The sequence below is a fragment of the Mastigoproctus giganteus genome, chromosome 10 (genome assembly GCF_048544385.1).
Source record: "Mastigoproctus giganteus isolate SK-2022 chromosome 10, ASM4854438v1, whole genome shotgun sequence".
NCBI classification, from domain to species: domain Eukaryota; kingdom Metazoa; phylum Arthropoda; class Arachnida; order Uropygi; family Thelyphonidae; genus Mastigoproctus; species Mastigoproctus giganteus.
In genome coordinates, this window is record NC_143584.1 from 7,887,413 (window position 1) to 8,386,169 (window position 498,757).

The following is a 498,757-nucleotide window of genomic DNA, read 5'->3' on the forward strand; positions in this document are numbered from 1 at the left end:
TGCAAAGGGAAACATCAAAGAGTTCTTTACTTATGTAAACTCTAGAAGGAAGGGGATGAATCAGATTGGTCCACTTGATATTGATGGGTTAACTGTTGATGATCCTGCTCAGGTAGCTAACGAACTAAATGAATATTTTCCATTGACATTCACACATGAGGAGCTATTCAGGGAGGGGAATGCCAGAGGTGTATTCAACTCTGGAAGTAAGCTAGATAATCTTGTAATAACTGATAGTAAAGTGGAGGAGAAATTGTTGAAGATAAACACAAGAAAGGCACCTGGGTGTTGATGGAATCTATCCAGTTATATTAAAGGAGGCTGCAAAGGAAGTAAACAAACCCTTAGCCATAATTATGAGAGCTTCCCTGGACTCAGGGGAGTTACCCATGAGATGTGCAAATGTGACCCCAATTCACAAAGGAGGATCAAAAGGAGACACAGGAATTACAGACCTGTTAATTTAACTTCTGTTCCAGGGAAATTAATGGAGGCACTGGTTAAAGAAGCATTGCGGGATCATCTAGACAAGACTTCAGTTATAAATCGGACACAGCATGGGTCTGTTAAGGGGAAGTCTTATCTGACTAATTTGATTGGATACTATGATGTAGTCACAATGGAACTGGATGCAAAGAATAATTTTGATATCATATATTTGGATCTTAGAAAGAGGCTTTTGATACTGTTGCACATGGAAGACTGCTGCACAAATTGGAACAGTGTGGCATTGGAGGCAAATTGCTGCTATGGATAAAGGGATGGTTGAGTGGGAGAAGAGTGGTAATCAATGGACACTGCTCTTCGTGGAGTCCCTCAGGGTTCAGTGTTGTTTTCTGTATTTATAAATGATACTGATGATGGTATATCAGGCTTAATGTCCAAGTTTGCAGATAATACGTAGGTTGGCAGGATTTTTAATGACACTAATGACAGTACACTGTTGCAGCAGGATCTAGAAAAGTTGAGCAGATGAGCTGAGAGGTGGCAAATGAAGTTTAACATTGACAAATGTAAAGTATTACATATGGGAAGCAGTAATCCCAGAGTAAAGTATCAACTCTGTGGTACCACACTGACAGTGGTAGAGAAAGAAAAGGACCTGGGGGTAATTGTGCAGGCAGATATGAAGTTTTCTTAGCAGTGTAGACGGTCTGCAAGAGTAGCCCGTGGTGTCTTGTCAATGATATACAGGAATTTTTCTAGCAGGGATATGGAAGTGATTATTCCCTTGTATAAGGCAATGGTCAGGCCACACCTTGAGTACTGTATACAGGTCTGGAGGCCTCATTTCAAGAAGGATGTAGAGCTGCTGGAACGAGTACAGAGAAAGGCAACAAGATTAGTGAATGGAACAAAGGGTTGCTCTTACGAAGAAAGGCTTAAGTTTTGGAATTTACAGTGTCTGGAGACTAGGCACCAGCGAGATGGTGTTGTTGTTGAATGGTTTTTAGGAGCATTAGCATCTAAGGCCATATTGCTCCGTGAATATGTGGTGGTTATTCCCTGACCTTTCCGCATCATCCGTATTTGGTGGTGACGGGCTCGAACCCCGGTCTAATCAAGAAGCGTGTGCTATGCACTGCTGCTCCTTCCCACCTGGCTACGGAGGCGCCTACCAGCGAGATGATCTGATTGAGGTGTATATAGCCCTGAATGGTTTGAGCATGCTCAATGCTGATGGGATTCTTCCTCTTGTTCAAAATAATCGTCTGAGAGGGCATAAATTGAAATTGAGGAAAGACAGTTGTAGGATAGATGTGCGGAAGTTTGCCTTTAGCCAGCGGGTGGTTGATTGCTGGAACAAACTTCCATCTGTCGTTGTTTTAGAAGTTGATAGCTTAAACAGATTCAAGGCAGAACTTGACGAACATTTGGAGTGAGTGGATGGGTGAAATAAGGGTTTTTTTTTTGCTGATGCTATAATAGCTTGCTTTCTTGCATCATCATGCTAATGCTAAATAATAATCTAATTTATTTAAAAACGTTTTTCCCCTTCATGAGTTTCTCTCCCACTTGTTCCAATCAATCTGAGCCAGATTAATGTCATCCAATGAACATGGAATGTTCATGTAAAGACTCGTCATATGCTTCACAATCTTCTGGTCTATAGATTACTTCCACTCTCATTGTTCCTTTTCTTTGAACTAGCTGATCACACAGATTCTATGCTGGCAGATGTAATTTCTATGCTAAGATTCTTTTGTGCTAAGATTTAATTTAAGTTAAAATCTTAGCATAGATGTTACAAAATGAAACCAGAATATCAAATGGTCTCCACTGTGTTAATGCACCAAAGTGATGAAGGTGTGCAGTATCCTCTGAGGGTACATGTTCCAAGGTGGGCTTCCCTTTGAGTACACAGTCTACCCTCCATCGTCAGTAGATTGCAGATTCAGCGATGTGCAGAAGTTATGTTCAATGAAATGTTGTTGGAAATTATAATGACATGAAATGACGGACCATTTGATATTTTGGTTTCATTTTTATTCAAGCGTTGGCTTTCTGGGCTATCCTATACATCTTTTTGTATACTGTTAAGAAAAAAAAATTTTTTTTTGTGCATTTTTGAATGTACAAACTGTACTACATGGACATGAAATCCGAAAGAAAAGGTGATAGCACAAGTGAATTAAATAAAAGATTGCACAAGGCTCATAGTTAACGACTGAAATTAAAAAGCATTCAGAAATGTGAAGGCGCTGCCAAAATTGCATGATCATTGTGATATCTTCAGTTATCACTTGTGAAGCAGAAAGAGAAAATCCTAGAAAATGGGACAAATGCAGGTAATTTGACAACCATAAAAAAATCCTTAGCTTGATGTTTTGATTGATAAAATTAAGACTTCATTTTGAATAGATGAAAATTGTCAGAAACATAATTAATAAGATCATTATTAATGGTCACCGTTCTTCATGGATTAATGTTATTAGTGAAGTCCCCAGGGTTCAGTGCTGGGCCCATTGTTGTTTTCTATATTTATTAATGATATTGATGATACGGAGGTTGATATGCACCATGTTACCCAGCTCAGGCAGTGGAGGAACAACCAATTTGGGTGCATCCTTCACTAACTGCAGTTATGTTTGGTGGGTATCAACTGGACAAGTATATAACACACTTCATTCATACACCTATTATTAGACGAGTACACGGGATTTTTATTTTATTTTTACTTATTTTTACTTGATACTGAGGAAAGGTAAGGCTCCAGGAGCAGATGTTATACATGCTATTATTTGTAAAATAATTACAGCTCTGGTTCATACCATCTAATACATGCTATTATAAAAAGGGGCTGCATGTGAGTGCATTATCCTGTTGGGAATGTTAATGAGATTATAATTAGACTTTGGAATGATCTCCCAGGACTGGAGAGCACCAATGTTTCCCTAATCCACACAGGAGGTGTAAAAGACAAAATGGGAAAGATTATGTATCCTATGATTAAGAATACAATACAGGACCATCTAAATAGGAATGGTATCCTTAATGGATCACAGCATGTTTTTGGACGAGCAAGTCTTGCCTGACCAATCTGATTAATCATTACGACACAGTTATAAAACAGTTGCATCCAAGAAACAAGTGTGATATTATTTACCTTTCTTCAGCCAAGTTTTGATCTAAAAAGATTTCTTGACTAAATGTCTGAGTGTGAAAGAGGTTGTTTATGTATGGGTATGGCACTTCCATCATTTCTATTAACTAGGTAGTATGAATGCATCGTTTATTCATATCTCATATGAATTGCAAAGAGTTGCCAAGGTATTGCAATGCTTTGAATAAGTAACACTTCACTAGTGGAGAAAACTAATGCTATTTATTCTCGGCCAATACCACCATCCAGATGGCAAAGTTTCAAAGCTTGTTGGCTTACTCATCACTGGTGATCAGGTACCGCATTGTTGCAATAGTGACAACCCAGTTATGTAGTATAACTCCACAATTTGAAAGATGCTTGATGGTGTACATAGTTTAATCTAAAAATATTTCTTGACTAAATGTCTAATAGTATGAAAGAGGTTGTTTATGCATGGATACGGCACTTCCGTCATTTCTATTACCCTGTTAGTATGAATGCATCGTTATTCTTATCTCATATTGTGATCACCTTCACAACGAGTTGTCAAGGTATTGTGTGCTATCAATAAGTAATAAGGGTTTTGATGCTGTTTAAGTAATAAGTATAGTAAGAAATAATAAATAAGAAATAGGAATATTAAGAAATAATAAAAGAAGAAATAGTAATAGTAAGAAATAAGTAAGTAATTTGAATAAGTAATAAGGCTTTTGATGCTGTTTCTCATGAAAGGCTTTTGCATAAACTGGAGTAAATTGGGATTACTGGCAAGGTCCTTCAATGGATCAAGGGCTAACTAAAAAACAGGAGACTGAGAATAGCCACGAATTAACATTCCTATGGGTGGACCAGTGAAACTTTTCCCAGGATCAATATCTGTGACAATAGCTGAGATACTTCTATTCCTCATATTCTTTAATGATATTGATGAGGGATGCAGGGTAAGCTGTCAAGGTTTATTGATTATTTAAAGGTAGGTAGGTAGGGTGGTCATTAACCACCAGCCCAAAATATACTTAGGAGTTGCGATTCTTTCTGACACAACAAAATTTTCCATATAGTGTAAACAAGTGGCTAGAATGGCTCCCAATATCCTGTCTATGACACACACACACACACACACACACACACACACACACACACACACACTGCTTTTTTTTTTTTTGTAAAAAAAATAGGTGCCTGTACTCATTCTTTGCTATCAGGAAAAATTGAAAATTAAAAGGATATGAAAAGTACTCTAAAAATTTTTTTCCCCCCCCTGATATTGTTACTTTTGTAGTAATGTTTTTGGAATAAGAACAATAAATTTAGTATATTAACACAGTTTATTAAGTATAAATTAATTATTCAAGTATGTATAGAAAAATAAGTAAAATTTGAATAAATTAAGTAAATAAATCGGTCAACTACTGAGTGCCGGGCACTCAGGATGACACGAATGGTCGTTAGTGTAGTATCTCAAATAGAGAGCTTTATGGTAACTGAAAAAAAGTTTCTAGTACCTTCGGCTTGGCCTAAAACTTAGGAAATAATGAAAACATTGTCTATTTGAGTCTTTCCAGTTGTTGTGAATGCCAAGGGTGGGAGAAGCAACTCTCACGTCTTCCTAGAGAAGCAGTTAAAGTCTGGGGGGGGGGGAGAGAAGCGATTGGCAGGTGAGAGCCGTGCAAGTGCCTCTCCACAACCACTGTCTCAGCACTGGCTCTCTGAGTATCTCCCCTTGCCGGGACAACTCCAGCTTTGAAAATTGTTAAAAATACTTCTGGTCGCAGAATTTATAAATGACCTTTATAGAATTATTAACTAACTATTTAGCAACCTTTTTTGTCACCAAAAAGTTTGAAGTGAAGAAACTGTTCTTGTCATCAACGAAGCTCTTGTTGAGCTGACAATCAGATTCATTTGTGAAAATCCTCGTTCACATTCACTCGATGAAATTGGTATCGTACTCAAGAGCGTCCATCAAATTCTTCAAGTCTTCCGAAACCATTTTTTCAATTAGGTACAGGTACCCCCGAAATCCATGAATTGCATTTAACTGTAACCCAATTGACAATTTTCTAACTTTGTTTTCATCAAATGCCACAATTCAAGGTTTAATGCCTTCGTTGTCCTCTTTTTCCCTCTCTCGTCATCAGTATTGTCACTAGTTGTTAAAAATGAATTAAAAAAAAAAAAAAAAAAAAAATTTTTTTTTTTTGAAACTGTCGATAATGTCAGTGTCATCCAAAGGTGTCCAACCTATGGCCCGCTCGGAAAGTGAACTAAAACAGCATTTTAAATTTTGTTAATTATCAAAAGAAATCTCATTAAATGTTTTGTTCAGTAAATGTAATTGTGTATTGTACTTAATAAAATTTTTGAATATTTTCAATTTTACATGCAACAACATATGGAAAATGTAACACACTAAAGAAATCTAACTTTGAATTTTTTTGAATATGGTCTCTGCATGGGAAATGTTTGGACACCACTGCAGTAGGTGGACCAGAGGCCATTGGGAATACCCCTTGATCTGCTCACTGAAGACCAGCGTGACTTCTCCATATGTGGGAACGGGTGATCGAATAGTTTTTACCAGGTACCACTAAGTTGTAGAATGGTAATCCCTTCAGCTCTCTTAATTCGCACAGCAGCACTAATTGCCTGAAGGCCAGAAATGTGAACAGAGCGTACAGAGTTCATCCTCTCCTAATCCGTTCGCTATATGAAAATTTTCTCACTCATCGGAAACTATTTTAAATGTAACTTCCAAGGGAATTCAAAATAATTAAACAGAGGTCCGATTGAGTAATTTAGAATTGTAAAAATGGTTATACAGTTTTATGTAGAAATTATCTTAACAATAGACAGTGAAAAATATAAATTTAGTTAAATAATTTTAAGCTTATTTGAATAGTAGATAAATGTGTGAAAAAAATTTATGGAATATTACAAATTTCAAAGTGCACTGCATCCAAATGTCACTGTTAATAAAGGTGCCGGTATGCCATACCGTTGCATACCATCACAAAAAAAGCACTGAATATATATATATAGGAAAGTCATCAGTAGGGAAAAGGAAGTCATTGTTCATCTACATAAGATAATGGCAAGACTGTATTTATAATATTTTATTGGAGGCAACACTTGAAGAAAGTCATAGAGCTAGAATTGGTTCAAAAAAGTCAAACACATTGGTGAGGGGAGGAGGTAGATCTTTAAGGAGGGTTAGTTATCTTTGGGGAGGATTAATCTTTAATCATCATCAGTCATTTTCAATCCACTGCAGGATGAAGGCCTCTCCACAACTTTCCAGTTCCTTCTGTTTTGTGCAATGGCCATCCATTTACTACCCACAAACTCATGAATTTCATCTGTCCCTCTCCGTTGTCGTCTTCCAGGTTTTCTTCTAGCTCCTCCTGGGTGCCATTCTATTATTTTGTTAGTCTGTTCTGTCATTATGTCTTCCTGCCCAAGACCATTTTAGTTTTAATCAGAATGTCCTGTACTTGAGTTTGTTGCCTAATCCATGGGTTTCTCTTCTTATCTAACAGTCTGATTCCTAATATAATTCGTTCCATTCTTCGCTGTGTAGTTCTCAACTTCTCTTCCATTCTTTTGGTACGTGCCCAAATTTCACTTCCATAAGTCGTGGTGGGGAGTATACGTTGGTTTATATTATTTTATGTTTCAGACAAATTGGGATATTGCTCCTCAGTATGTGACAATATTTCTTGAATGCTATCAATCCAAAATTTATTCTTCTCTTGACTTCCAACCATTTATCATTATTACAGCTAATGACTTGTCCCAGATAAGTATATGAGATCTTTAATGAGGTCATTCAGCTCACCTTGAGTAAACAGCTCTGGCTCTGTTGTGTCTTTGTCAGGCCTGTACAAAGGGTCGCCTGAAGTAGTTCTCAGGTCTCCACCAATCACACTGCCATTGCAACGGTTTGGTCTTATCAGTGAATCCAGGTTTGGATAACCATCTTGTGCTTATTCTTTGCTGAGAATCCATTTACATTCATATTACAAAATTAACAATGACCATTGTAGTCTTTTGGCTCCCTGCATATCTTGGGTGTGGGAAATGGCATTGCTTTTCACTTCGTTCAGCGATTCATTTAATCCTTTGAATAGGCAGTACAGATAACATTTGGCACCCACACCTTATTCTAGTATGTTACTCTTAACCATAGATTAGATGCATTATGGCCCAGTTGCCCTTGCACCATTAAGCCTGAACTTTATTCTATTCACCAAATGGACAGCTGAAGGACAATTGGTTGTCGTTAGGGGACCAAAGTATGGGTATGGAAATTAAACTGCTACCCTGTCAAACCCCCCCCACCCCGCCAATGAAAAATATTAGTTGACGTGTAATAAAATAATAATTATGAGAATTCTTGGCTAAGAATACAAAGAAACGTAGCAAAGAACATGTGAACCACATTGGCCCACTAGATATGAATGGGATAACCATTGGTGAAAAAGTATTTAGGAATGGAAATAACAAAATTATACTAACTTTTAACTGAACTCTAAATGATTTTGTGATAACTGAGAAGAAAGTGGAAGCAAAATTACTGTAGCTAAAAGTAAACAAGGCACGTGGAGCTAGCTGATGGAATCCATCCATTTATATTAATTAGATGTAGAAAGGAAGATAAGCAAACCATTGGCCATAATTATGAGAGCATCCTTGGATTCATAAGAGTTCTCTTATAGACTGGAATGCATGGATTTGTTTAGGGGAGATCTTGTCTGACCAATTTGATTAACTACTATAATGCAATAACAAAGGAACTAGATGCAAACAGTTTCAACATCATATATTTAGATTTCATTAAATATTTTGACACTGTTCTACATGAAAAACTGCCGTTCAAATTCGAGCAATGGGTAATAGGGGCAAGTTACTGTAATGGTTAAAGGGATGGTTCATTGGTAGAACAGAGGTTGATTATAAATGGCCACTTGTGTTTTTGGACTAATGTTATTAATGGAGCCGCTCAGGATTCAGTGCTGGTCTCCTTACTGTTTTCAATGTTTATTAATGATATTGATGAAGGATAAAGCTTATTTTTCTAAGTGTTAGCAGGGTGGTTAGTGACAAAAATCAAGGTGTACTACTGCAACAAGACCTAGGAAAATTGGGCAGATGGGCTGAGCAGTGGCAGTTAAAGTTTAACATTTATAAATGCAAGGCACTGCGTATGGGCCACAGTAATCTCAGAATAACATAACTGGTGATGCCACACTTAGGTTGTGGAGAATGATAGTGACCTAGGTGTAATTGTACACTCTGACATGGAAGTTCTCTAATCAGTGCAAACAAGTTGCTAGCACAGCTCATAGGGTTCTGTGAATAATATGCAGGAATTTTACTAGCAGGAACAAGGAGGTGATTATCCCATTGTATAAGTCGATGGTTAGATTGCATATTGAGTACTTCATTCAGGTATGGAAGGATTTAGATCTGTTGGATTAGGTGCAGAGAAGTTCAACAAGATTTGTCAAGGTACTCTTACCATGAAAGACTTCAGTTCTGTAGATAGCAGTGCTTGGAAACTAGGAGACCAGATTGAATTATTTAAGATTTTAAATGAATGTTGGAACAAACTTCCATTTGGTGTTGCAGAATGTGGGTAGTTTAAATAAATTTAAGGATGAAATAGACAAATTTATTAGATGAGTAGGTGTTTTTGTTTTTTGGGTCCTGTTCTGCACATGCTTGCTTTGTTATGTCACTTACCAATAGACAGTACAACTATGGGCTTGTACAGATTGTACCAATACCATCTGTACAAGCCCATGGTATTATATTTTGTAGAGCAGTGCAGCATAACTCTAGGAAATAATAAATGACCTTTATAGAATTATTAACTAACTATTTAGCAACCTTTTTTGTCACCAAAAAGTTTGAAGTGAAGAAACTGTTTTTGTCATCAACGAAGCTCTTGTTGAGCTGACAATCAGATTCATTTGTGAAAATCCTCGTTCACATTCACTCGATGAAATCGTGCAGCATAACTCTAGGAATTTATAAATGACCTTTATAGAATTATTAACTAACTATTTATCAACCTTTTTTGTCACCAAAAAGTTTGAAGTGAAGAAACTGTTTTTGTCATCAACGAAGCTCTTGTTGAGCTGACAATCAGATTCATTTGTGAAAATCCTCGTTCACATTCACTCAATGAAATTGGTATCGTACTCAAGAGCGTCCATCAAATTCTTCAAGTCTTCCGAAACCATCTTTTCAATTAGGTACCCCCGAAATCCACAAATTGCATTTAACTGTAACCCAATTGACAATTTTCTAACTTTGTTTTCATCAAATGCCAACAATTCAAGGTTTAATGCCTTCGTTGTCCTCTTTTTCCCTCTCTCGTCATCAGTATTGTCACTAGTTGTTAAAAATGAATTAAAAAAAAAAAAAATTTTTTTTTTTTGAAACTGTCGATAATGTCAGTGTCATCCAAAGGTGTCCAACCTATGGCCCGCTACATTTGTCATTATACATAGAAGTTACTTTGCGGATTACCTTTCCTTTCTCACTGGGCAGGTAAGCACACTATCAGTGCATCACTTCAGTATAGTGATGAGAGATTCCAAATGTATCTAAAGTCATAACTGCTCTCTCTTTTTTTTTTTTTTTTTTTTTTTTTTTGGGTACCTAAATGGTTGTTCCTGGCTGTTCACTTAGACAAAATACATTATTCACAGTTCTGCATATATTCAGTAATAGAGACCATCTACTAGCTGACTTAAAGCTGGCAGCTTCAAAATGACTGTCCTGGTGATACCTCAGATTTTAAGTGCATGGTGGATTCACCTGTGCAAGTGATGCCATTCAATTTAAAATGATATTACCAGTTTAGGCAGAGCTGCAGATAATGGTGTGTATCCAAGTTGAACAGAAGTAATCGGTTCAGTCCGTTTTGAGCAGAATTATTCCCATGATTCATTTATTTGATTTTAAGTATGGTATTAATGTTCCCCTGAAATCCTATAGTATTATAGTTACCATTTTTCTCTTCTAAAGTTGAGAAAAATGGTAACTCATGGTTTTTACTTAATCAAGTTTTAAAATCTCCATCTTTCTTTTTTGTAACAATGAAATGTTTATTTATCACTGGAAGGAGTGGTAATGGTTAAGAATTCAACTAAACTTCATAAATTTTTAACAAATTAGCATTAGCATTGGCATTTGATGCAAGAAAGCAAGCTTATGCAGCATCAGCCAAAAAAAAACCCACTTCCACTTCACCCCTCTGTTCGTTCAAAATACCTGTCCAGCTGAGCCTTAAACTTATTTAGGCTATCAACTTCCAAATTATCCAAATTACTCAAAATGGTTATTTTGAGATGTCCCAGACAATTGTAGACAATTGTTGCTAAATGTCAAGAATGAGCACTATTTGTGATGGTGAAAACTGTATATAGAAAGATGTGCAGTGCTGAATGCTTTTTTAATGGAGCAGTCTTGCAATGGTAATTAATGGTTGTGTTCATAAAAGCAGTTCACAAAATTAACGATGATTCTCAGTAATCAGAAAGCTATGCTTTGCCATCCTGTCTGGTATATGTTAATTTTATTGATAGTTCTCACTGCTGTGTTTGGTAAGTGCACCTAAATGCGGTCTATTCTGGCTTTCCAGTGCACCAAGTGAAGATTTTTAACAATTGTCTGTACTTATAATATTGAGATCATTTTTAACAATGCCTGTACTTATAATGTTGAGAAAATGGACGAACAACAGTCTTACAACTGTTGTTTACTTATTCACATTGATCCTATTGGCACAATATAATAGCGCAGTTATCCCCTTCAAGGATATTGTGCTGTCTGGTCGTAAAGCTTGTACCACTGACTTCTGCATTTACAGCCAGTGCGAAATAGACAATAAAAATAGATAAAATAAATATTTATTTAGTTCATAATGGTAAGCAGCTTGTATTTAATGGAAATCAGTTGAGATGTTAATACCATATTGTAATTAGTCCAGTTATGCTATATCTTTCACAGAAAATTAAATTATTCTTATCTCATGTAGTGAATTAGTTTATTCCAGTTTTGAAGTCACCTGGATTTATATGCCCTGCAACTCATATTAGAAATGAATGCAAGTTCCTTGCATTTTATGGATTATATTATACTGCATTAAGAAGGTATACTTGTTCATTTAACTGGTATTTCAAAAAGATTAAGATCCTGGTTAAGAGCATGTTTCAAATCTACATAAGTTATGAACTCCTTAAGGTTATACTTGTATATACCTTTTTAAGGTATATTTAATTACTGTTAAAATATATTGCTATTTCAATTTTGGAGCTGTCCCTACAAATTGCTTCAGCATTACTACAAATTTCCCTTTACCAAATGGAAATGTATTGCTATTTATTTTAGTATGATCCCACTCACTACTGATATTGTACTACTAGCACCCTTTCATTGAGGGTGTGGGATTTGCTAACCCAACAGGGTGGGATTCACACCTGTATACCTAGCCGTGAGTCAAGTGCTGCTGACATTCAAATTTGGACTTGGGACACTATATGGTGCACTTCTTTACAGAACCCCTTCACTCTGAAAGCTTTTCACTCTTTCTCTGGGTTGAGTGAGCACTCCAACCCAGAGATACTCCAACTCTTTGTTCCCTCCACACTTTACTTCTCAGCTGAAAGATGCCTTCTTTCTCATCCTTCCTCCTTTCCCCTACTCACTTTAACTCCCTCTTAAACTGTCTTCCATACTTTCACTTCATTTATTTTATTTTAAGCTTTCTACTTTCCCTGGGACTGGGTTGACTTTCCAGCCAAGGTAGATACTCTTTGTACCCTCTGTACCCTCCCTTCCTCAGCATGAGAATGCCTTCGTTCCATGTCCCCCCAACCCCCTTTACACCTCCCCCCTCTTAAACTATCTCCCTTACTTCCACTTTATTATTTTTTTATTTTTATATATATATATATATTTTTTTTTTAATTTATATATATATATATTTTTTTTTTTCTCCATGTATGAATCACTTAAGCTTTCCAGGGCACCCCTGGAAAGCTTAAGTGATTCTGGGGGGTTACCTCCTCTACTGTCTGGCCTATCTCCATGGGGTGTGAGTATGGGGTCCCAACGGAGGGGGGCCCATATGGCTAAACAGCCAAAACAACACAACAGAATGCTATACTACATAAACCCTACATTTACACATACACATTCTGGCTTTTACAGTGAACTTATGCATTACAGAGTTACTACATGGATTTGGGGAAGACCCCAGTATTGCTTGACACTGAACACTGTCATTATACATAGAAGTTACTTTGCGGATTACCTTTCCTTTCTCACTGGGCAGGTAAGCACACTATCAGTGCATCACTTCAGTATAGTGATGAGAGATTCCAAATGTATCTAAAGTCATAACTGCTCTCTCTTTTTTTTTTTTTTTGGTACCTAACGGTTTGAGGAGTGGCCAATAACCCTTAAATTGACCCTCTGGATTGTGGCATTGCATTATATATAAGCTATACTATACTTCTCTGTTGTAGAAGTGCAGTATAGAGGCATTTCCTAGCTGTAGTCACAGAAATCATTACCTTACAACAGTAAACTTCTATTTGCAGTTGTCCAGTATAAGAACAGCATATGTAGCCATTGTAACAATTTAACTTAAAGTACAGCAGACTCTCGATTTTCCGGAATAGATGGTAAAAAACAAATCCCGGATAATCGATTTCATGGTTAATCCAAAAATACAGAAGTCCTTGACATACGTAATGGTAACGTAAGACGTAACTTTTTACTTCGGTGAGTTTTGCGTAACTCGGGAATGACTAATAACATATTGCTACTATATTATTATTGACAAATCTGAATTCATTGCGATACTTGTTATTGTTTGGCCATTTTCATACATTCTTATTAGTTTAATTTTCTGATCCAAATCGATCGCTTTTCTTTTCTTGGTAGATTTGCTAGTACTGCTGTAATTATTCTCTTAGTCGGCACCACGATAACGGTCAAAATGAAATTTTCTGTAAAGAACTTCACAGGGTTAAGGCAAACTCGCTATTAATCACCCTGCTCGAGCTCACATTTTACTAAAGCATATTTCTGGAGTTCGCTGCCATAAAACAAAAACAATTTGTACTTCCTGGGTTACTGGGCTTTTCTGTTTATGCATCTAATTATAAACGGGTATTAAACTCTATCTTATTGTATTTGCGTTAATATCTCTAGCTCCAGTTGTGTTGGTTACATTATTATGTTGAAGTATGCATCCCCTTCACAGAAATCTTCAGTCTTATAAAAAAAAAAAACTATAAATTGTAAGAATCTTCTCTTCTTTCCTATTTTTTTTGCTTGTTACTCTGTATCTCACTTGTGCAATTTGTGCGTGCTGTAATCGCCGTTAATTATTACTTATTATTATTTTTTTTTTTGTTTTAAATTTTACAATAATAAAAAAAATAAATAAAAAAAATAGAGTGAAAAAAAATGTATGTAAATCTGTAGTTGCATAAGTCGGGGACTTACTGTATCGAAAAATGTTCAGTAACCTACATAAAAAATATGGTGATAGATAAAAAATGAAAAAAACTTGCCATGCACTACTTGCGTATCCAATGACGCTTCCCTTTATTTTTTGCGATGTTGATTTTAAATCGAATAGCTTCCCTTTATTTTTTACGATGTTGCGTATGGTTTGGTCACATTAGAGATTTAACGGATGCACCATTTTCAAACTTTTGAATAATTTCAAGTCTTTGTTTAACTGTAAAGTGCAACTTTTGCGTTTATCCATCATTTTCGCGATTTCTAAACAAAAAAAAAAAAAAAAAAAATTACTATAAAAAAATTTTTTTTGACATCCTTGACAACGAAACAAAAATTGTCTTTTTGCAGTGCGACAGAACACAACAATCGACGCAAAGCACTAAAACATACTAAACACTTCTTCTCTCTCTTTTTTTTGAGTGGCAAGTTCTAGTTATTACTTGAATTTTATGATTTTTGGTTGATTTTTTTTAAATTTGGAATCTTGAAGTGTCCCGGTAAATCGAGAGTTTTCCATATTCTTAAAGCTTTTTATTGTTTTTTTGTCCCTGCCTGTTGTCTCATCTTGTGTTGGGTTTGGGCCATTAATGGATTATCCTGAGTAGAGAATATATAACTCTTGAAACAGTCATCCGGGTGCTTCAAGAATAACAAGAGTGTTTCAAAGATGACATTATTTAAATATAAATGAAAAGCAGTATATTTCTGTTTGGAAAGTGCTAAGGAAATTCAAGTATATGTAAATTTCACTCAATTCTTTAACCAAATATGAGCTTTGCCTTCTCACATTTCGATTCTTTTCTTGTGCAGATTCTCATTCCTGATTATAAACCAGCAGTCACATCTCTAAATGAAGCAGATGATTTGAGTGCTAGTACTCCAGATGAATCCCCTCCAGTAAAAAGAGAAATGAAATTTACTTTGCTAACTGGAGAAGAAAAGGTGGATAATTTAGATGCTATTCAAGGTAACATCATTTTTATGCAACTTATTGGCTTAGCCATTCCTTAGTACTAAAAGAACTAAGAACACAGAAAAGGTGTTTTTATTTTTTTTATTATAATTCCTAAAATTGTAGCTGAAAGTGGAAATTATTGATCTAGTTTCAATTTCTGGAATCGACAGAGAGAGAGAGAGAGAGAGAGAGAAAGCATTTATAGTTATGTTCTGTTAACCAGTATTTGAAGAAACAAAGTAACTTTCTTTACCATCTTGCCTAAGATGGTAAATGCAAGACGGTAAAGGAATTTATTACTTTGTTTATTTATTACATTTACCTTCTTAGACACGATGGTAAATGCAAGATAATCCTTTTCATTCTTCCTATCAAGTATTTTTGGACACGATCTCGGCTAACGTTAAAAAAAAAAATGTAATTCAATATGTTATTTAGTAGTAATGAAAATGACATTTGTTCCTGATACATTACATTTTTAAGGATGGCAGCACTTATTAACCCTCTAAGGAGTATGTATATAGATTTACATTTTTGAAGGCCACTTAAAACAATTTGTGCATTAATGTATTAATTCTCTTAGAAATTTTTCTAGTACATGTTGCCATCTCTTGTCTATGTTTCCAACTATTCCAACAAAAATAGCTTTGAAAATTTGAGATTACACCTTCTGACCTCATTTATCCAGTTTACTAAACTGGACAAAAAAGTTGAAATTGATGAAATTCTGGCATTCAGACCAAGAGTATTAATAATACTGAATCAGATGTAGAGAATATTATTGCATCACAATGATGGGTTTTTAGGAATTTTTTGTTTTTTAAAAGAATTTTTTAAATTCTGACCATTTTCAACAATAATCTTACTCTATTCAGGCACAGTGTGTTCTGTTCTACAAGACAGTTGTAGAATAGATGTGTGGAAATTTGCCTTTAGCCAGCAAGTAGTTGATTGGTGGAACAGACTTCCATCTTTTGTTGTGGAAGTTGATAGCCTAAATAAATTTAAGGCTGAGCTGGACAGGCATTTGGAATGAATGGAGGGGTGAAATGGGAGGTGTTTTTTTTTTTTTTTTTTTTTTTGGCTGATGCTGCATAAGCTTGCTTTCTTGCATTGTATGCCTCTACTAATGCTAAAATCAAAATGAGAGCAAATTAATATTTAAAAGCATAAAAAGCTCCATTTTCAAAGTCAGTTTGCTTAGAGCAAAAAGAGAAATCTGTTTATTTATTCAGTAAGGAAAGTACTTTAGTGTTCTGTGTGACTAAATAGTGTGGAAATTACCTTTGAAAATTAATGCTCTAATTCTTTTGTGAGTGGACTATCTGAAACTTGTGTGGCCTCCAGGTAAGCAGCCAAGTCAGAATCCTTCTGGTGTACCCAGTTATTGTTATTTATAAAGAACATTATGTCTGTACAAGTATTTACACGGCAATTTGCATGTGTGATTGACTAAGGCCTTATTAAAGAGGCCTGTAAGAATTCCTGCTGTCTCTGATAGGATTCGAACTCCCCAAGCGAGTGACATAGTTAAATCACTATATTGCCATCTCTTTTTTTTTTTTATTGCCATCTAGTGGGGCATAATTTGGGTATGGCAAATGTGGCCTTGGCTATGTGTTTGATGGAGTTAAAAGCCTCAAAATAACTGAGGTTGTATTTTATTTCGAAAATATGACTACAGCTTTTATCAAAAAAGTTATTAGGATTTTGTATAATAATATAATACAATAGAGTCGATAATCTGAACTAATTGGGACTGGGGATAGTTCAGAATTCAGATTTCTTCCGATTTTCGAACTTATCAAAAATACTGTGCTGGAGACAAAAAAAAGTTCAGTAAGTTTATAAATAAAAACACTAAGTTGTACTCAGATATTTTAATCATAGGCAACTAAACAAATGGAACTTTCAGCCACAATAACATATGTATAGGCCTTTAACAAAAATAATTACTTATTCTTTGCTGCCAGATCTCTCACTCTTTACAGCAAGAGTAGTTGAGTTGAATAGCATTCAGTTTTTGTGATTTTCACATATCATTTAATTTTGTTAATTGGTAAGCTAATACAAGTATAATTTTGTGCTTTATATCTTCAATTTTAGTCTTAGAAGGGAACAGGCATTCTGTGTGTTATCAGACTTTCAGTCTAAAACACTGATGGATCCAATATCTTTCTATTTCATTAGATTTAGGAGAAGTCTGGTTGTCCTGCCTCCCCAAAATCCACTCGTGCACGTCTTCTCTATAGTAAGCCTTGTTACGTCACTTAGGTGGCAACAAATGTGTCGAGTGGTTCTCTTCAAGATGCCTGGTCAGTGTGAAGAGGAAAAGACCAAACCCTCCAGCATATGACAGCACGACGAAACAAATGGCCCTCAGTCCCCAGCAGCTTTCACTCTCCCTCTTACTGCAGTGAGAGGATCAGTGGAAGCAGAGGGTGCTAAGAATCTCTGGGTACGACCAGGCTGCCATGCACAGAAACTGAACTTGGCCTGTTACAACGTAAGATCGCTCATTGGTAAAGACAGGATATTAGAGCTGGAAAAGGAATTAAAAAATCTAATTCCATCGGTCTGGCTGAAACAATAAGAAGAAATGAATCACTTAAGTTTTTCAAGTGGAAATCTGCTGTACACCAATGGAAACAGTGAAAGGAGCAAAGGGGGAGTTGGCTTTCTGGTCCATAAAGATATAAAAATAGTTATGTTGTTGTTGTTGTTATTTGGGTTTTAGGAGCATTAGCAACTAAGGCCATATTGCTCCGTGATTAAGCAGTGGTCATTCCCTGACCTTTCCGCATCCTCCTTATTTGGTGGTGATGGGCTCGAACCCCGGTCTAATCAAGAGGCGTGTGCTACGCACTGCTGCTCCTTCCCACCTGGCTACGGAGATGCCTATAAAAATAGTTATGTTCTGGAATTCAAAAGTACATCACCAAGGGTGTCAAGACTACTTAGGATTTCTAAGAGGTACAACTAAAGGTTATAATGATTTATGCACCAATATCAAGCCAAGATGATGAAGAGATTGAAAATATGTACACAGAAATTGAGAGTCTTCTAGATGCAGAAAACCCACTAAACTTATCATTATGGGGGACTTAAATGCTAAGGTCAGAAAGAGACTAAAACAGTGCAGACAGGGGAAACTATAGGAAATTTTGGAATTGATGAAAGACTTGTGGAATTTTGCAGAATCTCAAGGATTGTCGGTAATGAACACTTTTTTCAAGAAAAAGGTGAACAGAAAGTGGACATGGAAAAGCCCAAATGGATTAACAACTAATGAAATCGACTTCATCCTTACTAACAGAAGATATATTGTGAATGATGTTACCATCCTGAACAAGATAAATGTTGGAAGTGATCACAGAATGGTAAGGTGCACACTTGATATAGATGTAAGAAAAGAAAGGAAAAAACTGACTCCAAAGTCAGTTGAGTAAATAATACGAATGTCTTTGAGATAACAAAAGAGGAGAAAAAAACAGTATATACTGGAACTTAAGAACAAGTTTGAGCTTCTGCAGACTGGTCAGAACAAGATATTGACGAGGAATATAACAACTTTCTGAAAGTGATAAAGCCCAAGTAACCTATAGGGAAAGAGAAATCCAAAGAAGAAAAAAATTAATCAAGAAACACTTGTCATGATGAATCGAAGACGACAAATGAAGAGCAAGATAAACACTGACAAGGAGAAAATTGAGTATACTGAGTTATACAAAGCCATTAGAAAGAGATTCAGAGAGGACATAAGAAGATTTAACACAAGAAAAGTAGATCAAGCATTAAGGGAAAAGAAAGGACTTAAATCAGCAGCCATGAGCAGTAATACAGAAAGACAAATAATACTGAAACTGAAGAATACTGATGGTGTACTTATAAATAACAGAGAAGGCAAAATTCAAATAGCAAAAGACTACTGTAGAGAATTATATAAGGAGCGAGGGAATGATGTCAGCAGTGGGGAAGATGGATCGCAAATTAGCAACACATACGACATACCCGATATTCTTTCTGATGAGGTAGAACATGTGTTAAAGAAAATGAAGAATCAGAAAGCCCCGGGGGAAGATGAAGTTACTGTAGAGTTGTTAAAATTGGGAGGAAGAGACAAAACTGGCAAGGCTCTTCACAAATGTATTAGGAAAGGTGTGACACCTAAGCAGTGGAATAATGCAATCATAGTTTTGCTACATAAGAAAGAAGATAAATCAGAAAATGGAAATTATAGACCAATTTGCTTGTTATCCCACATCTACAAGTTATTCACAAAAATCATTACTAACAGATTAGAAAGTATACTTGATGAGAATCAACCGAAAGAGCAAGCTGGCTTTAGGACAGAATTCTCAACTATGGATCACCTTCACGTAATATCACAGCTAATGGAGAAAGCAAGTGAATATAAAACACCATTATGCCTGGCATTTGTGGATTATGAAAAGGCATTTGATTCCATACAGCATAAGGCAATGTTTGGGATACTGGAAAGACAAGGCATAGATACTCCATATATTATGATTTTGAAGAAAATATATGAGAAAGCTACCTCCTTTATTAGACTAGACAAAGACAGTAGGAAATTTAAAATTGAGAAGGGAGTTTGACAAGGGGAGACAATATTTCCGAAGTTGTTTACAGCTGCATTTGAGAAAGCTTTCAGAAAATTAGACTGGTTGCAGAAAGGAGTCAATGTGAATGGAGAGAACCTAAACCATTTACGATTTGCAGATGACATCGTGGTCCTAATTGTATCAGACAGTTTTTAAATTCTGTACAGTGGGATCAACTGATGATGTTACCAACAGCAAATTCTAAGTGGGAAGCATTCGAGGAATTAATTGTGGAAGCTACTAAAAGTTTCATACCTATTAATAAATAAATAAATAAATAAATAAATAAATTTTCTGTTTATACTCCGGGACGACCAAACGGTCAGAGGAGTTCACAAGATAGATAGAATACAAGAAACAGCACCGTATTCAGTAGTCACGGGCTTGAACCCCGGTCACTCAAGGCACGTGTACTTACGCACCCGCGCGCCTGACCACAAGGCTACGGCAGCCTTATTTTAAGAAAGTATCATAAGAAAGCTAATGACAGAGAAGAAAAATGCTTGGGATGAATATAAATTATATTCATACCGAAGCCTATGGCAGATATAAGCTAGTCTGTATTCAAGTCAGAAAAGAGGTTAGGCAGGCGAAGGCAGATTATGACAAATCGTTGGCAAAGGATGCTAAGAAATACAGCAAGGATTTCTTTACTTATATAAACTCTAAAAGGAAGGGGATGAATCTTGATTGGTCCACTTGATATCGATGGTTCGATGATCCTGCTTCGATGATGGCTTGATGATCCTGCTCAAATAGCAAACAAACTGAATAAGTATTTTGCATCTACATTCACACATGAGGAGTTATTAAGGTTTGAAAATGCCAGAAGGTTATCAAATTGTAGCAGGGTGCTTAATTATTTTGTAATAATTGAGAGCAAAGTGGAGGAGATATTTTTGAAGTGAAACATAATAAAGGCATGTGGGGTGGATGCGATCTATCCAGTTATATTAAAGGAGGTGGCAAAGGAAGTAAGCAAACCCTTAGCCATAATTATGAGAGCATCCTTGGACTCAGAGGAGGTTCCAAATCTCCTGTACTGGAGATGTGAAAATCTATCCCCAATTCACAAAGGGGGATCGAAGGGGTGACATGAGTAATTACAGACCAGTTAGTTTAACTTCTGTTCCGGGTAAAATAATGGAGTCACTGGTTAAAGTTGCATTGCAGGATCATCTAGATAAGACTACAGCAATAATTCAGACACAGCATGGGTTTATAAAGGGAAAGTCTTGTCTGACAAATTTGATTGGTTATTATGAAGTGGTTACAAAGGAACTGGATGCAAAAATTAATTTTGATATCATGTACTTGGATTTCAGCACAGTTGTGCATGGAAGATTACTGTACAGATTGGAGCAGAATGGTATTAGGGGTAAATTGCTACAATGGATAAAAGAATGGTTGAGTGGGAGAAGACAGAGGGTGGGAATCAATGGGTGCTGCTCTTCTTGGACTAATGTTATTAGTGCAGTCCCACAGGGTTCGGTGTTGGGTCCACTGTTGTTTTGTATATTTATCAATGATATTGATGAAGGTATATCAGGCTTAGTGTCGAAGTTTGTAGATGATACAAAGGTTGGCAGGCTTGTTAATGACAGTAATGGCAATGTGCTACTGCAACAAAAAAAGGTCTGATGTAGCCAAGTGGTCAGGAGCGAGAGTGCACAGCACGCATTCCTTGAGTGACTGGGGTTCAAGCCCGTGACTACTAAATACGATAAATATTTGTATTGGCGATTTATTGTAAACTCTACTGACTTGGTTGTCGTGTGCTGGAGTATAAACAGAAAAAAAAAAAAAAAGAAAAGAAAAGATATAGAAAATTTGGACAGATGGGCTGAGAAGTGGCAACTGAAGTTTAACCTTGATAAATGCAAAGTACTGCATATGGGTAGAACTAACCCTAGAGAAACGTACCAACTGTGTGGTACTACACTTAAGGTTGTAGAAAATGAAAAAGACCTGGGAGTAATTATGCAGTCAGATATGAAGTTTTTTGAGCAATGCAGACAGGTTGCCAGGGCAGGTCATGGGGTTTTGTCAATGATATATAGGAATTTTGTTAGCAGGGAAAAGGTGATTGTCCCTATGTATAAGGCAATGGTCAGGCCACAACTTGAGTACTGCGTACAGGTCTGGAGGCCTCATTTTAGGAAGGATGTAGATTTGCTTGAGTGTGTACAGAGAAGGGTGACAAGATTTGTGAGGGGAATGAAGGGATCCTCTTACCAAGAGAGGCTTAAGTTCTGCAAATTGCAATGGCTGGAAACTAGGCACCCGCGTGGTGATCTCATTGAGGTGTATAAGGCCTTGAATGGGTTGAGCACGCTGAATTCTTATGGGATTCTTCCACTTGTTCAGATTACGAACCTAAGGGGGCATAAATTCAAATTAAGGGAAGACCGATGTAGAATAGATGTGCAGAAATTTGCCTGTAGCCAGCAGGTGGTTAACTGCTGGAACAAACTTCCATCTGTCGTGAAAGTTGATAGGTTAAATAAATTTAAGGAGGAACTGGACAGGCATTTGGTGGGGGAATGGTTGTGTGAATTTTTATTTATTTTTTTTATTTATTTATTTTTATTTTTTGGCTGATGCTGCATCAGCTCATACACTTGCTTTCTTGCATCACATGCCACTACTACTGCTACTATAACCTATGATCTCAAAGAATTAGAGGAAAATCTTAGTCAGTTATGCAGAGTTAGTAAGGATTTTGGACTAAAGATGAATATGGCTAAAACTATAAAGTAATGATGAACAAGTATGCCACAGAACGGGATATAATGATTGGAGCTGTAATTGAAAAGGTGGAGTCATATACTTATCTGGGACAAGTCATTGACTGTAATAATCATAAATGACTGAAGTCAAGAGAAGAATAAATTTTGGATGGATAGCATTCAGGAAATATAGTCACATACTGAGGAGCAATATCCCAATTAGTTGGAAACATAAAATGATGAACTCCCCATGTATACTCCCCACCATGGAAGTGAAACTTGGGCACTCACCAAAAGAATGGAAGAGAAGCAGAGAACGACACAGCAAATAATGGAACGAATTATATTGGGAATCAAACTGTTAGATAAGAAGTGAAACACATGGATTAGGCAACAAACTCAAGTTAAAGGACATTCTTATCAGAACTAAAATGGTCTTGGGCAGGACACATAGCTCGAAGACATGATGACGGATGGACTAAGAAAATAACAGAATGGTGCCCAAGAGGAGTTAGAAGAAAACCTGGAAGACAATGACGTAGATGGACATATGTTTGTGGGTAGTAAATGGATGGCCATTGCACCAAACGGAAGGAACTGGAAAGTTGCTGGAGAGGCCTTCATCCTGCTGTGGATTGAAAATGACTAATGATGATCTTCAATTTTATAGCCTGTGGATAATATTGATCCGATTTTTGTTTATTAGAATTGTTGTTCAGTAGAATCAAAATTCAATTCGGAAATGTGATCACAATTACAAGTGCTTACTGTAATTTTTTTATGGCACCAGCATAAAAAAATAATAATAAATAAATACTGGCTTGTTCGGAGTATTGATGTTTTGAATTATTGATGTTCGGATTTTCAACGCTCTACTGTAATTACTGTTTTATAATTTAATTATAAAGGCGAGTAAGTGCCTTGTTCTGAGAAATTTCAGTCTCTTATTAATTAGAGCAGTTTCAAAGGAAACTTGTGATAGAGACAAATTTTTAAACCTTTTAGCCAGCAAATTGTTGATTACTGAAACAAGTTGCCTCTGCAGGCAGACTGAGGCTGACATTGTGAAGAAATTCAAAGGTTAATTGGATAGATACCTTCATGAGGAGGGAAGTCAAGAGAAGAATGAATGATTGTTTGTCCCCCCCCCCCTTTTTTTTTTCGGTTCATCAAAAGCCTGTGGCTTCCTTGCTCTATTTGGATAATGTAATATTAGCTCAGTGGTTATCAAAGTGAGAGTGAATTATAACTTTAAAGCAATAGTCACAAAAGCCAAAAATGCATATATATCGATGAGCCAAAACATTAACCAGCGAGTCATTATGCAAATCGAAGCAACTGCAAGTGAACTACAGTGCGTTCACGGGTCGGCAGACGGCATAAAAAACACCTGATACTGAGCTCTGTTAATCAGTGTTACTCTTGTTCTTCAGCTGGGAAAGGCAGCAGACTTAAGCGAGTTTGACAAAGGTCAAATTGTAATGGCCAGATGACTGGATCAGAGCATATACGAAAAGGCACGGCTGGTAATGTGCTCATGGTCAACTGTGGTTAGTACCTTTTTTTTTTTTTTATGTAAACCCCAAACACGAAAGGTATTAGAACCTATAGTACTTAGTACCGTGCTTGGGTTGGAGGTTGAGAAGACGAAAGAAGATATTTGTTGGCATTGGACTTGAACTTCTGTAGATTGTAATTTTCAGAAAATACGTATGAAGGAAGGTTGTTCTAGAAAACGGCAGTTGAATGAATAAATGAGGAAGATAAAAGTCGGTTATGTGGGTTTGAAGTTGGACAGTAAATGGATGTTGGCTGGTGGCGGCACGTGTTCGGACTGTTTTGAAAGAGAGAGCAGGAATCATAGAAGTCAATTCAGAAGAACAGTGCCCATGGAAGTATCTGTAGAAGAGGTATGCAGCAGAAACAGTATGTCTATGAGAAAGCGAGTGGAGGCCTAACTACCCTCTTCTGAATGGAATCAAGAAGCCTGAGAGAGGTTTTGGGGGCACCACCCCAGATGTGGGAACAATATTCCATGGAAGGGTGGATTTGCGATTTATACAGAGTGAGCAGCTGTTTGGAAGAAAAGTAACGCCGAGAGTGAAAGAGAAAACCAAGTTTTTTAGATGCAGAGGAAACAATATTTGTAATGTGCTTGTGTCAAGAGAGATTAGAAATAAGGGTAATCCCCAAAAGAGATATATCATTTTGCCCAGAAATCGGAGTGTCACCAAAAATTAGCATAGGAGCAGAAGAATCCTTTTTGTGAGATATAAGGCAAGACTGAGTTTTAGAAGGGTTGAAATCAACAAAGTTGTCTTTGCCCCACTGGAGAATTACCTGAAGATCGGCATTTAAGGAATTGGTAGCAGATTTTCGAGAAGTTGAAGGTGATTGAGCAGGACATGGTTTCTCAAAATGGAAAGTGGAATGCAGTGTGCTATCATCAGCAAAACTATGGATAGGATTTCCAGTTAATGGAAGAACGTCATTAATATACAAGAGGAAAAGAGTGGGGGAAAGAACTGAACCCTGGGGGGGCACCAGCATTAGTGGAGAAGTTAGAAGATAGAGAGCCATCTACCATTACCCTCAGTGAGCAATCAGAGAGAAAACTGGATTACCAATTACTAAAAACAGTTGGCAAACCACAAGATGGAAGCTTGTTTAGATGACCATTATGCCAAACACGTTCAAAAGCCTTTGCGATGTCAAGAGCAACTACTTGTGTTTCACCGAACCTTTCCATTGAATTAGTCCATAAATGGGTAACATAAGCCAGAATATCACCAGTGGATCGACACTGATGGAATCCATACTGGCGATTGTTGATCAGACAGAAGGTTTCTAGGTAGTTTAAGAGTTGGCAGTTAATTGATTTCTCCATTACTTTAGAAAGAGTAGAAGGAATTGCAATGGGACGATAATTGGATGGGAGGGATTTGTCACCCGTTTTAGGAACTGGCTGGATATGAGCAAATTTACAAGCAGAAGGAAAAACACCTTTGGAATAAGAAAGTGAAAAAAGACGGCAAAGAATAGGAGTAAGTTCAGAAGCACAGGTTTTGAGAACAAGCGGAGAAATACCATCAGGACCTGGAGCTTTCCGTCAAAAGGATATCAGAAATCCTTCTGATATCCTTTTGACGGAAGACCACAGGAGGCATTGAATGGAGCGTGTTGGGAATGGTGGGAGGTGCCAAGATCATTAATACATGAGCTGGAAGAAAAATGGGATGCTAGCAGGTCAGCTTTAGCCTTGGTTGAAGTGACAACAGAACCATCTGGTTTGGACAGAGGTGGGAGCAGAGATTGGCAAAAGTTGCGGCCAATAGCTCTGGCAAGAGACCAGAATGCTCGGCTACCATTAGGGCAAGAAGCCAGTTTTCTACTCTTAGCCTGTTCAAACTCTAGTTTGGACTGATTAATAACTGCTTTACAATTGTTGCGAGCTTTGGTGTAGGCAGAAAATGAAACTGAAGAATTAACCCAAGTAGGGGGAACCCACAAAGATCATCAATGCTCAAGGATCATCGATGCTTGAGGTGAGCGAATGCTCTCCCGGATGGTACGTGGCAACAGAAGGGTGACTGTGGCACAACTATAGAAAGGGCATGCAGCAGAAAAAGAACATCAATGAGATGTAGAGACTTTGTAAGAGTCCACTAAGTTAGGTCAATAATTAACAATTCAACAATTCTAAGTTAGGTCAATAAATAACGTAACTGTCCTCTTTTGAATGGAGTCTAAAAGTTTGAGAGAGTTTGTGGCCATCTTCTCAGAAGTGGAATCAGTATTCTACACTATGGAAGATTTGTATAGAGTGAGTAGCTGTTTAGTAACGTTAAGAGCAAAAGAGAAAATCCAGTTTTTTAGATGCAGAGGAAGCAAAATTTGTGATGTTCTTATGTCAAGAGAGATTAAAAGTCAGGGTAATCCCTAACAGAGATATGTGATCTTGTCTGGATATGATTGTCATCAAAGATAGAAGCAGAAGAATCCTTTTTGAAACACAGGACTGAATTTTAGAAGGAATGAAATTAAGTTACATTTGCCCATTAGAGAATTACCTGGTGATCAGCTTTTAATGAATTGGTAGTGGATATTCGAAAAGTTGAAGCTGTTTCTGCAGGGCAGCATTTCTCAAACTGGAAGGTGGAATGCACATTATGTTATCATCAGCGAAACTATGAATAGGATTTCCAGCCAATGGAAGGTCATTAATACTCAAGAGAGAAAATAGAGGGAGAAGGACCTGTACCTTGGGGAACACCAGATTTAGAGGGGAATTTAGAAGATAAGAGAGCCATTTACCATTACAAACATTGAGCAGTCAGAGAGAAAACTGTATATCCATTTATAAAAAGCTGTTGGCAATACATAAGATGGAAGCTTATTTTGAAGACCATTATGACAAATATGAATAAGGGCCTTTTAACAAGGGCCCATTCACCAAACTTTTTCCATATGAGTTGTCCATAGATGGGTAACTCAAGCCAGTATATCACCAGTGTATCAATACTGACTGAATCCATATTGGCGATTGTTGGTCAGATGGAAGGTTTCAAGGTAATTAGGAACGGCTGTAAATAGATTTCTCTATTACTTTAGAAAGAATAGAAGTAAGTGCAATGCGATGATAATTGGATGGGAAGGATTTGTCACCTTTTTTAGGTGATTGGATACGAGCAAATTTCCAAGCAGTGTGGAAAATACCAGTGGAATAAGAAATAAAAATGTGATATAGAACAGGTGTATGCTTGGGTTTGAAAACAAGTGGAGAAATTCCATCAACAATTGGAAAATGAACCCGTAGTTTTCTTGGCATCAAGATTGTTCTAAATTCTTTTGATATCCTTTTGATGGAAAACCATAGGAGTCATTGAGTTGGGTGTACTGGGATTGGTAGGAGGTGGTTGGGAGCAAAAGTTGTGGCCAATAGCTTTGTCAAGAGACCAGAATTCTCGACTACCATGTGGTAAGAGCAGAAGCAAGTTTTCTGCTCTTAGCCTGTTCAAAATCTACTTTGGACTTATTAATTACAATTGTTGCAATTAATAAGTCCAAATTACAATTAATTACAGTTGTTGCTGAAAATGAACCTGGAGATTTGATGCAAACGAGTTGCGACATGCAGCATTCTTATCTTTAACAGCTTTAGCATATTTATTAAAAAACCATGGTTTAAATAGAGGACAAGATTTTAAGATGGAGTGTGAATAAAGGATTTCATTCCTACACGAATAATTTCACTCACATGATCTAAGCAAATGTTGACATCAGAAGATTTAAAACGGTAATCCAACCAAGGAAACAAAGATTAGAAATCTCTCAAATCATCCCATTTTGCATTCTTGTAATGCCAAACACGAGGCTGAGAAAGGCCATGAGAAAAAGGCTCCATTTGCAAAGTTGACTCCTATTCTTTCACCTTCATAACAATTTTTGCTTCATCTTTTTTTTACAAAATAATTGTAAAACTGCATTAAAATCAGAATTTTTTTTAAAAAAAAATTCTCTGACTTGGCCATCAAAGCATTTGACTCAGTCCCACATGAGTGGTTACTTTTTCAGATGGATAGCTGGATGGCTTTAGGACAGGAGGCAGAGGGTTGTGATAAATTATTATTCCTCAGATTGGGTTGATGTAAGATGTGGGGTTCCCCAAGGATCAGTATTAGGACCACTGTTTTTGATTTTCATGAATGACATCAATGAAGGGATAGTGGGCGTGATATCTAAATTTGCAGATGTAAAGATTGGTAGAGTAGTTAATGATTGCTGCCAAGCAGAACTTCTTCAGAATGACCTAGATAGACTTCATGGATGGTCAGAAAAATGGCAGCTATGCTTTAATCCAGCAAAATGTAAGGTATTGCACTTGGGGAACAGTAACCCCAAAATAACTTATACACTTGGCAGAGTTGACCTAAAGCTGGAAGTGGAGGAAAGGAACTTGAGTATTACGATACGGTCAGATATGTAGTTCGAGCATTGTAGACTGGTTGCAAGGAGGGCCCATGGTGTCCTATCGATGATTTATCAAACAATCACTAGTAGAGATAAGGATGTCATAATCCCATTGTATAAGGCTGTTGTTAGACCACACTTGGAATATTGTGTTATTGTATTCAAGTATGGAAACCGCACCTAAAAAGAGACATTGTTCTTTTTGAAAGGGTCCAAAGACAGATAATTTGCCTGTTGAGATCGGCAAAAGGGCATCCATATGAGGAAAGACTACAGATATGTGGGTTACAAAGTTTGGAAACTAGGCACCTTAGATAGATAGACAGATAGATAGATAGATATGATTTTTTTGATTTTAAGTGAGGTAATATATAATCAGATTTGCAATCACATATAATCAGATGTGTTAAATGTTTGCAAACAAATAAGCATAAAAACAATATACATAGAAAGAAAGAAATGCCAAAATTGATGTAACATTGTGCAGTGATAGTTGTCATTTGTGTGTATTTATTTGTACTATTTAGCAGAGAATCTAATCTTCCTCGAATCATTCTAATTGTGCAGCTTGTTGTTCAAAGATATGTTTCCCAGTACCGGGGGGATTTAGAGAAAAGAAAAGTGCTGAAGAACGACATGCATTGTTCGTGAGATTTCACAGGTAGGGGGAAAAAGAGATAGTGATGACTTTTAAAATTGCCATCTTTGATTGCTTCAGATAGCAATAATCAAAGTAATTCCAAACTATAACTCACTGTGGTGAACTTTTCTAATAATAATAATTAGGGGGCTTTGCTCGCCAACCCCCATGCATGCTTTTCTATGTAAAATGTAGAGGTATGATGGAGTAAGTCAAATCTTTTCTATGTAAAAGACACCCGTCGAAATACACTGATGTTCTTCCTCCTCCCATCCTTCCATTTCTCTCACTCATGCTTCCCCCCCCCCCTCCATCAGGAAGCTTAGGCAACCCCTAATGGAGAGCAACTAGAGTACTGTGGACAGTCTGGCTCACCTCCCATTGGTGGCGGCGAGCAACATGGAGTCCTGCTAGGGCCCCTGCAGCCAAGAAGCCAGCACAAACAACAGAACCCAACACTGAACTACACATGCAACACACAACACTTTTCTGGCTTTTACAGAGGTTCTGTATTCATCACAAGAGTGTGGGAAACCACAAGTTGCACCTTACCCAAACACTATGCTACTATGATCAATATCTAATCAGGAAATGACCTATGTTATTATTTACTTGTGCATTTGTAGTGACGTAATTTCCCCACCCACTTGTACCATGTGACCCGCACCTCTTCTACCATTGGCTATCCTACCATGTGGCATTCTCAAGGTGGAATAAAATAAATACCACTATGTAAGTAATTATTTATCTGTGTTTACATAGGTAACTTAGGAAAAGGCTTTTTGCTTCAGGTTGCATAATGCATGAGGAATATTGTTGCATCCGAAAGAGCAGGACTAATTATTTAACTAAAATATTTACAAAATACTGAACTATTTACAAATATATACAAACTACATCGGGTCCCTTCTTCAGCTGACATTACCATGGAATATCAAATGATGCCATGTGTGGTCATGTATTGCAGAGTGAAGCACATGTGCGAGGTTCGTGAACGTTATGAAAGCAGTTATCTTTCAATGGAAGACAACAATGTAATTATTTACCTCTGCATTTGTAGTGACATAATTTCCCTGCCATCTTCTCCCTTGGATCGAATAAATATCATTAGGATGAAAACTATTTTTAATGTATAGAGAGATAATAAGAAAAAAAAAAAATCATCAAATGAAAGCAGCTTGTTCTAAGCACCAGAAGGTGATTCCACGGGTAAATAACATTGGGCATATTCTGAACATCAAGAAATAAAGCACATGGGATTCTTTTAAAAGATTGTATGCACTTAGTTCACTTCTCCACTGGAATGACATTTTCTGAATCACTTCTCAGGTGGTATTGAGAAGCTGCTTTCATTTTATGGTTTTTATGACTGTTATGTGGAGGACCTAAAAAGTATATTGACAAGGGTATTAAAAGAAAAGATTGAGCTCTTAATGGTAATCAGCTGTCATTGTCATCTTATTCATTTGTGTAATGAAAAGGGAGCTGCATGCATTCCTATGAAATTGACTATTTGGTCAACATTTATTACTTTCTAAAAAGATAGTATTAAAATATTCTGAAGCATGTGTGTATACATTGCTGTCTTTTGTTTAATGTGTAACTAGGCTGGTAGAACAGTGCCAACCTTTAACAAATGAAAAAAAGAGGTTAGAAGCAGTGAGAAAAACTATATGAACACTTATCAAAGTTAAATTGCAAAGTACAAGTGATCACTATTGAGTAGCACTGACTCATGTCCACATCCAGTTCACTTCTTCACAGGAATGATGTCTTCTGAATCACAGACATCTGGTGAAAATGATCCTAATGTTATCCTCACTTTGTTCCTCTCTTCTGGCTTAAATAGAGTAGTTTGCTTGTTTTTTAAATGTTATGCAAGCATTTAAAAATTTTAACAGCTCTTCAATCCAGCATTCCTGCATCTGTGTACTGAGGTCATAACTCCTAGATATGCTGAAGAATATTATGTGCAAATTTTGTTAGCACAGCAGGTTTTAAATCTTTCACTTCCATTTTGGAAGTTTGTTCACTGCGGTCACAAGAATTTTTTTTTTTTTATGGTGATATTGCAAAGACAGTTGTCACTGAAGAAGTGGTAAGAAAATACCATGCAACATTTGGCTCCATTATGTACACATTTCTGATAAATAAAGAACTGTACAAAAGTTATTGCAGAATGAAAAATTTGCTCATTGTAGTACCCCATAAATGCTTTATTTCTACTGCCATGCTCGTTGTTACCAATGTTAATGGACAGAACTTTCAAAGTAACAGGGTAAGAAAGGTAGGAGTCTGTCTCATATGTTGAAAATAGGGCAGTGCTATGATTCAGTTCTCTGTAGTTCTTTCCAGAGAGGAGCTTTCTAGAAGGAAGCAGGAAGTTTTATTGATCTTGGAAAGAAATAACAAATTTAAAAAAAATGTAGAACTGTCCTGTCCTTTAATGTTTCTGTAGCCAGAAGAATTTAAATTGTTTAGTTAATACAAGGGTCTCAATGCTCATAGCAGAACAAACTTTGCCTACACAATGAATTATTCGGGTATTGTACTACTCTAAAACACAAAGGACAAAATAGTTCTCGGAAGGTATATTAAGTGTATACAGTGCTTACCTTTATCTTTGATCGGATCATAAGATGCAAGAGAATTTAGGATGCATTTTTCAGGGAATAAAATGCATCTTATGGTCCAAAAAATATTCTACTTTGTATACCTGACAAAATTAGTGGTTACTATATATAAAATATATTAATACAGTGGTATATCTGTTTCATAGTTATGATTCATCTTTAGTGAAAAGTTAAAAGTAATTTTGTCCTTTTTAAAAAATTATTTTTAGCATATGACTCATCTCCGGTGAAAGCTACTGCAACAGATGACACTTCAGTACCTTCACCTGCACAGCGCCCTCCATCTTGTATCATTCATATTAGAAATCTGGTAAGGCCTTTTACACTTCCACAGTTAAAGGATCTTCTGAGTCAAACTGGAACATTGGTAGAAGGAGGATTTTGGATTGACAAGATAAAATCGAAATGCTTTGTTACAGTAAGTAAAAAAATACAGTCGGACCTCCATATAACGAAATCGATCATTCGCTTGAAAAAATTTGTTATACAGAAATTTCGCTATAAAGAAATATGACCTTTCAACAATGAAAAATACTGTAATTCAACTCAAAAATACATCAAAATATGGGAAATAAATCAGAAATAAATGGGAATGAAAAATTATCTAACATTTTAAAACAATTTATTAATACACACATTAAGAAATGGCTACTTATATGATGTGGACAATATATTAGTACACTTTTAAGAATTATGTTGAAAAACATTTGGTTATTTTTTTGTTGTACACTGGATTTTTCTGTACATCGTTCATAAAAATGTTCGCATTTGTTTAAATATTTTCTGACACATTTTCTTCACACTGTAGGCCTCGATGCAAAGTTTCAAATGCTGCCAACATTTTATGTTTGGAAGGTTTAGTATTGCTTTTGTTGCCCTCAATTTCATACAACTCATTGTCGATATTCTCACTAGTTCTTTGAATACTCTCCATTCACTCGGATATTTAGATACTATGACATCATTATTAACTCCTAAAAATTCTTCAAGAACAATTTCTCCACTGATCAAACCTCTTGCTTGGAGTTCTTCCCATGATTGCTCACTGTCTTCTTGTGGCAGTTTATCCCTCTCATGGCTGTTAATTGGCATTTTAGCAAAACCTGCTTTTGCAACACAATTCTTAATCATTGTTTCTGTCACATCTTGACTCCAAACTTTTGCCAACTCTGATATGCACACCTGCAAATCTATAACAGAATCTATAGATTGGTTGGTTTCTATTCTCAGTATAATTTTTTCAGTATGTGCCTTTGGTAGTGCATTTTCAAATTCTTGATAATGCCCTGGTCCATTGGTTACAGTTTAGATGAGGTATTTAGAGAGAAGAAAACAAGCTTCACAATTGGTAAGTTTCGAAATTACTGAGTGTGAAGGTGGGCAGGGCAGTTGTCAACAATCAAAGCGATTTTTCTGTTTTATTTCGTTGTCTTTCTATCGAATTTTAAAATCCACTGTTGAAAAATTTCACTTATCATCCAACTCTAACAACTGTACTCCTTTGAAACATTGGGGTTGTTTACTTTTGCCTATTACCAAAAGCTTCAGTTTTTCATTATCAGCCATATTTGCACCACCAAGACTGTAACTATCTCCTTACTATTTTTACCACCTACACATTTATCACCTTTAAAAGTCAGTGTCTTGTTCGGCAAACATTTAAAAAAAAATAGACCTGTTTCATCAACTGAATGTCTTTGGGTTCATAGTGCTCCATAATTTTTTTCAAAACTGTTTCTTTCCCGTGGGTACAGTCTTCAATTACAACCCCACTTTCACCAGAAATAACTCTGTCGAGTAAGCCATGGCGCTTTTTAAATCTGTCCAGCCAACCATAACTGGCTTGGAAAGTTTTATGCCCAAGAAAAGATTCGTAATTCATAGCCTTTTATTTTGTTAATGGCCCTGATATCAGCATGTTTTGGTCTCCAATCAACTTCACCCACTTACAAACTGCTTCATCTACATCTTCATACAGGCATAATTTTGTGCACTTCTGACTAGGTCCCATTTCCTCAAACAGTTTGGGAATCGAAACAAGGTTTTTCAAAATGGTTGACACACTACTGGCAGGGACACCACATTTTAAAGCGATTTCTTTTTTTTAATGCTGCGATCTGTACTATTAAGCACTTCCACTTTTTCCACTACACTCAAGGATTTCTTCTTAGACATTGTAAGGTTACTCGCACAGCAGCTAAAACAAAACTGATTTAGGGACAACTTGTACCTACCATACAGAGACAGGTGAAATTTAGTGAAGGTGTGGATGACTTATTTCTGCAAAACAACAGATGAATTTCCGGGATAAAGAAAAAATCGCTCTCTCCTAATTCTCTAATAGTGTGCTTACAGTAGAAAACAAGTTGACCAGAGCCAGTGTCCGTGTTGGGAATATTCCTTAATCTTTGCCAATGACTGTGGACACATAGATAACAGTTGACCAGCGCGACTTCTTGGTACAGTTAATGCTTGGGCAGCACTAAATTGTAGAATGCTCTTAATAATTAAAAGTTAAAATGATTAATTCTTAATCCTCTTATCTCTTAATTTGTGCTTTCTACACTGTCAGCTCTATTGCTTAAAGGCCAGAGGTTTGAACAATGTGTACCCAGGTCTCTTGAAATTAGTTCGTTATATGGAAATTTTATTCATTTTATGGAAACTATTTTTAATGTAATGACCAGGGGGAAATCAAAAAAGTTTGCTACATAGAAAAATTTGCTATATGGAAGTTCGTTAAAGAGAGGTCCAACTGTAATTTCACTGATCATAGCCTCCTTTCATTCTTATTCTAATTTGAAATAAGAGTTGTTATTGATTGCTAAAAAATCTTGTTCTTTTAAAAAACCATCTTAGGAGAAATAAAATTTGAATATTTTTGACCTGAATTAGTAATCATTGTCCCTCTGGAAGTTTGTTTGGCTGAAATGCATGCACTCAATGGAATTTGGAACTAAACTGTTGTCCCCCAACCAGCTCACCTCTGATTTACCTAATTTTAAACCATTATGCATTAATTAAGATTTAATTATAAAGTAAAAAGGTCACTTAGATAAACCACAAAACCAATAAAAAATGCTTATTATGCTAAAACTGATGATAATCTTGTGACAGATTATTGATTAGTTTTGTTGTCCTCTAGCTTGGTGTAATCATGCACCAAAGTAGAGGTGTGATCTATAATTTGATTTTTGAATACAGAACCTGCTGCTGAATTTATCACAGGATGTTGATTCAGTACGATGAAGTATGCATGATTCAGCAGAAAGTCTACAAATGGGTGATGGGTTTGGGTAGATATTGAAATGTTGTGGATTTTCATTGATCAGGCCAAGCACATCATGTGCTGACACCAGAAGTCATAATGGCAGTGAAAGAACTTAAAAGGAAGCCATCGCATTAATATTGAAGAAATGGGTATGGTGTGAAAAATTAGCATTGATTCAATGCATACTGTCATTAGCAAGCATTTATACTTTCAAAACTGGATGGTGTTCTTCAATTGTATGAATGCAAAGGAGACTTTCTTAGAATAGACAGTGACTAGAGATGAATCATGGGTGCACTATTGCACACTGAGGCAAATGTGCAAGTTCAGAATGGAGCATAAAAGGGGTGGCACACAGACTGGTGCAGTAAAGAGAACACAGAGTGAAGGATCTCAAAAGTGGTTTTATTTCTGACAATACATTGCACTGTACAGTGCAATGTATTGTCAGAAATGTCTTCAGAACAGGTGCAAATGGGTGGGGGCAGGCATTGTCATGCAACAAGAATTATCTGCCTTTCTCTCAAAATTGCTGCTTCATTTGGGAAATGTACGTTGTTAGTCTTTGAAGAACCCTTAAGTAGAAGATAGCATTAAATCTCTGCCCATCAGGTACAGATTCCTTGTGAACCATACTATGTTAATAAACATGATCAGCATCGTCTTGATCCTGGACTCCTGCATATGAAACCTTTTGGGCCTTAGTGATAATTTTGAAGTCCACTGCATGCTCTGAAGCTTCATCTCTTGGTCATAATGAACACCAACACTCATCTCCAGTGACAGTACACTCAAAGAAATTAGGATTGTTTTGACATGTCTGGATGTAGTCTTTGCATGATGACACTCCTCATTGCTTCTGCTCATCTGTGGGGCTGTGCAGCACAAATTTTGCACAGACCTTTTCATATCCAACTCATCAGCCATAATTCTGAGGGTGAAACGAAAAACTTTTCCCGCAGTTTCCTGAACTCTCTCCTCATTTAGAGGTCGACCGATGCCCACTTTGTGGGTCATCACGAATATCCTCTCATCTGTCTTTGAACCTCTTATACCATTCAAACACAGTGGTACAACTTAATATTTCATTGCCATTAACATTCCATACATTTCTGTTACAGATTTTCCCAATTTAAAGCAAAACTGTTCTCATATCAAGAGGTTGACTGATGCCCATTTCTTGGGTCATTGCGAACGTCCTTGCATTTGTTGTTTGATACTCATTTGTTGCTCTATTGCAAAGTCTTAGCATGGAACATTAATGTTACTAATGAAACTGGTTGTTACTTGCAACCTCTCAGCCTGTTGGACAATTGCTATAATACCATCTGTTGGAAATTTGAAATGAGTTTAAAAATAAACAGAAACATCAGTTGGATACGGACTTTCTTGCTACCCATTGTATTCTGGGATCATAAAGGAGCGATTCTGGAAATTATCTGGAGAGAAGAGAAACCATGATGGGGACAAATACTGTGTTATACTTCTGAACCCTGGTGCCTCTGTAGCCAGGTGAGCAGGAGCAGCAGTGCATAGCACACGCTTCTTGATTAGACCGGGGTTCGAGCCTGTGATCACCAAATACGGAGGATGCAGAAAGGTCAGAGAATGACCACCGCATATCCCCAGAGCAATATGGCCTTAGTTGCCAATGCTCCTAAAAACCAAATAACAAACAGACAACAACAAACTTCTGAACCATTTAAAGCCAACAATTCAAAAGAAACAGTGGTTTGGTGTCCTTGGGAAATGGGTGTATGTGTGCCTGCAGCATGTTAATGCCTCTCCTTTCACTGCCATTTTCTGAAGTGAATCAGATACAGAAAAGATGAAGTTTGAAATTTTATTCCATCCTTCATATTTTCCAGACTTAGCTCCATGTGATTATCATCCTTTTTTGGGCACTAAACATTCTTAAAAAATGTATTTTGTAGTAAAGGAATAGTTTTAAGTGTCCCAGTTGTATGGATTTCTTGGAAAATTGCATTTAAAGTGAACTGTTGCCATTGTGAATTTAGAAACAAATAAAGAAATAGTGGGAACTTCTAAACAGGAAGGGAGAGAACTATAATTCTTGAATATTTACTTTTGTTACTGTGGGTATGTATTTAATATTGTGTTTTTATAAATTTTACATATGTAAAATTTATAAAAATTTAATATCTCTTCCTTGTTTTCGTAAATGATCTTCCTTCTTTCATATACACCTCCAATGTTCAAGTTGCTTTCTATGCAGATAATCTTAAGATCTACTCAGCAGTGAAGGAGATTACCGATTCTCGACAGCTTCAATGTGCTCTCAATAAATTCTCTCTGTGGCTATCTCTGAATGGCTTGTCTGCTAATCCCTCGAAGTGCAAAGTAATCTCTTTCTCATCTGGCAGATCTCCACAACTAATGAATACAGAGTACACGGTTAACTCTGTGATCATCGAAAGGTGTGACCAAGTTAACGACATGGGGATTCTCTTCTCCAGCAGTGCTAAATTCGAAGCACATGTCCTTAAAATCACCAGCAAAGCATTCAAAACACCGCGATTCATCAAACAGAACACATACAGGTTCAAAAACTACAGATATGCGGTTGTCCTTTATAAAACTATTGTTCTGCCAATCCTTGAATTCAGTTCACCCATCTGGAATCCTCACACAAAGACTTTCACTAACAAAATTGAAGCAGTCCAAAAAAATTGTCTGTTACCTTACGTACCGTAATCCTCTATTCTATCACTCAGTGTATTATGAATTGCTGTGTGATTACTTTCATCTGAGGCCTCTGTGCACTAGAAGAGTTACTGCTGACATCACCCTTCTAGCCAAAGTAATTACTGGAACTTATGAAGCATCTGATATCCTTACAAAATCAACTTCAGTGCTCCTTAGGTCAGGAATCTTACACCGTTTCGCCTTGACTCTGCCATGGACTTTATGAAGTTCAGTCCACTGAACAGAATCAGCAAATCAGCAGATGACTTTCTCATTGACTGCTTTGACAACTTCCAATCACTGATGAACTCCATCCACAAATTTGCCTTTTCTCTTAAACTGCAAAGTGACTAGCTCTGATCTAATTATTATGTGTTTTATTATCTCTAACTGATTAATTATTACTTGTTTTACCGGTAACTTAACTTAATGCAATCCTCTTTTGTACATATGATTTTTTTGTTTGAATCTATATTAATGTTTATCTTACTGTTGGATTTCATATTATTGTTATTATGTTTGTTGTTCTGATCTCAGATACACTGTTAATGGTTGCCTGTTGTGTATCTTGTTATTAATATTAATAATAAAAAAATATATATTTATTGTGCTGTAGTAGCTGGAAGTTAGTGGTAGTAGTATAATATTCAGGTATAGTACTGTATAAGATTAATTTAATTTTTTTTTTTTAATTACTGCTCCAGTCAGAAGCATAAAATTATGCCTCTCCTTAGAGCAACAAAGCTTTTGCCCCAAAATTAGTGAGGATGTCTTGGCTTAGCTGCTGAACATGGTTATCCTACACATCAGAGTCTTGGAAGGGGTGGGGGATTGGGGGGGAGAGATGAAATGTAAATTTAGCTCTTAGCTCCATGGTAGGATAAGCAGTTCCCACAAAAGGTAGTTATTCTTCATGATTCTATTGTCTGGATAGTTATATTATTTATATATGTATATATGAATGACTGAAACACAAAACGTATTAGAACTTTGTGCCACGTATGGGTTGAAAGCTGAGAAGACAGGAGATACTTGTTGACATTAGACTTCAGCTGTATACACTGAAAATTACTATCTGTAAATAGCAATTTTCAGAGGTTTCAGTTTTCTTTGTCCTTAACGTCTTGAAATCTCTTCCCTTTGTAAATAGTGATTTTCAGTGTACACATGTGAATAGAGGTGGTTCTGTGAGTTTGGAGTTTGACAGTGAATGGATGCTGACTGCAGTACATGTCTGGACTAGTTTGGGAGAAAGTGAGGAAATTTCAGATGGAAATTCAGAGGAATAGTGATCATAAAAGTATCTATAGAAAAGGCAAGCAGCAGAAGCTGAATATCTATGAGTGTGAAGAGACTTTGTAAGAAATGGGTTATTAATTAACCTGACTGCCCCCATTACTTTTTTGATACAAAAAAGTAATGCTAAGAGTGAAAGAAAAAATTCAATTTTCCCCTCTGCATCAAGTTTTTATTTTTTATTATTTTTTTTATGTAGAAGATGCACTGTTTGTGATGTGCTTATCAAGAAAGATTAGAAGTCTAGGTAATCACTGATTGATAGAGATAAGTGGTCATGTCACTGAAGGTAAACATAGGAGCAGTAGAGTTTTTTTTTTTTTTGTGAAAAATAAGAAAAGACAGTTTTAGAAAGATTGAAGTTAACTAATTCTTTTCCCATTGGAAAATTACCTGGAGATCAGTATTTAAGGAATTGGTGGTGGATACTTGAGTTGAGGGCATTTGTGCAGGCAAGGTTTCTCAAGTTAGCACTCTATGTTGGAACATAGTGCTAACATCAGCAAAACAATATTAAGGCTTTCACTGGGAGAAAGAATTGAACCTTGGTGCACCAGCATTACTAGAGAAGTATAAAAACAGAGCCATCTACCATTGCCCTTGTAAATGCTTACACACACAGTTTGATATGATATTCTGGTAGGTAAGTGACAAAAGTCTCAACATTTTGACCAGCTGGTCGATGTAACTAGAAAACTGGCTGAACATAAAATACCAAGGGAAATGACTTCACCTTTTAGGAAAGTTATTCTGAAAATAGTTGGATTTCAAATGCGTGCGTGCGCGCGCGCGCGCGCGCGCACACACACACACACACACACACACACAGTAATTGGATATCCAATTGCAGAAAACAGTTCACAATCTATAATTGTGAGTTTTTTTAGAAGACATAAGAAGAGCAACTGTTTTAGTTTCACCATTGAATTTGTCCAAAAATGAGTAATGTAAGCCATGTATCACCAGTGGATTGTTGCTGACAGGATCCGTATTATCAGTAATTGATCAGAAGGAAGGTTTTGAGATATAGTTTGAGTTGGCAATTGATGGAGTTTTTTGTTATTTTGGAAAGAGCAGAGCTAAGTGCAGTGAGACAATAATTAGACAGCTGGGATTTGTCACCCTTTTTGGGAATTGACTGGATAGGTGCATATTTCCAAGCAAAAAACTAAAATAGCAGTGAAATAAGAAAGTGTGAAATGACAAGAGAAATCCAAGTCCCTTCGTGATGGCATTTTTCCGCTTGTTTGAAAAACCTATGCTCTGGAGCAAGCAAAGAAGTGCAGGTTTTGAGGACAAGTGGAGAAATGCCATCACTTGTAGCTTTCTTGGCATCAATATTATTCAGAATTCTTTTAACATCCTTCTCTGTGAACACCACAGGAGAGATTGAGTGGAATGTAGAAGTTGGTTTAGAAAGATCATTGATACCAGTGTTAGCAGAAAAGTGAGATGCTAATAAGCCAGTGTTTTTATCTTCAACAAAGGAAGCAATAGAACATATGGTTGTAACAAAGGTGGGAGTATAGACTGAGAGAATTTGCATCCAGTAGCATTGGCAAGAGACCAAAATGTTCGATTGTCATTTGAACAAGATGCAAGTTTTCTATAACTGTTCAAAATCAAGTTTGGATTGATTTTCATTTTACAGTTATTGTGATCTTTAATGTATGTAGGCACAAAAGGAAGATGGAGAGTTCAATTCTTGCCAATTTTGATATGCTGCTTTCTTACCTTGAATAGTTGTAGCACATTTATTGGAAAATCATGATAATTTAGATGAAGGGATATATTTTGAGGTGGAGCAGAATGATTTAGAAGGTTTAAAAGAGTAATTCAACCAAGGAGAATATAAATTACCAGCTCATCCTGTTTCACATTTGTGTAATGCCCAATGGCAAGATACTGAGAATAGCCATCTCACATGCTTAACCACTAACATTGATCATGTACTTCAAAGGGTTGCTGGTGAGGAAAAGATCAAGAGTGCTGGTTGTATGTGGTTTGGATTGTTTGATATTCTGGTAGGTAAGTGACAACTTCCGTGAGGTCATTATTGCAAAAGTCTCAACATCTCGACCAGCTGGGTCCATATAACTATAAAACTGGCTGGAGTTGTGAACATTAAAATAACCAAGGGAAATTACCTCACTTTTAGGAAAGTTATTCTGGAAATAGTTGGATTTCAAAGAAAGGAAGGAAGTCAGAGTTCCAAGTGATTAGTGGAGTTGGGAGAACAATAGAGGAAATGAATCTAACAGAATGTGATAGAGAGATTTTAAGTCAGAGGAGATTCCAAATTAGGAAGTCTCTGACATCTTTGTCAGAGCAGATATTTGCTATAGTACACTGGTGGGCAAAACTTAAGGACCAACACTATTTCTAAAGGTTATGACCACAAAATCTTTACTTAAGGTACCTCTTTACTGATGAGAGTAGATTCAGTTGCAGCAGCAATTCTGGACGTTAGCTAATCTGGCAAGGGGTTGGCACATGGTATCACCCTGCAAACATCACTGAAAGGGATCGATATGGCAGTCGAGGTGTTCTCGTCTGGGGAGGTGCTATCTTGAATGGACATACACAACTTGAGATACTGGAAGGCGGTACTGTAACCAGTGCAGGCTACTGTAGTGAGGTAATCCTTCCCCATGTGCGTCAGTTCCGAGGTGCAATTGGCCCCGAGTTCGTGTTTATGGATGATAACATCACACCCCATCGCACTGTAGCTGTTGATATGCTTTTGAAAAGTGAGGACATTGTTTGTATGGTTCGGCCTGCCCGTTTCCCTCTATCTAAATCCCATTGAACACACACGGGATGTTCTGGGGAGATGCCTAGCAGCACGTCGACACCCACCAGAAAATGCTCACCAGCTGAAGATGGTGCTGACAGAGGAATGGACGATGTCACTGCACAAACTTATCAACATTTTTCTAAGTATGGACAGGCGTTGCAAAGCCTGCATCGACATTAGGAGTGGCCATATCTCCTACTGAGTAGTACCTCTTCCCTTTGTTCCATCTTTGTCAGTGATGCATCTGTATCATGGCAGCCAGTGCTATGTTGCCATTTTTGAATCAAGTTCCTCTGTACCATTTTGTTTCCGTTGTATCAGTGTTATTTCCTTCGTCATTTCTGTACCTCACGAGGTTCCTTTGGTATGCTTTTCCCATATCCAGGCCACTTCTATGAGAAGCTACAGGTGAAAAGGACCTGACTGGTCCTTAAGTTTTGCACACCAGTGTATGACCTTTGATGCAAAAGGAATCATAGTGAATAATGACAGCAAGATGTGTATTGAACCATCACATGACTTTTGGGATTCTGTCAGAAAAAAGTGAGGTGGAAAGGTACCAAAGATTTTAGGTAGAAATGGATGTTATTGAGATTAGAACCGAGACTATGTATATTTGTGAAACGAATGAGGAAGTTTTAGGGAGATTTAGACCTTTTTGCAGATGAGTTGGTTGTATCATGGTGAATTCAACAGATACTAATTTCACTTTTTTTTTTAAATAAACTTTTTCTTTCAAGAGTTGTGAATTTTGTAATTGATTTGCAATATAATCATAGCTGTCAACTTTCTTTTTTGCTTGATTTTTACCATCTCTCCATCATAATGAGTTACTATGATTAGATGTAGGTTGCAAAGAGTTATAACCAACCCTTGTTTATAAAGAGCTTCTTAGTCTTCTTGCAGAAAAAGTTTTTCTCTGTCTTTTTCTTTTTACAAAAAAAAAAGTAAAATGCAGTTAAATATGTACATGTGAATTTTTACTTTCAATTGGTGTGGAAACACAATGTAGTCAGACATTTGCAAACAAATAAGCCCAGAGCCGGCATACAATGCATAGAAAGAAATTCAGAATTAGATGAATTAGATGTAGCATTTCGTAGTGACAATGATATCATACATGTTGATTGTTTATTTGCATCTTTTGCATAGAACATAAGCTTGCTCTGAGTTATGCTGATCATTGTTTCACAGGTTCATTGTTCAAAATGTTTCTATATTACAGTGAAATAGCAAAAAAATGTGGTTGTGGAAGAACAGAACCAAGAGGCATTGTTAACTACACAGATAAGGAAAGCAGATAATGGCTCCGAAAAAATGGGCCATTTTTGATTGCTACAAAGGGCAATAATGAAAGTGATTCCAAGCTATATCCCATTTTGGTGACCATTCATAATTTTAAAAAACTTGTCAAATCAAAAGCAGCTTGCTCTAAGTCCTAGCATTGGAAGGTGACTGTAGGGGTACAACATTCAGTATCTTCTTAGCAACTTGAATGTCTGTGGAATACCTTTAAAAAAAACTGATGGTCACTTAGTATTGGTAACATACCCATTGTGGCAGGCCTAACAGTTGGAGTAACAAGAGTATTAAAAGAGGAGAGTGGGCGCTTCGTGGTAATTGGCTGTCTTCGTCATCTTTATTATAATTTGTGGGCTGAAAATGTGCTTGCATGCCTCCTTGTGAAATTGGGTGAATATTTGGTGTAAATTTACTACTGTCTAGAAATAAGCACTAAAAGGGAATTTAGATTTAAACAGTTTCAACTGATGTATGCCACTAAAGTAAAAAAGATTTTGAAGAATGATTGGCATATTGTATGTGTTGATGGCTCTTTGGTTTAAGTGTGAAAGTGGTGTCAGCACAGGAAAAGTGTGATAGTCACTCTTCCAAAAAGGTGGGCGCTAAATTCTAAATTGTTTTCTTCTACTGTTTTTAATACAACCCCACCAAGGATAAATTACTGTGGGATTGCTGTTACCTAAGTATAAAACCTTATGGATTTTTCTATATTAAAACATAGTTGCCATTTTCCTGATTGTCTTTGAATACCACCCAAGTCATCCTGTAAGAATCCACTTGAAGCAGATTGTTGAATCACTCTTCAAGTCTTCATATCATCTGCAAATTTTGATATCGCCCACTCTATCCCTTCATCAATGTCATTTATGAACACCAGTAACAATGTGAATGAAGGGATAGAGTAGTGATTAAAATTTGCAGATGTGAAGATTTTATGAATATTTGTCAGAAAGTTTATATTTCTTTGTAAATTTTATTACCCTTTATATATTAGTTTTGTTAACTTATACTGAAATGTCTTATAACTGAGGATAAAGTACAAGTGAGGACAATTTACTTTTTTAGTTTTAGTAAGTTTAAAGTCACATTTTATTCAAATTATATCATAAGATTAGTAGGAGACCACTATCAGAAATATAAACTATACAAAAAAAAAAAGTCTAATAATAATAGCAATGAAATCCTGTGTTCCTGTATGGTGGCTTTGTATCTTGTTACTCAAATGCAAAGATTTGGATTTAAATCCTACTGAGAATTAGAAGAATTTCTTAAAACCTTTTTGCTTTAGTTAGCTGGCACAGGACTGCTGATGAGCATCATAAGCCTCTCTGCTAGGGTCGGATACCTTATCAGTATCCATTTCTAGTTTTGAATGCTTGGATATGACAACTTTTTAAAACATAAGAATTAATTCAATTTTTTAGGAATATATATACAGTAGACTCTCGATTTTCCAGGATAGATGGTAAAAAAAAAAAAAAAAAAACAAATCCTGGATAATCGATTTCTCAGTTAATCCAAAAATACAGAAGTCCCCGACATGCGTAAGATATACGTTCCAGGACTTCTTACTTCGTCGAGTTTTACGTAACTTAGGAATGACTAGTAACATATTGCTACTATATTATTATTGACAGATCTGAATTCAGCATGATACTTTTTAATGTTTGACTATTTTCATACGTTCTTATTAGTTTAATTTTCTGATCCAAATCGATCACTTTCCCTTTGTTGGTAGATATACTAGTACCGCTGTCACTTATTCTCTTAGTCGGCACCATAATAATGGTCAAAATTAAATTTTCTGTAAAGAACTTCAGAGGGTTAAGGCAAAAACTCACTATTATCACTCCATGCAAGCTCACATTTTACTGAAGCACATTTCTGGAGGTCAACAAAAACAATTTGCACTTTCCGTTTTATTGGGTGTTTCTGTTAGCGCAATCTATTATAAACGGGTAGTAAACTCGATCTTATTGCATTTGCGATGATACCAATAGCTGGAATTCTGTGGGTTTTTATGTTATTATGGTGAAGTGTGTAACTGAAATTTTTTGCATTTACCCATCATTTTTGCGATTTCTAAATAAAAAAAAAAATATTTACTATAAAAAAAGTTTCCGACATCCCTGACATAAATAATGAAACAAAATTTGCCCTTTTGCGGTGTGACAGAACAAGCAAAAACAAACTAAACATTTGGTGTTTTTTTGAGTAGTGGGGGTTGCAAGATAACTGTCACATTAATCTCCTAATGACGACTTATAACGCCATTTCTTGTCACTTATTTACGACTTGCAAAATATTTGTTTATACATATTCTAGTTACTTGAATTTTATGATTTCTGCCCCCCCCCCCCCCCCCATTTGGAGTCTTGAAGTGTTCCGGTTAACCCAAAATCCCGGTAAATCGAGAGTGTTGTACCTATATAATTAGTCATCACTTGTATTTAGAGCACATAACAGATTGAATGTGTGTATCCTCTATGCTTGTTTGCTCATAGCACTGAAATTAGAGGCAAACCCCCATTTAACACAGTACTTCTACAACACGGTTTCGCTCTAACATGATTGATAAATTGCAGAAATCCTCGCACAACATGGTTTGAAATCTCGCACAACATGGTTTGAAATCCTCGCACAACATGGTTTGAAATCTCGCACAACATGGTTTGAGAATTGCTGGAAATCTCACATAACACGGTATTTTTGAGCTTTTATGCTAGGAAAACCCTGCTATTATGTTAATGTAATTTTCAACGTTTCCATTACTTTTTGTGAATCCCTGTTGTTGATTCGCTAGTAGTTATCACCTTCGTGATATTTTTCTAAAGTAAATTTCTGGAGGTCACTACCATAAAACAATTTGCAGTTTCCGGTTTATTGGGCTTTTCTGTTAGTGCAATCAAATATAATAATAACGGATAGTAAACTCGATCTTCTTGCATTTGCTATAGTACTGATAGCTGAAATTCTGTGGGTTTTCACGTTATTATGGTGAAATGTGTTGTTTTCCCTTCCATGAAAAATTCATCATATAAAAAAATAAATAAATTTTCAGAAACTCATTACTCCGTATCTCACTTGTGCATATCGTGTTTGTTGCAACTTGTGCGAGCTGTGTTCTTTGTTATTAATTGCTTATAATTTTTACAGTCTTAAATTTTACAACTAAAAAAAAAAAAAATTTCAGTGAACAGAAATATCAATTAGTACGTACATACTACAGTACGTATTAATTAAGCCATGTGTGTAAGTGTAAATTTATTTTTATTTTGCTAACTGGAAAACATTCTTCCGATTTTCATGTTCATTTAAAGCAGGAGTCCACTGTATTTTGTTGGGAGATCCCTGGGTTCTGTGCTATTGAACATGTGCTTGTTTGAGACCATAAAAAGTAATTGCGACTTCGAAGAGTGCAGTTCATGACTTTTAAAGAGAGCAGAAGGTACATGAAATCTAGATGCTGCAGAAGAGATTGTGCTTAGCAGCGATGAAGAGGAAGAAAATTAAATGAACATACATTATCTGACATATAAGTATCACAGTTTGTAAGGTAAGACGTTTGTTTAGTTATTACTATTTAAGTTACTACTATTATAAAAATAAAGTTAAAATATTAAGTTATTACTACTATAAAAATTAAGTTTCCAGTAGTTATAAAAAAGAAAAGTCTTTTTGTTAGCTTTTGGAATGTAACCCCTCTTTTTTGTACTGGTTCTTAGTCTATATTCTTATAATCTATATCTATATCCTTATAATCTATATAAGGAACCAAATCCCGTGTATACAGGATTTGGAAGGAACCAAACTACCTTGTTATATGAGGGTTACCTGTATAAGTAGTTTTAAAGATAATGCCAGCTGCATTCGTTTTTCTGTCTGTACTGTGGGGGTTAGGTTTTCCCTCCTGTGATGATGTGTGTGATTAGGCTCTTTAGAATGCACTATCTGAATGAGCAGCCAGGTAGCATTTTGAAGGGAAATGTCTAGTTGAAAATGTTAATAAAATCCCTATTGATGGGTAGTGTAGGGTCATTGCATTAATTGCATAAAACATTTATTCATCACTTGGCACATGTTGAGGCTACATGTTGATGATGGAATCAAATATTCTGAAAGCAGTTGCAACAGTGCCTTTGAGTTTTTAATAAATGATAGATTCACCTACCAAGTGAAGTGATATTATTTGACTAAAAATGATGGTAGTTCATCATCATCAGCCATTTTCAATCCACTGCAGGATGAAGGCCTCTCCAGCAACTTTCCAGTTCCTTCTGTTTTGAGCACTGGCCATCCATTTACTACTCGAAAACTCATGAATTTCATCTATCCATCTCCGCCTTTGTCTTCCAGGTTTTCTTCTAGCTCCTCTTGGGTACCATTCTATTATTTTCTTAGTCCATCTGTCATCATGTCTTCGAGCTATGTGTCCTGCCCAAGACCATTTTAGTTCTTTAGTTTTGATAAGAATGTCCTTTACTTGAGTTTGCTGCCTAATCCATGTGTTTCTCTTCTTATCTAACAATCTGATTCCCAATATGATTCGTTCCATTCTTCGCTGTGTAGTTCTCAGCTTCTCTTCCATTCTTTTGGTGAGTGCCCAAGTTTCACTTCCATAAGTCATGGTGGGGAGTATACATTGATTCATTATTTTACGTTTCAGACAAACTGGGATATTGCTCTTCAGTATGTGACTATATTTCCTGAATGCTATCCATCCAAAATTTATTCTTCTCTTGACTTCCAGCCATTTATCATTATTACAGCTAATAACTTGTCCCAGATAAGTATATGACTCCACCTTTTCAATTACTGCTCCTTCAATCATTATTTCCCTTTCCGTGGCGTACTTGTTCATCATTACTTTTGTTTTAGCCATATTCATCTTTAGTCCAAAATCCTTACTAACTGTGCATAACTGATTAAGATTTTCCTCTAATTCTTTGGGATCGTGGCTTATGACCACAATGTCATCTGCAAATCGTAAATGGTTTAGGTACTCTCCGTTCACATTGACTCCTTTCTGCGACCAGTCTAATCTTCTGAAAGCTTCCTCAAGGGCAGCAGTAAACAGCTTCGGAGATATTGTGTCTCCTTGTCGAACTCCTTTCTCGATTTTAAATTTGCTACTGTCTTTGTCTAGTCTAATAAAGGATGTAGCACTCTCATATATTTTCTTCAAAATCATAATATATGGAGTATCTATGCCTTGTCTTTCCAGTGCCCGAAACATTGCCTTATGCTGTATGGAGTCAAATGCCTTTTCATAATCCACAAATGCCAGGCATAATGGTGTTTTATATTCATTTGCTTTCTCCATTAGCTGTGATATTACGTGAAGGTGATCCATAGTTGAGAATCCTGTCCTAAAGCCAGCTTGCTCTTTCGGTTGATTCTCATCAAGTATTCTTTCTAATCTGTTAGTAATGACCCTTGTGAACAACTTGTAGATATGGGATAACAAGCTAATTGGTCTATAATTTCCAATTTCTGATTTATCTCCTTTCTTATGCAGCAAAACTATGATTGCATTATTCCACTGCTTAGGCATCACACCTTTTCTAATGCACTTTGTGAAGAGCCTTGCCAGTTTTTGTGTTATGTCTCTTCCTCCCAATTTTAACAACTCTACAGTAACTTCATCTTCCCCCGGGGCTTTCCGATTCTTCATTTTCTTCAATGCATGTTCTACCTCATCGGGAAGAATATCGGGTATGTCGTATGTGTTGCTACTTTGCAATCCATCTTCCCCACTGCTGGTATCATTCCCTCGCTCCTTGTATAATTCTCTATAGTAGTCTTCTGCTATTTGAATTATGCCTTCTCTGCTGTTTATAAGTACACCATCGCTATTCTTCAGTTTCAGTATCACTTGTCTTCCTGTATTACTGCTCATGGCTGCTGATTTAAATCCTTTGTTTTCCCTTAATGCTTGTTCTACTTTTCTTGTGTTAAATCTTCTTATGTCCTCTCTGAGTCTCTTTCTAATGGCTTTGCATAACTCAGTATACTCAATTTTCTCCCTGTCAGTGTTTTTCTTGCTCTTCATTTGTCGTCTTTGGTTGATCATGACAAGTGTTTCTTGACTAATTTTTTCTTCTTTGGATTTCTGTTTCCCTATAGGTTTCTTGGGCTTTATCACTTTTAGAAAGTTGTAATATTCCTCGTCGATATCTTGGTCCTGAGCAGTCTGCAAAAGCTCAAACTTGTTCTTAAGTTCCAGTACATACTGCTTTTTCTCCTCCTCTGTTATTTCAAAGACCTTTGTATTATTTACTCGAGTCAGTTTTTTCCTTTCCTACATCTATATCAAGTGTACATCTTACCATTCTGTGATCACTTCCAACATTTACCTTATTCAGGACAGTAACATCATTCACAATATATCTTCTGTTAGTGAGGATGAAGTCGATTTCATTAGTTGTTAATCCATTTGGACTCTTCCATGTCCACTTTCTGTTCACCCTTTTCTTGAAAAAAGTGTTCATTACTGACATTCCTTGAGATTCTGCAAATTCCACAAGTCTTTCACCTCTTTTATTTCTTTCACCAATTCCAAAATTTCCTATAGTTCCTCTTTCTGCGCTGTTTTGCCTTTTTCCAACCTTAGCATTGAAGTCCCCCATAATAATAGTGTAGTGGGTTTTCTGCTCATCTAGAAGACTCAATTTCAGTGTACATTTCTTCAACCTCTTCATCATCATGGCTCGATGTTGGTGCATAAATCATTATAATCTTTAGCTTGTATCTCTTAGAAATCGTGAGTATTATTAGTCTTGACGCTCTTGGTGATGTACTTTTGAATTCCAAAATGTTGTTTTTAAAATCTTTATGGACCAGAAACCCAACTCCACCTTCACTCCTTTCACTGTTTCCATTGGTGTACAGCAGATTTCCACTTGATAAACTTATAAGTGATTCATTTCTTCTTCTTGTTTCAGCCAAACCGATGATATTCCAATTCACATTTTCTAATTCCTTTTCCAGCTCTAATATCCTGTCTTCACCGATGAGTGATCGTATGTTATAACAGGCCAAGTTCAATTTCCGTGCATGGCAGCCTGGTCGTACCCAGAGATTCTTATCACCCTCTGCTTCCACTCTGATCCTCTCGCTGCCGTAAGAGGGAGAGTGAAAGCTGCTGGGGACTGAGGGCCATTTGTATTGTTGTGCTCTCATTGCTGGAGGGTTTGGTCTTTTCCTCTTCACGCTGACCAGGCGTCTTGAAGAGAACCACTCTACACGTTCGTTGCCACCTAAGTGACGTAACAGGGCTTACCATCGAGAAGGTGTGCATGAGTGGATTTTAGGGAGGCAGGCCAACCGGACTTCTCCTAAATCTTCTGTAATAGAGAGATATTGGATCCATCAGTGTTTTAGGCTGAGTGTCTGATAACACACAGGATACCTGTTCCCCTCTAAGATGGTAGTTACTTTAGGTCAATTTGTGTATAATAGTTGTTTCTAAAGAGCCTACGTGCACTGTCAGCCATTGTTACTGTTGCAAGAGGGCCAGAATTCCCCCCCCCCTCCCCCAGTAGTTTAAGACAGAAAAATGAATTGCAAATTGCAGTGTGAGTATTATTTTTCAAACTATTTATATACCCAAAGATAAGAACTGCTGTAAACAATTAACCAGGGACCTCATCAGTTGATTTCTGAGAGAACACTGCAAAGAGAATTGCATAACAAGGAATAAAAGGCATAAAAACTGCACTGCTGATGATTGGAAAGTTGTGATGTGGTCTGGTCCAGAATTTTCTTACACTCCAATGATGCCAGCCACACAGGAGAAGCAATGAACGTAGTTGATCAAAACTTAAATGAATTTTGAAGTGGATCCTCTACTTTAAATAACAACCAGATAAAAATATTCTGGGTGATCAGGTTTTGCTTAACATTTGAGGGGCACTCATGATTTCAGTGCATCCTCGAAAGGATGTCAACTGTGTGATTCACAGAAGAATCAGACAGTTGACTATTTTAAATTGTCCAATGAAGTCGTCAGATTTAAATCCTATAAAGAACATTTGAGACTATCTTGAATGGAAAGCAAAAACACAACAGCTTCTGCAATATCTAAATAAATTATGAGCTCATTTGTTTTCAGAATGGTCTAACCTAATACTGAGATAAACTATTTAGGAGTCTAGTTAAACTCCTATTAACAAGAATTCATGAACTAATTTATGGTAAAAGAGGAGTAGCACCTTATTAATTAAAAAATTACAGTACTTAATTATTATTTTTTACAGATAATCTAATTATACTTCTGACAGTTATACATAATGGCCTGTTTAAGTATTGAAGTTGTCACAGTGATATCTGGCTGGAAAACTAGAATGAATATTTTTGATTTCATAAAATAAAAAGATTCAACTTCTGTTCTCAGTGCACCTATAACTTTGTAGTAGTAGTAGTAGTATTAGTGATCTTTTGCATAGAGCTTCTGAACTAATTAATCTTTTTTTTTTTTTTTTTTTAAGTACTGATAAACCAGAATCCAGACACAAACACTTAGTGTTTGTGTGGGTTATTTGAAAAATATTGGAAAGTGCTTTTGGCTATGCCAGAAAGCATAGTGAAAACTTGCTGAATGCTTCTCCTTTGATAAGGAGTGCCAATTATGCTTTAAGTCTTTGGACCAACCAGGGGAACTAAATACACTACATAAAATGTGAATAATATTTTTTTCCTTTTTGCAGGCAGTTAACCTTTATCATACCATACATATTAATATAGACTTGTAAAAACTTCCTCAAAGTTTTCTATTTAGCTGGTTTTGATAGCTATCATTTGAACTGGCGTAATATGGCCTTTAAATGGATTCGTCATCAAACCCAAACCAAGCTTAGCCAATGACACCTTGGATTTTTATTTTGCAACAGTGTACAATTATTGAAGCAAAAAGTAAAACATTATTTTGAGTGTGTGTGTCTAGAATATTATACAAAGAAAGTGCATCACCTAGGTGTTCAAAGAAAGTGCATCACCTAGGAATTTCACATTTCTAACCCTTTTTCACAATGATTTGTTACATTAATGACTAGCATCACAAAATCTAGTCATTAATGTAACAAAAGATATTTATTAATAGTTAAGGTAAAGCTAAGTAATATTTGGCAGGTGCTCTCAAAATATATTCCAAAATGAGCATTTGCAACCTTTAAACAACAATTTTGGTAAACATGATAAATTATGGCTGAAACATTATCAGAAGCCCTCAGTTTGCTTCAGTTTATCATTTTAAATGGAAAACAAAATAAAAAATTCACCAAGTGCAAACTAATATTTAGTTGAACAGTCTCTGGCCCTGATGACAGCAGCACACCGTCGAGACATTGACAAGATCAGTTTCTGAAGGTAATCAACTGATAGTTTGTGGTTCCAAACACAAATTATGAAGTTCACAAAGGGTCTTTGGTTTCTTTCTGGCAACTACAGATTCCACACGATGCCAACAGTTCTCTATAGGATTCAGGTCCGGGCTGTTTCCTGGCCAGCTAAGAGGACCTATTTAATGGACCTTTCTTCCAACCATTTTTTCACCTGTAACAAATGTAAACACATTACTGTTGATCCTGTAATGCAGAAATGAAGCTAAAGTAACTACTTACACTTTTTGCCCGATGACAAGAAGCAAAGTTTGTTCCCGAGTCGTCCTGAAAGATGCAGTTACGTGGCAGGTTGAAATGGTCTCTAATGGTTGGCAGCAATTTGCCTTCCAATATAGCCAGGTATCCATTGGCATTTACGGAACCTTTTATAAACTGCAGGTGACTTTCTCTGCAATACGAAATGCAACCCCATATCATTTGGCTGGTAGGAAATTTCACTATAGACATCATACAGTCTGGATGGTATTCTTCACCACATCTATGGCAAATTGTTTGTCTCTCATCAGAGCCATGTAGGTTGAATTTCTTCTCATCCAAGAAAATAACTGAAGTCAGTTATTTTCTTGGATGAAATAACTTCTGCTTGGGGATCCATTTGACATGCTCCTTACACCAAATTAATTGGGCCTCTTTCATTTTTTATGTGAGGAGGGGCTTCTTCTTAGGACGACAGGCTATAAGTCCAATTTTGAAGAGGCAGTCTTCTGACTGTTACTGCACTTGCTAACACTCCTGTATGTTCTTCCCATTTGCATTTCAGCTCAGACAAAGAAGCTTTGTGGATTTTAAGGCATAAGCCTTCAAAATGCGGTCCTGTTTTGGCATAGAGACTCGTTTGTGTCCGGTTCCCTTTTTCCTATCAGCAGGACCAGTATTCTTGAGTTTGGAAAGAAATCTACTCACTGTCGACTGATTACAAGACACTCTATAAGCAATATGACGGGAAGAACATCCTTCCTCACGTAAAGCAACAATAGCATTCTTTCTTCGTGGCGTCAACTGCACGTAACACCCTGGCACAAGCAAGGAATGACTACAACTCTTGCAGACCGTCTTATATAGCTGAAAGTAACAGCTGATGCAATGGTATGTCATCGCCTAAGCGTGTCAGTATTATCTGATGCAATCTGTAAGAAATATTACCATTATTATTATTTTTTATTATTAATAGCCATATGATGCAAGGAAGCCTGAGGCCTATGCTGCACCATGGAAAAAAAAAAAAAAAGCTCCCGAGTTACTCTCTGTGTGTGTGTGTGTGTGCGCGCGTGCGTGCGTGCGTGCGTGTGTGTGCGCGCGTGTGAGAGAGAGAGAGAGAGAGAGAGAGAGTCAAAAGTAGAAGGGAATCACCAAGAAAGAGAAGAATGATGATATCCAGCTCAGGACCCTGGGTGTGCCAAGCCAATACTTGCCAGATGTGAGATTTAAGTTATTTGGATTACAATTTTAAGGGGTGATGCACCCCTTAATTTTCTTTGAACACCAATGTATTAAATGAGTTTTAACCATTTTAACAATGAGGAATATACAAAGAAGTTTCAAGAAATGTTACCAGTAACCGTTAGGTTTACCAGCTGATGTTTCTGTTGCATGTCAGTTACATAAAACCATGATTATCTATGGTTAATCTTGTTAACATTATTCATAAATTTATTACGAAATTTGTTAGTATATATAATTAATGAGCTTCTTGTCCATATTTAGTATGAAACTCAAGAACAAGCTGTGGCAACAAGAGATTCCCTTCATGGTTCGCGATGGCCAGTATCCAACCCTAAAACACTAATAGTAGACTTTGCTACACAGGAAGAGGTAAGGCTGCAGATATAACAAATTTTAATGGAATTATTATGCGAATACAGACAATATTCGCATAATGCTGTAATTCACAATATGCGAAAATGCAATACAGACAGTCCTTTACTTTCGGACATAATGCATTCCTGAAAACTCATCCAAAGTCAAGTGATAGACTTTCATGTTTGTTGCTTGACTGCCAGAAAGCTGAAAAATATAAAATCCATTTTTACCTTTTCCACTCAATTTTATAAAATAAATGCAAAATGCACTAAAATTGTTAAATAATTGCACAAACAAACAAACACTGTTGTACAGATCAAGATGGCAACCCTGCTGTCAGACAGTTTCAGCAACCTTGCAACATATGGTAATTTATAAAGTTCATTCATCCAGATGTCCGAAAGATTGAGAACACCATCCAAAAGTTGATTTACGTGTCAATATATCATATCTGAAGAAATGAGTTGTCTGGATGTTGAATGTCCAAAAGAAAATTACTCTCTGTATTTGTAAATTTTTTTTTTTCCAATTTCATTATAAGTTCAAGCACTTGTGAAAAATCTGCATCACTATTTGAATGTTTTTCTTTTTTCCTAATTGCAATATTCAAGTTTATTCATTGCTCCATTTCAATTTTAACAGTAACAGAACACTTGTGGAATTTTAAAACTTTGTAAAAGTGAAAAATTTGTATGCAAATGCAAATGTATGCAAAACAGGACATATTAATATTAAAATATTAATATGTCCTGTTTTGACATTATTGCTGTATTTAAAAAATAATGTAAATAAAAGCTGTTATTTTTGATGCAACTATATCCTCTACATGTATTTATATATCAATTCATTTTTTATCATATTCTGGATCTGTATTCCACAGATATTCTTCAATTTCAGTTTTTGTAAGTTGAAATTGGACTACTGGGGGACAACAGGTACAATCTTCTCAGATTTTTTGAGCTGTTTTGTGCTGTCACCTACTGGCCAGAAAATTAGAAACCTTTATTCAGTATCTAGTAGGGTCACCTTTTATGCGAATTACAGCCCATACATGTCATGGCATGGGTTTCAACAGGTGTCTAAGGGCATCTCACTCTATATTTGTCCATTCTTCCATCAAGATAGTTGTCAGATGTGTTGTGGTTGGTAGACCACAATACATCATCTGACAACTGCAAAGCTGAACTGCCCTTTCAGACATTCAGATCTGGAGGATTTGGTGGCCGGGGTAGATGTTGGAAATATTTTCCAAGGTTTCCAACATCTACCCTGGCAATCCAGGTAAAAATGAAGTATTAAAGAGTGAAGTTGGTCTAATATTACAGAAAGATATTCACTGGAGATAACATGGCCTTCTAATGATATGAGCAGACCCACTCCGTATCAACAGTGGTGGGTATGAGACAGTCTGGATGGCTTCACAGGTTCACCATACCATTGGTGCAAAAGTAAATCAAGACTCATCAGACCATTAGATGTTTCCACTATTCCACAATCCAGTCTTGGCATTGGTGGCATCACTCCAGTCAAATGTTCAGATTCTTTATAGAAAGAAATCCCTTTTATATAGGCACATACTACCAAATCTCAGGTTGTTCAATTCACACCACATAGTTCAGTTGAAAATAGGCTGTTCTTTACCTGTATTGAATTTTTCTGTCATGTTCTCACAGTTGACCTTGTATTCTGATGCCTAATTTAAATTCCTTTGGTCTCATTTTTGGAGTACCAACTATTAGCATTAGCAAAGGCACATGATGCAAGAAAGCAAGCTTAAAAAGCATCAGCCAAAACACACACACACACACACACACACACACACACACACCCTCATTTCACCCATCCACTCACTCCAAATCTAGTTCTGCCTTGAATCTGTTTAAGTTATCAAATTCTACAATGACAGATGAAAGTTTGTTCCATCAATCAACCACCCACTGGCTAAAGGCAAACTTCCACACATCTATCCTACAACTGTCTTTCCTCAGTTTGAATTTATGTCCTCTCAGGCGATTATTCTGAGCAAGAGGAAGAATTCCATCAGCATTGAGCATGCTCAAATAATTCAAGACTTTATACACCTCAATCAGATCACCTAGCAGGTGCCTAGTCTCCGGACACTGTAATTTGCAAAACTTAAAAAAACCTTTCTTCGTAAGAGCAACCCAACCATTTGTTCCGTTCACTAATCTTGTTGCCCTTCTCTGTACTTGTTCCAGCAGCTCTACATCCTTCTTAAAATAGGCCTCCGGACCTGTATACCTCAAGGTATGGTCTGACCATTGCCTTATACAAGGAAATAATCACCTTATCCCTGCTAGAAAAATTCCTTTATATCATTGCCAAGACACCATGAGCTACTCTTGCAGATCATCTGCACTGTTCAGAAAACTTCATATAAGCCTGCACAATTACCCCCAGCCCCTTTTCACTCTCTGCTACTGTCAGTGTAGTACCACAGAGTTTATACGTTACTCTGGGGTTACTGCTTTCCATATGCAGTACTTTACATTTGTCAATGTTAAACTTCAGTGTGCATTGCCACCTCTCAGCCCACCTGCTCAACTTTTCTAGATCCTGTTGCAGCAGCGTACTGTCATTAGTCTCATTAACAACCCTGCTGACCTTTGTATTGTCTGCAGACTTGGGCATTAAACCTGATATACCATCATCAATATCATTAATAAATACAGAAAAACATGAACCCTGGGGGACTTCACTAATAACATTAGTCCACAAAGAGCAGTGTCCATTGATTACCACTCTCTGTCTTCTCCCACTCAACCATCCCTTTATCCATAGCAGCAATTTGCCTCCAATGCCACACTGCTCCAATTTGTGCAGCAGTCTTCCATGTGCAGCAGTATCAAAAGCCTTTCTAAGATCCAAATGTATGATATGAAAATTATTCTTTGCATCCAGTTCCTTTGTGACTGGATTCCACAATCCAGTCACAAAGGAACCCCTCTAGTCAAATGTTTAGATTTTTTATAGAAAGAAGTGCCTTTTATCCCTCCTATTGTGTTCAGGTCAATATGACCTGGTCGCCTTCTTTTTATGCCCATAAATCCTATATTTATTTAAATATTTTTTTGCTGCTCTATGACTTTTACTAATTTACCCTAATAATGGTGTACCTGGATTGACAAAAAAATTTTACAGTTAGTTTTTTTTATAAATGTAATTGTTACACTTATTGTGCTTGGGTCAGTATGACCTGACGATCAGTTTTGTTAAAATTTAAGGAACAAGAAGCGAACTATTATCATAAATGATCATATTTTATTGGTTTTGTTTTATTTGAACAAGTTTCAACATGTGCGTTATGTGTTCTCATTGAATGAAAAGTTGATACCTGTTGACGCTCATTGGGGGCTTGTTGGTGCCTTCTCGAATATATCTGCCAGTGTGCACTTCTGTACCAGTTTCTTGGTAAACATCAAGCCTGGTGCTACTATAAGAGACAACAGTAGGAAGAAATCGTTGAAGATGTGTACTAAGAGATTGTTGATGGACTGTGAAATTCAGAATCTTTTGTATGCTTCTGATGGTAATGATAGTACTTCTGAAGTAGAGGACAATTTGTCTGAAGCAGAGGTGCATAGTGAATTGGATGATGAAGAAGTGGAACCTACAATTTCAGAAGAAGCTGTTGTGGCTAATTACTTAACCTCAAAATATGGCAATATAGTGTTGAACTGCAACACATCTAATCAACAAGGAAGATTTTTGTCAGAAAATATTATTACATTGAATCCTGGACCAACATGGTACGCTACATCTAGAATATATGATATAAAATCCTCCTACTGCTTATTTTTTATGCCAAAAATTTTGAAGATGTAAACTTAATTTTGAAGATGTCAAATTTAGAAGGAAAAAGAATTTATGGTGACCAGTTGCAAGAACTAACAGTAGTTGAATTAGAAGCATATTTTGGCCTACTGCTTTTAGCTGGAGTGTATAAATCTCATGGAGAGACAACTGCCAGCCTATGGGATGGAAATGTAGGCCACCCTATATTCAAGCAACGATGTCCCTACAACGATCCATGTAATTTTGCAAATAATTCACTTTGACGATAAAGGAACTCCATCACAACGGCACCAGACTGATAAATTAGCTGCAATACTGGACTTGTGGGATGAATGGGTTGCAATTCTACCTACAGTCTATAATGCTAATGAAAATGTAACAGTAGATGAGCAACTGGTACCTTTTAGAGGCCATTGCCCATTTAGGCAGTATATAGCCAACAAGCCAGCCAAACACGGAATCAAGATTTGGACTTTATGCGATTCTGTAAACGCTTATGCATATAACATACAAGTATACCTCGGGAAAAAAGGTGAACCTCCAGAAAAAGGCAAAGTAAAAGAGTTGTGCTAGACTTTACTTATGGTCTAAAAGGGCAAAACATAACGTGTGACAATTTTTTTACATCTTAAGAACTCGGGCAGATGCTATTGAAAAGAAATATTACCATGCTTGGCACTATTCAAAAAAACAAGCCTGAACTGCCAACCGAATTGGTCTGCAACAGGAAGGAAGTCCTTTCTTCAAAGTTATATTTCAGCAATAACACAACAGCAGTTTCTTATATTCTGAAACGGAATAAAAATGTGACATTCATGAACACCTTCCACCATGATTCCACTGTGTGTGATAAAGATCATAAAAAGCCGTTTATGATTTTAGATTACAATAAAACCAAAGGTGCTGTAGATACTTTAAACTAGTTGGTTGTAACATACACATGCAGACAACAGACTAAAAGATGGCCAATGTCTATCTTTTATAATATCATGGACGTTTCTGCTAACAGTGCCTATGTTTTGTGGTGCGAAGTAAATCCAACCTGGAATGCTGACAAACTTGCAAAACGTCGACTATTTCTTGAGAACTGTGTAATTCCTTGATCGCTCCCTTACTGCAAGAAAGAGAACACCTTCCTCAAAGTATTCCTGCTGCTGAAATGGTTAGAAGGGCACGACCATCAACCAGCACTGCCAAAGCAAGGGAACAGTCGGCCACAAATAAGCGTAAAAGATGTAATTTTTGTCCCTCTTGAAAGGAAACAAAACCAATATACTGTGTTGTAATTGCTCAAAATACATATGTAAAACTCATGTATATTACTACTGCCAAGACTAAAAAACTAAATGTATGATATAACTACTATGTTTTTTTGATGTACATAAGAATTGTTTATCCATTACTGCCATTCATAAACAAACTTTTGGTTGATAAATGCTACATATATTCTTATTTCTTTTATTATTTAGTAAACACATTACTGCCATATTAATTTAACACTAATAAAACAACACCCATAGATGCTCGGGTCATATTGACCCGAGCATTTATGGGTGTCATTTAATAACCAAAATGCGATTTGGTTACAACCCTCCTATTGTGAAAACACAATAGGAGGGTTATATAGGCACATACTACCTCTCAGGTTGTTCAATTCCACCACATAGTTCAGTTGAAAATAGCCGTTCTTTACCTATATTGAATTCTTCTGTCATGTTCTCACAGTTGACCTTGTATTTTGATGCCTAATTTAAATTCCTGTGGTCTCATTTTTGGAGTACCAACTTTCTGCTACATTTCTTGGTTTTAGAGTTGCATTCTCCTTTAGTCTTCCATTCATTGTTTACTTTTGAAATGGTTGTATTCAAAGCACCAGTGATTCACTTTCTTTTCTCAGTTGTTGCTCTTGCTAAACATGTTCCAACAATAACACTTTCTGAAAGAGAAAGATCACAACTTAACCTGTTTTCCTCATGACTGGATTGACTTCAGAGACCCCCAGGAAAGCATACAGTATTTATCTGATACCAAGGAACCCATGATTTGCATGCCATATGTTTAATTCTTTGTTAACACCAATTTCCAAAGGTCTACAATTTGTGGCGCAAAGATGGCATTGAATACCAGAAAAATTTCCAAGACAATTCATACGTTAAAGAAATGTATGCATGTTTAAATTTGATTATTTACCTGTAAAATTAATTAAATTTTACTAGAATGTAATTTTTCTGCAAGAGCAAATTATGCTGGTCTCTAATAATTAAATACAGAAATTGTGAAAATTTTGTTTCTTTCAACAGCTACTTGGAGCCCATTTAACACAAAACCCATCTTGGGCCTATTCTGGTACCTATTCTTTTAATGCAAAATGGTTTACACTCAATCCCACATAACATGAAAATATTTTTTGACCCTAGAAAAATATGCATAAAATTCTTTAGATATATGAAACAGCATTTTTAGGCATGTTAGATTTATGTGTAAAGTGCCTATTGTCTTCACCACCATCTGTTCATCTGGCCTTCCACATCTAATAACTTGACTTGTGGTGGATGGATTTTCATAAAATTTTACATTATGCTTTTTAAAGAAAGATTTGGCAATTATTATTTCTTTGTCTGTCCATCCACATGTTGTTTGTTGAGCCTTTCCAAATTTCATTAAAATTTTAATGAAATGCTGGCAGTGAATATTTTTACACACACACACACACACACACACACACACACACACACACACACACACACACACACACAAGGCTATCCATATATATTATAGCTGAAGCACTGGATATTACATTTGTTTTCATTTGCTAATTGGACAAATGAATGAGTAGGGCAGAAGTGCAAAAACAAAATCTTGGTTTGCACAAATATGCATATATATAGAGGCAACCTCCGTATAACAACATGGCTTCGCTCTACACGATTGATAAATTGCGGCAATCCTCGCACAACACTGTACTTATATAACATGGTTAGAGAATTTCAGTAAATCTCGCATAACAGGATATTTTTGAGCCGTTGTGGTGTGGGGAAATCCCTGCTATTATGTTGAATGTAATTTTTCAACATTTCCACTCTTTTTGAATCCTTGTTGTTCACTTGCTAGTCAAAAAAAATAATTGAGAAATCCCTGTGTTTTATTTCGTTGGAAAATCTCCGTGTTATGCTCTCTGCTATTGAACTTGTGCTTGTTAAACTTGTGTGAAAATCTAGATTTCAAAGTTTTATTACCATTGGATAGCACACAAGGCCATCCAAAAGATTTAAGCCATCCAAATGTTGAAGTTGTGTTTCCTACTGCCACACTTGTACTGGGTTAATACAACTTTTTTCATTCAGCCATTAGATCAAGGCATTATATCCACCTTAAAACTCATTACATCAGAAAGTCGTTACAATGGATTTTGGAAAAAATTGTTTCCGAATCTATTGAAGTAATGGAGTCATGGAAACTTTTTTTTTTTTTTTTTTTGAGGTTGTCACAGACATTCTCTCAGATATGTCAGACAAGCTGTACTTGCTACCTGGGAGTCTAAAACGCTGATGGAACTGATATTTGGGTGACATAGTCAAGTAGACCCAATTTCGGCAAAGTCTGGACAGTCTGTGACAGCCAAATCCTCTGCTTGCACCTTCACGATGGTGGGACTGTTAGTAATCCTGGGTATAACCTCCATGCACAAGCACACTGGGTGATCACCCAGGTATGAACCAACATAAGCAGCAGTGAAGGTAGGGAACCCACACCACATGGAGGAATGCTGCCTCTCTGTGTTACGAGGCAATACTAGGTGGTAGATGACTCTCATCAACCAGTGCAATACCACCACTTTGCTTATTGGAGGCTTGAAGTGGTGGAACCCATGTTTAGTCTCCAGAGCCAAGTTCCGGTCAACCCTTCCCCATCTCTTCTGTCATGCAGTATGACTGATGACTTTTTAAGTTATGATGAACATCATGGTGAGATCCAATCTTCCTTACATTTCAAGGGTACAGCTCTAAAATGGTGTTCGCAGGCCGGCCGCTAGTTAGTACATCGGACAGAACCTATAGGTAACTCTTTAGGAGGCTTCCGGATCAGCTAATGTATAATCTTGCTACCTCTACTCTGTCAGATAGACTGGAGGGAGTCCGAGTAGTGTGTATGTGGGGGGCATTGTCAAGGCCATGCTATGTCAAGGATCTGGGTATATTCTTACCATGTGTATGCTATATCCAAAAATTTCATTACTTCATACAGCATCCCCCCCCCCCCCCCCCACACACTTTTCCTTACTGTTGAATACACCATGAATTGTCAAACTAATAGAGTAAGCTCATCTGCAAAAAGATTTTAACCTCCCAAACACTTCCTAGTTCATTTCACAAATATACGTGGTCTCAATTCTAATCTCAATGATGGCCATTTCTACTTGCAGTCTGCCAAACCCCGCATACTTTTTCTGACAGAATCTCAGTTATCAGTTGATTCAACTACTGCTCATCTCAGTTGCCCAAATTATTCGCTGTGTGATTCCTTTCGCTTCAAAGGTGGTACTTGTGCATATGTCCATTCTGGTATTCCCTGTCAGAGACTTGGTAATTTGGAATCTTCTCTGGCTTAAAATCTCTCTACCTCATTGTGTCAAATTCATCTGTTGTACCTCAGATCACAACTTGGTGATTGTCTCTTCTCCAGTGGAGCCTTTATCTCACGGCTATCCCCAACCTCGTATTGTTTGGCATTACAAGAATGCAAAATGGGATGACTGCTAGATTTCTTTTCTTCTTTTCCTTGGTCGGATTACTGTTTCAAAACTTCCGTTTTGCTCAGATTGTGTCAGCGAAATTATTCTAGTAGGAATGTAATCCTTTATTCTACACTCCACTTTAAAATCTCTTCTTTTATCTAAACCTTGATTTTCCAATAAATGTACTAAGGCTTGTTTACAATTATTCAGTTTCATTTTCTACCTACACCAAAGCTCGTAACAATTGTAAAGTGGTCATTAATCAGTCCAAACTAGATTTTGAACAGGCTAAGAGTACAAAACTTGTTTCTTATCCTTAATGGTAGCCGAGCATTCTGGTTTCTTGCCAAAGTTATTGGCCGCAACTTTTTCCCATCTCTGTCAAAACCAGATGGTTCTGTTGTCACTTCAGCCAAGGATAAAGCGGACCTGCTGGCATCCCATTTTTCTTCCAACTCATGTATTAATGATCTTGGTAAAACACCTCCCAACATGCTCCATTCAATGCCTCCTGTGCTCTTCCATCAAAAAGAATGTCAGAAGGATTTGGACGAATCTAAATGCCAAGAAACTCCTGGTCCTGATGGTATTTCTTCACTTGTTCTCAAAACCTGTGCTCCTGAACTCCTGTTCTTTGCCGCTTTTTTCACTTTCTTATTCCAAGGGTGTTTTTCATTCTGCTTGGAAATTTGCTCATATCCAGCCAGTTCCTAAAAAGGGTGACAAGTCCCTCCCATCCAATTATCATCCCATTGCAATTACTTCTACTGTTTCTAATGTAATGGAGAAATCAATTAACTGCCAACTCTTAAACTACCTAGAAACCTTCCGTCTAATCAACGATCAGCATTATGGATTCCATCAGTGTCGATCCACTGGTGATATTCTGGCTTATGTTACCCATATATGGACAAATTCAATGGAAAAGTTTGGTGAAACACAAGTAGTTGCTCTTGACATCTCAAAGGCTTTCGATCGTGTTTGGCACTAAGGTCTTCTAAACAAGCTTCCATCTTATGGTTTTCCAACTGTCTTTTGTAATTGGTTATCCAGTTTTCTCTCTCTGATCACCCACTGAGGGTGATGGTAGTGACTCTCTGTCTTCTAAATTCTCCACTAATGATGGTGTCCTCCAAGGTTCAGTTCTGCCCCCCACTCTTTTCCTCTTATATATTAATGACCTTGACGGAAATCCTATCTATAGTTTTGCTGATGATAGGACATTGTATTCCACTTTCCATTTTGAGAAACCTTGCCCTTCTCAATCAGCTTCAACTTCTTGAATATCTGCTACCAATTCCTTAAATGCCTATCTCCAGGTAATTCTCCACTGGGGCAAAGACAACTTAGTTGATTTCAATCCTGCTAAAACTCAGTCTTGTCTTATGTCTCGCAAAAAAAGGATTCTTCTGCTCCTGTGCTTATCTTTGGTGGCACTCCGATTTCTAGGCAAAATGATATATCTCTTTTGGGGATTACCCTGACTTCTAGCCTCTCTTGGCACAAGCACATTACAAATATTGCTTTCTCTGCATCTAAAAAATTTGGTTTTCTCTTACGCTCTAGTCATTACTTTTCTTCCAAACAGCTGTTCACTCTGTACAAATCGCAAATCCACCCTACCATGGAATATTGTTCCCACATCTGGGGCAATGCCCCCAAAACCTCTCTCTCAGGCTTCTAGATTCCATTCAGAAGAGGGCAGTTAGGTTAATTAATGACTCCTTTCTAACAGAGTCTCTCCACTCACTATCTCATAGACATACTGTTTCTGCTATGCCTTTTCTACAGACTTCCATGGGCACTGTTCTTCTGAATTGGCTTCTATAATTCCTGCTCTTTCAAAACAGTCCGAACCTGTGCTGCCACCAGTCAACATCTATTTACTGTCCAACTTCAAACTCACAGAACCAACTTCTCATCTTCCTCGTTTATTCATTGAACTGCCGTTTTCTAGAACAGCCTTCCTTCATACGTATTTCCTGAAAATTAGTCTACGAGTTCAAGTCTAATGTCAACAAATATCTTCTTTCGTCTTCTCATCCTCCAACCCAAGCACGGTACTAAGTACTATAGGTTCTAATACCGCTCATGTTTGGGGTTTTCATTAAAAAAATTTTTTTTTCCCTCAATTGTAGACTGTATCAGAATCATAGCTTTATTGCAGAAAGAAGTAAAACTGTTAATGTTAAATGCATGTGGAAAAATGTAATGCCAAAAGTCAGTTCATTCAGGAAATATGGTCGAACTGGCAGAAAACAGAATCTGTGCAGTAGTATACCTTCCCCTCCTACTGACGTGGCAAGTTGGTAGGAGGGGAAGGTTTTGATGATATGGCTACTGAAGTCCTCTTGGGTAGCACAGTTGACAGAATTGCCCTCCTTCTCACGCTGGGTGGAAAAGACCTGAGTTCGAATCCCGTCGATGATGGGCGGAATTTTTTGAGTCTTCTGGCAAAGCTGATTTGGTGAAAATGGTATCGGAGGTAAAACCAAATCAATTCAGAGGATGATAGCGCAGATGAAAATTTTAATATTAAAAATTTTACACTAAAAAGCATATGGGAAGGTATAAAATTAGCTGAGCAATTAGAATCTTAATTTTTGAATGCAGATTCTTGAATGAAAAGCTCAAAGTTCAACAGGTAGCCTCAAAAATGCTTAGTTCCATATGATGTGAAATTCAAAGATTTATCAAGCAAAAGCATACAAACCCATATTACTAATTTTTTTAAAGAGAGCAGAAGATGCACTAAATTTAGAATGGTGTAGTTAACATTTTGTTGACAAAATAGTGTATTTTTGTTAGCTTTTGGAACATAGCCTTCCTTTTTGTACTTTTTCTTAGTCCCGTATAACATAGTTTTGCACAACATTTTATAGGAACCTAACTGCTGTGTTATACTAGGGTTACCTGTATATCTTTCAGGTGGTAGATGACTTTCATCAACCGGTGAAATACCACCACTTTGCTTATTGGAGGCTTGAAGTGGGGAAACCTATGTTTAGTCTCTAGAGCAAAGTTTCCGGCATCTCCCCCCCCCCTCCCTCCTACTTCTCCTTCAACCCATGCATGGTACTAAGTACAATAGGTTTTGATACCTTTCGTGTTTGGGGTTTTCATAAAAAAAATATATATATATATATTTGCTAATGTGCCTGAAATGTAATATACTTCATAATAACTAACTTGTTTGAGATTTTCCTATTTTTATCTTTCAGTGGTCATTTTTTTCTTCCAAAAACCTGATCCCACTAAGACATTCTTATAACTTATAACCATCTGAAGCACACGTTAACTTGCTTTTTGCACTATGACTGTCATTTGCCTAACGTATTAGTAACATCGTGGCAGTATGCTATTTAGATTTCAACAGATAGAGCCCTCTTACCACTTCTATATTTGCAGGTCCTATCCTCTTTCTTGTAGGACTATAAATCATTTCTTTGCTGCTGCAAATTCTTCTGATGCTGAATTTTTGAATGAATATTGCTTATATTTAAAAAGTCAGTTTATAGACTGTTATCCATTGGGTTCATTCTGTGTTACAGCATGTATAGTATCTATAGTTGTAAATTTTTTGTTTTTATAAATCATATCAGTACATATTAAAAATGGCTAGTAAAATCCATAAGCAGAATGTGCTGTCATGCTAAAAGTTAAAACAAGCTCTTACAAGCAGTTGATACCAATTATGCCCTGAAAATAAACAGCTGCAAACAGTTTGGCATTCCAAATTACTTTGTCAAGGATTATAAAAAAACCACGACTGCTAGAACTTTTTTGATGATTTCATTGTTATAGAAAGAAAATTCATTCAAAATATATGGTAAATAAATTTGTTGCATTCATTTAAAAATTTTTTTTTTTTTTTTTGTTAATTTTATCCATTTTTGATAGGTATATAAAATTATGTTAACACAAAATTTGGTAACAGACAGTGATAGCTCCTAATACAGTGGAGCCCAATTACATTTAATTGCTGGTTCCCAGCATTTCATGCATTAGTAGAGGCATACGATGCAAGAAACCAAGCATCAGCCAAAAAAAAAAAGCACTCCCATTTCATCCCTCCATTCATTCCAAATGCCTGTTCAGCTCAGCCTTAAATTTATTTAGGCTATTAGCTTCCACAGCAAGCCTGTTCCACTAATCAACTACCTGCTGGCTAAAGGCAAATTTCCACACACCTATTCTACAACTATCTTTCCTCAATTTGAAACTGTGCCCCCTCAGGTTCTTAGTCTGATCAAGAGGAAGAATCCCTGGAGAGTAGGCACCTCATTGCAGGTGCCTACTCTCCAGGCACTGCAATTTGCAGAACTTTTGTACCCCCTCACCAATCTTGTTGCCCTTATTTGTACTTGTTCTAGCAACTCTACATCCTTCCTAAAATGAGGCCTCCAGACCGTCAGGAGGCCTCAGTGGTCAGGCCACACCAGTACTCTAGGTGTGGCCTGATCATTGCCTAGTGTAATGGGATTATCACCTCCATGACCTGCACTGCTCAGTGAACTTCATATTTGGCTGCATAATATCTGAGGGTGTCACTCTGGAGTTCAAAATATCAGCTTTGGTGCAGAAGATTTTGACAAAGTTTAATCATCCTGCAATGGCTGAATCCTCTGTTAACACTTTTGTTGATAGGAAGGTGTAAGCAGAAGACTTTGCATGTGGTAGATGTGCTACTTGTATACTACAATTTGCAAAATTGAAAAATACTGTGATTGCCTAGTATGTTGGAATCTTCTACCCATGCATGAAACAAAGTAAACACAAGTCAAGATGTATTCTCTCCTTCCCCTTCCTTGTGCAATGCTAGGCAATACTGTCATTTTATTTAATGGAGGCTTGAAATGGCCAAACCATCTAAGGTATTCCTTGAACAGCATGATGTGTAGGAAAGCTTTGTAAGATAATAAAGCATCCAAAACCTATGATGGTATTATTATGCTTATTTCCAAATTGGAAACAGGTACATAATGGATTCAAATGTTTCAGGATATTTTTTTTTTGCAGGAAAAATTCCACAAAATTATTTTGGAATTATTAAAATTTTTAGTCTTAAAAGTTTAGTAAATCAAACTTATCTAAACTGAAGAATTTTATTTTAAGGTTAATTTTATATAGGGCATAACAGTAACAACAACAATACCTAAAGACTTACCAGCTGTGTTTGCAGTATCATAGTAGTAAACCCTAGGATTGAGTGTTTATATATTATTTACTATATAAAATTAACCTTAAAACAAAATTCTTCGATTTAGATCTAAGTTTGATTTACTAACTTTTAAGTCTTATAAAAATATTAAGAATTCCATGGTAATAACTCTTAGTTACAGTCTTTGCAGTCACTGAACAAGTGGTAAGAAAACACCACGAAATGTTTGACTCCTTTATGTACATATTTCCAATTCAAAAATAAACATAATAATACCAGCATAGGTTTTGGGTGCTTTATTATCTTCAAACATTGCCAAACCATATTTGGCTTATAGAGCAAAAATCTGATTTCTTCCCATCTGTTTTGTCACACATGACAAATTCTATTTTGAGATTGACACGCATCACAGTGAGACCTACCTAGTTTTATTCCCCACCCCACACACTTTAAAGATAATTTTAAAATCGTTTCCACAGTCTGGCTTCCAGATACAAAGTAAACTTTTGTTTTACACCATGGTCCCAACAGACGTAGTTCTTGTTGGTGACTATGTCAGGGAGGCAGAGAATATACTTTGTAAGAAGGATAGGTGGAACAGGACCGGGATATGTCTGCCAGGGGGAATAGTTGATGGTGTTGTACATCAGATATAATCTTTTCAGGGCAAAAAGGTGATATTGTTGTACACATTGGAACTAATAACATTAAGAGTAAGAGATCTGCAGATTTACTCAACAAGTACAGGTCAATGTTGAAAAAAAGTCGTTAGTTAGGGTTGAATGTGAAAGTGTCTGCAATTCTGCCCAGACACAATAGGAGGGAGCATATGATGAGTCTTGTCAATCAATTCAGCCCAGGAGAGATTATGCAAGGCATAAGGGCTAAAATTTTTTTCAGCCTGGTCTGTGCTTGTTGACAGGGGAGGCCGCTTCTACAGGGATGGGATACACTTAAATAGAAAGGATGCAAGAATATTTGCTGATGCTCTCGAGGCAGTTTTAGGTGGGTCGGAAAATTGCTAGCATGGGGGGGGATACACAGACTAAAAGGTTAACAGTGGCCGCAAGCAGAGGCAAAAGTGATTCTTGCACTGCTTCTATTAGAATGGCCAGCAGACTGGAAAGCAAGGTAATGGAGATTTCCAGGACTGCTGGGAGTCATAGTGGAACAAGTAAATACATGGGCTGTGTTTGGGTGGCTAGGAGCAGGAACAGGTGCATGTATACTTGCATGTACACTAATGCTAGGAGTATAGTTAATAAATCTGATGAGCTTGAATTGCTAGTGAAAACATCAAAGGCAAATATTGTTGAGTTATCAGAGACGTGGTGTCACACAGATATAGGCAGTGCAGAGTTGGAATTTGGGGAGTACAATGTGTATAGGAAGGGAGGAGAGGTTATGCTGTTAGTTAAGAAACACAAAATCTAAGGAAGTGTATCCAATTGATGTTGGTGGACAATTTAGTGTTGAGTCTGTTTGGTGTGAAATAAGCACTGGGTAAGGAAAAATGAGAGTAGGTGTGTGTTATAGGTCTAATGAATCAGATGAGTATAATGAGAAATTCTGCAGAGAAATAGAGTGGGCCAGTAAATCAGAATGTCTTATAATGGGAGATTTTAACTTTCAAGATATTGACTGGAACTTGTGGGTTGGTCACTCGCACAGTAGCAAGACGTTTGTGGATTTATTGGATGACTGTTTTCTACAGCAACATTTTCGAGAGGCAACCAGAGGGAGTAATACTCTTGATCTGATTATCAGTAGTGATTCTTCATGCATTAAGAATCTGCAGATAAAGGAACCACTGGGCAATAGTGATCACAATGTATTGATGTGGGAATTATTTAAAGATGTAACTACCATCAAGGCTAAAGGGAAGGGCTTTTGCTTTCATAAAGGTGACTACAGAGGTCTCAGACAGTTTTTAAATTCTGTACAGTGGGATCAACTGATGATGTTACCAACGTTGAATTCTAAATGGGAAGCCTTCAGGGATTTAATTTTGGAGGCTACTAGACTTTTCATTCCAACTAAGAAATACTGTTCAAGGTTTAGGCCTAAATGGATGTTAGATGAATTAATGAGGCTGGTGGCAGAGAAGAAGAATGTGTGGAATGCATACAAAATATCAGGTGACACAGAAGCCTATAGCAGGTATAAACTAGTCTGTAATCAAGTCAGAAAGAAGGTTAGGCAGGCGAAGGCAGATTACGAGAAATCTTTGGCAAAGGATGCAAAGAAAAACAGCCAAGAATTCTTTACTTATGTAAACTCTAGAAGTAAAGATGTGAATCGGATTGGACCACTTAACATACAAAGGGTACTAGGAAAGTTTTGCAATATGACGCAACAATGAATCACAGGAAGCTGCTTGTTGCTGCATGTTGAGACATGTTCATACGTGCATAGTAGCCGCCTCGCCAAGTCAATGGGCTCAGTTATTCATTAGTAGTGAGAGTGTAAAGTGCTTGCGATGGCATCTTGGTCACGAAATGAGATAAGGACAGTTTTGTGGTATAATTTCGTGCGTGGTTTAACCATAGACCAGTGCTTAGAAGAAATGACTCTTGCACTAGATGATGATTGTCCACATCGTACAACGATATTCAGGTGGTATAGAGAATTCCAAAGGGGAAATTTCACTCTGGAGGATTCTGAGAGGCCGGGAAGGCCACGAACGTCAGTTACGGAGGAAAACGTTACTGCTGTGAGGAAAATGCTTGACGAAAACAGGCGAGTGACCTACCAACAGATAGAGGATACTTTGGGCCTAAATGCACCAGCAATTCGTTCGATTCTGCAAGATCATTTGCACGTGAAGAAACTTTGTTCTCTCTGGGTGCCGCATCAACTGACTGAAGAGCAGATGACACGACGTGTGACTTGGTGCCGGGAGATGTTAAAAAAGTTTGATAAGGGACAATCTCGGTATGTGAACAACATCGTGACAGGTGACGAGACTTGGCTGTACTATTACAATCTGCCGACCAAGGCTCAAAACAAAGTTTGGGTCTTTGATGATGACGACACACCCGTAATTGTCAGAAAATCCCGATCTGTAAAGAAGAAAATGTTAGCTGTATTTGTCAAATCGAGTGGAATTGTGGAACGTGTCGTTTTGGACACGCAGAAGACAGTCACAGCTAAGTGGTATACTGAACAATGCCTGCCTAAAGTCATTGGATCTATGAAGAACCTGCGGCCAAAGTCAAGAATGGACACCTGGTACCTCCATCACGATAATGCTCCAGCTAACCGCGCCAAAGCCTGCACCGAATATTTGACCACGACAGGACTGAAACTTCTCGAGCATCCTCCCTACAGTCCAGACCTTGCTCCCTGTGACTTTGCACTGTTCCCGCATGTGAAAATGAAGCTAAAAGGGAGGCGGTTTTCCAGTGATGAGGACCTTCTACGGGCTTGGGACAACGAGTATGCTTTACTCCCTAGTGAAACTTGGCAGAACTGGTTTACAGATTGGTTTCGGAGGATGGAGAGGTGAATTGAATGTAGAGGAAATTACTTTGAAAAAATTAAATAAACAAAGCTGTATTGCAAAACTTTCCTAGTACCCTTTGTAGATTGGTTGACTATTGATGACCATGCTCAGGTAGCTGATAAACTGAACTGAATGAGTATTTTGCATATACATTCACACATGAGGAGTTATTCAATGAGGGGAGTGCCAGAAGTTTATCGACCGTTAACAGGGAGCTAAGTTTTGTAATAACTTAGAGCAAAGTCGAGGAGAAATTGTTGAAGTTAAAACATAAGGAAGGCACCTGGGGTGGACGGGATCTATCCAGTTATATTAAAGGAGGCAGCAAAGGAAGTAAGCAAATCCTTAGCCATAATTATGAGAGCTTCCTTGGACTCAAGTGAGGTCCCAATGGACTGGAGGTGTGCAAATGTATCACCAATTCACAAAGGAGGTTCAAAAGGTGACAGAAGTAATTACAGACCTGTTAGTTTAACGTGTTCCGTTAATAATGGAATCACTAATTAAAGAAGCATTGCAGGATTATCTAGACTAGACTGCAGTAATAGTGAAGACACAACATGGGTTTTGTCAAAGGGAAGTCTTGTCTGACCAATTTGATTGCTTACTATGATGTGGTCACAAAGAACTGAATGCCAAAAATAATTTTGATATCATATACAGGTGACCCCCACTTAACGCTGATAATTTGTTTCGTAAAAACAGAGCGCTAAGTGAATCCGCGCTAAGCAACCTCCGCATTCCCACAAGGTAACATATGTATTTGTGAGTTGCAGTCGGTGCCATAGGATATTTCCTAATCAATAATAAACGGTAGTGAAAAGATGCACAAATGTCGGTCAAAATATTTAATATTCAAATATTTGTACATATAAAATATTCTGCATTACATACGTATATAATTATGTGGTAACTACTTACTTATCAAAATTAAACTTAAAATTCCAATAAAAATCATGAATTTAATCATGAAAAATGTGTCGATTTTGGGTTGAACTTTGGCCCTCTTCCAAATAAACTAAAAGGGGTATTAATTTTAAATCCACCACAGTTTAATTACCACCCAACAATAAAGTCAACCGATCCTTCGCCGCTTTGAAACCTGGCATGTTTTTTTATTCTTTCAATATGAAACTTCTTTTAGGCATTCGTTTCCACAAAAGTCCTGCTTCGTCCATGTTAAAAACTTGTTGAGAAGTACAGTATAACATATAATATCCCTCTTCAATAATTTTAACAAGTTCTTTTTTAAAAGTTTTGGCTCCTTCTGCACTTGCGGCTTCTCCCTGGATTTTAAATCTATTCAACCAGCCCTTACTAGTTTTAAATGGTCACATTTTTTTTTTAGGTGAATTTTTCTTCAGATCATCATATTGGCTAATCTCTTTCTCTCTCTCTCTCTCTCTCTCTTTTTTTTTTTAATATTTAAACCTTAACTGAATTCTGCATTGGATATTATTTTTAATAAAATTAGTTAGTCTTTCCATTTCAATCCTAATAGCTGGCCCAGCCCTAGTTGCTTGCAGTGGAACAGCTCTCTTTCCCACTGCTAAAATTAATTGTTTATTCTTTTTTTATAATTGTTCTTACAGTTAAACTTGCAAGTCCTAAATTATGGCACACATCCACTTGTCTTTGACCGGAATCGATTCGCTTCAAAACGTCTAATTTAATTTTCAAATTCAGTCTTTTTCTTACATTTATAGTCTTTGTACTGTGCTCAGATGTTGTTGCTTTTCATTCTTATCGGCCATTATTAACTCTTCAAAAATGTAACTGCGTTGGTTGCATTAATTATGATACAGTGTAAACTGTCTGTTTCGCACGATGTCTAATACGGTACTGAGTGATGACTAGACTTCGGATAAATGCATATGATGCAAATATTACAAGCAATATACTTGATCATTTTTTAAAATGTTGATCTCGGAACTACGTAACAAGTCACTGTACTGCAATTAAATTAGCGGGTGAGAAAATTTCACCGAGCGTGGGAAAATTTCTCAAGTCAGCGTGGGAAACATTTTAATTCTGTTTTGCTATTCATTTTGAAGCTATCGACTCCATCAAATGAAACGATTTCGTTAAATATGCGAAAAATGCAATTTGTAAAAGAGCGTTATAGTGATTTGTGACAGTGCTATAGTCAGATACAGGTTATATAATAACAGTGTAAAGCGAACTGCGTTATAACGGGGCCCTGCCATACTTCGATTTCAGGAAAGCTTTTGATACCGTTGCACATGGAAGACTGCTGTACAAATTGGAGAGGTATGATATCAAGGGTAAGGTGCTACAATGGATAATGGGATGGTGAGTGGGAAACAACAGAGGGTGGTAATCAATGGACGCTGCTCTTCGTGGACAAATGTTATTAGTGGAGATCCCCAGGGTCTGGTGTTGTGCCCATTGTTGTTTTTTATATTTATCAATGATATTGATGAAGGTATATCATGTATAATGTCCAAGTTTGCAGATGATACAAAGGTTGGCAGGGTTGTTAACAACAGTAATGACAGTATGCTACTCCAACTGGATCTAGATAAGTTGGGGAAAATGGGCTGAGAAGTGGCAACTGGAGTTTAACCTTGACAAATGCAAAGTACTGCATATGGGTAGCAATAACTGAAGAGAAACATACCAACTGAGTGGTACTACACTCAGGGTGGAAAGTGAAAAAGACCTGGGTGTAATTGTGCAGCCAAAAATATGAAGTTCGCTGAGCAGTGCAGACAGGCTGCCAGGCCAGTCATGGAGTCTTGTCAATGATATATAGGAATTTTGCTAGCAGGGACAGGGAGGTGATAATCCCATTGTACAAGGCAATGGTCAGGCCACACCTAGAGTACTGTGTACAGGTTTGGAGGCCTCATTTTAGAAAGGATGTAGAGTTGCTGGAACAAGTACAAAGAAGGGCAACAAGATTGGTGAGGGCAACAAAGGGGTACTCTTACCAAGAAAGGCTTAAGTTCTGCAAATTGCAGCACCTGGAGAGTAGGCACCTGTAAGGTGATCTGATTGAGGTGTATAAGGCCTTAAATGGGGTGAGCAAGCTTGAATGCTGATGGAATTCTTCCTCTTGCTCAGACTAAGAAACTGAGGGGGCACAGTTTCAAATTGAGGAAAGATAGTTGTAGTATAGATAAGTGGAAATTAACCTTTAGCCAGTGGGTAGTTGATTGGTGGAACAGGCTTGCTGTGGAAGCTAATAGCCTAAATAAATTTAAGGCTGAGCTGGACAGGTATTTGAAATGAATGGAAGGGTGAAATGGGAGCGTTTTTTTTTTTTTTTTTTGCTGATTCTGCATAAGCTTGCTTTCTTGCATCGTATGCCTCCAAAGTTTTCCAACACAATGCTAATGTGTTGGAAAACTTTGTTTGAAGATAATAAAGCATCCAAAACCTATGATGGTATTATTATGTTTATTTCCAAATTGGAAATAGGTACATAATGTCTTCAAGTGTTTCAGGGTATTTTTTTTTTTTGCAGGAAAAATTGCACAAAATTATTTTGGAATTATTAAAATTTTTAGTCTTAAAAGTTTAGTAAATCAAATTTAGATCTAACTCGAATTTTATTTTAAGGTTAATTTTATATAGTAAAAAAAAAAAAAAGAGTAAAGTGCAGCCATTATCAACCCACTGCAGGATGGAAGCCTCCTGATCAATTCATGCTCAGGGAAATGGACCATAATCTGCCATGCTGGTCCAGTGAGGGTTGGCAGATCGGCCATATTCAGCAGTCAGGGGCTTGAACCCCTGGTCTACTCAAAGAGCGTGTGCTATTGCACTCCCGCTCCTGACCACTTGGCTAGGGAGGCACATAACAGTAACAACAACAATACCTAAAGACTTACCAGCTGTGTTGCAGTATCATAGTTGTAAACCCTGGGATTGAGACTGTAAAAGATAATGCCTTGGGCTCTGTCCATCGAACCACCTTATAAAAATATTAAGTAAACAGCAGTATGTATATATATATATGTTTCACCCATAAACAAATCAAGACTTTCTTGTGATTGAAGTAATCTTTTATGATGGTGATATTGCAAAGTGTTTATATATTATTTATGTTTGGCTCCATTATGTACATATTTCCAATTCAGAAATAAACATAATACCAACATGGCCAAACCGTATTTGGCTTATAGAGCAAAAATCTGATTTCTTCCCATCTCTTTTGTCACACAGTATGAATTCTATTTTGAGGTTGACACTGACCACAGTGAGACCTACCTTTTTTTTTTTTTTTTTTTCACTTTAAAGATAGTTTTAAAATCGTTTTCACAGTTTTTTTTTTTTTTTTTTTTTTTTATGAGAACCCCAAACACGAGAGGTATTATAACCTATAGTACTTAGTACCGTGCTTGGGTTGGAGGTTGAGAAGACGAAAGAAGATATTTGTTGATATTGGACTTGAACTTCTGTAGATTGTAATTTTCAGGAAATACGTATGAAGGAAGGTTGTTCCAGAAAACGGCAGTTGAATGAATAAATGAGGAAGATGAAAAGTTGGTTCTGTGGGTTTGAAGTTGGACAGTAAATGGATGTTGGCTGGTGGCGGCACGTGTTCGGACTGTTTTGAAAGAGAGAGCGGGAATTATAGAAGCCAATTCAGAAGAACAGTGCCCATGGAAGTATCTGTAGAAGAGGCATGCAGCAGAAACAGTGCATCTATGAGAAAGCGAGTGGAGAGACTCTGTTAGAGATGAATCATTAATTAACCTAACTGCCCGCTTCTGAATGGAATCAAGAAGCCTGAGAGAGGTTTTGGGGGCACCACCCCAGATGTGGGAACAATATTCCATGGCAGGGCGGATTTGCGATTTATACAGAGTGAGCAGCTGTTTGGGAGAAAAGTAACGCCGAGAGCGAAAGAGAAAACCAAGTTTTTTAGATGCAGAGGAAGCAATATTTGTAATGTGCTTGTGCCAAGAGAGATTAGAAGTCAGGGTAATCCCCAAAAGAGATATATCATTTTGCCTAGAAATCGGAGTGTCACTAAAGATAAGCATAGGAGCAGAAGAATCCTTTTTGCGAGATATAAGACAAGATTGAGTTTTAGAAGGGTTGAAATCAACTAAGTTGTCTTTGCCCCACTGGAGAATTACCTGAAGATCGGCATTTAAGGAATTGGCAGCAGATTTTCGAGAACTTGAAGCTGATTGAGCTGGACAAGGTTTCTCAAAATGGAAAGTTGAATGCAATGTGCTATCATCGGCAAAACTATGGATAGGATTTCCAGTCAATGGAAGAAGGTCATTGATATACAAGAGGAAAAGAGTGGGGGAAAGAACTGAACCTTGGGGGACAACGGCATTAGTGGAGAAGTTAGAAGACAGAGAGCCATCTACCATCACCCTCAGTGAGCGATCAGAGAGAAAACTGGATAACCAATTACTAAAAACAGTTGGCAAACCATAAGATGGAAGCTTGTTTAGAAGACCTTTATGCCAAACACGATCAAAAGCCTTTGAGATGTCAAGAGCAACTACTTGTGTTTCACCGAACCTTTCCATTGAATTAGTCCATAAATGGGTAACATAAGCCAGAATATCACCAGTGGATCGACACTGACGGAATCCATACTGGCGATCGTTGATCAGATGGAAGGTTTCTAGGTAGTTTAAGAGTTGGCGGTTAATTGATTTCTCCATTATTTTAGAAAGAGTAGAAGTAATTGCAATGGGACGATAATTGGATGGGAGGGATTTGTCACCCTTTTTTAGGAACTGGCTGGATATGAGCAAATTTCCAAGCAGAAGGAAAAACACCTTTGGAATAAGAAAGTGAAAAAAGGCGGCAAAGAATAGGAGTAAGTTCAGGAGCACAGGTTTTGAGAACAAGTGGAGAAATACCATCAGGACCTGGAGCTTTCTTAGCATCAAGATTCATCAAAATCCTTCTGATATCCTTTTGACGGAAGACCACAGGAGGCATTGAATGGAGCGTGTTAGGACTGGTGGGAGGTGTTTTACCAAGATCATTAATACATGAGCTCGAAGAAAAATGGGATGCTAGCAGGTCAGCTTTATCCTTGGCTGAAGTGACAACAGAACCATCTGGTTTGGACAGAGGTGGGAGCAGAGATGGGCAAAAGTTGCGGCCAATAGCTTTGGCAAGAGACCAGAATGCTCGGCTACCATTAGGGCAAGAAGCAAGTTTTCTACTCTTAGCCTGTTCAAACTCTAGTTTGGACTGATTAATAACTGCTTTACAATTGTTGCGAGCTTTGGTGTAGGCAGAAAATGAAACTGAAGAATTAGAAACAAGCCAATTACGATATGCAACGTTCTTCTCTTGGACAGCCTTAGCACATTTATTGGAAAACCAAGGTTTAGATAAAGGACGAGATTTTAAAGTGGAGTGTGGGATAAAGGATTCCATTCCTGCAAGAATAATTTCACTGACACGATCTGAGCAAACGTTGACATCAGAAGTTTTGAAACAGTAATCAGACCAAGGAAAAGAAGAAAAGAAGTCTCGCAGGTCATCCCATTTTGCATTCTTGTAATGCCAAACAATACGAGGTTGGGAATAGCCATGAGATAAAGGTTCCATTGGAGAAGAGACAATCACCAAGTTGTGATCTGAAGTGCCTAAAGGACCTCTCACTTCAACCTTGTACTTAGAAGGGTTGTTTGTGAGAAAAAGATCAAGCGTATTGGCTGTATGATTAGGATTGTCCGGTATTCTTGTAGGTAAATGAACAATCTGTGCTAGGTCATTAGTAATTGCAAAAGCCTCAGTCTCGACCTGCTGGGTCGGTGTGACTAGAAAACGGAAGCCAGCTGGAGTTGTGAACGTTAAAATCACCAAGGAAAATTACCTCACTGTTAGGAAAGTTGGACTGGAGAAAGTCAAGTTGCAAAGAGAGGAAGTCAAAGAGCTCCAAGTGATTAGTGGAGTTGGGAGAACGGTAGAGACAACAGATGAATTTTACACAATGGGGTAGAGAGATTTTAAGCCAGAGAAGATCAAAGAGAGGAGATTCCAAATTGCCTAGTCTCTGACAGGGAATATCAGAACGGACATATGCACAAGTACCACCTTTGAGGCGAAAGGAATCATACAGCAAATAATTTGGATATCTGAGATGAGCAGTAGTTGAATCAACTGATAACTGGGATTCAGTCAGAAAAAGTACATGGGGTTTGGAAGACTGCAAGTGGAAATGGACATCGTTGAGATTAGAATTGAGACCACGTATATTTGTGAAATGAATTAGGAAGTCCTTGGGAGGTTTAGATCTTTTCGCAGATAAGCTTGCTCTATTATTTTGACAATTCATGGTGTATTCAATAGTAAGAAAAAGTGGGTGGGACATGCTGTATGAAGTAATGAAATTTTTGGATATGGCGTACATGTGGTAAGAATATACCCAGATCCTTGACATAACGTGGCCTCGACAATGCTCCCCACATACACACTACTCGGACTCCCTCCAGTCACTATCTGGCAGAGTAGAGGTAGTAAGATTATACACTAGCTGATCCGGAAGCTTCCTAGAGAGTTACCAATAGGTTCAGTCCGGTGTACTAACTAGCGGCCGGCCTGCGAACACCGTTTTAGAGCTGTACCCTCGAAATGTAAGGAATATTGGATCTCGCCACGACATTCATCATAACCTCAAAAATCATCAATCATACTGCATGATGGAAGAGATAGGGAAGGGTTGGCCGGAACTTAGCTCTAGAGACTAAACATGGGTTCCACCACTTCAAGCCTCCAATAAGCAAAGTGGTGGTATTTCACCGGTTGATGAGAGTCATCTACCACCTAGTACTGCCTGGTAACATAGAGGGGCGGCGTTCCTCCATGTGGTGTGGGCGCCACACCTCGACCCCTGCTTACGTTGGTTCACACCTGGGTGGTCACCCACCATGTACTTGTGCATGAAGGTTATACCCAGGATTACTAACAGTCCCACCATCGTGAAGGTGCAAGCAGAGGATTTGGCTGTCATAGACCGTCCGGACTTCGCCGAAATTGGGTCCACTTTGACTTGAGTGTCACCCGAATATCAGTTCCATCAGCGTTTTAGACTCCCAGGTAGCAAGAACAGCTTGTCTGGCATATCTGAGAGAATGTCTGTGACAACCTCAAGGACCAAAGTTGGGCTTCCAGATACAAAGCAAACTTTTGTTTTACACCATTCATAGGAGTACAAAATTTGTGTGATCAGTAAAACTTATTGATTTATGTGTGGTAAAATGAGTAGTACAAGGATTAAAATAATAAAAAAATTAATGTGATTGAAGAGTTTTTAATGGAGTAAACATACCCCCCCCCCCACACACTTTCTGGATAGGAAATGATTTGGTCCTTTGCAGGTTGAGTATAGAATCAGCATTTTTTTTTTTTTTTTTTGGTGCTACTAATTATTGGACACATTTATTTTTGACTGTAGTTAAATATACAAAAATGGTTCATTCAGCATCATCTAATTGGGAGTTATTGCAATGTGATTGAAAATATATTATGCAGCTGGTATAAAAAAAAATTTTTTTTTTTTTTTTTTTCCCCAGTTGGATTGTCACCATGATTTGGGTTCTCAGGTTCCTAAGCTTGTAAATCCTTCAGGAGGCGATAAGCTGAGTGGAAAGGGAATGGCTCTTAATGAAGATGTCAGCCGCAAAAGAAAGGAAGAACGAGAAGAGCGCAGAAAGGAGAAGGATAGGCATAGGGACATTCAAATACCCATGAGAGAATGGGACAAAGATAAAATTCCCCAAGAGTCACCTGAAAGAGATCATCGTTCAAAAGGTCAAGACAGAGAAAGAGCACGTAGTGCAGAAAAAAAGAGAGATAAAAAAGGTGAGTAAATTTAGGAACATTGGATAGAAATCTAATTTGTTTTAAAATTTTTCCAATGCAGAAGCTTTCTGTCTGATACCCCTGAGACCTGCCCACCTTTCAGGAACGGTATGAGAGTTTTGGATTAAGAGGTTACTAATACACTCCACTTCCACTGTAAATAATTGGGGCAGGGGGATTCCTTTCTGACTATCATTTATTTAGCCAAATCACAATATTTGAAAATAACATTGATTTTGTTATAACAAAAATTGTCTGATGAATTAAAGCAGTGATGTGACATTTTAAAAGAAAATTCAACTACAACACACCAAAACCTGTAAAGAGAACATAAGCTTAATAATATATAACAGTATTAACATTCTTTAATACACATGTGCAATGATTGCTCATTTAAATCTCAATTACAGTGTATAACTTTCCTATTAAAAAAAGCATATAAACTTTATTTTGACTACAAATAGATTATCCGGACAAGAAGTGGGTGCTTCTTGTATACTGCACTAATTGTGCAACGTATATGAGGAATTGGAGGAATGTGGAAACCTGGTATGCTGGAAAGACTATTTTTGGATATTGATCATTACAGGGGGTGAGGGGGGGGTGGATAAAAAATTAATATTTTTAAGCCTTTTATTGTTATATAGTGGTTGGTCCATAAGTAATATGCTTCTTTGGCCATAAAAGTACAGATGTAAAATATTTTTACATTTTTCAAGAAAGGGCACCCTAATACTTTCATCATTGTATATGTGGTTATTGTCCTGTCTTTTTGAACTGTTTCATCCAAAATTTTAGTGTTATCTTCAGTGCATACAGACTGGTCTTCTGCTCCTTGGCTGGTCACAAATGTCAGACTCCTTTAAAATGGGCACATCTGTTAACATGGTTTACACCAAAAGTGTCTTAATGGTTTACTTTCCTTAATTTTTCATGAATCCAAAAAGCTGAGTTTTCTTCTGACTTGAAGAGGAATTTTTTATCATGACTGTTTGCAGTAACTGACGTCAGTTTGACTATTCGTAACTTCAGGTCTGTAATAGACAAACTTTTATTTTAACAGTTCATCTTAATACAGTCAATTCCGGTTACTTGGGATACAAGGTATGTTCGTGTCAGACGGCACCTGGGATTTCTCCCATCTCCGCTACTTGGGATACATCGGGACTAGTGCATTTTGGCCCGATTAAGCCATACAAACCTGAAATTTATATCAGTCGTTTATTATAAGATCAAACATTTGGGAACCACATGTACATTATTTTGCATTATCCAATTTGCTTATGCACTGTGGGAAAAGGATGGACCCTGCTGTTGAGGCCAGCCTGTCACTGTCATTTTCAGCTCCTCATCATTTAAAAAGTGTTTTCCACAAAAGTAATCTCTCTCTTCATCCTGTCAAAAATCAGACAGAAGTCTGTACTATATACTCAATTTTCATCTGAGTCATATGAGCAGTATGTGGCCTGTCATTGTCATGGTGTAATGTGATATTTAATGTCCTTTTAGAGCCTTCCTTTTTGGTTTTATAGCCCTATTAAGATTTTGTTATTTATAAAAAAAATCAACCACGGTTGGCCTTTCTTTTTCTCAAAACACTGTGGCCATAATTTTTTTGTGATCTGGCAATTCAAAGTTTTTTTTTTATTCACTGAAGATGATGGATGTGTCCATTCCATAGACTGGCATTTAAAATGAAGGTCATAATGGAAGATTCAGGTCTCATCACTTATTAAATCCTTTAAAAAAATCTTGAAAATTATTCCACCCCTGCAACATGTCTTGGCAGGTCTCCTGCCTGGAGAACTTCATTTCTCTTGTTAATACACTTTTCTTTGGGCACCCTAGTACTTGCATCATTGCATATGTGGTTATTGTCCTGTCTTTTTGAACCGTTTCATCCAAAATTTTAGTGTTACCTTCAGTGCATACAGACTGGTCTTCCGCTCCTTGGCTGGTCACAAATGTCAGACTCCTTTAAAATGGGCAAGCCATTTGTGAACATGGTTTACACCAAAAGTGTCTTAACGGTTTACTTTCCTTAATTTTTCATGAATCCAGAAAGCTAAGTTTTCTTCTGACTTGAAGAGGAATTATATCACTGACTGTTTGCAGTAACTGACGTCAGTTTGACTATTCATAACTTCAGGTCTGTAATAAACAAACTTTTATCTTAACAGTTCATCTTAATACAGTCAATTCCGGTTACTTGGGACACATCGGGACTAGTGCATCTTGGCCCAGTTAAGCGGCTGCCCCAATTATCTGAAGTTTCACGTAAATAGTTAAAAATACAATAGACCCCCCCCCCCCGCTTTGCAATTGGTTCACTGTACAATCAAATCACGTTACGATGGACTCGCCATAGCAAAGTACCGTTAACTATACAATGTGTAGTAAGTGCCGGTCATTGTGATCACATTTGTGAATTGAATTTTAATTCTATTAAACAGCAATTCTAATTAGTGAAAATAGGAGGAATATTATCCACAGGCTATAAAAGTAAAAATATATTAAGCACAAATTTACCCTTTATTACCTTACTAATTAAAAAATTAAATGATATGTGATAATCGGAATAATTAATACGTACTGTAATATGTACATACGAACTAGTTGACATTTATTTCTGTTTACTGACATTTGTGGGTGGGGGTTAAAATTTAAAACAGTAAAAAGATAAACAATCAATAACAAAGAACACGGCACACACAAATTGCAAGTAACACAATACGCACAAGTGAGAATGGAGTAACATGTTACGAAGCTTTGAAAATAGGAATGAAGAGAAGATTCTGAAAATTAATTTTTTTATAAGATTGAAGATTCCATGAAAGTGTAAACACATTTCACCATAATAACCCTCAGAATTCCAGCTGTCGGTATTATCGCAAATTCAGTAAGATCGAGTTTACTATCCCTTTATGATAGATTACACTAACAGAAAAGTCCAATAAACAGGCGACTGCTAATTGTTTTTATTGTTTTATGGTTGTGACCTCCAGAAATCCGACCGAACCACGTGGTACGGTCAGACACAATCGTAGGGTAATCTCCAGTGCTGTGGTCTCCTGCCCCGATTAAACAGCATGTTGTCCCAATTAAGCGAAGTAAACCCTGGCTATTTTCTCGATTGGGTTCTGTTTTTTAAGATTTGCCCAAAATAAATGACTGCTCTGATTAACCGGTGGCCCAAATAACCAGAATCCACTGTATTATACTAGCAATATATAAAACTTCATGATGTTAACTCAGTTACAAAATATTCACCCAAGGGATGTTACTTTATGGGCCAACCCTTGTACTTCTTAAATTTTCATTAAGAATATTAGTAAACATAATCTGCATTTCTCTCTAAATCTGTGGGTGCTAGGCAATTTCTGTCTTCAAATTTGTATTGAGATCATCAAAATCCACAAAATGTACCATATTTCAGGGGAGAAAATATCAAAAGCTTAAAATTTATTGTCTGCTGAAATCATGACAACTTTGATATAATTTGTATACTTAGCACAGATATAATTTTTTATGGCAACAGTTGTCCAATTTTGTTGTGATTTAAATTGAAAGTCAAGGCTGTGTTGAAGGAATAGAAAAAAATGACACTGTTGTTAATTATAATTAAAGGAAGATAATTTAAATTTAATTTAATTTTGTTTCATTGCATAATTTCAACCAGCACATCTATTCATGTCAGGAAATTATTAATATTATTAAAGCTTATCTAGGCATTCAAGTTAGTGCAATTGCATCATTTCTGTACGTAGCCAACTACTTAATAAAGTAGTAACAATAGTCTTCGCCTATGGTGAAGCATTATTTATTCAAGATAGTGCAATATCATGGTAACTCGTTAAGGTATTCACAATATGAGATATACTTAATGATGCCAATTTATAACTACTTAAGTAGTTGGCTATGTACAGAAATGATGCAATTGCACTAACTTGTATTCTAGTTAACTCCCTATGTAATCTGAGGCTTTAGCCCTAAATTATTCTGTAAGCTTAACTAAGCACAAACATTGGACACACATACTAACTCCTTTTAATACAAGTACATTTGAAAAGCAAGACTTGTAAGTTAATTGTTTTATATCAATTACATGTCTGGAGGCCTCATTTTAGGAAGTTAGTAGAGTTGCTAGAACGAATACAAAGAAAGGCAACAAGATTGGTGAGTGCAACAAAGGGTGCTCTTACCAAGAAGGGCTTAAGTTCTGCAAATTGCAGCACGTGGAGAGTAGGCACCTGTGAGGTGATCTGATTGAGGTGTATAAGACCTTGAATGGGTTGAGCAAGCTGAATGCTGATGGGATTCTTCTTCTTGCTCAGACTAAGAACCTGAGTGGTCACAGTTTCAAATTGAAGAAAGAGTTGTAGTAGAATAGATGTGCGAAAATTTGCCTTTAGCCAGCCAGTAGTTGATTGGTACAAGAGGCTTCTATCTTTTGTTGGGGAAGCTAATAGCCTAAATAAATTTAAGGCTGAGCTGGACAGGCATTTGGAATGAATGGAGGGGTGAAATGGGAGGTTTTTTTTTTTTTTTTGCTGATGCTGCATAAGCTTGCTTTCTTGCATCGTATGCTAATGCTTGCATATGTTTCTGTTTTGTGGATGGCATATGCAAGAGGTTATTGAAGGCAGCATATTTCCATTGTGTAATAATATAGCCTTAAGGCTAACCTTAGAAGGGGTTATAATAGTCTATTCTTTGGGAACATGCCTAATGTTCATTGCTGCCATTAGACCATCAACAATCTTACAAACAGTGAGTTCACCTTCTGTTTGATAGAATTTATCATAGTTTTTGTTTTGAGTATGAAATGTTGTCACTTTCACAGAATGATCTAGAGGATTCCACTGTTCTAGTCTCGAGGTCATTAAGCTCACTTTCTTTGATCTTATTTAGTTCAGAAAGATACAAAGGTTTGGACAAAATGTGGATCCCTTGATGTAGACAGTTGCTGTACTTTTTTTGTATACATCAGGCTGATGTTCACCAGTGACTTCATCTTCATCGGAGTGTACAGTAAGATGGTCGGGTGGTTCAGGAATAGGTAATACTTCACCATGAGGCACGGGACAAATTGTAGATTGTATATTTGGGTATGTCACTGTCTACTTTTTTTTCATTGTCATCCCTTTTCTAATAGGAGGCACCATACAGAAGTAACAGTCGGTAATGTGATTTGTTGGCACCTTCCATATCATGGACACTGTGAAAGGCATAAAGTGTCCCTTTCGATTAACCTGCCTGTTGAGTTTTGATGAACAGGTAGTGCAACATATGTGTGGAGCCCAGTTCTTGTCCTAATCATCTACTTTACACCCAAAGTACAAGAAGCAGGTCTTTCTTATGGCTCGAGTTAAAGGACACTTTCTTCAAGCTAATGTGACTTCTCTACATATGTAACAGAAGTCATTCGAACTATTCACACACTTACGGAGCATATTAATCTTGCACAACACAAATACTGCACAAAATGTAGGAATCTCATAGAGAACAAATCACCCAGTACCTAGCCATATTCGGGAATTGCTGCAACAGAGTTGAAGATGCATTTGAGGTGACAACAACTTATCACGTGGTGCAGAGTGAGGCGACCACATGATAAGAGTGTTGTGGTACTGAAACAGTGGTGTTGCCATGCGTTTTACCAAGAGCTGTAGTCGGTAATGTAGAATAGCCTTTCTCAACCTTTTTTACCTTGGAGGAACCTTGAAATAATTTTCAGGTCTCAGGGAACCCCTTGTATAAAAAATACGAGGGGTATCAAAAATTTTACCCTGAACTAGATAAAACATCAGTAGGAAGATGCCATTTTTAATATAATTTGTCTACACATTCAATAACTAACTTGTGAAATTTCATTCCTGTAGGTGATCGTACACCAGAGGTGGAGCTCGAAATCTGAGGAAGGATGCTATGGTTGACAAAGTGGAGATCGAGCAGTGATCAAGAACCTGCATTTACAGGGCAAGAAATCTCAGGAAACTGATGAAGGAATGAAAGCTGTGTATTGGCAGAATTGCTATACTACGACACTGTAAAAAAACGGGAGTTTCAGTGCTGTCATACAAGTGTCTTTGACAAGCCAAGAGAAGGAAGGCCATCAACATCCACAGACAGTGAGACGGTTGCAAAGGTTGAGCAGCTGGTGCTGAGTGACATTTCATTTCATCGCAAATTCAGTGGGAATAAGTTATGGGTCTGCCCACAGCATTTTACATGACCATCTAAGGTCTCTAAACAATGGGTTCCAAGATTGCTGATGCCTTTACAGAAGCCGTTGCCACCACCAACTTTGTTGCCCAGTGCGGCTTCAAACTACCACAGCACCCACCCTATTCCCTGACCTAGCAATGTCAGACAACTTGTTTCAAAAAATGAAGAAACCATTGCTTGGATGCCACTTTGATTCGTTTCGGGAAGTTATCAATGAAGTGGAATCGTGGTTTCAGGCAAAAAGTGTGGACTTCTATGATCAAGGCATTAAACAAGATGGGAGAAATGTGTTACTATACATGGAGAGTACATAGAAAAGGATTACGAAGTTTAATCACCTTGGTGTTCATACCATTAGCTAGAAATAAGCTATTGCTTTCTAGCTAAGGGTATGAACTTTTTGATACCTCGTATTATATCTACAACTCACAGTACGTTAGCATGATCAGTAAGTTGTAGATATACTAATCCAATAATAATTGGCAATGCTCTTTTGAGTAGAGAATATTTTTCTCTGGATCTGTTTATTTTGGCCAACTTATTAGCATACTATTTTTATGTGGTCCCCCCCATGCTCGTGCACACACACACGCACACACAATCAACTCTATTGCTGAAGTCAGTAGTGTAGGTAGAGGAAGGTTCAGTTTTTCATTTTTTTTTACTTTATCCCAGTAGACCTAAAAGTCTTATCACAAATTTCTACTATACAAGATGCTAATGAATTATGTCTTTTTAGCCAACCTTTCTTGGGGGGGGGGGACAACAGGTAGTTAGGTAGTTAAGCTTAGCTTACCTTTCTTGAAATTAATCTTTTTTTTTTTTTTTTTTTTTCATAAAGTTTAAAAACTCATAAGGCAAACAATAAATTTCTGTTAAATAACTGGCTTAAGCCAAAATGGGATTTAATAGGGAATTTAATTTTTCTAAAGGTAGGCTTTGTAGATTTAATTTAAATAAATGTTGTAAATCGATTTTAATGTTATTTACAACATGAAAATTTATTGACAATGTTGAACGGTAAAGCTACTAAAACCATAAGCCAAAGCAGTATGAATAAAAAATATAGCCTAAGACAGTTTTATACAAGACTTTGAAAAAACATTTTCTTACTGAGTGACATGATCAGGCTCAAATATAGGCCTAGCAGTTACAAAATGTGTTGGTTTCTTGGTCTCTTTTATAGGCCTATATATATATATATATATATATATATTCATAAAAAAGTTATATATATATATGTATATATATATATATATATTCATAAAAAAGTTATATATATATATATATAATTATATATATATATTCATAAAAAAGTTATATATATATATATATAATTATATATATATATTCATAAAAAAGTTATTTTTGAAACTAAAAATAAAGAATGAAATTTACCTCTAATGTCAAACCTGTGCTTGTTTTTTCTGCACAAATGCTCAATTCTGGATCGAACTTGAGAAAAGTACACACGGATTTCATCTTCAACTGAAATGACATGATTTCATCTTCAACTGAAATGACATGATTTCTATCCTTATTCTTGATGCTTGTTAAACAAGAAAAAGCTTGCTCACACATGTAAGAAGTTGAAAACTGCACCAAAATGTTCATTGCTTTCCTATGAATGGCAGGATACTCTTCTTTCAAAGGAATCCAGAACTTGTCTGGGGCAGATCAGTAAATCTCATCTTGAATGTACGATCAGACTGCGGCTCATAAAGTTCTTTCTCGCCTCTCAAAGTTAAGTTCTCGCCCTGGTGAGTAGCACAGTTGGTAGGATTGCCGTCCTTCCCACACCGGGTGGAAAAGGCTTGAGTTTGAATCCTGTCGATGATGGGAGGAATTTTTGTGAGTCTTTTTCACAACATGACTGAATTAGCCAGTCTCAGGCGAGGTTGCCATGGTTTTTCATCCAGCAAACATAAAATTGACCTCAGAACACCCGCAATTTATGGACAGTATACACTGAGCAACATGGCCTTAGTTGTCAATGCTCCTAAAACCCAATAACAACAACAAAAAGTCAAGTTCTCAGGCTGAGCAGAAGATTCAGTGAGAAAGCCCCTCACCCAATCATACACTTCCGTTGAAAGGGAAGAAAAATGAATGCTGTTCAATTTTGTTCTGTTTGAGGTGGTTTTCAATAAGACTAGATACTTGCTGATATCCTTCCTCATTCTCAAGCCCAAGCAGCAGTGGAAACATTTCAAGATTTTCTTTTGTAACATGATTTTTCCAAATATTCAGTTTCCTTTTAAATCCAAGAATCTTGTCACTTGAAGTCAAAACATTTTCTCCAGGGCCTTGCAGAGACTTGTCACAACTGGTTCATGTGATGAAAAATGTCTGCCAAGCAGGTTAGTTTCTGCAGCCATTCTTCATCTTCAAAGCATTCAGCAAAATCTGGCTTACTATTTTCTTGAAAGTACTCCTGAAATCCACCTTTCAGCTCAAACACCCTGTTGAAGAAATCTTCCTCTGCTAAGCACTGGATTTCTGTATTTAGCAGGAGATTTATGTGCCCTTTGTCCAAGTTTTCACAGTTTTTAAAAATTCCTGAGTGAACTGATCTTTGTTTAATGAAATTAACCATTTTTATAGCATCATCCAGAACTGTTTTCATTTCATCTCCAAGAATTTTTGATATCAGCACCTCTCTGTGAAGAAAGCAGTGTGTTGTGACACCGTCAGAATTTACTTTTTTTTTACAAGAGAGGCGAGCCAACCTCTCATGGAGCCAACCATTGATAAGGGCACCGTCAGTACAGATGCAAACACAGTTCCTCTAAGATAGACCTTTTGTTTCCAAATGTGAAGACAAAACATTAAATATATCTTGGCCTTTGCTTGTCTCAGGCAGCTCTTAGCAGCAGAAAAAGTTTTCTTGAATTTCACCATCATTTACAAATCTTACAAATGCTGTAGCACGACATTTATTGGTGAAATCTGTTAACTCATCAACCCGGATAAGAGCTGTTGTTTTTGATTTTATTACACAAAACCTTCAGTGTCATGTGGCATGTCATCAGTACATGAACTTGTATTGTTTGAGAGTGGAACCTTTTCAATTTCTCATATTGTATCTTGTCCTAGCATTTTATTCACTATAATTTTACCTGCTGGCATTACTAGGTTCTCACAAACTGTGTGACTTTTCCTTTTCTGGGCAATAATTTCTGCGACTAAATAACTTGCTTCCTGAGCCTTTTCACTGAATGTGAATTTTGTAACAAAAGCTTTACTCTATTTTGAGATTCCAATAGCCGTTTAAAACAGTCAGTACTTTCACTTGTCAAATGGCTATAATTTGTAGTTAAGTGTGTTTTCAATTTTGCTGGAGCCATTGCTGCATTTTTAAGTTGTTTGCCACAGATAACGCACAACTGAATAGGACAATTTTGATTACCAGCCAATGTAAAACCCATTGATAAGTAGTTTTCATTGTAAAGATGGAATTTTTTTTGTGTCCCTTTTTTCATTACTGTGGTGAAATGACTCAGAAGATTAATTCTTCTTCACTAACCTTATCAAAATTTTCTGTAGGCCTAGAATCCTCGAATCCTCCTTCCATTCCACACTTCATCTTCAAAAATCACCACATTGGCCTCAGATATTTGTAAAACAAGAACACTAATAAAATACAAAACAGAAGAACATAATAAATAACTAAACGAGAAAATCGCAAAAAATACGAAAACTTAGGATATAATTCATTTCTAACCTGCACAATGCACGTTTTGAAACGTTTACAACAGCAGTTGGGGAGGTATTTGGGAGGAAGAAGCTGACGTCATCATTCTACCTTCCCCCTCAGTGCAATATAGTGGCCACCAATTATCAACAGTCTCCCCTATCTTGCATCAAAAACTGAGAATGGACTCAACCAAATGAATACCATCCTACTGCCATATAAGTAGAGCTTACAATACCGGGATACCGGTCATTTTTTTCCAGTATTGAAATACCGGTATTCATACAAAAAAATACCGATTTTTCGGTACTAATTTAAAAAAAAATAATTGTTTATAATTTAATCACATAAAGGTTATAAAATCACCTTTATGTGATTATGATGTCGTTATCTCCACTAGCAAATGTTCGATAAATCATCGATTGGACACCATGCAGCATTGCAACCTGTCCACAATTCTCGGACAACTTCATGTCTGACCGTATCATAACTCCCAAGTCCCGTTCCTCCACTACTGACTTTAGTTCAACTCCACCAAGTGTATAAGTTATTTTGGGGTTGCTGTTCCCCCAGGTGTAAGACCTTGCATTTTGCTGAATTAAAGTATAGCTGCCACTTTTCTGACCATCCTGGAAATCTATCTAGGTCATTCTGAAGAAGCTCTGCTTGCGATCATTAACCACTCTACTGATCTTTACATTATCTGCAAGTTTAGACCTCACGCCCACCATCCCTTCATAGATGTCATTTAAGATAATCAAAAACAACAGTGGTCCCAATACTGATCCTTGGGGAACCCCACTACTTACATTAACCCAATCTAGGGAATAACCATTTATCGTAACCCTCTGCCTGGTGCCCTCAAGCCATCGTGCTATCCATCAAAGGATTTTTCTCTATGATTCCAGCCTCCAACTTATAAAGTAACCACTCATGTGGGACTGAGTCAAATGCTTTGCTGAAATCCAAATAAACAATGTTGAAATTATTCCTTAAATCCAACTCACGAGTGAACTGTCAAAATGACTAACCAGATTTGTTAAACATGATTTTCCCTTTACAGAACCATACTGTGCATCCTGCAGAATTCCATTTCCATCTAAATGATCTTGAATTCCACCCTTAATCATTGCCTCCATGATTTTCCCTACTACTGAAGTTAGACTGACCGGTCGGTAATTTCCCATTACACTCCTAGAACCATTACACTCCCATTACACTCCTAAAAGTTTATTTAAAACATGAATAACTGAACTAATTACAGTACTTGTTTTTTTTCCTTACTTTATTGCACCTAATTGTCATTCAAATAAATTTATTGAATAAAACATTTGTTTTGGGAATACCGGTATCCTGGTTTCATAAATTAAAAATACCGAAATAGCTGTATTAAGATTTGGACTGGTATTGAAAGTCCTACGTATGAGGCTGGCTCAAGCATAGATAGCAAGGGATTTCTCCAGAAACAGTTTTTCCATCCAGCAACAGGCAAATTGACCAGAGAAAACACGCAGTTTACAGACACATTGCATAAAATGAGTATACAGAAGAAATTCTGGGTGACTAATAAAATGATTTGAATTTTTTGCAATACGGGGCTTCTCGGTCACTGTCCATCACTGCGAGCACTAGCATTGCGCAGAGTTCAAAAATCGACATTTATTATTATTATTTTTTTCAATCATGATCTCTCGCAGAACCCCTAGTGACATTTTAATGTGATTTTCATGTTAAACAGCATGAAATTAGTCAAGATTGGGTATTTTTGTGTTGACCAGTGTTTTTAATATACAGCATTGAGGTTGAAGGAAATAATTTTATAGGCACTTAAAAAAGAACATTAGTATAGTGCTGTTGGTCTTATTTAAATTTTAACTGAAATTATTTGCTTAGTAGAGCAGCAGTGAAGATGCTTTGACTTTTTTTGGGTTGGTGGGGTAAGTTGATTGCTATATGCTGTTCTACACATCAACGCCTTATTGTTTAGCACAAAACATCACTATCTGCCTCTTGTTTGATCCATGTCGATGACTAGAGGAATTTCTGAAATCCTTAGTCAAGGCTGTAGGTAGTTGTGTTCATCTCCCCTCCCCCAGTTATTCTGTATTTTTCAGCCTGCACAACATACAAATTTACCCCTGAACATACATATACATCCTTGTGTAGCAAGCTCTCCAGTATCATTTTAAATAATAAATTTGGATTTGTAGCTCTACATAATGCCACAGGAAATGTCTTTGTGTGCAGAGAAAATGGGGAATTTTAATGCTTTGAGGGCAGATTTGATTGCTTGAAAATAAGAGTCATTGTCTGATGGAAATAGAGAAATTAAGAGTACTTGTCTAACTGATGATCTAAAGATATGTAAGTAGGATGGTAAATAGTCAGGACTAGAGTGTGCTTTTTCGACCAACTTAGATCATCTACAGGTATGGCCTAACAGATGTCAACTGAAGTTTATAATCCTTCTAAACATGAAGTCTTGCACTTCAGAGAAAAGAAATCCATGGGGTGATTTACCAGTTGACACAGAATTAAAGGATGAGATAGATTTTAGGGGTAACAATACAACCGGATATGAAGTTTTCATTGCGGTGTAAGCAGGTGAGTAGGATGCCTCACGCTGTACTATCAATGATCTGAAGGATTTTTGCTATCGGGGAGAAGGAAGTTATTCATTCCTCTTTATAAAAGATGACTTCTAGAGTTGTAAAGAAGGACAGCTAGTTTTGTTGGGATTAAGGATTGATTGATTGACCATATGAGGAGTGTCTTAAAAGGATAAGGATAACATGATTAAGGCTCTTAAAGGAATAAGTAAAATGAATGAAAGAGCTGACAGGTGAAACGAGAACAAGGAGGCACAAATTAAAATTTGAGAAGCAATAGAAGATTAGACCTCATGAAGTTTACCCGTGGGCAGCACATTGTTGATTTAATTTTTGGCTAATACAGAAAAAGTTCATTGCATCATTGGTCTGATTAATTAATGATAAATCCCAGTGGGGGAGGTACTTTGCCTTTGAAGTACATATGCTATACACAGAAATTTTCAAGAAACTAAGTCTTGATTTTAAAAATGAGAAATCTTGTAATTTACTCTTTTACACATATATTTTACTTGCCAGTTAGTTGTAATACATTTTAAGTTTATTTTAGATGAGCAGTGGGACTGTATTAAAGTGCTGCACTGCATATACATTACACTTAATTTTAATCAGTGCAATGGCTTAGATCAGCGGTTCGCGAACCCCTGGGGTTTGCACTAAAAATTCTGTAGTGGTGTCTGCTTAGATTTACATAGGTTTATTATTGTAAACTATTTTTTTTTTTTGAGAACCTGTAGTACTTAGTACCATGCATAGGTTGAAAAGATGAAAGAAGATACTTGTTGACATTAGACTTAACTTCTCTAGATTGTAATTTTCAGGAAATAAGTATGAAGAAAGGTTGTTCCAGAAAACGGAAGTCGAATAAATAAATGAATAAGAAAAGTTGGTGCTGTGAGTTTAAACTTGGACAGTAAAAGGATGTTGACTGCTTGTGGCACGTGTTCATGCTGCTTTGGAAGAGAGAGCAGGAATTATAGAAGCCAATTCAGAAGAACGGTGCCCATGGAATCATTTATAGAAAAGGCATGCAACAGAAACTGTCTGAGACAGAGAGTGGAGAGATCATCTACAGATGAGCAGTGGTGAATTCAGGGTAGGGACACTGGGGAACATGGCCCCCCTCGTCATTTTTCAGAGAATATACACCAATCGTTTAAATTCCATTTAGCTACAAAAAAAAATATATTTTTTTTTTTTTCCATTATTAACATAGGATTTTATCTATTTTTGCATTGTGGCTGCAGTTGGCAACGCTGATGTGATCGCCATTCTAGTGCAGAAAATGGTGCCCCTCCTGTCATTTTTTTCTGGATCCGCCACTGGAAATGAGACATTAATTAACTTAACTGTCCGCTTTTGAATGGAATCTAGAAGCTTGAAAGAGGTTTTAGGGGCGGGCACCACCCCAGATTTCGATTTCTAAAAGGATTTCTAATTTCTAAATTCTAAAGAGTCAACTGTTTGGAAGAAAAGTACCGCTGAGAGCAACAGAGAAAACCCAGTTTTTTAGATGCAGAGGAAGCAATATTTGTAATGTGCTTTATGCCAAGAGAGATTAGAAGTTAGGGTAATAATCCCCAAGATCTTGCCTAGAAATTGGAGCCTCATCGAAGATAAGCATAGGAGCAGAAGAATCATTTTTGCGAGATATAAGACAGGACTGAGTTTTAGAAGGATTGAAATTATCTTTTCCCAACTGGAGAATTACTTGGAGATTAGCATTCAAGGATTTGGCAGTGGATACTCGAGAAGTTGAGGCTGTTTGAGCAGGGCAAGCTTTCTCCAACTGGAAAGTGGAATGCAGTGTGCTATCGTCAGAAAAACTATGGATAGGATTTCTGGTAAATTGAAGAGGGTCATTAATATACAAGAGGAAAAGAGTGAGAGAAAGAACTGAACCTTGGGGAACACCAGCATTAATGGAGAAGTTAGAAGACAGAGAGCAGTCTACCATCACCTGCATTGAGCAGTCAGAGAGAAAACCAGATACCCAATTACAAAAAAAAAAAAAAAAGCTGGAAAACCATAGGATAGGAGCTTATTTAGAAGAGTTTATGTTTGGCTTTATTTATGCCAAACATAATAAAAAGCCTTTGAAATGTCAAGAGTTTCACCAATGTTTTACCAAACTTTTCCATTGAATTTGTCCATAGATGGGAAACATAAGCCAAAATATTACCAGTGGAACGACACTGATGGAATCCATACTGGCAATCGTTGATCAGATGGAAGATTTCCAGATAGTTTAAGAGTTGGCAGTTAATTGATTTCTCCATTATTTTGGAAAGAAAAGAAGTAATTGCAATGGGACGATAATTGGATGAAAGGGATTTGTCACCCTTTTTAGGAACTGGCTGGATATTAGAAATTTCCAAGCAGTAGGAAAAACACCTTTGGAATAAGAAAGTGAAAAAAGCCGGCAAAGAATAGGAGTAAGTTTAGGAGCACAGGTTTTGAGAACAAGTAGAGAAATACCATCGGGACCTGGAGCTTTCTTAGCATCAAGATTCGTCAAAATCCTTCTGACATCCTTTTGATGGAAGACCACAGGAGGCATTGAATGGAGTGTACTGTGAATGGTTTGAGGTGATTTACCAAGATCATCAATACATAAGTTGGAAGAAACATAGGATGTTATCAGGTCAGCTTTATCTTTGGCTGATGTGCCAACAGAACTGTATGGTTTTGACAGAGGTTGGAACAGAGATGGGCAAAAATTGCGGCCAATAGCTTTGGCTAGTGACCAGAATGTTCGGCTGCCATTTGGACAAGAAGCTAGTTTTCTACTCTTAGCCTGTTCGAAATCTAGTTTGGACTGATTAATAACTGCTTTACAAAGTAATAAATAATACCTAATAATAATTTTTATTATGTGGCTTATAAAAATATAGTACTGGAAATATTTTGTAATTATAATTCAGAAATATTATGTTGAAAGTGGGTTCGCGATAAAAAATATTATGTTGAAAGGGGTTTGTGAGTCAAAAAGGTTGGGAACTGCTGGCTTAGATGAATAAATTGCAGCAATTAAATCATGTGGTGTGAAAAGCCCATAAAAATTCCTCTTGTCTCAAAGAGATTTGAAACTAGATCTTTTCCATGCTAGTCATGAGGGCACTTGCAAGATTTAAATTGCTTGTGAATGGAGTATGTTTGGAGTAAGCAAAGTTCTTGATTCTTAACATCAAGAACTTTGCTTTTACCATAAGTTTGCCTTGCACTGTTTTATTAACATGTGTCACACCATTGTATTAAACTGTATTGCACTACTTTTTAAGAAAATGGCATTGCCAGACATTTGATCTGCCATCCATTTAAAAAAGTTTAGGAGGCCAGAATGTCTTTAGCCATTTTTATAATTTAATTTCTAACTTGACCCTTTCAAAATTCTTACTACATGGCAGCTTGCATAGAACAAATTCATTAGCATTGTTTTGCAATGGAAATGTCATCACAGGCTGCTTGTTATCTGATGAGGAATTACTAAGTCCCAAATCAGGATCTCACCAATTTAAATAAATGAAAAATTAGCCTTTTGGCAATGCTATATATATATATATATATATATATATATATATTAAAAAAAAAGTACAATATCCATCAGAAATATTGAAAATGAGAAATTCTTTGATTAATTTCCAATTTTTCTCATCCTAACATATTTAAATAAAGCAGAAATGACTACTTATGTTAAAATAAAGTGGAGAACTTCTTTGAAAAAATAAGTTTTAAATTAATTCACCTTTCCCAAGAAATTCATTGTAAAGGACTTTTATTGTGTTTATCACTACAATAAATATTCAGCTAAGTCTGCCTGTTTTTTTTAGGTGTATTAAGGACTTATGAGCATTAAATTTAATGATTTTTATGTGAATTGTTGTTTATTTTTTTATTATTATTATTTTTTTTAATTAACAGATTCAAAAAAGAAGCAGGAGGAAGAAACACCAGCAAAATTGTTAGATGATTTGTTTCGAAAAACTAAGGCAACACCTTGCATATATTGGTTACCACTGACTGATGATCAGGTAAATCTTCTGGATTAATAAGTTTTGCTCAATTTTATTTATTAATTGTTTGTGATAATTTATGATTGGAGAAAATGACCTGATCTGAAAGAGGTGTAGGTATTCAGCCATGCTATGAACGTATTTACAGACATTTAACAGTTATGTTGTCTGCCATGATATTATAGTTAGTTTGTCATCTGTTCTGAGAGGTAAGAACAGATCACGAGTCAGCTGGCGCCTCCGTAGCCAGGTGGAAAGGAGCAGCAGCAGCAGTGCGTAGCACATGCTTCCTGATTAGACCGGGGTTCGAGCCCGTCACCACTGAATACGGAGGATGCGGAAAGGTCAGGGAATGACCACCGCATATCCCCAGAGCAATATGGCCTTAGTTGCTAATGCTCCTAAAAAACCAAACAACGAACTAGTCAGGTGATCTCAGACAGAGGATGCAAATTTTCATTGTTTGTTATTTGGTTTTTAGGAGCATTAGGAACTAAGGCCATATTTGCTCCGGGGATATGCAGTGGTCATTCCCTGACCTTTCCACATCCTCCGTATTTGGTGGTCACGGGCTCGAACCCTGGTCTAAATAAGAAGTGTGTGCTATGCACTGCTGCTCCTGCCCACCTGGCTACAGAGGCATCTAAATTTTCCATGTGAAATATTCCACGTTTTTAAGCCTACACAGCAAAAATTGGCCCATAAACACACACATTTCACAATAAAAAGATTACAGGTAGGACCATGTGGATTTTGCATGTTCCGACTACAGTGGTCAGTATGTTGTGAACTCCCAAAACACTCAAGAGTGGTGACAAAGGGGGTGGGGGTTCGACTACACTTATTAGCTCATGTGATGATTACAGAGCGATACACTTAAGGTGACTGTTGTAACATTTTAGAGATGCATTTCAAAAAAATTTCCAGATGCAGTAAATAAGATGTGGCTTCTGTTGTAGAATAATGCTAAGTACGGCATGTTGCCCATTTACCATTACAAGTAATCTTGGGGGGGGGGGGGGGGGATTACAAGAGTATCTATCTACTATTGCCAGGATCTTACCCTTTACAATTTTTGGGCAGTCCCGACCTTAAATGAGCCAAGGCTAATATTAAATTGGGCACAAAAGGTGATATAGTTGTACACGTTGGCACTAATAATATTAAGAGTAGGAGACCAGCAGAATTACTTAACAAGTACAGGTCACCGTTGAACAAAAGCCAAGAATTAGGGTTGAATTTGAAAGTGTCTGCAATTCTGCCCAGACACGATAGGAGGGAGTATATGATGAGAGCCTTGTCGATCAATTCGGCCCTGGAAAGATTGTGCAAGGCTCAAGGGGTAGAATTTATTTCAGCCTGGACTGTACTTGTTCACAGGAGAGATTGCTTCTACAGGGATGGGATACACTTAAATAGAAAGGGTGCAAGAATATTTGCTGATGCTATCGAGGCAGTGTTAGGTGGGTTGGAAAACTGCTAGCTTGGTAGGAGACAAAGACCAATAGATTGACAGTAGCCACTGGCAGAGGTGAAAGAGATTCTTGCACTGCTTCTATTAGAATGAGCAGAAGCCTGAAAAACAAGATGCATGGTATTTCAGAGACTGCTGGGAGCCATTGCGGTACAAGTAAACACATGGGTTGTGTTAGGGTAGCTAAGAATAGAAACAGGTGCAGGTATACTTGCGTGTACACCAATGCTAGGAGTTTAGTAAATAAATTTGATGAATTTGAGGTATTGCTCAAAACATCAAAGGCAGATATTGTTGGGATATCAGAGACGTGCCACACAGATATAAGGGATGCAGAACTGCAATTTGGGGAGTACAACGTCTACAGAAAGGATAGACGGGATAGGAAGGGGGGAGGGGTTATGCTATTAGTTAAGAAACACATAAAAACCAAGGAAGTGAAGCCAGTCGACATCGCTGGACAGTGCAGTGTTGAGTCAGTTTGGTGTGACATAAGCATTGGGAGATCAAAATTGAGAGTAGGAGTGTGCTATAGGCCTAATGACTCTGATGAGTATAATAAGGAACTGTACAGGGAAATAGAGTGGGCCAGTAAATCAGAGTCTTATAATGGGAGATTTTAATTTCCCAGATATTGACTGGAATTTGGGGGCTGGTTACTCACACACTAAGCAGGGCTTTTGGGGATTTATTGGATGATTGTTTTCTACATCAGCATGTTCGGGAGGCAACTAGAGGGAGTAATACTCTTGATTTGGTTATCAGCAGTGATTCTTCATGCATTAAGAATCTGCAGATAAATGAACCAATAGGTGGCAGTGATCACAGTGTGCTCAAGTGGGATTTACTCAAAGAGGTAACTACCATTAGGGGTAAAGGGAAGGGTTATTGCTTCCGTAAAGGCGACTACGATGGACTGAGACAGTATTTAAATTCTATACAGTGGGACCAACTGATGATGTTACCAACAGCAAATTCAAAATGGGAAGCATTCAAAGAACTTATCTTGGAAGCTACTAGGCTTTACATACCAACTAAGAAATATTGCTCAAGGTTTAGGCCAAAATGGATGTCAGATGAACTAATGAGGCATATGGCAGAGAAGAAAAATGCATGGGATACTTACAAATTAACACATGACACAGAAGCCTATGATAGATACAAGTTGATATGCAACCAAGTTACAAAGGAGGTTAGGCAGGCGAAGGCAGATTACGAGAAATCCTTGGCAAGGGATGCAAAGAAAAACAGCAAAGAGTTCTTTACTTATGTAAACTCTAGAAGGAAGGGGATGAATCAGATTGGTCCACTTGATATTGATTGGTCAACTGTTGATGATCCTGCTCAGGTAGCTAACAAACTAAATGAATATTTTGCATCGACATTCACACATGAGGAGTTATTCAGCAAGGGGAATGCCAGAGGTGTATTCAACTCTAGCAGTAAGCTACAGAATCTTGAAATAACTGGAAGTAAAGTGGAGGAGAAACTGTTGAAGATAAACACAAGAAAGGCACCCGGGGTGGATGGGATCTATCCAGTTATATTAAAGGAGGCAGCAAAGGAAGTAAGCAAACCCTTAGCCATAATTATGAGAGCTTCCTTGGACTCAGGGGAGGTACCCATAGACTGGAAATGTGCAAATGTGACCCCAATTCACAAAGGAGGATCAAAGGCTGACACAAGTAATTATAGACCTGTGAGCTTAACTTCTGTTCCAGGAAAATTAATGGAGGCCCTTGTTAAAGAAGCACTGCAGGATCATTTAGACAAGACTTCAGTTATAGCTCAGACACAGCATAGTTTTGTTAAGGGGAAGTCCTGCCTGACCAACTTGATTGGATACTATGATGCAGTCACAAAAGAACTGGATGCAGGGAATAACTTTGATATTATATACTTGGATCTTAGAAAGGCTTTTGATACTGTTGCACATGGAAGACTGCTACACAAATTGGAGCGGTGTGACATTGGAGGCAAATTGCTGCTATGGATAAAGGGGTGGTTGAGGGGGAGAAGACAGAGAGTGGTAATCAATGGACACTGCTCATCGTGGACTAATGTTATTAGTGGAGTCCCTCAGGGCTCAGTGTTGGGTCCATTATTGTTTTCTGTATTTATAAATGATATTGATGATGGTATATCAAGCTTAATGTCCAAGTTTGCAGACGATACAAAGGTTGGCAGGGTTGTCAAGGACACTACTGACACTATGCTGCTGCAACAGGATCTGGAAAGGTTGAGCAGATGGGCTGAGAGGTGGCAAATGAAGTTTAACATTGACAAATGTAAAGTACTACACATGGGAAACAGCAACCCCAGAGCAACGTATCAACTCTGTGGTACTACACTGACAGTGGTAGAGAATGAACGGGACTTGGGGGTGGTTGTGCAGGCAGATATGAAGTTCTCTGAGCAGTGCAGACGGGCTGCAAGAATAGCTCATGGAGTATTGTAAATGATATACAGGAATTTTTCCAGCAGGGATAAGGAGGTGATTATTCCATTGTATAAGGCAATGGTCAGGCCACACCTAGAGTACTGTATACAGGTCTGGAGGCCTCATTTCAAGAAGGATGTAGAGCTGCTGGAATGAGTACAGAGAAGGGCAACAAGATTAGTGAATGGAACAAAGGGGTGCTGTTACGAAGAAAGGCTTAAGTTTTGCAAATTACAGTGTCTGGAGACTAGGCACCAGCGAGGTGATCTGATAGAGGTGTATGAAGCCTTGAATGGTTTAAGCATGCTCAATGCTGATGGGATTCTTCCTCTAGCTCAGAAAAATCACCTGAGAGGGCATAAATTGAAATTGAGGAAAGACAGATGTAGGATAGACGTGCGGAAATTTGCCTTTAGCCAGCGGGTGGTTGGTTGGTGGAACAGACTTCCATCCGTTGTGGTGGAGGTTGATAGCCTAAATAAGTTTAAGGCTCAGCTGGACAGGTATTTTGAACGAACAGAGGGGTGAAGTGGAAGTGGGGTGTTTTTTTTTTGGCTGATGCTGCATAAGCTTGCTTTCTTGCATCAAATGCCTATGCTAATGCTAAATAAGCCATAGCTAATATGCTGAACAGAATTTTGAATATATTGCCTATCACAAGTGTTTGAGAAGTGACTAGAATGTTTCAAGAAGTATTTTATCTGTGAAGGCTGCTGTTTCAAAAAGGAAACTATTCCTAACACTGATTGGTTTTCATTTTAAATAACAGGTATGGTTTTAGAACTTTTGAAACTCTTCATATTACATCCAAATAAGTACAACTGTTTTTTTCAGCATTTCTCTATTGGTTCGGTATTATTTGAAAACTACAGTCAGTGACATAATAGCTTATAATTTTTTTTTTAAAGGTTCGACAGCGGGAAGAAGAACGGAAGCAGCGAAGACTGGAGAGAGAAAAGAGGTGGCAACTGCAGAAAGAACAAGAAGAGGCCGAAAGACGACAGCGACAGAAAGCCAAAGATAGTAGAGGACGTGACAAGGTAAGTAACTTCATTCTCATTTTTGTAAATCATTATATTGTATTTACACAAATACAAGAGGACTCATATTTTCAGTGGTCTCCCCTCAATGTGAGTGTCTGAACAACATGGTGAGGAGGATCCCCCAGTGATGCCACTGGTCCACCAGGTTAGCATTGTTGGGATTCGACACTAATAGCCTCGGTTCCAAGATAATGCCATAGGAATTATGTTTTTGCCAGATTCCTATGGTGGTACTAGGATTGTATTGCCTCGAAGACTTCCCTTTCTTTTCCTTTAGCAACTTAGGAACATAGCATTTTAAATTTCATGGCTAGAACTAGGAACTTCTCATTAAGTTTAATTGGTTCTCGCTGACTAAAGAATCTCACAATTCTGCTGAACCTTTTAGACATTTCATTTTGATCATGTAAATTTAGCTTAATTTATAATCTGAACAGATAGTCCCAATCAATATTCCTATATATATATAAAAAAAAAAAAAATATACCATATAATAGCTAAACTAAAGCTCAATTAATTTACAACTCTACCCTCTAAATCAGGTATAAAGCAAATTTTTTTAAAAAAATTATATATACAGGCTATTGTGGTGCTTTAGACACATAAGAATTTGAAGAGAGGGAGGGATCCTTTTGGCTAAAGTTTTTTTTTACACAGTTTTGGCAAGATGGGTTTGCCTACTGGCATGATGCAACTGTTATCATGGTCTGAGGGACAGAAGTGAGGCTGGTTGTGCTTGGGTAGCACTGATATCCACTTTTGAGAGCACATTTATTGCTTATCACATAAGTATGGGCTTAGTATGAAAAAATTTTGGAGGTCCTAAAGTCCTGAAACTTTATTAGCCAGACAACTGGAGTAGTCGAGAACTGCAAATTGGTGAATACGTGTCATAGGCTGTCTTTTATTGCCCAGGCACGTTCCATTGCTGTATTTCAAAAGCGTGGGGGGGGGGGTGTAAGTAGTTGAAGGAAGGAAAATTTTCCCACCTCACTATATTGCACTTACAGTTTGGGAATTTGGAAGTTGTAGATTTAGAACAGTTTACAGGTTTTTTTAAGAGGGGGGGAGGTTTCACTCAAAAATCCGGGTGCGTGGCTACCTGTCCTCGTTAGTAGAGGTCCTGGATTGGGGGGGGGGGGGGCATTTGTTGGTGGTAGGGAGTGCAGGAACTGAACCAAAAAAAAAAAAAGAATCTATCATTCCGGAAACTTAGCATCAATAAATAATTACTAATAATAATGACGTGTCCAGCAAAATGGCTTGGAAATTAAGATATTTGTGTACTATGACTAATACCTCAACATCCATTCATTCATTAGTGCTTATCCAGAAGAGTTGGCAGTTTTCCCAAGTTGATCAAAAGGCTTTGTCTGGCAACATCGTTGTAGAGAGCATATATGACAAATATTCAGTACAGCTCCTCCAAGCAACTTTTATTGGGGAATGCAAGTCATAGTTATCTCCCATAAGATGCTGAACTTATCCTAAAGTTGTGATCTCAGAACAGAAGTGTCTGAAGAGGAAATTGTTCTTAGCTGAAAACTTGGAGTAACAGCTGCAAAATGAACATTTGTGCATAGGGATGGGAATTTAGTCCAAAATACTTGAAATGAAAGCACTTCACTTGTGTAAGGTTTAGAATATATTACTAAGTCTAAAAATTCAAACAATCCACAGATCTTTTCTCTTCCTTTTTCAGCAATTGTAATCCTGCTGTTACACCGCAAGAAACACTAAAAGACTGACTGAATGACATTTTGTCAGTTTAAGAAATCACTAAAAAAACTTGTATCTCCTTCATGTCATTCTGTTTTAATGTAACCTTTGAACAACAGGCATGTTCATGCCATGGCCACTAACAGAGGAACAGTTTAAATGCTATCTGCAAGTTGCTTCCAATATGTTTGAACTTTGTGATTACTGACAATACATTTTTGAAATTTATCATGACTGGATATGAAATGTGGGATTACAGGCATGATCACGAAACAAGTAGTCACTGTGGAAGACCCCCCCCCCCCCAACACACACTAATCCAAAAATGCACAGCAAACACACAACAAAATGAAGGATTTTTTTTTTTTTTTTTTGCTAGAATTTTTGGCTGAGGCCAAAATAGCTAGCACAAATACGCTCCAGAGATGTGTTTTGGAGAAAAAGACCAGAAAAAATAACTCTTGCTTCACCATGGTAATGCCTTCTCACATTTGTCTACTTGTACATTTCTCATTTCTTGGGCCAAAATGTCTTTTTAACTATTTTGTCTGAGTATTGTCACAAGAGAGAGAGAGAGCAAGCACGCACGTGCATTTACACACACACACACACACACACACACACACACACACACACACACACACACACACACACACACACACACACACACACACACACACCCCTATATATCTGCTGAGGGACCATTTGAAATTAAAGAGTAATATATGTCATCTTTTAAACAAATGGTCAATTTTAGAAATACCATTTGTTAAAAAATGGTATATACCATACAACTGATGAAGGTGAAGTTTGTTTTAATGTGAGCATTAAGACCATTGCATTATCTGAGCAGCTTATATCCTGCTGGCTGCAAAAAATTTATTGATTTCGAATTTGAGAAAAAAATCCCAGATAAAAGAAAGGACAGGATAGTCTTGCAACTTTGTATAAATAAGTCTTGCAACTTATTTCTATTCCTAGATTTCATTCCCTTAAAATAATGTTCGAAGAGCTAATATTTTATATATCTTTAATCTAGTGTTCTTTGAAGTAGTGGTTTTCTTGTATTTGTTGCATCTGTTAACTTTACATCTTTTGACAGAGCAATACTGGTAACTAAAAGTGTTACCTTAATAATTTTGCTCTTTATTACAATTTTACTTCTTGTTAGGACGTGTCCAGAAAATCCCATTTTATTTTTTTTCTGCTGAAGTGGTAAGACCAAATTCTTAGGTAGCAGAACTCAGTTGAAATACAGTAAACCCTTGCTTTAATGGACAGCATCCCCTGAACCAGGCTTTTCATCTGTATGGGATCTGGTGACATAATTGTCTCAATCCAATGGTATTTATTGCCAGTTAAAATATTTTCGCAATAAAGCAGATTGCTCAGGGAAGACAGTATTTTTCTCACCATCACCTTCATCAGCCTGCAGTACATTTTCAGACAGTAAGGAGTCAACCAAATTGACAGTAAGAATAGGAGGACTCTTCAGACTGAATAAGCTCTAGCTGGAGTTTCTGCTCCTACTTTCAATGACATAGCAAATCAAGATTACTCTAATCTTGTAATCTCCTACTCTTACTCTACTATTATTTTTTTTATAATACTGTGCTTTTTCATAACATTCTAGCAATTTCAATAAATATATTTTTTTCAAATGGACAATCAGACATAGCACATGGGCCTTAACTTCTGTTAAGGCCCGTCTGCTATGTGAATTATATTCAGCAAATAAAAATGGGTTTATTAATTCACCATTTTGAAAATTGGAGTGCTTGTTCTTCCAGTAAGTGTGTGAGTTAATGTTATTGCATATAAAGCAACCTGGTCACCAATGAAGTGGTACAGAAAGTACTGTGAAATGTCTGTGCAGTATTTGTAATTATTCCCAGAAGGAAATAACTGGAGTAATTCCCTATGCACAGATTTTGACTCTGTGCATAGTGAAGTGCTGTGCACCATGCAGTAAAATAACAAGATAACTCCATTTAAATAAATGTTAAACAAAGTTAGAAATAAAGGGGCATCCTCAATGGACACTTAGGTTAATTTTTTTCCAATTAGATTTTTCAGAATTTACTATTAATTTTGATCTTATAATATCTGATATAGTATAGAACAGGGGTGGCCAACTTAATTTGTGATGCGATTTACTTTTTTCCTTCAAAATGTGCCGCGATCTATCATCTCAAAAATTTCATTGCACAAGGTTAAAAAAGTTAATCAACACATATTGAAAAATGTTGTTTATAAATTTTAAAATTCGATACAATTCAGAATTCTTATTTTAAATTCATACGTATTTAAAATTTTAATTTATGCGAAGTTTGTGTCTTCATGTCATCTGCCAAGCTTTCAAAATCGGGAAATACTGCTATAAGGCCAACCGTAAAGAATCTTCTGTATGCAAGTCCGTAGGAGCACAGCGATTCTTTGTTTGTTTCAAATATGAAAAGGCCAATCCACATAGATACGTGGAACCAAAACAGGAATTTAAAATTTCACTGCATTTTTTTACATTTGGGTACTTTTCTCGGCAAACATTTCCAAAACTCTTTTTCTGATGATCTTGCTTTTAGGAAGATATCGTTTCGCAATGTAATAATTTCATTTTCAAGTAATATTTTCTCCATGTGAAAAATCGCAGCGATTTTTTTCTGCAATTTGTTTCATATCTAAGTCAACATTAAATAGATAACAAATATATTGAACAATGTCTTCAATTGTTTTAAAATCACTGAATCTGGTTTTAAAATCGGCCACAACATTCTCAATTTCAGAAACATATTTCTCACTATTAAATTCAAAAACAGGATATTTTTGGAAATGTATAAATATACAAAATGGTCAAATTTATTTTCTTTGAGATCCTTAGCCAATTGACAAAAATTGATATTTATATGCAGAAATACTACTTATGTCACCCACATTTTTATTTTTTCCTTGTAATTCCAAATTCAGATCACTTAATTTACTGGTAAAATCTGCCAAAAAAAAGCCAGATCACACAACCACTCTGTATCTTGTAGCTGCTGATAATCATCTCCCCTTTGATCAACAAATTTTTTAATTTCATTCAGCAAATTTCGAAATCTCTGTAGAAACTTACTCCGATTCAGCCACCTCACATCTGTGTGTAATATCAGATCTGGTTCATTTTCATCGAGTTGCATTTTGAAAAGTCTCCTTTGAAGAGATTGTCCTCTGATGGAATTCATGATTTTGAAAGCAATATTCATAACACTTTTAGTATTTAATCTTTTGCTGGCTAACACTTGTTGGTGGATGATACAGTGGTAACTCAAAAAATCTGGGAATTCATGATCCTTTTGGCACAATGCGATGAATCTGTGAAGATGCCCCGTCATTTCTTTAGTTCCATCTGTTGTTACTGATACGAGCTTAAATAGTGGTAATTTAATTTTTTCAATAAAATGTTTGAATGAGTTAAAGATACCAAGACCTCTAGTTCTTTCTTTTAATGAAAAGAAAGCAGCAGTTTTTGCCAGCAGTTCTTCTCTAGTGGCAGAATCATCCAGTTGTAAAGAAAATGACATGCAATTAGCAATATCAGCACGCAGTTGTTCACTCACATTTTTACTCATTTTTTCGGTGCGTCGCATTACAGTATTTCGAGATAATTGCAGACCTTGAAGAGCACTTTTAATTTCATTTTTGTTCTTAAAATTTTCAAAAAGAGAATCTGTTATTTCTAAAAATGCATCTGTGATGAATTGACCATCAGAAAATGGTTTGCATTTTTTTGCAAGAAGATGACACTTGAAATGATGCTACAGTTACTGCTTTAGATTGTAAATTAGGTGTCACGAATAATCTGGATTTAAGTTCTTCTAATTTATTTTTTCTTAGGTCACTATTTGGCGGAAAATGCGATTGGTATTTACCATGGAGTGCGTTGAAGTGCCTTTCTAAATTTCCACGGAAGCATTACAAATCAAACAGCAACATTTTTATTTCACCATTACAAAAAAGTATTGTAGTTCCCATTCTTGATGAAAATGATACATTTTACTCTTTGTCGTAGTATTCATTTTAAATCAAAAGGTATTAAATGAACATATAAGTACTGTCCAGTTATTAAATTAGCAAAAGCAATGCATACCGATTAAAACACTTAAGTTGCACGAACCAGAAAAATATTCTGTCTGAACAGATAACGTAGGATAATTGATGAAGAGGATTCCCAAATAAGGAAGTTGTTTCCAAAATAACCGGACAAACACACCACCGTTTATTGCTCTGTTTGGTTATATTGTTATAAGAATCAGTTTTGAAAGCCTTTGTGATATTTCTCTAAAGCTATTTCTGGAGGTCACGACCATAAAACAATAAAAACAGTTTGCACATTCCGGTTTATTGGGCTTTTCTATTAGTGCAAACTAATTATAAACAGGTAGTAAACTCAATCTTATTGCATTTGCAATAATATGGACAGCTGGAATTCTGTGAGATTTTGTTATTATGGTGAAACGTATTTCTCCTTCAAGGAAATCTTCAATCATGCAAAAAAAAAAAAAAAAAAAAAACAAACAAATTTTCAAAATTTCTCTTCATTCCTATTTTTGAAACTTCTTAAAAATAAAAATAAATAAATAACACGCAGATAGCGAAACCCGCTGCGCAATATAAAATTTTGGTAGTATACCTGATCGTGCAAATCAAGGGATGACTGTATATTTAAAATTCGCCGTGATCGACCGAAATTAAAGCTGCGATCAACACGTAGATCATGATCGACTAGTTGGCCAACCCTGGTATAGAATGTAAGGTAGTAGGCACATGTTTCCTTCCTGTTCCAGCAGATAATGAGTACCTTTTTGTACTCTATATTTTGGGTATCTGAAGAAAGCTTATGACTATGTTATATCTCTTTCAGAGTTCTAAATTAATAAATTTCTGTTCGGATAGAATGCTGAACAGAATCTTTAAAGCATCATCTATAAAAAAAAAATCCTTTGATTATTGAAAAGTTGGATAAACTTGAAAACAAGTTTGAAACATGGTTTCTTGTTGGGAAAGGTGTGTGTGTGTGTGTGTGTGTGTGTGTGTGTGTGTGTGTGTGTGTGTGTGTGTGTGTGTGTGTGTGTGTGTGTGTGTGTGTGTGTGTGTGTGTGTGTGTGTAGGAGTTGAAATAATTTCAATAATTAATGCGATCCTGTGTTATATTTCTGAATCACTGTTCGGGGAATGCTGTGTCCTTTCTTGAGACAGTGACAGGCTTGAGCTTACACCTATTTTAGAAACATCATTGTCCGTGAGAAAACCTAAAATTACTAATTTTGTTTTAATTGAATAACATCACCAAAACAGGCAAAGCCATGTTATGATAGACTGTTGTGATTTTTACTGGAATCTCATCAGATAGCGAGTTGCTTTAGTTAGCAACTTGCACAAAACTGTGAATAATAAGTAGTTTAAATGACTTAGTTGGGAACAAAGTATCTCCTAGGTAGCAACTATAGTGCAGAATAGCATTAATTATAAAATTATGCTTTCCATGAAATTTCTGTAGAAATCCACAAATCCCAGTTCAAGAAATATTAAACCCTGATTGAAGAAGCCTTTAAGAATTCTTACAACCATTGGGGATTTGGATCCATATCCCTCCAAGCAAGCATGGGACTTTCATGAAATCTCATACTCTCACAGAGGACTGTAAAATGTTTTTTTAATTCAGTAGAATGAATTGTTAGAATAGAAGGATTTTTTAAATTTATTATTACTTGAACTCTATGTTAAACTTTAAGTGAACACAGTAGTTTACATTTAAATATGCTATGATGAATTAACTTTCATTAAATTTATTTTTAAAAATGCACATAATATCTGTAAACACTAAGATGCATGAAAGATATTCATTTCATTTATACGAAAAGAATAAAAGTTTGGAAAATGCTGTTGTATTTCACCAAGTTTTGTCCAGCACAAGTGGTCCTTATGACTTGCTGAGGAAACCAGGAAGGAACCAAAACTTGGGACCAGGTTATTGGTCCCTTTTGACCATTTATGTAATGAAGTGAAGACATAATGAACACAATGAAAGTAAAAACACTTTACAAATACAAAAATTATATATCGACTCAAAAGTTTTATTTTGCATGCATAATTCATTCATTTTAAAGGTGGAATATATCTGAATTCGGGACGTTTTGTCTTTAAAAAATAGGACACCAGCAGAAGAAGCCTGAGCCGTAGCCGAAGCCGCAGCCCAGTAGGCAGACGACGCTGAAGTCCAGCAACTTGAAGAAAATACTAGCTTGCTGGCCTCCTGGAATGAATCCTGTCTAGCTTCTGTTTTAAACAGCAGTGAGGTATTCTTGACAGGAGACTTCTTCATTTATCACTTTCCTTTATCCCGTACCCTATAATAGGAACAAGTGAAGAATGCAAGTGTGTGTGTGTGTGTGTGTGTGTGTGTGTGTGTGTGTGTGTGTGTGTGTGTGTGTGTGTGTGTGTGTGTGTGTGTGTGTGTGTGTGTGTGTTGCTTGTGTATGCAAGTATGTGTGAGTGAGCTTATAAGTAAGGTTTGTGTGTGAGCTGTGCTAGTGTTGGTATGAATGATTTTTATATTAGTATGAGTAGTGGCCTTTTCTGTGTGAAAGAAAGTTGTCTGTGTAATTATATTTGTATTAAATAGATATGAAATTTAACTTTATAAAATTGCTAGTCTTTGTAAACTTTTTTTGTAGCAAGCCAGCTTATTAAATACTGAATTTTATTCAAAAGTATCATCTATTGGCAGATATTTAGTTCTTTTAGAGAACCAGCTGCCTTAATAATAAATTTTATGTTAAAGATTTAAGATTTAATTTACTTAATTGCTTTTTTAATACAAAGTGTTTTTCTCATTTCATATTGTTTAAAATGAGTTATTGATAAATTTACTTGTAAAGAGTGCCAGTGAGTAATTGAAAATCCATTAATGTATGTATGGTCAAGTATGTGAATAGCAGCTGTCTCCATATTATCCAATTCCTCTTAAATCCCCTATCTGTGCAACTCCCAGGGGGCCAGATGCAAGCCTTATCACAGCCAGTCACCAGCAAATATCCTTTTACAGATGAGCCGCACGGGCAGATTATTTAATCGTGGATCCAGCAGGAACCATCCCGAGAGAGAGAGAGCGAGAGAGAAAGAGCTTACACCCCTCATCAAGAAACTTGAGAGAAGAGAGAGAATCTGATGTTCATACTTTAGGAGATCATTAAAATGGAAAAGACATTTCTATTCTCAAGTTATAACACATTACTGATTCCTCAGTATGCAATTTTTTTTTGCCACATTTTTATTTTTCATTTATTTTTTCATTTTTTTTCTTTTTTTTCTTCTCAATCTTAAGAATGAAGACTGATTTGGTAAAAAAAAATGGAAGAAATGAACAGTTACAGTATGTACGTGGAATATATACTTCATGCATATACCATTTTGTATATGCATGTGTAAGAAATGATGACATGCTCTAAAATGGACCTTGGATAAAAGACAGCTACACATTATTTTTAGCTGTTTTTATTCCATGCTACAGTTTTAAGTGTTCACTTCTAGAATTTGGTTGTAAAGCAAGTGTGGTAATAAAATAGTAAATTGAAGTACATGTCTTGTTTTGGTTTTTCTCTCTTGCTGTTTACATTAGATTTTTAAAAGGGTGGGAGAGCTTATATGCTGAGATTGCTTTTTGTGTGGGATCTGTTGCTGCTACTACCACAGTGTAGTACACTGTCTCTATATAAGGACAGAGCCTGTCACACTAAAACTGTAATGTTCATATCTTGAGCAAAGCTTCAAGATTCATGACTTGCTAATTAGGTATACAGTGCAGGAACACCAAGCAAACCAAGCTACAGAATGGTGACACTTGATCGGCCATACAAAACCAGTCATCACTTTCCCTACAACTGACTGGTCCTTACCTGCACTGTGGTAGTGAGAAGCTAGGCTTAGACAGGAAGATTAAACTGCCTCCTTTTATATGACTGGTCATGGTCATTTTTAACTTTAGGTAACTGCCAAACTTTGTTGAAAGTATGCAGAAGGAAGGAGGACAAAAATTAAACTATATTATATTACAGCCAGTAAGATAAAGGAGAGTTTACTCTTTTTGATGTCTTGTCTGACCTAGATTCTCACTGACAATGCAGAATTAAGCCTGCAACAACTAACGGAGCGTGGCAAATTATTTCATTGATCAATAGTCACCTTTCTATAGCCTGGTTCACCCCATTCCTGTACTATGTACATGTAATTATCAAGTCTTAAATCTTAAGGCTTTCCTCAAGATAGGAGCCTGTAAAAAAAGTTCGAGATAACAACAGCACATAAGTTTTTTTTTTTTTTTTTTTTTTTTTTTATGAAAACCCCATACACGAAAGGTATCAAAACCTATAGTACTTAGTACTGTGCATGGGTTGAAGGAGAAGTATGGGGGGGAAGATGCCGGAAACTTTGCTCTAGAGACTAAACATGGGTTTCACTACTTCAAGCCTCCAATAAGCAAAGTGGTGGTATTTCACCTTGCTAATGTAGCACCTCTTCCTAAGTTTTAATCTGTTTCAGCATTTTTATTTTGAGTTGATTATTTCTGCTTTTATTAAAAATTATTACTTGCAGTAATTCTAATTGTCTTATAATTTGTTTTGGATATGTTGATGTGGTTTCAGCTTTGATTAATTTTGGCAATTTAATTTGTTTTAGTGATTTATTTAGTTTGATTTTTGATTAACACCCCTCATACTTTCAGTGGAATTTTGCAGTTTCTTGGGATTAAATGGTTGTGCCCAGTTAGATAGGGAGGGAAGTGATCCTGTATGAAATCTTGTCTAGGTGATCCTCACTAATGAGGTATCAGTTAGCACCAAAATAACTGTATGCAAAATGACAAATGGTTTCTTATAATCAATCAGTCATCTTTCTATTGTCTGGTTTTCTTGATATTCCCTTACTATATATCTAATTAGTGGGTCTCTAATCTTGAGACTTTGCCCAAAAATATGAACCTGTAAGAAAGACAGCAGCATGTCAGTGAGTATACTTGTTAAAAAATTTTAAAAAAAACCCCACCTAAATGGACAATCATTTGATTAGTAACTAATGATTCCTTAACTCTTTTGCATATAAAAACAAAAAAAAAAAATTTTTTTTTAAAAATGGTTAACACCTCTAAACAGTCATAGTGATCAGTTCTCTTTTTCCTATGCAAAGACCTAAAACTGCTGATGAGTCTGTTTGGCTAAAGCAAGAGTCGTTATTTTTTTGTTATCATTAAAGTGAAAAAGTTATTGCTAATAATTATGAACTCTTATCAGTTAGTTGTTTGAGAAATATCCTTGGACGTAGGTGAGAGCTGCTACTGTTAGAGCTTATTACTGTTAGCTTGCATCACTGAAACCATGCCTGTGCTTCAGTGTTTGTAAGTTTATAAATGCACAAAGAAAATTATAATATAATCGTGGCAGCCAACCTCCTGGAAGATCAGCTGACAGGGATCTCTACTCTTCTTTTTCAGCTCATTGGGCAAGTTCTTTGTACTTGGGCATGTCCCAATTCTCCACATTTCCTATTCATGATTATCCAGGATATCCTCTTCCTCTTTTGCTTTCTATTTTTCCTTTCATTAATAGTTTTTGTATGTCATTCTCATTAAGTGTCCTATATACGAGGTATGGCAATAAAGCTCTTGGACTGGTTGGTGCAATGAAAAAAACACAAAGTGAAGGAGCCCAAAAATGGTTTTATGTTTATTCAAAGTAATCACCAACTGATTGCATACACCATTCTAAAAGTTTCTGAAAAGAGTCAGCAAAGGCATCCAAACAAGATGATAATTTGGCAGCTACTTTTTTCTTTGTCCTCAATATCCTGACATCTCTTTCCCTTGAGGGCAGTTTTCACCTTTAGAATGGGGAAGAAGTCTACTGTTGCTGGATTGAGGGAATAGGGTCGGTGGTTGATCTGTACAATGCCATGTTTTGTCAGAAATCTCTTCACAAGTGTAGAATGGGTTGGGGCATTGTCATGCAGCAAAAACCGGCTGCCTTTTTCTTGAAGGTGCAGCATAACCCAGGAAATGTGCTTCAGTAGTCTCTGAAGCACTTGTATGTAGCCCACAGCATTGAACCCCCCCCCCCCCCCCCATGGTGTTATGATATATTTCATTCATAGAATTAAAATTTTATGAAAGATGAACATTTAGTTATTATCAGAGCCCAGTCATTTAAAGTATCGTAATAAGATTATACTGCGTTTGATATTTAATGTTTATAATTTTGTTATTCTTAAAAATCTGTTATTTAGATTAATCTGAAATTTTTATAAATACTCTTACCTTTACGTCACAGTGGGCAATTATTTCTGGCACAAAAAAAGCTGTTTGTTTTGCAGCACAGTGTTATATAAGTGCTCCTGTACACATATTAACTGTGAGTGTTAGGGAGAGATAAAAAAAAGTGCAACTTTGGAAAGAACTTTAGCTTTCTGGAGTAGTTTCTTTTCCTGCATATGGGGTGGGCAGGAACAGCAGTGCGTAGCACACGCTTCTTGATTAGACCAGGGTTTGAGCCCGTGACCACCAAATACAGAGGATGCGGAAAGGTCGGAATGACCACCAGATATCCCTGGAGCAATATGGCTTTAGTTGCTAATACTCCTAAAAACCAAATAACAAACAACAACAACAAACCTGCATATGGGAAACCTGATTAGGGTCAAATATCCCCTCCAGTTGGGCATTTGGGGGGGGGGATTAAGTAACAACACATATTGCTGTGCTGTGTGGTTAGTGGATCAGTTGTGGGATTCGAAAGATTTAACGAGATTAAGTATGTATGGTAAAAAAAAGACCTCTTCAAGACGCCTGGTCAGCGTGAAGAGGAAAAGACCAAACCCTCCAGCATATGAAAGCACAACAATACAAATGGCCCTCAGTCCCCAGCAGCTTTCACTCTCCCTCTTACGGCAGCGAGAGGATCAGAGGGTGCTAAGAATCTCTGGGTACGACCAGGCTGCCATGCACGGAAACTGAACTTGGCCTGTTATAACGTACGATCACTCATCGGTGAAGACAGGATATTAGAGCTGGAAAAGGAATTAGAAAATGTGAATTGGAATATCATCAGTTTGGCTGAAACAAGAAGAAGAAATGAATCACTTATAAGTTTATAAAGTGGAAATCTGCTGTACACCAATGGAAACAGTGAAAGGAGTGAAGGTGGAGTTGGGTTTCTGGTCCATAAAGATTTTAAAAACAACATTTTGGAATTCAAAAGTACATCACCAAGGGTGTCAAGACTAATACTCAAGATTTCTAAGAGGTACAAGCTAAAGATTATAATGATTTATGCACCAACATCGAGCCATGATGATGAAGAGGTTGAAGAAATGTACACCGAAATTGGGTCTTCTAGATGAGCAGAAAACCCACTACACTATTATTATGGGGGACTTCAATGCTAAGGTTGGAAAAAGGCAAAACAGCGCAGAAAGAGTAACTATAGGAAATTTTGGAATTGGTGAAAGAAATAAAAGAGGTGAAAGACTTGTGGAATTTGCAGAATCTCAAGTACTGTCAGTAATGAACACTTTTTTTCAAGAAAAGGGTGAACAGAAAGTGGACATGGAAGAGTCCAAATGGATTAACAACTAATGAAATTGACTTCATCCTCACTAACAGAAGATATATTGTGAATGATGTTACCGTCCTGAATAAGGTAAATGTTGGAAGTGATCACAGAATGGTAAGATGTACACTTGATATAGATGTAGGAAAGGAAAGGAAAAAACTGACTCGAGTAAATAATACAAAGGTCTTTGAGATAACAGAGGAGGAGAAAAAGCAGTATGTACTGGAAATTAAGAACAAGTTTGAGCTTCTGCAGACTGCTCAGGACCAAGATATCGACCAGGAATATTACAACTTTCTGAAAGTGATAAAGCCCAAGAAACTTACAGGGAAACAGAAATCCAAAGAAGAAAAAATTAGTCAAGAAACACTTGTCATGATGAACCGAAGATGACAAATGAAGAGCAAGAAAAACACTGACAGGGAGAAAATTGAGTATACTGAGTTATGCAAAGCCATTAGAAAGAGACTCAGAGAGGACATAAGAAGATTTAACACAAGAAAAGTAGAAAAAGCATTAAGGAAAAACAAAGGATTTAAATCAGCAGCCATGTGCAGTAATACAGAAAGACAAATGATACTGAAACTGAAGAATAGTGATGGTGTACTTATAAACAGCAGAGAAGGCATAATTCAAATAGCAGAAGACTACTATAGAGAATTATACAAGGAGCGAGGGAATGATACCAGCAGTGGGGAAGATGGATTGCAAAGTAGCAACACATACGACATACCCGATATTCTTCCTGATGAGGTAGAACATGCATTGAAGAAAATGAAGAATCAGAAAGCCCCGGGGGAAGATGAAGTTACTGTAGAGTTGTTAAAATTGGGAGGAAGAGACATAACACAAAAACTGGCAAGGCTATTCACAAAGTGCATTAGAAAAGGTGTGATGCCTAAGCAGTGGAATAATGCAATCATAGTTTTGCTGCATAAGAAAGGAGATAAATCAGAAATTGGAAATTATAGACCAGTTAGCTTTTTATCACACATCTAGTTGTTCACAAGGGTCATTACCAACAGATTAGAAAGAATACTTGATGAGAATCAACCGAAAGAGCAAGCTGGCTTTAGGACAGGATTCTCAACTATAGATCACCTTCATGTAATATCACAGCTAATGGAGAAAGCAAATGAATATAAAACACTATTATGCCTGGCATTTGTGGATTATGAAAAGGCATTTGACTCCATACAGCATAAGGCAATGTTTCAGGCACTGGAAAGACAAGGCATAGATATATATGAGAGTGCTACCTCCTTTATTAGACTAGACAAAGACAGTAGCAAATTTAAAATCGAGAAAGGAGTTCGACAAGGAGACACAATATCTCCGAAACTGTTTACTGCTGCCCTTGAGGAAGCTTTCAGAAGATTAGACTGGCCGCAGAAAGGAGTCAATGTGAACGGAGAGTACCTAAACCATTTACGATTTGCAGATGACATTGGGGTCATGTCATAAGCCGCGATCCCAAAGAATTAGAGGAAAATCTTAATCAGTTATGCACGGTTAGTAAGGTTTTGGACTAAAGATGAATATGGCTAAAACAAAAGTAATGATGAACAAGTATGCCACGGAAAGGGAAATGATTGAAGGAGCAGTAATTGAAAAGGTGGAGTCATATACTTATCTGGGACAAGTTATTAGCTGTAATAATGATAAATGGCTGGAAGTCAAGAGAAGAATAAATTTTGGATGGATAGCATTCAGGAAATATAGTCACATACTGAAGAGCAATATCCCAGTTTGTCTGAAACGTAAAATAATGAATCAGTGTATATTCCCCACCATGACTTATGGAAGTGAAACTTGGGCACTCACCAAAAGAATATTAGAGAAGCTGAGAACTACACAGCGAAGAATGGAACGAATTATATTGGGAATCAGACTGTTAGATAAGAAGAGAAACACATGGATTAGGCAGCAAACTCAAGTAAAGGACATTCTTATCAAAACTTAAGAACTAAAATGGTCTTGGGCAGGACACATAGCTCGGAGACATGACAGATGGACTAAAAAAATAACAGAATGGTATCCAAGAGGAGCTGGAAGAAAACCTGGAAGACAAAGTTGGAGATGGATAGATGAAATTCATGAGTTTTTGGGTAGTAAATGGATGGCTAGTGCTCAAAACAGAAGGAACTGGAAAGTTGCTGGAGAGGTCTTCATCGTTCAGTGGATTGAAAATGGCTGATGATGGTAAAAAAAAAAAAAAAAAACCAGCAATAATGTTTTTTAAAAAGTATTGTTCCAAAAGAAAGTTTGAGCTAAGGCCACACACACCTGTGATTTGGGGGTTAGAATATCCTTTTGGTTAGCTAAATAAAAAAGTGCTGGATATTATTTTAATTCAGTGTTTTAAAGACTAAAGGAGAACTATACGGTGAAAATTAGGATTGACGTGTGCTTCTACTTGAATTTAGAATGTTCAAATTATAAAATAGCTAAGTAAAGGATAGCGAAAGTTTAAAAATAGCTAAGCTAGTATTATCAACCTTCTCCAAATTGTGAAAATTAGGACTTTCTTGGTTGAAGGGGCTGGTAAATGTACTGATCCTAATGCTTGCAGCATAACGAACTGCTTTCACTATGAGTTGCCTTGGTATTGAAATGTCTTTCCTTATTCATATAAACTTCCTCATTCATTTCACAAGTATATGTGGTCTCAGTTTCAATCTGAATGTCCATTTCCATCTGCCAGGGCCCACTTACTTTTTCTGACAGAATCCCAGTAGTCGTTAACTCAACCCCTACCAGGCTTAGTTTTATTATTTGTTCTGAGATTTGTTTCACTTCAAATATGGTACTTGTGGTAGACTTTCTAATTTGCAAATTTCTCTGGCTTAACATTTCTCTACTCCATTCTCCCAGATTTGTCTGTTCCTCTGTTGTTTTCCTAATTCCTCTAATCACTTGAAACTCTACTTTTTCGTCCAACTTTCCTAACAGTGAGGTAATTTCCTTAATGTTCACAATGGCAAATGGCTTCAGTTTCTAGTTATAATACATATAAAAAAACGTTTATTCATAATTTATACTTGTTTTTGTTATTGCTTTTTTGTCTTATCGTTGTTTATGCATGCAGTGGAAGTGATTGTCACATCCCAATTTTTTCCTTAACTCTGATATGTTGCACGTCAGCTAACATGTCCGAGTTGAACAGTTTGTATGGTTGTCAGTATCATTATTCTGTGAAAGAAAGTATTGTTCTGTACTACCAATCTGACTGTTTTACAGTAGAGCATTAACTATTTTCTAATTCCTGATTTTAATATTTTATTTATTAGTTTTTAATGGTTTGTATGGATTTCTTGAAACATGACAGTTTAATTTTTATTGGTGACTTTCTCGAAGAAACAGCAGAAAGAGTCAAAGTATTTTATACTACTTGATTTTAATGGGCTTTCTTTCTTCTGCCCTTTGACCTTTTTATATACACATTTCTGCTCAACATCAATAAACAATTGCTGAACAGCTGTATTCTTGTTTCTTTGGTTATTGTTATCAATTAAGTTAAGTCCTGAAATACTAGATCGTATATATAGCTTAGCTTAATTTCGTATGTATAGCTTAGCTGAAGTGATAACAATATGCAGCATCCATATTATAAAAAAAAAAAAACACACTGCCAAAAGTAGTACTAGGCCTACTACTAAAATAATTAGCAAAATTTATTCTGCTTTGTACACTGTCCTTTGCATTTACTAAGGCAGTTTAAATCCTGGGGGGGGGGAGATATTATTATTAAGCATTGCCTTCATACACTGAATGGTGTTTGTGACAAAGTACTTCACCTTCACTGTTTTTCACAATTATTACTAGAGTAATTCATTAATAAAATGGTTTAGTCCAGTTGATATGGCAGCTAGGGGGGGGGGGATATTATTATTAAGCTTTGCCTTCATACACTGAATTGTGACAAAGTACTTCACCTTCACTGTTTTTCACAATTATTACTAGAGTAATTCATTAATAAAATGGTTTAGTCCAGTTGCTATGGCAGCTAAGGCTCTTTTGGGTCATTTTGCTTCATAGGTATTCTTGAAACAACTATAATAGTTATTACTTTTCACTGGCTTGAAATTCATTATAACGAAGCTTGACCATGTGTAATAATTTTACTTAGAGTAATATTATGATTTTCTAACCATAATTATTTGCATTTAATTTTCTATAAATAACATGCAGTCATCCTACACCATCCCTTGACATTCATCTCCTCAACATAAAAATAACTGGACGCTCTATTGTCACAGATATGCATTTCACTAAGTAACAAGTCTACAGGTCATTGATGAACATTTTATACTATCACTGCCAAATATGGAAATATGTACCTCTCCACTCCAAACCACTTTTGCTTGAATCGTGCATTGACCAAGACCTACGGATTAGCCCAATTCACATGTTATGCATTTTTCGTCGATAAAGGACTTCTTTCTAGGTTATCTCACCATAATTTTTTTAAAATTGTCCTGTTAGCAACGTTTATTCTAAAATGTTTTTAGAAGTTCTGCAAGGTGAATTTGTAGGGCAACAAATTCACCTTGATGTTATTTTGTTCTTAACCCATTCTTGGAGCAGGTTTGGTAATAATTAATTAGTAATTCTGTAAATATGCATTGTGTAATGCATTATTACTATAACATTTCATACTGTGAAATCTTTCACAAGTCGGGGGCTCTACCTCCAAGGTTTTTTTTTTTTTTTTTGCTATGTTGTCATACATGCAACTATTCTTATAAGGTGACTAATCAATGCTTTTAATTCTTATAATTTGGTGTCATAGTCAAAATTAAGAATAGCTTTACACTTCAGCAGCAGCAGCACCGATGTCCCATGTACAACTAATTGTAAAGTACTACATCCTGATTGGACAAACAGATTGTGGCTATGGCAGGCAGTAGTAGCTGTTCAAATGCATGCACAAAGGAAACAGAATATAGCAAATTTACAAACATTAATTCAAAATTATATTTCATTAAATACCTTTTTTTATTATTTTTTTTATAATAGCTATGTTATATATTTCTCTCTCTCTCTCTCTCTCTCTCTCTCTCTCTCTCTCTCTCTCTCTCTCTATATAGATATATATATATATATATATATATAGAGAGAGAGAGAGAGAGAGAGAGAGAGAGAGTCCTTGAGGTTGTCTCAGATATGCCAGACAAGCTGTACTTGCTATCTGGGAGTCTAAAACGATGATGGAACTGATATTCGGGTGACACTCAGATCAAGTGGATTTTGGCAAAGTCCAGAGGGTCTGTGACAGCCAAATCCTCTGCTTGCACCTTCACAATGGTGGGACTGTTATTAATCCTTGGTATAACCTCCATGCTCAAGCACATGGTGGGTGCCCACACCACATGGAGGAATGCCGCCCCTCTGTGTTACCAAGTAGTACTAGGTGGTAATGACTCTCATCAACCGGAGGCTTGAAGTGGTGAAACCCATGTTTAGTCACCAGAGCTAAGTTCCAGTCAACCCTTCCCCATCATGCAGTATGATTGATGACTTTTGAGGTTATGATGAACATTGTGGCGAAATCCAATATTCCTTACATTTCGAGGGTACAACTCTAAAACGGTGTTCACAGGCCGGATGCTAGTTAGTCCACCGAACCAAACCTATTGGTAACCATTTAGGAGGCTTCTGGATCAGCTAATGTATAATCTTCTACCTCTACTCTGCCAGATAGACTGGAGGGAGTCCGAGTAGTGCGTATGTGGGGGTCATTGTCAAGGCCACCTTATGTCAAGGATCTGGGTATATTCTTACCATGTGTATGCCATATCCAAAAATTTCATTACTTCATACAGCGTGTCTCACCCACTTTTTTCTTATTATTGAATACACCATGAATTGTCAAACTAATGGAGTAAGCTTATCTGCGAAAAGATCTAAACCTCCCAAGGACTTTCTAATTCATTTCACAAATATACGTGGTCTGAATTCCAATCTCAACGATGTCCATTTCCACTTGCAGTCTGCCAAACCCCATGTACTTTTTCTGACAGAATCTCAGTTATCAGTTGATTCAACTACTGCTCATCTCAGTGGCTCAAATTATTCGCTGTACAATTCCTTTCGCCTCAAAGGTGGTACTTGTGCTTATGTCTGTTCCGATATTCCCTGTCAGAGACTTGGTAATTTGGAATCTCATCTCCTCTTTTCGATATTTTCTGTCTTAAAATCTCTCTACCTTATTGTGTCAAATTCATCTGCTGTTTCTACTGTTCTCCCAACTCCACAAATCACTTGGAGCTCTTTGACTTCCTCTCTTTGCAACTTCACTTTCTCCAGTCCAACTTTCCTAATAGTGAGGTAATTTTTCTTGGTGATTTTAATGTTCACAACTCCAGCTGGTCGAGATGCTGAGGCTTTTGCAATTACTAATGACCTTGCACAGATTGTTCATTTACCTACAAGAATACCAGACAATCCTAACCATACAGCCAACATGCTTGATCTTTTTTTCACAAACAACCCTTCTAAATACACGGTTGAACTGAGAGGTCCTCTAGGCACCTCAGATCACAACTTGGTGATTCTCTTCTTCAATGGAGCCTTTGTCTCATGGCTATTCCCAACCTCGTATTGTGTGGCATTACAAGAATGCAAATGGGATGACCTGCGAGACTTCTTTTCTTCTTTATCTTGGTCAGATTACTGTTTCAAAACTTCTGATGTAAACATTTGCTCAGATCGTGTCAGTGAAATTATTCTTGAAGGAATGGAATCCTTTATCCCACACTCCACTTTAAAATCTTGTCCTTTAAATAAACCTTGGTTTTCCAATAAACGTGCTAAGGCTGTTCAAGAGAAGAACGTTGCATATCGTAATTGGTTTGTTTCTAATTCTCCAGTTTCATTTTCTGCCTACACCAAAGCTCGCAACAATTGTAAAGCAGTTATTAATCAGTCCAAACTAGAGTTTGAACAGGCTAAGAGTAGAAAACTTGCTTCTTGCCCTAATAGTAGCCGAGCATTCTGGTCTCTTGCCAAAGCTATTGGCCGCAACTTTTGCCCATTTCTGCTCCCACCTCTGTCCAAACCAGATGGTTCTGTTGTTGCTTCAGCCAAGGATAAAGCTGACTTGCTAGCATCCCATTTTTCCTCCAACTTGTGTATTAATGACCTTGGTAAAACACCTCCCACCATTCCCAACACGCTCCATTCAATGCCTCCTGTGGGCTTCCGTCAAAAGGATGTCAGAAGGATTTTGACGAGTCTTGATGCTAAGAAAGCTCCAGGTCCTGATGGTATTTCTCCACTTGTTCTCAAAACCTGTGCTCCTGAACTTACTCCTGTTCTTTGCCACCTTTTTTCACTTTCTTATTTCAAAGGTGTTTTTCCTTCTGCTTGGAAATTTGCTCATATCCAGCCAGTTCCTAAAAGGGGTGAGAAATCCATCCCATCCAGTTATCGTCCCATTGCAATTACTTCTACTCTTTCTAAAGTAATGGAGAAATCAATTAACCGCCAACTCTTAAAACTACCTAGAAATCTTCCGTCTGATCAACGATCGCCAGTATGGATTCCATCAGTGTTAATCCACTGGTGATATTCTGGCTTATGTTGCCTATTTATGGATTAATTCAATGGAAAAGTTCAGTGAAACACAAACAGTTGCTCTTGACCTCTCAAAGGCTTTCAGTCGTGTTTGGCATAAGTCTTCTAAACAAGCTTCCATCTGCATGGTTTGCCAACTGTATTTTGTAATTGCTTATCCAGTTTTCTCTCTGATTGCTCACTGAAGGTGATGGTAGATGGCTCTGTCTAACTTCTCCACTAATGCCGGTGTCCCCCTAAGGTTCAGTTCTTTCCCCTCTTTTTCTCTTGTATATTAATGACCTTCTTCCATTGACTGGAAATCCTATCCATAGTTTTGCCGATGATAGCACATTGCATTCCACTTTCCATTTTGAGAAACCTTGCCCTGCTCAATCAGCTTCAACTTCTCGAATATCTGCTACCAATTCCTTAAATGCTGATCTCCAGGTAATTCTCCAGTCGGGCAAAGACAACTTAGTTGATTTCAATCCTTCTAAAACTTAGTCTTGTCTTATATCTCACAAAAAGGATTCTTCTGCTCCTATGCTTATTTTTGGTGACACTCAGATTTCTAGGCAAAATGAAATCTCTTTTGGGGATTACCCTAACTTCTAATCTCTCTTGACACAAGCATATTACAAATATTGCTTCCTCTGCATCTAAAAAACTTGGTTTTCCCTTTCGCTCTCGGCATTACTTTTCTTCCAAAGAGCTGTTCACTCTGTACAAATCGCAAATCGGCCCTACCATGGAATATTGTTCCCACATCTGGGGGTGGTGCCCCAACACACTATTATCATGTCACGTAAATCTTGTCATGAAAGTTGCACTCTGTGGTCCCTGTTTAGTGTAAACTGCGAAGTCGGTCGGAGAAGAAACTGTAACATAGGTTGGCCAGATTAAAAATTTTATCTTGAGGTACTCATGCTTATGTTTGGAGTATTCAGTTAGGTTAATTAATGATTCATCTCTAACAAAGTCTCTCCACTCACTGTCTCGTAGAGTTCTGTTTCTGCTGCATGCCTCTTTTACAGATATTTCCACGGCCACTGTTCTTCTGAATTGGCATCTATAATTCTCGCTCTCTCTTTCAAAACAGTCCGAACACGTGCCGCCACCAGCTAACATCCATTTACTGTCCAACTTCAAACTCACAGAACCAACTTTTCATCTTCCTCGTTTATTCATTCAACTGCTGTTTTCTGGAACAACCTTCCTTCATATGTATTTTCTGCGTAGCACACGCTTCTTGATTAGACCAGGGTTCGAGCCAGTCACCAACAAATACGGAGGATGCGGAAAGGTCAGGGAATGACCACCGCATTATCCCGGAGCAATATGGCCTTAGCTGCTAATGCTCCTAAAAACCAAAATAACAAACTAACAATCATACATATTTCTTGAAAATTAGTCTACAGAAGTTAAAGTCCAATGTCAACAAATATCTTCTTTCTTCTTCTCAACCTCCAATCCAAGCACGGTACTAAGTACTATAGTTTCTAATACATCTCGTGTTTGGGGTTTACATAAAATATATAACTACAGATCTCTCAGACATAAAACATGAACCAACTGAAAAGTCAGAAGAATTTAAATTTGGAATAAATACAGTGTGCATTTGAACAGCTACAACTGTAATGATCTATATTATATTATAACAATAAAACAGAAATCAATACCTCTTTGTGTTAAATAATTTTATTTTACAACAATACTAACGAAAACAGTTATTTGGAAAGTTTTTATATATGCTGATAAAAAAATATTAAATGTACACTAATTAATACAAAATCTTTGATTTTAAATGGTTCTTATTTGGATACAAAAGGCATAGAAATAAATAGTGTATTTTGCAAATTCAAGTCTTTTTTTCATGTAAACAAACATGAAACAGTTAACAGAAATCGAGCCTTTTATTTAAATCAATAAAAAATTTTTTTTTAGCTCTGTACCATAAATATCTGAATCTAAGGGACTTTTTTTGCTTCATAATTATAAAAAAAAAACAAAAAACCCAAGGAGTTATCTTAAATTTAAATACTGCAAAAAAAATTGTTTCTACATTTGGAGCCTTGTTATTGTGAACACAAAGTTCAGGCATATACAAGGAATGTTAGAAAAGTTGTGAGACTGGCCACATTGCAGTGCTTAAGAAGCTGCAGTGGGATAACTGACTTGTCACACAGCAGTGTTACTGAGTTAGTAGGCATGAGAGGTCATTTAATCTAGTTATTTGTGTTTGCAGTCATAGCAATTAAAGCCCACTATGGTAGATGGAAATTATATTTTTTTTCTTTACTACATATGTGAAGCTGGGTAGAACAAGCTTATGATTGGATATATTAAGGCATCAGTATTCAGGTGGGAAGACATTTTAAGGACAGCAAGATGTCTGTTAAGGATGAACTTCAAAGTGTCAGACTAAGCAAAGTTGTCGGAATGTTTAGGAGGTCTGCATTGCATGAATATCTAAACATTTGAATGTTCCAGTGGAGGGAGAAGCTCACCATCTTGCTTATGTTGAACTGAACACAAGCTAATTGGGAGTTCCATGATCTAAGTAGACTGGTGTTAAAATTTATCATCTGTTACGAGACCTGGCAAAGCAGAGGAGTCGGTGTGGGAGTTGCAGTAGCATTCATTTGAGTTGGCTTGGTTTGAGTCCTGCTAAATACAGTTAACAGTTGTATTATAGTAAAACCCTTTTCTTTTCTCTTTTTTTTTTTTTTTTTTTTTTTTTGTTACCAAAGGCACTGTTTTGCAACACTAGATGATTCATAAGTGACTAGTGATTTTTATTTGCAGGCACTATGATATCATCTAAGGATGCAACTTGGACAGGCACTGAATAAGATGTACTCTCTGTTTCAAGATAAAGCTAGACTGCATGTGGGACAAGTGGCAATGATTATCTGAGGTACAACATTAAAACATTCACTGTAAAGCCCCAATCTTGCCCCATGCAATTTTTGGTTGTTACTAACCTTAAAATGTGAACCAAGAAGGCACAGAATTGGCAGCATCATTGAGATAAAAAGGTCATAGCCACTACACAGAAGAGCATGACAAAAAACTGACTTTACCATTTGCACATGTATCAGAAATGGATTAAACATACTATGTGTTAAGGCTATTATTTTGAAAGGGAAACTACTTCTAAAGCTTTGGACAGGTTAGATTCTGTGTATCATTATTCAAAAATTTATCTTAGAAACAGTGCTATTGTGTGGACCCAAAACTAAACTGAAGTCAGCGATTCCACTTAATTATAGAATGATCAAATTTCATTTTTTCAAAGAATGAGATGAAGTAATAATTTTAACCTAAAAAGTGTAATATTTATGTTGTGTAAAAATGTATCATAAATGTGCATTGATACTGAAATGCCAACTATTCAAATCATTCAGCAGATTGCAGATAAGTTCCATTCTTTATATATGTAATTCTCTAACATCTATACATCTACCATACTTATGTCATGCTTAGCAATGGTGTTTGGTCATCACATTTCCATACCATAAAAACAGTTGTTGGAATCCCATATCAATAAAGAAACAGCAATAATACTTCTTAAAAAGAGACTGCTTTTAATTTATGTGATATTGAGTTAACTTTTTTCTGGTGCAGATTTCTATTTTCTTGCTCAATTAAGTTTAGTAGCAAAATTGATGCAAATTCTACTGTAATTAATGTTCTTAAGCTTTTCTAGGCTAAATGCTTCTTATATATATATATATATATATATATATATGGGCTATGCTGCATTTTCTGTCTCATATTGAACTGCTGTAACGTAGCTTACAAAGTAGTCTTTCTTCTGTTAATATATTAGTAGAATAAAGTGACTTAAAATTTGTTTTATATCAGGAGTCACTACCTGGTGACAAAAGTGTGGATGATGACAAATTTTTCGAAGGTTAATTAGTGACTAAATATAAAAATTTAAAAAACACTACAAGGCTGTACAGCAGGCAAAATTAATGATATTTCAATAATACAATACAACCTCAAATCTAGAAATCAGAACTACTAATAATAAAAATGCAGAGATCATTAACTATTGTTAAAATAAAAGCAGTGTTGTGATGGAGCAGTGAAACAATGTTGCCACTACAGCAATTATAAATATTACTCATCTTGGGAAACTTTCCAAAACATGCTGAGTCTTCAGGTTAACAAAAATAAACCACTATAATGGTAATTGTATACAACTGTGCAAAACTTTTCCAAGGCAACCTGAATCAGCATTTCCTCACATCAAACATGTGACTATTTAGCTGCTCCTAATTGCAACTGATAGGTACTATCATTCAAAGCAAAGACTGCTCATTTTTATTTTCTTAGGCATAGAAAGTGGAAAATTTTCCAAGATGAGCACTGTGCTATAATTGTAAATCTTGCAATTGAGAAATTGATGCACAATGTAGCTGTCAAAGCTACTTCCAGCAGTATCATACTATGCCTTAAATTAAAAAAAAAATCGCTTTTCAAGTTTATACAATATATAAACAGAAAACTACTGTGGAAAATAGTTCTTGAGGTGCTCTATTCTGGTTGCAGGAACAACAATAACACCAGATTCTTCTGTTAGATCAAGAAGGCTTTCACAATTGTACTGGGATGAATCTTTTTCAGAAATATGAGATAAAGGATTTCATTCATTCTGAAATTTGGCTGTGATATAGCCGAGTGGTCAGGAGTGCAGTGGCACACGCTCTGAGTGGACCGGAGTTCAAGCCCGTGACTACTAAACACGATAAACATTTGCATTGACATTGGGTGAAGGAAACACCAAAATAAAGCCAAGCACATCAAGCCTGGCCAGGCAGCTTGTAAAAATTCGACTGGGTATATCAACATGGAGGAACGACAAGCATTCCATCTGTGTCCCTGACCCCCAACCGGGACAGACATTGCCAATAATTTTATTCATTCTGAAATTTCTCTGGTAGCTCAGGTTTTTATGTCATGATTGCTAGAAACAGAAATCAGGCGAGAAAGCTGTTTAGACTGATGTTCTTCAACCACATTTAAATTTAGCGAATGACTTCTGATGATGATGAGCTCAACTCTGAAGTTGCTGCACACTTGAAACTGATATTCGCGGCAATGAAATTCTTGTGTGTTGTACACTATTCTTACTCAATGAGGAGGAATGATCTTTGCTTAAGACAGCACTGCTAACACTGGCAGAATGACTTCACCTTCAACCAGGTAGTATTTCTTCAGTTTGTCAGCATGAGCAATGCAGGATATGCATTGCTTATCTTAAAATTCACTTTTGATACCATACCTTTTCTATAACCCTAAAAGGTCCTCTTGACATGATGAATTTTATCTGGTAAGCTTTGTCTTGTGTTGATTTAAGTATCAAAAAATCAGTTTTAATTGGTTTCAGATGTCTGGCCTTGTTAACATGCTCCATTTCTTTCAGATGATGTTGATAGGTGAAAATTTGTTAGATATGTTATTCTCTAGGTTCATGTCTATACCACTAATCCATGTTATTATTTATAGAAAACATCTATAAAATATGATCAGTCAGAATCCCAACTATTTTAGCCAGAACCTCTTTGTGTCTTGTTAACTCTTTCTACTATTCCATTAGTCTGGAGATGTTAAGAGCCTTAATTTTCAACAATTTGCACAACTGTCACAAAGCCTAGAAGTGAAATTTGGACCTCTGTCAGATACGGTTGTCTGTGGTGTTCCAAGTTGACAAGTGATATGAACGCTTAGGTTATAGTAGACTTTTCATCAAATGTGATAAATGCCTCTATTCATCTAGAAAAGTGGTAACCACTATTATATACTCATTTCCTTTAGATGAGAGAGACAAGGTCCAGTAACATCTATGGCAGTGTTTTGAAAGCTCTTATTAAGAATTCACACAGGTTAGAGAGACACCTCACTCTAAACACACTTCTGAGTTAACATTAGTGACATCTTTCTATAGATATGCCAGAAAATCCACTCCAGTTAAGAGCTATGATTGGGTCAAGAATTCCAACGTTATCAGTCAGTCCTGAATCTCATTACCTTATTTGAAGCAAGTTTACTCTACATATCCTTGCCCATCCTTAGCTGACCATAAAGTTCACTAATTTTGAGATCTTTGCTCAGCTCTTCAGCTATGGCTGAGATATTCCAACTGCCTCCACTGGGTGTGACCTTAATGTTAATTATTTCAAATAAAGAAGCTGACTCTGATGTCTTGGCTGATTGCATAGGTTGCCTGTCATCTTGACTAACTTGGTCAGGTACATTGCTTCATTGGTATGTATCCACTTAGAAATTCAACTTTGTCTGGATTGTTCAAAACACTGTTCAGGTCAATCACAGTTCAACCAATATTAATTCATATTCCAAGTGCTTTAATTTGCCTGTGACAAAATGGATGATATTTAGCTGAACAGACACTTCAAATCTATGACACTTACCTATAGCAACAGTTCCCTTTGGCAGCAACTTAACTGGTTCAGAGAACTGTGTTTGTTTCTTAAACTCTTGTAGCCTTAACCTCAAAAAGCTCAGAAGATATAGAAGCATTGAACTGGTACCTAAGAGCGTGACAGTTTCTCTTCTGAAAAATAATATCTAAAGTACTAAAGGCCTTAGCGGAAACATTCTCTGTGTTTATTTTACAACTGAAAAAAAAGTTTATCTTGGCTTATGGAACTTGTGCAAAACCACATCTGCATGTATGCATTGGGACAACTGGTTGAAATTTGCCAGGGCAGGTTGCATTTAAAACAAATAAGTGGTTTCCCCTTATGTCTCTCTGTTATTTTTAAACACAGATGTTGTGCCATTAGAGTTCAAACTAGGTTTCACTGCTGCAACTGTTTTATGAGGACTAGTAACTGAATTATTGCTGAAATCACTGTTAGAAACTAAGGTGTTGCCAAATGTAAGAGAGCCAAGGAAGTGCTGTTGTAAGGTTTGCAATAGGGTCATCCTGCTCTTGTTCAATGAAGTTTGTACTGTTGTTGTTCAGCAGCATCAACCAAATGCTTAATGACAGCATTCTCATTGGCATCACTATGATCATGTCCATGCAGCTTACGAAGATGGGCTCCTGCAAGACTGATTGATCAACCTCCCTGGCCTTTCTTAAAGCATCGTTGACATACGTATTTCTTAAAAATTTCAGCCTTAAAAATTTCTGTACGTATTTATTCAGTGCTTCCTAAGTAAAATAGATATAACGAGTCTCAAAACTAAACTGATATCTATTTCTGCTACAAGCACAATTTCAAAGAATAAATTTAACCTGGTCAAAAATTGATATGAGCTCTCACCTGGCTTTTATTGCATAGAGAATGCTGAATGTAGTACAGAAAACCCCCGCTATTCGCGGTGGTTACATTCCTGAGAAATGCAGTGAATACCGAAACCGCAAATACTGAGTTATGGCTCCTATAGTAATAAAGGGGTTCCGTTCCAAAGTATGAAATATATAAGAAAAACTAGACTAAAATTTTGTCTATGTATGTATGTATTATATTTACCTTCATAATATGACTATGTACATAGACAGTACATAGTGAAATGCAAGCATATGGCATCGAAATGAAAATAAGAAACAATTTAATATTAAATGTAATATTTATTAGAAATTTCAAACCAGCGCCTTTGCTAGCTAAAAAAACTTATCCTGCCAGTGCTATCACCAGTTTCACTAGTGTTGATAAAGGAGTTTTGTCTTTTCACGAATGATGAGTGAACTTAACGGAATTTTATTTTGAATTCGGTCTTCTATCCACAATTTAAAGCTTTTCCATTTTTTCTAATTTAACATCACCAGTTACAGAGCAAATTTTTGAAGCAATTAGCGCGTTTTCACTGACACTATGGCGGATTTTTTCTTCCGATTTCTTGATTGATCGTACCATTGACTAATTGATTTTATAATGTTTTGCCACTGAGAAGACACTTTGGCCATTAGAAATTTTGTCTAATAACTCAAATTTTATTCGCCAATGTCATCACCTTTGATAATTTCACATTTCCCTTGTTATTCGTAGCCATATTTTTGTATGGGTTAGAAAGAACTTGTCCAAATAAAGTCACTTTCTTCCGTTAACACACTCGAAAAAGTCTGTTTTACACTGCAAAATGGTATATTTATCAATTTTGTAAGCATATCAATTTATAAATTGATAAATTTATTCAATTTTAAAAGCATATAAATTAAAAACAAACGACAAAACCTTCCATGGCAAGCGCATAACACGTACCGAACAAGGATTAGCGAGAAACATCCACGCTCGCGATTTTGTCACCCCTCATCCCCACTGAGCGCTGTTCTGACCACGAAAGATAATTTTAGCCACGCACGTTTTTTTTTTTTTTTATGGCGAAAAATGTTCACGGCGCTTTAAAATTCACATTTTTAAGGTTTCATTTTATGTTAAATCAGCGACCGCAAATATAGATACCGTGAATAGCGGGGGTTTACTGTATACTGATCAAATTTCTTCTATGAATGAATTCTGTTATCAGTGCTGCTTACAGTTCTGTGTATGAGTTTCTTTCTCTGAGGTGACCTTATGATAAATAAATAGGGCTTTTTCTGAAGGTGAGAATGCACCACAGCAACACTGTTTCTGAGGCCAGTTGGCTTTTTTTCCCTTTCTCTCTGTATCTTATCTCTATCTTGGAAAGGAATACATTGCCTGGTTTTCAGGGTTATCCCAGAAATGAAGTGAATTAAGACATGAATTAAAATACACTAGTCAGACACATCTGTATTTGCACCAGCTTCAATAATAATCAGTTCTGAACACTGATTCACTATCAGAATTGATGTTTTTATAGCATTAGAACATCATATGATGCAAGAAAGCAGACAAAAAAAAAAAAAAAAAAAACATTCCCATTTCACCCATCCATTCACTCCAAAATATGTTCAGTTCTTCCTTGAATTTATTTAAACTATCAACTTCCACGACAGATGGAAGTTTCTTCCAGCAATCAACTACCCGCTGGCTAAAGGCAAATTTCCTCACATCTATTCTACAACTGTATTTCCTCAATTTGAGTTTATGCCCCCTCAGGTTTGTAATCTCAGTAAGAGGAAGAATCTCATCAGCACTGAGTCTGCTGAAACCATTCAAGGCCTCAATCAGATTTGATTGTGGCAGTTCTATGTTTTTTTGTAATAAAAAAAAAAAAAAAAAAAAAAAAAAAACTTATCCTTTTGACTGTATCAGCTTTATTATTATGCTGTCAACTTCAACTGTACACTGAACATAATTATAATAAACTGCATCAATCCCTTAACTGTTTCCAAGCCTTTTACCACTGATGACAGGTTTCAGCTTTGATTTACTTCCCAATTTATCATACTGTTAGCATTCATAGATGTGCTGGTGTTACAAAAGAATTGAAATAAATATAATTCAAATTCATTAGAACAGTTCATATATTTCCTGTAAATTTTTGTTAAACTCAGTTTTTCAATACAACCTGAACAAGCAATTTATGTTCTAGGTTACAAAAATGCAGTTATTTAAATTAGACTAAACTGCCTGTTTTGTTAAACAGTGGTTTCCATTTCTATAACTTCTATTAAATACAAAGAGAGTAATGTGTTAAGCTTTGTCAGTGTGACCAAACAAACATGAACATGGCCAGTGTTATTTACTTACAAAGCATGTTTAACTGTAATGTTTAAACTGTTACATGTTAATTTACACTCTTGGATTCAGTAATCCATCTGTTAGGAAGTAAGTTATTTGAGCATTCCATTAAAGTTAAATTATATCTAAATTATATCTTTGATCTTTTTGCCTTTCTATTTTAGCTAATAACCCAAATTTATATCATACAGTTAACTGTATTCTTTCCCCCCCCCTCAACAATTTGGGGCTAATTCTGAGATAATTAAATTAACACAGGTGACCCCCACTTAACGCTGATAATTTGTTCCGGAAAAACAGAGCGCTAAGTGAATCCGCACTAAGCGAGCGCCGCATTCCCACGAGGTAACACGTATTTGTGAGTTGTGGTCGGTGCCATGGGATATTTCCTAATCAATAATAAACGGTAGTGAAAATATGCACAAATGTCGGTCAAAATATTTAATATTCAAATTTGTGTACATATAAAATATTCTGCATTGCATACACATATAATTATGTGGTAACTACTTGCAAATCAGAATTAAACTTAAAATTCCAATTAAAATCATGAATTTAATAATGAAAAATGAGTTGATTTTGTAAGTTGGCATTGCTCCTGGTAAACTAAAAAGGGTATTAATTTTAAATCCCCCACAGCGTTACTAACCAACCGATCGTTCGATGCTTTGAAACCTGGCATGTTTTTTTCTTCTTTCATTATGAAACTTCTTTTAGGCATTCGTTTCCAAAAAAGTCCTGCCTCATCTATGTTAAAAACTTGAGAAGTATAACACATAATACCTCTCATCAATAATTTTAACAAGTTCTTTTTTGAAAGTTTCGGCTCCTTGATCTGCACCTTGTGGCTTCTCCCAGGATTTTAAATCTATTCAAACAGCCCTTACTAGTTTTTTTTTTTTTTTTTTTTTTAGGTGAGTTTTCTTCAGATCATCCATATAGGCTAATCTCTCTCTCTTTCTCTCTCTTTTTTTTTTTAATATTTAACTTAACTGAATTCTGTGTTGGATATTATCTTCAATAAAATTAGTTAAACTCTCTCCATTTCAATCCTAAGCCAGCCCAGCCCTAGTTGCTTGAAGTGGAACGGCTGTCTTTCCCACTGCTAAAATTAATTCTTTATTTTTTATAATTGTTCTTACAGTTAAACTTGCCAGTCCTAAAACATGACACACACATCTGCTTGCCATTGACTGGAATCGATTTTCTTCAAAACTTCTAATTTAATTTTCAAATTCAGTCTTTTTCTTACATTTATAGTATTCGTACTGCATCCAGACGTTGCTTTTTCATTCTTATCCACCATTATTAACTCTTCGAAAATGTAGTAGTAGTGGCATGTGATGCATGAAAGCAAGTGTATCAGCTTATACAGCATCAGCCAAAAAAAAAAAAAAAAAATTACAAAACAATTCCCTCTAAATGTTTGTCCAGTTTCTCCTTAAATTTATTTAACCTATCAACTTCCACAACGACAGATGGAAGTTTGTTCCAGCAATTAACCACCCGCTGGCTAAAGGCAAATTTCTGCACATCTATTCTACATCTGTCTTTCCTCAACTTGAATTTATGCCCCCTTAGGTTCGTATTCTGAACAAGTGGAAAAATCCCATCAGAATTCAGCGTGCTCAACCCATTCAAGGCCTTATACACCTCAATCAGATCACCTCACAGGTGCCTAGTCTCCAGCTGCTGCAATTTTCAGAACTTAAGCTTCTCCTTGTAAGAGGATTTCTTCACTCCCCTCACCAATCTTGTTGCCCTTCTCTGTACACGCTCAAGCAAATCTACATCCTTTCTAAAATGTAACTGTGTTGGTTGCATTAATTTTGATACAATGTTCGAGTAAACTGTCCGTTACGCACGATGTCTAATACTGTACTGAGTGATGACTAGACTTCAGATATATGCATATAACGCAAATATTACAAGCAATATACTTCATAATTTTTTAAAATGTTGATCTCGAAACTATGTAACAAGTCACTGTACTGCAATTAAATTAGCGTGTGAGAAAATTTTCACTGAGTGCGGGAAAATTTCTCATGCTGTTTTGCTATTCATTTTCAAGCAATCGACTCCATCAAATGAAATGATTTTGTTAAATATTCCAAAGATGCAATCTGTAAAAGAGTGCTATAGTGATTTGTGACAGCGTTATTTGTGACAACGGGTTATAATATAAGAACAGCGTTATAGCGAATCAGTGTAAAGCGAACCATGTTATAATGAGGGCCTGCTGTACTTAATTTTTTAAAGCTTGAGAACTATTCATATATCCTGTTTCTTCACTTCTTACTGGTGCCACATGGCAGTTTATTAAACTATGCATTCATTACTGTTAAGCTACTATGCATGTGATGTGTCAACAATATATTTTAACAATGGGAAAGTGTAAGCTTGCTTGATGAAATAGGCAAGCAGCATACTTACAAATTAATAGCAAACACGTAATTACATTAATCCTTGAGTCCCCTCTTCATAAACAGAAATTTATTCAAAATGGTGATGACTTCCAACAAATTGCTTCTGATTTGTTGAATGTACAAAAATGCACTAACGATGGGACATTTTTGAAACATACCCTAATTGCAGATGAAACGTAAGTTTAAAAAATCATAATAAACAGTCACTACTGCCTTAAAAATAGCTAAGACTTTTACAGAAAAATGGTAGTGGTGTGTGTGTATATCTGAATAACATACACTGCTCAACAATTAGCAACACATAAAAAACGTGGTGTAACGCATGCAGCTTTTACAATGAAGTAGGAGAAAATGAGAAGAATTACCAAAATGGTCACATTGCAGGAGTCGATACAAGATGCTCGAAAATATGGTCACATGATGTCATACAACGTATAATCCCCTCCAATGGCTAAACAGGCCTGACAGTGGTGAACCATACTCGATAAGGGTGTTTATAAGAGTCTGTGGCAACAAATCTCATTCTTCCACCAGTGCAGGAGTTGGCTATCCTCATGCAAAAGGGCATCCCACACATTTGATCGGATTTAAGTCTAGTGATCGTGCTGCCCACAGCCATCATTGGATGTCCAGTTCTCATCATACATGAGAACTGGACCAACCACACCCTTAAAAAGTTATACACAGAATTTGAGGATCTATTCTTGCTACCCCTATCAAAAACATGGAGTGGTGCCCCACTGATCATTATTCCACTCCACAAGAGAACATTGCCTCCACCGTAAGTGTCCCTTTCTTTGATGTTGGAGGGATGGTACTGCATTCCTCGTCTCCAGATAAAATAACGTCTAGAATCTGTTTCTGCTAAAATGACACTAGTTTTGATGAATTCTGTGGTAGTTTCGGGTTAATGGGAAACAAACCAGTCTTCCTTGCGTAGAGTCCACTTGAATCGAGCCTTAACACAGTATGGTTGGAAATGTTTTCATCTGTCGCCACAGTAACCTCAAGAGACAGTTCATGACAGGACATTGTAGGATTCTGTCTTGATGTTAGAGCCAGGCAGTGATCTGTTCTGGTTGACGTAGCCCTTGGCCAGCTGTTCTTGTAACGATTCCTCTCTCTTGAAACTGCTTTCATAGTGCCCAGATGATATTGTGTGACACATTAAGCCGGCAGGCGGTGCCACCACTGACTGCCTGGCTTCAAGTCATCCAACTGCCCACCATTTCAAAGAATCATCTAAACAACGATGACTTGCCATCCTAAGCAAACCAAAAAATGGAAATGAAGTGATGTGGTTGCAACCAGTGTTTTTATAGTCATGAATAATTTGCATGATGTATATGGCTCCGTAAGGTGGTAGATCAATTTATATTGGAACTAGTAAGTCCTGAAACCAGGCTGCATTAGCATTATCTCACCTTTTAACACAAATGGGAAAATAATTTTGGCATCAAGTGTCTGAAATAGTAAAATACATATAAAACTTGTCAAAAAGGTGAAATTGTGAAAAGGTGAAATATGGTTATACATCTCACAGCAGTGAGATGTATTATTAAATAACCATTATTATAACTGTTGAAGAGAACCCTGTACATGTAAAACATGCAGATCCGCCCTGAAAGATGGACGAAATCAGTCACTGTGACCTCTTTAGGATGAAATTCTCATTAAGTGCCAGGTATACATATAGAGACGATGGGAAGAACAGAAATATGGACAATTAAGGACATAACAGGATAAAATAAGGGCAGGGATGGTAATTTTATGGTTATTCTAGCTGGTATGATAAGTCAACTGCAGTAGCACTCTTCCTATTAAACAAAAATATCACATTTTTCAAAAATAGAGAAAGGAGTTCATTTAGCTTTATAATCAACTTAGTTTCAGATAAGTATGGTATTCAATTGTTGTCTTTTTTTTTAACATATGTATGTATTAATATCTTTTGTGCAGTGAATTTTTCTTGACTTTTAGTATCACAAGATTAAATTTTCATTTTCATAATTGTTGAACATTACCTTATCAATCTATAGAGAATAATTATGAAAGTACCAGATTCTGTATAAGGTAAACCTGAGCTATTATCACAGACAATTTTCTTTGGACTATCCAATTAGTGTCTTCAACTTTTCTTTCATGTTTTTATTATCTGCACATACTACTTGCCAAAGAGTTTCAAGGTCAAGTTCAAGTTTCCTAGGAATATAAAAAATAAAGGCTAAAATAAATATTTCCTTACTTGACCATACTGTACATTTTTATTGTAATGTTTACAGCAATTGCTTTTTGTTTTGCTGTGTAAAACCAAGTAATAGCACAAAACTCTCCTCCATTACTGCAGTTTTTTAAGACTAAAGTGGGGTAGACAGAATTAAAATTATAAACTAAACCAAATTCCATTTGATGAAAATGTGTGACTTACTTAATTCATCAAAATTAAGAGCATATGTGACAATAGTGAAAATAGGAAGTGTAATAATACTACTGAACTACAACTTGGATAAATGAAAAGATGTCTGCAAAAGAAAAATATAAGAAAACGTATCTTTTCAGATTTCCAACTGTATAATTATTATTGCCTTTAAAACAATAGCTTAATATGAAATGTAATAAAAAAATCACTTACCATTAGCATCTACAAAACTTTTAATCAGTGAGTTAAGTTTTTGTGATATAGAAGAACAATAAAAGTGTTTTCACACTGTTTTTCTGAGAAAACACACACATTGGCCACTTTTTACATTTTTGTTCATGCCATCCTTAAAGAGTAAAGAATTTTTTTTTAAAATGCAGTCTGAAAGACAGAATTTGAATCACGAACTGGGCTGTACAGGGAGTAAATCCAACAAGTAACATTTTGCTGGACCATAGGCATTTTGGAAAATGAAGATGCTGACCCTCCTAAACAGCCTTGTGCTTCTCTCACAGTACTGCCACGTATGGGGAAAAGGTCATGGCTTGAAGTATGAAAGAGTAGTGGTACAGTTTTAAAAATTTCTGTACTTAGCACTAGTAGAAGCATCCCATTTTCAACAAAAACTTTTAGCATTTACTGCATGCTAGAACCTAACAATAAGATAGCTGATAGCGAAAGTTTGCACAAACCAAAATTAGAAAACTTAGATAAAGTGCTGCATGAGTGGTTTTTTATTAAAACGATTGGAAGGTATGGCTATATCAGGGTCAATGATTATTGGCAAAGCAAAAGATTTAAAAAAAAAATGGGCATTAATACAACAATAGCTTTTACTGATGGATAGTTAACTAAATTTAAGATAAGACACAGAATTAGAACATTAGACATTGGGGGGAAAAAAAAGTTTGGTGACGCAGAGGTGGTTAAAGAATACAGGGTGACATTTGAATGACAATAATCTTACAGCTAACTTTTATACAATGCTGACGAAACCGGTTTCTACTGGAAATGTTTGCCACAAAATAAACTGGCAAGCTGAAAAGAAAAAAAAGTGCAAGTGGTTTTAAGCAAAATAAAGAAAGAGACAGTTCTTATGTGCATCAGCCCAATGCAGAATTAAGCCTTTAGTAATTGATAAATACCATCATCCATGAACCTTGAAGGGAATTATGCATTTTTCAGTGGCTTATAAGGCCACAAAAAAAAAAAAAATAATAATAATAAAAATATGCTTGGATGGGTAATGAAAATTTTCAAGATTAGTTCACTCATGAATTCGTTCCAACAGTTTGAGAGAATTTGCGTGATATGGGGAAGAGTCCAGATTCTAAATGTGTCTTACTTCTTGATAATTGTAAGGCTCATCCTCATGAATCCAAATTAGTTTCTGATTATGGAAATATTTTTTTCTGTTTATTTGCAATCCAATGTCACTTCTCTCATTCAGCCCATGGATCAAGGAGTTAACAAAAATTTTAAATGCCAATTACAGAAGTTATTTTAAGAAGCAAATAATTATAAAGGATATCTCCATTTTCAACTTTGGAATAACTGTGAAACCTGTTACTCTTGTGGGAGCATGTAGGAAATTATGGCCAATGTCATTTCTGCTGAATTACCATCTGAAGATGATGATATCAATGGTTTTAATGTAAGGTCAAGGAAGAGCAGTATTGAAGAAATAATGCTACACGTGTGAAACATGTGAAATTGGCCCTTTGCATCACTCCTTGCTTCAAGATCTACGACACCAAGTAAAATTACTGTTTGTTTTTCATGAAATGCCTCCTTTTTTTTTTATGGAATTCAATTTATCTTTCAGGGAATAAAGTAAATATGCATTTTTTTGTTTTTCTGTTCCTTTTAGCACAAGCACTAATTTATTAAAAAATCTATATAAGTTGCACACTTTTTGGCATATATGAGATAACTTGGTATCCCAAATGGGTTAATTACTTGCATGTATTTTATACTAAAAATTTATAAAAAACAAAAACTATACAATGAGTATTCGCATGATGCATACTTTTAATCTGTAAAATAAAAAAAGTCGACCCGTTATGGCACATTTTCAGGAAAAAAATGTTCTGGGAAGGGGTTAAACTAACAGGTCTAATTACTCATATCACCCTTTGAATTCCTCCTTTGTGAATTGGGGACACATTGGCACATCAATCCATGGACACCTCCCATGAGTCCAAGGAAGCTTTCATAATTATGGCTAAGGATTTGCTTACTTCCTTTAATATAACTGGATAGATCCCATCTATCCCAGGTGCCTTTCTTATGTTCAGTTTCAACAATTTCTCCACCACTTTGCTCTCAGTTATTACAAAATCATTTAGCTTCCTGCCAGAGTTTGATAAACTTCTGGCATTCACCTCCCTGAATAACTCCTCATGTGAATGTAGATGCAAAATACTCATTCAGTTTATCAGCTACCTCAGCAAGAGCATCAACAATCAAACCATCAATGTCAAGTGGGCCAATCTGATTCATCTCCTTCCGTCTAGAATTTACATAAGAAGTCTTTACTGTTTTTCTTTGCATCATTTGTCAATGATTTCTCATAATCTGCCTTTGCTTGACTAACCTTCTTTGTGACTTGAATACAGACTAGCTTATATCTATCATAGACTTCTGTGTCACCTGATAATTTATATGTATCCCATGCATTTTTCTTCTCTGCCATATGTCTCATTAGTTCATCTGACATCCATTTAGGACTAAACTTTGAACAATATTTCTTAGTTGGTATGTAAAGCCTAGTAGATTCCAAGATTAATAATTCTTTGAATGCTTCAAGTTGAATTTGCTGTTGGTAACATCATCATTCCCACCGTATAGAATTTAAATACTGTCTCAGACCACCGTGTTACGAAAGCAAAAACCCTTCCCTTTACCCTGGTGGTAGTTACAACTTTAAGTAAAACCCATATCAGTACACTGTGATCACTGCCACCTAGTGATTACTTTATCTGCAGATTCTTAATGCATGAAGAATCATTGCTGATAATCAGATCAAGAGTATTACTCTCTCTGGTTGCCTCTCAAATATGCTGCTGCTGTAGAAAACAATCATCCAATAAATCAAAGTCTTGCTAGAGTGTGAATGACCACCCCACAAGTTCCTGTCTATATCTGTGAAGTTAAAATCCCCGATTATCAGGCAATCTGATTTACTGGCCCACTCTATTTCTCTTAATGTATAATACTTGAAATAGTAATACAGTAATACCCCGACTTACGCTACCCCGACTTACGCGAACTCGGAGTTACGCGGTTCTTGATTTTTTCGTTTGGCAACGCTGCCACCCACTATCTTCAAGGTCGTTTTTCATATGTTATCGATATACGGTGCGACGGCGGAGAATGAGAGCGAAAGATGAACAAAATTCAACTTTGCTGCTTTTATGTTTTTTATATCAGTGAAGGGGAAACACATTTCACCATAATAACGTAAAAACCAACACAATTCCAGCTATCGGTATAATCGCAAGTGCAATTAGATCGAGTTTACTACCAGTTTATAACAGATTTCACTAGCAGAAACGCAACTGGATTTTTATTGTTTTATGGTAGTAACCCCTAGAAATGTGAGGTGTTAATAGTGTATCTCTGCCTTTATGGTGTTGTTTATTCAGTTGCTACATGCGCGCAGCTTTGTTTATGCGTATCAAGCGTGCCTCCTCGTTTTGTAATTGTGCTTTATTCCCTAAAAATGAGTAAAATACTTAATTAAAAGGTGTGAAAAGGAAGCGTCCTGGTGAAGACACTGCAGATTCAGAGAGAAAAAGAAAAGCAATTATCGATAAACAGAGGCGGACTGGATCAAAAATTCTTACCCGGGAAAATTTGTAGTGGCCTCATACTATGGTTTATGACCAAAATCACACTGGCCCACCGAGGTTTCCCCGGTAAGGCTTATGGCCAGTCCGCCTCTGTCGATAGAGAAAAAATATGAAATTGTGAAACGCTTTGAGCAAAATGAAAGACCATGTGATATTGCACGTGCTACAGGCCTAAACGAAGCAACGGCGAAAAGCACATGACAATTGCAAACTTGAGAGGTTGAAAATTGGAAAGGGCTCAATTGTAAAGGGCTTAAAAATTTTAGAAAACAGACTCCAACGAAGAACGCGTTATAGCTACAAAGCAAGGAATAAAAAAATTATTAGCTTGCTACGAAGAAATTCTGCGTGAAAAAAAGAACGCGCTGTGTCGTCAGACGAATTTGTTAGATTTTATGAAGCAATCGACATCGAAATAACTTTTTAACGTAAGTCATTTGTTTTTTTTAATACATATTTTGTATTAATATGTATAAAGAACTGCAATTTTATTAATATTTTTCTTCTAAACTAGTGTTTTTGTTAGTCCTTGGTCCCAATTAAGCAAAATTTATATGTATTTATATGCAAAGTTGTACCCCGACTTACGCGAATTCGACTTACGCGATTTTCGTCGGACCCACCTATCGCGTAACTTCGGGGTATTACTGTACACCAATTTTAATACAGTTTTAATAATGTGTGTTTTTTTTTTTTTTTTTAATTACAGGTCCTGAAGTCAACAGAGTTGTGTGAATGGAGAGAGATGGACAAAATCACTGTGTGCAGTCACCCAATATTTGGGAAAAAAGAGGACTAATGCCAAAGGCAATTCATGGGGGTTATGGTTACAACATTGGGGAAGGATGTCCCTTCCTATTCCACTGTTTAAGTGGACAGCCTAGAAGATGATCCATACTGTGGAAGATCTACAACGTCCATCATTCTAGATGTTTTTGGCAGAGTGCATGAACTGATGATGAGTGATTGACAAGTAGCAGTTCGGTACATTGCCACCATCTTGAGCATCTCATCCGAATGTTTGCATGACATAAAACAGGTTTTGCAATGAAAAAGGTCAGTGCAACAAGTCCAAAGTTGTTGACGGCAGTTAAAAAAACATGCAAAAATTATCAAGTCAAGTGAACATTTGCATTGTTTTCAAACAGAGAAAGCAAATTTCCTTGCAAAGTTTGTGATCACAGACGAGACATGGGTCCATCACTTTCAACCAGAGACAAAGAAGCAGTCCAAACAGTGGAAACAAAGCTTTCCCCCCACCCTTTCAAAGAAAGCCAAGTGAATTCTGTCTGCTGACAAAGTGGTGGCATTGATTTTTTTGGAGTGTTGTTCATGCAGATATTGAAAAAATCTGCAAAAAACATCTACTTCAGTGAAAACATCAAAAACAAACACCGAGGAAAACTCAGCAAAGGATGCTTGTTCTGCCAAGACAATGTGCCTGCTCGCAAGTCTGTCTTTGCCATGGATGAAGTGCATGAGTGCAGCTTTGAAATCGTGGGCCATCCCCCACATTCACAGATCTAGCACCATCAGACTTTCACATATTTTGTAGTTTAAAGAAATACCTGGTTGGCATCCATTTTCTAATATTGAAGTCATTGCTGTAGTAGATTCATTCCTGGAGGCCCAAGAAAAAATATCTTGATTCCAGCTGTGAAGAAAACTAGAATCAACACACTGCAGCATAAATGGAAAACTGTACTGACTCCAGAGGGGAGTATGTTGAAAAGTAACAAGTTACCAGATGCCTCATTTAAAACCTTTATACTCAGGCCATGATCATTTCAAACACCCTCATACTTCATACTGATTATTCACAAAGCATGTTACAAGAAGGGATCACAGATCTTGAGACATCATACCAGCAACAAACTTTACTAGATAAAGTAAGACCCTAAGATGTGTTCTTCAACTTCTGACGAGAGGAAGTGGTATTGTGAAGACCAAGAACGGGACATAATCATCTTATGCACCCATTCTTATTATCAGGGAAAGATCCTTCCCGATACACTCAACTTAGTCCACCATTTACTGGTTGATTGTCTCCATTATTTGAGTATTTGCTAACTAACAGTACTTGTTAGTCACTTTCAAGAGACAATTTTAACAGATATCTCACTTCCTTGAAGATTTTGGTTCTTGTATTTGGTTGTTTTGGCACAAGGGACTCTTGGGCCATATAGATGAAATATTTATCTGAATCATATTGATCTATACCAATGTATATAATTTAACACTTACAGTCTCCTAAATAGGATACTACACTCAGGGTAGTGGAGAATGAAAATTACCTGGGGGTAATTGTGCAGTCAGATATGAAGTTTAGAGTAGCTCATGGTGTCTTGTCAATGATATACAGGAATTTTGCTAGAAGGGATATGGAGGCGATTTTCCCCTTGTACAAGGCAATGGTCCAGCCATACCTTGAGTACTGTATACAGGGCTGGAGGCCTCATTTTAGGAAAGATGTAGTGCTGCCGGAACAAGATTGGTGAGTAGAACAAAGGGCTGGTGTTATACCAAGAAAGGCTTAAGTTCTGCAAATTGCAGCTTCTGGAGACTAGGCACCTGTGAGCCGATCTAATTGAGGTGTATAAGGTCTTGAATGGATTGAGCAAGCTCGATACTAATGGGATTTTTCCTCTTGCTCCGATTACTCACTTGAGGGGGCATAAATTCAAATCGAGGAAAGACAATTGTAGAATAGATGTGTGGAAATTCGCCTTTAGCCAGTGGGTGTTTGATAGTTGGAACAAACTTCCATCTGTTGTAGTGCCTTTTAACTTAAATAAGTTAAAAGGCAAAACTAGACCAACATTTGGAGTGAATGATTGGATGAAATGGAAAGGGTGCTTTTTTTTTCTTTTTTGTTTTGGCTGATGCTATATATAAGCTTGCTTTGTTGCATCATACCTCTACTAATTAGCATTAGCATTAGTAGAGGCATATGATGCAAGAAAGCAAGCTTATTCAGCATCAGCCACAAAAAGAAAAAAAAAAAAAAAAAAAAAAACACACACCACTCCCATTTCACCCCTCCGTTTGCTCGAAATACCTGTCCAGTTGAGCCTTAAATTTGTTTAGTCTATCAACTTTCACAACAAGTGATGGAAGTCGGTTCCACCAACCAACCACCCGCTGGCCAAAGGCAAATTTCCGCACATCTATCCGACATCCGTCCTTCCTCAATTTAAATTTATGCCCTCTGAGCTGATTATTCTGAGCAAGATGAAGAATCCCATTGGCATTGAGCATGCTCAAACCATTCAAAGCCTTATACACCTCTATCATATCACCTCGCCGGTGCCTAGTCTCCAGACTCTGTAATTTGCAAAACTTAAGCCTTTCTTTGTAAGAGCAACCCTTTGTTCCATTCACTAATCTTGTTGCCCTTCTCTGCACCCGTTCCAGCAGCTCTACATCCTTCTTGAAATGAGGCCTCCAGACCTGTATACAGTACTCAAGATGTGGCCTAACCATTGCCTTATACAAGGGAATAATCACCTCCTTATCCCTGCTAGAAAAATTCCTGTATATCATTGACAAGACACCATGAGCTAGTCTTGCAGCTCGTCTGCACTGCTCAGAGAACTTCATATCTGCCTGCACAATCACCCCCCAGGTCCTTTTCATTCTCCACCACTGTCAGTGTAGTACCGCAGAGTTGATACGGTGCTCTGGGGTTACTGTTTCCCATATGTAGTACTTTACATTTGTCAATGTTAAACTTCATTTGCCACCTCTCAGCCCATCTGTTCAACCTTTCCAGATCCTGTTGCAGCAGCATAGCGTCAGTGGTGTCCTTGACAACCCTGCCAACCTTTGTATCGTCTGCAAACTTGGACATTAAGCTTGATATACCATCATCAATATCATTTATAAATGCAGAAAACAATAATGGACCCAACACTGAGCCCTGAGGAACTCCACTAATAACATTAGTCCACGTTGAGCAGTGTCCATTGATTACCACTCTCTGTCTTCTGCCACTCAACCATCCCCTTATCCATAGCAGCAATTTGCCTCCAATGCCACACTGCTCCAATTTGTGCAGCAGTCTTCCATGTGCAACAGTATCAAAAGCCTTTCTAAGATCCAAATATATAATATCAAAGTTATTCCCTGCATTTAGTTCTTTTGTGACTACATCATAGTATCCAATCAAATTGGTCAGGCAAGACCTGCCCTTAACAAAACCATGCTCCATCTGAGCTAAAACTGAATTCTTGTCTAGATGATCCTGCAGTGCTTCTTTAACCAGTGCCTCCATTAATTTACCTGGAACAGAAGTTAAACTAACAGGTCTATAATTACTTGTGTCAGCCTTTGATCCTCCTTTGTGAATTGGCGTTACATTTGCACATCTCCAGTCTATGGGTACCTCCCCTGAGTCCAAAGAAGCTCTCATAATTATGGCTAGGGGTTTGCTTACTTCCTTTGCTGCCTCCTTTAATATAACTGGATAGATCCCATCCACCCCAGGTGCCTTTTTTATGTTTATCCTCAACAATCTCTCCTCCACTTTCCTCTCAGTTATTACAAAACCATCCAGCTCACTGCCAATGTTTACTTTACCTACATCATTCTCCTTCCTGAATAACTCCTCATGTGTGAATGTAGATGCAAAATACTCGTTTAGATTGTTAGCCACCTGAGTAGGATCCTCAACTGTTGAACCATCAATATCCAGTGGACCAATCTGATTCATCCCTTTCCTTCTTGAGTTTAAATAGGTAAAGAACACTTTTCTGTTTTTCTTTGCATCCTTTGCCAAGGATTTTTCGTAGTCTGCCTTTGCCTGCCTAATCTCCTTTGTGACTTGGTTACAGACCAACTTATATCTATCATAGGCTTCCATGTCACCCATTAATTTGTATGTATCCCATGCATTTTTCTTCTCTGCCACATGTCTCATTAGTTCCTCTGACAACCATTTAGGCCTAAACCTTGAACAATATTTCTTAGTTGGCATGTAAAGCCTGGTGGCCTCCAAGATTAGTTCCTTGAATGCTTCCCATTTTGAGTTTGCTGTTGGTAACATCATCAGTTGGTCCCACTGTATAGAATTTAAATACTGTCTCAGTCCATCATAGTCGCCTTTACGAAAACAAAAACCCTTCCCTTTACCTCTGATGGTAGTTACATCCTTGAGTAAATCCCACTTCAACACACTGTGATCACTGCCACCTAGTGGTTCATTTATCTGCAGATTCTTAATGCATGAAGAATCACTACTGATAATCAGATCAAGAGTATTGCTCCCTCTTTTTGCCTCACGAACATGCTGATGTAGAAAACAATCATCCAATAAATCCACAAAAGCCTTGCTAGTGTGCGAGTGACCAACCCACAAATTCCAGTCAATATCTGGGAAATTAAAATCCCCCATTATAAGACTCTCTGATTTACTGGCCCACTCTATTTCCCTGTGCAATATCTTATTATACTCATCAGAGTCATTAGGTCTATAGCACACTCCTACTCTCAATTTTGATTTCCCTATGCTTATGTCACACCAAACTGACTCGACACTGCCCTGTCCATCGATGTCGACTGGCTTCACTTCCTTGGACTTTATGTGTTTCTTAACTAATAGCATAACCCCTCCTCCCCTCCTGTCTATCCTTTCTATACACATTGTATTCCCCAAATTCCAGTTCCGCATTCCTTATATCTGTGTGACACCACGTCTCTGATATCCCAACAATATCTGCCTTTGATGTTTTGAGCAATACCTCAAATTCATCAAATTTATTTACCAAACTCCTAGCATTGGTGTACACGCAGTTATACATGCACCTGTTTCTATTCTTGGCTACCCTAACACAACCCATGTGTTTACTTGTACCGCAATGACTCCCAGCAGTCTCTGAAATATCCTGCATCTTCTTTTTCAAGCTTCTGCTCATTTCAATAGAAGCAGTGCAAGAATCCCTTCCACCTCTGCCAGTGGCTACTGTTAATCTATTAGTCCTTGTATCCCCCAACTAGCAGTTTTCCGACCCACCTAACTCTGCCTCGACAGCATCAGCAAAAATTCTTGCACCCTTTCTATTTAAGTGTATCCCATCCCTGTAGAAGCAATCTCTCCTGTTAACAAGTACAGTCCAGGCTGAAAAAAATTCTACCCCTTGAGCCTTGCACAATCCCTCCAGGGCCGAATTGATCGACAAGGCTCTCATCATATACTCCCTCCTATCGTGTCTGGGCAGAATTGCAGACACTTTCAAATTCAACCCTAATTCACGGATATTTTTCAACAGTGACCTGTACTTGCTAAGTAATTCCGCCGGTCTCCTACTCTTAATATCATTAGTGCCAATGTGTACAACTATATCACCTTTTGTGCCCTTAAAAGATGATATCCGCTCTACAACTTCATCAACCTTTGCCCCTGGCAGACATACCCTGGTCCTATTCCACCTATCCTTTTTGCAAAGCATGTTCCCCGCTTCCCTGACAATAGAGTCACCAACAACTACTAGTTCCTGTGGGACCAGCGCATTCTGCCTAGGGGGCTGCGTCTGTGTTGCCTGATGACCAAGTGCAAGCTCTGGCGTTGATGTGGGCGGCTGAGAGCTTGATGGGCCCCTCAATTTATTTCCTTCGAGGGCATCCGCCCAGTCCTTCAAGCTCTCATAAAGGCCCATAACAACGCTGAGTTGTCGCCTGATTTCCTTGCACTCCTTACATCGTGCGCACACAAAGACATCCCCCTTGGCAGTATCATGTCCCGTACCCGACTGCTCCGCAAACATCAAGCAAACAGTGCATTTTAAAACACTGTGATTCAGAGGGCAACTGCCCCCCCTCAGTTCTCCCCTGAACCACAGCACTCCCATTAGCTTGAGCCTTTTGCTTTGCTGCTCTGGTCTGAGTCATGATTCCGATTTAATTCAATAAAATTTCAAAACAAAATTAAATCCTTAAGTTATATCCCAAAACAGTTATAATGCTATATTTATTTTTTCGGTATCTAGTGTTTTCTACGAGTTCCCTTTATATAACTTCCGTATCACGTGTACCACTATAGTTATGTATTAATTATTTGTTATGATTAAGTCGTTATATATAGAGTTAAAAGTACAATTAATTGACAATAAAGTTTATCTAGATTAATTGACAATATTATATTATGCACTATACTACACTAAGCTTATGCTATCGTGTAAAAATGGCGGGAATTCACGAACGGTACTTCTACGGACTCGTAAGTATTGATTAGCTTCCAAATCTCGCTATCTCAATTTAGAATAAACTAAGAATCCTGACTAGGTCTATAATCTACTTATAGAAGATAATTTAATATAACAATTGGTTAATAAATCGACTAAATTTGGTTAAAAAAAAAGACCTCTCGCTCAATTTGTAACACGTGGATTTGATACCGATACTAATGCTAATGAACCATGGGCAAACACAATTTGACCTCAGTTTCCTCACAAAATTCCTGAACCATAAGTTTGACAGTTTAAGGGCAATGTTCTCCTCTATAGACACAACTGGTAGAGTACTTTTTTTTTGGATGAAAATGTTTATTGACTAGAGTGACCATTGATATCTACACATCCGATCCTCAGTGAACAAGCAGTGGTTGTTCTAAGGGACTAGATTATATGGCTGATGTTATATAAGCTTTCTTTCTTGCATCATTTGCCTTTACTACGACATCATAGTCCTCCAACCCCAACAAGCACCTTATGCAAGTTATGAGCTGCTCTCCTGAAAGAGCATGAGGGGTGTTCAATAAATTATCTACCTACCTATGAAGGAAATTTCTATACACGCAAAAATCTGGTTTTATTTTTCAATGTAACACCCCTGAACTTCAATACACTTGTTCCATTTTGTTGGCAATGGGGAAATACCAGACAAAATCCTATGCCCTGTCCATGAAAGAAAGCAGAAACAGCAGACTTCAGTTCATTATCATCAGAAAAGCAATGTCCACGTAAGTTTTTCTTGAGGTGTCAAAACACGAAATAGTTTGGATCTGGTCCCCTTTTTGGGGACCAGATTCAAACTGTAAGGTGGATGGGTAAGTTCTGTAAACTCAGTCTATCCAAGCAGCAGCAACAGCATGTGACCTGTGCACTGGTGCATTGTCCTGAAGAAGCAGCACACCTCTGGAAAGTTTTTCATGGCGTTTTTCCTTTATGACATCCCTTATGTTGTACAGTAGTGATGCCTATGACTCCCCAGTGACTGTCTGCTTGTGTTCCAAGTAGTGAATGTTCAAAATTCCCTCAGCATCCCAAAAAATGGTGGCCATAATCTTGCCAGCTGAAGGTTGTATCCAAAATGTTTTGGGTAGGGAGAACCCTTGTGTTTCCATTGCATTGACTCTTGCTTGGTCTCAGGATGAACCCATGTCAATGTTAAACTTCAGTTCCCACCTCTCAGCCCATCTGCTCAACTTTTCTAGATCCTGTTGCAGCAGTGTACTGTCATTAGTGTCATTAAAAACCCTGCCAACCTTCGTATCGTCTGCAAACTTGAACATTAAGCTTGATATACCATCATCAGTATCATTAATGAACACAGAAAACAACAATGGACCCAACACCCCTGGGGAACTCCACTAATAACATTAGTCCACGAAGAGCAGTGTCCACTGATTTCCACTCTGTCTTCTCCCACTCAACCATCCTTTATCCATAGCAGCAATTTGCCTCCAATGCCACACTGCTCCAATTTGTGCAGCAGTCTTCCATGTGCAACAGTATCAAAAGCCTTTCTAAGATCCAAGTATATAATATCAAAGCTATTCCCTGCATCCAGTTCTTTTGTGACTGCATCATAGTATCCAATCAAATTGGTCAGGCAAGACTTCCCCTTAACAAAACCATGCTGTGTCCGAGCTATAACTGAAGTCTTGTCTAAATGATCCTGCAGTGCTTCTTTAACCAGTGCCTCCATTAATTTTCCTGGAACAGAAGTTAAGCTCACAGGTCTATAATTACTTGTGTCAGCCTTTGATCCTCCTTTGTGAATTGGGGTCACATTTGCAAATTTCCAGTCTATAGGTACCTCCCCTGAGTCCAAGGAAGCTCTCATAATTATGGCTAAGGGTTTGCTTACTTCCTTTGCTGCCTCCTTTAATATAACTAGATAGATCCCATCCACCCCAGGTGCCTTTCTTATGTTTATCTTCAACAATTTCTCCTCCACTTTACTCTCAGTCATTACAAGATTATCTAGCTTACTGCCAGAGTTTAATACACCTCTGGCATCCCCCTCATGTGTGAATGTAGATGCAAAATATTCATTTAGTTTGTTAGCTACCTGGGCAGGATATCAAGTGGACCAATCTGATTCATCCCTTTTCTTCTAGAGTTTTTCTTTGCATCCTTTGCCAAAGATTTCTTGTAATCTGCCTTTGCCTGCCTAACCTCCTTTGTGACTTGGTTACAGACCAGCTTATATCTATCATAGGCTTCTGTGTCACCTTCTGTGTTTGTAATCAAGTCACAAAGGAGGTTAGGCAGGCGAAGGGAGATTACGAGAAATCTTTGGCAAAGGATGCTAAGAAAAACAGCAACTATTTCTTGCTGTTTTTTGAGTGGGAGAAGACAGAGGGTGGTAATCAATGGGCGTAGCTCTTCGTGGACTAATGTTATTAGTGGAGTCCCACAGGGTTCGGTCCACTGTTGCTTTGTATATTTATCAATGATATTGATGAAGGTATATCAGGCTTAGTGTCGAAGTTTGCCGATGATACAAAGGTTGGCAGGGTTAATGACAGTGTGCTACTGCAACAGAATCTAGAAAATTTGGGAAGATGGGCTGAGAAGTGGCAATTGTAGTTTAACATCGACAAATGCAAAGTACTGCATATGGGTAGAAGTAACCCCCAGAGGAATGCATCAACTGTATGGTACTACACTTAAGGTGGTAGAAAATTAAAAAGACCTGGGAGTAATTGTGCAATCAGATATGAAGTTTTCTGAGCATGCAGACAGAAAAGGCAGGTCATGGGGTTTTGTCAATGATATACAGGAATTTTGCTAGCAGGGAAAAGGAGGTGATTGTCCCTCTGTGTAAGGCAATGGTCAGGCCATGCCTTGAGTACTGCATACAGGTCTGGAGGCCTCATTTTAGGAAGGATGTAGATTTGTTTGCGCGTGTACAGAGAAGGGTAACAAGACATGTGAGGGGAATGAAGGGATCCTCTTACCAAGAGAGGCTTAAGTTCTGCAAATTGCAGCGGCTGGAAACTAGGCACCTGCAAGGTAATCTGATTGAGGTGTATAAGGCCTTGAATGGGTTGAGCACGCTGAATTCTGATGGGATTCTTCCACTTGTTCAGATTACGAACCTAAGGGGGCATAAATTGAAATTGAGGAAAGGCAGATTGTAGAATAGATGTGCGGAAATTTGCCTTTAGCCAGCGGTTGGTTAATTGCTGGAACAAACTTCCATCTGTCGTTGAAGTTGATAGGTTAAATAAATTTTAAGGAGGAACTGACAAACACTACTACTATCTGTTAATATATATGTATTTCATGCATTTTTCTTCTCTGCCACTTGTGTAATTAGTTCATCTGACATCTATTTAGGCTTAAATCTTGAACAATATTTCTTAGTTGGTATGAAAAGCCTAGTAGCTTCCAAGATTATTTCTTTGAATGCTTCCCATTTTGAATTTGCTGTTGGTAACATCATCAGTTGGTCCCACCATATAGAATTTAAATATATGACACGATTAGCTTTAGCAGAACATTTCTAAATGGAAATTTAGAGAAAACAGTATTTTGTTATTACTCTGTGCAATGCCAATAGTAAAAAAAAAATAATTCTTACTTTTTTTCATGTTTCAATGTGTCCACAACTTCCTGTTTTTGAGCTAAAATTTGTCTGAGATGGTATACTTCTGTCTCATATGTCTCTTTTAAGCTTTCCCAACTTTTTCGTTGTTCTTCAGCTCTGTAAGAAATTATATAAAAATACTTTTGTTTTTCATTTTATTTGAAATTGATAATATTCCACTAAAAATGAATATTTCAAAATAACAAGAAATAAATTCTCAGTTGGTCATGAGATATAGTTAAGATAAGCAATTATGGTGATCCCAAATCCAAAAGTTCAAACCTATAATACTCTAGTTTTGTGGATGGATTCAGAAATCAGTAAAATATAAAATTTCAGGAAATAAAAGAAAGGGAAGTTGTTCAAAAGTTCAGGGAAGGAAACATTAGTTTAATTTGATGAAATTATGAATGGATGTTTGAAAGATAGTGGTATCTTTCCTCTTGCTCAGACTATTCGCTTGAGGGGGCATAAATTCAAGGAAGAACTAGATAAAGTGTGAGAAGGGAATGGAGAAATATGGGATTTTTTTTTTGGCTGATGCAGTATAAGTTGGCTTTCTTGCATCATTGCCATTACTAATTGGCCTATCGTAATAACTGACAGAGATCACATTCAGTAGCATATGATGTATATATTCATGGGACAAACTGAAGGTTATATGAACTACAAACTGTGAAATAACCCTACTTACACCACCTTGGATGGCTGATTATGGCATGGACTTGAAAAGACCTCTAACAGGATTTGAACCTAGACATCTCCAAATCAGTGACAAGCAGAAAACTAACTACATTATCACAGAGATGAGTTCCAATCTGTTTATCACAGCAAAATCAATGATGAACTTGACTTTTCTCTGTTAAACAGAGTTAAGGTTTGGAGAGGTTTTAGGGGACATATTTTCAGATGCAGATTAGTACCAGCCATTTATACCAACTATTCAAAGTAGAAATAATGCCAGGAATATAAAAGAAAGCATCGGTGGTTTTTTTTTTTTTTTTTGATTCTGAGAATGTGATATTTATAGGGAAAAAAAATTAACGAAGAAAGTAAACAGCTAAAGTTAACCCTAGTAAAAAAACTGTGTCCTTGTTTTAGTTTATAAAGAAAAGTATAGGTACCACAGATTCTTTTTACTAAGGAATCTTGGCTGGGAACGAGATTATAGTTGAGGTAGACTTCTTGAGCTCCTGCAAACAGATAAGTTTTAGAAATTTTATCGTGTTTTTGATTAATTAACATAATTTGTGTTTTACAAATAGATTAAATAAGCTTAGTAGTATTTATCTTATTTTTAAAATTTAGCTAGTGATTTTGTACTTACGACTCACTACTCATACTGCTATTGTATTGGTGTTTTGGCATGAATATCGTAGCACGTAACCTGTAGCGCAGAAGAATAATAGGGTTTTAATTGAGTTTAAAGGTTTTTAATCACTTTTTGGGCATATCTCTTTTGTATTTAGCTAAGGACATAGTTAATTTAACACATTTAACATTGTGATCGTTACGGTATAGTGTAACTTGATAGTGTGTATCTCGCTCGAACTTGACAGTGTAAGGTATAACATAAAACAAGATAACGTAATATGTATCACTGCATTAAATTAATGTAGTATTGTGTAGTCAAGTATAGTAAAGTAAAGTATAGTCAATCAATTAAATTTATTAACCTTATTATTTGTCATTGTTAATTAATTAAATCATATCTAAATGGAAATAATGCCCCAGACTAAATCGGCAAAGGACGTGCACAAAGTAATGGGAGTGCTGTGGCTCGGGGGGACCGAAGGGTGCTATTCTCCAATGAATCACAGTCTAAAAAAATGTACAACTTATGAAATGTTTGCAGACCTTTCTGCAACAGGGCATGATCTAGCCAAGGAGGATGGCTCAGTGTTCTGATGGGTGTCTATGAGAGTGTGAAGAGTAGGGTAGATGCCCTCCAAGGAATTAATATGAGGGAACATCAAGCTCTCGGCTGCCCAACTCAATGCAAGAGCTCACTTTTATGCATCAGGCAACATAGCGGCAATCTTCAGGGCAGAATGCACTGGTCCCAAAGGAGCTAGTTATTGTTGGTGACTGGTTTTTGGGCATATCTCTTTTGTATGTAGCTAAGGACATAGCTAATTTAACATTGTGATCATTATGGTACAGTGTAACTTGCTAGTGTGTATCTCGAACTTGACAGCGTAAGGTATAACATAAAAGAAGATAACTGCATTAAATTAATATAGTATTGTATAGTCGAGTATAGTCAAGTATAGGGAGACGGTAAATATGTTGTGCATAAAGGATAAGTCGAATAGGACCATGGTATGTCTGCCAGGAGCAAAAGTTGATGACGCTGTAGAGCAGATATTATCTTTTAAGGGCTCAAATACTGTACACATTAGCACTAATGACATTAAGAATAGGAGATCTGCAGACTTACTGAACAGGTACAGAACGTTGAAAAAAAGGGCCCAAGTTATGAGTAAATTATTAAAGTGTCTGCAATTCTGCCCAGACACGATAGGACAGAGTATTTGGTTACAGCCTTGGCAGATATTGACTTGGCAGTGAATTCGGCCCTGGAGAGACTGTGCAAGGCTCATGGGGTACAATTTTTATTAGCGTGGTCTGTGCTTGTTAACAGGAGAGATTGTTTCTACATGGATGTGACACACTTAAATAGAAAGGAGGCAAGAATATTTTCTGATTTTATCGAGGCAGTGTTAGGTGAGTTGGAAAACTGCTAGCTTCGAGGGGAGGATTCACAGACTAACATTCTTGTCTACTTTTATTGGAATGAGCAGCAACCTGGAAAGTGAGGTGCTGGGGATTTCAAGGACTGCTGGGAGTCATAATGGAACTAGTAAATACATGGGCTGTATTAGGTTAACTAAGAGTAACAATAGGTGCATGTACACCAATGCTAGGAGTATAGTAAATAAATTTCATGAATTTGAGGTGTTGGTGAAGACATCAAAGGCAGATATTGTTGGAATATCAGATGTGGTGTCACACAGATATAAGGAATGCAGAATTGGAATTTGGGGAGTACAATGTGTACTGTTAGTTAAGAAACACAAAATCTAAGAAATTGCATCCAGCTAACATCAGTGAACAGTGCAGTGTTGAGTCAGTTTGGTGTGACATAAGCACTGGGAAAGCAAAAACGAGAGTAGGACTGTTGTTATAGGCCTAATGACTCTCGTGAGTCAAATGAACAACTGTACAGAGAAACAGAGTGGGCCAGTAAATCAGATTGTCTTATAACGGGAGATTTACCTTTCCAGATATAGACTGGAACTTGTGGATTCGTCACTCACACACTATGAAGAAGTTTGTGGATTATTCGATGATTGTTTTCTACAGCAGCAGGTTTGAGAGGCAACCAGAGGGAGTAATAACTTGATCTGATTATCAGCAGTGATTATTCATGCATTAAGAATCTTCAGACAAAGGAATCACTAGGTGGCAGTGATCACAGTGTATTATGTGGGATTTACTCAAAGATGTAACTACCATCAGGGGTAAATGGAAGGGTTTTTGCTTTCATAAAGGTGATTACAGTGGTCTCAGACAGTTTTTAAATTCTATACAGTGGGACCAACTGATGATGTTACCAACCACAAATTCTAAATGGGAAGGATTCAAGGAATTAATCTCAGAAGCAGCTAGGCTTTTCATACCAGCTAAGAAATACTGTTCAAGATTTCAGCCTAAATGGATGTCAGATGTACTAATAAGACTCGTTGCAGAGAAGAAAAATGCATGGATTGTAAATAAATTATCAGGTGACACAAACCTATGGTAGATATAAGCTGGTTGTAATCAAGTCACAAAGGCAGTTAGGCAGGCGAAGGCAACTTTAGCAAAGGATACAAAGATAAACAGCAAAGAGTTCTTTACTTATATAAATTCTAGAAGGAAGGGGATAAATCAGTTTGGTCCACTTGATATCGATGGTTCAACTGTTGAGGATCCTGACAACCTGAATGAGCATTTTGCATGTACATTCACAAGTGAGGAGTTTTTCAGGGAGGGGAATGCCAGAAATTTATCAAACTCTAATAGGGAGTGAAATGACAAAGTTTAAAAGTAGCTGCAAGCATAGTTGATAGTGATTCTTGCACTGTTTCTATTAGAATAAGCACTGGACTGGAGGGCAGGATGTTGGGAGTTTCAGGGACTAGTGGAAGTCATCATGAAACAAATAAATACACGGGCTGTGTTAGGGTAACTAAAAATATGAATAGGTGCCTGTACACCAATGCTAGAAATATAGCAAACAAATTTGATGAATTTGAATGGCTGGTCAAGATATCATTAGACCTATAACAGTATAAGGCAGATATTTTTTTTTTGGGATATCAGAAACGTTGTGTCACACAGATATAAGGAATGCAGAATTGGAATTTGGGGCATATAATGTGTACAGAAAGGATAGGAAAGGAGGAGAGGTTAAGCTATTAGTTAAAAAACACAAAATCTAAGGAAGAGCATCCAGTTGACATAGATGGACAGTGCAATACTGAGTCAGTTTGGTGTGACATAAATACCAGGAAAGCAAAATTGAGAGCAGGAGAGTGTTATAGGTCTAATGATTCTAATGAATGCAAATAAAAACTGTACATAGAAATGGAATGGGCCAGTAAATCAGATTGTGCATTTAATAAGGGATTTCAACTTCCCAGATATTGACTGGAACTTGTGAATTGGTCACTCGCACATTAGCAAGAATTTTGTGGATTACTGGATAATTGTTTTCTACAGCAGCGTGTTCGAGAGGCAACCAGAGAGGGTAATGATCTTTTTAGCATTAGTAGAGGCATATGATGCAAGAAAGCAAGCTTATTCAGCATCAGCCAAAAAAAAAAACAAAAAAGAAAAACCCACATCCACTTCACCCCTCTGTTCGTTCAAAATACCTGTCCAGCTGAGCCTTAAATTTGTTTAGGCTATCAACTTCAACAACAAGCGATGGGAGTCTATTCCAAAACCAACTGCCCGCTGGCTAAAGGCAAATTTCCGCACATCTATCCAACATCCGTCCTTCCTCAATTTGAATTTATGCCCTCTCGGGTGATTATTCTGAGCAAGAGGAAGAATCCCATCGGCATTGAGCATGCTCAAGCCATTCAAAGCCTTATACACCTCTATCAGATCACCTCGCCGATGCCTAGTCTCCAGGCTCTGTAATTTGCAAAACTTAAGCCTTTCTTCGTAAGAGCAACCCTTTGTTCCATTCACTAATCTTGTTGCCCTTCTCTGTACTCGTTCCAGCAGCTCTACATCCTTCTTGAAATGAGGCCTCCAGACCTGTATACAGTACTCAAGGTGTGGCCTGACCAATGCCTTATACAAGGGAATAATCACATCCCTGTCCCTGATAGAAAAATTCCTGTATATCATTGACAAGACACCATGAGCTACTCTTGCAGCTCGTCTGCACTGCTCAGAGAACTTCATATCTGCCTGCACAATTACCCCCAGGTCCTTTTCATTCTCTACCACTGTCAGCGTAGTACCACAGAGTTGATACGTTGATCTGGGGTTACTGTTTCCCATATGTAGTACTTTACATTTGTCAATGTTAAACTTCATTTGCCACCTCTCAGCCCATCTGCTCAACCTTTCCAGATCCTGTTGCAGCAGCATAGTATCAGTAGTGTCCTTAACAACCCTGCCAACCTTGGTATCGTCTGCAAACTTGGACATTAAGCCTGATACACCATCATCAATATCATTTATAAATACAGAAAACAACAATGGACCTAACACTGAACCCTGAGGAACTCCACTAATAACATTATTCCACGTTGAGCAGTGTCCATTGATTACCACTCTCTGTCTTCTGCCACTCAACCATCCCTTTATCCATAGCAGCAATTTGCCTCCAATGCCACACTTCTCCAATTTGTGCAGTCTTCCATGCGCAACAGTATCAAAAGCCTTTCTAAGATCGAAATATATAATATCAAAGTTATTCCCTGCATCCAGTTCTTTTGTGACTACATCATAGTATCCAATCAAATTGGTCAGACAAGACCTGCCCTTAACAAAACCATGCTGTGTCTGAGCTATAACTGAATTCTTGTCCAGATGATCCTGCAGTGCTTCTTTAACCAGTGCCTCCATTAATTTTCCTGGAACCAAAGTTAAACTAACAGGTCTATAATTACTTGTGTCAGCCTTTGATCCTCCTTTGTGAATTGTGGTTACATTTGCACATCTCCAGTCCATGGGTACCTCCCCTGAGTCCAAAGAAGCTCTCATAACTATGGCTAGGGGTTTGCTTACTTCCTTTGCTGCCTCCTTTAATATAACTTGATAGATCCCATCCACCCCGGGTGCCTTTTTTATGTTTATTCTCAACAATTTCTCCTCCACTTTCCTCTCAGTTATTAGAAAATAATCTAGCTCACTGCCAATGTTTACTTCACCTACGACATTCCCCTTCCTGAATAACTCCTCATGTGTGAATGTAGGTGCAAAATACTCGTTTGGATTGTTAGCCACCTGAGCTGGATCCTCAACTGTTGAACCATCAACATCCAGTGGACCAATCTGATTCATATCTTTCCTTCTTGAGTTTAAATAGGTAAAGAACTCTTTTTCTGTTTTTCTTTGCATCCTTTGCCAAGGATTTTTCGTAGTCTGCCTTTGCCTGCCTAATCTCCTTTGTGACTTGGTTACAGACCAACTTATATCTATCATAGGCGTCCATGTCACCCATTAATTTGTATGTATCCCATGCATTTTTCTTCTCTGCCATATGTCTCATTAGTTCATCTGACAACCATTTAGGCCTGAACCTTGAACAATATTTCTTGGTTGGTATGTAAAGCCTGGTAGCTTCCAAGATTAGTTCCTTGAATGCTTCCCATTTTGAATTTGCTGTTGGTAACATCATCAGTTGGTCCCACTGTATAGAATTTAAATACTGTCTCAGACCATCATAGTCGCCTTTACGAAAGCAAAAACCCTTCCCTTTACCTCTGATGGTAGTTACCTCCTTGAGTAAATCCCACTTCAGCACACTGTGATCACTGCCACCCAGTGGTTCCTTTATCTACAGATTCCTAATGCATGAAGAATCACTACTGATAATCAGATCAAGAGTATTACTCCCTCTAGTTGCCTCCCGAACATGCTGGTGTAGAAAACAATCATCCAATAAATCCACAAAAGCCTTGCTAATGTGTGAGTGATCAACCCACAAATTCCAGTCAATATCTGGGAAATTAAAATCCCCCATTATAAGACTCTCTGGTTTACTGCCCCATTCTATTTCCCTGTACAGTATCTTATTATACTCATCAGAGTCATTAGGCCTATAGCACACTCCTACTCTCAATTTTGATTTACCTATGCTTATGTCACACCAAACTGACTTGACACTGCCCTGTCCATCAATGTCGACTGGCTTCACTTCCTTGGATTTTATGTGTTTTTTAACTAATAGCATAACCACTCCTCCCCTCCTGTCCTGCTATCCTTTCTATACACACTGTGTGACACCACGTCTCTGAAATCCCAACAATATCTGCCTTTGATGTTTTGAGCAATACCTCAAATTCATCAAATTTATTTACTAAACTGCTAGCATTGGTGTACACGCAAGTATACATGCACCTGTTTCTATTCTTAGCTACCCTAACACAACCCATGTGTTTACTTGTACCGCAATGACTTCCAGCAGTCTCTGAAATATCCTGCATCTTGTTTTTCAGGCTTCTGCTCATTCCAATAGAAGCAGTGCAAGAATCTCTTTCACCTCTGCCAGTGGCTACTGTTAATCCATTAGTCTTTGTCTCCCCCCCCAAGCTAGCAGTTTTCCAACCCACCTAACACTGCCTCGATAGCATCAGCAAATATTCTTGCACCCTTTCTATTTAAGTGTATCCCATCCCTGTAGAAGCAATCTCTCCTGTTAACAAGTACATTCCAGGCTGAAAAAAATTCTACCCCTTGAGCCTTGCACAAACTTTCCAGGGCCGAATTGATCGACAAGGCTCTCATCATATACTCCCTCCTATCGTATCTGGGCAGAATTGCAGACATTTTCAAATTCAACCCTACTTCACGGCTTTTTTTCAACAGTGACCTGTACTTGTTAAGTAATTCCGCTAGTCTCCTACTCTTAATATCATTAGTGCCAACGTGTACAACTATATCACCTTTTGTGCCCTTAAAAGATGATATCTGCTCTACAACGTCATCAACCTTTGCCCCTGGCAGACATACCCTGGTCCTGTTCCACCTATCCTTTTTACAAAGCATGTTCCCCGTTTCCCTGACAATAGAGTCACCAACAACTACTAGTTCCTGTGGGACCAGCGCATTCTGCCTTGGGGGCTGCCTCTGTGTTGCAAGATGACCAAGTGCAAGCTCTGGCGTTGATGTGGGCAGCTGAGAGCTTGATGGGCCCCTCAATTTATTTCCTTCGAGGGCATCCACCCTGTCCTTCAAGGTCTCATATAGGCCCATAACAACGCCGAGTTGTCGCCTAATTTCCTTGCACTCCTTGCATCGTGCACACACAAAGACATCCCCCATGGCAGTATCATGTCCCGTACCCGATTGCTCCGCAAACATCAAGCAAACAGTGCATCTTAAAAGGCTGTGATTCAGAGGGCAACTGCCCCCCTCAGTTCTCCCCTGAGTCACAGCACTCCCATTAGCTTGAGCCTTTTGCTTGGCTGCTCTGGTCAGAGTCATGATTTCGATTTAAATGTCAATAAAATTACAATTTCAGAACAAAATTAAAACCTTAAACTTGTATCTTAACACAGTTATAACGCTATATTTATTTTTCAGTATCGAGTGTTATCTACGAGTTCCCTTTATATAACTTCCATATCAAGTATGTATTAATTATTTGTTACGTTTGTACTCTAAGTCGTTATATATATATAGTTAAAAGTACAATTTAATTGACAATGAAGTTTAACAAGATTAATAGATCTACTGATTAATTGACAATATTATATTATGCTCTATACTATACAAAGCTAATGCTATCGAATTCCGGATATGCTGTATCGCGTTTCAGTAACGAGTGTTATCTACGAAATCCCTTTATATAACTTCCGTATCAAGTTATGTATTAATTATTTATTTTTACTAATTATTTATGTTCCGTAACCTAAGTGGTTATATGTATAGTTAAAAGTACAATTTAATTGCCAATGAAGTTCGACAAGATTAATAGATTTTACTGATTAATTTTCACGTAACAATGGAGGCTGTTTATGAACGGTAAACACGTGGATTTGATACCCTTTCCGATACTAATCTTGATCTAGTTATGAGCATTAGTAAAGGCATATGATACAAGAAAGCAAGCTTATACAGCATCAGCAAAAAAAAAAAAAAAAAAAACTCCTTCTCATTTCACCCATCCAGTCGCTCCAAATGTTTGTCTAGTTCTGCCTTGAATTTATTTAAGCTATCAACTTCTACAACGATAGATGGAAGTTTGTTCCAGCAATCGAACAATGCTGGCTAAAGGCAAACTTCTCCACATTTATCCTAAAACTCTTTCCTCAATTTGAATTTATGCCCTCTCAGGCAATTATGCTGAGCAAGAGCAAGAATCTCATCAGCACTGAGCATGCTGAAACCATTCAAGTCCTTATACACCTCAATCTGATCATCTCGCAGGTGCCTAGTCTCCAGACACTGTAATTTGCAAAACTTGAGCCTTTCTTCATAAGAGCAACCCTTTGTATAATTCACTAATCTTGTTGCCCTTCTCTGTACTAGTTCTAGCAGCTCTACATGCTTCTTAAAATGAGGCCTCCAGACCTGTATACAGTACTCAAGGTGTTGCCTGACCATTGCTTTATGCAATGGTATAATCACCTCCTTATCCCTGCTAGAAAACTTCATATCTGACTGCACAATTACCTCCAGTTCCTTTTCATTCCCTACCACTGTCAGCGTAGTACCACACAGTTGATACGTTACTCTGCGGTTACTGCTTCCCATATGCAGTACTTTACATTTGTCAATTTTAAACTTCAGTTGCCACCTCTCAGCCCATCTGCTCAAATTTTCTAGATCCGGTTACAGCAGCAAACTGTCATTAGTGTCATTAACAACCCCGCCGACCTTTGTATTGATTGCAAAATTATAAATTAAGCCTGATATTCCATCATCAATATCATTAATAAATACAGATAACAAGAATGGACCTATAAGAGAATAGGCACCTTGAATGATTTGAGCATGCTCAATGCTGATGGAATTCTTCCTCTTTCTCAGAATAATCATTTGAGAGGGCATAAATTCAAATTGAGGAAAGACTATATATGAATACATATATGAATATGAATGGAGCCTTTATCTCATGACTATTCCCAACCTCATATTGTTTGGCATTACAAGAATGCAAAATGGGATAACATGTGAGATTTCTTTTCTTCTTTTCCTTTGTCGGATTACTGTTTCAAAACTTCTGATGTCAACGTTTGCTCAGATCGTGTCAGTGAAATTATTCTTGCAGGAATGGAATCCTTTATCCCACACTCTACTTTAAAATCTCATCCTTTAAATAAACTTTGGTTTTCCAATAAATGTGCTAAGGCTGTTCAAGAGAAGAACGTTGCATATCGTAATTGGTTTGTTTCTAATTCTCCAGTTTCATTTTCTGCCTACACCAAAGCTCGCAACAATTGTAAAGCAGTTATTAATCAGTCCAAACTAGAGTTTGAACAGGCTAAGAGTAGAAATCTTGCTTCTTGCCCTAATGGTAGTCGAGCATTCTGGTCTCTTGCCAAAGCTATTGGCCGCAACTTTTGCCCATCTTTGCTCCCACCTCTGTCCAAACCAGATGGTTCTGTTGCCACTTCAGCCAAGGATAAAGCTGACCTGCTAGCATCCCATTTTTCTTCCAACTCATATTAATCATCTTGGTAAACCACCTCGCACCATTCCCAACATGCTCCATTCAATGCCTCCTGTGGTCTTCCGTCAAAAGGATGTCAGAAGGATTTTGACGAATCTTGATGCTAAGAAAGCTCCAAGTCCCGATGGTATTTCTCCACTTGTTCTCAAAACTTGTGCTTCTGAACTTACTCCTATTCTTTGCCGCCTTTTTTCACTTTCTTATACCAAAGGTGTGTTTTTTCCTTCTGCTTGGAAATTTGATCATATCCAGCCAGTTCCTAAAAAGTGTGACAAATCCCTCCCATCTAATTATCGTCCCATTGCAATTACTTCTACTCTTTCTAAAGTAATGGAGAAATCAATTAACCGCCAACTCTTATTTAAACTACCTAGAAACCTTCCGTCTGATCAACGATCGACAGTATGGATTCCGTCAGTGTAGATTCACTGGTGATATTCTGGCTTATATTATCCATTTATGGATTAATTCAATGGAAAGGTTCAGTGAAACACAAGTAGTTGCTCTTGACATCTCACCTCTCTACGTGGGCACCTGTACGTGGTGAGGGGACCTCCCAATGACGCTGCTGGACTTCCAGACTAGCATCACTGGGATCCAACGCCCACAGCCCAGGTTCCAGGCTTACATCAATGGAATCCGTCGTGTTTGCCATGTGCTGCCACCCGTGGAAATTCGGAAAGGGGGATCCTGGTGGTTGAGGGGCCCAGCTTCAATACACCACTTTGGCCCCTGCTTCGACAAGACAGGTGGTCCTGGAAGGCCCGGCTAGGATCAATCGTCTAGTAGGCTCGCCTGCGAGGGTCAACCATGTCAATGCCACACCCCTACTCTCATGGTCCGAGGGACAGGATTCAGGCTGGCGGCGGTGCAGGTATAGTGTCTGGGTAGCCCTGGCGTTCCACTCCCAAGCGCATTTATTGCATGCCGGGTAGTGGGCGTCCCTTTGGGCTCCGTGGTGGGTGGGGAGCCCGGGCACTGAACAATTTAAAAACTATATGAATCCTGATACACTTACTTCTTCAGGGGCCCCAACCTGGTCCCTATCTGAAAATACAGACGGAGAGGCAGATAGCATTATTGCTACAAAGAGGCAGCGAACAGAAATATCATCAGGGCCTGTTCCAAGATTTTTAATTATTCATTCTACCACAGAAAAACCGATTGGCAAAATGTCGCCCTTCTTCATACAGAAAGGGTTAGATGGGTTAGCAGGGTCACCCGAATCAGTTAAGAGGCTCCGTTCTGGAGATGTTTTAATTGAAACTAAAACTGACAGGCAATCTGAGCAGCTACTCCGAGCAGCATCAATCGGAGGAGTACCCATAACAGTGACACCACATAGAACACTAAATTCATCGAGAGGTGTCATTTCAGAATGGGACCTTCTCGACGTAACCGAGGAGGAAATCTGCTTGGAATTGAAACCACAGGGGGTTATTGCCGTCAAGAGAATTAGTGCGCGTAGGGATGGGAAACTTGTTAAAACCAGGAGCATTATCCTGACTTTTAACTTGCCCAAACCTCCTGATGAGATTAAAGCTGGCTACATCAACTGTCCAGTACGTCCATATGTTCCAAACCCTTTACGGTGTTTTAAATGCCAGAAATATGGACATTCTCAAATAGCCTGCCGTGGAGTCCTTGCATGCGCTCGATGTGGTAAAGGACCACGAAACAACAGCATGTTCAGCCACAAAACCACCTGCATTAACTGTGAGGGAGAACACCCAGCCTATTCACGAGCATGCCAGAGGTGGAAAGAAGAAAAAGAAATTCAACGGCTGAAGGCAGAGCTAAACATATCGTACCAGGAGGCAAGGAAAGCTGTGAAACCTCTAAACATCAACAAACCTACCTACGCCCAGAAGGTAGCAGGGAGATGTTCCATTGGAACTCAGACGGACATGTCCATCCCTCCAAAAGAATCATTTATTCCCATCGCACATTATCTCTTAAGCTCCCAAAAACCTGCACAGAAGGACCAATCAGCTGCCACTCCTATATCGGTACCTCCTAATGCTCCGCAAGTAACAAAAGCAACTGGAAAAGAAAAGAATAAGAAAGGTGAAGCATCCCTTAATACCCAGGAAAACATGGATGTCGAGCAGAAGGAGGTACAAGAAGACTCAGTTTTGGAGCTCTTTGCTGAGGAGGAAATGGACACTGGACAGTGTCCATACTTCCCCAGGAAGGAGAAAGCCAGAACTGAAAAAGGTAAGCCCTCAGCACCTCGGAAGCCGCTTGATGGACCCACCAAGCCAAAATAATGGCTAAATTCCTACAGTGGAACTGTCGTGGATTCCGGCAAAATACTGATGACATCAAGGCACTCCTGCAAAAGCACAAACCAGCTTGCTTTTGCATACAGGAGACTTATTTAAAGGCAAATGATGACCCCACTATGCATAACATTACCATCATTCGTAAGGATAGAATTGTGGATGGTCCTGCTCACGGAGGAGTCGCAATCCTCATCGGCAACCAGATCCCATTTCAGCCTTTGCAGCTTATAACTAGCATTGAGGCTGTAGCAATTCGCCTTTCAGTGGGGTTCTTATTAATTGTCTGCTCCGTTTATTTGCCACCTGGGATTGACATCCCCCAGAACGGCCTTGATGATCTTATCATGCAATTGCCTTCCCCTTGTTTAATTCTTGGGGATTTCAATGGACATAATACTCTGTGGGGGTGGTGCTAACATCAATCGAAGGGGACGAGTCATAGAGCATATGCTCACTGACAATGACCTCTCCCTCTTAAATGTGGGAACAAACACCCTCTTCCACATGCCTACCCATACATTCTCTGCCATTGATCTTTCTATCTGCTCCCCTTCTCTCCTTCCTTCACTTACTTGGGAGGTAGAAGAAAATCCATATGGAAGCGATCACTTCCCCGTGATAACCACCCTAACTAGTGGTAGACCCTGTCTGCCATTTAGTTTACCGCGGTGGAAGATTGATCAGGCTGACTGGAATGGCTTTCAATATCTGGCAAACCTTGTCATCGCTACAGTCAGTCAGGAGCCAATCAATGAAGCAGTCATGTATGTCACAGAAACGATTGTCCAAGCAGCTGCAATTGCAATCCCAAAATCATTCAGCCAGTTCCCACTATTTCCTAAACCTTGGTGGAATTCAGAATGCACGGCAGCAAAAAAAGCACAAAACAAAGCGTGGGGGATATTCCGTCGATATCCCACAACTGAAAATTTAATATCATTCAAACGTGCACGTGCGAAAGCACGTTATGTACGACGTCAGAGCCAAAGGAAATCTTGGATTCGTTTTACATCTTCCATAACTCAGGCTGCTAGCTCAAACGTAGTCTGGGATAAGATCCGGAAAATGAAGGGAAAATATTCACCATGCCCTTCAGTGATCCTCAAGCACAACGGATGTCCAACTGCAGATCGAACTGCAGTTGCAAATACTTTAGGGGAAACATTTGCAATAACATCTTTTTCCGCAGAGTTTTTGGCCCTGAAAAAGAAAATTGAGAAAAATCCACCGAACTTCTCTTCAAAAGGGCTTGAATCGTATAACAAGCCCTTTTTACAGGAAGAGTTAAATATGGCACTCCCTCTCACCACAATCTAAGGATCACCTTTTAGTTTTGTTTAACAGAATTTTTATTCACAAACAATTTCCGGATTCCTGGCAAAGGACTATCGTCCTTGCTTTCCCAAAACCAGGAAAAGACCCTAGCAATCCAACTAACTATCATCCTATTGCTCTGACAAGCTGTTTGTGCAAAGTCCTGGAAAGAATGGTTAATGCACACCTCGTATGGTATTTAGAAACAAATGATCTGCTTTCCAGGACTCAGTGCGGCTTCCGAAGAAATAGATCCACTTTGGATCATTTAATCCAATTGGAAACGTCCATTCATGATGCTTTTATTAAATATGAGCATTTGGTAGCAGTTTTCTTTGATATTGAAAAAGCGTACGACACAGCCTGGCGATTTGGAATTTTAAAAGACCTCTATAACTTTGGTCTTAGAGGTAACCTTCCTGTTTTTATTAAAAACTTTCTTTCGAATGGCCAATTTCAAGTCCGTTTAGGATCCACCCTCTCTCGAGTTTTCTCTCAGGAAGAGGGAGTCCCACAAGGATCTGTTCTAAGTGTCACGCTTTTCACAATTAAACACAATTTTCCAATTTCACAATTCACGCTTTTCACATCCCTGCCCGATCATCCCACGTGGCCATCCGTTTTTGAGCCGCGCTGGGAAAACCTCTACAACACCCGTCAGACTGCCAACAAACCTTTTGGTATTCGCATTCAAGGGCTGCTGAATGAGCTAAACTTGACGGTAGACAACGTTGCCCAAGGCAATTCTTTCCACCCTGGCATGCTTATTTTCCAACTTGCGACTTCTCCCTTAAGATCTGGGAGAAGGCTACTACACCGCCATCTGTCTACCAGCAACTCTTTGCATCACATAGACAGCAGTATTCTGACTTTCTGCCAATCTATACAGATGGCTCAAAGTTAGAATGTCATGTGGGATCTGCTGTTGTGTTCCCTCACAAAAACTTTATCCTATAAGAAACTAGCATTTATACTGCAGAGTTGCATGCAATACAGTCAGCCCTAGATCACATTAAAAATCGCGACTACCAGAGGTATATGATTTATTGCGATTCATTGAGCGTATTACAGGCTCTAGTATCGGTGAGGTATAACCCTCATCCAATCCTGTCCAGGATCCGGAAGATTCTTTTTTCTCTCGTGGAATTAGAATTTGATATTCGCTTTTGCTGGATCCCAAGCCACATTGGGATCTGGGGAAATGAATTAGCTGATACCGCTGCCAAATCACCATTTCCCTGGCTGATTTGGCAGCGGTATCAGCTGATTGCCTGACTGACAGGCAATAATCATTGCCTGTCAGTCCCCATACAGACTACAGGCAAATAATACGTTCTAAATTACTCTCCCAATGGCAAGATTCTTGGCATGGACAGGCCACAAATAAATTACATCGCATTAAGCCTGTAATTATGCAATGGCAGTCCAATCTACGCAGCGTCCGAAGAGAGGAAGTTGTTCTTGCTCGGCTCCGCATAAGTCATAGTCATCTAACACATTCCTATTTGCTAAGGGTGGATGATCCACCTATGTGCGAGATGTGTAATGTTATTTTAACCGTCAGTCATCTTTTTATAGAATGTCCTGTTTTTATAGAAGCACGACGCTTGTGTGTTACTGCTTTTAATAATTTGACTGAGCCATTTACACTCAGTCAGATAACAGGTGACAGAGACAATATGTCCGACGTTTTTAACTTTCTACAATCTATTAATTTTTATACAAGGATCTAAGTTTTTATACTTTTTATGCTTTTACTTGGTCCTTTTTAACATAATAATTAATTGTTTGACGTGGTAGCTTTGGCTACCAAAATGTTTAGTAGCATCTTAAATTTGACTTGGCGCATTATGGCCTTTGCTGCCAATGCACCATTAAAAACCAAACCAAACCAAACTTGACATCTCAAAGGCTTTCGATCGTGTTTGGTATAAAGGTCTTCTAAACAAGCTTCCATCTTATGGTTTGCCAACTGTTTTTAGTAATTGGTTATCCAGTTTTCTCTCTGATCGCTCACTGAGGGTGATGGTAGATGGCTCTCTGTCTTCTAACTTCTCCACTAATGCCAGTGTCCCCCAAGGTTCAGTTTTTTCTCCCACTCTTTTCCTCTTGTATATCAATGACCTTCTTTCATTGACTGGAAATCCTATCCATAGTTTTGCCGATGATAGCACATTGCATTCCACTTTCCATTTTAAGAAACTTGTCCTGCTCAATCAGCTTCAACTTCTCGAAAATCTGCTACCAATTCCTTAAATGCCGATATTCGGGTAATTCTCCAGTGGGGCAAAGACAACTTAGTTGATTTCAACCCTTCTAAAACTCAGTCTTGTCTTATATTCCGCAAAAAGGATTTTTCTGCTGCTATGCTTATGTTTAACCTAAAGGGCAAAATGATACATCTCTTTTGGGGATTACCCTGACTTCTAATCTCTCTTGTCACAAGCACATTACAAATATTTCTTCCTCTGCATCTAAAAACTTGGTTTTCTCTTTCGCTCTGAGTGTTACTTTTCTTCCAAACAGCTACTCACTCTGTATAAATCGCAAATCCGCCCAGCCATGGAATATTGTTCCCACATCTGGGGTGGTGCCCCCAAAACCTCTCTCAGGCTTCTTGATTCCATTCAGAAGAGGGCAGTTAGGTTAATTATTGATTTATCTCTAACAGAATCTCTCCGCTCACTGTCGCATAGTTTACAACTGTTTCATACAACTGTTTCTGCTGCAGCCTCTTCTACAGATCCTTCCATGGGCACTGTTCTTCTGAATTTGCTTCTATAATTCCTGCTCACTCTTTCAAAACAGTCCGAACACGTGTCATCACCAGCACGTTTACTGTCCAACTTCAAACTCACAGAACCAACTTTTCATCTTCCTCGTTTATTCATTCAACTGTCGTTTTCTGGAACAACCTTCATATGTATTTCCTGAAAATTATAGTGTACAGAAGTTCAAGTCCAATGTCAACAAATATCTTCTTTCGTCTTCCCAATCTCCAACCCAAGCACGGTACTAAGTACTATAGGTTCTAATACCTCTCGTGTTTTGGGTTTACATAAAAAAAAAATATATATATATATATATATACACATATCCCTGAATGTTTGCTATTTAGCATTTCCTGTTGGGAATTTCATCAAATTGATTAATCTTATTAATTTCATTGTTAATTAAATTGTACTTAATGGAATCATGACCCAGACTAGAGCAGCAAAGCAACGTGCACAGATTATCGGGAGTGCTGTGGCTTGGGGAGATTCTCCAATGCATGACAGTCTAAAAAAATGTTGCAAAACGTTACATTTTTGTGGATCTTTCTAGAACAGGACATGATCTATCCAAAGAGGATATGTCTCTGTGTGTGCTAAGTGCAGAGACTTTGATGAAATTAGGTATAAACTCAGCATTCTGATTGGGTATCTATGAGAGTTTGAAGTGTAGAGTAGATGGCCCCGAAGAAATTAATATGAGGGCCCATCAAGCTCTCACCTACCCAACTCAACGTTAGAGCACACTCCTGAGCATCAGGCAACACAGCAGCGATCTCCAAAGTGGGATGCACTGGTCCCACAGGAGCTAGTTATTGTTGGTGACTCAATTGGCTGGGAAACAGGGAATATATTATGCAAAAATGATAGGTGGTACAGGACCAGGGTATGTCTTACAGGAGCAAAAGTTGATGAGATTGTAGAGTAGATATCATCTTTTAAGGGCTCAAAGGGTAATATTGTTATGCACGTTGGCACTAATGACCTTAAGAGCAAGAGATCTACAGATTTACTTAACAAGTACAAGTCAATGTTTAAAAAAAGTCGAGCGTTAGGGTTAAATTTGAAAGTGTCTGCAATTTTGCCCAGACACAATAGGAGGGAGTATATGATGAGTCAATCATTTTGGCCCTGGAGAGATTGTGCAAGATTCAAAGGCTAGAATTTTTTTCAGCCTGGTCTGTGCTTGTTGACAGGAGAGACTGCTTCTACTGGGATGGGATACAGTTAAATAGAAAGGGTGCAAGAATATTTGCTGATGCTATCGCGACAGTGACAGGTGGGTTGGAAAACTGCTAGGCTTGGAGGATTCACAAACTAAAAGATTAACAGTAGTCACAGGCAGAGGCAAAAGTGATTCTTGCGCTGCTTCTATTGTAATGAGCAGCAGCCTAAGATTATACAGTGGCCTAGAGAGCAAGTTGCTGGGGATTTCAAGAGCTGCTGGGAGTCATCATGGGAGAAGTAAATACATGGGCTGTGTGTTAAGATAACTAAGAGTAAGAACAGGTGCATGTACGCCAATGCTAGAAGTATAAAAAATAAATTTGATGAATTTGAAGTGCTGATCAAGATATCAAAGGCAGTATTGTTGGGATATCAGAGACATGGCGTCACACAGATATATGCAGTGCAGAATTGGAATTTGGGGAGTACAATTTAGCATTAGCATTAGTAGAGGCATTTGATGCAAGAAAGCAAGCTTATGCAGCATCAGCCAAAAAAAAAAAAAACCCACTTCCACTTCACCCCTCTGTTCGTTCAAAATACCTGTCCAGCTGAGCCTTAAACTTATTTAGGCTATCAACCTCCATCACAAGGGATGGAAGTCTGTTCCACCAACCAACCAACCACCCGCTGGCTAAAGGCAAATTTCCGCACGTCTATCCTACATCTGTCTTTCCTCAATTTGAATTTATGCCCTCTCAGGTGATTTTTCTGAGCTAGAGGAAGAATCCCATCAGCATTGAGCATGCTTAAACCATTCAAGGCTTTATACACCTCTATCAGATCACCTCGCTGGTGCCTAGTCTCCAGACACTGTAATTTGCAAAACTTAAGCCTTTCTTCGTAAGAGCACCCCTTTGTTCCATTCACTAATCTTGTTGCCCTTCTCTGTACTCGTTCCAGCAGCTCTACATCCTTCTTGAAATGAGGCCTACAGACCTGTATACAGTACTCCAGGTGTGGCCTGACCATTGCCTTATACAAGGGAATAATCACCTCTTTATCCGTGCTGGAAAAATTCCTGTATATCATTGACAATACTCCATGAGCTACTCTTGCAGCCCGTCTGCACTGCTCAGAGAACTTCATATCTGCCTGCACAACCACCCCCAAGTCCCTTTCATTCTCTACCACTGTCAGTGTAGTACCACAGAGTTGATACGTTGCTCTGGGGTTGCTGTTTCCCATGTGTAGTACTTTACATTTGTCAATGTTAAACTTCATTTGCCACCTCTCAGCCCATCTGCTCAACCTTTCCAGATCCTGTTGCAGCAGCATAGTGTCAGTAGTGTCCTTGACAACCCTGCCAACCTTTGTATCATCTGCAAACTTGGACATTAAGCTTGATATACCATCATCAATATCATTTATAAATACAGAAAACAATAATGGACCCAACACTGAGCCCTGAGGGACTCCACTAATAACATTAGTCCACGATGAGCAGTGTCCATTGATTACCACTCTCTGTCTTCTCCCCCTCAACCACCCCTTTATCCATAGCAGCAATTTGCCTCCAATGTCACACTGCTCCAATTTGTGTAGCAGTCTTCCATGTGCAACAGTATCAAAAGCCTTTCTAAGATCCAAGTATATAATATCAAAGTTATTCTCTGCATCCAGTTCTTTTGTGACTGCATCATAGTATCCAATCAAGTTGGTCAGGCAAGACTTCCCCTTAACAAAACCATGCTGTGTCTGAGCTATAACTGAAGTCTTGTCTAAATGATCCTGCAGTGCTTCTTTAACCAGTGCCTCCATTAATTTTCCTGGAACAGAAGTTAAGCTCACAGGTCTATAATTACTTGTGTCAGCCTTTGATCCTCCTTTGTGAATTGGGGTCACATTTGCACATTTCCAGTCTATGGGTACCTCCCCTGAGTCCAAGGAAGAATGTGTACAGAATGGATAGACAGGGTAGGAAGGGAGGAGGGGTTATGCTGTTAGTTGAGAAATACACAAAATCTAAGGAAGTCCATCCAGTTTACATGGGTGAACAGTGCACTGTTGAGTCAGTTTGGTGTGACATAGCACTGTGAAAGCAAAAATAAGAGTAGGAGTTTGTTATAGGCCTAATGACTTGAATGAGTACAATGAACAATTCTACAGAGAAATAGAGTGGGCTAGTAAATCGGAATGTCTTACAATGGTGGATTTTAACTTCCCAGATATTGACTGGAACTTATGGGTTGGGCACTCACACACTAGTCAGACTTTTGTGGATTTATTGGATGATTGTTTTCTGCAGCAGCATGTTCGAGAGGCAACCAGAGAAAGTAATACTCTTGATCTGGTTATCAGAAGTGATCATTCATGTATTAGGAATTTGCAGATAAAAGAACCACTAGGTGGCAGTGATCACAGTGTACTGACGTGGGATTTACTTAAAGATTTAATTACCATGAGGGGTAAAGGAAAGGGTTTTTGCTTCTGTAAAGGCGAGTACAGTGGTCTCCGACAGTTTTTAAATTCTGTACAGTGGGATCAACTGACGATGTTACCAACAGTAAATTCTAAGTGGGAAGCATTCAAGGAATTAATCGTGGATGCCACTAAAAGTTTCATACGTATTAAGAAATATTGTTCAAGGTTTAGGCCTAAATGGTTGTCAAATGAACTAATGAGACTCGTAACAAAGAAGAAAAATGCATGGGATGCATATAAATTATCAAGTGACTCTAAAGCCTATGGCAGATATAAGTTAATCTGTAATCAGGTGACAAAGGAGGTTAGGTAGGCGAAGGCAGATTATGAGAAATCCTTGGCAAAAGATGCTAAGAAAAACAGCAAGGATTTCTTTACTTATATAAACTCTAAAAGGAAGGGGATGAATCTGATTGGTCCACTTGACATCGACGGTTCGACTGTTGATGATCCTGCTCAGATAGCAAACAAACTGAATGGGTATTTTGCATCTACATTCACACGTGAGGAATTATTTTTAAGGTTTGAAAATGGCAGAAGGTTATCAAATTGTAGCAAGATATTTAATGATTTTGTAATAACTGAGAGCAAAGTAGAAGAGAAATTGCTGAAGTTAAACGTAAGAAAAGCACCTGGGGTGGATGGGATCTATCCAGTTATATTAAAGGAGGCGGCAAAGCAACTAAGCAAACCCTTAGCCATAATTATGAGAGCATCCTTGGACTCAGGGGAGGTTCTCACGGACTGGAGATGTGCAGATGTGTCCCCAATTCACAAAGGGGGATCAAAGGGTGACACGAGTAATTACAGACCAGTTAGTTTAACTTCTGTTCCGGGTAAAATAATGGAGTCGCTAGTTAAAGAAGAGATGTAGGATCACCTAGACAAGAGTGCAGTAATTGTTCAGACACAGCATGGGTTTGTTAAGGAGAAGTCTTGTCTGACAAATTTGATTGAATACTACAATGTGGTCACACAGGAAGTGGATGCAAAAAAAATAATTTTGATATCATATATTTCGATTTCAGGGAAGCGTTTGATACTGTTACAAATGGAAGACTGCTGTACAAATTGGAGCGGTATGGCATTAAGGGCAAGTTGCTGCAATGGATAAAGGGATGGTTGAGTGGAGATGGCATAAAGAGGTAATAAATGGACACTGCTCTATGTGGACTAACGTTATTAGTGGAGTCCCCCAGGGTTCGGTGCTGGGCCCATTGTTGCTTTGTGTTTTTATGAATGATATTGATGAAGGTATATCAGGCTTAATGTCCAAGTTTGCAGATGATACAAAGGTTGGCAGGGTTGTTAATGAAAGAAAAAAGACAGTATGCTACTGCAACAGGATCTAGAAAAGTTAGGTAGATGGATTGAGAAGTGGCAACTGAAGTTTAACATTGACAAATGCAAAGTACTGCATATGGGTAGCAGTAACCCAAGAGAAATGGATCAACTGTGCGGTACTACACTCAGGGAGGTGGAGAATGAAAAAGACCTGGGGTAATTATGCAGTCAGATATTAAGTTCTCTGACCAGTGCAGACAGACTGCCCAACATGGAGTTTTGTCAATGATATATAGGAATTTTGCTAGCAGAGACAAGGAGGTGATTATTCCTTTGTATAAGGCAATGGTCAGGCCATATGTTGAGTACTGCATACAGGTCTGGAGGACTCATTTTAGGAAGGATGTAGAGTTGCTAGAATGAGTACAGAGAAGGGTAAAAGATTGGTAAGAGGAACAAAGGGGTGCTCTTACAGAGAGGCGCCTCCGTAGCTGGGTGGGCAGGAGCAGCAGTGTGTAGCACACGCTTCTTGATTAGACCGGGGTTCGAGCCTGTTACCACCAAATATGGAGGATGCGGAAAGGTCAGGGAATAACCACCGCACATTCCCGGAGCAATATGTCCTTAGTTGCTAATGCTCCTAAAAACCAAATTAAAAAAAAAAAAAAAAAAAAAATCTTACCAAGAGAGACTTAAGTTCTGCAGTGGCTGGAGACTAGGCACCTGCAAGGTGATCTGAATGAGGTGTATAAGACCTTGAATAGTTTGAGCAGGCTCAAAGCTGATGGGATACTTTCGCTTGCTCAGATTAAGAACCTGAGGGGACATAAATTCAAATTGAGGAAAGACAGTTGTAGAATAGATATGCAAAAGTTTGCCTTTAGCCAGCAGGTGGTTGGTTGATTGCTAGAATAGACTTTCATCTGTTGTTGTGGCAGTTGATAGCTTAAATAAATTTAAGGCTGAACTAGATATACATTTGGAGTGACTGGATGGAAGGTTTTTTTTTTTTTTTTTTTTTGGCTGATGCTGTATAAGCTTGCATCATATGCAAGAAAGCAAGCATTAGCATTGACAAAGCTCTTACCATGTACTCCCTTCTATTGTGCCTGAGCAGGATTGCAGACAGTTTCAATTTCATTTCTAATTCTTTCAATTTTTCATTCCTAAGGCTTTTTCTCAATGTTGCTCTGTACTTGCTAATTAAATCTCTATATCTACTACTCTTAATATTATTAGTACGAACATGTATTACAATATCACCTTTTGTAGTAGTAGTAGTAGTAGTAGTAGTAGTGGCACTTGATGCAAGAAAGCAGTGTAGGAGCTTATGCAGCATCAGCCAAAAAAAAAAAAAAAAAAAAAAAAAATCACACCATACCCTCCAATTGCCTGTCCAATTCCTCCTTAAATTTATTTAACCTATCAACTTCCACAACGACAGATGGAAGTTTGTTCCAGCAATTAACAACCCGCTGGCTAAAGGCAAATTTCCGCACATCTATTCTACATCTATCCTTTCTTAATTTGAACTTATGTCCCCGTAGGTTCGTATTCTGAACAAGTGGGAGGATCCCATCAGAATTCAGCGTGCTCAACCCATTCAAGGCCTTATAGACCTCAATCAGATCACCGCGCAGGTGCCTAGTCTCCAGCCACTGCAATTTGCAGAACTTAAGCCTCTCTTGGTAAGAGGATCCCTTCATTCCCCTCACCAATCGTGTTGCTCTTCTCTGTACACGCTCAAGCAAATCTACATCCTTCCTAAAATGAGGCCTCCAGACCTGTACGCAGTACTCAAGACGTGGCCTGACCATTGCCTTATACAGAGGGACAATCACCTCCTTTTCCCTGCTAGCAAAATTCCTATATATCATTGACAAAACCCCATGACCTGCCCTAGCAGCCTGTCTACATTGCTCAGAAAACTTCATATCTGACTGCACAATTACTCCCAGGTCTTTTTCATTTTCTACCACCTTAAGTGTAGTACCACACAGTTGGTACGTTTCTCTGGGGTTACTTCTACCCATATGCAGTACTTTGCATTTGTCAAGGTTAAACTTCAGTTGCCACTTCTTAGCCCATCTGCCCAAATTATCTAGATCCTGTTGCAGTAGCACACTGCCATTACTGTCATTAACAACCCTGCCAACCTTCGTGTCATCTGCAAACTTCGACATTAAGCCTGATATACCTTCATCAATATCATTGATAAATATACAAAACAACAGTGGCCCCAACACCGAACCCTGTGGGACTCCACTAATAACATTAGTCCACGAAGAGCAGCACCCATTGATTACCACCCTCTGTCTTCTCCCACTTAACCATCCTTTTATCCATTGCAGCAACTTACCCTTAATACCATTCTGCTCCAATTTGTACAGTAGTCTTCCATGCACAACAGTGTCAAAAGCTTTCCTGAAATCCAAGTATATGATATCAAAATTATTTTTTGCATCCAGTTCCTTTGTGACCACATCATAATAACCAATCAAATTTGTCAGACAAGACTTTCCCTTAACAAACCCACCCATGCTGTGTCTGAATTATTGCTGCAGTCTTGTCTAGATGATCCTGCAATGCATCTTTAACCAGTGACTCCATTATTTTACCCGGAACAGAAGTTAAACTAACTGGTCTGTAATTATTCGTGTCACCCTTCGAACCTCCTTTGTGAATTGGGGATACATTTGCACATCTCCAGTCCGTGGGAACCTCTCCTGAGTCCAAGGATGCTCTCATAATTATGGCTAAGGGTTTGCTTAGTTGCTTTGCCGCCTCCTTTAATATAACTGGATAGATCCCATCCGCCCCAGGTGCCTTTCTTATGTTTAACTTCAACAATTTCTCCTCCACTTTGCTCTCAGTTATTACAAAATCATTAAGCACACTGCTACAATTTGATAACCTTCTTCCATTTTCAAACTGTAATGATTCCTCACGTGTGAATGTAGATGCAAAATACTCATTCAGTTTGTTTGCTATCTGAGCAGGATCATCAACAGTCGAACCATCGATGTCAAGTGGACCAATCATATTCAGCCCCTTCCTTTTAGAGTTTATATAAGTAAAGAAATCCTTGCTGTTTTTCTTAGCATCTTTTGCCAAAGATTTCTCGTAATCCGCCTTTGCCTGCCGAACCTCCTTTGTGACCTGATTACAGACTAGCTTATATCTGCTACAGGCTTCTGCGTCGCCTGATAATTTATATGCATCCCATGCATTTTTCTTCTCTGTCACGAGTCTCATTAGTTCATTTGATAACCATTTAGGCCTAAACCTTGAACAATATTTCTTCATCGGTATGAAAAGTCTAGTAGCTTCCACGATTAATTCCTTGAATGCTTCCCACTTAGAATTTACTGTTTGGAACATCGTCAGTCGATCCCACTGTACAGAATTTAAAAACTGTCTGAGACCACTGTACTCCCCTTTACGGAAGCAAAAACCCTTTCCTTTACCCCTGACGGTAGTTACCTCTTTGAGTAAATCCCACTTCAGCACACTGTGATCACTGCCACCTAGTGGTTCCTTTATCTGCAAATTCTTAATACACGAATGATCACTGCTGATAACCAGATCAAGAGTATTACTTTCTCTGGTTGCCTCTCGAACATGCTGCTGCAGAAAACAATCATCCAATAAATCCACAAAAGTCTGACTAGTGTGTGAGTGACCAACCCACAAGTTCCAGTCAATATCTGGGAAGTTAAAATCCCCCATTATAAGACATTCTGATTTACTGGCCCACTCTATTTCTCTGTACAATTGTTCATTGTACTCATTCGAGTCATTAGGCCTATAACACACTCCTACTCTTATTTTTGCTTTTGCAGTGCTTATGTCACACCAAACTGACTCAACAGTGCACTGTCTATCTATATCAACTGGATGCACTTCTCTTGATTTTATGTTTTTCTTAATTAACAGCATAACACCTCCTCCCTTTCTGTCCTGTCTATCCTTTCTGTACACATTGTACTCCCCAAATTCCAGTTCTGCATTCCTTATATCTTTGTGACACCACGTCTCTGCTATCCCAACAATATCCGCCTTTGATGTCTTGACCAACACTTCAAATTCATCAAATTTATTTACTATACTTCTAGCATTGGTATACATGCAAGCATACATGCTCCTATGCCTATTCCTCGTTACCCTAACACATCCCATATACCCAACTATTCCAGGATGACTGCCATCCGTCCCTGAAACCCCCAACACCCCTCGCTCCAGGTCGCTTCTTATTCTAATAGAAGTTGTGCAAGAATCACCTTCACCTCTGCCTGCGGTTACTGTTAAACTATTAGTCTTTGTATCCCCCCAAACTAGCAGTTTTCCGACCCACCTAACACTGCCTCGATAGCATCAGCAAATATTCTTGCACCCTTTCTATTTAAGTGTATCCCATCCCTGTAGAAGCAATCTCTCCTGTTAACAAGTACAGTCCAGGCTGAAAAAAATTCTACCCCTTGAGCCTTGCACAATCTTTCCAGGGCCGAATTGATCGACAAGGCTCTCATCATATACTCCCTCCTATCGTGTCTGGGCAGAATTGCAGACACTTTTAAATTCAACCCTAATTCTCGGCTTTTTTTCAACAGTGACCTGTACTTGTTGAGTAATTCTGCCGGTCTCCTACTCTTAATATCATTAGTGCCAACGTGTACAACTATATCACCTTTTGTGCCCTTGAAAGATGATATCCGCTCTACAACGTCATCAACCTTTGCCCCTGGCAGACATACCCTGGTCCTGTTCCACCTATCCATTTTACATAGCATGTTCCCCGTTTCCCTGACAATAGAGTCACCAACAACTAATAGTTCCTGTGGGACCAGCGCATTCTGCCTTGGGGGTTGCCGCTGTGTTGCGTGATGACCAAGTGCACGCTCTGGCGTTGATGTGGGCAGCTGAGAGCTTGATGGGCCCCTCAATTTATTTCCTTCGAGGGCATCCACCCTGTCCTTCAAACTCTCATATAGGCCCATAACAACGCTGAGTTGTCGCCTGATTTCCTTACACTCCTTACATCGCGCACACACAAAGACATCCCCCATGGCAATATCATGTTCCGTTCCAGAGAGTTCGGCAAACATTTCACAAGTTGTACATTTTTTTAGGCTGTGACGCGTTGGAGAATCGCCCCCCTCAGTTCTCCCCCGAGTCACAACACTCCTGCCACTTTGTGCCCGTTGCTTTGCTGCTCTAGTTCGGGGCATGGTAGTTTAAATTAATAAAATCAATACATTAAATGTCAGTAGTATTTGAATAGAAACTATGAAATAGAAACAGTGAAGCGTATTACTATATAATTATGCGTTAGAGCTACCTAGCTACCTCAATTAAAAACTTTGAATTCCCTACAAAAACTTTGAATTCCCTATATACAAAAACAATGGCTACAAAAATCGAACAAAAATAACGGTTTTACCTATCGTAAGTAAAATCCACAAAAACTCTTTATCTAAATTAAAATAAAAAATAACCAGCGTAACTATAACTATATGACTACGTATTAAGTACAATATAAAACAACAATCATGTAAATAAAAGGCAAACACTTATCGTTTTTGCGGAGCCTGTAACTGTCAGCTGTAACTTTTAAATAGAGTCAGCGCCCTTAAATGTGCTCTTAAATGGTGATATCTGTTTTTCATATCCTTTGGCCCCTAACAGACATACCCTGATCCTATTCCACTTGTACTTTTTGCACAATATATTTCCCATTTCTCTGACAATTGAGTCTACCTGCTTCCTCTGAGACTTAAGGATCTTTACTGTGGAGGACGTCTTTGTGTTGTCTCATACTGAAACAATCTCAAGCAGTGCTGGGTTGGGCAGCTGAGCACTTGATGGGTCCTTTTGTTTTAATCCTTCCAAGGCATCAACCATATTCTTCAAGCTCTCATATAATCTCATCTGAACTCCGAGTTTGCACTAAACTTTCTCATGCTCTTTGCAATTTGTTTGTTTTGGTTTTTAGGAGCATTAGCAACTAAGGCTATATTGCTCTGGAGATATGTGGTGGTCATTCCCTGACCTTTCCGCTTCCTCCATATTTGGTGGTCACAGGCTTGAACCACAGTCTAATCAAGAAGCATGTGCTACGCACTGCTGTTCCTGCCCACCTGGCTACGGAGGCACCCTCTTTGCAATGAACACACAGAAAGGCACCTGGCTGTATTCTTTCCTGCTAGAGGCAGCTTCAGAAAAAGAGCATATGTAACACACCTGATACAGCCCTAATTTGTCAGAGAATTGCCTTTGGAATTCCCCCCCCCACCAAAAAAAAACCAAAGCATTCCCACTGATTTGAGCCCTTTGCTTTGCTGCTCTACTCTGAGACAATTTTAGCCTAAATTTAATTGATGATATTTTTAGAAGTCCTTATGTGCTGTGATGTAATGACTAGATCGCAGGTATAGCTTAGCTTAATTTTTCAGCACTCACCTCATAGTAATCCGCTTAGTTGGTTGAAATTTTGGCCATGTGCATAGTGGTTAAGAGATTCTAATAATTACAGAGATTATAAATTTAAAATCTAAGTTATGGACTTTAAAAATTTTCCTAAGAAAGGAAAGTGCACCTTCGATTCTATGGTTGTCTAATTAAAATACATTAAATTAAGTGAGATAAAAGCTAATAGCCATGCACGAGCGACTTTTGAAATCGTCTTCAGTTAGCTATAATGGGGAGGGGATAGCGTGCGAGTGTGTTATATAAGGTTGAGTTCCCGAAATGCATTTCAGTGCACGTGGAAACTTAATACGTGCTAAATTCCAAATAGTCGAGAAGTTGGCAGGAATCTTTTTGTTTAGTATGTTAAGTGATGTGTGGCACTTAAACTGCTCAGGACCAAGATATCGATGAGGAATATTACAACTTTCTGAAAGTGATAAAGCCCAAGAAACCTATAGGGAAACAGAAATCCAAAGAAGAAAAAATTAGTCAAGAAACACTTGTCATGATGAACCAAAGACGACAAATGAAGAGCAAGAAAAACACTGACAGGGAGAAAATTGAGTATACTGAGTTATGCAAAGCCATTAGAAAGAGACTCAGAGAGGACATAAGAAGATTTAACACAAGAAAAGTAGAACAAGCATTAAGGGAAAACAAAGGATTTAAATCAGCAGCCATGAGCAGTAATACAGGAAGACAAGTGATACTGAAACTGAAGAATAGCGATGGTGTACTTATAAACAGCAGAGAAGGCATAATTCAAATAGCAGAAGACTACTATAGAGAATTATACAAGGAGCGAGGGAATGATACCAGCAGTGGGGAAGATGGATTGCAAAGTAGCAACACATACGACATACCCGATATTCTTCCCGATGAGGTAGAACATGCATTGAAGAAAATGAAGAATCGGAAAGCCCCGGGGGAAGATGAAGTTACTGTAGAGTTGTTAAAATTGGAAGGAAGAGACATAACACAAAAACTGGCAAGGCTCTTCACAAAGTGCATTAGAAAAGGTGTGATGCCTAAGCAGTGGAATAATGCAATCATAGTTTTGCTGCATAAGAAAGGAGATAAATCAGGAATTGGAAATTATAGACCAATTAGCTTGTTATCCCATATCTACAAGTTGTTCACAAGGGTCATTACTAACAGATTAGAAAGAATACTTGATGAGAATCAACCGAAAGAGCAAGCTGGCTTTAGGACAGGATTCTCAACTATGGATCACCTTCACGTAATATCACAGCTAATGGAGAAAGCAAATGAATATAAAACACCATTATGCCTGGCATTTGTGGATTATGAAAAGGCATTTGACTCCATACAGCATAAGGCAATGTTTCGGGCACTGGAAAGACAAGGCATAGATACTCCATATATTATGATTTTGAAGAAAATATATGAGAGTGCTACATCCTTTATTAGACTAGACAAAGACAGTAGCAAATTTAAAATCGAGAAAGGAGTTCGACAAGGAGACACAATATCTCCGAAGCTGTTTACTGCTGCCCTTGAGGAAGCTTTCAGAAGATTAGACTGGTCGCAGAAAGGAGTCAATGTGAACGGAGAGTACCTAAACCATTTACGATTTGCAGATGACATTGTGGTCATAAGCCACGATCCCAAAGAATTAGAGGAAAATCTTAATCAGTTATGCACAGTTAGTAAGGATTTTGGACTAAAGATGAATATGGCTAAAACAAAAGTAATGATGAACAAGTATGCCACGGAAAGGGAAATAATGATTGAAGGAGCAGTAATTGAAAAGGTGGAGTCATATACTTATCTGGGACAAGTTATTAGCTGTAATAATGATAAATGGCTGGAAGTCAAGAGAAGAATAAATTTTGGATGGATAGCATTCAGGAAATATAGTCACATACTGAAGAGCAATATCCCAGTTTGTCTGAAACGTAAAATAATGAATCAATGTATACTCCCCACCATGACTTATGGAAGTGAAACCTGGGCACTCACCAAAAGAATGGAAGAGAAGCTGAGAACTACACAGCGAAGAATGGAACAAATCATATTGGGAATCAGACTGTTAGATAAGAAGAGAAACACATGGATTAGGCAGCAAACTCAAGTAAAGGACATTCTTATCAAAACTAAAGAACTAAAATGGTCTTGGGCAGGACACATAGCTCGAAGACATGATGACAGATGGACTAAGAAAATAACAGAATGGTACCCAAGAGGAGCTAGAAGAAAACCTGGAAGACAAAGGCGGAGATGGATAGATGAAATTCATGAGTTTTCGAGTAGTAAATGGATGGCCAGTGCTCAAAACAGAAGGAACTGGAAAGTTGCTGGAGAGGCCTTCATCCTGCAGTGGATTGAAAATGGCTGATGATGATGATGGCACTTAAACCACTCAATGATGAGGGCTTCGTTTTGAAGGATTTTATAACTGGAATTTAGTTTAACTATTGTGATCGCTGAATGGGTTATGATTATAAGATTGAACTTGTTGTGTTAGTTCTGTACTTGCTAAATTAGATTTAAAGCTATTAAAGTAGTAGTATGCACGCGTGTTAGAAATTTTTGATGTCCCAAATTTTGCTGTTGTACTGCCTATGTAACATACTTCACAATCTGATTGGCATCTAATCAAATATATAATGTTATTATGATCTTGTGTCCCATACTCTTATGTTGTCTTGTATGAATTGAATTTAGAACTTAATTTTTTATAAGATGTGAATATTAATTTGATATCTGTATGTTTAAAAATCTGTTGAAGTTGTCTAGTATATTATTGATGGTATGGGAGGATGATAAGGGGTTTGTGTATCTTATTCTTATTCACGTGATTATTAATTTTGCTTGGGTTATTAGTATTATTATGGACTTTGGTAATGGTTTCTTTTATTAGTTGTAATGGGTATTTCCTGTCGATGAATTTTTTTTGGTGAGGTATTGCAATTCTACGGATAGGTCTGTTTGTGTGTGACTATGTTTGATAGTGTTGTATATCTGATTGTATGGAACTGCTTTTTTGATGTATAGAGGATGGTGCGAGTGGTAATGTAAGAATTTACCTGTATGTGTGTTCTTTCTGTATATTTTAGTGCCTAAAGATGTACCTATTTTGTATATAGTGAGGTTTAGAAAATTAATTTTATTATCGGTTTCTACTTCGAGGGTAAATTTGAGTCTCTCGTGTGTTGTATTAAATGTGTTCAGTAAAGTATTGATAGTGGTTTTGTCAGCTATTAGGAGGACGTCGTCCGTGTATCTCATATATAGTTTAATCCCTGGGGGAAAGGGTTGCAGTAATCGGTATCTCTGCCTCTTTATCCGAAATCTACCTCGCTTCTATTGAAGCGAGGTAGATTTCGGATAAAGAGGCAGAGATACCGAGGCCCATGGGGAGGCCAAAAATTTGTTGTATGTTATTTTGAAATTTAAATTGTTTGGCATCAAGTAACAGTGATGTGATTTCTAAAATGTCATTAACGTTTAAGTCTGTACATTTTGTCAAAGTGTCGTCTTTAATTAATAGTTCTTTAAGAGCTAATAGCATGGTTTCGATGTGTACGTTTGTATATAGGGAGACGACGTCGAAGGACGCGAGAATATCGTTTTCAGATATGGTCATGGAAGTTATACGTTTGTGTGCCTGTTTTGTATTGTAGACTCTGAACTGAGAAAATTTCATTAAAGGTGAAATAATTTTGACGAGGAATATGGATAGATTTGCATTGTTCATTGAACTTTCTAGTCTAGAATATGGATTCAATTTCACCATTAACAGCAACCACTACCCAGTTAAAGACGCCATGATTGAAATACAAACTAAACTTGACAACCACCCAGATAAATATCGTATCATACATGAAACCAATGCTGTTTTTAACTCCCAATTAACTAGTTAACCTAATATTCACCAACAACAATTAACCCACATACAAGACACTTCATGAAAATTCCGAAAATTGTAATGCAAAATGCAGACAAAGGCGACACCATCGCAATCATGGACAAAAATACATATATAAAGAAAATGTTACACATCCCATCAGCTTCAACGACATACAGATTTGCAACACGTTTAACATTAACAAACTTAAAAATGAACTTGATGGGATCCTAAGAAGACTCAGAGCCAACAAACAATTTAATTTACACACCCTCCTGCAAATAGGTATATGCAGTAATATCTCCCAAACATTTTTGGAATAGTCAAACTCCATAAACAAGATTATCCTTTAAGACCCATTGTTTCCTATAAACAATCTGCCTATGCCAATCTATCCATATTCCTTGTCAAAATTATTTCACCTTTAATGAAATTTTCTCGTTAAAATCTGCTCATTAAAAGGTTTTAAAGGCAGATATCTACTTTTAGAAAAATATGGCATTGAGGATAAATAATTTCTTATGTGGGCTAAAAGTTTGTATAAAAATGGATGGGGAAGAAATATTGAGGATTGAAGGAAGCATTGGAAAATGCTGTCTTCAATTTCAATGGTTTATGGTTAAACTCAGAGCAAGGAAGGATCACACCTTATCCCCACTTCTTTTTATAACACTTGATCTATTTAATAAAAGAATGTGAATTAGTGAGGTAGATGTAAAAATTGGATCATTATTATATGCAGATGATATTTGCTGTTGCTTGCAAGATCCTTGGGAATCTCTAAATAATTAGATAAAGGTTGCAGACAATTCAGCACGAAAATTAGTTACACAAAAACAAGTTATGAAAATTGGAAGAGAAGAAAATTTAGTGTAGAGCAAATATCTAAAAACTGGAACAACATAAGCCTTTAAAGGAAATGTAAGATTATATTTAAAAATAAAACACAATACACAGTATCCACAAAATCTGCAATCAATGTAAACTGATTTATCTTTAAAAAATAATTAGTTTTAATTTAATTTTTATTTTTCTTTGTGATGCAGATTTATATTGCCCATATTTCAATCTGCAGCAGCAAAATCTTTGAAAAAATTTAAGGAAACAAGTTCAATTACTGATAAATCTTAGTCTGATCATCCCACAGCACCAGAATAAATAACCACGGTGAAGGTTCATGCAGCTATGTTTAAAAGTAAAATGTTTACATTGATTCCAGACTTTACAGATGCTCTGTAAGTTGTAGAATAAATAAAAGAAGTGGAGGAAGCCAGTTAAACAAATTCATTTTTTAAATGCTATTTTAATTTATTTGGCTGAGAGCTGGGGAAGAAATAAGGGACTGATCAGAAATGAGAATTTTAAGAAAACTAAATAAATCCTGCAGATGAAAGCAATGGTAAGAGCATGTTACAAATTAAAAAAATATATATTACAATCTTGAGGTATCAAATATCTAAATCTATATCCCCTCTCTGAGGTGAGAAGGGATATTGGTTATATTCACATAAAAAATGAAATGGTAGCAGACCACAAGGAGTGCAAGTTGATGGGGCGTCAATCAAGCAAGCATTAGAGGAAAGAGCTTATTTGGATTAGGACTAAAGATCAAAAAAAGAAACGGGATAGTAATAAAATAGTGAATGGAAGGCATTACATTATGTAATGCTTTCCTTTCACTTTACATTCACAATTGTGAATGATACATAACGTAATATATGATATTACAGATCAGTCAAGAACTGATTTGTACTACTATTGTGATGACCTAGACACCCACAGATTTGGATGACGATGATGACAGTGCACATAAAGATATCACCTTTATTTAAAAAAGAGCATGCATGGTTTCCAAACAAGGAAATATGCCATGTGAATGAGCAGTTTTGCAATTGGCACTATAGCAATTAAAACCATGATACAGGACAGTGTCTGTATATTTCATGTCTTCTATAAGGTAAGTTTATCTCTTTGGGGGGGGGGGGTGCAAAAGCAAAGTAAATTTTATGCCTTAAGTTGAGACCAGCACATTAGCCTACTAAAGATGGTACTAAATAAATACTCAGTCTCTGACGGAAGAGCATACTACATAATGAGGTATTTTAAAGTACAAAAATAATTTTAAAAATTTAGGTATCTAAAAAATAATTTTATTTTTGTTGCTAAATTTGTTATTACAGCCCTTAAAAGCCAAGAAAAAGTAAAACAACAAAAAAAATTGAAATTTGCTTTTGTAAAGGAGGCATCACGTTCACCCATTTTTACAGAACAATTTTCTAACCTTTCCAACTTACATGCTAAGGTTATTAATATTAGATAAACTTATAATACCTGGCACTATCATAATGAGTTTAATCTATGTTGCAATTCAAATCTATAAAATGTTTCCAAATTTACCTTTCTTCAGCTCTCTTGAGATCTTCTGCTAAGCTTTCTTTAAAACACTGAAAAGAGATTTGGTGAATGTTATAAGCCAGCAGTTTTTTTTTTAAAGAAATCAAAACTGTTATAGGCATAGTTACCATTACCATATGATGTGACATAAAAAATTAATATATTCAAAGCATGCTACAAATACTGTCATAGCCAAAATACTTATTCATTTGGGTAGATTTCTACTTTTAGAAAAATATGGCATCATGGATAGTCTCTTATGTGGCATAAAAGTTTTATAAAATGGAAAATATGCACTGAAGATTGAAAGCCAGCTTTCAGAAATCAGAATCCAAATATCTTAATAAACATCTACCTTTCTACTGGAATGTCCTAAAACAGCATTTTGAAACAGTTCTCCCAAATAATCATAACAAGAAATAATTAATGTATACCACCCAAGGCAACAGGAAAACTTTACATATTATTTAGAAATGCAATAAATTTATTTTAAGATTATTTGCTTCACTTTTATCAGTGCTTTCCATGCTTTTCTGATGTTGACACGTTATTTATGTGCCAAAAATAATCTGACACCCATACACAGAATTTTAATTATTTGACATTCCCACTATTTTTGTTCCTCATCTTTAAATTAGTGGTAAATGCAACAGCTTTCTCAACGGCCAAAAACATGTAAACAAAAGTAAGAGAGGGTAAAATGTGTAGCACTGAGCACATTATGAAAATTATGGCATACTGAATGGACCTCTCTCAAAATATAGGTGGCAGTTCATATGTTAAATTTGGGTGTAGAATTTCAATGTTTGGATGCTCAAAACATTGAAATAATGAGGTTAACAAATATAAAATTTTAGTGCCTATCTCCCAGAATGTAAGATTTTTATTCAAGTAAATAGTCTTTGGAAGAAAGAAGGATTGGTGTGGCCAGTTCACTAAATTACAGGATTAAAACAAAAATACAAATGCCCCCCCCCCCAACTGAAGTTGAAAGAGTATTTATCTGTACTGAAAAAAAAAAAAAAAAAAAAAAGTTAATTTGCACCACTTAGTACATAATCCCCAATTTATTCACAGGTCCAAAAACCTTATATTTCTATGTACTGTGACAGTTTTAATATACCATAATCATACCAGAATGTAAAGAAACACATGAAATAAACATGATTATATTTTGTAATCCGGAAAAGTCAAAGTCCATCCCTGAATGTGACTATATTGGTCCATTGTGTATTGTGTTTGTACAAGAGTGTGCACTCATAGGCCAATCTGCATGCGCTGAAAAAACCAGAATAATTCAAGGGGACAGAAACCTTACTCCCTCTGCCTGAGACTGACCAACTATAACCCCAATTGAAGAAACTTTTAGAAATTTCTCCAGTCATCAAAGGGACTTAGACCACTCCAAATGAGTGAAAAGCAGTGAAGCACTACACTGCCACAGAGGACTCACTTCCTATTAAAATAAAAACGAAACATTAAAAAGTATACTGTACATTTAATTGAACAAAGTAAGAAAAAAAATTGCAGAAATCATTTTTACCTTCAAATGTTCTTGAAATCTTCCTATATTTAAACTATGTTCTAATAAGGTAGAACTGAGATGCTGTTGGTATTCACCTTCAACTTCAGTCTACAAAAAACAAGAAAACATTTTATTATGAGCTATTCCTAAAGAGTATTAATAAAATGTTTATATATTTTTTTTCCATTCAGTGAAGGCCAATTATAAATAACTAAAATTAAAACTAAAACTCTATTCAAAAAGTTTATATACAAATTTTTCCACTGTTTTTAGTTCCTGTATATTCAGAAAATCTTTTAACCATCACTTTAAGAAAATTGTGTTCTTAAGAAATACATAATGTGACTTTGGTTTTAATAACTTAGCTTTTCCTATATTATTTGGTTTTAATAACATAGTTTTGAGCATTGCCAGCACCAGAGGTTACAGTGATTATAATGTCACTGTAAAAGGAGGCATGAATGCTACTAAGCCAGTCATGAATGGTGGGGTAAGTTTCATGTTTAATGGGGTGTTGTGTTGTATGACTGACCCCACAGCAACCATTCAGCAGCTTTCATCAGGAAAGCTTCTGTCTGGTTCCTGTCCCTGCTATTTCAATTGATGCCCCCACATGAATATAGTCTGAGAAAGAGGAAGGATACCATCACCAGTGGGCTGACTCAATCCATTCAGTCTCAAACAGATTAATCAGATTTCCTCATACATGCTTGGTCTCCAGAGGCTATAATTTGCAGAACTGAAACCTTTCATGGTAAGAGCACACTTTTTTCCTCTCACTAATCTCTCTGCACCAACTCCAACATCCACATCCTTCCTAAAATTAGGCTTCCAGACCTGTATGCAATACTCCAGATGTGGCATAACCAATGCCTTACACAATGTGATAATCATCTCCTAATCCCTGCTAACAAACTTCCAATATATTACTGACAAAATCACACAAGCTGTCCTGATTAGCAGTACCTTACATTTGTCAATGTTAAATTTCAACTACCACTTCTCAATCTATTTGCCTAATCTTTATATATATTTTTTACAGTGGCATACCTTGATACAGTCATTAACCACCTTACCTTTGTGTCATCTGCAAACTTTGATATTAAGCTTGATATGCCTTCATCAATATTGTTAATAAATACAGAAAACAACAATAGGCCCAGCATTGAACTCTGGGGTACTCTAGTAATAACATTTGTCCAAGAAGAGCAGTACCCATTATTAATCACTCTCTGTCTTCTCCCATTACCAAAACAGTAACTTGCCACATTACCAAAACAGTAACTTGCCCTTCATGCCACACTGCTGCAATTTGTACAGAAATCTTTTATGGGCAACAGTATCAAAAGCTTTTCTGAAATCTAAGTATGTCAAAATTAATTTTGCATCCAGTTACTTTGCTATTGCATCTCAATACCAATCATATTGGTTAGACAGGATAACCCCTTAACAAATCAATGCTGTGACTACAGTATAATTGCATTCTCACTGTGTGATCCTACATTACTTCTTCAACCAGTGAGTTCATTATTATTTTTTCGGGAAGAGAAGTCAGTCTAACAGGTTTGTAATCACTCATGTCACCCTTTTATCCCCTTTGTGCATTGGGGACACATTTGTGCAGCTCCAGTCCGTAGGCATCTTCCCTAAATCCATGATACTATGACTAAAGGTTTGCTTACCTTCCTTAATATAATTAGACAGACCCTATTCAGATGCCTTTTTTTTTAATGTTTAGTTTCAACAATTTCTCTTTCACTTTCCTCTCAATTTATCACAATTATTTAGCCCCTTGTTAGAATTTGATGCAGTTCTGGCATCTGAACAGATGCAAAATACCTATTCAGTTTGTCAGCAACCTGAGCAGAACAATCAACAGTTAAACCGTTCGTGTCTAATGGACCAATGTGATTCATCCCCTTCCTTTTGGTTTTTACCTAGGTAAAGAAGTTGTTGATAACATCAGTTGGTTCCACTGCATTAAAAAAAAAAAAAAAAAAATTTCTCCCTTTTGTTTTACTTTTCCCACTTTGTCTTTTAGACCTTAATCAGGTTCCCTTTAAAGGTATCTAGTTACGATGCTCTGTAGACCACATGTTCAAAGTCTTTCCTCATATGGATACCCTTTTGCCTATCTTTTCAAGAAGCTTGATAACTTTTTTTTTTAGGTGTGATCTCCATACTTGGATAGCATTCCGAATTTGGCCTTACAATTGCCTTATACAGTGGGATTATGACTTCCCTATCTCAACAAGCAATTGTTTGATAAATCATTGATAGGACACAATGGGTTTCCTTGCCATCTGTCTGCACCGTATGGAGAACTTCATCATACTTATATTGTAATCTTGTCCCCCCCACCCAAATTCTGTTCATCTACTTTTTTAAATTCAACTCCACTAAGTATATAAGTTATTTTGGAGTTGCTATTTGCCAAGTGTAAGACTACATTTTGTTGCATTAAAAACAGCCGCCTTCACTGACCATCCCTGGAGCTTATCTAAGTCATCTGCAGCACTCCTTTGCATTGATCATTAGCTGACTCTCCTGAACTAGACATCATCTGCTGTATCCTTTTCTTGATACCACCTATAAAAAAATCAAGAACAATAGTAGTCCATTACCAATCCATCAAATATCACTGCTTCCTACCCTGTAGTACACGTTTCAGCATATACAGCAACCTCTCATGTGGAACTGATTCGAATGCTTTGCTAAAATAAAGTCAATTATTTCCTACATCAAGTTCATGACTGACTGTCAAAACAGGTTTTCACTTTACAAAACCATGCTGTTTCCTTCAGAATTCTAATTCTATCCAGTTGACTCTGTACTGTACTTTTGATCACTACCTCTATGATTTCCCCTACCAATGAAATTGGTAGGGGAAATCATAGAGGTAGTGATCAAAATGATGAATGGTTGTTCGGTCAACTTCAGTGGTAGAGAAAATGACGAAACTCATGCTTCGCTCCAATACATAAAAAAGGTTCTTAGAACTACCTTTATGTAATGGAGGGAAGCAAGATACACAGTTTCAAATTTTGCATGCTGTGAAGCAAGCTAAATTTGAAATAAATTATGAAATAAACCTGAAAATGTATCAAATACATAAAATATGATTTTTAATATTTTTTTATATAATAAACATAAATACATGCAAATGTGAATGTTTGAAATTTCACACTTAGCTATCTTTTAAACTGGAAAATGAAAGAATTCTCTTCCATTTTCCAGTTTAAAAGATAGCATCATTCAAGCAACTGATGTTTCCTCTTTAATGTCTAAAACTTTTCTTTTTTTTTTTTTTTTTCTATTTTGCAATTTTCAAGAAAATTAATATTTCATTTATTTTTTTTTAAATAAAAAGTGTAAAAACTGTTTTTAAAATTTTTAATTTTTTATCAAAACTTAAAAAAGTACACAGAATAAGTAATGTAATCTGTTCACAAAAGATAGAATACTGCCATTGTTTAAGTAGAATAACCCCCCCCCCACACACACACCGTGCATTTTCCAGGAGACCCATCACCATATTTTGGGCATGACCACCACTGGGTTAAGATAAGGTAACTATGACTATACTGAATTAAATATATCATATTTGTATGTTGCATGTATTCTAACGTAGTTTTAGCATTAGCATCAGCAGTGATAAATGATGCAAGAAATTAGATTAGATTAAATTAGATCAGTGTTCAACATATTCATGGAACACTTACAAAACACAAGTTTAGCAGGAGCCAAAAAACTGTTTGCTAATATTTTATTAGCGAACAGCGAACTGTTCATCAAGAGCATCTTTATTTCAAACACATGTAAAGCCGAATGCAAATAACTGTCATCATACTTTCGTTTTGGTCTTTTATTAGGTGGTTCCTGTTTTTTCACTTCAGATTTTTGGGGAACAAAAGGCTGCAATTGTTCATCCTCACTTTGAAGTGTGACAATATTGTGTTCGTTTTCATTGAGCAAGTTGCACTACTAGAAGTACTTTGCTTCTCATTTTAAAGTTCCTTTTTTTCTATGGTCACATATTTTAGTAATAATATTTCGAAATACTAATAATTATCAAAACAAATTTATACAAGGAAGTGAGTTTAGTTATGATATCGGTTCGCTTCTGCTTCTCCTTCAACCCATGTACTCCTGGCTAAATCACATACAATTGGCATATTAGATCACTATATTGCTACTTTTTCATAGGTGTCATTATCTCTACGCATACCTCTCCATGCAAAGCCCGCCAAAATAGTGTTCCACAGTCTATTTGATTATTAGTCTATGCCAGTATATTAACCAAAAAAAAAAAAAAAAAAATTATGTTAAATATTATAATGATACAAAAGTGGTGTACGCTACAAATATGCAAAATTTATTTATTTTAATTTTTTAATTATTAATTATGATTTTGCGTGGAACACAGTTTGAGAAACGCTGGATTAGATTATGATTTTATTGGTACATTAGCAATAAAGGCTATTATGCACCAAGACAAGATGCAAGAAAGCAAGCTTACACAGCATTAGACAAAAAAAAAAAAAAAAACTGCTACACCTCCCATATCACCTATTCATTCTCTCTAATAATTTGTCCAGTTCTTCCTTGAATTTATTTAACCTATCAAATTCCACAACAGATGGACGTTTGTTCCAATAATCAATCACCCATTGGCTAAAGGTAAATCTTTTCTGCAACCATCCTTGCTCAATTGAATTTGAACCCCTTCTCATGTGTGTTTAGTCTGATCAAGAGAAAGATACCCACATCAGCATTGAGCTTGCTCAATCCATTCAAACCACCATTAAACACCTCAGTCAGATCACCTCACAGGTACCTAATCTCCAGATCCTGCAATTTGCAGAACAGAAACCTTTCTTTGTAAGAACACCCTTTTGTTCCACTCGCCAATTTCATTGCCCTTCTCTGTACTCGTTGCACAGCTCCACATCCTTCCAAAAATGAAGCCTCCAGACCTGTATGCAGTACTCAAGATGTGGCCTGACTCTTGCCTTATAAAAAGGAACAATCACCTCTGTATCCCTGCTAGCAAAATTCCTGTATATCACTGACAAAACACCATGAGTTGTCCTGTCTGCATTGCTCAGAGAACTTCATATCCGACTGCACATTTACCCCAGGTCAATTACCAACTGCACAATTACAAGGTCTTTCTAATTTTCCACTACCCTGAGCGTAGTACCACACAGTTGGTATGTTACTCTAGGGTTACTGCTACCACTATGCAGTACTTTGCATTTATCAATTCAACTGCCATTTCTCAGCCCATCTGCCCAAATTTTCTAGATCCTGTTGCAGTAGCAGACTCATTAAGCACCTGCCAACCTTTGTATCATTTGCAAACTTGGACATTAGGGCTGATATGCCTTCATCAACATCACTGATAAATATAGAAGAAACAATGGGCCCAACACCAAACCTTGAGGGGGCTCCACTAATAATTTTAGTTCATGAAGAGCAATGTTCGTTGATGAAGGCATATCAGCCCCAATGTCCAAGTTTATGGACGTTAGGGCTGATATGCCTAATGTGTAACAGTATTGAAATCTTTCCAGAAATCCATGTACAGGTAAACCTCAATATATGTGGATAATTCATGCAACGTGTGTACCGTATATCTCGAAACCATATATATCGAAGTTAAAAACCAATGAGGAAAATTCTAATTCATCCACGATATTCTGGAACATTTGTTAGAAGACTTAATTTAGGCCTTTAAAATACGTTTTAACTGTGTACATAGATAGAAATATAAAGAATAATGAAAAGCAAGTAAGCTAAAAAAAAAGTTTATTAAAGAAATGAGTGAAAAATGGATATGCTACTTTCTAGAAAAATATTTTTCAGTTGTCATTTAAATAGCTGTAGCCTTCTTTTTCTCTTCATAAAATTTTTTGATAGCAGCTAATTCTGTTTTCTAGGGTTCAGCGAACTAGCATGCTTCTTTTCACATTCAGACTTAAATCCATAATTTGTTGTTTAACAGTTTCCAAATTTCAAAACATCTGCTCGAGTCCCTTTAATGAAATTTCCTTAGAGACACGCTCCTCTCCTTCAGTCACAATTTTTTGTTTCTCGTTGTAGGCATGCTATTGCTCTAATTCTATAAGATCCGTGGCTGTGAATGCAAATCTAGGCACACTCTGACATTAGAGGAATCAACATCTTCAAAAACCAAGATCCTTTCCAATTACGGTAATTTCTTCAATTACAGCATCAACTTTTTGGGCGTCTTTTTTTTTTTTTGCATTGTTAATTTTTTGTTTCATAATCGGCTGCATTATTCGAAATTTTAGGGGACATATATAGAGGAATGGTATAAATGTTTGTAACCATATTAATTGAAACTCGCATTGACTGAAAACGCATATATCAAAATTATTTTTTTGCATCCTTTGCAACAGCATCATAGTAACCAATCAAACTGGTCAAACAAAGATTTCCCCTTAACAAACACATGCTGTGTTTGAAATATAATTGCGGCTTTGTCTAGATGATTCTGCATTACTTCTTTTATCAGTGATTCCATTATTTTCCCCTAGAACAGAAGTTAAATTAACAGGTCTGTAATTACTCAATGTTACCCTCTGATCCCCCTTCGTGAATTGGGGATACAATTTGCACATCTCCAGTCTGCAGGAACCTCCCCTAAATTCAAGGATGCCCTCATAATTTTGGCAAAGGGTTTGCTTACTTCCTTTGCTGTCTCCTTTAATATAACTGGATAGATCACATCCATCTTAAGTGCCTTTCTTATATTTAACTTCAACAATTTCTTTTCCACTCAGTTGGTATGTTACTATTTGTTGTTTACAAACTCATTTAGTTCCCTATTAGAGTTTTATAAACTTCTGGCATCCCCTTCCCTAAATAATTTCTCTTGTGTGAATGTAGATGCAAAATACCCATTCAGTTTGTCAGCAACTTTGGCAGGATCACCAATAGTCAAACCATCGATATTGAGTGGACCAATCTGATTCATCCCATTCCTTCTAGTGTTTACATAAGTAAAGAAGTCTTTGCTGATTTTCTTGGCATCTTTCGCCAAAGAATTCTCATAATCTGCCTTCTCTTGACTGACCTTTATGACTTGATTAGACTAGTTTATATCTACCATACGCTTCTGTGTTGCTCTCGATAATTTATATGCATTCCTTGCACTTTTCTTCTCTGCCAGAAGTTATCAGTTCATGTGACGTCCATTTTGGCCTATACCTTGAACAGTATTTCTTAGTTGGTATGAAAAGCCTAGTCGCTGATATGATTAATTCCTTGAATGCTTTCCATTTAGAATTTGCTAATGGTAACATCATCAGTTAATTCCGCTGTATAGAATTTAAAAACTGTCTGAGACCACTGTAGTCAATTTTATGAAAGCAAAAATGCTTCCCTCTACCCTTGATGGTAGTTACATCTTTAAGTAAATCCAAAATCAATACTCTGCAATCACTGCCACCTAGTGATTCTTTTATCTGCAGATTCTTAATGCATGAATAATCACTGCTGATAATCAGATCAAGAGTATTACTCCCTTCTTCTTGCCTTGCTAACATGCTGTTGTAGAAGACAGTCATCTCATAAATCCACAAAAGGGGCTTATATATGAGTGACCAACCCACACATTCCAGTCAATATCTGAAAAGTTAAAATTTCCTATTATAAAGATATTCTGATTTACTGGCTCATCTATTTCTCTATTTCTATTCCTCCCATATGTTTTCACAAACACATGGGAGGAAAACATAAATTTCTGGGAGAAATACCATAAGACATTTCTCCCAGAAATTTGCATTTACCACAGCCCAATACCAGCTAGCTACAGTTCTGAGTGAAAGAAGTCTTCATTGGTGGTGGCAATTATTGATACAACATTCAAACAACCACATACAACTCTTGAAACTATTAAGATCCACTCTACAACTCTTATGGCTGCTGGTGATATTTGTGGTGTTTCCTTGACATTTTTTATGGATACATCTATTTTGCATTCTGTTGATCTTGATATCCTTGACTAGTGTCAGAAGTATAGAGGTTGCATAAGTTTGAATTAAAATTGTCTTTAAATCTATACTAATGACTGTGTACCATTATGCACCTACCTGTCTTATAAAGATATCTCTTTCAGTTGCTGCTTTGTCAGCCTGCAATGAAAAGCAAGAATTAATTTATCTGTATAATACAAATATTTATAATAACTTTCAACTACAAAAACTACAGAAGTTATTTAAAAAAGAACAGCAGTTTATTTTTAGTCAAAGTTTAGTGATTAAAAAGCATTTATTTTATTTCAAATCAATAATAAACTATTTGCTAACAATGCTTTATAGTCAATTTTAAAATTGTCATATATGGCACAATAGCTTACTCATAAAATAGTATCTCCCTAAAAAAAGACTGTACCAAGTCTGAACAGAATTCTGAAGGAATAAAACCTTCATAAAGCTACAGATCTCATAAACTGGTTAGTATAAACTGGTTCTCATAAACTGGTTATTTCTCATAAACTGGCTCTCATAAACTGGTTATTTCTCATAAACTGGTTAGTATAACTAGTTTATGAGAAATAAGAAGCAAATCAGGTTCCAGTTTGCACAATGCTTTCTATAAGTGTAATTGTGATTTTATTATATTCATGTGATAGTCTTCTTTCTCACAGATAAATTCCCACTGTGTCATTTTTTTTTTTTTTTTTTGAAAAAATTAAATTAGTGGGGGGGGGGGGAAATCAGATAACTGAAATTTCAGACAGCTAGAATTCTACTATATTCTATTGTGTGGGAGTTTAACTTACTTATTGTAATATTTCATATATAATAAAATACTTCATATATAATAAAATTCACTGATAACAGTTCATGTGGTTTAATTAGTGATATTCATATTTCATGTTAATTCATTATAAACAACCATGAAATTTTTATTCAACACATTAGTCACATAAAGAAATTTAAAAACCAAACCTCTAATTTTTGTCCTTAAATTCTGGGTATCCTCTTGGGCCATTGGTCAACATTTTCCTGGGGAACAACTCAGTCACACTGTCTACTGGAAAGTGTGACTAACTTTCAGATACAAACAGCTCCAATGGGAATTAGTAGCTCATGTACTGCACTGAATTTTTTTTATCAATAGCCCAAGGGAATGATACATAAAAATAAAAGTTAAATTCTGAAGGCAGGCATCTCCTAGTGGCAGTGTACTTGAAGAATGCATTTTGGTGGGTAATATGACTTAAGCTTCCTAGCCATATAATGCTACAGAAATGAGAGCTTGTAATCAAGAAAGTTAAGCATTGTAAACACATCCACAAATTAAATAAGGAGAATACCAAGCATTTAGAAGGCAATACTTTCCATTACTGAACAGGAGGCTACACCACTGGGAGCACTGTTGCCTAGTCTAGTGTGGTTGCTGTGTTCCTTCATGTGAAATTTTAATTTTTGATGATTGTCCTGTATTCTAAATATAGTTCTCATTGTCACTATCCAGAGCTCTTATGCCAAGTGAGTGTACAAGCCTTTATGATTATATAAATCAGCCCTTCTTGGCTATCACCCTTCCATTCATTATTTTCCTCCTGTTAGATTTCCAGCCCTAGCCAGAATAAGTCGTTTTTCTTCCACTAGAAGAAAGAGGACTTCTTTTTAAACATGGTTTGCTTTACGCCACCAATCTTTCTTCTTCAGAAAAGAAGAATAAATGATGCCTCTAGGCCCATTATCATTCATTTTTGTTTTAAATATCTGTTTGGCTAATCTCCTTTCTCTCATCCATTTTGTGTATCCTAATTTGGCTTAAGTTTCGCTCACATACCTCTTTGACTGGATATTTGTTACTCTATGTTTTCTAATTTTCTCATCTGTAATTTTTATGCTGCTTCTTCCATTTAATTTCCTTAAAAACTCTCATTTATGAAAATTCTAGTTTTTTATCACTTTCTTTATTTCTTATAAAGCTCTCAGCTCCAATGGTTAAAATAGGATTTAAAACTGTTTTATTTATTTTTTTTTTTCTTTTGACTAATTTCTTTTTTGCTCCAAATGAATTGGTTTAATGCCTTACTAAACTTCCTGTTTTACTTATTTTGTTGTTTACGTATCTAAGTTTTCATTTTCATTAAAAACTTGTTTCCATTTTTGATTATTTAAATTTTCTTTGTCTTTTCCAACTTTAACTTTCATAACAAAGTGTTGTTTTTGTATAATTAATTATTTTTCATGCCAAATTCTCCCCAATCATCTAATTTATTCGAAACTATTTCATGATCCTGCCATCTACTATTTAACAGTATGATATCATCTGCATATACTAGAGATCCAGTTTTCACACCTCCCACACTAAATTTTGCCAGCAACTTATTCCTTTTATTAAATGGTCTGTGAAAATTTTAAAAAGCAGCAATAAGGTCTGCCTCATTTCCAGCTAAACTACAGAACATCTTAGTATTAGCCACATGGTGCATGTAAGCCCAAGGCTTTTTACTGCATCAGCAAAAAACAAAAATTAACATATAAATAAAATAAACTATCCTGATTATACATATACCTATCCAGCTGACCTTTGAAGTTCTCAAAGGTCAGCTGTATAAGTATGTGTGTGAGCAAGCTATCAGCCTCAACAACCTATGGAATTATTCCGGTAGTTAATAACTTCATGAGGATTTGAAGGGAGCATTTTCCAATGCTTCCTTCACTATAGGTTTTCCTTTTTTATTCCCGTTAAAAGATTATTTTTAATGCCATACTTTTGTGAAATTGGTCACATGATTTTTCAAGATCAACAAATCCTAAAATACAAATTTTTGTGTTCCAATGATTTAGTCTATGATTTGTCTCAGTGCAATTAACTGATCCTGCCTTTTCCTGTGCAGCCTAAAGGCCAACTGTTCTTCCTCAAGGTTAAAATCAACACCCTTCTAACACTTTCTTCCCTATGATACTTCGCAGATTTTAGCAGGTACATTAAGGAGTGAAATTCTTCTGCTATTTCCACTCATTTTTATTTCCCTTTTTGCATATGTCGGTACAATTAATGGCTTGGTACAATCTTTTGGAAATTGCCTACAACCAATCAATCTCACTGGATACTGTGATGCAGTAACAAAGAAACTGGATGCAAACAATAATTTTGACATCATATACTTAAGATTTCAGAAAAGCTTTTGATACCATTACACATAAAAGACTGCTGTATAAATCAGAGCAGTGTAGCACTAATGATAAGTTACTGCTATAAATAAAGGGATGGTTGAGTGGAAGAAGACTGAGAGTGGTTATTAATGGATACTGCTTTTTGTGGACTAATGTTATTAGTGGACTCTCCAGGGTTCAGTACTGGGTTCGTTGTTTTCTATATTTATTAATGATAGTAATGGAGACATATCAGGCTTAAAGTTTGCAGAGGTTGGCAAGGTAGTTAATCACAGTAATCAGGGAATGCTACAAGATCTAAACAAATTAGGCATATGGGCTGAGAAGTGGCAATTGAATTTAACATTAACAAATGGAAGGTATTTCGTACATGTAGCAGTAATTGCAGATCAATATACCAGCTGTATGGTACCATGTTTAGACAGTGGAAAATGAAAAAGACTTGGGGGTAATTGTGCAGTTAGATATAAAGTTCTCTGAGCAGTGAAGACAGGCTGCCAGAACAGTTCATGGGGTTTTGTCAATGATACACGGAAATTTTATCAGCGGGGACAACAAGGTCATTATCTCACCTTGAGTACTGCATACAGGGCTGAATGCATCCTTTTAAGAAGGACATGGATCTCTTGGAATAGAGGCAGAGAACAGCAACAACATTAGCAAGTGTAGCAAAAGAGTGCTCATACAGGAAAGTATGAGCAATTCTTTTACATACATTGCAAATTGTAGCGTCAGGAGACTAGGCACATAAAAGACTGCTGTACAAATCTGATCTTACTCAATACAATTCAAGGCCTTAAACACCTCAATCACATCTCCTCATAGAGGAGATGTGATTAAGGTGTTTAAGGCCTTGAATGTATTGAGTATCAATACTGATGGAATCCATTGGATGTGCAGAAATTTACCTTCAGCCAGATAAAGGTTAATTGTCAGAATAAACTCCCATCTGGTGTAGTGAAGGTGGGTAGTTCAAATAAATTCAAGGAAGAACCAGAATTTTTTTTTTTTTTTTTGCTAATGCTGTATAGCTTGCTTTCTTGCATCATTTTCCACTACCACTACAATTAATGCCTTGATGCAAGCTTCTGGAATCTGTCCATTGGAAAACAATCTCTAGATAATGTGATATAACTATAGATACATTGTTTTTCCCTCCAGCTTTCAGCATCTCAGATGTGATTTCATCTCCACCTGCTGACTTTTCTTTCTGATTTTTATATACACCTACTGCCTTGATATTTTCCATGATCTTTTCTACCTCAACAATAAAGATAGCACAGGCATTCCCTACTTAAAACTCTTAATTGGAGCCATAAAAACAGAACACTAAATGAATCCTCATTAAGCAGGGGGTGATTTATCCACAGGAAATAATGTATATAATTTTAATTGGTGCACATGACCACGTTTCTGATTTAAGGCACCATTTCTTTATATAACAATATTAAATGTAGCAAGGCCTCCATAGCCGAATGATCAGGAGCATGAGTGCAATAGCACATACTCTATGAGTAGACCAGGGTTCAAGCCCATGACTGCTACATACAGTCGATCTGCCAACCCTGCACTGGACCAGCGTGGCAGATTATGGGCCATTTCCCTCAATATGACTTGAGGAAGCCTCCATCCTGCAGTGGATTGAAAATTTGGCTGCAGATTTATTTATTAAATGTGGCAGAACCATTATAACGTTTACAGATATAAATTATACAATAAACATAAATACAGTATATGTTCAAGAAAATGCAAGAAAACTTACCTTAAAATTGCAGAATCTTATATGTATACTGTATTTACATTATATACAATAACAGTTTGCAACAGTGTTAATTTTCAGCTCTCTCAAAACCACCGAGTCTAGTGTAAATTTAGCACTCTTGAATCCACTATTTTTAGAATGTCCAATTTAGTTTCCAATAAATTTTCACCTTCTTTGCATTATTAGCACTAGTTGACTCACTTGATCTATTTGAGACCATTTTTAAAAAAAAAAAACATAAGTTAAAACCAATCACGTGGACACAAAATGAACAGAGATAGGGAAATTTTACGGGAAAATGTGGATAACGCACTACTGCGAAACAATAGATGATTATTTGTCGGGGTAAAAGAAAATCACTCCTCCCAAATTCTCGAATGGGGCACTTACAGTTGATTTGTAGTGGTGTCCAACCTATGGCCTGCTTGGAAAGTGAACTAAAACAGCATTTTAAATTTTGTTAATTATCAAAAACTTTTTTCTCATTTTAATCTTTTGTTCAGTAATTGGGTACTGTACTTAATAAAATTTTTGATATTTTCGATTTTACTTTTATACGTAACAAGATATGGAAAATGTAACAAACTAATTTTTCTTGAATCACTCAGTGCGGCCCACGAAAGAAATCTAACTTTGAATTTTTTTGAATATGGCCCCTGTACAAGAAAAAGTTGGACACCACTGCGGTAGAAGGTTGACCAGAGCCCATTTTCAGCATCGGGAATACCCTTTCATATGCTCACTGTTGAACAGCGTGACTTCTCCATATGTGCACCAGGTGGTCGGATAGGTTTTACGAGTACCACTAAGTTGTAGAATGGTAATCCCATTAGCTCTCTTAATTCGTGCTGCAGCACTAATTGCCTGAAGGCCAGAAATGTGAACAGTGCGTAGCGAGTTAACTCTGTCCTAATCCGTTCATTATATGAAAATTTTCTTTGCTCAATGGAAACTATTTTAAATGTAACTTCCAAGGGGAATTCAAATAATTCGCTATAAAAGGACTTCGTTAAACAGAGGTCAGAGTAATTTAGAATTCTAAAAATGATTATAAAGTTTTATATAGAAATACCTTAACAATAGACAGTGAAAAGTCAAATTTAGTTAAATAACTTTAAGCTTATTTGAATAGTAGGCAAACATGTGAAAAAAATTTACAAAATATTACAAATTTCGAAGTGTATTGCATCCAAATGTCGCAAGCCACTGTTAATAAAGGTGCCGGTATGGAGTACTGTTGAGTAGCATCCCAAAAAAAAAAAAAAAAAAAGCGCTGATTAAGTGTATAAAGTGCATGTGAACCATAGTGTTCACATGCTTTTCATGGAAACAGGAAACTTAGGCCAGTACAAATAGCTACAAAAAATTAACATAGAGATATAAATTACACACAAGGACAAAAAATAATTCTTGTGTCAATAAACAGACACTAAGTTTCTCCTCATCATAAATTGGAAATGATTTGCAGCATCTTCAGTTTGGCCATTTTCTCATTACTTACAGTACTGATTAAAAGTCAATGCCCATAGCAAGCACTATAAATTACAGTTAATTGGAAAATTGAACTGAAGAGCATTAAAACATTTTTCTTTTCACTGAGGCCTCTCAGACACCCAAAAACTGTGTGTGTGTGTGTGTGTGTGTGTGTGTGTGTGTGTGTGAGAGAGAGAGAGAGAGAGAGAGAGAGAGAGAGAGAGAGAGAGAGAATCAAAAAAACACAGAATGCTATAGCAAACAAGTGCTGAGTGAACTATGATATAATGGACAACTGTATGTGAAATTTTTCCCCATTTCAATCTTTTCTCCTTCAGTGATATATTCAGTCCCTTCATTTACTAAGCAAATTAAACTGTTTACTCCATACTTCTAAAATATTCTTCTCTTGTTTTAATTTTGTATTTCTCACTTTTTTTTAGCACAGCTATAGTTTTCCTTCTGTTCTGAGATTTTTAAGTAAACATTAAAACATTTTTTCTCCTTCCTGATATCTCTTTTCCATATCTTTCCCAAAAGCTTTCCAAGATTTGGCAAAAATAATGCCTGCATTGCATTATCTATCCTAGTTGATAATTATAGAGAAATATGAGGCTAAAATATGAGAAGATGACTAATAACAGGATTCTAAAGCAGATGTCAAAATATGTTACAACAGCTAACAGATTACCTGGATTATTATCACATAAGACACAAACTGATTCTCTGACAGGCCACTAGGAATATCACTGGTACTGGAAAAATTATTAAGATAATCAGATACAAAAATAGCCAATAAAACTGTTTTCAATCATCACTAAAATTGAATTTTATTTAATAACTTTTAAATACTTAATAGTGTTATTCAGAAGAAACCATGTTAAAGTTAACTTCATTTTATTACATTTATTTTATTTACTTACCACATGTACCAAATCATTTAGTAACTCTTGTGCTTCATTTTGCTTAAGATGAGCTTGCTCCAACTCAGAAACCAGGACACTGCTTTTCTTTGTAGCTTCATTATTTGCCTCCTTAAGAAGTCTTTTTTCCATGGTGAGACTCTCCACTTGTTGTGTTAACTGCTCTACTTGTGCCAACAGCTGACAGCTATTTTCATCTGCACGCTAACATATAAATGTAGGTAATTTTTTTGTGTGTGTGAAATACGTAAACTAAAAGATAAAAAATATACTACTTCATGAGATGTAATTGGCAGTAATATATTAAAGAAACAGGAATCCTTAGATAACATTACATGTATAATGTAAGGTATTTTCACATATCTTACTAACTACAAAAAGGAAAAAAAAAAAAAAAAAAAGTCTTAAATGGTTTGAAGAAGAAAAAAAAAGTATTTAATATTTCTTTAAGTCCAAAGAAATGCAACTAGATTGGCTGAGAGTTCTAAGGGTTGTCCCTATGAGGAGTATCTTAGAGGATGTGGACTGCAGAGCATTAGACTATTAGGGGTGACCTGACTGAGACGTTTAAGGAACTTAAAAGAATAAGAAGAATGAATGAGGAAGAGGCTATTTTCATTAGAAGGAAAAACTAGAACAGAGAGACACAAATATCGAAATTCTGCAAAGTAATCACATTAGATCAAATATTATGAAGTTCACCTTTGGGCAATTCAATGGAATAAACTGCCTCAAAAGGTAGTTGAGGTGAAGAGTGTAACAAATTCAGAGCAGAACTAGATCGTTACTTTTTGACAATGAACAAATGATAAATTCAGTTTTTTTTTTTCAGCAAATGCAAAATAAGTTCACATCCTTGCATCATTTGGTTTGATTAATACTAATTTCAATTTATGCTACTGACTAATGTGGTCTGCAGAGTGAAAGCAAACTTAATAGCCGTAATAAGTAAAAAATACATAAGTCAACATCAGAAGCTAACTCTAGCACAGTAGAACCCTAACCTGCTACATATAGCATTGTTGCACTCTTGGATACACTAATTGCACACTTCTGGAACACTTAAAATAAAGCTTGTGAGTTTTAGTTTTTCTTAACATTTTTTGCTTCATTTTGAGATGAAAACCTATTTGCAAAGTCAAAACCACTTCTGTTCAAAATTTTCATTATCATTTTTAACATTTTAAAACACCACTTTTTTGGTTGAAAAAGAAGAATGTTTATTTCTTTTATAGCAATCATTTCCAGTGATTGGTATATGTACCAGTTTCTGATATTTTTCAGATTATGGTGATCTGAGAGATCTCAAGTTAATCAATCTCAGATCCTATCCTTTTCATAAATGTATTTCACATCCTTGGAATAAACAGGAATTTTTAACTGACATGAAAAGCTTTGCGAAATATTATTTTTATTATTAACAAGAATTATTATTATTAAACAAGAATATTTTTATTTTATTTATTTATTTTCTACACATAACAGGGACTGTGTTCTGTTATAATATATTAATACATAGGGTTATAGCAAGAGTAATGTGCATATTTATTTTACACAAAAAAGAAGGTATAAAAAAATAGAAACAAATAGTCTCAGACACACCAGGATGCTTCATCTCTCTTCCACAAAATCACCAGAAAAAAATCCATGGATTTCTACCAGCACTTGAGAAGGTTGAAAACAGAAGTCTTAGCTCCTTGTAACCATAAATATAGACCTATAAATAACTATAAATAAAGACCCAAACAGGTGGTAGTCCAGGGGCGGAGCAAGCCCAAGCTATGGGGGATATCAGCAAAGCCTAGGATGACTAAAGACTAGGATGAAATATTGGTCTTTACTCAATCGATCTCTGCCTTGAGTAAATCAAGGTCATTAGTGAAAAGCAATTAGTCCATAATACCAAACTTATCTCTTTATTTTTATTATTTTATTTTTTATTATTAATTTATTTATTTATTATTAGTATCAGCTATACAGAGCAAGGAAGCCATAGGCTTTTGCTGCATCGGCCAAAAAAATAAATAATAATAATAAATAAATAATAAAAAATAAAATAAAATAATAAAAATAAATAAATAAAAAATAGAGTAGATAAGAAAATATTAAACAAATTATGTGTTTATTTGTGAAATCTGTGTGATGTGCAGTGCAGTGCATGGTTGTGTTGTAAAGTGTACAAAAAAGTCTGTTGTGTGTGTGTAGAAAAGAGAGCTGTTACAATACACACTTTGAATGTGGAGAGCAAACACTGAGGCCCTGCCCTTGTGGCAGAAAATTAACTAATACACATCCTAAAGATAATGATTAATGATATCCATATTCTGTCCTTCAAATATTTCCTCAATGTCTGACATCCACATAGGCATTCCCACAGATGTTCACTGCTAAGTTTCCCTCTTTCACAAGGAATTCAAACACTGTACATTGACAAAACCATAGGTTACTGGCACTCATTTAATGGAAAGATAACCCTGATATGCTACTATTTGGCAAATTAGTGTATTGTAATTGTTTGATGCTCCTTAGATTTGGTACAAGATTTTCAAAATGTTATAAAAATTGCACCTTTATAGGCTGTGTTTTTTTGTTTTTTTTTATTGATAATTATTCATTATCTCTGTGCAAAAATACAGAAAAGGATGCTTGGCATTCTAGAAAACAAACTGGTGCATGTATCCTATAATTTTTTAGAGTTCTGTATAGCTGACCAAACTCTGTAAACAACAGAGGTAAGGAAGTGTGGGGTAGAGCTGTTACAATACACACTTAAAAACAAAATGTTTGTAGTTTGAATTAATGTGAAATATGAACAACATTAATTAAACCACATGAATTGTGAATTTTATCAAGTGAATTTTAATGAGTACAAAGTATTAAACTAAATAAGTTAAACTCCAACAAAATAGAATAATTTAATAAGTGATGATGTTTCTGTTGAAGCCTGTCATCAGGCCAAGTCATGAAAATTGGGACTAAATGTACAGGTTTTAAGATGGCTTCAAAGAGCCTAGATGCTGATTGATCCAATGTACTCCAAGAGGAACATGGATGTCTTAAAAAGAAAAATGATATCCTCGCCCTCTTGTCTTCCCTTGAAGAGCAGTGGATTTGGTAGCTAGGATGACTAAAGGTCAAGATGAAATCTTGGTCTTTACTCAATCGATCTCTGACTTGAGTAAATCAAGGTCATTAGTAAAAAGCAATTAGTCCATAATACCAAACTTGTTATACACAGATTACATGTTCTGTAACAGCATCCTAATAGATCTGAAATGATCAACTATTGTGTAGACTGGCCGGGGTTTGCTGGAAATGGAGGCTTGTTCACTGTCTTGAGTTTTCTGAAACTCACTAGTTTGTGAAAGCTTAGTCCCCTGTGTGGCCTGTAGGCCAATACCCCCCCCCCCCCTCCTGCTCTAATCCTGTAAATGGCCTACAGGCTAATTAGAGCAAGGGAGATTAGTTAAAGCAGTCATGGTCAAATTTCCTGAAGAATGATTTAATTATAATTAGGCTATTCTTCAAGAAAATGAAACTATTGAACAACTAAATTCCTAGCAGCTAGCTTGAGGGGGAATTCAATTAAATCCAGCTATGAGTTTTTGGTGTGGAATGCATGGCTGCAGTATTGAATGAACCACCAATGTTTTCCAAATTTTCTGCCAATTTTAACAAGATCTGAAAAACCACTGATTACTTATCTTATGACTCCAGTGGAGAATCAGCCCTGGGTATTGCCCTCCACAGGGGCCTCCATAGTCAAGTGGTCAGGAGTGGGAGTGCAGTAGCACACACTCTTTGAATAGACAGAATTCAAACCCCTAACTGCTAAATATGGTTGATCTGGCAACCCGCACTGGAGCAGCATGGCAGATTATGGTCCATTTCCCTCAATATGAATTGTTGAGGAGGCTTCCATCCTGCAGCGGACGGATAATGGCTGCTGCTTATCTTTTTTTTTTTTTTTTTTTATTGCCCTCCACAGAGTCCAAGCAGGCTTTTGGGTTCATATGCTGCTGTTCATATACTCAAGTGGAGGAGGACATAAGTATTTTGAGTCTGTCTGGGGTGAAGATTAATTATCTACTACCTGTTGCACTCAAGATGTGGTTTATTATACTTTGAGGAGTTCCTGTCTGAGTTAAGAGAGCAGGGCAAAACTAATTACAGCTCGTCCTGCTATAATGAATGACATACATTCCAAAAAAAAAAAAAAAAGATGAGTAGCATAAATGTGTACATGCACATTTTCATATTAAAAATCAGGGACAATACCATAAAGACTATAAATTGTCAATGCTTACCCCATTTTCAAGCTTAATTTTATCAATGAATATTACATTATGACTAGTAAATAATATATTGATACTCAAAGGTCATTATACAAAATTTATTGAAATAAAACTTACATGGGCAATACTGTTTTGTTTTTGATAGCTAACATTTCAACTGCTGGAAGGAAGATAGGATTCTTGTACTTAGCTAGTTTTTTAAAGAATGAATGTAGGAGTAGCTGCCTTGCTCACTTTGCCCCTTCTAAAATAAATCTGTAACCACTCATCAGATCATCCAACTTCTTTTGAATGTCCAGTTTCTTTTGATTCTGGATGCATGTCAGAAACCAATTTCATCAAACATTAAAACTTCCATTTTTATTTCAATAGTTAATGCTTTCTGTTTATTTGAAAAACTATTTTTTTGCACTCACTGTTTACCAAATGGATAGAAAAAAAATAATAATAAAAAAAATATATATATACAGTAAACCCTCGCTATTCGCGGGGGTTACGTTCCTGAGAAATGTCGCGAATACCGAAAACGCGAATACTGAGTTATGGCTCCCATAGTAATAAAGGGGTTCCGTTCCAAAGTATGAAATATATAAGAAAAACTAGTCTAAAATTTTGTCTATGTATGTATTATATGTACCTTCATAATATGACTGTACATGACAGTACATAGTGAAATGCAAGCATATGGCATCGAAATGAAAATAAGAAACAATTTAATATTAAATGTAATATTTATTAGAAATTTCAAACAAATCTTTCAAATCAGCGCCTTTGCTAGCAAAAAAAAACATCCCGCCAGTGCTATCACCAGTTTCGCTAAAGTGTTGATAAAGAAGTTTTGCCTTTTCACGAATGATGAGTGAACTTAAAGGAATTTTATTTTGAATTCGGTCTTCTATCCACAGATTTAAAGCTTTTCCATTTTTTTAAATTTAACATCAAGAGTTACAGAGCAAATTTTTGAAGCAATTAGCGCGGTTTCACGGACACTACGGCAGATGTTTTCTTCCGATTTCTTGTTTGATCGTACCGTTGACTCATTGATTTTATAATGTTTTGCCACTGAGGAGACACTTTCACCTTTAGAAATTTCATCTAATAACTCAATTTTATTCGCTAGTGTCATCACCTTCTGTGATATTTTCACATTTCTCTTTTTATTCGTAGCCATATTTTTGTAGGGGTTAGAAAGAACTTGACCACAATAAAGTCACTTTCTTCCGTTAACGCACTCGAAAAAGTCTATTTTACACTGCAAAACGGTAGAGTTATCATTTTTGTAAGCATATCAATTTATAAATTGATAAATTTATTCAATTTATAAACATATAAATTAAAATCAAACGACGAAACCTTCCATGACTAACACATACTGAACAAGGATTAGCGAGAAACATCCACGCTCGCGATTTTTTCACCCCTCTCCCCCCACCCACTGAGCGCTGTTTTGACCGGGAAAGATAATTTTAGCCACGCCCATGTTTTTTATGGCGGAAAATATTCACGGCGTTTTAAAATTCACATTTCTTTAGGTTTCATTTTATATTAAATCGGCGATCGCGAATACGCGAAACCGCAAATACAGATACCGCGAATAGCGGGGGTTTACTGTATATATATATATATATATGTAGGAACTGTATATGAATTTTTACACATAAATATATACACTCACACCAACCGTAAACTGAATTGACACCAGTGAGAAAGAATGTAACATGGCAGTAAATAATGGAGGATAGGGTGTCAAATAAATATGCACATAACTTTAAATGCACATAGTGTTGTTGTTTGGTTTTTAGGAGCATTAGCAACTAAGGCCATATTGCTCCGGGGATATGCAGTGGTCATTTCCTGACCTTTCCGCATCCTCCGTATTTGGTGGTCACAGGCTCGAACCCCGGTCTAAATCAAGAAGCGTGTGATAAGCACTTCTGCTGCTCCTGCACACAGTGTAAGATGCTACATTATAGCAGGATAAGCTGTAGGTTTTTCTGTGTGAGAGACTGCACTGATGATTATCCATCTATTGTTCTGGAGATGGAGGATGGTTTACTCTACTTTGGGGGGTGTCTCATGCTTGAGGAAAAGAGCAAGGATATAAACTTTTCTGAAGAGTATTTGCATAACTGTGTTCACTGAGACTGTTTGGAGTTATCTCCATGAGGGTGGGCTGTTAGAAACCCCCCCATGATGAGAGGGTTAGAGGGCTAAATTCAAAATTATAGGGCCAAATGTATTTTGAGCCTAGATGTGCATCCAGTTGCTGAATGTTCCTGCTATGAAGAAGAGCAAAGTTCTGTATGGCTGATACTCTTGTTCATATCCACAAGGAGAAAACTGCTAGTGCTCAGTATATAATATACAGCATCAACAAATTGTTTTTTCCAAGCAATTGAATAACTGCAATGGTGAGCAAAGTAGTACTTTTATCAAGTAATTCACAAATTGGATGCCACAACAGCCCAGTGTACTAAAATACCATGAGCACTAGGTGAAACTGGAGAAATTAGTCCACTGAGAATATACTCAATTCACTACTAAAGATACCTTAAAGAAAATGTATTAGCATTCTCTGCTTTCAACTCCCAGCCAGCATCTAATACATGAAGACTAAAAATGTCCTTGCATATTTTACCTTTACAATGTTGTTACATTTTGACAATCATATATTGAGTCAATGTAATCTGTTTTTTTTTTTTCTCCCTATTAAGAAACTAACTTCCTTCCCCCATCTCTCTCTCTCTCTCTCTCTCTCTCTCTCTCTCTCTCTCTCTCTCTCTCTCTCTCTCTCTCTCTCTCTCTCTCTCTCTCTCTCTCTCTCTCTCTCTCGACACATTAACTTTCTTCCACTTTACACAACACTTCTTAAATAAATATATTTTACTTAAAATACATAGTTTTAAATAAACTGCAACACTTACTCTAAATTTCTCAATTACTTTATCCAACTGTTGCTTATAATTCTGCTTCAATTCTTCTACAAGCCTACAGAAAGAATATTTATTTTAACAAGATTAACAAAAAAATATTCCAGTACTAAATATTCAAAAAAGGCATGCATTTTGTTCAGAAGGAGCCAATGCACTTTTTACATGCTCCCATGAAGATGGGAATATGGGGCATGAACTTTGATAAAGGTTAACTGCAAACAACCAAAGAAATTACTAATATGCTATATTAGCAATAAGCCTGGCAATACATAAACACAGTCTCTCTCTCTCTCTCTCTCTCTCTCTCTCTCTCTCTCTCTCTCATTACGATGGATTTTAAAATCATACATATTACTGACATGGTGCTAAATTTTATCTACTGAAAGCTAACCAAATAAAAGGCTTAGTGAACAACAGTTCAAGGGTGAAAGTGCCATTACAGAGATAAACTAAACCTCAATAGCAATCAAAGCAAAGATAAATTTCATCAACTCAGAACTGAACCTCCAGCAGAACTGAGAACTGAACCTCAGAACCTCCAGCAGACAACACCACTAGAGGTTCTGAGGACAGTTTATCATATCACAGCAAGAACAACATGCAGAACAAATTCTGTCTGAAACCAAACATCCTTTCCATTCTGAGAAAACAGCTTAAAGCATATCTACAGGATGATTGCCAAAAGCAAACTGAAAACCAAATTAGAGTGCTCTGGAAAGCTTATAAGTCAATTATGAATCACAGTTCTCTGCAAGATCAGGCACAGAAAACTTTAAATAAATAAATTTCTTTTTATACTCTAATAGTCCCAAAGTGGCCAGAGGAGTTTTAAAGCTTCATTGTTTACAGCTTCAGTGAATACGGATCCTTAATAAACAATTCAAACAATTTAAAAAAGCAAACTGAAAACCAAATTAGAGTGCTCTGGAAAGCTTATAAGTCAATTATGAATCACAGTTCTCTGCAAGATCAGGCACAGAAAACTTTAAATAAATAAATTTCTTTTTATACTCTAATAGACCCAAAGTGGCCAGAGGAGTTTTAAAGCTTCATTGTTTACAGCTTCAGTGAATACGGATCCTTAATAAACAATTCAAAGTCAAAATTTCATATGTCCCTTTCATATTATATGAATCAAACAATATTATCTGAGCAAACAGAAATCAAAAATCTTAACTTCCAAATTCATTTCACAAGAAATATACAGAGGTAATTAAAAAAGTCAATAAAAAGTATTTACAACATCCATGTTGGCATTATAGTGGTTCTTAGATCCATCACCAGATCCTTTGTAATAGTCCCTGGAGCAGTGAAGACCTCTTCCACAGATGTACATGGTAACAAGATTATTCAGGAGCATAAAAGGGTAAGCGCCTCCGTAGATAGGTGGGAAAGAGCACCAGTGCGTAGCACATGCTTCTTGATTAGACCGGGGTTCGAGCCAGTCACCACCAAATACGGAGGATGCGGAAAGGTCAGGGAATGACCACCGCATATTCCCGGAGCAATATGGCTTTAGTTGCTAATGCTCCTAAAAACCAAATAACAAACAAACAACAATAAAAGGGTACTCTTACCAAGTAGTAGTAGCAGCAGCAGCAGTAATGGCAAATAATGCAAGAAAGAAAGCTTATATACTGTATTTCTTCAATTCTACAATGCCACTGATTGTAAGATGCACCTTAATTTCAGTACCACCAACAGAAAAAAAGCTTTGATTCTAAAAAAATAAATAAAATAAAATGCTAAAATATATCTGACAAATATTTTTATTATAATAGAATTCAATTTACTAACAACAATAGTATTTATCAGCAGGTATCACTTCCTTCTGAATCTTCTGAGCCGTCGATATCTGCATCTGAATCAATATCAGAGTCTGACTTGAGCTGTCGTTATCGTCATTATCCCATAATATATTATCTTCTGAGCCATTGAGAGCATTGGTGATGCAATATTTTTTAAATGAGTGCTGCACTATTCTTTTTGGGATTAGCTTCCAAGCTGTTGATACCCATTCTGCCAATTTTGATGCTGGTGCTTTCTTAATTTTTCCAGAAGGTTATCAGTCAACCGCCAGGATTCATATTCCTTTTTCAAGTAATCCTTGAATGGTTTGTTGACTGAAATGTTGAGTGGCTGCAGTTGGCTAGTCATGCCACCAGGAATCACAACCAAGTCACCATGTTTTTGCACAATTTTATTTTTGACCCGTTTGGACAAATGTCCATGAAATGCATCAAGTACTAGCATGCTAGGTGGGTTACAAAGACTTTCAGGATGTCTATTCCACACAACATTTAGCCAGTCTTCCGTAAGTTCTGCCGACATCTATCTATCTAGTTTTTTGTGCATGCACAATAACATCTTTGGAGAAAATTTCATTCTTCGGTATAGTTTTTCGATTTAAAATTAAATATGGTGGCAACTTTCGACCATCAGTGGTGATGCATAGCATCACAGTAATACGCTGCTTTTCGTAGCCCATGCTTTTAGTCTTGATTTCTTTAGCACCTTTAGCATTGACGGCATAATTTCGAGGCATATCGAAGAAGACCGGGGTTTCCAATTTGACTAAACTCATAGTTTCTTGTTTTCCTTAATTTCATCACCTGTCACTGAAAGTTAATCAGCTTCTGTTGAAAGTCTGTGGGAATTTTTTGAAAGATAGATGTTCAGCACCTTAACGATAATCCGCTACAATGCATGAGTCTGTCGCAACAGCCACGACTGACTTTAAAAATTATTATCTCTGTTCCGAGGGACTTGGCAATTTCTCCAGCTTTCAAATGCATGGCTTGTCAAGTAATGGGTAATCCTTTTGTGCATGTCTCCATTACAAAACGTATCACAGCTTCATCAACTTGTGCGAAATCTTCCTTTCTTAGGCCCTGTAAAGGACTTGGTTGTTGCTTTGCACGAAAATATGGAAATGTGATCATTTCTACAACGATGAACATTTACTTCACTAATGTCAAAATGTCGACCCGCAGCTCTATTTCCATGTTCTTTTGCATACACAATAACTTTTTGTTTCAATGTGGCTTCGTAGTGCAATCTTTTTGACATCATTTTAATGTGCAATAAGGGATCAAAATGAACAAAATACAGTAACTCCACTCTTATGTACTTTTGAAGATACAAACATAACTTCCTAGTTTTTACTGAGTGAGCTCCACTAAAATGAAATAATGGTGGCTTCACATTTCGAAAGCGCGTGAAATCACCCATTCCACTTTATTCTCCAATGGAATTGAAGAATGCGATAACGGTCAAACTTAGAGGCGGGGTTTCCACATAAAAACAAAACGCATGGTGCCGTGTGCAAAGCATGGGAAAATTTGAAAAAAGAAAAAAAAAAACTGCGATTGTAAGATGCCATCGATTCTAAGACACACCCCATTTTTAGAGACGTTTATGGGGGGAAAAGTGCGTCTTACAATCGAAGAAATACAGTAGTTAGTAAAGCATATAGCAGTGTTAAGTGGGTCGGAAAACTGCTAGCTTGGGGGGGGGGCAGATACAAAGACTAATCAATTAACAATAGCCAGGGACAGAGGTGAGTGATTCTTGCACTGCTTTTATTGGACTGAGCAGCAGCCTGGAAAGCAAGGTGCTGGAGATTGCAGAACTGCTGGGAGTCACCATGGACCAAGTAAATACATGGGCTGTGTTAGGGTAAATAAGAGTAAGAACAGGTGCATGCATACTTGCATGTACACCAATGCTAGGAGTATAGTAAATAAACTTGATAAATTTGAAGTGCCAGTCTAGACATCAAAGGCAGATACTACTGGAATATCAGTGATGCGGTGTCACAAAAATAGAGGGAATGCAGAATTGGAATTTGGGGGAGTAGAATGTGTACAGAAAGGATAGGAAGGGTTACACTTAAATACAAAGGGTGCAGTTGCAAAACACACAAAATCTAAGGCAGTGCATCCAGTTTGATATGGGTGGACAGTGCAATGTTGAGTTAGTTTGGTGTTACATAAGTACTGGTAAAGCAAAAATGAGAGTAGGAGTGTGTTATAGGCCTAATGAATACAATGAACAGTTATCAGAATGTATAAGGCTCAATCAGATGGTTAAACAATAAAGCATGCACTTCTAAAATTTGGACATATGAACAGAGAAATAGTGGACCAGTAAATCAGAATGTCTTATAATGGGGGATTTTAACTTCCCAGATATTGACTGGAACTCGCAAGTTGGTTACTTGCACACTAGCAGGAATTTTGTGAACTGACTAGATGACTGTTTTCTACATCAATATGTTCGAGAGGCAGCCAGAGGGAGTAATACTCTTGATCTGATTATGAGCAGTGATTATTCATGCATTAAGAATCTGCAGATAGAGGAACCGCTATGGTTCAGTGATCACAGTGCACTCATGTGGAATTTACCTAAAGATGTAACTATCATCGAGGGTAATGGGAAGAGTTTTTTCTTTTGTAAAGGTGAGTGATTGGTCTCAGACAATTTTTAAATTCTATACAGTGGAACCAACTGATGATGTTACCAACAGCAAATTCTAAATGAGAAGCATTCAAGGAAATAATCTTGGAAGCTACTAAGCTTTTCATACCAACTAAGAAATACTGTTCAAGGTATAGGCCTAAATAGAGGTCAGATCAACTAATGAGACTCGTGGCAGAGAAGAAAAATGTATGGGAAAAATGCATATAAATTATCAGGTGACACATAAGTCTATGATAGATATAAGCTAGTCTGCATTCAAGTCACAAAGGAGGTTAGTCAAGCAAAGGCAGATTATGGGAAATCATTGGAAAATGATGCAAAGAAAAATGGTAAAGACTTCTTTACTTATATAAATTCTAGAAGGAAGGGGAAGAATCAGATTGGTCCACTTGATATCAATGGTTCAGCTGTGGATGATCCACAGATAGCTGACAAACTGAATGAGTATTTTGCATCTACATTCACACATAAGGAATTCTAACAAGGAGAGCCAGAGAGCCTTGTCAATCATTTTGACCCTGAAGACATTGCACAAGGCCAATGAGTTAGAATTTTTCTCAGTATGGTCTGTGCTTGTAAATAGGAGAGATTACTTCTACAGAGATGGGATACACTTAAATACAAAGGTTGCAAAAATATTTGCTGATGCTATGGAGGCAGTGTTAGGTGGGTCAGGAAACTGTTAGCTTGTGGGGGGAGGGAATCCCAGACTAATAGGTTAATAATAGCCACATTCAGAAGTGAAAGTGACTCTTGGACTGCTTCTATTGGAACACGTGGCAGCCTGGAAAGCAAGATACCAAAGATTTCAGGGCCTGCTGTGGGGTCAATATGGAACAAGGAAATACATGGGCTGTGATACAAATGCTGGAAGCATAGTAAATAAATTCGATGAATTTGAAGTGCTGGTCAAGTTATCAAATGCAGACACTGTGGAGATATCAGAGAGGTGGTATCACTCAGATATAAGGGAAGAAGAATTTGAATATGAGGAACACAATGTGTACAGAAATAACAGAGAGGTTAGGAGGAGGTTTAGTTGTTAATTATTTAGTTTTTAGGAGCATTAGCAACTAAGGCCATGTTGCTCCGGGGATATACGGTGGTCATTCCCTGACCTTTCTGCATCATCCGATCATCCATATTTGGTGGTCATGGACTCGAACCCAGGTCTAATCAAGAAGTGTGTACTACGCACTGCTGCTCTTGCCCACCTGGCTACTTTCTTAATTAAAAATGCTTTTAGTTAAGAAACACATAAAATCTAAGACAGTATACCCAGCTGACATGGGTCGCCAGTGCAATGCTGAGTCAGATTGGTAGGACATAAGCACTGGGAAAACAAAAATTAGAGTAGGAGTGTGATTAGCATTAGTAGAGCCATATGATGCAATAAAAAAAAGCTTATGCAGCATCAGCCAAAAAAAAAAAAAAAAAAAAAAAAAACCCACTTCCACTTCACCCCTCTGTTCGTTCAAAATACCTGTCCAGCTGAGCCTTAAATTTATTTAGGCTATCAACTTCCACAACAAGGGATGGAAGTCTGTTCCACCGACCAACTATCCGCTGGCTAAAGGCAAATTTCCGCACATCTATCCTACATCTGTCTTTCCTCAATTTGAATTTATGCCCTCTCAGGTGATTATTCTGAGCAAGAGGAAGAATCCCATCAGCATTAAGCATGCTCAAACCATTCGAGGCTTTATACACCTCTATCAGATCACCTCGCCAGTGCCTAGCCTCCAGATACTGTAATTTCCAAAACTTAAGCCTTTCTTCGTAAGAGCAACCCTTTGTTCCGTTCACTAATCTTGTTGCCCTTCTCTGTACTCATTCCAGCAACTCTACATCCTTCTTGAAATGAGGCCTCCAGACCTGTACAGTACTCAAGGTGTGGCCTGACCATTGCCTTATACAAGGGAATAATCACCTCCTTATCCCTGCTAGAAAAATTCCTGTATATCATTGATAAGACACCATGAGCTACTCTTGCAGGCCGTCTTCACTGTCACAGAACTTCATATCCGCCTGCACAATTACCCCCAGGTCCTTTTCGTTCTCTACCACTGTCAGCGTAGTACCACAGAGTTGATATGTTGCTCAGGGGTTGCTGTTTCCCATATGTAGTACTTTATATTTGTCAATGTTAAACTTCATTTGCCACCTCTCAGTGCATCTGCTCAACCTTTCTAGATCCTGTTGCAGCAGCATAGCATCAGTAGTGTCCTTAACAACACTGCCAACATTTGTATCGTCTGCAAACTTGGACATTACTTGATATACCATCAACATAAATACATTATAAATACAGAAAACAACAATGGACCCAACACTGAACCCTGAGGGACTCCACTAATAACATTAGTCCATGAAGAGCAGTGTCCATTAATTACCACTCTGTCTTCTGCCACTCAACCATCCCTTTATCCATAGCAACAATTTGCCACCAATGCCACACTGCTCCAATTTGTGTAGCAGTCTTCCATGTGCAACAGTATCAAAAGCCTTTCTAAGATCCAAATATATAATATCAAAGTCATTCCCTGCATCCAATTCTTTCGTGACTACATCATGTATCCAATCAAATTGGTCAGGCAAGACTTTCCCTTAACAAAACCATGCTGCGTCCGAGCTATTACTGAAGTCTTGTCTAGATGATCCTGCAGTGTTTCTTTAACTAGTGCCTCCATTAATTTTCCTGGAACAGAAGTTAAACTCAAAGATCTATAATTACTTGTGTCAGCCTTTGATCCTCCTTCGTGAATTGGGGTCACATCTCCAGTCTATGGGTATCTCCCGTGAGTCCAAGGAAGCTCTCATAATTATGGCTAAGGGTTTGCTTACTTCCTTTGCTGACTCCTTTAATATAACTGGATAAATCCCATCCACCCCAGGTGCCTTTCTTGTGTTTATCTTCAACAATTTCTCCTCCACTTTACTCTCAGTTATTACAAGATTATCTAGCTTACTGCCAGAGTTGAATACACCTCTGGCATTCCCCTCGCTGAATAACTCCTCACGTGTGAATGTCAATGCAAAATATTCATTTAGTTTGTTAGCTACCTGAGCAGGATCATCAACAGTTGAACCATCGATATCAAGTGGACCAATCTGATTCATCCCATTCCTTCTAGAGTTTGCATAAGTAAAGAACTCTTTGCTGTTTTTCTTTACATCCTTTGCTAAAGATTTCTCATAATCTGCCTTTGCCTGCCTAACCTCCTTTGTGACTTGGTTACAGACCAACTTATATCTAACATAGGCTTCTGTGTCATGTGTTAATTTGTAAGTATCCCATGCATTTTTCTTCTCTGCCATATGCCTCATTAGTTCATCTGACATCCATTTTGGCCTAAACCTTGAGCAATATTTCTTAGTTGGTATGTAAAGCCTAGTAGCTTCCAAGATAAGTTCTTTGAATGCTTCCCATTTTGAATTTGCTGTTGGTAACATCATCAATTGGTCCCACTGTATAGAATTAAAATACTGTCTCAGACCATCGTAGTCACCTTTACGAAAGCAATAACCCTTCCCTTTACCCCTAATGGTAGTTACCTCTTTGAGTAAATCCCACGTCAGCACAGTGTGATCACTGCCACCTAGTGGTTCATTTACCTGCAGATTCTTAAGCATGAAGAATCACTACTGATAATCAAATCACGAGTATTACTCCCTCTAGTTGCCTCCCGAACACGCTGATGTAGAAAACAATCATCCAATAAATCCACAAAAGCCTTGCTAGCGTGTGTGACGAACCCACAAATTCCAGTCAATATCTAGGAAATTAAAATTGCCCATTATAAGACTCTCTGATTTACTGCCCACTCTATTTCCCTGTACAGTTTCTTATTATACTCATCAGGGTCATTAGGCCTATAGCACACTCCTACTCTCAATTTTGATCTTCCAATACTTATGTCACACCAAGCTGACTCGACACTGCACTTGTCCAGCGATGTCGACTGGCTTCACTTCCTTGGATTTTATGTGTTTCTTAACTAATAGCATAACCTCTCCTCCCTTCCTATCCTGTCTATCCTTTCTGTACACATTGTACTCCCCAAATTCCAGTTCTGCATTCCTTATATCTTGTGACACCACGTCTCTGATATCCCAACAATATCCGCCTTTGATGCTTTAAGCAATACCTCAAATTCATTTACCAAACTCCTAGCATTGGCGTACACGCAAGTATACATGCACCTGTTCCTATTCTTAGCTACCCTAACACAACCCATGTGTTTACTTGTACCACAATGACTCCCAGCAGTCTCTGAAATATCCTGCATCTTGTTTTCCAGGCTTCTGCTCATTCCAATAGAAGCAGTGCAAGAATCAAACACTTTCAGCTCTGCCAGTGCCTACTGTTAATCTATTAGTCCTTGTATTCTCCCAAGCTAGCAGTTTTCCGACCCACCTAACACTGCCTCGATAGCATCAGCAAATATTCTTGCACTCTTTCTATTTAAGTGTATCCCATCCCTGTAGAAGCAGTCTCTCCTGTTAACAAGTACAGACCAGGCTGAAAAAAATTCTACCCCTTGAGCCTTGCACAATCTTTCCAAGGCTGAATTGATCGACAAGGCTCTCATCATATACTCCCTCCTATTGTGTCTGGGCAGAATTGCGGACACTTTCAAATTCAACCCTAATTCACGGCTTTTTTTCAACAGTGACCTGTACTTGTTAATTCTGCCAGTCTCCTACTCTTAATATCATTTGTGCCAACGTGTACAACTATATCACCTTTCGTGCCCTTAAAAGATGATATCCACTCTACAACGTCATCAACTTTTGCCCCTGGCAGACATACCCTAGTCCTGTTCCACCTATCCGTTTTACAAAGCATGTTCCCCGTTTCCCTGACAATAGAGTCACCAACAACTACTAGTTCCTGTGGGACCAGTGCATTCTGCCTTGGGGGTTGCCTCTGTGTTGCGTGATGACCAAGTGCAAGCTCTGGAGTTGAAGTGGGCAGCTGAGAGCTTGCTTGATGGGCCCCCTCAATTTAGATCCTTCGAGGGCATCTACTCTGTCCTTCAAGCTCTCATATAGGCCCATAACAATGCTGAGTTGTTGCCTGTTTTCATTACACTCCTTGCATCGTGCGCACACACAAAGACATCCCCCATGGCAATATCATGACCCGTGCTCGATTGCTCCACAAACATCATGCAAGCAGTGCATTTTAAAAGGCTGTGATTCAGAGGGTAACTGCCCCCCCCTTCCCTCAATTCTCCTCTGAGCCACAGCACTCCTATTAGCTTGAGTCTTTTGCTTTGCTGCTCTGGTCTGAGTCATGATTTCGATTTAAAATAAATTTGTACTGAAATTGAAATAAAATTTCAATTTCAGTACAAAATTATAACCCTAAACTTATAACCCTCTGTCTCAGTCAACCTACAAGGTTGGCTGAGACAGAGGGTTTGACAATAATTTGTGATGGACTTAGATTTTGGATTTAATAAGGCAGAAATGCCAAATTATCAAGTAGTTCTATTGTTGTGGCAGTTTAACTTACTTTATATAATGCTGTTTACACAATAAAATTCACTTAAACTAATCATGTCATTCATATTAATCGTGTCATTTAATTAGTGCTATTCACATTTAATTAGTTCATTATGAACAACCAAATTACATTCTACTCTTAACACATTAATTACAGAATGCTTTCTGGCTTCCAAGTATAAATATATGGAATTCATATATTTATACTTGAAGTGAAAAACTGCATTTTCTGGAAAAGTATTCTATGGAATAAAAAAAATAAAATTACAATAAACCCTCGCTAATCTGGATTAAGTGATAATCCAGATTAGTGAAGCAAAAGACAGCTTTAACAGAACAAAAACTTAGAACACAAATAAATGGAAAATTTAATAAAAAATATATAGGTACTGCTGATGAATATAAATAAAAAAAATATCACTGTAGAGCCTTTATTTAAAAGCCATAATAAGACAACACATTTATCCATCGATAGATGGATAAAATGTATTGTCTTTTTATACATTAGCATTAGTAGAGGCATATGATGCAAGAAAGCAAGCTTCTGAAGCATCAGCCAAAAAAAAAAAAAAAAAACCCACTCCCATTTCACCCTTCTGTTCATTCGAAATACCTGTCCAGCTGAGACTTCAATTTATTTAGGCTATCAACTTCCACAACAAGGGATGGAAGTCTGTTCCACAAACCAACTACCTGCTGGCTAAAGGCAAATTTCTGCACATCTATCCTACATCTGTCTTTCCTCAATTTGAATTTATGCCCTCTCAGGTGATTATTCTGAGCAAGAGGAAGAATCCCATCAGCATTGAGCAGCTCAAACCATTCAAAGCTTTATACACCTCTATCAGATCACCTTGCCAGTGCCTAGTCTCCAGACACTGTAATTTGCAAAACTTAAGCCTTTCTTCTTAAGAGTAACCCTTTGTTCCATTCACTAATCTTGTTGCCCTTCTCTGTACTCGTTCCAACAGCTCTACATTCTTCTTGAAATGAGGCCTCCAGACCTGTATACAATACTCCAGGTGTGGCCTGACCATTGCCTTATACAAGGGAATAATCACCTCTTTATCCGTGCTGGAAAAATTCCTGTATATCATTGACAATACTCCATGAGCTACTCTTGCAGCCCGTCTGCACTGCTCAGAGAACTTCATATCTGCCTGCACAACCACCCCCAAGTCCCTTTCATTCTCTACCACTCTCAGTGTAATACCACAGAGTTGATACGTTGCTCTGGGGTTGCTGTTTCCCATGTGTAGTACTTTACATTTGTCAATGTTAAACTTCATTTGCCACCTCTCAGCCCATCTGCTCAACCTTTCCAGATCCTGTTGCAGCAGCATAGTGTCAGTAGTGTCCCTGACAACCCTGCCAACCTTTGTATCGTCTGCAAACTTGGACATTAAGCGTGATATACCATCATCAATATCGTTTATAAATACAGAAAACAATAATGGACCCAACACTGAGCCCTGAGGGACTCCACTAATAACATTAGTCCATGATGAGCAGTGTCCATTGATTACCACTCTCTGTCTTCTCCCCCTCAACCATCCCTTTATCCATAGCAGCAATTAAACATGTCTCCAATGCCACACTGCTCCAATTTGTGCAGCAGTCTTCCATGTGCAACAGTATCGAAAGCCTTTCTAAGATCTAAATATATAATATCAAAGTTATTCCCTGCATCCAGTTCTTTTGTGACTGCATCATAGTATCCAATCAAATTGGTCAGGCAAGACTTTCCCTTAGCAAAACCATGTGGTCCGAGCTATAACTGAAGTCTTGTCTAGATGATCCTGCAGTGCTTCTTTAACCAGAGCCTCCATTAATTTTCCTGGAACAGAAGTTAAACTCACAGGTTTATAATTACTTGTGTCAGCCTTTGATCCTCCTTTGTGAATTGGGGTCACATTTGCACATCTCCAGTTGGGTACTTCCCCTGAGTCCAAAGAAGCTCTCATAATTATGGCTGAGGGTTTGCTTACTTCCTTTGCTGCCTCCTTTAATATAACTGGATAGATCTCATCCACCCAAGGTGCCTTTTTTATGTTTATCCTCAACAATTTCTCCTCCACTTTCCTCTCAGTTATTTCAAAATCATCTAGCTCACTGCTACAGTTTACTTCACCTCTGGCATTCTCTTTCCTGAATAACTCCTCATGTATGAATGTAGAGGCAAAATACTCATTTAGTTTATTAGCCACCTGAACAGGATCATCAACAGTTCAACCATCAATATTCAGTGGACCAATCTGATTCATCCCTTTCCTTCTAGAGTTTACATAGGTAAAGAACTCTTTTCTGTTTTTCTTTGCATCCTTTGCCTGCCTAATCTCCTTTGTGACTTGGTTACAGACCAGCTTATATCTATCATAGGCTTCCATGTCACCCATTAATTTATATGTATCCGATGCATTTTTCTTGTCTGCCATGTCTCATTAGAAAACTTAGAACACAAATAAATGGAAAAACTTAGAACACAAATAAATGGAAAATTTAATAAAAAAAATATAGGTACTGCTGATGAAAATAAATAAAAAAATATATCACTGTAGAACCTTTATTCAAAAGCTATAATAAGACAACACATTTATCCATCGATAGATGGATAAAATGTATTGTCTTTTTATACATTTATGAGCTGGCACTGGCATCACATACCAATACCACTTGATTGTTGCTGTGAATACCACTTAAATACAACTTCTTCCAGCAACAGTTCTTTTGGTTTTTTTAATGTCTGTCTATTTGATACACTGCTTTTATCACATCCCACATCGAATTTTAAAGCAAATGTCTTTATAGATTCTTTTTATTTTTTAATATCTGACACAATCTGTTGGCCAAACTGAATTCTTCAGCAATTTTTTTTTCCAGGAACACCATTTTCAAGTTGTTAATGAGAGTTAAAGTTACATGTTTTCTTTTCATTCCACTTTTTAATTCTTTAGGACCCATAATTATATAAAATATGTTAACTTATGTACATATATACATATAAAGAAGTACACAAATGAAGTGATATAAGCAATAACATCCATCCAACTCAGGGTCAACAACGATACTGAACAACACGCAAGACAATGTAACGTATGCTCCATCTCTCGCTGCACAGTCAGAATGACTTATCTGCTTTCCTAAATCCCATATGTCTTTTCAAAGTGCTCAACTGTGAACAAAATGTTTCATATTATCCAACAATTTGGATTATCCGACATTCGGATTAACTGTAACTGGATTAGGGAGGGTTTACTGTAAATTAAGTTTAAAAAATCAGGAAATAATCTACAGAAGTCTGTGAACACTTATGTAAATAAAAGAATACGAACTGCACTCAAGCCAAAAATATCCTCAAATGAAATAATTTTTTTTTTTTGAATCAAGTCTTATGTTATAACACATAAGTTACATAAATTGTTGTGATTCACATAACACTTTTTGAATTTTATCACTTCTGTTAATTTTTGTTTGCATCTTTACAACATTATTCCATATATATCATGGGATATTTTTCGCTAATCAGTTTTTCTTACTTATCTATAAATGTAATATCTTTTAAATGAACGTACTTCTCTTGCTTAACTGAAAAGTGGCAGTCATATCACTAAGCACATTATCCTTGTAAATGTAATCATAATGAACAGACCAGTAATGAAAATAATATAATAATTTACAGTACCTATGACACTTCTGGACTGTTTCAATGTGTCGCTGGTATGGAATCATTTCATCAGTTTGTTTAAACATTTCTTTATAACGGCCTTCAAGAATCCCATATTTATCCTCTACAGATCTAAGTTGTGTACTAATATGATGTTTCTCCATCCCAAGTTTTGAAATTTCCATTTGAAGTTCTTGCACTAGATACAGCAAATATCTGATATTTAAAAATTAAATAATTCAATAAAATAAAACAGTGCAGCAAAAAAAAAAAAAAACTAAATACAAGATAAAACCTGTTTTCAAACAAGACACATCTGTCTCTTACTATTGGTAAAATTTAATATTTATTTGTTTTCCTTTTCAGATTAAGTGACCACTTCATCATTTTGCAATTTAATGTAACAATTTGATGAGATCAGTTACAATAAACTATATCTTGTGTAACCCTTGAGTGTGCATGTGGGTTTATCAGGTAGTCCCATTTTCATACAAAAATAACCCCTAGATCCTGGAGATTCTCAGTACTTTCACGTTAAACTATTAACTTTTTTTTTCGTTTGCTAACAAGGTCAGTCAATAAATAAAAATATCATCAATTATCAAAATTACCTATGCTTAAAAACAAAAGTAACTGACACAAAAAAACACACACTGCAAAACAGTTCTGTAATCTGCCTCAGGCAGTGCACACAAAACTGCTATAGCACCCTCTTAGTTTTGTTTTTCATCCATATGGAAGCAGGAAGTGAATTTTTACTCAAAGCTGGATCGTGTGCACCTGACTTCACATGTAGTGCAAAAATATACTGTTTTTATTTGTTTGTTTATTTCAAGAACCCAGCTCAAGAATTAAAACATACTTTTATAAAAAAATAACTATATAGTATCGGTGTAAATACACCATAGTTAACCCATAAATTTGAACTACGTAAGTAGCGTAGAAGGCATCGTTTTAATTGTATCTCGTATCGTGGTTGCCTTCACAATAAGATAGTGGTATTGCACTACTTCAAATAATAATGCTTCTCTAGTAGAGAAGACTACTGTTATTTATTTTCAGAGGATACCACCACCCAGACGATCGTTTCAAAGCTACTGGGCTTCACCATCAGTGGGCGGGCAGGTACCCTGGTAATACAACATGCCATCACGGTTGTGAAAAATCCACAATATGAGCGATGCCAAAATTGGTAAAAATATAATTTGAAAATGAAATGCATTAGGCATAATTCTTATGCGTTTTGGTAATTAACTATATAGTATCAGTGTAAATACACCATAAAAAATAAATATGGGATGATTTTACAATTTTTTTTTAATTCTTAAATATTAATTCTGAGTAAGGAACACAATTTTATATCTGCAATACTGGCACTACACTCAAATTTTATGGGAAAAAAGTAATAAAAAATTATTCAAAAATATTAATACATGGCCATAAACATTATTATAAACATTTGAAAACCTGTTTTCAAAAATTCATAAAAAAACTAGTACAATTATGAATATAATATACTGCCTATTCTTAAAGTTCATGGTTTTTTAATTAATTAAAAAAAATCAATTAGAAATATTTACTTCCAGCTGCATTAGTGGCTGTTTTACAGTGATTCAAAAATAACTCAAACACAGCCACTTAAGTCCAAACTCTTTTTAAAAAAAATAATTGCAAAAAATACAACAATGAGTTCCAAAGTACAGCTCCCATAGTTTTGTTAAGCTACAAAAAATAAAAATAAAAATAAATAAATTTAATCATGTCACTGCATTTTTATTGTTTTGTTTAACACAATTGCTGCCACCTAAGAGAACCTGTTCAATGTGCCATATTTTTCAAAATATTGTGGGGGGGGGGCAACATTCCGACATCCCCAGCATTCTGAAAATTTGTACATAATGGTTGAAAATTAAAAGTTTGGAATTTATTGCTAAAAACGAACAATTACTTTTGTGCTGACCTGTAGATCAGAACAAATCTTAAATTTTATAAAATGTTTATTCATGTGCATGAACTAATATCGACACAAGCAGAAAACAAATAAAACTGTGTGCCAAGTCTATAAACGAAAGCCAAGCATTCATTTGTTCAGTGTGCTAATACTGAGTTGTTGTTAATTTCAATGTGCCTTTACATTTATGGCACTTCTTGGTTGTCTGCTTAAGAATGGCCACTGGTATCATTATAGCACAGTGCTTGGGTGCATTTTCACTCAGATATGACTTGCAGTACATTATTCCCAGTGCCTGTTTTATGCTTATACCTGTAAAGGCAGCAAATGTGTTAAGTATGTGGGACTGAGGTAATTCCACTTGATAACTTATTAAATTATACTTTTTTGGAAACAAGCACCTGACTGCTTGTGGGTTAAAAGGCCCATCTCACTAATTTATAGTTGAACTCATCTTTATCTGTGTCACTACTATTACTACACATGCAATACAGTGGTAATATCATCAACCCTTCCCAAGGTGGAAAAGGTCGATAATATTACTTACATGGCTACATGGAAAATGCAGATAACAAAACATATACACATCTTATTTATAGTCACAGAGTAAGTATCATTAAGGCACACACATTCATGAAATTAATGAACAGAAAAAAAAATAATAATAAATTCAAGCTAAGTATTTTCAGGTCCCAAACTAATCCATAATAGTTTGAATAACAAGTAGCAGAAGACATGAGCTGAGATGCATACAAAAGTTTGTGTTAATGGTGCTAGTTTTATCATGCCATTAAACATATATTAAAAATTGAGGTCACAATCTCAAAAACTGTCTATTTTTACTAAAAGAAATGTCCACACAAGAATGAATTAGGCCTGACGTAGCCCAGTGGTCAGGAGCGAGAGTGCATAGCACGCGTTCCTTGAGTAGACCGGGGTTCAAGCCTGTGACTACTAAATACGATAAATATTTGTATTGACGATTTATTGTAAACTCTACTGACTTGGTTGTCGTGCCGGAGTATAAACAGAAAATTTAATTTTAATTTAATAAGTCAAGGTAGTTTCATCCCCTCCCTGTTAATATACTGTAACACAATAAGCAGCCAAGAGCATCACTTTTAATTAAGTAGCTCATAAAGCATGTGATATTCATCCAGATGTGGTTGGCTACTTTGTGTGAATACTGGCCACCATTTTTTTTTTCCTGTTATACATATATTGCTTCTATAAAAAAAAATCAATTAACTTTCACACTCTAACTTCATTAAATTAGAAGGTCATTTAAACTCTAGTACTAAAGCTAGGAACAAAGCAATGGCTGCAACATCTTTAAAAATATTGCTGAACTATGAGGGGGTTCAACAAATTTGTTTCAGATTCAGGTGCAATGAACAAAACACAAACTTCAGGATGAAAGGGGAGGGGAAAAAAATCAAAGGCATATTAAAAAAAGTCCAGTACAGCCATACTCTAGCAAAGTGAAGTCTAGAAACCTGTTGTAACTTCTTCAATGCAGTTGATGTACTAGCACCAATTAACAATGGACTGTGCATTTTTTTTGGTTCGATTTACAGATTCAATCACATAAAATACGTACCAGTGTAATATAAAGTTCTTGTAACAACTGGTTTGCTGGGCAGAACGTGAACAAATCAATAAAACTAATTTAAATAAGCAGCAAAATCTATTATATATTTATCCAACTGTTCTTCAATATATGGTTTTTCATGATACTGGCCTCAAGTTTTGCATTTATAAAGATAAATTGTATATCATTTGAAAAATTTCAACTTGAAATCAACTTTATGATATTAACCAAATTTAAAATCTAATTTTTAAATATTAAATTAAGTAACTGTGTTGGTGTGAATGAATAACTCACACTGTAAATTACAATAATACATAATAAGAGTTGAACCAGTAATGTAATGGATAATGTTTCATGTGTGTTTTTATTACTTTGGATACAATTGATATATATATATTTTTTTTTCCTCTCCCTAACTATTCCTTGAGTTTATAAAAAAAAAAAAAAAGAAAAGAAAAAAAAAACTTAACAAAATGATATATATATATATATATTAAGGATAATAGAAAATAATAGAAAAAGTAAATCAATCAAATAATAAAACGCAAAAAAAATATATCGCTTTTTACCGACAATCTAGACGACTTCAACTGGGGCAAACCACCCAGACTGAAGGCAAAAAACGACAAACAGTTCTCTGTTTCTGTAATGATCAATATATGCTAAGTAATTTAAATCTAAACCAAATATAAACCAATATAGGCCAAATATAAATAAAAAGTTAAGAAATTTTAGAAATATTAGAATCAAATGTAAGAAATATAAGTAAAATATAAATGTAAGCATATATTAATCATCGTTGACCTGACAGAGAACGTAATTTAATGATTAAAATAAGATTAAATATATAATACACACTACATATTTACCGTATCTAGGACATAATGTAATAGTCATCAAAATAATATGTGGTGCCCCCTATGTGATGGATACGGTAAAAATAAATATAAATAAATAATTAAATTTAAGTTAACGCAAAGAGAAACATGCAGATAGTAGGAAGAAAAACTCCTACTCCTTTAGTTTTTCTTCTTCCTATCTGCATGTTTCTGTTCGCGTTAACTTAAATTTAATTATTTATTTATATTTATTTTTACCGTATCCATCACATAGGGGGCTTTAAAAGATAAAGTCGAACTCATTAATGTGTATGATCGGCAAAAAAATAGTGTTCGCAATCTCGCTGCAAAATTCAAAATCGGGAAGACGCAGGTAAGCGACATCCTAAAGAAAAAAAATTAACTGCTCAAACAATTTTGGCAACACGGAAATGATCAGGTTCAAAAATCATTCCCGAAAATTGTTGGACTTCAAATTTGTCGCGCACGTGCTAAAAAAATTCCCATTAATGGGCCTATTATTAGGGGAAAGGCTTTGGAGGTTGCGAAATCTATGGGAGTAAATGAGTTCAAAGCTTCTGTGGGATGGCTAGACAAGTTCAAAACTCGGCATAAAATTTCTTGGAAAACCGTAAGTGGTGAAGGTGGATCTGTTGATACTGGGGTTGTAACAGAGTGGACCGTCAAATTGGAAGATTTATGTTGTGATTTTGAAGCAAAGGATATTTACAACTGTGACGAAACAGGGTTGTTTTTTAAAGCTCTTCCTGAAAAAAAGCATGGATGACACGAGATATCATGAGCGAATGGATAAGTCACTTTAACCAAAACATGATTCGTCAAAACAGAAAAATTATTCTTTTCATGGATAATGCTGCATCTCACCCGCACTTTGAATTGTCCAACATTCAAATCATTTTTCTGCCACCAAACACATCTGCAGAGTGTCAAAGGGATAATAAAAAATTTTAAACTCCACTACAGAAAACGTGTTTTAAAACATCTCATTGCAAACATGAACGATGTAACATGTGCGAGTGACCTTGCAAAGAAAATCAGCATCCTAGATGCGATTCAATGGATTTCTTCTTCAGTAAACGCAATTAGAAAACAAACTGTCGTGAACTGTTTTGTAAAGTCTGGCTTCTCAAACGCAAAAACTGAAGTTGTGAACAGCAATGTGGAGCACCAAGAAGAACAAGAACTTCAACATCTATTGATAATATACGATACTTCCGCTACAAGTGACCCTGGCTACAAAGATATAGACTCGAACCTCACTACAGAAGATAGTGCTCTAGATATCAACGATATTATCATCGATATTTTTCAAGAAGTTCCTCACGAGGATGAAGAAATGGAAGGAGGTCATTCTGTCGAAGAACATATTAACGACGAACCACCGATGAAAACAGAAGAAGCGCTCATACAAACCAATCGTTTAAAAATGTTTTTTGACGCTGAAGAAGATATTGAAGGACTTTCGATGGTTTCTTCACTCCAAACAAATGTTGAAAACAAAATTATCAGCCGGAAGAAGGTGCAGAAGAAAATAAGTGATTACTGTATGTATTTTTCTTAAGATAAAGTCATAATATGCATAGCACAATTGTATGTATATTATTTACAAAAATATTGTGCAAAATCTGTATATAATTTAATTTAATTTTACATTAAACGTTTAACGATTTTTCTTTATCTCTTGTGTATGTAATTGTATATTATTTACAAAAATATTGTTCAAAATCTGTATATATTTTAATTTAATTTTACATTAAACGTTTAACGATTTTTCTTTCTTTCTTTTTTTTTTCTCCCTCAGACTTCTTGTTAGTGGACACTTCTCTCTAACGGACACATTTTCATTCCCCATGGCTGTCCATTAAAGGGAAGTTTCACTGTATATATATATATATATATATATTTTTTTTTTTTTTTTTTTTTATGAAAACCCCAAACACGAGAGGTATTAGAACCTATAATACTTAGTACTGTGCTTGGGTTGGAGGTTGAGAAGATGAAAGAAGATATTTGTTGACATTAGACTTGACCTTCTGTAGACTGTAAATTTTCAGGAAATAAGTATGAAGGAAGGTTGTTCCAGAAAATGGCAATTGAATGAATAAACGAGGAAGATGAAAAGATTATTCTGTAAGTTTGAAGTTGAACAGTAAATGGATGTTGGCTGTTTTGAAAGAGAGAGCGGGAATTATAGAAGCCAATTCAGAAGAACAGTGCCCATGGAAATATCTGTAGAAGAGGCATGCAGCAGAAACAGTACATCTATGAGACAGTGAGTGGAGAGACTCAGTTAGAGATGAGTCATTAAATAACCTAACTGCTCTCTTCTGAATGGAATCTAGAAGCCTGAGAGAGGTTTTGGGGGTACCACCCCAGATGTGGGAACAATAACCATAGTAGGGCAGATTTGTTGAGGGCTGATGACCCTCCTATGTGTGAGTCCTGTGGCACAATTTTATCAATTAGGCACATTTTAGTTGACTGTCCAGATTTTAGCAATATCCGTTTTACTGCTTTTAATCATCTGACTGAGCCTTATACACTCAGTCAGATTTTATCTGACAATGACAATGTGTCTGCTGTTTTTAGCTTTTTGACTTCAGTAAACCTTTTTAGTCACATTTAAAAAATCTTATTATTATAGCTGCTTGTTTACTGATATTTATCTTTTAGTTTATACTTGTTTCATACCTTGACTTAGTGACCTAAATCATTAGGCCACTGAAAATTTTACGTTTTATGACCAGGCTTTGGCGCATTATAGCCTTAGTCGCTAATGCGCCAATAAAACCCAAGCAACAACAACAACAGCAGATTTGCGATTTGTACAGAGTGAACAACTGTTTGGAAGAAAATTAATGCCAGGAGTAAAAGAGAAAACCAAGTTTTTTTGATGCAGAGGAAGCAATATTTGAAATGTGCGTGTGCCAAGAGAGATTAGAAGTCAGGGTAATCCCTAAAAGAGATATATCATCTTGCCTAAAAATCGGAGTGTCACCAAAGATAAGCATAGGAACAGAAGAATCCGTTTTGCGAGGTATAAGACAGGACTGAGTTTTAGAAGGATTGAAATCAAATAAGTTGTCTTTGCCCCACTGGAGAATCACCTAGAGATTGGCATTTAAGGAATTAGTAGCAGATATTCGAGAAGTTGAAGATGATTGAGCAGGGCAAAGTTTCTCAAACTGGAAAGTGGAATGCAATGCGTTATCTTTAGCAAAACTATGGATAGAATTTCCAGTCAATGGAAGAAGGTCATTAATATACAAGAGGAAAAGAGTGGGGGAAAGAACTGAACCTTGGGGGACACCAGCATTAGTAGAGAAGTCAGAAGACAGAGAGCCATCTACCATCACCCTCAGTGAGCGGTCAGAGAGAAAACTGGATAACCAACAAGTGGAGAAAAAACAGTTGGCAAACCATAAGACGGAAGCTTGTTTAGAAGACCTTTATGCCAAACATGATCGAAAGAATTTGAGATGTCAAGTTCAACTGCTTGTGTTTCACCGAAATTTTCCATTGAATTCGTCCATAAATGGGTAACGTAAGCCAGAACATCACCAGTGGATCGACACTGATGGAATCCATACTAGCCATCATTGATCAGATGGAAGGTCTCTAGGTAGTTTAAGAGTTGGCAGTTAATTGATTTCTCCTTACTTAAGAAAGAGTAGAGATAACTGCAATAGGGCAAGAATTTGATGGGAGTGATTTGTCACCCTTTTTTGGGAACTGGCTGGATATGAGCAAATTTCCAAGCAGAAGGGAAAACACCTTTTGAATAAGAAAGTGAAAAAAAGTGGCAAAGAACAGGTGTAAATTCATAAGCAGAGGTTTTGAGAACCAGTGGAGAAATATCATCAGGACCTGGTGCTTTTTTAGCATCAAGATTCGTCAAAATCCTTCTGACATCCTTTTGATGTAAGACCACAGGAGCCATTGAATGCAGCATGTTGGGAATGGTAGGTATTTTACCAAGATCATTGTTACACAAGCTCAAAGAAAAATGGGATGCTTGCAGGTCAGCTTTATCTTTGGCTGAATTGACAATAAAACCATCTGGTTTTGACAGAGGTGGGGGCAGAGATGGGAAAAAGTTGCGGCCCATAGCTTTGGCAAGAGACCAGAATGCTTGGCTACCATTAGGGCAAGAATGCATGTTTTCTACTCTTAGCCTGTTCAAAATCTAGTTTGGACTGATTAATTACTGCTTTACAATTGTTGCGAGCTTTGGTGTAGGCAGAAAATGAAACTGAAGATTTGGAAACAAGCCAATTGCGATATGCAATATTCTTTTATTGAACAGCCTTAGCACATTTATTGGAAAACCAAGGTTTAGACAAAGGACAAGATTTTAAAGTGGAGTGTGGAATAAAGGATTCCATTCCTACAAGAATAATTTCACTGACACGATCTGTGCAAATGTTGACATCAGAAGTTTTGAAACAGTAATCCAACCAAGGAAAAGAAATCTAGCAGGTCATCTCCTTTTGCATTCTTGTAATGCCAAACAACATGAGGTTGGGAATAGCCATGAGATAAAGGCTCCATTGGAGAAGAGACAATCACCAAGTTGCGATCTGAGGTGCCTAAAGGACCACTCACTTCGACTGTGTACTTAGAAGTGTTGTTTGTGATAAAAAGATCAAGCTTGATGGCTGCATGGTTAGGATTGTCCAGTATTCTGGTAGGTAAATGAACAATCTGTGCAAGGTCATTAGTAATTGTAAAAGCCTCAACATCTTGCCCACCAGGGTCTGTGTGAGTAGAAAACAGAAGCCAGCCGGAGTTTTGAACATTAAAATCACTAAGAAAATTACCTTACTGTTAGGAAAGTTAGACTGGAGAAAGTCAAGTTGCAAAGAGAGGAAGTCAAAGGGCTCAAAGTGATTAGTGGAGTTGGGAGAACAGTAGAGCGAACAGATGAATTTGACAGTATGAGGTAGAATGATTTTAAGCCAGAGAATGTTAAGAGGACATTCCAAATTACCAAGTCTCAGACAAGGAATATCGGAATGGACATATGTAAAAGTGCCACATTTGAGATGAAAGGAATCATACAACGAATAATTTGGGCAACTGAGATAAGCAGTGGTTGAATCAACCGATAACTGAGATTCTGTCAGAAAAAGTACATGGGGTTTGGCAGACTGCAAGTGGAAATGGACATTATTGAGATTAGAACTGAGACCACCTATATTTGTGAAATGAACTAGGAAATGTTTGGGAGGTTTAGATCTTTTTGCAGATAAGTCTGCTCTTATTAGTTTGACAATTCAAAATGTATTCATTAGTAAGAAAAAGTGGGGCGAGGGATGCTGTATGAAGTAATGAAATTTTCGGATATGGTGTACACATGGTAAGAATATACCCAGATCCTTGACATAAAGTGTCCTTGACAATGTCCCCTGCATACACACTACTCGGACTCCCTCCAGTCACTATCTGGCAGAGTAGAGGTAGCAAGATTATACACTAGCTGATCCAGAAGCCTCCTAGAGAGCTACCAATAGGTTCGGTCTGGTGTACTAACTAGCGGCCGGCCTGTGAACACTGTTTTAGAGTTGTACCCTCGAAATGTAAGGAAGTTTGGACCTCGCCATGGTGTTCATCATAACCTCAAAAGACATCAATAATACTGCACGAATGAAGAGATGGGGAAGAGTTGACCGGAACTTAGCTCTGGAGACAAAACATGGGTTCCGCCACTTCAAGTCTTCAATAAGCGAAGTGGAAGTATTGCACCGGTTGATGAGAGTCATCTACTACCTAGTATTTCTTGGTAGAGGGACGGCATTCCTCCATATGGTGTGGGCACCAGACCTTGACTCCTGCTTATATTGGTTCACACTGGGTGGTTACCCACAGTGTGCTTGTGCAAAGGGGATTATACCCAGGATTACTAAAATTCCACCATCATGAAGGTGCAAGCAGAGGATTTGGCTGTCACAGACGGTCCAGACTTTGTCGAAATTGGGTCCACTTGAATTGAATATCACCCGAATATCAGTTCCATCAGTGTTTTAGACTCCCAGGTAGCAAACACAGCATGTCTGGCATATCTGAGAGAATGTCTGCAATAGCCTCAAAAGACCCGTAAGACCACCCTTTCATTCCCTTCACCAATCTCATTGCCCTTCTGTATATGTGTTCCAGTAGATCTACATCCTTCCTAAAATGAGGCCTCTAAACCTGTATGCAGTATTCAGGATGTGGCCTAGCCACTACCTTACACAACAGGATAATCACCTCCTTACTTCTGCTAGCAAAATTCCTGTATATCACTGACAAAACCCCATGAGTTGTATTGGCAGCCTGTCTGCACTGCTCAGAGAACTTCACATCTAACTGCACAATTATCCCCAGGTCTTTCTCATTTTCACCACCCTGAGTGTAGTACCACACAGTTGGTATGTTACTCTGGGGTTACTCATACCTATATGCAGTACTTCACATTTATCAATGTTAAACTTCAACTGCCATTTCCCCACCCATCTGCCTAATTTTTCTTGATCTTGTTAGGTTTGGTATAAAATACTTAGAGGCATCTATAATTACCTATCTGAATACTTCCTATTTGGTATTTACCCTTTTTAACAAAAAGTATTTGTTCTTTAAAAAAACAAAAGTTGGTCCCACTGAAAGAGTTTACAAAATATCTGAGTCCAATATAATCACCCTTGCAAAAACAAAAACCCCTTTCCTTCACCCTTGTCTGTAGATATTTCTTTGACTAAATCCCCCATAACAATATCCAGTGATCAATGTCACCTTAAGGTTCCTTTACTTGAACATTCTTAATACATGATGAATCACTGCTGATAACCATATAAAACTATTGCTTTCTCTTGTTGCCTCCCTAATATGTTGGTGTAGAAACCATCATCTACAGATTGAGAAATGTTCTGCTGCTAAGTGGGCTGCCAGGCTATAAGTTCCAATCAATATCTGTAAAGTTCAAAATCCTATTATAAGGCATTCTGATTTGCTGGTTCATTCTATTTGTCTCTATATTTATTCATTATGCTCTTCAGACTCATACTCTCTCATCTCTTTTTTTTCCCCTAAAGTATTTATGTCACACTAGAGTGATTAACATTACACTAGCCTGGGTCTATTGGTGGTACTGTTTTAGAATCTATGTGCTTCTTAACCAAAAACATGATTTCCCTCCCATCCTATCTGTTCTTTCTGTACTCTCACATTCAACACACACTGTACTAGCATTAGCATTAGTAGAGGCATTTGATGCAAGAAAGCAAGTTTATGCAGCATCAGCCAAAAAAAAAAAAAAAAAAACCACTTCCACTTCACTATCAACTTCCACGACAAGGGATGGAAGTCTGTTCCACCAACCAACCACCCGCTGGCTAAAGGCAAATTTCCGCACGTCTATCCTACATCTGTCTTTCCTCGATTTGAATTTATGCCCTCTCAGGTGATTATTCTGAGCGAGAGGAAGAATCCCATCAGCATTGAGCATGCTCAAACCATTCAAGGCTTTATACACCTCTATCAGATTACCTCGCTGGTGCCTAGTCTCCAGACACTGTAATTTGCAAAACTTAAGCCTTTCTTCGTAAGAGCACCCCTTTGTTCCATTCACTAATCTTGTTGCCCTTCTCTGTACTTGTTCCAGCATCTCTACATCCTTCTTGAAATGAGGCCTCCAGACCTGTATACAGTACTCTAGGTGTGGCCTGACCACTGCCTTATACAAGGGAATAATCAACTCCTTATCCCTGCTAGAAAAATTCCTATATATCATTGACAATACACCATGAGCTACTCTTGCAGACCGTCTGCAAGAGTAGCTCATGGTGTATGAGCTACTCTTGCAGTAGGACAGAGAACTTCATATTTGCCTGCACAACCACCCCCAGGTCCCTTTCATTCTCTACCACTGTCAGTGTAGTACCACAGAGTTGATATGTTGCTCTGGGGTTGCTGTTTCCCATGTGTAGTACAATACATTTGTCAATGTTAAACTTCATTTGCCACCTCTCAGCCCATCTGCTCAACCTTTCCAGATCCTGTTGCAGCAGCATAGCGTCAGTGGTGTCCTTGACAACCCTGCCAACCTTTGTATCGTCTGCAAACTTCGACATTAAGCTTGATATACCCTCATCAATATCATTTATGAATACAGAAAACAATAATGGACCCAACACTGAGCCCTGAGGGACTCCACTAATAACATTAGTCCACGACGAGCAGTGTCCATTGATTACCACTCTCTGTCTTCTCCTCCTCAGCCACCCTTTATCCACAGCAGCAATTTGCCTCCAATGCCACACTGCTCCAATTTGTGCAGCAGTCTTCCATGTGCAACAGTATCAAAAGCCTTTGTAAGATCCAAGTATATAATATCAAAGTTATTCCCTGCATCCAGTTCCTTTGTGACTGCATCATAGTAGTCAATCAAATTGGTCAGAAAAAGCAGAAACTACTGTTTAATATACATTATTTCTAATTCATCCAGAGAAGTGTTCTACCTTTCATTCTTAGTATATCGTGTTACCTGCACATGGAAGATTGTCCAACTCCTATACTGTATTGTGCCTGACCATGTTTTTAGTAACTTTTACACAGTCAATGTAATTACTAGTCTCAATTAGAAGAAGTAGTGCAAGAATCAATTTCATCACTTCTTGAAATTGCCATTAAAACCATTAGTCTGTGTTTCTTCCCTAAACTAGCCCCAACAGTAAACAACCTTGCACCCTTTCTATTTAAGTACATCCCATCCTTAAAAACATTCTGCTGTTAACAAGTACAAACCATGCTGAGAAAAATTTTACATCATGAGCTATGCAAATCTATCCAGGTCTAAACTGTTTAACAAGGTTCTCATCATTCCCAAGGGTACTTGTGCAGTGATAAATCTGATTAAGTTCAGTAATTATGGAGCGGGCCACGATCAAAATGTTCTGTGCAGATTTAAACCTCACCATACACTTGAGGAACCTTTTAATGAATAAGCTAGCCACAGTTCCTGCAGTGTGGCAAATTATTTCTGGCAGTGACAGGAGCTGCTTATGGAAGTGAAGAAGACATAGAACAATAAGATTTTCTCTAATTTCTTGGAAAAGTGAGATGGTGAATCTTAGCACTAATGAAACTCAATTTTCTTGTTTTTTGTTTGAAAAGTGTGCAAGTGTCTGCCCTGCTCTTTATTTGAACATTACTGTTTTAGTATTTTTGTAAAATAATAAGAGGAGTTTACCTCAATATAGTACGTAGAACACTTCAGTATGATACTCTCCAGAAATTAAAACGAAAAAATCGAAAACTTACATTAGAGTAAAAAATACATAATTAAAAACCAATTTAACACAATTAAAAATCAATTTAACGCAATTAAAAATTAAAAAGAATCTAACGAATCTAGCGTTGTCAGCTTCAGGAAGGAAAATCATTTTGAATATTTTCGTTAGATTCTTTTTAATTGCGTTAAATTGATTTTTAATTGTGTTAAATTGATTTAAATTGTGTTAAATTGGTTTTTAATTAATTATGTATTTTTTACTCTAATGTAAGTTTTCGATTTTTTCGTTTTAATTTCTGGAGAGTATCATACGGAAGTGTTCTACGTACTATATTGAGGTAAACTCCGCTTATTATTTTACAAATATTAATCAACATAGAACGTATTGAGTATTACAACTCTGATTCATACTATCTAATTACCGTTTTAGGAAAGTGATTACAAGAGTGGAAAAATGACAATTTTGTTTACAATAAAGCCATTTTAAATAGTTTCAGAAATAGTTACTATAATTAGGAACATGATAATTTATAAAATAATAATAATATTAATGGCTAGAAAAAAAAAAAATTCATTCGGAAATATTCACATAATATAAAGCAGCATTACAAGCTTCTAAATGTAAATATCAACTTGTGAAATTAAAAAAATAATAATACAAAAAAAATGATGCTGTCACAATTATAATATTCTAATGTCAAAGAGCAGCAAAATGTTGCACTGACCCGAAAAATTATTTTAATAACAAATATTCAAAACTGCCAGTGCTATAAGCATTTTAGGATGTTGTGAAAATGCAGATATTTTCACGGATTGCAGTACGTCCAGTGAGAGAACAAGCACACCACACTTTTGCCACTGCGCTGTATCTGTAGAACCGCACCTACATCACGGAGAGAAGGCGGTAATACTTTCAGTTTCGCATGTGAAATTGGGGTCACACCCGTGGAGCATCAGCCCTCCATCAGCCGCCTGCTACATAGTGGCCGGAGGTCATTTGTCCGATCGGAATGGACAGATGCCGGGGCGCATTGTTGACAAAACAGCAAAAGGACGTGACTCTACAGTGAGAACGTGAAGTTACATCTTTAGAATGACACTTGGGTGTAAGCTGAGTCAGACATCTGCGGAGTGTTTGTTATTTTGTAAATCCCTCATGTTGAAATGGACGAACTTTAGGTCCATCTGGCCTTTGTCCAGCTTAAAGACACAACCCTATCCAAATAAAGTGAGGACATTACTACCTCCATAAATCGAACATTGGATTGAAGCAGATCTCTGACATCGACAGTCCCGAAGCTGTTGTTCTACCCAATGAGATTAACCAGAGTAATGCAGGAGGGGTAAGCAAAAAGGGGGAGGCGGATATATACGTGAGACAGGGGAGTTAAGGAGGGCTTCTTGTCATTGTCTTGCTGTTAGTCAGGTCGTTGGTCGTAGATCGCTGGTAAAAAGAAGTGGAAAGGGAGTGAGGTCGGACGTTGGCAGAAGGAATCCACGGAGTTTTTCCATAGGAAGAAGACGGAGAAGTGTGAAAAGTGAGGCTAAAGATAAGAAGAGGGGAGATAAAGAAGATGATGATGTACCACTGCCCCGGAACTACGACCCCGGAAACTATGCGGACTAAGTCTGGTAAGTCAACCCTCATTGCTTAATTATAAACCGAACTAAACAGCCCAAAGACCTGTATTCTCTTATACGGACTTCTCTCTCCTCATAGACCCTATGTTTTGTTAAGTTTTGAGGCTATTACATTTAGCATATAGAATCTAATTGAGAGTGTAAACTGACACCATAATTGTCACATGATAATTGTAATTGTTAAATTTACATGTCCCACTGGTGTGCTACAAGCTCTGTCTATTACATGTAAAATGGCCAATAGTGGATTTCCAGAAACCACATGAAGAGAACCACAAAATCTTACTGACATATGCCATAATGACATTAAGACATTAGTTACCTAGATCTGTAAAGGTATAAAGCCTGATGCTACCATGCTATATACCCAATCAATATTTTTCTCATAATTGTATGTGTAACTTGTGTAGTGTAATAAACTATGTTCTGTTTGCTAATTCTGCATGGTATTATTCTCTGACAACACACGATTCTCTGAATGGATTACTGACGAGGAGTCATAGTTAATGCAGTGCTTTGGAGCCAAATCATCTAGAAAGGAGTCCAAGGTGTAAACACAACGCGATCCTCAATGTCGCAAGCTTGCTCTCAATGCCCATCCGAGTAAGACTTTAGGACACAGGATCTTTGTCCTAATAACTACTGCTAGACAATCACGTAAAACCCAGGCTTCTCTGGATATTAATATTAGCGTTTGGGCCCAGTCAGAAGCCAGTGGCTTACAAGAGACGTTGTTTGGCTAGCGCCTGCTACAATGGAGAGACCTGCAGAACAATGTAGTGGATTTTTACCACCAAATTCACGTTACAGAATTTCTCACTGGCAATGATAGTTAAAAAAACATCACCCCTCTTGCAGTGAAAGTTTATTTTGTTAAATTTAAAAAACTATACAGTTTAATTAAAGAGTAATTTCTGAATATTTTTTACAGAAAATGATGCAGACGGAACAAATCAGAATCATTAAACCCATTCACATTGCTTCATGCAACTAGGCCTGAAGTAACTGAGTGGTCAGGAGTGAGAATGCAGTAGCACATGCTCTTTGCATGAACAAGGGTTCAGGCCTGTGACTGCCAACACGATTAATGTTTGTACTGATGATTTATTGTAAACTCCACTGACTTGGTGGTCATGCTGGAAGAGCTGCAACAAAAGCTAAAAGCTAGACAGGCAAAAAAAAAAAAAAAAAAAAAACCACTCACTCCCTGTTAAAATTCATGGTGACGCTTGTTGATTTGATGTTGCTGAATGCAAATATGGCAACCATATTGCTAAAACACCCATTAATTTTCAGGGAGAAGGGATTAAAGTCAAAAACTAAGTTTCTAGTAAAAAAAGATTTCATATATTTTAAGGAAATGTTACATACATACTAAAATATTGAACAATGGCTCTATTAACCTTATTCTATTTAAAAAAATGTTTATCTGATAACAAAACACTTTTGTCATTTTTTGCCTTTTATAATCATCCATTGCTATCTCCCGTAGAAGATTCCAATGGTAGTCTGCCATATTTTGACTGCCTTTTCCCTGGTATCCTTTTCTATTTGAGAAATATCTTGGTGAGACCTTTCACTGTGTTCATCACAGATCACTCTCAAGTTTACAGGAAAAAAAGTCTAAATGGGAATGTAGGAAATGAAGCTTTAACAACATGTTGCATCCCAACTCTCTCTCTCTCTCTCTACACTAAAATTAGCCTATCCACAATTTCATAGTAATTTTGTGTTTTCTCATTGCCTAAAAAGTTCCAGCAGAAATTTTCAAATGCCTTCCAGGCTCTTATTTCTGCAGCATTTAATTTTTCAGCAAATTCCCATCTTGGAATAGCAGTTTGATTTCAGGACACACAAAAATTCCCTTTTATCTTGGCCTCACTGATTCAAAGAAATTTTCGATGCTCCCGAGTGCTCTAGAAATCTCCTGAATGTTCTAGTAAAAAAAATAAAAATAAATAAATAGATAAAATAGATGTAAAAGATGATTACACCAACTACAGGTCTTGGTTTGTGGGTTTCGGTCATTAACCTATGATATTTGAAAAACTGAGGGTGATGAGAACTTTTTAAGCACATATCAGAGTTTTTGAACATATTTACTAAAAGAATCTGTCGAAATTATTTCAGGGAGGAAACTGATGCCAACCAGTGTAGTTTAGAATGTGTATTAAGAGTCCACTGAAGTGTACCTCTATTAAAATTTGCACCAATCTTTTAAAACACACAAACCATTACAAATGCAAAATAAGAAAACACCCTCTTGTTTTGCAACTGTGTTGATCTGTGTCATTTAAAAATTTGTGTCTGTGTCTTTTAAAATACCAGATGACTTCATATCCATTATCTGTCAAGGCCTTCTCACATTCATTATAATTAAAAGGCTCTTTTGGGAGGAAATACATGTACAAACATACCTTTTTTTTCATGTTGGTGTGTATTATATGTTAACTTCTCCTCTAAATATTCACACTGTTTCTTCAAAGTAACATTCTCTTGCAAAACATGTATTGTTTTTTGCACTTTGACCTCCCTATAACACAGAAAAAAAGAAAACATTCTTGTAATAATTTCTAGTTTTACAAGAATTCTTGTAAAACTTATAATATTTCAGTATCTTTTTATTAGTATAAGACTTTGAAATGTACATATGCACAGTTCTGGTAATCCTTAGCTAAACACAGCTTAACTAAAGATCAACATAACTACAGCATATGCATTTTTGGTCTTGTTATATGGTAAATTTAATAGTTTCTTATCCCTAAAATTATTAAGGAAGGGAAGCATTGTTTCTCAGTGTTAAAGCTATGAATTGCAAAGTGTCCTTCAACAGCCATATCAAAAGCAAAATATGAGGGACAAAACATGGACTGCATATTTCCAGTGACAACTGCTAAGACCACCGCTTAAAACTCTAAATGCTAATGGAGCTTATGCTCAGGTCTCACATGCAACAAATGCAGAAATCCAGTCATTCAATGATGTTAAAATCCTCTACTTGCACCTTCACCCTAGTAAGACTATTAGTAACACTGAGTACATCCCCTCCACAATGTGCAAGATCCCCTCCAGAACATTATGAATGCCTAGTATACTGGACGTGACCACCAAGGTGTGAAACAACATATGCAAGAAGCGAGGTGTGGCATCTATACCACACAGAGGAATGGTTGGACTTCTTTCATGATCTAGTACAACACCACTACTTTGCTTAATGGAAGCTTGAAGTTACCAAAACCATATCTAGCTTTGGAGACAAGGCCGGTTTGGTTTCTATAATAAATATGATCAATAAACTTTTTATAAAATGCTATCATGATGAAAATTATTCAGCATACCTATAATTTTATTTAAGATGTCACAAAACTTCAATATAGTAACAATGAATAAGAATATCAATACGGGTTTGATGGAAAAAGACAGTCATGTCATCCAAGCTATATTTAGTGGCATTCCCTCAGCTCAGGGAAATTTCAGTTGCACTTCTCGCTCTTAATATTGTACAATTTTCATAAATAATAACAGAATGCAATATTTCACTCATCCTTTCTTAATCAAATTTAAGTCTCAATGGGTTGCTTTTTGAAAAGAATATCATTACAGTCAAAATTCCATGTGACTAAAAAAAAATATAAAATAAATAAATAAAATTAGATCCAGAAATAATCTATTTATTCCCAGGAAAGTTATGTCTAAATTTTGGAAGTGATAATCAGCACATGCAGTTATAAGATACAAGTTACAAGTTACTGCCAAGAAGAAAGAGAATTGTAAAGTGACTTTCTATTAATGTTTAGATCATTATATTCAATTACTTCACTTCAACATGAAAATTTTGAAATAATTATAAAAAATATATTTATTCAATATTTTTATCTAGGACTAAATGGAAGCTCTTCCATTTGAATAACAGTAGCCCTGGGTGAGTATACTGCTTGGGGAAACAAACCTAAGGTAAATAATAACTTGTTCATTTTGTTATTTTCTAGGTGGGCTACTGACACAGTGCAACTGTAACTAAAGTGTGCCATGCTAATAATGAAAAAAACATCTTTTAAGGGTGCAAAAGGTCATATAGTTGTACACATTGATACTAATGATATTAAGAGCAGGAAATCTAAGGATTTATAAGGATATTAAGAGAATAGGGAATTAATGAATTCTATGAGTTAGGATTAAACCTGAAAGTGTCTGCAATCCTGTAGAGACACAACACAAGCAATAAATGACGAGAGCCTTGCCAATAAATTTGGCTCTGGAGAGGCTCATGCAAGGTCCATAGGGTAGAATTTTTCTCCATACAGTCTGTACTTGTTAACAGGAGAGAATGTTTTTACAGGGATGAGATACACTAAAATAGAAGGGGAGCAAGATGATGTTGATGATGATATCAAGGCAGTGTTACTTGGATCAACTGCTAGCTCGGAAAGATACACAGACTAATAAATTAAGAGCAGGTGAAGGCAAAGGTGAAAGTAATGTCTGCCAGGGGCAAAGATTGATGACTTGTAGAGCTGATATAATCTTTTAGGGCACAAAAGGTGATATAGTTGTACACGGTGGCAATAATGATATTAAGAGTAGGAGACCGGCAGAATTAATTAACAAGTACAGGTCACTGTTGAAAAAAACCGTGAATTAGGGTTGAATTTGAGAGTGTCCGCAAGTCTGCCCAGACACGATAGGAGGGAGTATATGATGAGAGCCTTGTCGATCAATTCGGCCCTGGAAAGATTGTGCAAGGCTCAAGAAGTAGAATTTTTTTCAGCCTGGTCTGTACTTGTTAACAGGAGAGACTACTTCTACAGGAATGGGATACACTTAAATAGAAAGGGTGCAAGAATATTTGCTGATGCTATGGAGGCAGTTAGGTGGATCGGAAAACTGCTAGCTTGGGGGGATACAAGGATTAACGGATTAACAGTAGCCACTGGCAGAGGTGAAAGTGATTCTTGCACTGCTTCTATTGGAATGAGCAGCAGCCTGGAAAACAAGATGCAGGATATTTCAGAGACTCCGGGAGTCATTGCGGTACAAGTAAACACATGGGTTGTGTTAGGGTAGCTAAGAATAGGAACAGGTGCATGTATACTTGCGTGTACACCAATGCTAGGAGTTTGGTAAATAAATTTGATGAATTTGAGGTATTGCTCAAAACATCAAAGGCAGATATCGTTGGGATAGCAGAGACGTGGTGTCACACTGATATAAGGAATGCAGAACTGGAATTTGGGGAGTATAATGTGTACAGAAAGGATAGACAGGATAGGAAGGGAGGAGAGGTTATGCTATTAGTTAAGAAACACATAAAATCCAAGGAAGTGAAGCCAGTCAACATCGCTAGACAGTGCAGTGTCGAGTTAGTTTGGTGTGACATAAGCATTGGGAGATCAAAATTGAGAGTAGGAGTGTGCTATAGGCCTAATGATTCTGATGAGATAATAAGAAACTGTACAGGGAATTATGGGCCAGTAAATCAGAGTGTCTTATAATTGGGGATTTTAATTTCCCAGATATTGACTGGAATTTGTGGGTTGGTCACACACAAGCAAGGCTTTTGTGGATTTATTGGATATTTGTTTTCTACATCAGCATGTTCGGGAGGCAATTAGAGAGAGTAATACTCTTGATCTGATTATCAGTAGTGCTTCTTCATGCATTAAGAATCTGCAGATAAAGGAACCACTAGATGGTAGTGATCACAGTGTGTTGAAGTGGGATTTACTCAAAGAGGTAACTACCATCAGGGGTAAAGGGAAGGGTTTTTGCTTTTGTAGCGATGACTACGATGGTCTGAGACAGTATTTAAATTCTGTACAGTGGGACCAACTGATGATGTTACCAACAGCAAATTCAAAATGGGAAGCATTGAAAGCTACTAGGAAGCTACTAGGCTTTACATACGAACTAAGAAATATTGTTCAAAGTTTAGGCCTAAATGGATGTCAGATGAACTAATGAGACATATGGCAGAGAGGAAAAATGCAAGGGATACATAAAAATTAATGGGTGACATGGAAGCCTATGATAGATATAAGCTGATCTGTAACCAAGTCATAAAGGAGATTAGGCAGATTATGAGAAATCCTTGTCAAAGAATGCAAAGAAAAACAGAAATGAGTTCTTTACCTATGTAAACTCTAGAAGGATAGGGATGAATCAGATTGGTCGACTGGATATTGATGGTTCAACAGTTGAGGATCCTGCTCAGGTGGCTAACAAACAAACTGAGTATTTTGCATCTACATTCACACATGAGGAGTTATTCAGGAAGGAGAAATGCCAGAGGTGAAGTAAACTCTGGCAGTGAGCTAGATGATTTTGTAATAACAGAGGGAAGTGGAGGAGAAATTGTTGAGGATAAACATAAAAAAGGCACCAGGGTGGATGGGATTTATCCAGTCATATTAAAGAAGGCAGCAAAGGAAGTAAGCAAACCATTAGCCATAATTATGAGAGCTTCTTTGGACTCAGGGCAGGTACTCATAGACTCGAGATATGTAAATGTGATCCCAATTTACAAAGGAGGATCAAAGGCTGACACAAGTAATTATAGACCTGTGAGTTTAACTTCTGTTCCAGGAAAATTAATGGAGGCACTGGTTAAAGAAGCACTGCAGGATCATCTAGACAAGACTTCAGTTATAGCTCGGACACAGCATTGTTTTGTTAAGGGAAAGTCTTGCCTGACCAATTTGATTGGATACTATGATGGAGTCACAAGAGTATTATATATTTCAAAGATCCAAATATATTATATATTTGGATCTTTGAAAGGCTTTTGATACTGTTGCACATGGAAGACCACTGCACAAATTGGAGCAGTGTAGCAATGGAGGCAAACTGCTGCTATGGATAAAGGGATGGTTGAGGGGGAGAAGACAGAGAGTGGTAATCAATGGACACTGCTCATCGTGAACTAATGTTATTAGTAGAGTCCCTCGGGGTTCAGTGTTGGGTCAATTATTGTTTTCTGTATTTATAAATGATATTGATAATGGTATATCAAGCATAATGTCCAAGTTTGCAGATGATACAAAGATTAGCAGGGTTGTTAAGGACACTACTGACACTATGCTGCTGCAACAGGATCTGGAAAGGTTGAGCAGATGGGCTGAGAGGTGGCAAATGAAGTTTAACTTTGGCAAATGTAAAGTACTACACAGGGGAAACAGCAACTCCAGAGCAACATATGAACTCTGTGGTACTACACTGAGTGTGGTAGAAAATGAAAAGGACCTGGGGGTAATTGTGCAGGCAGATATGAAGTTTTCTGAGCAGTGCAGATGGGCTGCAAGAGTAGCTCATGGTGTCTTGTCAATGATATACAGGAATTTTTCTAGCAGGGATAAGGAGGTGATTATTCCCTTGTATAAGGCAATGGTCAGGCCACACCTTGAGTAGTGTATACAGGTCTGGAGGCCTCATTTCAAGAAGGATGTAGAGCTGCTGGAACGAGTACAGGGAAGGGCAACAAGATTAGTGAATGGAACAAAGGGTTGCTCTTACGAAGAAAGGCTTAAGTTTTGCAAATTACAGTGTATGGAGACTAGGCTCCGGCAAGGTGATCTGATAGAGGTGTATAAAGCCGTGAATGGTTTCAGCATGCTCAATGCTGATGGGATTCTTCCTCTGGCTCAGAATAATCACCTGAGAGGGCATAAATTCAAATTGAGGAAAGACAGATGTAGGATAGATGTGCAGAAATTTGCCTTTAGCCAGCGGGTAGTTGGTTAATGGAACAGACTTCCATCCCTTGTCGTGTAAGTTGATAGCCTAAATAAATTTAAGACTCAGCTGGACAGGTATTTCGAATGAACTGAGGGGTGAAATGGGAGTGGTGTGTTAATTTTTTTTTTTTTACTGATGCTGCATAAGCTTGCTTTCTTGCATCATATGCCTCTACTAATGCTAATCTGTCACTGTGGAAGTTGATAGCTTAAATAAATTCAAGGCAGAACTAGATAAACATTTGGAACAAATGGAGGGATGAAATATGAAGTTTTTTTCTTTTGTTTTTGGCTGATGCTGTATAAGCTTGCGTCCTTGCATCATATGCCTCTACTAATGCCGATGCTAATACTAATTTTGCACTGTTTCTATTGGGACATACAGCAGCCTGCAAAGCAAGGTATCAAGGATTACAAGGGACCACATGGGACGAGCAAATACATGGGCTGTGTTTGTTGGGGTAACCAAGAGTAAAAACAGAACCACGTATACTTACTTGTACATCAATGATAACAGCAAACAAATTTTATGGATCTATAGTACTGGTTAAGTAATCAAATGTGAACATTCTACACACACTGGAAACGTGGTGCCACTCAATAATTGATGTACAGTTTGAATATAGTGACTACAATGTGTACAGAAAAGAGAAAAGGGATATTGGGGGGGGGGGGGGGAGAATGTAAGCAACCGGTACAATGTTGAGTCAGTTTGGTATGACATATGCACCGTGAAACAAAAATGAAAGTAGAAGAATGCCATAGGCCAAATGAATGTGAAGAATACAGAAATCAGAATGTCTTATAAGATACTTATTTTATGACTGTTTACTCCACCAACACGTGAGAGAGGGGCAACGAGAGAAAGCAATACACTTTATCCGATTATCAGCAGTGACTCTTCGTGTATTAAGAATTTCCAAATAAAGAAAAACCACCAGGTGGTAGTGATCACAGTGTTTTGACAAAATCTACTTAAAGATATAACTACTGTCAAAGGTAAAGGGATTTTTCTTTCTTAACATGACTACAATATCCTGAATAGAATTTAAAAACAGCAGTTTTTAAATTCTATTCAGTTGGACCACCAACTGATTATGTTCCCAACAGCAAATTCTAAATGGAAACAATTCAGGGAAGTAATTGAAGAAACTAATAGGTTTTTTACACCAACAAAGAGATAAGATGGCATTCAAGGTTTAGACTTAAATGAATTTAGATGGACTAACATAAAATTATCAGATGACAAAAAAAACCTACAGAACTACAAACTGATCTGTAATAAAGTTACAAAGGAGGTTAAGGCAAGCTAAGGAAGATTACGAGAAATCTGTGGCAAACAATGCAAAGAATTCTTTACTTATGTTAATACTAGAAGTAATGGGATGAAACACATTGCTCCACCAGATACAAATGGCATAACTAATGGTGATCCTGTTCGGGTTACTGAAAACTTGAATAAATATTTTGAATCTACACTCACAGAAGAGGAAGGAGATATCAGAAGTATATCAAATTCTAACAGGGAGCTAAAGGACTCTGTGAAGGTGACAGGAAAGCAACGAGAAATTGTTGAAGCTAAAAGTGAATAAGACAACTGGGCCTGATAGAATATATTAAATTACAATAACAAAGAGGGGGCAAAAGAGTTATGCTGACTTTTAACCAAAATTATGACAACATCTTTGGATTCTAGGGAGATCCCTACGGATTGAAGATGTATTAGTAGGAGAAAATGAAGCAAGAAAGCAAGCTTATACAGCATCAGCTAAAAAAAATAATAATAATAAACCCATTTCACCTATTCACCTCCTCCAATAAATAGTATGTCTAGCTCTTCCTTGAATTTATTTAGGCTATCCACTTCCACAACAAGGGGTGGAAGTTTGTTCCCGCAATAAGCCACCTGCTATCTAACAGCAAACTTCCACATCTATTCTGTAACAATCCCTTCCAAATTTGAATTTATATCCCATCATGTGTATAGTCTGAGCATGAGGAAGAACCAGATCAGCAATGAGCTTGCTCAATCCATTCAAAGCCTTAAACATCTCAATCAGTCACCTCCCACGTGCCTAGTCTCCAGATGCTACAATTTGCAGAACACAGAAGTCTTTTCGCGTAAGAGCAGCCTTTGTTCCCCTTACCAATTATGCTGCTCTTCTCTGTACCCATTCCAGCAATATACTTCCTTCCTAAATTGAGGCCTCCAGACCTGTATGCACTACTCAAGGTATGGCTTGACCATTGCCTTATACAAAGGGATGATTCCCTCCATATCACTGCTAGCAAAATTCCAGTATATCATGACAAAACTTCATCAGCTGTCCTGGCAGCCTGTCTGCACTGTTAAAAAAAACTTCATATGTGGCTGCACACTATTCAAAAGGGTCTTCTTCATTTTCCACTACCCTGAGTGCAGTACCACACAGGTGGTGTGATAATGACAATAATAGTGTGATACACCATTATTGTCATTAATATCCTATAAACCTTTGCATCACTGCAAACTTAGACATTAAGCCTGACATACATTCATTAATATTATTAATATATCCAGAAAACAACAATGGGCTTACACCAAACCCTGCGAGACTCCACAAATAACATTAGTTCACAAAGAGCAGTGTCTATTGATAACCACTCAATGTCTTCTTCCATTCAACGATCCTTTTATCCATAGCAGTAACTTGCCCTTAATGCCACACTACTTCAATTTTTACAGCAGTCTTTTATTTGTAAAATAAGAGGAGTTTACCTCAATATAGTACGTAGAACACTTCCGTATGATACCCTCCAGAAATTAAAACGGAAAAAACGAAAAAAATCGACAACTTACTGGTACATTAGAGTAAAATATAAATAATTAAATAATTAAAAAAAAAAAACAATTTAACGCACTTCAAATCAATTTAAAACAATTAAAAAACAAATTAACGCAATTAAAAGAATCTAACGAAAATATTCAAAACTATTTTTGGAAGGAAGGAGTAAGGAAGGAAAATCATTTTGAATATTTTTGTTAGATTCTTTTAATTGCATTAATTTGTTTTTTAATTGTTTTAAATTGATTTGAACTGGTTTTTTTTAATTATTTAATTATTTATATTTTACTCTAATGTACCGGTAAGTTGCCGATTTTTTTGTTTTTCCCGTTTTAATTTCTGGAGGGTATCATACGGAAGTGTTCTACATACCATATTGAGGTAAACTCCTCTTACTATTTTACAAATATTATTATCAACGTAGAACGTATTGAGTATTACAGCTCTGATTCATACTATCTAAGCAGTCTGTTATGTACATCAGTATCGAAAGCTTTCCTGAAATGCAAGTATAGGATTAAAATTAGTATTTTCATGCAATTGCTTTGTTACTGAATCATAGTATCCAATCAGATTGGTGAGACAACATCATCCCCTTAACAAATCCATGCTGTAACTGAAGTATAACTGCAAATCTGTCTAGATGATCCTACATTACTTCTTTATATCATCTTTTAAGGGCACAAAAGGTGATGTTGTTGTACACATTGAAACTAATGACATTAAGAGTAACAGATCTGCAGATTTACTCAACAAGTACAGGTCAATGTTGAAAAAATATCGCGATTTAGGATTGAATGTGAAAGTGTCTGCAATTCTTCCCAGACACGATAGGAGGGAGTATATGATGAGAGTCTTGTCGATCAATTCGGCCCTGGAGAGATTGTGCAAGGCTCAAAGGGCAGAATTTTTTTCAGCCTGGTCTGTACTTGTTAACAGGAGAGACTGCTTCTACAGGGATGGGGTACACTTAAATAGAAAGGGTGCAAGAATATTTGCTGATGCTATCGAGGCAGTTAGGTTGGTCGGAAAGCTGCTAGCTTGGAGGATACACAGACTAAAAGGTTAACAGTGGCCGCAGGCAGAGACAAAAGTGATTCTTGCACTGCTTCTATTAGAATGAGCAGCAGCCTGGAAAGCAAGGTGAATGAAGATTTCCAGGACTGCTGGGAGTCATAATGGAACAAGTAAATACATGGGCTGTGTTGGGGTAACTAAGAGTAGGAACAGGTGCATGTAACTTGCATATATACCAATGCTAGGAATATAGTTAATAAATTTGATGAGCTTGAATTGCTATCAAGATATCAGAGGCAGATACTGTTGAAATATCAGAGACATGGTGTCAAACAGATATAAGCAATGCAGAATTGAAATTTTGGGAGTGCAATGTGTACAGGAAGGATAGACAGGACAGGAAGGGATGAGGAGTTATGCTGTTAGTTAAGAAACTAATAGCATAACTCCAGATATTATATATTTGGATCTTAGAAAGGCTTTTGATACTGTTGCACATGGAAGACTGCTGCACAAATTGGAGCAGTGTGGCATTGGAGGCAAATTGCTGCTATGGATAAGGGGATGGTTGAGTGGCAGAAGACAGAGAGTGGTAATCAATGGACACTGCTCAACGTGGACTAATGTTATTAGTGGAGTTCCTCAAGGTTCAGTGTTGGGTCCATTGTTGTTTTCGGTGTTTATGAATGATATTGATGATGGGATATCAAGTTTAATGTCTAAGTTTGCAGATGATACAAAGGTTGGCAGGGTCGTTAAGGACACTACTGACGCTATGCTGCTGCAACAGGATCTGGAAAGGTTGAACAGATGGGCTGAGAGGTGGCAAATGAAGTTTAACATTGACAAATGTAAAGTACTACATATGGGTAACAGTAACCCCAGAGCAATGTATCAACTCTGCAGTACTACACTGACAGTGGTGGAGAATGAAAAGGACCTGGGGGTAATTGTGCAGGCAGATATGAAGTTCTCTGAGCAGTGCAGACGAGCTGCAAGAGTAGCTCATGGTGTCTTGTCAATGATATACAGGAATTTTTCTAGCAGGGATAAGGAGGTGATTATTCCCTTGTATAAGGCAATGGTTAGGCCACATCTTGAGTACTGTATACAGGTCTGGAGGCCTCATTTCAAGAAGGATGTAGAGCTGCTGGAACGGGTACAGAGAAGGGCAACAAGATTAGTAAATGGAACAAAGGGTTGCTCTTACGAAGAAAGGCTTAATTTTTGCAAATTACAGAGTCTGGAGACTAGGCACCGGCGAGGTGATCTGATAGAGGTGTATAAGGCTTTGAATGGTTTGAGCATGCTCAATGCCAATGGGATTCTTCATCTTTCTCAGAATAATCACCTCAGAGGGCATAAATTCAAATTGAGGAAGGACGGATGTCGGATAGATGTGCGGAAATTTGCCTTTGGCCAGCGGGTGGTTGGTTGGTTGGTGGAACCGACTTCCATCACTTGTTGTTGAAATTGATAGCCTAAACAAATTTAAAGCTCAACTGGACAGGTATTTCGAACGAACGGAGGGGTGAAATGGGAGAGGGTTTTTTTTTTTTTTGGCTGATGCTGAATAAGCTTGCTTTCTTGCATCATATGCCTCTACTAATGCTAATGCTAATGCTAATGCTAAACACATAAATTCTAAGGAAGTGTCCAATTGATGTTGGTGGACAATGCAATGTTCAGTCTGTTTGGCATGACATAAGCACTGGAAAAGGAAAAATGAGAGTAGGTGTGTGTTATAGGCCTAATGAGCAATTGTGCAGAGAAATAGAGTGGGCCAGTAAATCAGACTGTCTTATAATAGGGGATTTTAACTTTCCAGATATTGACTGGAACTTGTGGGTTGGTCACTCGCACACTAGCAAGACTTTTCTGGATTTATTGGATGACTGTTTTCTACAGCAACATGTTCGAGAGGCAACCAGAGGGAGTAATACTCTTGTCCTGATTATCAGCAGTGATTATTCATGCATTAAGAATTTGCAGATAAAGGAACCACTGGGTGACAGTGATCACAATGTACTGATGTGGGAATTAGTTAAAGATTTAACTACCATGAAGGCTAAAGGGAAGAGCTTTTGCTTTCATAAAGGTGACTACAGAGGTCTCAGAGAGTTTTTAAATTCTGTACAGTGGGATCAACTGATGATGTTACCAACGTTGAATTCTAAATGGGAAGCCTTTGGGGACTTAATTTTGGAGGCTACTAGACTTTTCATTCCAACTAAGAAATACTCTTCAAGGTTTAGGCTAAATGGATGTTAGATGAATTAATGAGGCTCGTGGCAGAGAAGAAGAATGTATGGGATGCATACAAAATATCAGGTGACACGCCTAAATGGATGTTAGATGAATTAATGAGGCTCGTTATTGTTATTGTTTGGTTTTTAGGAGCATTAGCAACTAAGGCCATATTGCTCCGGGAATATGCGGTGGTCATTCCCTGACCTTTCCGCATCCTCCGTATTTGGTGGTGACGGGCTCGAACCCCGGTCTAATCAAGAAGCGTGTGCTACGCACTGCTGCTCCTTCCCACCTGGCTACGGAGGCGCCCATGAGGCTCGTGGCAGAGAAGAAGAATGTATGGGATGCATACAAAATATCAGGTGACACAGAAGCCTATGGCAGGTATAAACTAGTCTGTAATCAAGTCACAAAGAAGGTTAGGCAGGCGAAAACAGATTACAAGAAATCTTTGGCAAAGGATGCAAAGAAAAACAGCCAAGAATTCTTTACTTATGTAAACTCTAGAAGGAAAGAGATGAATCAGATTGGACATTTAACATAGATGGGTTGACCATTGATGATCATGCTCAGGTAGCTGATAAACTGAATGAGTATTTTGCATCTACACTCACACATGAGGAGTCATTCAATGAAGGGAGTGCCAGAAGTTTATCAAATGCTAACAGGGAGCTAAGTGATTTTGTAATAACAGAGCAAAGTGGAGGAAAAATTGTTGAAGTTAAACATAAGGAAGGCACCTGGGGTGGATGGGATCTATCCAGTTATATTAAAGGAGGCAGCAAAGGAAGTAAGCAAACCCTTAGCCATAATTATGAGAGCTTCCTTGAACTCAGGGGAGGTCCCCGTGGACTGGAGGTGTGCAAATCTATCACCAATTCTAAAAGGGGATTCATCAAAAGGTAACACAAGTAACTACAGACTTGTTAGTTTAACCTGTATTCCGGGGAAAATAATGGAATCACTGGTTAAAGAAGCATTACACGATCATCTAGACAAGACTGCAGTAATAGTTAAGACACAGTATGGGTTTTTTAAAGGGAAGTCTTGTCTGACCAATTTGACTGGATACTATGATGTGGTCACAAAGGAACTGAATGCCAAAAATAATTTTGATATCATATACTTGGATTTCAGGAAAGCTTTTGATACTGTTGCACATGGAAGACTGCTCTACAAATTGGAGAGGTATGGCATTAAGGGTTAAAAAAAAAAAATGGAAGTCTCCTCAATAATTCATGCTGAGAGAAATGGACCATAATCTGCCACGCTGGTCCAGTGCAGGTTGACAGATCGACCGTATTTAGCAGTCAGGGGCTTGAGCCCCAGTCTACTCAGAGCATGTACTACTGCACTCCCGCTCCTGACCACTCGGCTATGGAGGCCGTGCATTAAGGGTAAGGTGCTACAATGGATAAAGTAATGGTTGAGTGGGAGACAACAGAGAGTGGTAATCAATGGACAGATAGTTGTGTGGAAATTTCAGCCAGATGTAGTTGTTTGTTGGTACAAACTTCTATCTGGAGCTGTAGAAGTGGGTACTTTGAATAAATTTAAGGAAGAATTCATCATCATCATTCTACTCTTCAGTTTGGCATGGGTTGAGTCCCTATTTAGATATCGTCCTCCATCGTTGTCTATCTCTTGAATCTTGCATCATTTGTTGATAACTCTGAAAGCCTGTGTTTTTCTTTATGCATTGGAGCCATTCTCATTTGGGTCTTCCTGGTGGTCTCTTATCTCCAATTCTTCCTATCAGTACTACATTAGGCAGCCTGTGTTGTTTCATCAGGTTCACATGTCCAAACAATTGAAGTTGTTTTTTGTAGATCTGCTCTATTATTCTGCATTCAAAATTTAGATCTCTCCTTGTTCATTAGTTTCATGTTCTCTCCAATTTGTTTTATTGATTTTCCTTTGACATCTCATTTCAAATGACATTATTTTTTGCCTTTCTTTCTTATTTATTCTCCAATTCTCTCATCCATAATTTTCTGTGGGTATGATGACAGTTTCACAGAGTTTAATTTTTAGACTGTTTGAGATTTTATTGCTCTTCCATATGTTTTTGAGTTTGTTCATGTTTGTCCATCTGATGTTCAGTCTGTGATTAATTTGGTCAATATTACTTAGGTTTCCGGTTATTAGAGTCCAAGTATACAAATTTTTGTACTTTTTCTATTTGTTGATTTTGGATGTTTATGTTTATGTCTTCTATGTTTTTTCCGATTTGAATTACTTTGGTTTTATTTATATTAATTCCATAATTGTTGCTTGCTTTATCGATGTTTGTTAATATTTCTTTTAGTTGTTCTTTGGTTTCTGTTAAAATCACAATATCATCTGCATATTTTATGTGGTTTATATTTTTTCCATTTATTATTGTGCCTCTTTTTTCTTCAATTGATTTCATTAGTTCTTCTAGGTAGATATTAAATAGATATGGAGATAAAGGGCATCCCTGCATGACTCCTTTCTCTATTTCCAATTTCTCTGTTTTAAGGCTGTTGAATTTTACTATTGCTCTTGTATTTTTGTAGAAATTGTTTACAAACATGATTATTTCATGATCAAGTGGGGATTTTTTGTAGTTGCTTCATTAAATTTTCTCTGTTTACAGAGTCAAATGCCTACTTGAAATCGATGAAGCACAGATAAAGAGGTTTCTTCTTATTCCAATATTTTTCTGCAATAATGTTTAGCGTGAATATTTGGTCTATTGTTGATCTGTCTTTTCTAAATCCTGCTTGTTCTTCCCCTATTGTTTCTTCATATGTTTTAAGTATCCTATTTTGTAAGATCCTTATAAATATTATATATATATGATTTAAAAGGGTAATGGGTCTATAATTCTGAGAATTTTTTTATCTCCTTTTTTGTTATTTGTTATTTGTTTTTTTTTTTAGGAGCATTAGCAACTAAGGCCATATTGCGGTGGTCATTCCCTAACCTTTCCGCTTCCTCCGTATTTGGTGGTGACAGGCTCGAACCCCGGTTTAATCAAGAAGCGTATGCTATGCACTGCTGCTCCTTCCCACCTGGCTACAGAAGTGCCTTCCTTTTTTGTGTATAGGTACTATTATTCCACTTTACCAGTCTTCTGGTATATCACCTGTAAATAAAATTAGATTAAACAATTGTGCGAGGTATTTTAACACTGCATTGCCTCCGAATACCAAATGAAGAATGCCTTGTCATTCTTCATTTGGCTAATTGCTTTCTGAACTTCTTTTGTTATTGAGGGTGCTTTATCTCTTCTATTATCTAAGGCAAGAGCATTTTTTCCTTCCCCTTTGAACAGGGTTTGGTAATATTCTTTCCATATTTTTTTAATTTCTTGCATGTTTCCTGTTTTTATTTTTCATCGCCAGTGTTTTCGGGATATATGTTTTAGAGTTCCTTTATGACCCGGTAAGTTGTTTTAGAGTCGTGACGTTTATTTTCCTCTTCGCACTGCTTTGCTTTGTCTTCCAACCATTTCCTTTTAGCAGCTTTACATAGATTGTCTATTTTGTTTTTTAGGGTTTTATATTTTTTCCTTTTTTCTTGACTATTTTCTATGTTTAGGAGGTTTTTCATTTGTCTTTTTTCCGTCCATACATCTAAAATTTAATCCAAGGATTATTTGGTTGTGGTTTTGTTCCCAAGGTTTCTAAGGCTGCATCTTTAGTCATTTGTTTAGTTTTCTCCCATATATTTTCCACAGATAATTGAAAATAGAATATCCTAATGAATAGTTTATATCTTTTAATTTTTCTTGTAGTGTTTTCCCATAAATTTCCTTTATTTTATCTTCTTCAAATTGTGATATATTTAATGTTGCTCTATTGTTTTTTGGCTTTGTATTTTTAAATTTCCATTTAATTGTTGCTGCTAGCAGTTCATGGTCGGTGTCAAAATCTGTACTTCTTAGAGTTTTAACATTTTGAATGGATGACTTCCAGTTGTTATTTATTAAAATGTAGTCAATACAGTTTTTTGTATTTCCATCTGGTGATGTCCATGTATACTTATGTTGAGATCTGTGGTAGAACAGTGTGTTGGTGATGAATAGTTTATTTTCTTTGCAGAAGTTCAATAGTTCTTCTCCTCACTCATTTCTATTTCCTATCCCGAACTTTCCTAATACGTCACTGAAATCTGTCGAAAAGCCTCCAACTTTTGCGTTAAAGTCTCCCGTTATTATTAAAATATCTTTTTTGTTTGTGTTATCTATGGTTTCTTGTAGGTCTGAAGAGAAGGCAGGTGTCTCTGTATCGCCATGTGAGGAGTCTGGGGCGTATACCTAGATTTTTTTTATGAAGATTCCTTTTTCTTTACCTTTTTATTCTTAAACTTACCATTCTTGAGCTCTGTGGGTGAATTTCTATTATTGAATTTAATAGATATTTCTTTATTATGAAAGCGACTCCTTCTCTATGTATGTTGTCTTTTCTCCCTGAGTAAAATATTCTTCCTTCTGTCATATCCAGTGTTCCTTCTTCTGTCCAATATGTCTCTCTGACATTCCTACACTGTCCCATTTGATCTTTTTCAATTCTTTTTCTTCTAACAATTTTATTTTCCAGGGCTTGTAAAGCGATCTTACGTTCAGCGTTGAGAGATATATTTGAGTTTTGGCTGACCATATAGCTTTCTTCACAACTGTTTTCCATGGTATAAGAACAGCTGCATCGGTTACCCTGGACACAGCAGCATGAATGTTTATCTTACAATGACTGAGATCCATAGTGTTTAAGGCAGATAATGCAGCCAGGTTGCCATTCCTCTGCTGCATAGTCCACAATTTAGATGGGACTAGTATCTTGGAAGAATGACAGACTTCCACTGTTGCTGAAGATAGATCCTCCTGAAGATAGGAAAAATTAATAATAGACATATTATTTAAGGGGATGGGCAGTTCCCCCCCCCCTTGATGCTGTGTAAGCTTGCTTCCTCACATCATTTTCAACTAATAAGACATGTAATTATGTAGTTTAATATAAAGCCCTCTCAGTAATGCAGACAGGTGGCTAGAACAGCTTATGTAATTTTGTTCATGATATATTCTGCCCATAGAAATTTAGGCATAATTATTCTATTGTATAAAGCAATGATTAGACCAGTAGTTCCCAACTTAAAATAACAGTTTTTAATAAAATAAGTTTTTAATATTCATTAATTTCTTTAACAAAATAATATAAATCAGTAGAAATAATACTTTATAAAAATTAAATATCACATAATAACTTATAGAAAGAGCACGTAATCAGAATGTTTGTTTGTTATTCTTTCTTATTTTCTGATCTTCACAGTTAAAGTAGTTCCTACAAAATGTAACACGAGAGTAGTAAAATAATCTGCTGATTCATGTTTTGATTTCATTATTGTTATGCTGAAAAAGCTATTTGCTAAGCATGTGGTTAATAGGTAAAAATTTTTCAGTTTTTGTATAGCATGCTAAATATTCTGCTTTCATTTTATTTTACTTCAATGAAATTCAATGAATGTGATAATTTCACTGAATATCTGATTGCAGGAGTATTTTGATGCAACAAATGAAATGAAATCAATTTTGTATTTTAACTGCAATTAGTTTCAATCATAAAGTGACTTTCTGCTCTCACTGAAGATCAAGCACTGTGTTCTCAATGCTAAAGCCTGGGCTACTTTCAACTTAAACATAAATATCATTATCCACAGTTCTGCCTAAATTGCTAACATGTTAATATCTTTTTAAATTGTAGAACATAATAGGTGAATTCACAACGCATTTAAAAATCTAAGATGCTGACAGCTGTCCCCTCCCCTCATTTCCAATTTTATAACTAAATAGGTAAATATAATATTCAGGTTTACAGTCTTTATTACAGGCCAAGTTATTTACTTATTTTTATTTCTTTTGCTTTGTTAAGATACAGTTGTTCCAACATTCTTATTAATTTACATCAAGAGAGAACTATCTGGGAGTTTGTTGGTAAGTTCTTCCAAGGCTTTCTTTGGTTCTTCAGTCTCAACACTGGATAAGTACTTCACGTAACTTTGGTTTGAATAAGGTAAGGCCAAAATCTTGCAACCCAGCCCTACAGAGGGTTTAGAAATTATTGAAATAATAATCCCTTTTGGTTCCTGATAATGTGAGGTCCCAGCAGACAAAATCCTTTTTTATTCTGTTAAATTTTATTCTATTCTTTATCATTTTCCATCACACCAACCTTTAAAAACATTAAATGAAGAAAGACAACATAATGTCATAAAGCTGTGATGAATTTCCTATGTGCTTATCTATAAACTGATTATCTATATATATAAAACGCTTAGGCATGCTGTCCAAATTTTCCAACAGCTAATTGTTGCCAGCACCCGTTCATGCGGTTCACTTCACATGACCAGCATAGCAGGCATTCTTTATTAATTTTTGCTAACGTTTTTTGACTGAAGAAAGGCAATCTATGCCTGAAAGCTAGCAACGTATGTTTACTTTATCTGTCTAAGTTTTAAGAAGTGTAAAAATGGCTGAACAGTGTGTAAGAACTTTGAAAAAATGTAGAAGAAATACTAGAAATGTAGAAGAAACATTAGAGGAGAGATCTAATAGACTAAGAGACTGAAACGAGACTCTATGACTACAAAGATGGATAGAAAACATTGAAGAAAGAGAAGCAAGATTGGAAATGAGAAGACGGGCGGAACGCCACAGGATTAATCAAATAGAAGTACTGGATGCAAATAATCAACAAAGCTGTAATTAATGTGGAAGAGCATCACATAGGAAATATGTGTTACAACTGTGAGTATTGCAATGCAAGATATTGGGGACATGTGTTAAACACATTGAATAAATACACTAAATGCTGTCATGATGGAAAGGTTTCACTTGACCCACTGTCTGAGACACCTACTCTATTCAAGAGCTGCTTACAGAGGATACACAGTGAAGCAAATAACTACGGAGAACATATATGAGAGTACAACTCAGCAATGGCATTCACATCAATGGGCGCATAGATAAAATCACTGCCTGGAAATGGTCCATACTATTTTAGAATACAGAGCCAGATTTACCATTTGGTCTCACTGCTATATCCAAATGAGGCAAATAAGTCAGGATATGAACAACTTTATATTTTTGATTCTGCTGAAGCGACAACAAAACAGCTTGAAAAACAATCAAACCAATGGAAGAATATGGTGGAAGTAATGCAACAATTGGGCAAGATGCTGCAACAAGTTAACCCATTTGCTGAGTCATATAAACAAATGCATCAAATAACCCAAACATCCAACAATGAATGTGCACATGGCATTTATAGAAGACCTGGACTTAGATAAGAGATGATATAATGCACCTACATCCAAAACGAAGGTTGCTGCAATATTTGTTGGAGAAGATGGGGTACCACCTACAAATAGAGACATATGCATATACCCCACAGGTGACTGCTGTAGAATTATATCACTGCTAAACAAGAATGTTGAAGACTGAAGGATCTAGATTAAACTATTTACACCATAATCAGAAAGATGGCGTATGTTACACCGGATACAACTAGTATATAGTAAATAAGCATGTGCAATAATGGTTATATTATCTGATTAAATTCAATGTTGAGAAAATTGATTTTCAAAAGGCACTGAAGCGTGCAGTTATTGGATACAGATACAAAATAATGCAATATAATGTAATGCATTATGGATGCCACTAACTTTCATCAACAGACCCCTGTAATTAGTAATACAAATAATATCTTACCATTCTTTCATATGACTTATTTCATTTTGATGAAAAATCTTGAATTGTTGTCCAGAGTTCTCTATTTTCTTCTATAATGTCTTTTATTTTCTTATCAAGAGTCACGAATTCTTCCTGTTTAAGAATACCATATACTGAACTTTGATTAACTGTAATATATAAATATCAAGTACTTTCATCATAACTGTAATATATTTCACAAAAAAAAAAGGAAAAAAAAAAAAAAGGAAAAGAGAAAAAAAAAAAAAGAATGAAGAACACCATTCACTAAGGATGAAGCAGGGAACATCATTCTATTAACTAAAGTACAATAAAGGTGTCAACAACAACAACAACAAAAAAAAAAAAAAAAAAAGATAAAAGTTTTCAGATTTTAAACACTGATATGAGGGCTGTTCAATAAAGAATGTTCATAATTTTTCATGAACAACTGTACTGCTTACTATTTCCAGCTGATCTGTGAAATTTTAGACCAAACCAATCTGCATCACATAGCAACTGCACTGCTGACTCGTGCACACAGCATGACCTTGGTGGTCAGTCAAGTTTATGCCTGTTCAGTTTTGCCTATGTAACAATGGACATGACACGCAAGGAACAGTATGCTACTCTCAAATTTTGTCTCTCTCTCAAGAAAATATCAGCTGAAGCATATAAAATGTTAAGAGGCTTATGGTGAATCTACCCTTCCATATAGCACAGTTCACAGGTGGTTTAAAATATTTGATTCAATTACAAAAATTTGCGGTCCTAGAGTTACTACAGAAACCATAAACACTGCTTCTGTAATCATGAGAGAAGATCGTTGTATAACAGTAAGTCAACTGACAGAGATGTTAAGAACATCCGTAGGAAGCATGCACAGTATTCTCCATGACCCATTTGCATGTGACACATTTGTACACAGTGGGTTCCAAGACTAATCACACCGAGCAACAGCAAGATTGCATGGAGGTTTGTCAGGAGCTATAACGGATGGTTACTGAAGATGGTGAGGTTCTGTACAAGATGATAACAGCGAATGACACATGGCTAAATCATTTCAACCCAGAGAGTAAGCAACAAAGCTCTGTTGATAGTCTATTCATTGCCAACACGGAAAAAAGAAAATGTTGTGGGTTCTGCAGAAAGGCTATGGTCATCTCTTTATTGAAATTCAAGGAATGGAATGGTTTACAGTATTTTGTACCATGTCATACGACTTATGGGACCATACTACAGAACCGTACTGCACACTTTGCAGAATCACATTCACTGCAAACAACCGCAACCTCAGCAGGTGGGTAGATCTGCATCATGACGATGCAAAACCTCAAGTTGCTCATATTGTCAAGTAATTAGCCAGCATTAATATCTGATGTTTTCCTCATCTGCCCTACAGCCTGACCTTGCAACCTGCAATTTTTTTTTCTCTCAAGTAAGTTAAAGAAGCTCCTTCTTAAGTTAAAGAAAGCTGCAAGGAAAATGTTTTCAGTCATCTGAAAGTTGTAAAGACAAAGGAGACAATTCTCAAATGCATCTCAAAAAAACGGCTTCCACAGTGTGGTGTTTGAAGAATGTCAGAAATGTTGGAGTAATATCAAACGGGGACTACTCTGAAATGGACCATCAAAATATGGATGATTAATAAAGGTATGTCGTGAAAAAGAAAATTATGATCATTTACTGAACAGCCCTCATAGAATAAATAAAATTTGCTCTCAAATAAGATGAATGTAAATTACTGTATTTAAATTTCTTCTACTTACTGTGTTTTTTTATAGTAATTGATTAAATGAGACTGAAATAAGGGAGAAAGAGAAGACATTTGGTACGAAACAATGCTGGGGGTACAATATTCTTTGAAAGGAACTAGTTCTGAAGCATATTTAAGTCAAGGAAGGATACTGAAAATCTCAGCATGAAAATTGTATCCCCCTCCCCATCATTTTTAAGGGAAACAAAAGGAAAATAAAAATTTATAAACTCATAAATCATTCTATAAAGCGTTTATAAATTTACTGTAATTAATAATTAGATAGTATGAATCAGAGCTGTAATACTCAATATGTTCACGTTGATAATAATATTAGTAAATTAATAAGACGAGTTTACCTCAATATAGTAACGTGGAACACTTCCGTATGATACCCTCCAGAAATTAAAACGGAAAAAACGAAAAAATCGACAACTTACCGGTCCATTAAAGTAAAATGTAAATAATTAAAGTAAAATATAAATAATTAAATAATCAATTTAACACAATTCAAAATCAATTCAAAACGATTAAAATTCAAATTAACGCAATTAAAAGAATAACGAAATATTCAAAACGATCTTCCTTCCTGAAGCTGACAATGCTTTTCGACCGACTGTCGTGATCACAGGAATGAAAATCCAATTGATTATTTAATTATTTATATTTTACTTTAATTATTTACATTTTACTTTAATGGACCGGTAAGTTGTCGATTTTTTCGTTTTTTTCCGTTTTAATTTCTGGAGGGTATCATACGGAAGTGTTCCACGTTACTATATTGAGGTATACTCCTCTATTAATTTACTAATGTAATTAATAATGTAATAAATTAACCACAAAATATTTTGTTAAATTTATCTTTTATAACTGATTTATTGGGCATCTCCAATCAACGTCTATTAATATTCAGCCAACAAATCTGGATTCTACCTGTCCTGGTAGCACTTTTCTGTATCAGATATTTCTTGATTTTCTGTATCAGATATTTCATATTCTTTGTGCTTTTATTTTTGGTTTGTTTATTTGTGTGTTTGTCTTTATGTGGGTTGGAGTGATTGCTACTAGGCTCATGTGACTCAATCAAATAAAAAAAATTGGGTAATTTTCACTGGCTCAAAACAGTGCCTCTGATCTCAGTACCCACCCCTCCCCCTCCTACCAAATAAAAATTTTGGGATACTAATGCTAAGGGTACAGTTAATAAATTTAAAGAATTTGAGGTAAAGACTTCACAAGCACAAGATGCTTGTATAGCCATGCAGTATTAAACTCTATCCCATGAGCTTTATAGTCTGTCCAGGGCCGAGTTGATTGAGAAGTCATCTTTTACTCCCTTCTATCATGTCTGGGCAGAACTGCAGATACTTTCAAATTTAATCCTAACTCATGACTTTTCTTAACGGTCCCTGTATCTGTAAAGTAAATCCTCAGACCTCTTAATATCATTAGTACCAATGTGTACAATAATATCAGCTTTAGTGTCCTTAAGAGATGATAACTAATGTACAATATCATTAACTTTTGCCCCTGGCAGGCACACCTTAGTCTTATTCCACATATTCTTTTTACAAATTATATTTCCAATTTTCTTTAAAATGAATCACCAAAAGCAGATACTTCCATGGATCCAGCACATTCTGCTGTGGAAGATTTCACTGTGTCATGTCTTGTATGAGTGTAGTCTCCAGCATTATGTTGGGGAGCTGAGTACTTGATCAGTCCCTCTTTTTTTTTTAATTTCTTTGAGGACATCAATCCTGTTCCTCAAGCCCTCACATAAACTCATCGGAATGCTGAACTGGCACTTTAAGGTATGGTGCTTCAACAGAACAGTGATAAATTATTCATTTAGTCTGAAAACTGGTAACTAAAATACATTTGGAAATGTAAGGTTTTCATAATAATAAGGTAATAATAATGTAAGGTTCCAATAATAATCCCAAATTATCTTATTACTTGGGATACAAACTAAATACAGTTGATAATAAACAAAGTTAGGAGTAAATATGCAATAGGCCATTAGTTTTTTTTTGTTTTTTTTTCACTAGTGCAGGCTAGTTTTTTTCATTAGTCTAGTATGTTTGTTTTATCAATGAAGAACAGGAATTTTGCTAGTAGGAGACGAATGTAACTGTTCCATTATTTATATCAAGTGACCAAAATGGTTTATGTTGGTTTTTCAAGGTTAATATTTTAACAAAAATTATTAACCAAATTATTATGGTCGTCATTATAAATGATGATTATCCACCAATGCATTTTGAAAGTGCAAGTGATAATGAGTGAGTTGATGCCTAATGACACTTATTATTATTATTATTATTATTAGCCGTATGGTGCAAGGAAGCCTGAGGCTTATGCTGCACCAGCCAAATTCCCACGTTACCCTGAGAGAGAGAGAGAATCAGATATAGAAGGGAATCAGCAAGAAAGAGAAGAATGATGATGGAATTACTGTCTCTCATTCTTCTACAATAATGAGGCACACTTAAATAAATCTTTATTGCAAACGCAATAATAAGACCTTTCATGGCCGATGGCCAGGGTTTTACATCAAGAAAAGACAAGAAGTGAATAAGTCTGGAAGGGCTCATGTCGAAATCTCAAGCATCTAGGTTTCTGGTGTAAATCTGTCAAATATTATTGTGTAAAGATTTTGAGTTTAAGATTATTAGTAAAGATACATTAAAAATTCCATTAGCATAATTTAGAGGAGTGACAATTTAAAGATGAATAATTAAAATAAATTAGAATACTACTAAAAACTACAAGAGGAAACCTCATACCTTTATGTAGGACCAATTCTCTCAACCCTGACAGTCGAAGGACTATGTGATTATATGATTATACGAATAAATGGCATTAATAGGGGCTTTCTCAGGAGAAAGACCCTATTAATGAGGAAAATGTAATGAGCTGGATAGCTGGTCTCCTCAGTATTAAGAAGGGCAGGAAAGGGAAAAATCAAGAAACTATAGAAATTCCAGAGTTGCAACAAAAGAAAGAAGAACTAAAACTAGACTACTTAACAAATTTGACTGACCCTATCAAACAGGCAAAGGAAACCAGAGTGTATCTAGAAGAATATATGCACAAGCAAACACAACAGGATTACTTCTGCAATTAAGCTGCAGTTAGTGAACTGTTGGTCACTGCTTGAGCAGCACCTGATTGAATTAAACACGGAGAACCAAGTGTTAAAATCAAAATTAGAGATTACAACTGAGGAGAAGAACAACTATAAAACAATGAACACATTAACCTATGCCCAAGCCACAAAGGTTAATGGCAAACAGGACATAACTAAAGCTAAACAAATAGCTACTAAGTAACCTAATATAAACAAGGAAAGCAACATTATTATTCTGAAAGCAAAAAGTGACTCTATCCATAAAACCAGTGAGGCAGTTAAGGACAGAGTGGTAACAAAGTCGGGGCCTCATCTGAGATAAATAAAGATAAACATGAGAAAAATCAGGAATAATGGAGTCCTGATCGAGGTAGCAAGCAAAGAAGATCTAAGAAAAATAGAAAACCATCCTGAGGTTGAAAAACTGGGCTTGCTCCCAGAAAAACCGAAAAGGAGAAACGCAAATATCATAATCTTTGATGTACCTGTGTCAATAATAGAAAAAGAATTCATGATGGACATTTACTTCAAAAACTTTAACAATGAAATGACAACAGATGAATTTGCTGCTGAGTTCCTGCTGAAAAGAGCAACAAAAAACAAAAGGAATGGACAGCTCAACATAATTGCAGGGACAACGGAGAATCTATGCTGGCTGGACCAATCATAGATTTAGGGAACATTTCCCTATCCAAAGATGTTTTAACTGCCATAAATATGGTTCACATTGCCAGAGACTGCAGTCAGAAAGAACCTGTGTGGTCACTGTGCAGTAGCTGGCCACGATTACAAAAATTGCAAAAATAAGTCTCAGCAGCCAAAATGTGCTACTGCAAGGCAGCATGGATGACTGACTATACACATAGTATCAGGGATGATAAATGCCCCTGTTATAAAAAAAAAAAATGGTAAAACTTATACAACCTAGGACCAACTATGGGCCAGATGGAAAACATAAATGTGACTAGGACTCTAAATCTCATCCAATTGAATGCTCTTTGAGCATTCAATTGGATGAGATTTAGATAATAAATCAGGGATACCCAAGAGGCTATAAAATAATAGAATACACCTCAGGTGTCCTTCTACAGTGATAGCAGTCAAAAATACTGACCTTATGTTACAGTCACAAAGGTGGGTCACCTCTACTCACTAGTGGGAGTGTGTGTGTGTGTCCATATCACCAGTGCTGTAGGATAGTTTTACATTATTTCATTATATTCCAGACCAGGTGAAGATATAAATCCAACTACTGAATACCTACAAGCAGTTACAGACTTGCTACCTACTGCAAATATCATGTGTGTGCTGATGTCAATTGCCGGTCAGCCTTATGGCATAGCCGTACGGAAGACAGAGTAGGCACACACACACATCAGCCAGATGCTTTCAGATTATACAGTAACTCACCCTTTCAAGTGCCAAACCAACCAAATAACCTCCCAACTTTTAGCAGTACCATGTGGGAGAGTGACCTTGATGTTACTCTTGCCACCAATTCAACAGCTTATAAAATTACTGACTGGGGTGTCCAGCCAGGCTGGCTGGACACCCCAGTCAGTAATTTTATAATCCAGCTCTATGATCTGATGTGGTCCAGGCTGGACCACATCAGATCATAGAGCCATTTCCTTCAAACTAAACAGGTAATTACAAACAACCCAATACTCCTTGTTGGATATCAAAAGATATAACCTTAAAAGGGCAAACTGGCAGATTTTCGCAGAACATACAGCAGCCGAGCTGCAAAAACAGGAAAATGAGTGGTCTAGATAAAGGCAACTGTAGTCCGGACAAGCAAGCACTGACTATGACAAAAATTTTAACAAAAACAGCAAACTTGTCTATCCTGCGGGAAAAAAACGGGGAAGCAGGCAGTTCCCTGGTGGTGCTTGTTTGTTGTTTGTTATTTGGTTTTTAGGAGCATTAGCAACTAAGGCCATATTGCTCCAGGATATGCGGTGGTCATTCCCTGACCTTTCCGCATCCTCCGTATTTGGTGGTGACGGGCTCGAACCCCGGTCTAATCAAGAAGCATGTACTATGCACTGCTGCTCCTTCCCACTTGGCTACGGAGGCGCCCCTGGTGGTGCCCTGAATTGACTATACTCAGAAGGTTGATAACAGCTAGCACTAGGCTAGCTGTTATCTTGCCTGTTTGCTGTTAAATTTAAAATTTAGCATAAAATGCTTTATATTTATTATTTCTGATAACAATCAGAAAGAGATAGCCTTGCTAATTATTGTAGGGATATATCGAACGGGGTTAGCCCTTGAAAAAGTTCCATTCAATGTATCAGAATATCAATAATTAGCTACATATTCATTATTTTATTTTATTCTATTTTATATAATATTGCTAATTATAAGTTTATTTCTAGGGTATAGCAATGTAGACCAGCACAGGTTATCTTAGTCTTTATAGGTTCTTTTGGCCTTATGCCCTGCATAGTACTTCTGTGCCTATGTTTTAATACACTTTGAGTACCTATATAGTACCAATTATACTCTTACTATAATAATTATATATATACAGTAAATCCTCGATTTAACGGACCCCAATATAACGGATTTCGGATTTAATAATGGACCAGACAAATAATAATATAGTAATGTACATATTAATCGCAACCATATTATTTTTTTTAGGTTATACAAAACTTCAGTGTCATTATTAATTAAAAATTAATAATGATTACTTATTTCCATTATTGTTTTGATAATTACCTACTTTTATTTTTATAATAAATTCAGAAAATTATTTTTTATTCTTTCTGAAAACTTGTTCAAATAGCTGTTTTCCCAGATTACAGATAAGAGCAGGCAGTGACTTGCAAGCTGAATGTGACCCGGGACACTACACTGCAGGTCTACCGACTCGTTTTGTTTCGGTCTCGGTCTGCCTCAACCTATTGTGCAGTCAGGTTGTACACAGAGTGTTTCTGTGATTTCTGAATTGTGACTTTATTTATTAAATAATTTTGCAATCCTAACAATTTAAAATGGCATCAAGTGATAGAGGAGTTAAAAGAAAGCGTGTGAACTTAAATGCGGCACAAAAATTAGAGCTAATTGAGAAATTAGAACAAGGCGTCTCAGTAGTATGTGTTTGTGAAATTTAAGGCGTTAAAAAAATACTGTTTCTGATACCCGTAAATCAAAGGCCAAATTGCAATATAAGTTTATATTGTACAGTACTGTATATTCTATTAAAGCTTTTTTTACATTAAGAACAATAAAAATGCCCCCCCCCCAGGTTACATTCAATTTAACAGACTTTCGGCACTAATAGACACCCCTTCTTTCCTATTAGTCTGTTAAATCGAGGGTTTACTGTGTGTGTGTGTGTGTATATATATATATATTATAATATAAGAAAAAAGTATAAAAATAGAATGCAAGCAGAGTGAGTATGCAGATTAGGAATTAAGTAAATGTGTCTCTCTCCCACTCCCCACTGTCAATGAACATATCCTATCCCCGGAGCAGGATGGGCAGTTTGACCATCCTACTGGAATTGACACAACACTCCATTTGGCGATCTGAACTGACTACTCAAACCCAGTTCCCTTAAAACCCCATCCCCAGGCAGGGGGGATATGGGTCTCTGTCTCCTCCCCTCCCTGCCTCCCCCATACTTTGCCTGGTGGGGGCTAGTCCCCATTGACCGCTTTGGGGATGCCTACTCTATCGTCCCCATCCTTCTACCTGTTTCCCCCCAATCTTCAGTCTCCCCCACACACACACTCTAAACTGACTGAGTATGCTCCCTTAACAATGCCGCCAAATTCTAATCAATGTCTAAATTCAACCGTCTCTCGAAAATCTCTTTTGGCCTTTCCAAATTCTAGTGTTCAAACCCCCCCCCACCATTTTTTTTTTTTTTTTATAAATAGGCCTTGTCACTGAAATCCTTGGAAATTAGGTGGCACGGTCTGCCAGAGTACTTAAATAATCTACTGGGTGCCTGACCTGCCTCCTCATGGCAAAGTGTGGGCAACGGTGGGTCCCAATAGGGACCCAACAGCTAAATGATGAGAGAAACAACAGAACATAACACTACATGACATTCCACTCCCCCACACACTTTTTAAATCTCTGGCCTCCACAGAGTTCTGTGTCACAAAAACAGAGTACACAATGCGGAGATGGGGGGGGGGGAAATCCCTGGTGCTGTCAGACAATTAACACACTTTACTTTACTAACACTGATATTTCTATAATTTTCTCCACTTATAATAAATTAGGAATCCCCTTTAACAAATATAAATAAACCGGCATATATGACACTTAGGACATTAATAACTTAAGTCTATTTGATCAAATGTCAACCCGATTGTAACTCATGTTACATTGTGAGTATTACCAATAAATTTGGATTGTCCACCATTGCAAATACACATGCCTACTACTGTTAATAGTTTCCAGACACATCAAGGAAATATTGAGCTCTCTCAGCACATATACACTCATAACCATAACCCCTCAGACTGAAACAATGCAATCGTGCATTATCTCCATTATTATTCTTTGATTGATTTTTCTTAGACTTAGTACTGCAATTATCACACAAAAAAAAAAAAAAAAAAAACAGAGACAGGCAAAACTGATAATACGTATGAAGTTTGAATGCTGAAAAATGGCTAGAATTTTCTAACGCGATCCCGCTTATATCACAACATGACTCTTTGGACCCCGAGAATCGTGTTATAATGGGTTTCAACTGTACTAATATGAATGCTAATCAATGCATAAAATGTTATCTTTAAGGGAACATTGCAGCCTGTTTTTCTAAAAGCATCCAACATTTCTTTACAATATCACCATAATTTTCTACTCTAAATATTAGTATTAGTATTAGTAAGGGCCGCATGGTGCAGGAAAGCCTATGGCTTATGCTGCACCAGCGAAAAAAAAAAAAAAATAAATAAATAAATAAATAAATAATAATAATTAATAAAAAAAAAAAAAAATTTAAAAAAAAAGGAAATTAAACCTATCATTCTACGCGCTTCCCTTACCCGAAAGTACTATCCAGATGACATTTGAATTTCCCCAAACTGTCGGCCTCTACCACCCATGAAGGCAATTTATTCCAGTAATTTATAACTCGCAGGCTAAAATAAAACTTCCTGCAGTCCAATCTAAACATTTCCCCCCGTAACTTGAATTTATGTCCCCTAGTTCTAGCATCATTTATAATCTTGAAAATTTCGTCCTCATTCATTATACTGATGCCTCTCAGAGCCTTAAACACCTCAATCAAATCTCCTCTAAGGTGTTTAGTTTCCAAACTCTGCAACCCACATATTCGAAGTCTTTCTTCATAAGGACGCCCTTTTGCCGATCTCACCAGGCGAGTTACCCGTCTTTGCACCCTTTCAAGAAGCTCAATGTCTTTCTTTAGGTGTGGTCTCCATACTTGAACACAGTATTCCAAGTGTGGTCTAACATAAGCCTTATATAATGGGATTATCACGTCCCTATCTCTACTTGCAAAAGTTTGATAGATCATCGATAGGACACCATGGGCCTTCCTTGCAACCTGTTTACAATGCTCAGAGAATTTCATGTCTGACTGTATCGTAACACCCAAGTCCCTTTCCTCCAGTACTGGGTTTAGTTGAACTCCACCAAGTGCTGTTGCTAGGCAATTGGCAGTGATCATTTAAAAAGAATTCAAAGGTGGATTTCAAATGTGTGGTTTGTCACACATTTGAAACCACTTTAAACACTGAGACAGCTACTTTCATCCATCTACATTTGATATGAATTTGATAAAAAAAAAAAAAAAAAAAAAAAAAAAAAATCAAAGATTGTTTATTCTACCATGTTATTTTGAAGTTATCCTGTCATAAAATAACATTTTTGTTAATTTATTTTATCAGTGAAAGGGAAACAATTTATTCTACAACTCGTAGAGTTATAGAATAAATTGTATTCTATATTTACTTTAATAAATTTACTTTATTTTATTCTATTTTATTATTACTGTTCGAACATACTATATCTTACCCTAGATGCTGGATATACTGAAGTACTAATACAATAAGTTGTAGTATGTATGACTATTATATGACCAAAAAATTCCAATATCTAGCAAAGATCAGATTCCAAGTTTTCCAGATTTAAGAGGTTTGAATATTATTAGAATTAGCATTGGTAGAGGCATATGATGCAAGAAGGCAAGCTTATGCAGCATCAGACAAAAAAAAAATCTTCTAATTGCACCCATCCGTTCGCTCCAAATGTTTGTCTAGTTCTGCCTTGAATCTATTTAAGCTATCAACTTCTACAATGACAGATTAGCATTAGTAGAGACATATGATGTAAGAAAGCAAGCCTATGCAGCATCATCAAAAAGGAAAAAAAAAAAAAAAAAACACTTCCATTTCACCCCTCCGTTTGTTCGAAATACCTGTCCAGGTGAGCCTTAAATTTATTTAGGCTATCAACTTCCACAACAAGGGATGGAAGTCTGTTCCACCAACCAACTACCCGTTGGCTAAAGGCAAATTCCTGCACATCTATCCTACATCTGTCTTCCCTCAATCTGAATTTATGCCCTCTCAGATAATTATTCCGAGGAAGAGGAAGAGGAAGAATCCCATCAGCATTGAGCATGCTCAAACGATTCAAGGCTTTATACACCTCTATCAGATCACCTCGCCAGTGCCTAGTCTCCAGACACTGTAATTTGCAAAACTTAAGCCTTTCTTCGTAAGAGCAACCCTTTGTTCCATTCACTAATCTTGTTGCCCTTCTCTGTACTCATTCCAGCAGCTCTACATCCTTCTTGAAATGAGGCCTCCAGACCTGTATACAGTACTCAAGGTGTGGCCTGACCATTGCTTTATACAAGGGAATAATCACCTCCTTATCCCTGCTAGAAAAATTTCTGTATATCATTGACAAGACACCATGAGCTACTCTTGCAGCCAGTCTGCACTGCTAAGAGAACTTCATATCTGCCTGCACAATTACCCCCAGATCCTTTTCATTCTCTACCACTGTCAGTGTAGTACCGCAGAGTTCATACGTTGCTCTGGAGTTGCTGTTTCCCATATGTAGTACTTTACATTTGTCAATGTTAAACTTCATTTGCCATCTTTCAGCCCATCTGCTCAACCTTTCCAGATCCTGTTAAAGCAGAATAGCGTCAGTAGTGTCCTTAACAACCCTGCCAACCTTTGTATCGTCTGAAAACTTGGACATTAAGCTTGATATACCATCATCAATATCATTTATAAATACAGAAAACAATAATGAATCCAACACTGAACCCTGAGGGACTCCACTAATAACATTAATCCATGATGAGCAGTGTCCATTGATTACCACTCTCTGTCTTCTCCCCCTCAACCATCCCTTTATCCATAGCATCAATTTGCCTCCAATGCCACACTGCTCCAATTTGTGCAGCAGTCTTCCATGTGCAACAGTATCAAAAACCTTTCTAAGATGCAAATATATAATATCAAAGTTATTCCCTGCATCCAGTTCTTTTGTGACTACATCATAGTATCCAATCAAATTGGTCAGGCAAAACTTTCCCTTAACAAAACCATGCTGTGTCCGAGCTATAACAAAGGACTTGTCTAGATGACCCTGCAGTGCTTCTTTAACCAGTGCCTCCATTAATTTTCCTGGAACAGAAGTTAAACTCACGGGTCTATAATTACTTATGTCAGCCTTTGATCCTCCTTTGTGAATTGTGGTCACATTTTTTGGGGTTTGCTTACTTCTTTTTTCACATTGGGGTTTGCTTACATCTTTTGCTGCCTCCTTTAATATAACTGGATAGATCCCATCAACCCCAGGTGACTTTCTTGTGTTTATCTTCACCAATTCTCCTCCACTTTACTCTCAGTTATTACACAAGATTATCTAGCTTACTGCCAGAGTTGAATACTTCTCTGGAATTCCCCTCGCTGAATAACTCCTCATGTGTGAATGTCAATACAAAATATTCATTTAGTTTGTTAGCTACCTGAGCAGGATCATCAACAGTTTAACCATCAATATCAAGTGGACAAATCTGATTCATCCCCTTCCTTCTACAGTTTACATAAGTAAAGAACTCTTTGCTGTTTTTCTTTGCATCCTTTACCGAAGATTTCTCGTAATCTGCCTTCGCCTGCCTAACCTCCTTTGTAATTTGAGATCAGCTTACAGATCAGCTTATATCTATCATAGGCTTCTGTGTCAAACGTTAATTTATATGTAACCCATGCATTTTTCTTCTCTGCCATATGTCTCATTAGTTCATCTGACATCCATTTAGGCCTAAACCTTGAACAATATTTCTCAGTTTGTATGTAAAGCCTAGTAGCTTCCAAGATAAGTTCTTTCAATGCTTCTGAGACCATCGTAGTTGCCTTTATGAAAGCAAAAACCCTTCCCTTTACCCCTGATGGTAGTTACTTCTTTGAGTAAATCCCACTTCGGCACACTGTGATCACTGCCATCTAGTGGTTCCTTTATCTGCAGATTCTTAATGCATGAAGAATCACTGCTGATAATCAGATCAAGAGTGTTACTCCCTCTAGTTGCTTCCCGAACATGCTGATGTAGAAAACAATCATCCAATAAATCCTTGCTAATGTGTGAGTGACCAACCCACAAATTGCAGTCAATATCTGGAAAATTAAAATCCCCATTATAAGACTCCCTGATTTACTGGCCCACTCTATTTCCCTGTACAGTTTCTTATTATACTCATCAGAGTCATTAGGCCTATAGCACACTCCTACTCTCAATATTGATCTTCCAATGCTTATGTCACACCAAACTGACTCGACACTGCACTGTCCAGAGATGTCGACTGGCTTCACTTCCTTGGATTTTATGTTTCTTAACTAATAGCATAACCCCTCCTCTCTTCCTATCCTGTCTATCCTTCCTGTACACATTGTGCTCCCCAAATTCCAGTTCTGCATTCCTTATATGTGTGTGACACGTCTCTGATATCCCAACAATATCTGCCTTTGATGTTTTGACCAACACCTCAAATTCATTAAATTTATTTACCACCAAACTCCTAGCATTGGTGTACACACAAGTGTACATGCAACTGTTCCTATTCTTAGCTACACTAACACAACCCATGTGTTTCCTTGTACTGCAATGATTCCCAGCAGCCTCTGAAATACTCTGCATCTTGTTTTCCAGGCTGCTGCTTATTCCAATAGAAGCATTGCAAGAATCACTTTCACTTCTCCCAGTTGCTACTGATAATCTATTAGTCCGTGTATTCCCTCAAGCTAGCAGTTTTCCAACCCACCTCACACTGCTTCGAAAGCATCAGCAAATATTCTTGCACCCCTTTCTATTTAAGTGTATCCCATCCATCTCTCCTGTTAACAAGCACAGACCAGGCTGAGAAAAATTCTGCCCCTTGAGCCTTGCACAATCTCTCCAGGGCCAAATTGATCAACAAAGTTCTCATCATATACTCCCTCCTATCGTGTCTGGGCAGAATTGCAGACCCTTTCAAATTCAACCCCTAATTCACGACTTTTTTTAAAAATTGACCTGTACTTGTTAATTCCGCCGGCTCTTAACATCATTAGTGGCAATGTGTACAACAATATCACCTTTTGTGGCCTTAAAAGATGATATCTGCTCTACAATGTCATCAACCTTTGATCCTGGCAGACAAACCCTGGTCCTGTTCCACCTATCCTTTTTACACAACATGTTCCCCATTTCCCTGACAATAGAGTGACCTACAACTACTAGTTCCTGTGGGACCAGCGCATTCTGCCTTGGGGATTGCCGCTGTGTTGCGTGATGTTCAAGTGCAAGCTCTGGTGTTGATGTGGGCAGCTGAGAGCTTGATGGGTCCCTCAATATAGATCCTTCGATGGCATCCACCCTCTTCTTCAAGCTGTCACATAGGCCCATAACAACGCTGATATAATGTAAATATTCTGAAATGTTTCAGAACATTTACATTATATGTAAATGTTCTAAAAATAACTATGTTTCACCGAGATTATACAAAATAATTATACAATATAAAAAGGAAATTATAATATTCTAAAAATATATATCACATCTCATAGAGATTATACTAAATGTTAATAGTAACGAGAGATATGTATAAAATGATGCATACCACCCATAATGAATGACATCCGATATCACTGGAATGTGTAACATTTGGAAGTACTCTGTGTACCTTATAGTAATCTAATTCCCTATTAAGTCTCTGAAGAAATTTATAAAGTAATTCCAGCCTTTCCTGGCTTTCATCTTTTGGCATTTTTTCTTGAATTTTTTCTACAGGTAAGGAAAATAGATTAACAAGTTAAGAAAATAATGCAAAAACACAACTCACATAATGAAAAAAAATTTCATCAGTCCTTAATATAACTTTTGAAAGTCATCACAAAGGTGTCCTATAAAATTGTGAAAGGAAAAGCAGCTCTACCGTGTCAGTAAGAAAAAATTTATTAACATTAATGTCAGCCGATTAAGATGTTAATCGGCTGACATAATGATTGTATTCATTGATTTAACAATGAATACAATCATTAACTGTGTTTAGCAATCACATGGTCCTGAAAAATTCTGCACCTTCATGCCTCAACCACTTAGCTACTTGGACATTCGATACTAAAGAAGAAAACACCACACTATCTATTATTTTTGCCAAAACAACTTTTTTAAAACAATATTGTTACAGCATACACTGAATTATGACCACCTACTTAATACTTCGTAGGTCCTCCTTTTGCCCTCAGCACAGCAGCTATCTGATGTGGCATTGATTCAACAAAATGTCGGAAGCATTTGGGAGGTATGGCCAACCAAGCTGTGTGTAATGCAGTCAGCAATGCAGGTATGGAGGTGACTGGTGTATCCAGATGCCTGATAGGCCTTTCCATAGTGTCCCACAAGTGCTCTATGGTATTGATATCGAGGGAGTTCGGAGGCCATCGATATGCCAGAAGTCAGAACTGTTCCTCGATCCATTCCTGCACAAGTGCCCGATGGCTCGGAGCATTGTCATCTTGGAAGACACCATTGTCATCTTGGAAGGCAAAGGCAGATTATGGGAAATCCCTGGCAAAAGATGCTAAGAAAAACAGCAAGGATTTCTTTACTTATATAAACTCTAAAAGGAAGGGGATGAATCTGATTGGGCCACTTGATATCGATGGTTCGACTGTTGATGATCCTGCCCAGATAGCAAACAAACTGAATGAGTATTTTTCATCTATATTCACACATGAGGAATTATTAAGGTTTGAAAATGGCAGAAGGTTATCAAATTGTAGCAGGATACTTAATGATTTTGTAATAACTGAAAGCAAAGTGGAGGAGAAATTGTTGAAGTTAAACATAAGATAAGAAACTGGGATGGATGGGATCTATCCAGTTATATTAAAGGAGGCGGCAAAGCAACTAAGCAAACCCTTAGCCATAATTGTGAGAGCATCCTTGGACTCAGGGGAGGTTCCCACGGACTGGAGATGTGCAAATGTATCCCCAATTCACAAAGGGGGGGGGGGGGGTCGAAGGGTGACACGAGTAATTACAGACCAGTTAGTTTAACTTCTGTTCCGGGTAAAATAATGGAGTCACTGGTTAAAGATGCATTGCAGGATCATCTAGACAAGACTGCAGCAATAATTCAGACACAGCATGGGTTTGTTAAGGGAAAGTCTTGTCTGACAAATTTGATAGGATATTATGATGTGGTTACAAAGGAACTGGATGCAAAAAATAATTTTGATATCATATATTTGGATTTCAGGAAAGCTTTTGACACTGTTGCGTATGGAAGAACTTTTGTACAATAGTCTTCACTGTTGCGCATGGAAGACTATGTACAAATTGGAGCAGAATGGTATTAAGGGTAAGTTGCTACAATGGATAAAAGGATGGTTAAGTGGGAGAACACAGAGGGTGGTAATCAATGGGTGCTGCTCTTCGTGGACTAATGTTATTAGTGGTGTCTCACAGGGTTCGGTCTTAGGTCCACTGTTGTTTTGTATATTTATCAATGATATTAATGAAGGTATATCAGACTTAATGTCAAAGTTTGTAGATGATACAAAGGTTGGCAGGGTTGTTAATGACAGTAATGGCAGTGTGCTACTGCAACAGGATCTAGATAATTTGGGCAGATGGGCTAAGAAGTGGCAACTGAAGTTTAACCTTGACAAATGCAAAGTACTGCATATGGGTAGAAGTAACCCCAGAGAAACGTACTAACTGTGTGGTACTACACTTAAGGTGGTAGAAAATGAAAAAGACCTGGGAGTAATTGTGCAGGCAGATATGAAGTTTTCTGAGCAATGCAGACAGGCTGCCAGGGCAGGTCATGGGGTTTTGTCAATGATATATAGGAATTTTGATAGCAGGGAGAAGGAGGTGATTGTCCCTCTGTATAAGGCAATGGTCAGGCCACACCTTGAGTACTGTGTACAGGTCTGGAGGCCTCATTTTAGGAAGGATGTAGATTTTCTTGAGCTTGTACAAAGAAGGGCAACAAGATTGGTGAGGGGAATGGAGGGATCCTCTTACCAAGAGAGGCTTAAGTTCTGCAAATTGCAGTGGCTGGAGACTAGGCACCTGCACGGTGATCTGATTGAGGTATATAAGGCCTTGAATGGGTTGAGCACACTGAATTCTGATGGGATCCTTCCACTTGTTCAGATTATGAACTTAAGGGGGCATAAATTCAAATTAAGAAAAGACAGAAGTAGAATAGATGGGCAGAAATTTGCCTTTAGCCAGCGGGTGGTTAATTGCTAGAACAAACTTCCATCTGTCGTTGTGGAAGTTGATAGGTTGAATAAATTTAAGGAGGAACTGGACAGGCATCTGGAGGGAATGGTGTGATTTTTTTTTTTTTTTTTTTGGCTGATGCTGCATAAGCTCATACACATGCTTTCTTGCATCACATGCCACTACTACTACTACTACCACCACCATCGCCATTCGGGAAAAAGTGTAACATAGCGGGGTGTACACAGTCAGCAAGCAGTTGAAGATAGCGGAGACCAGTGATACATTGTTCCACATGCACCAGGGGTCCAAATTCCTGCCAGTGAAACATGCCCCACACCATACAACCACTTCCAGCAGCCTGCACTTCTGATACCATGCAGGATGGATCAAGAGCCTCATGTTATTGACGCCAAATCCGTACATGACCATCCATGGTGTGGAGTAAATAACGTGACTCATCCGACCAGCACACCTTCTTCCAGTCTTCTAATGTCCAACTTTCATGCTCTTTGCACCAGGTGAGTCTTTTACGCCAATGAACCTTGGTGAGGAGAGGATTCCATAGGGTCGTCTGCTGGTATAGCCCGTATGTGCGATGCATGGTCATGCCAGATATTGTTCCGGTTTGACCCATTTTGTATTGGGTAGTCAACTCTTCAACAATGCTGCGTCTGTTCGGCTATACAAGTCATCAGACCCGGCACTCACCTCTAACATCAACCTTTCGCTGACCTTTGCAGTTTTGCCGTTGGGTGGTTGTTTGATCATTTTGCTGCTAGTCCTGGTACACTAACTACGGCGGCTCTCGAACGCCCCACTAGTTCAACTGTTTGGGAAATCGAGGCACAAACTCATCGAGCACCCACAATCTGTCCTTTATCAAAGTCCAATAAATCCTTCCTTTTACCCATCATGTTCGGAATTTTACTACCTAATGAACCACTGACACCTTATCTATGCTACGTAGGTCGACTAACTCCGCACTCTCGTATCTCACATGGTCAATGGGTCTTATTCAGTTTTCATAGGGGTGGTCATAATTCAGTGATCACTCAGTGTATGTCTCCAATGCATATCTGACCAAGTAAAAAAATTTCAAATATATATCTACGTTGGATGTCACACTCTAAGCTTCTGATTTTGGGATTCTATTGATGCTTATACTGCTAAAAAAATAACTTTGAAAAAGCTAAACTAACAGATAAGTAACGTAATGGTTTTTTTTGTTTTTTTTTTGAACACACCCTTTAACAATAAAAAATAATCACTACTATTAAGAATATGACAATGTTAATGTTGAAATAGCTTAATAATATTTATACTAAAATATCATTCAAATTTTGGATGACATTTCAACATTATAGTGCTTCACTGAATTTCCTAATTATTAGCCCAGGCAAGGAAATTCAATGGAAAATATCTGTAATGTCAGTGCTTTATGCTCCCAATTTTTTGGAGTCTGTGGTAGGATCTATACATCTGAAAAATAACTATGCAGTTACAATTGTTAAGGTTTAAACCTATGCAACTGCAATTTTTAAAAGTTTAGACCTCAAATTAATGAAAATTTCCTGTCTACCACCAAATTAGAAACTTATAAAGAATTGGTCATAAAAACTTCTCAGTATAATAACTTCGAAATAATTATATTAACTTTATAATTATATTAACTCAATTACCAGCCAGTGCACCTAATGCAAGGGCCTTGTGAAGAATTCAAAATAAGAAATCACATTGATGTAATAAGAACATGATTTGCCATATTTAGGTTAAAACACATTTTTCTTCTTCTTCTTCCATTTCTTCTCTTGTTTCAAATCAATGGATGGTGGGTCCTGTCCTTCCTTAATTTTAGTAAACAAACCAGATGAAGTGATTAGGGATATTTTTTAACTTAATTTATTAATTTTTATCATGTTATCTTCACTTTGAATCTCATCCAAACGGCACTCATCTTGTTGAATAAGGCAATTGCCATATAGGTTAGATGTAAAATAAACTTACCTTGTAATTCAAAGTAAAAATACAAAAATACTGTAATACAAGGTTTTTTTGATCATATTTAGAAATTCCATTAATTTACCCAAATCTTCATTAACTGGACTTGAAACTTTAAAACCCACAATCTTTCTCTCTCTATGTAAAACGATCCCAGCACCTCCCTTGAAGTAAAACATCTATAATTGTGCAATTTCTTATTTTCAATATGTTAATACAATAATTATTAATACATGAAATAATAATCAGGATATTATTTTATTCTTAAAAAATATTAATGCGATATTTGTGCTTGTTTTTTATTGCATAATTCATCAAACCTATGCGTCATTTTCGAAATGGTGACACATTTCTTTTTCAACATTTAATTTTGATCTGTACTTAGATTTAATGACTCCCAATGCCGAAAATCCAACTTCATAATACAGATCAAATAGTAGTAATAGATATCTAATAGTAAAAAAAATCATTCTTAATACATTTTTAATATTTGCCATGGAAATCTTATATAAAGTACTACATCGTCCACAATGCCCCTAGTAAATTATGGTGCCTCCCCAGGGCATCATGACACAGTTTGAGAACTGCTGCTATATACCAACAACTAACCTTGATGCTCTTTTCTGGAATTTTTCAATAGATCCACCTTCATCCTGAAATAATTTCTCAATACCAATATAAAATACTCATATAATAGCTTAAATGAAGCCTTAACACATTGAGTGCCAAGCCTAGTTTAAGAAAAAAAATTCCCCGGGGCCAAAAAATATTTAGTAAATAATTTGATTAGTAATTCTAAAATAAATATTGAAATGTCAGTGTTATGCAGTTTTTTTCACTTAAAGTATCAAAAAAGAGTTTTTTTTGTGTCACATATATGTGGCCGACATTGCCAGTAGGTTACTTTCTACGGCATACATATGAAGGTTGTTTGTGATTAGTTTATTGAATGTGCGGCGCACGCTGCAATAAAACTAATCGTGATAAAATAAACTCTTGAACGTCACAATACGTTTGTCAGTATTGTTAGAGATTTTGTGAAAACAAGTTCATTAGCGCACTGTATCATTACTGCGTTGTGTTTCTCCGCAAGTCTGTACAAGTGTGTTGTAAAAAAAAAAAAAAAAAATCTAAACAGTAATGGCTAAAAGAAAATTACTAAAAGAAGAGGAACTAAGAGAAATTGCTGAAAATCTTAGTAGTAGTGCTGAAGATGAAACGATTTCGACTCTGATGATTCGGTAAAAGATCCTGACTGGAATATTTCTTCAAATGAAAAAGATACTGAAATACCAGAAAATATTGAAGAAGTACTTCAAGACTGGATGGAAGAAGAAAACATGGATGAGCAATTTGAAAATACCGAAGAACCTGAGATTGAAGTGGCTGAAACAAACGACGCTATCGAATGGACTGAATACAAAGGACGCCAAAAAAGATTTGATTTTACAGGCAAATCGGGACTGCAAATAGACATATCAAGAAATATTACTCACTTTGAGGCGTTTTCATTATTTTTTGATGATGAAGTAATAAATCTTACTGTAATGGAAACAAACAGATATGCTAAACAGAAAATTCAGACTACCTGAGCTTCGCGGCAGAGTCGTCTAAAAAAGTGGGTTTCAACAACTGCTGATGTGATGAGAAAGTTTTTTGGGCTTCTTATGTGGATGGGACTAGTAAGATTGGGCAGTACTGTATCTTACTGGTCAACCAAACTTATCTATAAAAATAATTTAGTAACAACAAAAATTGTCTTGCAACAGATTTGAATTGTTGTTGCACCTTATTCACTCTTCAGACAATGAAACTGCTATTCCAGGGGACAGGCTCAGTAAGATACAACACCTGATAGATGTTTTGCAGCTGAAATATCTCAGAAAATATTTTTCCCCGGTGAAGATTTCGTCATTGACGAAACTCTTATTCTTTGGAGGGGCAGGCTGATATTCCGACAGTATATTTCAAATAAAGCGCACATATATGGAATCAAGCTATTCAAATTATGTTCCACTGAAGGATATACCTGTTGTTGTTGTTGTGGTGTTTTCTGGCGCAAGAGCTACTTAGACCATATTGCGCCTAGGATATACCTGGTCGAGCACGATCTATTCAGGTAAATCTGAAAATCAGTAGGTTTAGCTGCAAAGAGTTATCGCAAGGACTTCTAAATGAAGGCTGCACCTTGTACGTAGACAACTTTTATACCAGCTGCCACCTGGCATTATCGTTTCTTCATAAAAAAACTAACGTTGTTAGTACATTACGAGCGAATAAAAAATTTATGCCCAAAGAAGTCACGTACTCAAAGCTAAATGAAGGGGAGATGATCGCCAAGGAAGAAAAAAATGGAATTATTGTTCTAAAGTGGCGAGATGCTCGAGATGTGAGACTGCTAACAACAAAGCATGCCCCAGAAATGGTTGATGGACCTTCCACCAGTAAAGGAAGACGAAAAGAAGCAAAAAAAAAAAAAAAAACCGCTTCCTATTCTAGCTTATAATAAGGGAAAGGCAGGCATTGATCTGTCGGATAAAATGGGTTCATATGCCACAAAGAAAGGGGGTACCGGAAATTAGCGATAGAATATATACTCAGAATATCAGTTGTCAATGCGTACATGGTATACAAGAGTGCTTTGCAAAAACAAAAAAAAAAAATAAGGTTTCGGGAAGAGGTAGTTACAGATTTGCTAAATATAGAATGGAAAGAGAAACGTGAAAAGCCAAAATGTGGTAACACTCGTATACTAATGACAAAAATCAACGCAAACAACAAGAAAGTTAGAAGGATGTGCATTTCTTTTACGCAAAATTGAAAGAATCGGAAGGAAGATCAGTTGCTAGCAGAAAGGGGAACAGAGTTTCAACGTATTGCCCAGACTGTATTCATCAGCCTTTCATGTGTTTGGAGTGTTTTGGACACCACAAATCAAAATAAATATAATTATAATTTTTTAATTAAAAAATTTGTAATAATAAAGAATTTTTAAATAATGACCAGTTAATTGCTTATTTTTTCTCATAGTGACATGCAAATTTCATCACATGTAACACCGGTTTGTTTGTTATTTGGTTTTTAGGAGCATTAGCAACTAAGGCCATATTGCTCCGGGGATATGCGGTGGTCATTCCCTGACCTTTCTGCATCCTCCGTATTTGGTGGTCACGGGCTCGAACCCCGGTCTACTCAAGAAGCATGTGCTACGGCACTGCTGCTCCTGCTCACCCGGCTACGGAGGTGCCATGCTTTTCAAAAATAATGTAAATTTCCAACAATCATCAGCGCTATACAGCCAACGTAGCTCCCAGTGAAACAGTGGGTGTTGGCAATATATGTCCGACGTGGTACCTGAAAAACGTAATGGTGTTGGACATATATGGCCAATGCAGCAGTCAATGTGTTAATAGCAGAACAACTGTCTTTTGTTCCTACCAGAAAAATTTCTATACATTACAGATAAAGTACTACAGGTCATCCTTGCAGCCTGTTGAAAGAATTTCATGTCAGATTGTACAATAAATGCATGTCCCTTTTTTCATTTAGGTTTACAATTAATGGCTTAGCAAATTGGGAGCAAAGTGGTTTGATCTCCATTGTAACCATTATAAAAAATATATTAAGGATATTTGAAGAGATCATGGCCTGAGGAGGAAACAGTAGTGGTACAGTGTTAAAAATTTCTGTACTTAAAGTATAACATCTCAAATAGGTAACTCACCAAGTTTCATTCAGCTTCAATAACATTTCTTTTTAATTTTAGCTCCTGAATTGAACAAAGTTGTGTGAATGAGGAAAGATATACAAAATCAATCACTATGCAGTAATCCAATATTTGAGAAAAAAGGGACTAATGCCAAAGGCAATTCATGAGGATATAGTTACAACAATATGGGAGAGGATGGCCCTTTCTATTCCATGATTAAGAAGTAGGAAGCAAAATTTAAAAAGGGGAGTGAGAGATTGCAAGATAACACACACTATAGAAGACCTGCAATGTTAATAACTCCAGAAGCTGTTGATATATGCATGATCTGGTGATGAATGACCAACGAGTGATAGTTTGGTACATTGCCAGCATCTTGGGAACTCACCTGACCACATATACTACATAATAACAGGGGGTTCTCACTATAAAAAAGGTTCAGCATGATGGGTCCAAAATTGTTGAGAGCAGATCAAAATGCACAGAAGAGTTGTAGAGTCAAATGAACATCTGCATCATTTTCAAGCAGTTACAGCAAATTTCCTTACAAGATTTATGGCCATGGATGAGACACAGAGCCATCACTTTCAGCCAGAGACAATGGAGCAGTCCAAACAATGGAAACACAGCATTTCTTCCCTTCCAAAGAAAGCCAAGTTGATCCCTTCTGTGGGGCAAAATGATGGTATCAGTTTTCTGGAATGCTGATGGAGTGTTGTCAATAAATGGATTAGCAAAATCAGAAAGGTGTTTGAGTGAAAATATCAAAGACAAACACAAAGGAAAACTCAGAAATGGAGTCTAATTCCATTAGAACAATACACTTTGTTCACAGGTTTGTCAATGCCATGGCTGTACTGCATGAGTGGGGACTTTGAAATCTTGGACCATAACCCATAGTCACAAGATCCAGCACCATCAGACTTTCACCCATTTCCTAATTTGAAAAACTACATGGCTGGCATACATTTTCCTACTGATGATGACATCACTGCTGCAGTGGATGCATTCTTCGAGGGCCAAGAGAAAACTTTCTTTGCAGCTGGAACCATGGATTGCAGCATCAGTGGCAAAAGAGTATCAACTCCAAAGGGGTCTAAGTTGAAAAGTAATATGTTACCAAACTCCTCAAATAAACCCTTCATACTCAGGCCATGAACTTTTAAAATGCCCCTTGTACCTTATATATTTTATATAATAATGGACTCAATCTAAAATAATATGGAAGGGCTATAGCCCTTCCAAATTCTTTTAGAGATGCAATCTAATAAATAACTAATAACTGTTTTTAAAAGATACTAATCAAAATTTGAAAATATCCAGTTACAATAAACATAAAAGGGCATCTAAATTAACAAAAGGAAACAGCAACAGAAATTTGAGTATTAAAACTGGATATCAATAATTATGGCATTCAATTTATTTAAATCATAGTTATCTGCCAACTGCAGGATTACACAGACACATCTCACCAAACAACAGATTGAAATTGTAAATAAAATCTGAATATACAACTGTTAATAAAAATTCACTAAATACTAAACACTGAATGTATATTTAAGGATGTATTGATATATTTATGGATGTGTTGATATATATTCTCTATATTTATCAATTTAAAAAAAAAAAAAAGCATATAATGTAAGAAAACACTAAGCATGAATAGACTTCATCCTTTGCATAGAGAAACTTAAGAGAGATAAACAACCATTTTTTTTTTTACAAGGAGAACCTTCCACACTCCAGAAATTACTGGAGTGTGGAAGGTTTATACAGTTTAAACAGTTTAAACAACTACAAAGATCAAAAACAACCCCAAGTAGCAACTGTGATTTAAATCTTAACAATAGATGAGCCTATTGCTAAGTTCGTTGCAAGAGGCAAAAATCAAAAAGAAAATTATTACTGACTATAGTTCAGACTTACCTGTTTTACTAAATTCTGATGTCACAGGTTTCTGGAGAGGACTGCACATTAATTTAGGAATTGTAGGCATTATCTCCTACAAGAAAAGTAAAAATAAAATGATGGAAACATCCACATATTACTATTTGATAGTATGAACCAGAGCTGCAATGCTCAATATGTTCTACATTGATATCAATATTTGAAAAATAATAAGAGAAGTTTACCTCAATATAATATGTAGAACACTTCTGTATGATACTCTCCAGCAATTAAAACGAAAATATCTAAAATCTTACATTACAGTAAAAAATAAAAAATAATTAAAAATCAATTGACTGTTCAATTGATTTTTAATTATTTTTTATTTTTTACTGTAATGTAAGATTTTAGATATTTTCGTTTTAATTGCTGGAGAGTATCATACAGAAGTGTTCTACATATTATATTGAGGTAAACTTCTCTTATTACTTTACACATATTACTATTAAAAAAAAAATACCAAAATCATGTAAAAATCAATAAATAACTTTATCCCAAGTAACAGCCTTCTGCACATATATAGAAATTTATACAGCTATACATCTTGTAAGCTGCTATAATAGCACCAAAATACTAAAGATTGGTGGGGTTAAAAACTTCAAACTACAGTAATGATAATAAAAAAAATAACAATGAAACTACACTAAATGTGAATCAAACACACTAACCTAACATTTAAGTTAGTTTATGAAATAACACTAGGCAGCAATCAAACACACTAATTTCGATGAATTTCAAAATTCTATTCAGAATATTCTTGTTGATTTGCTAAAGTAATTTCTTATGTTCACTGGAAAAAAACATATGTTCAGAATTAAACAATTTTTAGCCTTTGTTAAAATTTATGTTGCCCGATTAAAACTGAAATAAATGGCCTATGAGAAAAAACAAACTGGACATTTTATTTACATTAACAATGTAGCATTATGAGATGAATTCAAGTTATAAGGTCTCCAAAATTTATTTCTCATAAAATACAAGATTTAGAAATTAAACAAGTCATTTTATAACATACTCTCCTAGAAGTAACATGCATTTTTCACAAGCTGTAAAGGCCGCTGCAAAGTTTGTTTGGCGGTATGTATAGCCCCCTGGTGAATGGCCAAAGCAGCAGCTTGTCAGGTAGGAAAATTCTATCATAAGGGAATCCCTCTTCATTGGAAATATCCAAAAGTCACTAGATCAGGCAAGTATGGAGGATGTGGAATAAACTCAATTTTGTTTTCAGTAAAAAAATTTTGCACCTCGGCAGCACAATGGGTCAGAGCACTGTCCTAATGAAATCAAAAGTTATTCAGTCCATATGGATTTTTCTTCTGAAATACTGGGAAAAACATTCTTCAAAATCTCCCTTGCAAACACAAAGTGAAAAGATTATTCCATCAATATCCCAGACAAAAGCAACTGTCATTTTTCTCTGAAATTAGTATTAGTAGTGGTAAACAATGAAAGAAAGCAACCTTATAGGACATCAACCAAAAAAAAAAAAAAAAAAAGAGAAAGAAAGAAAGCCCGTGTGTACCCTGTATGCACGAAAGATATTTCATGTGAAAACATCTTTGACAAATATGTGAAACGGAAATTATGTAAATTGCATCACTTCCTAAATGACGTAAATGCTGTCGCTAATGTTGATTCGGCAGAGTAAGTAGAGGGCATGAACCCACTATTTACCAATGGAAGGTCAAAGATGTCGTTACCAATTCTGGCCCATTTGAATTTGTTCTTCATCATTCTTTTCTCATATTTATCAAACCAGTTCTCTTTCCAAATGTCAGCAAAATTGTCACCCATGTTTTCTCGTGCCATTTCTTTGTTCAATTTTCTATTGCTCGATAGGTCACACGGTAGGTATATAAGTTACAACAACTGAACTCTAGGACATCGATTGACGAAGCAAAACACCAAGCAGCCTCTTGATTAATAATTTCAACAGAGTTGAGCATGTCAATGCTTAATTTTCTTATAATTTCAATGATGCCAAACTCAGGATAATCGTTGGTAATTTCAATAATTTTAATTTTTCAATAATTTTATGTTGTAAATTGCTAATCCCACGAAGCAGCACAATATTCTTCCGTGATGAATTGAATGTGCATGATAGACTTTAAAATGCTAAACACAAAAGGACTGAAAGGAGTTATGCCATTTTTGGTTATGCTCCGGGGATATGCGGTGGTCATTCCCTGACCTTTCTGCATCCTCCGTATTTGGTGGGCATGGGCTCGAACCCCGGTCTAAAAGACTTTTGGCTGAGTAATATCAGCTCGAAGTAAATCGATATAATATGATTCCAAAGGAATGTGATTTTCTTTAAAGTGATTGATGCTAGTATATTCATTGTCCTCTAGATTCTTCCACAATTTCTTGTATTCAACATTATATATGACTCGTCGAGTAGCTGCTTTTGGCATGGGAATTAAAATGAATGATGGCATAAATGCATGTCAACAAGTAAAAGTATGTTTATGAGTTTGATATTACCAGAGCCTTTGCAGTAGAAATGGACATGAGCTGATTTATCATAGCTATCGTTGCATTCATACCATTATTATTATTATTATTTGGTTTTTAGGAGCATTAGCAACTAAGGCCATATTGCTCCGGGGGATATACGGTGGTCATTCCCTGACCTTTCTGCATCCTCCATATTTGGTGGGCACGGGCGCAAACCCCAGTCTAATCAAGAAGCGTGTGCTACACACTGCTGCTCCTACCCACCTGGCTACGGAGGCACCTCATTCATACCATTTCCCATAGGTTCTTTAGGAGCATTATTAAGCCACAAAAGAATGTAAGCATGTAGACTACCACGATGTAGAAATTAGATCCGTTTAAAATAGTTGACAACATAATATTGTCAAAATGGACTGAAATGCTTAGACTGAAGTAAAGTTAAAATCCAATCCACAAGTTTATTAAAATGAATTGCACATGCTATGGCATCTTCATTAAGTAATGTTGCCTTTTATGAAGGGCTTCTGCTTGCTCGTCAGGGATATCCAAATCGTCTTGCTTTAATCTGTATAAAATTTTTAGCAATCTAGGCCAACCAATTTCGTTTACACTAAAAGTTAAAAAGAATGTAGGTTTACCCAATTTTCTGATCATCGCACACAACTCTCTTTTACAGTGTGTCCAGTAATAAGTTGAATTAGGAATCGATTTCAAAAACACTAAATTCTTTTCAATGCAGTTACTGACATATTCTCAAGATTGGATTTATTCTTTGGTGACCTTAGTGTCTTTTCCAACATATTTAAAAGTAACTGTTAACAAATTTCAAGTTATTATATCATTATTTCCGTGGCCATATAGAGAAGATAAGGTGTCACTCCATGCCGATCTGAATGACGAAGTTTACTAGATGCCATTATAAACGGTGTAACTTTTAAATTATTTGTAAACTCTCGATAATGACCAAGGTAAATACTAGGAAATGACAATCCTTTGGATGTTTGTCAAAAAGTAAACTTTGTGGAACATTTTGTACATCAGGAGCTATTCGTAAATATATGTCATCGCTCCACAAAAGAGTTTGTTGTTGAGCAACTAAACTTTCTTCAATAGGCAGTTTCACTCGTTTCACCACATGTAGGAGCACGATCGTGTTCCATGTTTTCATCAAAGAATGATTAGTCAATCTCAATATCGTACAGCTGATACAGGTAGATACAAGAAAGTAGATACTTTAACCCTTACATCTCGTTTACGAACCAAGACCTTTAAATTACTTGATTTGTGAATTTTTTCTTATGTTTGATATGAATATTAATGCAATAATCATCATCTGTTCTCCAAGGCAAATAATCGATCATCGAATTAACATTTACAGGAACATTTATAATTTGGCCCAAAATTCCGTATTGGCTGAAACCATGTCTTAGTCTTCTAATCTGCGTGAATGGTATAGAAGGAGAAATGAGCCCCTTTGTCACTAAATCCAATCGAGGCAGATGAGGTGGAATGGCAGGATAAATAAAACTGCTGGTCTTCAAAAATGTTGGAATGGAATCATTTTTGAGAGGTGGCTTTGAAGCTTTTATTCTTGCGTACATCTCTCGATTTCACTCAGCTAGAGTTTTAGCCATCTTCAAAATACTCTTATAGGTTGTTAATTGAAATTAGATTTGGCATTTTCGCAATTCAATAGTTAGTGAAATCCATTTGTAGACTGATGATGTCATAACCAAAAACTACTGCAAGGAGTGATTGTTTTATTGTTGTGTTCTTGAATCAAACTGTTTAAATTTTTAAACAGTTTAATCGAAACTTGAGAAGCAGATTTTATAAACAGTTTAATTGAAACTTGAGAAGCAGATTTTATAAACAGTTTAATCGAAACCATCAAAATCTTGAGAAGCAGATTTTATTAAAGCCTACATTTTTTGCGTTCTCTATGTTTCTGAACTCATTACTTTTCGACACGAGAGGCTTCTTTGGCGGCTTCGAAGCTTTTATTCTTGCATAATATTACTATCCACTGCTTACCAAATCAATAAAAGCTACCAAATCAATGATAGTGACTGAGTTAGCATCATTTAGGAAGTGACGTTATTTCCATTTCTTAGTATGAACAATACAACATTTTATTCTCAAGCCCGCTACTTACTCTACTGAATCAATGTTAGTGACTGAGTTAGCATTGTTAACGCCATTTAGGAAGTGACATCATTTGTGCCATTTAAAATCTAACAGCCACCAAATAGGCAGTGATGTCATTTCTGTAAGAAATTTTTGTTAGCAATTCAATTACGTCATTTTCATAAGAAAATTTTGTTACCAATCGGTTTTACTCCAGTGCCACCATAGATGTTTTCACATAGGAATAAAAAAAAAAAAAAAAAAAAAAAACACACTTTCCATCCCTTCTATTGGTTTGTCTAATTCTTTGAATTTAATTCGAACTACCTTTAGCCACTGGCTAAAGGTAAACATCCACACATCTATCCTGCAACCATCCCTCCTCAATTTGAATCTGTCTTTCCCATGTGTAGTCTGAGCAAGATGAAGGATTTCATCTGCTTTGACTTTATTCAACCCATTCAAAGCTTAAACAACTCAATCAGGTCTCTTCACGGATGCTAGCTTCAGACACTGCCATTTTCAGAACTGAAGTCTTTCTAGTAACAGCACCCTTTTGTTCCTCTTGCTAATGGGTCGGAAAACTGCTAGCTTGGGGGAATAAACGGACTAATAGATTAACAGTAGCCACTGGCAGAGGTAAAAGTGATTCTTGCACTACTTCTACTGAAATGCAATCGAGCAGCAGCCTGGAAAGCAAGGCAATGGGAATTTCCAGGACTGCTGGGAGTCATAGGGAACAAGTAAATACATGGGCTGTGTTAGGGTAACTAAGAGAAGAAACAGGCGCATGTATACTTGCATGTACACCAATGCTAGGAGTATAGTTAATAAATTCGATGAGCTTGAAGTGCTAGTCAAGACATCAAAGGCAGATATTGTTAGGATATCAGCAACATGGTGTCACACAGGAATAAGCAGTGCAGAACTGGAATTTGGAGAGAATATTGTGTACAGAAAGGATAGGCAGGACAGGAAGGGAGGAGTGATCATGCTGTTAGTTAAGAAACACATAAAATCTAAGGAGGTGCATCCAATTGATGTGGGTGGACAATGCAATGTTGAGTCTGTTTGGTGAGACAAGCACTGGGAAAGGAAAAATGAGAGTAGGTGTGTGTTATAGGCCTAATGAATCTGATGAGTATAATGAGCAATTGTGCAGAGAAATAGAGTGGGCCAGTAAATTAGAGTGTCTTATAATGGGGGATTTTAATTTCCTGGATATTGACTGGAATTTGTGGGTTGGTCACTCACACACTAGCAAGGCTTTTGTGGATTTATTGGATGATTGTTTTCTACATCAGCATGTTTGGGAGGCTTCATGCATTAAGAATCTGCAGATAAAGGAACCACTAGGTGGAGTGATCACAGTGTGCTAAAGTGGGACTTACTCAAAGAGGTAACTACCATCAAGGGTAAAGGAAAGGGTTTGACTTTCATAAAGGTGACTACGGTGGTCTGAGAGAGTATTTAAATTCTATACGGTGGGACCAAATGATGATGTTACCAACAGCAAATTCAAAATGGGAAGCATTCAAAGAATTAATCTTGGAAGCTACTAGGCTTTTCTTACCAACAAATAAATATTGTTCAAGATTTAGGCCTAAATGGATGTCAGATGAACTAATTAGACGTGTGACAGAGAAGAAAAATGCATGGGATACATATAAATTAACATGTGACACAGAAGCCTATGATAGATATAAGCTGGTCTGTAACCAAGTCACAAAGGAGATTAGGCAGGCAAAGGCAGATTATGAGAAATCTTTGGCAAAGGACGCAAAGAAAAACAGCAAAGAGTTCTTTACCTATGTAAACTCTAGAAGGAAGGGGATGAATCAGATTGGTACACTTGATATCGATGGTTCAACTGTTGATGATCCTGCTCAGGTAGCTAACAAACTAAATGAATATTTTGCATCGACATTCACACATGAGGAGTTATTCAGCGAGGGGAATGTCAGAGGTGTATTCAACTCTGGCAGTAAGCTAGAGAATCTTGTAATAACTGAGAGTAAAGTGGAGGAGAAATTGTTGAAGATAAACACAAGAAAGGCACCTGGGGTGGATGGGATCTATCCAGTAATATTAAAGGAGGCAGCAAAGGAAGTAAGCAAAACCTTAGCCATAATTATTAGAGATTCTCTGGACTCAGGGTAGGTAGCCATGGACTGGAGAAGTGCAAATGTGACCCCAATCCATAAAGGAGGATCAAAGGGAGACACAGGTAATTACAGATCTGTTAGTTTAACTTCTGTTCCAGGGAAATTAATGGAGGTACTGCAGGATCATCTAGACAAGACTTCAGTTATAGCTCGGACACAGCATCAAAACATCAAAGGCAGATATTGTTGGGATATCACAGACGTGGTGTCACACAGATATAAGAGATGCAGAACTGCAATTTGGGGAGTACAACGTCTACAGAAAGGATAGACAGGATAGGAAGGGGGGAGGGGTTATGCTATTAGTTAAGAAACACATAAAAACCAAGGAAGTGAAGCCAGTCGACATCACTGGACAGTGCAGTGTTGAGTCAGTTTGTTGTGACATAAGCATTGGGAGAACAAAATTGAGAGTAGGAGTGTGCTATAGGCCTAATGACTCTGATCAGTATAATAAAGAACTGTACAGGGAAATAGAGTGGGCCAGTAAATCAGAGAGTCTTATAATGGGAGATTTTAATTTCCCAGATATTGACTGGAATTTGGGGGCTGGTTACTCACGCACTAGCAGGCCTTTTGGGGATTTATTGGATGATTGTTTTCTACATCAGCATGTTCGGGAGGCAACTAGAGGGAGTTATACTCTTGATTTGATTATCAGCAGTGATTCTTCATGCATTAAGAATCTGCAGATAAATGAACCACTAGGTGGCAGTGATCACAGTGTGCTGAAGTGGGATTTACTCAAAGAGGTAACTACCATTAGGGGTAAAGGGAAGGGTTATTGCTTCCGTAAAGGCGACTACGATGGACTGAGACAGTATTTAAATTCTATACAGTGGGACCAACTGATGATGTTACCAACAGCAAATTCAAAATGGGAAGCATTCAAAGAACTTATCTTGGAAGCTACTAGGCTTTACATACCAACTAAGAAATATTGTTCAAGGTTTAGGCCAAAATGGATGTCAGATGAACTAATGAGGCATATGGCAGAGAAGAAAAATGCATGGGATACTTACAAATTAACACATGACACAGAAGCCTATGATAGATACAAGTTGATATGCAACCAAGGTACAAAGGAGGTTAGGCAGGCGAAGGCAGACGAGAAATCCTTGGCAAGGGATGCAAAGAAAAACAGCAAAGAGTTCTTTACTTATGTAAACTCTAGAAGGAAGGGGATGAATCAGATTGGTCCACTTGACATTGATGGGTCAACTGTTGATGACCCTGCTCAGGTAGCTAACAAACTAAATGAATATTTTGCATCGACATTCACACATGAGGAGTTATTCAGCAAGGGGAATGCCAGAGGTGTATTCAACTCTAGCAGTAAGCTACAGAATCTTGAAATAACTGGGAGTAAAGTGGAGGAGAAACTGTTGAAGATAAACACAAGAAAGGCACCCGGGGTGGATGGGATCTATCCAGTTATATTAAAGGAGGCAGCAAAGGAAGTAAGCAAACCCTTAGCCATAATTATGAGAGCTTCCTTGGACTCAGGGGAGGTACCCATAGACTGGAAATGTGCAAATGTGACCCCAATTCACAAAGGAGGATCAAAGGCTGACACAAGTAATTATAGACCTGTGAGCTTAACTTCTGTTCCAGGAAAATTAATGGAGGCACTGGTTAAAGAAGCACTGCAGGATCATTTAGACAAGACTTCAGTTATAGCTCAGACACAGCATGGTTTTGTTAAGGGGAAGTCTTGCCTGACCAACTTGATTGGATACTATGATGCAGTCACAAAAGAACTGGATGCAGGGAATAACTTTGATATTATATACTTGGATCTTAGAAAGGCTTTTGATACTGTTGCACATGGAAGACTGCTACAAAAATTGGAGCAGTGTGACACTGGAGGCAAATTGCTGCTATGGATAAAGGGGTGGTTGAGGGGGAGAAGACAGAGAGTGGTAATCAATGGACACTGCTCATCGTGGACTAATGTTATTAGTGGAGTCCCTCAGGGCTCAGTGTTGGGCCCATTATTGTTTTCTGTATTTATAAATGATATTGATGATGGTATATCAAGCTTAATGTCCAAGTTTGCAGACGATACAAAGGTTGGCAGGGTTGTCAAGGACACTACTGACACTATGCTGCTGCAACAGGATCTGGAAAGGTTGAGCAGATGGGCTGAGAGGTGGCAAATGAAGTTTAACATTGACAAATGTAAAGTACTACACATGGGAAACAGCAACCCCAGAGCAACATATCAACTCTGTGGTACTACACTGACAGTGGTAGAGAATGAAAGGGACTTGGGGGTGGTTGTGCAGGCAGATATGAAGTTCTCTGAGCAGTGTAGACGGGCTGCAAGAGTAGCTCATGGAGTATTGTCAATGATATACAGGAATTTTTCCAGCAGGGATAAGGAGGTGATCATTCCATTGTATAAGGCAATGGTCAGGCCACACCTAGAGTACTGTATACAGGTCTGGAGGCCTCATTTCAAGAAGGATGTAGAGCTGCTGGAACGAGTAGAGAGAAGGGCAACAAGATTAGTGAATGGAACAAAGGGGTGCTCTTACGAAGAAAGGCTTAAGTTTTGCAAATTACAGTGTCTGGAGACTAGGCACCAGCGAGGTGATCTGATAGAGGTGTATAAAGCCTTGAATGGTTTAAGCATGCTCAATGCTGATGGGATTCTTCCTCTAGCTCAGAAAAATCACCTGAGAGGGCATAAATGGAAATTGAGGAAAGACAGATGTAGGATAGACGTGCGGAAATTTGCCTTTAGCCAGCGGGTGGTTGGTTGGTGGAACAGACTTCCATCCCTTGTAGTGGAGGTTGATAGCCTAAATAAGTTTAAGGCTCAGCTGGACAGGTATTTTGAATGAACAGAGGGGTGAAGTGGAAGTGGGTTTTTTTTTTTTTTTTTTTGGCTGATGCTGCATAAGCTTGCTTTCTTGCATCAAATGCCTCTACTAATGCTAATGCTAATGCTAAAGGAGGATCAAAGGGAGACACAGGTAATTACAGACCTGTTAGTTTAACTTCTGTTCCAGGGAAATTAATGGAGGCACTGCAGGATCATCTAGACAAGACTTCAGTTATAGCTCGGACACAGCATGGGTTTGTTAAGGGGAAGTCTTGTCTGAAAAATTTGATTGGATACTATGATGTAGTCACAAAGGAACTGGATGCAAAGAATACCTTTGATATCATATATTTGGATCTTAGAAAGGCCTTTGATACTGTTGCACATGGAAGACTGCTGCACAAATTGGAGCAGTGTGGCATTGGAGGCAAATTGCTGCTGTGGATAAAGGGATGGTTGAGTGGGAGAAGACAGAGAGTGGTAATCAACGGACACTGCTCTTCGTGGACTAATGTTATTAGCAGAGCCCCTCAGGGTTCAGTGTTGGGTCCATTGTTGTTTTCTGTATTTATAAATGATACTGATGATGGTATATCAGGCTTAATGTCCAAGTTTGCAGACGATACGAAGGTTGGCAGAGTTGTTAATGACAGTACACTGCTGCAACAGGATCTAGAAAAGTTGAGCAGATGGGTTGAGATGTTATGTGTTGTTATTTGGTTTTTTTAGGAACATTAGCAACTAAGGCCATATTGCTCTGGGAATATGAGGTGGTCATTCCCTGACCTTTCCACATCCTCCATATTTGGTGGTCACAGGTTCGAACCCCGGTCTAATCAAGAAGCATGTGATACGCACTGCTCTTCCTGCCCACCTGGCTACAAAGGCGCCTGATGGGCTGAGAGGTGGCAAATGAAGTTTAACATTGGCAAATGTAAAGTACTACATATGGGAAGTAGTAATCCCAGAGTAACATATCAACTCTGTGGTACCACACTGACACTGGTAGAGAATGAAAAGGACCTGGGGGTAATTGTGCAGGCAGATATGAAGTTTTCTGAGCAGTGCAGACAGTCTGCAAGAGTAGTTCATGGTGTCTTGTCAATGATATACAGGAATTTTTCTAGCAGGGATAAGGAGGTGATTAACCCCTTGTATAAGGCAATGGTCAGGCCACACCTTGAGTACTGTATACAGGTCTGGAGGCCTCATTTTAAGAAGGATGTAGAGCTGTTGGAATGAGTACAGAGAAGGGCAACAAGATTAGTGAATGGAACAAAGGATTGCTCTTACGAAGAAAGGCTTAAGTTTTGCAAATTACAGTGTCTGTAGATTAGGCACCTGCGAGGTGATCTAATTGAGGTATATAAAGTCTTGAATGGTTTGAGCATGCTCAATGCTGATGGGATTCTTCCTCTTGCTCAGAATAATTGCCTGAGAGGGCATAAATTCAAATTGAGGAAAGACAGTTGTAGGATAGATGTGCGGAAGTTTGCCTTTAGCCAGCAGGTGGTTGATTGCTGGAACAAACTTTCATCTGTCATTGTAGAATTTGATAGCTTAAACAGATTCAAGGCAGAACTTGACAAACATTTGGACTGAGTGGATGGGTGAAATAAGGAATTTTTTTTTTTTTTTTTTGGCTAATGCTATATAAGCTTGATTTCTTGCATCATGTGCCTTTGCTAATGCTAATCTTATTGATCTCTGCATCCATTACAACAGATCCACATCCTTCCTAAAATGAGGCTTCTAGACCTGTATGCAGTACTCAAGCCTAACCACTGCCATATACAATGAGATAATCATCTTCTTATCCCTGCTGGCAAAAATTCTGTAAATCACTGACAAAATCCATTACCTATCCTAGCAGCCTACTTAGAGAACTTCATAATCTGACTGCACAATTACCTTCAGATCATTTTCATTCTCCACTACCTTGAGTGTTGTACCACACAGCTGTTACATTAATCTGGGATTACTGCTAACAGTATGCAGTAGTACCTTGCATATGTCAATGTTAAACTTCAACTGACACTTCTCAGCCCAACTGCCTAATCTTTATATATCTTGTTGCAGTAGCATACCTTGATTACAGTCTTGAACTACTCTACCAACCTTCGTACCCATTAGTAAAATTAGACATAAAGTCTGATATGCCTTCATCAATATCATAAATAAATATAGAAAACAACAATGGGCCAAGCACTGAACCTGGGGGGGGGGGACTCCACTAATAACAGTAGTTCAAGAAAAGTAGTGCCCTGATAACTCTTTGTCTTCTCCCACCCCTTTCACTCCTTCATCACTAGTAATAATTTGCCCTTAATGCCATACTGCTCCAATTTGTATAGCAGTCTTTTATGTGCAACAGTATCAAAGGCTTTTCTGAAATCTAAGTCATACATGATATCAAAAGTATTTTTTGCATCCAATTCCTTTGTTACTGTGTCATAAGGTTGGTCAAACAAGACTGCTATCTAACAAATCCACGCTGCGACTGTGGTATAACTGCACTGTTGTGTAGATGGTCCTGCATTACTCCTTTAACCAGTGACTCCATTATTTTACCTGGAATGGTAAAATAATGGAGCCGCTGGTTAAAGTAGGGAGCTCCCCTGAATCCACAGATGTGCTCTCATAATTACGGCTGAAGGGTGTCTTACCTCCTTTGCTGCCTTCCTTAATATAAGTAGATAGATCCTATCAAACCCCACCCCCAGGTGCCTTTAATTTTACCACTAGATAAAATTAAATTGAAATCACAAAAATATTCAATATAAAATGCTAATTACACAATAAAATACTGCAATACAAATCCAGAACTTTTCAAAATATCCTCTTATATTTATAGATCAAATACCTGATATTTCATCTGTTTCCATGTCTCTATATGTTCAATCTCGAGAGTGATATCTTGTTCAGCTTCATGAAAGGCAGACAAATTTTTGGATTTGTCTTCGAAACTGGTAAGCTCCTTTTCATCTTCAGATTGGTTGTTCAAAGAGCTTTCTGGGGTTAAATTTTTAAATTTATTACAATTCTTAAAATTAACAGACCCTTCCTTGTCCTTATGCTTGTTCAATGGATTTTCTTCTGGAACATGTATTGAGGTTTCAGCATAATCCGTATTAGTTGAGCTATTCTGTTAGTAAAAGGGAAAAAAATTGCAATTCCATCAATTATAATTAGGTACGGCATAGTTCAAAATTAACAAAAATATGCAATTCTATATAAATTTGACTAAAACCTCACATTTTAATGACCAATTTTGGAATAAAAATCTTATGCATTTTGATAATATAAAAATAAAATTTATAGCAGCCAAAATTACTAATAATTAGGTAAGGCATGGTTCAAAATTAACAAAAATATGCGATTTTACTAAAACATCACATTGTAACTGGACCATTAGCATTAGCATTAGTAGAGGCATATGATGCAAGAAAGCAAGCTTATTCAGCATCGAAATACCTGTCGAGTTGAGCTTTAAATTTGTTTAGGCTATCAACTTCAACAACAAATGATGGAAGTCGGTTCCACCAACCAACCAACCACCCGCTGGCCAAAGGCAAATTTCCGCACATCTATCCAACATCCGTCCTTCCTCAATTTGAGTTTATGCCCTCTGAGGTGATTATTCTGAGCAAGATGAAGAATCCCATTGGCATTGAGCATGCTCAAACCATTCAAAGCCTTATACACCTCTATCAGATCACCTCGCCGGTGCCTAGTCTCCAGACTCTGTAATTTGCAAAACTTAAGCCTTTCTTCGTAAGAGCAACCCTTTGTTCCATTCACTAATCTTGTTGCCCTTCTCTGTACCCGTTCCAGCAGCTCTACATCCTTCTTGAAATGAGGCCTCCAGACCTGTATACAGTACTCAAGATGTGGCCTAACCATTGCCTTATACAAGGGAATAATCACCTCCTTATCCCTGCTAGAAAAATTCCTGTATATCATTGACAAGACACCATGAGCTACTCTTGCAGCTCGTCTGCACTGCTCAGAGAACTTCATATCTGCCTGCACAATTACCCCCAGGTCTTTTTCATTCTCCACCACTGTCAGTGTAGTACCGCAGAGTTGATACGTTGCTCTGGGGTTACTGTTTCCCATATGTAGTACTTTACATTTGTCAATGTTAAACTTCATTTGCCACCTCTCAGCCCATCTGTTCAACATTTCCAGATCCTGTTGCAGCAGCATAGCGTCAGTAGTGTCCTTAACAACCCTGCCAACCTTTGTATCATCTGCAAACTTGGACATTAAACTTGATATCCCATCATCAATATCATTCATAAACACCGAAAACAACAACGGACCCAACACTGAACCCTGAAGAACTCCACTAATAACATTAGTCCACGTTGAGCAGTGTCCATTGATTACCACTCTCTGTCTTCTGCCACTCAACCATCCCCTTATCCATAGCAGCAATTTGCCTCCAATGCCACACTGCTCCAATTTGTGCAGCAGTCTTCCATGTGCAACAGTATCAAAAGCCTTTCTAAGATCCAAATATATAATATCAAAGTTATTCCCTGCATCCAGTTCTTTTGTGACTACATCATAGTATCCAATCAAATTGGTCAGGCAAGACCTGCCCTTAACAAAACCATGCTGCATCTGAGCTATAACTGAATTCTTGTCTAGATGATCCTGCAGTGCTTCTTTAACCAGTGCCTCCATTAATTTACCTGGGACAGAAGTTAAACTAACAGGTCTATAATTACTTGTGTCAGCCTTTGATCCTCCTTTTTGAATTGGGGTTACATTTGCACATCTCCAGTCTATGGGTACCTCCCCTGAGTCCAAAGAAGCTCTCATAATTATGGCTAGGGGTTTGCTTACTTCCTTTGCTGCCTCCTTTAATATAACTGGATAGATCCCATCCACCCCAGGTGCCTTTTTTATGTTTATCCTCAACAATCTCTCCTCCACTTTCCTCTCAGTTATTACAAAATCATCTAGCTCACTGCCAATGTTTACTTTACCTACATCATTCTCCTTCCTGAATAACTCCTCATGCGTGAATGTAGATGCAAAATACTCGTTTAGATTGTTAGCCACCTGAGCAGGATCCTCAACTGTTGAACCATCAATATCCAGTGGACCAATCGGATTCATCCCTTTCCTTCTTGAGTTTAAATATGTAAAGAACTCTTTTCTGTTTTTCTTTGCATCCTTTGCCAAGCATTTTTCGTAGTCTGCCTTTGCCTGCCTAATCTCCTTTGTGACTTGGTTACAGACCAACTTATATCTATCATAGGCTTCCATGTCACCCATTAATTTGTATGTATCCCATGCATTTTTCTTCTCTGCCACATGTCTCATTAGTTCATCTGACAACCATTTAGGCCTAAACCTTGAATAATATTTCTTAGTTGGTATGTAAAGCCTGGTAGCCTCCAAGATTAGTTCCTTGAATGCTTCCCATTTTGAGTTTGCTGTTGGTAACATCATCAGTTGGTCCCACTGTATAGAATTTAAATACTGTCTCAGACCATCATAGTCGCCTTTACGAAAACAAAAACCCTTCCCTTTACCTCTGATGGTAGTTACCTCCTTGAGTAAATTCCACTTCAACACACTGTGATCACTGCCACCTAGTGGTTCATTTATCTGCAGATTCTTAATGCATGAAGAATCACTACTGATAATCAGATCAAGAGTATTGCTCCCTCTTGTTGCCAATTTGTGACCAATTTCGGAATGAAAATCTTATGGGTTTTGATAACATAAAAATAAAATTTATAATAGCCAAAATTGCTAATATGAAAGGAAGACAATTGTGCTGTATTATAGCATATTAAATTTAAGATGGTTTAATAAAGATTAAGTTATACACATGCCAAATGTTCGTCGGTGTCACTTCCCAATCGATAGCAAAACCATACTACCAAAAAAAAAAAAAGTTGAGTAGAAATAGAGTTAGTAATTTACATACTTATTGTAATGATGTAAATAATTTGAAAATGAAGAAAATTCTAATTGAAGTCCTCATGATAAAGAAGTGAAGCATATTTGTGTAGGTTCTCCTAATGAGCTAGTCATCATTAAATAAAGGCTATCTTAACAGTAAGGATATCTCCTGGAGAAAGTTTAAGCCACAAACCTTGTTAACCTTCTTTTGAGAGTTTATGCCAATACTAGTAATGCTGGTATAGTGTACTATTGTATTTACACTATAGGCAGTTCTCGCTTTACGTTCCCTGGTTTACGAGTTTTTCCCCCCCAAGTATCAAGTATCAACAAAATCGAAAATATGAACATTAATTGCAAAAAATGAATGTTAAACATTCATAAATACCGCATTCCAAATGTGCGTAGCTATACAATATAATGTACCTCGCTTTACAATATTAATCAGTTCCAGAGACACCATCGTATCGTTAAAATATCGTAATATGAACCCAATAACACATTGTTTTTTGGTAATTTGTTTCAAGATCTCGGAAGTTTAAATTTTCGCTGTATAACTAAGCTATTTATCTCTCTAAAATGTCATTTTTAAGGTCACGAGTGTGACCTTAAAAATGACATTTTAGAATAAAACGCCATATAAAAGGTCGTGAGCATGGTTTGTAAATTGTATTAGTTACCAATTCAAATCATTAAAATGCATTACACTTTCATCGTTATCATATGTTCCGTTATAAGAATCAATTACGCCTTTGTGATATTTTTCTAAAGCACATTTCTGGAGGTCACAACCATAAAAACAATTAAAACAATTTGCACTTTCTGGTTTATTGGGCTTTTCTGTTACTGCAAGCAATTATAAACGGGTAGTAAATGTGATCTTCTTGCATTTGCGAAAATACCGATAGCTGGAATTGTGTGGTGTTTTACATTATTATGGTGAAATGTGTTTCCCCTTTACTGAAATCTTCAATCGTATAAAAAAAATAAATAAATTTTCAGAATCTTCTCTTCATTCCTTTTTTCTTTAAACTTCATAAACTTATTATTCCACGCGAATCTTGTTAGTTGCAATTTGTGTGCGCGGTTAAAAAATGCTTATGCATACAATCGTGAAATTTATAATTAAAAGAGAAGATTATCTTGGAAACAAACGCCTCTTGAAACATTTCTGAAGAAGACGCCTCCTTGTACAACAAAACAGCAAGTGCCAAGCCAATAATGAGTGATCAACGAATGTGCATTTAGTCGATGATGAACATTTGTAAGTCGTAAATGATTTCTCTATTATTATAATTTGCTTGATTTTACAGGCTACGTTTTCATTTCTTTCAATAAATCAATCATCGTTTAAACATAAACTAATTAGCTAACTAATTTGATAGTTGAGAACGTAATCCCTAATTTTAACCTTATGTCTATGGGAAATAAATTCCCGCTTTATGAGCGCGCGCTAGGAACAAATTAACCCGTAAAGTCGAGTTAATTCATACCTGTAATAAATTTATCTCATACCAATGATAGAGGATTAAATTTCAGTCTCAGAAGCAAACAGAACTCATATATGGAGCTAAATCTGAAGAAAATGTAGAGTGGGGGAAAGACCCAGGGCACTGGTCAGAAATCACTGCACAGTGGGAGTGCTGTAGCTCAGGGGGAGAACTCAGGGGGTTGGTTGTCCTCTGAATCACAGCCTTTTGAAATGTGCTGCTTGTTTGATGTTGTGGACTATCAGGAACTGGACATGATATTGCCAAGGGGAATGTCTTTGTGTGCGCTCGATGTAAGGAGTTTGAGAAAATTAGGCACCAACTCAGCATTGTTATGAGAGCTTGAAGAATGGGGTAGATGCCCTTGAAGGATTTAAATTGAGGAGCCCATCAAGCTCACAGCTGCCCACATCAATGTCAGAGCTTGTACTTGAACATCAGGCAACACAGCAGCAATCCCGAAGGCAGAAGTGCTGGTCCCACAGGAAGTAGTTGTTGTCGGTGACTCATGGAAACATGGAATATATTGTGCAAAAAGGACAGGTGGAACAGGATATGTCTGCTGGGGCAAAAGTTAGCGACATTGTATAGCAGATATCATCTTTTAAGGGCACAAAAGGTGATATTGTGGTACATGTTGGCACTAATGATATTAAGAGTAGGAGAGCGGCGGAATTACTTAGCATTAGCATTTTTAGCATTAGTAGAGGCATTTGATGCAAGAAAGCAAGCTTATGCAGCATCAGCCAAAAAAAAAAAAAAAAAAAAAAAAACCACTTCCACTTCACCCCTCTGTTCGTTCAAAATACCTGTCCAGCTGAGCCTTAAACTTATTTAGGCTATCAACCTCCACCACAAGGGATGGAAGTCTGTTCCACCAACCAACCACCCGCTGGCTAAAGACAAATTTCCGCACGTCTATCCTACATCTGTCTTTCCTCAATTTGAATTTATGCCCTCTCAGGTGATTTTTCTGAGCTAGAGGAAGAATCCCATCAGCATTGAGCATGCTTAAACCATTCAAGGCTTTATACACCTCTATCAGATCACCTCGCTGGTGCCTAGTCTCCAGACACTGTAATTTGCAAAACTTAAGCCTTTCTTCGTAAGAGCACCCCTTTGTTCCATTCACTAATCTTGTTGCCCTTCTCTGTACTCGTTCCAGCAGCTCTACATCCTTCTTGAAATGAGGTCTCCAGACCTGTATACAGTACTCTAGGTGTGGCCTGACCATTGCCTTATACAATGGAATAATCATCTCCTTATCCCTGCTGGAAAAATTCCTGTATATCATTGACAATACTCCATGAGCTACTCTTGCAGCCCGTCTACACTGCTCAGAGAACTTCATATCTGCCTGCACAACCACCCCCAAGTCCCTTTCATTCTCTACCACTGTCAGTGTAGTACCACAGAGTTGATACGTTGCTCTGGGGTTGCTGTTTCCCATGTGTAGTACTTAACAAGTACAGGTCAATGTTGAAAAAAAGCCACGAGTTAGGGTTGAATTTGAAAGTGTCTGCAATTCTGCACAAAAAACACAATAGGAGGGAATATATGATGAGAGCCTTGTGAATAAATTCGGCCATGGAGAGACTGTGCATTGCTCATGGGGTAGAATTTTTTCTCAGCCTCGTCTGTGCTTGTTTAACAGGAGTGACTGCTTCTACAGGGATGGGATACACTTAAATAGAAAGGGTACAAAGAATATTTGCTGATGCAATTGAGGCAGTGTTAGGTGGGTCAGAAAACTGCTAGCTTGGGGGGGGGGACACATGGAATAATAGATTAACAGTAGCTGCTTGCAGAGTTGAAATTGATTCTTGCATTGCTTCTATGGAATAAGCAGCAGCTTGGAAAACAAGGTGAGGAGGACTTCAGATGCTGCTGGTAATTATCGCAGAACAAGTATATATATGGGCTGTGTTAGCGAAGCTAAGAATAAGAACAGGTGCATGTATACTTGCGTCTACACCAATGCTAGGAGTTTAGTAAATAAATTTGATGAATTTGAGGTGTTGGTCAAAACATCAAAAGCAGATATTGTTGGGATATCAGAGACATAGTGCCACAAAGATATAAAGAATGTAGAATTGGAATTTGGGGAGAACAATGTGTACAGAAAGGATAAACAGGATAGGAAGGGAGGAGTGGTTATGCTATTAGTTAAGAAACACATAAAATTTAAGGAAGTGCAGCCAGTTGACATGCTTGATCCTTGAGTCAGTTTGGTGTGACAGAAGCACTGGGAAAGCAAAACTGAGAGTAGGGGTGTGTTATAGGCCTAATGACTCTGATGAGTATAATGAACAATTCTACAGAGAAATAAAGTGGGCCGGTAAAATCAGATTGTCTTATAATGGGGGATTTTAATTTAGCAGATATTGACTGGAACTTGTGAATTGGTCACTTGCACACTTGGAAGCCTTTTGTGGATTTATGGGGTGATTGTTTTCTACATCAGCATGTTCGGGAGGCAACCAGAGGAAGTAATACTTTTGATCTGATTATCAGTAGTGATTCGTCATGCATTAAGAATCTGCAGATAAAGGACCCACTAGGCAGCGATCATGGTGTGCTAATGTTGGATTTGCTCAAACAGGTAACTAATATCAGTGGTAAAGAGAAAGGTTTTTCCTTCCGTAAAGGTGACTACGGTGGTCTGAGACAGTTTTTAAATTCTATACAGTGGTACCAACTGATGATGTTACCAACAGCAAATTCTAAATGGGAAGCATTTAGAGATCTGGGGGGTAATTGTGCAGTCAGATATGAAGTTTCCTGAGCAGTGCAGACAGGCTGCCAGTGTAGGGCATGGGGTCTTGTCAATAATATACAAGAATTTTGGGAGCACAGATAAGGAAGTGATTATCCCCTTGTATGAGACAATGGTCAGGCCACACCTTGAGTACTATATAGAAGTCTGGAGGCAGTAGTAGTAGTAGTAGTAGTAGTAGTGGTGGCACATGATGCAAGAAAGCAAGTGTAGGAGCTTATGCAGCATCAGCCAAAAAAAAAAAAAAAAAAAAATCACACCATTCCCTCCAAATGCCTGTCCAGTTCCTCCTTAAATTTATTTAACCTATCAACTTCCACAACGACAGATGGAAGTTTGTTCCAGCAATTAACCACCCGCTGGCTAAAGGCAAATTTCCGCACATCTATTCTACATCTGTCCTTTCTTAATTTGAACTTATGTCCCCGTAGGTTGGTAATCTGAACAAGTGGAAGGATCCCATCAGAATTCAGCGTGCTCAACCCATTCAAGGCCTTATAGACCTCAATCAGATCACTGTGCAGGTGCCTAGTCTCCAGCCACTGCAATTTGCAGAACTTAAGCCTCTCTTGGTAAGAGAATCCCTTCATTCCCCTCACCAATCGTATTGCTCTTCTCTGTACACGCTCAAGCAAATCTACATCCTTCCTAAAATGAGGCCTCCAGACCTGTACGCAGTACTCAAGGCGTGGCCTGACCATTGCCTTATACAGAGGGACAATCACCTCCTTTTCCCTGCTAGCAAAATTCCTATATATCATTGACAAAACCCCATGACCCGCCCTAGCAGCCTGTCTGCACTGCTCAGAAAACTTCATATCTGACTGCACAATTACTCCCAGGTCTTTTTCATTTTCTACCACCTTAAGTGTAGTACCACACAGTTGGTACGTGTCTCTGGGGTTACTTCTACCCATATGCAGTACTTTGCATTTGTCAAGGTTGAACTTCAGTTGCCACTTCTTAGCCCATCTGCCCAAATTATCTAGATCCTGTTGAAGTAGCACACTGCCATTACTGTCATTAACAACCCTGCCAACTTTTGTGTCATCTGCAAACTTCGACATTAAGCCTGATATACCTTCATCAATATCATTGATAAATACACAAAACAACAGTGGACCCAACACCGAACCCTGTGGGACTCCACTAATAACATTAGTCCACGAAGAGCAGCACCCATTGATTACCACCCTCTGTCTTCTCCCACTTAACCATCCTTTTATCCATTGTAGCAACTTACCCTTAATACCATTCTGCTCCAAAGGCAACAACAAGATTAGTGACTGGAATAAAGGGTTGTTCTTATGAAGAAAGGCTTAAGTTTTGCAAATTACAGTGGCTGGAGACTATGCACCTTCAAGGTGATCTGATTGAAGTGTACAAGGCCTTGAATGGTTTGAGCAAGCTCAATGCTGATGGGATTCTTTCTGTTGCCCAGGTTAATCGCCTGAGAGGACATAAATTCAAATTGAAGAAAGACAATTGTAGAATAGATGTGTGGAAATTTGCCTTTAGCCAGTGGGTGGTTAAATTGCTGGAACAAACTTCCATCTGTCATTGTAGAAGTTGACAGCCTAAATAAATTCAAGGCAGAACTAGACAAACATTTAGAGTGAATGGATGGATGAAATGGGAAGGGTTTTTTTTTTTTTTTTTTGGCTGATGCTGTATAATTTTGCTGTCTTGTATCATATGTCTATACTAATGCTAATGCGAATTTCTTCTCACCAGTAATCTTATCAATAAAAAAGATATTATATTGTTTTTTAAAAGCTTCAGTAAATAATTTTATGAACTCTTTACTTTTTTTTTTTTTTTTTTGGAGCATTAGCAACTAAGGCCATATTGCTCCGGTGCGGTGGTCATTCCCTGACCTTTCCGCATGTTCCGTATTTGATGGTGACGGGCTCGAACCCCGGTCTAATCAAGAAGCGTATGCTACGCACTGATGCTCCTTCCCACCTGGCTACGGAAGCGCCTGAACTCTTTACTACTCAGTTCATTTTTATTATTCATGTTCATTTTTAATCTCTTTTATTTCTCTTTTAGTAGGAAAAGCAAAAAATGCAAAGTAATTACAATGACGATGAGTATCTTCAGGTACTGCATAACAGCTGAGTTAAATAAATAATAAAAGAAGTTTTCTTTCTACCTCTAATAAAAAAATGTGCAACTTGTGAAATGTTTGCCGAACTCTCTGGAACGGAACATGATATTGCCATGGGGGATGTCTTTGTGTGTGCGCGATGTAAGGAGTGTAAGGAAATCAGGCGACAACCGTTGTTATGGGCCTATATGAGAGTTTGAAGGACAGGGTGGATGCCCTCGAAAGATCTAAATTGAGGGGCCCATCAGGCTCTCAGCTGCCCAACTCAACGCCAGAGCTCACTCCTGGGCATCAGGCAACACAGCGGCAATCTCCAAAGCAGAATGCGCTGGTCCCAAAGGAACTAGTTATTGTTGGTGACTCTATTGTCAGGGAGACGGGGAATATATTTTGTAAAAAGGATAGGTGGAACAGGACCAGGGTATGTCTGCCAGGGGCAAAGGTTGATGACGTTGTAGAGCGGATATCATCTTTCAAGGGCACAAAAGGTGATATAGTTGTACACGTTGGCACTAATGATATTAAGAGTAGGAGACCGGCGGAATTACTCAACAAGTACAGGTCACTGTTGAAAAAAAAGCCGTGAATTAGGGTTGAACTTGAAAGTGTCTGCAATTCTGCCCAGACACGATAGGAGGGAGTATATGATGAGAGCCTTGTCGATCAATTCGGCCCTGGAAAGACTGTGCAAGGCTCAAGGGGTAGAATTTTTTTCAGCCTGGACTGTACTTGTTAACAGGACAGATTGCTTCTACAGGGATGGGATACACTTAAATAGAAAGGGTGCAAGAATATTTGCTGATGCTATCGAGGCAGTGTTAGGTGGGTCGGAAAACTGCTAGTTTGGGGGGATACAAAGACTAATAGTTTAACAGTAACCGCAGGCAGAGGTGAAGGTGATTCTTGCACAACTTCTATTAGAATAAGAAGCGACCTGGAGCGAGGGGTGTTGGGGGTTTCAGGGACGGATGGCAGTCATCATGGAATAGTTGGGTATATGGGATGTGTTAGGGTAACAAGGAATAGGCATAGGAGCATGTATGCTTGCATGTATACCAATGCTAGAAGTATAGTAAATAAACTTGATGAATTTGAAGTGTTGGTCAAGACATCAAAGGCGGATATTGTTGGGATAGCAGAGACGTGGTGTCACACAGATATAAGGAATGCTGAACTGGAATTTGGGGAGTACAATGTGTACAGAAAGGATAGACAGGACAGAAAGGGAGGGGGTGTTATGCTGTTAATTAAGAAAAACATAAAATCAAAGGAAGTGCACCCAGTTAATATAGATGAACAGTGCTCTGTTGAGTCGGTTTGGTGTGAGATAAGCACTGCGAAAGGAAAAATAAGAGTAGGAGTGTGTTATAGGCCTAATGACTTGAATGAGTACAATGAACAATTGTACAGAGAAATAGAGTGGGCCAGTAAATCAGAATGTCTTATAATGGGGGATTTTAACTTCCCAGATATTGACTGGAACTTGTGGGTTGGTCACTCACACACTAGTCAGACTTTTGTGGATTTATTGGATGATTGTTTTCTGCAGCAGCATGTTCGAGAGGCAACCAGAGAAAGTAACACTCTTGATCTGGTTATCAGCAGTGATCATTCGTGTATTAAGAATTTGCAGATAAAGGAACCACTAGGTGGCAGTGATCACAGTGTGCTGAAGTGGGATTTATTCAAAGAGGTAACTACCGTCAGGGGTAAAGGAAAGGGATTTTGCTTCCGTAAAGGGGAGTACAGTGGTCTCAGATTGTTTTTAAATTCTGTACAGTGGGATCAACTGACGATGTTACAAACAGTAAATTCTAAGTGGGAAGCATTCAAAGAATTAATTGTGGAAGCAACTAGACTTTATATACCGATTAAGAAATATCGTTCAAGGTTTAGGCCTAAATGGTTATCAAATGAACTAATGAGACTCGTGACAGAGAAGAAAAATGCATGGGATGCATATAAATTATCAGGTGACGCAGAAGCCTGTGGCAGATATAAGCTAGTCTGTAATCAGGTCACAAAGGAGGTTCGGCAGGCGAAGGCGGATTACGAGAAATCTTTGGCAAAAGATGCTAAGAAAAACAGCAAGGATTTCTTTACTTATATAAACTCTAAAAGGAAGGGGATGAATATGATTGGTCCACTTGACATCGATGGTTCCACTGTTGATGATCCTGCTCTGATAGCAAACAAACTGAATGAGTATTTTGTATCTACATTCACACGTGAGGAATTATTACAATTTGAAAATGGAAGAAGGTTATCAAATTGTAGCAGTGTGCTTAATGATTTTGTAATAACTGAGAGCAAAGTGGAGGAGAAATTGTTGAAGTTAAACATAAGAAGGGCACCTGGGGTGGATGGGATCTATCCAGTTATTTTAAAGGAGGTGGCAAAGCAACTAAGCAAACCCTTAGCCATAATTATGAGAGCATCCTTGGACTCAGGAGAGGTTCCCACGGACTGGAGATGTGCAAATGTGTCCCCAATTCACAAAGGTGGATCGAAGGGTGACACGAGTAATTACAGACCAGTTAGTTTAACTTCTGTTCCGGGTAAAATAATGGAGTCACTGGTTAAAGATGCATTGCAGGATCATCTAGACAAGACTGCAGCAATAATTCAAACACAGCATGGGTTTGTTAAGGGAAAGTCTTGTCTGACAAATTTGATTGGTTATTATGATGTGGTCACAAAGGAACTGGATGCAAAAAATAATTTTGATATCATATACTTGGATTTCAGGAAAGCTTTTGACACTGTTGCGCATGGAAGACTACTCTACAAATTGGAGCAGAATGGTATTAAGGGTAAGTTGCTACAATGGATAAAAGGATGGTTAAGTGGGAGAAGACAGAGGGTGGTAATCAATGGGTGCTGCTCTTCGTGGACTAATGTTATTAGTGGAGTCCCACAGGGTTCGGTGTTGGGTCCACTGTTATTTTGTGTATTTATCAATGATATTGATGAAGGTATATCAGGCTTAATGTCGAAGTTTGCAGATGACACAAAGGTTGGCAGGGTTGTTAATGACAGTAATGGCAGTGTGCTACTGCAACAGGATCTAGATAATTTGGGCAGGTGGGCTAAGAAGTGGCAACTGAAGTTCAACCTTGACAAATGCAAAGTACTGCATATGGGTAGAAGTAACCCCAGAGAAACGTACCAACTGTGTGGTACTACACTTAAGGTGGTAGAAAATGAAAAAGACCTGGGAGTAATTGTGCAGTCAGATATGAAGTTTTCTGAGCAGTGCAGACAGGCTGCTAGGGCAGGTCATGGGGTTTTGTCAATGATATATAGGAATTTTGCTAGCAGGGAAAAGGAGGTGATTGTCCCTCTGTATAAGGCAATGGTCAGGCCACGCCTTGAGTACTGCGTACAGGTCTGGAGGCCTCATTTTAGGAAGGATGTAGATTTGCTTGAGCGTGTACAGAGAAGAGCAACACGATTGGTGAGGGGAATGAAGGGATTCTCTTACCAAGAGAGGCTTAAGTTCTGCAAATTGCAGTGGCTGGAGACTAGGCACCTGCGCGGTGATCTGATTGAAGTCTATAAGGCCTTGAATGGGTTGAGCACGCTGAATTCTGATGGGATCCTTCCACTTGTTCAGATTACCAACCTACGGGGACATAAGTTCAAATTAAGAAAGGACAGATGTAGAATAGATGTGCGGAAATTTGCCTTTAGCCAGCGGGTGGTTAATTGCTGGAACAAACTTCCATCTGTCGTTGTAGAAGTTGATAGGTTAAATAAATTTAAGGAGGAACTGGACAGGCATTTGGAGGGAATGGTGTGATTTTATTTATTTATTTATTATTTTTTTTTATTTTTTTTTTTTTGGCTGATGCTGCATAAGCTCCTACACTTGCTTTCTTGCATCATGTGCCACTACTACTACTACTACTACTACTACTACTACTACTACTACTACAATTCAATTATTTTATCTTGATTCTTTTAAGTAACAAAATAATCAAAAACTATAATATTTGATTAGTTTAATCAAGTGAAACAATATCAATCATATTAGCAATAACTGATTCATAAGTAGCAATGACAGGGTCTTCAGTTTTATAATTTTCAATGTGATATCATGTAGCTATTCAAAGATCTCTTGTAAGTAAACATATTTAGATTCACTAAAGTCTTTTGCGTAAATATGTGGATTATTATAACATAGATAATCAAATATGAAATTCATTAATTAGTCTTTCCAGATGCACTAAGAGCACAAATTAATAGACAAAAAGGACATTTCGGTGCTAATATATTCACATCAATATATTTCTTTTCATGTATTTTGTAATTTTTGATAGGTGCATTTTTCATTTAATAATTATTTTTTTTATAAATGAATAATCCTTGTCAATAGTATTCAAACTGCTAAAATCTACTGCAGAGAAATGAAAGCATATTAAAGTTCATAATAAAAACAAACTTCTAGAAGAACTTCTATCAGAGGATATTATGAAATTTCAGAAACCAGTTACAGAAAAGCTAGTCAAATATAGCTAAAGCTATTGAGGGTATACCTAAGGATAGGTTAGCTACAGCTAAAGATAACTTAGCTACCTTAGAAGGTAAAAAATTTAAAGAATGGAAAAGTTGAATTTCTCAAGCTTGATCCTGATAAAGGATTAGATAGAGAATATTTAGAAGCTAATGAATTAGAGATGCCTAGTGAATTAATACTAACAGTAAAACACCTGAAATAGAAGAACTAAATAAAAGATTAATTGCTAAACTAAAATCCTCACGTAGAAAGAAAAGACAGATTAAGTCTCGTGATGATAATGATCTCATGTTGTTATTTGGTTTTTAGGAGCATTAGCAACTAAGGCCATATTCCTCCGGGGAAATGCGGTGGTCATTTCCCGAACTTTCCCCAGCCTCCGTATTTGGTGGTCACGGGCTTGAACCCCGGTCTAATCAAGAAGCATGTGCTACGCACTGTTGCTCCTGCCCACCTGGCTACAGAGGTGCCAATGATCTCATCAATCAAGAAATTGAACATTTAAGAAAATATAAGAAGGCTATTAGCTTAATACCAAACAGAATATAAAGAATCAGGATTAGTATACTCAAACATGAATGAACTCTACGAAAAATTAGAAATGAGTGTTGCACCAAAGGTAACTAGAAATAATAGCACTGAGTTAAAAAATCAAATAGTAGAAATTCTAGATATTTTCTTGAAAAATAATGAACTCACTTATGATGAACATAGATAATTGTATAAATCATATCTTAAATAAATTTAATTTAAATAAATGATATCAATCTTATAAAGTATACTTATCCAATAATCAAAAGGAAAAAAATTGCTAGCACATACAAAAATGAACTATTGGAATAATTGATAAAACTAAACCCGCTAATTCTAATTTACAATTAACTCTGATTCAACTTAATCATATTAATAAATCACAAAAAGGATGTAATATTACTTTAAGTAAATCTCAGTTACAATAAACTGGAGGCTTTCTTCAATTTTTATTACCTCTATTACCTGCTATAGCTAAAGAAGCACTGTATTAGGCAGTATAGGGCTTACTAAATTTTGTAGATAAATTAAATGGTAAAGGAATGTTCATTGGAGACCAACCAATTAAATATGAAGGCTGTAAAAAAAAAAAAAAAATTAAGAAATTTTAATATAGCAGGTTACATGAAAAATGTAAAAGGTTTTCAAGGTATATCCTGTACAGATACTTTACCTAATAAAATAAATAAATTTGAAATTGTACTGTTAATCTAGATTCAATTAAAGGAAATGATACTCATTGGGTATGTTATTACAATAACAACCTAAAATATATAGAATTTTTTGATTCATCTGGGCTTCCTCCACCAGAAGAAATTTTTAAAACAACTAAAAATTTCAAATAAAGAAATACGAAGGGTGATCATTTAATTCACAGCCTAGTGCAAAATTTTGTTTACCGTGCAAACTTTCCATAACTGCCACTAGAGGCACTCTCCCTGATTGCTAATGAGCAGACTCTGTGTGCGCATGCCAGTACTTGTCAAGCTAGTGTCATGTGAAGTTTTTTTTTTTAGCCATGTGTCACTGACGATCGTTTTGAAGCAAGAATCATCATGTCAGACACACAGATTGAAGTTTTTTTTTTTAGCCACGTGTCACTGACGATCGTTTTGAAGCAAGAATCATCATGTCAGACACACAGATTGAACAGCGATATGTGATTCATTATTGTGTCAGATGGGCCTTAAATGCATCAGAAACAGTTATAAAGAGATGAATGAATCATATCATATTGAGTGGCTTGGTAGGACGGCTATATTTAAGTGACACAAGCGATTCAGTGAAGGCTGTGAGTCTGCTGCAGATGACCCAAGATCTGGTCAGCCTTCCTCCTCAAATACTCCTACGCAAATTGAAAAAGCCAAGGAAATCTTCGATGAAGACAGGAGAATTACACTTCATGAATTAGCTGTTAGAATGTACATTTCATATGGTAGTGCTCACAATATTGTGAAAGATCACCTGAAAATGTTGCGAATCTGTGCCCTGGATTCCACACAATTTGACTCCAGAACAAAAACAGCAAGAAGTAGACTTGTGCTAAGAAATGCTTGATCATTTTGAAACTTGGATTTTTCACTATGATCCAGAGACAAAAACAACAGTCAAGTGAGTGGAAGCATTCTGAATCACCAAGACCTAAAAAATTTCGAGCTTCTCATTTGGATGACAAACAAATGGTTCTTGTGTTTTTTGACATAAAAGGCATTCTTGTTACACATTTTGTGCCTTGTAGAACAATTATGAATAAGGAAGCATACTCTGAGGTTCTCAGAGTTAAACTTTGCTGCACAATTCATGAGAAATGTCAAGAACTTTTTGATGTGAAGTGGTTTCTTCATCAAGACAATGCCAGGCCCCATACAGCTAATATTATGCAGCCAGTGATCACTGCCATAGGTGCCGAGGTTCTGCCACATCCCCCTTAATCACCAGATTTGGCCCTATGTGATTTCTTCCTGTTCCCACATCTTAAGAAAGCTCTGAAAGGCAAGCATTTCTTGTCCGACAACAATGCATGATGAAAATTAAGATAAGATCTTGCACCAGTCTGTGATTTAAATTATCATCCCTCGTAGTATATAACTCAAGTCAATTACAAAAATCAAATTCAGTTTTATCAGGTTATTATTGTATGAAATACATTAAACTTAGGAATAAGAATAGAATAAATCACCTTATAATGTATTGTATTGATTTACCCAAACAACTAGTGATTTTAATGAGAAATTAGTAGGAGGTGATATATAGTTAGTTGGTTGCAAGATAAGATTAATCCACCAGAAATGCATTTAAAAACTCTAACAAGTAAAAAATATAACTACTGTAGACCTTTTTACAAAATTAAAAGAGAGAGAGAGATTAACTAGAGGAGGTAAAGGAATTAAAAGAGTTGAAAAAAGCTGTAAGAAACATGATAATGCATATAATAAAACTAAAGATAGAGTTAGCATTAGCATTAGTATAGGCACATGACGCAAGAAAGCAAGCTTATGCAGCATCAGCCAAAAAAAAAACCACTCCTATTTCACCCCTCCGTTCATTCCAAATACCTGTCCAGCCCAGACTTAAATTTATTTAGGCTATCAACTTCCACAACAAAGGATGGAAGTCTGTTCCACCAACCTACTACCCGCTGGCTAAAGGCAAACTTCTGCACATCTATCCTACATCTGTCTTTCCTCAATCTGAATTTATGCCTCTCTCAGGTGATTATTCTGAGCAAGAGGAAGGATCCCATCAGCATTGAGCATACTCAAACCATTCAAGGCTTTATACATCTCGCAGGTGCCTAGTCTCCAGACACTGTAATTTGCAAAATTTAAGCCTTTCTTCGTAAGAGCAACCCTTTGTTCCATTCACTAATCTTGTTGCTTTTCGCTGTACTCATTCCAACAGCTCTACATCCTTCTTAAAATAAGGCCTCCAGACCTGTATACAGTACAAAGGGTACTAGGAAAGTTTTGCAATACAGCTTTGTTTATTTAATTTTTTCAAAGTAATTTCCTCTACATTCAATACACCTCTCCATCCTCCGAAAACAATCTTTAAACCAGTTCTGCCAAGTTTCACTAGGGAGTAAAGCACACTCGTTGTCCCAAGCCCATAGACGGTCCTCATCACTGGAAAACCGCCTCCCTTTTAGCTTCATTTTCACATACGGGAACAGTGCAAAGTCGCAGGGAGCAAGGTCTGGACTGTAGGGAGGGTGCTTGAGAAGTTTCAGTCCTCTCGTGGTCAAATATTCGATGCAGGCTTTGGCGCGGTGAGCTGGAGCATTATCATGATGGAGGTACCAGGTGTCCATTCTTGACTTTGGCCGCAGGTTCTTCATAGATCCAATGACTTTAGGCAGGCATTGTTCAGTATACCACTTAGCTGTGACTGTCTTCTGCGTGTCCAAAACGACACGTTTCACAATTCCACTCGATTTGAAAAATACAGCTATCATTTTCTTCTTTACAGATCGGGATTCTCTGACAATTACGGGTGTGTCGTCATCATCAAAGACCCAAACTTTGTTTTGAGCCTTGGTCGGCAGATCGTAATATTACAGCCAAGTCTCGTCACCTGTCATGATGTTGTTCACATACCGAGATTGTCCCTTATCAAACTTTTTTAACATCTCCCGGCACCAAGTCACACGTCGTGTCATCTGCTCTTCAGTCAGTTGATGCGGCACCCAGAGAGAACAAAGTTTCTTCACGTGCAAATGATCTTGCAGAATCGAACGAATTGCTGGTGCATTTAGGCCCAAAGTATCCTCTATCTGTTGGTAGGTCACTCGCCTGTTTTCGTCAAGCATTTTCCTCACAGCAGTAACGTTTTCCTCCGTAACTGACGTTCGTGGCCTTCCCGGCCTCTCAGAATCCTCCAGAGTGAAATTTCCCCTTTGGAATTCTCTATACCACCTGAATATCGTTGTACGATGTGGACAATCATCATCTAGTGCAAGAGTCATTTCTTCTAAGCACTGGTCTATGGTTAAACCACGCACGAAATTATACCGCAAAACTGTCCTTATCTCATTTCGTGACAACGATGCCATCACAAGCACTTTACACTCTCACTACTAATGAATAACTGAGCCCATCGATTTGGCGCGGCGGCTACTATGCACTATGAACATGTCTCAACATGCAGCAACAAGCAGCTTCCTGTGATTCATTGTTGCGTCATATTGCAAAACTTTCCTAGTACCCTTTGTACTCAAGGTGTGGCCTGACCATTGCCTTATACAAGGGGATAATCACCTCCTTATCCCTGCTAGAAAAATTCCTGTGTATCATTGACAAGACACCATGAGCTACTCTTGCAGACCGTCTGCAAGAGTAGCTCATGAAAACTTCATATCTGCCTGCACAATTACCTCCAGGTCCTTTTTGTTCTCTACCACTGTCAGTGTAGTACCATAGAGTTGATAAGTTACTCTAGGGTTACTGCTTCCCATATGTAGTACTTTACATTTGTGGTGCCTCCGTAGCCAGGTGGGCAGGAGAAGCAGTGCGTAGCACATGCTTCTTGATTAGACTGGGGTTCGAGCCCGTGAGCCACCAAATACGGAGGATGCAGAAAGGTCAGGGAATGATCACCGCATATCCCTGGAGCAACATGGCCTTAGTTGCTAATGCTCCTAAAAAACACCAAATAACAATAACAATAACTTACATTTGTCAATGTTAAACTTCATTTGCCACCTCTTAGCCCATCTGCTCAACCTTTCGAGATCCTGTTACAGCAGCATAGCGTCAGTAGTGTCCTTAACAACCCTGCCAACCTTTGTATCGTCTGCAAACTTGGACATTAAGCTTGATATACAATCATCAATAAATACAGAAAACAACATTGGACCCAACACTGAACCCTGAGGAACTCCACTAATAACATTAGTCCGCAATGAGCAGTGTCCACTGATTACCACTCTGTCTTCTCCCACTCAACCATCCCTTTATTCATAGCAGCAATTGCCTCCAATGCCAAACTGCTCCAATTTGTCCAGTAGTCTTCCATGTGCAATAGTATCAAAAGCCATTCTAAGATCCAAATACAGTCCATTCCAGTTATTTGGGACACATCGAGACTAGTGCATTTTGGCCTGATTAGGGGGTGCCCCAATTATCCAAAGTTTCACGTAAATAGTTAAAAATACAATGTACCCCCCTTTTTTTTTATAATTGGTTCACTGAACAATCAAATCACATTACGACAAACTCAACATAGTAAAGTACCATTCACTATATGATGTGCAGTAAGAACCGGTCATTGTGATCACATTTGTGAATTGAATTTTAATTCTATTAAACAGCAATTCTAATTAGCAAAAATAGGAGGAATATTATCCACATGCTATAAAAGCAAATATATATTAAGCACAAATTTACCCTTTATTACCTTACCAATTAAAAAATACGTGAAAATCGGAAGAATATACGTGATAATCGGAATAATTAATACGCACTGTAATATGTACATACGAACTAGTTGACATTTCTGGGTGGGGGTTAAAATTTAAAACAGTAAAAAGATAAGCAATCAATAACAAAGAACACGGCACACAAATTGCAAGTAACACAATACTCACAAGTGAGAACCGAGTAACGAGTTACAAAGCTTTAAAAATACGAATGAAGAGAAGATCTGAAAATTAATTTATTTATGATTGAAGATTTCACGGAAGTGTAAACACATTTCGCCATAATAACCCACAGAATTCCAGCTGTTGGTATTATCGCAAATTCAGTAAGATCGAGTTTACTGTCCGTTTATGATAGATTTCACTAACAGAAAAGCCCAATAAACAGGTGACTGCTAATTGTTTTTATTGTTTTATGGTTGTGACCTCCAGAATTTCGACCGAACCACGTGGTACTGTCGGAGACAACCGTAGGGTAATCTCCAGTGCTGAGGTCTCCTGCCCCGATTAAACGGCATGCTGTCCCAATTAAGCGAATTAAACCCTGGCTATTTTCTCGATTGGTTTCTGTTTTTTAAGATTTGCCCCAAATAATCGGCTACCCTGATTAACCGGTGGCCCGAATAACTAGAATCCACTGTATATAATATCAAAGTTATTCCCTGCATCCAATTCCTTTGTGACCACATCATAGTATCCAATCAAATTTGTCAGGCAAGGCTTTCCCTTAACAAAACCATGCTGTGTCCGAGCTAAAATTGAAGTCTTGTCTAGATGATCCTTCAGTGCTTCTTTTACCAGTGCCGCCATTAATTTTCCTGGAACAGATAAAAAAAAAAAAGTAAAGTGCAGCCATTATCAACCCACTGCAGGATGGAAGCCTCCTCAACAATTCATGTTGAGGGAAAATTGACCATAATCTGCCACGCTGGTCCAGTGCGGGTTGGCAGATCGACTGTATTCAGCAGTCAGGGGCTTGAACCCCGGTCTACTCAAAGAGCGTGTGCTACTGCACTCCCGCTCCTGCCCACTCGGCTACGGAGGCCAGATAACAGGTCTATAATTACTTGCCTTTTGATCCTCCTTTGTGAATTGGGATCATATTTGCACTTCTCCAGTCCATGAGTACCTCATATGAGTCCAAAGAAGCTCTCATAATTATGGCTAAGGGTTTGCTTACTTCCTTTGCTGCTCCTTTAATATAACTGGATAGATGCCATCCACTCCGGGTGCCTTTCTTATGTTTATCTTCAACGATTTCTCCTCCACTTTCCTCTCAGTTATTACAAAATCATCTAGCTCACTGCCAGAGTTCAATTCACCTCTGACATTCTCCTCCCTAAATAACTCATGTGTGATGCAAAATACTCATTTAGTTTGCTAGCCACCTGAGCAAGATCATCAATATCCAGTGGACCAATCTGATTCATCCCTTTCCTTCTAGAGTTTACATAGGTAAAGAACTCTTTGCTGTTTTTCTTTGCATCCTTTGCCAAAGATTTCTCATAATCTGCCTTTGCCTGCCTAATCTTCTTTGTGACTTGGTTACAGACAAGCTTACATCTATCATAAGCTTCCATGTCACCCATGCATATTATGCATGTATACCATGCATTTTTCTTCTCTGCCATATGTCTCATTAGTTCATCTGACATCCATTTAGGCCTAAACTTTGAACAATATTTCTTAGTTGGTATGTAAAGCCTAGTAGATTCCAAGATTAATTCTTTGAATGCTTCCCATTTTGAATTTGCTGTTGGTAACATCATCATTCCCACCATATAGAATTTAAATACTGTCTCAGACCACCGTAGTTGCCTTTACAAAAGCAAAAACCCTTCCCTTTACCCCTGATGGTAGTTACCTCTTTGAGTAAATCCCACTTCAGCACACTGTGATCACTGCCACCTAGTGGTTCCATTATCTGCAGATTCTTAATGCATGAAGAATCATTACTGATAATAATATCAAGAGTATTACTCCCTCTAGTTGCCTCTCGAACATGCTGATGTAGAAAACTATCATCCAATAAATCCACAAAAGCCTTGCTAGTGTGTGAGTGACCAACCCACAAATTCCAGTCAATATCTGGGAAATTAAAATCCGATTTACTGGCCCACTCTATTTACCTGTACAGTTTCTTATTATACTCATCAGAGTCATTAGGCCTATAACACGCTCCTACTCTCAATTTTGATCTCCTAATGCTTATGTCACACTAAACTGACTCAACACTGCACTGTCCAGCGATTTCGACTGGCTTCACTTCCTCGGATTTTATGTGTTTCTTAACTAATAGCATAACCCCTCCCCCCTTCCTATCCTGTCTATCCTTTCTGTAGACGTTGTACTCCCCAAATTGCAGTTCTGCATCCCTTATATCTGTGTGACACCACGTCTCTGATATCCCTACAATATCTGCCTTTGATGTTTTGAACAATTCCTCAAATTCATCAAATTTATTTACCAAACTCCTAGCATTGGTGTACATGAAGTATACATGCACCTGTTCCTATTCTTAGCTACCCTAACACAACCGATGTGTTTACTTGTACCGCAATGACTCCCAGCAGTCTCTGAAATACCCTGCATCTTGTTTTCCAGGCTGCTGCTCATTCCAGTAGAAGCAGTGCAAGAATCACTTTCACCTCTGCAATTGGCTATTGTTAATCTATTAGTCTTTGTATTCCCCCCCAAGTTAGCAGTTTTCCGTCCCATCTAACACTGCCTCGATAGCATCAGCAAATACTCTTGCACCCTTTTCTGTTTTAAGTGCATCCCATCCCTGTAGAACCAGTCTCTCCTGTTAACAAGTACAGACCAGGCTGAAAAAAATTCTACCCTTTGAGCCTTGCACAGTCCTTCCAGGGCCTATTTGATTGACAAGGCTCTCATTATATACTCCCTCCTATCGTGTCTGGGCAGAATTGTAGACACTTTCAAATTCAACCCTAATTCACGGATTTTTTTCAACAGTGACCTGTACTTGCTAAGTAATTCCACCAGTCTCCTACTCTTTATATATCATTAGTGCCAACGTATACAACAACATCACCTTTTATGCCCTTAAAAGATGATATCCTGCTCTACAATGTCATCAACCTTTGCCCCTGGCAGACATACCCTGGTCCTGTTCCACCTATCCTTTTTACATACATACCCTGGTCCTGTTCCACCTATCCTTTTTACATACTATGTTCCCCGTTTCCCTGACAATAGAGTCACCAACAACTACTAGTTCCTGTGGGATCAGCGCATTCTGCCTTGGAACATCATATAGCAGATAAAGAATTATTAAATAATTTAGATATTACATAAAACTCAACTTTTGAAGAAAGTGTAGGTAGAGGGATGATTAAGCCTATAATTAAAGCTAAAAAATGATTCAGATTAGAAATTTATAAAATTTCTTCTGTAATAAATACAATGAATATTTACTGCTTAAAGTGTAAAGTGAAAAACAAACACTAATAATATTATGCAAACAAAAACAAAATTGGAAGGAATATAATAAAAGGTATTTGTAGTAAAGAAAAGTGTTTTTTTAAAAACGATAGCTTAAAGAATCTGTATTATAATCCCTTAACATGTTATTCAGATATTTTAGAATTACAAAGAAAAACAAATCTAAAAAAACAAATGTGTAAAAGAAATAAAAGAATTTTTACATCAGCAAGATGAATATACAAAACTTAAACCTGTGAAAAGAAAATTTAAAAGAAGGAGAGTATATGTTACTCATATAGATGATCAGACTTAGTTGATATGCAAGAATACATCATTTAACAATAACACAAACTACATATTAACACAGATAAGTATGCATGGGCTATATACTAATAAGAAGAAAACAAGTGATGAGATATAAAAAGATTTTCAGATTGTATTTGCAGAACAAATTCCTGAAAACTTCAAACAGCTGAATTTATAAATAAACAAATGCATCAGCTTTTTAAAATGTATATAATGTTCATTGATTTACTACAACTCTGAAAACAATGTGGAAATATCTAAAATTATTTCTTGACTAAATGTCTAAGAGTATGAAAGAGTTGGTTTATGCATGGGTACGGCACTTACATCATTTCTGCTACCCAGGTAGTATGAATGCAGTGTTTACTTATATATCATATTGTGAATACCTTTACAATGAGTTGCCGAGGTATTGCACTGCTTTGAATAAGTAACGCTTCATCAGTGGAGAAGACTAATGTTACTTATTCTCAGCGGATACCACCACCACCACCACCCAGACGGCACCATTTCGAAGCTTGTTGACTTACTCATCGGTGGGTGGGTGGGCAGGTACCCTGTTATTGCAATAGTGACAACTCAGTTATCAAGTCCACAATATTAGAGATGCTTGATGGTGTGCGTAGTTTAATATAAAACTATTTCTTATCCACCAAGAATAAGTAACATTAGTATTCTCCACTGGTGAAGTGTTACTTATTAAAAGCAGTGCAATACCTTGGCAACTCGTTGTGAAGGTATTCACAATATGAGATATAAGTAAATGATGCATTCATACTACCTGGGTAGTAGAAATGATGTAAGTGCCATACCCATGCATAAACTCTTAGACTCTTTCATACTCTTAGACATTTAGTCAAGAAATATTTTTAGATTAAACTATGCACACCATCAAGCATCTCTCATACTGTGGACTTATACTTGATAACTGGGTTGTTACTATTGCAACAACAGTGTACCTGCCCGCCCGCCCACCGATGAGTAAACCAACAAGCTTCGAAATGATGCCGTCTGGGTGGTAGTATTCGCCGAGAGTAAGTGACATTAGTCTTCTCAGCACCTCCGTAGCCAGGTGGGCAGGAGCAGCAGTGCGTAGCACACACTTCTTGATTAGACCAGGGTTCGAGCCTGTGCCCACCAAATACAGAGGATGCAGAAAGATCAGAAAATGACCACCGCATACCCCCAGAGCAATATGGCCTTAGTTGCTAACGCTCCAAAAAACCAAATAACAACAGTCTTCTCCACTGGTGAAGCATTACTTATGCAAGCAGTGCAATACCTGGGCAACTCGTTGTGAAGGTATTCACAATATGAGATATAAGTAAATGATGCAATCATACTACCTGGGCAATAGAGATGATGTAATTGCCGTACCCATGCATTAACCAATTCTCAATGTGGAAATACCTGACAGCTAATAACACCAGGAAGTAAGTGGATAGATGTATTAGACAAACTAGTTTCAAATTATAATAATTCTTATGATAGATCCATTAAAATGAAACCCCTAGAGAAGAAAGTAAAGCTGAAATGAAAAAAAAAAAACAGTATAATAATCTTTACAAAAAAAAAAATATATCAAAATCTAAACCCAAGTTCATATTGATGATAAGGTCAGAATCCGTACATACAAAGGTGTGTTGATAAAGGGTTATTTACCTAACTTTACTGAGGAAGTATTTGTTATTTCTGAAGTTTTGAAGACTGAGCCTTAAATAATGAAGAAATACAAAGTTCATTTTATGAACAAGAGTTAGCGAAATATAATAAGCAAGAGGAACTGGAAAGTTGCTGGAGAGGCCTTCATCCTGCAGTGGATTAAAAATGGCTGATGATGAATAAGCAAGATGTTTATAAAAAATTGAAAAAGAGATTCATTAGTCTTGAAAGCTACTGCCTGCTGCTACTTATTATTATATATTTTATTATATTACATTAAACTGGGTTATCATTGAACATATCTATTTTTCTCAACCATGGACCCCAGTACACCAGGCCCATTCGTTACTACAAGATGTTTATCAAATAGAAAAAATTATTAGAAAAAAAAAAAAAAGGGAATTAAATATCTTGTGGAAAGGATATTCACATTCATTTAATTCACGGATAGATAAAGATCTAATTTTAATGAGAATAATGTCCCCATGCCAATGTATTGATTTTATTGACTAAGATATATCTCTTATCATCAAAAGGGTTTAGTGCTTTTTTGTTTACTTCTGCTGAATAAACTTCATGCTTTTTTGCTTCTTATTAGATTCACACTTCTAGTTGTTCTTTTTCCTCAAATAATCACTCTTTATAGTAATCGAATGTTATTATTTTTTTAATTACACATTTTGATTTCTTTTCCACTACCTCTTCAATTTTATATGCATACATTTTTGATCTTAAAACTATGAATTCATTCATAATTTTTCCATTACATTCATCCTTTATTTTCCCAATTATTTTCTTATTTAACCTAGGATTGTTATATCTATTATTTCTATATAATTTGATGTATCAAAGTAGTGTATCATTTTTTTCATACCTTCATAAAAGTCATCAGTCTTAATATCACACGTATATATATAAAAAACTATCTGTATACACAAGGTTTAGATTTTCACCATATTTAGGTTTCATGATACCATAATGAAAAGTATACATTAACAACTAAATTACTAATAAAAATAAATGCACCAGGCATAATATACTACAAACTAGTAATTTACCATAAACTCTCAGTGTAAATACACAATCCTTCATTTGTAGTAGTAAACTACAGTAGTAGTGTGAACGGCATCAATTTAATTGTATCCCATATGACTGCCTTCACTACGAGTTGTCATGTATTGCACTACATATACAGGGTGATTCACTACCAGTGCAACAAACTTGCAGGAGGTGTAGGGGGCACAAAGACGAATCGGAATCACATAGCATTGCAGGGTCCGAAATGCCTTCGTCATGCGGTAGAGGACGTTGAACGGGAGGTCGCGCGAACAGCGATCCCGCTAGAAGTCAGCATTTGCAAACTGGTTCCCGAAGCAGTGGAATGGACGAATATTCAAACGTTGAACTGGCCGACATGCACCTCGCGTATGGAGCTGTGGACTGTAATGGGCACGCCGCTCTGCGCTTGTACCAGGAACATTTCCTGCACAGGCGTGCTCCTCATCATACGATTTTCGCACGTGTGCACAGAAGGTTAGACGTGAGACTGGTTGTTTCACGAGAGGTATCATGAATCGAGAGCGAACGACGAAGATGCCAGACAATGAGGAGAATGTCCTACGTCTTGCAGAAGGCAATCCGAGTACGAGTACTTGAGCGATGGGCCAACGATTGAGTATTTCCCAATCCACTGTATAGAGGATACTGTCAACAAACCAAATGAGTTCGTACCATCTCCAACGTGTCCAATCATTGGAGCCTGCGGATTATTCACTCCGGAGGACTTTTGCTACTTGGTTTCTTCAACAGAAACGGTTTGCAAATGCTGACTTCCAGCGGGATCGCTGTTCATGCGACCTCCCGTTCAACGTCCTCTACCGCATGACGAAGGCATTTCGGACCCTGCAATGCTATGTGATTCCGATTCATCTTTGTGCCCCCTACACCTCTTGTATATGAGAGCTGCCTCTCTCATATCGTGGAGTTATACTTCTAAACTGGGTTGGCATGACTGTAATGCCAGGGTACCTACCCATCCACCAATGATAGGCCAACAAGCCTTGAAAAAGTATCATCTGGGTGGTGGCATCCACTGAGAATAAGTAACAATAGGCTTCTCCACTGGTGAAGCATTACTTATTCGAAGTAGTGCAACCCATGGTAACTTGTGAAGGCAGTCACAATATGAGATACAATTAAATCAATGACGTTTACACTACTACTGTAGTTAATACTAGAATGAAGGATTGTGTATTTACACTGAGAGTTCTATGGTAAATTAACAGCTAAAATTTAGATAAACCTATAATTAAATAGGTTTATCTAAAGTTACTAATGTTTTTTTTTTTCATATGAATTGCACATAATTTTTTGGTTAAATATATCTCATTTCTTAAAAATTAGGTTTCGCTATTAATTTTCAACTTTATTTCCATCACAACATAATCTAACATCAACTTGTTTTCTTACATTTTCTATAGTGTTTCTATAAACAGAATTTTCATTAACTTGTAGAAATCTTTCTCAAATGCATTGTTAGCTTTAGTTCTTTTATCTGTATTAAAATCTATGTATGATTATTAACCAGTTAGATTGCTTGAATTCTAATGTATTTTTGTTATTTTAGCCCTAATGCTAAATACTTCTTCAAGTTTCTATAATGCAATACATACTTTTCTTTTTATATAAAACACAGTCACAAGTTAGGGTTAAAAAGTTGCAAGTTAGGGTTAAATTTGAAAGTGTCTGCAATTCTACCCAGACATGATAGGAGGGAGTATATGATAAGAACCTTGTCAATCAATTTGCCCTGGAGAGATTGTGCAAGAATTTTTCTCAGTGTGGTCTGTGCTTGTTAACAGGAGAGAATGTTTCTACAGGGATGGGATACACTTACATAGAAAGGGTGCAAGAATATTTGCTGATGCTAACGAGGCAGTGTTAGGTGGGTCGGAAAACTGCTAGCTTTGGGGGGGGGATTCACAGAATACTAGAGTAACAGTAGCCACAGGCAGAGGTGAAAGTGATTCTTGCATTGCTTCTATTTGAATGAGCAGTAGCCTGCAAAGTGAGGTACTGAGGATTTCAAGGGCAGCTGGGAGTCATCAAAAAACAAATAAATATATGGGTTGTGTTGGGGTAACTAAGAGTAATAATAGGTGCATATATACTTGCATGTACACCAAAGCTAGGAATATAGTAAATAAATTTGATGAATTTGAAGTGCTGGCCAAAACCGCAAAAGTGGATACTGTTGGGATATCAGAGATGTGGTGCCACATGGATATAAGCAGTGCAGAATTAGAATTTGGGGAGTACAATGTGTACAGAAAGGATAGACAGGACAGGAAGGGATGAGGGGTTATGCTGTTAGTTAAGAAATGCATAAAATCTAAGTAAGTGCATCCAGTTGACATTGATGGACAATGCGATGTTGAGTCAGTGTGGTGTGACATAAGCACTGGGAAAGGGAAAATGAGAGTGGGTGTGTGTTATAGGCCTAATGAATCTGATGAGTATAAGAGGGATTTTAACTTACCAGATATTAACTGGAACTTGTGTGTTTGTCACATGCACACTAGCAAGGCTTTTGTGGATTTATTGGTTGACTGTTTTCTACGGCAACATGTTCAAGAGGCAACCAAAGGGAGTAATACTGATTACCAGCAGTAATTCTTCATGCATTGAGAATCTGCAGATAAAGGAACAACTAGGTGGCAATGATCACAGTGTACTAATGTGGAATTTACTTAAAGATGTAACTGCCAGGTAGTAAGGGAAAGGGTTTTGGTTTTCATAAAGGTGACTACAGTGGTCTCAGAGAGTTTTTAAATTCTATACAGTGGGATCAACTGATGATGTTACCAACAATGAATTCTAAATGGGAAGCCTTCAGGGATTTAAACTTGGAGGAGACTAGGCTGTTCATACCAACTAAGAAATACTGTTCAAGGTTTAGGCGTAAAATGTGATATCAGATGAATTAAGGTGGCTCGTAGCAGGAAGAAAAATGCATGGGATGCATATAAATTATCAGGAGACACAGAGCCTACGGTAGATATAAGCTAGTCTGTAATCAGGTCACAAAGGAGGTTAAGCAGGCAAAGGCAGATTACGAGAAATCCTTGGCAAAGGATGCAAAGAAAAACAACAGACTTCTTTACTTATGTAAACTCTAGAAGGAAGAGGATGAATCAGATTGGTCCACTTGATGTTGCTGGTTTGACTGTTGATGATCCTGCTAATATAGCTGACAAACTGAATGAGTACTTTGAATCTACATTCACACATGAGGAATTCTGTAAGGAAGGGAGGACAAAAGTTTACTAAACTCTAACAAGGAGCTAAACTATTTTGTAATAACGGAGAGTAAAGTGGAGGAGAAATTTTTGAAGTTAAACATAAAAAAGGCACCCAGGGTGGATGGAATCTATCCAGTTATACTGAAGGAGACAGTGAGGGAAATAAGCAAATCCTTAGCCATATTTATGAGCTTGGATTCAGGGGAGGTCCCCATGGACTGTAGATGTGCAAATGTGTCCCCAGTCAACAAGGGGAGGACATGCGTAATTACAGACCTGTTAGTCTAACTTCTGTCCCAGGGAAAATAATGCAGTCAGTAGTTAAGGAAGCGATGCAGGATTATCTAGACAAGGCTGCAGTTGTAGTTCAGCCACGGCACTGGTTTGTTAAGGGGAAGTTTTGTCTGACAAATTTGATTGGATACTGTGGATATCATATACTTATATTTTAGGAAAGCTTTTGATACTGTGGCACATAGAAGACTACTATACAAATTGGAGCAGTATGGCATTAAGAGCAAGTTGCTACAATGGATAAAAGGATAGTTGAGTGGGAGAAGACTGAGAGTGGTTATCAATGGACACTGCTCTTCATGGACTAATGTTATTAGTGGAGTCTCCCACTTCGGTGTTGGGCCCATTGTTGTTTTTGGTATTTATCAATGACATTGATGAAGGTGTATCAGGCTTAATGTCTAAGTTTGCACACAATACAAAGGTTGGCAGGGTTGTTAATGACAGTAATGATAGTACACTACTGCAACAGGTTCTGGAAAAGTTGAGCAGACAGACTGAGAGGTGGAAACTGAAGTTTAACATTGACAAATGTAAAGTACTGCATATGGGTAGCAGTTACCCCAGAGTAACATATCAATTGAGTAGTACTACACTCAGGGCAGTGGAGAATGAAAAGGACCTGGGGGTAATTGTACCGTCAGATACGAAGTTTTCTGAGCAGTGCAAAAAGGCTGCAAGAGTAGCTCATGGTATCTTGTCAATGATATACTTAAATTTTTTTAGCAAGTATAAGGAGGTGATTGTCCCCTTGTAGGCATTGGTCAGGCCACACCTTGAGTACTGTATACAGATCTGGAGGCCCCATTTTAGGAAAGATGTAGAGCTGCTGGAATGAGTACAGAAAAGGGCAACAAGATTGGTGAGGGGAACAAAGGATTGGTATTACCAAGAAAGGCTTAAGTTCTGCAAATTGCAGCTTCTGGAGACTAGGCACCTCTGAGGTGATCTAATTGAAGTGTAAATGGCCTTGTATGGATTGAGCAATAAGGATTGAGTATATAAGTTATTTGCACCTAAGTACATTAAGAATGTTGATAATTCATTTTTATTGATATCGTTTAGATATTTATTATATGCTTTTGCATATATAGTACAACATTGATTAATTCCACCTCAAATACCTTTTTCAATCATTAAGTACATATTAATATCAGTTAATAAATGTAATTCAATATTTGTCATTTTTAGCATTGCATTCCAGGATAAACTAGCTGTATAATACCAAGCAGGATCTAGTTTATAGGCATCTAAGCAAACATCTCTAAAATTTTCAATTATATCAGCTAATGTTACATATCAATTTTTTAAAATAAATTACAAAATTCACCCATGTTTTTATGTTAAATTCTTTCCAAACTTTTTGTGTGTGAATGTAATCTTCTTCAGATATATCAGATATTTTGTTTAATATGCTATAAATTTTTTCTTTTTTCAGGTAATTTAGTTTCTTCACATTTTTCTAATGAGTTCATATTATCATAGTGGGGTATACACCTTTTCTTATCATTAAATCTAGCTTATCTTCTGAAAAGTATATTTATTTATGTTTTTGAACTGATCTTTTTTAAGATTACTAGCACGCTTATCTATAATTCCCATAAATTCTAGTTCCCATAAATCTGAATGAATCTATAAATCTCAAATAATGTTTTGATAATCGTTGCTTATAATTTTCTTCATCCAGAAAATACTCATCTTCTTCGAGTTTAATTTCCTTATATTTTTTAAATTTTAAACACATATTTTTTCTCCATTTTTTGCAATAACTTTAACATTATCGCTATTAAATCCTAATTCCTTAATAAATCATAACCACTTAAACTATGTGAATCATAACCACTTAAACTATGCGTATTACTGGAATAAAATCTGCATTTTTTATACTTCAAATTATAACTATGAGCTGAACCTCTAAATTTTCCAGCTAAATGATCATGACCGCTAAATTTCTGTAATAACTTTTTTTGTTATTTGTTTTTGATTTCATTTGAAAATTCAAATCCACAAATATGACATATTGTTCCATTATCAGAGTTCAATTGTTCTTCATCTGAAAGGGATACCTATCTTCTTTATATTGCAGATCCTAAATATTGTTTTTACATCTTCAACCAACCATTCCATAAATACTTTTGATGCATCTACATCTCTATGTAATCTATGTTCTTTATATTCATATTTGTTATCATTAACGTATTTAATATAATAACAGAAACTCATTTTTGATAATTCATTATATAAGAATCTTTGGGATTTGGTCTAGCAGTATGTATTTTTTCAGTATTACTTTCAAAATCTGCATAAATAACAAATGTAATTTTTAATGAGTGATAATAATTTTTGAAATAAACTGAATCGGTTCAGGCATCTTAACTTTTACAGGTTCTTCACAGTCTATTACATGTTTTCATTTTTCTTCTGAATAAAAATGTTAAATATATATCATATACATATATTTTTTCTTTATGATTATTCACCTGTGAACATATTACTCTTGACATATTTTTTATCCAACAATAACATTCTTTAATAGTATTGTCAGTTTCAACATGTTTCTTAATATAGAACAGGTTCACATGCTTATCTAATTTATTTTCCATTATCAGTAAATGGCAAGTCGAACTTTTTTGGTAATTAGCATTAGCATTAGCATTAGTAGAGGCATTTGATGCAAGAAAGCAAGCTTATGCAGCATCAGCCAAAAAAAAAAAAAAAAAAAAAAACCCACTTCCACTTCACCCCTCTGTTCGTTCAAAATACCTGTCCAGCTGAGCCTTAAACTTATTTAGGCTATCAACCTCCACTACAAGGGATGGAAGTCTGTTCCGCCAACCAACCACCCGCTGGCTAAAAGCAAATTTCCGCACGTCTATCCTACATCTGTCTTTCCTCAATTTGAATTTATGCCCTCTCAGGTGATTTTTCTGAGCTAGAGGAAGAATCCCATCAGCATTGAGCATGCTTAAACCATTCAAGGCTTTATACACCTCTATCAGATCACCTCACTGGTGCCTAGTCTCCAGACACTGTAATTTGCAAAACTTAAGCCTTTCTTCGTAAGAGCACCCCTTTGTTCCATTCACTAATCTTGTTGCCCTTCTCTGTACTCGTTCCAGCAGCTCTACATCCTTCTTGAAATGAAGCCTACAGACCTGTATACAGTACTCCAGGTGTGGCCTGACCATTGCCTTATACAAGGGAATAATCACCTCTTTATCCGTGCTGGAAAAATTCCTGTATATCATTGACAATACTCCATGAGCTACTCTTGCAGCCCGTCTGCACTGCTCAGAGAACTTCATATCTGCCTGCACAACCACCCCCAAGTCCCTTTCATTCTCTCCACTCTCAGTGTAGTACCACAGAGTTGATACGTTGCTCTGGGGTTGCTGTTTCCCATGTGTAGTACTTCACATTTGTCAATGTTAAACTTCATTTGCCACCTCTCAGCCCATCTGCTCAACCTTTCCAGATCCTGTTGCAGCAGCATAGTGTCAGTAGTGTCCCTGACAACCCTGCCAACCTTTGTATCGTCTGCAAACTTGGACATTAAGCTTGATATACCATCATCAATATCATTTATAAATACAGAAAACAATAATGGACCCAACACTGAGCCCTGAGGGACTCCATTAATAACATTAGTCCACGATGAGCAGTGTCCATTGATTACCACTTCTGCCTTCTCCCCCTCAACCACCCCTTTATCCATAGCAGCAATTTGCCTCCAATGTCACACTGCTCCAATTTGTGTAACAGTCTTCCATGTGCAACAGTATCAAAAGCCTTTCTAAGATCCAAGTATATAATATCAAAGCTATTCCCTGCATCCAGTTCTTTTGTGACTGCATCATAGTATCCAATCAAATTGGTCAGGCAAGACTTCCCCTTAACAAAACCATGCTGTGTCCGAGCTATAACTGAAGTCTTGTCTAAATGATCCTGCAGTGCTTCTTTAACCAGTGCCTCCATTAATTTTCCTGGAACAGAAGTTAAGCTCACAGGTCTATAATTACTTGTGTCAGCCTTTGATTCTCCTTTGTGAATTGGGGTCACATTTGCATATTTCCAGTCTATGGGTACCTCCCCTGAGTCCAAGGAAGCTCTCATAATTATGGCTAAGGGTTTGCTTACTTCCTTTGCTGCCTCCTTTAATATTACTGGATAGATCCCATCCACCCCGGGTGCCTTTCTTGTGTTTATCTTCAACAGTTTTACTCCCAGTTATTTCAAGATTCTGTAGCTCACTGCTAGAGTTGAATACACCTCTGGCATTCCCCTCGCTGAATAACTCCTCATATGTGAATGTCGATGCAAAATATTCATTTAGTTTGTTAGCTACCTGAGCAGGATCATCAACAGTTGACCCATCAATATCAAGTGGACCAATCTGATTCATCCCCTTCCTTCTAGAGTTTACATAAGTAAAGAACTCTTTGCTGTTTTTCTTTGCATCACTTGCCAAGGATTTCTCGTAATCTGCCTCCCCCTGCCTAACCTCCTTTGTAACTTGGTTGCATATCAACTTCTATCTATCATAGGCTTCTGTGTCATGTGTTAATTTGTAAGTATCCCATGCATTTTTCTTCTCTGCCATATGCCTCATTAGTTCATCTGACATCCATTTTGGCCTAAACCTTGAACAATATTTCTTAGTTGGTATATAAAGCGTAGTAGCTTCCAAGATAATTTCTTTGAATGCTTCCCATTTTGAATTTGCTGTTGGTAACATCATCAGTTGGTCCCACTGTACAGAATTTAAATACTGTCTAAGACCATCGTAGTCGCCTTTACGGAAGCAATAACCCTTCCCTTTACCCCTAATGGTAGTTACCTCTTTGAGTAAATCCCACTTCAGCACACTGTGATCACTGCCACCTAGTGGTTCATTTATCTGCAGATTCTTAATGCATGAAGAATCACTGCTGATAATCAAATCAAGAGTATTACTCCCTCTAGTTGCCTCCCGAACATGCTGATGTAGAAAACAATCATCCAATAAATCCAGAAAAGCCCTGCTAGTGTGTGAGTGACCAGCCCCCAAATTCCAGTCAATATCTGGGAAATTAAAATCTCCCATTATAAGACTCTCTGATTTACTGGCCCACTCTATTTCCCCGTACAGTTTCTTATTATACTCATCAGAGTCATTGTAATGATAAACATTAACAGAAATATTGTTTTGCTTTTCGAACTTAGAAATATCATCTAATGAAACAGGAAAAGGAATGTTTTTAAAATTTAATGTATTTTCATATTTTTTATAATATTAAATTCTTTCAGGATGAGTTTTAACTTGAAGTAGTAGTAGTGGCATGTGATGCAAGAAAGCAAGTGTATGAGCTTATGCAGCATCAGCCAAAAAAAAAAAAAAAATCACACCATTCCTTCAAAATGCCTGTCCAGTTCGTCCTTAAATTTATTTAACCTATCAACTTCCACAACGACAGATGGAAGTTTGTTCCAGCAATTAACCACCCGCTGGCTAAAGACAAAGTTCCGCACATCTATTCTACATCTGTCTTTTCTTAATTTGAATTTATGCCCCCATAGGTTCAGCGTGCTCAACCCATTCAAGGCCTTATACACCTCAATCAGATCACCACACAGGTGCCTTGTCTCCAGCCACTGCAATTTGCAGAACTTAAGCCTCTCTTGGTAAGAGGATCCCTTCATTCCCCTCACCAATCTTGTTGCCCTTCTCTGTACACGCTCAAGCAAATCTACATCCTTCCTAAAATGAGGCCTCCAAACCTGTATGCAATACTCAAGGCGTGGCCCGACCATTGCCTTATACAGAGGGACAATCACCTCCTTTTCCCTGCTAGCAAAATTCCTATATATCATATAGGAATTTTGAATATTATATATTATATCCTATATATTATATTCCTATATAATATATAGGAATTCCTATATATCATATTTACAAAATTCCTAAGTAAACAGCTAATACACTCCATTTCAAACACTGATTACCTTGATTTTTCACATTGACAACAGAATTTTGAGAGTTTGAGGTAAATCAATATGAGCTTCCTCCTAAAGGATTATATATATTGATATTAATAATATTAAGTAAATATTCAGCACTGCATATAAAACAACCAGACTCATGAAATACTACTTGTATCATTTTCTTTTACATTTCATTCAAAAGTAAATTATAATAGTCTTCTAAGTTAGTTCCTGGTGAAATTCTATGATTTTTACTTTGAAATGAATATACAGGTGACTCCCACTTAATGCTGACAATTCGTTCCGGAAAAACCGAGTGCTGAGTGAATCCGCATTAAGCAAGCGCCGCATTCCCATAAGGTAACATATGTATTTGTGAGTTGCGGTCGGTGCCATAGGATATTTCCTAAGCAATAACAAATGGTAGTGAAAAGATGCACAAATGTCGGTCAAAATATTTAATATTCAAATATTTGTACATATAAAATATTCTGCATTACATACGTATATAATTATGTGGTAACTACTTACGTATCAAAATTAAACTTAAATTCCAATTAAAATCATGAATTTAATTGATCTAAGTTGATTTAATTTAATTTACGAATTTAATCAAGAAAAAATGTGTCGATTTTGGGTTGAACTTTGGCCATCTTCCAAATAAACTAAAAGGGGTATTAATTTTAAATCCCCTGCAGCGTTGCCACCCAACAATAAAGTCAACCGATCCTTCGCCGCTTTGAAACCTGGCATGTTTTCTTCTTTCAATATGAAACTTCTTTTAGGCATTCGTTTCCACAAAAGTCCTGCTTCATCTCTGTTAAAAACTTGTTGAGAAGTATAACACATAATATCCCTCTTCAATAATTTTAACCAGTTCTTTTTTGAAAGTTTCGGCTCCTTAATCTGCACTTGCAGCTTCTTCCTGGATTTTAAATCTATTCAACCAGCCCTTACTAGTTTTAAATGGTTCCACTTTTTTTTTTTTAGGTGAGTTTTCTTCAGGTCATCATATTGGTTAATCTCTCTCTCTCTTTTTTTTTTTTTTTATAATATTTAACTTAACTGAATTCTGCATTGGATATTATCTTCAATAAAATCCTAATAGCCGGCCTAGCCCTAGTTGCTTGCAATGGAACAGCTATCTTTCCCGCTAAAATTAATTCTTTATTTTTTTATAATTGTTCTTACAGTTAAACTTGCAAGTCCTAAATTATGGCACACATCTGCTTGTCTTTGACCAGAATCGATTCGCTTCAAAACGTCTAATTTAATTTTCAAATTCAGTCTTTTTCTTACATTTATAGTCTTCGTACTGCGCCCAGACGTTGTTGCTTTTTCATTCTTATCCGCCATTATTAACTCTTCGAAAATGTAACTGTGCTGCTTGCATTAATTATGATACAATGTTCGAGTAAACTGTCCATTATGCACGATGTCTAATACTGTACTGAGTGATGACTAGACTTCGGATAAATGCATATAACGCAAATATTACAAGCAATATACTTGATCATTTTTTAAAATGTTGATCTCAGAACTACATAACAAGTCACTGTACTGCAATTAAATTAGCATGCGAGAAAATATCAATGAGCGTGGGAAAAGTTCTCCAGTCGGCCTGGGAAACATTTTAATGCTGTTTTGATATTTATTTTCAAACTATCGACTCCATCAAATGAAACGATTTCGTTAAATGTGCCAAAAATGCAATCTGTAAAAGAGCGTTATAGTGATCTACGACAGCGTTATAGTCAGATATGGGTTATAATATAAGAACAGTGTTATAGCGAATCAGCGTAAAGTGAACCGCGTTATAACGGGGGGCCTGCTGTACATCATATTTCATCTTGTTTACAAATTTAAACTGTTAAGTTTATATTAATTTTAAAAAATCATTTGCTGTGAAATTGCTTTTATTTCTTTAATAATAATATATTTTTTTTATTTTCTAAGAATATCACAGGATCAAATTCACTTTTTGAATTTCTAATAAAATAAGTTTTTAAGCTGATTCTATTTTCTTAAATTTCAATAAAAATTATTAACTGAAGTTTTATGAGTAAAACTTTTATTGTGTTCATCACATTTATCAGGGTTAGTATATGTTTCACAAATTTCACATTTTATGAATCGTGTAAAATTTTTTTTACACAATTGTGTAAAAAAAAATTTTTCTCTAATTTAGGAAATGCAATCGTGGAAGATGCTATGCGGGGGAGAGCTCCAGATGGCTCCAGGACCGCGTCGCAAAACATGATAGGTCCATCTGCCAAGGTGATTCTGTGCACTCTGCAATCGAAGAGCATTTCTGATCAACTCAACATGACCTCAATCCCAGCCGCGATAGCGAGATGATTGACCAATCTCGTCACTACTATCACCGCCTGTGGTTAGAGTCCCTAAACATATCTAGCTGTCATAATGTTTTAAACTGCAATAGAGGTACAAGGCTACACCCAATTTTGGAGTCTGTAGTGTTAAAGCACGACAAACGCTGGCAGTCAGCCCATATACTTGCCGGGTACAAACAACAACAATCACCTGATTCGACATGGTAAGTGATTTAACACTCTCACATTCACGTGCGCACTCTCTCTCTCAGTTATCTGAACACACACTTTTTATTTTAGTTTAATCCATTTCTAACATTTTATGTTATGTTGGCACGTACTTAGCTAAAGATGGGATACACTATCCCGAAAGCTCCTATTTACTATATTAAAATTTATTTTGGCTACTGCTTTCACTGGTTCAGCTGTATTTTCTATGTTACGTTAGGAAATGCATTAGCATTAAGTATATGAAACATTCTAGCAAATATCTGTCTTTCTCTTCTATCACGTTTTTCACTTTTTTGTTTTTCAATTTCATTCATTAAATACTGAATTAAATCTTCTCTATTTCTTATTCTTGTATAGCCATGAAGTTGATTTTCATTACAATATTTTTTCAATTCACTAATACTTTTATTTTCTAGAATATATTGAACTCTACTTTTTCTATGTAACTCTGTTTCTCGTGTTATAAAAGTAATTAAATTTTCTCTATTTAAATTTGTATATCCAATAAATTTGTAGTATTTACAAATATCTTTGAAGTTTATAACAGTCATTTGACAGAGTACAGAGCATATTTTCTCACTCATTTATTAGAAAATTTTTTTTAAAATAAAAATCACTTAAAAATAATTACTTAACAGTTGATTTTTTCAATGTTTTTTATGGGAAAAACACGCATTTTCATATATTTTAAATTAATTCATTTTTTCTTTTCTAGAAGATTCATTGTGTTGTTCTGATTTTCTATGATTATATATACTTAATTTATGACTTTCATTCTGCATTCACAATCTATGACAATTATACTTGTTCATGAGATAGTTTTTTGCACATTCTTTACATACTGTTTGATAAATATCACACCTTGGATATTTTGGAAAATTCTGAAATAAGCATTTCTTTTTCAAAAATTTTTTGCACTTCTTTTCCTTTAAATTCCATAAGACTTCTTACCTGCAATTCTGTATTTCTATGTTTCTTCAAATAATATTTTTGTACTTCTCTTGCACATTCTTATGAAATAACTTCTCTGTTTTTGAGTGATGTTTTAGATTAATAACATTCTTTTTGATATTCTTTATTACAATCTCTATGATATGGGTGTGATGCATTAAATTCACTTTCATTTTTTCTTTCTCACATTTCTTGCAGAATTTTATTTCCATTTATACAAAGACAATTTTTCAAATTTTTTTTTTTAATAATTTTTCAATTTGAAAAAAAAAAATCTCTGAAAAAATTGTTTTTATAAATGGAACTAATAAAATGACGACAAAATACTGGACAGTTCTAATCTATTCCATTCAAAAAATTTGAAATAATAAAAACAGAAAAAGAAGATAAAGTAATTGTTCACATAAATGAATTTAGTCTTTTTACCACATAGATTCAACCACGAAATAACACATAAAAATATTCAAAATTACAATAAAATAAAAATAAACTAATTTATAAAGGTACGGAAAAGAATTGATTTCGAAGCAAAAAATATGAAAAAGAAATAAATTTATTAAAAAGGAAGACATTTTAGTCATTTTTTTCTTAAACCTACAAATTATTCTAATTTTTCAATTTTTGTAATTTATTTTAGAAAAATGAACGATGTTAAGGAAAAATGGGGGTTTTTAGAGCATTTGTTTTTTGTTTGTAAAAGTGGAAAAGTTTCCCAGAATCCCCATTTATTATACTACTCATGACATGATCTAAAAGTGTAAGAAGTTCATATAGTGATGAAGGTTAACACAAAATCTCAACACCGCTCTGAATGTCAAAACCTAGCTGCAGAGATATGGGTATAAGAAGTTCTGAAAAACTTAGCAACAACCCAACCTGATTAACATATCTTTGGTCCTGTGAACATGCAGGCCATATCAAGGGAGGGGGCCAGGTGAGCCACTGGCATGGGCCTATGATTCTGAGGAGTGCCTACTTCCCCTGGTAGATTGAACAAAATTAAGATGCGTTACTTACTATTGTTTTTTTTTTTTTTTTTACTTCAGACAATGAAAAAATGTGAAAATGATGCAGCAAAGAGAAAGCATGCCAAATTGCAAGAAGAAGCTATCAAAAAAATCCAACTCAATTAATGACTTCGTAATTAGACATCACCATCAATGTAAATTAGAGAATGACCACGCTGATCTTGATAACCAGGCTGTTGGACCAGGACCAGCTACCGATACAGAAGGTAAAACTCCCAAAGAAACTGAAGATGAATTGATAGCGCAAACAGTGGACCACAATTGCCAACTGAAGCTGATGCTAATAATAATGAAAAAGGGTCCACAGCTGTAAAAGCTTCCACATCACAAATTGACATTGGACTTATTGATAAGAGGAATAGAATTGACACTGAATCATTTCTAAAAGTTCAGGACTATGAAGTACCAACTGATGTCCCCAAGGATAAGGATAATCACTCATTTCCAACTCACTTTTTGCCGTAACAACATTCATAAATAAAGAGAAAATATAAATGAGACTGGCTGTGTTGGAGTTATGCAAAGCAATCACTGTATAGAGCACCTTGTTTTTTGTTTACCAAGGGGCGGGGGGGTGTCTCTTTTAATGTAAGTGTATTAACCAGTCATCCAGGATGGAGTATTGAGAAAGGGTTGAGAAAATTAAAGGATCGCATTCCAAGTCATGAAAATTCTAACTTACACAAGAAAAACTATATTGCACGGAAAGAAGCAAGTAATGCAGCAATGAGCGGTGCTTCAGCTTCAATTGGCAATTATATTGTTGACCGGCTCAAGGCTGAAAGTAATAAATGGAATAAAATTCTTCATCACATTTTTGATATCATCCTATTTTTGTCAGAGAGGGTTTTTTTTTTTGTTGTTTGGTTTTTAGGAGCATTAGCAACTAAGGCCATATTGCTCCGGAGATATGCGGTGGTCATTCCCTGACCTTTCCTGTATTTGGTGGTCACGGGCTCGAATCCCGGTCTAATAAAGAAGCGTGTGCTACGTACTGCTGCTCCTGCCCACCTGGCTACGGAGGCGCCTGTCAGAGAGGGAACTCGCTTTCCATGGTTCTTCTGAACAAATTGACGATAGTCATAATGGAAATTTTCGGGGTATTGTTGAGCTTCTGACCAAATATGATTCAGTATTAGCTGAACGTGTTGCACATGTACGGCATGCACAGGAGAAAGAAACTCGGCTCCAGGTACACTACCTATCAAATAAAATACAAAATGAGTTCATTGAAATATGTGGATCATTTGTGCAAAAGAGCATTACTGAAGAAATAAAAGCTGCAAAGTATTTTGCAATTGCTGTTGATGGAACACCTGCTGGTCTCACAAAGAACAGCTATCATTCATCATCAGATATGTAAAGAGGGAAGATACCAATTTTTCATTTGAAGAACACTTTCAGGCCTCCGTAGCCGAGTGGGCAGGAGCGGGAGTGCAGTAGCACACGCTCTTTGAGTAGACCGGGGTTCAAGCCCCTGACTGCTGAATACGGTCGATCTGCCAACCCGCACTGGACCAGCGTGGCAGATTATGGTCCATTTCCCTCAGCATGAATTGTTGAGGAGGCTTCCATCCTGCAGTGGGTTGATAATGGCTGCACTTTACTTTTACTTTTTCTTGCATTTTATGAATTTTCCGAATAGATGGGCGAAGAAATTGCAGAGAAAATCTTAGACTTCTTAGTATGTCTCAATCTGAACTTTGAAGACTGTGTGGGTCAAGCATATGACAATGGCTCCAATATAGCAGGAAGTACAGTGGTGCGCAGGCTATCTTAAAGGAGAAGAATGAGAACTGCATTTTCTCCAATTGTGCAAATCATACTCTAAATCTCGTTGGTATGGATTATGCTGAAGCTTGCAGTGAAGCTATAACATTCTTTGGAATCATACAGAAAATGTTCAATGTCTTCAGTTCTAGTCCTCAGCATTGGGAGATATTGAAAGAACACCTTCCTGTCTCACTGCATAAAATGTCAAAAACAATATGGTCAGCGAGAATTTACTGTGTAAGACCAATTGCATGGCATTTGGACAGTGTTAGAAATGCAGTGGCAGAGCTGAGTGAAGTTGCTAATTTGACAGCAGAGTGTAAGTCTGATCTTCGGTGTATCAAAAAATACTTGGATACCTTTGAATGTGTACTGATATCAGCCATTTGGATTAAAGTTCTCACAATGATCCACGAGGTCAACTTGGTAAGAGAATCTCGATGCCACATTAGATGTAGAAAGGGACAACATTGATCAACTATGGGCAGATATCCTGAAGCTGAGAGAGAAATGGAATGATATACTTAAAGAAGCATGGCATGTGTCAATCAATATTAGTGTGCCAGATAGTTTTGCTACTCGCATGGGGTACCCAACTCAAAAGGATGCTGAAAATTACTTCAGGGTGAATGTGTTCCTCACCATAATTGACTTTGTTATTGATGGCCTTTCACGTCGCTTTTCTGCAGTCAGGGACATTTGTGGACTTTTTTGATTTTTTGTGGCACTTTAAGTAGCTAGATGAGAATGAATTGTTACAAAAAGCTAAACAGTTTCAGCTGTGATACCCAAGTCATATTTCAAGTGATATTCAGAGTGAAATGCTTCTTCTTAAAAGAATTTTTGATGTGAATTTCAAATTTGATGCTGTGTTACCGAAGAAAATTTATGGTCAAATATTGAACTTGAGATTGGGCAATTTTTTCCCAAATGTCCTCATCGCATTGCACATTTTTCTGTCATTGCCAACAAAAGGGGCCTCTAACAGGAGCTTCAGTGTCTTAAAACGAACTAGCAATTTTGAACATCAACAGTGACAAGGCAAAGTTGATTGATTTTTCTGGTGTAATAGATGAATTTGCCCAAAGAAAAGCACGGAAATCATTTCTGAATGTGAAGAAGTGATGACCATTTCTGATCTGAAATTCCGAATACAGAATAAACATGAATGTACTATTGTATTTACTGCTTCTTATTACCGTACGGTACTCTATTGTCTTATATCCATTTTGAATAAAATTGCTTGCCATTACCTTTTTTATAAATCGTTCTAGTTCTTTTATTCAGTTCTGTTACTTGTTAGTACATCATGTACACTACATGTACATGTATATACCCATACATAAATCATATATATTTAGCACTGATTACAAAAATACTTAATGCGCAGTTTGAAATAGGGCCTACATTTCCCATCTAGCCTGGGCCTATTACCAGCTTTGCATGGGCCTGTGAACATGCTGCTTAAAAGTCATCAGTATCTCTCAAATGAAAGTGATCAAAAATCAGTGTGTGTGTGTGTGTGTGTGTGTGTGTGTGTGTGTTTTGCTAACACTAAGTAACAACGGAACTAATGTATCACTCTGTATCAGGACCAGAAATTCACTCTTGGCTAAGTTCTTGATTGTCAATGCTACATCCGTCATAAAACATGTAGAACATATGTGTAAAACCCCTAGCCATATAGCTGTGATTGTATATTGTAACCACAATAAAGATTCTAATGTTTCAATGCCAGAGTTGCTTATTTTTAACGTGTATTTCTGAACTGCTTTTTTTTTTAAATTATATTTCATTTGAACAACCATACAATGTGCTGTTTGAATTTGTGTATCTAAGGTGTACTGTCAACTTACAACTCACAAAACACCATTTCAAACATTCAAAACACCATTTTATTCTTTATATATATTTTTCCCAATTTTTCTTAGTTTTGAAGTGTTAGTCTTTTTATTAACACATTCATGAATTAAAATGAATTTTTAGAGAAGAAATAATTCCTTAATATTTAAAACTTAATACATAGCTATGCAGCAAAAAATATGAAAATTTATCTCACCTTTTTCTTTAAAGGATGAGCATACAGACTATCTAAATGGTCATCACTATCATTATCATCACTGCCATCTTGGTGGTGAGGAACTAGAGGAGGAGGGATATCAGGACTAGAAACACAATCTTGGCTAAGTTCTTGAATAGTAGAATATCTAAAACATCATATAATAGTAATCAAACTTTTGAAGATTAATTATTATTTAATAATTAAAACTGATATTTGCATCATCTCCATGTTCCATACTAAAAATACCATGTGGAATGTTGTCATCTTTAGGTAAAACTGTAATCATTGATTTCAATTATGAAACATTAAAACAAAACATGCACTACAGTACACCAAATTACAGTGCATATATAATAGGGAAAGTGTCTAAAACAGTAATAAAAACAGGAACAATGATATGAGAAATAAACTGAGAACTTACCAAGATTTAAAAAAAAAAGTAAAGTGATTAGATCATTTATAGCACCAAGGGCAGCATTTTCTATGAACTGTCAAAAAAATCAAATTGAGATTATTAGCACCAGAGGAGAGTCTAACTGGTTGGCCTTGAAGAGACATGGAAATTGGCTAGTTAAAAGAGTTCTGGAGAATCACAAATCACAATGAGAGAGAGAGAGAGAGAGAGAGAGAGAGAGAGAGAGAGAGAGAGAGAGAGAGAGAGAGAGAGAGTGTGTGTGTGTGTGTGTGTGTGCACATACACGGTGAGATCAGTCAAAGTTCTTTTGTTTTCTGACATCAAGTTTATTTGAATGAATCTTCCTATAGGGCAATGGCAAGAAATCCACAGCTTGCCTGACCACATGATGCAATTGACAAGTGAATTCCAGAAACTAAAACTTTCAAATGTTGAACTCAAAAAAAATTTCCAGTCTTTTTTTTTTTTTTTGGTAATTAAAACAATAGAACACAGTTTAAAGCAGTAGTTTTCAAAATTGTGCTCACAATACACTGAAACCATTATGTTAAAATTATGAAATATCAAATTATGGGTACCAGAGAGGGGAGAGAGATATAAATGATGACTAAGAGAATGGTGTGAAGAGCATCAGTTAAGTGATCACACTGTTGGCCAAATTCAAAAGTGGGATATAATGATTCACATGAATAAGATTTCTGGGATGACAATTAGCTAGCCTTCCTTAGTTATATTTCAGTTGATGTATGGATAATGAGCTGGGCTGCTTGGCAGAAGAGTGAATCTCAAAAATAAGAGGTGATATCCTCACACTGAAAGAGTAGAATATATTGTGACTTAAAACAATACCGAATGAAGCAAACAGGAGATCAAGACAATTTCTCTTGAAGATCTCATCTTAAAGGTAAATTGCAATTCTGATCCAAACTGAAGTTGCTGTGCTGTTGAAAAGTGGTCCAGCTGTGTTGAATCTAGATGCACAGACTTTAGTTAAGCTTGTTGCATATTTCAATCATCTGCAACAATAGTGAAGTCTGATAACTGAATCTCAGAAAATATATCAGAGTGTTAAATAAAGGCATAATAAAGGTCCAATCTACAATCCTGAAGAAGTACGTTAGTACTGGGACTGTGTAAGTGTTTATGGCTGTGCCCATGTTCCCACCATTCAGCTTTAATTTTAGCTGGCTTCTCAGTCAGGCAGGCCTTGATCTCCTTGTGTTCTAACTGGTGGGCTTGCATCATCCCCAGATATTTGTATATCTCTCACTCTGTCATGGCTTCAATCTCTTCACTGGTCTTTAGCTGGTAGTTTTATCCGACTAGATGTCAGATTAGTAATCCATGGGTCTTGCATTTGTCTAGGCCAAATTGCATCCTGATGTAAGGCCTGAACTGTTTGGTGATTCAGAGTTGCTGTTGGAGTTAATTCTCAGTTGTGGCATAAAGTTTAATATCATCCATGTACATCAGTTGAGAGGGGGGGTGTACAAGCTCTTCCTCCCTTTTTTTAGGGTATATCTGTATTTGCTGTTCTTGACCAGGTGGACAGTAGGTTGAGTGCTAGACAGAACCATAGTGTGCTCAGGGCATCTCCCTGGAAGAGTCCTCTTCTGATGGATATTGGCCTGGTTATGATATTCTTGACCTTAATGGTGGTCCTCCATTTTGCCAGGGTTGCTTCTAGGAAATGTGTTAGTGTCGGGTTGACTTTGTAGATCTTCAGTGTCTCTATCAGCCAGCCATGGGGCATGGAGTCGAAGGCCTCAGTAGTCAGTGTAGACCATGTACAGGTTGAGGTGCTTCTTGTAGGTGCTTGCTCCATAACTTCGTTGAGGTGCTTGCTCCATAACTTCGCGTTAATGGTCAATCGCTACTTAGATATGTAACTGGTCAGGATCTTGAACGTTGTTGGGAGACAGGTAATTGATCAGTAGTTTGCCATATTTGCAGCATATTTGTCCTTAGCCTTCAGGTGGGTGATTCCTTGAGTCAGACTCTGAGATTGTGCCAGGGTATCTTATTATCTGGGTAAACTGCTCCGCTATATGCCTGTGTGTGTGTGTGTGTGTGTGTGTGTGTGTGTGTGTGTGTGTGTGTGTGTGTGTGTGTGTGTGTGTGTGTGTGTGTGTGTGTGTGTGTGTGTGTGTGCAGCTGAACTTTTGGTACCAGAGGTTGTGGATGTTATCTAATCCTGGGGTTCACCACTTGTGTGACTTCCTGATCGACTGTTGTACTTCTTCCTCCCAGATCTCTCATTCTGTTATCTATTACATGTTCTTGGTTTTCTTCCTTTTTAGATCTATCCAGGGGCAGGGCTAACTTTGCTGCTCCCACAGGTTACCCCAGTTGAGATCTCACCTTTTTTTCTCTCACCAGAAGGCACTCAAGGATTCCCCAGAATTCCTCGAGTGCCTTCTGGGCAGGAGGTTCATTGTTTCTCCTTTTGCCCAAGGTTTCTGTAGATGGCTGCTTTTCATTCATTCACATAAAGGTTCAAATTAATGAAAAAAATTATGTGCACAAAACATACATCTCCTTTCTATGTGAGGCCAGAAACTTATCAAACAATAAGTTGATCATAACATTTTAGATGGTATTTTTAATGCTTTCAGGGTCAGTTTATATGCCAGAATATATGGTATTCATAAAGGATTCCAGACTGACCCTTAGGTTCAAGTAATTTTGTTAGGAAAGCTCCACATAGGCATTCCTCTCAGCAATCACAGATGTCCCTGCAGAATTTTTAAATGGGCAATCTCAGGGTCAGATGTACAGTGAAGAAAAATTTTAAGAGACTTTAAAGATATAAAAGCCAACCAACTTTTATTCATTGAAAAGATGAATAAAATGTATCAAGTTTCAGTAAATCAGCTTTCCAAATCAGCCTTTCAGATGATGCCCTCTGGGCCTTTTCTATCTCAGGATCATGGCAATGAACAGTGAGAAAAACATTAGTCCAATTTTTCCAGTCAAAATTTCAAATTGTCAAATCTCATTACCTGACCAATACAATTTGTTATCATGTAGTAATATGATAAATGACATATTTTTCTTTTTGCTCTGAACTGTTGGTATTTCACATAAAAGCCTACTGTGTTTCTTAATGACAGAATGACTCAGGGAAACAAGATTATACACTATCAACACAAAAAAAAAAACTTATTTCATTACCTTATCCCTTCTAATAATTTATCCACTTTCTAAAATTTATTCAAACTATCCACTTTTAAACATTGTGCTGCAACCATTCTTTTTCATCTTATATCTTTGTGCATATTATGATCACATCTTTACTCTTTGTCAGATGACTAAGAGCAAAGATGGAAACTCTTTTAAAAGCTTTAGACACTACAATTAGGTCACCATGCACTTGCCTAGTTTCCAGACACTGCATTTTACAGGACTTAAGTCTTTTTAGTAAGAATATACTATTGTGCCCCCCCCCTACTAATCTCTTTATCATCTCTACACTCTTCAGGCATTGTTAACACCTGTCTGGCAGTAACCGAGTTTTAACATGTGGCCATTTACTGAACATGCTAGTGCAAACTTTTGTAAACTCTTCTAACAAACAGAAAGCATCAATAAGGACTTATCGAGTCAGTTCTTAGAGTTATACTTCAAAACATATAATAATCAGGAAATTTTTTTATGGGTCTCTTGACTCAAAAACCACCACCATCAACATTTGTGATCTTACAATTGCCTTATACAGTTGGACTATGACCTCCACATCTCTACAGGATAATGTTCGATAAATTATCGATAGGACACCATGGAGGTTTTCTGGCTGCCTGTTTACACTGCTCAGAAAACTTCACATCTGCTGGTATTGTAACTCCCAGATCCCTTTCTTCCTCTACTGTTTTTAATTCAACCCCATCAAGTGTATAATTTTTTTGGGGTTGCTATTTTGTCACATTAAAACACAGCTGCCACTTTTCTGACCATTCTTGCAGCCTGTTCAAGTCATTCAGAAGGAGCGTTGCTTGATACTGAACATTACTACTCTACCAATCTTTATGTCATCTGCAAATTTTGGCATCAAGCCTTCTATCCCATTGTTGATGTCATTATTGAAAATCAGAAACAACAGTGATCCAAGAACCGATCTTTGAGGACCCCACTTCTGATTTTACACTAATCTAAAGAATATCCATTAATCACAACCTTCTGCCTTAATCACAATCGTCTTCTAAGATGGATTACTAATCCATCTTGGAATTTTTCCAGTAATCCCAACATGTTCCAGCTTATACAGTAACCTCTAATGAGGGACTGAGTCAAATGCCTTGCTAAAATCCAAATAAACTGTCAGAATTTTTCCCATCAGAATTTCATCTAGCTCATGAGTAACAGTCAAAATAGCTTACTAAGTTAGTTAAACATGATTTTCCCCTAACAAAACCATTTTATGTTTTATTCAGAATGCCATATCTATCTAAATGTTCCTGAATTGCACTCTTAATCATTGTTTCTACACAGTGCTTTTTTTGGAACAGTACAGCAACAGTACGGCATACTGGCACCTTTATTAACAGTGATGTGTGACATTTGGATGCAATGCACTTCAAAATTTGTAATGTTCTGTAAATTTTTTCCACATGTTTACCTACTATTCAAATAAGCTTAAAATTATTTAACTAAATTTGCATTTTTCACTGTCTATTGTTAAGATATTTTCTATATAAAACTAGATTTTATATAAAACTAGAAAAATTTTCTAGATAAAATATATCTGTATAACCATTTTTATAAATCTAAATTATTCAGTCGGATCTCTGTTTAACAAGGTCCTTTTATAGCGAATTATTTTGAATTCTCCTTGGAAGTTACATTTAAAATACTTTCCGTTGAGTGAAGAAAATTTTCATATAACGAACGGATTAGGAGAGAATTAACTTGATACGCACTGTTCACATTTCTGGCCTTTGGGCAATTTAGGCAATTAGTGCTGCTGCTGCTGCTAGAGAGCTAAAGGGTTTACGATTCTACAACTTAGTGGTACCTGGTAGAACCTATCCGACCACATGTCCAGATGGGATAAAAAGTGGCAACTGAAGTTTAACCTTGACAAATGGAAAGTACTGCATATGGGTAGAAGTAACCCGAGAGAAAAATACAAACTGTGTGGTACTACACTTAAGGTGGTAGAAGAAAAAGACCTGGGAGTAATTGTGCAGTCAGATATGAAGTTTTCTGAGCAATGCAGACAGGCTGCCAGGGCAGGTCATGGGGTTTTGTCAATGATATATAGGAATTTCGCTAGCAGGGAAAAGGAGGTGATTGTCCCTCTGTATAAGGCAATGGTCAGGCCACGCCTTGAGTACTGTGTACAGGTCTGGGGGCCTCATTTTAGGAAGGATGTCGATTTGCTTGAGTGTGTACAGAGAAGGGCAACAAGATTGGTGAGGGGAATGAAGGGATCCTCTTACCAAGAGAGAGTTCTGCAAATTGCAGCGGCTGGAGACTAGGCACCTGTGCAGTGATCTGATTGAGGTGTATAAGGCCTTGAACGTGTTGAGCACGCTGAATTCTGATGGGATCCTTCCACTTGTTCAGATTACGAACCTAAGGGGGAATAAATTCAAATTAAGAAAAGACAGATGTAGAATAGATGTGCAGAAATTTGCCTTTAGCCAGCGGGTGGTTATTTGCTGGAAAAACTTCCATCTGTCATTGTGGAAGTTGATAAGTTGAATAAATTTAAGGAGGAACTGGACAGGCATTTGGAGGGAATAGTGTGATTTTTTTTTTTTTTTTTTTGGCTGATGCTGCATAAGCTCATACACTTGCTTTCTTGCATCACACGCCACTACTACTACTACATACGGAGAAGTCGCGCCGTTCAAGGGGTATTCCCAATGGGCTCTGGTCCACCTTCTACTGCAGTGGTGTCCAAACTTTTCCTGTACAGGGGCCATATTAAAAAAAAATTCAAAGTTAGATTTCTTTAGTGTGTTACATTTTCCATATCTTGTTGCATGTAAAAAATTGAAAATATTCAAAAATTTTATTAAGTATAATACACAATTACATTTACTGAACAAAGCATTTAATGAGAAAAATTTTTTTATAATTAACAAAATTTAAGACGCTGTTTTAGTTCATGTTCTGGGTGGGCCGTAGGTTGGACACCACTGTGAATCAACTGTAAGCACTCCGTTCAAGAATTAGGAGAGAGTGATTTTCTTTTACGTCGACAAATAATCATCTGTTGCTTCGTGGAAGTGCGTTTTTTTTTCCGTATCCATATTTTTCTGTAAATTTTCCCTATCTCTGTTTACCTGGTCACAGTACCTGAATATCCAAATGACACTGACATTTTGGACAGTTTCAAAAAAAAAAAAGAAAAAAAAAGAAAAGAAAAGAAAAGAAAAAAAAAATTGTAATTTAAGAACTAGTGACAATACCGATGATGAGAGAAGGAAAACGAGGACAATGAAAGTATTAAACCTTCTAAACATGAATTGTTGGCATTTGGTGAAAATGAAGTTAGAAAATTGTCAATTAGGTTACAGTTAAATGAAAGAGATACAATTCATGAATTTCGGGAATACCAAATTGAAAAGATGGTTTCGGGAGAATTGAAGCATTTGATGGACGCTCTGAGTACGATACCAATTTCATCAAGTGAATGTGAACAAGGATTTTCACAAATGAATCTGATCACCAGTCCAACCAGAGCTTAGTTGATGACAAAAACAGTTTCTTCACTACTGTTTCTTAAAATTGTAGGCCCACCACTGGCTTGCTTCGATCCAGCAAAATATGTCGATTTGTGGCTGCTTTGGAAATGTCATTCAGCAAGAGACACACAGAGGAAGAAAAGAAATCAGCATAGGGTGTCAGATGAGAACTTAATAAAAATTTGGAATATTCTACAAAAACTGTATAATGAAATTATTTTTACTTATTATTTTTAGGGTCTGTAGTCTAACGAAGGACCATTATATTGTCACTCGGTTGTCTGTCTGTCCATCCATCTGTCACAGCATTGTATCTCTGGAACCACTCAACCTAATGACTTGAAACTTTGCATGGGTTTGTACATCATGTGGGTCAACCATATTGATCGTTGTTGACAAAAATCTGTCTGAGAAATGGGGGGTGAGGGACAAAAATGTTGTCGACAACCTATAGCTTATTATATGCCATTGGAAAGGGCTCAATGAGTAGGTTCAAAATGTAATTTTAAAATATTTTTAAATTAAAAAATGGCGGCGCCAGACAGGAAAATCTGAGAAATTTTCATGTCTCCCCCTATTTCTGTCGCTAATGGAGCTAAAAATTTAAAAATCACATTAGCTATGTGTTATTCGATGCTTATCAAGGGAAAGCTATTCCGATTGAAATCTATCACTTACTTTTTGTGTTAAAATTAAAAAATCAATTTTTATTGCACTTCAATAGCGCACTTCTTTGTACTAAGTAACTGTCCTTTTGGTGACAAAAATATTGCTAAATAGTTATTTAATAATTCTATAAAAGTCATTTATAAATTTTGCAACAAGTATTTTTTAACAATTTTCAAAGCTAGAGTTGTCCTGGCAAGGAGGTACTCAGAGAGCCAGTGTTGAGGCAGCAGTGGTGGGGATGTACCTGCAAGAAGTCTTGCACAGCCCTCACCTGCTAGTCTCTTCTCCCCCAAGATTTTAAGCGTTTCTCTAGGAAGAAGTTGGAGTCGCTTCTCCCACCCTTGTCATTCACAACTGGAAAGACTCAAATAGACAACATTTTCATTAGTTCCTCAGTTTCAGGCCAAGCCGTGGTACTAGAAACTTTTTTCAGTTACCATAAAGCTCTCTATTTGAGATACTACACTAATGGCCATTTGTGACTACGGACCCTTCATCCTGAGTGCCCGGCACTCAGTAGTTGACCGATTTATTTACTTATTTTACTCACATTTTATTTATTAATTTATATACTTCAATAATAAATTTATGCTTAATAAACTGTGTTAATATACTAAATTTTCTGTTCTTACACCAAAAACATTACTACTAAAGTAACAATATCAGGAAAAAAAAATTTTTAGAGTACTTTTCATATCCTTTTAATTTTCAATTTTTCCTGATAGCAAAGAATGAGTACTGGCACCTTTTTCTTTTCAAAAAAAGCACTGCTTCTAAGATTTTTCCTACTACTGAAGTCAGACTAACAGGTCTGTAGTTACCAACTTCGCTCTTAGAGCCATCTTTATGTATTGGTGATATGTTTGCACTTCTCCAATCCAAAGGAATCGCTCCGGAGTCCAAAGATTCCCTCATTATTAACTTCAATGGTTCAGTAAACTCCCTGGCAGCCTCTCTCACTAACCAGATAGCATTTAATGAGATTCCTATAATTGATGTGGCTGTTGCCCTTTTGTGTGAAGGTTACCTGTGTTCAGTTTCAATTATGGGAAGACTTTCTGTTCTCATTGAAGAACAAGTGGTGAATACTTGGTGCCAAGGCTGGGATTTATGTTCAACTCAGAGACAATATCATTATCCATGGTTCTGCCTAAGTAACTATTGTACTGAAATATCCTAACAAACCTATAGTATTGTGCTGTGGAACAGCAGTATTCAATTTGTTGTGTTGGACAAATGTGGTCTGGTTCTAGGTGTTAAACGTAAGCGGAACATTTATGTTTTTAAGTGAGAGTTTTACTTTTATGCACCACTTGGCTGTTCTCTTAGACAAAATAAATAATTCCCAGTTAAGTATATGTTTACTAACAGAGAACACCTCCTAGCTGATGCAAGCCAGTAAGCTTTGAAGCATATGGCATCACCTTAGATTTTTAAATGTACAAATTTAAAAAGATATTTGTAACTTAGAGACAAATATCATTACCCACAGTTCTGCCTAAGTTGAACCTAAGCCCAAGCCTTAGTACCAGGTACTTGGTGCTTGATCTTCAGTGAGAACAGAAAGTCTCTCCATTAGTTTGGAGAGACTTTCTGTTTGTACATATTACCTGCATTCAATTTCAAATGAATGCAGGTAATGCATACAAATTTTGATTTTATTAATTTCTGCTTAAGTTTTACTGCCACCTGGTGAGGTCCTTTCCACTGCATTTTAGGTCCAGTCCTCATTGGCAATCTACTTAAATGCTTTAAAAAAAGTTAGAAACCATTGTTCTTTGAAATTCCACTTCATCTACCAACAGCACTCTCAATCCATGCACTGTCTTATCAGTGGTTTCATTAATAAGACAGTGCTGTTAATAAGTCAAAATCTGATTTCCTGTAGCAAAACTAATATCCCCTATGTTAGTATAGTTTCCACTACTATCATGGGTCTTAAACTGTCTATAGATCCTACAACCTCTGTCTCTTCACGACCTGTTTCACCTGATAAACTCGAATGGTGACATAATTCATTTACACCAACTTATCTATTGGTGTAAATGGATGATGATTGCCCTGCATCAGATACTCACATTCAGAGAATTAAATATAACATCACTGTTTTTTTAAAACTTCAGGACCAAAATTTTCATTTCCAGGTTGGATCCTACCACTACCTTTTATAACATCAGAAATCTTTTTTTTTCCCTCTTCTGGACACAGAATATCTGTTGACCAGTTAGTTTAACTTCTGTTCCGGGTAAAATAATGGAGTCACTGGTTAAAGATGCATTGCAGGATCATCTAGACAAGACTGCAGCAATAATTCAAACACAGCATGGGTTTGTTAAGGGAAAGTCTTGTCTGACAAATTTGATTGGTTATTATGATGTGGTCACAAAGGAACTGGATGCGAAAAATAATTTTGATATCATATACTTGGATTTCAGGAAAGCTTTTGACACTGTTGCGCATGGAAGACTACTGTACAAATTGGAGCAGAATGGTATTAAGGGTAAGTTGCTACAATGGATAAGAGGATGGTTAAGTGGGAGAAGACAGAGGGTGGTAATCAATGGGTGCTGCTCTTCGTGGACTAATGTTATTAGTGGAGTCCCACAGGGTTCGGTGTTGGGTCCACTGTTGTTTTGTGTATTTATCAATGATATTGATGAAGGTATATCAGGCTTAATGTCGAAGTTTGCAGATGACACAAAGGTTGGCAGGGTTGTTAATGACAGTAATGGCAGTGTGCTACTGCAACAGGATCTAGATAATTTGGGCAGATGGGCTAAGAAGTGGCAACTGAAGTTCAACCTTGACAAATGCAAAGTACTGCATATGGGTAGAAGTAACCCCAGAGAAACGTACCAACTGTGTGGTACTACACTTAAGGTGTTAGAAAATGAAAAAGACCTGGGAGTAATTGTGCAGTCAGATATGAAGTTTTCTGAGCAATGCAGACAGGCTGCTAGGGCAGGTCATGGGGTTTTGTCAATGATATATAGGAATTTTGCTAGCAGGGAAAAGGAGGTGATTGTCCCTCTGTATAAGGCAATGGTCAGGCCACGCCTTGAGTATTGCGTACAAGTCTGGAGGCCTCATTTTAGGAAGGATGTAGATTTGCTTGAGCGTGTACAGAGAAGAGCAACACGATTGGTGAGGGGAATGAAGGGATTCTCTTACCAAGAGAGGCTTAAGTTCTGCAAATTGCAGTGGCTGGAGACTAGGCACCTGCGCGGTGATCTGATTGAGGTCTATAAGGCCTTGAATGGGTTGAGCACGCTGAATTCTGATGGGATCCTTCCACTTGTTCAGATTACGAACCTACGGGGACATAAGTTCAAATTAAGAAAGGATAGATGTAGAATAGATGTGCGGAAATTTGCCTTTAGCCAGCGGGTGGTTAATTGCTGGAACAAACTTCCATCTGTCGTTGTGGAAGTTGATAGGTTAAATAAATTTAAGGAGGAACTGGACAGGCATTTGGAGGGAATGGTGTGATGATTTTTTTTTTTTTTTTTTTTGGCTGATGCTGCATAAGCTCCTACACTTGCTTTCTTGCATCATGTGCCACTACTACTACTACTACTACGTTTGTGCTATGGAAAACTTTTCCATCTGCTTTCTCCTTTATAGTTATTTGCTCTTCATCTCATTATCAGGCTGTTTTGGATAAATAAAATCTGAAATTTTGTTAGATAATAAGCAGCAGTTGAACCATCTTTCATTTATCTAGTTACAAGTATTTCAACATTACAGTTATTTAATAACTATATTCATAAATCAACAACATTTTTTTGTAATCAGACTCATCAAGTATACAGATTAAAATCACACAACATACCATGGTTACTGAAAATTTATTTTAGACTATGAGAATAAGTATAATGTTTCATAGTCTATACTAAATCCTCTGTCACATGTATGTTCTCTTGCTACTATTATTCCCCTTACTCAAAAGAAAAATGATTGTTAACTACAGCCTATTTATAATACTATTATAAATAAAATGTGATTGGTGCATACTTACAAAACAACAGCATACTTTTGCAGTTATACACATTATTTTACTTTTGTTATTTATTCTGTATTATTTGAATAATTTCATAATGGAAATTTACTGAAATTAATTATATTGATATATCTAGTCAATCATAAATTTATGACAAACTAAAGTTAAATTTTCATCATCTATAAATATTAAATCTGCATTCTAGTTTCTCATTTTTAAACAAGCTGCATCATTCAGTTTCTTGTATAAATTAATTATGCCTTAATTTGTGAGCACTATTTTTTACTTCATAATTATCTTACCCTGGGTCCTCTTCTATATTCTGTACATCTGGTGTTACAGAAACATCTGTTCTCAATACATCCAAATTTTCTTGATGAAGACTGTCATTAGAAGATGAAATCAGAAACTGAGAACCATGAGGCAGCACTGCTGTAAAACTGACATCAGGTAACAATGCTGAGCCAATGCTGGGCTGAAAATACATTCGTTTAAACATAACTTAAAATGAAACCTGTATAAATACTTTAAAGCTAAGATGGTTATGCAAAAGCAATTCTAGTTAAAAGGGTTACAAATTAAAGAGAGGAGCAACAAAGTGAGACCCCCTCTTTAATAAGCTATGAAGAAAACACTAGTAAGTTTCAACCTGAATTCTACAAACAGTGAAATTATACTTTGCAATTACCTTGTAACCCACCCCTATAAAATATACTTCCATGCAAAATTTATTTAATCACAAAAAAAAAAAAAAAAAAGAGCTCCACATGAGCAAAAACTGGAGGCCAATTTACAAAAATAACATGGCACTGATACTGAAATGCAGGTTGAATATGAAAATAATTTCAGGGTACTGAAATTTTTTTTTTAATTTTCATATTTTATTTTTTAGATAATCCTTTAATTTGCAGATTTGACTCAGTTTCATACAAAAAAAATAATTGTTTACACAGAAGTCAACGGGATTTTTGACTTTCAATTTATATAAACAGAAAATTGCTTTATTGATTTTATTAATCAAAGAATGATTTAAATAAAAAAAATTTTTTTTTCAAAGTGCCATTCTAAAACACAGGTTGTAAGTTTGTTCCAATGAAACATCCTTCCTCAATTTAAATTTATATCCCTCTTTTGATTAGGCACCTGCAAGATCTGATTGAGGTGTTTAAGGTTTTGAATGGATTGAGAAAGCTCAATGCTGGTGATAATTCTTCCTTGTTCTCAGACTACCCATGAGGGAGACAAATTCAAATTGGATGATGGATCATTGCAGGATAGATGTGCAGAAGTTTGCCTCCAGACAGCAGGTAGATGATTGTTGGTGCAAAATTCCACATGTTGCAGGAATGTGTAGTTTGAATAAATTCAAGGAGGAACTAAAGGAACAAGCAGGGGATAGACAAGTGAAATGCGAAGTGTTTTTTTTTTTTTTTTGACTGATGCTGTTATAAACTTGCTTCCTTGCATCATTTTCCACTACCATTACTAATACTAACTCAAAAAGGCTTTAAAAATGAACTTTTAACATAAACAGCCATTCAGCTCATAAGCCATACTTACAGTTGCTCATCCCCACTGCTAAGAGGTAGGCTGCTACTATCTCACTTTCAGCCCTCACCATTTGCTTTCCGCCGACCGGGCTAGCCGAGGGGGTAAAGTACCTGCCCGGCAACCCAAAGGCCGCGGGTTCGATTCCCGCCTCGGGCTTGGATAAAAGTACTGCAAAAACCTTGGGAGGTGCAATATGGCCACAGAAGCCGATGCGCCAACAACTACCAAATCAAAAAAAAAAAAAAAAAATTTGCTTTCCTATTTTGCATATTGCTTTGTAGTTTTCACAAAATCCTGAAATTCATTAATTCTAGTATTATCTCTTTTTTCTTGTCTATTTATCCATAATTTATCTTTTTGTCTAGAAAACTCTACAGCTGTTATATTCCTGACAACATTTGTCTGTGACCAAATATCCATGTTCTCATCTTTTCTTTCTACAATTAGAACACCACACAGACATATTTTTATTGCTGCAATCTTTATACAAACTGTCTTTTTTCAGAAAAAAAGACCTTCATATGGGCAGCATTTGGAAAAGAATGCATTATCATTCAATATATTCTGCATCTTTGGCCTGCCAATTTTTTTTTTTTTTTTTTTTTACCTCACCTCTGTGTTGGTTATGAGATTATTTGAAACATTAGATCAATGGTGATTTCCCAACTTCCATAGTAACTAATAAAGCTGCCAGACTATTGTGGATTATTTTTTTAGAAGCATCAGCAACTAAGGCCATATTGCTCCGGGGATATACGGTGGTCATTCCCTGACCTTTCCGAATCCTCCATATTTGTTGGCTCACGGGCTCGAACCCCAGTCTAATCAAGAAGCGTGTGCTACGCACTGCTGCTCCTGCCCACCTGGCTACGGAGGCGCCGACTATTGTGGAGTCATCAACATTCTAACTGAGATGGTCAAGGCAATCAGAGTAAACTATCAATTGCATATTAAATAAACAAGTTTAATGATATTTTTATCTATTATGGTCATGTGTTCAGTGTCATTTTACTGTCCCAAGAACAAACATTTTTCCTGTGAGAATATATCTTGAATCATACCATGGAAGTTATTGAAAAAATAGATTTTGCTTGATGAAAGGCTTTTCAGAAATGCAGCCCTTTCATTAGTCAAGGATTAGCTGTATGTAATGATCATATAAAAAATAAATATGATAAACATGACATGAAAAACATAGCAAAATACTTACCAGTGGAGCCTTTTTCTTTTTTTTTCTTGATCGCACCTTTGGTCTTGAAAAGCTTTCATCTCGTTTTGAGGAGAACATTGACTAGTGCCTGATCTATAAAAAAACTCAAAAAGACATTTCAAATGAATTATGTTCACTATATTTGCGAACAGTATTATTAATACATAAAAGCCTCCTACATTATTAAAGCGCTGCATAAATAGTGTATAAGCAGTACAAAGCATCATTTATATATAGTCAGGTGAGGGAGCCAGCAGGTTCACTGCATGCACGATGCCAAAATCAGGTGTAGTGGTGCCTTTTTCAAATTCTACTCATGCCATAGGCAGCTGCTGAACTACAGCTTGACTAAATCTTGATGAGTAAAGATATATAGAGAACAGAGTGAGCAAACATTCAGAGCCAAGCACAGAATGTCAAAAACAAAAAAAATTCTATTCCCCCACTCCTTAGTTTTGCTACCAAACACGACAACAAATTTTTCTGGTGTTTATTCAGCACATATGGAATGAACTGAAGTTCATTCCATACATACTGAATAACTTGCCAGTTAACGTCTGATTAGATCAATGACGACAATATTTTTTAAGCCTGTGCCAAAAAAGAAACAAAATAAATATATAACAATTTTGGCATACCATAGAACACTGACTAAAATTACTATGTTATCCTTACTGATACTGTTGCACAATTCTGCACACAATTACACTTATCTTTTTTGCTACTAGGTGTGACTGATAAACCATAAAACAAATTTATAAAAATACTCTGTTCATAGTATAAACTATTTATTAGTGGCCACATGCCAGTACATTTTTCTATGTGTGTCACTAGTAGTAAAATATGAGTAGAATGCTTTACTGTCCAAACTTCAGTTTTTCTATTATGCTACATAAATGATGCTTTCACACTATAATACATCAGTTATAATTCATCTGTAGCATTACTTAAAACCCTTTTGTGAAAATCATATATTAAGTTCATATAATTAAATTAAAAAATTAATTATTTAAAATTATTAGTAAACAGTATTAGGCATTCCGAAAGACCATGAGCAAATTTAAAACTTAATTATAAAACACATCATCAGATTACAGATTTGCAAGAATAATACTGAACACATGGTAGAATGATACTGAAATTTGAGAAAAGACCTTGAACTTCACAAAATATATTATAAATAATTCTTGCAACAACCAACTGTGCATAAATATTAAACAAAGCTTTAATAAAATAAAATGTCAAACAAACAAATACGTAATATACAAATATTTATAGAAGCAATATATAAAAAAAAATAATAATAATAAAAAAAAATAAAATAAAATATATATATATATAATATAACCAGCCAATAACTGATAAAATTAGATAAAAGCACTAAAATTCACAAATAAAATGCTTTTGAAGTAACAGCCTCTTTATCAACTTAAAATCTATCTAAAACCTTGAATAATAGAAACATTGAGCAACTAAGATGTGAAAGAATGCAAAAAAAAAAAAAAGAGGGTGTGCGGAATGAAGTAGAAAAGAAAAGGACAGTAAAGAAGGGAAGAGAAAAAAATGGAATTAATTGGGATTCAGCAGCACTAACAATGTAACATATTTTAATACTAGCATGTTTGGTTTTTTTTTTTTTTTTTTTTTAGGAGCATTAGCAACTAAGGCCATATTGCTCCAGGATATGCGGTGGTCATTCCCTGACCTTTATGCATCCTCCGTATTTGGCGGTGACGGGTTGAACCCCAGTATAATCAAGAAGCGTGTGCTACGCACTGCTTGCTCCTTCCCACCTGGCTACGGAGGTGTCAATACTAGCATATGAAGTTTGCCAGAACTTGTTACACAACAAAACTGCAGCATCTGTAATGGGATGTGTATGGTCTTTTTACATTTCATATTGGGAGACCAGCCATACAAATACAGAGCTCTGGCAAAAATCAGGGAAATGATCAATTATCTCAATTTGATTATAGAGGTAAAGTAAGATACCAAATCCTGGTAAATTCTTTTTTTTTTTTCTTTCTCCTCTCCCCACTTTCTGAAATGTTTCAGTGCATTTGAAAGTAGCATAGAAAGAACACGAGTATTAATAAATTATAAGGAAAGGGGGGTACTTGAAAAGTTTGTGACCTAAGTATGAAGGGCTTATTTAAGGAGTATGGTAACATTACTTTTCAATATATCCATTTCCCTTTGAAGTCAATACCTTTGCCACCGATGCTACTATGTACTGATTCCAGCTGCAAAGAACGTTTTTTCTCTTGGGCCTCCAAGAATACATCCAGAGCAGCAATGATATCACAGTTAGTGGGAAAATGAATGCCAGTCATGTGTTTTTTTCAAATAGAAATTACGAAAGCCTGATAGTGCTAGAACTGGTGAATATATTTTTATGAAAACTCCAAACACAAGATTTATTAGAACCTAAAGTACTTTAGTACCGTGCTTGGGTTGTTGTTAATTGGTTTTTAGTAGCATTAGCAACTAAGGCCATATTGCTACGGGAATATGCGGTGGTCATTCCCTGACCTTTCCGCATCCTCCATATTTGGTGGTCACGGGCTCGAACCACGGTCTAATCAAGAAGTGTGTGCTACGCACTGCTGCTCCTGCCCACCTGGCTACCCATTTGTGGGTTGGACGTTGAGAAGATGAAAGAAGATAATTGTTGCATTAGACGTGAACTTCTGTAGACTGTAATTTTCGGGAAATATGTATGAAGGAAGATTGTTCCAGAAAACGGCAGTTGAATGAATAAACAAGGAAGATGAAAAGTTGGTTCTGTGAGTTTGAAGTTGGACAGTAAATGGATGTTGGCTGGTGGCGGCACGTGTTCAGACTGTTTTGAAAGAGAGAGCGGGAATTACAGAAGCCAATTCGGAAGAACAGTGCCCGTGGAAGTATCTGTAGGAAAGGCATGCAGCAGAAACAGTACATCTATGAGACAGAAGTGGAGAGACTCTGTTAGAGAGGAGTCATTAATTAACCTAACTGCCATCTTCTGAATGGAATCTAGATGCCTGAGAGAGGTTTTGGGAGCACTGCCCCAGATGTGGAAACGATATTCCATGGTAGGTCGGATTTGCGATTTGAACAGTTGTTTGGAAGAAAAGTAACACCGAGAGCGAAAGAGAAAACCAAGTTTTTTAGATGCAGAGGAAGCAATATTTGTCATGTGCTTGTGCCAAGAGAGATTAGAAGTCAGAGTAATCCCCAAAAGAGATATATCATTTTGCCTAGAAATCGGAGTGTCACCAAAAATTAGCATAGGAGCAGAAGAATCCTTTTTGCGAAATATAAGACAAGACTGAGTTTTAGAAGGATTGAAATCAACTAAATTGTCTTTGCCCCACTGGAGAATTATCTGGAGATCAGCATTTAAGGAATTGGTAGCAGATATTCGAGAAGTAGAAACTGATTGAGCAGGGCAAGGTTTCTCAAAATGGAAAGTGGGATGCAATGTGCTACCATCGGCAAAACTATGGATAGGATTTCCAGTTAATGGAAGAAGGTCATTAGTATACAAGAGGAAAGGAGTGGGGGGAAAGAAATGAACCTTGGGGGGACACCAGCATTAGCGGAGAAGTTAGAAGACAGAGAGCCATCTACCATTACCCTCAGTGAGCGATCAGAGAGAAAACTGGATAACCAATTACAAAAAACAGTTGGCAAATCATAAGATGGAAGCTTGTTTAGAAGACCTTTATGCCAAACATGATCAAAAGCCTTTGAGATGTCAAAAGTCAAAAACAACTGCTTGTGTTTCACTGAATTTTTCCATTGAATTTGTCCACAAATGGGTAACATAAGCCAGAATATCACCAGTGGATAGACACTGACGGAATCCATACTGGCGATCGTTGATCAGACGGAAGGTTTCTAGGTAGTTTAAGAGTTGGCAGTTGATTTCTTATTTTCTAATTAACTGATTTCTCCATTACTTTAGAAAGAGTGGAAGTAACTGCAATGGGATGATAATTGGTTGGGAGGGATTTGTCACCCTTTTTTAGGAACTGGCTGGATATGAGCAAATTTCCAAGCAGAACGAAAAACGCCTTTGGAATAAGAAAGGGAAAAAAAAGCGGCAAAGAACAGAAGTAAGTTCAGAAGCACAGGTTTTGAGAACAAGTGGAGAAATACCATCAAAACCAGGAGCTTTCTTAACATCAAGATTCGTCAAAATCCTTCTGACATCCTTTTGACGGAAGACCACAGGAGGCATTGAATGGAGCATGTTGGGAGGTTTTACCAAGATCATTAATACATGAGTTGGAAGAAAAATGGGATGCTAGTAGGTCAGCTTTATCCTTGGTTGAAGTGACAACAGAACCATCTGGTTTTGACAGAGGTGGGAGCAGAGATGGGAAACAGTTACGGCCAATAGTAGGCTGCTCGGACCAGAATGTTCGGCTACCATTAGGGCAAGAAGCAAGTTTTCTACTCTTAGCCTGTTCAAACTCTAGTTTTGACTGATTAATAACTGCTTTTCAATTGTTGCAAGCTTTAGTGTAGGCAGAAAATGAAACTGAAGAATTAGAAACAAGACAATTACGATATGCAACATTCTTCTCTTGAACAGCCTTAGCACATTTATTGGAAAACCAAGGTTTAGATAAAGGACGAGATTTTAAAGTGGAATGTGGGATAAAGGAATCCATTGCTACAAGAATAATTTCACTGACACGATCTGAGCAAACATTGACATCAGAAGTTTTGAAACAGTAATCCGACCAAGGAAAAGAAGAAAAGAAATCTTACATGTTATCCCATTTTGCATTCTTGTAATGCCAAACAATATGAGGTTGGGAATAGTCATGAGATAAAGGCTCCACTGGAGAAGAGACAATCACCAAGTTGTGATCTGAGGTGCCTAAAGGACCACTCACTTCGACTGTGTACTTAGAAGGATTGTTTTGTTAGAAAAAGATTAAGCGTGTTGGCTGTATGGTTAGGATTGTCCAGTATTCTTGTAGGTAAATGAACAATCTGTGCAAGGTCATTAGTAATTGCAAAAGCTTCAGCATCTCGACCAGCTGGTCGTTTTCTAGTCAGTGTGACTAGAAAACGGAAGCCAGCTGGAGTTGTGAACATTAAAATCACCAATGAAAATTACCTCACTGTTAGGAAAGTTGGACTGGAGAAAGTCAAATTGCAAAGAGAGGAAGTCAAAGAGCTCCAAGTGATTAGTGGAGTTGGCTGAACGGTAGAGACAACAGATGAATTTGACACAATGAGGTAGAGAGATTTTAAGCCAGGGAAGATCGAAAAGAAGAGATTCAAATTACCAAGTCTCTGACAGGGAATATTGGAATGGACATATGCACAAGTACCACCTTTGAGGCGAAAGGAATCATACAGCGAATAGTTTGGGCAACTGAGATGAGCAGTAGTTGAATCAACCAATAACTGAGATTCTGTCAGAAAAAGTACATGGGGTTTGGCAGACTGCAAGTGGAAATGGACATCATTGAGATTAGAATTGAGACCACGTATACAGGCTGGCCTCGATTAATGCATCCCGTGAGTGCACCGCGCAAAACGGAATTGCATTAATAGAATATAATAATCAATAGGAAAAATTATAATTGGTCCTTGACCTTCTGGAATGTCCATAAAGAATTTTAAAAATACCTTTTAAATAACTTTTTAACTGTATACAATGTAAAAGATAATGAAAATAATTATGGAATTAAATGTTTATTGCATAAAACAGCAGTTCCCAAATTGCGCGCCGCGGAATATTTTAAATTTTCGAGGGAAACAGCGATACTCAACATCTGTTTGACACCGCGTGAACTAGAGGTAGTTCACAGTTTCAGCATTTCTTATTAAGTTGTTTGGACCTAACTACTAAACGGAACTGTTAGGTATTTCTTTTGGTCCTGGTGAGCCTTAAAAAAATTACTGAGACACTAAGGGCACCGTGAACCGAGAAAGTTTGGGAACCTCTGACATAAAATACACAATGAAGAAATGACTGTTGAGGAAATATTTGAACAGTGTTGACTTTCTCTTTTCATCAGTCAATTTCCGATAGCTGACAACAATCTTCTCTGGGCCCTGACGAAATAAATATTGCAGAAAACCTCAAACCTTTTGTTTGAGGTTCTCTGCGATACGAAAGATTTCATCTAATTCTTTTACTGTTATCTCCTTTGCGGTAACATTTTCATCTGGCTCATTTAAAAATTTGAATTTTTATGCAAGTGTGCATTAACTTTATTAGCAGGAGACAAACAAGTAACACGTCTTCTTCCGATGGTTGATGGAACACACCGAGGCGGACAGCAGGCAAATGTTTGTTTATTGACCGTACGACTCGCAGTAAGCTTAACGCGCGATTCAAATCTTTTTCAACTATCGCATAAAAAAAAAAAAAAGATCGCGTTAACTGGAAATTTGCATTGTGTAAAGTGAAAAGTGGTATAATTTTTCAAATAGCGTTAACTGAAAATCGCGTTAATCGAACTCGCGTTATGCGAGGCCTGCCTGTATTTGTGAAATGAACTAGGAAGTGTTTGGAGGTTTAGATTTTTTCACAGATAAGCTTACTCTATTAGTTTGACAATTCATGGTGTATTCAACAGTAATAAAAAGTGGGTGGGATATGCTGTATGAAGTAATGAAATTTTTGGATATGGCGTATACACGGTAAGAATATACACAGATCCTTGACATAATGTGGCCTCGACAAAGCCCCCCGCATACACACTACTCAGACTCCCTCCAGTCACTATCTGGCAGAGTAGAGGTAGCAAGATTATACACTAGCTGATCCAGAAGCCTCCTTGAGAGTTACCAATAGGTTCGGTCTGGTGTACTAACTAGCAGCTGGCCTGTGAACACTGTTTTAGAGCTGTACCCTCAAAATGTAAGGAAGATTGGATCTCGCCATGATGTTCATCATAACCTCAAAAGTCACAAATCATACTGCATGATGGAAGAGATGGGGAAGGGTTGACCGGAACTTGGCTCTGGAGACTAAACATGGGTTCCACCACTTCAAGCCTCATTTATATATAGGAATTTTGCAAGCAGAGATAAGGCCGTGATTATCCCAATGTATAAGGCAATGGTCAGGCCACATCTTGAGTACAGGTCTAGAGGATTCATTTTTGAAAGGATGTAGAGCTGCTGGAATGGGTACAGATAAAGCTTACAAGACGGGTGAGGGGTACAATGGAGCACTCTTACCAAGAAAGGATTCAGTTTCACAAATTGCAGTGTCTGGAAATTAGGCACCTGTGAAGTGATCTCATTGAGGTGTTTAAGGCTTTGAATGGGCCTCTTCCTCTTGTAGACTTCACATGAGGGGGTTAAGCATAAATTAAAATTGAGGAAAAATGGTTGCAGAATAGATATGTTAAAATTTGCCGTATGACTGATTACTGGAACAAGCTTCCATCCACTGTTGTGGAGGTAGATTGTTTGAATAAATTCAAAGAACTAGAAAGACTACCGGGGGAGATGGATAGGTGAAATGAAAATTTTTAAAAAATTTTTTTGGATGATCCTGTATAAGCTTGCTTTCTTTTATCATTTGCCACTATTAACACTACTAATTATAAAATTTGTAAAACTGCACTTTTTGTTTCTTTTTATTGCCTAAACATTAAGTAGATGATATATGAAGTGTACTAAAATAAGAACATCTTTTAGCTTTGTGATATATTACTTTGGCATTTTATCATATGCTCCTGATTTCACAATGGCTCAATTTTCAGTCAGATAATCACAAGACTTTGCCGACAAGGTGTTGAAGGGATCTTGTTACCCAGGTGTTGGCCTTTGAGGTAGGGTAGAGTAGAAGTTAAAATACTGAAATTAAGGAGAGGGAGGGAGGGAAGTGAAAAAACTTGCATCTGGGCAGAGCATCTTTGCATGAACAAATATCTTGTATGTTTCTTGCTTCTATCACAACAAGTGGTTTACTCCCAATAGGACTGACAGATTTCAATATTTAACAGATGGAAGAAATGGGGTCATCCCAATGTATAAGGCAATGGTCAGGCCACATCTTGAGTACTGCATACAGGATAGGACCCACTAAATAAAAGTTACTTTTGATTAAGGGTAGATCTATAGCTGATCTCTAACTCTGACTGTATCTATAATGGTTAAATTACTGTTTATTTTAGTCTTTAAATGCCCAATTATGATTTTTAATGCTCTGCATTTTTTTTTGTTTCTTCAAGCCAAAAATGTAATTCCAGGTTAACTGACTTTTCGATTAATCATCCCACTATTTGATCTTTTAATGCCATATAGGCTGAAATCTGCTGTAGTCTACTAAAGTACACTAATTCATTCAATATGAATATTGATACTGATAATGAATACCAATATGTCATAAACATCACTAGATAATGTTTTGTGCCCTTAGTGTCTTTCTAATTCACCTCACAAAAAAAGACAGCAACAACCTTTTTTTTTTTTTTTTTTTTTTTTTTATGAAAACCACAAACACGAGAGGTATTAGAACTGGTGGCAGTGATCACAGTGTGTTGAAGTGGGATTTAGTCAAGGAGGTAACTACCATCAGAGGTAAAGGGAAGGGTTTTTGTTTTCGTAAAGGCGACTATGATGGTCTGAGACAGTATTTAAATTCTATACAGTGGGACCAACTGATGATGTTACCAACAGCAAACTCAAAATGGGAAGCATTCAAGGAACTAATCTTGGTGGCTACCAGGCTTTACATACCAACTAAGAAATATTGTTCAAGGTTTAGGCCTAAATGGTTGTCAGATGGACTAATGAGACATGTGGCAGAGAAGAAAAATGCATGGGATACATACAAATTAATGGGTGACATGGAAACCTATGATAGATATAAGTTGGTCTGTAACCAAGTCACAAAGGAGATTAGGCAGGCAAAGGCAGACTACGAAAAATCCTTGGCAAAGGATGCAAAGAAAAACAGAAAGGAGTTCTTTACATACTTGAACTCAAGAAGGAAAGGGATGAATCAGATTGGTCCACTGGATATTGATGGTTCAACAGTTGAGGATCCTGCTCAGGTGGCTAACAATCTAAACGAGTATTTTGCATCTACATTCACGCATGAGGAGTTATTCAGGAAGGAGAATGATGTAGGTAAAGTAAACATTGGCAGTGAGCTGGATGATTTTGTAATAACTGAGAGGAAAGTGGAGGAGAGATTGTTGAGGATAAACATAAAAAAGGCACCTGGGGTGGATGGGATCTATCCAGTTATATTAAAGGAGGCAGCAAAGGAAGTATGCAAACCCCTAGCCATAATTATGAGAGCTTCTTTGGACTCAGGGGAGGTACCCATAGACTGGAGATGTGCAAATGTAACCCCAATTCACAAAGGAGGATCAAAGGCTGACACAAGTAATTATAGACCTGTTAGTTTAACTTCTGTTCCAGGTAAATTAATGGAGGCACTGGTTAAAGAAGCACTGCAGGATCATCTAGACAAGAATTCAGTTATAGCTCAGACGCAGCATGGTTTTGTTAAGGGCAGGTCTTGCCTGACCAATTTGATTGGATACTATGATGTAGTCACAAAAGAACTGGATGCAGGAAATAACTTTGATATTATATATTTGGATCTTAGAAAGGCTTTTGATACTGTTGCACATGGAAGACTGCTGCACAAATTGGAGCAGTGTGGCATTGGAGGCAAATTGCTGCTATGGATAAGGGGATGGTTGAGTGGCAGAAGACAGAGAATGGTAATCAATGGACACTGCTCAACGTGGACTAATGTTATTAGTGGAGTTCCTCAAGGTTCAGTGTTGGGTCCATTGTTGTTTTCGGTGTTTATGAATGATATTGATGATGGGATATCAAGTTTAATGTCTAAGTTTGCAGATGATACAAAGGTTGGCAGGGTCGTTAAGGACACTACTGAAGCTATGCTGCTGCAACAGGATCTGGAAAGGTTGAACAGATGGGCTGAGAGGTGGCAAATGAAGTTTAACATTGACAAATGTAAAGTACTACATATGGGTAACAGTAACCCCAGAGCAATGTATCAACTCTGCGGTACTACACTGACAGTGGTGGAGAATGAAAAGGACCTGGGGGTAATTGTGCAGGCAGATATGAAGTTCTCTGAGCAGTGCAGACGAGCTGCAAGAGTAGCTCATGGTGTCTTGTCAATGATATACAGGAATTTTTCTAGCAGGGATAAGGAGGTGATCATTCCCTTGTATAAGGCAATGGTTAGGCCACATCTTGAGTACTGTATACAGGTCTGGAGGCCTCATTTCAAGAAGGATGTAGAGCTGCTGGAACGGGTACAGAGAAGGGCAACAAGATTAGTAAATGGAACAAAGGGTTGCTCTTACGAAGAAAGGCTTAAGTTTTGCAAATTACAGAGTCTGGAGACTAGGCACCGGCGAGGTGATCTGATAGAGGTGTATAAGGCTTTGAATGGTTTGAGCATGCTCAATGCCAATGGGATTCTTCATCTTTCTCAGAATAATCACCTCAGAGGGCATAAATTCAAATTGAGGAAGGACGGATGTCGGATAGATGTGCGGAAATTTGCCTTTGGCCAGCGGGTGGTTGGTTGGTGGAACCGACTTCCATCACTTGTTGTTGAAGTTGATAGCCTAAACAAATTTAAAGCTCAACTGGACAGGTATTTCGAACGAACGGAGGGGTGAAATGGGAGAGGGTTTTTTTTTTTTTTTTTTTGGCTGATGCTGAATAAGCTTGCTTTCTTGCATCATATGCCTCTACTAATGCTAATGCTAACTGACAGTACTTAGTACTGTGCATCGGTTGAAAGCTGAGAAGAAAAAAGAAGATATTTGTTGACATTTTGATTTGAACTTCTGTAGATGGTAATTTTTCAGGAAATATATGTGAAGGAAGGTGTTTGAGAAAATAGAAGTTGAATGAATAAATCAGGAAGAAGAAAAGTTGGTACTGTGAATTTGAAGTTGGACAGTAAAAGGATGTTGATTGGTTGCAGCACTGCTTTGGAAGAGAGAGAGAGAATTATAGAAGCCAAATCAGAAGAACAGTGCCCATAGAAGTAGCTACAGAAAAGACATGCAGCAGAAACAGGACATCTGTGAGACAGAGAGTGGAGAGACTCTGTCAGAGATGAGTCATTAATTAACCTAACTGCCCTCATTTGAATGGAATCTAGAAGCCTGAGAGGTTTTGGAGGTAATGCTCCAGATGTAGGAACAATATTCCATGGTAGGATGGATTTGCAATTTGTACAGAGTAAACAGCTGTTTGAAAGAAAAGTAACGCAAAGCGTGAAAATGAAAACCCAATTTTTTAGATGCAGAGGAAGGAATATTCGTAGTGTGCTTATTCCAAGAGATAGAGATTGGAAGTCAAGGTAATCCCCAATAGAGATATTATCATCTTGCCTAGAAATCGGAGAGTGATTGAAGAAAAACCATAGAAGCAGAAGAATCCTTTTTATGACACATAAGACGGGTCTGAGTTTTAGAAGAACTGAAATCAACCAAGTTATCTTTGCCTTACTGTAAAATTTCTTGGAAATCAGCATTTAAGGAATTGGTAGTAAATATTCGAGAAGTTGAAGCTGTTTGTGCAGGGCAAAGCTTCTCAAACTGGAAGGTGGAATGCAACGTGCTATCATCAGCAAAACTATGGATAGGAAGGACTTGCAGTCCGTGGAAGAAGGTCATTAATATACAAGAGGAAAAGAGTTGCAGAAAGAACTGAATCTTGGGGAACACCAGCATTAGTGGAGAAGTTAGAAGACAGAGAGCCATCTACCATCACCTACAGTGAGCGTTCAGAGAGAAAACTGGATAACCAATTACAAAAAACAGTTGGAAATCCATAAGATGGAAGCTCATATAGAAGACCTTTATGCCAAACATTATCAAAAGCCTTTGAAATGTCAAGGGCAACTGCTTAAGTTTCACCAAACTTTTCTATCGAATTTGTCCACAGATGGGTAACATATCACTAGTGGATTGACACTGCGGGAATCCATACTGGCAATCGTTGATCAGATGAAAGGTTTCTAGATAGCCTAAGAGTTTGTGGATAATTGATTTCTCCATTACTTAAAAAAGGCCAGAAGTAAGGGCAATAGGACATAATTGGATGGGAGGAATTTGTGATCCTTTTTAAGAAATGGCTGGATATGATTAAATTTTCAAACAGAAGGAAAAACACCATTGGAATAAGATGACACAGAACAGGAGCAAGTTCTTCTCCCATTGGAGAAGAGACTTTCACCAAGTTGTGCCTCGACAGTTTACTTAGAATGGTTGTTCTAAGTAAACTTGAGAAAAAGATCAAGCGTGTTGGCTGCGTGGTTAGGTATGGCTAGTATTCTGGTAGGTAAACAATCTGTGTGAGGTCATTAGTAATTGCAAAAGCCTTAATTCTTAAATTAATAGAGAAAGTAAATTTCTTATAAGAAATAATTCTTAAAATTTCATATCGCATCATAATTTCTACATATGTGTTCTACATATTTTTGTGTTCACCAATAACATATATATCTTACTACAATTCAGGGAAGGAGAAATGACACTGATCTGCTATATTACCTGCAAATTAGCATTAGCATTAGTAGAGGCATATGATGCAAGAAAGCAAGCTTATGCAGCATCAGCCAAAAAAAAAAAAAAAAAACCCCACTTCCACTTCACCCCTCTGTTCGTTCAAAATACCTGTCCAGCTGAGCCTTAAACTTATTTAGGCTATCAACTTCCACAACAAGGGATGGAAGTCTGTTCCACCAACCAACTATCCGCTGGCTAAAGGCAAATTTCCTCACATCTATCCTACATCTGTCTTTCCTCAATTTGAATTTATGTCCTCTCAGGTGATTATTCTGAGCAAGAGGCAGTATCCCATCAGCATTGAGCATGCTCAAACCATTCAAAGCTTTGTACACCTCTATCAGATCACCTCGCCGGTGCCTAGTCTCCAGACTCTGTAATTTGCAAAACGTAAGCCTTTCTTCATAAGAGCAACCCTTCGTTCCATTCACTAACCTTGTTGCCCTTCTCTGTACTCGTTCCAGCAGCTCTACATCCTTCTTGAAATGACTCCTCCAAACCTGTATACCGTACTCGAGGTGCGGCCTGACCATTGCCTTATACAAGGGAATAATCACCACCCTATCCATGTTAGAAAAATTCCTGTATATCATTGATAAGACACCATGAGCTACTCTTGTAGCCCGTCTGCACTGCTCAGAGAACTTCATATCTGCCTGCACAATTACCCCCAGGTCCTTTTCATTCTCTACAACTGTCAGTGTAGTACCACAGAGTTGATACGTTGCTCTGGGGTTGCTGTTTCCTATATGTAGTACTTTACATTTGTCAATGTTAAACTTCATTTGCCACCTCTCAGCCCATCTGCTCAACCACAACCTTTCCAGCATCAGTAGCATCCTTAACAACCCTGCCAACCTTTGTAACGTCTGCAAACTTGGACATTAAGCTTGATATACCATCAATATTATTTATAAATACAGAAAACAACAATGGACCCAAAACTGAACCCTGAGGGACTCCACTTTAGCATTAGCATTAGTAGAGGCATTTGATGGAAGAAAGCAAGCTTATGCAGCATCAGCCAAAAAAAAAAAAAAAAACCCACTTCCACTTCACCCCTCTGTTCGTTCAAAATACCTGTCCAGCTGAGCCTTAAACTTATTTAGGCTATCAACCTCCACCATAAGGGATGGAAGTCTGTTCCACCAACCAACCACCCGCTGGCTAAAGGCAAATTTCCGCACGTCTATCCTACATCTGTCTTTCCTCAATTTGAATTTATGCCCTCTCAGGTGATTTTTCTGAGCTAGAGGAAGAATACCATCAGCATTGAGCATGCTCAAACCATTCAAGGCTTTGTACACCTCTATCAGATCACCTCGCCGGTGCCTAGTCTCCAGACACTGTAATTTGCAAAACTTAAGCCTTTCTTCGTAAGAGCACCCCTTTGTTCCATTCACTAATCTTGTTGCCCTTCTCTGTACTCGTTCCAGCAGCTCTACATCCTTCTTAAAATGAGGTCTCCAGACCTGTATACAGTACTCTAGGTGTGGCCTGACCATCGCCTTATACAATGGAATAATCACCTCCTTATCCCTGCTGGAAAAATTCCTGTATATCATTGACAATACTCCATGAGCTACTCTTGCAGCCAGTCTGCACTGCTCAGAGAACTTCATATCTGCCTGCACAACCACCCCCAAGTCCCTTTCATTCTCTACCACTGTCAGTGTAGTACCACAGAGTTGATACGTTGCTCTGGGGTTGCTGTTTCCCATGTGTAGTACTTTACATTTATCAATGTTAAACTTCATTTGCCACCTCTCAGCCCATCTGCTCAACCTTTCCAGATCCTGTTGCAGCAGCATAATGTCAGTAGTGTCCTTGACAACCCTGCCAACCTTTGTATCGTCTGCAAACTTGGACATTAAGCCCGATATACCATCATCAATATCATTTATAAATACAGAAAACAATAATGGACCCAACACTGAGCCCTGAAGGACTCCACTAATAACATCAGTCCACGATGAGCAGTGTCCATTGATTACCACTCTCTGTCTTCTCCCCCTCAACCACCCCTTTATCCATAGCAGCAATTTGCCTCCAATGTCACACTGCTCCAATTTGTGTAGCAGTCTTCCATGTGCAACAGTATCAAAAGACTTTCTAAGATCCAAGTATATAATATCAAAGTTATTCCCTGCATCCAGTTCTTTTGTGACTGCATCATAGTATCCAATCAAGTTGGTCAGGCAAGACTTTCCCTTAACAAAACCATGCTGTGTCTGAGTTATAACTGAAGTCTTGTCTAAATGATCCTGCAGTGCTTCTTTAACCAGTGCCTCCATTAATTTTCCTGGAACAGAAGTTAAGCTCACAGGTCTATAATTACTTGTGTCAGCCTTTGATCCTCCTTTGTGAATTGGGGTCACATTTGCACATTTCCAGTCTATGGGTACCTCCCCTGAGCCCAAGGAAGCTCTCATAATTATGGCTAAGGGTTTGCTTACTTCCTTTGCTGCCTCCTTTAATATAACTGGATAGATCCCATCCACCCCGGGTGCCTTTCTTGTGTTTATCTTCAACAGTTTCTCCTCCACTTTACTCCCAGTTATTTCAAGATTCTGTAGCTTACTGCTAGAGTTGAATACACCTCTGGCATTCCCCACGCTGAATACCTCCTCATGTGTGAATGTCGATGCAAAATATTCATTTAGTTTGTTAGCTACCTGAGCAGGATCATCAACACTTGACCCATCAATATCAAGTGGACCAATTTGATTCATCCCCTTCCTTCTAGAGTTTTCATAAGTAAAGAACTCTTTGCTGTTTTTCTTTGCATCCCTTGCCAAGGATTTCTCGTAATCTGCCTTCGCCTGCCTAACCTCCTTTGTAACTTGGTTGCATATCAACTTGTATCTATCATAGGCTTCTGTGTCATGTGTTAATTTGTATGTATCCCATGCATTTTTCTTCTCTGCCATATGCCTCATTAGTTCATCTGACATCCATTTTGGCCTAAACCTTGAACAATATTTCTTAGTTGGTATGTAAAGCCTAGTAGCTTCCAAGATAAGTTCTTTGAATGCTTCCCATTTTGAATTTGCTGTTGGTAACATCATCAGTTGGTCCCACTGTATAGAATTTAAATACTGTCTCAGTCCATCGTAGTCGCCTTTACGGAAGCAATAACCCTTCCCTTTACCCCTAATGGTAGTTACCTCTTTGAGTAAATCCCACTTCAGCACACTGTGATCACTGCCACCTAGCGGTTCATTTATCTGCAGATTCTTAATGCATGAAGAATCACTGCTGATAATCAAATCAAGAGTATTACTCCCTCTAGTTGCCTCCCGAACATGCTGATGTAGAAAATAATCATCCAATAAATCCACAAAAGTCCTGCTAGTGTGTGAGTAACCAGCCCCCAAATTCCAGTCAATATCTGGGAAATTAAAATCTCCCATTATAAGACACTCTGATTTACTGGCCCACTCTATTTCCCTGTACAGTTCCTTATTATACTCATCAGAGTCATTAGGCCTATAGCACACTCCTACTCTCAATTTTGATCTCCCAATGTTTATGTCACACCAAACTGACTCCACACTGCACTGTCCAGCGATGTCGACTGGCTTCACTTCCTTGGTTTTTATGTGTTTCTTTATTTTTATTTTTTTATTTTTATTTTATTAATAACAAGATACACAACAGGTAACCATTAACAGTGTATCTGAGATCAGATCAATAAACATAATAACAATAATATGAAATCCAACAGGACGATAAACATTGATATAGATTCAAACAATAAAAGCATATGTACAAAAGAGGATTGTATTAAGTTAAGTTACCGGTAAAACAAGTAATAATTAATCCCTTAGAGAATAGAAAAATAATATAACAAATAATAATAAACTACAATAATTAGATGTGAGCTAGTCACTTTGCAGTTTAAGTGAAGAGGCAAACTTGTGGATGGAGTTCATCAGTGATTGGGAGTTGTCAAAGAAGTCAATGAGAGAGTCATTTGCTGATTTGCTAATTCTGTTCAGTGGACTGAACTTCATTAAGTCCGTGTTGGCAGAGTCAAGGCGAAACGGTGTAAGGTTCCTGACTTGTCTACAAGGAGCATTGAAGTTTATTTTACTCAGGATATCAGATGCTTCGTAAATTCCAGTGATTACTTTGGCTAGAAGGGCGATGTCAGCAGTAACTCTTCTAGTGCACAGAGGCCTCAGATGAAAGTAATCACACCGCGATTCATAATACACTGAGTGATAGAATAGAGGATTGCGGTACGTAAGGTAACGGACAAAGTTTTTTTGGACTGCTTCAATTTTGTTAGTTAAAGTCTTTGTGTGAGGATTCCAGATGGGTGAACTGAATTCAAGGATTGGCAGAACAATAGTTTTATAGAGGATAACCGCATATCTGTAGCTTTTGAACTTGTATGTGTTCCGTTTGATGAATCCCAGTGTTTTGAATGCTTTGCTGGTGATTTTAAGGACATGGGCATCGAATTTTAACTTAACTAATAACATAACCCCTCCTCCCTTCCTATCCTGTCTATCCTTTCTGTAGACGTTGTACTCCCCAAATTGCAGTTCTGCATCCCTTATATCTGTGTGACACCACGTCTCTGATATCCCAGCAATATCTGCCTTCGATGTTTTGAGCAATACCTCAAATTCATCAAATTTATTTACTAAACTCCTAGCATTGGTGTACACGCAAGTATACCTGCACCTGTTTCTATTCTTAGCTACCCTAACACAACCCATGTGTTTACTTGTACCGCAATGGCTCCCAGCAGTCTCTGAAATACCATGCATCTTGTTTTTCAGGCTTCTGCTCATTCTAATAGAAGCAGTGCAAGAATCTCTTTCACCTCTGCCAGTGGCTACTGTCAATCTATTGGTCTTTGTCTCCCCCCAAGCTAGCAGTTTTCCGACCCACCTAACACTGCCTCGATAGCATCAGCAAATATTCTTGCACCCTTTCTATTTAAGTGTATCCCATCCCTGTAGAAGCAATCTCTCCTGTTAACAAGTACAGTCCAGGCTGAAAAAAATTCTACCCCTTGAGCCTTGCACAATCTTTCCAGGGCCGAATTGATCGACAAGGCTCTCATCATATACTCCCTCCTATCGTGTCTGGGCAGAATTGCAGACACTTTCAAATTCAACCCTAATTCTCGGCTTTTGTTCAACAGTGACCTGTACTTGTTAAGTAATTCTGCCGGTCTCCTACTCTTAATATTATTAGTGCCAACGTGTACAACTATATCACCTTTTGTGCCCTTAAAAGATGATATTCGCTCTACAACGTCATCAACCTTTGCCCCTGGCAGACATACCCTGGTCCTGTTCCACCTATCTTTTTTACAAAGCATGTTCCCCGTTTCCCTGACAATAGAGTCACCAACAACTACTAGTTCCTTCGGGACCAGCGCATTCTGCCTTAGGGGTTGTCTCTGTGTCACGCGATGCCCAAGTGCAAGCTCTGGCGTTGATGTGGGCAGCTGAGAGCTTGATGGGCCCCTCAATTTAGTTTCTTCGAGGGCATCCACCCTGTCCTTCAAGCTCTCATATAGGCCCACAAGAACGCCGAGTTGTTGCCTGATATCGATACACTCCTTGCATCGCGCACACACAAAGACATCCCCCTTGGCAGTATCATGTCCCGTACCCGATTGCTCTGCAAACATCAAGCAAACAGTGCATTTTATAAGGCTGTGAGTCAGAGGACAACTGCCCCCCTCAGTTCTGCTCTGAGTCACAGCACTTCCATTAGCTTGAGCCTTTTGCTTTGCTGCTCTGGTCTGAGTCATGATTCTATTAATTTATTAATTAATTATGTTATGTTATTAATTATATTACGTTTGTAATCTAAGTCGTTATATGTATTTATTTAAACGTACAATTTAACTGCTAACGAAGTTCAACTAACGCTATCTAGTACGATATATAACCTACGGTATCACAATGGCAGGAAAGTTACTAACGGTAACGGTAGTTACGAACACGTGGAAACCCTTACCGATACTTTTACAAGGCCGAGTAAAGAATAAATACACCAAATTAATCAAAAAATCGCAAAATAATGTTATACTACTAAATTTAAATCAAAAGTTTTAGAAAAACAATAATTTCAAATCAATAAATAAGAAAAATCCACTTAGCGGCTTTGAACACGACCGTCACTAGTAGCCTCGTCAGCAGACTCCAATAACATTAGTATTGGAGTCTGCTGATAACATTAGTCCACTAATAACATTAGTCCACAATGAGCAGTGTCCATTAATTACCACTCTCTATCTTCTGCCACTCAACCATCCCTTTATCGATAGCAACAATTTGCCTCTAATGCCACACTGCTCCAATTTGTGCAGCAGTCTTACATGTGCAACAGTATCAAAAGCTTTTCTAAGATCCAAATATATAATATCAAAGTTATTCTCTGCATCCAATTCTTTTGTGACTACATCATAGTATCCAATCAAATTGGTCAGGCAAGACCTTCCCTTAACAAAACCATGCTGTGTCTGAGCTATAACTGAATTCTTGTCAAGATGATCCTGCAGTGTTTCTTTAACCAGTGCTTCCATTAATTTTCCTGGAACAGAAGTTAAACTCACAGGTCTATAATTACTTGTGTCAGCCTTTGATCCTCCTTTGTGAATTGGGGTTACATTTGCACATTTCCAGTCTGTGGGTACCTCCCCTGAATCCAAGGAAGCTCTCATAATTATGGCTAACAGATTGCTTACTTCCTTTGCTGCCTCCTTTAATATAACTGGATAGATCCCATCCACCACAGGTGCCTTTCTTGTATTTATCTTCAACAATTTCTCCTCCACTTTACTCTCAATTATTACAAGATCATCTAGCTCACTGCCAGTGTTTACTTCATCTATGGCATTCCCCTTCCTGAATAACTCCTCATGTGTGAATGTAGATGCAAAATATTGATTTAGTTTGTTAGCTACTTCAGCAGGATCATGAACAGTTAAACCATCGATATCAAGTGGACCAATCTGATTCATCCCATTCCTTCTAGAGTTTACATAGGTAAAGAACTCCTTGCTGTTTTTCTTTGCATCCCTTGCCAAAGATTTCTCGTAATCGGCCTTTGCCTGCCTAACCTCCTTTGTAACTTGGTTACAGATCAACTTATATCTATCATAGGCTTCTGTGTCACACGTTAATTTATATGTATCGCATGCATTTTTCTTCTTTGCCATATGCCTCATTAGTTCATCGGCCTGAACCATTTAGGCCTGAAACTTGAACAATATTTTTTAGTTGGTATGTAAAGCCTAGTAGCTTCCAAGATAAGTTCTTTGAATGCTTCCCATTTTGAGTTTGCTGTTGGTAACATTATCAGTTGGTCCCAATGTATAGAAATTTAAATACTGTCTCAGACCATCGTAGTCGCCTTTTCGAAAGCAATAACCCTTCCCTTTACCCCTGATGGTAGTTACCTCCTTGAGTAAATCCCACTTCAGCACACTGTGATCACTGCCACCTAGTGGTTCCTGTATCTGCAGATTCTTAATGCATGAAGAATCACTACTGATAATCAAATCAAGAGTATTGCCCCCTCTAGTTGCCTCCCGAACATGCTGATTTAGAAAACAATCATCCAATAAATCCACAAAAGCCTTGCTAGTGTGTGAGTGACCAACCCACAAATTCCAGTCAATATCTGGGAAATTAAAATCCCCCATTATAAGACTCTCTGATTACTGGTCCACTCTATTTCCCTGTACAGTTTATTATACTCATCACAGTCATTAGGCCTATAGCACACTCCTACTTTCAATTTTGTTCTCCCAATGCTTATGTCACACCAAACCGACTCGACACTGCACTGTCCAGCGATGTCCACTGGCTTCACTTCCTTGGATTTTATGTGTTTCTTAACTAATAGCATAGCCCCTCCTCCCTTCCTGTCCTGTCTATCCTTTCTGTAGAAGTTATACTTCCCAAATTCCAGTTTTGCATTACTTATATCTGTGTGACACCACATCTTTGATATCCCAACAATATCCGCCTTTGATGCTTTAAGCAATACTCAAATTCATCAAATTTATTTACCAAACTCCTAGCATTGGTGTACATGCAAGTATACATGCACCTGTTCCTATTCTTAGCTACCCTAACACAACCCATGTGTTTACTTGTACAAAATGACTCCCAGCAGTGTCTGAAATATCCTGCATCTTGTTTTCCAGGCTTCTGCTCATTCCAATAGAAGCAGTGCAAGAATCAATCACTTTCAGCTCTGCCAGTGGCTACTGTTAATCTATTAGTCCTTGTATCCCCCCAAGCTAGCAGTTTTCCGACCCACCTAACACTGCCTCTATAGCATCAGCAAACATTCTTGCACCCTTTCTATTTAAGTGTATTTCATCCCTGTAGAAGCAGTCTCTCCTGTTAACAAGCACAGACCAGGCTGAAAATAATTCTACCCCTTGAGCCTTGCACAATCTTTCTAGGGCCGAATTGATCGACAGGGCTCTCATCATTGCAGACACTTCAAATTCAACCCTAATTCACGGCTTTTTTTCAACAGTGACCTGTACTTGTTAAGTAATTCCGCCCGTCTCCTACTCTTAATATCATTAGTAAATAATAATGATAATAGTAAATAATAGTACATAATAATAATAAATAATAGTAAATAATAATGTTTGCATGTGTTCATGAATAACAGTAATACTGTGTAGCGTTAACATGTTCAACCTTATCTGTCTGTTGCCCACCCTTCTCTTTCAGTAATCGAAAGAGATTTATAGTTTAAGTACTTGTAAAGTTCATCTGCTTATCTATTGAATACGGTTTGTTTCTTCTGTGTTTTGCTTAGCATTTTATTGGTAAAATGTTTAAGAAGATGCAAGGGAAGTATGTAAATCACCCCGACAAATTCTGCTACACGTGTGGACAGTTTACAACAAAAACTCAGAGGAAGAAAATATATAGTGTTACTAAATGTGCATATACTTTATACTTTGGGTGCATGATTGGTGATCAAGACAAAACTTGGCCTCCAGATATTATTATTATTATTATTAGCCATATGGTGCAAAGGAAGCCTGAGGCTTATGCTGCACCAGGCCAAAAAAAAAAAAAAAAAATTCCCTATTACCCTGAGAGAGAGAGAGAGAGAGAGAGAGAGAGTGAGAGAGAGAGAGAGAGAGAGAGAAGAAAGGAATCACCAAGAAAGAGAAGAATGATGATATCCAGCTCAGGACCCTGGGTGTGCCAAGCCCATACTCAACAGATGTGAGCCCCTGGTCTGTATTAACTGTAGCAGAAATCTGGGAATGTGGCTAACTGAGAAAATTAAGAGTATACCTTTTGCCAGTCCTATGGTGTAGCAAGAACCATGCAACAGCATTCACAATTGCTATTTCTGCATGAAAAAAAATAGAGATGTCTTGTCCATAAAGAGAAACCACAGCATCAAATATCCTAACATGTCATCTACAATATAGCCTGAGACATAGGTTTGTTATTTCTGGAACCAACAGATCAATTTCTTTTAGTATCTGCAAATTTTGAATTTTTTTTTTCCTTGCAAAATTTTTTTTGTTCAATTATTACTTTTTCTGTCATTATAAATTTCTAACTCCAGATCTGTTGTTATTCTTCTGCAGTTTTTGAATGATGAACTGATGTAAACCAACAGAAATCCTACAGGTCACGTCGTGACATTCTGCCAATATATCTCCAGATATATTGGCTCAAATATACTCTTGCCTTAGTATATTGCACCTCTATACTGCAGTGTCAGACATGCCACTGTATGATCGTTAGCATTAGTAGAGGCATATGATGTAAGTAAGCTTATATAGCATCGGTCAAAAAAAAAAAAAAAAAAAAAAACACTTCCCACCATTTCACCCATCCATTCACTCCAAATACTTTTCTAGTTCTGCCTCGAACTTATTTAAGTTTTCGACCTCCACTACAACAGATGGAAGTTTGTTCCAACTATCAAGCACCTGCTGGCTAAAGGCAAATTTCCACACATTTATTCTGCAATTGTCTTTCCTCAATTTGAATTTATGTCCCCTCAGGTGAGAAATCTCATCAGCATAGAGTTTGCTCATCCCATTCAAGGCCTTATACACCTCGATTAGATCACAGTGCAGGTGCCTAGTTTCCAGATCCTGCAATTTGCAGAAATGAAGTCTTTCTTGGTAACAGCAACAATTTGTTGCATTCACCAATCTCACTGCCCTTCTCTGTACTCGTTCAGCAGCTCTACATCTTTCCTAAAATGAAACCTCCAGACCTGTAGGCAGTACTCAAGGTGTGGCCTGACCAATGCCTTATACAAGGGAATAATCACCTCCTTATACCTGCTAGAAAAATTCCTGTATATCATTGACAAGACTCCATGATCTGCTCTGGCAGCCGTTCTGAACTGCTCAGAAACCTTCATTCAGACTGCACAATTACCCCCAGATTTTTTTCATTCTCCACTACACTGAGTGTAGTACCACACAGTTGTTACATTTCTCTAGGGTTACTGCTAGCCATATGCAGTACTTTGCATTTGTCAATGCTAAACTTCAGTTGCCACTTCTCAGCCCATGTGTCCAACTTTTCTAGATCCAGTTTCAGTAGCATACCATCATTATTGTCATTAAGAACACTGCCAACCTTTGTATTATCTGCAAACTTGAACATTACCCCTGATCAATATCATTAATATATATGCAGAAAATAACAATGGGCCTACACCAAACCCTGCAGGACTCCACAAATAACACTAGTCCACGAAGAGCAGTATCCACTGATTACCACTCTCTGTCTTCTCCCGCTCAACCATCCTTTTATCCATTGTATCAACTTCCCCTTAATACCATATGCTCCAATTTGTACCACAGTGTTCAAAGTGCAACAGTATCAAAATCTTTCCTGAAATTCTAGTATATAATATCGAAATTATTTTTTGCATCCAGTTCCTTTGTAACCACGTCATAGTATCCAATCAAATTAGTCAGACAAGACTTCCCGTTAACAAACCCATGCTGTGTATGAATTATTTCTGCAGTCCTGTCTCAATGAAACTGCAATTCTTTTTTAACCAGTGACTCGATTATTTTCCCAAGAAAAGAAGTTAAACTAACAAGTCTGTAATTACTCGTGCCATCCTTTGATAACCCTTTGTGAATTGGAGATACATTTGCACATCTCCAGTCCAATGGGACCTCCCCTGAGTCCAAGGATGCTCTTATAATTATGGTTAAGTATTTGCTTACTTCCTTTACTACCTCCTTCGATATAACTGGATAGATCCCATCCACCCCAGGTGCCTTTTTTATGTTTAACTTCAACAAATTCTCCTAAGCTTTGCTCTCAGTTATTACAAAATCATTTAGCTCCCTGTTAGAGTTTAATAAGCTTATGTTCTCCACTTCCCTAGAGATTATCAACAGTTGAAACATCGATACCAAGTGGACCAATCTGATCCAATCCCCTTTCATGAGTTTATATAAGTAAAGAAGTCTTTTCTGTTTTTCTTTGCATCATTTGACAAAGATTTCTTATAATCTGCCTTCACTTGCCTAAATTTCTTTGTGACTTGATTACAGACTAGCTTTTATCTACCATAGGCTTCTGTGTCACCTGATACTTTATATGCATCCCATGCATTTGTCTTCTCTGCATCCTTTGCCAGATTTCTTATAATCTGCCTTCACTTGCCTAACCTCCTTTGTGACTTGATTACAGACTAGCTTTTATCTACCATAGGCTTCTGTGTCACCTAATACTTTATATGCATCCCATACGTTTTTCTTCTCTGCCATGAGTCTCATTAGTTCATCTGACATCCATTTGGGCCTAAACTTTGAACAGTATATCTTAATTGGTATGAAAAGCCTAGTAACTTCCAAAATTAATTCCTTGAATGCTTCCCATTTAGAATTTGCTGTTGCATCATCATCAGTTGGTCCCACTGTCTGAGACCACTGTAGTCACCTATACAAAAGCAGAAACCTTTCCCTTTACCACTAATGGCAGTTACATCTTTGAGTAAATCCCACATCAGTACACTGTGATCACTGCCACCTAGTGGTTCCTTTATCTCCAAATTCTTAATGCAAGAATAATCACTGCTGATAATCAGATCAAGAGTATTATTCCCTCTGGTTGCCTCTCGAAAATGCTGCTGTAGAAAACAATCATCCAGTAAATCCAAAGATGATCCAAAGGACAAAAAAAAGTCTTGCTAGTGTGTAAGTGACCAACCCACAAATTCCTGTCAATATCTGGGAAGTTAAAATCCCCCATCATAAGACATTCTGATTTACTGGTTCACCCTATTTCTCTGTATAGTTGTTCACTGTACTCATCAGAGTCATTGGGCCTATAACACACTCCTACCCTCATTTTTTTTTTCCCAGTATTTATGTCACACCAAACTGACTCAACATTGCACTGTCCATCTATGTCAACTGGATGCACTTCTGAGATTTTATGTTTTTCTTAACTAACAGCATAACCCCTCCTCCTTTCCTGTCCTGTCCTGTCTATCCTTTCTGTGCACATTGTACTCCTCAAATTCCAATTCTGCATTCCTTATATCTGTGTGGCACCACATCTCTGATCAACAATATTCGCATTTGACGTCTTGACCAGATATATTTATTTATATGAATACTACATTTATTTATGTATATATATATATATATATATATATATAAATGACATTACTGAACGTCTAAGCAAGCAGGAAAAAGTATTAAACTGGGTTATGGATCCGGGGCACTACTAGTTATAGCAGAAATACCCAGCAACCATAATGAAATATAGACAAATGTATTTTATCAGTGTATTGGATAGGGGTGCTGATCTGTCAAGTGTAATTACAATGGAAAAAATTGAGCAAGGAAAAAGCAGATTATCTGAAATTAAATGAAATTAAGATTAACATAAAAATAATAATGATAACAAAAATGGTACCTAATGCAGTAGGTCCTAGGCCTTTAACTACTTCTTCAAAGGGTTGGCAGCCAAAACCATAAGAGCCACCACAATAAGCAAGGTCTCTGTTTCTGTTATGATGTATACTTACGAAACATATACATCATAGCCGACCCGACAGAGACCAAAAGGAAGGGATAGAATTCAAACATAATAAAAATAAATAAAGTTAAGTTAAAAAGCTAAAGTAATGCAGATTAAATCCTGTTAAAGGAAAATTGAATGAAAGGAATGAAAGTTTGAATTAAAAAATGAAGGCAAAAAGCCCAGTATGAAATTTAAACAAAATAACTTATGATAAAGTAATAAAGTCAGGATTATTCCTGACTTATTTAATTTCATTTATGTTTGAATTTTATTCCTTCCTTTTGGTCTCTGTCGGGTCGGCTATGATGTATATGTTTTGTACGTATACATCATAACAGAAACAGAGTCCCTGCTTATTGCAGTGGCTCCTACGGTTTTGGCTGCTGACCCTTTGAAGAACTAGTTAAAAGTCCTAGGATCCACTGCATTAGGTACCATTTATATTATCATTATTATTTTTATGTTAATCTTAATTTCATTTAATTGCAGGTAATCTACTTTTACCTTGCTGGCATTCTCAATTTTTTCCATCGTAATTGCACTTGACAGGTCAGCACCCCTACCCAATACACCGATAAAATACATTTGTCTATTTGTGTGTGTGTGTGTGTGTGTGTGTGTGTGTGTGTGTGTGTGTGTGTGTGTGTACATAAAATAATTAACCAGTGCTGTCCTGAATTTATAGTTAGATATTTGCTAATTTTAAATTCTATTTAAAGGAGATTATGGATTCGCCTAGAAAAGTTAAAACTTAAGTCTATACCACGCCAAATGATATCATGACTGATGATGGCGGAATTGCCTACACAAATTTTCCTGTGAGTTACAGCCTGTTTGCTGCACTCGTTGTATACCAGGCTTTCACTAGCTGATGGTGAGCCATTTCTTTGTGCATAATGTCAGGAGTGCAGCTAACTAAATTCAAGACTTCGTCTCGCTAAAGTGGCACGTTCTTTAGTGGCAAGTTGTTTACGAGAGAATCAGTGTTACACAAGTGTTCATGCCTTTGTACAAAGTATGCCAAAATGAAATTAAATACAATCTCATAGGAGTGAATATGCTGCAATTAAATAAAAAAAAAAAAAAAGTTAAACCACCTATTCATTATTTATGTGTGGAACTGTACACAGGCATGGCTCTTTGAGTATTGCACATTGATTAGAAAAACACACACTACCATATTTTTTAAAGCACAATATTTGCCAAGTAAGGAGTGTTAATTTGAACAACTATACAGGAATACTCTTAACCCACTCTTATTGTAACCCAAAATGCGAACACAACTACTGTTGCAATGTCTGTTACATGCTCATTTTGTTTTTATTATGAAATTTAATTTTTAGGTTGTTTTTTTTTTTGTTGAATTTAAAACTGTTTTTTATCCATTAGGATTTAAATAATTTAACTCACTGGTGGACATGCCTTTGTATACAGTATTTGAGTCCCTTTAAATTAAAAAAAAAAAAAAAAATATATATATATATATATATATATATATATATACATATATATATATATGAGGTAGAATGGATAAGTCTGTTAAAAAGTGCTAAGATGTAAATTACATAAAATTACACAAAATGCCATAACTAATAAGAAGACAGCAGAAACTGGAGATATTATAGGCATGAGAAGGAGAGAAAAAAATATGAATATCCTATGTGATATAATGAATTAAACAAAATTAAAGGCTGAATTTCAGAGCCAATTAGATAGAAGGGAACTATAAATGATTAAATGAGAAAAAATGATTAAAATAATATAAGGAGTACTAGCCAGCATCAGATATGGGTGAATAATTTTAGTTATAGGTCCAAAAAAAGGGTTTTAGAAATTATGAAATTAAAATCTAATGTTAGCTAAAAGTAAATATTGGTATTTCATCAGGAGACTACACCCGATCATGAATCAAAGACTGCCTTTCAATACTTGTCCATACCTGTGGAAGAAAAGCAAATTTAAGATTAAAACTAAGTGAGATCAAATAAGGAGTAAAGTGGTATATCTATCAAAAAAATATACATGGTAGTCCCAATGCACTGTATGTTTTATAACAAAATAAATTAAGATGAATTAAGTGGTAAAGTAGTAATAAAACAAAATAAAAATAAGTGTTTATGGTGGATAAAAAAGGCAAAGATAACAAAAATTAAGGACAGTAGGCAACGTTCGTATCACACTCGTATGATGTATTATTCTACCTATTTCATATACAAACGTTCCTACTGTCCTTAATCTCTCGTACCATCTTTATATTTATTTCTATCTTTATTTTTATCTCTCCATTACCATCGCACTTTTAAACCCATTATTCTACCTATTTCATATACAGTATACAGGGTGTTTCAAAAGTGATGGTCAATAATTTAAAGGTGCACTGTACAGACTACAATATGCAAAAAAAGCCTAGTAAACATGGGTCCTTAAATAAATTGTTTTCGAGATATTTCACATTTCTAGTTGGGATTCACCAAAGACAAGGTGAACTGTACAGAGCTGGGATCCACCACTGACATTTGTTTAGGTTAGGTTATGTTCATTCTCTCTCTTTCCCCTCTCTCAATGATCTGAGACGTAGCAGGCATACTAGCACTTGTCATATACAGTATACATATACAGTTTTTGAGATATTGAACATTTCTAGTTGGGATTCACCATAGACAAGGTGAACTATAGAGAGCTGGGATCCACCACTGACGTTTGTTTAGGTTAGATTATGCTCACTCTCTCTCTTTCCCTTCTCTCAATGCTCTGAGACATAGCAGGCATACTAGCACTTATCAAAGGATAGTCAACATGGAAAGAGGTTATAGCAAAGAAGCGTATGCAGACATGCACTTCATGTATAGTAAAGCTAACAACAGTGCACTCGAGGCTGCACGTTTGTACCAAGAAGCATTTTCCAGGCGAAGGCAGGCCAACAGGTGCACATTCATCAGGGTACATCAGTGCCTTAGAGAACAAGGGTGCTTCGCACATGAACGAGCAGGTAGGCCCAGAAGCATAACACCTGATGTTGAGGAAAGGGTGTTAAAAAGAATAGAACAAAATCCAGGAATTTCGACGAGGAGGGTTGCTCTGCAAGGGCGTGTACTGAGTCATAGCAGTGTGTGGCAAATTTTACATCACCAATTACTATACCCATACCACATCCAGCGTGTACAAGGTCTCAGCAATACAGACTACCCTCCCAGAGTGCTTCCATAGTCAGTGGTGGATCTTAATGGAAAATGTGCATTATCTCAAAAATGGATCATTTGCAGCCCGATGTTCACTGGGACTTTTTTGCTTATTTTAGTTTGTACTTTTCACCTTTAATTAAATTATTGACCATCATTTTTGAAACACCCTGCATATTATATCTATATCACATCAGTGTCAATTTTAGTAGTCCTCAGTTGTTTCCTTTTGATGGAAATGCTTTCTGTGCAACTGCACTAGTGACCATCAAGGAAGGAAGAAAAAGCCAATACTGTATATGAAGTGCAGCATTGCAATGAATATGTTAATCATACGAGCATACCATGAAATAAAGCTAGAGACAGACATAACAATATACAGGACGAAATATACAGACTAGAGATGGGCCATTAAATGTGTTGGAATTGAAGTAGTTTGACCACAAAATATGACAGGCTTAATTCTTCCACCGTTGTATGGAATCAGTCTCCTAACAGGAGCGGCCCCTGGTCTATCATCGCCCTATGAGAGATTTTTTGGTGCACCCTCTCCGATTTGAAATTTAGAGCAAATAGGTGAGTTTTCGGGAATTTTGGCGCTTTGAAAGGGGGACTCCTCCATCGTGCTTCAGGCCAGCCCCGCTCCTGTAATCTAATTGTGCACCCAGTACAGAATCTTTATTCTCATTATTTGAAAGTTGAATAAGTTTTATGAAAAGTACTTCTGTTTAACTAAGACGTCACTGATCAATAATAATAAATATGATTATTATTAGTAATAGTAGAATTAAATACAATTACAACAGCGTAAGGCTACATATATCAAAATCCCGTGAAACTAAAAAACTGCAACCTACCCGCAAAGCACTTGATTTGCCTTAAATTTCGAAATACTTCTGTTATTACAAGCTTATAATTGATACTAATCATGACATTACTAGCACAGATCATTTCGTTAAACAGCATGTACGAAAAAAACAAACATGTGTACACCCATAGCGCACAAAACATGACCCAAAACAATGACAACCAAACAACACACCACCTATTGATATCCAACTGTTTGACACTGCATTAAAAATAAATAATAATAATAAGTGTAGGGGAAGACCATCCTGCGCAACTGCGTTAGTGACCACCAAGGAAGGAAGAAAAAGCCAATATATGAAGTGGAGCATCGAAATGAATACATTAATCATGCGAGCATACTGCGAAATAACAAAGCTAGAGACAGACATGACAATATACAGGACGAAACTACACAGCAAGTCGACTGTTCAAGTCACTGAACAGCGATTATCAGACTAGAGATGGGCCATCGTAAAGAAGAACCTAAAAACACCTCAAGCAGAATGTGAGCGACCAACTAGAAAGAACAAAGAATATGCACACAACAGAAAGAGAACTGGAGGAAAACACTCCAGAAAAAAACTATTATATTGGGGTCACCCGGTAATTTCTTACATATACCTGTACTTGTGTCTGTAAATTGTTCTCCGGTCGATTTGCCTCTTTTGCTGGACGAAAAAACCCCAGTTTCTGTGAGGGGAAAAAACCTTGCTATCTACGCCTGAGACCGACTAACTCAGACACGTTGTGAAAAAAGCCCATTAAAGTTCCTCGCGTCATCGACAGGATTCGAACTCCGGCCTTTTCCACCCAGGTGTGCGGAGGACGGTGACGATAACACTGTGCTAAACATAACCCAAAACAATTGAGGAAGGACATTCATTCATTCAAAGTGCCATTAAATACCACCGGCCAAGTATAGGTTTATATGTGGCATAGTGCTTAACATCACTTAAACTTAGCCGTTAAAATTCTAAACTTTTAATTAAATAATTCAACACAACTAAAATAACTCAAAATATAAACTACGAGAGCTCTTATCCCGCTTGGCCCAATTCAAGTGAGAAAGACGTTAGGTTCATTGCTAACCTCGCCTATTCAAGTGGACCTGGATTCCATCCCAGCCACTGGGAGGCGGGCTCTACTGTCCAGCTTTGATACGCTCGCTTGTTTTAAACAAAGCATGTATAAACTCGTTAAAATAACAAAATATGTATTTCTCCACAAACATGGTCCATATCATACTCTGCTCAAGACCACCCAATAATAATTCTAGTTGATTCCTAAGATCAACATACTGGCTGCAATAAAACAGAATATGTTCTGATGTTTCCTTCTCTCCACAAATGCAGTTCTGATCTCTCACAGGACCCAACTCATGCAGTCTCTCTCTGTGAGCCCATGCCCAGTAAGAAGGAAGGCCACATATACTCTGAACTGTTGCCAGACTTTCTTTCTTACTTCTATAATATTCATTTTAGATAGAAACATATAAGTAATGTTTCGGATGTTTCCCACCTAATTTGCATACTTGCATCAATTCTGACAATATTCTCTTTTTCTCCACTTTAACATCCTGCCCGGTGTATAGCCTCCCTCCTCCAGGCATGAACTCACACCCAAGACATTCTTCCTTGCATTATGCCTTGCATAATATAACAATGCAGATAAAACTATCTGCAGATCAGCAGGTAATCTACCCGAAATCACATGGAGAGCATCTTTAAACACTGTTCTGCACACTCTAGGCACACTGGAGGAAGGACAGCAAGAACATGAACTACAACCGGGAGCAGTCGAAGTGGAAACAGACGAGATCACGAAACCCAAAATAGAAGAAGAATGGAAGAAGGCCCCAGAGAATTCAAATGAACAGATCCAATAATAAAGACCCACACCATATAGAAACAGATACCCAACAGAATCCTGTGGAAAATCACAGTCAACCTCAATCGGCGAATATCCCCAGGGGCTCACATCTGGTGAGTATGGGCTTGGCAAACCCAGAGTCCTGAGCTGGATATCATCATTCTTCTCTCTCTCTCTCTCTCTCTCTCTCTCTCTCTCTCTCTCTCTCTCTCTCTCTCTCTCTCTCTCTCTCAGGGTAACTCGGAAATTTTTTTGCTGGTGCAGCAAAGCCTCAGGCTTCCTTGCACTACATGGCTAGTAGTAATAATAATAAAATAATAATAATACCGGATTATCTCAACAACAATGAAGTAACACTAGATACCATCCACGCAGTCATTTACAATGCCTCTATAGCAGTCAACAGGATGAACAGATAAAAAACCAGACCAATAGAAAACAAAACGCAAAGCCAAGGGACCAGCAGACTAGAAAGAAAAATACAGCAGAAGACAGGCCAAATGACCCATTTCCAATGGAATAACAGAAGGAGGAAACTAATCAGAAAAGTGAAGACCATTCTCAAAATAAACAATACCACAGCAAACACGAGACCTCTAATCAGAGGATCAAAGACTACCTGAAGAACCTCAAGCCGAACCTCCTTCCACTCAGAAAGAGACTTCGCCGATATAGGGAAGGTGCTCAGAGGAAAACAGATAGCCAGATATTTCATGTAAAGCAGCCATCTACAGAATCCTTGGACAAAAGGAGAATACATTACATTATTAATTTGGCTAATTGGCTTCACATCTTACAGTTTTACCCCCGGTACTGTGCGATAAAACTGTCTCAAAATGCAAAACAAATATGTAAATAAAACTATGTATGTACGTATGTATAAATTTCTTGTTTTGGGTGGCGCCTAAGATGTAAGTCATGCTCCACCTTGCAAATCTGTGGTGAAAACAATATTTTGTCAAAAGGCCTGATTATGTTGTGTGTGTTTGTGTATTGCGTAAGTATTTGTTTATGTTATGTTGTTTCAGGCCTGTACGCCACCAGGGCGCGGCTGGCTCCTGACCAGTCGCTTCCTGGAGCCCATCCCTAATCAGTAGAGCCGGACGTAATTTTACTATCAACTGCGAGTGCACAAGTAGATGCATCCATTGGAGGAAGTGCAATACCAATGGATGCAATTACTTCCACAGGCTGCCCAACTTGCAGAATAAAAAATTAAAAAATTAATAATAATAATATTAAAATAAATAAATAAAACAATAATAATAATAATAATAAATAAAATAATAATACATAAATAAAATAAAATAATAATAATAAAAAAATAAATAAAATAATAATAATAATAATAAAATAAAAATAAATGATTAAAATAATAATAATAATAAAATAAAGATAAATAAATAGATTAATTAATTAATCATAAAAAAACTAGTGTTAGAACATCTCTACACAATAATACACATCTATCAATAGCAAGTCCTATACATTATTAGATTAAACAGAAATATCATCCCCAGAACCCAGGGGAGGCCAAGACATCCCAGTCTCTGTCTGAAATAGCTTAAGATATACGTATTTAAACTGAAACTAACATAATCTCACAAAAAAAATAATAATAAAATAAAAAAAATAAAAAAAAAATATATATATATATATATATAGTCTTGCCGTACTGCTGGCATTATTTTATTATTTTAAACCTTATTCTAATTTATATGACTATATTTCAAGCATCATGTAGAGGAATATGCTTTTTGCTGCCTCTGATGTGTGCTGTACCCCCCCCTTTTTAATTTTATTTTTATTAAGTACTGTAATACTTTTTTCCAACATTATTTAAATATAATTATGCCACATGATAGTATTGGGCGAATTGCTAACGCTGCGCCTGTACTGCCATCTATAGTTTATTATTCGTTTATATAAACGGGTTAAGTTTACTTTTGTCAGTAGTGTGGCTTTGTATTGCAGTGCTCTTGTCTGTTCTATTTTTGATTTTCGCTGCATCAGGACCACCGCTGTTCAATTCCCTGCATTGGCGGTTCGATCTGGGGATCAATGTGGCGGACTGATCTTGGGATCGTTTCGCCTTTGCGGCGATTTGTTTAGCGTTCGAAATGCAGCGATTCCCTGACCATTATTGGCCTTGTGGTCCTCTGTGGAGATGGGGCTTAATGGTCAGTCTATTTTTTCTATTTTTTTTTTTTTTTTTTTTTTTTTGTTTTTGTTGTTTTATTGTGAATGGTTTAAATCTCTGTTTGGTGATATTTCACATAAATTTGGACCTGGTGCCTATCAGAGGGGGCACCGCTAAATTTCTATTTAATTGGATTTAAATTTCAATGAATTATCATTCGTATAATTAGATTTTCTAAATTAATTTAGAGTTTCCGTTGCAATATATTTTTATTCTTGTTACCTTTCTCTTCCCTCCCTGTTAGATTTGAATTTAGGTTTAATTTTGTTTTTTCGCTCTTGTCTTGCCGTACTTCTGGCATTATTTTATTATTTTAAACCGTGTTCTAATTTATATGACTATATTTCAAGCATCATGTAGAGGAATATGCTTTTTGCTGCCTCTGATATGTGCTGTACCCTCTTTTTATTTTTATTAAGTAATACTTTTTTTCCAACATTATTTAAATATAATTATATATATAAATATATATGCGGACAAAACGAGAAGGAGGACAACGAACCCCCTTGCCCAGAAGGCACTTAGTAGTTCTGGGGTAACCTGATGAGTAGTAGAGTTAGCCATAACGGCCCTGCCCCCTGGATAGACCTAGAAGGGAACACAAGCAAGGACATACGTGAGATGACAGAGAAGAAGATTCAGGAAGAAGAAAGACAACAGTCCATCAGAAAATACTACAAATAGTGAACACAAGGAACCGATAACAAAACCACAACTTCTGTACAAGTTCAGTTGCACACAGACACATATCAGAGCAGATGATAAGGCACCCTGTCATTATCCAAGAGTCTCTGACTCAAGGAATCATTTATCTGAAGGCTAAGGAAAACACCATGATGTGGTTAGAGAGGAACCGGATGCAAAAAATAATTTTTATATCATATATTTGGATTTCAGGAAAGCTTTTGACGCTGTTGCGCATGGAAGACTATTGTACAACTTGGAGCAGAATGGTATTAAGGGTAAGTTGCTACAATGGATAAAGGGATGGTTGAGTGGGAGAAGACAGAGGGTGGTAATCAATGGGTGGTGCTCTTCGTGGACTAATGTTATTAGTGGAGTCCCACAGGGTTCGGTGTTGGGTCCACTGTTGTTTTGTATATTTATCAATGACATTGATGAAGGTATATCAGGCTTAGTGTCGAAGTTTGCAGATGATACAAAGGTTGGCAGGGTTGTTAATGACAGTAATGAAAGTGTACTACTGCAACAGGATCTAGAAAATTTGGACAGATGGGCTAAGAAGTGGCAACTGAAGTTTAACCTTGACAAATGCAAAGTACTGCATATGGGTAGAAGTAACCCCAGAGAAACGTACCAATTGTGTGGTACTACACTTAAGGTGGTAGAAAATGAAAAAGACCTGGGAGTAATTGTGCAGTCAGATATGAAGTTTTCTGAGCAATGCAGACAGGCTGCCAGGGCAGGTAATGGGATTTTGTCAATGATATATAAAAATTTTGCTAGCAGGGAAAAGGAGATGATTGTCCCTCTGTATAAGGCAATGGTCAGGCCACGCCTTGAGTACTGCGTACAGGTCTGGAGGCCTCATTTTAGGAAGTTTGTAGATTTGCTTGAGCGTGTATAGAGAAGGGCAACAAGATTGGTGAGGGGAATGAAGGGATCCTCTTACCAAGAGAGGCTTAAGTTCAGCAAATTTCAGTGGCTGGAGACTAGGCACCTGCGCGGTGATCTGATTGAGGTGTATAAGCCCTTGAATGGGTTCAGCAAGCTGAATTGTGATGGGATCCTTCCACTTATTCAGATTACGAACCTAAGGGGGCATAAATTCAAATTAAGAAAAGACAGATGTAGAATAGATGTGCGGAAATTTGCCTTTAGCCAGCGGGTGGTTAATTGCTGGAACAAACTTCTATCTGTCGTTGTGGAAGTTGATAGGTTAAATAAATTTAAGGAGGAACTGGACAGGCATTTGGAAGAAATGGTGTGTTTTTTTTTTTTTTTTTGGCTGATGCTGCATAAGCTCATACACTTACTTTCTTGCATCACATGCCACTACTACTAATACCACAAACCCGACGAAGTACAGACCGATCACCAATATCCAAACGAAGTACAAAATCCTGACCAACTGCATAACTAATAAGATATCACACCACTTGGAGAGTCAGAACTAATGGCCAAGCAGCAAAAAGGACCCGAGCAAAGGATGCAAGAAGCAATTAACCATTGACGCGGGAGTTATGCAACAAGCCTACAAGAAGCGAAGCGCATCGACCTGTACACGGCTTACATCGACTACCATAAGGCCCTCGACTTCGTAACCCATAGCTAGTTGATAGAGAAAGACACAGAAGATCTATAAAGTGTACTGAACACTGATACACTACCTAGAAACAATGATGGGAAAAATGGGACCACCCTCAAGGTCGAGAATATGACGACCAGACCGACCCATAGGAAGAGGAATCTTAAAGGGAGATGCCAATCTTAAAGGGAGCCCACTGCGACCCTATGTGCCACCAGTAAGCGAAATCCAATTTGCCGCCCCAAAATATTTCTATTAAAAAATAAAATAAGACGAAATTATTATAAATTTATTGAAAAAGAAAAGAATTACAACATACACTGTGCTGCCACTTTATTAGGTACGCCCCTGCTGTGCACACAAATGGTTTGTCCCACAAGTTCCCAGTCACATAACCACAGTTGTGGATATAAATGCAGCAGAACAACCTTTCTAGTATCAGTTAAGCGTACAAACCGTGGCAAGAATGGGGAAAATGAATGATCTAACGGACTTCGAATGTGGTATGGTAGTAGGCGCAAGACGTGCTGGACAAAGCATCTCTGCAACGGTAATTCTCCTCAACTTTTCACACACCAGTTTCAAGGGTATATCGAGAATGGTGCAACGAACAGAAAACATCCTCTCAACGGCACTCCTTTGGAAGAAAATCGCTTGTTGATGAGAGAGAGAGAGAGAGAGAGAGAGAGAGAGAGAGAGAGAGAGAGAGAGAGAGAGAGAGAGAGAGAGAGAGAGAGAGGTCAGAGGAGGATGGCTAGAATTGTGCAAGCAAACAGACGGGCCACAATGTTGACCATCACGTCAGAATACAACCTTGGTGCGCAGAACAAAATATCGCATCGGACCACTAGTCGCACTTTGTCGCGAATGGGCTACAACAGCCACCGGTCACATCGCGTACCTTTGTTATCAATGAATAACAAAAGAGCACGCTTCCTGTGGGCACAGCAACACAAGCACTGGACTATCGAGGATTAGAAAGCAGTTGTTCTGACGAGTCAAAGTTCCTGGTGCATCATGTCGATGGAAGATTCAGAATTTAGCAAAAACACCATGAATCCATGGACCCGTCATGTCTGACAACTATTGTACAAGGTGGTGGGGGCAGTGTTATGGTGTGGGGAATGTTTTCTGGGCACACATTGGGTCCATTGATACCCATCGATTCACGTCTGAATACCACATCGTACCTAATCATCGTTGATGACCAAGTGTATCCGTTAATGTTGACAGTTTATCCTCAGTCAGATGGTTACTTCCAGCAGGATAATGCGCCGGTGCACAAAGCCCGAATCACTATGGAATGGTCCCAGGAACATGACAATGACTTTTCTTTGCTGCAGTGGCCCGCTCAGTCCCTCAGATCTCAATCCTATTGAACATCTTTGGGAAAGGGCTGGAAAGGGCTGTTCGCTGCTAGGGCTGTCCGTCGAATCTCAAGAAACTGCGTGACACACTCATGTGCATGGTACTCCATTCCTGCACAACGTTTTCAGCATCTTGTTCAATCCATGCCTAGACGACTTCAGGCTGTTTTGATGGCTAAAGGAAGCTCAACACGCTACTACATAGGTGTATACTAGGGCTTGCAAACCGGTTTTATAAAACCGGTTAAATCGGTTTTCATATTGAGTTGTTAAAACCGAAACCGAGCTTCTAAAACCGGATTCGAATATTTTCTTAGTTAGCTCTCCAATATAGTTTTTTGTTACGCGCATTTTCTTTTGTTTGTTCGTTTGTCTGGATCGTTCAACTGCTTTATGTTTTAAACATGTTTTGTTTTTTATTTTATTTTATTTTATGTTTGGGAACGAATTTCATGGGCAAGTGGCCCAAATCTAGGATGGAATACCTTTTATCTTCCCACCTGTATCATGGCACGATGCAGGTGTACTCATTTACGACTGAGTGAGTCGGAGCGATAGCGTAAAAGAAAATGCTCAAAATTTCTCCGTTCCATCTATCTTGTTCGCCAGGCAAGTTATGGTACGCGCCTTATTGATGGTTACCCACTAGAAACAGATTCGCTGAATATTGCATCAACTTTCAATCGTAGAAAGTTTTTTGCTTCTTTATTCCTATTAAATTTGCGATCAAATGTTCTCCAAAAAGCAGCTTCACCAAATTTAGCTTTTATGTAATTTTGAAAATACAATAGATTTAATTGGGGAAAAAAAATTGCCAGTAAATAAATAAAAAATTTCTTTCGTGAAAATTTTGAAACTTGCCTCGTTTAGACTCTTCATTCAGTGCTTGCGGGAGTGACGCATAGTATTGTGCCTTTGTTATCTTCAATATTTTTATTTAAAATTGTCGGTGATATAAATCCCTACTAATTAATATTTATTACTCTTAATATGTCTAAGATGAAATCAAATGTATAGAATTATTTTGCTCGAAAAAGCAAAGATGAAACACAATGTTCGAAATGTCAGAAGATAATGAAGTCGTCTGGAGGATCTACATCATCTTTGATGTTGCATTTAAAGAAAATGCATCAGATTGACATTAAACAAGATAACAGTGAACCTCCCGTAAAAATGGTAAGAACATTAGCAAACTTTATCGTTAAAAAATCTATGGAAGAAGAGATTTCGTGTGGAAAGAGAACTGTTGAGAGAAGGAGAATTGGAACGATGAAATCCTGAATAGCTTCTTCTCTACTTTCATAATCGAAATGACGGCTTTTACATCTTTTCCTTGCAGTGCTTACTTCTGGAAACGAAGCGGAAATGCCAAAGATAATATCCATATTATTAGCCGAATCGATAATTTTTTGGAATGCTTCCTCTGTTCTATTTTCTTGAAAATATTCCGCGATTTCCCATTGATAGCGGTGTAAGGCAAGGATGTTCCATGTCGCCCATACTATTTGATTCATTCGCAGAAGCATTGATCAAAGAAGAGCTGAAAGGAGGTGTAAAAAAGTAGGAGGGGAGAAGATAAAGACAATAAGATTTGCAGATGACTAGATATTGATTGCTAATAATAAAGAATTACAGAGTTCCTTGGACATCTTGAACAGCACAATAAAGGAGTAAAATATGAATATTATCAGCAATTAAACCAAGGTAATGTTAATTTCAAAGAGGCCAGGAGGAAAAATCAATACAACATTAGATGAAATAATATTGGAACAGGTCAACAGATACAGGTACTTGGGAAGCATAACGACAGAAAATGGATAAAGCCTGTAAAAAATTAACACAAAGATTGCAATGGGCAGAGAGGCATTTAGTAATATAAAAGAACTATTTAGAAGAAAATTACGGCTCCGAGACATGGACACTGGGAAAGAGATTAGACGCCTAGAAGCTTTCGAGATGTGGGTTTTTGGAACAGAATGGAAAGGATGAAATGGGTGGATAGAGTGAGAATGAGATTTCGCGGAAAATAGAAGAGTGAACGTTTGTAACGAATTAAGAAGGAGACAAAATAACTTTATAGGACATGTATTGAGAAGAGAAAGCATGATGAGGAAAGGGATTGAGGGGTAGATGTGTGGAAAGGAGAACTGTTGGGAGAAGGAGAATTGGAACGATGGATTGGACGGTAAGAGGAAATTACGCAGGAATTAAAAGTATAGCACAAGGTAGGGAAGCATGGCGTCAATGAAGCCCTGAACCTGCCTGAAGGCAGAGAACTTGAAGAAAAAGATTTTATAACTGCAAAATATAAATATGAAACACAGATCAGGATAAGCAAATTAATGTGCCTGAAATTTCACGTACTGTATTTATTTCAAATGAATTATTTGCCTGTTGTTTTGAATACTGGTAAACGATGGAAGTCGCGCTGATTGTATAAAACCATTCAGATGACCAGCGCGACTTCTGGGTATGTGGGACAAACGGTTGGTTAGGTTTTAAGTGTAATACTCAGTTGCAGAATGATAATCCCTTTGGCTCTTAATTCGTGCTTGGCAGCAGCAGCACTAATTGACTCAATAGCCTCAATTGACTCAATAGGTGCGAACAATGCGTTCCAGTAAAGTCTCTCGTAATCCGTCCGTTATATGGAAATTTTCTTCGTTGTACTGAAACTATTATAAATGTAATTACCCAGGGGAATTAAAAAAATCGCTAAATATCAAATTTCTCTATAAAGAAGTTCGTTAAACAGAGGTCCGACTTGAATATGTCAAAAAAGGTTTTGGCGCCCTCCTGAACTGCCTCCCGCAAGCGACGCTTACCTCACCTATCCACTTGCGGCGGCCTTGTATCATGATCAATAACAACAAATATCCTAAAATAAAGGAGGACAAACATATACACCCTCTCTCACCTGATGTACATGGACGACATCAAACTCTATGCAGCAACCGAGAATCAACTCCAACAACGATCGCCAAAGAGTTCAGCACTGACATCAGGATATAATTTTGCCTAAACAAATGCAGGGTTCGTGAATTGCATCAGGAAATCCAGTCGGCCGAAACTACCAGCTGAAGATCGATGAAGGGATTGAACCCATGGTACAAAGAGAGAGACCTACAAACATCTGGGAATGATGCAGGCTCACTAGTTAGAACTCAAGGATATCAACGCCCTTTCTCACTGAGAAATACAATCAGAGGCTGAGCAGCCTGCTAAAAAAATTGAATGGCTGGAACATGGTCACAGCTAAATATACATACACAGTCCCAGTCAGTGGCGTAGCTACCATGTAGGCAGGCAAGGCAATTGCCTCGCCTCCAGGCCCGGGCCCTTTAGGAACCGGCGTCTTTGGCTGTCTCCTGTTTTTGCAATTTTCATTAATTAAGTAGCGGCCCGAACATGTTCTTTGCCTCCGGGCCCGAAAAAGGGTAGCTACGCTAGTGGTCCCAGCACTAAAAAAACTATTACATTAGGGTCACCAAGAAAGCTGCTTTCAACTGCTGAGTAGCTCCATGGCATATCAAATTTTCTAGAGTGAAACGGATGTAGCACATTCAAGTTTTTCGTGACTCAAGCTGATATCTGTAGAATGTTTCTGTCAGCTGCGACAATCAAACCGGTAGAGGTGATTTAATCACAGGTGACACTCGTGTAAAACTCACGACTTCTTTGTATCCTTTATGGGGGTGAAAAACAACATACTTTTCGGTAGAAGGTGACTATTTCTTCCTTGAAACGTGAACCATGCAACATCATTTTGAAAACAATTTCAACCATGCCGTGACAGCTATAAAATTTTCTTGAATGATCCTTGCTGCATGAGTTGAATCTCCGGCTAAATCATACTGAAATTGTAATTCCAAGGTGTCACCAGTTCTTACAAAATGATGTCCTAAGGTGGGCTGTTTCATTTGTCGATCATTACATTACTGCAAGGCGGTTCCTTGTGCCGCGGACGACAGCTGTGTGATGCGGTTCTGATACTGCAGGCACGAGCTTTGGCAGCTGCTAGATAATCACTAATGATTCAAGAGGACTAATACAAATAGGCCAGACAAACATCCCTGGTAGTCCACATTTCACCACTGAGTGCTCTTTCACGGCGGAGTATTCTAGGACAGGTGCTTCACTGAGTGGTATTTCAAGGCAGAGTATTCGAATACAGGTGCTTCCCTGAATGGTATTTCAAGTCTGAGTACTGTCTGTGCTACCGCGCAGACAGTCTGAGTACTGTCTGCGCGGTAGCACAGTGGTATCGTCACCATCCTCCCCACACCGGGTGGAAAAGGCCCGGGTTCGAATCCCGTCGATGATGCGAGGAACTTTAATGGGCTTTTTTCACTCCGTGGCAGAGTTAGTCGGTCTCAGGGGTAGATAGCAAGGTTTTCCCACCAGAAATTGGGGTTTTCGTTTAGCAAAACAGACAAATCGACCATAGAACACACGCAATTAACAGACATAAGACACACAGCACGGCACATGAATTTAATTATTCGGATGGCCTAAATATAATAGTTTTTTTTTTTAGCCGAGTACTCGACGTGGATAGGAGATTCTGGTTGTGCATTTCATCACTGATTGGTCTTTTAAGCCGGTGCACTCGACGAGTCGACTGGAAACGTCAACCTCTTACTAAACATATTTTAACGCTTATGAAGATGATGATGATGCATTTGCAATAGATCTGTGTTCATTTTCTGACTACAATGTACTGATGAGAATATTCCGGCCTGAGTGCAATTTACTTTGGAGAATACTTTCATAGTGTGGAATTCAGCTTTCCGGGTAATATTTCATTTATTAAAAAACTTTTCTTTCTCAGACTGGACATTACATTGAAATTGTATGCACTGACCGAAATTTCTCACTAGCTACTTTCCGTAGGAGGAACCCCAAATTCATTTTATATGACTGCAGCTCTTCAAAGTCTTATACTTGTGCTGGAACATTAAGTGCAGAACTTCAATATCTTGTAATGGAGCGGGAAGTAGTGATATATGTCTGTAAATATCTGTACAGTACCGTGATTAGTGGCAGGAATGCCAGGAAAGCTGGCTGGGACCGCCTTGTTCAATAAATAAATAATAAAAAAACTACCCATGTTTTTCACATATTCTTTTAAAAAGGAAACGCATATCCCTTCAAAATTATTTGAATCGGTTGTTCTTTCTCTTATAGACTGGTATTTATTTTGATAGCAAATTATAACTCCCCTCCCCGCTTATCTGATCTTCCGGTTCCCACACATTTGAAGTTTACTGCTGTAGTTGGCCGATCTAACTGCTTTCCATTTACTGACCAGGTTTCGATTAAGCAAATGAAATCGAGGTCGTCTTCCATCATCACTGTTTGTAAGGTGTGATGGTTATTTGAGATGCTCCTCACGTTTTGTGTGAAGAAGCGGATGTGATGTTCCACATCCCCAGTTTTTTTATTGTTATTGATACCCATTCCTTGCATCATTCTTAACCAGTGATCTGACCCATCCGTCTCTGTAGGGCTTGACTAAGGTACCGACTGGTGAGGCGCCTAGGTCTATTAGGCCAGTTGCTTTATCTGGTGGGCAGGAAATTATAAAGGAGAAGTAAGTTTGGTGTCGTGTTTTCCCTTGCTTTACTTCAACAGTTATCCTATGTTCACACTCACAAATGGTTTTAATATTTCTGGGCTGTGTTGTGGGCCCCAGGCTTGATACGAAAATTTGTTCTCTAGTGCAACAGAGGTAATATTGTAGATTTCAGAAAACCGACTGTTTGTTTTAGGTGTGTTACACAAAGCTATGGACCTGTTAATACCTTCTCTGACCTGGCTTACATTTCCGGCCATCCTCGGCAAGAGAATGGCCGGAAATGTAAGCCAGTAATGTAAATCGGAAATGTAAGCCTTAAAAGTGTTATGTTTTTTAGGTAGCTTGGTGATGTACGCATAGGTGGGCGGGTTTGCAGGGGCCTGATCTGAGAGGAAAGAGGTAACTCTGGAGCTCATACTCTCGAACATATGTATGCCCCAATGATTACAGTGGATTCCTGATGTCCTAATAATTCTGAGCCCTTCTTATTTTCGTTTCCAATTTTCCCAGTAGAATTTGTGAAATCATTCTTTTGTGCTGACCCTAAAGTTTCACTAGGTTTGGTGGTATTGCTCGTCAGGACTTGTTACAAACTGACGGTTCCCGGCTGGGCTTGAAGTTCACTTATTATTTGGCTGTCTGGTAAATTTCTTATTCTTTCTGATATGTTTTTCCCTGTATTCCATTCATTTCTTGTCTTCTGCTTGCGATTTTCATTACTTTCTATCCTCATGTGCAATCCATGTATCTCACTTCAACTTTTCTTATAGTATATGTGTTAAATTCCATACTGCACACACTGCTGGTGTTATGGTGTGAGTCAGCTTTGATAGTTGCTCAACGTTGGTGTTCGTCAGCGGCAATCTGACTGCTTCACTATGCCGCCGAAATTCTGAAACCTGTAGCACTCCACAGGGGTGCCTAGCGACATTTTTCATCAGGACAACGGCCGAACACATACCACAGTGGAGTCCTCTGAGCATCTTCGTGGTGTGGATGAACTAAAAAAAAAATAATAATAATAATAATAAACTATTATATTAAGGTCACCTAGAAAGTGACTTCAATTTCCCATTGTGGGCTGAGCCCAGTTTTTATAGGATTCGACCGACTAACTCAGCCACAGAGTGAAAAAAGCCCATAAATGTTTTTTGGGCAAATGACCGGATTCGAATCGGGCCTTTTTCACCCGGTGTGGGAAGGACAGTGACGATACCACTGTTCTATCCGAGCAGATGATGTGAACGTGCTGTCTTGGCCAGCCGAATATCTCCCCCATTGTAAGCACCGAAACGAGCACAGACAACAGATATTCTGCAGGATGTAAGAGGCCTGGTAGGAAGTACCACAGGAAGCTATTCGATATACGACTCAATTCTGAGACGCTTTGCTGAATGTATCCGCAACCTTGGTGGATGTGCATCATATTGGGCTGTCCATTGTAAGCATCATTTTGTGTCATTAAACACATTAGCTTCTGCAACTTTTATCATATGTTCCTTGGCTATCATTACTCTAAGTATCCTCTCTGTATTCCTGTTCCTTCAGAATGCTGCAATTTCAGTGTCACAAAAGTGAGTGTATTTCACCTTTCGCCATACAGAAAATCTTTTAATCCAGAAATGTATTGCTTGTTTAATGTTTGCAAACTCTCAGTAACGGGACATAACGTTGCCAAGGGGGACGTGTGCTGTCTCTGTGTGTGCTCGATGAAAAGAGAGGATATTAAGCGCCAACTCAGTATTGTTATGAGCCTTTATGAGGGCTTTAAGAATAGGGCAGTTGCCCTCGAAGGATTTAAATTGAGAGATATATCAGGCTCTCAGCTGCCCACATCAACGCCAGCGCTTGCACGGCTGCACCTAATCATCAGGCAACATAGCAGCAACCCACAAGACAAAATCCGCTGCTCCTACAGGAGCTAGTTGTAGGTACCTCTATTGTCAGGAAATCGAGAAAAATATATTGTGCAAAAAAGGATCGGTGGAATAGGACCAGAGTATGTCTGCCAGAGGCAAAAGTTGATGATGTTGTATAGTGGATATTATCTTTTAAGGGCACAAAAGGAGATCTTGTTGTATACGTTGATACTAATAACATTGACAATAGGAGATCTGCGGACTTACTTAACAAGTACAGGTCACTGTTGAAAAAAAAAAGTCGCTTCGCGAGTTACAGATAAATTTGAATGGGGCTGCACTTCTGTCCGAATAAGATAGGAGGAAGTATATAATAAGAGCTTTGTTAATCAGTTTAGCCCTGGAGAGATTGTGCAAGGCTCATAGGGTAGAATTTTTCGCACATGGTCACAACGATACACTTAAATAGAAAGGGTGCAAGAATATTTGCTGATGCTATCGAGGCTGTATTAGGTGGGTCGAAATCTGCTAATTTCAGAGACTACAGAGACTAATAGATTAAGGTAATTCTGATTCTTGCACTGCTTCTATTGGAATGAGCAGCATCCTGGAAAGCAAGGTGTCAGAGATTTCAAGGACTGCTGGGAGCCATCATGGAACACGTAATATGGGCTGTGTTAGGATAACACAGTATAAGATGCCAGGAACACAGTAAATAAATATGATGAATTTAAAGTGCTGGTCATATACACCGATGAGTCAAAACATTATGACCAGCGAGTCGTTAAACAAATCAAAGCAACTGCAGCTGAACTATGGCGTGTGCGTGGGTCGGGACACGGTATATAAATCATCTGATAATCTGACGTTAATCTGACGCGAGGAACTTTAGTGGGCTTTTTTCACTCCGTGGCTGAGTTAGTCGGTCTCAGGCGTAGATAGCAAGGTTTTTCCCTCAGAAACTGGGGTTTTTTCGTCCAGCAAAAGAGGCAAATCGACCAGAGAACACACGCAATTTACAGACACGAATACGGGTTAATGTAATCATTTACGGGTAACCCTAATATAGTAATTTGATTTTTGACTCATTTAATCAGTGTTACTTTTGTTCTTCAGATGGGAAATGGCAGCGGACTTAAGCGAGTTTGACAAAGGCCAAATTGTAATCATCAAACGACTGCTTCAGAGCATATCCAAAAAAAACAAACTATTTTATTCAGGCCACCCAAATAATTAAATTCATCTGCCGTGCTGTGTCTTATGTCTGTTAATTGCATGTGTTCTATGGTCGATTTATCAGTTTGCTGGATAAAAAACTCCAGTTTCTGGGGGGGGGGGGAACTCCAGTTTCTGAGACCGACTAACTCAGTCATGGAGTGAAAAAAGGCCAAATTAAAGTTCCTCGCGTCATCGACGGGATTCAAACCCTGGCCTTTTCCACCCGGTGTGGGATTGACGGTGACGATACCACTGTGCTACCGCGCAGACAGAGCATATCCGAAACGACACAGCTGATGGGATGCTCACAGTCAGCCGTGGTTAGTACCTACCGAAAGTGGTCCGAAGAGGGAAAACCCACGAACTGCCGGCGAGGTGTTGGACGACCACGGCTCATCGATGCTCGAGGTGAGCGAAGGCTCTCCCGGATCCTGAATGGTACGTGGCAACAGAAGGGCGAATGTTGCGCAACTCGCCGGTAATTGGAATGCTGGTGATGGGAGTAATGTGTTGTGAAGAGTGCTCATGCTAACCACAGTTCACCGGCGACAGCGCCTACAATGGGCATGCGAGCATCGAAACTGGACCTTGAATGATAGGAAGAAGGTCGTCTGCTCGGATGAATCCGGTTTCCTCTTGCACCATGTGGACGGCCGGGTACGCGTGCGTCGTTTACTTGGGGAAGTGATTGCGTCTGGATGCACCGTGGGATGAAGCCAAGCCAGTGGCGGCGGTGTCATGCTTTGGGCGATGTCCTGCTGGGATACTCTGGGTCCAGTCATCCATGTGCCAGGCACTATGATGTCTACCACCTACAAACTCCCCATTGTCTGCGCGGTAGCACAGTGGTATCGTCACCGTCTTCCCCACACCGGGTGGAAAAGGCCTGGGTTCGAATCCCATCGATGACGCGAGGAACTTTAATGGACTTTTTTCACTCCGTGGCTGAGTTAGCTGGTCTCAGGCGTAGATAGCAAGGTTTTTCTCCTCAGTAACTGGGATTTTTTCGTCCAGCAAAACAGGCAAATGAACCATAGAACATACGCAATTTACAGACACAAATACGGGTTAATGTATTTAATTACGGGCAACCCTAAAATAATAATAATAAAATAAATTCCCCATTGGCTCCATATTTCTGTCAATCATCCCCCAGTCTTCAGTCTCCCCGCTACTCTACCTGCACGCAAATGAATGCACCACACAAACTAAATTCAACAATCTAAAATCAATTTCGCCCACCATTTTCGGCTTTCTTCTAGCGCTTCCCCGCTACACTACGTGATCACCTTTTTATTTTCTTTTTTATTTAAGGGTGCCTCCGTAGCTAGGTGGGAAGGAGCAGCAGTGCGTAGCACACGCTTCTTGATTAGACCGGGGTTCGAGCCCGTCACCACCAAATACGGAGCATGCGGAAAGGTCAAGGAATGACCACCGCACCGGAGTAATATGGCCTTAGTTGCTAATGCTCCTAAAAACCAAATAACATAACAACAATCTTTTTTATTTAGGTCCTGGCCACTGAAATCTCAGAAAATTAGGTGGCAGGACCTGCCAGAGTAAATCTTAAACTACTAGGTACCTGGTCTGCCTCCACGGGGCGAAAGTGGGACAACGTCGGACCTCAGCAGAGGTCTGGCGGCTAAATGGCCAAAAGAACAACGGTACACGACACTACACACTTCAAGTTCCATACACTTTTAAATCTCTGGATTTTACAGTGATCTGTATCACCACACAATGTAAACTACTCGGAGACGGGGAGAACCCCTGGTGCTGTCTGACCCTAAATACACTTTATACTTTACACTTTACAAACTCCCCAAGGGAGAGGTCCTTACTACTACCAAAACCACACAAGGCTTTATGACAACAACGTGGGAACAGTCAATTAATAAAATTCTCGATACTGTATTCAAACAAATGGCACTGCCACTCACTAAACACCAGCAGAAGCTCTGTAGGCAAAATGAAGACTACGAAACCGAAACCCAAGAACAGCCGTTCACGTTGGATGAGCTGCAAGGAGCAGCAGAGCTGATAAGAAATAAAGTGTTCGGGGAAGGACATGCTGGAGCCCGAGATTATCAAGCTGATAGCCCGGCTCCAGCCAAACCTCTTGCTACACTTGTACAATCAATGCCTAAAACTAAGGTACTTCCCCAAGGATTGGAGAATAGCAAACGTAAAATTAATACTAAAAAATCCGAGTAAGAAGCCAGCACTACCAATATCATAACGATCCAAGCTCTACGAAAGACTCTTGCATAGCAGAATACGACAACACTACTTGGCGGCCAATCTGGATGCAGAAAACCAATACGGCTTCAAACTTGGCTACTCTGCTGTTGACGCCATGAGCAGCCTTCTAATATTGGCAAACAACTGCCAAAGCAAGTACTTCCTCATCATCGCTGTAGACTTTGCTGGGGTGTTCGACTCCCATAGGTGTCCGAGTGTCCTGGCAAGGCTTCGCCGCACCCTTATGCCGCCTAACCTATACAATAATATAAAGACATACCTCTCAGATCGAAAAATTGAAGTCGCAGCACCATACCAGAGAATCACAAGAAGAGTCCCACAGGGGTCCGTTTTATCGTCCGGAATGAACTCCTGCATACTGACCTTGGGGAAGTTCATACCCAAGCCTTGGCGGTTGATCTTTTCTTGCTGTTGCGGGTGATTCAAGAGCCCAACTCGAGACACATGCGCTAATAACGCCCTGACCATCCTGCAAAGGTGGACTGAAGACAACTACCTCCAAATATCTTTAGACAAAACCACGTTGATCCTGCTGAAGGGCTCCCTCGATCAGAGGAGACCACCACAAATAAAAGTAAACGCAACTACAATCAAATTAGACACTGAAATGAGATACTTCAGCGTTGTATTCGACAGCATACTTACAATAATATCAATATCGGTACGGATTTGTACTACAAAGAATATAGAATACGAGCACAACGGAACCAGAGCTGAATGAGAAACACCAAGTGCAAGATCATTTGGATCGAATTGAAATTCTCAAGGATACTCAGCATGGTTTTGTAAAGGGAAAATCATGTTTAACAAATCTGGTTCGCTATTTCGAAAGGGTCACTCACGAGCTGGATTTAGGGAATAATTTCGACATTGTTTATTTAGATTTCAGCAAAGCTTTTGACTCAGTCCCACATGAGCGGTTGCTTTATAAGCTGGAACAGGTTGGAATCACTGGGAAAATCCTTAGATGGATAGAAGGATGGCTTCAGGGCAGGAGGCAGAGGGATGTGATAAATGGCTATTCCTCAGATTGGGTTGATGTAAGAAGTGGGGTTCACCAATTTTCATAAACGACATTGATGAAGGGATAGAGGGCGTGATGTCTAAATTGGCAGATGATGTTAAAATTGGTAGAGTAGTTAATGATCACTGTCAAGCTGAGCTTCTTCAGAGAGACCTAGATAGACTTCAAGAATGGTCAGAAAAATGGCAGCTGTGCTTTAATCCAACAAAGTGTAAGGTATTACACCTGGGAAACAGTAATCCCAAAAAAACTTATTCACTTGGTGGAGTTCAACTAAACCCAGTACTGGAGGAAAGGGACTTGGGTGTTACGATACGGTCAGACATGAAATTCTCTGAACATTGTAAACAGGTCGCAAGGAAGGCCCATGGTGTCCTATCGATGATCTATCGAACTTTTGCAAGTACAGATAGGGAACTGATAATCCCATTATATAAGGCTTATGTTAGACCACACTTGGAATACTGTGTTCAAGTATGGAGACCGCACCTAAAGAAAGACATCGAGCTTCTTGAAAGGGTGCAAAGAAGGGTAACTCGCCTGGTGAGATCGGCAAAAGGGTGTCCTTATGAAGAAAGACTTCGAATATGTGGGTTGCAGAGTTTGGAAACTAGACACCTTAGAGGAGATTTGATTGAGGTGTTTAAGGCTCTGAGAGGCATCAGTAAAATGAATGAGGACAAAATTTTCAAGATTATAAATGATGCTAGAACTAGGGGACATAAATTCAAGTTACGGGGGGAAATGTTTAGATTGGACTGCAGGAAGTTTTATTTTAGCCAGCGAGTTATAAATTACTGGAATAAGTTGCCTTCATGGGTGGTAGAGGCCGACAGTTTGGGGAAATTCAAAGGTCATCTGGATAGTACTTTCGGGTAAGGGAAGCGCATAGGATGATAGGTTTAATTTCCTTTTTATTTATATTTTATTTATTTTTTTTAATTATTATTATTTAGTTATTTACTTTATTTATTTATTTTTTTTTTGTTTTTATCATTGTTTTGTTCGGATTTTTTTTTTTTTTTTTTTTTTTTTTGGCTGGTGCAGCATAAGCCATAGGCTTTCTTCACCGTGCGGCCGTTACTAATTCTAATACTAATACTAAACTACAACCCGGAGCAGCTGAAGTGGAAACAAATGAGGTTCCGATATCCAATACAGAAGAATGGAAGAAGGCCTTGCAGAATTCGACAAGGACCCACACTGTACTGAAGAAGAGACTCAACAGAAACTTGTGGCAAGTCACAGATCATCTCAATCGGCGAATAATACCATATTTAGCATTAGTATTGGCAAATAATGCTAGAAACTTTACAGCATCAGCAAATAAAAATAAAAACCTTTCCCATTTTACCATCTGCGCAGGTAGCGCACAGTGGTATCGTTACCGTTCTCCCCACACCGGGTGGAGAAGGCCCTGGTCTGAATCCCGTCGATGACGTGAGGAACTTGTTCCCCTCACTTTATTCACTTCGTGACTGAGTCAGTCGATCTCAGGCGTGAATAGCAAAATTTATCCCCTGAAAAACTTAGGTTTTTCGTCCAGCAAAGCAGTCAAATCAACCAGAGAACACACGCAATTTACAGACACAATTCATATGAATAGTTGAAGTGACTTAGTAGGTGACCGACCCTAAAAAATTGTTTTGTTTTGTTTTTTTTCATTTCACTTATCCATCCCCTCCAACAGTTTGTTTAATGGATAGAGTTTGTTCAAACAACAAACAAAGCATCGCTCCAAAAGTTTTTCCAGTTCTTCCTTGATTTTATTTAAGCTATCAACTTGCACAACAACAGATGGCAGTTTGTTCCAGCAATCACACACTGGCTAATGGCAAATTTCCGCACATCTGTTCTACAAGTGTCTTTCTTCAATTTGAATTTTTGCCCCCTCAGGTGCGTAATCTGAGCAAGAGAAAGAATCCCATCAGTATTGAGCATGCTCAAACTATTCAAAACCTTATACAGGTTGTTTCAAAAGTGGCGGTCAATAATTTAAAGGTGAACTGCACAGACTATAATATGCAAAAATCGACTTAGGTCCTTTTAGTGAATCGTTTTTGAGATATTGCACATTTCTGGTTGGGATCCGGCACTGACAAGGTGAACTGTACAGATTTGGGATCCACCAATGATTTGTTTGTTTAGGATAGGTTATGCTCATTCTCTCCGTTTCTCCTCTCCCAATGCTCTGAGACGTAGCAGGCATACTAGTACTTGTCAAGGGACAGTCAACATGGAAAGAGGTTACAGCAACGAAGAGTATGCGGACATGCACTTCATCTATGGTAAAGCCAACAGCAGTGCACTCGAGACTGTACAGATTTGGGATCCACCAATGATCCACCAATGATCGTAATTGGCTTGTTTCTAATTCTTCAGTTTCATTTTCTGCCTACACCAAAGCTCGCAACAATTGTAAAGCAGTTATTAATCAGTCCAAACTAGAGTTTGAACAGGCTAAGAGTAGAAAACTTGCTTCTTGCCCTAATGGTAGCCGAGCATTCTGGTCTCTTGCCAAAGCTATTGGCCGCAACTTTTGCCCATCTCTGCTTCCACCTCTGACCAAACCAGATGGTTCTGTTGTCACTTCAGCCAAGGATAAAGCTGACCTGCTAGCATCCCATTTTTCTTCCAGCTCATGTATTAATGAACTTGGTAAAACACCTCCCACCATTCCCAACACGGTCCATTCAATGCCTCCTGTGGTCTTCCGTCAAAAGGATATCAGAAGGATTTTGATGAATCTTGATGCTAAGAAAGCTCCAGGTCCTGATGGTATTTCTCCACTTGTTCTCAAAATCTGTGCTCCTGAACTTACTCCTATTCTTTGCCGCCTTTTTTCATTTTCTTATTCCAAAGGTGTTTTTCCTTCTGCTTGGAAATTTGCTCATATCCAGCCAGTTCCTAAAAAGGGTGACAAATCCCTCCCATCCAATTATCGTCCCATTGCAATTACTTCTACTCTTTCTAAAGTAATGGAGAAATCAATTAACCGCCAACTCTTAAACTACCTAGAAACCTTCCGTCTGATCAACGATCGCCAGTATGGATTCCGTCGGTGTCGATCCACTGGTGATATTCTGGCTTATGTTACCCATTTATGGACTACTTCAATGGAAAGGTTCGGTGAAACACAAGCAGTTGCTCTTGACATCTCAAAGGCTTTCGATCGTGTTTGGCATAAAGGTCTTCTAAACAAGCTTCCATCTTATGGTTTGCCAACTGTTTTTAGTAATTGGTTATCCAGTTTTCTCTCTGATCGCTCACTGAGGGTGATGGTAGATGGCTCTCTGTCTTCTAACTTCTCCACTAATGCCGGTGTCCCCCAAGGTTCAGTTCTTTCCCCCACTCTTTTCCTCTTGTATATCAATGACCTTCTTCCATTGACTGGAAATCCTATCCATAGTTTTGCCGATGATAGAACATTGCATTCAACTTTCCATTTTGAGAAACCTTGCCCTGCTCAATCAGCTTCAACTTCTCGAAACTCTGCTACCAATTCCTTAAATGCCGATCTTCAGGTAATTCTCCAGTGGGGCAAAGACAACTTAGTTGATTTCAACCCTTCTAAAACTCAGTCTTGTCTTATATCTCGCAAAAAGGATTCTTCTGCTCCTATGCTTATCTTTAGTGACACTCCAATTTCTAGGCAAAAGGATATATCTCTTTTGGGGATTACCTTGACTTCTAATCTCTCTTGGCACAAGCACATTACAAATATTGCTTCCTCTGCATCTAAAAAACTTGGTTTTCTCTTTCGCTCTCGGCGTTACTTTTCTTCCAAACAGCTGCTCACTCTGTATAAATCGCAAATCCGCCCTGCCATGGAATATTGTTCCCACATTTGGGGTGGTGCCCCCAAAACCTCTCTCAGGCTTCTTGATTCCATTCAGAAGAGGGCAGTTAGGTTAATTAATGATTCATCTCTAACAGAGTCTCTCCACTCGCTTTCTCATAGACGTACTGTTTCTGCTGCATGCCTCTTCTACAGATATTTCCATGGGCACTGTTCTTCTGAATTGGCTTCTATAATTCCAGCTCTCTCTTTCAAAACAGTCCGAACACGTGCCGCCACCAGCCAACATCCATTTACTGTCCAACTTCAAACCCACAGAACCAACTTTTCATCTTCCTCATTTATTCATTCAACTGCCGTTTTCTGGAACAACCTTCCTTCATACGTATTTCCTGAAAATTACAATCTACAGAAGTTCAAGTCCAATGTCAACAAATATCTTCTTTCGTCTTCTCAACCTCCAACCCAAGCACGGTACTAAGTACTATAGGTTCTAATACCTCTCGTGTTTGGGGTTCACATAAAAAAAAAAAAAAAAAAACATTATACCAAGATGCATTTCCCCGCCGAAGGCAGCCCAACAGGCGCACATTCATCAAGGTACATCATCGCCTTAGAGAACATGGGCGCTTCGCACATGGAGTACGAGCAGGTAGGCCCAGAAGCATAACCTGATGTTGAGGAAAGAGTGTCAGAAAGATCATCCTGTAACATGTAACATCTGTAAAATCCTGTGGTGTTGAAACCAAAAATTAAAAATGTATTATCAAAAGGCGGATCTTAACAGAAAATAGAAAATATCTCGAAAACGGTTCATTTGCGGCCCGATGTTCACTGGGACTTTTTTGCTTATTTTTAGTTTGTACTTTTCACCTTTAAATTATTGACCTTCATTTTTGAAACACCCTGTATATGTATAACCCAATCAGATCACCTTGCAGATTCCTAGTCTCCAGACACTGCAGTTTGCAGAAAGGGAGACTGTCTTGATAAGAGCAACCTTTTGTTCCCCTCACCAATCTCGTCGCCTATACCTGTACTCGTTCCAGTAGCTCTACATCCTTCCTGAAATGAGACCAACAGAACTGTATGCAGTACCCAGTGTGTGGCCTGATCATTGCCATTTATAAAGGGATAATCATGTCCTTATCCCTGCTAGCAAAATTCTTGTATATCATTTTCAAGATCCCATGAGCTGCTCTGACAGCCTGTCTGCACTATTCAGAAAGCTTCTTATCTGACTGCACAATTACCCCCAGGTCTTTTTCATTCTCCACTAACCTGAGTGTAGTACTGCACACTTGGTACGTTATTTTTGGGGTACTGCTACCCATGTGCCATAATTTGTCTTTGTCAATGTTAAATTTCAGTTGCCACCTGTCAGCACATCTCCTCGACTTTTCTAGATCCTGTTGCATGTCCGTACTATCATTACTGTCATTAACAACCCTGACAACCTTCGTATCGTCTGTAGACTCCTTCATCAATATCATTGATAAATAAACAAAACAACAATGGGCCCAACGCCGAAATCTGGGAGACTCCATTAATAGCTGTAGTCCACGAAAAGCAGTGTGCATTGATTATCGCTCCCTGTTTTCTCCTACTCACCCATCCATTTATCCATAGCAGAAACTTGCCCTTAATGCGATACTGCTCCAATTTGTACAGCAGTCTTTCACGTGCAACAGTATCAATAGTTTCCCTGAAATCCAGTTCCTTCGTGACCACATGGTAGTATCCGATCAAATTGGTCAGACAAGACTTCTCTATAACAAACCCATGCTGTGTCTGAACTATAACTGCAGTCTTGTCTGGTTGATCCTTAAGTGCTTCTTTAACAGAGTTGTTCGTCACCCTTTTACTATCTCAAGGTCCATTCTCTACTCAAACCACAGCATCACACCCTGGATTCAGCGGACAATCAACAGGAATATACATACTCTCGCACAAATGCTCACAGGCATATTGGACGCTCAAGCCCGTGATAATTTTCTAGGCAAACTGCGTGCCACAGCGGAGAGGTAAATCTACCACTTGGCCCAATCCCCAACAACCTTAGTAGCCTACGAAGATTCTTGCTGTCAAATACAGTAAAAATATTTAACTCTCTGCATACAGATGCAGATAAACTCTGTGAGGACGCAATGTACCGGAAAGAGATCTTCCAGAATTCTTATAGACTTACCAAAATATGAATGAGCTGTAATGTGACAACATATCAAAAAGTTGTGAGTAAAAGAAACTGTAAAAAACATCTATGTTCTGCAAAGGGAAAGTTCAATCATTTTGAAAATCAAAAAAATCATCATCTTCAAATCCCAAAAACACTTTCTCGCTAACGTTGGTATCACTGTCTTCAGCGCCATCAAGGGGATTACTAATTCCAGTCTTCTTGAAAGACTTTATAATTATTTTGCCACTTATATTTTTCCAAGATTCCTTAACCCATTCACACACCTGTGCAATGGTGAGTCTCTTCATTCTTCCTGTGGGTGTGAGGTCATGGTCGGGTTCTCCCATCCATTTGTTCCACTGTTCTCTCATATTTTGCTTAAATGGCTTGTTTATGGACACATCCGACGGCTGCAATTGGCTTGTCAGTCCACAAGGAATGACAACTACCTGTGTATTCAATTCCCTCGCCCACTTTTTAATGACTTCAGTTCTGTGGGCTCTGAACTGGTCCCAAATGAGAAGAGAGGGTTTCCTTAAGATACCACCAGGCCGCCTTGCTTGCCCATATTTTTTGTAGCCATAAATTCATTCCAGATTCATCCATCCATCCATCCTTTTGGATGAACATGAACAAATACACCTGGAATTTTTTCCTTAGGTGGAGTTTTTCTTTTAAATATAAAAAATGGTGGTAGTTTTGTGCCATCAGCACAGCAGGCCAAAAGTACTGTGTAATGTGTTTTCTCTTGTCCGATAGTTTTTATTGACACCGTTTTAGATCCTTTGATATTCACAGTTTTGTTGGAGAGTGTATCAAAAGTTAGTGGGACCTGGTCCGTATTTCCTATTTGGTCAAGTTCAAAATAAGTTCGTTTTCGTGCCTTTTTTACAAATTTTTTCTTCATAATCTGCTGGTAATTTTTGTGTAATTGATGTTTTTGTACACATTGATAAACCATGCCTTTGCATGAATCGGTAACACCAACCTTCTGTTCCAGAAAAATTCGGAATTCCTCGTATTTCTGCTAATGTCCTAGCCTTATGCATAATCATTTTTGGAGAAACACTTCTTCCTAAATTCCTTTCACCTATTACCCACCTTTTTACATCTTCTTCAAGTTCTGGGGCAGGCCGACGAAGGTTATGTTTACTTTTTTTTTAGAAGCTTGAAGTTCTTTTTCTTGCTTCCGCCAGACGCGTATCATTTTTCCCGTAGGTGGTGGCGCAAAAAACCTTTCCGCAGCTCTGTTATCATGTTACGTTTGGTTTATATCCAATAGTGTAACTCAACCTCTTTTCTCCTGCAGCCATTTTCTGAGGGTAAAATACTTTAAAATAATGTCAAACGCCAAGATTAAATGATATTGTTACAAAACGAGGTTCTGAGTAAAAACAACTGGTATAAAATTAACACTGTTCTTTATTTTATTTCAGTCACCCACAATGATTACAATGCACTGTCCTGATTATATAGCACTTCACACGCAATTCAAGTACACTTCGGTACACAAATACACACCCAAATCACGAAAGCCCGCACAGAACTAACTGACTCGCCGATCGTGCCACCTTTTAGAAGATCGGCAAACTATTGAGAAACCTGGAGAAGAATCTTGAAGCTTCCATCGTCTTCTAAGGCTTTTCCTGTGTTCCCTGGCTTTTGAAACTTCTTCGACCTGATTCCAAACAACTCTGCAAGTTCAAAAGTACCTTAGGGTTTCCCGTTATCTTTCAGAAACGAAATTATTGACCGAACGGCGAAATACAATCTGCCCGCTCGCCCCGACGCCGATGAGGGAGGGCTCACTTCCGCATATAGGACGCGGGGGGATTTTTCAAGGCATTTTTTCGGAAAAAAGTGTCTTATATGCCATCAAATACGGTAATTTATATATGGAATTACTGACTTACAAATGTATAATTGTATAATGTATATGCAGAATTATTTATGTTTAATTAAATATTAAATATAAAATGGATATATAATATTTAGGGACGAGACTACATGCTCAGTATATCTAACCTATTGTCCGTAGTATCTCGTACCCTGCTATGTAATTAGAACCCTCCTGGCACTTTGCCCTCTCGTGGTGGTTTCCTTTTGTGAAATAAACAGATAATAGAAATAAAAACAATTGCTTTGTCATCATTGCGTGTACCACGTCGTCCACACAGATATATGCGATAACAGTGGAGTGAGTTTCCAGGGAAGGTTCACCCCCGGTGGAATAAACTACCCCCGGTGAAAATAGTAATTTTTATTTTATAAAACACAAAAAATCACATCAACTAAGTGTGGTACTTGTTAGGTGGTACACAGCGAAAATAAATCACTAAAATTCAAAAGACAAGAAATTTTCAAAATAATTAAATGGGCAATATTTCTGGCTGCACAAATTGTAACTAAAAGCCATTTCAAGTGTCCACATTTTCGTTTTATGGTTTTCAGGTTCCCTTTATTTTCACACAAACCATGTCTTGATAGATCTACTTGCGACTAATTCTTTGTTTGTATATCGCAAACAAAATCTCATGCTGCGAATAGGTTCGCCCAAAGATGCTGTTGTAATTATAAAGTGCCCCTCGGCTTTCAGGGAAAAGCTAAATGTCTGGGCAGAGAGAGGAGAGTCTATTGCAGCCGCGAATTGAATCGTCGGCAGTTTCGTTTTATGGTTTTCATATTCCCTTTATTTGCTTTTTTCACAGCAAGGGTCTACTTGTGTTTAATTATACCTTTGTATACTGCAAACAAGATAACAAGACGGTTTGGTCGCAGCCTATAAACAATATATTTTATAACCTTTTTATTATATATGCATCTGTACTGTAATATTGCATGAAGATAAGCAGAGGGCCCAAATGAGTTATCGGAAAAATTAATAAATGAAGTGATTGACACACACACGCAAAGAAAAGCAAAGAAGAATATGATTATTACAATACAGTACTTGCATCTTTTATTATAAATTTAATATATTTTTTTGCGATATTTTAATCGGTAATTTTCATATTATTAAACTGTGATTATTGTCAGTAATGTTATTTTTGTGAACTGACTATTAGTATTTAGACGTTAAAAAAATATTTCCTTTTGTTTCCTATCTTGTTTTCTTAATATTCTCTTATTATAACATTCATAAATATGCATAAATATAAATATGAATAATCTAATAAACAAATCTTATATTTGTTTATATATACATTTTATTTTATTTTTTACATTTTATTTTTTATATACATTTGTTTATATATATATTTTTTATATATATACATATATTGTAAATATTAAATAATAATAAAAAATATACACATATACTACATGTACCCCGAAGTTTATATTTCCCCCCCCCCTCCCCGGTGCAAACGCTCTGGATTCCACACTGTGCGACAATCATCGGGCCTGAAGCAGAAGTGGGATTTATCGCCGAAGACCATTTGGCACCATTCTGTACCCCCCTCCATTCCAGTTCCCCATGCACGGCAAATTTCGGATGATTTTAACTCACCGGTTAGGGGAAATCAACACAATGGTCAGTATGTACGGCTTCCTCCTTCTACCAGCCAGCATGCAATAGTTCGACGGTTAAGTGACGACAGCCAGCTGATGTCACAGCTCGTTGGATGGTAGTCCGGTGGTCACAGCTCGTTGGATGGCTGCAGGTGCCACATAAAACTGTCGACGGATAATAGTACCCTCAGTTCTTTAGTTCTCCATCGTGTTCCACTAGCCATAAACTCTAACTTAGCCGAGTGGTCAGGAACGAGAGTACACATAGCACGCGTTCCTTGAGTGACCGGGGTTCCAGCCCGTGACTACTAAATACGATAAATATTTGTATTGACGATTTATTGTAAACTCTACTGACTTGTTTGTCGTGCTGGAGTATAAACAGAAAATTTATTTATTATTTATAAAAGAAGGGGGATGAATCGGATTGGTCCACTTGATAACAATGGTTCCACTGTATATGATCCTGCTCAGAGAGCAAACAAACTGAATGAGTATTTTGCATCTACATTCACACATGAGGAGTTATTAAGGTTTCAAAATGGCAAAAGATTATCAAATTGTAGCAGGGTGCTTAATGATTTTGTAATAACTGAGAGCAAAGAGGAGGAGAAATTGTTGAAGTTAAACATAAGAAATGCACCTGGGATGGATGGGATCTATCCAGTTATATTAAAGGAGGCGGCAAAGCAACTAAGCAAACCCATGGCCATAATTATGAGAGCATCCTTGGACTCAGGGGAGGTCCCCACGGACTGGAGATGTGCAAATTTATCCCCAATTCACAAAGGGGGATCGAAGGGTGACACGAGTAATTACAGACCAGTTTGTTTAACTTCTGTTCCGTGTAATATAATGGAGTTACTGGTTAAAGATGCATTGCAGGATCATCTAGACAAAACTGCAGCAATAATTCAGACACAGCATGGGTTTGTTAAGGGAAAGTCTTATCTGACAAATTTGATAGGATATAATGATGTGGTTACAAAGGAACTGGATGCAATAAATAATTTTGATATCATATATTTGGATTTTAGGAAAGCTTTTGACACTGTTGCGCATGGAAGACTATTGTACAAATTGGAGCAGAATGGTATTAAGGGTAAGTTGCTACAATGGATAAAAGGATGGTTGAGTGGGAGAAGACAGAGGGTGGTAATTAATGGGTGTTGTTCTTCGTGAACTAATGTTATTAGTGGAGTCCCACAGGGTTCGGTGTTGGGTCCTCTCTTGTTTTGTATATTTAGCAATGATATTGATGAAGGTATATCAGGCTTAGTGTCGAGGTTTGCAGATGATACAAAGGTTGGCAGGATTGTTAATGACAATAATGGCAGTGTGCTACTGCAACAGGATCTAGATAATTTAGGCAGATGGGCTAAGAAGTGACAACTGAAGTTTAACCTTGACAAATGCAAAGTACTGCATATGGGTAGAAGTAACCCCAGAGAAACGTACCGACTGTGTGGTACTACACTTAAGGTGATAGAAAATGAAAAAGACCTGGGAGAAATTGTGCAGTCAGATATGAAGTTTTCTGAGGAATGCAGACAGGCGGCCAGGGCAGGTCATGGGGTTTCATCAATGATATATACGAATTTTGCTAGCAGGGAAAAGGAGGTGATTGTCCCTCTGTTTGTATAAGGCAATGGTCAGGCCATGCCTTGAGTACTGCGTACAGGTCTGGAGGCCTCATTTTAGGAAGGATGTAGATTTGCTTGAGCGTGTACAGAGAAGGGCAACAAGATTGGTGAGGGGCAATGAAGGGATCTTCTTACCAAGAGAGGCTTAAGTTCTGCAAATTGCACTGGCTGGAGACTAGGCGCCTGCGCGGTGATCTGATTGAGGTGTATAAAGCCTTGAATGGGTTGAGCACGCTGAATTCTGATGGGATCCTTCCACTTGTTCAGATTACGAACCTAAGGGAGCATAAATTCAAATTAAGAAAAGACAGATGTAGAATAGATGTGCGGAAATTTGCCTTTAGCCAGCGGGTGGTTAATTGCTGGAACAAACTTCCATCTGTCGTTGTGGAAGTTGATAGGTTAAATAAATTTAAGGAGGAACTGGACAGGCATTTGGAGGGAATGGTTTTTTTTTTTTTTTTTTTCTGGCTGATGCTGCATAAGCTCATATACTTGCTTTCTTGCATCACATGCCACTATACTACTACATATCTTATAACCAAGGCAATTTAATGTAACTTTAAGACGAAGCATCCCAAACATCAGAGTCACTAGCCGCCACTGATTGAACATATTTAAAACAATCTCAGAGAATTACTCAATAGTTTTCACTATACTGTTATTTTCAACCATATCCAGCCCGGGATTCTTATTACCATTAAATTTAGAGGAAATTGATATTAATTTATTAATGTTAAATAACTGAGTATTATTCGGCCCACAATATTGTTTATTTTCTATTCTAATTCTTCTCAGGACCGTGTTATCATCCTCATAACAATCAACTTTAACAATTCATCGGTAATTGTTTGAACTGTAGATAACCAATCAGATGTTTCTGCATCCTCAGTATTAACAGTATAAATGATATTATTAACATTTAATTTATTCCTTGTTAACTTAAATAAAAGTCCCCAAGGGTCATCATTACCAACACTAGATACCAAATCTTTCCAAGCTTTCATTTTATGCTTATAAATCTCTTTATGATAATTCCTTTTTTTTTTTTCAATTTATATAACTCTGTATACCTTTGAGCCTCATTTGACCCCTGTGCCTGTACTTTTGATATAACCTCCTCAAACCCAAAACCTCTTACGTAATTTAGCCAATTCATTAGACCACCATGGAGTTTTCCTTTGCATTTCCTTTTTTTTTTTGCAACATAGCTAAAGATATTGAATTCTGCACATAATATGCGCATTCCAAAGCATTTAGTTTATTAAGTTCAGCAGGTGGGTAAGAAAAACTAACATTTAAGGAATATTTAAATTTCTCCCAATTTATTTTCTTATAATTAAATGTCCTGCATTCATCAAATATCTTAAAACTGTTATTATCACTTTTCAACAATAGCTCTGTGTATTTTACTTATCTATAATAATTTACTTATCTATAATAAAACTATAATATAAGAATCAGGTACCACATTCCAAAAAAAGATCCTCCTGTCCATGGCCTGCGCTTCCAATGTTATGTCAATAATAGATGATCCGTGGACAATATTAGATGATCAAATCAATATCAATCTTCGTCATCAATATTAGATGATCAAATGTTGAGGGCTTACCACTTAAATTTAACACATGCAGATCATAACATAATATAAACTCTTCAAATGCCATACCTCTACTACCTACTACGCCACAAATTTGATTTGGCATTAGAATCAATTGTAAATACAATTGATTCTAATGCCATTACTACCTGAAAAAAAATTCAATACACTTTCAAAATACTGTATGGAAGAGGCAATACTCATAGTTGGGGAAAATATACAGTTACCAGATAGAAAGAGAAAGCAACAGTTGATACATGAATACAAGTAGCAGTCTGACTGCACATTTTAGAAATAACAGTTACATTTAAATTCTTGTTAAATACTACTATGGCTGTCTTAAGTTTGCAATCTACCACATATGTGACTTGTAAAGTAAGAGGAAAACATGTGCCTTTGAATACATTTCCAAAAGTGCCAAAAGTGTCAGCAGCAACAGCACGAGACCTACTGTACACTGTGCAAGTGCTTGCAATGTAGGGCTTGCATAAAACCGAGAAATTTCAAAACCGAGTTTAACCGAAGTTTACTCTTAAAACCGGTTTTAAAACCGATTTTTTCAGACTTAGGGAAAATAATTAAAAGCTTATAACACAGGTATTTATTTTATCTTGGGTAGATTGTACAAATCGCAATCAAATCTTTTAAACAAAATCTATCACCTCTTATAGTAAAAAAAATAAAAAAATTAAAATTCTCCAAAAAAGTAACCAGCTTGAGATTATACAAAATTACAAATTGTATTCAAATCCTTTGAATAAAAACTATCTTCTCGTATAGTAAACAAAAAAAATAATAAGCCCTATAATAATAATAAATAAATAAATAAATAAAAATAATGTGAAAAAAAACAGCTTGTGGAAATTACTTGACTATTTATTGCTCAGCTTCTGAAAATCCTTTAAAAAACACAGTATATTAAGCATTTTTCCTGATAGACTTGACCTTATTTTTGTGTTAAAGAGAGCAGTGATCGAAAACACTCTCTCAGATTGGACACTTGTTGGTTTAATGGTCAGCAGTGCTCTATAAACTTTCTACAGCTAGTTGCCTCCAAAATTTTAAATTCTTTGCTAATTTCCAATTCACTCGGGTATTTTGAAGGCTCTTCAGTTAATCTCTTTATTACACTGTTACATACTCCCGCATGAGTGCATCTCCAACATCGGAACTAGACGAGTCTTTGTTTTCTTCTAAAAGAACGGTTCGTTTATTTTCAGTTTCTTCATTCAACGCTAAGACTCCTTCGGAATGTTTTGCAAATAATCTCTGATAAATCTCTACAGCATGCTTTTTCAAAACTTGCTTACTTGGAAAATCAAAAAGTTCTTGAACCTGAATCTTTTTATCTAAACTTTTTGGGGTTGTGTACATAGCTCAGCAAAGCCAAAGTTTGGCAATTTCGTCTTGCATTGTAACGCTGCAAAAGGCTTTGGTGAAATTTTAAAGCAAATGGGTTTTCTGCTGTATCAAGCTTAGCAAGCAGAAATTATATTGAGGACTCTGCTTTAAGTAAGTCTGTATCTTCTGAGGTTATAGCCTTCAGAATCATTTCATCTGGTCGCAAAGTTTCACTTAGCAATTCAAGTGTTTTCCAGTCATCGTCAGACACAGCTTCAGTTGACAGTACTGCACATAGAGCATTTGGAATGCGATTTTTCAATTTCAAAACTCTCTCAATCATATAGAATGTGCTATCTCATCTAGTCTTGCAATCTAATATAAGTTTATATTCCTTCCCATTAAATTTTGCTTTAACAAAATTTTGTAATACGTCATTTTTGGTAGGCGATTTTCGAAAAAGCTTGCAAATTTTTCTGACTTTGTTATTAGTTTGTGCAATATTGGCCATTGGATTGAAGAAATAAATGAACTCGTCGGTTTGATAAAGCATGCCTTGCTGTCTTTCTTCAACTGCTTCATCATCACTACTTTCTTCATTATTTTCATTTTCTTCATTGTCTTTGGGAGACTCAGAGACTGTGGCACTATAATTGATTGCTTTTTCATAAAGTACATATATAACTGACAGATGTATACAATGGGCTATATATTGTTGATGATTAGGCGTAATTTTCTTGCCAAACTTAATCATCATTGCTGCTCCATCGGTGGTGCAGGCAACAATATCCTCATCCAAGTTCAAACCAAATTTCTTCAAGTGTCCATTCACAATTTGCTCAGTTTTTCTGGTATCAAGTGAACCATTAATCTCAATAAGACCTAACGACCAATGATTGTCTTTTGAATGCACATTTATATTCATATACCTTTTATTTTGTATAGACGTATATTCGTCTAGAGTCAATGAATACCGTGCACCCAAAACCAATGAATTTTTGAAATGCTGAATGAGTTCTTCTTTCTTAGTTTTATAATAATTCAGAACCATATTTTTAATTTCATTCACTGAGGCTGGTGATAATTTATCGTATTTATTTCTCTGAAGGTGAAGGCTTGATTGTATAAACTCACTCTTGGCAATTGAATTAAAAGAAAATCCATCTAAAGCAGCTAATTTTGAAATCTCTTCTTCCATAGATTTTTTAACGATAAAGTTTTTAATGTTCTTACCATTTTTACGGGAGGTTCACTGTTATCTTGTTTAATGTAAATCTGATGCATTTTCTTTAAATGCAACATCAAAGATGATGTAGATCCTCCAGACGACTTCATTATCTTCTGACATTTCGAACATTGTGTTTCATCTTTGCTTTTTCGAGCAAAATAATTCCATACATTTGATTTCATCTTAGACATATTAAGAGTAATAAATATTAATTAGTAGGAATTTATATCACCGACAATTTTAAATAAAAATATTGAAAATAACAAAGGCACAATACTATGCGTCACTCCCGCAAGCACTGAATGAGGAGTCTAAACGAGGAAAGTTTCAAAGTTTTCACGAAAGAAATATTTTATTTATTTACTGGCAATTTTTTTTCCCCAATTAAATCTATTGTATTTTCAAAATTACATAAAAGCTAAATTTGGTGAAGCTGCTTTTTGGAGAACATTTGATCGCAAATTTAATAGGAATAAAGAAGCAAAAAACTTTCTACGATTGGAAGTTCATGCAATATTCAGCGAATCTGTTTCTAGTGGGTAGCCATCAATAAGGCGCATACCATAACTTGCCTGGCGAACAAGATAGATGGAACGGAGAAATGTCGAGCATTTTCTTTTACGCTATCGCTCCGACTCACTCAGTCGTAAATGAGTACACCTGCATCGTGCCATGATACAGGTGGGAAGATAAAAGGTATTCCATCCTAGATTTGGGCCACTTGCCCATGAGATTCGTTCCCAAACATAAAATAAAATAAAATAAAAAACATGTTCAAAACATAAAGCAGTTGAACGATCCAGACAAACGAACAAACTAAAGAAAATGTGCGTAACAAAAAACTATATTCGAGAGCTAACTAAGAAAATATTCGAATCCGGTTTTAGAAGCTCGGTTTCGGTTTTAACAACTCAATATGAAAACCAATTTAACCGGTTTTATAAAACCGGTTTGCAAGCCCTATTGCAATGTTAACACCTAAGGTGTCTGCAGCATCTGGCCTACCAGTTGATCAAAGAAAGTATACCGCACGCATTACATGAACGAACCTCAGGCTGCACTAGAGACCCCTAGTCACAAGTTGTACTGGGACCGCGCCATAAGAACAGACAAGATTAATCCTGCACACTAGACCGGACATAACCATCACTGACAGGTCATATCAGAGGGGGACCAGTTGGCATGGGCTTACGATTTTGAGGGGCCTACTCCCCCTGGTAGGTTAAACAAAATTAAGACGTGTTACATAATATTGTTTTTTTTTGGGGGGGGAGGATGGTTTACTTCAGATCAGTTTTGTGAGACAATGAAAAAATATGAAAGTGGTGCAGCAAAGAGAAAACATGCCAAATTGCAAGAAGAAGAAGAAGCTGTCAAAAAATGCAAATCAATTACTGACTTCATAATTATACATCACCATCAATGTGATTCAGAGAATGACCACACTGATCTTGATAACAAGGCTGTTGGACCAGGACCAGCTACAGATACAGAAGGTAAAACTCCAAAAGAAAGTGATGATAAACTGATATAGCAAACGGTGGAACCACAATCGCCAACTGAAGCTGATGCTGATAATAATGAAAAAGAGTCGACAACTGTAAAAACCTCCACATCACAAATCGACATTGGACTTATTGATAAGACGAATAGAATTGACACTGAATCATTTCTAAAAGTCCAGGACTTTGAAGTACCAACTGATGTCCCCAAGGATAAGGATAATCACTCATTTACAGATCGCCTTTTAACAGTAACATTGACAAATGGATAGAAATATAAACGAGATTGGCTGTGTTGGAGTCAAGCGAAGCAATCACTGAATTGTGCACCTTGTTTTTTGTTTACCAAGATGGATGTCTCTTCTAATGTGACCAGTCATCCAGAATGGGGTATTGAAAAAGGGTGGAGAAAATTAAAGGATCGCATTCCAAGTCATGAAAATTCTAACTTACACAAGAAAAACTATATTGCACGGAAAGAAGCAAGTAATGCAGCAATGAGCGGTGCTTCAACTTCAATTGGCAATTATATTGTTGACCAGCTCAAGGCTGAAAGTAATAAATGGAAGAAAATTCTTCATCGCATTCTTGATATCATCCTATTTTTGTCAGAGAGGGGGCTCGCTTTCCGTGGTTCTTCTGAACAAATTGACGATAGCCATAAAGGAAATTTTTGGGGTACTGTTGAGCTTCTGAGCAAATATGATTCAGTATTAGCGGCACATGTACGGAATGCACAGGAGAATGAAACACGGCTCCAGGTACACTACCCATTAAATAAAATACAAAACGAGTTCATTGAAATCTGTGGATCTTTTGTGCAAAACAGCATTATTGAAGAAATAAAAGCTGCAAAGTATTTTGCAATTGCTATTGATGGAACGCCTGATTGTTCTCACAAAGAACAGCTATCATTCATCATCAGATATGTGAGGAGGGAAGATACTAGTATTTCAATTGAAGAACGCTTTCTTGCATTTTATGAATTTTCCAAAAAGATGGCTGAAGAAATTGCAGAGAAAATCTTAGACTTCTTAGTAAGTTTCAATCTGAACTTTGAAGACTGTGTGGATCAAGCATATCACAATGGCTCCAATATGGCAGTAAAGTACAGTGGTGTGCAGGCTATCGTAAAGGAGAAGAATGAGAACTGCATTTTCTTCAATTGTGCAAATCATACTCTGAATCTCGTTACGGATTATGATGAAGCCTGCAGTGAAGCTATAACATTCTTTGGAATCATACAGAAAATGTTCAATGTCTTCAGTTCAAATCCCCAGCGGTGGGAGATATTGAAAGAGCACCTTTCTGTCTCACTGCATAAAATGTCAAAAACAATATGGTCAGGGAGAATTGACTGTGTAAGACCAATTGGACGGCATTTCGACAGTGTTAAAAATGCAGTGGAAGAGCTGAGTAAAGTTACTAATTTGACAGCTAATCTTCGGGGTATCAAAAAATACTTTGAAAAGGGGTATCAAAAAATACTTTGATACCTTTGAATGTGTGCTGATGTCAGCCATTTGGATTAAAGTTCTCACAATGATCCATGAAGTCAACTTGATAATAGAATCTCGTGATGCCACATTAGATGTAGAAAGGGACAACATTGATCAACTACGGGCAGATATCCTGAAGCTGAGAGAGAAATGGAATGATATATTTAAAGAAGCACGGCGTGTGTCAATCAATATTGGTATGCTAGATAGTTTTGCTACTCGCATGTTGAGTTTTGCTACTCTCATACCAACTCAAAAGGATTCCGAAAATTACTTCAGGGTGAATGTGTTCTTCACCATAATTGACTTTGTTATTGATGGCCTTTCACGTCGCTTTTCTGCAGTCAGGGACATTTGTGGACTTTTTGATTTTTCTGTTGCACTAGCATTAGCATTAGTAGAGGCATTTGATGCAAGAAAGCAAGCTTATGCAGCATCAGCCAAAAAAAAAAAAAAAAAAACCACTTCCACTTCACCCCTCTGTTCGTTCAAAATACCTGTCCAGCTGAGCCTTAAACTTATTTAGGCTATCAGCCTCCACCACAAGGGATGGAAGTCTGTTCCACCAACCAACCACCCGCTGGCTAAAGGCAAATTTCCGCACGTCTATCCTACATCTGTCTTTCCTCAATTTGAATTTATGCCCTCTCAGGTGATTTTTCTGAGCTAGAGGAAAAATCCCATCAGCATTGAGCATGCTTAAACCATTCAAGGCTTTATACACCTCTATCAGATCACCTCGCTGGTGCCTAGTCTCCAGACACTGTAATTTGCAAAACTTAAGCCTTTCTTCGTAAGAGCACCCCTTTGTTCCATTCACTAATCTTGTTGCCCTTCTCTGTACTCGTTCCAGCAGCTCTACATCCTTCTTGAAATGAGGTCTCCAGACCTGTATACAGTACTCTAGGTGTGGCCTGACCATCGCCTTATACAATGGAATAATCACCTCCTTATCCCTGCTGGAAAAATTCCTGTATATCATTGACAATACTCCATGAGCTACTCTTGCAGCCCGTCTGCACTGCTCAGAGAACTTCATATCTGCCTGCACAACCACCCCCAAGTCCCTTTCATTCTCTACCACTGTCAGTGTAGTACCACAGAGTTGATACGTTGCTCTGGGGTTGCTGTTTCCCATGTGTAGTACTTTACATTTATCAATGTTAAACTTCATTTGCCACCTCTCAGCCCATCTGCTCAACCTTTCCAGATCCTGTTGCAGCAGCATAGTGTCAGTAGTGTCCTTAACGACCCTGCCAACCTTTGTATCGTCGGCAAACTTGGACATTAAGCCCGATATACCATCATCAATATCATTTATAAATACAGAAAACAATAATGGACCCAACACTGAGCCCTGAGGGACTCCACTAATAACATCAGTCGACGATGAGCAGTGTCCATTGATTACCACTCTCTGTCTTCTCCCCCTCAACCACCCCTTTATCCATAGCAGCAATTTGCCTCCAATGTCACACTGCTCCAATTTGTGTAGCAGTCTTCCATGTGCAACAGTATCAAAAGACTTTCTAAGATCCAAGTATATAATATCAAAGTTATTCCCTGCATCCAGTTCTTTTGTGACTGCATCATAGTATCCAATCAAGTTGGTCAGGCAAGACTTCCCCTTAACAAAACCATGCTGTGTCTGAGCTATAACTGAAGTCTTGTCTAAATGATCCTGCAGTGCTTCTTTAACCAGTGCCTCCATTACGTTTCCTGGAACAGAAGTTAAGCTCACAGGTCTATAATTACTTGTGTCAGCCTTTGATCCTCCTTTGTGAATTGGGGTCACATTTGCACATTTACAGTCTATGGGTACCTCCCCTGAGTCCAAGGAAGCTCTCATAATTATGGCTAAGGGTTTGCTTACTTCCTTTGCTGCCTCCTTTAATATAACTGGATAGATCCCATCCACCCCGGGTGCCTTTCTTGTGTTTATCTTCAACAGTTTCTCCTCCACTTTACTCCCAGTTATTTCAAGATTCTGTAGCTTACTGCTAGAGTTGAATACACCTCTGGCATTCCCCTCGCTGAATAACTCCTCATGTGTGAATGTCGATGCAAAATATTCATTTAGTTTTTTAGCTACCTGAGCAGGATCATCAACACTTGACCCATCAATATCAAGTGGACCAATCTGATTCAACCCCTTCCTTCTAGAGTTTACATAAGTAAAGAACTCTTTGCTGTTTTTCTTTGCATCCCTTGCCAAGGATTTCTCGTAATCTGCCTTCGCCTGCCTAACCTCCTTTGTAACTTGGTTGCATATCAACTTGTATCTATCATAGGCTTCTGTGTCATGTGTTAATTTGTATGTATCCCATGCATTTTTCTTCTCTGCCATATGCCTCATTAGTTCATCTGACATCCATTTTGGCCTAAACCTTGAACAATATTTCTTAGTTGGTATGTAAAGCCTAGTAGCTTCCAAGATAAGTTCTTTGAATGCTTCCCATTTTGAATTTGCTGTTGGTAACATCATCAGTTAGTCCCACTGTATAGAATTTAAATACTGTCTCAGTCCATCGTAGTCGCCTTTACGGAAGCAATAACCCTTCCCTTTACCCCTAATGGTAGTTACCTCTTTGAGTAAATCCCACTTCAGCACACTGTGATCACTGCCACCTAGTGGTTCATTTATCTGCAGATTCTTAATGCATGAAGAATCACTGCTGATAATCAAATCCAGAGTATTACTCCCTCTAGTTGCCTCCCGAACATGCTGATGTAGAAAACAATCATCCAATAAATCCACAAAAGTCCTGCTAGTGTGTGAGCAACCAGCCCCCAAATTCCAGTCAATATCTGGGAAATTAAAATCTCCCATTATAAGACACTCTGATTTACTGGCCCACTCTATTTCCCTGTACAGTTCCTTATTATACTCATCAGAGTCATTAGGCCTATAGCACACTCTTATTCTCAATTTTGATCTCCCAATGTTTATGTCACACCAAACTGACTCCACACTGCACTGTCCAGCGATGTCGACTGGCTTCACTTCCTTGGTTTTTATGTGTTTCTTAACTAATAGCATAACCCCTCCTCCCTTCCTATCCTGTCTATCCTTTCTGTAGACGTTGTACTCCACAAATTACAGTTCTGCATCCCTTATATCTATGTGACACCACGTCTCTGATATCCCAACAATATCTGCCTTCGATGTTTTGAGCAATACCTCAAATTCATCAAATTTATTTACTAAACTCCTAGCATTGGTGTACACGCAAGTATACCTGCACCTGTTTCTATTCTTAGCTACCCTAACACAACCCATGTGTTTACTTGTACCGCAATGGCTCCCAGCAGTCTCTGAAATACCATGCATCTTGTTTTTCAGGCTTCTGCTCATTCTAATAGAAGCAGTGCAAGAATCTCTTTCACCTCTGCCAGTGGCTACTGTCAATCTATTGGTCTTTGTCTCTCTCCCCAAGCTAGCAGTTTTCCGACCCACCTAACACTGCCTCGATAGCATCAGCAAATATTCTTGCACCCTTTCTATTTAAGTGTATCCCATCCCTGTAGAAGCAATCTCTCCTGTTAACAAGTACAGTCCAGGCTGAAAAAAATTCTACCCCTTGAGCCTTGCACAATCTTTCCAGGGCCGAATTGATCGACAAGGCTCTCATCATATACTCCCTCCTATCGTGTCTGGGCAGAATTGCAGACACTTTCAAATTCAACCCTAATTCTCGGCTTTTGTTCAACAGTGACCTGTACTTGTTAAGTAATTCTGCCGGTCTCCTACTCTTAATATTATTAGTGCCAACGTGTACAACTATATCACCTTTTGTGCCCTTAAAAGATGATATTCGCTCTACAACGTCATCAACCTTTGCCCCTGGCAGACATACCCTGGTCCTGTTCCACCTATCTTTTTTACAAAGCATGTTCCCCGTTTCCCTGACAATAGAGTCACCAACAACTACTAGTTCCTTCGGGACCAGCGCATTCTGCCTTAGGGGTTGTCTCTGTGTCACGCGATGCCCAAGTGCAAGCTCTGGCGTTGATGTGGGCAGCTGAGAGCTTGATGGGCCCCTCAATTTAGTTTCTTCGAGGGCATCCACCCTGTCCTTCAAGCTCGCATATAGGCCCACAAGAACGCCGAGTTGTTGCCTGATATCGATAACTCCTTGCATCGCGCCCACACAAAGACATCCCCCTTGGCAGTAACATGTCCCGTACCCGATTGCTCTGCAAACATCAAGCAAACAGTGCATTTTATAAGGCTGTGAGTCAGAGGACAACTCCCCCCCTCAGTTCTGCTCTGAGCCACAGCACTTCCATTAGCTTGAGCCTTTTGCTTTGCTGCTCTGGTCTGAGTCATGATTCTATTAATTTATTAATTAATTATGTTATGTTATTAATTATATTACGTTTGTAATCTAAGTCGTTATATGTATTTATTTAAACGTACAATTTAACTGCTAACGAAGTTCAACTAACGCTATCTAGCACGGTATATAACCTACGGTATATCTAGTACGGTATCACAATGGCGGGAAAGTTACTAACGGTAACGGTAGTTACGAACACGTGGAAACCCTTACCGATACTTTTACAAGGGCGAGTAAAGAATAAATACACCAAATTAATCAAAAAATCACAAAATAATGTTATACTACTAAATTTAAATCAAAAGTTTTAGAAAAACAATAATTTCAAATCAATAAATAAGAAAAATCCACTTAGCGGCTTTGAACACGACCGTCACTAGTAGCCTCGTCAGCAAGTCGTTTAAGCAGGCCAGCAAGTCGTCACTTTAAGCAGTTAGATTAGCATTAGCATTAGCATTAGCATTAGTAGAGGCATATGATGCAAGAAAGCAAGCTTATTCAGCATCAGACAAAAAAAAAAAAAAAAACCCTCTCCCATTTCACCCCTCCGTTCGTTCGAAATACCTGTCCAGTTGAGCTTTAAATTTGTTTAGGCTATCAACTTCAACAACAAGTGATGGAAGTCGGTTCCACCAACCAACCACCCGCTGGCCAAAGGCAAATTTCCGCACATCTATCCGACATCCGTCCTTCCTCAATTTGAATTTATGCCCTCTGAGGTGATTATTCTGAGAAAGATGAAGAATCCCATTGGCATTGAGCATGCTCAAACCATTCAAAGCCTTATACACCTCTATCAGATCACCTCGCCGGTGCCTAGTCTCCAGACTCTGTAATTTGCAAAACTTAAGCCTTTCTTCGTAAGAGCAACCCTTTGTTCCATTTACTAATCTTGTTGCCCTTCTCTGTACCCGTTCCAGCAGCTCTACATCCTTCTTGAAATGAGGCCTCCAGACCTGTATACAGTACTCAAGATGTGGCCTAACCATTGCCTTATACAAGGGAATAATCACCTCCTTATCCCTGCTAGAAAAATTCCTGTATATCATTGACAAGACACCATGAGCTACTCTTGCAGCTCGTCTGCACTGCTCAGAGAACTTCATATCTGCCTGCACAATTACCCCCAGGTCCTTTTCATTCTCCACCACTGTCAGTGTAGTACCGCAGAGTTGATACATTGCTCTGGGGTTACTGTTACCCATATGTAGTACTTTACATTTGTCAATGTTAAACTTCATTTGCCACCTCTCAGCCCATCTGTTCAACCTTTCCAGATCCTGTTGCAGCAGCATAGCGTCAGTAGTGTCCTTAACGACCCTGCCAACCTTTGTATCATCTGCAAACTTAGACATTAAACTTGATATCCCATCATCAATATCATTCATAAACACCGAAAACAACAATGGACCCAACACTGAACCTTGAGGAACTCCACTAATAACATTAGTCCACGTTGAGCAGTGTCCATTGATTACCACTCTCTGTCTTCTGCCACTCAACCATCCCCTTATCCATAGCAGCAATTTGCCTCCAATGCCACACTGCTCCAATTTGTGCAGCAGTCTTCCATGTGCAACAGTATCAAAAGCCTTTCTAAGATCCAAATATATAATATCAAAGTTATTCCCTGCATCCAGTTCTTTTGTGACTACATCATAGTATCCAATCAAATTGGTCAGGCAAGACCTGCCCTTAACAAAACCATGCTGCGTCTGAGCTATAACTGAATTCTTGTCTAGATGATCCTGCAGTGCTTCTTTAACCAGTGCCTCCATTAATTTACCTGGAACAGAAGTTAAACTAACAGGTCTATAATTACTTGTGTCAGCCTTTGATCCTCCTTTGTGAATTGGGGTTACATTTGCACATCTCCAGTCTATGGGTACCTCCCCTGAGTCCAAAGAAGCTCTCATAATTATGGCTAGGGGTTTGCATACTTCCTTTGCTGCCTCCTTTAATATAACTGGATAGATCCCATCCACTACAGGTGCCTTTTTTATGTTTATCCTCAACAATCTCTCCTCCACTTTCCTCTCAGTTATTACAAAATCATCCAGCTCACTGCTAATGTTTACTTTACCTACATCATTCTCCTTCCTGAATAACTCCTCATGCGTGAATGTAGATGCAAAATACTCGTTTAGATTGTTAGCCACCTGAGCAGGATCCTCAACTGTTGAACCATCAATATCCAGTGGACCAATCTGATTCATCCCTTTCCTTCTCGAGTTCAAGTATGTAAAGAACTCCTTTCTGTTTTTCTTTGCATCCTTTGCCAAGGATTTTTCGTAGTCTGCCTTTGCCTGCCTAATCTCCTTTGTGACTTGGTTACAGACCAACTTATATCTATCATAGGCTTCCATGTCACCCATTAATTTGTATGTATCCCATGCATTTTTCTTCTCTGCCACATGTCTCATTAGTCCATCTGACAACCATTTAGGCCTAAACCTTGAACAATATTTCTTAGTTGGTATGTAAAGCCTGGTAGCCACCAAGATTAGTTCCTTGAATGCTTCCCATTTTGAGTTTGCTGTTGGTAACATCATCAGTTGGTCCCACTGTATAGAATTTAAATACTGTCTCAGACCATCATAGTCGCCTTTACGAAAACAAAAACCCTTCCCTTTACCTCTGATGGTAGTTACCTCCTTGAGTAAATCCCACTTCAACACACTGTGATCACTGCCACCTAGTGGTTCATTTATCTGCAGGTTCTTAATGCATGAAGAATCACTACTGATTATCAGATCAAGAGTATTGCTCCCTCTTGTTGCCTCACGAACATGCTGATGTAGAAAACAATCATCCAATAAATCCACAAAAGCCTTGCTAGTTTGCGAGTGACCAACCCACAAATTCCAGTCAATATCTGGGAAATTAAAATCCCCCATTATAAGACTCTCCGATTTACTGGCCCACTCTATTTCCCTGTACAATATATTATTATACTCATCAGAGTCATTAGGCCTATAGCACACTCCTACTCTCAATTTTGATTTCCCTATGCTTATGTCACACCAAACTGACTCGACACTGCCCTGTCCATCGATGTCAACTGGCTTCACTTCCTTTGACTTTATGTGTTTCTTAATTAATAGCATAACCCCTCCTCCCCTCCTGTCTTGTCTATCCTTTCTATATACATTGTATTCCCCAAATTCCATTGGGGATTTGACGACGAGTTGACGACGAGATGACGAGTTGTTACAAAAAGCTAAACAGTTTCAGCTGCGATACCCAAGTCATAATTCAAGTGATATTCAGAGTGAAGTGCTTCTTCTTTTTGATGTGAATTTCAAATTCGATGCTGTGTTACCGAAGAAAATTTATGGTCAAATATTGAACTTGAGATTGGACAATATTTTCCCAAATGTTCTCATTGCGTTGCGCATTTTTCTGTCATTGCCAGCAACAGTAGCCTCTAACGAGAGGAGCTTCAATTTCTTAAAACGAATTAAATCATACTTTCGGTCCACAATGGTGTACGAACGTTTGCATGGATTAGCAATTTTGAACATCAACAGTGATAAGGCAAAGTTGATTGATTTTTCTGCTGTAATAGATGAATTTGCCCAAAGAAGAGCACCGAAAGCATTTCTGACTGTGAAGAAGTGATGACCATTTCTGATCTGAAATTCCGAATACAGAATAAACATGAATGTAAAAAGTTAAGTTGCTACAATGGATAAAAGGATGGTTGGGTGGGAGAAGACAGAGTGCTAATCAACGGACGCTGCTCTTCGTGGATTAATGTTATTAGTGGAGTACCACAGGGTTCGGTGTTGGGCCCACTGTTGTTTTGTATAATTATCAATGATATTGATGAAGATATATCAAGCTTAGTGTCGAAGTTTGCAGATGATACAAAGGTTGTCAGGTTTGTTAATGACAGTAATGGCAGTGTGCTACTGCAAAAGATCTAGAAAATTTGGGCAGATGGGTTGTGAGAAGTAGCAACTGAAGTTTAACCTTGACAAATGCAAAGTACTGCATACGGGTAGAAGTAACCCCAGAGGAACGTACCAACTGTGTGGTACTACACTTAGGGTGGTAGAAAACGAAAAAGACCTGGGAGTAATTGTGCAGTCAGATATGAAGTTTTCTGAGAAATGCAGGCAGGCTACCAGAGCAGGTCATGTAGGTTTTGTCAATGATATACAGGAATTTTGCTAGCAGGGAAAAGGAGGTGGTTATCCCTTTGTATTGTATTTACTGCTTCTTATTACCGTACTCTATTGTCTTATATACATTTTGAATGAAATTGTTTGCCATTACCTTTTTTATAAATCGTTCTAGTCCTTTTATTCAGTTCTGTTACTTGTAAGTACATCATGTACATGATGTACTTAATCAATGCTAAATACATAAATCATTTAGCACTGATTACAAAAATAGTTAATGAGCAGTTTGAAATGGGGCCTACGTTTCCCATCTGGCCTGGGCCTATTACCAGCTTTGCACGGACCTGATCCCTGATAAGGAGGAAGGCTGCCTACCCAGAATGACATAGCGGTGCTCAAAACCAGCGGAAAACCTAAGAGGAAATATCAAGTACACAGACCTTAAATAGTAAGTCAAGATATAGCATATGGAACAAGTAAAGACCATCTCGATCACCTTCTCAACCACCAGGATAGCGCCAAAGAGCGTATCTAAGAACCTAGCAGGAACAGGCCTCCCAAAGAACACCTACAGAGAACTTCAGAAACGGTGATCCTGAACAACTGTAGAATAGTCAGACTTCCTCTACCAATAATAATAATAGCCAGATATAACAACCACTTCATGTACTTGGTACAGGTACCCATCGCGGGGATGAAGAAAAAACCACAAGGAGAAAAAAGAAGATAAATATAATAATAAACTGATTAATGAACGCAATATATTACATTTCAGGCGCGTTCGATTTTTTTAAGTTAATTGAATTTTTTTTCTTTTCTTTTTCTGTGATTAATATAAGTAAAAAGTAAATATAGTTAAATCATTATCAATTAATTACTGAGATTATAACTTTGTAAAACATTTAATAAAACAATAGTTTTATTAAGTTCTACTTAGCTGTTCAGTTTGATTACAACTGTTTATTATTTATTACTCTTCTCCCATATACTGATTTTTTAAGTCTCTTTAAAATTCTCTCTCTCTCTCTCTCTCTCTGTATATATATATATATATATATATATATATATATATATATATATATATATATATATATATATATATATAAAGGAAAAGTTGGCCGAAATATGAATAAAAGAAATAATTAAAAGGTGATGACCTGTAAAATAAAATAGATTACATGAAAATAAAGGTAATGGCAGCTGGCATCAGATAAGGGTGGGCAAATTTGAATATGGTTCAAAAAGGAGGAATAGAGCAAAATTGCAATTAAATCCAATGTCATAAAAGGTAAAAGTTCATACATGAGTAAAGTATTTCATCATAGGACTACACCTGACCATTCTGTCCATGCATCAAAGGTACGCAGTGTTTATAATGAAAGTTACGGTGAAATAAAGGTAAAATTAAAATTAGGTGTAAAATGAACTGAATACAAAATTTATAGGATAATAAAAATTATCCTATAAATTATTATAGGAATTGAAGCAAACAATAAATGGCAAACGCCAGTACCAAATGCCGACGTAATGAAAGGTCGAAAAACAAAAGTTGAAAAAGGAGATCTAAAATCGAAAATTAAAAGCGTTAAAATTTTGAAAATCTATACCTGAGATTCAGAAAAGAAAGGGCTGGAAATGACAGTGCGAAAACACAAGTAAATAAATAAATAATCTTTATTTGTCCTACCATACTAAATAAGGTGTTACAATGGTGAGTGACAAATTCCCTTCACGGCAGTAAATGCTAGGGGATTTACATAAAAAACAATATAAACAAATAGAAAATATAAATTCATTAAATTTACACTGCCTTTCTGTCCTGACAGTTCACGTGCAAGTTGCTCAGAATAACAACAACTACTGAAAAACACTTTAGACACTTGTTCAAAGAAGCACACAATTCCGTACACACTTCAAAAACGCGCACAATTCCGTACACACTTCAAAAACGCGCACATACATGTTAGCAACAGTAGCCTCAGCGAACCACATCGTGGTTGTTTTTCTGTACTTCGGATCTTCCATCAGCCTTTCGAGGTCAATTCCAATTTCAGATAAGCAGCAGATTGATTCCAGCGCCCTGGCTGGTATGAACCTATCAGCCATCTTCAGTCTGTTTGCTTTCATCCTCAGGGATTTTGTGCCTCTTTAGGCCGATGGCGGGATGTGCCACTCATAAATCTGCCAGAAGCACGGTGAGGATATCACGCCCGTCATCATCTTAATTGAAGTTATGAGTCGTTTCCAGGCAATAATCTGGTAAACGCTATAGTTTCAATTGTTCCGCAAGCAGCGTGGTCCTTAATTGATGAGGGAGATGGTGTTTATTGTTGGCCCACTTCAGCAGCCAGGATTCAGTAGCATATATTCTCCTAATGTAGGCGTGGGGTGGTAGACCCACAATTCAGCACCGTACAATATGGCTGAATACACTGTTGTTTTTATGTATTGTGCGGCTGTCGCAGGTTGTCTGACGTGCAGAAGGTGCTGCTTGGATGTCCATCATAGATGTCCAACAACAAAAATCTCCCCAGAGGATGCGGTTATTGTGGATCGAGCGCATGGGTTCTGGGACCGTAAATGGCTCGAGAACTTACGAATCTGTTCATCCGACAACAATACCATGAATAGGGACAGAGGTATGCGTATGCATCCCCTGTTTGAAACCATTGTTCTAAGTACGAATGAACTGTTTTTCTTGACACGCCCCCGAGCTGTTTCCGCTTCCAGTTCAGACCATGCGCCGACTGAACCACGTGTATAAGTACCGTGAGCCTGTTATATAAGGAAGTGTTGCAGGAAGTTTTATTACTGCTGAGGAAGGAAGCCGATGCTTCCGAAAGCTACAGGTTTTTATCGCTTTTAATCCGGTTTATTTTAGTATATTTTATTGCAAGGATTTTATTACAGTTTTAATGTTTTCGCAATGTACATAATTTAATTTATTATAATATTAGTTTTTGTAAATACATAGTGTAGTAATTTTATTTTATTTTAATTTGTAAATTTTCAGTTACAGTAAAATACTTATTCTAATGGTTGGTGTATGAGTTTATTTATTGCTAAGATATGAATTTGCCCAACCTCAGAGGCTTTTTCCAGGATAGATAGTTCATCCTCTTTACCAGTAAATCGGTAAAGAGGATGAACGTAAGTTTGGTGTCAAAAATTATCCCCAGATCTCTATGAGTTGTGACAGTAGGGATGGGCATTCCATTTATTTTTAGATATATGAGAATTGGTGATTTTTTGAGAGAATACACCATCATTACAGTCTTTTCCGAATTTAGGGCCATTGGTTATTATGATAGCTGCAACCACTGTTTTCGCACTGTCATTTCCAGCCTTTTCTTTTCTGTATCTCAGGTATAGATTTTCAAATTTTTAACACTTTTAATTTTCGATTTTAGATCACCTTTTTCAGCTTTTTTATATATCTTAACACGAAATACCAAATTTACATAACAATACAAGCGAAACATGCCCGGACCGTCTAAAGCAGGGGTGGGCAACAGCCGGCCCGCGGGCTACATCCGATCCGGCCCGCGACGATGTTGAATCCGGCCCCTCGGTATATGCATAAATATAGAAAATCCATACCTGACTACACTCGCCGTAAACGTTCGGCTTAATTCGGTTCAATCGGGAATCGCGGCCAGTACAACAGTAACCAAGTGATTCTACGCAGCGTCAAAGAGTTATTTCCTAATTATTATTGTAGCATCGATCGAACGAAGTTCCTTTGGGTTTGACTTCTTATTGAAAAAAAATAATATTGGTGCGAGATATTTTATGTTTTATGCCTTTTCTAATTATTACAATTTTTAATTTAATATAATTTATAGCCCATAAAATGAGCCAATTAAAAAAAAAAGAAAAATTGATGCCGAATGCCGCATTTTCAATGATAATTGGACATTCAGATATATTTTTTAAAAATACATTAATAATTTGGTAATTCAAGTAATATAACATTTTTTAGGTTCTGATTTTTTGTATTAAATCGTTCAATCTATTCCGGCCCGCATCATGATACGAAAATTTCATTCGGCCCGCTGACGAAAAAAGTTGCCCACCCCTGGTCTAAAGCTAACAATACTGCATTAAAACTACATTTAATATATGAATTTCTTTTTCCATAGACTTTGCATAGAAAAAAGAATTAATAATTTCTGGATTTATATTGGTTCCCCGATTTTAATGAAATTTAGGATGGCTTCCCAAACTTTCTAAAATAAGAAAATTAAAAATTGCATGAAATTCCGTCCACTAGAAGTCCAACTTCAGACGGATGGACAGACATGGTGAAAAATCAAAAAAAATCAAAAGGCGCTTATATATGCAAAAGCTGTGATATACTCCTACAAAATACAGCATGATGGGAAGAGCTGAGGTAAATATTTATAACAATCAATCAGTAAATAATAAAATTAATGCACAATTAAAACATACAGGGTGTCTCAAAAATATTGGTACAAACGTTTAGGGAAGGTAGGTAACATCTAAAGGAACGTGAATCGCATAGGAACCCGTAACCGGAAACGTCATGGGAAAGTAGTAGTAGTAGAGGCACAAGAAGCAGAAATGACACAAGACAGTAATTAGTGACAAACATTTATTTTACATAATATTAACAATGGAGTACGAGATGGATGCATTTCATGATGTTACAACAGATGCTCGAAGGTTCCACCATGAAACGCGATGCATGCGTGACACCGACGCAGCATGGATTGGCGGACACGGTCGAACACACCTGGAGTTTCTTTGACAGTAAATAAATAAATCTTTATTTAAATAAATCTTTATTTGTCCTACCATATTTAAAATATAGGTGTACATTGGTAAGTGACAAATTCCCTTCACGACAGAAAATGCCAGGCGATTATCATAAAATGCGAATAAAAGAATGTCTAAAATATACAAGAAAGGTTAAATATACACGAAAAGATGACATTTAAACTACATTACTCTTCATTACATTTCTGTCTAGAGTCCTGGCAATTGTAATACAAAAGTTCATCTTAACATCACATCCACTGATCAACTTGTGCGAGATATACATTATTCAATTGCGTACACACAGTTCTTGACAGAAATTCACACAACTACTAGGCAACAGTAGCCTCAGCGAGCCACACTGCGGTTTGTTTCCTATATTTCGGATCTTCTATGAGCCTTAGTAGGTCAATTCCGATTAATGCAGATGGCGGGATGTGCCACTCACAAACCTGCCAGAAGCATGGTGATGATATCGTGCCAGTCATCATTTTGATTGTAGTTATTAATCGTTTCCAGGAAATGATGTCTGGTAAACGCTGCAGTTTAAGCTGTTCAGAGAGCTGCGTGGTCCTTAACTGTTGAGGGAGGTGGTGCTTATGGTTTGCCCACTTCAGCAGCCAGAATTCACTCGTACAGTAGCAGCAGCGCAGACGAGTCTCGCCACGAGATCCATTTCCGTCTCCACAGGCGATTCATACACGATAGATTTGAGGGCCCCCCCAAAGAAAGAAATCAAGACTCAATAAATCAGGTGAGCGTGGGGGCCAGGCAACGGGTCCACCACAGCCAATCCATCGACGCCCAAAAGGCCTGCTCAAATGGTCACGAACACACCTTCCATAATGGGCAGGTGCCCCGTCATGTTGCGTCTCACATTTGCTGGAACATCGTCAGGTAACCCTGGTAGAACTTGTTCAAGAAAGATCCGATATTTAGCGGAGTTCATGCGGGATGGTAACAGGTATGGGCCGACTAAGCAGTCACCGACCATACCTGCCCACACATTTATTGCGAAGCGATGTTGTGCCGCATGGCGGCATGGGGGCGCACACCGTGTGGGTTGTCGTGAGCCCACACATGGGCATTGTTTGTGCTGATCTGATTGAATAAGCCTTCCCGAGTGAAATAAGCCTCATCCGTGAACAAAACATAGGCTGGAAATTCATGTCTTGAACACTTTCTTGGAGAAACCACTGCGCAAAAGCCACACGTGCAGGATGATCTTGGGGGAGCAGTAACTGAACCCAAAGGGTTCAGTTACAGAAAGGGGTGTAAGGAATCGCCGTACCAGACACGCTGTACACTGCAACGAGACGCTCTAAGGCAGAGGCAATGGCACGTGTGCTGGTAGTAGGATTATTCTGGACGGCATTCAACACACACACTTTCTTCCATGGTAGGAGTTCGCGTCGAACGTGGTCTGCCCGTACTACTCCTGTTACTTCTAAATGATCCATAATTGCACAAATTTTGATGCACACGTGCAAACAAACGGTGGTCCGGTACATGTCTGTCTGGGAAGCGTTCTCCATAAATTCGTTGAGCGGCTCGTCCATTGCCCTCTGCTTATCCATACACTAGGTGCATGTCTGCCAGCTCACAGTTCGTATATCGATGCATGCTCTTCGTGCGGCAACCAGAAATGAGTAAACCAGAAATTTTCCCTCTCGCGAACTGATGAACAGCGCCGTCTACCGACTTACGGTGACGTTTCCGGTTATGGGTTCCTATGCAATTCACATTCCTTTAGATGTTACCTACCTCCCCTAAACGTTTGTACCAATATTTTTGAGACACCCTGTATAATTTAAGAACTATAATTAAATGAAGCCGTGAATTAATTTTCCGAATTAAGAAGCTATTAAAACAAATGAACGGGGAAAAAATTATTAATTTAATACATAATTAATTAACGTCAATTCAAATCAATTAACGCACGGTTTTTATATACTGACTGGCCATTTTATTAGAACCATGGGCTAACTGCTCATGGTCCTAATAAAAGTTTTAATAACCAACGGCAGCCCAAGGATCTTCCGAAAGGGAGAGGCAAAACAGTGTGCGATTTCTGATATTTATGAATGCATAAATAAGTAAAAATAAATATAAAAGGTATCGGCAGCTAGTAGCCAAAATACTCATGGCAACTGACTGCATTTACAAATATCATAGAAGCAAGCCTTAAAAAACTGTAAACTCCTCCTTCGGGTGACAACAGATTTGTCACAGTTTTAATTGAAAAATCGCCAGAATTTCGATATGTTGCAAAATTGAAAAATGTCAGCAGATGACTTTCATAAACACCATTCAGCGATTCTGACAGAATTGGTATCAAACTCCGTGTCAGATACAAGGTACTGCATATGGGTAGCATTAATTCATGATAACATACCAACTAGGTGGTACCAAATACATCCAAAGTAGCGGAGAATGAAACAAGGTTAGGAGTAATTGTAGTGTACGATTAAGTTCTCTGACAGTGCCAACAGGCTGCCAAGCCAAATCATGAGGTTCTATCAATGATATACAGGAATTTTGCCAGCAGGGATAAAGAAGTAACTATCCTCTTGTATAAGGCGATGATTTTTGAACATATATTCAGCACTGTATACAGGCCTGGAAGCCTCGTTTTAGGAAGAGTGTGAATCTACAAATGTATTGAAACATGTGCAGGGAAGAACAATAAGATTAGTCAGGGGCCCAAAATGACATTCTTCCCAAGAAAGACTTAATTTCTGCAAATCGCAGCGTCTACAAACTAGGAATTTGCGAAGAGACCTGATTGAAGTATACAAGGCTTTGAATGGATTGAGTAAATTAAATGCTAATGACATCCTTATTCTAGGTAAGATAACACACACGTCACTATTTTGTGAGCTACACAGTGCCATTAATAACAGTCCAATAGAGTTTTTCTTACATTGTAATACACAAGTACATTTTAGGCTTAGTTGGACTATGAAAATAATTACTTTTACTGAATTTTTCGTGTTTCGTTTTGACAGTTTTGCAAAACACTAATAATAAGGGAAATCGGGCAGATCAAGAAATATTTTTGTTGTAGTAAAATTTTCTTTGAAACGGTATTCGTTCTAAAGGAATTTTACTGTATTTAGTTACATTTTTATTTTTATTTAAAAATGTATCTGCGTCATTGTGTTGTTCCTTAACTTTTCAGTATCATTGTAGTATTCTATATTTAGATTAATAGTTGCATTTTTGTATTGCTACAATCGCCGGTTGCCCTTTTTCTTTTTGTAAGCACATGAAAAATGAAAATCTTTGAATGTCATTTGTAATGACGCTACAGTTTTTTAAGTGAAGAAACAGTGTTGCCATATCATATGTAAGTATCGTGAGATCAAGTATCAGCACTTTGCAAAAATTTGTGACACTGAGGACACTAGGAAACAACCAATGGGAATATAATTCTTGAGTGTTCCACTTTATAAGTGTCCTTGTATTCTCTGCATGATTCAATCAGCTTTAAATCGTCGCCTGATCTCTCATTCATTCAGCTTTCCAAAGTAGCATGCAAATTTTTTAGATTAATTAAGCCTAAATTTCATTTATACGCGATATGAATGCCCAATAAAAATATCTCCCTATCAAACTATTACATGTATAATCAAAATAATCACCACAGATTGCTTATATATTAATACAGATTAAATTTAATACACATTACCATCACTGCAAGTGAAAGAGAGAACGCGCCACTCTGATTTTTTATAAACCTTTGCTATGTGATGATTCCTGATAGTTATTTATTTATCATTAGTGTATGCAGGATTAGTAATACGGTATAGTAATTTGATAGTTATTTATTTATCATTAGTGTATGCAGGATTAGTAATACGGTATAGTAATTTGATAGTTATTTATTTATCATTAGTGTATGCAGGATTAGTAATACGGTATAGTAATTTATTTAAGAAAGTAAACTTACCAAAACAATCCTGTGTATACCACGTTTCATAAATAATGGACTAATAGAGGCAAATTATTATGGAGAATTGTAATTAATTTAAGCTAATGAAAAAGGCATTGCACCAAATAGAAATCTTCACTCGCAGATGTAAATAATTCTTTCAGAAAATACATCCACATATTGCTCCCTTCTTTACTCCTCAAAGTAAAATGAGCTATGTCATAGTGACGGCGCCTGTCGTGTGCAGTACATCTGTACGACGGATTTCATAATTTAGTAGACCTATTCGAAAACTTACTAATAACACAGTATACACAATATTTCGAAATAATATAAGAGACCGCAAAAGAGGCAAAACAACAAAAAAAAAAGCTAGAACAAATCAGAGTTTAGTTATTTGTATTGCAAAGATATGAATTTTTTCTACCACCAATAAATGACAAAACATGGCAACTTTTTTTTTTTCCGAGAATTCATTAATTATACACCGAATGGCCGCTTTATTAGGAACATCTATCCCTTTTCGTGAAATGGAGCGCTCTTTTAGCAACAGCAACAAGTATGACATACAACCCCAGGGACTCACATCTGGTGAGTATGGGCTTGGCACACCCAGGATTCTCGCTTCTCTTCTTCCTTGGTGATTCCTTTCTACTTCTCTCTCTCTCTCTCTCTCTCTCTCTCTCTCTCTCTCTCTCTCTCTCTCTCTCTCTCTCAGAGTAATTCAGAAATTCTTTTTTTGGCTGGTGCAACATAAGCCTCAGGCTTCCTTGCACCATATGGCTAATAATAATAATATAAAGCAGGTGGGCAAGTACAAAATACTGCGGTGCCATAGCGGGCAAGACGAAAGATTCAATTACCTTTAAATGTGTAGCATAGTAGCCAGTGCCAGACGTGCTGGTGTAGCTATTGCGGAAACTACAACCATGCTGTTATTTTTAGGTACAACTGTCTTGGATATATTGAGATTGGTTCAGTCACCAAATAACATCCAGAAAACGGCGATCATGTCGTTGGGAACAATTCGTTGATGCTAGAGGGCAACATGAGCTGACAAGATTTGTGCACGGTATCAGAGCTACAGTCGGTCAAACAGTAACATAGTGGTAACCAAACAGAGGGTAATCAAAGAGGCATTTCAGAATTCACAACTCGTCGTACTTGTCACGAATGGGGTATCAAAGCCAATGACCGAACCGGGTTCCCCTCTTGTCAGTAAAAAAAACAAAGTACGTTTACAGAGAACTCAGGAACACCAACACTGGACATTGGAGAATATTTCGACAAACCCCGGTTCCTACATGCTGGTGGTGGAGGCTAAATGCTGAGGGGGGGGAGTGTTTTCGTGGTGCATATTGGATCTTTTGATACCAGTGGAGCAACATTTTGGTACTAGAGGTTATATGGAAATTGTTCTCGACCAGGCATATCCCACTGTAACTACCGTGTCTCCATCTGAGAATGGGTTCTTCCAACAGGATAATGCGCCATGTCATAACTCCAGAATTGTATACAACTGCTTCCAGGATAATGAGAGTGAATTTAGCCTACTGCGGTGGCCTAGCCAGTCACGAGATCTCAGTCCAACTGAGCACTTGTGGGATGAGATGGAGCAAGCTCTTCAGAGAAGGGATCCGCAACTGTCCAATTTGAAATGGGAAGCAATTAAGTCAACATGAGTGTATGGCACGCTTTCACCACCTCGTTGAGTCCATGGCACATATCAGCCGTTCTGAGGGTCCTACTCGCTAATATGTAGGTGTATCTAATCAAGTGACCACGCAGCATAAATGGATTTTATTTTTATAATAACGTTTTTAATTTATCTTACTTCCCTTCACTGCAGATTGTGTGTAGGCATTAACATTCTGTAAGCTAGGCATCCCGTGGAAACCAAATAGCAGTATTTAAGACTTTAAAAGGACTGAATAAATTAAATTTGGCATCTTTAACTCATTTCGAGGTGACACATACAGGTATCCATAAACGTAAATTGAAAATAGACTAAACTTCCAAATTCCACCTAGTGTGGTGGAAGTGGGAAATTTGAATAAATTTAAAGGATTGGACAAATTATTAGTATTAGTAATAGCCGCATGGTGCAAGAAAGCCTATGGCTTATGCTGCAAAAGCAAAAAAAAAAAAAAAAAAAAACGAATAAAACAATGATAAAAAAACAACAACAAAAAAAAACTAATAATTAATAAAAGAAAAGGAAATTAAATCTATCATCCTATGCATTTCCCTCACTCGAAGGTACTATCCAGATGACCTTTGAATTTCCGCAAACTGTCAGCCTCTACCACCCATGTAGGCAACTTATTCCAGTAATTTATAACTCGCTAGCTAAAATAAAACTTCCTGCAGTCCAATCTAAACATCTCCCCTCGTAACTTGAATTTATGTCCCCTAGTTCTAGCATCATTTATAATCTTGAAAATTTCGTCCTCATTCATTTTACTGGTGCCTCTCAGAGCCTTAAACACCTCAATCAAATCTCCTCTAAGGTGTCTAGTTTCCAAACACTGTAACCCACATATTATAAGTCTTTCTTCAAATATGTGGGTTGCATTATTTGAATGCCCTTTTGCCGATCTCACCAGGCGAGTTCCCGTCTTTGCACCCTTTCAAGAAGCTCGATGTCTTTCTTTAGGTGCGGTCTCCATACTTGAACACAGTATTAAAAGTGTGGTCTAACAAAAGTCTTATATAATGGGATTATCACGTCCCTATCTCTACTTGCAAAAGTTCGATAGATCATCGATAGGACACCATGGGCCTTCCTTGCAACCTGTTTACAATGCTCAGAGAATTTCATGTCTGACCGTATCGTAACACCCAAGTCCCTTTCCTCCAGTACTGGGTTTAGTTGAACTCCACCAAGTGAATAAGTTATTTTGGGATTACTGTTTCCAAGGTGTAATACCTTACACTTTGTTGGATTAAAGCATAGCTGCCATTTTTCTGACCATTCCTGAAGTCTATCTAAGTCTCTCTGAAGAAGCTCAGCTTGACAGTGATCATTAATTACTCTACCAATTTTAACATCTTCTGCAAATTTAGACATCACGCCCTCTATCCCTTCATCAATGTCGTTTATGAAAATTAAAAACAACAGTGGTCCTAATACTGATCCTTGGGGAACTCCACTTCTTTCATCAACCCAATCTGAGGAATAGCCATTTATCACAACACTCTGCCTGTCCTGACTGAATAAATTAGAAGTAGCTAAAAGTTTGTTTGTTTTTTTGTCCTTTTTTTTTTTTTTTTTTTGCTGTGTAAGCTATTTCCTTACATGAAATAAATAAATGACATGTAATAATGTAAAATATTATTTTAACGGAGCGGAGCTTGTTGCTCATAACCCCCTGAAGTAGTAGAAATGTGTGCTCAGGTAGCGATCTGTATGTCGTGTGGGCTGAAAAACCCTATTCCACCGTCTGATATCGATATATTACAGCCTCAATTGAAAAGAACTTTAGAAATTCCTCCAGTCAACAAAAAGAAAAAAAAAAAAAAAAAAAAAACAGTCGTTGGGTCTGACTCTTCGTTAAATATATTCTGTAAAAATCTCAAAATTGTACTTCGTTACAATTTTTTGAGATTTTTACAGAATATATTTATATAACTACTTAATTTTTGAAGTGTGATGCTAAAATTCACGTCGCATATATTAATAAATTAAAAATTAATAATTTTAAGCAATTAAAATTTCCCTTTCAGCTCTTTGAATAATCTTCAACGGATTTTTAAAATTTTTATTTTAAATATTAGCCGCGCGAGTCGAAAAAGTGAAAGAAATTATTGTACAAATTACAGTTTGAGTAAATTAACCGGCACACAAATATCTTTTAGTAATTCAAAATTATTTCTAAATAAATAAATTTTATTATTTTAATAGGATACTGAAAAGAAACTATATTACACTTTCTTTGTAATTGGACTAGAGGCGTTGTTCCAACCACATCCCTTGACAAACCACTCTGAGGCCTCCTTGGGAAAAATTCTTACCTCTAAGTGGAATCTATATATTTTATATTTCATTATAATTATATGTCATTTATATGACATGTTCAGAAATTTCAGAATGATGCCTTTCTTCTGACATACTTTAGTGACATACTAAAGTCCTTTATTTAACCAAGGGGCTCATGTCTGGTGAGTATGGCTTGGCACACCCAAAGTCCTGAGCTGGATATCATCATTCTTCTCTTTCTTGGTGATTCCCTTCTACTTCTGACCCTTGTTCTCTCTCTCTCTCTCAGGGTAACTAAAAAAAAATTTTTGGCTGGTGCAGCATAAGCCTCAGGCTTCCTTGCACCATATAAGATGGGCACGCGAAATTATTTCTAAATAAATAAATTTTATTATTTTAATAGGATACTGAAAAGAAACTATATTACACTTTCTTTGTAATTGGACTAGAGGCGTTGTTCCAACCACATCCCTTGACAAACCACTCTGAGACAACACTGGACTACCAGCCTGATGGATCCGGGTTCTAGTCCTTCCTTGGCGGAAGCGAACGCGACTCCATCACGCTGGGAGACAGGTATAATAATAGTAATGAATTAGAATATTAATAATAAATAAATTAATAGTATTAAAAAATTAATAAATAAATAAAACATCGCAAAAGTTGCGCCAACGGACCTAATTACGCCAAGGTCGGAGTGGCTGCCAAGGCAGATTGTGGCGCCATCTGATATCACTCGCGGGAACTACCACTGGACATAAGCCGAAGCTAAACAGGTCCATCATCCATAGATGGATAATGCCGCATCCATCATACTGCATCGAGGGTGGCGCAGGATAAACGGTCTACACGGACTTCTGAGGAAGACAGTGGAGCAATTGGCGATGTCCCCCGTATGGCTACCACAAGAGAAAGGCAAGACCATCCAGCCTGCCCCACCAACTGGAAGTGTTTCCTGCTCAACTGCGCTAGTGACCACCCAAGAAGGGAGAAAACGCCAACGCATGAAGTGGACAGCGAAATGAATACGTACATCATGCAAGCATACTACGAAATAACGAAGCTGGGGACCGATATGATAATGTATAGGGATAGACTACATATCAAGTGGCTAGAATGATTCCCGGATATTCAGGTCACCAAACAGCGAATAGCGGACCAGAGGAAGACCATCGTCAAGAAGGACCTGATAGCTCCTGCAATCTTGGGAAAAAAATCAAGCAGGACATGAGCTATCAACTACAAAGGATAAAGAATATGGTCAATACGAAACCAGAGGAGGAAGAACATACCACCACCGAACCAGAGAAGGAAGAGCAAGAAGAAATTCAACTGACAGCGGCTGAAGTGGAAAGAGACGAGGTCATGATATCCAGAATAGAGGACGAGTGGAATGAGGCCTTAACAGAATTCGAAGGAATGAACCCCACAAAGACCTATTTGTCATACCAAAGCAGACTGTGACTCTCCACAATAGAACCTTGTAGAGAGTCACAGACCACCTCGATCGGCAAATAATACCACATTACCTCGACAACAATGGTGCAACACTGGAGGCCATCCATACAGCCGTGTATTGTGGTGCCATAGCAGCCACTAGGATTAATGGAAGAGAAACGAAAGACCAGCAGCAAAAGAACCGAAAAAAAAAAAACAGAAGGAACTGCCAGCTTGGGATAGAGGACTTCAGGAGAAGATAGAAGAATTAAGAGTTTTAAGCCAATTAAAGTAAGAAATTGGTTGTAAAAGTGAAGAGCATCCTCAAGAGAGACAACGTCCACAGCAAAAATGAGACAAAAAATCAGAGAATAGGAGAGTACTTGGACACACTGAAACAGAACCTCCTCGCAGTCAGCAAGACACTACGCCTATACAAAGAGAGCTCCCAGAGGAAAATCAACGATCGAATCTTCGATGAGGACCAAAGTGCCTTCGATGAGGACCAAAGAGTCTCGGAGAAGACGGGAAAGAAAGGAACGGACCACCCGAGCAGAAGACGATTGAGGAGTTCTGGGGCAACATATGGAGCATATGGAGCAGAGAAGTAAGGAATAACAGCCGAGCCACCTGGATAGAACTTGAACACAAGAAAACTAAGGAAGTACAAGAGATGACAGAGTGGCAGATTCGGGAAGAAGAAGTAAAACAGACGATCAAGAACTCTCACAACTGGCGAACTCCAGGAATAGATAACGTCCACAACTATTGGTACAATGAGTAGTTCACCCGAATGATAAGGCACCCAGAGACAATCCCGAAGTTTCTCACTCAAGGAATCACATATCTGAAGCCTAAAGACGTAGATACAAGAAACCCGGTGAAATATAGGCCAATCATCTGCCTCCCAACAATGTACAAGATCCTGACCAGCTGCATAAACAGGAAGATATCAGACCACTTGGAGAGCCAGAACATAATGGCCGAACAGCAGAAAGGATGCAAGGAGCAATTAACCATAGATGCCGCGGTTATAGAGCAAGCCTACAAGAAGCGTCGCAACATGTACACAGCCTACATTGATTACCGCAACGCCTTCGATTCCGTGCCTCATAGCTGGCTAATAGAGGCGCTGAACATCTACAAAGTTAATCCGATAGTGAAACACGTCCTAGGAGAAACGACGGCGAAATGGAGTACCATCATTAAGGTCGTTAACATCACAATCAGGCCAATCCCCATCATGAGAGGAATCTTTCAGGGAGATGCCCTAAGCCCACTGTGGTTCTGTCTAGCACTTAACCCGCTATCCAGCATACTCAACAGCAGCAAGTTGTTGCTGCTGTTGAGTATGCCCTCACCCACCTGATGTACATGGATGATAACAAACTCTACGCGGGAACAGAGAAGCAACTCCAGCAACTACTCCGGATCACCGAAGAATTCAGCAATGATATTAGGATGGAATTTGGTCTAGACAAATGAAGACCTACGGATTGCACCAGGGAAAATTAGTCAACCGAAACTATCAGCTGCAGACTGGTAAAGAGATCGAAGCCATGGCAGAAGGAGAGGCCAACAAATACTTGGGGGATGATGCAAGCTCGGCAGTTACAGCACAAGGAAATTAAGGCCTGCCTGACCGGGAAATACCATCAGTGACTCAGAAGCCTGCTGAAAGCAAAGCTGAATGGAGGGAGCACAGTTAAAGCCATAAAGACCTATGCAACAGTGCTAACATACTCCTTCGGGGTCATAGATTGGACTAACACCAAGGTGGAGGATATCATGAGAAAGACAAGAACAATGATGACCAAGAGCCGCCAACACCACCGAAGTCAGCTGCGGAGAGACTGACAATTGCTCAGAAAGTAGGAGGATGGGGCCTATAGACCTTATCGAGAAACAGAAAACAGTGATTGCTAACATGAAGGATTATTTTCAGAAATACACAGCAGCACTCCACCAGACCATAAGGAAGATAGACAAGCGGTATACCCAACTCAACCTAAGCGAGGAGTCCCCTCCCAACCAGGAAGCACAAACGAAGCTAGAAAGATGGGTAGACAAGACACTCCATGGCAGACACTACAAAGATCTCCATCAAGATCACATAAATAGAATTGCTTCCAATGCATGGCTTACGAGCGGGACGCTCTTCCTCGAAATTGAAGGATTCATGCTCGCCATCCAATACCAGGTAATCAACACCAAAAACTATATAAAATACATCGCCAAGGAGCCCGAAGTATCCGATAACACATGTCGACGATGCCACCTGGCCTCAGAAACGATCCAACACATCACCGCGGGGTGAAAGGTGATCACCCAGACTGAGTACACTCATAGACACGACCAGATATGCAGGATAATACATCAGAAGCTAGCAAGGAAATACCAGTTGATCGAAGAAAGTGTACTGTACTACAAATACGAATACCAGGCAGTAATAGAGACCCCAACCCACAAGCTGTACTGGGACTGCACCATAATAACGGATAAGACAATCCTGCACAACAGACCGGACATAACCCTTGTGGACAAGAAGGAAAAGGCTACCTATCTGATTGACATAGCAGTACCCAACACTGGAAATCTGCAGAAAACCCATGTGGAAAATGTGCCACATCAAAGAGATGTGGCATATGTAATAAGTAACGACCATCCCGATCATCGTGTCAACCACAGGCATGGTGCCAAAGACCCTACATAACAGCCTAGCAGCAATAGGTTGTCTCCCAGCGAACACCTACAAGGAACTCTAGAAAGTCACAATCCTGAACACCTGTAGGATAGTCAGAGAATTCCTCGAACAACAGTAATTTGTGGGTTGGTCACTCGCACAGTAGCAAGGCTTTTGTGGATTTATTGGATGATTGTTTTCTACATCAGCATGTTCGTGAGGCAACAAGAGGGAGCAATACTCTTGATCTGATTATCAGTAGTGATTCTTCATGCATTAAGAACCTGCAGATAAATGAACCACTAGGTGGCAGTGATCACAGTGTGTTGAAGTGGGATTTACTCAAGGAGGTACTACCATCAGAGGTAAAGGGAAGGGTTTTTGTTTTCGTAAAGGCGACTATGATGGTCTGAGACAGTATTTAAATTCTATACAGTGGGACCAACTGATGATGTTACCAACAGCAAACTCAAAATGGGAAGCATTCAAGGAACTAATCTTGGTGGCTACCAGGCTTTACATACCAACTAAGAACTATTGTTCAAGGTTTAGGCCTAAATGGTTGTCAGATGGACTAATGAGACATGTGGCAGAGAAGAAAAATGCATGGGATACATACAAATTAATGGGTGACATGGAAGCCTATGATAGATATAAGTTGGTCTGTAACCAAGTCACAAAGGAGATTAGGCAGGCAAAGGCAGACTACGAAAAATCCTTGGCAAAGGATGCAAAGAAAAACAGAAAAGAGTTCTTTACATATTTAAACTCAAGAAGGAAAGGGATGAATCAGATTGGTCCACTGGATATTGATGGTTCAACAGTTGAGGATCCTGCTCAGGAGTATTTTGCATCTACATTCACGCATGAGGAGTTATTCAGGAAGGAGAATGATGTAGGTAAAGTAAACATTGGCAGTGAGCTGGATGATTTTGTAATAACTGAGAGGAAAGTGGAGGAGAGATTGTTGAGGATAAACATAAAAAAGGCACCTGGGGTGGATGGGATCTATCCAGTTATATTAAAGGAGGCAGCAAAGGAAGTATGCAAACCCCTAGCCATAATTATGAGAGCTTCTTTGGACTCAGGGGAGGTACCCATAGACTGGAGATGTGCAAATGTAACCCCAATTCACAAAGGAGGATCAAAGGCTGACACAAGTAATTATAGACCTGTTAGTTTAACTTCTGTTCCAGGTAAATTAATGGAGGCACTGGTTAAAGAAGCACTGCAGGATCATCTAGACAAGAATTCAGTTATAGCTCAGACGCAGCATGGTTTTGTTAAGGGCAGGTCTTGCCTGACCAATTCGATTGGATACTATGATGTAGTCACAAAAGAACTGGATGCAGGGAATAACTTTGATATTATATATTTGGATCTTAGAAAGGCTTTTGATACTGTTGCACATGGAAGACTGCTGCACAAATTGGAGCAGTGTGGCATTGGAGGCAAATTGCTGCTATGGATAAGGGGATGGTTGAGTGGCAGAAGACAGAGAGTGGTAATCAATGGACACTGCTCAACGTGGACTAATGTTATTAGTGGAGTTCCTCAAGGTTCAGTGTTGGGTCCATTGTTGTTTTCGGTGTTTATGAATGATATTGATGATGGGATATCAAGTTTAATGTCTAAGTTTGCAGATGATACAAAGGTTGGCAGGGTCGTTAAGGACACTACTGACGCTATGCTGCTGCAACAGGATCTGGCAAGGTTGAACAGATGGGCTGAGAGGTGGCAAATGAAGTTTAACATTGACAAATGTAAAGTACTACATATGGGTAACAGTAACCCCAGAGCAATGTATCAACTCTGCGGTACTACACTGACAGTGGTGGAGAATGAAAGGGACCTGGGGGTAATTGTGCAGGCAGATATGAAGTTCTCTGAGCAGTGCAGACGAGCTGCAAGAGTAGCTCATGGTGTCTTGTCAATGATATACATGAATTTTTCTAGCAGGGATAAGGAGGTGATTATTCCCTTGTATAAGGCAATGGTTAGGCCACATCTTGAGTACTGTATACAGGTCTGGAGGCCTCATTTCAAGAAGGATGTAGAGCTGCTGGAACGGGTACAGAGAAGGGCAACAAGATTAGTAAATGGAACAAAGGGTTGCTCTTACGAAGAAAGGCTTAAGTTTTGCAAATTACAGAGTCTGGAGACTAGGCATCGGCGAGGTGATCTGATAGAGGTGTATAAGGCTTTGAATGGTTTGAGCATGCTCAATGCCAATGGGATTCTTCATCTTTCTCAGAATAATCACCTCAGAGGGCATAAATTCAAATTGAGGAAGGACGGATGTCGGATAGATGTGCGGAAATTTGCCTTTGGCCAGCGGGTGGTTGGTTGGTGGAACCGACTTCCATCACTTGTTGTTGAAGTTGATAGCCTAAACAAATTTAAAGCTCAACTGGACAGGTATTTCGAACGAACGGAGGGGTGAAATGGGAGAGGGTTTTTTTTTTTTTTTTTTTTGGCTGATGCTGAATAAGCTTGCTTTCTTGCATCATATGCCTCTACTAATGCTAATGCTAATGCTAACATCAGATATAACAACAACTACACTGTGTACTTGGTAGCAATTGCGACCTCGAGACTTTATTATTATTATTATTATTATTATAGTTCGACCACGAGACTTTATTATTATTATTGCTCTTATATTCTCGAGGTCGAACCCCCAATCAGGGGGTTCGACCTCGAGAATATAAGAGCAATAAAAGTAATAATAAGAGATGTTGCTCACTTTCGTTCTAACAGTATTTATAAAAACGGTGTCGGATTTTGTGGAAAATGAAATACAACTTTAATTTCTTAATTTTAACGATTACTAAATTCCAGCTTATTGAGCAAAGGAAAGCTATGGATAATTGTAGGCTGACATGGTCTGCGCGGGGAACACAGTGGTATCGTCACTGTCCTCTGTACACTAGGTGGAAAAGACCCGAGTTCGAATCCCGTCGATGATGCGAGGAACTTTAGTGGGCTTTTTTCATTCCGTAGCTGAGTTAGTCGGTCTCAGCGTAGAGAGCAAGGTTTTTTCCCACAGAATGTTTTGTGCGGAGCCGTGGTTGGGCCGCATCTTGAGTGCTGCAAGCAAGTCTGGAAGCCTCATTTTAGGAGTGATGCTGGTGTTTTGGAGCTGATCCGGGGAGGAACGGCTTGACTGCTAAAGGACAGACACACACACACAAGGGTGCTCTTACTGGGAAGGGATTCAATTCTGCGGATTACAACACCTGGAGACTGAACGCTTTCAGGGGGAGAACTGATTGGTGTCTGGTACCAACACATAGTTTGTCTTCAGATGGATCGAATGAACTGAATGTTGATAGCGTCCTTGCCCTTTCTCGGACAGGGTACATAGGGAGACATGGATTTGAATTGGAAGGGAACGGTTGTGGAATGGATGCGTAAGGGTTTATTTTTAGTACGAGAGTGATTAATTGTCGGAATAAGCTTCTTCATTGCGTTGTGGAAGTCGGCAGTTTGAATGGATTTAAGGAAGAGGCAGACAGTTTATTTGAGACGATGGTCGTAAGTGGTTAGCAGGGATTCGCTAAACTGGACGGACACACAGCAGTTTTGGAAGTGTGGCCTAGTAATATTTTTTATCGTGACTTCTGGAATGCGATCAAATATGGATGTATCCAGATCCTAACCTGCCAGGTCTCCTTCTCATGAGGAGTTCGCATATTTGTGTTACTGGAATACAAATTGTTTTATATCTGTTAAGAATGTTATGTGCTGGAAAATTCAGAAGACCCATAACACAAATATTTCAAATAAATTATTTTTCGGGAGGAAATTGTACCTTGTAACTAGGGTGACCAAATCTTGATCAGCCAATTTCGGGATATTGACCTTAACGGGACACAACCAAAAAAATCGGGGTTTTTTCATTGGTACATCAGATTAAAAAATAGCTTGTAATATTAACCTATGTACATGTCCCTTCTTGGTTATTATACATATAGACCAATGAGCCAAAACATGATGACTACCTACTTAATATGAAGTTGAGCCTCCATGCAGCCAAAACAGTTCGTACTGGTGAGGCATGGATGCTACAAGATTTCTAAATGTGTCTTGTGGTATCTGGTACCAACACATAACTAATAGGTCCTTTAACTCCCGTAAGGTCCGTGGTTGAGACGCCGCTGATCGGAGTTGCTGTGCCAACACAAACCACAGATGCTCGATGGGATTGAAGTCTGGAGAATTTGGAGGCCAGAGCAATACCTGGAAGTCGTCCTCATTTTCCGCGAACCAGTCTCGAATAATCCGGGCGGTGTGGCATGGCGCATTATTCTGTTGAAAGACGACACCGCCAAGGGATGAAGACCGTTGCCATGAAAGGGTGTACTTGGTCAGCAATGATGTTTAGGTATAGGTATATTTGGGTCTAACGGCTATGGGGATTTAAAAGTATATGGGTCGTGGTATGTAGCATGTTAACGGCGGGCCCCTAATGGAACCGGACGTTCCCATACTGTGCCACGGAGAGGCCAGCCGAGTGTTACCTCTAATATACAGTACTCTGGCAGGTCCTGCCACCTACTTTCCCTGGGATTTCAGTGGCTAGGACCTAAAAAAAAAAAAAAAAAAAAAGTGCTCGCAGTTTGTCAGAATAATTTAGAAGTTTGCGAGGGGTATACGCTGAAATGATATTTTCTATATGCCTAAATGGGTCGGGCAAGAAATTTTTATGTAGTTAAATATGGATGTATAGGGCTGAAAAGTGATGCACGGCAAAGCAGTTTAATTTTGAATTTAAATATTGGTTGTGTTGTGTGGGGTATACGCTGTAGTGTTTAGAAGTAGTGGAGGGGGGAGAGAGAGAGAGAGCTGAAGGCTGGGGGGAAAAAGATAGAAATATGGGGGTCAATAGAGAAGAAGACCCCAGGTATGTCATTGGGCATGCCCAATGACATATCTGGGGTCTTCTTCTCTATTGAAGGAAAATATGGGGCAGCGGGTAGGGGAGGAGATGTGGAGGCCGTCCCCCCCGCTCCCTGCCAGGATAGGGAAAGAAAGTGGGCCAGGAAAGGTGGAAAGTCCAGATCGCCAGCAGGCGATCTGGACTTTCCACCTTTCCTGGCAATGTGGCAGCAGAGCTGCAGTCATGATCAAAGAAATGTCCAATCCAGGTAGGCTTCTATCCAATGCAACTCTTGGGTACAAGACCGTCCAAAGTGTAAGGTTGAGTCTGTCATTTAGTCTGTGTCTCTTCAGGGATTTATTCAAGCATGGGTTGTCGACCCGTCCAGGTTTGTTCTTTCAGGTGCAGGCAAGTGGTATGTGCTTGGTGTGGATTTGTCGTTTAGTTTTGTCTCTGTCAAAAGCCTAGGTGTTGGCTCAGAAGGATCTAGTTACTGTTCCCTATGGATTGCGTTTAGGGTTCTGCATCTGGTCAACAGTTCTTGCGCATATTTGGTCAGGGCCTTATATTCCTCCAGTGAGTTCAGTAGATGCATCTCTTGGTTCCTCAGGAGGTAAGTGATTTCTTTTATTAGCCTACAATGGAAGTCTTTGTAGTGTGTACAGTCATGCAAGTTGTGAGTCCACGTTTCAGCCTCGCTACAAATGCAGCGTGGGTAGTCCAGGATCCTAAAGGTGTTCAGTTTTTCATTGAATGCTCCATGACCTGTTAGCAGGTAGGTCGTGTAGAGGCCGGATTTGAACCATGTTGGGGACTCAGGATCACCCTGTCAATGTTGGGTAGGAACTTTTTCGTGATTTCTCCCTTAGTTGTTGTCGACCACTGGTCTTGCCATGCCTGCTGCAGATGTCTTTGGAGTCTGGTTTTTCCCGCTTTGGGGTTAAGTCCACTGTAAAGTTCATGAAGGTGCAGGGTAGTCCTTGGGCAATGTTGTAGGAAATACTACAGCGGGTGATTTCCAGATCCAGGGGGAGGGGCCCTGCCAGATCCTGGAGAGCGTTTGTACTGGTGGTATGGCAAGCACGGGTGATGGTGAGTAGTATTGTCCTTTGGGTGGCATCCAAGGTTCGCCAGTTGACAGCCATTATAGTTTCACGAAACCAAATCAGAGAGGCATAGGTTATTGCTGGTAGGAATGTCGTTTTGTAGTATAGAGATAAGGTGCGCTTGCTAAGCCCCCCAATCCCGTCTCGTTACCAGTGCAGAATACTTCCTGATTTTGGCTCTAATATAGTTCAAGTTCTAATATAGTTGAAGGAAAGGTTTGAATCCAGAATAACTCCCAGGTATTTCAGTTGAGTCTTCAACCTGGCAGTTCTGTTTTCTATTTTTATTTGTTGGGGCCGGCTGAGGTCCAGGGATCCACTAAGCACGACTGAGGAGGTTTTGTCCGATGATGGGTTTCGGCCCAAGCTTTTAGGGTAGTCAGGGCCTGGTTTGCCTAGCCTTCCAACTGGGCTCTGCTGTCAGCGGCAACCGTCAAAATAAGGTCGTCAGCAAAGGCCTGGGAGCAGACATCCCCAAGATCAAGGACGAGGAATTCGTCAAGGACCATTTCCCCAGGAGCGGCCCCAAAACTGAGCCCTGGGGGAGAGCCCCTGCAGATAGGGCTGGTCAATCTTCTACAGGGTGCAATAACACTGATATTCCTTTGCGACAGGTATGATCTTATTGTTTTGAAGAGGTTCGCCAGAATGATGTTTAGGTAAGTGTAAAGTGTAAAGTGTATTGATGTCTAGCGACACCAGGGGTTTCCCACATCTCTGCATTGCTTTCATTGTTGGTGTACCAGTTCACTGGGAAGGCCAGAGATTTAAAAGTGTGTGGTTTTTGTATATGTGTAGTGTTGTGTATCGTTGTTCATCTGGCCGTTTAGCCGCTGGACCCCTACTGAGGCCTAACATTGCCCACACTTGTCTTCATGGAGGCAGATCAGGTACGCAGAATGAAATTTTACTCTGGCAGGCTGTGCCACCTAGTTTCCTGAGATTTCAGTGACTAGGGCCATAAAAAAAAACAAAAAACGGTAAGAGTTTGCGCTGGAATTATAAAAGCCAATTGAGGTTTATGCGGTTTAATTTGGACGAAGTTAAGTTTTTGCAGTTTGTGTGAGGTTATACGCTGGCATATTAGGCAGAGTAGGGGGGAGACTGAAGGCTGGGGGAAAAGACAGAAGTATGGGAACGATGGAGAAGGCGACCCTAGGATGTTCAGTGAGGCAGGCCCTTGCCCCACCAGGAGAAGAATAAGGGTTGGCAGGGGAGGAGAGAAGACTGTCTCCTCCTCACCGCCAGGGGAAAGGGAGTAAAGGTACCCGGCAAGGGTGCCCGGTACAGATCGCCATCAGGCATTGGCAGTAGAGAGCAAGTGAAGAGTCCAAGCGAACCGAACCGGATCTTCGCTGGTGATCATGTTCAATGTAGGAGTCAAATCCAGTTGTAAGGTCATACATGAGGCAATCTCGTCCTATGGTTGGTCATGTAACCTGTTCAGGTCGCCCAGTGTGCATGTTATGAGGATGCTGCCTTGGGTCCTGGTGATATCATTTTCTTAGTTCGTGCGTTGGCCATTTGGTTTAGCCATCCACATAGTGGTCCAGTGCGAATAATTTGTATCCAGTTCATGTCAAGTCCTGTGTCAGTTTGTCTGGTTCAGACGTAGGTCTTCCTGGTTGTCAGTTCCCTCGTAAACAAGGCTAAATGATGGTTATGTTCTTGGCTGTAGGTTATTTTGGTAGAGTTTTCTTGTGTATTCCAGTTTTCTCCAGTCCTAGTTTTGTGATTCTTCATCAGCTTCCGGGTGCTGTGCATGGTGGTTTGCTATAAGTGCTCTCCTTCTAGCAAAGAGTTTCTGTGCAAAAATGGTAAGGGATTTGTATTCATGTTCCGAGTCGAGAAGATGCTGTTCCTTGTTCGGGAAGCAGGTAATAGTAGTGGTGAGCATGCATCGTAGGTCCTCATAGTGGTCGCAGTCATACATGAGATGTTGCCATGTCTCCTCGCGGCCACAGAGGCAACGGGGATCCTCAGTGATTCGGAAGCTAGATAGTTTTGCATTAAATGGCCCGTGCCCTGTGAGCAGAAAGATGACGTGGAGCCCCGGTTGGAACCAACTCAGGGGTTTTGGAAAGACTCTCTTTACGCTCGAGAGGACTTCTTGTTGATTTCCCCTTTAGTGGACTCTGACCACCGATCCTGCTATTCCTGTTGGAGGTGGTCGATTAGTCTGGTTTTTTTCAAGCTTCCTATTATTGACGAGATCCAACGTGTAGTTCAGGACAGTACACGGTATTTTTTTTTTTTGCCATATTCAGGGTGCATCTAATGATTTCCAAATCCAGCGCGAGGACTCCCGCTAGAACCTGGAGTGCTGACTATCGAGACAGCTGGTGTGATTGTCAGAATTATTGACCGCTGGATACTGTCCAAGGTTCTTCTATTTACCACTGTGGTTACCTTTTTGTACCGAACTGGTGAAGCATATGTGATGACAGGATGAAGGTAGATTTGTAGTAGAGGGACAGGGTCCACTTGTTTAGCCTCCAGTCCCTCCTGGTCACTCTTGTGACCAATGCAGAATATTTCCATATCTTTTGTTTAATGTACATTAGATGGGGCTGGAAAGACAGATTTTTGTCAACGATGATTCCGAGATATTTGAATTCTGTAGCAAGTTTTATTGTGGTGCGTTGGATTTTCACTTGGGTGGTCTGGCAAGGTCGAGTCTGCCCTTCAGGAGTTCCGAGCAGGTCTTACATAGTGAAATCCTCAGGCAATGGATTGTAGCCCAGTTTTGCAAAATTCCTATCGCGTGGTTGGCTTTTTCTTCGATCTGCGCTCGTGAGTCAGCAGTAACAGTTAGTATCAAATCATCGGCGAAGGCCTGGGCGCCGACTTCACCAATACCAAGGGCCAGGAATTCATCTAAAACCATATTCCATAACAGGGGTCCTAGGACAGAGCCCTGCGGGCACCCCCTGTGGATTTGTCTGGTTAGCTTCCTATACGATGCATATACTTTGATCGTTCTCTGTTTAAGGTAACACCTGATTGTGTTATAAAGGTTTAGAGGAACTCCAGCCCGCCTAAGTCTTGGGAGGACGCTCGGCCACCAGATGGCGTTTGACGGCATCTGGTGTCCGAGATGGCGACTTCTCCTCTGGGGTGTCTGTTAGTGGCTACTTTATAAACCATTCCCCAGGGGTCAGCATTCCCTACTGTGGAAACAAGATTTTCCCAAGTTTTTCACTTGGTGTCCTTTATTAATTTGGTGTATCGATTCCTTGAGTCTTTCTACCTGTCCCTCATGGCTGCGACCTCAGCGGCCGGCCAAGATTGCCGAGCCCGTTGGAAGTCCTTTCGTTGTCTTATTACTTCTCTTGTTTGTTGTTGTTTGTTATTTGGTTTTTAGGAGCATTAGCAACTAAGGCCATATTGCTCCGGGGATATGCGGTGGTCATTCCCTGACCTTTCTGCATCCTCTGTATTTGGTGATCACGGGCTCGAACCCCGGTCTAATCAAGAAGCATGTGCTAAGCACTGCTGCTCCTGCCCACCTGGCTATGGAGGCGCCATACTTGTCTTCTCAAGTTTTCAATGTCGGGGGGGGGGATCCACCAGGGCATGGCGCCTGGCTTTGGGGTTTTATTTTTCATCGCCTGTTTGCTAACTTTTGTGATGATTTCAGTTACTTTTCTTTGCAGGTAATTTGTCTCTCTGGGTTGGCTCGCAGTCTGGTAGTACTCCCCAACCTCAGCAGTGAGTTTTTCCTTGAAAGTTTCCCAATTTGCCTTATTAACTGAAGCGGTTTAGTGATGTTTTTATCATCGGGATTCTACTGAGTTGGTTCTATATCTGATGTTTAGGTAGATGGTAGACGTCAGAGTGCACGGCACATAGATGACTGGATCCAGGGTATCCCAACGCCCAAAGCATGACACCGCTTGTTTCGTACTACTGTTATTCACCGTAGTACGAAACAAGCCGCCACCGGCTTGTTTCGTACTACGGTGAATCCAGGCGCCATCACTTCCCCAGGTAAACGACGCACACGTACCCGGCCTTCCACTTAGTGCAACAGGAAACGGGATTCATCGGACCAGACGACCTTCTTCCAATCACTCAATGTCCAGTTTCGATGCTCGCGTGCCCATTGTAGGCACTGTCGCCCGTGAACCGTGGTTAGCATGGACACTCGTAGCGGCCTGCGGCTACACAGCCCCATTTTCAGCAGGGTTCGATGTACCGTGTGTTGTGACACATTACTCCCGTTACTAGCATTCCAATTACCGGCGAGTTGCGCCACAGTCGCCCTTGTGTTGCCACATACCATCCGGGATCCGGTAGAGCCTTCGTCCACCTCGAGAATCGATGAGCCGTGGTCGTCCAACACCTCGCCGGCGGTTCGTGGGTTCCCCCTCTTCGGACCACTTTCGGTAGGTACTTACCACGGCTGACGGTGAGCATCCCACTAACCGTGCCGTTTCGAATATGCTCTGACCCAGTCGTCTGGCCATTACAATTTGGCCTTTGTCAAACTCGCTTAAGTCCGCTGCTTTTTCCACCTGAAGAACAAGAGTAACACTAATTAACAGAGCTCGGTATCAGGTGTTTTTTATACCGTGTCCCGACCCACGCACGCGCCATAGTTCAGCTGCAATTGCTTCGATTTGCATAACGACTCGCTGGTCATAATGTTTTGGTGTATAGGTATATCTTGACATATTAATTTTTAAAATAGGTAGGTCGAATAAATTAGATACATGTAGGTAGGTAAGTAAAATGTTTATTCATTATTAGGTCAACATCAAACAATCAACGGAACATAGCCTTCTATTATTTTTTACTATAAATATGTGATAAATCGGGAAAAATGGCGTCCCGCCAGCGTTCTTTCGGGACGCCTCTACAGAGAGCCTAAAATCAGGATGTCCCGCAAAATTAGGGACGGTTGGTCACCCTACTTGTAACAATCAACAATTAGAAATCGCATTGTCTTACTGTCAGTGAAAGGTTGTATTACGAGACATATAAGGATTATTTTCCGAATGTCCACTCTGTAGTTTTTAAAATTTGTTAAAACTGTCAAGAGAAGTTTTCTTAAAGCTAATTTCATATTCATAATTAACTGTTATTAAATTTATTACGATCGTTAATGATTTTAATCAATTATTTCCTCCCTGCTGTAGTCACCATTAATGATGGTGATGAGAGCACTGAAAAAAAATTAGAATTAGAAAAATAGAAAAAACTAGCACACTATAATATTGCACAATGAGAAAAAAATTAGAGGGAACTATTGACGTAACCGAGTGGTCAGGGGCGGGAGTGCAATACTACGCACTCTTTGAGTGGACCGGGGTTCAGGCCCGTGATTGTTAAATACGCTTAATATTTGTATTGCTGATTTATTGTAAACTCTGGTGGGCGTGCCGGAGTATAAACAAGATAATTTATTTTTATTGTGGTTAGTTCGTTTTTTTTTTCCTGGTGCTGTTTAAGTTTGCTTCCTTGGAGCATCATCTGTCACTACTTCACTATACTATTATTTGTACAAAATTAACATATCCCAAAAGCTGAAAGTGGGTGGGGAGAAAAATTAGGGTTAAGGATGCAGAGCTGCTGGAATGAGTACAGAGAAGGGGAACAAAAAGGTGCTCTTACCAAGAAAGGATTCAGCTCTACAAACTGCAGCGTCTGGAGACTAGGAACCTGCGAAGTGATCTCATTGAGGTGTTTAAGGCTTTGAATGGCTTGAGAAAACTCAGTGCTGATGGGATTCTTCCTTTTTGCTCAAACTATTCACATTAGGGGGCATAAATTCAAATTGAGGAAGGATGGTTGCAGAATAGATGTGCAGAAGTTTGTCTTCAACCAACGGGTGGTTGGTTGCTGGAACAGGCTTTCATCCATTCTTGATTAAGCGGACAGTTTGAATAAATTCAAGGAAGAACTAGACAAACTAATATTGAGGGGATGAATAGGTGAAACAGATTTTTTTTTTTTTTTTTTGGCTAACGCTATATAAGCTTATTTTCTTCCATAATTTGTCACTATTAACACACTGGTGTGCAAAATTTAAGGACCAGTCAGGTTTTCACCTGTAGCTTCTCATACGAGTGGCCTGAATATAGGAAAAGTGTGAGGTACCTCGTACCAAAGGAACCTCGTGAGGTACAGAAATGATGAAGGAAACAACACCGACACAACAATGGAAACAAAACGGTACAGAGGGACTTTATTCAAAAATGGCAAGATAGCACTGGCTGCCATGATACAGATATATCACTGCCAAAGGTGGAACAAAGGGAAGAGGTGGTCCTCAGTAGGAGATGTGGCCACCCCTAATGTCGATGCAGGCTTTGCATCGCGTGTCCATAGTTAAAAAAATGTTGAAAAGTTCTTGCGGTAACATCGTCCATTCCTCTGTCAGCGCCATCTTCAGCTGGTGAACATTTTCTGGTGGGTGTGAACGCCTAGGCGTCTTCCCAGAGCGTCCCATATGTATTCGATGGGATTTAGACCGATGGAACGGACAGGCCAATCCATACAAACAATGTTCTCACTTTCCAAAAGCATATTAACAGCTGCAATGTGATGGGGTGTGACGTTATAATGCATAAACACGAAGTCGGGGCCAATGGCACCTCGGAACAGACGCACATGGGGAAGGATTACCTCAGTACAGTACCGCCTTCCGGTATCTGGAGTTGTGTATGTCCATCCAAGATAACGCATCCCCAGACGAGAACACCTCGACCGCCATATCGATCCCTTTCAGTGATGTTTGTGGGGTGATACCGTGTGCCAACTTTTCTCCAGATTAGCTGACGTCCAGAATCGCTGCTGAAACTGAATCTACTCTCATCAGTAAAGCGTACCTTAAGTAAAAATTTTTTGTGGTTGTAACCTTCAGAAATAGCGTTGGTCCTTAAGTTTTGCACACCAATGTACTAGTACTAATTTTTTTTTTCTATTAATCACAAAAAACAGCAAAAAGCCTTACATTTGTGAAAAACAGTTTGAAATATAATAATAACATATCAAAATAAAAGTAATACAAATAAACTTCAGTAAAGTTAAAATATAAAGAATTAATACAATGAATGGGCTAAAACAACAGTTTGTGATATTCATTTTTAACACTAGTTTTATTAATAAAAATATCAATTTTATTTTCATTTAATAATGCAGCTATTCTGTTGAAAAATTCAATTTTAAGATGATTTGTCCTAAATTTGGAGATGTGAAATAATTTATGTTCTCTCAAAAGCCTAGGTGGACAATTGAAATTAATACACGAGAGTAGCAATGGAGCATCTATTTTGCCTTGAATAATCGAATGTAGAAGGAAGTAGTCAAACATATTCCTTCTAACACTTAACATGGGAAGGTTAAAAATTTTACACCAATCTTTATATTTAAACATAAAATAGTCTAAATCTGATTTATAATCTGATGAGAGATTTTTGAACCCTTTCGAGCGTATTAATATTATTTATACCAAAAAAGGGTCCACACTTTGCACCTAACTAACTTTGCAGTTAGTTAGGAAAGACGGCTCCTTGTAGAATACAATGGTCTTTCTCGTTCTTTTACTGTCTGCAGAGGGGTTAGGCTTGTTAAGGTTTACAAGAGAGGAAGTAGCGAGAAAGTTCTCGAGTTGCCGGCCGTTGTGATTGCCCGGGCGATCTACCGAGTTGCTGTGCCACATTGCAGAACGGCAATAACGTCGGCACAGAGAATAATCTTCCCATCTGAGAGGAGGGCTTGGACTGCTTGCAGATACCTGATGGCAGGGGCTATATCTTCGCCTGGACGACAATACAATGAGATGACGTGGAACGATCCCATAGGTCCTATAAGCTGGGCGCACACCGCCCATGGGGTACAGAGGATGTGGATTTTGGTGGCAGTTATGTGCGGGTTCCGAACAAGGATAACCGCCCACGGAGTGTCTTCTTCTGATTGTATAATTTTGTACGTAAGCGGATATCCCCTGATTTTTCTTGCATTTGTATAGGGCTCTTGGATGAACAGGACGTCTGTATTGTCTTCGTCAGCCTTTATTCTTATTTGGTCCACGACTGCACGCGCTCGCTGAGCATTTAGCTGCATAAATTTCATGATGTTACAGTTATATGTCTTATATGGGGCCATAGTTGATTCTTTGTTGTTGTGTGCTTCTTGCTTTCAGATAAACCGGGCACTTGTTATCCCTTATCGAATGCTTGTAATCCATTTTTGCTAGTTTACAGTTGGCGCAAACCGGTTCTTCAGTTTTGTTAGGGCAGGTGTTAAAGTTATGCCCTTTCTGGGCACAGTGTCCACACGTGGAATCGACCTGTGTACATGTGTGTGTAGTATGGCCGAACCTGCAACAGCGAAAGCACTTTGGGACGACTATGTGTTCTTTGAACCTATGGCAGGTCCACTCGAGGTACACCCTGTCCTGCTGCTTAATTACTTGCCAAGCTTGTGCCGAGAGGTCAATGACCCAGTTTACATTTTGGGAGGATTCTCCTTTGGTCTGATACTTTGGTTGTATTGCATCTTCTATGCTGGTAAATTCGCTTTCACCTTGAAGGTTTCTACAATAGATTTCGTCAGCCACTTGTTCCGGTTTGAGGTTTTTATTGATGCCGAAAACAATAATTGCTGGGCCTTTCTTTTTGGGTGTCTCAGCTGTGAGTCCCATGGTGGAAATTTTTGGGTTGTCCAGTATTGTCTGGGCTTCGTGTCGCGTTGCAGTCTCAATTATTAGAGGGGTACCACAGATCAGCGTTTTGTCAGCAGCACTGTTTTCAGCTGCTTTAGAACCTCTGCTGGCTAATTTCAAAAACATGATCTCGTACGCCGATGATTTGAAGCTCTTTATTCATTCTGATCAGCCAGAACAAGCGCTCTCAGCCAAAGAGCTGCAATAAACCAAATAAATGAGGTAAGCAACTTTTTGCATTACATCGGTCTCGAGCTAAATGCCGAAAAATCTGCCCGGATGATGTTCACAAAGAAGAAAAGAATAATCCCAATGTATGTCTCTATAAACGGACATCAATTCAAGTTAGTCAACTCTCACAGGGACCTCGGTTTGGTTTGGGATTCGAATCTGTCTTTTCTGAGTCACTTCAAAGCAAGAAACAAATTCTATGCAGCCCTTTGGTCTGTTTGTCAGGAACTGGTTGGTTATAGCAATAAGAAGCTAATATCTAAATTTATCCAAACGTGTTGTTCCCGTGGCTCTCTACGCGTCGGAAATCTGGTCCTCCGCTCCCCCAACCTACCTGCAGCAGTTCTTGGGGCTTGAGTATTGGCTGCTGCGATCCTTCAATAGGTCTTCAGGACATCCCTTTACTATCTCTAGGGCTATACTACACTCACTGCATGGAATGACCCCTTGGAAACAAATAATCACTACTCGCAATATAATGACCCTCTCCAAGCTTATTTGGGGTAGACTTGATGCTCCCATCATCAATAAGCTCGTCATTCTACTCAAAGATAACAGAAGAGCAACTAATCATCAAACATCTAGGAACCGACCTGCCCTCAACCAAATCAGCTCGCTCAGTCATATGTTTCCAGCAAACACGATTGGTCTCCTGAACGACCTAAATATAACCCTGAGGTGATTTGCGTCGACAAGACATATAGATCAAAAGTCTTTGCAGATACCTACGCAATTCTGCAATTTTAAAATAAATAAATAAATTTTCTGTTTATACTCCGGGACGACCAAACGGTCAGAGGAGTTCACAATATAGACAGAATACAAGAAACAGCACCGTATTCAGCAGTCACGGGCTTGAACCCCGGTACTCAAGGCACGTGTACTTATGCACCCGCGCGCCTGACCACTAGGCTACGGCAGCCTACTAAATAAATTTTCTGTTTATACTCCAGGACGACCAAACGGTCAGAGGAGTTCACAAGATAGACAGAATACAAGAAACAGCGCCGTATTCAGTAGTTTAAAGTTTCCTCCGCTCTCCATAGGCTTCTGTGTCTGTGGACAAACTGCACTCCTTTCCTGTTCCGGACAGCCTTCTATAACTTGCCTACTCTCCCGCACTGTGCTTCGAGGGATGCTGAATTTATTTAGAAAATTTATCCTGAATATTGTCTTAGCCTGCTGTAATAAATTTGAGCTGTATCCTTTATATCAATGTCTATATTGTTAATCTGTTATTGTTATATTTATCCTCCTCGCAAATATTTGCTGTGTAGGGGTAGATGTAACTTCTTCTTTACTTGAATAAATAATAATAATAATACAAACGTCGATCATTTCTGATAGATCACGGACACAAGCGATTGAATCATTGATATTTGAAGTTAAAAAGAGGCTACAGCGAGGATTACAAAATACACAATTTATCGTGGTGATAAAAAAGTGTTGGAACAGTTTATTTTCTGATTGATATCATCCGCGGGGGAAAAGTCTCATTTAAAGATGTGAGCTAAAAGTTAAAGACAAGTACTGTATCACCTTCGAAAGCTCTTATTTATTATTTATTATTATTAGCCATATAGTGCAGGGAAGCCTGAGGCTTATGCTGCACCAGCCAAAAAAAAAAAAAAAATTCCAAGTTACCCTGAGAGAGAGAGAGAGAGAGAGAGAGAGAGGAATCACCAAGAAGAAGAAGAATGATGATATCCAGCTCAGGACCCTGGGTGTGCCAAGCCCATATTCACCAGATGTAAGCCCCTGGGGTATCGTGTGTTTCTGTTGCACTTTACATAATTTGATGATAAATTTGAAATACAGTATCTGATTTGAAATAAATTCCATACAAATTCGCTGTTCATCAAATCATTCATTTTAAAATACGACGAAACACACAAAACACTTTCCTGTCAATCCACTCTAATTCAGACTGACTGCAGATAAATATATCACAAAGAGGACTCGTTACGAAGCCGCTATTTCGATACAAAATTAGTTCCCCAACTTTATCATATGTTACTGTAATATTTTAATGATATATTTAATTCTAACGTAATAGTAATTCATTCTGATTACAATAAAACTACAATCTGATGGGAGCATCACATTGTAGTTTTATTAGCCTTTGTGGTTGTAATCTGGCCCAAATACTCTGGCTAAAAATCTGTAAAGATTTTTAGCCAGAGTATTTGGGCCAGAATCTGTAAAGATTTTTAGCCAGACCTCTGAATCAAAGAGGGCTCCAGCTGTTGTTTCTAGTCAGGGCGTTCAAATAAATTGTTTTTCTTCTCCGCATTTTGTTACCATGAACAACCATTAGCTTAACTTTGGATGCAAATTGCAATTTTGCTGTCGATCTTGTTTACAGCATATTTTCAAGAATCTTGTTTTTTTTTGTTTTTTTTTTTTGTTTCGTTATCCATATATCTCAACGAGTTTTTAATATTTAATAAGCAAGAGCTTTATTATAATACAAAAAAATAATAAATATAAAATAACTAAAATAAAGAGACAAAAAAGGAAGAAAATAAAAGGCAAGCATAATCGGAAATAGTCGTGGTTAAACGTATTTCTTATCAGGCTTGGAGAATGTACGCCAGAACCCGTTCCGGTTCGTCATACGTATCGGTAATGTCACGTGTACGCGTTAACTGCTTTCTGAATGTCAAGATAATACTGACGAGCGTTCTGTTTGGGAAATTTTTCCATTTCATGCCTGTTTGTTATATTTTGTGACTAATACGTAAACAAAGGTATTGTATTAAATGCTATTACCTTCTATAAAGCAGTTTAAGGTTAGAGTTTCGCGCCTTCTTATGTCACACAAGTTCAACTGTTAGATGAACCACGGCACTTGCACAAGCAAGTCACCTGCGCAACAGTTACATAGCGATAAACAAAACACCAGTGTTCTGCAATAACATTAGTCAAAAGATAACGTTATCAACAAAGTATCAGTTACCTCTGTGTCACAGCACGTGTATGCTCTCCAGGAATCATCCATCACGTGATCCTCCCTTGTACTACAAGTATTCCGCCACTGAATTTGATAAATCCTTGACAGTTAACCTATCAGGGGACGAGTAATAATATTTCATATTTGAAGGAGAACGCTACATACCTAGACTCTATAAGGTAACTGTTTTGTTTATAATAAAAAGAAGTACATTTTAATTTCATATGTTTCTGAGTTACCGTTTTCACTCTAGCCGAAAACTATCCTGAAATTGAAAAATTATACTGTGAAATTATAAAATAATGATTCGAAAGTTCAAAGTGTTTTCAAATGACCTAAGAATTTTAAAAGAACTCGAAATAAAAATAAAGTATGTACTAAAGTAATAATAATTATATACCGAGCATGTAAACGATACAAGACTGTTCCTAGACCTCAGGTGTGCAAACTTGACTGGTGGTTTCCTCGTTCATTCTCCCATGAACATACTCTAGTTTTTATGCAGTTGTAGTTGCCAATTATTTGTGGAGAAGGTTGTGAACAATAATAATAATTTATGTGATATTATCATTCATTATAGTTATACCCGTAAACTTCCAAATTTGCTAAAAAAGATACAGCAAACACTGCCGTTCTTCTCCCCCGCCCTCCTCTGCCAGTATGCACACCTGAGGAGCGTATTTGAACATATATAACCCACCCACAGTTGCAATATTTGTCGTGTTTGAATCGTGCCAGAGAAATAATAAATTGTGCAAGAAAAACCGGCAATCGGTCTCACAAAATACAATGAGACTAAGGCTGCGGTATCCGAGTGGTCAACGCAAGTACAAATGCTTTGGGTGACTTCCAGGCCGCATGACTACTAAATAAGGTGCTGTGCTTTATATTCTGTCTTGTGAACGTGTGTCTTCTGATCGTGTGTTCGTCTCGGAGTATAACCAGAAAAATTTTATTTAAATTTTAAAAATTAATTTAATTTAAATAATAAAATAATTTTAAATAATACGAAATAATTTAAATTAAAACGTTCACATTAATTTTAATAGTGTGGACATAGTAATTTGTTAGGCAGTTCTTGTGGTTTTCCACAAATCCGAGTTAATTACTCTGTGATGCACAATTTTGCAAAACCAGCCAGTGTGGATAGTGTTGTTCTACTAGTTACTTAGTTATCAGGAGGCATGTTCACCTTTATTATACAGTGAAATCCCGTTACAACGAACTTCTCGGGGTATTGACTCATTTCGTTGAACTTGGAACGGAAATTTCGCTTAAAATTATTTAAAAGAAACAATCATTTGTTCAAATAAATTGTACTGAACTTTCCTAATATATATAGAAGTGGCAATTTCAGCTTTATTTTAAATACAATAAAATTTTTTAATTTAAAATCAGTAATAAATAAATGACATTTTTTTTATGAAAACTCCAAGCACTAAAAGTGTGGGTTGAAATGAATCTGGAACAAAAATAAAAATGTGTTCAGAGATCATCTTTTTGAAAGCATATTATATTCATACGACATAGTGTATGGGTATAAAACTTTAATAATCCATATTTCTTTGGATTATTAAAATTTTATAAAATTTTTAATAACCCAAAGAAATATGAATATTACAAATTTCATAAAATTTTAATAACTCAAAGAAATGTAGGTTATTAAAAGAAAGAGAAATGTGCCACAGTAAATATAACTTAGGGCCGGGTTAAGTTAGTGCTGGAGTAAGTGCTTTGCAAATAGATTCAAAACCAAATTTATAGCAACGGTTTCGAATTTCTCTAAAACCAAAAACATCAAAAAAAAAATTTAACGCAAGCACATTTTAATATGTTTGGTATAACGTACAGAGCGGCACAAAGTCCTCATGCTAGTTAGAAGTTATCTGTATGCTCCACTCCATTCTCTGCACAAATTTAAAATTTTCCCGTGTTCTTCTGGATGGTTGGAAGTCATAAAAGCAATACCTGTTAACTGTTTTAGGGTCTTCAAATGTTAGGCAAAGTTGAGAGATTTTATTTTTTACGATGCTCCAAAGCGAATTGTCACATGTTATTAAGTCTGGACTTCGAGGAGGCTACACCATATAAAATCCACATCCAATCCATTCCCTTCTACTTCTGACTCTCTCTCTCTCTCTCTCTCTCTCTCTCTCTCTCTCTCTCTCTCTCTCTCTCTCTCTTGGCTGGTGCAGCAAAAGCCTCAGGCTTCCTTGCACTATATGGCTATTAATAATAATAATAATAATAATGTTCAAATAAGCAGTGTGATTGACAATTGTATTGAAAAAATATGGCCCTATCAAGTGATCAACTGAATTTGCTGCCCATATTATGACATGAGGAGGATGCTGCTCAATATCTTCATAAAAATTAGGATTTTCTTTGCACCGAAAATAAACATTCCTGGATCGATTACTAGCAGAGATAGCAGGATCGATTGCTACCAGGGATAAGGAGGTGATTATCCCTTTGTACAAGGCAATGGCCAGGCCACACCTTGAGTACTGCAACAGGTCTGGAGGCCTCATTTTAGGAAGGATGCAGAGGGCTGCTGCAACGAGTACAGAGATGGGCAATGAGATTAGTGAGGGGAACAAGGGTTGCTCTTACCAAGAAAGGCTTAGGTCCTGCAAATTGCAGCATCTGGAAATTAGGCACCTCCGAGGTGATCTGATTGAGGTGTATAAGACCTTGAATGGTCTTAGCAAGCTCACCTGATGGATTCTTTCTCTTGCTCAGATTGCGCACCTGAGGGGGCATAAATTCAAATTGAGGAAACACAATTGTAGAATAGATGTGCGGAAATTTGCCTTTAGCTAACGAGTGGTTGATTGCTGGAACAAACTTCCATCTGTAGTTTTAGAAGTTGATAGCTTAAATAAATTCAAGGAAGGACTGGACAAACTTTTGGAGCGAATGGATGGATGAAATGGGAAGTGTGCTTTTTGTTATTATTATTTTATATGATGCAGTATAAGCTTACTTTCTTGCATCATATGCCTCTACTAATGCTAATGGTAAAAAGTTGGCAAGGTGAGAGATTGTTGTGCCAAATCAGAATAGTTAAGAGAGTCAACCATGAAAGGTCGGGAAGAAACAGGTTCGAAGCCGGACTTAAAAAAATGTCAATTTGAGATTTAATCCCAAATCCTTTTCCATTATTTTTTTAGGCCGAGGAACGTGGAACGCCAAACTCAGATCCTTTTCGAGATTATTTTAGTGGTGATCTCGATCAGAACTCTTTAACAATGTACACATGGTTTTGGTGTGATGCTGGACGACCAGAACGCTTTAAACCAAGGATATTTCCTGTGGAAAAGCCTTCTGTGGAAAATAATAAATTCCATTTATTAGCTAATCGTCAGGATTACCATAAATACAGAGCGACAACGTAAAGACAAACAGATCACTGGTCGCAGGTTTGTCCATAAACATACTGGATAGAGTGCCAGACCGACGTAGCCTTGTCCTTGATGTACCACCTATGATGATCAGAATTACGCGGACAATGACAAGCATACCCCGGGCCAATGAATGAAACAGCTATAGGGGATATATATATAGCTAAACAGCTATATATATTAATACAAGTAAACAATAATGAAATGAGATAAATAAAAAAAATTCTCAAGACATGTAAAATATGGTTTAAAATATTGTTAATTAATTAAATGGAATTTAAGTAAAATTAAACTAGAAAGACATAATATGCAAAAGGTAAGTGACTAAGCCAATATCTAAACTGTAAAGTCTGGTTGGAAGGAGAGAAAAGATGCAACGTGATGGCTATTTTTATTTTGGTTGAAATTCGTTGGTATTAGTTTAGCTGCCAGGGACAGAAGAGTTCTGTTTTGAACTATGAAGACAGGGTCTAAATTCAATGAGCTAACAAAGAAAAGAGTATTGAAGGGAAAGTGCTTTTCGGTCGAATGAAGTCTGGTTAATGAAAAGATAGGTTTAGATCTTAAAGACTTCCTAGGAATTTTTCATGCCATGAATTCCCAAATTTCTGGGCATTCAATGGCAGAGTTTTACAAGTTTTTACAGAGTTATACAGTACTATCTTGGGGAACGACAGTTGTAGAATACATACGAGTAAGTTTGCCTTTAACCAGCAGGTAGTTGATTGCTGGAAGAGTCTTCCATCTGTCGTGGAAATTGATAGCTTAAATAAATTCAAGGTTGAACTGGACAAACTTTTGGAGCGAATGGATGGATTAAATGGGGCAGTATTTTTTTTTTTTTTTTTTGTGGCTAATGTAATAAGCTTGCTTTCTCGCATCATATACCTCTACTAAGAGGCTTGAAGCGGGACTTAAGAAATGTCCATTTGAGAAACCAGTATTCGAGAGAAGAAATTTTTTTGAAATTTGAGCCGGCAACACCAACTCAGATAAGAGAAGCATAAAGAATTTTTATTGATCATTGATCAATAAGCTTGATTATTTTGGAGAGGATATTGATAATAATATGGGCAGAGTGATTCAATGTAGGTTTCGGATATAATAACAAAAGAATTCATCAAGAAGATGGTAGTTGCTCCACTTTTTTTTGATGATCTAGAAGCCACTGCAGACTTGCAATTAGCATTAGTTGAGGCATATGATGCAAGAAAGCAGGCTTGTACAGCATCAGCCAAAAAACCCCTTCCCGTTTCACCCATCCGGTCAATCCAAATGTTTGTCTAGCTCAGCCTTAAATTTATTTAAGCTTTCAACTTCCACAACAACAACAACAGATGGAAGTCTGTTCCAGCAATCAACTACCCGCTGGCTAAAGGAAAACTTCCGCACATCTATTCTACCACTGTCTTTCCTCAATTTGAATCTATTCCCCTTCAGGTTCTTGACCTGAGCAATCAGAAGTATCCCATCAGCATTGAGCCTGCTCAAACCATTCAAGGCTTTAACACTTCAATCAGATCACGTCGCAGGTTAAGCGTAATCTTCATCCTGAACCTGAATTAAGGCTCGGACAAAATGCTATTCCAGTAGCGGCGGACACAAAATTCTTGGGACTCGTATTTGATAAAAAGCTGACCTTTCTGGATCACATCCGTCAACTCCGCACAAAGTGCACAAGAGGGCTGAATATTCTGCGCTCTCTTTCCTCTACATCTTGGGGTGCGGATCGATGCACCCTACTACGCATCTACTGTGCACTTATACGATCCAGACTAGATTACGGGTCCCTGGTATACAATTCGGCCAGAGACAGTGTACTTCGATGGCTGGATCCTGTCCATCATCAGGCTCTCCGTATTGCTACTGGAGCATTTCGAACATCTCCTGTCCAGAGCTTATACGTCGAAGAAAACGAACCACCGTTATCACTTCGACGTAAGCAGTTGTCTCTAAAGTACGCTTAAAAACTGAAATCCCTGCCAGACCATCCTACGTGGCCATTCGTTTTTGAGCCACGATGGGAAAATTTGTACAACACCCGTAAGACTGCCAATCGTCCTTTTGGTATTCGTCTCCAAGAGCTACTCAAAGAACTTAATATCAAGGAAGACAAAGTTGCCCAAACACCAAAGCAACTCCTTCCACCCTGGCATGCTCATGTTCCAACATGTGACTTCTGCCTTAGAAATTGGGGAAAGTCGGACACTCCATCATCTGTCTACCTGCAGCTTTATTCAGCACACCGAACTGAACATTCTGACTTCGCGCCAGTTTACACAGACGGTTCGAAGTCGGAATCATATGTGGGATCTGCTGCTGTCTTTATAGACATCACTACATCGGAGCAGATTCCCTCTGATTGCAGAATATTTACTGCAGAGCTGCACGCTATAGAGTTAGCCTTGGATCACATTAGTAAATGCCAATACCAACGGTTCATTTTATATTCCGACTTTCTCAGCATGTTACAGGCTTTAATAACCATTAGATATAATTCTCATCCAGTTCTGTCTAGCATTCAGCAGAAGATTCACTTCCTCCGTGAACATGAATATGATATCCGCTTCTGCTGGATTCCTAGCCACGTTGGGATTAGTGGAAATGATTTGGCTGACACCGCAGCCAAATCAGCAATTCCAAATAATAATTGCTGCCTGTCAGTCCCCTATAGGCAAATAATACACCAAAAGATACACTCCCAATGGCAGGATTCGTGGAATAGGCAGACTACGAATAAATTATATCGTATAAAGCCTGTAATTGAACCGTGGCAGTCTAGTCTGCGCAAGAACCGTAAGGAGGAAGTTGTTCTTGCTCGGACCCGCATAGGACATAGTCATTTGACTCATTCGTTTTTGCTGAGGGCTGATGACCCTCCTATATGTGAGTCCTGTGGCACAATTTTGTCGATCAGACACATTTTAATTGATTGTCCAGATTTTAGTAATATCCGTTTTACCGCTTTTAATCATCTGACTGAGCCGTATACACTCAGTCAAGATTTTATCCAACAATAACAATGTGTCTGCTGTTTTTAGCTATTTGAAATCAATAAAGGTTTTTACTTGTATTTAAAATTTATATGTTATTGTTATTTCTTTATTGATTTATCTTTTTTACATTTTATACCTTGACATGGTGACCTAAGTAATTAGGTCAGTGAAATTAAAATTTTTATATATCACCTGGTTTTGGCGCATTCTAGCCTTAGTTGCTAATGCGTCAATAAAACCCAAGAACCAACCAACCAACCAACGTCGCAGGTGCCTAGTCTCCAGATGCTGCAACCTGCAGAAATTAAGCCTCTCTAGATAAGAGCACCCCTTTGTTCTTCTCACTAATTTTGTTGCCCTTCTCTGTACTCGTTCTGGCAACTTTACATCCTAAAATGAGGCTTCCACACCTGTACGCAGTACTCAAGGCGTGGCTTGACCATTGCCTTATACAAAGGGATAATCACCTCCTTGTCTCTGCTACAAAACTCCTATATATCATTGACAAAACTCCATGACCTGCTCTGGCAGCCCGTCTGCACTGCTCAGAGAACTTCATATCTGCCTACACAATTACCCCCATATCTTTCATTTCCCACCTCCCTGACAAAAGAGAGCGCTGACTCTCTTTAAAAATTACAGCTGTGAGTTGCAGGCTCCGAAAAAACGATGTGTTTGCCTTTTTATTTACATAATTGTTATTTTATATTGCACTTAATACGTAGTCTTATCGTTATAGTTACGCTGGTTATTTTTATTTTTATTTAGATAAACAGTTTTTGTAGATATACGTAATACTTAATATACGTAAAACCGTTATTTCGAATCTTGCAGCCATGGTAGGGAATTCAAATTTTTAATTGAGGTAGTTAGGTAGCTCTAACGTATAATTTATAGAGTAATACGCTTCACTGTTTCTATTAGATAGCGTAGTATTGACATTTAATTAATTTAATTTATTGATTTTATTAATCTATGTATGTAAAGTGCTTAGCATCATAATACACAGCCATTTCTGAATAAACAGAAAATTTTTAAGGTGGCATCGTTTTGTATTATGACATTGTATTGGTGACATTGTATTATGATGCTAAGCACTTTATATACATAGTCTAAATTTGTTCGCAGGTTGAGGCTCTAGCCCTAAATGCGCCTTAGTCTAAATACATCATACACCATCAGGCATCTCTCATATTGTGGAGTTATACTTCATAACTGTTTTTGCCATCATTGCATCACTTGGGTACCTACCCACTCACTGACGAAGGGCCAAATAGCCCTGAAACAGTGCTGTCTGGGTGGTGGTACCTATCTGAGAATAAGTAACACTAGTCTTCTCCTTAGGTGAAGCGTTACTTATTCGAAGTAGTGCAATATCATGGCAACTCGTTGTGAAGGTATTCACAATATGAGATATAACCTAAAACGATGCCACCTTAAAAATTTTCTGTTTATTCAGAAATGGCTGTGTATTATGATGCTAAGCACTTTATATACATAGTCTAAATTTGTTCGCAGCTTGAGGCTCTAGCCCTAAATGCGCCTTGATTTTATTAATTTAAGATATCATGCCCCAAACTAGAGCAGCAAAGCAACGGGCACAAAGTGGCAGGTGTGCTGTTCTCCCCCGAGTTACAGCACTCCTGCTGTGACTCGGGGGAGAACCGAGGGGGGGGGCGATTCTCCAATGCATCAGAGCCTAAAAAAATGTGCGACTTGTGAAATGTTTGCCGGACTCTCTGCAACGGAACATGATATTGCCATGGGGGACGTCATTGTGTGTGCGCGATGTAAGGAGTGTAAGGAAATCAGGCGACAACTCAGCGTTGTTATGAGAATTTGAGAGTTTGAAGGACAGGGTGGATGCCCTCGAAAGATCTAAATTGAGGGGCCCATCAACCTCTCAGCTGCCCACATCAACGCCAGGGCTTGCACTTGGTCATCACACAACACAGCGGCAACCCCCAAAGCAGAATGCGCTGATCCCACAGGAACTAGTAGTTGTTGGTGACTCCATTGTCAGGGAAACGGGAAACATGCTTTGTAAAAAGGATAGGTGGAACAGGATCAGGCTATGTCTGTCAGGGGCAAAGGTTGATGATGTAGAACGGATATCATCTTTTAAGGGCACAAAAAGTGATATAGTTGTACACGTTGGCACTAATGATATTAGGAGTAGGAGACCGGCAGAATTACTTAACAAGTACAGGTCACTGTTGAACAAAAGCCGAGAATTTGGGTTGAATTTGAAAGTGTCTGCAATTCTGCCCAGACACGATAGAAGAGAGTATATGATGAGAGCCTTGTCGATCAATTCGGCCCTGGAAAGAATGTGCAAGGCTCAAGGGGTAGAATTTTTTTCTGCCTGGACTGTACTTGTTAACAGGAGAGACTGCTTCTATAGGGATGAGATACACTTAAATAGAAAGGGTGCAAGAATATTTGCTGATGTTATCGAGGCAATGTTAGGTGGGTCGGAAAACTGATAGCTTGGGGAGATACAAGGACTAATAGGTTAACAGTAGCCGTAGGCAGAGGTGAAGGTGATTCTTGCACAACTTCTATTAGAATAAGTAGCGACCTGGAGCGTGGGGTGTTGGGGGTTTCAGAGATAGATGGCAGTCATCCTGAAATAGGTGGGTATATGGGATGTGTTACGGTAACTAGGAATAGGAGTAGAAGCATGTATGCTTGCATGTATACCAATGCTCGAAGTATAGTAAATATATTTGATGAATTTGAAGTGTTGGTCAAGACATCAAAGGCTGATATTGTTGGGATAGCAGAGACGTGGTGTCACACAAATATAAGGAATGCTGAACTGGGATTTGGGGAGTACAATGAGTACAGAAAGGCTAGACAGGATAGAAAGGGAGGAGGTGTTATGCTGTTAATTAAGAAACACATAAAATCAAAAGACGTTCATCCAGTTGATAAAGATGAACAGTGCACTGTAGAGTCAGTTTGGTGTGACATAAGCACTGAGAAAGCAAAAATAAGAGTAGGAGTGTGTTATAGGCCTAATGACTCGAATGAATACAATGACCAATTGTACAGAGAAATAGAGTGGGCTAGTAAATCGGAATGCCTTATAATGGGGAATTTTAACTTCCCAGATATCGACTGGAACTTGTGGGTTGGTCACTCACACACTAGTCAGCCTTTTGTGGATTTATTGGATGATTGTTTTCTGCAGAAGCATGTTCGAGAGGCAACCAGAGAGAGTAATACTCTTGATCTGGTTATCAGCAGTGATCATTCGTGTATTTAGAATTTGCAGATAAAGGAACCACTTGGTGGAAGTGATCACAGTGTACTGATGTGGGATTTACTTAAAGATTTAATTACCATCAGGGGTAAAGGAAAGGGTTTTTGCTTCCGTAAGGGGGAGTACAGTGGTCTCCGACAGTTTTTAAATTCTGTACAGTGGGATCACCTGACGATGTTACCAACAGTAAATTCTAAGTGGGAAGCATTCAAGGAATTAATCGTGGATGCCACTAAAAGTTTCATACGTATTAAGAAATATTGTTCAAGGTTTAGGCCTAAATGGTTGTCAAATGAACTAATGAGACTCGTAACAGAGAAGAAAAATGCATGGGATGCATATAAATTATCAAGCGACTCAGAAGCCTATGGCAGATATAAGCTAGTCTCTAATCAGGTGACAAAGGAGGTTAGGCAGCGAAGGCAGATTACGAGAAATCCTTGGCAAAATATGCTAAGAAAAACAGCAAGGATTTCTTTACTTATATAAACTCTAAAAGGAAGGCGATGAATCTGATTGGTCCATTTGACATCAATGGTTCGACTGTTATTTTGCATCTACATTCACACATGAGGAATTATTAAGGTTTGAAAATGGCAGAAGGTTATCAAATTGTAGCAGGATACTTAATGATTTTGTAATATCTGAAAGCAAAGTGGAGGAGAAATTGTTGAAGTTAAACATAAGAAAAGCACCTGTGGTGGATGGGATCTATCCAGTTATATTAAAGGAGGCGAAAAAGCAACTAAGCAAACCCTTAGCCATAATTATGAGAGCATCCTTGGACTCAGGGGAGGTTCCCACGGATGGGTGATATGCAAATGTATCCCAAATTCACAAAGGGGGATCGAAGGGTGACACGAGTAATTACAGACCAGTTAGTTTAACTTCTGTTCCGGGTAAAATAATGGAGTCACTGGTTAAAGATGCATTGCAGGATCATCTAGACAAGACTGCAGCAATAATTCAGACACAGCATGGGTTTGTTAAGGGAAAGTCTTGTCTGACAAATTTGATAGGACATTATGATGTGGTTACAAAGGAACTGGATGGAAAAAATAATTTTGATATCATATATTTAGATTTCAGGAAAGCTTTTGACACTATTGCGCATGGAAGACTACTGTACAAATTGGAGCAGAATGGTATTAAGGGTAAGTTGTTAATCAGGGTAATCAATGGGTGCTGCTCTTCGTGGACTAGTTATTAGTGGAGTCCCACAGGGTTCGGTGTTAGGTCTACTGTTGTTTTGTGTATTTATCAATGATATTAATGAAGGTATATCAGGCTTAATGGCGAAGTTTGCAGATGATACAAAGGTTGGCAGGGTTGTTAATGACAGCAATGAGAAATGCAAAGTACTGCATATGGGTAGAAGTAACCACAGACAAACGTACCAACTGTGTAGTACTACACTTAAGTTGGCAGAAAATGAAAAAATCTGGAAGTAATTGTGCAATCAGATATGAAGTTTTCTGAGCAATGCAGACAGGCCGCCAGGGCAGGCCATGGGGTTTTGTCAATGATATATAGGAATTTTGCTAGCAGGGAAAAGGAGGTGATTGTCCCTCTGTATAAGGCAATGGTCAGGCCACGCCTTGAGTACTGCATACAGGTCTGGAGGCCTCAGTTTAGGAAGGATGTAGATTTACTTGAGCGTGTACAGAGAAGAGAAACGAGATTGGTGAGGGAAATGAAGGGATCCTCTTACCAAGAGAGGCTTACGTTCTGTAAATTGCAGTGGCTGGAGACTAGGCACCTGCGCGGTGATCTGATTGAGGTGTATAAGGCCTTGAATGGGTTGAGCACGCTGAATTCTGATGGGATCCTTCCACTTGTTCAGATTCCGAACCTAAGCGGGCATAAATTCAAATTAAGAAAAGACAGATGTAGAATAGATGTGCGGAAATTTGTCTTTAGCCAGCGGGTGGTTAATTGCTGGAACAAACTTCCATCTGTCGTTGTGGAAGTTGACAGGTTGAATAAATTTAAGGAGGAACTGGACAGGCATTTGGAGGGAATGGTGTGATTTTTTTTTTTTTTTTTTTTTTTTTTTTGGCTGATGCTGCATAAGCCCATACACTTGCTTTCTTGCATCACATGCCGCTGCTACTACTACTACTACTACTTGGTACCACAAAGGCAAAGTACTGCTACCCATATGCAGCACTCTGCATTTGTCAAAGTTAAACTTCAGTTGCCACTTCTCGGGCCATTTTCCCAACTTTTCTAGATCCTGTTGCAATAGCATAGTGTTTTTACTATAATTAACAATCATGCCAATCTTAGTACCATCTGTAAACTTGGATATTAAGCCCGATATACCTTCATCGATATCATTGATAAATACACAAAACAACAATGGGCCCCACACCGAACCCTGGCGGAATCCACTAATAACATTAGTCCATGTAGAGCAGTGTCCATTTATTACCACTCTCTACCGTCTCCCGCTCAACCATTCCTTTATCCATTGCAGCAACTTGCCCTTAATGCAGTACCGCTCCGATTTGTACAGCAGTCTTCCGTGCACAACGGTATCAAAAGATTTTCTGAAATCCAAGTATATATGATAACAAGATTATTTTTTGCATCCAGTTCCTTTGTGACCACATCGTAGTATCGAATCAAATTGGTTAGACAAGACTTCTCCTTAACAAACTCATACTGTGTCTGAACTATTGCTGCAGTCTTGTCTAGGTGATCCTGCATCACTTCTTTAACTAGTGACTCCATTATATTCCCTGGAACAGAAGTTAAACTAATAGGTCTCTAATTATTTGTGTCACTCTTTGAACCCCCTTTGTGAATTGGGGATATATTTGCAGATCTCCAGTCCATTGGGACCTCCCCTGAGTCCAAGGAAGTTCTCATAATTAGGGCTAAGGGTTTGCTTACATCCCTCGCAGCCTCCTTCAATATAACTGGATAGATTCGATCTGCCCCCGGTGCCTTTTTTATGTTTAAATTCAACAATTTGTCCTCCACTTTGCTCTCCGTTATTAGAAAATCAATTTGCTCCCTGTTAGGGTTTAGTAAACTTCTGTCCTCCAGTTCCTTACAATTAGCGATAGAGGGAATAATGAAATCTCCTTGTTCAATCGATGTCCAGATTTCGGTAAGATGAGTTTATAAAATTTTGGCAACATGGTCGTCGTAGTAGTAGTGGCATGTGATGCAAGAAAGCAAGTGCATGAGCTTATGGAGCATCAGCCAAAAAAATAAATAAATAAATAAATAAATAAATAAATAAATCACACCATTCCCTCCAAATGCCTGTCCAGTTCCTCCTTAAATTTATTCAACCTGTCAACTTCCACAACGACAGATGGAAGTTTGTTCCAGCAATTAACCACCCGCTGGCTAAAGACAAATTTCCGCACATCTATTCTACATCTGTCTTTTCTTAATTTGAATTTATGCCGCTTTAAGTTCGTAATCTGAACAAGTGGAAGGATCCCATCAGAATTCAGCGGGCTCAACCCATTCAAGTCCTTATACACCTCAATCAGATCACTGCGCAGGTGCCTTGTCTATAGCCACTGCAATTTGCAGAACTTAAGCCTCTCTTGGTAAGAGAATCCCTCCCTTACCAATCTTGTTGCCCTTCTCTGTACACGCTCAAGCAAATCTACATCCTTCCTAAAATGAGGCCTCCAGACCTGTATGCAGTAATCAAGGCGTGGCCTGACCATTGCCTTATACAGCAGGACAATCACCTCCTTTTCCCTGCTAGCAAAATTCCTATATATCATTGACCCCATGACCTGCAATTGCAGCATTGCTCTGAAAACTTCTGAGTCGTTTCCAAAGTGGAGTGATTTTATTACGAAGACTTCTTATATTCTGCAGGAGAGTTCCTACCAAAGGAGGCTCATTTACTTGGATTTGTCTTAAGTAAGGTTGTCTGCATTTTTTTATATTTTTCCTATGATTTCTTCGGTCCACAGAATTCTGATCCATTTTAGTCCGATTGGAATTTGGATGCCTTGTTGCAATTCATACAGGGATTTCGTTGCTAGTAACAGCGACTTGTGATGTCTTCGAATCAAGCGAGGAGATCTTTTATAAGAGCTGGAGCTTTTTCGCATTCCCAAGTAGTCTTTGATTTAATATTGTGAAGATAATTCCTTCTTTTTCCAACTTTTTTTACGTAACTCTGGGACGTTTTATGATTCCAGAAGTAATAAGAATATTAAAGATAGAAGGCTGAAGCCAGTAGTTTTTCTTCAATGCTAATAGCCTAGATTTCGAGTAGGAGATTTCCATTGAAAGGTTCGTGGTGCTGGTTAACTAGAAGCCAGCTTTCAACAAGGAAATTCTATCAAAGTCATTTCTAGAGTCAGCAGAATATGGCCAAGCAAAGTTTGTCAGAATATAAGTTAGGCTTAGAGCGATTAGGCTTATAGAATTGTAGAACATCTATCGCTTTAGATTTTTAAGCAATACTTACGTTGCATCCCCAGTGAATTACAGAAATATATGAACCATCTGGGCTGCAATCTTGGATTTATTAATTTTAACAGAATTCCCTGTTGACATGTAAAAAACTATAATAACTAGAGCAATGAAAACACAGAAAAGTAAACAAAAGTCAACCATTGCAAACTAGCGCCATCTAAATTTTAAGCCTTAATTTTTTTTTAAATTTTTTATTCGCTAGAAAATAACGCTAGAAAATTCGCTAGAAAATAATGTAACTATTGAATGTGAGTGTGTGTGTGCGTAAAGCTCCAGAGAAATTATTTGTATGAGGGATAAGTATATTCTATCTGTAAATTGTGCGTATGCAAACAATCATTGATCAATTTGATCTTTGCTCAACAAATATCAAATGCAACTTTCGACTGGGATGGACTAACTCAGTCACGGTATGAAAAATCCCACAAATTTTTCGCGCCATCGACGAGATTCGCACCCATATTTTTCCATTCGCACTAGCAAAATACGTAGTTACACGAATTCGTCAACTAAGAGACTGTCACATCATATTATCCGCAATTCCATATTTTAAACTACAATAATCGAAAATCAACCGAATGTCATATTTGCAATATGATAGTCATTCATAATTTTCGCAAATGTAAACCGTAAGTTTTAGACACAAGGGAAAATTTGAAAATTTGTTGCATGATATTTTTTTTTTTTTTTTTTTTTTTTTGTCAGAACTATTTCATCCAAGCGAGATTTATAAAGAATGGATAATAAGGGAAATCAACTTTCCCTTGTTATTCACTCTTTTTTTCCTGATTGTGGACCCGGGACGTCCCAGAGTTACGTGATAAAGAAGGAATCGTCGTCACATCATTAAATCAGACTACTTGGGAATGCAAAAATATTTTCGTTATAAATGAAATTTTCGTTAAAACGGTACTCGTTTTATTGGAATTTTATTGTATTTCTGAAATCACTGCTTAGTCATATTTTTGTGATCTCGCCCCAGAAGCTGGAGCTCTCTACAAGTTCATCTCATCGATCATGCCCACAATTATGGGTGTTTTGTGTTAATCACCAGAGTAACCAAGGCTATACACAATATATTGTGTATAAATTATGTGTATTCTATTGTCGATTTGCCTGTTGCTGCAATTTATAAAACCATCAGTTTTATAAATTGCAGATCAGTCAGGAGTACAAAAGGGTACTTTTGTAGCCCTGACTAATCATGTTGATCTTCTCTGTAGGTATTTTAACAGATCCCCTCAAGACAGGGCCTTACTACTGATTTATATAGCAGGATAATCACTTCCCTATCCCTGCTTCCAAAATTCGTGTATGGGGTAGGGAGGAAGGTTGAAACGTTTTTAACCCAGTATAGATTGCAAAGGTTTTCATAAAAGACAATATTGTGAATCTGTGCTGTGACTCTTGTGTGTTCACAGAAAATTTCAGGTTTGTAACTATATTCTCCTTTAGTGAGGATGTGGAAGGGGGAGGAAGATGGCAAGGATTGAGAGAATCAAGCACCATTCAGCACCTTCATTTAAAGGGAATGTTAGCAAAAGAAATTCATTAAGACTTGAAGTAAACATTAGGAAGAGAAGTCAAACTTACAGGATTGTAACTACTCACTTTGCCCATTTGTGAACAGAGGACATTTGCAGATCTTAAATTTGTAGGGACCTTCCCTGATTCTAAGGATGCTCTCATAATTATGTCTATAGGCTTGCTTACATCTTTTCCTGCTTCTTTTAATATAATTGGATAGATTCTGTTAGCCAGAGGTACTTTATTCACTTTTAGCTTCAACAATTTCTCTGCCACTTTCCTCCAAATGATCACAAGATCTTTTGGCTCACAGTTCTAACTTGGTGTAATTCTGGTATCCTTATCCTTAAAAACTTCCTGACATGTGAATGTAGATGCAAAATTTTTTTTTTCCCAGAAATCTGAACAGGGTAATCAATAGTTATGCCATTCTTATGTAGTGTACCAATGTGGCTCATCCCTATCTGTAGTGTTAACAGTAAGGAATTTTCTACCTTTCTTTGCATTCTACTTTTCTATCCATGATAAGGCACAACAAAACATGATAGCAAACAGTGCATATACTGAATCATTGATTTTCAAATGTTCTGCTGCTGGACCAATCTAATGTGTGTGACTGCAACAAGCCATGCTAACAGCTAGAATTAAATGGTTGGTGTATTGTACTTGTAATAAATAATACTGCATCAAGGAATAAAAGTAATTGGTAATTATGTATACCAACTTTATTCAATAAAAACAAAATAAAACTGATTGTTGCAACAGAACACAAGTTGAAAATTTGTTAAGCTGACTTTGCTCTCCAGAATAATCAGGGGCATTCCACGGTATGTGGCACCCAGGTGCCAATTTAAATTGGTGTTCCCCTTTAAATTTTTTTTCATATGTGTAAGTTTCAGGTTTTCAGGTGCCCCTTGAACATTGGCACCCAGGTGCAGTGCACCACTTGTGCCCTTGGGACGGCCCACCTCTGAGAATAACACTTGAACATGAAAAAAAAAAGTTAGAAAAGTTATAAAAAAAAATCAGATTTATGTGTCTAATTTTAATGGAATGGAGCATGACAAATCTTTCTAAAAGACAAATAAAAAATTTCATGAAAAATTCATTAACTGAAAATAGTTGTAATATGCAAACTGAGGTACAATGTTCTTGCCTCTCCACAAACTACCCTTTCCATATGTGAACCCTGCTGGTAAATATTTATTATGCAATAAGGTCTGTATACTCTTTGTTCTACCTTTTTATACCTTATTGTTGTGTAACATTTGTATTTATTTTGCATTCCCATACCTCTCTCCTCTAACTTGTTTACATACTCCATTTAGAGCATTATTTATTAAATGTTTTCCCTTTTCCTCTGGTATGGTTTCCTCTGGTTTGGTATGCAAATGGCACTAATTTCTCGTATGCTGCATATCCTTTTAAGAAGCATTATTGCATTTTATTCATACTCTTTATTTTAATAAAAAAAAAGTTTATGAATACAAGTATTATATATAAGCTTTTATGGTAAATATACATTGTTCATCACCTACATAACAGTGGATATGTCCTTCTCTTGCCACCTGTACTGCTGCCACACAGCAAGGCATGGACTCTCAGCATTGCAGAAGTTATGCTGTATATTGCCAGACTGCATCCATAGATCTGTCACAGATCTATGGATGCAATTTGGCATTTGGTTCCAAATGCCAAATCTGCCAATCCATGCAATCCCAGCGTTCTATGGGATTTATATTTGACGAATTTGGCAGAGAAGGTAGCAGCACCTGGAAGTAACGTTTGTGCCAGTATCTATCCAAATACTAGAATAGGCACATTTTGGTCTAAGTTTTCCCTGTGCTGATAAACATCTACACACACCACTTTTGTGTTCAGCAAACCATCACAAACAATACTAGCAATATGGCAGTTGGCATTATCCTGCTTGAACAATGTGCCATCCAAGAAGACAGTCAACACAAAGGGATGTACCTGATGAGCCACAATGGATAGGTAACTTTCAGCATTCAGAATGTGGCCTAGAGCTATGATGGGGGGGGGGGGGGCTCCACAAGATTCCCATGAAAACATCCTCTATACCAAAACACTGCTGCAAACTGCCTGTTTCTGTTGGCAACTGTTTTCCAGTCAATGATCCTATGACACCGTTCTGATGCAAACTTTAGGCATTGTTGGTCACATGCATGGGTACCTTGATCTGGCTCCTACCCTAGATCTTGCTATAGTACTGACAACTGGATTTCTGTGGGTTTTCACGTTATTATGATGAAATGTGTTTCCCCTTCCATGAAATATTCAATCATATAAAAAACATTTTCAGAAACTCATTACACTGTATTGTGTTTGTTGCAACTTGTGCGTGCCATGTTCTTTGTTATTAATTGCTTTTCATTTTTTTCATTTTTACTGTTTTAAATTTTACAACAAAAAAAAAAGTCGGTGAACAGAAATATCAATTAGTATGTACACATTACAGTACGTATCAATTAAGCTATATATGTAAGCTTAAATTTATTTTACTAACTGGAAAATATTCTGATTTTCATGTATCATTTAAAGCGGGGTCCACTGCATTTTGTTGGGAGATCCCTGGGTTACGTTCTGTGCTATTGAACTTGTGCTTGTTTGAGACCATAAAAAATAACTGACTTCAAAGAGTGCAAAAGATACACGAAATCTATATGCTGCAGAAGAGATTGTGCTTAGCAGCGATGATGAGATAGAAAATTAAATGAACGTACATTATCCCACATATAAGTATCACAGTTCAGTTATTTTATAATAGTAGTAACTATCTAAGTTACTACTATTATAAAAATAAAGTTATAATATTAAGATATTACTACTATAAAAATTAAGTTTCCAATAGTTATACAAAAAAAAAAAAAAAAGGCATATTTTTGTTAGCTTTTGGAACGCAACCCCCCTTTTTTGTACTGGTTCTTAATCCCATATAACATGGTTTTGCATTACATGAGATTTTGTAGGAACCAAACTACTGTGTTATACTAGGGTTACCTGTATAGAGTTTACTCATTTATAACATTAGTTATAAATACAAAATAAATTTGAATCAGTAATAAAATAACTATAAATCAGTAATAAATTTTTATATTTTAATTTTATTTTTTAGCATTACTATGGCTCAATGGCATATTATAGTCAGCCATTACTAATAAGAACATAAGTAAATCTAGGTAAACACTTATTTGGTATACGAATATCAACAATATTTGTATACCAAGTGCACATGTGCTTATTCTTATTTTTTACCATTCAAAACTCCACAAGCCATTTTTTAAAAATTCAAATGGTCATAGCCTCCATAACTGTTCAGAATCAGATTCTGAACTGATCCCAGAAATATGGTCACATGTCATGCCTTATTTTCATAACACCTTGTATTATATATGTTTGTAAATGTCACAGGTTTAATTAAGCTCACAGCAACTTAAGCAGCTTTTTTTTTCTTCTGCTGATTTTTCTCCCTTTGTTTTTCTTACAGATGGGTGCAGGATCTGGAGGTAACTTCCTGTGGGCTATCTTATGGTTACTGATCCTCATTTTTGTAGCCTTCTTTGTTGCTGGCTTCTGTGCTGGATGGTATATCCTTCTGAGTGTATTCACACCATGCATAAAAGATCTTACAACAATAACTGATTTCCTTCTCAAAGGAGTTAACTTTGCACACACCTGCTCTGAAAATATGGTTAACATGAGACCCTTGTGTTAATTTTTAAAAATGGGAACTACATCGTTTTGTAACATACTGAAAAAAGCAAATACATGTCCATTCCAGTCACCACCATTAAGACTGTTTATAATTGTGCATCAGGAAACTACTTAAATTTTATAATTCTTTTAAAAATTCTGTTCTTTGGTGCCCTGGTGTGGTGTTACTTTATCTTTACATTCCCCTTGCTATTACAGAGATCAACAGAATTTTTTATAATTTTATGCTATAACATTGTATAATTTATATATTTTTTAAAAATAAATCTGTTTTGTATTATTCATGCAACTTGCTTTTATATAAATCTGTGTATGCCACAAGCTCTACTGTAGGTAAAAATGCAAAAAAACAAAAAACAAAAACGAGACATCCACCATTGTTTGTACTACTATTATAATAAACGTTTTCCTGTTTATTAATTATAATCAATAAACAGGAAAGAAATGCCTGTTGCATTCAAGAAGGGCAACTACGCTGCTGAATTAAAATCAAATTATACATGGGAAATTTAGGTTGGAGCATATAATATACTCTACCCTACCATTAATATCCAGACATGCACATCTACAAATAACTTTTATTTACGGAAAAACTAATGTGTGCTTTATGACAGCCTCTAGTCTCCAAGCAACACTATCCACCACACTTTTTTTTTGTAAATGTCCTCTGATATTTTCTGCCATTTGGCTTTCAAAGCAACAACCAGTTAATCTGTTTTTTGAGCAGTCTGTCTTCACATGCATCCAACCAATTCATCCCACTGGTTCTCTATAGAATTGAGGTCAGGGCGGTGGGCTGGCCAGTCCAACTTTATGCTCTCACGTTCTCAAACTAGTCACAATGCAAGCAGTAAGACAGGGACTGCTGGCCTGCTGATGCAGCTGTGGGCCTTCCCTGACATGTTGTTACAATATAGGTAATACATTATTATCCATAAATCTAGATAGACCTGAGCACCTATAGTTTTGTCCAAAACAACCAATGGGTTTAGGCCAAACATTGAAACACAGCCTCAGACCATTAACGCTGCATCTGCCAAAGTTCACTGTCCGGGCAATACAATCTAGCACACACTAGACAGCATCTGGCATTAGTCAGGGTGATTAGTGACCTGTGTATGGTTACACAAACCATAGTAACCCATATCATGCAACATCCTGCACATTGTACTGGTGCTGACATGTCCAAATCACCTGAGGACTTGTGCGAGTGTGTGCTGCAACCATAGCCTTTGTTCTGAGCAGATGATTCTTTATAGGGTATCCTGTAATGTTCTGTGAACTTCGGAGGTTTTCTAGGTCATTTCACGATGGTTTCAGCAGCAGTCTGGTGACCCCAGGCTCTTCACCATCACAGAAATGTCATATACACACTAATTGCTTCTGTAGCACCCTATTACCATTCTGCACTAGAAGTCTGTTAACTCCAGTTATGGCATCTTGCACTCTCAATTGTACCAGTCTCCTCAAAGGCTTGCTAGCATATTTATTAGAATTAGTGGCAATGATGCAAAAAAGCAAGTTTATAGAGAATCAGCCAAAAAAAAAAAAAAAAAGAAAAAAGAAAAATACTCACCTCACTCTTCTATCCTCTCCAAGAATTTGTCTAGTTCTTCCTTGACTTTAATTCAAACTACCCACTTTCACAACAGATGGAAGTTTGCTCCAACTTCCATCTGTTGTTCCACCCACTGGCTGAAGGCAAATTTCTGCACATCTAGCCTGCAACCTTCCTTCCTCAATTTGAATTTATGCCCCCTCACATGTGCAGGGGGCATAAATTTTGTTTCAGTAAGAGGAAGAATGCCATCAACACTGAGTCAATCCATTCAAGGCCTTAAACACCTCAGTCACTGAAATTTGCAGAACTGAAGCCTCTCTTGGTAAGGACATCATTTTGTTCCCTTCTCCGATCTTGTTGCCCTTCTCTGCACGTGTTTCAGCAGATTTACATCCTTCCTAAAATGAGGCCTCCAGACCTGTATGCAGTACTCAAGGCCATGATTAGCCTAGTCATGGCCTTGTACAAAGGGATAATGTCTTCTTTATCCCTGCTAGCAAAATTCCTGTATATTATTGACAAAACCCCATGAGCTGTCCTGGCAGCATGTCTGCACTCTCAGAGGACTTTATATCTGACTACACAATTACCCCAGGTCTTTTTCCATTTTTCTCCATGCTAAGTATAGTATCACACAGTTGGTATCCTAATTTGGGATTACTGCTATCCATATGCAGTTGTAGTTGTCTGACATGTGGTGCTTGGCTAGGATGTGACCAGCTATCAATGGAGGAGATGGGGGTCTGGATATTAATGGTAGGGCCATACAGCTTGAACTAAGATAATACTAAAACAGAACACTTTTCATACAGAATAGTCTGAGAAAATGTTAGTATAGAAACAAAAATACATGAAAGGAATCAGCAAAAATAGCAGAGCAATAAAGGGGAGAAGATAAGTGTACTATATGCAGCCATTCCTTGAAGAACGTAAAATACAAAAACTGCACAGATATACATAATAATGATGAAAATGGACTGCAAAGTTTCTTGTTACTTTTGTCAACACATTTTCATGTCCAGTTGTTCCATAAGCATATATAACAGACTAGACCATGTGGAAAATATACTCTAACAAACTGCTTAACAAATGACTATTATTTGCTCATCACAGCCACTGAAAAGTTCTATGCCCTGGTTCCAGAATGCTCTTGGGTTGTCTTTTCTTGATAGGTCACAAGCCTCCTTTATACACTGGCAAGCAAAGGCAATAGAAACAAAAATACCTCATGATGCCAGATAGTATCATCTCATCACCATGTAATATACAAGATAATAAAAAGTCAGAACACATTTGAAATTTATGATACCTTACTCTATTTATTGCAAGATAAATAAAGAATACACTGTACTGATGATAACCCAGCAACACAGAAATAAAAAAAGAAATTATTAAATAAATTATAATAAAACAAAATGTGAAAAATAAATTATAGTATTTAAAAATATCAAATGTGTCCTAACTTTTGGCCTATCCTGTATATAATAACCTTTTCTACTAGAGAGGGAAGGGGCAACTCTCCATCCTCAACAGTATCCAAATCACTGGACAGCAAAAAATCTAGTATTCCTGAGAAGTGTATGACATTATTCTCTGCTTTTGTTTTCACTGGGAAAGTGGCATTCCTAGTTGTACAAATATCTTCACCCTTTTACAGAATGTAGGGGGCTTTGTTACCTCAAAGTCTTCAGAATTTGAATTTCTAATTGCTTTGGAAAAAAAGATTTGTGCTTTTCTCTGCAAGCCTTGTTATCTTCACTCTGAGAACAATGTGGTATAGTAATAAAGGGGAGGGGGGTTTGTAATTGGAAATTGTTTATTACAAAACTTTGTTATAGAATTACTGGGAGTAATGGTTGTTTAGGGAAGAATTATCATTCTCCACAATATTTTCAAATCTATTGAATTTATTCCTCCTCAAAAACATGCAGGAATCTTGAGAAGAGAAAAAAAGTAACTTTTACTTTGCTATTTTATATTTTAATTAGGTATAATCACAAATGATTTAAACAAAGCATGATTAATAAAAATAAATACTAAGAAACAGCTTTGAAGAATCATTTTATAAGACATAATCATACTTCAGTATTATTACAAAACTGCAACACTGCAGACAGTCTTAAACTAAAAAAATAACTATGGCAACTATAAAAAGATTTACAAATAGGAAATAGTGTATTAATAAACCACATTTAAAATAAAAACATCTATGTATTTTAATAATTCATATTTGGACATTTTACAATTCAAAATAGTCAGTGAAATGTTATCTCCTCTATCAACTTCTTGTTAAACTCAAGTTATCAGAGTTCATAAGGATGATAGTTTAACTCATCTAAAGCATAGAATATTCCAGCTGTACAAAGGCAATTCCAAACCTCTTTGGACAATTTAATCTCATATTTCTTAACATAGTAACATAAAAACAAATCAACAAGCTAATATATATATAAAACCTCTAAAATTCTGAATGGCATAGAACAACTTTAAAGGACATACATTATTTGTGTTAGAAAAAAAAGCAGAACAGAAACGATAATTCAAACGAAAATAAGTAAAAGAAAGAGTGACAAAATAACAAGCAAATGAAAGGTGTTAATTTATTAAATAGAATGCAGATTTTTTCTGTTCATGTTTATTGTTTAAGGTTATAGACTTCCAAAAGTTTTTATTCAAAAAGCTATTAATTAGTATTGGCAAATGATTCAAAGAAGCAAATTTAAACATAAGCCAAAAAAATAAAAAACACTTCCCACCTTAACTGTCCATCCCCTCTAATAATTTATCCTTAAATTTATTCAACTATCCGCTTCCACAACAGATGGAAGTTTATTCTAACAATCAACTACCCTCTGTCTGCAAGCAATTTCTACACATCTATCCTGCAACCAACCTTCCTCAATTTATGTCCCCATACATATATTGTCTGAGCAAAAGTAAGGATGCTATCAACATTTAGCTTACTCAGTCCATTTAAAGCTTTGGAAAAGTGCTACCATTCTGACAACTATTTCTTTTGAATAAATAACAGTGTCATTGTTGCATGTAATTTTAGTTCAAAGTAGCTCAATATGTGGCAATTTGCTGATAATTGGAAGTCTCATATTTAAGAACTGAAACCACATGCAGTAACTTTTTCATTAGACCTAGAATATTAACCTTCCATTGCTAACATGGCCTGCTTTAAATTTGTAAATGAAATCAAATCCTCCTGTGTACCTTTGCTCACCAATATTCTCTAACTGGTCAAACAGCATTTTCTGTTTTCATATTGATATATTTACGAGGCATTATATTTTTTTGTTTGGAATTTAATAGACACCAGGTGAACAAAAGCATCTGCCTTTCTTCTAGGCAACTTCCATTCCCACATTGGCAATCTATGAGATGCCAGTGATATGTGTTTAATCCTGCCATAGAGATTTGATTTCTCTAGCTAAATGCTGCAAACAGCTGACAAAAATACAGACGTTCATCTTGTCTGCTAGACACCACACAAGCATCTGGATTTCAATATGGGGATCAGTAGCCTTGAAAATTCTAAAAAAAAAAAAAAATGATAAACTTTCTGTATTATTATTATTGGTTTTCTCTCGTGTGTTTTCATTCAATATTTTTAAAGTGGGTTTAGCAAATCATAATTAATGGATCACATTTTTTGATTCAGTAAAAAAGCTAAAAATTGTTTTTTATGATTAAAACAAAAAAAGGAGATCACAAAGACACCACATGAGTGACATTGTTAAAAGTGAGGGTGCAAGTGTTGGAAGGTTAATGGAATGAAACAATTCCACCAATCTATGCAATCATATCATATAATTTAAATGGAAAAACAAACAAATAAAAAATGACATATCTTGATTTTCTTTTAACAACAGTTTTTAATCAAAGAGTTTAGACCCAAATGATGAAACCTGTATAACTGCTCCAAAAATGTGCAGTTCATTATTAGCTGTGCCACTGATTTACCAATTGTCATGAGAAGTTGTAATTAAGATATAAACTCTCCTGGCTTGTGGAAGAGCTGTATCAGAATATAAAAAGAAACTTTTTTTTTTTTTTTTTAAATAACATCTCTAACAACTGTCATATTTTATATTTCAGATCATTCTTGCCTCATATCAATTTATTAAATGACGAAAGAAAAAAAAAAGTCATACTGCTTTACTTGAATGCAAACAACTGTTGTGCATTTTCATATGAAAACAAAACTGTGAATCTGTTAATGTCAGTATAGAGTAAAATCCCACCACTGGGGTTGAGAATTTCAATTATTATATTCTTGAGTACCTTTCTAGGATATTCAAAGAATGGGTCAGTAGCAATAAACTCCATTTGAGTTCAGAAGTGCTTTTCTACTCTACCCCTAAAACTCAAATTATTTTTAGTAAGCAGGTTTTATTTCCCATAGAGCAGAGATTGTTTGTGACAATGATACTCACTATTTCCTACAGTAATGGTATCCACTTATAGTGGCAAAGAAGATAAGGAGCCATATAGGTTTCTGTATTCTTGCAGCAGTGAGATGCTAAATTTTGCTAATAGCAAAGTTCAATTTTCTTTTTCTTTCTTTTTTTGCTAGAGAAGGGTGCCTGAACGTCCCATTTTACTTGAGGAAAGCAATTTAAACAGCAGGAAAATAAAAAAAAAATAAAATAAAAATGATAGCATAGTTAGCAAAAAGCCATTTTAAGTTCTTTCCAAAGGCTTTACTGTAACTACAAGTGCAATTTAATTTGAAGTAATCATAATAACGTTGTATGAAGATTTGCATGTGCAACTGAAATTCAGTCCCTTATGCAGCAAATGCTACAGAACCAAGTAATGTGTTGGGGCGGGGAGGAATTAAATTTAAAATAATCAAAACCATGCATGCTATAGCATTTTAGGATGGGTTGGATTCTACCATCAAAACCCATACTCATTACAGAATTTCATGTAGTCAGTTTATTTCTTAAACAATCGTATCTTGATAATATAAATGACCAAAAATTCTTAGTCTGTTAGTAAAGGCTATGAAAAATTATATTTGCTAACTCCAGGTGTTTGTATTTCATTGATTTCGCTTGTTCTTTCTAAAATTCATTACAGTTATACTCACAAACTGCTCGTGTATTTAAAAAATACATTATTTAAAGTGTACCCTTATCATAAATAAAATGAATTTTGCAACAACATTAACTGCTGCTTGCCCCAATCCTTTAATTCACATGCCAAGTTAATAAAATTTCGCATACCTATACTAAAAAGTAACAAATTATCTTATTCATATACACATGCATCACTAAAGGCATTTACAGGTATATCACTACATGATATCATCAAATTTAGACAAAGAAAGGTACACAAGAAAATGACACTTCAGTCCTTAGGTAGTGGGGACAGGGAAAACTACTGCTGTTATGGAAATATATTGGAAACTAATGCTGTTATGATAACATTATGACAAAAAATTTAAAAATTCAATGTACAAAACTGGATTTGGTTAATAGATTTACAGAACTTAAATGTCAAGTTTTTAAAAAGTTTAAGAAAAAATTATATTTTTATTTGCAAACACAAATGGATGAAGTGATGCTAATCTGTGCTTTTACAATACAAAAAAAAGACCTAAAAAGAAACTATAACAAGACACTTTTCTTTTTCCAGTTTGCAATTCGATTAAATTCAAAATTCAATTTACAATGATAAATTTAGTTAAATTGAAAATATTCATATGAACAGGAAAAATAAGATGCTTGTTCATATTACATATTTAGCTTATAACTAAATTATACTAAATGTAGCTACAAAAATATAAAACCATTTCATTAAAATTGTTTTTCATAATAATAAATTTTCTGTTTATACCGTGTTAGTTGTCTGATGGCACCATGGGTTTTCCCCATCTCTGTTTATACTCTGGGATAACCACAAAGCTAGAGGAGTTCATCAGATATAGAAATACAAGAAACATCACTGTATTTAGTAGTCAGGAGAGCTTGAACCCAGTTCACTCACACACACACATTCCTACACTTGATTGCTCAACAATGGTGGCTGCATTTAAAAATACATCTGAAATTCTTAATGTTTGTTTTTGGGTAACCGGTAGGAGACAAAAAATGAGGACCACAATAAAAATGCACACCACAAAAGTTTTATAAACTAATGGAATTTTCTGCACTTATAATGCAACAGCATTATAAGTTTCTTCATGTTATGTTAAGATTTGCACATGCAACTGAAATTCAGTCCCTTAGGTAGTGGTTGACAGGGACGCTATTATGATAACAGCTTCTGCTGTTATGATGACATTGCTAAGTAGATAGCATCTGTAGAAAACTTCCACAAAAATATTAAAAACTAGTGATATGAAAGGAACAAATTTGGATGAAAAAATTTAAACGAATTCATTAGCTATTATCTGTGAGTGGATTGATGAACACTATGTTAATACTTAGATATATTAACATTAATTTTAACATCAGATAACATAAGTACATTTATTATAAAACACTGGGTTTTATGGACTTGACTGTTTAAAGTGATGGTGAATAGTCTACAGGACTATTCACCAGAATTACATCTTGGTGCTGCTTTTCATAGGATTGTAATTTTTTTTTTTTTTTTTTTTCAAAGGAATTCCGTCATTCACGGGTTTAAGATGTTTGTTTTTGTTTATTTGGTTTTTAGGAGCATTAGCAACTAAGGCCATATTGCTCCGGAATATGCGGTGGTCATTCCCTGACTTTTCCGCATCCTCTGTATTTGGTGGTGACGGGCTCAAACCCCGGTCCTTCAAGAAGTGTGTGCTACGTACTGCTGCTCCTTCCCACATGGCTATGGAGGCACCACGGGTTTAAGAAAATAAACTCCTGTTATAACACTTTGAAGAGACTGGCCCTAAAGAGCATTTTAAGTAGGAAAGCATTATAAGCAGGATCCACCATTTCAAAGGCTTCATCAATGAGACCTGAAGGAAAGACAACTAAAAGCAGGACAGTGCAATAAGCAAGCAGGAGTGTTATAATAAGAGTTTACTGGACTATATTCCCATTGTCATTGATGGAATTTAAGATAATGGAAAAAAAAAACAAAAAAAAAAAAAAAAAACAAGAATAGTGAAAGCTGGAGTACAGAGGGAAAGAGAGCAACTAAATACAGGATTATTGGCTTCAGCACAGTATTAACACAAAAGCCTCCAAAACATGCAATACAGAAGTGGTTGACTAAACATGTGCAATGTATTAATGTTAAATTTGTTCCTCTAAGTACTTTGCTGACTTTATTTTAATTTGGGGTAACCGAATAGTTTCAAAAACTAAAGAATAGTCACAGAATCAACTTGGTTTTAGGATAAACACAGTATTATTTTTGAATTGATTTTATATTTTTCTAAGCTCAATTCCAATAATTAAACAGATATTATTAAACTGAGACTTTATTGCTTTATCTTAGCATTTTTTTGAAGCCATACAATGCAAATGATTTTATACTGAATTCTCAATGCAACCATATGGAAAGTAATTTGTAAATTTCATAACCAAGCCCAAACTTGAAAGAAAAACCATTAAAATTAAATTTTTAAAAACTGAGAAAAACACTTTTGCCTACTTTTGACTTATGAGATATGATGGCACCCACAAAGTAGTACAAACAATTAAAGAAAGTAAAATTAAACAAGGAATCTGTATTTGAAAAAACACATGCAAGAAAATAATATTGTCATAGTTTAAAGTGCTCTTTATACAGGGAAAAGTTTCATATCTTTGTATATGAAACTCTTGCTTATAAACCTTATTACATTATAATAATTTCTCCTGCATTTAATGTTATTAAACTGCCTGTATGCCAACAAAGGAGGTTAGGCAGGCAAAAGCAGATTACAAGAAATCTTTGGCAAAAGATGCAAAGAAAAACAGCAAAGAGTTCTTTACTTATGTAAACTCTAGAAGGAAGGGGATGAATCAGATTGGTCCATTGGATATCGATGGTTCAACTGTTGATGATCCTGCTCAGGTAGCTAACAAACTAAATGAGTATTTTGCATCTACATTCACACATGAGGAGTTATTCAGGGAAGGGAATGCCAGATGTGAATTAAACTCTGGCAGTGAGATAAATGATTTTATAATAACCAAGAGTAAAGTGGAGGAGAAATTGTTGAAGTTAAACATAAAAAAGACACCTTTAATATAACTGGATAGATCCCATCATCCCTTGGGGTGATGGGATCTATCCAGTTATATTAAAGGAGGAAGCAAAGGAAGTAAGAAAACCCCTAGCCATAATTATGGGAGCTTCCTTGGACTCAGGGGAGATCCCCATAGACTGGAGGCATGCAAATGTATCACCAATTCATAAAGGGGATTCAAAAGGAGACACAAGTAACTATAGACCTGTTAGCAAGTTAGTTTAACTTGTGTTCCGGGAAAAATAATGGAATCAGTGGTTAAAGAAGCATTGCAGGATCATTTAGACAAGACTGCGATAATAGTTAAGACACAGCATAATTTCGTTAAGGGGAAGTATTGTCTGACCAATTTGATTGGATACTATGATGTGGTCACAAAGGAACTGGATGAAGAACTTTGATATCATATATTTGGATCTTAGAAAGGCTTTTTAAGTTGCACATGGACATTTTTACTGTTGCACATGGACGACTGCTGCACAAATTGGAGCAGTGTGACATTGGAGGCAAACTGATGTTACAGATAAAGGGAGGGTTGAGTGGGAGAAGACACTGCTCTTCGTGGACTAATGTTATTAGTGGAGTCCCTTAGGGTTCGGTGTTGGGTCCATTGTTGGTTTCTGTATTTATTAATGATGGTATATCAGGCTTAATGTTCAAGTTTGCAGACGATACGAAGGTTGGCAGGGTTGTTAATGACACTACACTGCTGCAACAGCATCTAGAAAAGTTGAGCAGATGGGCTGAGAGGTGGCAACTGAAGTTTAACATTGACAAATGTCAAGTACTGCATATGGGAAGCAGTAACTCCAGAGTAAGGTATCAACTGTGTGGTACTATACTAACAGTGGTAGAGAATGAAAAGAACCTGGGGGTAATTGTGCAGGCAGATATGAAGTTTTCTGAGCAGTGCAGACGGTCTGCAAAAATAGCTCATGGTGTCTTGCCAATGATATACAGGAATTTTTCTAGTAGGGATAAGGTAATTATTCTCTTGTATAAGGCAAAGGTTTGTTTGTTTGGTTTTTAGGAGCATT

At 37.6% G+C, this 498,757-nt stretch overlaps 4 protein-coding genes across 6 annotated transcripts in view; 2 read left to right on the top strand and 2 right to left on the bottom strand.

The window, feature by feature from the left end:
* Window positions 1-110,812, top strand: part of Acn (apoptotic chromatin condensation inducer acinus) — a 295,740-nt gene extending 184,928 nt beyond the window's left edge. For 2 of the 3 annotated variants that reach the window (XM_090383866.1, XM_090383867.1), the window contains exons 6-12: window positions 14,948-15,104; window positions 31,896-32,104; window positions 54,164-54,271; window positions 80,005-80,293; window positions 96,746-96,855; window positions 101,660-101,791; window positions 109,704-109,986. In XM_090383866.1, the coding sequence (XP_090239992.1) occupies window positions 14,948-15,104; window positions 31,896-32,104; window positions 54,164-54,271; window positions 80,005-80,293; window positions 96,746-96,855; window positions 101,660-101,791; window positions 109,704-109,766 (1,068 nt within the window). In that variant the 3' untranslated portion in view covers window positions 109,767-109,986. Of the gene's footprint in view, window positions 1-14,947; window positions 15,105-31,895; window positions 32,105-54,163; window positions 54,272-80,004; window positions 80,294-96,745; window positions 96,856-101,659; window positions 101,792-109,703; window positions 109,987-110,543 lie in introns of those variants that run through there. The other variant, XR_016547575.1, reaches the window with a different exon arrangement.
* A 26,074-nt stretch (window positions 110,813-136,886) lies between these two features.
* On the bottom strand, window positions 136,887-261,502 carry LOC150078667 (centrosomal protein of 89 kDa-like). Its single transcript, XM_090383612.1, has 10 exons — window positions 261,416-261,502; window positions 242,279-242,394; window positions 224,569-224,749; window positions 210,885-210,948; window positions 203,666-203,869; window positions 196,457-196,498; window positions 188,355-188,444; window positions 186,815-186,861; window positions 151,862-151,984; window positions 136,887-136,984 (listed from the first exon to the last, which is right to left on the bottom strand). Exons 1-10 carry the CDS (start codon window positions 261,424-261,426, stop codon window positions 136,894-136,896), a joined length of 969 nt encoding a protein of 322 aa, XP_090239738.1. The 5' UTR covers window positions 261,427-261,502; the 3' UTR covers window positions 136,887-136,893.
* Window positions 261,437-468,617, bottom strand: LOC150078668 (uncharacterized). The gene is made up of 8 exons (XM_090382218.1): window positions 468,596-468,617; window positions 357,914-358,006; window positions 355,455-355,627; window positions 343,374-343,521; window positions 299,124-299,405; window positions 286,661-286,736; window positions 276,404-276,567; window positions 261,437-261,529 (listed from the first exon to the last, which is right to left on the bottom strand). The coding sequence occupies exons 2-8, from the start codon at window positions 357,989-357,991 to the stop codon at window positions 261,437-261,439; spliced, it is 1,014 nt and encodes a 337-aa protein (XP_090238344.1). The 5' UTR covers window positions 357,992-358,006; window positions 468,596-468,617.
* Window positions 424,319-425,461, top strand: LOC150078669 (52 kDa repressor of the inhibitor of the protein kinase-like). The gene has a single exon (XM_090382226.1). The coding sequence runs from the start codon at window positions 424,319-424,321 to the stop codon at window positions 425,459-425,461; it is 1,143 nt and encodes a 380-aa protein (XP_090238352.1).
* Window positions 468,618-498,757: the final 30,140 nt, after the last annotated feature.

Bases quoted from the DNA above. Each gene is read 5' to 3' on its own strand.
- LOC150078669 (XM_090382226.1), top strand. From the start codon at position 424,319: ATGGATGTCTCTTCTAATGTGACCAGTCATCCAGAATGGGGTATTGAA.
- LOC150078667 (XM_090383612.1), bottom strand. The intron at 188,445-196,456 runs GTAGGTGCATAA...TGTTTTTTGTAG, and splicing joins GAGATATCTTTATAAGACAG to ACTGAAGTTGAAGGTGAATA. The intron at 136,985-151,861 runs GTAAGAATTATT...TTATATTCCTAG, and splicing joins ACATTGAAACATGAAAAAAA to GAAACTTGAACTTGACCTTG.
- LOC150078668 (XM_090382218.1), bottom strand. From the start codon at position 357,991: ATGTTCTCCTCAAAACGAGATGAAAGCTTTTCAAGACCAAAGGTGCGA. The intron at 286,737-299,123 runs GTATTTGATCTA...CTTTTCTTGTAG, and splicing joins GGAAACAGATGAAATATCAG to GAGATAATGCCTACAATTCC. The intron at 261,530-276,403 runs GTATGCATCATT...ATTCTTAAACAG, and splicing joins GATGTCATTCATTATGGGTG to GAAGAATTCGTGACTCTTGA.